At 37.9% G+C, this 537,873-nt stretch overlaps 43 protein-coding genes, 2 long non-coding RNA genes and 1 other non-coding gene across 113 annotated transcripts; 23 read left to right on the top strand and 23 right to left on the bottom strand.

Moving 5' to 3' along the window:
* The first annotated feature begins 92,577 nt into the window (after positions 1 to 92,577).
* LOC105212798 (uncharacterized) lies at positions 92,578 to 120,699 on the top strand. 2 transcript variants are annotated; one of them, XM_029040601.2, is made up of 3 exons: positions 92,578 to 92,922; positions 94,591 to 95,051; positions 115,804 to 120,699. In XM_029040601.2, the coding sequence occupies exon 3, from the start codon at positions 116,014 to 116,016 to the stop codon at positions 120,298 to 120,300; it is 4,287 nt and encodes a 1,428-aa protein (XP_028896434.2). In that variant the 5' UTR covers positions 92,578 to 92,922; positions 94,591 to 95,051; positions 115,804 to 116,013; the 3' UTR covers positions 120,301 to 120,699. The 2 variants fall into 2 exon arrangements, with proteins under 2 accessions (XP_028896434.2, XP_028896432.2); XM_029040599.2 differs by having other exon boundaries at positions 92,578 to 93,073.
* Positions 120,700 to 156,434: 35,735 nt separating this feature from the next.
* On the top strand, positions 156,435 to 181,643 carry LOC105212796 (uncharacterized). Of its 17 annotated transcripts, XR_008471457.1 has the most exons (6): positions 158,860 to 159,165; positions 160,328 to 160,896; positions 174,540 to 174,641; positions 174,711 to 178,639; positions 178,850 to 178,957; positions 181,426 to 181,643. XR_008471457.1 is itself a non-coding variant. In XM_054231953.1 (5 exons), exons 4-5 carry the CDS (start codon positions 174,868 to 174,870, stop codon positions 181,428 to 181,430), a joined length of 3,777 nt encoding a protein of 1,258 aa, XP_054087928.1. In that variant the 5' UTR covers positions 158,860 to 159,165; positions 160,328 to 160,896; positions 174,540 to 174,641; positions 174,711 to 174,867; the 3' UTR covers positions 181,431 to 181,643. The 17 variants fall into 17 exon arrangements, 16 of the variants coding, with proteins under 16 accessions (XP_028896393.2, XP_028896392.2, XP_054087928.1 ...); XM_054231953.1 differs by lacking the exon at positions 178,850 to 178,957; XM_029040553.2 differs by lacking the exon at positions 181,426 to 181,643 and having other exon boundaries at positions 158,860 to 159,064; positions 160,499 to 160,896; positions 174,711 to 178,940.
* A 1,458-nt stretch (positions 181,644 to 183,101) lies between these two features.
* Positions 183,102 to 185,477, bottom strand: LOC105212795 (zinc finger protein 23-like). Its single transcript, XM_011185069.3, has 2 exons — positions 184,440 to 185,477; positions 183,102 to 184,376 (listed from the first exon to the last, which is right to left on the bottom strand). The coding sequence occupies exons 1-2, from the start codon at positions 185,313 to 185,315 to the stop codon at positions 183,750 to 183,752; spliced, it is 1,503 nt and encodes a 500-aa protein (XP_011183371.1). The 5' UTR covers positions 185,316 to 185,477; the 3' UTR covers positions 183,102 to 183,749.
* Positions 185,478 to 185,510: 33 nt separating this feature from the next.
* Positions 185,511 to 187,293, top strand: LOC105212793 (mitochondrial import inner membrane translocase subunit TIM50-C-like). Of its 2 annotated transcripts, XM_011185064.3 has the most exons (6): positions 185,511 to 185,634; positions 185,694 to 185,907; positions 185,979 to 186,123; positions 186,228 to 186,756; positions 186,825 to 186,948; positions 187,012 to 187,293. In XM_011185064.3, the coding sequence occupies exons 2-6, from the start codon at positions 185,703 to 185,705 to the stop codon at positions 187,206 to 187,208; spliced, it is 1,200 nt and encodes a 399-aa protein (XP_011183366.1). In that variant the 5' UTR covers positions 185,511 to 185,634; positions 185,694 to 185,702; the 3' UTR covers positions 187,209 to 187,293. The 2 variants fall into 2 exon arrangements, with proteins under 2 accessions (XP_011183366.1, XP_011183365.1); XM_011185063.3 differs by having other exon boundaries at positions 185,581 to 185,907.
* A 1,820-nt stretch (positions 187,294 to 189,113) lies between these two features.
* Ptpn9_1 (tyrosine-protein phosphatase non-receptor type 9) lies at positions 189,114 to 200,702 on the bottom strand. Of its 2 annotated transcripts, none has more exons than XM_011185062.3 (8): positions 200,414 to 200,702; positions 197,619 to 197,849; positions 197,318 to 197,548; positions 190,430 to 191,379; positions 190,209 to 190,360; positions 189,875 to 190,104; positions 189,584 to 189,791; positions 189,114 to 189,509 (listed from the first exon to the last, which is right to left on the bottom strand). In XM_011185062.3, the coding sequence occupies exons 1-8, from the start codon at positions 200,435 to 200,437 to the stop codon at positions 189,283 to 189,285; spliced, it is 2,253 nt and encodes a 750-aa protein (XP_011183364.2). In that variant the 5' UTR covers positions 200,438 to 200,702; the 3' UTR covers positions 189,114 to 189,282. The 2 variants fall into 2 exon arrangements, with proteins under 2 accessions (XP_011183364.2, XP_054087931.1); XM_054231956.1 differs by lacking the exon at positions 200,414 to 200,702 and adding an exon at positions 198,305 to 198,472.
* Positions 200,703 to 201,170: 468 nt separating this feature from the next.
* Positions 201,171 to 212,225, top strand: Snx27_0 (sorting nexin-27). The gene is made up of 9 exons (XM_011185060.3): positions 201,171 to 201,566; positions 201,745 to 201,901; positions 202,973 to 203,075; positions 203,140 to 203,222; positions 203,283 to 203,928; positions 203,986 to 204,175; positions 204,276 to 204,454; positions 204,518 to 208,429; positions 212,015 to 212,225. The coding sequence occupies exons 1-8, from the start codon at positions 201,488 to 201,490 to the stop codon at positions 204,584 to 204,586; spliced, it is 1,506 nt and encodes a 501-aa protein (XP_011183362.1). The 5' UTR covers positions 201,171 to 201,487; the 3' UTR covers positions 204,587 to 208,429; positions 212,015 to 212,225.
* On the top strand, positions 208,301 to 221,579 carry LOC105212789 (myogenesis-regulating glycosidase). 6 transcript variants are annotated; one of them, XM_054231955.1, is made up of 6 exons: positions 208,301 to 208,429; positions 216,547 to 216,668; positions 218,898 to 219,066; positions 219,141 to 219,236; positions 219,308 to 221,162; positions 221,237 to 221,579. In XM_054231955.1, the coding sequence occupies exons 3-6, from the start codon at positions 218,968 to 218,970 to the stop codon at positions 221,371 to 221,373; spliced, it is 2,187 nt and encodes a 728-aa protein (XP_054087930.1). In that variant the 5' UTR covers positions 208,301 to 208,429; positions 216,547 to 216,668; positions 218,898 to 218,967; the 3' UTR covers positions 221,374 to 221,579. The 6 variants fall into 6 exon arrangements, with proteins under 6 accessions (XP_054087930.1, XP_028896406.2, XP_028896408.1 ...); XM_029040573.2 differs by lacking the exon at positions 208,301 to 208,429 and adding an exon at positions 212,158 to 212,669; XM_029040575.2 differs by lacking the exon at positions 208,301 to 208,429 and adding an exon at positions 215,967 to 216,424.
* Positions 221,558 to 231,386, bottom strand: LOC105212790 (A disintegrin and metalloproteinase with thrombospondin motifs 7). 3 transcript variants are annotated; one of them, XM_011185053.3, is made up of 18 exons: positions 231,006 to 231,384; positions 227,636 to 227,933; positions 227,351 to 227,561; positions 227,062 to 227,221; positions 226,699 to 226,818; positions 226,504 to 226,611; positions 225,813 to 226,309; positions 224,550 to 224,648; positions 224,335 to 224,448; positions 224,027 to 224,173; positions 223,709 to 223,964; positions 223,435 to 223,619; positions 223,246 to 223,373; positions 223,049 to 223,176; positions 222,885 to 222,981; positions 222,536 to 222,840; positions 222,216 to 222,393; positions 221,558 to 222,146 (listed from the first exon to the last, which is right to left on the bottom strand). In XM_011185053.3, exons 2-18 carry the CDS (start codon positions 227,715 to 227,717, stop codon positions 221,812 to 221,814), a joined length of 3,150 nt encoding a protein of 1,049 aa, XP_011183355.2. In that variant the 5' UTR covers positions 227,718 to 227,933; positions 231,006 to 231,384; the 3' UTR covers positions 221,558 to 221,811. The 3 variants fall into 3 exon arrangements, with proteins under 3 accessions (XP_011183355.2, XP_028896396.2, XP_028896402.1); XM_029040563.2 differs by having other exon boundaries at positions 222,536 to 222,814; positions 222,889 to 222,981; positions 231,006 to 231,383; XM_029040569.2 differs by lacking the exons at positions 221,558 to 222,146; positions 222,216 to 222,393 and having other exon boundaries at positions 222,755 to 222,814; positions 231,006 to 231,386.
* A 2,546-nt stretch (positions 231,387 to 233,932) lies between these two features.
* Positions 233,933 to 252,751, bottom strand: LOC105212786 (E3 ubiquitin-protein ligase Ubr3). Its single transcript, XM_011185046.3, has 12 exons — positions 251,437 to 252,751; positions 250,031 to 250,503; positions 249,704 to 249,967; positions 249,407 to 249,635; positions 248,925 to 249,337; positions 247,984 to 248,142; positions 236,796 to 239,783; positions 236,292 to 236,718; positions 235,410 to 236,191; positions 235,202 to 235,333; positions 234,985 to 235,124; positions 233,933 to 234,910 (listed from the first exon to the last, which is right to left on the bottom strand). The coding sequence occupies exons 1-12, from the start codon at positions 252,059 to 252,061 to the stop codon at positions 234,793 to 234,795; spliced, it is 6,750 nt and encodes a 2,249-aa protein (XP_011183348.2). The 5' UTR covers positions 252,062 to 252,751; the 3' UTR covers positions 233,933 to 234,792.
* Positions 241,151 to 247,975, top strand: LOC105212785 (uncharacterized). 3 transcript variants are annotated; one of them, XM_054231957.1, is made up of 9 exons: positions 241,151 to 241,667; positions 241,761 to 242,078; positions 245,102 to 245,243; positions 245,298 to 245,653; positions 245,723 to 245,815; positions 245,879 to 246,006; positions 246,082 to 246,468; positions 246,530 to 246,840; positions 247,721 to 247,975. In XM_054231957.1, the coding sequence occupies exons 1-8, from the start codon at positions 241,395 to 241,397 to the stop codon at positions 246,822 to 246,824; spliced, it is 1,992 nt and encodes a 663-aa protein (XP_054087932.1). In that variant the 5' UTR covers positions 241,151 to 241,394; the 3' UTR covers positions 246,825 to 246,840; positions 247,721 to 247,975. The 3 variants fall into 3 exon arrangements, with proteins under 3 accessions (XP_054087932.1, XP_011183344.2, XP_011183345.2); XM_011185042.3 differs by lacking the exon at positions 247,721 to 247,975 and having other exon boundaries at positions 246,530 to 247,341; XM_011185043.3 differs by lacking the exons at positions 241,151 to 241,667; positions 241,761 to 242,078; positions 247,721 to 247,975 and adding exons at positions 243,373 to 244,479; positions 244,579 to 244,743 and having other exon boundaries at positions 246,530 to 247,341.
* A 594-nt stretch (positions 252,752 to 253,345) lies between the features above and the next one.
* LOC105212787 (F-box/LRR-repeat protein 4) lies at positions 253,346 to 256,404 on the bottom strand. 2 transcript variants are annotated; one of them, XM_011185047.3, is made up of 12 exons: positions 255,906 to 256,404; positions 255,763 to 255,856; positions 255,491 to 255,701; positions 255,304 to 255,437; positions 255,037 to 255,230; positions 254,709 to 254,959; positions 254,535 to 254,644; positions 254,301 to 254,465; positions 254,064 to 254,229; positions 253,784 to 253,975; positions 253,662 to 253,731; positions 253,346 to 253,600 (listed from the first exon to the last, which is right to left on the bottom strand). In XM_011185047.3, exons 1-12 carry the CDS (start codon positions 256,203 to 256,205, stop codon positions 253,520 to 253,522), a joined length of 1,968 nt encoding a protein of 655 aa, XP_011183349.1. In that variant the 5' UTR covers positions 256,206 to 256,404; the 3' UTR covers positions 253,346 to 253,519. The 2 variants fall into 2 exon arrangements, with proteins under 2 accessions (XP_011183349.1, XP_054087933.1); XM_054231958.1 differs by having other exon boundaries at positions 255,932 to 256,185.
* Positions 256,405 to 256,684: 280 nt separating this feature from the next.
* LOC105212788 (gastrula zinc finger protein XlCGF52.1) lies at positions 256,685 to 258,412 on the top strand. Of its 3 annotated transcripts, XM_029040581.2 has the most exons (6): positions 256,688 to 256,945; positions 257,035 to 257,245; positions 257,309 to 257,365; positions 257,429 to 257,624; positions 257,674 to 258,205; positions 258,268 to 258,412. In XM_029040581.2, the coding sequence occupies exons 2-6, from the start codon at positions 257,039 to 257,041 to the stop codon at positions 258,365 to 258,367; spliced, it is 1,092 nt and encodes a 363-aa protein (XP_028896414.2). In that variant the 5' UTR covers positions 256,688 to 256,945; positions 257,035 to 257,038; the 3' UTR covers positions 258,368 to 258,412. The 3 variants fall into 3 exon arrangements, with proteins under 3 accessions (XP_054087937.1, XP_011183351.3, XP_028896414.2); XM_011185049.3 differs by having other exon boundaries at positions 256,687 to 257,245; XM_054231962.1 differs by lacking the exon at positions 257,309 to 257,365 and having other exon boundaries at positions 256,685 to 257,245.
* Positions 258,413 to 259,025: 613 nt separating this feature from the next.
* Positions 259,026 to 261,323, bottom strand: LOC105212784 (zinc finger protein 41). Of its 2 annotated transcripts, XM_054231959.1 has the most exons (5): positions 261,188 to 261,323; positions 260,528 to 261,093; positions 260,075 to 260,450; positions 259,471 to 260,002; positions 259,026 to 259,416 (listed from the first exon to the last, which is right to left on the bottom strand). In XM_054231959.1, exons 2-5 carry the CDS (start codon positions 260,900 to 260,902, stop codon positions 259,272 to 259,274), a joined length of 1,428 nt encoding a protein of 475 aa, XP_054087934.1. In that variant the 5' UTR covers positions 260,903 to 261,093; positions 261,188 to 261,323; the 3' UTR covers positions 259,026 to 259,271. The 2 variants fall into 2 exon arrangements, with proteins under 2 accessions (XP_054087934.1, XP_011183343.2); XM_011185041.3 differs by lacking the exon at positions 261,188 to 261,323 and having other exon boundaries at positions 260,528 to 261,163.
* Positions 261,324 to 261,337: 14 nt separating this feature from the next.
* LOC105212779 (gastrula zinc finger protein XlCGF7.1-like) lies at positions 261,338 to 263,439 on the top strand. Of its 3 annotated transcripts, XM_054231961.1 has the most exons (6): positions 261,338 to 261,742; positions 261,803 to 261,919; positions 261,988 to 262,127; positions 262,197 to 262,728; positions 262,791 to 263,093; positions 263,165 to 263,439. In XM_054231961.1, exons 2-5 carry the CDS (start codon positions 261,855 to 261,857, stop codon positions 262,933 to 262,935), a joined length of 882 nt encoding a protein of 293 aa, XP_054087936.1. In that variant the 5' UTR covers positions 261,338 to 261,742; positions 261,803 to 261,854; the 3' UTR covers positions 262,936 to 263,093; positions 263,165 to 263,439. The 3 variants fall into 3 exon arrangements, with proteins under 3 accessions (XP_054087936.1, XP_054087935.1, XP_028896413.1); XM_054231960.1 differs by having other exon boundaries at positions 261,383 to 261,742; positions 261,803 to 262,127; XM_029040580.2 differs by having other exon boundaries at positions 261,383 to 261,742; positions 261,803 to 262,127; positions 262,791 to 263,439.
* On the bottom strand, positions 262,891 to 265,699 carry Zfp26_0 (zinc finger protein 578). The gene is made up of 7 exons (XM_011185035.3): positions 265,134 to 265,699; positions 264,999 to 265,074; positions 264,485 to 264,943; positions 264,111 to 264,401; positions 263,785 to 264,048; positions 263,444 to 263,714; positions 262,891 to 263,378 (listed from the first exon to the last, which is right to left on the bottom strand). Exons 1-7 carry the CDS (start codon positions 265,536 to 265,538, stop codon positions 263,177 to 263,179), a joined length of 1,968 nt encoding a protein of 655 aa, XP_011183337.2. The 5' UTR covers positions 265,539 to 265,699; the 3' UTR covers positions 262,891 to 263,176.
* Positions 265,700 to 267,263: 1,564 nt separating this feature from the next.
* LOC105212782 (uncharacterized) lies at positions 267,264 to 278,437 on the bottom strand. Its single transcript, XM_011185036.3, has 10 exons — positions 278,160 to 278,437; positions 272,619 to 273,602; positions 271,203 to 271,366; positions 270,834 to 270,979; positions 270,456 to 270,661; positions 270,194 to 270,386; positions 269,583 to 269,814; positions 268,642 to 269,514; positions 268,425 to 268,564; positions 267,264 to 268,350 (listed from the first exon to the last, which is right to left on the bottom strand). The coding sequence occupies exons 2-10, from the start codon at positions 273,524 to 273,526 to the stop codon at positions 268,162 to 268,164; spliced, it is 3,051 nt and encodes a 1,016-aa protein (XP_011183338.2). The 5' UTR covers positions 273,527 to 273,602; positions 278,160 to 278,437; the 3' UTR covers positions 267,264 to 268,161.
* Positions 278,438 to 279,523: 1,086 nt separating this feature from the next.
* LOC105212783 (nuclear exosome regulator NRDE2) lies at positions 279,524 to 282,921 on the bottom strand. The gene is made up of 2 exons (XM_011185040.3): positions 282,783 to 282,921; positions 279,524 to 282,714 (listed from the first exon to the last, which is right to left on the bottom strand). The coding sequence occupies exon 2, from the start codon at positions 282,548 to 282,550 to the stop codon at positions 279,623 to 279,625; it is 2,928 nt and encodes a 975-aa protein (XP_011183342.1). The 5' UTR covers positions 282,551 to 282,714; positions 282,783 to 282,921; the 3' UTR covers positions 279,524 to 279,622.
* A 149-nt stretch (positions 282,922 to 283,070) lies between these two features.
* LOC105212777 (chloride intracellular channel exc-4) lies at positions 283,071 to 290,812 on the top strand. Of its 2 annotated transcripts, XM_011185030.3 has the most exons (6): positions 283,091 to 283,414; positions 289,331 to 289,432; positions 289,493 to 289,657; positions 289,727 to 289,969; positions 290,039 to 290,149; positions 290,213 to 290,812. In XM_011185030.3, the coding sequence occupies exons 1-6, from the start codon at positions 283,337 to 283,339 to the stop codon at positions 290,288 to 290,290; spliced, it is 777 nt and encodes a 258-aa protein (XP_011183332.1). In that variant the 5' UTR covers positions 283,091 to 283,336; the 3' UTR covers positions 290,291 to 290,812. The 2 variants fall into 2 exon arrangements, with proteins under 2 accessions (XP_011183331.1, XP_011183332.1); XM_011185029.3 differs by lacking the exons at positions 289,493 to 289,657; positions 289,727 to 289,969; positions 290,039 to 290,149; positions 290,213 to 290,812 and having other exon boundaries at positions 283,071 to 283,414; positions 287,186 to 289,418.
* On the bottom strand, positions 290,277 to 293,206 carry LOC105212778 (mitochondrial coenzyme A diphosphatase NUDT8). Of its 2 annotated transcripts, XM_011185032.3 has the most exons (4): positions 293,067 to 293,206; positions 292,753 to 292,951; positions 291,837 to 291,909; positions 290,277 to 291,766 (listed from the first exon to the last, which is right to left on the bottom strand). In XM_011185032.3, exons 2-4 carry the CDS (start codon positions 292,855 to 292,857, stop codon positions 291,333 to 291,335), a joined length of 612 nt encoding a protein of 203 aa, XP_011183334.2. In that variant the 5' UTR covers positions 292,858 to 292,951; positions 293,067 to 293,206; the 3' UTR covers positions 290,277 to 291,332. The 2 variants fall into 2 exon arrangements, with proteins under 2 accessions (XP_011183334.2, XP_011183333.2); XM_011185031.3 differs by having other exon boundaries at positions 292,753 to 293,112.
* A 1,227-nt stretch (positions 293,207 to 294,433) lies between these two features.
* On the bottom strand, positions 294,434 to 303,693 carry Dagla_1 (uncharacterized). Of its 7 annotated transcripts, XM_054231937.1 has the most exons (18): positions 303,573 to 303,673; positions 302,796 to 303,262; positions 302,411 to 302,608; positions 301,806 to 301,900; positions 301,644 to 301,750; positions 301,468 to 301,572; positions 301,172 to 301,273; positions 300,927 to 301,125; positions 300,559 to 300,778; positions 300,198 to 300,397; positions 299,606 to 300,133; positions 299,370 to 299,511; positions 299,202 to 299,306; positions 299,065 to 299,133; positions 298,735 to 298,793; positions 298,449 to 298,472; positions 297,927 to 298,059; positions 294,434 to 296,748 (listed from the first exon to the last, which is right to left on the bottom strand). In XM_054231937.1, exons 4-18 carry the CDS (start codon positions 301,898 to 301,900, stop codon positions 294,781 to 294,783), a joined length of 4,056 nt encoding a protein of 1,351 aa, XP_054087912.1. In that variant the 5' UTR covers positions 302,411 to 302,608; positions 302,796 to 303,262; positions 303,573 to 303,673; the 3' UTR covers positions 294,434 to 294,780. The 7 variants fall into 7 exon arrangements, with proteins under 7 accessions (XP_054087912.1, XP_054087910.1, XP_054087913.1 ...); XM_054231935.1 differs by having other exon boundaries at positions 302,796 to 303,693; XM_011185028.3 differs by having other exon boundaries at positions 294,437 to 296,748; positions 300,927 to 301,104; positions 302,796 to 303,693.
* A 2,437-nt stretch (positions 303,694 to 306,130) lies between these two features.
* LOC105212775 (brefeldin A-inhibited guanine nucleotide-exchange protein 3) lies at positions 306,131 to 317,594 on the bottom strand. Of its 2 annotated transcripts, XM_011185022.3 has the most exons (11): positions 316,824 to 317,594; positions 316,335 to 316,714; positions 316,123 to 316,256; positions 315,176 to 315,816; positions 314,568 to 314,888; positions 314,341 to 314,497; positions 313,185 to 314,276; positions 312,746 to 313,113; positions 312,104 to 312,539; positions 311,857 to 312,030; positions 306,131 to 311,573 (listed from the first exon to the last, which is right to left on the bottom strand). In XM_011185022.3, the coding sequence occupies exons 2-11, from the start codon at positions 316,417 to 316,419 to the stop codon at positions 308,949 to 308,951; spliced, it is 6,033 nt and encodes a 2,010-aa protein (XP_011183324.2). In that variant the 5' UTR covers positions 316,420 to 316,714; positions 316,824 to 317,594; the 3' UTR covers positions 306,131 to 308,948. The 2 variants fall into 2 exon arrangements, with proteins under 2 accessions (XP_011183324.2, XP_011183323.2); XM_011185021.3 differs by having other exon boundaries at positions 316,335 to 317,594.
* A 1,775-nt stretch (positions 317,595 to 319,369) lies between these two features.
* On the bottom strand, positions 319,370 to 320,344 carry LOC105212774 (malignant T-cell-amplified sequence 1 homolog). 2 transcript variants are annotated; one of them, XM_011185020.3, is made up of 5 exons: positions 320,244 to 320,344; positions 320,164 to 320,190; positions 319,953 to 320,105; positions 319,591 to 319,893; positions 319,370 to 319,536 (listed from the first exon to the last, which is right to left on the bottom strand). In XM_011185020.3, exons 2-5 carry the CDS (start codon positions 320,172 to 320,174, stop codon positions 319,455 to 319,457), a joined length of 549 nt encoding a protein of 182 aa, XP_011183322.2. In that variant the 5' UTR covers positions 320,175 to 320,190; positions 320,244 to 320,344; the 3' UTR covers positions 319,370 to 319,454. The 2 variants fall into 2 exon arrangements, with proteins under 2 accessions (XP_011183322.2, XP_011183321.2); XM_011185019.3 differs by having other exon boundaries at positions 320,164 to 320,314.
* Positions 320,345 to 321,246: 902 nt separating this feature from the next.
* Positions 321,247 to 322,085, top strand: LOC105212773 (uncharacterized). The gene is made up of 2 exons (XM_011185018.3): positions 321,247 to 321,579; positions 321,640 to 322,085. The coding sequence occupies exons 1-2, from the start codon at positions 321,520 to 321,522 to the stop codon at positions 321,988 to 321,990; spliced, it is 411 nt and encodes a 136-aa protein (XP_011183320.1). The 5' UTR covers positions 321,247 to 321,519; the 3' UTR covers positions 321,991 to 322,085.
* Positions 322,086 to 323,129: 1,044 nt separating this feature from the next.
* On the bottom strand, positions 323,130 to 346,971 carry LOC105212772 (blood vessel epicardial substance). Of its 4 annotated transcripts, XM_011185016.3 has the most exons (8): positions 346,273 to 346,971; positions 342,790 to 343,644; positions 329,006 to 329,163; positions 328,743 to 328,845; positions 328,224 to 328,373; positions 328,024 to 328,159; positions 324,463 to 324,495; positions 323,130 to 323,862 (listed from the first exon to the last, which is right to left on the bottom strand). In XM_011185016.3, the coding sequence occupies exons 2-8, from the start codon at positions 343,429 to 343,431 to the stop codon at positions 323,798 to 323,800; spliced, it is 1,287 nt and encodes a 428-aa protein (XP_011183318.1). In that variant the 5' UTR covers positions 343,432 to 343,644; positions 346,273 to 346,971; the 3' UTR covers positions 323,130 to 323,797. The 4 variants fall into 4 exon arrangements, with proteins under 4 accessions (XP_011183318.1, XP_011183317.1, XP_028896426.1 ...); XM_011185015.3 differs by lacking the exons at positions 323,130 to 323,862; positions 324,463 to 324,495 and adding an exon at positions 325,231 to 326,373; XM_029040593.2 differs by lacking the exons at positions 323,130 to 323,862; positions 324,463 to 324,495; positions 346,273 to 346,971 and adding exons at positions 325,231 to 326,373; positions 345,776 to 346,085.
* Positions 334,922 to 340,045, top strand: Tmem205_0 (Transmembrane protein 205). Its single transcript, XM_011185014.3, has 3 exons — positions 334,922 to 335,717; positions 337,798 to 338,039; positions 338,991 to 340,045. Exons 1-3 carry the CDS (start codon positions 335,275 to 335,277, stop codon positions 339,437 to 339,439), a joined length of 1,134 nt encoding a protein of 377 aa, XP_011183316.1. The 5' UTR covers positions 334,922 to 335,274; the 3' UTR covers positions 339,440 to 340,045.
* Positions 346,972 to 349,817: 2,846 nt separating the features above from the next.
* LOC105212770 (extracellular signal-regulated kinase 7) lies at positions 349,818 to 354,900 on the top strand. Of its 5 annotated transcripts, none has more exons than XM_011185013.3 (10): positions 349,818 to 350,122; positions 350,857 to 351,048; positions 351,603 to 351,793; positions 351,958 to 352,164; positions 352,233 to 352,391; positions 352,463 to 352,559; positions 352,619 to 352,725; positions 352,799 to 352,930; positions 353,010 to 353,192; positions 353,258 to 354,900. In XM_011185013.3, the coding sequence occupies exons 2-10, from the start codon at positions 350,962 to 350,964 to the stop codon at positions 354,735 to 354,737; spliced, it is 2,643 nt and encodes an 880-aa protein (XP_011183315.2). In that variant the 5' UTR covers positions 349,818 to 350,122; positions 350,857 to 350,961; the 3' UTR covers positions 354,738 to 354,900. The 5 variants fall into 5 exon arrangements, with proteins under 5 accessions (XP_011183315.2, XP_028896422.2, XP_011183313.2 ...); XM_029040589.2 differs by having other exon boundaries at positions 350,840 to 351,048; XM_011185011.3 differs by having other exon boundaries at positions 349,818 to 350,266.
* A 746-nt stretch (positions 354,901 to 355,646) lies between these two features.
* On the bottom strand, positions 355,647 to 357,879 carry LOC105212769 (synembryn). The gene is made up of 3 exons (XM_054230600.1): positions 357,604 to 357,879; positions 357,449 to 357,542; positions 355,647 to 357,286 (listed from the first exon to the last, which is right to left on the bottom strand). The coding sequence occupies exons 2-3, from the start codon at positions 357,527 to 357,529 to the stop codon at positions 355,703 to 355,705; spliced, it is 1,665 nt and encodes a 554-aa protein (XP_054086575.1). The 5' UTR covers positions 357,530 to 357,542; positions 357,604 to 357,879; the 3' UTR covers positions 355,647 to 355,702.
* Positions 357,880 to 358,101: 222 nt separating this feature from the next.
* Positions 358,102 to 359,313, top strand: LOC105212768 (RNA-binding protein pno1). The gene is made up of 3 exons (XM_011185007.3): positions 358,102 to 358,456; positions 358,513 to 358,606; positions 358,743 to 359,313. The coding sequence occupies exons 1-3, from the start codon at positions 358,257 to 358,259 to the stop codon at positions 359,154 to 359,156; spliced, it is 708 nt and encodes a 235-aa protein (XP_011183309.1). The 5' UTR covers positions 358,102 to 358,256; the 3' UTR covers positions 359,157 to 359,313.
* On the bottom strand, positions 358,919 to 360,575 carry LOC105212767 (syntaxin-16). The gene is made up of 3 exons (XM_011185006.3): positions 360,355 to 360,575; positions 360,154 to 360,287; positions 358,919 to 360,097 (listed from the first exon to the last, which is right to left on the bottom strand). The coding sequence occupies exons 1-3, from the start codon at positions 360,436 to 360,438 to the stop codon at positions 359,245 to 359,247; spliced, it is 1,071 nt and encodes a 356-aa protein (XP_011183308.1). The 5' UTR covers positions 360,439 to 360,575; the 3' UTR covers positions 358,919 to 359,244.
* A 307-nt stretch (positions 360,576 to 360,882) lies between these two features.
* Positions 360,883 to 362,747, top strand: LOC105212765 (cathepsin B). Of its 2 annotated transcripts, none has more exons than XM_011185003.3 (5): positions 360,883 to 361,066; positions 361,150 to 361,289; positions 361,347 to 361,595; positions 361,908 to 362,075; positions 362,150 to 362,747. In XM_011185003.3, exons 2-5 carry the CDS (start codon positions 361,155 to 361,157, stop codon positions 362,627 to 362,629), a joined length of 1,032 nt encoding a protein of 343 aa, XP_011183305.1. In that variant the 5' UTR covers positions 360,883 to 361,066; positions 361,150 to 361,154; the 3' UTR covers positions 362,630 to 362,747. The 2 variants fall into 2 exon arrangements, with proteins under 2 accessions (XP_011183305.1, XP_011183306.1); XM_011185004.3 differs by having other exon boundaries at positions 360,928 to 361,066; positions 361,126 to 361,289.
* On the bottom strand, positions 362,535 to 363,750 carry LOC105212766 (TM2 domain-containing protein CG11103). The gene has a single exon (XM_011185005.3). The coding sequence runs from the start codon at positions 363,714 to 363,716 to the stop codon at positions 363,012 to 363,014; it is 705 nt and encodes a 234-aa protein (XP_011183307.1). The 5' UTR covers positions 363,717 to 363,750; the 3' UTR covers positions 362,535 to 363,011.
* A 2,267-nt stretch (positions 363,751 to 366,017) lies between these two features.
* Positions 366,018 to 367,881, bottom strand: LOC105212764 (protein-serine O-palmitoleoyltransferase porcupine). 3 transcript variants are annotated; one of them, XM_054231440.1, is made up of 2 exons: positions 367,740 to 367,881; positions 366,018 to 367,630 (listed from the first exon to the last, which is right to left on the bottom strand). In XM_054231440.1, the coding sequence occupies exon 2, from the start codon at positions 367,581 to 367,583 to the stop codon at positions 366,120 to 366,122; it is 1,464 nt and encodes a 487-aa protein (XP_054087415.1). In that variant the 5' UTR covers positions 367,584 to 367,630; positions 367,740 to 367,881; the 3' UTR covers positions 366,018 to 366,119. The 3 variants fall into 3 exon arrangements, with proteins under 3 accessions (XP_054087415.1, XP_054087416.1, XP_011183304.2); XM_054231441.1 differs by having other exon boundaries at positions 367,746 to 367,868; XM_011185002.3 differs by having other exon boundaries at positions 367,713 to 367,846.
* A 222-nt stretch (positions 367,882 to 368,103) lies between these two features.
* Positions 368,104 to 369,169, top strand: LOC128922168 (ran-binding protein 16-like). The gene is made up of 4 exons (XM_054231820.1): positions 368,104 to 368,452; positions 368,560 to 368,789; positions 368,849 to 369,014; positions 369,074 to 369,169. Exons 1-4 carry the CDS (start codon positions 368,450 to 368,452, stop codon positions 369,167 to 369,169), a joined length of 495 nt encoding a protein of 164 aa, XP_054087795.1. The 5' UTR covers positions 368,104 to 368,449.
* A 538-nt stretch (positions 369,170 to 369,707) lies between these two features.
* Positions 369,708 to 371,571, bottom strand: LOC128922057 (protein-serine O-palmitoleoyltransferase porcupine-like). 3 transcript variants are annotated; one of them, XM_054231457.1, is made up of 2 exons: positions 371,430 to 371,571; positions 369,708 to 371,320 (listed from the first exon to the last, which is right to left on the bottom strand). In XM_054231457.1, exon 2 carries the CDS (start codon positions 371,271 to 371,273, stop codon positions 369,810 to 369,812), a length of 1,464 nt encoding a protein of 487 aa, XP_054087432.1. In that variant the 5' UTR covers positions 371,274 to 371,320; positions 371,430 to 371,571; the 3' UTR covers positions 369,708 to 369,809. The 3 variants fall into 3 exon arrangements, with proteins under 3 accessions (XP_054087432.1, XP_054087433.1, XP_054087431.1); XM_054231458.1 differs by having other exon boundaries at positions 371,436 to 371,558; XM_054231456.1 differs by having other exon boundaries at positions 371,403 to 371,536.
* Positions 371,572 to 371,800: 229 nt separating this feature from the next.
* Positions 371,801 to 379,246, top strand: Ranbp16_1 (ran-binding protein 16). Of its 3 annotated transcripts, XM_011184999.3 has the most exons (21): positions 371,801 to 372,142; positions 372,250 to 372,479; positions 372,539 to 372,704; positions 372,764 to 372,993; positions 373,068 to 373,284; positions 373,346 to 373,444; positions 373,510 to 373,656; positions 373,734 to 374,207; positions 374,260 to 374,465; positions 374,751 to 374,895; positions 374,960 to 375,107; positions 375,233 to 375,386; positions 375,474 to 375,879; positions 375,941 to 376,079; positions 376,144 to 376,221; positions 376,304 to 376,365; positions 376,422 to 376,561; positions 376,628 to 376,747; positions 376,819 to 376,889; positions 377,600 to 377,705; positions 378,838 to 378,979. In XM_011184999.3, the coding sequence occupies exons 1-20, from the start codon at positions 372,140 to 372,142 to the stop codon at positions 377,680 to 377,682; spliced, it is 3,318 nt and encodes a 1,105-aa protein (XP_011183301.1). In that variant the 5' UTR covers positions 371,801 to 372,139; the 3' UTR covers positions 377,683 to 377,705; positions 378,838 to 378,979. The 3 variants fall into 3 exon arrangements, with proteins under 3 accessions (XP_011183301.1, XP_028896447.1, XP_028896448.1); XM_029040614.2 differs by lacking the exon at positions 371,801 to 372,142 and having other exon boundaries at positions 372,235 to 372,479; XM_029040615.2 differs by lacking the exons at positions 371,801 to 372,142; positions 377,600 to 377,705 and having other exon boundaries at positions 372,235 to 372,479; positions 378,838 to 379,246.
* A 542-nt stretch (positions 379,247 to 379,788) lies between these two features.
* On the top strand, positions 379,789 to 385,131 carry LOC105212762 (guanine nucleotide-binding protein subunit beta-1). 3 transcript variants are annotated; one of them, XM_011184998.3, is made up of 3 exons: positions 379,789 to 380,061; positions 380,450 to 381,028; positions 381,205 to 385,131. In XM_011184998.3, exon 3 carries the CDS (start codon positions 381,270 to 381,272, stop codon positions 382,290 to 382,292), a length of 1,023 nt encoding a protein of 340 aa, XP_011183300.1. In that variant the 5' UTR covers positions 379,789 to 380,061; positions 380,450 to 381,028; positions 381,205 to 381,269; the 3' UTR covers positions 382,293 to 385,131. The 3 variants fall into 3 exon arrangements, with proteins under 3 accessions (XP_011183300.1, XP_011183299.1, XP_054087434.1); XM_011184997.3 differs by having other exon boundaries at positions 379,796 to 380,061; positions 381,257 to 385,131; XM_054231459.1 differs by having other exon boundaries at positions 379,796 to 380,088; positions 381,257 to 385,131.
* Positions 385,132 to 385,334: 203 nt separating this feature from the next.
* Positions 385,335 to 386,616, bottom strand: LOC128922058 (uncharacterized). The gene is made up of 2 exons (XR_008471333.1): positions 386,263 to 386,616; positions 385,335 to 386,192 (listed from the first exon to the last, which is right to left on the bottom strand). It is a non-coding gene; the product is annotated as an uncharacterized LOC128922058 (long non-coding RNA).
* A 122-nt stretch (positions 386,617 to 386,738) lies between these two features.
* Pde12_0 (2',5'-phosphodiesterase 12) lies at positions 386,739 to 389,200 on the top strand. Its single transcript, XM_011184994.3, has 6 exons — positions 386,739 to 387,332; positions 387,395 to 387,655; positions 387,726 to 388,406; positions 388,464 to 388,746; positions 388,807 to 388,958; positions 389,022 to 389,200. Exons 1-6 carry the CDS (start codon positions 386,925 to 386,927, stop codon positions 389,133 to 389,135), a joined length of 1,899 nt encoding a protein of 632 aa, XP_011183296.2. The 5' UTR covers positions 386,739 to 386,924; the 3' UTR covers positions 389,136 to 389,200.
* Positions 389,201 to 389,321: 121 nt separating this feature from the next.
* On the bottom strand, positions 389,322 to 390,413 carry LOC105212761 (NADH-quinone oxidoreductase subunit B 2). Of its 2 annotated transcripts, none has more exons than XM_029040617.2 (2): positions 390,287 to 390,413; positions 389,322 to 390,156 (listed from the first exon to the last, which is right to left on the bottom strand). In XM_029040617.2, the coding sequence occupies exon 2, from the start codon at positions 390,143 to 390,145 to the stop codon at positions 389,468 to 389,470; it is 678 nt and encodes a 225-aa protein (XP_028896450.1). In that variant the 5' UTR covers positions 390,146 to 390,156; positions 390,287 to 390,413; the 3' UTR covers positions 389,322 to 389,467. The 2 variants fall into 2 exon arrangements, with proteins under 2 accessions (XP_028896450.1, XP_028896451.1); XM_029040618.2 differs by having other exon boundaries at positions 390,314 to 390,380.
* Positions 390,414 to 390,820: 407 nt separating this feature from the next.
* On the top strand, positions 390,821 to 392,568 carry LOC105212759 (uncharacterized). Its single transcript, XM_011184993.3, has 2 exons — positions 390,821 to 391,862; positions 391,920 to 392,568. Exons 1-2 carry the CDS (start codon positions 390,955 to 390,957, stop codon positions 392,377 to 392,379), a joined length of 1,368 nt encoding a protein of 455 aa, XP_011183295.1. The 5' UTR covers positions 390,821 to 390,954; the 3' UTR covers positions 392,380 to 392,568.
* Positions 392,472 to 395,868, bottom strand: LOC105212758 (NADH-ubiquinone oxidoreductase 75 kDa subunit, mitochondrial). Of its 2 annotated transcripts, none has more exons than XM_011184989.3 (9): positions 395,711 to 395,868; positions 395,315 to 395,503; positions 394,908 to 395,239; positions 394,613 to 394,849; positions 394,069 to 394,532; positions 393,676 to 394,007; positions 393,030 to 393,396; positions 392,847 to 392,974; positions 392,472 to 392,791 (listed from the first exon to the last, which is right to left on the bottom strand). In XM_011184989.3, the coding sequence occupies exons 2-9, from the start codon at positions 395,498 to 395,500 to the stop codon at positions 392,627 to 392,629; spliced, it is 2,211 nt and encodes a 736-aa protein (XP_011183291.1). In that variant the 5' UTR covers positions 395,501 to 395,503; positions 395,711 to 395,868; the 3' UTR covers positions 392,472 to 392,626. The 2 variants fall into 2 exon arrangements, with proteins under 2 accessions (XP_011183291.1, XP_011183294.1); XM_011184992.3 differs by having other exon boundaries at positions 395,315 to 395,500; positions 395,711 to 395,843.
* Positions 395,869 to 396,591: 723 nt separating this feature from the next.
* On the bottom strand, positions 396,592 to 399,060 carry LOC105212757 (membrane-associated progesterone receptor component 1). The gene is made up of 3 exons (XM_011184988.3): positions 398,423 to 399,060; positions 397,375 to 397,527; positions 396,592 to 397,312 (listed from the first exon to the last, which is right to left on the bottom strand). The coding sequence occupies exons 1-3, from the start codon at positions 398,769 to 398,771 to the stop codon at positions 397,122 to 397,124; spliced, it is 693 nt and encodes a 230-aa protein (XP_011183290.2). The 5' UTR covers positions 398,772 to 399,060; the 3' UTR covers positions 396,592 to 397,121.
* A 1,470-nt stretch (positions 399,061 to 400,530) lies between these two features.
* LOC105212756 (uncharacterized) lies at positions 400,531 to 451,308 on the top strand. Of its 6 annotated transcripts, XM_011184985.3 has the most exons (10): positions 400,531 to 400,766; positions 400,825 to 400,940; positions 401,025 to 401,198; positions 442,507 to 442,619; positions 444,674 to 444,822; positions 444,883 to 445,123; positions 445,185 to 445,443; positions 445,498 to 445,597; positions 445,664 to 445,838; positions 449,353 to 451,308. In XM_011184985.3, exons 3-10 carry the CDS (start codon positions 401,120 to 401,122, stop codon positions 450,904 to 450,906), a joined length of 2,670 nt encoding a protein of 889 aa, XP_011183287.1. In that variant the 5' UTR covers positions 400,531 to 400,766; positions 400,825 to 400,940; positions 401,025 to 401,119; the 3' UTR covers positions 450,907 to 451,308. The 6 variants fall into 6 exon arrangements, with proteins under 6 accessions (XP_011183287.1, XP_011183286.1, XP_011183288.1 ...); XM_011184983.3 differs by lacking the exons at positions 400,531 to 400,766; positions 400,825 to 400,940; positions 401,025 to 401,198 and adding exons at positions 421,944 to 422,232; positions 423,339 to 424,080; XM_011184982.3 differs by lacking the exons at positions 400,531 to 400,766; positions 400,825 to 400,940; positions 401,025 to 401,198 and adding exons at positions 421,944 to 422,232; positions 423,322 to 424,080.
* A 6,240-nt stretch (positions 451,309 to 457,548) lies between these two features.
* On the top strand, positions 457,549 to 457,620 carry Trnaw-cca (transfer RNA tryptophan (anticodon CCA)). The gene has a single exon. It is a non-coding gene; the product is annotated as a tRNA-Trp (tRNA).
* A 40,303-nt stretch (positions 457,621 to 497,923) lies between these two features.
* Positions 497,924 to 528,650, top strand: LOC128922192 (uncharacterized). Its single transcript, XR_008471456.1, has 3 exons — positions 497,924 to 498,581; positions 498,674 to 498,828; positions 528,584 to 528,650. It is a non-coding gene; the product is annotated as an uncharacterized LOC128922192 (long non-coding RNA).
* A 1,466-nt stretch (positions 528,651 to 530,116) lies between these two features.
* Positions 530,117 to 531,018, top strand: LOC105212755 (uncharacterized). Its single transcript, XM_011184980.3, has 2 exons — positions 530,117 to 530,506; positions 530,561 to 531,018. The coding sequence occupies exons 1-2, from the start codon at positions 530,391 to 530,393 to the stop codon at positions 530,883 to 530,885; spliced, it is 441 nt and encodes a 146-aa protein (XP_011183282.2). The 5' UTR covers positions 530,117 to 530,390; the 3' UTR covers positions 530,886 to 531,018.
* The last annotated feature ends 6,855 nt before the right edge of the window (positions 531,019 to 537,873 follow it).

Genomic DNA, 537,873 nt, shown 5'->3' with positions numbered 1-537,873 from the left:
CATTGATGCGAGTGTTGGTTGCAACTATATTTGACTTGAAAGAATTACAATTGATACGCACTTGAGCGTATTTGACAGTCGCAGCCTTTAGCGGCTGACAAGTGAAGTGGCGCAGGAAATGGCCTCATGAATGTTCTTATGCCGCTGCGCCTTCATTCTTATCTCATGTATGTAAGTAGCTGGGGTTTAGTTTGACAATTCATTCTAAATGTGGAACGGAACCGTGTATGCTGATTATCTTGATTGCCTCCATTGCTAAGTGTTTTCAAATTTAAATTTCTTTGTTGCAACAACAATGAAGTTGAAGAGCTCACAATTTCAATATGTAAATGTCCAAAAAAATATACAAATTCAAATACTTTTCCAAAATCCAGTTTTCTGTTAAAAAGTTATCATAATAAGTGCATTTATCCAGTGACTAAGAGTATGCGCATCGAAATAGGCCTTTTTCAAATTATTAAAAAAAAATATTGTTAAAAGACTTGATTTTTAATACGTAGAGCTTGTTCTTGGCTTAAGGGGCTTACAAATATCGGTGTTATACAAAAGCCGTTATGAAACACTTGAGGTTGAAGATGCTATAATACCGTCACTACCATATACTTCAGTAGCTCGAAAGGTATTTTGACTGATGTTCGAAATTATGCCGATCAAACGAAAATAAATATTGAAGGCGAATTTCTAATACAACAAACATTCCTGCAACTACACATGTAAGAACATGTACGATCATAGGAACAATAAAGATATACTATATATGCACTCGTCCAGATGTATTCATCGAGACGGTTTTACCACACTCACATTGTCTCTTTCGTAAGCGCTCCGAACGTTTCGGCGGCAGCCATCGGTGAGCGACGCCAATAATATGTATGAATTTATCAAATGTGTTCACACTTCGTAGCAGATCACACCTTTAATTTCTTAAGCTGTTTTTATTGTTTTTCGATGAAATCGAAATCGTTTTATTTTCGTGAAACGAACACAAAAACATTAATAGCGTATAAACAAAAAACATCAAATAAGAGAAATACCCAATGGCACATCCTCACATCCAACAACAAAATACATACATATATTTACATATATACGTATGTGTGTGCGCGTGTGTGTAGTATAGAATATATACTGGTGGAGTACGTCGCCCGCGTAACCGATAGTTCGCTGAGCACTTTTTAAGGAAAACATTTTAAAGCGAAAGCATTAAAAACCCGAGAAATAAAAATAAACACACCGAAAGCCAAATAAAAACACGAGCGCAAGCACACGGCACCGACAGTGAAGAGGTCACACAGAAGCCAATCGGATTTTCAAATCTGATAGATAAATACATTAAATCAACAGCTACAAATAAGATGGACCCCAGTTCGGTGCGGGTTCGGCGATTATCCAAGAAATGTTTCGAACTGTGGGGCGACAACTATGCGATCGGGCTCCATGAACAATAAACACAATAAATACAAGTAACACATGTACTTCAACGAATACATTCACACATACAAACAAACAAATAAACTATGCATAAAATGTTTTCGATGACGACACATCAAATTTCGTTGACTTCTCGCAAGTGTAGCCGCTCGGAGAAAACAAATTAAACGCACAACTGATATGATCGCTAATCACTAGCCGATCGGACTGCGTGTATTAGCGCTGACTCCACCGCCGCCACCGCCACCGCCATATCACAAACACACGAACCCACTTTAATATCTTTCAGCTCGCAGTTGGCATAGGGTTTGTGACGGTAGCCGGAGCAGAAGCTGAAGCTGAAGAAATAGAAGCCGAAACAAGTTTGCCACCGAATTTCGTCAACTGTTGACCGGTCCACCGCCGTTCGCCTAATCGGCGACCACCAAGCCGCGGAAGCAATAAAACAGCGCGAAGGGAGAATACTAGTTCGGCAATTAATTTAAAGAGTTTTTAATCGAAAATAAATCAAGCGCGTCACGACCCGTCACATCACTAAGCAGAGTTGTATTAGTGGCAGTGGCTTGACACCAAAGCCATTTACCCATTCTTCAGCCCTCTTCAAGCGGTCGATGACGTCAGTGCGCTGTTAGCGTGTGAATTTCTGACATATCAAATATAAAAGCCATAAATTAATTATCTATTGGATTTTCACTTTGTAAGAAAGTATATGTCAGCTAACAATTAGAGAGCCTTTTAGATATTATATTAAAATAAAGTTAAAGTTAAAGATTCAGACGTCGGATTTATTGAATTTATAAGAAAAGCGAGCCAAGAGCCATGTATATTATTTTCCCAAAAACAAAGAAAAATATCTTAATATCGTAGATGATAAGAAACATTGGTTTCGTGGTAACCACCCAGTATTCAAATCAAAAGGCTAAAAAATATTGACATTTATAATTTTTAAGCATACATTTTTTGAAGTGGAATATTTTTTAAATACAAAAATATCTAAAAAACTAAGAAAATAACCGATTAATTAATTCCAAAATTCGGTGTTAATTTAATACTAGTTTAATAACCTTCAGGAAATCGTTGATGTAATTTGCAATATTTTCTGGCTGGTATGATTCTTCACTATACAGAGAGCCAGTTAATGCGCAGAAGGACATGTGAGGGCGTTAAAAGCGCAACGAATGCAGCTCTGAGCTGCGTGTGTGTGTGTGCTTGCCACTTATGTAAATATGTACCTGCCGCGTTATGTAAATGTTTGCTTAATGCATATGCGTCAGGAGGATAGTCAGAATTGCGTAAAGCCTGTTGTCATCAACATGATCAGCAACAAGCAATAACAATCACACACACAAACACACGCATACGCACGCATGTAAACATAACGCCACTTCGCCACGTCGCATATGCAAATGCACAAAGCATTGTGGCAGCTCCGCCCCGCCCGAAACTGGACTGGCAGACCGTCAACCGCAGCCCAGCCGCCAACTACGAGTAGTGCATGTGGCCAAACAGTGGCAACAACAACAACAAGCAATTGCGGCAGCACAGCTCAGATGTGCATATAATCGCTCCAATACCAGCAGACAGCAGTTACAACAACAACAATAACTCATAATTTAACTTAACATCAACGCCGTCACTGTTGTCGTCACAGACCGACATACGCGGTGCATCTGTGTGTACGTGTTGTTGTTGTAGCATTTGTTATCAACATCATACGCAGAGCGTGCGTCATGTGCCGCCGCAGACAATTTACATATTTATTTCACCATTAATTAAATTACATTGTGCAAATTGCAGTTCGCAAAGGATGCCAGAGGATGTGTGATACATGCGCAAACTCACACACACACACGGTGGCATTTGTGGATGCAACACACACACACATGCTTCGCATATGCAACAAATTCTTTCGGTTTGAGCTGCATACAATCCATTCGTTTATGCAGGATTATTAAAGGATTAAACCGTGTGCAATGGAATGTTCTGTGCAGGCTTGCAGTTACCCATCCAACACACACATACACAGCATGAAAACTCACGGCAAGAGCACAGAATATTGTGCGTTCGGAAGGATTTCACTTTGTGAAGGTATTTGTGACAATTACATACGTGTATAACGGGAATTGAGCAACAGCGCATACTAACTTTTAGACAATTACAAGAACAACAATAACGACAATGTGTGGGTTGCAACGCAGTTTCACAACAGCCAGCCAGCCAGGTGACTTTTGTTTCAAACAAAAAAAAGTGCATTCAATGCTGATAGAGTCGTAGATATGGAGGACAGCATCGTCTTCTACACTTAACCGTTCCTTAAGCATCGCTCGTAATCGCTCACTGCAAGTCTTGGCGGTACGGAGGACATCTTCGGCTTGTCTCAGGCGCCATTAGCAGCCACAGAGCTTATCATCCTTCAATGAAATATTTTTATTGAATTAATTATGATGAAAAAACATGTAATTTGAGGTTACAAAGCTCCTCACTGGATTGCCTTAAATGAAATGCTTTGCTATTTTTCTGCATCAGCTCCGCACTTTCCACCTGCTGCCGGAAAGGTAGAACCAAATTAGCCCTAATCAAAGTAAAAGCGTGATTTACATAACCACGTTACCCCTTCAGTCGATCAGTCCAATTCTTTAATCGAAAGCAAAGTCAAATGCTTCGCGTAATCAAATATCCCCGCAACTAAATAGAAATAGCCAAAGGAGTATTGGCTGAAATCAGTTTATTTGCGCTCATATTATTCTACACTTTACTTGCAACAAGAGAGGCTGCAACGATTAGGCTGATTAGTTTTTTTTTCACTCGTGTTTATGGCAGGGGGATGAAGGGTGATTCGCGTTTTTTGTTAATAAATTAAAGCGTTTTCATTTTCATTGAAACGGCAATTTAATGCGAAAAAAGTAAACCGTTACGCCACACACCGCGGACGTACGGAAGGACTGTCCACTCGTGTTAGGGGGTGTGTGTGAGCGTTTTGTGCGCAATTTAGGTGCGTTTCATATGTTTTTCGCTGAAAAAAACTTTGTGATTTTTCCGTGTTTTACGGTTTGCAAATTTGTCGCTTGTTTTCGTGATTTCCCTTTTTCGATACTTCTCTCCGTTTGGGCGCTTTGATGTTGCCGCGCATTTAGCATTTAGTGGGGCACCACCACTCGCCCATGACAGCGGCAGGAGGCTGGCTGGGCTAACATTTAATAGATTTTTCGTTTTAGGCAAATTGGAGATTTCCTCATTAAAGTTACGGTTGCGGTTACAGGTCTGCTTATTTACTTTGGTTAATTGCATTTATTTGCAATTTATTGTGCAAATTTACTCAAGCGGAATCGGACTCACTTACTTAGCTACTTGTAACATATGAATGCACCCCCAGTTCACAGTTAGCGGACCTCATCGTTCGCTGTGGAGGCGGGGCTGTGTTTGACGAAAGGGTTAAATTTGATGGTGACAGATGCCGGTGGCGCTGATATCATGAAAGCGACTTTCCGTTGAGGTGGTGCTTCTGGTGAGGGTGGTGGTGGCGGTGTTGTCCTTTGGGGAAGTGGATCAATTCGTGTAGCAAAGGTTGACATTAGCTAATGAGCTTAACGTTTAGCATTCGTACAAGAAGACGAAGGGAACATGGTCGCGGAGAGCTGGTCTTTGTCCAATTCTATAAATACATATATAAACAGTATCTAAATAAATGTGCGGTCGTGGCATAGCCTCAGGTGCGTTTTAGTGTAGTCGAGCGAGAGTAAGCGGCAGCCGGCAAAGTGGGAACTCTACAAACATTAAAGGGTTTTCAAATTCGCTCAGGCACTAAATCAAGCTCATATGATTGAAATTGATTTTCTCACAAGTGCTGGTGCTTGTGCTGCCGATTCGCGCGCTCAAAGCGAAAGCTAACCCCTTTCGATGCTTCAAAGCAAGCGAGTAAGCAACCCGGCCAACAACTTCCCATAAAGGCCTTTGTCAGAGCCGAGGGCCTATATCTTCCATTTACCCCCTTGCCGTACTTTCGCTTTGTGCACCCGCAGACTTTGTCGAAGGCACTTCGGACGCCCGCATATATCCACTCTCCGCTTGCCACTCTTCGGCACTCAGTTCTTTGCAGCTGTGCATAATGTCCGCTGCTCTAAGTATCGGGCGCACTGGGTGTCTAAGGCTTTACAGATGCACTTGCTTTGTTCTAAAATTGCCTCTGTGCTTTTAAAGGCGCGCATCATCGAATGCGCTCGGCCATCACAACGACATACATATGTGTGCGCGTATGTACCGTATGCACCGCTATATATTTGCATGTACTCCGTGGAGTACATATGGTTGCGCTCACTTGGAGCGAGGAGGCTCATGCATGTCTTGGACCAGATAGGGTACGGCATGTTGCTGTTGCTGCTTTCTGTTGCCGCATTATGAATAAGGTGCTTGCAACACAGGCATTTGATTTATAAAGTGTTGTTATTTCGCCTACCTCCTACTTATTGAAGTAGGAAGGCTGCTCGTGCTCTCGCCCGGCGCGAACAAACGTGTTTACAATATGCCCCATGTTGCATGCCACAATCAATGATTGACTGTTGGAGCGCTGATGTCGGATGAATGGAGCAAAATTAAAGCCGCTGTCGGTTACTGTTCCTGCCATCGGCCATCGGCCATCGGCATGGCTGAGGCAGTAAGGGCGTGAAGCAGCGTGTGTGTGCAGGTATGCATGTTGCCTGGCCTGGGCTGGTGCGAGGCCTTAAACAAGCGAACAATTACCTAATAAATAAGTTAGTAAGCTGTTGATAATTTAATATTTATTAACACTTCGTACGTAGACGTAACAACGCGCTGTGGAGAATTCATATGAGAATTATTATTGTTTTTGTTGTCGACGAAGTTTGCGCCAAATTGACAGAATTGATATTTGAATGCCAAGGCGGTTGAGTTGAAGCGGATTTCGGTGCAGATAGATTTGCAAATGGAGGAACTCTATGAGCAAATGTGGCAAGTGGATAGATATGGCTCATGAGTAGTTCTGAGCGGAAAAAGCGAAGAATACCGCCGTTATTGATGTCGAACTTTTCGTACAGTTGTAGTACCAAAGTACTAAGTACTAAGTACTAAGTATATGCACATAATTTGTTTGTGTTTGCCTCTCATCAGCGAGCACTTCATGCGAATGGCAAAAGGGCCGGAAAGTCTAATTCACGCCTCTTTAACTCGTTAACTTAGGCAACAAATATTCTATGTGATTGCTAATAAAAACAACAAATGACATGAACATCCAACAAAAACTAATTAACAGCGTCTGCGAACAATGGCCAACGACAAAGCCAACGCCAAAGACAACGCGAACGACAACAATGAACACGACTGCGACAACAATAATAAAAGCAATAACAGTAGCATTAGCTTCGGCTGGGGGCTGCACAAAAGCTACAACGACACGTGAATGGATGGATGCACAGAATGACACTTGAAGTGGGTATTGGCAAGTCTGCTGTCGGGGCTACTTTGACTCGACTCCATCTGGACATGGCCAGGCCCAGTCAGCTCACCTCAACGACAAAGGGCTCATCACGCAGCAGCTTGTTGGGCGCATGTGTGCAATGCAGTCGGCAACGGCAGTCAGGCACAACGACAACGACACGATGAAATGCAGCCGGAGTTCACAGCGCTGGAGGGGCGAGGAAGAGGAGTCAACTCTATGAAAAATCTGGTGTTAAAATTAAAATAAGCGTAAGATAAATTACACAAGTAAATGACCAAAACACTTATGCGAGGATTCGCGCATGCCCGTCTGCTTAAATGAGCGGGCCAACGCATAACTTCATATTTGCTCTACAGACAGCGGGCGGACAAGTGTACACTTTTTCAGACGTAACGGCCGGTGCAGAGCCCAACCATACAGTGCATATTTGTCGGATATGGAGATGACGAGGGCGAGAAGCGGCGTTTTATGAAAAGCCCAGAGGCGCTAAACAATAGTAAAACTACCATGGTCATGGAGCCAACGAGCAAGCGCTCAGCGTCACTGCACTCTCTAACACTGTGAGCATGCGCCGAAGCGTGAGTGCGTTCAGGTGTGCGATGCTGTGAATGCTGAAACCGTAAGGTGGCGCGGACAAGTGTGGTGGGGGCCATGAAACTTAAGTCAGTGATTAGCGCCTTTTTAGAGACAATGGCTGAGTGCTTTTTAACCACGTTCTGCTGGGCTGGATTGGGATGGACCCATACATATCAGTCGAGGCGTTACGGTTGCGGTCAATGGGCAATGCGCTTGCAATATACTAGACGCCATTCGTATAAAAGTTCAAGACACTCAGAATGAAGAAAATTTCCAAATTCTTTTTGTTGTTCTGTCGAATTCCCTTTCTCTGTACTTTTTCATGCAATTGCGAAACTTCAGTTAACGGAAAGGCAAGATTTAGTTATGAGCCGAGAATTTAGAATTACTCGTATAAAGTGACTCGGGCGTCAGCAGTTGGCACCCGGCAGTAGGGGCACGAGTATATTAACACACAACTTTTTTAGTTCAAACGATCTTTGATTTCTGGAGCAGAGCAAAGTGGTTGCATGATTTATTGACGCACCGCCGCTTCAACAGCTCACAAATCTGCATCTGCCACTGTCGTCCCGCAGCCCTCGCCCCATCACGGCAGTGAAGCAAGGCAGGCTCGCGAATATGTATGTGAGCCGTTGTTATTGTGCGGATTCAATTCTGCGAGTGTTTCGCCACCTTGCCGCTTTATCAATTCAGGCGTGCGGAAATCGAGTTTGATTTGCCGATTTCGCTGTGATTTTATTTCCCTACTCTCGGCCTTGCTGCGTCGGGGTCTGCAACGCCGCCAGAGATGCGTTGCGCCGAACGAGTGCTGGCACGATAGTGCGCCCACGCCAAGATGCAATAACAACAGCAGCAGCAGCAACAACAACAACGACAAAAAGAATATGCATTATAACAGCGAAATGGTACAGAGTTTTTGCATTGAGCATTGCTGATTTTGATTTTGAACTTTTTTTGCTCTTTTTGCCATCGTTTGTTTGGCTGCTCGGCTGGCTGCGCGGCTTTGACTGTTTGGCTGATTGTCGAGTTGTTGTTTGTTTGCTTTGTTTGGTTTGCTCGGTGCGGCTGCCTTTATAGTTTATGGCTTTGGTAGCCTTTTTTGCGGTTCGAATACAATCTCGTTATTGGCGGATAATTCGTTATTGCCAGTATGCGGCCCGGTGCAGCTCCACCGGCTGTAGGGCAATGGCGGGTAGGGGCGGCCGGTGGCGGACATTGTGCTGACGATGTTGTGAGCATTTTGTGCTCAATTTGTATTAATGTGCTAAAAACTTAATGAGCTAAACGAAATCGTTAAGTGCCACTGTCGTAACGCAGAATGCCCGGGGAGAGGGGTTGGTCATTGGAATGATTCTGAAAAAAAAAAACAAAAGTGCAACTTTTCAAGCATTTTTGATCTACAATGCGATTAGTGATTACAGATTAAGCTAGAATTATTCGAATTCAAATTGAACAACTGGAATGCTTAAAGTTTACGTAATTAGTACAAACATACATATATACAGATAAGTGCCTAGCATACTTGAACATAACGGTATTGTATTTCACACGCATAATTAGTTTGTATGAAATGAAATCACAACAATAGACACAGGTTTAATTAAAAGCTCCGATCTGCCGCTAAATATAAGGAGGCTCTCGTACTCCACTCTTTCTCACACCTATACCTATATACAATATGTAGATACATATGTATATAAATATTTGCTTCTAAAGAAATTGATCTAGAGTTCCGTTAAAATTACTCCAATTAATTTTGATTTCGATCTAAAGTTAAATGGCCAACCAAAAGAGTTACTACCCACATACCACCTTACAACCAGTTGCAGTTGTATGTATGTATATATGTATGTTTGTATATATTTACATATCCGCAAGTGTTTGTTGCAGGAAATCCATCCAACAAACAACAACGAAAGCACAATACAATGGTGCTTCCCATAGAAGAAAGAGTATAGAAAAGGCTCCACTTCTGTTTGCTCTGATTTGTTTAGTCTTTTGTAATGAAATGTGGGGCTGGCAAGTGTTGGCAGGCGCTCCGGTAATCAATTACGATTTATATTGTCGATTTTCCTGCTTTTGGAATTTTTGAAAAACATAAATTTGTTGAGATGGACTTTTATTGCATAAACAGTTGCCACTACACTCTCAGCACCGCTTTCAACCTGCTCTCAAAGCTTACCCAATAGGAAGCAATCATGTAAGTTGACACATCCGGCTGTATGTTGGAGGAAATAAATTTTTTTGGTACTTTAACCCATTTGTTGCATCAAAGGCTATCTGTCTATCTGCAAGGCATAGCAAGCAAGCAAATCGAATAATGAAAACAAACGAAAATATGTTGAGAATCATGTGAATCTATGGCAAATAAATATAGGGGTCATAATGAGGTCATCGCAACGAAAGACTGATACTTGGAAATAAAATTCAGTATTCGATTTCCGTTGAGTGGAATCATTTACAAATGCTCTCTTTTCATGCTATATTAGTATAAGAGTTAGTGATGCCACCTATGTGGAAATCATGTGAGTATTGAGTTTAGAAATCGGTTGAAATTATGTAATAACCTTGACAACGACATTGTTACAACCTTTAATAAATTTAGTGTCTAAAGTAAATTATAGGCTTGATATCGTTTTTTTTTTCAGATGAAATTTCAATTAAAAACTTTGCTTAGTTTAAAACTCGACACCTATGTAGTCTCCATACAATGTCATTTTGCCAATATTGGAACATAACTTAGCAGCGTTAGTACCTCTTTTAATACCAGATTCCGCTCGAAATTTTAGATTGCCGTCCGAAAAAAACAACAACACAAGTTATTTCATTCATTTATATTTTTTGGCTGAGAGAAACGCTCGTCTCTGTGAGAGGTTTTATTTTTGTCCTCATTTCGAGGGCTAATTGTCAGTTTGCGTAGAACACGTTTCGGCCAACGTTGCGACTGACAGCAAACAACTTGTGCACATGTTTTTGTTGTTGTGTGTTTGTTTGCATCGGTCGGTTTGGGGAAAATGTGTTAATTACTCTTGCCAATGTTTTTCCTTGAAATCGATCCTTTCTTGAGTCACAACATTCGCCGCAGTCGCACAATCAAACACACAGCGGTTGTAGCGTGGCATGCAACCGAGCGGCATTTTCCTTTGATTGACGATCAGCAAGAGTCGTAAAACCGAAATACGGTAGCATGTTTGCACAACATGTCGCCGAATGTGGCCATCGAGAACAACATGCGCTCCTAGACTCGATAGCGGCCTCCAGAAGCCTGCTGATGAAAACGAGTTAAATTTCCATTTGCAGCCACTGCCCAGCATTCACAAATAATAACAAAATAAAGACGAAAAAAATCGTATGGAAATGTTTGTGACAGCCTGTCCGCCGCACCGCATAAGACCTAGTTGCGACAGCGGATTGTAAAGGCCGGGAGGGTGCGGGGGCATGGAATGCATGTAAGTAGTAACACATTTGATGTTTTTGTTATCGGCTACTTAAAGGGTTTTAAGAGGTTTTACTCATCCTCTTTCGTTTTATGACACTTCTAATGATTGAAAGCAGCAAGATTGTTGCCGTAATGGACTTAATACCGCTCAGTCGCTCCATCGCTCAGCCTCTCTATGACCCTCTGAGTATTGCCGTACAGTTTCTCGATAATTGTTGTTATTGTTGTATGGCATGTTTTTATTCGTTCGATCGTCGGCTTGATGTGTCGTAAATGTGTCGTTATGCATGTTAGTTGCGTGATCCTCAAATTTACTAGACGGCTGGCTCCTGTTGCAATCAGCGGTCGACTGCTGGACGCGCGTCTTCCATCCCTTTCTCGCTGCTTGTAAGCAAACATATCAACTGCTTTGTGACGTTGCCGCTTCAATCAAAGGCACTGGATAACGCTCAGTTCAGTTTGTTTGACAACGGCTCAATTTGTACGGTCCTCGTATTTGTTTTTGGTGTGTGCATGTCGGCATATGCGAAGATCTTTACAGCCATATTCAGAGAATTACACGAATACATCAAGCAATCAGGTGCTAATACATACATATATGTTAATGCATATAAATACATATGTATGTACCGAGTAACCAATTCATACATTTTGTAATAAAACATTTAGGTACAATTGGCGCTTTGACCTTTCATATAGTAAATATTTAGCCGATATCCCACTTTTGGTGTGCTCCTTGATATTGACCGAACAAGAATATATTCCTACACGTTTAAGTCGCCTTCTTTCCGAGTGAACCTGGAAAAAGACGGCTGGCGTAAGGAAATGATAACCTGACGCAGCACATTGAATATCTACACGGATGGTTCGAAAATGGAGGACGGGGTAGGTGCGGGAATATACCGCCAGAAGTTAGGTGTAAGGCAGCCTTTTAAACTTCTGAACCACTGCAGTATCTTTCCAGCGAATGTGTTTACTATTGGGAAAGCCGCAGAGCTAGCGCTCAATACAGCAGCCGGGTACTTCAAAGTCAATATCTATGAAGACAGTCAAGTAGCAATCAAGGCAACAACCTTGGTTTGCATTTTGGCCAAAAGTGTTTTGAATACCAGGGTGACAGTGGAGAGAGTTGATAGGAACACGTGTCTTCACTTCTACTGGGTGCCAGTACATAAAGGCATTGAAGGAAACGAGATTGTGGACGAAATTGCCAAGAATGGTGTAAAACTGTCTTCCGGAAACGCGACCGACGTTGGCAAACTCATGCACTGTCTGTACGATGATCTGGACAGGGGCATGAAAAGAAAAATCCTAACACGTTGGACAAATATACCGGGGTGTAAAACCGCTAAAGCCATGTGTAAAACCGTAGACCAGAAGTACACCAAACTCATTCTGTCACTCGATAGAAGGGACTGCAGGAGTTTGGTGGAAATACTCACAGGCCACTGTCTGGTGGGACTTACAGATCGAGATGACTGCAGGAAATGAACCAGTATAACCTAACCTAACCTTAAGTCGCTTTCAAAAAATTTATTTCAATGACATATTATTTGATTTCAAAAGACCTCCAAGATTTCTGAGACAATCGAGACATGAGCGATATTAACAGAATAGAACATTGTTTCTAAAAATTCAGATTTTGCTGTGGATGCGATTTAAAGTCTCATCCTCGCGGTGATAGAGGCGGCTTTGGTTTACCCACTATTTTAGTATGAATAGTTAAAATTGTAATCTCAAATGTTTGAGATTTATAGTTTCTCATTAATGCATGAAAGAGACACTACTCTAGCCGAAGAGATTGGAAACTACGTAGGACTGATCAATAAGAAATTTATCGAATACTAATATCAGAAAAGAAAATTGAAGAGATCTTTACTAAGATAAAGCTACTTCAAGTGTGAAAGCCGAATCTAAATATTTATCAGGTCCAATACGTACAAAAGGCTCTCCATCGGTTACACTTTCAGCCTGCAATAGGCCCCTTAACATTCCCTTACAACGACGCCGATCTGCTACTATTCCAAGGAGCTTGCGAGTTAGGCGGCAATGCCATCGCACGATCAGTTACAATAATCGGCGGTCGGCTAAGCGAAAAGGTTTGCATTTTAGTTGTCGGCTGCGATAAGCTGTTGCATTGCGATTCTGTGCAATTTTGCCGCTTGCAGGCTTATGTTGTTTTTATTATTGTTGTTGTTGCAGCTATTGCAACTGATTGCACTTGATCGCTGGTTGGTGGCTACAAAGCGATAATGCGAAAGTCATGTAATCCATTAGCGTCACAGCGCAACAAGCGCAACTCGAAGCTCGTACTTTACACTCGCGTATGCAAATGTGCGTGTGCGTGTGTGTGTGTGCGAGTTCATCGCTGATAATCACCTTCCCGAGTAGCGCGCATGCCCGATGCGAATTTGTGACAATGACAATATTAAGATAACAGTCACGCCAACAATAACAACAGTTGAATCAGGCAGCGAACGTTCGCCCTACCGATCGGAATCACTTTCATTTGCCAGGGCTCCAGCTACTGTGGAGCCGTATAATGTGGCGTTCGCCGCGACGCCGCCTCGGCGCTGAATTAATTTGTTGTCACCCGTGAGAGCATAAATCTTGTTGCGGCACGCACAAGCACACAGACATGCGCTGTCATGTCACGGCTTGTTCCCGGCGAGGCGCTTGTTCCCGGCGGTGTGGTCCGTGCATCCACCAGCATCTCCACCGGCAGCAGCGGCAACTGGTGCACTGCGCACGGTTGCATCTGCATATAATTGAAATTCGTGCGGACGTAGAAGCGCGATCAGGCTCGTCGCTAGGCGCACTATGTTGTCTTCCCAGAGTCGTTGGTGCGCGCCGGTACAATTTGCGTGCCCCTAAGTTGCAGACGATGTTGCTGCTATTCCACTGTTGCCGCAGAGCGCTTACAGCACTTTGATCTTAGGAGAAGTGACGTTTAGTGGCAATTTTGCGCTGATAACGATCTCGCGCTGATGGGACAATGTTGTCATTGATTGCGACCCGCAGCAACAAATGGACCAGCAGGGCCAGCCGCGCTCGCTCCGCACACCAGCCGTGACATGCCCAACGCTTCCATGAAGCGCTGCAGAGGAGCAGTTGCATGCCGCATTCGTACGCACAGCCGCTAATGGTGTGGCAGGCATGCGTGGCAATGTCGTTAAATGGATAACATGATTTCGATTATAATAAAGCAAGGGAATGATCTTATGACCAGCGAACCGCGCGTTACATGCAATTCACAGAGTCCATAAGTAGATTCGCTGAAGTAGCAAATATAAACAATTCCTTTGTGTGACATCGAACGAGGCGGAGCGACAGCATAATTGCGAAATGAGTGAATTTACAAGGGAGAGACTATATTTTCAATTGCTGCGACATATTTGTTTAAGTTGGATGTGATTTAATAAAAAAATTGGATGTTCCAATTTCGTATGTATTTTCCCCCATTTATATATATATATAAGTAAACATGGATGTCTCCAAAGCGACATTGTCCATCTCTTCTTATATTCTAAATCAAAAGGAAAACCAAAAACCATACAAAACCGAATTAGTGGCGAAAAATAGACCTGGAGAACACTACCATAAAAAGTTTAGGCCATGTAATCAGTGCGAAGTAGTGATAACCGCACATACTCAACAGGGCTCTGTGAGCCACCATGCAAGAGTCCGGTGGCTTCCAAGTATTCGCCCATGCAGCATAAATTTAATAACAAGCTTCGCTCGGAAGCGCAACGCCTAATCGGCCAAGGTGCAACCGTTGCACGATACTTCACATAGCTACACGAGAATACTGTACACCCGTGTGTTGTTGGATTATGTCGCTGTGCGTGTGTGTCCGCTGATGCGCAGAAGCGTTTACATCACTATACTCATATCATAAAACATCACTCTTGCTGCTGCTGCTGCAGCCCCGCCACGTCCCTCACCGCAGCTTCGCAGTCAGTTCGGCATGCTACTCAGCACAACTATTATTGTTCTACGACGGGTATAAATTCCGCCAATAAAATAGCATCGATCACACCCCAAAACGTGACTTGAGATCACGAGCCGCAGAATCAGGTTCCAGCCACCTCCGCCTCCACCTCGGCAAGGGCAATGGACAAGCATCGCTCGGGGTTGCTCCAATGCGGATGAGATGACGCAGCCGGCCGTGGATGAGCTGAGCGTAAGGCGGACTGCGGGTGGCGGGTGGCGAATGGTTGGCAATGCGATGATCTTCTGCAACTGCCAAAATGCTGTGCAGCTCAGGTTGCCGTGTGCGGTTTGAAGAGTCTTGCATCGTTGCGCATTCGCTGCGAGTGATGTGTGGCAACAACGAATGCAACACTTCTGCGCGCACATCGCCGGGAAGGACACACGACATAACAAGCCAACTGCCGCCAATGAACGGCCGACTTGCGACCAGCAACCGGTAAGTTGCCAAACATGCACATGCGGCCGACTGCTGGTGACTCCACTACCGAGTACTATGCAGAATAGTATATGTGGAAGTGGTTTGCCGTTTATTCAATTATTTCGATCATTGTTGGTGCTTCTGGTACTGTCGCGACTGCGCTGTCTTGAGTTGTTGCAAATGCGTTTGCTGCGCGCGAGTTGTTTTCGTTGATCATGATGATTATGACATTGGCATTGAACTGCTGATTTTCCATCACTTGACTTGTGACGGCCACCTCGCTGCGAACGCTCATGTCTACGGTGATCAAGCGGCTTTGGGAGCTGGGAGTGCGTGAGATTTTTGTGTCAATTCAAATGCGTACTCTCAAATCGCTTTGCGAATAGCTTCTTCACGAGGCGTTAGCTTGTCATATTCAGTCTAAAAAAACGTGGCTTAAGCGCGTAATTGCACTGCTGACCTTTGCAGCTGTTATTGCTGACAGTTGTCATTTACCAGTATAAAAATATCAATTTTTCAATGCTGCCAAACCAGTTTCATCAACAGGAAAATAATATTAGCTAAGCTGGTAGCTCTGATGTTTACGAACCATATTGTGTTAAACGGATTTCAAGCATTACTCATTTCGATAGCGAGCTTTTTTTACATCGCACAACTTCGTCACGGTTTTGTACAGCGTCTGTCGCGTTTTATTCTCAACAAGTGCTTAATATGCGAAATGTCAACTCTACAGTTTTCAATTGAGGGATCGTGCTCATCGTCTTTTCCATGTACGTGCGTAGGTTAGCAGTTTTTAGCGATAAAATTTGAAAATTGAAATTTAGAGAATGGTGATTTGATTTCTCATTTGATGCGGCATATTTAAATTCATACATTAAACATGCTGAAATGAACCTAGCCAGATCGGACTGAATTTTGAACAACTAACATCTAAGCAATGCTAATCGCTAGCTCCACAGGTTGGGCCCATAGAACATTTTATTGGACCGCCCACGAAGTAGCACTGCAAATGTCTCCAAGATTTATGACTTTGCTATCTTAATTGTTGTAGTTCATAAACAAAATGTCGATGAGTTGGATTATGGTAGACAACCGACAACACAAACAAACACAGCAGAGCAGAGCTACAAAGCAACAAAGCGATGGAAATTCCTACTTTCGACTCGCGTCCGCACATCTGGTAGCACTCCGTGTTTCGCGTATTGCCAATAAACAATTTGTGAAATTTACGACACCAATGAAAACTTGAAAACACAATCTCCAGCCATTTGGACCTGGTGTTTGCATCTATAGTGACATCGACGACAAGCTCGCGTGACGTCTGGCTGCCATCAGCCGCATTCACCGGGGCGGCTGCGGCATCCAAAGCCAAGGCAAGTAATGGATGCGCAGACGCTCTTCTGGCAACTTCCCAGCTCCTGATGTGTGCAGTTGTACCTGAAAGTAGCGGAACGTTGCGTCATGAGTAGCCGCTTGTGTGTCTCTGTTTTGCTTTTTTCCTACATGCCACACATGTTGCATGCTGTTGAACGTGAATGTAAACAAATTACTTGACAATTCCACGGCGTCGTTTGTCAAGTATCCCCAATTATTCAATTTGCATCCATACACGCATGCATACACACACCAGGCGGAGTGTGGGGTGTGTTGCAACGCTTGTTGTTTTTATTATTTGTCACCTCGTTACTTTCGAAAAAGCAAGGCAACAACGCCTGGCGTAAACAAATTGAATTACCGAACGCATTTCTGTTTAGTCGCCGTCAGTGAGGAGTTCCTAATGCCGATGGCACCACAGTAGCTTCCCCTGCCTCGCGCAAACCGCAGAAAGACGAGTCCAGAGTAAATCTAAAAATAAGTGCGTTTACGTTTTCCCATGCTCCATTCATGCCGCACTCGCACTCGCAACGCACCGCCGCCCGCTTTGCCGCGCGGTTGCAATAAAAAATCCAAATTGGTGTCCTCACATCGGTCGTTTGCCAGTACACCGTCACATTTCGTGTTTGGCTGGTGAGCGTTGCTATTACCAAAAATAATACACTGAGTGTTGATGTTTGCAATTAAGCCAAACGAGCCGCATCCACAGCCGCGACACAGATGCCACACGCTATCGATCCGAAAATCGACGCTGCAATTAGTTACTTCCAACGGCGTCATTGTGCGGAAGGGTGAAATGCTTCGGCCGCATGCCAGCAAGGGAGTTGGGTGGGTTACTTCTGAGGCGCCCAGAGGCTATGAAAGGAAGTATATGCGTTCATTGCGTGAGGCAAGATTCTCAGTGCTTTTTGGCTGACACAACAGTGGCACAAAACCAGAAACCAACGTTCAAGAATTATATTTTCATATTACTTACATTTTATTCTAGCATTTATTGATTTGTTAATACTAATCATAACAGAAAACCCCACATCTCCCCTCGATATGCTTATAGTTCAGAAATATCTAAATAATGTTTAGTTGGAACCAGTTCATAGTAGTCTTAATTTTCCTGCAGCCAATCAAATCATTTAAGAAAGAGATTGACTTGCTCAGCTCACTCGGGAGAAATAGGTTAATGTCGGTAAACTCTGTTACACTTGACGATGCTTACGATAGCCTCAATTGAGTCAAAATTTTTAGTTTATTGTAATATTTACCCAGAAGAAATACATACATTTACTTTCATAAATGAGTGTTTGGAGACTTTGACAGAGTATAAATAACAGTAAGACGACCGCGAAAGCTCTTTCCCACGGGAATTATATATTTACACGACTGTGTTTTTCATAAGTTCCACCGTGCGGACTAAAGAAGTTGAATGAGCAGCTTTATATTCGTGTTCGTAAAGACTCGTGTGTATGGCATACATTTTACATTTGGTGTTGTGTGTGTGGGCCGATACATAAATATTAATAACTGTATAGTCAGCATGTCGTCAGCGGGCAAAACATTTACGTCTCTGTCAATAAAATCAATTTAATATGTACTTTTCCATTAGTCAACCGTGGATGCTGGGATGTCGTGTTTATTGTTGTGATTTTTGTTGTAGCAAACTTTTCGTCAATTTCGTCGCCCCGAGCTGTCGGTGGGAGCGATCTTCGCGTTTTCAGTGATCTTAAAATACCATTGTGCATATGTCGATTGCAGTTGAGTTTGCAGCAGAGGCGCGTTAATTGAATTTCGGAACGCCACGCCATTAGCCGAGTTGACAATGACGATTTTAATGGTGCAACTGCAGCACGTGACTGCCAACTACCGGCTCCGCCACATTTAAACCCCTTAGCACATGAATCAGGTGCCCTCGCACACACACACACCCTTCCACCCGACCCAGAGACTGAAACTATTCCCCAACACTCCAGTACTAATTATGCTTTGACGCCTTTTGTTTACCTTAAGAAATGTCTACCGCCGAGCAAAGCATACGTCGCAATGTTTACAAGCGTTGCAGCAGAGGCTGTTGCTGATGCTGGTGGTGTCACTGCAGCGGTGAGTTGCATTACTCGGCGGTTGCATGCCTCGGTGTTGTTTACACTGCAGCAGCCGAAAGTTGGAGCGCTGTGCCGTGTGTTTTATACTTTTCAGCACGTGTGGCACTGCGCATAGCGGCCGTGGAATGCACTTGCCGCAACCGATATGTTTACAAGTAGATTTGGTATTTGTTTAGAGCAACATTCATTACAATGTTGACAATAATCGCTGGCGATGTGTGTCTGACAGTGGAGTGGTGGATGCGGCGCGCCGGAATGCGGAAGTTCAATGCACCGTGCATTAGGAGCCTCCGTTGTTATCAGAGCGAGATACAAGAAGCCAATTGCAAGGCGGGGCGCAATCGAATTGAATATTGACGGATGTTGACATTTTCTATATTGAGTACGTGTGTTGGTTGTTGTTGGTGTGTGCAAAGGGGTTGCTGGGACATATTTTTGACATTAAGTGGTATTTTCCGGATATCTGCGTGTGTATAGTCGTCGATTGAAGTGCCACTTGAGTTGCATCACTTTCACCGCCCTTCCACCATTTCACTATCAGTCATTCACTCTACCCCTGCCATGGAGCACGTGTTTTCCCTATTTCTCTCCATGACATTAGCAGTGTCTAGCTGACTTTTCGTTCGTTCATTTTTGGGAGCTCCAATGTTTGCTTACGAAATATGCCGACTAAAAGCTGTTTTATCAGAATATTTGAACGATGCTGCCGTTTTTGAGTATCATTAAGCGGCCAGATATGAAAAAACTTTCCCGCCTGTTGTCTGGTATTTTGGTCTTTTTGGCATTGCCAAAAAGTGTTTCAAGTGGACGACATTCAAATTTATTTCGCACTGCCACTGAAAGCCGAATATTACTCAATTGTTTGGAGGGAAAGGGAAAAATGTCTCCATGAAAACTCAATGCCGTTGAATATCGTATTTTAAGTTGGACCTTTGAAATGATAGTAAGTGTTAGTAAATTTATATGTAAAGTTACTCAGCTACTATGAAATATTTATATGTAATCTCGATTCGAGCTTTAATGCAGTTTGAAGTTAAAGATTTATATTCATCTACACCCAGTTTACCAAACGTTGCTCATATCAAATGGGAAAAAAGCTAGTTAGTCTCCCTTGTCTCCCTTTCATGGATTGAAGGACGATGATAATGGTGGAAGAGATGTCTTAAATTGAAGGAGAAAAATATGATTTTTTTTGACAGATTTTGGTTAAACCATACTCTATTCTCCCTAATACCTCCTCACTATTTCAATATGTTATTGTAGTTTATTGCATTTCCAAATAAAGAAAAATCCCTTAACACTCTGAGACTTCCCGTAATTAAAAGCACTTCGCTGCAATTATTACTGTTACATTTGCTTCGCTTGTGGCAAGCACACATCCGCGTTGTCTTGAGCAGCCACATGCTCTCCCTTCAAAGCGGTCACCCAGTCAGTCGGTACATTCGACAGTGCAATGATGCAATATTCCGAGGAATTTATTTGCAGAAACGTGCCCAGGTCACACTTGTGCGAAATAACGGCGACGGGTGCCGCAGAAGTCGCAGCATTGCACTCGGATATTTTCACTTTCAGCACGCACAATTGCGCTATTTTTGAACGGTGTCATCTTGCGTTCCAGCAGATGTCTGCCAGAGGGAATGCAGTGGCCAACGGCGCAGTTCTTCAAATGCTTTCGTTTTACGTGTGCAATAAGAGGCATTTACTTTGGTAAAACTATTGACTTTAACACTTGTTAAAAATTAAAAAAACAAGTAAGGAAAGGCTAAGTTCGGGTGTAACCGAACATGTTACACTCTCGCAATTTATTGAAGAAATTTTATTAAGATAACGCACAAATTTACCCATAAATTCGGCATAAAGTTTAATAGAATAACGAAAATCGTCATATATAGATATGAGGGCTGAGGTAATCCCTGAACCGATTTCATTCAATTTCATCAGCAAGGTACACTATATCCAATACTATACGCTCACTTAATTTTGCTAAGATATATCACATATTAATCAATACATATATGCGTAATAAAGCCCAACGAATTTTTGAAAAACCTATAATTAGGTATATGGGAGCTAGGGGATGATATTTTTGAAAAACCTATAATTATGTATATGGGAGCTAGAAGATGTTGCAACCCGATTTTAATAATTTTTGGAACAGAGACACACTATTGGAAGAAAACAATTTCCTCTGAATTACATTAAATTAGCTGAGAGATTTACCCATATTTTCGGTTAAAATTTAACCTTAGGCGCTGAGTTCAACATGTTCGATATCTGGGGCCTTAAAAAGTTATAGTCCGTTTTCGACAATTTTTTCACAAGTGATGCCAGAGATCATATACTGTATTTGTGTAAAGTTTTATTTCGCTATCATCATTGGTTCCTAATGTATATATTATAAAGTGAATTAGTGAAGTTGAAGGACAGATGGAATTCAAAATTGAGTTATAAAGAAAGTAGTCGTGGTTGTGAACCGATTTCATCCATTTTCCACACATGTCATCAGGGTGTCAATAAAATATTATATACCGAATTTCATTGAAATCTGTCGAGTAGTTCCTGAGATATGGTTTTTGACCCATAAGTGGGCGATGCCACGCCCATTTTCCATTTTGTAAAAAGATCTGAGTACAGCTTCCTTCTGCTATCATTTCTGTGAAATTTTGTGTTTCTGACATTTCTCGTTAGTGAGTTAACGCACTTTTAGTCATTTTCAACCTAACCTTTGTATGGGAGGTGGGCGTGGTTATTATCCGATTTCTTTCATATAAGGAAACGGCTAAAAGAAACGACTGCAGAAAGTTTGGTTTATATAGCTTTATTGGTTTGCAAGATATATACAAAAAACATATTTGGGGGCGGGGTCACGCCCACTTTTCCAAAAAAATTACATTCAAATGTGCCCCTCCCTAATTTTTTTTTTTTTAGATTAAAAAATTAAGATATATCAATTTTTACTCAAGTTACAGCTTGCACGGACGGACAGACGGACAGACAGACATCCGGATTTGAACTTTACTCGTCACCCTGATCACTTTGGTATATATAACCCTATATCTAACTCGTTTAGTTTTAGGGCTTACAAACAAGCGTTATGTGGAAAAAACTATAATACTCTCTTTAGCAACTTTTGTTGCGAGAGTATAAAAATAATTTATTTGGACAAACCTTTTATTTAGGCTGTACAAACACCCTGTATGATATACTTTAATCTCTGTTCAAACAAGCTCGCGAACTTCGCCACCTCCTTCACAGTTAGAAGAGTTGTGGTCCGGCTCGTTGAAATGGGATCGATGTTACGATGGAAGTTCAATTGAAAAGTCCCTCCATTTTTGTCTTTAAGTATAGATCGCCTGTCTGTGAGACATCTTGCTAATAAGAAATGTTTCAAATGCTTGAGCTTTCGTAAATGTACTTGTATTGATGGATATTTCCCTCTTTAACCGAAACTCATTTTAAGAAAACGGTTCGATCTTATTTTCTCTCATTACAGTGAATCTTTTCTTTAACATAGTCACTCAATACAAAGAAAATATTCCTCGTTATGTTTATACTAAGAAAGATGTATAATCCACACGTTTTGCTCTACTTTAGATCCATCTTTGTAAATTACACTAGTCATCCCAGAGATTTTGGAAGACCTCTACACTACACTAGTATTACAGAACTATCATCAGGGAGGCGTACCTAATTTAGAACACAGTCAACACTTCTCTACGAACGAATAATAAAAAAAGAAACTTGCGAACATTTGTCTGCTGCATTTAATAATTGTAGATACAAGTTAAGTGTCACGAGAAGACATTCTCCGCTCTGCGCTTAACATCCTTGCGAGTGCACTGAAATGCCAAATATAATTAAAATTTGTTTACAGCATTAAGTTATTGCTCCTTTGAGACATTGTGGCGTCCTTGCGCCGCCACGAGGAAAGCAGAGACGAGGCGACAAAAGCCAAGCGGCAGGACGAACAGCAAGACAACCGCCCGAGCCTTATTTGCACAAAAGGTGAAAGTGCTCTGCAGGGAAAACAAATAAAATATTTTAATTGTGCAACATAAAATAAAATCGAGTGTAAACTGTGGACAATGGGGCGAATGAAGGGTTGTCCGACCTCCTTCCATGCAGACACGCAACAATTGTGTTAGTCGGCACATATTTGCGCTTCGCTTATTCCCATTCACTGGGAGCGAAATCGGCGGCCTCGTCTTATCGCCCGTACATTGGGTGACACAAATTTCAACGCTGACAGTTAGCAGATAGTCGCCTTTTGATTTATAACCGCGTCAGAGCGTCACAGCTGTCGGCGTAATCAAGCGGCAATGCGACATCGGCGAAAGCGACTGATGGGCTGATGGTAAACGTGGCTTATCTGCTGGAGAATGGGTACATACATGACAGATGGGTGACAGCGATGTGGTATTGCAGCTTCCAGTGCTGATAAGCGGGCGGTTGAATAATCAGCGGAAGTAACCTAATTTGTTTTTCTGTTTTTTTTTATTTTCAGAAGACAACGGTGACAACAACAACAGGATCGCAATTTTTGCCCCTTCTACACTAAAACTGTGTTTGTTATTATTGTCTAAGCTACAAAAACTAATGTCACGAAATTATCAACGATTGCTGCGACAAAAGGCCCGACTAGATAGCCAGATAGCCGTTGTGTAGCCTCGCTGGGCCAACCAACAATGAGCTTGTTTGTGAGGTGTTGCGACGGCAGAGGTGCAGCTGATGTGTCTCCTTCGTTGAGCGTCGTCGGCACGTTAGTCCGAATAGTGGCTGCCTAGTTCACCCATTTAAATAACTGGAATTTTAAGTGATTTAAAGATAATTTTTACTGCTACTGGGCACTCTTGTCGACCAACCGACTACAACATATTTCATTGAAGACAATCCAGCGCTGCTGAATCGCTCTGAAGTGCACCAAATCATGTGCAACAGGATCCCTTCGAGTGTGGCAAATGCTGTGCCGCGGGACGAAATGGCTGTCGATGTGCTTGCCTCTGGCTTGGGCTCCATCTGCTTGTGTTGTTGTTGCTGTTTGGATGCTTATTGTTTGCTAGTTACAGTTGAGTTGCAAATTAAATTTCGCGCTTCGTTGCAACGACAATTGCCTGCCACACACAGACAAGAACATGCAAATGCACAAGCACATGCACACATATATATGTACACGACATCACAGCGGCGACTAATCGAAAGGAAAACCTGGACACGAAAGACACTCTTCGCCGCTGTTTGGCTGAGATCCTGACGCTTCGCACACGGGTTGGCACAGAATTCATGCCGCAATCTCATAAAATTCCCATACAAATACAACTGCAACTGCCACATTCGCCTCATCTTTGTCAGACTATAACAATAATCTCGTCTTAATCTGTAAAATCGTTGCTCCGGCCAGCTGAAAGGATCCCATTGTGAGCATTTCGCTGATCGCTTAGCTCACTATTGCTGCCGCAAATCCGCGAATTCGCGAATTCACTGAGCTCCTCTGCCCAGCATTCGCGAAGGCAGCAGCTTCAGCGGGTCATTTACCGCCTGGTTGCTGTCGTTTGTTGCGCATCGGGTTTCAGTTTCGTTTTCGTTCCGTCTAATTTCTTGTTTTTTTCGTGTAGAAATTTATATTTTTTGATCGTGGCCGCTTCATTTTTCCACAGTAGCGATTTGAAAAGCGTTGAAACAAATTACCAGCGATATGATCGCCTGAACGGTGTGAGGCCGAGGCTGAGGCGATCACACTTAGCCTACGACTATGACCTGGGCTGCGGGATTGCCACAGTTGCGAAGAGGGATGACGGGTTGTCGGGTGGCGGCATGGCCCGTCGTCCGGTTGGTGGTCCTCATTAACATTTCCATGTCGGTTATTATTACCATTGTTATTGTTTGCAGCTACTGTTTTCAATTTCTACATTTAGCATCTTCCTCTGCCGCCTCTTCTGCGTTCGTTCGCTCCTTCTTGATGTTCTTGTTGCATGTAATGTGATACCAACGCCACCAAAAGCGGCCATACAAATGGCAGGTTTCTTAATGGGCTCTGACGAGTTCAATGGGTGCGTTTGCTCGTCAGCCGTATATTCGCTGAGTGAGGACTGCAACTGGCAATCGTGGCTTTAAATTACAATTAGGTGCCGATTAATTGATTTAATGGCGAATAGAAGCCCAAGCGTGTACATTAACGTAAATTGAAAACGTAATGATATTATGCCCAAGTTCACTCATCAATAATCTGAAGTTTTGAATAATACTGCCAAACCCACAAGGCTGAGAACAAGGATCTTGTTCATACTCTATAGTAATCAGTATATCGAAGAGATTTTTAATAATTAATTTTTTATTAATTCTAAGAAAAAATAATTAAATATTATTTCATTTTTGTTCAACAAAATCAAGGAAACATTAATAATATCCATATACAAAGAAATTCATATTCAGGACCAAAATTCCCAATCAAAGCAATCTACTTCCGATTGGTTTCTGACAAATAGCTGTTGCTTCCAGAGTTAATTCCAGTGTCTTGTCGTGTCTGTACACACACCTGCACACGCGAGTGTACAAGCACTTACAAGCAATTTACATGCGTTCCTGCGTAAGTCGGTTGTACCGTTGGTACTTTATGACACGCAATTTGCATGTTCAACAAAATCATAAAGAAACTGCGATAATCCCAGCGATATTAACTGCACAACACCCACTAAAACAACAAAGTCGGCGATAAGGCCGTCGTTGACAACCGACGCGCACAATTGACGAGTCACACAAGCCGCAGGAACGACAGGAACGGAATACAGTGCGCATGGAGAGCAAGTCCCATGTGGGCAGTGGAGTTTTTTAATCAAGGCTCGTGTCAAGTGTTTGCAAACAAATGCCGCTTATATTCATCAATCAAGGCACGCGAGCCGCACTGCTCGCCGCCTCAGAAGAGAGTCGCGTTGAAAGGAAAACGGATTTGCATGTAAACTCCGGCGGTCGCAGGTCGCATAACTCTGCTGTGTGCTGAAAGCGCTTCCCGAAATGCCAGCGAACGATATGCACGCACGCGGTGAGGTTCGTTTGAGCAATTGTCAACAATTGTTGCGATGCCTTATCGCTGCGCTTAAAAACGGCAATGTTAAAACATTGCTGAGCCACTGCCAGCCACCCACCCACCGGAGGGGCGCGGCAAATTGTTTAATTTGTGAAGGGTGTGAAAACTGACGAGCTGAAATTGCTGAAGAATGGAAATCCATCACAGCAATTTCCCTCAGCACTCAGTCGACCGGGAGATGTGGCAGGTCTGGGCGAGTGGTTGGGGCGTGAGGTCTCTAAACGCTTTCTAATGAAGTTCCGATGGATGACATGTCATCGCTCGGCACGAAGGTGTGTAGGGTGGGAAGTTCGGTGCAGTCACTCGCCGCACACAGTTTGGTTAAGAACTGTGAATATTCGAAACGCTTGGTGTTAGGTGGGATGAGGCGGAGGCGGATTGTACTTGAGTGTGAAATGTCATGTCTGTCATACGTCATTGTCAACAGTAGTTTTAAATTTAATATGTTTGCTCGCTGACACGAATGAAAAATTGCCGAATCCTAGCGCTGCGGATATTTGCTGGTGAGAGGCTTTACTGCTGTTCATCTAACGTGTTTTCACAAGTCTCAGCTTGGACAGAAAGGCTTCATTAAAACATCATGAAGTGGAAGATTAATAGCGCAGGTGGAAGAAGCTCGCAATAATTTACATGTGTGGAGCATGTGGCACATATGTTGCGCTGGCGCTGGTGAATTCGCAAATTAAGATAGTGTCGGAGCAAAGCCAAGAATTTGCGCTGATTTCAAAGGCAAACGCGAATTTGAAAGACAAGGACTTGGAGTTAATGGAGTCTTCAAAAGTTTGACAATATTTCGGAGAGGGTCGAGAACAAGGAGAAGAACAATATTTTTATTTTTTTTTAATTTTTATTTCGAATGAAACTTATTTACTATAATTTGTTGCAAGCGGGGATGCTAATTGAAAAAACAATGGGACGACACAGTCCTCCACTGCGTGTAAACACATTCACATAGCACATATATTCCTTAAATAGTGGCAAATATTTTATGTATATGCATACGTAAGTACATATTTCTCCGCCCTTTCGTGCATCGCCGGCATCGAGGTGTGTGCAGTTGTGCCTAACGGCTCTTTCTTTTCCAATTACGATAAGTGCATAATGGCGCATTTATCATTATCGCCTGAATACTCGCCTCGACTCACTCTCCAGTTAACCCTCTATCCGTTACCTCGTTCCTGATTTTGTGCAGGAAAATCCTTTCGAGCCTCCCTCTGGAGTTGTAATATTTTATTGCTCATTTCGGACCCGCAAAAATGACATAAAATAACAAATTTTATTTTTATGTTTTCTACGGCAAAAAAGAGATTCATTTCCATACGGACGCCCTTAAGAAGAGCAAGGATCAATATCGAAAACACCAGCAACCCAAATTGGGCGATGCCACTAAGTGGACACACTCGTAGCACCGGAACACACACACCACACGTACATACAATTGTGGCTTTGGCTGTACTTACGGAGTTGCACGTCCGAAGGCAACACCGGTAGCCGTCCAAGTCTGAAAAGCTGAAAGGGTTAAATGGCATGGAAAAGAACTATGACAAATTCGTTAAGTACCCAGATAGACGGCATTGGATTTTAGCTGTTCAGAAAGGATTTGCAACGCTTTGCCACCCATGTTATGCAGACCTAGAATCTTGCTTGCGCATTCATCCTCCTGCGGAGGATGTGTGTGTGTGAGCGAATGTATCCGTATGAAAGCATTGCGACAGGAACGTGCAACTACATCGTCCCTTACCGACTGGCAGTGCGCGAGGAAGGGCGGAAGCGAAAACCGAAATGATTTGTCGCTTTTTGCGCGAACGATTACCACGTTATAAGAATATGGATAAGGATACTTAGTGGATAGATTGGCAAACACTTTAGGGCGTTGCATGCTTAATGCACTCCGGTGCCAACAACCTTGTACAGTATTATCTCGAAGAAAGGCAGGGAGGCGGAGGACACTGTGTTGTTCCGTTGCGGGACTTAATTTTCATGCGTGCAATCAATACTTGGAGGTGGGCGGCTGGGATGTTGTGACATATTTTTCTTTTCCCTGTTGCCACATAAATAATCCAGCCAGGCGAAGAATTGCTAGCGGGGGGAGAGCGGGTGCACGAAATGGAAATTCAATATCAATTTGTTGTGGGTGGGCGAAAATGAGTTGCGCCTAATTTCATATGCAACATCACATGTATCCTTGTCAACTTGAGAAATGAGGCTAATGAAAAAAGTGCAAATGAGAAATGAGAAATAAAGGGATAAAATATTTTCGCTTTATAGTGTAGATATTTGTTTAGTATATATAGTACATACAGTTATTGACCGTTATGTAGAGTAGTTTATGGGCCATTTGGTGCTAGCTCAAAGCTTGTAGTCATTCAATCATTTTTCGAATAACCTCAAAATTGTAGAATAATCTGATCAAGGACCTATAAAAGTTAAAAACGTCGAGGTCTATATACGTCTTGGATTGAGAAGTTCATATAGAATAGGTATTGACATATATATATAATGAATTCAATTTTTAAAATGGGCTGAATTTTAGTGGCACTCTCATAAACCAGATATAACTATTTCAGACTATCTAGTATATAGTACATCGTATATCGTATATATATAATAAGTATATATAAGTAAAATTTCTGTTAGAATAGACAACATCAACTTGTTTAGTCGTCATGCATGGCAAATTCAGTTCTGATTACTGGGCAAAAACGGAAATTTTCAAAATTTTATAAATCCATCAGAGTTCGCTTGAAAGTTAAAATACACAAAAATATGACTATGTCCTATATGTATAAATTATGCACATGTACATTCATAGCTTTAGACCTTCGGACATGTGTATAAATATTTACCTATGACCCACACATAAGCCAATTTCAGTCCTTACGTCGAACACACACGCATATATATATGCAGACATGTTTACACACATTTGCATATGCTTTTTCGCATATTAATAGAGGATTTATAAGTTCATCTTGGGGAAACATTTGGTACGTAAGTAATTGCTCAAATGTAGTGATGTCTGCCTCTCTCACGGACTTTTCACCATTTGATGCTTTGCTAAGTGCATAGTTGAGCGTTTGTGATAATCCCCCTCTCGATATCCCAGAGCTATTAAAGGTCAACTTCAGACCACTGACACATCAACCTTCTTCAAATATTTGATTTGAAACCGAAGTTTTGTCTTTCAGTGTGTTTGAATTTCATAATTCTGGTTAATAATTAAATTAATTAGAATGTGATGTCGAGAAGTCTGGAGTTAAATTACACCTCAAATGTGTTAGATTGGTTCATTTTGGTTAATGTTTGTCCATTACTTGTCCGTATGGTATATGAATCCTGAAAAATATTCTCTAGTTTGTATTTAAATTATTATTCTTCGAGCACTGAGTTCAATATATCTAAGAACCGCATCCATTCTAAATGTACGTCTAATTTTGTATATCCGTAAAAGCTATTTTGACTTAGTCTTCATTCTTTTATCAGCTAGTAGTGTTAGTTATTTTAATCCGTTCAACAGTTATACTTGTATAGTCCGTGCCAATTTTATTGGTCAATCTTAAACTATAAGCGCTGTCGCCAAAACACTTATAACATGAAGAATCTGAAATAACTTTATTTGGTTGCTTCTCAGTTCAGAAAGTAAAGACTATTCGCCTTAAAATGCGATTAAACAAATATTACCATTTTTGGATTCTTCTTGTTTGACTTTGTTCCACTGGTTCACAGTTAAACGTTTGACGAGAAAGGTCCTTACTTACTATCCAAAATTATTAAAGGTGGCTATAAAGTCCACAATTGATTCGATCCCATTCACTCGACCACTTCGAAGATTTGACATACCGTTAATAACTGCACTGAGTTGGTTTAAGTGGCTTTTTCCAAACATGTTCTGAAAAATAATTGATCTGCGAAATTTAATTTAATTGAAATCAAGTGGCTTTGCCACAAGCCAAAGAGTCTTCAGAAATGTTTTTATGTTCAGATTATCGCTTTTACACTAAGTACACAGAATATTGTTTGCATTTATTGAACGAAAGAAACTTTACAAAAACTTAACCGCAGCCGGGAGCGATGAAAAATTCAATTACATGACGATAACAGCAACAACAACAGCCATGACAAGCGCAAACATCACGTAACCAACTTAACTGAATTGCTCACGGCTAGAGGCGACAACAGGCAGACAAAATGAAATGAAATAAAATATTTGTCAAATTCATGCTCAATCGTGAGGGACCACAAATCAACAACTCCAAGCCAAAACCACAGCTGGACGCAAAAAAAAATTGCCAAATGACTCGAAATCATGCCACAAATTAGTGCAGTTCCTCGGAACTTTTATTTGATGACCAAACAGAATTGGCTCGCACACACAAGTGCTCCACAAGTGGACAGGAGTTATGGCTGCAGGATGTCAAGTGACAGGACGCCACTTATGAGAAACAAAAGAAGCAAACGAGCCGCACAAACTCCATGAAATAATGGCAGGCACGTAAGGAATTTGTACATGTCTTGCGAGGTCAAATACTCTCAAAAAATAAAGCAACAAATTGCAGGAGCTTCGGCCGGAGCTGGTCAAAATGGACACCAGTTGTTGCGGCCAAAAGAACAAGTGCTTCAATAACAAGGTTAATGACAAGTGAAAATATGTGCGTTTTGTTTCGTCATTTGTAATGGCTTACGAGTATGTTGAACAGCACGTCAGTGAGGCGGGCAGACGGGACAACTGAGACAAACGTGAGTGCCGCGTCGCATGTGTGGCGGTTGACAATAACAAATGCCACTAATTTTTAGCAAGAAACTCAGACAAACAGCCGCAGGATACGCTATAAGTAATTTGCCGCAACGCAGAAGACAATCGTTGGCAAACGGTAGTTTCTGTCCAACAACTATTTTCATGAGCTTAGTGCACGAGAATCATTCGAAAATCTAATTATATCGAAGTTTGTTGTTTGAAGCATGTCAATTCTATTGTTATCGAAATTCATAAGAAGAAGAAGAAAATACAAATACAAATGTAGTCTCGGAAAGCAGTAGTCGTTAGAAGGCTTTGTCTCTTGTTTTGATATAAATCTAGATTAAATATCTAGATTAAAGATTTTGCATATCATCCTAGATATCTGTTAAGCAAATCCGTTATGTGGGTTTTCCTTTTCCCTACCACGGTATAAATTGTAGAAATTTAATATTTTATCAAATTTTCTGAGATAGGTCCTTTTATCCAATATATGTATACACGCTTTTAAATCCAACATCGAAGCATGCGTGAGAAATTATAAATGTTTTCAGTTCCGAAAGTTAACAATGGCATTCACATCTTAGAGACCGTTTTTACTAGACTAAACTGTGAGTTTGGAATTGGTTCAAACCTTAACACACTTTTTATTTCTAAACATTATTACGTACACGTTTCACTGTATGTATGCAACCGCTTAGCGATGTACATGTGTACCAATATGTATGTATGCCGGCCGAGCGTCAAAAAAGGTATCCAACAACCACTTCATGGATTATTCATAAGATTATGCTACTTAAGAAAATATTTTTGCGTAACGGGCGCCGTCACCCACACAGAGACGCACACACACACATACGTACCATATATGTGGCATGTGCGAACCGGAACGCAAGTGCTACTTCGGAAAGCTTTGCTCGTGGTTTTGCTTGTGTGGGGAGCAACCACCCTCGGGGCCCGCTGAAGCACACATGTCCTCTTGTACCGTTTGAATTTACTTCCGATTTTGCACTTCGCAGATGATCATAAACAATAAATGTCTAAGAATTTCCATTTGCCGTCCAAAAAACACTTCAAGACGAAATGTAACCGGCAGCAACAACAACAGCCGGTTAAAAGCCAGCAAACCTGTTGGGAAGGCAACAAAAATATTTGGCCAGCGGTCATCTGGAAAGCGTTTCTTATGCATTTTAATGCCGGTACTCCTGAAGGCATGATTGGTTAGCGCTCCCAGGGGTGTCGTAAAGGAGCGCCCGCCTGTATCGTCTTTGGCGGGTAGCTGCGCCCTACGCTCAGCTTTCGTGGGAATCTGACGTGCAGTCGACCGCATTTGCTCGTAAAAGACAGACATTACACATATATTTCATATAACGGCTTGGCGCGTGGCTTCAATTTGGCTGCTGCAGTGTTCGTTCCTTGGAATTTTCATGTTTGCTCAGTCACTGTTGTGGTTTCCTTGCATCCTGACATCCTATAAATTGTGGTCAGATGAACAAAGCTGGCGGATGGCAGTGGGAAATTTTGAAGTTCAATTGAAAATGTCCACAGTGAGCCCAACCCAGTGTCGTTGTCAACCTGTAAACACTCGAAGAACATGTTCTCCACGCTCCTGGAGTACTTCTTTGAAAAGGTGACGGACGGAAAGAGAATACAAACAATGTTAAGAAAAAATTCCTCTCCCAAAATTTATAAAATCAAGAAAAGTAATAAGAAAATCGAATTCCTAGTAAAACTGTAAATTGACTGTGACCACTGTGCGTAGACTTCAACAATTTGTGAATATGTCAGATTTCTAGTCGTTCATATTTTATTCATTCTTAAAATTAAGAGTCTCACAATCAGTGTCAGTTTTGTAATTAAAGCAAAACCGCAAGATCCCATTACCACTCAGTTGGTCGTAGACAAAACAACCAGCTCATTATAATGTTTTACGAGTCTACATGTATGTATGTGTGTGGGTCTGTTCGAGCAATTCAAATGGTGTGATCAACGTGAGTGTGTCTGTATATATAGACGCTGTGCACGGTATTTTAATTCGACTGCAAGTTTTGAGAAAACGGTCCGAAAATGGCACTCGAGGAACAAAGTGACACTTTAAGTGTCAAAGGGATTAAAGAGTCATTTTGACAGCAGTTAAATAACACAAAGCCCCATTGAGCGTTCACCGCGCAAACATAGGTATTAAATGAATGTCTGACAGTGTTGACAAGTGACAACTTTAACCTTGAATGTTCGATGGTAATCGGCGGAACTGTCATACGAACATATGAACGTAAGTCAAATTCATATGGCAGAGTGGCAGATCGCCGATTAAATGTCGTGGCGATAACTGAAATCACGCTGCGACAATTACAAAATGCTATCCGACACACGCACGCACCTACGCTATGGTGGGTCCGCGGCGGCTGTCACACAGCCGAAGAGATTTGTTGGTGGACCGAGGAAAGTGACAAGTTCAAAGCTTCTCGCAGCACCTGGTGCAACGAACGCTTAAGAATGCCCGAAATGTACAAATGTGTGGACAGACAGACCGGCATGAATGATCGAACGACCGACGTAGTGGACGTTTGAATGTCAACGAATGCGCATAACTTCGAGAGCGGAGCAACAACAACAGTAGGCTTTAGCTGGTGGTGCGCGGCGCGAATAATGGTGACGCTCGAACACTTGTCTATAACGCGGGCGTTTGACACTATTGAAATGTCAAAGTCGATTGAAGTTGCGCTGCGAAGTTGGCGAACAACGACCCAACGAACGCAAAAAAGCTCTCCACCGCGTTTAAGGTGTGTTGGCGTTCTGTGGTCGCTGTAGTCGCGACGGCTGCTTCGGCTCAAGTCAAATGCTTTGAACTAAACACCGACAAGCCACAAAGTGGCCAAGTGCCAATAACAGTTAGACAGATACATAAGAGTACATTTGTTTATGTTTTTTTTTGTGCGCCTCAATTGAAAGTAAAATTGAATTGTTTTGCATGAATTGTTTTATTCTAATTCGTCGTGGGTGGGGTTATCGCATTGTTATTATTGTTCTTATTATTTTTTATGCATTTTTTGCTCCACCAGTTGGTTGTTGGTATAACATTCCTTCATTCCGCCGCTAACTATTGCGCCGGCACTCGTGTTTGGGCGATTTATAGATTTTCATGTAAGATTTTCAGTGCCAGAGTTGCAGATTGCATTCAACGCTCTTCATCGATTGTAAATATTTAGACGAGCTGCCATTAGACCGCATTCACCGCAAATTGGCGTCTAACGACACGCCTAGCAACACAAATGACTTGGGGAATTTGTCCAGACGCGTCTGCACCGACCACACGCCACTAAATAACGCAATCCCTTGCGAGGGGAAGAGAAACGGAAACCATATTAAGCAGCGCCAACCTGCCTTAAACTAAGCAATTAACAGACCGCAGCGCTAGACCGCCCACAAATCACGCACCAAATGCGACAAAATAAAATAAACAAACTGTCAAAAATTACTCAAACTTCGTTCGCCTTAAAAACGAGCAAACCAGCACCAGCGACAGCGCCAGTGCCATCGTCGACGCACAACCACCACCACAAACCGAACAGGCATGAATTAGTGCGTGCACTTGCATCGAGGGGCCCGAGTCTTATGGCTTTTACATCGCATTACTTCTCACGACGAGGGACGACGCTGGATCAGTCTGATAGTTTACATGCCGCATGTCATGGGCTCTGACATCCGGGTTGACAATTCGTGTTTACATTGAAGTCAGGCGCAAAATGCAGAGGAGGAACAACGATCAGGGAAGGCGCTATTGCGTGTCGTATATGACATACGATTTCTCGTTTTCTCGTTGAATGTTTTCTTTTCAATGTTCGATCATTAAATGATCAAATATATATCGTAGGCATATTCTTCCTTTTGTCGTGATGGACATGATTGTAAACGAAACTCTGATATTAGAAAAACAATAACGAAACCCAAAATTGCATGATAGTACCCTTGGAAGCACTTGCAAAAAATGTCTCTTTAGAGGGTCCGGATCCAATTGTTAATAAAATGACTAAGGTGTCTAAGAAACGTCATTTTTTGCGTTGGTGCATTTATAACGGTTACATAACTCTGCTTAGAGCTTCTTACTTTTTATCGACGTAACCAGAATAAGTTAAAAAAATTATGGATTCGTATTGATAACCAGGTATAAATTCATTATTATATATATATTAACTGTTTCAGGGAAGCCTCAGGAACGATAAAACTCATTAAACCTCATTTAATTTCATTCATAAAGGCTGCTTTGATGGAATTCAAGATGGGTATTTCCTCAGTTCGTTGATCCAAATCTTTCAGAATAGGTAAGTGTACGTTTACTCGGTCTACTTTGTACTTATTTTGTGCGACTTGTACTTCAACTTATCAAGCACAATAATATAAGCGGTAATCATTATTCGATTGCGGCTCACAATGATCACAATGATAAGACACGGCTTCTCGTTGACTTTCTAAAAGTCGGTGCAAAGTTTTCTATTTGCGACACTTGTTGGACGAGATCACGACTCAGTCGCAGCAAGGTAAGCGAGGCGCTTCGATGCTTCTAAGTCACTTATTTTGTCATGCGAATAATCGAAGTGATTGAAATCGTGTTGTTGTTGTTCTGGCATTGTTTATCGCACAATCGCAAACAATTTATTTACAAACAAGCACACACATCCAAGCGAATTAATGAACACATCTATGGGCGAGTATTATTCGTTGGTGATAAGCCGCAGGTTTATATTTACATTCTGTGTGTGTGCGAGCTGTTGACTGCGCTCCCTTGTTGTGTAACACCAGTAAAGTCGACTTTGACATGACAGATTTATGTCAAATCAAGTGACATGCACTGATTTTAGACTTTCTGATTTGAATAGTTTACAAATGCCTTCGTACGAATGAAATATTCAACTGTTTACTTTGACGAAAACGCTTTTTCAGTGATATTAACGCACACACACACATATTTATGTATTTAGTATATCAGGCTGAGACTGTTTTATAATTGCTCTCGGGTCATAGATATATAGAACCTCCATTTTTGAAGGGAGTGGGGCTTAGAGCACCTCATATGCACACACGGCTCCCTTTTCTATCTGTGAATGCGTATCTTTATATGTGTAGATGTGTCGATAGGGAATAATATGAAATTGCCGCTAATAACCCCGGCCGTGGAGGCTTCCACTACCTCATTTACACGCCGTTTCGCCGCATCTTCGTTCCGGTCGCACTTAAGTTACGTCAATACATTGCGATATTTCAACCCCTCCGGCTAATCTGAACATCTGAGCAGCAATTTGCCAAACTTAATGTCAAAAAGAGGAAAAAACTTCCCAAGAAACCCAACAAACCCAAACAACACAAATGGAAAAACGGCAAAAAACGGCAGCGTTAAATTGGCAAATGAACGGCTGGCTGAGCGGATGAGCGGTTGCGCGAATGGTGGAGGCAAGGATGGACTGGGCAGATGTTTTGCAGCTTGTTGTGTGTTGTCTCGTTATTTCCTGCTTTTCCATGACCAAACGATCGCGGCAGTAATAGCTGTAACGGCGGCCAGTTGGCCAATTGGTGACTCGTCAGCGATCCGTGTTGCTTGTTGGCTGTTGGTTGGTGTCGTTGAATTTTGTCCTACGCCGCAATGGCACTGGTCGCAATCGAAAGTGCAGGAATCGCCTCGATTCGCATGCAAAAAGCCATACAAACCCCGTGTATGTGTTTGGGATAGCTGCACACGATCGCTTACATGTGTGTCGGGATTATTGCATATTGACCAATCACTTGTGCTATCGGGCATTCATATTTTATTGATTCCCGGACTGGCGGTGCTGACCGGCTGCGGATGCGCTCAGCTCAGTCGGAGCGCGAACTGCCAACCGTCAATCGCCAGCTCCAGACGGCCGACCATGCGATCGATCGGCCTCATGATCGTCGAGCTGCGAACTGCCAGCGACGCGAACAAACAGCCAAGTTTTTCCTTAACCTCTCATTTATTTCACTTCCTTTCCTTTCTTTTGTGCTAACAGCCTTTCCCTCTCCGGAGTTGTTTCCTCACATTTCCAAGCAAACTTCATTTTATTTGCTGATATTAAAAATTTGATAAATATTTTATGTACTTGACTCGCTTTTAATCCGGCAATGATCTTGCCACTCGCACGTTGCACATTGCACATTTCGCGTCCAATCTTACGTTCGTGCGTTTCCCTTGCGTCGTGGGACGCCACTTCAGCCGTTTAAACTTTTACTTATGATACTTTATTGCCGTAGCCGCGCATATATGTGCGTTTTGATCAATATGTCCGGTGAACTTTGCGGTCAAATAAAGGATGTTTCTCAAGCGCTCGTTGCTGTTTAACGGCCGGGTGTGAGGAGTGCCTGTGGAAGAGCCAATGTGTGAGCCTCCGACTCGAATTACCTGATAAATGTTCTATTTGGTTAGTGTAAAATCCGCAATGCTGACACTCAAGGCAACGAATTATTTAAACGATCACAAGAACGGATGCAGAAGCAAATGTATGATATATGTATGCGGGTATAAATATTTGCGCAGGCTTAATAGAATCGGCTGTATATTAATAATTTCCAAATACACCGGAATGAAACGATTTTCTTATAGTTGTCACAAAATGTTTAACCTAACCGTTAAATAAATAAAAAAAAATAAATGTTCAACTTTATTGGACCCAGAGATAGTCACTTATTGCATATCTTGACGAATGCATTCAATAGGATTTTTAAAGTCCTGATGTACAATTGGGCAAAGTTTAACACGAACCCGGCCGAAGATCTTGCTAAGCTCTCTACTTAAACTTATTCAACATATTGCAAAGGGTTTGATAGATGTGTTCAATGAACGGTTGTTTGTAACATATATGTTTCACAAACCATTATTTTTCACATAATACGAAAGCTCATATTGCTCCACTCCGCCCGAGACTCGAGTCTTAACAATTATTTACTTGTTAGTAATGAATTTTTACGGGGTCTTGAAATATTTCAAATAAATTACTTAACTATAAGAAGTTGTGAGAAGATTTAATATTCATCGTCGCCGTTATTCAAACCTTGCTTAGTGGCCCATTTAGCTTGCTAACACTCTCAAATTCAGCTTGTAGATTTCTATCCATATATTTGTGTTTTTTCGTTTGCCGATTTGTCTAAGATGCGTATTATCAAATTCTTAACGGCCAAACCCACGCTGCGGAGACGGAAGCTGGCAATTATTTCTAATCGCTGACTTTGCCGCTTGACATATGGCAAAAGGTTTATTGATCTTTCTTCGCGCAGCAGCTACATACACGCAAACACACATATGTAGAAATCGGTTGGCCAGAAATTCATTCTTGTTCATCACTTTTATATTAATTATTGCCAATGTTGTGTTTGCCTTTGGTATTTTTGGCCCGTAGCACAACTTGTCGCCGGGGCTTAGAGTTAGAGCATAGCAGCGTCTTAATCAACGTAATAATCATTTTAATTACACGCGCGCAGCTCATTCATCACTATGACATTTGGGCTTGACAAGTCGCCATCAGAGTCTCCACCGCCAACAAAAACTATCGTACAACTACAACACAAGCACAAATACACAAGTGCATTACATAACTAACAAAAACATGTTCAGCTACATATGTATGTGAGTCTGTATGTTGGTGGAGAGGCCGTCAATGATTAATGTTGCAAGACACCCGAACGCTGTTCGATTAGCGGCGGAAGACAACGCTAATCTCACAAAAATTAAATATGTACATACATATGTATATAGTTAAAATCACATACGAAGCAATGGAGATTTTTGTTGGGGTCGAATTACTTCAATTATATTCTTCAAATACTTAGCTGACAAATGTCAAATTTATCAAAAGTATTACAATATGTTAAAGATATACATATGTATATACATACAGTGGAACTTCTCTAACTACAATCACCATAATCCACAAAAAAAAACGTCGAGTTAGAGAGACTTCGAGTTATAGAAATTTGCATTAAAACATACATTTTTCAAAAAGCTGTAAAATATAGATTTACCCACAGTTTTAGTTATTTATTTCGAATACAGCTACATATGTATTTAAGTACCTTTAAAGATGTTTTCTGTAATTTTGTTTGCTGCATTTTGATATTGTTTGGCTCTTGACGTATGTATCTCATGCCTTTGTTACACGATTTATGAAATCTATAAGTGTAATATCATATTTTTTGTTCGCCTCCATACGAATATGCAGACTCCTTTAAAATTGTCCCTTAAAAGTAAAATTTTAAATTTTGTATTATGCCCTGGTCGAAAAGTTCGATTTATGGAAGGAAATTTGTAAGAAATTTTAATTCTATTGCCTATTCAAAAGTTCGAGTTATGGAGAACTTCGAGTTGTAGAAGATCGAGTTATGGAAGTTCCACTGTATATCTAAGACTACTAATGAGAAAATTTACGAATATCGACGAATAGATTTGGAATAATCCACATTCGAACATAGAGAATTAAGCCTGTGCTAAGCTCTGCTTCAGGCTTCGGAAGTTGCGTTTTGTTTTTGCCCATCGGAATTTTCATAAATGACAAATACAAGCACATTTTAAGCGTGTCACACATTTGTAGTCATCACTGAAGGTTAATACTTTATATTTGAGTAATATATAACAGTAATTGGAAACCAAAGATATAACATTTTTTCAGTGTAGAATATGGTCAAATACAATAATATTTTTAATAAATTTTTGATATAAAAAAAATAATATTTTGCACGAACATCACACTTTACTACTGCCTGGACATATTCTCAAGGAATAAATTCTTCCAGTAGCTGTCATTACAGTCTACATATATGAATTCTATGAAGTGATAAGATGTGACAGTGGACCTAAAAATCGAATTCATCGATTCCAAATCAGTAGTCGCTCTGCCAATGTTCCTTGCCTCGGTGACGGTTGGGGCAACTGTTGAGGCAAATCGGCACATTCAGACACGTAGATCCATACGACTTTATACACATCTGTAATAAGTTTGTGCGAAAGCATGGTATCTATAAGTATATAGGCAAATGTATGTGAGCGCAATCGAAAAGTTGAAGTTTAAGTGTTAGCTGTGACAAAGCCCATCACACGCAACAAAGGGAAACCGAAAGAATGCTCGTGGCAAGACAATCGGTAATTACAGTAGCGCAAACCGCGTGCGACCGTCGCCGTCCAGCGCCGCATGACAAAGGACGGACAATGCAAAGAAAAGAGACAGTCAAAGCTTCTGTCTCATAGAAATCACGGCCATGCGGGCGCCGCGCAGGGTGAGGCTGGTTTGTAATGCACGCCCATTAGGTGCGCATGCGCAATCGGTCGACAACTGTTGACAGACGTCTGTGGTTTGGCACTCGGCGGCTGAGAGGGGATAGAAACATAGCATTGCCCTCTGGTGGCGCGCTCAGCCATTGCTTCTGCTGCTGCTTGATTGCGGCTTTCGAAACGCAATGAAATGACAATTGACAAATTAACAACATTCCACTCCGTGCCGCAGCGTGTGTATGTGTGCGTGTTTACACTTGTAACACTTCGGTAGCAGCAAAAGCTACTGTTGCTGCGGTTATTCACCGACAAACAAAAGAGCTGCTCACAATTGGCCCGCGACTTACAATTGGACGTCTTGCTTATTTGGTATTGCGTAAGCTGAAAAAAGGCTGACTTGTGGCCGAGCGTGGCACTGATCATCTCCATCGATGTTGTTGGTGTTGGTGTGGAGGGGAAAATGTGATGTGCGCGTTCAAGCGTCACTTGATGGTGCCATGCAATCATTGGAAAACCAACGCTATTGTCAAAAGCCCCAAACTGGTGGTGCCATGCAACACTTATCATATACGTACTTTTTTTGTAATAGATATCTACTAAGCGCGGCCGCAAAGGTACACATTTAGTTATGTAAGAATATAAATTAATTGCGCTGACGGAGGTTTCGGTGCAATTCTTGAGGTGCATGCAATTAATTGATCGATTGTGCCACTGCGCAATTGAGTGTGGCCGAGTACATGAGTACGTGTGTCTGTCTTTGCTTAGCTGAGTCTGTGTGTTTGTTGTGTGGTGCAATACTCCGAAGTCGTTGCGAGCATTTTTATTGCTGTGCTGTCTGCTGTAAGTGCCGCTGCGGTTATGGACGATTGCCGTGAGCGCTCTAGAGCGTAACCTACACGAGGCTGACCAGTTGAGCCGCTGCCATCATCGATGGCATCAGTGAGACGACGACGTTGCTGGCGAATGATGTTCTACATTTCGTGTTTTCACTTTGGCCAAATAATGGCGAGCCATGTACGGCACATCCGCCTGGTGTTGACATCGCGGCGCTTGCTAACCCCCGCCTGCCAGCCAGCGCTTCAGCGCCACTGACCAACTGCGCTGTTGGAGCAGCAACAATGAATTGCGATGTCTTCGGCGGCCTAGATGGCCAGCGTCGACAAGTGCATTGCGCTTCTTGGCGGTGGTGACGCTGCCAGCGAATCAGCCAAGCGTAACAAATAAATTGGAGCGATTGTTGGCGTTGCGCAGTCGCATTGGCCACTTCGAACGTTTGTATAATGAACATAACGAATAAAAATATGCGAAGTTCTTCAATGGAGAATTGCGGCAAGAAGTCACATGCATGAAGGCTTTTTGTAGACCCACTGAACAGCACCACACGGACATAAGCAAACACACTCGTGGTAGCGCCTATGTTCCAACGTATTGGAAGCCTCGAGTTTGTATGTGTGTGCGTGTGTTTAAGTAAAACGAACAGGTGAAGCAATAGCTTTCGATGTCTCAATTCTTCGATAGCAAACCAGCAAACCAACTGAGGCCGCAATTGAGGAAGGAGGGAGGCGCCCAAAGATGAGTGAAGCTTATGCCAAAGCGAGCAAAAACCATAGGAATGATATAAACAGACGAAATGCGTTTTAGGTTTTCCTTAGAAATTTCAGAATTGAGCCAAAGTACCAGTTGGTCAAAAAGTAATTATTTGAACAAATTTAAGTAACCGAACATACTTTGTAAATATTGTGGAAATATTCGAAAGAATATGGTAATATTTTTACAGCTGCTTCAACAAACGTGTGCTCACACTCTGTAATCGCTGAACGTTTATATGATTATCTAAGTATTCGGATCATTGATCCTTGGCAGCTTACTTTGTGTAGAATCACTTTTCTCTTTGAATTCAAATTACTAGAGTTGCTTACATAAACTTATGTATTACATCTGTTGTTGTTGTTTTTTACACAATATCACTAGAACCTGGAAAGACATGCTGAAGCCTCCGATGAACTTAATTTCATGGTGCAACTGCGGAGCAAAACGAAGTAGGACTAAATGCTATGGCATTAGCAACACTTTAACTTAGTGCGGACGGCGAGAGGAAGCGAGGGCGACGGAATTGAAGGTTTTGGCGATAGCTATGGATAGCCGATGATGATGGCGGTGGCGCAAATTAATTCACTAAATTTTAATATTGCAACAACACCGATGCTGCAACCATATAGCTATGGCAACAACTTAATAGAGTTCGGAGTTGATGTTGTTGATCGGGCAGGCCGGCCGACGCGAAACTACCGGATAGTAAAGTTTAATTCCATCAAAATCGTGACTTGTCGTCACGTTTCGGCAGTCAATATCGGCGGCAAGCAGCTCCAGCAGTGGCAGTGGCAGCCCTCAGAACAAGGAGCGCGCGCCATCAGCACCATTTTGGCTGGCCTGGGCAGCGGAATGCAGGATGCGGGAGCGGTTCGGCAGCGGTGTTGTGGCCAATCGGATTCAAAGCAATCGAATTGAAATTGGTTTTGGGATGTTTTAACGGCGGAAGCTACTGAAGGAAATTGATGCGCATTCGCGCGATTTCTAACGCCTTTTATGATCGATAAGCTTACATAATATGCTAAAATGCAGATGAACAGAGCGAAATCAAAGATACTTAAGCAAAGCAACAACACTGCAGCTGACTCTCGGCTTGAACTCTGCGGAGTAGCCGTTTATTTTAATTTATGAAATTCGGCGCCTGCGCTCTACAAAGACCGCCATTCTAACCATTGAAAATCATCGTTGCGCCGTTGGCTAGTAGTTATGGCAGTGCAGCGACCAAAGTGCTACTTGAAACGTCTTATCGAGGCAAATCCTGGTCCCTGTCCGCTGAGGTTGTGATGTCAAAGTGGACTTTTCGACTTTTAAAAGCAACAAAGGTTCATGCAACATAAAAAAGTGTGTCTTTATCAACATGTGTGACTCTTATGTTTTAGTCAACAGCGTCTTAGTTGAGTATTTACTCCGCTATTCCATAAATGATCACTGCTGTGCAGTTTCTCTATCACATCAAGCTCCGTGTATGACCTTTCACTTTGTTCAGAAACAAAACACAAATCTTCTATGATCTAAATATGTTTGTGTTGTAACCGTTATTTAATGCTCTCTGACCAATAAACTTCGACCCGCGATGCCATTACCCGCCACAGCTGTCATGTTAAACGCTCCATATATCAATGTGCGCGTCGCCGACCTGGCGTCTACCTTGGCATTGTGGATTCGTTGCGGCATTTAAAATACAAAATATATGAAATTATGCATTTTTCATTGATTTTCACGCATTTTGCGGTGAACAACAAAGTTTCGCGGCGTGGCGAAGCGTCTTCCGCTTTGCGGCAGTACCGTCATCACCAACGTCAAGTTTACCAACAGCTGAGCCGGGTCATATCCATGTCGCTCAAAGCGTGCAGTTCTGAGGTGCACTGCATCATCGGTTAAATATGCCGAGAGCTTGAATAAATTTCTTCATTTTGTAATTATGGGTCCCCTCCTCTGCCCAATGTCCATTCATTAGGCCTCAACATTCGCGCTAAAGCGTCAGTGGTTGCCATTGTGGTCGCTATCACCGCCGTCGTCGTTGCCACCGTCGCAGCGGCCCTTCACGCAGAGGCTGGCGGTCACCGCAAGACGGTCGCGGCGCCGTCGTTTGTTGTCCCTTTCGTTTAACCCAACCATTTACTTCGCCGTACTTTGTCCATTCAGCAGAAAATAATTTACGTTTAATGAGTATTATGATTGACAACCTGAGGCTGTGCAAAACTCGCCCGATAGCCGCGCGGTGCGGGCAATTGGGTGCTTAAGTGGCCGAGCGCTCTTGCGGCTTGGCGGCGTCTTGTCCGAATTGTCGATTCCAGTTATTATCGCAGTTTACATAAGCGTTGACTAAACTGTTTGCATTGCATTGTCGCTTCAACGCTGAATTTGCCAAATTTACATGCGCTAAGTGTTAAATTACGACGCCGGGCGCCTAATTAAGTCACTCCGAGCGCCGATCAAATGTTATTGATTAAACGACAAGTTAACAAGTTGATTTAAACGCTTGTAAATAAATTACTCAGACGGAAATTTTAAAACTGCATAAATTTGCGACCTGAAATTGCTGAACACCCAAGCGCTGCTTGCTGAGAATACTTTTGCGCCTCAGACTGACATGAGGAGGTTTAGGGTTGCGGACAGACAGTAATGGTATCAATTCCGGTTTGAGGACCGATACATCTTAATTTAATTATGAAATATTTATTTTTTCATTTTTGTAATTGGAAATAATATTTTAATATATTTAGTAAAATCAAGTAATTACAAATATCAGTGATTTTTAACCTCTGATTCTTCTAGTTGAATATGAGAGTACACATGCCGTAACCACTCATTCAAAGTGAAGAATGAGACCAACAAAAATTACACACAACTCAAAGATCATCAGTGAGAAGGCGTCAAAATATTTTCTTAACCCTTTATATATCGCACAAGAAATCCTCTTGGAGGCTTAATGGAGACTTGTTAGAGCTTCTTGAAATATGATAAATCAGAACTGCCAAATTCTAATGGATTATCCATTATTTATGCTTTTAACACACTTTCTCCGTGAGTGTGATACTGACCTCTAAATTGTAAGAGTTGCGAATAGCCCTGGAATACAAGAGGCGTTTAATATATGTATGTAGATATATGTATCGAAAGAAACCAAAATTATTTCGACGACTTTTCATTTGTAAAGTTCCTTGGAAGATTCACGCTTCTTCAAACTGCGATCGCTTTGGCATTGCTCAGATATAATACTTTCTTATAATTTTATGCACCCAATGAACTAATATTTGTATTTCCGTTGTCGCTCTGTCTGTATCGCATTTGAAGAAAAACAGAGGCAAAAAGTGCAGACTGCTTTTAGGGCAGTAAGTGGCCATGTGTCTCAGACTTCACACGGCGGTAACACGACACCACACGACATCAGAAAGACGGTCAACTATGCCATGAATATTTAAACGTCACATTTGGCCGCACTTGGCCATCAGCCTCCCACCCCCGTAGCCAGCCTACCACCTCGGTCTGGGACAGCGCTCTACCACATACAAATTATAAATGAACACATTTTAGCCAACCGACAAGCCGCAAACCGAAACACCGACGACATGGATGGCAAGTGTCGCCGTCATTTGAATATCTCGCATATCGAATCCCTGAGCCCTAATACATGTGTTTCTTTATATGCGAGAATCCATGAACTATCTACGTACATCCACCGAAGAATGGCCCGTCCGACCATAACAAGCTCTAAAGTTGCACTTAGAGAAGATCCACAACAACATTTGTTACTATTATTATGTTCCGTTTAATTTCATGCAACAGCAACTGTTGAATTAATTTGGAGATGTACCCAGCAGGAAATTCATCTAGAAATGAAAATGAAACGTTTGGGGTTATAAAAATGAGTACCACGCCATTTTCTAATTTTTTTCGGAATTAGTTAAATTCGGTGTTAACTTGGGTCACCTTTTAAGGTTTCAAGTTAACGAAAGCTATTTTTCACCTAAGCGAAGAAATTACACATTTCATATGAGATATCTGGGAGAATATAATCGGTCCATCAAGTTTGCTGTATAAGAACACTCACCAATCGGAAATTTCAAATAAGCTCAGTCAGTACCTTCGCCCATCTCACAAAGTTGAGACACCAATCTTATATTTCTATATACGAATTTCTTACGAATTTGCAGAGATAATTCGAAATTTATGATCTTCCTACAAGGTACTCGAAATATTTACATATATACCTTAGATATATGTATGTACTTACGGTATGTATGCAAACATCATTAGCAGCAAATACTTTCCTGCGAGTATACGAGTAGATTCCGCGTGTAGTTTGAGTTTTAATTTCAGTTCATTTCAGCCATTTAGGAGTGTGTTTTCGGTTTTTCACCCTTAAACAAAAATCCAAGTGGACAATTAGAAATTGGAATGTGATGAAGGTGGTTTCTCGTGTTTAGTTGTAATAATATTTAATTGACGGTTTTTAGTGCTTATTCCACCTTATCTCTAAGTGATCTTACTGGGGTACCGTTGTTACAGGTCACGGTTATTTTACGAGTATCCAATCGTCACAATCGGACGGCAGTTGCAGGTGTAGACTGTAAACTTAAATTGTAGAAAATAATATATTCTTAGTAGAGTCATTTGAAGGTCACTCTCTTCGGAGAGGGAAGAACAAAAATAATTCATAATAATTTCAAATAATTATAAATTCTTCATTTACTTCAAAACTCAACTTAACACCGAAATGTTCAAAAATATATCAGAAATCCTGTAACATTATTTCAAAGTATTTACAGGATTTTATATTTTTCATCCAACTCTGAACAGCGGATCCATGAACTTCTAAGCTGTAGCGGCATAAAACATTCCTCAAATAATGAGGAATGCTGCTGATTTGACAGGCCTTTGCTGGATAAGAATCCGAGTCCGATCCAGTTGCGTAGAACCAGCTGTCGTGGGAACGGAGCTCCTCAGTATAAGCTTCTTAAGCCTAGTCTTTACCGCGATGGATGGATGGATGGGTACAATCTTTCTGGATTTCCATAGTTCACCTCCGTAAGACCAAAGAATTTGTTTCTGCTACTATTACTGGATATGCATGAGTATGCCAAGGAACTCTATGGGAATATAAATGAGTACATAACTATTAATTAAAACGTACAAGAACATATAAGAGCCCAGTAAACAGCAAGTGGCCTAGAGTGGCGAATATCTGTGTAGCTCCAGATATGCAGCAGACCGACTTATCAACCACGACTGCAAACAGATTTGCCAGTAAATGAAGAGTCAGTTTAGATAATCAAATGGTTGATGTGAAATTGCACGCATCACGCCGCGCGGCAGAGTGACAGCGGTGACGTCGCCTGCGGGGGTGTCAGTGAACGCATCACTCCGGATCACTTTCCACCAACGCACACCTGCAGCCCCGTGTGAGTGTGTGTGTGTATACTTCTATGGGCTTCTTAAAGCGCATGCAAGGAAAGTCGGCTGGCTTCACGTTGGGGCCGTCCACGGGGCTTGTCCCACATCTCCACGCATTGATTTTCCACATTGTCAAGCAATCATGAAAGCGAGACAAGCTACCTCAAAACGGCAAACACGCATGCGTAAGAGGCACTGCGGCAGCGGTGAATCCAGCAACAATGTAGCGCCGCTGGGGTGATGAGGGCGTTGGGGGCGGCCATTCCATTCGTCTATGAAACACGAAGACTTGAACGCAATTCGCTCCGGTGCACACGACAACTGAGTTTAAAGACTTCTTCATCGTGGCCATACGGCACCACACGCGAATACTCCGCAACAATTGCGAATGTGAGTTGACGTACAACAAAATCATGGACAGTCGCTGGCGCTTACTGGCGAGAATACTCACAAGGCGGTTAAACGAATAGTGTGGACTGTGTGCAAAATAAAACACTTGTTGCACCTGTTTCGGTGCGATGTTGCGGAGAAAGCCCCAGACTCCGTTGTCTCTTGGACGCTTTCGACTGCCAGTGGTCGTCGGCCGTTTGATTTGACGCTTTAGCTCCGAACTGACGGCCGGGCATTTGGTCCGCAATCGCCCAAAGTGTTTCATTTTGCGCCATTGGCAAATGTTTCGCTTCGTTAAGCACCTGGGCCGAATGCCAAAGAAATGTGGCAGATTGTCTTTTACAAAGAGAAGAAGTACAGCATTTGCTGCCACAAATAAAGCAAAGATATTGTTGCAAGTGATGATGTGTTTGCAGCATGACTTTTTAATAATATTTCAATAGAAACGTTTTCTAATGATTCGTACTACAGTTCCAGTTAGCTAATTGGGTCTTGAGATTCTTACGCATGCGCTAATACATTAAAGCTTCCTCAACACTCCCCAGATGAGCATCGGTGCGTATAGAGTTTCGAGGACTGTCAACGGAACTCCCCTGAGTCTCTTGTCGGCAATAAATCCAACTAGCGTCCACTAACTGAAAGTAACGAGCGGAAAAAAACACAGTTTTTCTCATTTTACGGAGCCGCGTTATTGTGAACTCTTTCATAAGGCACATAGTGGTCAATGCTCGCAGCGGAACGTTGCCGGGGTGAGTGTGAAGATTGTCATAAATTGTCCTCTGCTGTAAAAGAAGCGGTTCATTAATAAGACTTACAATGATCGTAACGAAGATCGGACATTCCTTCCCAACGCAACACAAAAACAGCCACTCTTTCACGTTAACTGTCCACCGGCCGTCGCTGGCAGCCTGTTTCGCTTGAGCTGCAATCCACATTGCGCTATTGCGGCTTCTCTCCGTTGGGACATTTCATTTTCCGACTAATATATTTTCTTTTCATCGTTTTATTCCGGCCTTAAAGCGTTCTTTTTTGTACGGTGGATCACTTGTTGTGGTTGTTGTTGTATAATTAGCATATGAAATATAGCGACAATTTCATTAACATGCGCCAAGTGTGCGGTCGCGTTGGCCGTGACAATCGCGGTGGTTACTCAAGTGTCGCGTTCCGCTGCTATTTTGCTCTTCTAGATAGGGATGGGACGATAGTCACCGGCGGTGTAGGGCCGGCGATGTCGATTCCAACAGGTGCACATGCGTACGAGTGTCTTAATTACATGCGCTCGCATTTCAAGCGTTAAGCTACCACAAATACATTGCCACCTCAGACCGGTTTGTACCAGAAGAAGGAGTTCGGAGCCAGACGTTTACGTACTGAGTAGATGATAATCTCGGCAAGCGAAGAGGAAATGGAAATGGTTAAATATGAAACTTTGTAGAAAGTTCACTTTTGAATTGGACGGAGGCCAACGGAGAGCGGCATATGACCAGCTGGGCGACAGTTTTCAGTGCAACATTTCTAATTATGAGTTCAGACTAATTTACCCCTTGCTGGATAAGCTCATTTGTGCAGTTTGATGCTTGGTGGAGCAGGGGCAGGGGGGTGTGAAACGAAGAAAATTGTCCGAAATACCAATGCGTTCAGGGAGCCATAATTGCAACACTCGGGTCGCACCACATGACGTCTGCTGGCCATCAATAATAATAAGACAATAAGCAGAACATAGCTCCCATGCCGCCACCGTCCAACGCTCCAACATTGCCATCGCTGCGCTGCGGTCACAAGTCTTGACGCGTCATCTTCGTCACGATAATCAACTACGGCAACAACCACAAACAATGAGCAACGCACAGCTTTATTGTGATTATTGTTGTTGTTAATGTTGTTGTAGAAACAACAAATCCATCAGCGAAATATCATAACTACAAGAGCCATCAGCCACCAGTCACCGGTTCAGCTATTGAGCCATGTTGCCATAACTACAACAAGCCACTCGACAGCGTCCGCAGCGAGACCAAAGAAGACAAGGCAAGATCAGCCGTCCCATTGTGTGCGACGTTTTTCAATCGCAATCCAATTTCCCCTGCACTCAATTCCAACGGGCGAAGCAGAGTTCCCGCCGCGCGTCCTTACACCCAACGCCAGAGCTTACCTTCGCGGCACTTCGCGTTTCGAGGCGTCTGCCGTCAGGTATTCTCTGCCGCGTATGCAACAACAGCGACAAGGCGATCAGCGATCAGAGCGATCAAGGTGGATGACAAAACGCAGAAATCCGCCGGAGAGCGATGGCGCGGTCAACCTTCTGTCCATCACTTGTCCGCACTGAGTGCGTGTTGCTGTCGTCGTCGTCGTCATTCGTCGTTCGTCGCCGGAGTCAACTTTTATTACTTACACATACATACATATGTGTGTGTGTGTGCGAGCAGTTGCTCTGACATTTCCGTCGCTGTTGTTGATCGTTATTGGATTTTTGCTGGATCATTATTATAGCCAACAATCAAAAATACAATAAAAACAAAAATAACAACAACACCGACTAATAGCAATAGTTGATCATGTCGCTGCTAATATAACAGCAACAACGACGAAAACGCAAAAAAAGCGAAATCCAAAAAACGGTGTCGCTGACGACGAATGGAAACTAAATTGGAAACATTGTTTATATGTACATACATAAATATTTATTCGAAGCATTAGAGATGTCCCTATTAATACGTGCTTTGAGATTTTAATGTTGATTATTATTTGTTGCACCTGTGTAAATATATATGGTGTCTTACCTTTTCATCAGAATGGCTTTCACTAAGATGTTAAAGTCGACGGATTAACGCATTTCACCGAATTTACTGACTATAATTTTTCCAATTTTCAATAAATATTTAATTTCCCTTACAAAAATATCTACGTATTATCTTCTGTGAATCTATTATCGGATGTTCAGCAAAGGCCTATACTTGAAACTTTCATTTATGACTTAGAACACCCCTAGTACGCATAAATGAATAGTATCGGTGAGTGAAGCATACGAGCATTAGGGGCACATTGAACGTAGTAGAAATGCGGCGGAGTACTTTGAGTTACGAAATTATTAAAAACGCCGCCATATAGCGCGAAGCCTTCATTCACACACAGCTGCCGCCAACCGTTCAAGCCTTGTGGCCATCATCCGCATGAGCACAACAACAGCAACTTTGGCAGCGATCACCTTTACCTTCAATGCCGCCAACACCAATTCCATTAGTGGCATTCGAAAGTGGCAAGCTGCATTTTTATTATTGTGCGAGCATATCAGCGCCCCGTCCCCCGTCCACTTACTCAGCTGACCAACTGAGCTAACTGACCGATCGGCAACAATTTTACGTGCATGAACACTATCAAGGCATCCGTCCTCCCGCATTTCAGTCAATTTGCTTCATTTTTACCTTGATAGCTCTCGCCCCAACTGCATCCGCAGAGCAGAGCGCTGAGAATCGCCTGAATCGCCGCTTTATCTGATGCATCTTCGCAGCTCAATTCAATATCTTGCCCACATTTTGACACATTTGACAAATTGTTTTTATGCGTACGCAAATGGCCTGTCTCCGCCGAGCACCTTCGGCAATGCAGGGAGTAGTGGGAAGCCAAATGCAATGGCTCAACAATCGGGTATAAACGGTTTGTTGCACAGCCACGTAATTTATCTCACCTTTAAATGGCACAATTTTCACATTTTGATGCCATTTTCATAAATGTTGCATGATGTATTCACAGAAGAAGATGCCCGCGGCATGAGTACAATACCGCAGGAGAGTAATTTTTGTTGTAATGTATTTCTAGAGGAGATAATGTCATGTAATCCTTTTGCTATGTTCAATTGCTGCAGAAAGTGCGGTTGAGGAAGAGTTCTTAGTCATCAACAAGTCAGTGAAGTGAATTAGAAACATATTAAATTAGATAAGGTGAAGAGAATTCAACCAAGCTTGTGTGACCGCATAATCTGACTCCTTTTACTCCCTAGTTTTAAACATTATAAACGCGAATATTTTTATTTTTTACTTGCATTTTTCATTTGCGACAAGCAGTTCTATTTTAGTGATCCTTCACTTTCTTAACATAGTGTCAAAAGTTAAAGGAAAAGTTGGCCATAACCTTATCGGTCAAAAAACTTCCTGGTCCGTATTATTATTCCATATTTTTTCAATTCAATTTTTGAAGGTCACCGCGAAGTAGAAGAGGCACCATATACAACATCCAACTCAGCAAACGATGAACCCAATTCGGCTGTTAATATTTGACGTATACGATGGTTTCTCTCGTGATAGTGGTGCCATAGGGTAGTGAGACTAAGTAGTTCTCGGACCATTTCTTCATAGTAAAATATTAATTATCCTATTACATGGTACTAGCTTTAGCTTTCAACTATACCGCTTATGACAGTCTCTTCTTTTGCGACACAAACAAATGAATTAACACCCCATCAAATAACGGTCACTAACTACCGAACAAGCTATGCCATTACTGACGGCAAAGAAAATAAAAAAACGTGATTTCATCAGTATTCGGCTGCTGCCGATATGCATGACTTGTAGGAAAGTGGCTGAGCATTTTAAGAAGAGGAGGACGATGCAAACAAAAAACAAGACACAAAAGCATTAATACTTCACATGGCGCCAATATTCCGTGGCCATTGTCATGTCCGAAACCACGAAGGAATTGCTGCCGGATTTTACCACAAAAACGCATGAGCACGCATGCGACGGAAGAAAAAAGACAGAGCTCACACAGCCGAGTGAACTCGACAAGATTTCGACGAAATTCATGACTGTCTGATCGTCATTCAAATGAAACTCATCAAAATAGAGTCACCACAGAATTGTATTTTTACTATGATTACCTAACAGTAATATTCTGAGACTTTCATTGAAGTGCGAATATTACAAAGAAATGGATATACCTTCCACAGATTCATATATTTAAATGAGTAGCGAATACTATTTTAACCTCAGTGTAAAGCATCTGATTTGCATTTTGTTGCATTGTCATTGATACATCCACTCATTTAGATATATTCACCTAACAACATTATTACTTCGCTCAATCCGCGAGGCAGCTTACGCCGCGGAGCCCACCAATCGGAACTCATTCGGGGAAATAAAAATTCAAAGCCAAAGGTCATGGAATTTGAGCCGCTGCCGCAGCCTCCCGTTGCTCCTTGTTCTTGATGGTAGGCACCAGTGGCTCCTTAGTCACCGTCGCAGACATGGCGATGGAAAAGGTGAATGCGAAGGCCAGCGCGCAAAGCAGATTTTATGATGCGAAATTGCAAAGTTTTCATGGCGGTGCGCTTAATAATTGCCCCAAAGCGGTGGAAGACACCACCAGCACCACAACAGTAAGCAAACAAATTGATGACAAGGGTCACGTGGAGGTCGCCGACGCCAACCGCCGGCCATAGACAACAGCGAATTCATACACACACATACGAGCTCGAAGCAGCTCGGTTCTAGTGCGTTGCGTTGGCGTGGACTCCGGCGAGGTACATACGTCTCGGCTAGCATGTGTGCAACTGTGCAGTTCTGCATCTCTTTCCTAATTCGAAATTCTCAAACAGATGCGGAAACATTTTTCACCACCGCCTCAGACCTACAATTGCCATCTCTTGCCATGGACTTGCTTAGATCCTGCGGTTGGTAGTTGCTGTTGTTGTTGTCGCGCAGTTGTCTGCTTGATTGCAATTGTTAAGTAGCTGCCGACACGACTGCAGCGCGATTATCGATTAATGGCCACACGCAATTGCGGCCGCGTCGCTCTGTCGGCCGATCGCCGTGTGCGCCGGCGAGTTGTCATTAAATGCTTAATGCGGTGTTTAGTCAATTCTGTGTGTGTGTAAAACACGATAATTAAGGTAATTAAATATTTGGAAATTGGTAACGCCTGTCACACGGCGAAGCGTTTTCACGGAATCGAATCATGTGCCCCGCAGACAACCGAAAGTGAGGGGATGCATGCGTGCACATGTGGTCAGGGTCGGTCAGTCGATGTTGCGATGATCGCACTGACCAATAGACTCGCCGTCGAGTGGACGACATATGGTGGGGCTTAGTGCAGTTTGTGTTTTGTGGCGGATTATTGAATTAGGATCTCTACTTACCTGATCGTAGAACATATGTGGTCTCGTTAGCACTTTCATTATTACCTGGACATCCCTCCTTTCTTTAAGTTCTATACTTATTTCTTAATGGTTAATAATTGGCAAATATAATTTTCATAGACATTTCATTTATAAAATTCATATGTTGGTAATTTGCTGCGGCTCCAAACGATGGTGGTCTTACAAGCAAAAGCGTCGATATAAAGTGATGCTGGAGCTATAAAAGTGAAAGAAGTTGATCTTCAAGAGAGACAAACATTATTGTTATAAAAAAACAAACAATGTATATACATATGTATCTATCCATAAAAAATTTGAAAGTATAATTATATAAGTCTACCAGGTAGTTTAAAATAACGGTAATTTTTTAATAAATAAAAAATTATTTTTTGAAAAAAATATTTATTAATTTTTTTTTTTTTTTAAATAGCCACAAAATTTTAAATACCCAAAATTTCCGTAATTTTGAAAGCACGTTATCTATAAGTTTTACTGGAACCAGTAAACCAGAAAATGTAATGCTGTACCAAATCTTAAAAAAGAGGTCACTAAGGACTAAAGTCCTTTAAAAAATAGATTAGTAATAACGTTATTTTGTATACTTAAGGTTTCTTAAATATTCCCAATTGTCTATTGCCATAGAACTCCTAAAAGATCTCCACAATCGCTTTGAAGTCGGGTTGATTAAAGTATACATTGAACTATTTTTAAACACAATCTGAACATTTAGAACTGTATATGATCTATTTTTTGCTCTTTGTTTTACAATAAAATTTATTTCTGGCGCAAACCAAATATAAATACACGTTTTTATCGACGCCTCCTATTCGTATCCTTTCTTTTGCCTGCAATTATCTTATTTTTCGGAATTACCTCTTCCTCTCGCCATGGATCGCTTATTCATTTCCCTGTTCGACTTTCCATTGCACTAACAATCTAAGTAAGTATTTTTATAAACGTTAAACGGAGACGCCCAGCAGATGTGCACGAAGCCAGCAATTCAAGCCAAGCTGCTGCTTGGCCAATACCACATTTCCCATTACCGTTTAAATGTCCACATTGCGTTAATTGGCGGTTTGGCCGTACGGGTGAATTTGGTAGGCGGTCGCGGCTAAAAGTCAAAGTGAAATTTATGTGATGACATGCTTTCGGGGTGTGATGTCCCTGGTGCGGTCGCGCAATCAAATGGGCTATGAGTATATATGTATATGCACAGGCGAGTGTACTTCATAAATATTTCCGAGCATTTGCGGCGCATTGTTGGTCTATGAAATCGATGGGGTGTAACCAATTTTAGTAATTTTTAAGAAATATCGCATTTGATCTCGAAGATTGTAGACTCCACGATTAGGTTAGACGAATTATGGACTTTTTGTGCCAACATTGGTGATTATTCCATTCTAAACTCGCTTTTGCATAAGAACACTCTGAGTAAATAAACTCCCTTTAGCCTTCGAGTGACGATTCCATTTGATTTGTAACTCAATCGCGGTAATGTGCCCCAGACCAAGAACTGTAATAACATTCGCTGCAGATAGCAATGATACTGATAAGAGGGTTATGCAAATGTTCATTTACTTCTAAGTTAGGCGATGTTTACTATTTTAGCCTTGCTGTCCGATATACATATTTACCACATTTATGTCCTACTTTTCGTCCAGTAATAATTAGTGAAGGTAATATATTTTAACACTTTCAAGCTTTCGAGTCTATAAAAACTGCAATGATAATGACTGTGAAGAGTATAGATTTCCAGTGGTTTAGAATCATAGTATCGGACGTTCTAAAGTGCTCTTGTTGAGGTAACATTACGAAAAATAGTTTATCCGACACTTGTGCAGCGGAAAACCCGACGACTGTGCATACTTCTGCGCCGCTGACGAGGAGTAGCAGCATCGAATTTCGAAAAAACGTGCGTTACATCGCGCTGGTCGCCAAGTCATATGCCACAAAGTGCAGTTCATAATAAAAGCAGACTGCTCCCTCTCCTCTTTGTTATTCTCGCTTCTCCTCCTCCTTTTGTGGAAGTGCAAAGCTTAACGCTGCTGGCGACACGTTTTTCCGCCGCTGACAGGCGGGTCGTTGAATGGGCTCTTATGGACGTCCATAAAGCATTCATGCAATCGGACTGATCAGCTGCCCAACAGCCCAACGCGTGAATGGAGTGCCCACAGACACACAACTCGGGTACTCGGACGGACCTCTGGTCGGCAACAATGTACGTTCATATATATATTTGTATGTACAGGTTTATCAAGGTATCTGTGTAAAATTAGGTTCGCAAACATGTTCAGTTAAGAACTGGGGTATCTTCTTCTAAATCATATCAACTACTTTTGAGCTCTTAATATATTCTTATAATTCTTTTCCTCGAAGTTTTTCAAATTTTTGAGAGAGATTTGATGTATATATGCCCTTGCCATATACACAAATGTATGTATGAATGTAACTATACACATAAGTAGCCATCTGCTAGTTTCTAATCGTGTGGCTCTGCTTCGTTTCTGTCAATCGCATGTAAATTATCGAAAGATTAATCGCATGTTTCGGAAACTTGTTTGATGTTTTATCGCCTCAGTCACACCGTACAGAACTATATGTGTTTTAGTTCGAAAAAAGTAACAGTAACACAAGATTACAAAGAACATATGGCACCGCGACCTGATCGTTCCAACGACTGTCCTCTTCATTGGCCATTGGTTGTCGCCTATTTTATTCTAGCAACCGCTCGCTTTCTCTGTCATCCAATAAATGGCTTCTACGTTTGATCTTGCCACAGATATTGGATCAGCCATGTAGTTTCAGGTGCTGTTGTAGCTTCTGTTGGACTCTCACCTGTGTGTGCGCACAAAAATATACAAGATTTGCGGCTGCAACAACTCGATTGATGATTCGACATTCTCGAAGACAATTTTAGTCGCAACTCTCAGGTAATAATTTTCTAAGCGATTGCCCTTCACATCCACTGACTGCAGGCCGGGTATGCGACCTGTTCGCCGCTGTTGTTGCGGGAATTGATGTGGCAGATAAGAAAAGGAAGCAAGCGTACGACGAAGATGTTGGATGCGCAAAGAGCGCAAGTGTTCGAAGGTGAGTGGCGGAGCGGTTTGTCGGATCTTATCATGAAGCGCGGCAGAGGCGCCCACTAAAGTATTTTGTCAATAATTTGTCACCGTTGTGTCATCACAGCAATGTTGTGTGTCATGTTGCCATTAAGATGGCATGTTCTCGATAAGCGGAGTGATGAAACAATTAAAAGTCATCATCCCTTGATGCCGATGCGCTGAAGAGCTCAACGATGTAGAAACAAATGCAGCAGTAATTATTGTTGTTGTTCCCCAAAACATTTGAAACAACTTGAGCAATTATCATCGAGAGGACTCACTGACTGCAATTGTTCAAGCTTTTTAGTTGAGACTTTTCTCTATTTTTACTTATCTTGATTCGCATATTTCTTGCTGTAAATTGATTAATTATGGCTTTCGAATTTTTATAACAGTAAGTGGAAATTTATATGCAATAATTAGGCATAAAGCTCTGCAGGCAAATTATTGCATCAATCACGTGGAAGCGAGGAAGACGCATTTGTCAATGGGCAAAGATAGAAGTTTCCCAGGGAATTTTTGAATTTGAGTTAAGGGCCATTTATCGCGTTATTATTATCTTTTTGTTATTATTGTAACATATATATGTGTATAGGTATTGACGAAAATCGAGCTAAGCACAGAATGGGCCTAAGGGCACTCACTACAATATGGGCTACAGAGCAAAGAAATTTGAAATTTGAAAGTCGAAAGGCGGCCAGGCCATGCCAGGCGAGCTCATTCACTAGTTCACTTCACATGATTAAAAATTTCATACCTAAACGATTAAAGGGCATTTGGAAAAGTTTTGGTTTTGGTTTTGGGAAGATCACAGCCCATAAAGCGAAAAACTGATTTGTAATAATCATCAGTCATTATGTGCGCTATTCAAGCCTCGCTGTTCAGCAGCGCACAACAGGGACGTTACAGCGCCAACTGCGCCGCACATAACCGAATTTCGATCAACGAACTTGACTTCTTACATATATGTAGTTACATACTCGTATGTGTGTGTACATACACAATTTTCGTTGATTTTTCGCTTCGCTTCGTTTTTTGCTTTGCTTAGAGTAGTCTCCTTTCATTTGCTGTGCGTTGCCACATTCGGTTCACGCCTATTTCACTCTACCTTAATTAACTTGGCTGGAATCGAATCGAACCAAAGCCAAAACACCAACTGGAGGGGGGCGTGGATAAAATGGCCGTGTTGCGTAGCAGCGCGCTGTGACGCTCACTTTGACTTCACATATTGTCATTACATTTAATGCTTTGCCTCAACAATAACAAATAACCTGAGCTCCATATGTGTGTGTGTGTGTGTGAAGATCCATAAGCGGCGATAAGCAGCAATTGCGCGACACGACTGGCCATCATAAGATCATTCAAATCCACCGAAAGAGTAAATGGCCATAGAAGCGCGCCTACCAAACTCTAAGCAATAACAACAAAAAAACAACAACAGCAGCAGCAACAGCAAATGAGCAGCGACACCCCACTCCTAATGGCATTTCAACATTAATTTCACTTGAGTACCGTCCGAAAAGTTCCCATAACTCAAAATCATTGGAAACTATTTATTGTGATTACTTCTTGTCATTCCTTTGCTGATGCGATCAATCAAGTCACTTTCAAGATTGCTCTTTGAGCTCATCCGCACTATGGTAACTCCGCACAGATCAAAGCGACTTATTATACAAACATACATACACACACACATAAGTAGATGGCTACAATAAATAGATACAAATCACGCTGCCGTCGTCCAAGCCTTCTACAAAGTACTTATTCCTTGCCACTTAGTTACTTAGTTGCTGTTGCTGTTGCTCCTGCTGCCGTTATGTTGTTGTTATGTTACCCTTGCTGTTGTCACTACAGCTGCAATTACTTTCGCGACTGCGTAAAGTTCTAGTTCTAGACTTGCAAGTGGTTAGCGGTGTAACTGATCGCCGTTCGCAGGTTTTTTAAATAAATTATTGATTTTACGGAGTGTTTGAGCTCGGACGTGGTGCGGTAATTAAATGCTATCAAAGGCGCTGCCAATTTATTAAGTTGCTTAATGCCGCTTTGTTCTTGGAAAAATTTTAATGGTGGTGAAGTCGGAAAAGCCTCCCATCGTTTACAGAAAGCAAAGAAAACAATCGAATTCTAAATCTCCTAAACTTTCTTCGAGAATGAACAAATCTGTCGTGATTACTACACAGCATTACGGAAAATATAGAGTACGAATAGAACTCTTTCATAATATGACGGCCCAGAGATGCGAAGCATTTAATAATGACGTGTGGGTCTTGTTTTAGAGCTTTGGACTCTACAGGTCTACTTGTCATAAGAGTCAATAGTTCGGCACTTTTCTGTCTTTAAATATTCGCTTATTGTACGGTCCCACGTCGACTGCAATGATTGTCTTTCAATTCCTCGACGGCTTCCTCGCGATCGTTGCTCTTCTCTTCTTATCCCATCTCGTTTGGGGCGACCGGTCGCCGATTGTATCGCAAAGCAAAAGGCTGTGACTGTGAATGCTATTAATTTACGCAATTGACATTTTTTGTTGTTGCCCACAACAAGCATGAAGACATATTTCACAGTATGATACAAATGCACTTAACGGGGGTGTGAACAAATGCCGCAGAATGCATGCCACTTTGCGGCACCGAAAAGCCCACCGTATTCCCAGACGCTCGATGCTTTGTAGCCATAGGCGATATTTATAGATCGGGACTTCGCAGAGTACACAAGGGTTATGGATGCGTCGGTGAGTGTCGGTCGCACACACACAAACGCACGAGTGCACAATATACTCCAGCGGAATATGTCCCGGACATAAAACGTGTGAAAATCACACCATGGCGAAGTCGCAATTGCTCGCTTTTGAACTCGAGTTCGCATGTGGACACTACGGCAGTGACGGCAACTCCCGCCGAGTTGTTGACTGCCCGACGCTGTGAATCGCAGACGCGGGAAGTGGACCTCGGAACAGCGCCGAAATCACAGCTTGACAATAAAAATAATTTAGTGCAATGTAAAAGTTTTATAACATTATAAAGTGGCATATTACACCAGGCAATGGTCAGCGAGATTACACAGTCATTTATGGGACCACTGCACCTCACTTTGGCGCAATCGAAATACAATGCACCAACCCAATAACATAAGTCGCAAAACATTCGCCCGCGACTTCGGTCAACTGCCGCGTCTTGGCAATGTCGCAGCCGTTCCTGGCTCCAGGCGTTCAGTTCAACAGGGATAGGAGGAGACATTGATTTCCAGCGAAAAAATTGGATCGCACATTTCAGGCGCCCAGCGATCGCGGCCGTATTAATTTTTCTATCAAAGTGTCAAAATGAAAGACGTTTTCAGAAACAAATCTAATTCGGTGCGAAAGAGACTACGTGTAACAACACAACAGTACAAGCCGCACGATCAAAGCACTCGCTCGCCAATAATAGTTGTTGCTCGCAACGAAGGGGCGGGGAACTCATACGACGGCGACGGTGTTTCTTTTCTGAAATGACGCCAATGCCTCGCCGTGCCGATCACTTGCGATGCTCTTGATTGTGTGCGATTGTTGTTATTGCGCCCGCTGGAGACAACCTGCTGCGCTGGGTGCTTTACAAGCACTTTTTTAGAAACAAAAGCCCGCATGCCCGCACACCCTACACAAACAGCAACGGTGGCCACACACACCCACTTGCACAACGCCGCGCTATAAAGTGGCCGTTGGCATTGGTGAAAGGAGTGCGAGGAGTGAGGGGAGCGCTGCCGCTGTGACGTTTAACCAAAAGCTTTTGGGCAAGAGCGATTACCTCATGGGCCATGTGTTCCACATCATTCGCACACGCTGATGGCATTGTAGCGGCATTAATGATAATCACACACTTTGTGTATACACTGGCAGGCCCTGAGCCGTGCGATGAGACGGAATTGGTCTATTCGTTTGGTATTTGTCTATTGGGTCATTTATTTCTCAGTCTGCTCATTGGCGCGCTGCTTTAATTTGCAACGATCCGGTGGCAGCGATAATGACTTCGGAAGCAAATTTCCTTTTAGGTTTTCTAAAACTATATGAATGGACTACTATGGATTGTAACTCCCAAGGAAGTCGAAAGGGAGGCCGTCCTAAGACAAAATCGTGGAATGAACTAAAGGTTTTAGCATAAAACAGGATCAGATGGAAATGATTTATTGATGCTCTGTGCTCGAGTCCAAATGGAGGAGAGTAACATACATGATGTTCGAACTCCTGACTTATCCCTCTCGGATGGTTTGGTTATACTTATAGCATGTCACATACGAAAAGTTTAGATGATCTTTCTAGACCATATTGATCAACAATTTGCAACAGTGTATCTTTCCCTCGCACACTTCTACACTCTTCCTCAATAAATGCCATAAATTAGCAATTTTATAACAAATAAACACATTTCGGAATATTTTTATTGAAACATTTTCAGATTTCTGTTTTTGCATTTGACTGCGATAATCTTTTAATTCATTGTAAACAATCATTATTTCAACTGCCACATGATCAGACACTCATGTGCGACGATTAAGGCTACGACTAAGAGGCGTGCCGACATTTGCACCTAGAACGGGCGCAGCGGCAACGGCGGCGGTAGCGACTGTGGCGAAAGTATCACAAAGCACAACCTAAACCAACTAATTGGTGCTTCTGCAGTCGCCGTTCCTTTTCCATCGCTTCACCAGAATATTCTGTCCGATTCGATGGAAAGCAGCAGCAGCAGTCCAGAAGAAAATGAAGTGGTGTTGGCAAATTCTAGTACTCTGCGCCGCATAATAACAACACACTGTCCATTCCACATTAAGTAAACAGTAATTGTTGGGTGGAACAAATATTTGAAAGAGCAGTAATTTCGGTTGTTAATTGCATAAGTGTACCTACAGCTATGAGCTGTCAATGATGATCAATGATAAAATCATTTGAGATATGCGCGACCGCTCAGCCTGAGATCAACGCAAGCGATGTACGCAATAGCCGTCCGGCCGACATATCTTTGCTGCTAAAGGACGCCAACCAGCGTCCCCTCCCCTTTCCACTCATTTAGGTTTGTGTGGATGCTGGTAGCACGGCGCGGGGCGGCATGGAAAACTACCTGATATTTTCCTAAACAAATCGTAAAGCAAACAAACTGCCAAATCGTAAAACTTATCTCGCCAACATTAACACCAAAAAAAAAAATAACAATAAAAACAACAAAAAAATGGAAAAATAAATAAAAAGAAGCTGGAGCAAAATAACAGCATTCATATTCACAGTTTTACCAGAATTTATTGTGTTGTCTAATATAAAATGGAAGATTTGCTGCTGACAGTTACTAAGAGCGCTCCACCAAGATATACGAAAGATATAAACTTTTTACTTTTATCTGAGGATGGCCAAAAACAGTGCCAAGTCTCAATGGTTTTTGTTTTTCTATAAATCATCACCCTCCCCTCCCCTCCTCTCCTCTTTATTGGCTTTTGCATTGGCATTCGGTATTCGGTCATTTACGCAATCACAATTTGATGTTGTTGGCACTTTTCTTTGAGATTTTTCCATACTTCAGAAGTTGCCAAACTTTTCCAACTGATTCGCCCGCGCACACCCACCCACATGAGTACATTGAAGCGACGCAACTTTTTGGGACTTGCTGTGCGAACTCACTTGGCCGACAACTAAACAAAAGTCACATACAACACTAAGGTAATGCTGAGGTAAACAGCCCCAAGGGGCACTCTTTTGCCAGTAATGCGGATATTTTTAGACAATTATGTATGTCCATTGCCACTGCAACGGACTCCAGTTCTTGATGGTTTTATTAAAAGAATTTCTCTTTTCCTTTTTTTTTTTTTGAATTTGGTAAGGAACACAGTCTCTTCCAGAGGCGATTTTTTATACAACCTACATATGCGCAACGTCGTGGTCGACAACAGACAGTCAACAGTCGACAAGAGATAGCGTCAGTTTAGAGCTTAACACCTTCGTAATTTTTATTTCTTCTTTAAGTAAACATTTTGCTTAGAAAAAAAAAACAGCCGAAAAAGACAGAAGAACACCTAAACACAGAGATTTTTGTAAACAAATTATTTTGAGAGCAATTCTGTGGTACTTGCAAGTAGGCTTCTTAGACGAACTAGTCGTAATAACGGTGCAAGCTTTCCTCTGTTTATTACCAAAAGCATTCGCAATGATGAGGTGATAATGGCACGACGATATTGTAATGACTAAATAAAGCTCGAGAAGCATATCAACGACTGCTTTCAAACACGTTAAGACATATGTACATACGAGCCTGAAGACTAAATTTTGAGGAATTTGAAAGAATGGCGAACCGATCTGCTCAAGTTAATAAAATTCGATGATTTTACTTAGTATGAACTCCATTGAAATCCAATATCTAATTAATAATATTTTTTCCGTTAAGCAACCGGGCATTAAGCTAAGCTAGCATAAGGAACGTCCTTATGGCGAGATACGAGAACGAATTAAAGTTATCTACTTGATAGTTGAAGTTTATCGTTATATTTGAAGACGCTCAGTTACTTTGTTTGCCTAATTCACAACCGTCTTTTTGTTTTTGTTTTATTAAATCTCCCATCTTCTTTTATAGCTAGCAATCGGCGACTGATTGGGCGATTTTAAGTTCAAAAACTAATTTTCAGCAGAACAACAATATAAATTAGTAAATGGACTGAACGGAGTCACTGCAAACGTCCAGCCTTGGCAAGACCAATCAGTTAGCCAGCAATCAGCCGACTCCCGAACATGCGAATAAAGCCATGCGAGGAGCGAGTACAAAAAGATGCGCTTTGAAGTGCTGACTTCGTTAAAATCCATTAAAATCAGCGGCGCTTTCTTTTATTTGCCCCTGCAGTCGTCTACGCATAGTGAAAACACACACTCGTATACGTATGTATGTGTGTGAGAAAACGAGGCAATTAGAATGAAGAAGCAAACGACAAATGGCCGAGATTGAAGTCGTTTTTATGGCTCTCGCTATTGCAGTGACCCGGCGCAGTGCGCGGTCGGTGCAGAGCGGCGTAACTCGAGTGACTTAATGAATTTCGATTTGGTGTGCGTGGAAACCGGACGTCAACAACAAAACCAACAATAGCCACAACAAACAGCAATTGCAATGCCAACAGCAATATCGGCCATGGATGCGACGCGGCGAAAACGAAAACGAAAACGAGAACGGCAGGGACAATGGCTGCAAAATCAGTAAGGGTCTGCAGTGGGTGTTACCCTTGCGGCTATAAAAGCAGTCGTCGAGTGGTCAAAATACGACAACGACATTCCAGACTAAAAGGGGTGGACACCGAAAAGCACATATTCGCTGATAGCCTACAACACTTTACAAAGATATGAACAATACACTCGCATGCTCCACAAAGGACTTGGAAACCAGGTAACCGAATGTCTGCGAGTGTGCGTGTATCTGAATCTTCTTGAAGAAATCTCAGATTGGTTCCAAACAATACAGAACGTCAAATTCGCACATCTTTCTTTAATGAATTGCAATTTTAAGCTGCCAATGACCACGAACAAGGGATTTAGATGCACAGCACAGTAGCCACTCCTAAATTAGAACTCCGTAAAGTTTTAGTCTTCATTCAGTAAATTCTAAATAAATTAGAAGCCAACTACTATTAACTACCATTTCATGCTAGATGCAGATTGAATATATTCTATATATATATTTGTTGTCAAATCCATTCGCGAATTGGGCTCATATTTTTACCAACCGGTTTCCACTTTCCGAACCTTCACTGTATGTGCACTACTTCGTGCATCAGCTTGTGCTTTGTCTCCACATAATCTTTGTTTTACTGAGATTCCTTCGTGATAATGAAGCTCAGGTTCATTTCGAAGGCGGCTACACATTTGAGGAGCATGGACAACGAACGCATTCTGCTCTGCCTCATTCGCAGATGACGACACACAAATTACACTTAACCCGCAAAGGGCGTACGCGATATCGACTTGCCGTAGCGATATGGGGGGACCACAAGGTGGGCCGCATGTCTGCCATTCAACCATAAGATGCTCCCTGAACGCAGTTCGGGAGTGCACCTTTGGAGAATGCGCGTTAACAGCACAATTGGTCCGCTACTGGCCAGTTGAAGGGGCATAATGCACCATAGCCAATAATAATTCAGTCATATTGATTCGTTGTGCAGCAATTCAACTCAACTTTGTGACGCCTCGTCCTTTATGACAAAAATCAGCGAAAATAACAACAACAACGGAAGCAGTATGTGCACCAAGGGCTTTATAAATCTGTATGTGGCGCTGAACAATGTGGACAGGGGTCAGTGCCTTTCGGTGTCGTGATTTTGATGGGACACAAGCTGGAGTTTGTCGCCCAGCAGCATATACCTCAGTGGCACTGCCGTACACACACACGAACGCACATAAATTGCAGCAATTTAAGCCTACGAACGTAGCTCAGATCAGCGCAGTAAGAATTGTGTGAAATTTCTGTCCCAACGTATCTCAGCACATCACAACAGATGGAATAGACACAGCGACGAGATGCAGCAGTCGACATTGTTACCGAATCAGCGCTCCAGCCAACCAGCTCATGCAATGTACAACTCCTGTCCCACGGTGTATAATTAAGATAGGCAGTCGCCGTGAAACCAATTTTCTGTCCTTTTAAAAAGGCTCACAGGCTCACAGACACGCCGAGCTTTTTTATCACATCCAGCGATGGCAGCGGCGTGCGGCCACGATGTATGTATTGAAAATTATATAATAACATGTATCTAGGTGCATACCCATAATCATGTGATTGCAAGCGTCACAAAAGCTCACATACATACGGCTTGAAATGGTTTATGAAACTTGCCATTGGTTTCTATCTGAAAACTACCTGTCCTCAATAAAGTTGACATGAGCTCAGACGATGAATACACATTATGATTGAGAAAAATTTAAGATTTCTTAGCTGAACCAATAAAGTGTTTTAATTTGAAAATATATCTTTAATTGAATCAAAGTTGTTCTTCCCTCTTTTACATCTAAAGATAGATACGTAGAAACAAACATAATATTCTAATGAGACTGTTTGCCGCCATCTCCTAAAAATTAAGTGAATCTTATGACGAGCTTCCGTAAATCACATGTGAAAATGAAGGTTTCCTTTGTTGGTTTATTCTCATATATTCTGAGATCTGTAAAATAAGAATCAGAAATTCTTAATTTAGTGAGATATCCTTTCAGTATATGGCTCCATTTTAAACACCACCACATAATCACTTCATTGATACAAGGAGTACTTCCGCTTGTCTCAGCAACTTCTTGTCATTGAAACAGGCTCAAATTCATTCATGCTTCGTACTAAACAAATCTCGAGTTCAGGTTACAGCGACTGTGCCCGCAGAGAAGTGAAAAAATGGCAATGACATCGCTACCTACTTTGCGCCAGCTTATCACCCGACAATTGGAACTGGAGCGTCGTTTAGACGGCCAACAATGACCAAATAACAAATTTTCGATTTTACGCTATAAATTATGGAGCCTGCTTCGAGTCAACCGATCAGTTGTGGTTGTTTCTTAAAATCCAGTGTAAGATGTTTTTAAAGCTTTTCAATATTTTTGTTAGCGAACACTTTAGCTTTTGTGTTGTTGCTGTTGTTGGTGTTGTCATTATTCTTTATTTCGCTTCACTCTGGTCATTGCTTTTTGTGTGTGGTGAATTGTGATTTTTGGGGCGCTTCTTTCCGTTTTTCATAAATTTAAATTATTAATTTCTTGTGCGCCCCTCAGCCCAGCGCATTAGAAGAGCGGCCGAGAGCTAAGGCACAGACTGTGGCGGCAGTGGCGACGATGATTGTGTCGTTTCGTTGTCCAGCCTGATTGCCCCCCGCAGTTCGCTCGACGTCCACGAGTCTGCTGGGCGGTTAGTCTGCCTTCTGCTCCATAAAAAGTGTGTCTGCGCAGTGTGGCAATGTGTATATATGTATGAACGCGTGAGTATACTAAAACACACATTCGTGTTAGTCATTGTTCTTCCTAACTCCGGTTCGCCTTGTCTTTTAGGCAACATAATTTGGGATTTATTATTAGTATTTGTGGTTGATGTTGGTGTTGTTTTGATCTGCCGTAGCTTGATAGAGCGGCTGAATGGGAAAACAAAAACACGATGAATACGCATTTGAAACGGAAATTGGAAATTTAAAATCGATTTTTTCTCTCCACTTTTTCGTAATTTGTCTTTTTAGGGCCGGTTTATTAGATTTGGTTGCGGTGTAGACCCCGGTTGCTGAGATGCTGAAAATTATGTAGTAATTTTAGTGGACAAAGGCGGACACATCCACTCAAAAAAGAGTAAATTTGTATTTTAGACGGTGAATTTGCATTTCAAGTGGATTCTAATTGTGTCTTAATTCGTAGTTTGCCTCAGGTTTCCGTATATATTATAGGTTAAGTACACATATGCTCCTTTATATTCACGCATCTCTAATTATCTGTCTCTGTCCCTTTAGTAGGGTTCATTTCCTCCGCAAAGCAATTATAACTGCTTATATGGCTTTCTGTTGCTGATTATGGTCCTCAGACGAAAGAATTTTCGAAATATTCCATATTTAACTGTTATTTTGTTGTTGTCAGAACGACACTCTACTGCCACCTTCAACGCCATGGCATTAACAACAACATCAAATACTTTTTGCAAAATTTTTTCTTAAACACTTACTAGTGTGCTGATAGCCATATTTTGCGGATAATTCCTAGACCCCGAAGAATAACGAAAGCCTCAGCTGAAATCACACGCCTAGCATTATCTAACGACACTAAAACTTCGCAACTTCATTAGTGCAACTCGGGCGTGAGGCAGCGGATGTATTAAACCAGCAATTTGCAGCAAGTGCAAACACAACTTGTCACGCATCGATGCAAAGTGCAACACTGCAACAGAGCGGCTGCAAGTTAATTATTAGATGTTGCAAGAGCACGCACTTGTTGGTTGCACAAACCACGACGGACTCTGGAGGCGCAGATATTAGTGATGCGTTGCACACACATTGGAGGTGACGGTGACAAACACCGATTCTATCTAGCTGGCAATGCGCTGCAACAGTACCACACCAACAATAGCAATAACTGTAATGAGTAATAAATCAGCCAAGAAATTGAAGCAACACACACAGACAAACTCACAAATATGTTTAAGAAATGCTGCATGTGGCATGTGCCATGTGGCAAGTGTTTTGTTTAGGGTGTTTAGAGGTAAATGTGCGGGCGGGCAGCAACCGGGAAGCGACAACCAAACTTGCAGCCGGCGGCACTTAACACCCAAATCGCGAATCAGGGAGTAGGAGTAACGGCAGCTACAGCAGCAATAATAACAGTCGTGTTAGCGCGACAGCCGAATGAGCTCGTAAAATAATTGAAGCGTTCACAACAACGGCAACAGCGCGTTCTTGAACATTATGCGCTCTGCAATATGCTGCATGCAACATGCGATGCATTGCTGGTGCACAGATGTTGTTTGTATGTGTATGTGTGTGCTCGCGTGTGCTGGTGAGGAGCAAATCGGACTTCTCGGAAGAGTGAGAGTACGCACAACGGCAAGTGGGTGAGGTGAATGGGCGAGCGCCCCAACTGAGTGGCCAATGACTTTTGCTGGTCGGTTTGTTAAGTTGCACTGCGCGGTACATGTTTTCGTTGATGCAACATAATAAAATAATTAAAACAACATCTTAAACAACAGCCACTTCCATAACAACAGCAACAACGGTATAGAATACTGCCTGCCTGCCCCCTCTGTCTCATCGCGTTGACGTGCATGAAAATGTTGTTGCTGTTGCTGCCGTTATTATTGCCTGTGTAAGCGGTGTCGCGGTTGATGAGATTTGTAAAACGTGTACAATCGCCGATGAGGAACCACCAACAGCTGAGCGAGCAGCAAGGAAAGCAGCACTCCGAGCACACCGATGCAACGAATCGACATTTCACCATCGCGGCCAGGAATTCTTGACTAATCATAAAATTTTCAATTTTATGTATTCTTATGCATTGGGAAAATAAACATTTTACAGGAAGTGAGTGTGGATACATTGCGAGTAGCGATGGATGCCTAGCATTAATGCGTTTGCACCCTGCGCAGTAATGCGGACGGCTCAAGAGCGAACTGCCTGGATTGCGAAGCGCCCTCAGGTGCCACGGAGGCGTCCTTATCCCATCAGACAACGGTAAGAGCTACACTTGTCGAAAATATGTCACACATATATTCATTTATGCGCATCATCGCTGGTATGTATGTATGTCACTTGTGAACTTCTCCCCCACCGATGCGTCGCCCAGCCACATCACGTCATTTACTCCAAAGAAATGTTGAAATTTAAAAAAACAGAAGACGACACATTGAAATACCACCGAAATTGGATTATCGGAATGGACGCGCGCACAAATTAATTAATTTAAAGTGCTTTAATCTGATAAATGTTCAATTGACGCATGCCAATCCGTCCATGCCGCACACAACGTGCTCCCGAACTACACACACATAAGCGCACGTCCCCACGCACGGGTGAATACTCATACAATGTATGGCAGTTCCGAAATTCTCATTTTTTATCGCAACCGGCATTGTGGCTCTTAACTCGAGATGCGCCGCCCGCAATAGTAATTTAAATGTCTTTTCATAAATATTAATTTCCCATACATTTCTGTGCTGCTGCCGCTGTGTACGCTAAATGCGTTCAAGTGTCTCCTTTGTGCGGGCTATTAGTGGAACAATTTAATTTCTTAATGCGAGACGAATGCCGCATTCAATTTAACTGATAAACCGTTATTGAGTAAATTTACTTAATCATTTTATATATGAAGTAATCAAACCGACCGCGAATCCACATTTGATGAACAGCAGTTTAACCCACGTACATATATATTCGTACATTCTATTGGATTCAAACATGAAATACACCGATTCCAAGGTTTCGAGCATTTTCGGTCCGCAGGTTATCATAACTTAAAATCAACTAGATTTAGAATTGACGCCAATTTGACAGTGCTTGGCTGGATATGATTCCCGATCCGCTCAGGTTGGTGGGCTTTCATTACTCGTTCGATCGAATATAACTAGGAAGAAAAGGGATACGGAAGTTGGGAGCAAACAGAGTCTCGATCTAAATGCAATGTGAGTAAAAGGTCTGAACAATATCGAATAACGGAACAATGTAATATGTACCGAAGAAGTGATATAGTATGGTAGCCCTGTCTTCCATATTTCAAATCATGTTGATTCTAATTAAAAGCCAACTATGTATATATGTATGGCTTAACCTGAAATCATAATGTATAATATGATATAAATTGACACCAGCTCTTTATTGTTTTTTTTTGCTTTTAATATGTTTTTCTTGTTTATAGATTTCTTTTTTATGCCATGGCTTTGTAAGTACATGCTTAAGTATTTGCTCTTATCTAATGTTTATTCAGAGTACTTAATTAAGGGAAAATTTTATGCGCGTATTCACTGAGGACGAACGCTGCCAGCTGCGCAATTACCGTCTCTAACGCCGTCCTCATAGTCACAATCAAAAGCAGTGGTGGCAGTAGCAGTGGTGAATAACGTAAAGTGTCGGTCGGTCAACAACTGTAACTGCAGTTGACCGCACTCGTTCACTTAGTGAGTGGAGGGTATTTTACTCGGTTTCTTCAAAATTAATTGCATATTCCGATGCGCAATGACTGCCTCCGAAAAGATCCGCTAGATCGGCACATTACCGCGAATAGCATGCCGCCCATAAACACCATACATGCCACTCATACATACAGACAGATGTACATATGAAGACCGAAGTCAGTCACTTGTAAGTACGGTATGATTTAATTCGCGCTCCCCATTCCTCAACGGAGGCAGCCCTGTTTTTGCGCTAGTTGCGCTCAACCGCATAGCACAGCGTATCGCAAGCACACGTAGCCAAACATTGATAAACAAATCTATGTGCGCACGAACGAACAGGTGTGCAGGTGTATGTCTGCGGAGTTATTTGTATGTAAATATATGCGAGCTCAGCAGCAGCGTATACAGGGCAGTACTCACGGTACATACTTAGTTATTAACAACGAAAAACCGTAATGAACGCTTGCGCGCGTGCGCACATCATTCACCAGCCAACCACCGCCTCTCCCGTTCTCCCCACCAGCCATGGAAGGCAGCTGCCAGTTATTGGGCAGCCAATGGTCATTGCACTGGTCGCGTTGCGCCGTCACTCCGCTTGCCACTTGCCACTGCCAGTACCAGCGTACATGTCGCTTCATGTGCTATATGTTGGCGCATAAAAGCAACATTCTCCGCAATTACCACAAAGTTAATAAGCGAAAAAGAAGCAAAGCAATATAAATATGTTACAATGAGGGAACTGTGTGGTTGGCACCACTTTCTTAGAAATAATATTAGAATTTAAGTTGAGCTCATTTGCACACATATCGCCCGGACTATTACTTAGATAAGTGTGTATCGTACATACGCAAGTGCGCAGTTGCTGCCTGTGGCGCTCGAAGTGAAGAAGAGAAAAGCGGATAATTAGAAATGCGTACACGACACGAGCGAACTCGCCAACTGGTCATGCGGCACACCGCTGCTTGGCAGCAGCTGACAATGCACCATTCCTCTATGCTGCCACAATGACCAGTTATTCCGAGTTGAAAGCACAAAACGCTCCACACGCAGTTCTTGGACGACTTAATAGAGTCGCCCCGATAGAACTGATTTCGAATCAACCGTCAGCGGTGAAGCCAACAACAACAACAACAACACATTTGTGCCGGCGTGTGGACAGCAGTTATGCAGCTGCAACACGCGATAATGACGCGTCAGGCTTTGCGCATTTTAACTCGGAATTATTTTCACTGCAATTGCCGCTGCAGCTGAGCTTATTTATGGCCGTTTTGCATTAACAAGCCAGCGCAAGACATCGCGCTCAGCGTCATAACTGTACACCGATCTGCTACATGTCATCTTGACTATTCCAAAGAAAAGCTAAATATGAAACGAATACATAGTTTATTAAAATACCTAAAATATTATATTACCGCTTTTATTTAGTTTTTGTCCGTTACTTCTGATTGTTACATATCTTCTCAAAAGACAATTTGATATTTCGTAAAATCTGATCGATATGCAAGAATTATTATCTTGATCGTCTTATGAACCAAATTCAGGTTTATTGTATAATTAATAAATATTCAATCCTAATACTTATAGTCATTTCTTAAAAGATGTATATTTGCATAACAATAAAGAGCACTACACTCTTCGAATTCAATTTTAGTTCTTTGTTTTTACTGATAAAGTTGACATTTTTATAAACCAACTTCAAATATTTAATTTGTATCCAAGTTATTAATAATCACGCTCTATTTATTACAAATATAGTATTTTGTCACCCATTATTTCCTTCTTAGATTGCTCAGAAGCAAATTGTTTTTGTGTATGCATTCAGTGCTCACCATAAAGCATTGTCATTGGCTGTGACGGCGCCGCCAATCGCAAGGCGGAGCCAGGCAAATGTCAACTTCGTCAACGCAGCAGTGTGTCACCATATTGTTGACACAATATGTCAACTAGCCAATGACATTGCGCCAACATATAGAATCAGCAATCGAAAGCGTATGACACAACGAGTGTGTGAGTGTAAACACACTGTGATGCACACGGACCTTTTGCTACCCCTCCGTCTTCTGCCATGACAGTGGGAATTGCGTTGTGGGACAATGAACAGGAAGCATAATCAAAAGGAATAGAAAATGAAGACTCAAACTCATACAAATAGATATGTATATGTACACTCTAGTTGTTGTGCCTGTGAACTGAAAATTGCTTGCTTTATGGATTTGTATGCATATATCTACGTAAGCACTATCATACATACATATTATATACACATTGGCAAGAGGAATTATCACATGAAATGGTGTGTCACAAGAAGTCTGAGGCTACTGACAAGAACGCAACGACGGGAATCAAGAATGAAAACGCTCCCATGGCATTACATCAGCGATATCCCTTACATACAGCTCAGCAGTTCACGGCTCGCACAAATGCGCAACTTGTGTGTGTTTTCTTTGCCCATGCCAGTTCCAATTCGCGGGAATCTCGCTACCTGAGCGCATTGCGAAAGCGCCTATGGAATTATTGGTGCTGTCAATGATTGCTATGTAGTATCGCGAGGATAATGTGATATTTAAGTCAACACAATAGATGTACTTACGACCCATATGTCTGTATGTACGTTTGTGCGGTCATGCAATTGAATTGGTGGCATAAATGAAATTTCATTTCTATGCAATATTATTGTCAGAGCAGTTGCTCTAATGTCGCTTGATGTGGGGGTTGATGATTATATTTGTTGCTGTATTCACCAATTCCATACATGTGAAAAAATATATATATATATATGAACGAAGGACAATGCGCTTATGTACATAAATGCTTACATAACAAAAACACACAATGGGAAAAGTACTTAACGCTTCCGTGGCCATCGAAAGAGGGATGTACTTCAGATGTACGAGTACACCAATGGGCCAACTGACATATCAGACAGACGGCAGACACACCGTATGACACTGGAGTCGAATGTTGTAGCGATTTCGATTTCAAAAGAAAATGTGAAAAGGTGGCGGTGGTGAATTATGAACGCGCTCGTCTTGTTCGCGACTGGCAATAACAACAACAGCAATACAACAATGCAAAACTGCATAAACACACATATTTGCAGACGCATTGCCAGATACTTGGGCAGATGTTGTTGCGCGATGTTGTTTTGAAGGCAGTGTACCGCTCATAGGTTAGGATTATAATTGCGTTTATTTATTTTATTATTATATTTTTGAAGTTTATGTAATTATGAAATGCAGTTTTTAATCCTGTTCGAGGGTAGAACACAAACTGGAACACAATTCCATACAAACATACAAACATATTAAATAATGCCAATACCCTTCCCGTCAGCAACAGCATCTGTGTCAGCCAATGGAAGAACAATATCTTCTAAGCGTCCTCTCAATGACAGTGCAGCTAAGAACAAATTGCATCGAACCGTTTTCCCCCTCACTCGCGTCGTTTCTTTGATTGTCGCTCAACTGGTTCAATGTCGGACGACTGCGTCAGATTAGAGCTTGTCATTACTGCAATAACAGCTGCGCAACATGATCTATATACTTATGTGTTTGAAAAGACACTTCTCTATATCAGTTTGTGGAAAATAATACGATGCCATTAGTGCGTAATGCCTCTTATTTACAGCGTTCAATTTGCGCCAAAAAGATTTGTCTCCAGACACTCCCAGACAGGCCACAATAGTATTTATATACAATTTCATATGGGAAATATAACATTTTCATATTTGAGATAAGCTGACTTTGGAATTCAAAATTAGTTTTTAAGTGCTTCTCTTTTGTCGTCATAAGAAGACCTAACTTCTAAATGTCTAAATGACTCACGGACGAAATTGGGAATAATAAAAATGTCAACTTTTAAGCATGTTGAACAATCTGTAATGAAATGTTGTCCGTAGATCCATATTGTTTATAGACATTAAGGACTTGTAAATACTTTTAACTTTAAATATTCATTTTATAAACAAACACAATTTCATTGAATTAAATTAAATCACATTGTAATATAAAATAAATCCGTTTGCAATTATTCGGAATAATCTATAACTTGTGGGAAACCAAGCCCCACATATGTAGTACATATAATATTGTGATGCCACTTTGGTGACATTGCGCAATTAAAGAAACGTGTTTGCCAACATTTTGCTCCAATGCCTGTAATTTCTTCTTTAATTACATATTGTGTATTGAACATACTTTTGTACATACATATGTATTTCTTGATTGATTGCACTGCAATCATAGCAGCGCACTGTTCTTGTGATCATGATTTTACCGACTGAGAATCTATGTGTATGCCATATACATATATACATAAGATTGTATAAACTAAGGATGCATATATGAAGATAGATACATTTCTCACAGCGTTTCAAGCTGACAATCGCCAGTTTCAGTCACAGTGTCACATATCCAAACATAGCATAAACAACAACTTGGAACCGGTTCATGAGGTGTAAATAAATGCTGCCATCAATTAAATACAATTACTGCAAATGTCACTGTGTTTAGATATAGAATCGTATTAAATATTCACCGTCGCAACAACTTAAATGAAATCGTCATGTAGCCACAATGACAGACAATTGAGCGTCAACCCCTAATTAGTCGGAGTCTTTCATATAAATATGTGTTATACAGATACAATGATAAAAATAAATTGTATATGTTGAGTGCATTTATACATAAATGAAGCAATAAAAATTATTTTTTTCCAGAATCTATCAAATATCGGAACGGTTAACTTCAGAGAGAGCTTTCGTACGAGACGTGGTGTTTGTGGCTAAGGTATACATTAAATTAAGTTGGTCCAATCTTGGCTTCGGCGACGATATTGATTACTCGAGGTTGATTAAAGTTAAGCAGCATGATTACAACTCACACTACTTTTAATTGCAAAGTGAGTGGTGATAGTACAGGAAATTTTAAATAGTTTGGGATAATTGACTACGTCATCCTGGTTTGTAGCTGTGTCAACTCTCTTGGACCGAAATTCTAAATTGTCGCATTAAGATCATCAATATCTTTTTTTTACCACCAATATAGGTCATTCAATAAGTCATTTATGGTTATCATATTGAGGTTTCATGTCAGGAAAACTTCTCTTTCGAGTCAATGAAGTGACAGAAATCTGTTGGAAATGCTATTAATCCATCGAGGTGTCAACTGTCAACTACTTCTACAATCGCAATTTGGTATTGTTGCAAAAACACTCATATGTTAGTTGTTAATTGGCGATTATTTATGTGTCGCCACAAATTAAATAATTTTGGGCATGCGATTAGCCCGTTAGTAACAGTTGATCCAGGAATAATTGGAAGAGTCTGGCGTAAATCACCTGCTAACAGAATCCTGGCTCCACCAAAAATGTTCATCGACAATCAAGATCTTTTAAAGTTCTGTGCAGTACCTCCAGCGACTTCTTGAATATTTGGAAAATTTTCGTTATAGCGCTATTTTTGACGATTTTGCCGACTGGTGTTTCGTTCATTTGCAATTTAGGAGTAATTTCAAGGCCGAATGTGCCGTTTATTTGCCTACTAACAGGTGCCAAGCTGCCCCTATTCCCGTTAACCTTGCTGGTGAAAATGAGTGAAATTGGTTGTTGAATTACATCAGCCCTCATATACTATATATGATGATTTTCTATTGGACTTTATTCCAAATATATAGGTCAAATTGTGTGTTATCTTAATAAAATTACATCAGTAAATTCCGAGAGTATAAAATGTTCGGTTGGACCCGAACTTAGCCTTTCCTTATTTGTTACAAATTGTTTTGGGCTATCGGCACAACCTTATACAACTGAAAAATAACAAAAATATTTTAACAAAGCAATAATGATAACCTTCAAAATATTATTTTTTTGTTTTCTCTTTTTATATTTTTCTTGTCAAATCGAATAAAATTCTGTTATTATTATCTTCCTCGCAATTTTTTCATATTTACTCACTTTCTAATCTTTTTCTGGCCTTCCACGAATATTTCAAGACTAAAATTAGCCAGATCGGTTTGGCCGTTCTCGTTTTTTGCGGCACAAACGAACAGCAATTCATTTTTATATTATATTATTATCAAGCGACATTTTTTTTTAATTCCGCACAGGACCATTCAGTAGGGAATCGACCGCGCGAGTGATCTTAACCCACCTCCGTGCCAGAGTGACGCCTACAACTCTACAACGCATAGTTAGCCGCCGAAAAATTTCAAAATTTTTAACTCGTGATATCTTTTGAATGGAATGTCAGAATCTAATAATTCAAAAAGTTATATGAAGGTTTTGAAGCGATCTTAAATAAATCATTTAATATATATATATATATTTGGCGTAGGAACCGCTTTAAGCGATTATAGCCGAATCCACCAGAGCGCGCCACTCATTCCTCCTTTTTGCTTTTTGGCGCCAATTGGAAACACCAAGTGAAGCCAGGTCACTTTGCACTTGGTCTTTCCACCGGAGTGGAGGTCGTCCTCTTCCGCGGCTTCCTCCAGCGGGTACTGCATCGAATACTTTCAGAGCTGGAGTGTTTTCTTCCATCCGTACAACATGACCTAGCCAGCGTAGCCGCTGTCTTTTTATTCGCTGAACTATGTCAATGTCGTCGTATAAATCGTACAGCTCATCGTTCCATCGCCTGCGGTATTCGCCGTTGCCAATGTTTAGAGGACCAAAAATCTTGCGCAAAACCTTTCTCTCGAAAACCCCAAGAGTCGTCTCATCGGATGTTGTCATCGTCCACGCTTCAGCGCCATACATCAGGACGGGAATAATGAGCGACTTATAGAGTTTGATTTTGGTTCGTCGAGAGAGGACTTTACTTTTCAATTGCCTACTCAGTCCAAAGTAGCACCTGTTGGCAAGAGTGATTCTGCGTTGGATTTCAAGGCTGACATTGTTGGTGTTGTTAATGCTGGTTCCCAGATAAACGAAATTATCTACAACTTCAAAGTTATGACTGTCAACAGTGACGTGGGAGCCAAGACGCGAGTGCGCCGACTGTTTGTTTGATGACAGGAGATATTTCGTCTTGTCCTCATTCACCACCAGACCCATACGCTTCGCTTCTTTATCTAGTCTGGAAAACGCAGAACAAACGGCGCGGTTGTTGCTTCCGATGATATCAATATCATCGGCATACGCCAGGAGCTGTACACTCTTGTAGAAGATTGTACCCTCTCTATTTAGTTCTGCAGCTCGTATTATTTTTTCCAGCAATAGATTGAAGAAGTCGCACGATAGTGAGTCACCCTGTCTGAAGCCTCGTTTGGTATCGAACGGCTCGGAGAGGTCCTTCCCGATCCTGACGGAGCTTTTGGTGTTGCTCAACGTCAGCTTACATAGCCGTATTAGTTTTGCAGGGATACCAAATTCAGACATCGCGGCATAAAGGCAGCTCCTTTTCGTGCTATCGAAGGCAGCTTTAAAATCGATAAAAAGATGGTGAGTATCGATTCTTCTCTCTCGGGTCTTTTCCAAGATTTGGCGCATGGTGAATATCTGGTCCATTGTGGATTTTCCAGGTCTAAAGCCACACTGATAAGGTCCAATCAGTTCGTTGACGGTGGGCTTTAGTCTTTCACACAATACGCTCGACAAAACCTTATATGCGATATTGAGGAGACTTATACCACGGTAGTTGGCGCAGATTGTGGGGTCTCCCTTCTTATGGATTGGGCAGAGCACACTAAGATTCCAATCGTCAGGCATGCTTTCTTCCGACCATATTCTACAAAGAAGCTGATGCATGCACCTTATCAGTTCTTCGCCGCCGTATTTGAATAGCTCGGCCGGTAATCCAACGGCCCCCGCCGCTTTGTTGTTCTTCAAGCGGGTAATTGCTATTCGAATTTCTTCATGGTCGGGTAATGGAACATCTATTCCATCGTCATCGATTGGGGAATCGGGTTCGCCATCTCCTGGTGTTGTACTTTCACTGCCATTGAGCAGGTCGGAGAAGTGTTCCCTCCATAATCCCAGTGTGCTCTGGACATCCGCTACCAGATTACCTTCTCGGTCCCTACATGATAATGCTCCGGTCTTGAAACCTCATCTTTTCATAAAATTTTCGAGCATTACCCATGTCGGCCAGCTTTTCAAGCTTTTCATACTCACGCATTTCGGCCTCTTTCTTTTTACGTCTGCAAATGCGTCTCGCTTCCCTCTTCAGTTCTCGATATCTATCCCACCCCGAACGTGTTGTGGTCGATCGCAACGTTGCGAGGTAGGCAGTCTGTTTTCTCTCCACTGCGGAACGACAATTCTCATCGTACCAACTGGTTTTTTGGCGTTGCCGTAGACCAATTGTTTCGGCTGCAGCGGTATGCAATGAGTTTGAGATGCCGTTCCACAGCTCCCTTATATCGAGATGCTGATGAGTGCTCTCAGAGAGCAGGAGTGCAAGTCGAGTAGAAAATCGTTCGGCTGTCGGTTGTGATTGCAGCTTTTCGACGGCGAACCTTCCTTGTGTTTGTTGACGGGCGTTCTTTGCTGCACAGAGGCGAGTGCGTATCTTTGCTGCTACTAGATAATGGTCCGAGTCAATGTTTGGTCCTCGGAGCGTACGCACGTCTAAAACACTGGAGACATGTCTTCCGTCTATCACAACGTGATCGATTTGGTTGCGCGTGTTTCGATCAGGGGACAGCCACGTTGCTTGATGAATTTTTTTATGCTGGAATCTGGTACTACAGACAACCATATTTCGGGCCCCAGCGAAGTCGATCAGCCTCAGGCCGTTTGGCGATGTTTCGTCATGGAGGCTGAATTTTCCGACTGTTGTGCCAAAGACACCTTCTTTACCCACCCTGGCGTTAAAATCGCCAAGCACGATTTTGACATCGTGGCGGGGGCAGCGCTCATAGGTGCGTTCTAGGCGCTCATAGAAAGCGTCTTTGGTCACATCGTCCTTCTCTTCCGTTGGGGCGTGGGCGCAAATCAGCGATATGTTGAAGAACCTCGCTTTTATGCGGATTGTGGCTAGACGTTCATCCACCGGGGTGAATGCCAGGACTCGGCGACGGAGTCTCTCTCCCACCACAAATCCAACACCAAATTTGCGCTCCTTTATATGGCCGCTGTAGTAGATGTCACAAGGACCCACCTTCTTCCGTCCTTGTCCCGTCCATCGCACTTCTTGGACGGCGGTGATGTCAGCCTTTAGTTGTATGAGGACATCAACCAGCTGGGCAGAGGCACCTTCCCAATTAAGAGTCCGGACATTCCAGGTGCATGCCCTCAAATCATGATCCTTAGTACGTTTGCAGGGGTCGTCATCAAAAGGGGAGTTTCTCATCCGAGGCTCGGTGTTTGTTTTCATTGGGGAGATTTTTTTATGTGGTGGGTCCCAAGCCCTACGCACAACCGCACAAGCGGGCTTCGCCTTCTCACTTTAGCTCGCCTCCAAACGGATGTCTGTTAGCTACCCAGGGGATACTTGGTCTAAAACCGGAAGTCGTGAGCTGCTTGAGTCATATGCAAAAGAATCGTTCCTGGCCACTCCCAAGTGAATGGCAATCAGAAACTTTCCTCACTTGCGTGAACTTCTACATATGACCCCATCCACCATTTAATAAATAAATAAAATAAAGAGCCCTTTCAAGTAGTGGTATTTTAATTAATTTTTTTATATACGTTTTTTGTAGATAATGATAAGTTCTACAAAATTGTAGTACATCACTTTGTTATATCTTCAATCGTTTTCGCAGCATTCGCGATGAAAGAAAGTTTTTTAGTATATTTTTTACATTATCGGAGTTTTGGTAAGGAACCCTATTTTTTTTTTAACTAAATATAGCCTATGTCACTCAGGGATAGTATAGCTTTCCAACGGTGAAAAAATTTTTCAAATCGGTTCAGTAGTTTCGGAGCCTATTCGACACAAACAAACAAAAAAACAAACCTTTCATCTTTATAATATTAGTATAGATTTCTTAACATTACAACAATTAAAAAAAAAGTAATAAAATATTATCCCAACTTTTCTAGCAACTGTTTTCATAAAATTGTGACTAGCTGAGAAAAAAATAAAATTTTTGTACCACTATTTTTGACAAAACATTTTGTTATCAAAAAATTCAATATCAATAACAGTCAAAGAACAAGACGAAAAATCATATGTAATATGTATATAGTATATATGCATGTATGATATGTGGACACAACATTTACATACACATTTGCCACAACTAAATGGCATTTTCTACGAAAATAGTAGATTATACAGCCAACTATTAGCGAAAGCGGTCCAAGTTATAAATCGCAACCAAGTCTGCGGCTACAATTGGAACAAACCACCGAAGAATGCAATCGCTGCGATGGGAAAACGGCAAATCAGTTGAGCACATACACACTCATAAACATTAAGTATGCACATTCGTGCGAACACGTTTCTGTTAGCTCTTCAAGCAACTGCAATTATGACATGAGTTGTACACCGTTTGCGCATGCGCAGAGTGCTGGCCATGGCGGGCGCAGCGATTTGCATTGAAATGATGCAACTTTTAATTGATTACAGCAACCATTGTAATGCGGCCGCAATTACCGTAAAAAACTTTGCGCAACATCAACGCCCTTTTTCGCGGCTCGCATGTCAACCAACGTCAACGCATGCCCACCGATGGGTATCTGCCACTGCGCGGAATGCCGCCCAGAAGAGCAGACGACATGTAGCAGCGAGGCACGCATGTGAACCGCGGTGCAGCGGACACAAGTAATCATTGTCAAACAATGCGTGGCAAGTGCACTGATCTACGCATGTCGGCCACGTCAACACCAGGACGACACCCCGCGCCCGGTTTGGCAGTCTTTCCCCCTCCCCAACCATCTCAGAAATGCACAAACGACGAGGCGCTGCAAGCGCTCGATCGCGCAAAGCATCACCTTGCATGCAACAATTTGTGGCAATTGCCACTTGCCGCGCAACAGCGGCTTTGCTACCTCACTGCCTTGTTGCCGGTCGGGTCATGGGGAGTTGAGCTGGTTAAGTGCTGATTATTGGCAAAGTACACGCTCTGACATTCGAATAAAATTATCGCATTAAAATGCGGCGCTGAGACAATCGCATTTGCACAGCACAGCGGTGAGCTTGCGTGCCGCCGAATGTCATTTGCATAACAATGCTGGGGACCTTCGCTGCCCGTCCTCCAGCAGTTGTCTGCCATTAATTGTCAGCTAAACTCATCACAACGCTAGCTTTGGCGACGCACCCTGCTGATTGGCACCCGCTCCTTCCCTCCTTCGCCTTCGGCTTCGGCTTGTGTCACTAAACGCGCTATGGACACGCGGGTGCAATTGCTGGGGCGCGGGAGCGGGCGGCGACCGCACTCGTAAGGTCGCTGCCAATGTGGTTATAAATAATTTATGTTTATGCGCTTTTGCCGCGTCACAGCTCTGCACTTGCTGCTGGGCTGAGAAATCTCTAGCATTGCTTCTAATTAACTCAGTGAAATATTCAAAATATTCACTATTGTTTCGGAGTTTTCAAGTTCAGCTGACGTAAGGCATTTTACGCTTTGTGCTCAGCGTCAGCTGTCAGCTAGTAGATGACTCTACAGAGCCACGTTCATTATTGTCAAAGCCGATGAAGATTCGGTAGTGGCCTCCACGGTCGCTGCTAGCAAAAGCTTGCAGTTTCGCTTCTAGTAAACAAAGCTTTTTTTGGTTTTGTATTGAACCTTACTTGCAAAAAAAAAAACGGCAACATAAGTCATAAAATGGTTTTTAAAGAGCGGTTAGCTTTGGTCAATTGAGATGTCTTGAAACATTGATAAAACCGTTATTTGTTTGACTTAGTCACAGCATAGAGATTCCAACTTGTCGAATAGTATCATAGCAGCTCTACAATTTAACTCCGGCAAAGACTTCTTCTCCAAACCAATTCTACATTTATTGATCATTGTCTCTCAAATGGGTTGGATTTGCTGGCTCGCTGGCTTAAAGGCTGGCTGAAGAAGGCATTCCCGCCATTGGCACCGCTTGCGCCGAGTCAGTGCGCCAATGTGTGGCGTGTCACTTGTGGTCGTGAGAATTAGATTTAATTGATTTCCACACGCTCCAGCAGGCATTGCGCAGCGAAATGAGATCGCAGAGTGCGTATGCGCGTACGTAATTTAGGAACACGCGGCCACGGAGCATTATGGATGAGCTTGCACGAGCACACCACTCGTACAAATACATGCCGTGGCTTTAGGCGAATATACTCGTACATATTGGATTGCAATCAACCAGCGATCGATCGAAGCGGCTGTTGTTGGCCAGCCAATGGCCAATCGGCTATTGTTACGCATTCATTGAATGGATCATGCGTCTGCGTCTGGTCGCAAATGAAATTTTCAATTTCAAATGGCAATACATGTGACTCCACTCCAGCATCAGCAACAGCAACAACAACGCCACGCTCCAAGTGACTCAAGCAGCGCCGCACACACAAACGTACATATGTACCTGGGGGGCTTGCGTACAGTAATGGGATTGATCGACTTGTAAACAGGAAATTAGTATTGGCAACACGATCGGTGCAAAAGTGCAGTAATATGGCGAGACATTGAGCAGTTATTGGCGACGCAGCTTCGACGTGGTCGAAGAAGACATCAAATCAATCTCATTCTAATGCAAAATGCAAAGATATCTTTTTGTGCTTTTTAAATCAGAGAGCAATTGAATGCACAATTATTCACGGCGATAACATGGGATTATACATATACATATATATATACGAATATGAATATGAAAATTTATATTTGAGGTCTCCATCTGTTCCAGCCATTTAAGCAAATGGGAGTCACATATCTACATATTTGAATAGTGGAGACCCAGACCTCGCCACGAAACCATTTTTTCGGACTAGTAAAAATAACCAGTAAAAAAAAAAAATTGGTATCCTAATTCTGGCATTTCTCCTTTTCCAAAATTAAAGATATTGAATTCGAGAACTAATTTTCACAAATTAATATAAAATTACTTCACGGTGTCGCTCTCTGCTTACTCCCATTTATATATGTACGTATGTACATCCATACATATGTACTCTGTATATACTCCCTTCAGATGTGTGCATAATTATTCCGCCAGGTGGACATGCAACTGCGACAGACTATTGTCTGTGTTTGCACTTGCGGCAATTGAGGCTATCAAATCGCTGCTAAACTGTGATATGCCGTTGCCGGAATTTCGGCCACATGTGCCCCACTCCTCATTGCCCACCCGACGCGTATTCGCTTCCAGCTTACCGACTGCTCATTGCATGTTGCCTGGTCCAGATGTTCAAAGATCTATTTTTCATTTTGTCTTCTGCTTTGCTCTTCGCCGGCCTCGCATGCGGCGCATTATCCTGCAACATGCAACATTCGCCACATTGTCTATGCGTCCGCTGCCTGTCTGCGGCCCGATGCCAAAGTTGCCGAGTCAATGCGCCAAAAGACGGGCGAGCAGCGAGCAGCCAGCCGCGCATGCGCATTTGGACACTGTTATCTTAATCTCACGTGAAACATGTTTACGTTGAGAAATTCACTCAGTCGCTCTTTGCGCGGCTCCGATTGTGGTATCAAATTTTTATTTGGTCTACCATCGTTTACTCGTAAGTGCAGCCCAGCGGCTAAAAGCGTGAACGCGGCCGTCCAATTGTGTTGGGCACTCCGCATCGAAACACAACCAACTGCAAGTGCTCCTCCCGGCGCAAGCCTCCCGACCGGCCCATCGTCCGCGCATTTCTGTCAGCCGGCCGCGTGCCACAATGACTCAACGAATTCTTTTGCGCCACTGCGGAAATTTCGCAAATAATAAAAGTCAACATTAGCACAACAAAGCTGATCGGAATAACAAAAACAAAAATAAGCGAAGTAAAGTTTTAGCTCGCGGCACTCATTGTGTGAATTTCCTTGCCGTTGCATTCCTCGTTGCTCCATCTCCTGCATTGTACCTCACTGTGGTCTGTGGGTATTTGTAATTCAACCCAATAAGTGGCGGTGGTGGTGGTGATCAATCGATCGATTAAAATTGGAAAAGAAAAACAAAATACAGAGTCCTATACGCCCGCGTCCGCCCATTTGGGAAAGGGCCGCAGCGACTCGATGGCTAATGTGTGTTTAGATATGGGGGCATGCGATTTTCTTTCATAAACAAACGAATAGTCAATGTTGGAGTCCGCACAAAACTACATGGGACGCATGCGACTGCAAACAAATGACCAGGCGACTGGCATTCTGTGCGCGCTACAGGCTGAGACAAACGGTTGGGGGAAGAAAAGTGCTGATCATAAACTGTAAAATGTGATTACGGAAAGTCTAGAACTATTGCCAATGACAATTTAGTTGCTGGGTAGCCATTAAAGCCAACAGTCAGCAGCTCAAAACTCAGAAATCCGAATTCGTGGTCCTCTGCTTATCCGAGACACTTGCTCCACAGACGGGCATTAAAAGTGGTTGATGGTCTCAAGATTTTCATGTTGCTGTGCAATATTTTTGCGCAGTTGCAGAATGTGGCCGTTGTGTTGTTGTGCTGTGCACACCTGTGGCGTTCACTCATCTGCAGTGCGCAACAGGCGCTTTAAGGGACCTTCTGTCAACCTAGTGTTGCGGTTGTTATCGCGCTTGTTAATTAACGAATTGCCAGGGTTTCTCCTCGAGCTAACAGGGATTCTCTTCCCCTCCTCCTCCTTATCACATCTGGTTGCCGTCGACATAAATAAAATTGCAGAGCGCTGCTCTTAATCAGACCAAAGGTTTATTAGCTGGTAGCCATGTAACCACAGTCCGTCGGCATTTGCGATCTTGTAACCGGTTGTGGCACGCAACAACACACGCGTTTTGGGCAAGTGCATTAGAACTCGGCAAATCGGTTGCATGTTGGTCCAACTGCGATGACTGTCGCATGGAATTAGTGTCGATTACCACTGAATGTGAATGGTAAGCGTTTCCGAAACGAATCCAATATGAGTTAAAAGCTATGAATTTAATTCAACTGATTGAGCGATATCGCTTTTCGTTCCTTTAAATTACTTTAAATCGGTTGACTGATGTGTGAAGGAGGGAATTATCAATTCAAAGGAGTTTAGCGGTGTTAGTCTTCAATGATTTGTATGAGCTTCATCTATGCTAAGAACTTAGACGTAGATATATGAAATTGAAAAAAGTTAAATTCCCCAGTGAATTTTAGTCAACTATTTTTTTAGTGACAAGTATCTACGCAAAAGATCCCGAAACGCATAATACTGCTTTAACTCAGCTAAAATTATTTCTTGAAAACATAAGTCGTAAGCCCAGTGGTCAAGGTGTTGCGTTTACTTATAAAAATCAATTTCGAAAATTATATAATACATACATATCTATATAAATATATATGTACGTATCAATATCGAATACAATTGAAATGTGCGGAAAGAGATAGCGAAAGATATGTTGGAAACTGTGGCAGGTGCGGCCACTCCACAACACCTCAGGCAAATATTTCGCAAAATCCGCAAACATACCTTTTTCAAGTCACTCAAATTTCAACCAATTGATATTCGATACTTGGGCAATTCAATGGCGCTGGCCTTTTGCATCGCAGCACCACACAAGTGCGCTGGTGTTATTTAACATAATTTAAATAGCATTTACAGCATCGATTGGGTCCAACGCAACATATACATAAATAAGTTCGAAAAGCAAAAAATATGTATTTGCGAGTTAATTTTAATTAAATGTGTAAATTTCGCCGCAAGTGCAAATAGCCTTATATGGCATGTGTATGAATGTACTTAAGTAGCTAACAGCATTTGACGATACCAGATCACATTCGCGTTGTCTCCCGTAATACATTAACTCCCTGACTGATACAATTGTTGCTGGTAAAGCTTCGGGTATATTTATATATTTAATATACAAAACACTTTTTTTGTACTTTTCTGATACATTCATATTTTTGGAGTAATCAATCTGAGTGTAATTTTTATGCTAAACGGTTAAGATCCACTGAATCTGAATTTCGTGAATATTATAGATAAAGGTAACTTTTAAATGAAATAATTTGATAATTAAAAATTGTTTGCAACCTTTTGAAGTCCTTTGTAGGTAGATCTCCTATGTTCTGAGAACCCTTTATTGCTCCTGCTTGGACGTGAATTCCATCTACAAATTGTTGACTCATCCACATAATAAAAATTTTGAATACTATAATAATGTATCTTCCTTCCCAAAAAATATAGTGCGCTTAATCAGAATACACGAATGCATCAATGAAGTATGTTCCTTGATTCCTTTGGTCCATTCCAGTTGTAAAGTGATTAGTAGCTAGTTGAATTGACTGCAATACAAACACGCATCATTAAAATCTAGTAAGGCAATAGAAAAGCGCATTCAACTCGTACAAATGGCTAGCTGTAAACTCCTTTGTGATCTACTCATAAGTGCCTTTGTAATGCATTCTGAAAACAACATACCCTATATGTAAATGACCAAGAACATGTGGAAACAAAGGACTGAATTGGATAATCCCCACTGAAGTATTTTAAGTGCAAAGAAACAAAAGTACATTCAACGGATCAGAACTGCTCAGAATAATACTCGATTGCAGAACCCTCTTTGGAAGTGGACCTCTATTTGCATATGCATGTCCACTTTCCCAATTCGGATTCTATATTAATCTTGTTGGATTTGACCGACTGATCCCTTTGTGCAAACTTTGATCGCAAACTATTTTCCAAAATATGCATATTTGCAGTTTTGTCCCTTTTGTGCATCGCCACCTAATTTGCAAATTTACTCCTACACAAAGGCAAACATAATGGAAATCCGGCTATCGTTTCTTTGTTTCGAATGACATCCCAAGCAAAACAACGTCCTTTGTGACTTGTTGTCAAAATATTCGGGTATTATGTTTGAAATAATAATAAGTCGACAATGCATCGAAGACTTTGTAGAATACATAGAGTGCAAAGGTAAACCAAAAATATATAGATAGCAACATATCATTATTCCTTGAATAAAATATACAAAATTACATTAAAGTCCACCAAAGTTAAATTTTACATTTGCCGAAATATTGAAATATCACCAGACTTTTTGGAATAAGCAATGCTACTCTTAGTTCTCTACATTCATGAAATTAAATTATAGAAAACCGTGACTTCATATTAGGTTAAGAGTAAAAGATTCAATAAGCGAAGCAATTACCGATTGAACCACTTTCAAATTGAGACAAAATGCATTTGCGTGAACTCATGTGTGGTCTGTGGTCTATAGCCTGTCTTTGCTCGAATGCAAGAGATGCTCAATTTCATTATTCAGTGAAATGAAAAACTCTAATAATCATTAGCAAAATATTAATTATCGCTTTTCATTTATTTTCTTTTTTATATAATTTATATATTGCTCATCCGTTGAAAGATAACAAAACCTCAGCACCTCGAGCGGAGTGTTTTCTTTGTTCGCATCCGATTGTAGATTTGTTTCGTGTGTGTTCAACCTGCCGTGCTTGTGTTTCTGCTGCAAAGGTTTTCGTCACTGCGGCCGGATCAAAGGACCAAAGTAACAATTATTGTGACACAGCACTAATTATCCTCTCGGCTATTGTGTGTAGATTTTTGTGTTAGATAAAACTGTCAACGATCAACGATCTTAGTGCAGTGCCTGCCTTTGGGAGTGGCGCTTCATCCTATAATTGCTCTTTCTACATTGTGTCCCTAATGACTTATAGATTTGTTGACGCTTTTTTTGTGGTAAAATCTTTGATATCCAAATATTGCTGGGTTTCGTTTTTATTTTTCGTAAAATGTGTTCTAAATTGCGGATGGAAAGGAGAAAGTATATGCAGTTGAACTGTAAAAGTTTTGATAACATAAAGAAAATATTTATGTATGTATACATATGTACATATCCAAAAACTAAGAAAAGCTCGTTAAATGTCAAATGAAATATTGGCATTAGTCTATTTATTTACGCGATTCGGTCACTTAACTGCAATAAATTAAAAAACACAATGGCAATCCTTAATCTTTATAATAAATCTAAATTCTTGACCAAAACATTAAATTATACGCATTTTATTTCTTTTCGAAAAACACCTTTCTCTTTCTCATTTCCCAAATATTGCGAACATTTTTATTCATAATAAAAAAATTCCTAAACATATGGGCATTTCTGCCAGAAGGTCCACCAAAGACAAAATATTAAAAGTTACTAAAATTACAATATTTTTGCATATTTTCATAGGAAAATATTTAAACTTATCTATATTAAATAAATTTTAAATTTCTTCATAACCCATTTCGAAATATACGAAGGCCTAGTCACACAGGAGCTATTTTTCTCATTTCGATATTTCTACTGTATTTTGTTTTTTTTTTTTTTAGAAAATTATTAAGGAAACATATTATGCATTAACTTTTGCTCTCTGTAAAAACTTTCTAAAGGCACAGAGGGCAAAATAAAATGTATAAGATAGTGTGCGTTCTCAAATGACTCTAAATTTTTGCTCTCTTAATATCTTTTATTTCAATGTCTCGTGCGACATCAAAATGTAACACTTATTACCACTCCATCGGAAATATAAGCAGGAAGCTTGCAAAATTTTGAGTATAAACAGTTAATGTTTATTCAATTAAAACAAAAAAGCCTTGTTCAAAAAACAGAAGATTTGTGATTTTGGTAACTGGTCCCAAACGACATTTTAGGTGTTGAACTTAAAAATTTAAAATTTTTTTTTGTCTTATAAATTTGACTTAAGTATGTAAATAGATACTAGATACTTTTAAACTATTTATTTACATATGAGCAAAATTCACACTTTAAATTCCACTGAACTAGCTATTTAAATAGATTTTTGCGAAAAATAGAGGCTTCTTCTTCTTAACTGGCGTAGAAACCGCTTACGCGGTTATAGCCGAGTCCACAACAGTGCGCCACGCATCTCTCCTTTTGGCGGTTTGGCGTCAATTGGTTATACCAAGTGAAGACAGGTCCTTCTCCACCTGGTCCTTCCACCGGAGTGGAGGTCTCCCTCTTCCTCGGCTTCCACCAGCGGGTACTGCATCGAAAACTTTCAGAGCTGGGGCACTTTCATCCATTCGAACAACATGACCCAGCCAGCGTAGCCGCTGTCTTTTTATTCGCTGGACTATGTCTATGTCGTCGAACAACACATACAGCTCATCATTCCATCTTCTGCGGTATTCGCCGTTGCCAATGTTTAAGGGACCGTAAATCTTCCGCAAAACCTTTCTCTCGAAAACTCCTAGTGCCGTCTCATCGGATGTTGACACCGTCCACGCTTCTGCACCATAAAGTAGAAGATTGTACCTTCTCTATTTAGCTCTGCAGCTCTTATAATTTTCTCCAGCATCAAGTTAAAGAAGTCGCACGATAGCGAGTCACCTTGTCTGAAACCTCGTTTGGTATCGAACGGCTCGGAGAGGTCCTTCCCGATCCTGACGGAGCTTTTGGTGTTGCTCAACGTCAACTTACACAGCCGTATTAGTTTTGCGGGGATACCAAATTCAGACATCGCGGCATAAAGGCAGCTCCTTTTCGTGCTGTCGAAAGCAGCTTTAAAGTCGACAAATAGATGGTGTGTGTCGATCCTTTTTTCACGGGTCTTCTCCAAGATTTGGCGCATGGTGAATATCTGGTCAGTTGTTGATTTTCCAGGTCTAAAGCCACACTGATAAGGTCCAATCAGTTTGTTGACGGTTTAAATAGATTTTTGCGAAAATTATAGGCTTACAAATCAAAATAATCATTTTAACAAGGTTGTCAGGAGAAAATCGATTGCTGTTATAAATGATAAGCTAATGCATAACATTTTATTTTCTTGAGAAACCTCTTAACTAATGGAGAATGGAGTTTTTTGCAACAAGTCGACGATGCAGTGGGAGCAGTTATCAAAAAGAAAGTCTGGCAAATAAAAAATTCCGAAAATATTTGTATACCCGGTGCATTTTAATTTTATCAATGGAGTTAAAATAGTACAACTGGAGTTAAAATTAATTTTATGTCATCAGATTGAAAATCATTCCATTCTATATAATCTATAATTTAGATGAAAAATGGTTAAATGCATTCCAGATATATCCCAGTTTCAATTATTTTGTTGAGATGGTCAAGAAGTAAAAGCTGCTTCTTATTCATACTACAATTTTCATTTCATACGATTTTACCGGCCTCGTTGTTAAATAATAAAGAGCTATTAAAAAATCCTACTGTCAAATTTAAAAAACATTTTGGTTCATAATGTTTTTAGTTGAAATGTGTGTAATTGTCACGTTCGACATGACGGAAATGCCCATATATTATTCTTATTAACCTTAAGATATAAGTTAATTTCAAAGCACACATCACTCAACGATGTGGGAAGAAATATTATTTTTTTATTCTTCATCTTCTTTACCAATAACGCATATAATTGCAGATTTTGCTATTAAGATCATCGATACAAAATTTTTATTATTGACCAACGGCATCACAGAATCACAAATATTGGCGATGAAACAGCCGTCGGCAATTTTGGGTTAGCGGAACGCGTGTAAACACATCCGCATCCCACACATCTCCACGAAACACATACATATGTAAGATAGCAAATATGTATCTGAGTGGCTACTACTAAATTAGTTATTTAGAGGTTTAAAAAAAGTAGCAATCATTTAGTTCTAAATGCGATCGTAAGTATTATAATTGCTAATTTAATTGTGTTAATATTTTGATGCCAGAAGCAATGGCGCACACCATGCCTTAAACGAGTATATACATAGCATATGTATGTATACAGCTTTCTTCATATGGATGTCCACACGGCAGCAGCATGTGCCTGCGTGTGTGTGTATCTGCCAAAGCGCTCCGGGTGTAATAGAACAGTAACTGTGTACGCTGAGTGTAGTAGTTGTGTGTTATGTGGCTCTCTTACATGTGCTCGGCAATCTATTTATAATCCTACACTGCCATACCGACGCTGCTAATATGTAAACAACAACACACTCTCCGTAAGCAACTCTCTGCTTAACGAAGAGTATTTTCTCTTTCAAACCAGCTTCTCGTACTCGTCAGCTGCGCTGGCTCACCTACAACTTGCCGAATAAACAAATGTTCACTTATTTTGGTCGCCGCCAACAGTGACAATCCACAAACGCTACCTGCTAAGTAGCAATTGTCATGGGAAGGGGAGTGGTGGTTCCTATTGCATGGAGCGGATCTCGTACACTCGCCGGCAATCGGTGGGCGGTCTGGCGCACCATTTACAATGTCATATCATTATGTGATTGTTGTTGTTGTTTTGCTAGTATGTGGTTGCACATTAGGCGACACGAAATTTATAGTGTCACACATATGAAAAAAGAGACCGAATTATATTCGTTGTGGACCTTGCACGGCGAACCAGCTTTTATTGATCCGATGAGCAGTGGTAACGCTGCAAGCGAGAAAGGGAAAACTGCTGCACAGCAACACCGACTCGGACTAAATGGCGATGTGTGGCTCTGGCAGCGGATGGGGCGACGACGGAGACGACGTTGGACGTTGGCTATGTGACGACGACGACACAAACATCAAAGACAGCTGCAGAGACAACGGCGGCGGGCTAAAGTCGCAAATGCGGGTCCCTACACGCAGACCACCACTAGCCATCCGGCTATTCGTGCTTATTCCGATACATAATCAATACTTGCGTAAATGGTTGCCTACGGATATTTGTACATATGTAAATAGAATCATGTACATAGGTGCTTTGATACAGGCGAATGGTAGGTGACTGCGAGTAAATGCATATACTGACATTTCATCGATGTCAACCAATACTTAGATTCTTAGAGTACATCATTCGAAAATAAAAATTAAGGCTTTAAATTATGACATTTAGACTAAGGAATCAAATGTTTGAGATTGGTTCATGAATATGCCTATGAGCTTCTTAAGATTTAATATCTACTAATGAAAGACGACATTTCATCGTTTCTCAGTTTTAGTTACAAAAAAATTATTTGTTTAATGCCAATCTATAATCATCACAAATATAAAATGGGCGGCGGAACTAAACAAAAAAAATTTCTGGATAATATGTATGTTGTATGTTGTATAATCGTATTTATATATATTTATTTTTGATTAATGTGTCTTCGTATAAATCTAAATACACGGGCTCCATTGTCAAGTGCATTTTAGGTTTTTTACTAAATTCTGAAGACACGCGTACTCTTAGCTATATAAACAAAATTATAAATAAAATTGCCGCTATGTGTGTATGTATGTGTAGCAAAAACACTCTTTCCCCAATTGTTGTATTCACAGCGCTCTCTTTGTTAGCACCTTTGTATCAGTCCCAAACTCATGTTGAGACTCGCAACCGCAGTCGACGGTGACGTCGCTCGCTGCTGCTCGTCGCTGTGGCTACGTTTGTGGTCAGAATTGTTGTGATAAATAAATGTGGATGTGGCTAGGGCTGCGGCTTTGCTGCCGCTCCAATCGAGCGTCCCCTCACCAGTCACCCAACGACGCAGAGCGTATGGATTGAGGCACAGTTGGAGATGATATGGGTTAGCTTTTGCTGTTGGCTCATTCGAATGGCTGGGCTGTTTCGATGGTCGCACCGCACAGCAGTCTGGTCGTCCATTACTGTGTAGCCAGTAGTCACTCCAGTGGCTTGCGACTCGCCGACTCGCCAGTTCGACACCGAATGTACGCGCTCCGCTGTCTGCGTTACTCAACCACCAAAAGGCGACCACAAAGACAGTCAGTCATCAGCACGACGCAGCAGTCGAGTACAACTCCAGCAAAACGTAAAAAACACCCGTTCGCTGTGAGTCTTCACGGCACGATACGTCACCGTGTGCGCCGTTCACACAGATACAGATTGCTAGCCAGCCAGGCAGATACAGCACGGTACGGCAGACACGGTAACGAAGCGTTGTTCGCATTGTGGCGTGATGGCGAGGTTCGAAACGATTTACCGTCGCTAAAACGCAATCGCTCAATGGTGTTTCGAAAAAATAAATTTCATATAGATTCTGATCCAATTTTGTTTGTGAATAAAGTGTGTAAATATTTGGCATTCATTAAACTGCTAAGAAAAAAGGCCTTTTAATGTTGCCCAAATTCTTAATTGTTTGTGAAATAAAACATCAGTTTTTAACTGTTATAAGTTGAATAAAAGTGTTCTTCTAAGGAAATGTTTAAAAAAAAAATTAAACAATCCCAAAAGTGAGATTAAAAAAACTTGTGAAACAGTCTCTAACGCATGGAATTACTCTAACATTACGAGAAGTCGTGCTATTCTAGCAAGGCAATGTGAACAACAAAGTACAATAAAAACATTGCAGCAGCGCAGCAAAAACGTCCCCTAAAAAGTCACCAATGCCGCCCGAGAACGCAGCCAAACGGCACTTGCATAAGCAACGGTCGAATGGAGCGCATCATTCCTTAAATGCGACGACATTTTAAAAACGACCAACGACAACTCCTGCGACGGCAGCAGCAGAGTCACACTCCCTACCAACCCTACTCACCACCCACTTCCCCAACCTAAACAACGCGCGCCAATGGCGACGCTTTTCCAGGCCTCATCAACATCCCTATCCCTAACGCCAACATTGTCTTTGCCAATTCTTAGTTTTTTCCTTCTGGCTCGGTTGGCGACTTTTTTTGCATTGCTCAAGAGTGTTGTTTTTGTTGTTGTTGCCTTGTAGTAACACTCTCGATTAGAGGTGGTGGTGTGATGCGAGTTTTTTATTCCTTTGCTCATGCAAACGCTGCTCAGCCGCTGCGCTGCCGCCGCCGACGTTGCCAGTGCTGCTGTCGCAGTTGTCGCTTTGGCATTTTTATGGAGTTTTTTCGTCGTCTCTCTTCGTAATTTGTCGTCGAGTGTCATTGGCTGAGTCGCATTCGCTGGGTCTGTGTTGTTTTATTGTTGTGCCGTAGTAGGTGGATATATGGCAATGCCTTGTCGGCTGCTGAGCAGCTTGGGAGCTGGTAGCCGTATTATGGGTGTTATATATTACAGTTTTGTGAATAGCATGTGTGTGTGTGTGGTGACTGTGGTCTTAAAAACGAATACGAGCAATTTGCATCAATGTGCCCGTGTGTATGTGTGTTTGCAGACGTACTGAACAAATATATGGAGGAATATATTGGTTCACGTGTGTGTGTGTGTGTGTGGTGAAGCATTTACGAGCGCCTTACTGGGTGCATGTATAGCTGTACGTATGTACGTAGTGTGGGCCTCGGCGACTTTGGTCTGGTATTGCACGAAAGTCGCACAATTCAATGGCGACACAGCAGCGAAGATGACAACGACAATTGGCGATGTGAAAAAATACGACGACGATACGTTAATGTTGCCGATGAACGTTGCATGTGTTGTTGTACTTGTTGTTAATAATGCCAAATGCCTTGAGGCAAGTTTGCGAGTTTCGCTACCATCTACGGCAGTGGCCCGCCGAATTCCGCGAAACATTTATTGAACCGAAAAGTAGCATAAAACCGCAATTAAATAAATACTAAATACTAAATAACGAAACATTTGTTAATTTTCTTTTCTTTCTACTACGACAGCTACGTTATATACGTGATGTGAGAACTTAATCAACAAAAACAAAAAAAAAAAAATTATAAGAAGCAGAGAATAAAGTGAAAATCAATCTCAAAGTACATTGAAAAGAATCTTATACAGAAATATATGTATGGCTGATTTAAAAATAAAGATTAACTGCTGATATTTGATTCGAAAGTCTCTGTGTTTTGATTTAATTATTTTGCAAAAATAAAAAATTTCATTTTTTTATTAAAGAAAATAAAATTAATTAAAGTAAAAAGTAATGGTATCTCTCTAAACTGGCAACTAACTGGCTAGTGATAAAACGAATGCAGAAAATTGTTCACACCGAATTACCGATTCATCATTGATTAAGTGTTTGAAAAAAGTGCAAACCAACATAGCAGCTCCACAGTGGAATTCCATATTCTAATATAGTCCGACGTTGGAGCAACACAGAGAGCACGGATTCCTTGAACAGGTGAGCTGAAGTTGGAAATAACCAACAATTATTATTAGAAATAAACTAGAGCAAGTTTTCTAATTTAACTAAGTGAAAGTGGTATAATTGTGGTGTACAAGAGTGTGAGAAGAAGAATCCGAAAATATATTCTTCATTACCGCTTTCAAATGCTATCAACTATAAAGCTGTTTCACAGCGCTTCATCTCCTGGATAATACGGCAAAAACAACAATATTTTTATTAAATAGCCTATTTCACCTTTTCTGCACTAATAAAAACAGTGTTGTATTTGTTTGAGCATTAATTGATTGCAAGTGCGGTAATTAATTTAGTGTTGCGTGAAATTTACAAAATTTAATTATGCAATTATATGCGTTTCCACCAAACAATGCCCAATAAATTTTTACGGCTCGCAGAAGGTAGAATGCCAATATTGGCAAGCGAGAGAGAACACCCAGTCATCTATACATATTTGCAAATTTAATCAATAAAATCAAATAAGGAAAACAAATCATTTAATATTGAAATAACAAAAAACAAAAACTAATAAAACCAAACAATGGAATTTAGAATGAACGGCATGGTATAAGTGCCAATTACTTCTACGCATAGCCAATACTTTTTACTCCATTTGGATCGAATAGATTTTCGAATAATTTCTGTGTCGAAAAAAAACAAAAATCCGTTATATTACACCTAGTTTGTTAATAAAACGGCAATTGAAGCCCTCCACCGCATATTTCTCGATTTATGAAAATAAAACTATGCGGATAAAGCTATGAACTGTACATACATATGTATGTACATACACTTACATATGTCACAATGCAACTATGCTATTGTATAACCTCTAATTAGTTTTGTAAAATTCACATGAGACATACACACATACATATGTATATATACATTTGTATATTCCGGTGCAAATATTTTATTTGCTGAAGTTTGTTTGTTTTGCTCGCATATACACAAACCAGACATATTTACAATAATTTCACACCGTTACGCCTCGCAATTCATATTTATTTTTTAGTTCACGCTAATTAGATGTCAAAGCTAATTATTGGCGCTGAAAATGCAATATTTTTTGCATTGCAACCAGCAATGTTGACCTATTAGAAACTTTACAAATATATTTATTCAAATGTATATATGTATGAATATATTATCGCTATTTGAAACAGTTATTCGCTTAATATTTAAAGCAATACGCTCATGTTATACATAGTCACTCTTGTTGTTGTCTGAATAATCAGAAACACAGAGTGTCAAGAGACCGATCATGCACTAAGCTTTTCTCTAATGGAAATCAGCCATACTGATTTTTGATGGAAATAAACCGAGAAATAATTTCCATTTTCATAAAAGCTTGCTAATTAAAGTATACTATGTATGGGCCTACATTTAAGCGGTGCATACATAATTAAATGGTCTCTTTGGCTGAGCTTATCATATGCTTGTTTTAATGAAAAGTAAAACAATAAAAGCAATTACCAGTTAACATAAACATTAAAGTAAGGGACATAAGTACAGTTGTTTGTAAGTGAACATTTGGAGTAATGAAAGCGCCATCGCCCTAGTATGAAAATATGTGCCTTTTTCGCGGGAAAAGTGTCCAATGTTGTGAATTCGTAGATTTTATTAGACGCAGACAGAAGTTTATGAACTTTAAGCAACGAAATTAGATCCCTTCAAAGTTCCCACACACATACGAGATAGGCCCGAATAAGTAAAAAGTGTGCTCATTTTACGATGGGAACGCATAATCATTAAAGCGAACGCGCGCCGCAAATTAGCATCGTTTTAACTAGCCGTCATTATATCACATAATAAGAGAAAACTGCAGCAGACAACAATTAGACGAGCTTCTAAATCTGAAGTCATCATAAAATAACGAAAATAAAAGTATTTTACCCCAAATACCCCCATCTCTCCCACTAGGTATCACTCATACATATAGTATACATGTAAGTAATCTACAGCTGGACTAGACTGGGTTTGGTTGAGGCGCTGGTCATTGCGGCAAGGACAACAATATGTCCCACTTGAATAGCTATCGAGCCTACAACTAGAAAACGTTGATTAATAATAAAAATATTAGCGGATATGAAGAACATAATTTGATTACTAACAAGTAAGGAAGGGCTAAGTTCGGGTGTAACCGAACATTTTATACTCTCGCAATTTATTTATTTAACTTTATTTATATTATATAATACACAATTTGACCCACATATTCGTCATATATATTGTATAAAGTCCATTGAAAGTTGGAAACCATAATATTAAGTTAGAAGCACCGAGGTCCTCGTGTTCGATATATGGGGCCTTAAAAATCTATGTTCCGATTTCGGTGATTTTTAAAATGGGGCTGCCACACTATTAACATAGTATTTGTGTAAAGTTCTGCACCGATATCTTCACTAGTACTTACTTTATATATTGTAAAGTAAACGATCCAGATTGTCTTGAAAGTTCTGGTATATAGTAAGTAGGCGTGGTTGTGAAGCGATTTGGCCTATTTTCACAACATATCATTGGGATGTAAGGAAACTATTAAAAACCAAGTTTCATTGAAATCGGTCGAATCGTTCCTGAGATATGGTTTTTGACCCATAAGTGGGCGACGCCACGCCCATTTTCCAGTTCGTAAAAAAATCTGAGTGCAGCTTTCATCTGCCATTTCTTATGTGAAATTTAGTGTTTCTGACGTTTTTCGTTAATGAGTTAACCCACTTTTAGTAATTTTCAACCTAACTTTTGTATGGGAGGTGGGCGTGGTTATGATCCGATTTCTTTCATTTTTGGACTGTATTAGGAAGTGGCTAAAAAAATGACTACAGAAAGTTTGGTTTATATAGCTTTATTGGTTTGCGAGATATGTACAAAAAACTTAGTAGGGGGCGGGGCCACTCCCACTTCCCCAAAAAAATTACACCCAAATATGCCACTTCATAGTACGATCCTTCATACCAAATTTTATTTCCATATCTTTATTTATGGCTTAGTTATGGCACTTTATGTGTTTTCGGTTTTCGCCATTTTGTGAGCGTGGCAGTGGTCCGATTTTGCTCATTTTCGAAAGCAACCTTCCTATGGTGCCAAGAAATATGTGTGCCAAGTTTCATCAAGATATCTTAATTTTTACTCAAGTTACAGCTTGCACAGACGGACGGACGGACAGACAGACATTCGGATTTGAACTCCACTCTTCACCCTGATCACTTTGGTATATATAACCCTATATCTAACTTGTTTAGTTTTGGGTGTTACAAACAACCGTTATGTGAACAAAACTATAATACTCTCTTTAGCAACATTTGTTGCGAGAGTATAAAAATCATTAGGATTTCTTTTACATTAAATCAAGCTACATTTCAAAAAAACACTCTCTTTGCTAAGTAAAATAAAATTATATCTCTTCTGAGAAATAAAAATTCATACATAGATTTACCATAATATTACAACACCGTTACAATTTAACGGCCTTTTGCCCTGATCTTTCCCATCATACAACATGACACTTGCAATAACATGACAAACGATATTTACAGTTCGAACGGCCATTGCCAAGCGAGGTGACCCCAAGTTAAGACGGAGCTCCCGGGGAGGCGAAGACGGCGCATCGAAATTATCCGCACATCGAGTTGACGTTTCTAAGTGGTGCAGCTTATAGGCTCATAGCTTTAGCTTAGGAGCCAATCCAACTCGCAGTTTGCCTTGTTTATCAGCTATTAAGTAGTAAAAAGCTGCCTTCCTCCCCGTTACAACGCTTTCATCCAATCTACATACACATACGTTTGAGTTGATAATAATTCCGTTGTTGTTGTTGTTGTTGCTGCGACTCGACTTTGTGCATCGCATTTCGTATGCATCTTGATAGCACCTTCAAATTAGTTATCGCAAATGGGTTGAACCGAGCTGCGACTTTTCTCCCGTCTCCCACCTGCCCACCGCTCGCTCGCTCACTCCACCTGTGCCACTGTTGGTGTTTGTATGTACATATGTATGTATGTGTGTGTATGCACTCGACAACTTTTTTAATTCACGCTTTTAGCTGAGATTAGCCGGCATAATGATGATGTGTCACAACCTTTACATGTCTACACGCTCAATCTCACATACATACATACTTACGAGTACTTAGACAAATCATGGACGTAGTTGTTGTTCGTGTATTTAAGTATTTAAGTACTTGTATCAGTATTCAAATAAAACATTGCATTACAACATGGCAAACGGGCGAGTGTGTGCCGTGGATGCATAGCAATTCTTCGTTGCGTGTACTTCTCTTGTGGATAATCGCACGAAACTCAAGCAATTTCACAAACTAATTAAAACCTCTCTGCTCGTTTCTTCAACATTTCTATACCTAAGCACACCGTTTTGAGCAAGTGCATCGAAGCGATGTTGAGAACTGATAAAATATAAACATGTTCACCCTGTATTGTACTTACGAAACGCAAAAACTCGCTAAGTTGTTGAAACTATTAGAAATGTTTTATTGTAAATTATTAAAAAAGTGCAATTATATAGTCCCATGCTATGTATGACAAAACCTTACAAATAATCCCTCAGATACATATATAATGTTCGGTCCCATCCGAAACTCCCCTTCCTTATTTGTTTATTATTAATTGCTAACTTGTAAACAGAAAGTCAAGACATGCATATACATATGGAAATACCTAAGTTAGCGAACTTACGAGTTCTTAACTAATTTCATTGACTTAGAACATTGCATTTCTCAAGAATATTCCAAATCTAAATCAGCCAATTAAAAAAGTCAAAACGGATTTGGTTGGGTTATTTTTGTGAAAGTGTTATCCTAGATATGTGGATATAATCGGAAATCCTTGGCTGTCTGTCGAAGTCAAATAATAAGACTGAAAATTGGGTGTTATTTCTATGTTTTTTGTTCACTATATTTCACAAATTCTAGTATTTCTTTCATTTATTCAGTTCTACTTGATTAAACGCAAAATACTATTTTCTACCAACAATCACTAAAGTCACGTTTCACATATTAATTGAAATTCTGTTGAATATCTCTTTTTATTTCTCAACACATATAGAGTGAATGTTGACCAAAGAACGGTCACAGCAGAGGCTCACTTCTGTAATTACTTTCTTAGTTAAATATTCTGATTTCATCAAAATTCGTCGCTTTCCTAGTGGAATTATAGTTAAATTTAATATTAAAGACGAATATACATACACATGTATTTTTGCAAGAAATGCGGACCTCTGATTGTTATTTTCAAAGTCGCTCGCCGTTATAATGACGAAGAAGCGCAAATGTAAAAACGCCAACATAATATTAAAAGCGAAATCAGTCGTGTACAAATCTGCATATGCAATATAGCAATGCAATTTCGAACGGTAGAAGTGGGACTTTATAAGAGAATTCAGGATAATGCAGGTGAGCGGCGAATGGCGGATGGCCATCGGAACGGTCGGTTAATAGTGGAATAAGGGGCTGTCGGTAATAACAGCACGTACGACGGCGACACGTTTGTCGCACAATTGCATTTATTCACGCGAACGACATGTAATTGCATGTAATTTCCTGCTTGTCAAGCAACTGTGAAGGCCCAGCGACGCATGCGAAACGTAGAAACGTATTGACACAGACAAATACGAATGTGTCCACGTATGCTGTGCCGTCCGGCATTGTACGACGGAGCGTCAACCAGGAATAACAACAAATGTAAGTTGCAAAAATATCAGCAGCAGAAGCGTCTCGCTTATCGTCAACCGATACTTGGGTGCTGCGGCCAAACCTGTATACCGAAATATAGGGTGCTTGCGGCCACTGTCTTCTTCAAAGCATAAACACAAGCGTCTTTGCAGAAGTTCAGTAAATAAAGAACGCATTTCATTTGATTTCAATAAGCCAAGTTAAGTTTGCAACGCAACTCCCAGCCTTTGTCTCTCTGGCAATCTTCTGTTGGCGCCATTCAGTGACCGTTGTCATTCCATATTTAATAACAACAACTGTGTAAGTGAAAAACATAGCATTTTCCATCAATTTGCTCTACTGAGACAGAACCCCATCTGCATGTTTCTTTGGTGAGCGCATGGAGTTATGACAAATGAGCATAAAGTTGCAAGCGCAATAAATAGAACATATGCATCTACATTTTAAGATATGTTTACATACATAGAGTCCAAGTGGAACATCATTGTCAGAAAAATGCCTTCGCGTATTTCTTGTGATTACGTAAACGATTCGGACGCTTTGAGCAATCAAGGCACACACAGAGTAAATAATTATGGCAAATGTGGAAATATGTATAAAATTTCATTTGACCTGAGCACCAGATTTCGTTGAGAACGGTAGTTGGTCCTCACATAAATAACACAAACAACATTTTTTATTTCATCCTGGTTTATTGGGACCTTCAAGTCATCCATTGTTTGGAATAAATACCGTTTAAAAAATAAATCATAATTTGTTCTAAATCGTTTGAAAAAGGACCACAGCCTCAACAATTTTTAATATCACAAACGATTTTCCAAAAAGTACGCACACATTTCACTTTGATCCATATTCTCGCAAAACCTGTTATCACCAATTGCAAGTACAAAGATTCTGCCAACAACGCCACCGTTGTGCCACTACTTGCAACGGCTTCATTGCAAGGTCAGCATAGGGCAACCGCGCACGAAGCGTCAAAATCGGTTCAAACTCTACTGTTCATTCCAACGACACCCTCGGTTTATGCCAACTCCAACGCGGTTGCGGCAGCAGTGAAAATTGCTCATAAGTCACAAAGCAATTACATTGAATTACCTCGGTAAGACACATACACCGCGGCTCGCAATTCACCTTGATGCCGCTGGGGCTCGCAGTGGTGGAGCGAAGACATTTCGTGTTGTTGCAACCAAGACGCTTGGGCTGCGCACTGCGGGCTGAAAGCGAGTACGGCAACGGTATCCTTGAGCTGCTGTCCGTCCCCCGTTCAAGGCAACATCGTTGATGATCGACGAAAACTCGTTTCTCTGCCGGCAAATGCGAGCTCTTTTTTGACTAATGATTTGTTGCTTCTGCGGCAGATTTCGTAACTGCAAATTGACGAAATTGAAACCGATTACCGCATACTTGAGCCGCTTTCAACACAATCAAAAATGATGGCTCCAGGTCACACTTTACTCGCTCACAAGCGCTGCATGGACAGAGCCGCAGACGGTCCGCGAGCTCTGTACGACATTTCCCTGTAGAAGAAAAGGAAGAAGAGGAGTGTGTATTTGGCTTGGAATAATGTTTTATTTACGAATTCGATTTTGTCGTTTTTCTCTATGCATTCCCCAGATTGAGTTTTGAGTTTTAAGATTCAGCATTCAAATGCAGCCGTGCATTTGTACACATGTCTGTGGGCATATAAGGAAGTCGGCGGATTCGTCTCGCAACGACAAGCAAACCCGCTCAAATGACACTTACGACACTGCGACGCGCATTTTCTTTCAAGAGTTTTGTCCACTTTGCCGCAATTATTTCCAATTTGACTTGCCCCCGCCGCGGCTGGTCCTACATCTTCTGTTGTTGCGACTAAAATCACAATATCGAAATGAGGTGGCCGTGATGACAGTGGCAAGTGCTAAGGCGCAATAAGCTAAGACGTCTTTGGCTCTAACTGCCTGCTCGTCTGGAAGTTATGATCGGATTGTTGTAGGCACCAGCCCTGCGTCATTTGCACTCTTTACATTTCGTTTTGCCGGCATCGCCACCAATTACCATTGCCTCGGGCGAATTCACAATTGTATTACATGTATACACACATACATATGTACATAGGTACAATTGAGCATTCGCGTCTCAATTTTTGTATATTTTCTCCACATATTTCGCCGACATTCGATACCATTGCTGTACGGCACGTTTGCACTGGCGGTACTCTTATACTCACCTACATATATACACGTACTAACCGCTAGTGCCTGCGTGCTACATGACCACATGACCGCGTTATGGTCATGTACCCACACGGTTCCCATGTTAAACCAAACTGAAACGCACACACACATACACATGTCAAATGATATGGGCGCATAACAGTCTGCACACAGACCCACACACATGCATATGTATGTACATGTGTTTTGCAATTTGTTGACAAAATGACAACCAATCGCGTGGTTCCCATGGATTGAATTGGTTTCGCGACTCGTTTGATGGCTGTCGCTTCGTGTCGGCCACTCAAGCGGGCGCTGTAGCGGACTTTGGGTTCGCCATTTGTAAATCGGCGTCCGCTGCCCGCTACTCGCAGTTGAACGAATCCGATCGTCGCCTTTGTCTGGATTGCGCTTTTTTGGCCGCTGCGCGCTTACGGTGCTTTGGTCACACATACACATATTACACATGCGAGCCATAAAGCGAATGGTTTACTGCAAATGGACTTCCATTTCTCATTCCCATTTGCAACTGCAGAGAAGACGATGTAAAATTAAATGCTGTGAAATGAATTGAAATTGTTTTGATTGACAAATTTGCTACGTTCAATAAAAACTTAACTCTGCTTGTAGCGACTGTTGACCATAGGCACATACATACATATGCATTTACATACTGGTCGAAGTACGTCAAAAAATGGGACAACAGTTTAAGTGAAACTGTTAATATATGTATATATTACAATAATAAGTAAACAATAATGTTATATTTATTTTGGTATCATCCCACAAGCCCGAGCAATCGCTTTGCTCAAACTCGAAGAAAAGCTCGGTCTGTAAACTATTTTCTAAATATTCCCAAATTTTCAATTTTCGAATGTTCTTTACATGCTAAATATGCCCGATTTTATTTCACAGACCAGACCATAGCAGAATACTCGTCATACTTGAAAACTCCTTAAAACCTTTCTGAGAACAAAAGAACATTTTATATCAACATAAGTTGTTTCACTGTGGGTGAATCGATAAAACAACAACATATCGCTGAACTCCTTGAAGGAACCTTGAGTAAACAGAAAATATGACTATTGATTTCAGGACAATTTTCGTGATTATTTTATAATTGTTTAACAAAGCAAAGGGTTGAAAGGCGCCTTTGAACTATAGACGAGTACATTCAAGTGACTAACTACGAATGTTTGTGAAAGCAAAACGTAAAAATAACTGTACTGGGCGGAATGAGGGCTGTGGGATGTGGATAGCGGAGAGTGTGAGTCGCTAATATTGCATAGGCATCCAAACAGTCGTCAACGTCTTTGTCATCGACGGAGAAATTAAAGAGCAACAATAGCAAAAACACACAGTAATAACTAAACCTTCCGCAACAACAAATAGCACAACAACAAAGCGACACGACATCATTTTATACGTCACTCAAGAAAATGTCAGCGCTGTCAAGGCAGTTCTCTCAAATGAATTGGAGCAGAGTGACGAAACAAAAGGCAAGCGAACGGGCGGGCGGTCGGGCGTCAGGTGGACAAGGAACAATCAAGAAATCGAACACTCCGCAGCGTGGCACAGCGCTACAGCGCAAACTGTCTAACTGACAATATAGCAAATTGATGTTGCATGCTAGCAATTTGCTTGTTTGAGGTCCAATGTGTGACACGACGGGCGACATGCGACAGGCGACAACCGAATGCCAACAGCCAGTCGTCGTTATAGTCGGGGTTGTAGTCTATGGTATTCTCTTATTGAACTTAAGAATTATTTCAACATTCTAGTTATTATAAGTTTTTCTGAAGTTTCTATTATTTGTTGCACGCTATGGTGACGTGTAGGAATACCACATACTTGCAGGCACTTGAAGGACTTTCAAAAGTTAGTCACCAAGCGACAGGGCGACAATTCCGCGCTTGACTTCATCACCACCCAAAAATCACGTTTGACAATGTCTTCAATGCGGACATTAGTGTATATAGGATACAACACTTGATTTTTCAATTCCTCAGTACCTCGATTTGTTTGTTGGACATGAAGCACTCAATTATTGGCCTTTCGAGTAGCCGAGTAGTGTACTTTAAAAGTGCTTGTCAGACTTGTAATTTTTCCAAAATTATCACATATCCGGGAAAGGCCTTTTTCTATTCCCTTGCAACTCTGTTTATTCTCTAATTACATGATTTATTTATTGAATTCGATAGAGGTTATGGTTGAATAATTTTATGTTCAAAAAAAAAATCATATGTAATTCTTCTAAAAACAAAACGAATATCGGAACATATTTTTAAAATAAAAAGAATCAAATATTTTCAAATGCATCAAAGAATGTCCAGAACATAAAAAGTTCAACCTCATTCCTATGGTGCGAACTTTGCTTTTGGTAAGGGCTCCGCAAGGCCCAAGGAGGAGACTCAGTGCTTAATCAATGATTTAATAAATTAATTAAAAACAAACCACCGAGCTCACTCATTCGATTCAGAAAATCATGATTGAAAGAGCCTGATAGAGTGAGAAAATGACAAAAAACTACGAAAAAACAGCAAACAAAGTGAGGAAGTAGTCAAGAATCTCAATAATATTCGTGAAAAAAGTGTGAAATGTGAAGAAAATTAATGATCAACAAGTGAACCGCGACTGACGCGAAGGCAACGTCGAGTGCCGTTCTCCGAGTGGTGGTGCGACAAGGCAGGCCAGTTTGCCGAAGATGGACTGGGGCGATTGCACACAAAGGCGTTGAGCGTGCGAAAAAATCAGCACTGACGCAAAAAGCGGCAACAAAGAAAACACCGAGTGCTGGCGAAGGCGGCAGCGGGAGAACGTAGTGTGTAGTTAGAAAAGCAAATAACATAAATATAAACGCGGGTTGAAAGAAACTAGAAGCGCGGATATTAAAATCACTCAAAGTGTGAAACCAAGTGCAAAATTATTTACAAACTCCGAAACCAAAGAGAGGAGGATGGAGTTGATAGTAAAACAAAAGAATATCAAGTGGCACAAAAAACAATGTGCCTAACATTAAAAGAAAGAAGGTACTTAATACAATAAAGTTTAAGAAGAGCTTAATTGAAATTGATCAGCAGGATTACATGGAAGCTTATTAATTTGGCGCATGCGCAAGGTGCCATCGGCGTTATCTCTTTAGTGTGCAATGAGCTGTTGAATGAACAAAGAAGTGTCTCCAAGGCGATTCTCTTCTGTTCAAATGTTGTCTACGTTAACAGCGAACCAATTTCTCAACCTGAAATGACTAGCCCCTCGAGTTACTTCGCAGGTACTGGCAAATTCGATGCGGTCACGCGTAACGGTGTCTAATTCAATTGGACCCCCGAAAGCTCTCCAAGCACTGGGTGTGATGTGACACATGAATACGCTACTCAAATTGTTGACTACGCGGATGTGTCTTTTAGGCTTTCGGAACAAAACAAGTGTCATATCTTGTTAGATTCGTGATAACATAGTTTGAAAAATGGTTATACCAGTTTTAGTCCCAGCACAAACGTAAGGTTTTACATCCCTTGCGACCACCTTTTGTTTTTTATTGCAAACTTCTTCAAGGTATCAGAGACTTGATATCATATGTGCCCAAAAACTACAAATATTAGAGTGCTGACTGTCACCTGCCTTGCGAAAATATGTGTACATTATTTGACAACTAGAGAATTGCCAAAATTTTCGCAGCCCTTCTTGTTCTTAAATTTCAATGACGATATGGCAGTTGTAGATATACTCAAAAGACGAACGAAAAAAGGGAAAGAAAGAAATCTCATTAAAATAAATATTTGCCCACACAATAAACGTTTGGCAGTGAAATAAGCTCAGAATCAACACACGAATTAACGTAATATTCCGTTGGCAAGTGCTCAACAAAGATTTACCCCATCCACCCCCTCAAGCGTCGATAAGTACATACACAAGTATTATTCAAAATCAGTAGTAAGTGCATAAACCGCGTTGCTAATGAGACACACAAATATTTGCACTGACCGATCTCGATCAGCTTGGCTTTTGGAGTTGAACGTCGAGCTCTTCGGGCTGTCTGCTTGTCCAGTGTCGCATTCGTTTGCACTCGTGTTTATGCGTTAACCGAAATGACAAAAATGCTTTCAACCTCGCAAAGAGTCGCTAACAAGCCGCTTAACTGTGTTAACTAATGCTGTATTATCTTCGCCCATTCTTATCGGAATACAATGGCGATGAAGTGAATGCGATCACGGGCTGTTTAGTATTGTATATCAAACTTCGTCACTCTGCCCATTGCTGGAGCATACAAAACTTTTTATTTGTACTCGTATAGCTCACAATTTAATATATTTAAATGCTAAATATTTGTTTTTGCATAAGCGTAAGGCGCACGGTGTTTTGTGCGGCTTTTTGACACATTTTCATCGGAGTCACTTTTGTTGACGCTCCATTAAGTACACACATAAATATTTATTGAATTTGTAGAAAATGATGTAAAGACACTATCGCTACCCCAAAACTTGGAAAAGCGCGTCAGCACCGTTTTTACGTAAGCATTTACCTTCCAGAGGCACCGAAAGAGCTTGAATTGGCTGCTGGAAAATATGGTTGAAGCGCTGCAATATCGAAGCGCACATAATCTTTAAGAAACACAACTCTTTCATGAAACCTCTTAGATGTCTTGACATTGAACTTGTTTCATAACACAAGTGGTACTTAATATACAGAACAGTTATCAAGAGTTTAAGTGAAGAAGCGGAGAGAAAAAATTGCGTGACTTTTTGAAGAAGACGCGATAAGTTCCGCCTACGACCTTTACGCCATTTTTTATTCTTTTGTTGTTTCGCTTCAAATGGCACTCGGAATCAAAAAGCGGCATCTAAGCGTGATGAATTGAAACGAAAATGAAACGCGGAAGTATCATGAAGTAAGTGAACATTCGCATACACATGTACATATTGAAAGAAGTAAGGAGGGACAAAGTTCGGTCGCAACCCATTCCCCAATATTGTCACAAAATCTTTCAAAATATTTGAATATCGGTAAAAATTATGAAACAAAAAGGCCTTATTAATAAACCCAACATTCGCTCTGTTAAATTGTGTTCAAGTTGCGGCCATTTTATTGATCAATATAAAGCATAAAGCCAAACTTAAGGTCGATCTCAGCCATTTATGGAAGAGAATTATCAAAATGACATATTTGAATTATTTAGTTGGGGAAATTCACACAGGGCTTTATATGGATGACAGGGTGACGGAGTAAAACAAGCGTTAGGTGAAAAAATCTATCATACGCTTGTGCAACATGTTGCGAGAGTATAAAATATATATACTACATACATACCCGTACAATTATTAAAAACACAATAACGGCAAAAAAAATGAAAGCCACAAAATCAATTGTTAATATCATTAACGTTGACCTTATTGTTCCAACACACATACACAACCACTCACATACACAGATCTAGCCAGAGATTGCAGATGAAGCCAATCAAAACACATACAACAGTGCGACAGCGGGATAAATACGGTCCAAAAGAACAACGAAGCAGAAACTACCGAAAATAAATATTTTATGAAACCGCACAATTGATTCGCGTTTACACACATGCCGTCGTGCACTTGCCGACATTCATAAATGCGTGCGCTTGTGAAACACATCCACAGACGCGAAATTAATATGGAACCACTTTTAAAATTCCGTCTAAAGATTGACAAATGACTAATCAGCGCTTGTGGTCGTTATTGGCGAGACCTTGGCAATGTCAGCGTGTGCTTGCCACACACACACGCGTACATACGTACATACATTTACTTACATTTATATATATATAGTTATATATGTACAGATATCATACAGACCCTGCAAGGAAATATCACACAACCAGAAATTTTAGTTAAAATGTCGGCCTCAAAACGAACTACTCCGAAAAGAACCAAACTTGCGTCAGCAATATTATTTTTAGATTTGATCTGTAGCTATTTTGAACCAGTGAAAATGGACATATTTCTGATCGAAATCTGATGATTGACATCATAGGACACGTCAGCACGTAATACACTAACGGCTGGTTGTTTAAGGTTACGGTTCGTACTGGTGGAAAATTAGTCTATAAATAGTTGATTCCACTGCCTCCTCACATACGTTCCTATGTTGATATTGAATTTCTGAAAGATTATCATGAGTTAGTTACAAACGACAGTTGTTCGATCACCTTCAGTCGCCTAATCGGACGCAATTAAGTCAGTATTAGATGACGATTCTCGACAGAGCCATAAATGTTACTGTCATTTTCCTGCCACTTTAATTGCATATAAACATCAGAAAACATACATACAGACATGCCATGTATGTATTTGGTTGGTCAGTGCGGTTGTCACTCACACGCAAGCGGCGCAGCTCAAAGCTGCCGCCAACCAAATAAAATACCGTTGGCCACAATGGACCATGGATAAATATGCTTAAAATTATTCATAAATGCACATACGATTAGTACATGATACATACATATTTACAGTATTCATGTAAATGCAAAAGAAATAAAACTGCTTCTACTCTGTGTCTTCCAGCGCCTGGGGCATGAGCGCAAACTATCACCTTTCCTATAGATGTCGTTAAATATTAATGACATTTTTTGGGTCGGTTTTAATTACGGTTTAATGATTCGTTTTGTTTCATTCATCATTTGCCCACAAATTGCTCATTTCGTTGTTTATTCGTTTTACTTCGTAAAAATATCCATTAGTATTAATTCATTCATTCATCGGACGAATCTTATAAGATCATTCGAAGCTATGATAATACAGTTGACATTCATAACGGTTGCCGTTGATGATCATTATTGGACTGCAATTACCGATGATAAACGATTTGATTTCGCTTGGTGTCTGCGCCTTTATGTGAAGTTCATGCTTTTTTACGTTGCAGTTGAAACTGGTAAAGAACATAAAATGCAATAATTTTTATTGTGGAAAAATTATGCACATATAAAAAATAAATATTTCCTAATTACAACCGCGTTTTGTCACAATATGCGAGTATACCATATATTATAACAAGTTAATCTTTGGACTCTACAAATATAATATGAACATATATTATATGTAATTTTGCTTTATTTGGTACAGACAAGTAGTTCGTTCAATCACCTCCCTTCAAGCATAATCATATAGTCTCCAAATCCTTTAAAAACTTTGACAAAGTAAAAACTTTAACAAAAATTTTGGAAAACAACCAGAAAGTCCAAACCTCCGTGGTTAATCCAGTTCCAGAAACATAAATACAAATATCGAGTTCCTACTGTGTCTTCGTATTAAGCTTATGTACATACTTCTTATATACTACAATATAGATATCTCCACGTTCGCACATGTCTACATATGCTATGCATAGTATATAAATTAAGCTTTGTCTCAAATACACGGATTATAGAAATCATCCGAAGCTCAGACTATAACATCCGTCAAGCTAATATATAACCTTGAGATAAACTCATATGACGCCCTAATGTCCCCCATGGCCACACCGCAGCAACACTAATCTTCCGCCATAGAGTCATAGAGGCGAATCATATTTACATTTTCAAAATCATTAATTATGATTTTCATTCATCAATTTGCCTGACGTCAATCTTTAACTGTTCTTCATATTTCTTTTCTCTAACGATATCACTTGTCCGTCCATTGGTGATTTCGTTTGTTGAAAACCATTGGCCGCAATTGCGACTAACTCAACTAGTTATCGCCGTGTATGAATATGGGTACCCTGTGGCATATGGAATACTATTACATATTTTTTCGACGAACTGTCTTCATAATAATCTATAAATGCATACTTAGAAGTACTCAGTGCACTAGTTTTGGATAAAAATTCCTTCCAAGGAAGTGGGTCCAGCCATGGAAGAATGGAGTTGGAACGAAGATAGTCTCTAATATTATGCAGATAAGAATTGGGAGAAGGCTAATTCACTAATAAACTGATTCTAGGTTAAACTTGCACCCAATCGAAAATGAACAGTATTGCAAGGGGGTCAGGGCAGGAGCAGCAGCATAGCACACGCATTGTACAGACATAGCATAACTCAGCATTTAAACACACATTGAGACACTTAAGAGCCCCAAAGGTATTGTGACTGCTACAAAAGCGGAAACGATTTATTAAAATTTAACATTGATTCATTAAATACATACAGGCATATATATATGTACATGTATGCTGCTCTGGGCTACAATATTGGAAGAGTTAATTGGAAATAACTTAGCATAGCTGGTGGAATACTTATTTTATTTAAAAATTATGCATATTATATATATTATACATATGTATCTATGTATGTGTGTATGAATGAATGAATGAAAAAGTAATTAGTACAACAACAAAGATAATAACATGGAAATTTTATTCGGATATACAGATTTGAAGATTTGTGGTTTCTTTCGTTGATATTTATGTAAAGGCTTTACTTTCATTTGAAGTCCTAATTATACGCATATACATATATATATATATATATATATATTTATTTCCCTATTTATATATTTTTTGTATCGATTTGGAAGTGGAACTCGATCCTACACTTAACTGCAGTTGTGCCACAAATACTAAGTTTGTATATATGAATGTAAGTAGAAGACACGACAGCTTCAGCTATCGCCGCTTGGAATCGCTCCAACCGAATTCTCCAAAAATCATTAAGCTTATGTGTAGATAAATAAATTAGAGAGCAGCAATGAGTCTCCAGCGACAAAGAAAACTAGTTTTGCCTTGAGTTGAGACGCCAGATTGGTAGAGGCCTTTTCACGTGTGTCGCGTCAGATCATTTGAACGCATTTTAAACGTACAAACTTACAGCTCTATGTATGTAAATGTGTAAGCACACACACACACACACACTCATCCGTATATGAGTAACTAAGATAAATTAATGAACAACCAAAGTATTTAATCAAACAAATTGGATCATAGGGATCCAGCGCGCCGAAAGAAAGAGTAAAGCCATAAAGCTAATAACTTTGTTGTAGCAGCTGTGACCGCCGCCGCTGAGATAATCATCCGTGGAGGCCGACAAATGCACACACCTATATATACAATATATGTAAGAGTTACACCTTTAATGAAGCCGCAGCAGCACCTCCACCGATTTGCATATGAAATGCCGCCACTGAGAGCGTTGTGATAGCGGTGGCAGCTTGTGGCCACGGCACAGCAATAAAGGAGTATCAACCGAATAGCTGAGTTGACACCTTTTATAATTTTTTAATTATTTAATGTTTGTTATTGTTATGTTTTTATGTGCTTTTCTGTCTTTCGGATTTCGAGTTCGGCCGCTAATAAAAATAAGCAATTAAATAAATGTATCGAAGAGACATTTAATAGCTGGTTCGATTGTGACCGCTGCGCTCTAAGCCGCTGTGATAAATTTCGACCACCAAAGCGCGTCACACTTTGTTATCCCACGTTAATCATATTCCATTCCGGCAGCAGACAAACGAGCATAAAATACAAATTGATTTGGTAACTTTGTGTCACAATTTGTTGTCAACTCACTCGATGCGTGCTGCCGATTTGTTTGTGTGTAAATGTGTACATAGTATGTATATGGAATAAATCTTTGAACATTATTTACATATATTGCTTATTCTTTTTATAAGCCCGATGTTTGTGTTTCTGCGAATCCATGTGAAGGGCCAAGTTAATCTTTAGAATGACATCTTGAGGTTTTACTAGGAAGCAGAGCGTCCACTAACCACGAATCTATGTTTTGAAATTTCTTAAAGTTGTGTTTACCTGGCATTTCTTCTAACCGACAAGACGTGATATCAAAAGAAATAATCTGTCATATTTGTTTTATTTTTAAATCGAACTCTGGAATGGTTTCCTCAAAGACTTGAATTCTTGAATAAGAACCATCGTCGACTGAATCAAACTTTATCAAATTAGTTAGGAAGGGCAGTGAGAAGGCCGAAAACGGAGGACTAAGATCATTATGTCACATTTTGCCGATTGGCTATTGCAGTGATTTCATCAACCAAAACGAGTTTATTCAAATGTACTTGCGTTAAAAGCGACTATTCGCTCGCATACAAAAACCACACACACACTGAATTGTTTTATTGCGTCGGTTAGTATTGGAAAAAAAACAGTTGAGAGGTTATTATTGTGGAATTCCACTGGATCTTTTGGCGAAAATCTTAAAAAAAACATTATTGAATAAATGGCGGCTTGAAAGTGTCATGACTTGACAACAACGTCACTTCGCTTCGGCCATACACCGTGAGATAAGCGCATGCATGCTTTCGAACGCGGCAAATACTCGTACGTTTAAGCAGCTATCGAGCGAGACAAAAGCTTCAGCGGTCAACAACAAGCGAAGCTCTTACGCTTTCGCGACGATCGCATTGGGTGCGGGGAAGTGCAACTGCGACAGTTTAAGTGGACTGTCGGTGATGATGATGACGAAGAGGGTGCAACTGCCACTTTACAAAATGACAACCAACAACAACAATAGCAATATGGCGACATGAAAACATCAAGCATGGACATTGGCGGCTTTGCATTTCGTTACAATCGATCCCTGAGCACACATTACACGACATTTTCGATAAGATAGGTACATCGATTTCATGCGATGCGAATTACATTATAAATTATATAAAAAATGTGCTAGACAGTATTGTATTCTAGTCCAAATATTTTACTCTACCTGGCATTTTACTCTAGAATCTTGACTGAAGTATGATCGAAGGTATCAAACTTGAGCTAAGCATCCATGGATAGCTCCCATAGATAGCCAATGTTCGTTTTTGAGGTTAACTTCACATCAAATATGGTATGAATCTGATATTAGATTTAAAAATTGATTATAGCGGTCCAAACGGTCTTCTAAAGTCTATTTCATGTATATATCTATATAATAAAGGTTTCAGTATACCAGAAGATAATGTCTGTAATTCTTAAAATCGGCTACATCTTGAACGCCGTCTTTGCCAAATGGTTTATATTAAAGCCTCACATAAATACTTCACTCGCCTTTAAGTCAGACCCTTACAGATTTGTGTCTAAAGCAGGTTAAGTTAACATTAGAATTTACTGTATATTTCCTAATTATTCTCGTTAAAAATAATTGATAAATTACCGTACGCTCAATTGCATCGACAGCCTTCTGGCGACATTCTCCATTCAGTAGTAATATGAATTTCATACAAATGCACACGCAACCTTATTACATACGGCTGACACATTCATACTCGTATGTGAATGTACCTGAGAATGTACAGCAGCGCAATTATCGCAATTTCGCACAGCGACTGCAGCCGCGGCCATTGCGAATCGCTCGTAATGTCATTTCAAATGCCACACATATAATTTGCAAACATATTTATATAGGTAACTGCATAGATACATATGTATATTCATACGAGGGTTTTGCGATGTTTGTCGAATCGAAGACAGCTAAATATAATGATAACTAATTGACAATATTTTCCATATATAATATGTACATATGTACGTAGTTATAGCGGACCGTTGCACTAGGGTAGATTTGCATATATGCATATGAAACATACTTTTAGTGAGTGATCCATTTATTAGGTTTTTAAAGGTAGAATTACACCTGAAGGTTTCCAATACAAAACTTCTTAGTTTGCTACGAAACTCCCATCGAGGCCATTTACAAACTCTCATATTAACACCACTGCCGTCAATGACATCCACTGCAGAATTAAAAAGTCAAATTTCATTTCGGCCCCAGTTTCTATAAAGTAAAACAAGAAGAGTTTGTAGCCAACATGCACATGTAGAAATGTATGTTTGTATGCGCTTTAGCCGTAAAATCGCTTAATAGACCTCACAGTATTGTCAATAGAAGTATTTCAATGAAATTCACTCAAAAGTCATGGGCAAAGACCTCCCAAAGCGACACAGCGACTCGTATGCCACGGCGCTGTACTCGAAGAAACACTTGACGAAATAATAACAATAATGATGTGACAATTTTGTATGGTCACTTCAGCTCTCACTGATATGCGACACTTAAGACAATAACTATAACAATAACAAACACCACAATGGCCCGGCTACAACCTACGAAGTCGACCAACTGCCGCAGGAACAGTCGCGTTGAAGACTTGGCCATAACGAGAGTGCGACTGATGGGGCACTTGAGGACGCGAAGAAACAAAGCCAAAAACTTGTCTGTAAGTACTCCAAAACGAACCGATCCCAAGTGCCTGGGTGTGTGTGTGTTTGGGTTCTAAGCGCTCCTACCGCGTTGGCAAAGCCCTCAGAGCCAGCACATTTGGTGCAGTCGCGTTGATGTAGTGTGGTGTCCTCGCATAAACATCAAGTAGCCCGTACTCTACGTGTCTGTGTGTGTATGTAAGACGTGTGTGCGAATATGTGTGGCAAGTATTTACGTTTTCAAGCGCTCGAGCGAGAACGAGATATTTCCACAATTCCACTGTCATTGCGCGTTAACTGCCAAACATGCGAGTGCTGGACGTACGGCCAAGTCGAGCAGCTCTCAAGCGAGGCACAACGGTGCTAAACGTAAATGTCGCGCTGCCATTGAGCAAATAAAGCTAAATGCGCTCACACATGCGCTTCATGGTACATGAGAAGGTGTAGAGGTGTAGGTGCGGGTTCGGCGGGAGCCTTGTCGCCTCCGAGGCGGTTGAGGTTATTTTATGGACATGTTTACTTAATGACAAGGGTCCGCAGCAAGAGTACTTGACAGTCCTGCTGCGCGTTAAGGCGCTGTACGACTATTTATTTGAGCGCAAGTGGATTTTAGTTATAGGGAAGCATGCTTGAGAATGTTTGTTGAATTTGATTTCTTCTTAATATGAGTGTCACTTGATTTTTTTCCAATTCAACGCTTGACATTTGTTCTTCTCCTTTCTTTCAGATTCTATCAGCAGTGCAACAGAATCTTGGCATTCGTTGGCTGTGAAAGGCGGCCGATTCGCCATGCCGCATCCGTGCGCTTCGGTGTATACGACTTGCATATTCAGCGACTGTTCCTGTACAAGCAACGACCTAGCTTATAACGGCGAGTGTGTTGTTCTAGTCTCAACTACAACTGCTAATACGCTAATCTGCGCAAAACGGCGACTTAATGAATATTAATCAGGAAAATTGCAACAACGGATTCCAGCAGCGACCTCCAGAACACCAATATCCGCCAGCACAACACTACTCGCACTCACTACAGCCGACGCTGCATCAGTCGGTATCTGCAGCTGCCGCTGCCGCCATCGCCACCGGACCGCACTCTCTCTCGACCAACGTGCAGCTGCAAGACCTCGAGCTTGAATATTTGAAGAAAGCGCACGCTCACGCTCAGGCGCATGCGCAAGCACAGGCCGCCGCACTGGTTTACAGCTACGAACGACAGCAACTACAACAACATCAACTGCAACAACAACAGCAAGCGCTTAGACGACGTTCAAGTGCCGATCACGAGTTTCCCATCAAACGGAACACCCATCATCAGCATAATTTGGCAATAACGACCTCAGCTCCTATGGTTATGTCACCGAGTCGCCGTCCGTCGCCGCCACGTGCAGTTGCGCATCCCATGAATATACACATGAGTTCTTTGGCGCATGCGCAGATGCAACTTCAGTCCCAGTTGCATCAGAAGTTTTCGGCGGCAGTAGCCGGTGGCAACAATCTGACGCCGACAAATCATTTGACGAGTTACTTTCGAAACCAGGCTTCCCCAGCTTGTGGCCTACCGCCCTTGCCACCTCCCCCACCAACTTCCACCGCTAGCACAGCAAACACGCAGCCGCAACACTCACCATCAAGTTCTGCCAACGCGAGTGGGAGTAGTCCTGGCGGCAACCTTCAGCAGCCGATTAATTCGAAGTCGTCACACAATCAGCATAACCCGCTGAGCCACTTGCAGAGTATGCAACCATTCGACTTTCGCAAGATCAGTTCGGCAGCTTTTGGAGCATTGCCGTCGCTGCCACCAACACGCATGAGCCCCAATGAGATTGCGCATCATCAACATTTGCAACAGCAAGCAGCTCAACAAGCCGCCATGTTAGCACAAGCGCGTCGACGCATTAACGAAGCTACCACTCCATCGGAGAAGAACGCCGCCGTCGCTGCGGCCGCTGCTGCAGCGGCCCAAAGTAATCAGTTCTTCAATGCGATGGCTATATCGGGACATCCGTTGCCTTTTCCTTTGCCTCCACCGCCTACGCATGGACCACCGGGCACATCCCCGTCGAATGTGCCGACGGCATCTAGCTTACCACCGGGGTTAACTAGTAATCAAGTGGCAGCTATAGCTGCAGCGGCAGCAGCTTCTGGCAACCCAATGCCTCACAGTCTTCTGGCATCACATTTCCCCACCATCAACCCTGTCCTCAACATGGGTAAGCCCCCATCCACGCGCTCCAAGTCTCCAGAAACTGACGAAACAAATCGCACACTGCACCGGTCAGACAGCGGAAATATGGCTCATCTACGGGACGGTGGCGGTTCGGCACAGGCGCAACATCCAAACTCTAATCGTCATCATCATCATCGTCCCGTATCGCCACCCATTTCCATAGGCTCTACGGCCATTTCTAGTTCATACCAAAGTCAACATCATGAAGGGCGTCAATCGCGTTCAAGCCAAATGGAACACTCGTCCTCTCACACCTCACAGCGACTTACACGATTTTCTGCCAGTTCTAGCCTTCGGTCCGTCCGTAAATCTCATTCACCGGGCAAACGTCAATGGGGCACATTGCCCGCTAATTTGGGAACACAGTTCATCAATCCAGTTACCGGCAAGAAACGAGTGCAATGCAATGTCTGTTTAAAGACTTTCTGCGACAAGGGCGCGCTGAAGATACACTTTTCGGCAGTACACTTGCGAGAAATGCACAAATGCACCGTTGACGGGTGTAGTATGATGTTTAGTTCTCGTCGGTCTAGGAATCGTCACAGCGCTAATCCGAACCCGAAGCTACATTCTCCTCACCTTAGGCGCAAAATATCACCACACGATGGACGTACGGCCCAGCCGCATCCCCTACTTTTGCAACCACCCAATGGACTAATGGCTGGTCTCAATCCATTCGGCACTTTTCCCTTACTGACGCCACCGCCCGATATGAGACACCATCATATGGCCAGCATGCACGACATGAAGCACAGTTCAGCCGAATTGATGCATCGCTCTTATATGGACAATGCCATGTTGGGACAGTACAATACACGATCTCGTCACCGCCAAGACAGCGAAAGTCATTTAGAAGATGACGAGGACGACAGTATTTTGGATGGTGGCATTCACATAGGAGATGATGACGACGACGATGATGATGACGACGACGGCGAGGGTATAGTGGTGGTGGGCGATGAAGCCGATAGTATTTTAGAGAAAACGAACTCAGAGGACTACAACACTGATGGCGATGGGGACGAAGCTACCGACATTGGCGACAATAGTCACGATATGGATCTCACCACATCTACACCAACAACGACTGACTATAAGCATACCAAAGAATCATCTTCCAACAAAGAACAAAGCGGTGACTGTGGCATGGTCGTTGAGTTAGGTGTAACAGATCAACACAGCAGCGAGAGTAACGATGACTCTTTGAGTGTTGCCGATTCCTTCAGTATGCGCGGTGATTTCGAAAATTACACATTTCCGGGCATAGGCAGTGGAGGCAGTAACAGTACCGCAAACACACCAAGCTCAACGTCAAATAAGCGAAAACGTAAAAGTCAGAACCCAGTTCGATGTACAGTGCAATCTGATGAAAACTCCTGTGATAACTCCACTGAATTCGACGTAGCCGCCGATTTATCACTGAAAATATCCTCACCAAAACCATCTTCCGAGAATAAGGAAACGAAGGCTGATGATTCCCAAGAAACCACATCTTTAGATTTATCAAAACGAACTCGAAAATCTCAAAACCCAGAACCACCAGCGGCTAACTCAAATACAAGTGAAAGTGCGAAAGTACTTCCATCACCACCGCTAACACCGTCAACATCGGTTAGTGAGCCCACGGCATCAGCACGCCCACATTTATCCAATTCCCAGCTGAAATCGGAGCCAATCGACGAAGATTACGAGCAACAACTAGATATTCAGAGTGGATCCAACACAACTGCAGCACAAGAACAAGAGCACTCATTGGATTTATCCTCCAGCAATAAGCGAAATTCGAAATATTTGACGAATCCACTAGTTTCGAATACCAAGCCTTCAGATGAAAATGAGAAACCGATTACCTCGATTAAGCAGGAACGCATAGAAGAAGAGCATCCAATAACAGCGCCAAGTGAAAATTCGAATCGAAATGAACATTGTTTAGTGAGGGTAAAAAGTGAGCTCGTCGAAGAGGAGTGCAAATTGGACATATCAACCACAGAAGAAGCATGTCAAATCAAAAACAATAATAATAATGTCAAACCAACAGGTGCTGACACCCAGTGCAGGGAGAAGTTCGACAGCCCAGCTGTGCCTACTGATCCCCTGCAACAGCAATCGAACCAAGAAACTAATGGAGAAATTTTGTCAGAAGAAACCGAAGTACCAATCGACAAAGACAACCCACTCAAGTGCACGGCGTGCGGTGAGGTATTCCAAAACCACTTCCATTTGAAAACACATTATCAAAATGTTCATCTGAAATTGCACCACAAATGCAACATCGACGGCTGCAACGCTGCTTTCCCTTCGAAACGGAGCCGAGACCGCCACAGTTCCAATTTGAACTTACACCGAAAATTGCTGTCGACGGGCGACAACCACCACCACGACTCTCTACCCGAGCATATGGCAACGAATAATAATAAGGGCTTCGACACCGCCAACAACCCAAATTGTAGCGTACCCAATTCTATACAAGCTGAATTTTTGGCTCGTCTATATGCTGGCTCACACGGCTTACCTCCACTGAACTTCGATGCTCTGAAACAACATTTGCCGACGCAAATTACACACGCACAAAACTTCCCAGAGACAGCATTTATGACAGACCCGCGACTATTGCTCAATCATCCAAGTAATCCATTGCTCTTCCCTGGCCTAACCGGGCTTCCAGGATTCCCCCACTTGGCACCTCATCTACTGGCCGCGCCATTCAATGGCCTCAATCCGTTCTGTCGACGGCCCTCATCCGAGTCGCACTCACCACACTCCACGCCACCACCTTCAACTACGGCGCGTTCACCACACTGCTCCCCGCATAGCGGCGGGCCACAACCACCGAAAACCTTGTCGGAACGGTCCTACCAAAGTTCACCGACAGACTGCGACGCCAGCGCAGGTTCACCGAGCGCCCCCGAAAGAGGCCTTGCGAAAGCGTCGGGTGCAGGTACGACACATTTGCACCCACCCCCTCCTCAAGGTCAGACGCCCGATAGAATATCATGACCATATGCCACCCGCTTTGCAGAAATGATTTCTTACCGACAGTGATTACAGTACTGACGATGTTCATGAGGCGTGCACTCACTCCGTTTGCCGAGTTGCAGTTCCACACTTACCAACACCAGCAGACTTCTACACAATAAACTAGCTTAAAAGCGAGGTTAAACAGCTCAATAATTTATTTTACAAGCGTAAGAACACACACAAACACACCCAAGTAAACACGAGTAAAAATTAATTTAGCCTATAGTGAGTATTGATCGTAGCTTTAGGGTCCGGGGCAGATGCACACTTGCGCATATATTGCCACAGCGTTGGTGAATATGTAGGTATATCAATATTATAGAATCACGTATTAATCTAGTAATTAATCTAACACACTGGACGGAACTCGACAAATAAGCATCGGGGCAAGTACATAACAGGTCCATGAGTGCGTGTCCAACAATTTGGATTACCGACTCTTACTTTTGTAGTCAAAATAAAGCCGCAGTAATAACTGAAACTGGTCATATTACTAATTAAATTCATTTCAATTTCAATTCAATAACTTCAAGAGAACTATGTTTTGAGGAGACTACATTTTAAATTTTGCACGGATGACCCACCGAAATTGTGGGATCAGAATTTGTTTAGTTATTCACAGATCCATGTATGCATCTATAATATTTAATAAATCCCATTATTTTCGAAGTATTTTTCGAAATGTGAAACTGATCATCCACTTGCGGCGGACCATAACCTACCACCAATTTTGGTTTGTACTTGCACACAATCGACTGTAAACAGCTTTGTTAATTAATATAAATACTTATATACAAACAAAAGCCAATACATATACACAATGATATATTGTAATAAAATACATACATACGTACATAAGATCGTTCGTATTTATTATATTATTTGATTTCAAACAAAATGGGTTTTATATGAAATTTTGTTGTCGCTCGATAACGCTAAGCTCTAGTTAAAAATTATGTTGTATAATCGATAGTTTAAGTGTAATATATTGATAATTAGAAAATATTGAATTTTATGCAATAAAATCTTTAACGAAACAATTAAACATCTTGACTTGTGTGCTTTTTAATTCAGTGGAAAAATTAAAGGAAGATATTAGATGGTTACATAGATGCTTGTGTACTTGTGTTGAAGTTAAGCTCGTTATTTTTGGGGAAGATACCTCAGAAACTCGAATACTGCGAGTTAATTTCTTAAATGTCTGTTTTTCTAATAAAAGATATTTTCGGTAAGGTCTTTAACAGATCGTAGCCGTCGCAGCAGTAATTAGTTTGTGGCACTTCCTACAATTCGTCTACCTAACATCGACCATCGACTACAATTCACCGAGAGCATTCTAATATAATGAGATCGATTATTAATATACTTGTGTTCACTTGTCGGATGGCAAGGAGATCTCCTACATAAATGGAGAGAAAAGCCGAGATGTATTATATACAGCTTCCAAAATGTTATTTCGAGCTGACACCACTTTAGGCTGGTTTCAATACATACCTTTGTAAATGTTAAATTCCCTTCAAAATGATGTTATGCACTGGTGCATCCACCACCGAAGACTTAATAACTCTACCTTAAAAATGGGGGCATCTACAAAGAATAAAATATACAAATACATATATGTATATACAAATATGATAATGTGATATTTCAGACAAATATCAAGAAAACTTATATATCGATATAGGTTCAATTATTAAGTAACAAATCTAGATATGTTCAGCATGGGTAATGATCACAATTATAGAATGGAATATTTATTTTATAACTATTAACATTTATATCTGAAAAAACGCTAAATAATTTATATATTATTCGGTTCCAACTAACTTGATGTTAAGGCACACCATCGTAGGGTTAGAGATAACCACTATATATGTGTTGAGCAAGACCCCTCGGAACTTAAATGTTCCAAATGCTTGCATTTTCTAAAAAAGCCGGCAATAAGTATCCCTGATCAACAAAATAATTAGTTGTCCTTATCCTATACGAGTCTATACTTTGATGCCATCATCAGTATGTATGTGTCCCCTTGGTATCTGTGTTAGCGAATATAGGAATAAAACTGTTACTGGTTGGCCCCAGTTGGAAATATAATTGTTCGTGTTAAAATTTTGTTACAAATAGTTAGTTAGCATTTCCTCCACTACCAAGTTTCATGGCAATTAAATGGGTATAATACATACAAGACGACGAGTACAAACATTCAAATCCAAATTTGGTGTACAACACATTTGCCTCGAAGCGTGACGCGAATTATACATCCGGTGCGGCGCGGAGCGAAGAGTGAGGATTATTTCTGAAACATTGCCAACTTCCGCTTACAAAGCGATTGGATTCGCAATTCGGCAAAAATGCACCGAGGACAACGAGCTGTTTCAGGGGAGGACCACAAGTGAATGGGCGCAACTTGCCACATATCACTTGCTTCCCTTCGGCTGCGCCTCAACAAACAGGCAGACGAGTCGTATGCCGTCTCAGCAATAATACGCGGAGTTCACAAACTGGCGACCCAATTAGGATAGGTTAGTACACATGTTGAGTGTTGGTTGTCGGGTGTCGGGGGTTTCGGCTTTAAAAGTGGCGTCAAACGGATGGCTGGAATGACTTTTGCACTTTAACGCCTTTTTAATTGTACAAAGTTTGCAGTTCCGTTGCATACCAGCAGGCGCTTCTTTTAATCAGCAAACAGCTGTACGCAAGTTGGTATATTAAATTACAAATACATATGGCGGCTTTACGTCTTTCTGCACGAAAACAAATCGTCTCACTCTTGGCCCCAACGCACATGACAAGGCTACAGGCCGCCCACACAGTCACATACACATTGCAAATGGCGGACATGGCCACCCTCGAAGTATCTAGCAATGCCGTTCCTTCCCTCTCTCCCCCTGCGCTGAGGGCATATTCATGTCGCTATCATGACCTCGCGCAACTCCGTAATTGTTGCTGAGGGTTGTGGCAATTACTCTTCTTAAATTTTACGCTGTTTTACAACTGCCGGCGACTGACAACGCCAGATAACAGCGCCAACAAATTATGTTTTTTGTACATACACGTATACCGTTAAAATTCTCAAAAGGTGGGCTATTAACGAGCTTTGTTGGGCTGAGCGTGGCATTGGCGTTTGAGGCGCTGTTTGTTGCAGCGTAACGTTATCATTGCCATTCCGTCGTCGACGTGTTATTTCCCAACCCGACCGAAGCAAAAGCGAGTCTATTATTCGCCCGTTATCCTTATAGGTGAGAAGGAGAAAGGTTGAGATATTTCTAATTATTCAACTTACGAGAATATTTTAAAAACTAAAAAATAACGGTGTACAACAATAAAAAATATTTCAATTCTATTGACAATAACGTTCTGTTGGCTCAAAACCTAATATTTCGACTTTTGATCTTTTCTAGAGAGCTGAGATAAGAGTAAAGAAGTGCATTTCGAACACATTTCTCAATGTCAGCAAACGACGCAAGTTCAGACATTCTCGTGCCATTTAAAGGAACACAAGTCTTCACATGTGTGCATGTATTTGTTTTTGTTTAAAGCGATGTCTATCTCAAATACAACTATTTACATATAAACATTCGTATGTAACGGTACGTGGTATACCACCTGAAATTGCACATCCGCGCACATTTATTGTTGCATAAGGGAGCATAGTACATACTATATATGTGTGTGCGTGTGGGTTATTGGAAATTGGCACTGGCGCGAAACCGCAACTTAGACCAATCGTAATATCTCGAATATAACATTTTAGTGTTTCCTTCCGTTGCCTTACGTTGTCTTCCTTCCTTTCGGGCAGCTAATGCTTGGCTGTGGCAAACAGGAATGAAGTAACGGAACGAAGGAAACAAACGAAAACAGAATTGCGTTGGGACCAAACCAACAACAAAGACAGGCACCATCTTTCGCCATTCAATTCAGTTTTTTGTTTGGACTAGAGACAGTGTAATTCTCAACGGTTTAAGTCGATGCAGTGCAGTTAGGAAATAGTAGAAGATATTTGTGTGGGTTTAGTACATTTGGACCTTGGTAACGCCTTTGATACCCCTAAAAAGAAAACCTATTTAGTTCTTCTTACAACTTCGAGAACTTCAAATAAAACTAGTTTCACCGAATCAGTTTGAATTTTGATGAATATTTGAATCAGATCCATGCTTTTATCACAGATCTCGGTTTCAGTTTATGGAACATCGAGGCATTTAAACTGGAAATATAGTAAAAAACAGGAAGAATATATGTGAAACTTGTCGTTGCCGATGGAGATGGCTTCTATTATCATTATAAGTAATTTCTTATTTAAATTTAAGAACTGCGTTCCGCCAGTATCCTCGTAATCCAGGTGTTACTTCATTCCTGCTTGGTTCTCACATTTGTTTGTGTTACTTTAGCGGCAATGGCGGGTCAGTAACAGTTACATTTTATAGTGATTAAGTGCATACTTATGCACTTGAGTGTGGCGTACGTGTACACAACAGTGTATAATTTGCTATCGGATGTGTCTGCCGAAGTCGAAAAAAGCGTCGAACCTCCCAAAACCGTTAGTTTGAGCACTATTTGGTTGTCTATTGCGGAGCACGGATGTGCTCGTTGTGCCTTCATCCTTCTGCGAAGGCAACCCCACGGCAAACAGCGACATAAACATCCAATGAGAGATCCAAACGCTTAGAGTGAACCGGAACTCATTGTCTTGCGTCGTAAATAATGGTGTTGTGGCGTTGCGTCCGGGACACATTGTGGCATATGTGCAAATGTGCAACATATGAGTGTGCATACTCTCTTAGCTTCACATGTGCCAAGACATGTGTTTCCACATAGAATAGTCATAGCTACCGATGTTTGTATATATTTAACAGGTGTATGAGGCCATAGTTACTGAATGCCCTACAGGAAAGAATCCTTGAAGTTATATTCACATTGGAACCACAATCATGAGTTCTTGATGCTCGCAATTGTCTTTGTCCATTAAACTCGAATTCCTCTCTACAGGGATTGTTAAACCACGTATCGTTCTATATAGATATATCGTTTCCTCAATCGCAATTATATAATGTATACATATTATATAGATATTCTAGCTGACTCCACCTTGCCTCTATAACAAGCTGGAAGCTATATATGTATGTACATGTAGGCAAATACACATGTGTATTCATATGCAATCGATATATAAATATGTATTTTAAAACATTCATTTCGGTGGTGTCAGGTTTCCTTTTGCTGCAACCCAATGGTAGTAACATCAACAACAAGAACAAGCCCGCCACAGTAGCAGCAAAATTGCAACGCTGCTCTATAAATACTTTAGCTAGAATTCTAATGGGCCACCGTGGCAGCAACAACGTCAAACCGCATTTGTTGCCAAATCCGATGGTAAGCAAATAAATTACTTTATTTCACCGTTGCATTTGCCATCAAACAACTGCATTGTTGCTGTTTTTGTTTTCGGATTACAACCGCAGTTGCATATAATACCGCCAATAGGGCAATTACCAAGGCCGATCGCACTTCTTCGTCGAGTTATCAAACCCTTAGTCATTACCTCACCAGCTTATAAAAACTCGCGCTAAGAGCATGACTATCCCGTTTGTCTATCACGCTATGAATTGTGCGTTCCATCCACAGAGGTGGAAATTCCAAACACCCATGGCGTTCAAAAACGGTTTCAAACGTACACTTTATTGACTTTATACTCCGTTCTTTTTCGAAGAAATTTCATAAATGTCCGTATATGGCTGAAGGTCTAACCTATATGGATGAAAGTCTCAATTCCTATGACAATCGTATTACCTTAGATATCCCTCTACATCGATATTATGTACATTCTTAAATATAAAGAACAGATGTTTATTAAAATTAGGCGATTAATATTAACTGAGTATTTATGATCACCCAAGGTTAGCTTATAATGTACTCATGGTAAACATGTGTACTTTCAATCGTCAGCTTTTCTCTCTTTTCGTTTCGCAACAACAATAACTTTTGTTGAACTGCAAATAAACTTTTATTTCAAAAACGCAAGCGAACCCCGCATTGTCTTCACTCTTTCTCCTAAAGACTCAAGACCATGCTTTATATAACGATGGATTATAAAGCTCAACGAATTCTTGTACCCATTGAATTTACGAAGAAATATATATCTAATACATTAGCTTTATAAGTAATATAAGACTAAAAATTAAATATTTACAGGAGTAATATGCAGTCAAGTATTATTAAATATTACGACGTTTTTCATCATGGTATCTTGCTTATTATCCCAGATATCCACATTTAGGGGTTTCAGAGACTAAAAACAATGGTATTTTTACACTTTGTTTAATTAGGACATCATAACTCATGGTTGGTTCATCCAAAGTCAATGAACCAAAAATTAAATTGGATATTTTTAGCTAATAAATGACGGAAAAAAGAAAATATTGAAATTTGAATTTTTCACTGATTTTTAACCAAAAACTCACTTTTTTGGTCAAATTTTCGCCATATATTGGCTCAAAAAAATAGTTATAATAACCATGTAAAAAAAGCCTGCATTCATTAACTAGATAATGTTATTCCAAAGATGTGTACAAGTTTGAACCAAAACGCTTCATAACTTTTCGAGAAATCATGTCCACCGACTTATAAGACTGAGTTTTGAGATAAACGCGTTTCAAGTTTAACGTTCATACTGGTGTGGCCTGATGGAAGGAACTTCCAAAGGTTATAACTCTTAGAATATTACTCGGATTGATTTCATATTTTTGGATAATATTTTAAAGATATAGATTGGTATATTTGATTAGTTGATTCCAAATCATTATATATACTAATTTGTAGAATGTATATAAAATCGAGAATACATTAATCAAAGCTGAAACTGAATGATCCGTTTGGTTTGTATAGAACGAAGGCAGCCTAGAATAATACTCAGAAACGGTGTTTCTTTCCAAGCCGTTTTCTTAAATGACGCTATAATTATGTAAGTGTCAGTAAAATAATGTTTAACAAGTAAGGAAGGGCTAAGTTCGGGTGTACCCGAACATTTTATACTCTCGCAATTTATTTATTTAACTTTATTTATATTATTCGTCATATATAAGGAAACTATTACAAACCAAGTTTCATTGAAATCGGTCGAGTAGTTCCTGAGATATGGTTTTTGACCCATAAGTGGGCGACGCCACGCCCATTTTCCAGTTCGTAAAAAAATCTGAGTGCAGCTTCCATTTGCCATTTCTTATGTGAAATTTAGTGTTTCTGACGTTTTTCGTTAGTGAATTAACCCACTTTTAGTAATTTTCAACCTAAGTTTTGTACGGGAGGTGGGCGTGGTTATGATCCGATTTCTTTCATTTTTGGACTGTATTAGGAAGTGGCTAAAAAAACGACTACAGGAAGTTTGGTTTATATAGCTTTATTGGTTTGCGAGATATGTACAAAAAACTTAGTAGGGGGCGGGGCCACGCCCACTTCTCCAAAACAATTACATCCAGATATGCCCCTTAATAGTACGATCCTTCATACCAAATTTTATTTCCATAGCTTTATTTATGGCTTAGTTATGGCAATTAATGTGTTTTCGGTTTTCGCCATTTTGTGGGCGTGGCAGCGGTCCGATTTTGCTCATTTTCGAAAGCAACCTTCCTATGGTGCCAAGAAATAAGTGTGCCAAGTTTCATCAAGATATCTTAATTTTTACTCAAGTTACAGCTTGCACAGACGGACGGACGGACGGACGGACAGACAGACATTCGGATTTGAACTCCACTCTTCACCCTGATCACTTTGGTATATATAACCCTATATCTAACTCGTTTAGTTTTGGGTGTTACAAACAACCGTTATGTGAACAAAACTATAATACTCTCTTTAGCAACATTTGTTGCGAGAGTATAAAAAATTGTAAACTCGTCGAGGCGTTTAAATGCATTTGTATGTTTGCTCTGATTTCCTGTGTGGATTCGCAATATTTTTTCCTTCATGAAATGTGTATGTGTGTGTGTTTCATCACAATTTCAATAAGTGATTAAAACACTGTTTACTCCCGTCAATATTTGCGGATTTAAGGATTAATATTGAAAACAATGAGTAACGGCAGCAAAAAAGTATTGACAGAAAAAATACGCATTTTACATGTGTTTATGTGTTATATAATTCTTATATACATACATCCACACACAAGATCGTGTGTCTGTGGGTGTGTGTGCGCGAAAATCACACGGATGCCAATAAGCTCCATAAAATAATCAAAATTATTTATTTAATTTCCATAAATGGAACATTGAAAATCTACATTAAAATTGACAACCACCGCGGACTGTATGTAATGCAAACAAATTAACTTCGCATGTATGGATGTTTAAATACCAGCAGTTAAACATCAAACTATGGCGGAAGTGCAGGACTAATTTTGAAATAGTCAGAAAAACATCACTCTTGTATATACCAGAAAGGGAGCAAAGAGCACGCAAGACCAGAACATAACAAAACTGAAAATTATTTCAGAAAATTATATTGAGCTAACCAGTGAAAATCGAACAATTGACATCTCATAGGACGTCAATATTTAAAAATGAGAATTCCTTGTATGGAAAAAGGCAAAATCATGACTATTTGTACACACGCTTCACACTGGTTTTGACGAAGTTTATAACTAATTGATTTCACAGCTCGATATGCCTGTGTATATGCAAGTACCGGCTTGTATTGCATAAATTGTAAAGGATTGTATTTAAAGTACGCAATTATTGGCCATTTGTTGGTAATGTACACGTAAAAAGGCATGAAGATACTTATATATGTACATGTATGTAGATATCTAGACATTTGAATAATTGAAAACCCTTTAATTTTGCCTTAGAAAACTACCCGTAAAATCTATAGAAATAAATAATTGATAAAAATATGAAAACGGCAACGAAAATAAAAAGTTTTGGTTATGTCAATCTTCGTAAATGTAACTAATTTCCTATTCCACACACACACAATTGGACGCATTTCCATATTCATATTCATATCCAGCCAGTCACCAGAACCCCCACCAGCTGATGTGTGTGTGCCACAAGCTCAAGCGGGAAATGGCACTTGGTAAGGGGCTGGGCTACCCGGGCAGGTGGTCGCCAGACGTGCACACGGAAATCTAGCTCGATGCTGTGCTCTATGCGCCGCAGCACAAGCGACAGGTTGGCCAGCAAGTGTTCCGCCTCCACAGACACCGCTGCCGCCAATGCCCCACTTTCCATTTTCCACCAGCTTGCAAAGCGTACAACCACCCAATCACACCAGCAAACTGACAAACCGACAAACAGACAAACGGATAACAAACAAGCAAGTGGTCTTGCAACCGCTGTTCATCGCTCAATCTGTTCACGTGAATTGTGGTTTACATTTTATTATTGATGCCAATTGTCGATATGGCAGCGATTGGCAGCCACCAGCCAACGGCCAATGCGACCGCGAGCCACTACAACACAGCCAAGCCAAACCAAAACAACAAGAATGCAAATAAAGTTAAAGCTGAGGAAAAAAGCAGCGGTTAAAGTCATTAATAAAAACAACAAACAACAACAAAAAAACGGTCAATGATTACAACATAGTATGCAATTTTCGGGCATTCGGTGGAATGGCGGCCCACATTTGTGATTGTTCGGTGGCTGCCGGTTGTTGCAGGTGGTTACAGGTTGTAGCTGGTGGACGGTAGCCAAATTGATTTTGTGCAGAATGAATGCCCTTCTGTGGCAACCATCCACTGTATTGGCCGCCGCAGCGCCCTTAGCAGCCACAAATGCGGCTAGAGATGTTATGAATAATTTTAATGATTTCGGGCGGTGGAATAGCGGTGGGTAGATGCACCGCTTCACTATTTCGTATGGGTTAGCATTAGTCAAAAATTAATTGAACGTCACTGATGCGAAACTGTTGCCCTTTAAAACGTGAAATCGAATTGGAACGAACACTTTTATTATTTCTTCGGTATTTATGGTTAATTAATTCGTGGTAGCCCGAGCTATTCGCGTGAAATATTAAACTAATTATAAATAATTAAATTTCAGTTTTGCTAACGATCCCAAACTCAAACGGAACCAAATCTCAGCCAACTACATACGAGTATGTACGTATGAGTGTCGATAAGTACCGCAATTATTAGGCATAAAACTCAATCATAACCCTCTACAACATCATCGTCGTCATCACCGGACGGCAGCTGTGTGCCTGTTCTTGGTTGAGGAGTAAATGGCGATCGCAAGTGCTGATCCACAGCTCAGCCACACAGCCACTCCAAAAGCCTAAGCCAAATGAACGCTCTGAGCATGTGTCCACCATTCCGAAGAATTCCACTCTACTCAAACACACCACGACACATCTGCTGCGTCACTGCAATTTTGTGAACTGCAATTGATCCTCCGCTGGTGATTTGGCTGTCATGCCATTCACTGCCCGGCCATCATGTCCCATGTCGCACAACAACGCCGCATATTGCCATCAACTTCTGCTGCCCCCGTCTCTTCCCCTCTACACACATCCAACCGCACACATACGGCGTTGCCAGGCGATTTGGCGACTAGGCGAGCGGGCATATGCACCGGTGAATCGTGTTCTGACCGCCCCTTTTGATTCAAACGATATCAGATATAATTTTTCTTTATTGCGTTGATTGCCAATGTGCTATTGACCGCTGGCTCTACTGCCTCTCTCCTCTGGGGGAGCTCCACGCGGAAAGATGTTCCTACTCGATGCGAGTATTTGGCGACGTTCTATTATAATGCAGACAGAATTGTTCAAAGTATAACACAATCCGTATGCCCGCTCTTGCATTTTCTTCACCATATCGTAAGTACAGTCGCCCACCGGCTTGGCTGGGTGCTCTGTAGGTAGTTCTGCGAAATGCTTAAGTAGAACTGTTACTTGAACGTAGAATGTTTGTTCCATATTTTCAGCACTGGATCCGGTGAATAAGTGGTAAATTAATGAGTTGATTTTTTTTTTTTTTGGAAAAATCTCTCACTTTCGGCGATTCTACTCAATATTAATCCAGCAACCTGCTGGAATGGAGAATGAAACTTCCAGACCAACTGTGCTAATTTAATCTAAAATCATAAAATAGTGAAGGTCGTAATATAAGCTAATGACGGGTAAAACCAGTAATTATAGCTCTTTCAAAAATAAATATAACAAAAAACTCAAATTTCATTGTATGGATGGTGTTCTCGGAATCTATCACCAGATTAAATAATGACAGGTAGTTAACTTTCGCCGTAACTTAAAAACGCAAAATAGGTGCATTGTATTTATTGCAACTATTCCCTAAAGTCGAAAACAAATATACATTACAAAATAGGGCCGCAAAAGTAATAATAGATATGTAAGTGTTAACACTCTAATCCCGACTATTTCAAAACATTTTTCTAACAGCGGTCACTCCTCGCAGCCAGCGGTAAACGTTCATTATCTTCTCTAGCAAAATGTTAACTAGAATTTTTAGTATGCTAATACGTAGAAGCTTAGATAATGTCGTGAAAATGAATTTAATATTGAAATAACTCACAGATTGATGGGCAATAACTTAATATTAAATATATATATACATATATACTAGATAAAAGTATAGATAAATTTCCATCAGATCAACAGATAGGATGAGAGTTATCGCATACTAAGAACACTATGTTCACTATGTTATCTTTCGATGTCTTTGCTAATACCTGGGGTAATAATGATGTAATATATACATATATAATTTCCAAGAGTTATGCTCTTTTATTATCTCTTATTTACAATAATATTATAGATTACAATTTTCTTAACAATATTCACACTAAAATTAATCTACTTTTACAATAACAATTCACAAAGCACAATAGGTAATATTAACGAACTTTATATTTCTTAATTATTTCAAAATGTTCCACACGAAACAAACCAATTACTCAATTTTGAAATTCATGACTGTAATAATTATTCGGATATTGTACGAACTGCTGTGCCATGTACTCGAATTGTCCTACAGCTGGAACGAAAGGGGTCGGGTATGTTATCTTATGATATGCGATAAGTGCGGTTTTCCTTTTTGCTGGCAACGGGTTTTTGTTTCGGTTGCGAATTTTGGATTCCCGGACTGCATCGATGGCCCAAAACTTGCCGCGGCCCGGATTATTAGCGGGCCGTGGCACACGTACAAATAGTTTGTTGTGGCTGAGGTTGTGACGCACTGTGTTTTTCCAATTCTCGTTATTGCTGGGGAATTGTGGACAGTTTTCTTCAATCCATTTGTATATGTCCTGCAAAGGCAATTTCTTCTCACTGCTACTACGAATGGCCGCCGCAATGGCATCGCTATAGGTCAATCTTGTGTTGCTTGCGGGTTCAGGCCTGTGTGGTTCTGGATAGTGGGCTTCAAAATCTGGCGTCATATTCTGAGATTGGTCGTTCTCTTTAATTTCGTTTTCATCAACAGGTATCGGCTCCAAGCTGTGATTGAAGACGCCAGTGTCAGATACCAATGAACGGATCTGGAACTTGGAACTTTCCATTTTCAAACTTCGATAAGTGAGCGTTGTGGAGGTTTCAAATTCGGTTGCCATGTTCTGCGTTTTCTCGGTCTCTCCAGTGTCAGCTAGCAATGAACGGATCAGGAACTCGGAACTTTGCTTCTTCAAACTGCTAACACTGAACGTTGAACTGACTTCAAATTGTGGCATCGGTTCGTCGATCTCTTCAATTTCTTGTTTAACAGCGGATATTGGCGCCAAGCTGTTATTAAAATCGCCAGTGTCAGCTAGCAATGAACGGATCTGGGACTTGGAACTTTGCATTTCTAAACTGTGAAAACTGAGGGTTGATGTGTCTTCAAATTCTGTCTCCATGTTCTGCGGTTGGTCGATCTCTCCAGTATCAGCTAGCAATGAATGGATCAGGAACTCGGAACTTTGCTTCTTCAAACTTCGATGATTCAGAGTTGAGGTGGCTTCAAATTCGGACGTCATATTTTGAGGTTGATAGTTTTCTTCAATTTCGTTTATATCAGCGGGTATCGGTTCCGAGCTGTGATTGAAGACGCCAATATCAGCTAGCAATGACCGGATTCCGAATTTCGAACTTTGCATCTTCAAACTTCGGTAGCTATGCGTTGAGGAGGTTTCAAATTGTGGTGTCATCTGCTGCGAGCGGAAGGTCTCTTTAGTGGCAGCTAGCAATGACCGAATCCTGAACTTAGAACTTTGAATCTGCAAACTTCGATAATTGAGCGTTGAGGTAGCTTCAATATCTGTCGCGATGTTCTGCGACTCCTCGGTCTCTTCCATTTCTTGTTTATCAGCGAGTATCGGTGCAAAGCTGAAAACGCCAGTGTCAGCTAGCAATGAATGGATATGAAACTTGAAACTTTGCATTTTCAAACATCGATAACTGAGGGTTGATGCGGCTTCAAATTGTGGTATCATCTGTTGCGGGTGGTCGGCCTCTTCAATTTTTTTTTTAACAGTGGGTATAAGGCCCAAAATTTCGGTGTCAGCTAGCAATGACTGTATTAAGAACTTAGAACTTTGCATCTTCAAATGTTGTTAACCCAGCGTTGGTGGAATCAGTTTTAAAGTTAGTGACAAAATGATGCCGTCCACAGGTTTCTTCTACTTTTTATACTTTTCCCTCAGATGAACAATCAATGAAAATGAATATATGTTTGAGTCCCTCTTTACAAAGTTTATTACATTGTCCTTGAGATAATCTCTCAATTGAGTGATTTTCTCAGCGTATCGCGAAAAAAGGACTATTTGGCTTCTTTACCTGAGACAAAGTTCTTTGACATCAGAACTTAGCAGGTAGACAAATCTGTTCAATTTTGATAACTTCCTCTCCATACACATATTTCCATAGTTCGGAAACTCCTACCTGTTATCAATTCAGTCGTGATCTTTAAGCCATATGCAGTAGTAACTTATGGAACACAAATAGCTTTAGTGAAGAAACATTTTTAAAACATTAAACAAAATTCTTAATTTGCTAATATATAAAGAAATATTTTCTGTGTTTTATTGAATCTTTGAGTATAAAATAAATCAAGATATAGTCATTGCTTAGGTCCAAAAATCATAAATTATATAAATTGACTTTCCGACGTGTTCGCGAAAAAGCTGGATTATACAGAGTATCAAACGATATAATTTTAAGGATCAATGTTTTTGTTTTTTAATTCTAAAATTCAACAGCAATAGGAAGTGAATATCTTAAATATTATGATAAAATCTGTGGATCGAGTGGTGTTTTGAAACATTTTTGAAATAATTTTAACAGAATTTCGACTTCAGTGTGGTAATCTGGTGATATGTTGAAGGAACTAAATTTATTTCTCTACGAAACATAATTCAAATACTGAAATAAATAATTATGCACAAATGTATATGAAGTTAAAAAGAATCTCATAGTCTGTATTGGGGCTAGGACAAGCAAAGGCTTATTTATCACCACCATACTTATTAACTGGAAATTATTATTTGATTAAGGACATTTCGCAGAGTTTAACATTTAATGAATTTAATTCGAGTATGAAATTATTCCATGAGGGTTCCGCCACCACAACCCGCAGGCATGCAGACGTCCATGACTGTTTAAGAAGAGCCTGTCACAATCGCCGATCTCTGCACTTAATCCCAGGCAAATCGCGATACTTTTCTTCATCCGCTGCCGACGACATGTACGACTTGGACGACTCGTTTGACAAGTGGGCGTGTCGCGCTTATTATTAATGCGTCGAGTTCTTAATTTATATACATATATATGTATGTATGTGCTATACATAGTATCCAAGAGGCATGACGACAAACCGAAATCCAAATGCAAGGAATCAAAGATGTAGCTAAAATGTGAAAACGAAACCAACCGTCAGAACGGAAGGCTAGAGAGACAAACTGATGCGCACTTCCCCACATCTCGAGCTGTCACTCCAATGCCCGCTTGTCAGCCAACCTTCGGTTCGTCCCAATGTCTAAGGTCTCCACCGCGAACGCGCACAGAAAAGAAGTCATTTACGCGATCACAGACTGTCATACATGCATATGTATACGCGCTGTATTCTTGGGCTGTCGCGCGGCTTCCAATATGAACAACAATAACACGAACAACATATTGATTGCGTTGTTTCGCACAGGTCCACTTCTCGAAATACGTACAAAAAGGAAATAAATTACTTTAAATGGTTTCGGATAGCAAATTGCAATTTACCACTCGGGACGATGGCCCAGCCACACATATGTACATATCAGTGGACGAATCACCACCGAGTGAGTATTAGCCAATATTAGCGATCGCGGCGACCTACAACAACAGAACACCACGCACGCAGTGCCCTCACGATGTCCATGTGCATGTGTAATAATTTGCAGCGACAGTTGACGGAGATTGAAGCTGAGCCGAGTTGGTGGCGCATCGGCGATTAAAATGCAGAGAGAAAACGAAGAAACAAAAACGTTGAATAACTTTTAGGAGACGCATTTGCACCCCCATTGCAAAACTTCACGGCGAATTCCAAGTCTACGTCTGTGACGTCGACGTTGTGCTGGCGGCAGTTTCGTCCCACTGCGAGAAGGCGAGGAGGACCGCGGCGATTGTAATTGGTAGATGTCTACTAGATTGAAATTATGTTGAGGACGAAGTGGTGACGTTGAGGATAACGAAATTCGCCACGTCGCCTCAAAAGTCTTCGGAATCAACGGTTGCATAGGCCGCTTGCCTGCCATTTATAATGATTTAACAACCACCTTCAGTCAACTATGGCTGAAGGGAGAATACGCTGCGTGTTCCAAATGGACAAGCTAACCCTGTGTTTATTATTCTACTTGTCATCAACAACAAACTAAATCTAATATAAATGCATACAAATACGTGTGAATATATTCTGAGCTTATTTTTGATCTGTTATCTATAAGTTAGCTGAGGATACTATAAATAAAAACACAAAATATTTGTTTTGCTAAACAACATTACGTTTTCAGAGGATTCTAACCAAGCTCCGGAAATCGTGTGGTAATATTATTTTACTCGACTTAGTAAATTAATAAAACCACTTAGACATAATTTTTCTCCTCGATATAGGGATTAAAAGTAGTTCTTAATGGTGTGTTCTGATTTTCTTGGGTCTACCATACAAGCTTGAGACACCATACGAGCGATGAACATTTTTGACGTTGACTGTAAGTGGTCATTGCAAATCATTTGATAGTTTTAATCTCTTAGTAGTCAGCCCACTCAGCTACGAAGTACTCATTTTTTTATGGTTTAATTTTTTTCCATATTTTGGCTTTGGCAACATTAAGTTCTTTTGTCTTCGCCCGAGTGTACGATTTATAAATTAGTCAAGAGATTTTATCAATTGTTGCAGTGAGATCGCTTTGAGCGATGCATTGATGGCAAACATACACCCCATGCCCTGGTCGAAACGTGAAGAAACAATGCACATCACTATCATACGAATTTGTTCGCATTTTAAGCTCTGCATCGAGCTTTCATATTCAAAACTATTTGATTTTACGAATAAACAAAAGGCAAGGCTAAAAATTATTTGAGTTGGACTTGGAAATTAGAGCATTTATTACAGTAATTAATAATAATAAATGAAAAAGCAACCGCAGAGCACTAAGACTGGTCTGTGAAAAGCTCTCGATTGAATACCAGTATGGCCACCATTTGTATTAGATTACTTTAAATAAATTATTTCACCTTAAATACAGGAGGGTTCAGCATTAAAGAGGCCAGTAAGTTAACGCTTTATTCTATCAAATCAGCAGACAGAGCAAAGTAATAAAAAATAAAACAATTATTAAAATCTTCTGATTTGACACATTATCTCTATAAATTCAAATAGTGATCAAAAAAAGTTTACGTACGTGTTGTTTTTTGGAAGAAACTCAATTAAAACTATCATTTCTAATATATAAAAGAACGAAAATGTTTGAAGAAGATGTGTACGTAAACTTTTTTGTTTACTGTACATACATTCATAACTATATCAAACACCTTCCATTGGTGTTTTCAAATGGAGTTCATAGCACATAGCAAGTTCTCATCATATATCGCCACTTATAAACGCAACTCTTCCATCGCAGGACCGCTATTGCATATTTCCTCACAGTGCTTTGTAATCAAATTATTTTTCAATTTCTGCGATTATGGATATTCACCATAATGAGAGAATACATTCGGCATCGTGTGATATTCTGGTAATCGGACATTTGTGGAGTAACATGATAATTGATTTTTTTATGATTTCACCATGTCGAAGGCATTTCTCGCAGATTTAATTGCTATGGCTAGCATCCAAGTGAAAACTAGTAAATCATAATTTGATGAGCCATAAGCAGCAACACTGGAGCTTGGGATTTATCAAAAATTTACAAATGTCGAATGTGCTACAGCATCGCTGAGGAGTGAGTATGTCAATTGCGGTATAATTTGGACACACCCCTACAGCTTACGAAATTTCTATAGTTAATATACTGAAGATTTTGTGTCAAGCAATGCATCTGAGAAAATATGGAGCAACAAGATCCGATTTTTCGCTCTCTCTCGCAACAAATATGCTAAATAGTATGATAGTGTTGTTCACATAACGGTTGTTTGTATGCCCTAAAACTAAATGTGTGATATGTAGGGTTATATATACCAAAGTCATCAGGGTGACGAGTAGAGTTGAAATCCATGTATGTTTGTCCGTCCCTGCAAGCTGTAACTTGAGTAAAAATGGAGATACAGTATACTCTCGAAAAGTAAATCGATTGGCATTTTGGGTAATTTACTTTTTCGAATAATTTACTTTTCCAAATATATAAATAAATTACCTGTTTTTATAATATTAAATGCATTTTTAAACTTAAAAAATTCATTCATTTATTTGCTTCAATAAAACATATGGATTTACATGAAAAACATATTTACATACATATGTATTTACTATGAAGAGAAAAAATCTTGAATATTCTTTTGCAATATATTTTCTGACCATTTTTGTACGACAATTCAAAAACTCTGACACCTGATTTGCATCGTTTTCATTTCTAAACCAGTGGATCAAGTAGGAGAGTTTATTTACTAAAAAGACGCGATAAACAAGAGAGTAAGTGCTTTTGCAACATCGTAAAAAACGCTGTTTGCTTCGTTTCGAATTTTTTATCACACTCTCTGAAAAGTAAATTAAAAAAATTACTTTTTCGAGGTGTATGTGTAATCTTAAAGGTGATTAACTTTTCCGTGATTATTTACTTTCTGAGAATTTACTTTTCGAGAGTATACTGTATATTGATGAAACTCGCTACCATAAGAAGGTTAAGTTCGAAGAAGTGCGAACCACTGCCACGCCCAAAAAATGGCGATAACAGAAAACCTATAAAGAGCTATAACTAAGACATAATTTAAACTATGAAAGTGAAATTTGGTACAAAGGATCGTTCTGGGAAGGGGCATATTTGCATGTAATTTTTTTGGGAAAGTGGACATGACCCCATCCCCTACTAAGTTTTTTGTACATATCTCGTAAACTATATCAACGAAAATCTCAGGAATCACACTTCCTAATATAGTCCAAAAAGACAGGAAATCGGATTATCACCACGCCCACATCCCAAACAAAGGTTATGTTGAAAACTGCTATAAATGCTTTAATTCAGTAAGGAGAAGAAACTACCAGAACCCTAAAATTTCAATGTAAAGATGGTACAGAAAGGCTGCACTCAAATTGGTATACACAACTTTAAATGGGTTTGGCTCCGCCCACTTAAGGGTCAATAACCATATCTCCGAAACTACTCGACCAATTTCAATGAAATTCGGTTCATAATATTTTCCTGGCATTCCAATGATATGTTATGAAAATAGGCCAAATCGGTTCACAACCTCGTTTACTTCCCATATACCAGAACTTTAAAGTCGATGAATCGTAATTACTGCATTTATAGTGTGGCATCGCCTTCTTAAAATGGCTTCACCTAACACTCATATACCTAATATTAGGGTTTCCAACTTTCAATGGATAATTATATATATGACGAATATGTGGGTCAAATTTTGGGTTATATTATAATAATAAAATGAAATAAATAAATTGCAAGAATAAAAAATGTTCTGTTACACCCTTACTTGTCAGTATAATTTCATACGAAATCGTTTAGATAGACTTAATGAATCTGGTGTCTTTTGCTGCCGATGCATTTGTTCTCTTGTTGCTATTTACGTCATATTATAACATAAAGTGTGACAAAGTTACAAATATAACAATGGATAACAAAGAAACTTATGTTATATTCCTGAAAATATATTTATTAATTATCTTTCATCGCCCTTTAAAACTTACCCTTTTGTAGTCGCACTGTTTCAGCGAATCGATGATGGTTTGAGGCAATAGATGTTTTTTAACCCTGTTTAGCTTAACATCGATCTTGTACCTGTGTTCATATGCATTCATTATTATGTGGTTTAGTTGTCTAAATCCCGTGACCTTGGGAACAATGGAATTGAAACTTGAAACACTTTCACTCATTTAAATATTCACTCTCAACTTGAATATATTTGACACTTAAAGTTAGTATGAGAACTATCTTGCCTATTTAAGTACTTAAAAATAATTAAATATGTATATACATATGCATGTATTTATATTTGAGTACATTTATCAGTTAAAAAATATCAAATTGTCTTTAATTTTCCAGTCGATGTATGAAGATCAGTTTATTTATAATAAATTAAAATAAAATGCTGACAATGTGTGTATGTGCGTAATGGTGAATGCTCAAAGAATTAATCTCGCTGTCGTGCTGAAGTGTTTTCAAGCGAACGCTGCTTGCCAAAGGCGCTGTGATTCGAGAAGACAATAGCCAATCGTCGCTGTTGTGGCATGCGGCAAGAACATTCGTCAATATGCGCGCGGATAATCGAATGATGAGTACACAAAAAGACTTCATTTATGTAATTGATGGATGTGCGGCAAGCGCTAAACAAAACGGCCAAAAGTCCAAGTGCACACTCGCACACACGCATGTGCAGATCAAAAATCAAAAAGATACACATTTTGAATACTTATCACAAAGGCAATCAATGCTGGCTAGAAGTTGTTGTGGTGCGTTCCTAATGTGTACTGCGATACATATGAGATATGGCTGTGACCCACCATCGAGTGCATCAGCGTTCCACTGGGCAGCAGTCACCTGCTGCTTGATGGAATCAATGTTTATTGTTGTTTTAGACACACCACTCGATGGAATCAGAAGAGCGCCCTATTGCTATTGTAGTTGTTGGCGTTGGTTAGTGTGCGGTTTCTCAGCAACAAGTTCGTCATCGTTTCGTGTCTCTCATAAAGTCTCGAACTTAACATGGCAATTAATAAAGCGCATACAAACTGTCAAAAGCATTGACATCTCTCAACATTACAGAACTCAACTCCTCTGAGCGCACCTCCACTCAGCCTTTACAGGAGGCTGCGCTCGACCGTCATGCGACAGCCGGTGCAGGGCCGTGTGTCGTAAATTCCACCGCAACGCAGTGCGTAAATTTATAGTATGTGTGGTCCACAAATATTTCGAGCGCTTGAAGAATTGTGATGTTTCTAAAAAATGATCTTTCGCCTCCAAGTGCCGCAGTTCCCCCTCGCTGGCAGCGGCCACTTTGGCAAAAACGCATATGGTTTACCCAAATTTAGCGAATGCACCCAACAGTCAAAGCATCCGTGCTTACTCACCACATAACTGGTAATGAGAGCAAGAGCATTTGCAACACTGTTAAAAGTTATATAACGGTCAGTGCAACTTTCGTATCAAACTCATTCAATGTATATACTTAGTCCATAATCAAATAAGTAATGCTACTAGAAATATAGAAATTCAGACTTATGCATTTAGGTGGATTCAGTGTGCACTGGTATCGACCGAAGGTGTCTTCGTACCGGTCCAACCAAAAGAGATAGTCCCTTTCAATGCCGTTGGGATGACGCAGGACGGCGTGTATTTGGTGATTTCCCATTTGATTTACGACGAGTTGCTTGATCGCCGAATGAGTGACTGTCGTAAGATGACAACTGAAATATGAACGATTTTCGTCGGCTCATTCACGCGCCGATCGGAGCTTAAGGTCTATGCAAGGGCATATGCATGTGTACAAGGAATGCATGTTAATGGAACTAAATCTCCGCTTCTTTTCCGCATTTCACAATTACTCAAATGAGCATTTTGGCGTTTTTTATGAATAATTCCTTTGCGAGTTTATTTCACCTTCATTCACCAGTCAGCGGAGGTCTATGATACACTCGTAGCGTATGCGGTATGGCTGATATATTAGCTTTTGTACAATTTGTTAAGCTTCTTCTGTCAACATATTCCTTACTCAGCTTCGATTACTAGTGTCAAATGTTAAGGATAAGCTAGTTAGACCAAGTCAACTTTGTATTTGCTGTGTAGCTGTACAGGCGTACTGGACTTTTTTTTATTAGGTACATGCGGCGATCAGTTCAACATTGCCCAGTTATATGTTAATATTTATGTATAAGAATACACACAAATTGGTACAAAATGCATTTTCGGTGTTGTCCTCAAAGGCGAAGTTAGAATGTAACCGCTGAGCTAGCACACAATATTTGGCTTTATTTGGCATAAAACCAGCAAGGTATACTATATCCAAATCGATCACTTAAATTTGCTAAGATATCTCACATATTATTGACTCGATTTCTCTATTATTGTTAGAGGGACACACTGTTTAACTCCGAATTCCTTTCTATAATCTCAGCGATTTTCCTATATTTTCAGTAAAAAATAGGCACAAGCATTGAAGTCCTCATGTTCCATATCTGGGGGGTTTGAAAGGTTATAGCCCGATTTCTTCGCTTTAAATGAACGATGCCACACTATAAATGCAGTAATTGTGCAAAGTTCCGATAACTTCACTGGTGCGTAATTTACTATATATTGTACAATGAATGACTCAGATGGACCTCAAAATTGAGGTATATAGGACGTAGCTGTGATCGTAAACCGATTTAGCCAATTTTTAATCTGTACCTACAGTACCTCTTATCCAGCAATTAATATTACCTCCATTTCTGCATCAATTTCTAGATGTCGGCTTAGTTGGTAATGTGGTAGAACTTCAAATGTTTTTAAAGTCTAATTTCTTGATTTACATGAACTACAGCTATCACAAATGTTTACACAGGAACATTCAGTTATGTGAAAAATAATAAATAATAGTGTAGATGAAATGTGAGGAAATCGAAGACAACAAAGACAATGTAACAAATTTATTGGCAACATATTCAAATTAAATGTTTCTTTAGTTTTAAGAAGATTTGATATGTGAAAAATAATAAGGACACCTCTAGTTTTACTAAAAAAATTACAACATTAAATAAAAAAATTAAACTGAGCTTCCTTTAATTGTTTTAATATTAGTTTCAAATTAGTTTAATATGTTTTTTGAATATCCATGGTTGTTTAAATTTTTCCATATCGCTTCGGAATGGTGTAAACCAGATTTTGGCAGATTAAAACCGGAAATGCGTTCCAGAATTCTGAAAAATTGCCAAAGCTTATGAACTTTCCTCTCATTGTATTTCACTGCATTCCACAAAATTTTCTATGGAATTTAGATCCGGGGTGGCCACTCCACCGTATTAAAGTTGTTGTCTTTTGTACACTCAATCGTGATTTTTGGGTCGTTGTCTTAATAATTATCCGCCTAATTACCATATTATCTTCAGAATACTGTCTCATACACTTTTTGAGTATCACAACATAATCGGTTGCCTTTATAGTGCCCTGTAAGCTATGGCATGGCGCTAGACCGTTGTTTGAAAACGATCCCCAAAGCATAATTTTTCCGGCACCATATTTAGCGGTATTTATTGTGTACTTAGAGTTTTAAACTAAAATTTTCGACTTTCTAATACGAACTAAACTAAATAATCTTACATTTGTTTTGTCAGATTAGGGGATGTCTAAGCACATGTCCTTCTGCAAACATTAGCGTTTGTTACACGTTTTTTTGACAACATATTTCTTGGGCTTAGGGGCTTGAGATCTTCATTTGTAAGCACCCTTCGGATAGATGATGGGTCAACATCAATATTAAAATGATATTTAATTCGTTTTGAAGAAATAAATGAATTATTCTTATCACAGCGAATTATAGTTTTTAGACAGACAATGATATTTTGGGCTACCCGCGATAGGGTTTCAATCTTGGGAGCCCCTGTAATGGCTTATTCAACCATTGTTTAGGAATCTTAAATTAAATTTGTTACTTTTCTGTACACATTTCAATGTTTGACAAAGTTTTCGAAATGTTCTCAAGTTTTCGGATATCACGGCTTACCCTTTCCCATATTTTTTCAATCAAGAAAACAATCAGGTTCTAATTGATTGATATTGAAACTTAAAATATTATTCTTACATTATCTTTGAAAATAAACACGTTTTACTAAAAAGACTTTCGATTGAAACGACACGCTGTCCTTAATAAAACGCACACCCGTATGTTGCCCTTGTTTAACAAAAAATATTTAGTTACGAAATATGTACAAAAACTTTACAATTTTCTAACGGAATTTGTTTTTATAAATATTGAGTGATAAAAAATCCCCTTAGCTGACAAAAACTTCCATGCTTTAGTGCAAATGTATTGAAGTTTAATTTTTATTTATCGCTGTTCTTATTATTTTTCGTATATCTGTATGCACCTTAACAACAGTATTTTTATCATTTTATACATAAAAGTATTTAAGTATTTTTTCGAGAAAATTAAGTTAAAATTCTTAGGTTAGTAAGTTGGGAGCTTCACTTGTCGTCGCCTGCTACCTCTATCTGGCGCCAATCGCGTGTCATCACTACACGTTCGGCTTCAATAGTACATATTATAATATTTGTTTTCCACACCGTAACGCCATCGTGAAAACGATTACGCCTACACTCGAAATACTCGGCTTCCTCGATCTATCGCGCAGACAGACTTGGGCTCTCACCGACAACAGCAGACAACAACAAACGAACGAAACGAACAAGCGACAACGGCTGCATGCTCATATGTACACATCCTCATCATTGTTAAGCTGGAGCAGAAGCCGTTGCACGAAGCGGTTTCCACTTCGGAAGCTATAATGGGTGTAGTCATCATACGATTTCTTCATCGTCAAGACGATGTGACGACGCCAGAGCGGCATTCAGGTGGAAGTTGCAAACAATGTTGTTGTTGCTCGTTGTTTGTTGGTCGTTGGTGGCAGCAGGCGGCGCACTGGAAGCCGACGACTAGCAACTGGCAACTGGCAATTGGAAACAGAAAACAAGCAATTGGCAGCTGGCAGCAAGTACACAATACCCATTAACCTTGCGCGAATTAAAGTCGAAGTTATAAATGTTTGTATTAGTGTAATGCGCATGCGCGTGTGCAACATAATGCAATTTCGCCTTCTTTCGCAATTTCGGCACTGGCTCAGCTCTTTCGAAAGCGTTTATGCGCTGCACTGGGTGCCGCACCGCGAAATGTTCAATAATACGGCCATTAAAGGTAACAACCGACCTAAGCCCATTCATTGTTAACTGGGAACATACATTTCGGGTACGTCAACGTATCACGGGACCATGAGCGTCTATACATATATATGTTCATATATGTAGACCACATGCTGTCGCTCATACAACAGTTTACGATGATCTCTCAAAAGGTAATCAGCAATTTAAACCCCTTGCATATCCACATATTAGGCGGAAACATCGAGGAAGTGTTAGTACTAATTGTTGCTCAGCGATTAAACGACACATTTCAACAATTAGGAAGTTAAACCATTTTAATTGAAGAACCTCAAATTAATATTCATAAAATATTAAGCGTCGCCAGAACGCAGCTTCACGAGGCAACATTGGCGCTAGATTCTCTTCGGACCAGTCAGCGTGAGCAGCCGAGCGCCCAGATACGCAATTGTTTTCAATGTATCATCGGCTAATCTCTTTGATACAAAAACACATACGTTGGTCCCAATGTGCCGGACCAAAGAAACAAAAACAAATCGCGGCCACTTTATGAAATTATTAATTTCTTGTTTCCGATGGGCAATTGGCCAGAGGCGAGCGGCTCTTGTTCGTGCTCGAAGTGCAATCGTCCTTTGTTGCCGCCTTGTAGTTGTCATTGCAGCAGCGGGACAACGTCAACAAGCTGCATAAACGATTGAAGCGAACTGAAAGCCCTCGCTTATGCGACTCTTTCGAATATGTTTTGTATATCATTGTGTGTGTGTGTGTTTATGCGTGTATATGGATGGTGATCGGGAGTGCCTGATATGGTAATATGGTCTCCAAGTGCCAATGTAAATACAGGCGTGCATGCGTGAAGCGAGTTGTACGCTGGTTTGTGTTGTTTTCGTGTTTCATGTGGTTCCATATATTCGTACATACATATATGAATGCAAATGCGACATGCGCCCAACCGTTGTTGCTACCATTGACACAGCTGCCGCCATCCAATCAAACAAATCGTCGGACTGCGCGAATTCTGGTGATTGGTGTTAATGTTTACCTTTCGCATTATTATTACTGTTGTTGTTGCTTGTGGTTGGCTTGTTGCATTTGTATTATTGCCGATGTCGCCGCAATGCAATGCACACCACCGCCATTAGCATGTTGCACGTTGCATGTTGCATGTCTCAACATTTGCACAGTCGACTGCTCGACATGTTCTCATGTAAATTATGGTCCATAAACTCTCAACACTAACGCAGACAAACATACGCACATACATACCTCCATAATATTATGAAGTAATATTTGTTCAAATCGTGCCTACTAACAACTGCGGAAGTTCTTGATGATTGTCCAATTGCCTTCCGAATCCAGAAGTATCTTTATTAAAAATCCCATTTGGGGGACTATTTAGGTACCAAGTATTTTAATATGTCTGGGTACCACTGTAAGACCTAATTTGGACTTATACATCGAACACTCACGTAAGAGATTATTCAAGCTCTCTCTTCTTCACCGTTTCTATTGAACTTAGTGATAAGACACTAACATATCTAAAGTTCACAATTCCCACGACAGCCGGTTCTACAATCCTGGAACTGACTGCGATTTTTCCGGACAAGGGCTTTTATTTCGACGATTTAGCCGACGATTTTTATACAGGTATCTCAAAATTTTATATTTTTACAGTCGGTTTACTAGTCTGGTTGCGATTCACACTGACTACTTATGCTGCCTAACAATAGACGTTTCAAAACGTATATTTGAACATTTGTATGCGCATAACCAGTGAAGCGTAATCAGCTTAAATGCTCCCGTTGCTGCCGTCACAAAATACAACAAGCGCACCAACATTTGACGCAGGCGAAGACGAAACCGAATAATCGTCACCAAATAAATGCTCTCTAAATTCAAAATTGATTAATGTACCTTCACACATACATCCATACGTGCATAGTAATCAATCAAAATTATTTGTCATTTATCCCTAAAGTACGACGAGTAGTTGTGTTGTGACAAAAGTCGAAGCCGTCAGCCATGACAACAATAAACGCTGCAACAACAGAGAGACTCGACTCAACTCAACTCCGGCAATGATAAAATCATCAATGATCATCTCGGCCACGGCGACGATTGTCCACACGGAATGACATACGCATTTAATGATTCCGATTTTGCACGCACACTTTGGACAGTCCAACAAAACCAACAAAAGCAACTGAAGCCGTAATCGTTCTCTTTTCACAGCGACAAACTATTCTGTACTCCACAATAACCAGGCATAACGAAATGCTCGACGTATGAAATTAACAGGATTTTCGTAAAGATCGAAAACTGTTGAAAGCAGCAATGAAAGCAACGAACAATTGTCCAACGGTGTTAGAAATCGTACATACATTCGTAACTGTGTGTGTGTGTACCTTTGGTTGAGGTCGAGCTTTTCATTAGACAGTAGTCAAAGTCATCAAGCGGCTCATAGCGTCTGCTACGCATTACGAAGACAATGCTTGGAAATAGAGCAGAGAGGAGGCCAACTAAATCGAAAATCGTGAGGTGGTCCCATACAACGAACCAGGCATACAAAGGTACATACATACAAAAATATTTAACTCGCTGTTATTAATGTTTCTTGTGCGCATTCTGATTTATTTACTTTCGTTGTCAAATTGTTGCCAATGACGTAACGCTTTTGCCAATTCATTCAATTCATTGTTGAGCGAATTTCTTTTGTCATGGCTTTCAAATAGTTTTCCTTAATGAAAAACATGCGCAATTGTTATTGTAATATTGTAAAATTGTTCCAAACTACAGTTTCATATAGAAATTTCAACCACTCAATGTCAAACATAATGACAAGAGGCGAAGAAGAGATCAGTCAAAATTTACCACTAAGAAGTTACTTTCTACACAATCTATTACTTGATTAAAAATGTGCCAAAGAACCATTGCAATGACTCATTTTCCCCGGTGGAAACAATACCTGACCTTACAATGATTATTGTAGAAGCTGTCAAGCACTAGAAGAAGAAGAGACTCCAGTATCTTATATGTGGCTCAAAGGTTTGGTATAGGAAAAGGATTGCAACTATCGATCACAGTTTCCTTGAAGATGGCTCGGAAGTTGGGCATGTACAACTTTTTGAACTTATTAGCCATATTCAGAGAGGACATGGTGGCTTACAATGGGCCTTCTAAATGCCTAAATGCGTGGTCCGACATCCACTTTACCTACTTACCTATTATATAGTTACCTTTAGGGGACTTTAATACAATTCACCGTTATTTATGTACTTGCTTATAAGAACACATGCGAAAGAGATATTTCTGTATACTTTAGTAAAATATTTGGTTATCTAAATATAAAATGTGTATATACAGAAACCACATATTATACTAAGTCACTTTACATATGGATAGCGATATTTTCGACAAGTTATGGCCGTTTTTAATGAGTTCTTCAAGATCTGGCGAAACGAAAGCAGTTAATTTATACTAAGTTCTTTCGGTATCTCCGGGTATTGAAGATCCGATTTCATATGTCCATAAAGAGAAAATATTTACCGTCATAGATGGAATGCATATATGAATATATCACTGTCTGCGTGAGGTAGAAATTCATAAGTAAATAGGGTGGGATGTCGAGCTTTCGCCTTTCTCTAAATTCTTATTTTGACATATACATATGTATATGTATGTATAGACACAAATTAGTTCAGATAGCAGTGGAAGAGCTGAATTAGAATGTTTTAATTCTTCGCAAATTACACACCTTCACATACATCCATAGAGATTTAACATAACGTCCGTGTTACCAATACAAATATAGTGTAATTATGGGTTTATCTGTGGCGGTGGTTAGCCGCACAACCGTTGGATGCTGCCGCCGAGCGTCTGCCATGATTAGACGTTAGACATTGAACATTCGACAAGCCATCATTAATTCAATATTTTCGAAACTAAACCAGTTCATTTGTTGGTAGTGGAAGTGGAAGTGGCTCGCGCTCACGATTATGTATGTTTTGCTTTTAACTTCTAACTTCTTGCAATTCGTACGTACGTATGTTCATGCAAAGAGCTTTGACGGCTCAGAGGTCATCAAAAATACGCCAAATGGGAAACGAAACAATATGACAATCGAAGGTTATGTAGAAAAACAAAAATATTGCGCCAATAACGAGAATATTAATTGTCGACATTTGTATCGGAAGATGGAATTAGGTCTATATGTCTGAGTCACGAATTAAAATGAAGTTTATTGGATTCCTATAATCTTACACTACTTTTCTTACATATTCATATTAGCCAAAATATTGATGCCAGTTTATCAGCGCCCTTCTAATATGTATATTTGCTAGAACAAAACTATTCGAATTCAATTTATACCCCCCTCTCCTACAATTTGCAAAAAAAAATTCGGAAAAGAAAAGGTGTGGTATTAGCTTTCTAACTTACGTAATACTCATGTAAATGCACGGTAATGTTAGATTCTTTGCGGGGCATTCGAAGCAATCCATCTCTTCTATACATACACAAGGCATAAATAAAGGATGGCAAGTGAAAACAAAAACGCCAAAACCTTTGAGACCCAAATCAGTAAACCAAGCGAAAAACGCAACAATAATTCAAATCGCACTCTACTCCAGCCACCCACACCCCATCCTGTATCCCACGTCGGACTCCAACTTGTCAATGCATCTAATCGACAAACGACCTGTCGGTGCATACAAAAGCTGCAGCTCAGCTGTGTCAGAAACTTTCAGTTGTGCGAAGAACAGAAACGCCAACAAGTTATTCAATAGAAAAGTGAAGAAAAGCTTCGCATCTGCGGGTGGGCGGGAGAAATGAAGCATTGCGTGTGAAAAGTGTAAAACAACAATGCAAACACCACACACAAACTCACTCTTCGCCACAACCCTTTCCTCCACAGAAGGCAGTTGGAAGGCAATGAAAGGATTTCTTTTGCAAATCTTCTTATCAGTAAACTTTGATGTTTGGCCAATCCTTCGCCGCTTGTCAAACTGGTAGAAAGGCTTTTCGCTCGCTGCCCACGCCACTTCTCATCTCGTCGTTGCCGAGTGGTTGAATTTTTGATTACGCCACAAATGTAGGTACATATGTACATATGTATATGAGAAGATATGTGTATGAATGGACCAAGTTTCTATTTGTGCATCCACAAAACGTGCGTGGCCAGTACATTTTCCAGTCGAGATTACCGTGTCAACCGCTTCAATGAACGATAAAACTGAAAAGCCACGAAGCAAAGGAATCACAAATATATTGATATCTACTATTCTATCTATAAAGTAGGGACCATATGTAGACATTAAAACTTAATTGGAGCAACATTTAAATGCGGCTTCTGACAGTGACAATGGGATTCCTAAAGAACAGCAACTCCCTGGGCTTTTTATTCGAAGAGGAGGAGCGGCTTGAGGTTATTGGATGAAAGTAAAAACAAAAAGAGTCCCTTAAAGGTGGAAAGTGCTACGCAATCAGCCGTGGGAGTGATAACATCTGCTGAAATATTTTGCAGTATACTATGGAGACAGCCCTGTGGTAATCCTCTCAATTAAGGGTCCGCGAGTTTTATTCGCGAGCATTTGAGAAACATTTTAAACATTTTAAACATTTCCAAACCATAGTTCAATGAATGTTTTGGATAATGCCTCAGAAGCTCACTCATTTCGATTCGAGATGACTTTGGTACCTGTTAACGCTTGATAATATTACGCGCGTAGGAATGTCAGCAAAGCTTCGTTCCGCCCGCTTTGCAAGAGACACAATCCGGCAGCATTGAGCACAATGAACAAAGCGATCACCTGCGGTGCTGTAGACATTGGCGCCTACAGCAACAAACCGACCACCGAACCTCGGTTGCCGATCAACCACGGTCCACTTTCAGCGCATGCCATCCGCATGCAACAGACCGCCGACCCAGCAGGATTTTGTGGCCCCATGTAGTCGTACGTGTGTATTTTGGATTGGTCCCGCTCTGCTTGTTGTCATATTCATAACATAACTGACGGCCTGCATGTTGTTGTTGTTGTTCACCAGTTGGGACACCGACAGTTACATTCTTACAGTTTAAATGGACCTGACGACAGGATGCAAATGATCAATGCACCACTGCAAACGCCATTAAATTCTTGAAGACGCAACGAACGCATCGCTGCACTGTAAACCTGCGTGGTTTCTGGGTTAACGGGGCAATCCGAGGTGTACGAGTACACTTCGCAGCGCTTCCACAATCGCTTATTGCGAGTCAATTATAAATTAAGCTCACGGAGAAGCGACACAAATGTCTGTCTGTCTCTATGTATGTATGTATGTATGTATGTATGTATGTATAGGGACCGCACCTGCGTAAGTTTATTTTACTACCTCATGGGCACGTATGTATGTATGTAAAACATAGGGACAAATGTTGGATTCGACGACACAGTTGCGCACAGTCGGACGGCCATCTGAATGTCATCGATGCGTCGTGCCCTCCACCTCCTATTTAAGGAGGAACGAACATATTGTCTGAGAGCTTCCACTGACTTTTATTGCATTATTAAGGGAACTTTGTTTGAGATTGGTTTCTGGTAACTTTGAACAATGCCTTAAGGTTCCAAAAAGCTTTTCACTACTTTCACTTTCCATGGCTTGAGTTTTCAAGTAGTTTCGATGAACTTTTGTTGAAAATGGGTTCAACAATTTTATGAAAGTCCACTCGCTGGTCCTATGAACTCTGGAACAATCTGATTTCTGGACGACGCTTACCCTGGCGATTGCGTTGCATACGGGCACAAAAAGTTAACGGAAATGCTATTAGCGGTAATAAATTTACAGTAATAATTTACGTCGTCGGTCTTAGCATGTCACGAATCTGGGGAACACAGGACGTGCCAGCCAAACGTACATATGTACGACGTATATACATCCGTACTATGTATTTGCGTTATGGAAGCGAGGCAGGAGAACAGCATTCATAAGGCACATAAAGTTTGCTGGAAATTACATGCATGACAGCTCTAAAGTGGGTGTCCTTTACATTCCCACCAGCGCCAATTGGCCAGCAGACCCGGGCAAGCTCAAATAAATGTTCAAGTTAATATTCGCGTGCATTAGTATGGGTAATTTGCATGACGGGGTGCAGTTGCGTGACATGACCACCGCCGCAGTCATTTCGCGTCATTGATGTCGTCTCCATCGCTCCAGACACTGCCTGACAGGTTCGAAATTCGTGTTGTTGCACTGCTCAACTTGGTATTGGCATGTTGACAATTTCGAGTTGGAACTGTCAGAGCCACATTAAATTTTTTTAACTTTGGAGTTGCGGTATTTTTATGATATTTTACATATCACATTTGATTATCATTAGACCAAGAGCGAAGCTTCTTAGTTAATCGCATCCTCGCAATTAAAAAAACTATCATTGGGAAGCTCTCTCGAAACTAGAGCTATTGCAAGTCTCAGAGACTTATTTGAGTCTATAAATTAAGTTATAATATTTTATTTTCCATATATTCGGGAAGCCGCCACAGTCCGCCCCGTGCATTTGTAAAAACTAAATTATACGATTTTCAGAAGATTTCGAATGCGAAGTTCACCACATATGGCAGATTCATTTAATTAAATGCAAATGAGAGTCTCGGTTGAAGACACAATTTGAAACCAAACTTTCCCACCGGTTCATCATGCAGATCCAGCTTCACGTATGTGAAGAAAGCGCAGAATGCATCATTCACATCCACATATACTTACATAGACATATTTGCATTGCGGTACAAGATTTGTTGAATTGCTCCTTTCAATTTCGTTTATTCGTCCAAGCCGTAATAAGCCCGCAAACACTAAGCCAGAACGAACACGCCCCACTCAGCGGGATAGTCCCGCTGCACATTACAGTAGCCACATCCACAACTGTAATTGACCACAAGTCCGACCAAACAGCCAATCAATACAAAAAACAACACAAAAATCACAAACTATGGGAGCATATGCATAAAAAGAACGCTTTATCACTAATGGCCAAGTAGAACCTCCAAAACCGGATTTAAGCCCACTCCCACCGCATCCCCACATTCGTGTAAGAACAAATATGTGCGTATGTAAATCGAGTCGCCTCGCTGCGGTGTGATAAACCCGATTCGGTTATTTGATTCCATATGAATTCCGGGAATTCACTTTCCGGCTATGGCTCAGTGTATCGGATCGGATATGCGCGAGTGGCTGCAATGCTGCAGCAGCGATCGAACATTTAGCCGATCTTCGCAAATTAGGTAGCGGCATCACAGCTCAATTGACTGCCAAAACACCGACAAAAACTCAGGTGGACTCTTGCCTTGCACGCCGACTCTCCCCGAAGCTCCTATGAATTCAATTATGTGTGGTTATGTAAATATAGGATGCTTTTTGAGGTCGATACAAATATTTTCTAGAGAAAGAAAGTAACCAAATGTGATTGGAATTTATGTTCAGCGTGCTTTGTCTAACTGCCATCCAGGGACCATCCTGGGAACAACATTTAAAATCCGGGACAGTTTACTTCTAAATAGTGTGTGTTGTGTTAATAGTGCCATCAAATCATCTTCTGTCACAAATAATGATATTGTCTGGGAGATTTTGAATGTCGAAGACACTATTGGAGAGCGCTATAGGCATATGTAATAGTCCAGATATGGAATTAAATGGTTCCACCATATATCAAGAACTGCGCCCGTTTATTGACTACCTAGGTCTGTGTTGGTCACATCATTTATCACAGACCACAGACAAGTTCTAAGCATCTAAAAGAGCACCCTTTACGTACTAAAAGCAACATACTTTCGAAGGTTTCCACACAAAGATCTCAAATCAGTGCTCAAATCCAGCCGATCATCGAGAACTGCATCACACGCACACACAGCCACAATCACAACTGTATGGTTTATCGCCAAATAGTGTAGCTGAGTCTTTCATTGATTGTAATTATAAGCAGAACAGCTTCTGGTCTTTAGATATTTGCGTACGAGTTGCGAGTTGAGAGTTGCAGGTCGCTTTACTAAGAAAGTTGCACACACACATTCTACTCGTACATGACAAGCAAACAAGTGCTGATCGTCGAAGGCTGCATTTTGGCTGAGATCTTCTGCGGCGCAGCCCATAATCGCCCAATATCCAATCATTACTGCCCGAGCTCAACTTTCTCAGGCTTTGCTCGTGGCTTTCCGTATGTACGATATGCAATTTTTGATTATACCCACAAACATATACATACATACATATGTACACACACTTTGTGTGCGTATGCATTTATTGCAAAATGCTCGGCTGTCTTCATTGGCTTACTGGCTTCTGCCTCGATGGCGTGTAATAGTTGCGGTTGCGTTGATTATGATGGTGTTGTTATGATTGTCGAAGTGTTATTAGATGGCTTAAGATTGACTTTCGCAGACAGCAAACACAAAAAATACTCGTTTCTCCTCGGACTTTGGAACACCGGTCATCAAAGGTATTCTTGGCATGGCACTTCTCATGCACTTATGTATAGAGGACATTGTTGCCGTCACAAATGCATAATGTTTATTGATTAGCAGACAAGCTTCCATGCGGAATATGTCCTCTTAAATACCGCCCTGATCATGGTGACCCACTAAGCTCTCTTAGAAAAAGAATTAGATAGATAAAAATTAAATTATAAGACTGGATTTCAGAAATTAAATAATTCCGTTTCGAGAAATCGGACGGACAAATATCCCTTATCTTTCATACATGTATATGACTGCTGTGTTATATAGGAACACATAATTAAATCCAAGAAATTAAGCATAACCACAAATATTGCAAAAAAATCATATTATGATAATCATAAATCCTGTATAAAAACAACGATCGTGTTCGATTTGGCACAAATCTCACAAATGGCTATATGTATGTAGGCAAACACTTACAGGAAAGTGTGTTCGGCTGTTTGTGCTTAGAACCAATGCACGCAAATGTATCAAGGCGAAGCTTCAAATTGTTGACGGAATGCTCCACAAAACAAAAAGGTCAGACGCTGCGAATTTGAATAAATATTGTATGTGTATGCGTGTCTTTAAATACCTACATACATAGCTTTAGCTTTTCGTTACTTTTTTATATTACATATTATACATATGTACATACATATATCGTTAGTCTAATGATGCTTGTGGGTCTAGACGCAAAAGAAACTAATTAGGGTTTAATGTCCGGGCGAAAATAATACTGATCCTGGAATAAAAACTGGATCATGCAATGAACTGATGTAAAAAGAATAGGTATGTGTGAGTATGATAAAAGGTACTCGTTACTCATATTATAGCCTTTTCACTAAGGAGCTAATTGATCAATTAACCGGACTTTGCTCGATTAAAACGCTGATTTAGATTGATTTACCATACAAAATAATAGCGTTTTTAGACAGAAGCAAATTGATCAATTTACCGGCTTCTGCTCGATTTAAACGCTTATAAATATCGATTTACCGTACAAATAAAATCTCCATTTTAAATTTAAATCGACTTGAAATATCTTAATTATCTTAATTAAAATTTTAACTGATCAATTAATTTGGCTGTGTGAAAAGGCTATAATGATACGAATGAATGAGACATATACGGTCAAAGAACGTATAATCGTATAACAAAATTTGGCAGCACTCAGCAAGCGACAATAGCATTTTTAATAAGGTATCCGCATACTTTCTTGCACGAATTCAACTCGATAACTTTGTTGTTGCTTTCACATGTAAAATTTTTGACAGGCCAGCAGCGCCCAAAGATAGCGAGCAGGGAAGTGACCAATCGATTACAGCTATTACAATATACGTTCTTTGCTTAAACGTTCTCTGAAATATCCTTCACGTTATTCTATGTCTTCCGGATATACTACGTCCTATGTGTTAACGATGTATACCGTACGTTCATATAGGTTGTAAATAGTATGGACGTATAAGAAGTTTGCAACTTGGCTATATTGCAAGGGCGACATCTTATGGTGTTTATTTCAAGAGAAATAAGTCTAGCATATTAATTACACATAGATGGCGCTGTGCGTTGCGTCTCATCTTAGAAGCATACTTTTCAGGTAGAGTCATGTCACTCTCATCTTTCTAGTTTTAGCTTGAACCACCCTTTAGATAACGGTAAATATGTCTATATCTATATGTGTAAAGATGCAGCCATATTGTCCCTTCTTGTATATCCGTCCAAATAAGAAAAAAAAAACAGATATATGTTAATAAAAATAGAAACAATAATGTACAGAATACTCCGCATAATCTAATTATTTAATTTTTAAATGCTATATTATAATACTGATTTACATTACAAACAAAAACATTTATGAATTGAAATCGGAGATTAAAGCTTACATGAGTCCATAGCAGACAATGTTTAAATATGAAAATTGAAAGATGGCAATTGAAATTCATTTGCTGGCTTTCGAAGAAACGGAATTAAGCGCTTTATTTGTGCAGAAACATACATACATTCATACATACATACGTGCTTACCATGGGTAAACACATGTGTTCTTACAGATCGCAACGGTAATCCGGAGAGTACACAAATTACAATTGAACTTTTGTGTTCAACTTCGATTCGGAGTTGATCTCCGTTCACAGGTGAGATGGAGTCAGCAACTTCGCGCATTCCGCTCCAGTAGCTCGGCGTGGCATGTCGTCTCTTCGCGTGAACTGAGCCACTTCAGCGTTTGTTTATCTTGTGCTTAGTGTGTAAGCGAAGTGCCCATGACTTGAACCCAGTTCAAGTATTGTTCCAGGTACAAGCACACACACTTACAAGCTAACGTGTATATTCTATATAAATACATATCTACTTGATTTATATATACAAACGATATACGTAAGTACGCGCGTACACGCTCGGTATCGCGGTGTCAGTGATTTTAATTGCGAATTACTTAAAAGTGGCTAATAATACGAAATGTGAAGCATATCGTGCCGTGGGAGCGTGTGTGGGTTTTTTAATTTTGACTTCATTTTGATAAATAATGTGGCTACTTAGCTTTGAAAAGTGAATTACGGAAGCACATCGTACGAGCGTCCACAGGTATACATACATGTGTGTATGTGTGTGCGACCGCGTTAGTGCTGAAATATATACATATATATGTATGTGTATGTGTGCGTTTGCTTGTCTTTAATGCCAAGAAAAGTAAACGATGAGAAGAATAAAGAAAAACGTGAGCACAGCGAGATCGATCAAACCTGTTCCCGTTGGATTGCGGCTTAAGTCCTCAGTTTGTGTGTGCGTTTGACCGCAAGAAAAGCTTAACGGCGACGCTGCAAGAAACTACCAACAAACCACAAAAACAAAACAACAACAATAACAAATAAGAACACAATGCGAAAGCAATGAGCAAATGAACTGATTTCGGTCAGGACAAAATGCAAATATGCCAAACGTTATATACTGTTTGTTATATACCAACTGCTTGACTACATGAAATCAGCGACGCAGACGGGAGAAGTATTCGGTGGCTAAGTAGTGAACTCTTACCAAACTTTACAATTGTCACGGTTTCGTCGCAACTCATTTTGCCGCCAACACATTCATTCGAGTTCCGCTTTGATCATACGCGTACATACCGTAATTAGCAATCTCATGTACAGCTGTAGGTATGCACATATGTATGTATGAGTAGTGGGCTCTTGCCGATAGTGTTTGCGTCAGTGAATGAAGGTAATTAAACGATCCGCATGGCATTCATTTCCTGAGATGACTTTCGAAATGAAAAAAAGATGGTCGAAGCTTTGTGACCAACGGAAGCTGGTGTAAGCAATGACGAGAAAAGAAAGTTTACGTCGAGAGGTAAGCTAATTTTGTTTAATCCTAAAATACAATTCCAGTAAATATTCATCATTAAAAATATGGAACTTACACATTCAACTGACAATGACAGTCGACAATAAGAGTTCACTGATCAATCCGAATAATGAGATTTTAATTATAGATTGTCAGAAAATACATACATATGTATGTAGGATGAAATGTATCAAAATGATAAAAGCACATAAATTGAATGAGTTGAGTTATCTAAATGAATTGTTTAGTGCGACCTCATCGTTCTTTATGTGAAAACCGAACCCTTATAAACCTGTTGATTGCTTCTTCATTAACACGTCTTTATGACGTGGTTAGTTTATTTTATTTGAATCCATAAAATATAGAGATTCTTTTATGTCCCAAGTATAGCTTTGTATAATTTAAAATAGTTCCCGGAAAATAAAGTTAACCTCTCTGCTTTCTTTTTTTTCGAATAAGAATTTTATATCGACCCTTCCTAATGTGGAAGCACAAAATAGTGAGAAGTTTAATATACTGCTGTGAAGTGGTTCCAAAATAAAACCATCCACGAAATATCAACGTCTCGAGAAATAGAAAGGCGATGATTGTAAAATCCTCGGAAAGTCATATTGAAAAAAGATACATTATTGGCAATATCCAATTCATCAGCCTTCTCATGCAATAAAATAAAAATGAATAATAAAATTCGTTAACCTCATCATCATCACTCAAAAACCGGAAAAGTACTATGCGAACGACTTTTCGGGGTTTCACATGAAGTAAGATGTTTGACAGAATCAGAAGTATGCCTTTCTACACCTTAAACTAATTGGTTCGCTGGGTTAGAAATAGTATATTAGTATTGTTTATTTGCATGCGGGCAGCATATGTTGCTTAGCAGTCAGTTCGCCAGCCAAACATTTCGTTTGCGCAAACGCTTCACTCTTACCTTCTCCCTTATCGCACTCCCTTCTCGCAGTCCCACTCCGACCTTACCAAATTTATTGGTAGTTCGTTTATTAGACACTAATGACTCACCCCACCACCATCAGCTTTGTTAACACCGTGGCGCGCTCAGAGCGCACGAGATTAAATGCCAGCGGCAGTACCTTGCCAACGAATCAGTTTCTTCCAATTGGGAACAGACGGCAGTTAGTCGCTCCGAGCATTGTTTAGTGGTGGTGTGTTCATTCATTTCCAGAATGAACGCCGTTCAGCAGTCAAGCGGTGAGCACATGCCCGACTCGAACGGCTCATTGGGCACCTCAGGCCAATGCTTCAGCTGCTCACCAATTCAGTTGTTAATGAGACAGAACGCGAAGCGGTTGTTAGCCACGCACAGCGAGCACAAGCGAGTAGTTCCAAGCACCAAGCTCAGTACCTCATCGTAAGCGACAGTCGACAGTGAATAGTGAATGCGCTGTACGTAGTGGAGGGCACATCTGACTGTCATTTCCAATAAGAGCGGGTTGATTGCGAACGGTAACGGCGCAATTACGTATGCAACACCAATACTAACCGATATTTCTGTGCAATACAAGTGACACGATAGTGAATAGTGTAGTGTAGATTTGTGTATGTGTGTGAGTATTTGTGTATGTTTGTATGTGTGTAACGAGTATTCGGTTCGTTTGCCGTTTGTTGTTGCGTATATGTATACCGGCAGATGTGCGTATGAATGAAATATAGTAAAAGCGCTACTAATAAAACAACAACAAAAGCAAAAGCAAAAACAAACAAGAACGAAAAGTGGCAGTGAAGCGACGGCTTACCCAAGAACGTGATGAGTAACAGCGGCGACAGTTAGTTCGTTAGTTCGTGTGTTGCCGTGTATGAATGCAATTTTATTGAAAACCAGCGGAAAAAAAGTTTAACACACAAAAGGCAGACAACAACAATACGAGTATTAATCAAATTGACGAAGATCGTAGCTTTCATTGTTGCTGTTGTTGTTCAGTGCAGCTGCTATTGAAGCAACTGGTCGCTAAGGAGCGAATTTTAGCAAGCGTTTGAGCTTATGCCGCGACTCACCGCCTCGCCGCTTCCCAATAAGGGAGTAAACACAAACAAAAATACAACGCTCCGGTGAATTATTGTTTTCATATGCACGTAAACGTCCAAACATACATACTCGTACATACATATGTACAAGTCGTGCAACTTACGTGAAAAAAGAAAATCGAGTTTTGTATTTATTTATGTGACTTTTATATAATATTTTCAATTAAAAAAGAAATCACAAACCATTTGTGCACACGCCATCGGACGATGCAAATTTTTAATTTCTAAACAGATGTACGTGTGAATTTCCATATATGTACATATAATATATATAATTATTGCACAAATGTATGCGCTTGAATGTGTACAGTGAAGATTTGATAATGTGAACGCATTATGGTCTAAAGCATCGAGCATTTTGTAGAGGTGTGAGCTTTAAATTTGATAAAAAAGTGTTCATACATATTTACATACGCCCACATATTTTATTATTTATTCCAAAGAAACAACATCGCAACGGTGTCTAGTCGGTTTATCGCTGCAATACTGTTAGTTCAGTGCATACATACGTAGTATGTACGTGTGTGTGTCTGTGTGACCGTGGCATGCACTCAGATTACATGAAACGTGTCAGTTTAAATATAATCAGTTGCAGTATCAAAGCTGCGATCATTTAAGCGCAAAAACTATGCACACACACATACACACGCGCATATGTAAGTACTTAAATAATTTGCATTACAGTGTTGAATCAACGCTGCCGGTTTTACTTTGCGGTTAAAAAACGATTTGTGAAATCTATAGGGCAACACACTTGTAAAACATACAAACAGACATACATATGTACGTACATAAACGTTAAATGTACATTTACCTTTACACAAACAAATATACATATATCTACATATGTATAAGTAAACACAACATTACTTGCGACCATTGAGTGATAAAGAGCCAAGGAAGAACAGCAATTTCAATTGATCTAAGTGAAAAACATTGTATACACTTTATCTAGTAAATACAAAAACACACTTAATTATCAGCGAGTGCATGTCCCTATTTGCATCGTCATCCTTGAAGTGAAGTGCTTGCCGTTGTGCACACAGATCACCTGAAGTTCGTGGAACAGCGGACGCTTACTTTAGCAAAAAGTACCCCAACCAGCGCTACACATACCTATATACGTGTGTATGTGTGCCTTCTGTCGCTTATCATATCAGCGAACGCACGTCCGTCCCGGCACACACCACTACACTGCACTGCTTTTGCGATTTTACAAACTTTTCGGTATCATCAACATCGTTATCGCCAAGGTAAATAGATATGAATGTTCACGTACTATTAATAACCTTAACTCTCATAGCATTTGTACTGCAGTATAATATATAGGTTCAATATACATATGTATAAGTATATGCCCATGAATCCCACATATTAATAGAAGAACAAAACATATTTAACTGCAACTCCACATATATACTTTTAAGGCAAAAGCAGGATCGCATCGCCGAACCATGCCCATTTAGATGAACTAGTTTCGTTGTGGTGTCCCTCTATGGATACCCCATTAACACAGTTTGTAAATAAGAAAAAATTAAACAACGCTTCTCATAGAATACCATTTCTCTCAAATGATTTCTCAGACTCTTCTTCTTGACTGGCGTAGACACCGCTTTACGCGGTTATAGCCGAGTCCACAACAGCGCGCCACGCATCTCTCCTTTTGGCAGTTTGGTGCCAATTGGTAATACCCAGTGAAGAGGTCTCCCTCTTCCTCGGCTTCCACCAGCGGGTACTGCATCGAAAACTTTCAGAGCTGGGGCACTTTCGTCCATTCGAACAACATGACACAGCCAGCGTAGCCGCTGTTCTTTTATTCGCTGAACTATGTCTAGGTCGTCGAACAACACATGCAGCTCATCATTCCATCTTCTGCGGTATTCGCCGTTGCCAATGTTTAAGGGACCATAAATCTTCCGCAAAACCTTTCTCTCGAAAACTCCTAGTGCCGTCTCATCGGATGTTGACACCGTCAACGCTTCTGCACCATAAAGTAAGACGGGAATGATGAGGGACTTGTAGAGTTTAGTTTTTGTTCGTCGAGAGAGGACTTTACTTTTCAATTGCCTACTCAGTCCATAGTAGAGACTCTTTTACTATACAATAATAAATTCAAACAATAAGGTATGAAAAAAACCTCATATCTGTTCTAGACCTCCCATTTAAAACATGAGAACCTCAGTGTCTTGTTATAGACATTTCCGTAAGTATTGCTGAGGAAATTTCATTCCTATCGCATTAATGAGCGTTAAAAAAACTGTTTAAGCTCCCCTTTACATTTTCAAAACAGGTCTGTTAAAAGTGTAGCAAGTCTAACTCTAAAAAAAAATCAGCCCACAAATCCCTTCCATGTTCTAAAACAGACGATTTATTCAATATTACGGTACCCGATGCCAGTTAACGAATTTCCGTTAAATTTGAGCTTTCATCAGTCAAAGGTAGAAAGTTGTAACTGAATATGAACATTAACTAACCAAATAATGATTTTTCAAGTACACACACTCATAGTTGACTATGTACGCTTGGATGGTTTCTATATTTATGTACCTTTCTTCTCCTCAAGCCAAAATCGCATGTGGAAGCTGAAAGCCCCAACAACCACTTCATTTAAATTTGTTGTTTGGCAGCGGCATTATAACCAACTTTAATTGCTTAAAAAACATTAACATTCACCTGCACACACACACACACACACACACACACACCACCATACAAACATACATATGTACATATTTCTATACAATGCGATGTACAAACTTACGGATACGCGCTTACAATTGCGGAAACCTTACAAACACACGCACACACACACACTGGTATGCAAACAAAATCATATTCCTTTAGGCACTTGGCTGGGCTCGTGTGTGTTTGTATTTGTTTGCCAAATTAACTTTGCTCGTCGGATTATGCCTGTACATATGTACTTATGTACACACACACTTATTGTATTTATACATAAATACGATTGAGCAAATGTTATTTTTGAAATTCCAACACCGAAATATACTTTGGCCATTTTTAATTACAACAACAATGGTGAATGTACGAATATAAGTGCTGAGTGCGTGACTACCTCTTGGAGACGCAAAAAAAATGAAATTCAAGTTTCTTCAAGTTACATAAGAAACGTCAGAATTCCTAAGATCGTAAATAAGTTTATATCTGGAACATAATCAAGAATGAGCTGCCAAAGCTCGTCCTTCCCAAAATTAAAAAAAAGTTATATATTCAGTGGACGGTAACATTACTAATATAAAGGCATTGTATTTATATATACTTTTGTTTGTATGTATGTTCATTGAAAGTTTCGCAAAAGAACTTCGATGTCCAGCCACAGCCCCACTCTACGACGGATGAGCTCATTGAGAGCGTTGGAAAACAATGTCAGCGTAACGTTATCAAAGTAACACATCATCAAATTAGGCACTGCTTTGTGCTTATGTATTGTCGTACTATTTGCGGTCCTGATATATATTTGTGCGTACATGACTATTTAAACAGTTGCTATTATTGTCCAGCCAAAAAATAAATGGTTAGCGATAGAGGTAATTTAATTAAAAGGCAATTTTAAAAACCTTCTGCCCAGATAGGGATCTCTCAGCAGTGCCTAAAATCGTATTGAACCCTATTCAGTTCGCCCAATTTCATCTAATTTATCTGAAGTTGTACCAAATTCCCTTAATATATGTGTCTATTAACAACCAATTGCAGCTTTCAGCCTTGAAAGAAATTCGCGATATGCCCTGCGGAGACATTCGAAGATGAAAAACAAAAAATGGCTGGAACAGACGATTGCTTCAAGCATTTTCTCATTTCAATGGTTATAGAATTTGTATTGACTTATTGCTCTTCCTCTTGGATTTCCAAAAAACTATCGAGTATCGGTTCAAACCTTCTCCTAGCGCTATTCCAAGGAATATTTTAGTCTTGCACTAATTCAAGATCAATCCTCCATGGTTTTATGGAAAAGATTTTGATTCACTGCTGCCACTTTGGCTGATTGTGCCATTGCAGCGTGTAGACACGCTTATGTGCATGTGTATGTGATGTGCGCGTCGCTGGAAGATGTTGCATAACTGCATGGAAACCGCTGCCGCAGCTACAGCGACGTTGGGCTTTTACTGTCCAACAGCCGACGTTTGGCGCCGCCTTTGTGCTGAATTTCTGTGCAGAAATTGATTTTCTGGCAACAACAGCGAATTATCAACTCACATGGCGAACAAATGGGCAGTTTGCCCGCTCTAAGTACCGACATATGTACATATGTATGTATGTATGTTTGCATGAGCATGTGTGAGAATATGTGAGAATGCATATCGGGCCGACTGTGATTCCCAACCGTCTGCATTCGGCAAGCTGTCCGCACAGTTCGCTGCCGGGGTCACCGGCTTATTGGCGGCGCTGCCAGCGCTTATCTGGGGAGCGACTGCGAGCGAGTGTTTTTGGCGCAGTGACACAAATTCGCGACGGTTCATTGAAAGCATAAATTCTGCACATTAGACAAATTAAGTGAGGCGCCGCTTTGGCCGAAGCTACTCAATACAGTCGTTAATACACAAATGAATATGCATAGTCTCTACTCTATGTAATAAAATTTACTATAATAACTAAGTATATGAATTATGTATGGAGATGAGTTCAGTCCCACATATGTACATTAGACGTACATGTAAATGAGATACACATGTATGTGTGTATGTATATATAAATTGTTACAAGTGGGCGTTGGTGTGAAGATTTCAAATTATCGCCTCAAATTAACGGGACAATGCTATTTCTGCCGATGCGGTGGCATCATCAGTACTTTGTCTTTGATAATTCGTGCTGGAACTAAGTTCGGCAACAAGAACTAGTTTACCAGTTCTCATGCAACATTTCCATGTTAGTGAGAAAATCTTAATTTTTTTCTTTTTAATTCTTCTACTAGTAAGTTCTAGGAAAACCGTTTAATCTGAGCATTCTGGCGATTGATTAAAGTTTTGAAACTGTTCATATGGGACCCTACTACGCTTGAATCAGTGCGAACTGGGTCGAATTTAACGTTATTGTTCCAGTTCAGCTCCAAAAACCACAGTTTTTTTTCTCGCACGGTTCTTTAAGAGAATGTTTTGATATATTCACGCGTGCTTTGAAAACAATGTCATAATTGGCGCAAATTTAATTTGTGCGCCCCTGCTATGCCGACGAGGTGAGCGCAATGAGGGCGCATCCATACATATGTACATACATATGTATGCATGTAGTCACTGCATTGCTCATGTATGTGAATGAAGGAGTGTGTGTGTGTGTGTGTGTATGCAAATAATTCGAGCATGCCAGTAAATAGGTTGATTGACAATTACTTCATTTTCTGCAAAGAATGCAAATTAAACGAACAAAAGAAATCCGTGGAAAAGTGCAAAAGCAGAGTCTTTTGTAGAATGAATCTAAATCGTGTGGCGCTTCGCGTCGGTGTCGGCAGCTCAGTTGCACTCTAATACACAGAACGAAAACTTGGGTGCTCGCATTTTCTCGCATACAACAAATACACACAAACTCTACTAATTTGCAATAGGGCACGTTTCGGAACAACAACAATAATCATAAGTGGAATATTGGCATACATACATACATATGCATGAACATACAAACTGATCGACAGACGATACCCGCTTGCCATACAACCCCGTTTTCATTGATATCTGTGGCCTGCGCTGTGCTCACCTTACCAAAATTGCAACACCCTTCAAGCAAGCAGAAAATTAGCAAACCTCGAAAACGAGTGCAACAAATGTGCACACGTGTAAATAAATACTCGTACATATGACATGTGGATCTGGCATTCAGGCGTAATAATTGCCATCAATATGCTTAACTCCGAATTAACTTATGATAAGGAATTCGTAAGTATTTGGAAAAGTGAGTTAATCTTCGGTGCGCTTCTCGAATGGAAGAATGGAGAATGGGTGTAGAGAACGTTGTCTACCAATTTCAAAGTCCACCGTAATCTGTCAATCATCTCTGCAATTCGTTTAGCCGAAAGCCCATCTCCACGCCACACATACATATGTATTATATCCGATGTGAAAACTTATTCCTATCAGAATCTTGTTATTTCTAATACATACAAACATAGATATTTAAATATTGGCAAGCCCATTTGAATAAATGCACAATTTTGCATTGGCAATTCACCTCAAGACGGCATACATATGTACATATAAGGTAAAATCCAATTTCATTAGCATGCAATAATGTACTCGTATGCGTGTATAGCTGATTCCGCCAATGTGGCGCGATTATGTTTTGTGCGATTGTTGTTTGTATTGAACTAAAAAATCATTGTGCATAAAAGTTTCATTTCATTTGAGCAGTAAATGAAGATTCGAAAACCAGTTGAAATCACCACTAATCGCTATGGTCATACAGTCAAGCCTGCACATATTGAACTAACTCTTCGCTTTCTATGCAGCATACCGTATTAACAGCGTGAATACCCACTTTCAACAGTGACTACTGTATATATACTGAAGGGCCGCACTGCTGAGGAGCGTGCATTACAAACAGCTCTTGAACGATTTGCTTATTTGCGCATTTGTATGGTCTCCCAAAATGCGGCACTTTCAAAAGTTCCACTTTAAACCGCGCGTACATGGAGTAATGTAAATTTTCAGCGGGAACCACGCCGTTTGTATGCTCAGATTCGGTACAAGCTGCGCAGAATAAAGATGGAAATGATTTGGTTTAATTTATAGTATGCGGCATAAAACCACTGCGGCAAACAAACACAAGCAAGCAACAGCCCAAATTTTTAGGTACATACATCTCTAGGTATACACGTGTAATATTCTGACCACACAGCTTTCACAGTTATTGGCACTGTGTTCTAAACCGGAAAACTGAGTCTTTCTTCTAACTCTTGCTTTGGAAAATAGCTTGTGATACCTCTTTGTATAAGACTTACAATATCAGAGTCTACAGTCCGTTTCTGCCCATCCCATCTGCACACTTGTACGAAGTTCAATATCTCAATCTTTACTGAAGCTCAACTGACATTGTAAGATGAAAAATGTGTCGTCTAATCATTCCTATAACTTGAGAATATATGTACATATATATGTCTCTATCTCAGTTAGTTTCGGGTATTACTAACAATTGTTTGGGGAGCCACATGTTACCTCTCGCAATAGATTTGTGCAATTCATAATAAAAGTGGAAAGAACCTCATAAAGAATAGTCTCACAAACTAACGACTTAAAACTAGTAGTTTCAGACTAGTCTTGCAGGTGTACATATGTACATATGTATTTAGGCAATAAAAATTAAAGAAGAGACAACCGAAAAACGGTGGAGTTATTTGGAAACAATAACCCATTCAAAAGTATATCTATGTATGTGGTACGGAAGAAACTTCACTAAGTACTTACAGCTCGAGCTACATAAGTGAGATGATGATTTTTATGAACTCACTGAGTACATCCACATGTACATATGTACATATCACTGCTAATAGTATTTCATGAAGGTTTAGTGAGCACTTAACACTTAGTTTTATACTTCTTACTTTAACATTTTGAAAACTAACCATTTTTGTTATTATTTATTTATTTTTGTTTTTATTTTCTTTTTGTTTTCTGTTTTCTACGTTTCTTATCTTGTCTGAAAAAGCTGGTAGACACTATTTTATTTAACATTGAGCATGTGCATGTACACTTGTATTATACCAAAATTGAAGCTGGCACTTAAAGAGGTACACTCGTATATAGCTGGAATTACGTAAAAGTTTCCAGAGCGTTTATGATTTATCAGAATATGTTTGCGTGAATTCATAGACGCAGATATGTACATACTTACGTACATATGTATGTATTTATATGCGCAGTTTTTGTTGTACATGTAAAAAGCTTTAGATCTTAGAATTGATCTGGCGTTGTTCAATTTATTTCAAGCGGTCAATAACAATAATAATTCATATAGATCTACGTACGTACTTGTTTTTTTTTTTATATTCGTAGATCACTTATGAGCGATCTTTCATTGTGCGCCTCCATATGTGGTCATTTGTACACATGCATGGAGAACGTATGGTATGGTTACGAAACGGTTGATGGTGAGGAATGCGAAACATTTTAATTTGCTCGTTTGCCTTTGTGAGTGCGCAAAAGACACATTCCTTGCTCCAGACCTCGAAACCTAATTGCAAAACAATTTACACACATGTGGGTGTACGATATCCAGCAGCTACATATGCACATGAACGTATGGTGTCAAGGTAATGCAAACACCCTCCAGGAATGAGCAGGCATAAGTCTAGCTTCTGCTCACCAATCGAGCGAGTACTAGTGTGCAAATTCTGACTTTTTCTGATAAGCAAAAAATCAATACTTTCCCTAGTCACCACATACGTAACATAAGGATTTTGAAGCATCTGGTTCACTTGATATATAGAGGGTAAATATATATTTGGTAAATATATATAATATTTAGGTAAACAAAATCTTGTACATACTATAGTTCAATGTCGACAATATATGAGATCGGACCATGACCTATATGATATATGTATGTATAATGGTTTTCATTGTTCTGACTTTATACGAATGCAATCAGGTCAGGCCTTTCCCTATACGTTCATGTTGTATAGTATAAGATAATAAGTAAACAAGTATTACTGTAACCCAATTCATTGCGTCGAATAAGGGATATACATACATAATATGCTTTTTTTCATATCACTACAACTAGTTTCAAAACTTACGAGCAATTTGATTTGAGTATATAATATATATATGGGATATACATATGTAATAATTAAATATTTCAAAGCCTTTGGTCATAACCCCTTTGTTTTCGTTACACCCTTCCTTAATGGGTTAATTTTATAAATTTAGCAGCTCTTAACAAAAGTGTTTCCAGCAAGTACGTTGGGCCAATTCTTATCTGCATACTTCCGCAACAACAACAACACGTTAACGTTAATTTACATGTTTTTGTTGCAACGAATATATTTTCTTTGTTCTTTCGGCCTGGCTCAGTGTTATGTATTTACATACAAACATACGTACGGACCGTAAATGCTTACAATGCACATATACATACATATGTACATATATATTACAAAATAAAAACAGTGGCGGTCTTATAATTAGAAGCGACTTTACTGTGTATGTTTCTTCTTATTTTAGATAGATAGATTTAGAAGATATATGCATATAATATATATATATATATATATATTGTAAACCTTTGACGAACATGAGGTGAAATGTTTGGCCACACGAATCAAAACTTAACTCACATCCCATATTTCCATACATACTCTCATTTGTATGTATGTGCGAGTGCATTTGCGTGTACGGTTTCTGTCATTCATCACTCCACAAATTTAATGTTTTCTAAATTGTTTGAACGGCCAGAACAAAAATGCAACATTGCAACATTACGTATACCGTTAAGCAACAACAATGGCCAAATGACGTTGATGCTAAAGGTGTTTATTTTCGTTAACGTAAACAACAACGGTCGAGAAAAAAGGCAGAAACAAAATAAACAAATCTGACTAATTTCGTGGAAGTGAAAACACATCAGAAGAGGAGAAGCAGCTTTCGGCGCTGCAGTCCAATTGCAACGTACAGCTGCATGTGGAGGAGCATGTAGTGCAGCAGATATCTGCGAGCTACGTGTGTAGACACCGGCATACTTAAAATGTGTAAAGCGCGAGTTGCAGTGGCAATTAAAATAAAATACATATGTATGTACATCGCAATGGCAATATCAGCTGATATGCGTACGTCATACTACTACTTTTATATATATGTGTGTGTGTATAGACTAGTGTACAGACACCCCTTATTTCCGTTAGTTTGTAAAGCCTAAATATTTGTAAGGAACAGAAACGTAGAACCTGCATACATTGCCAAAACTACCTTAGTGTGAAAACTTAATTAATTGTATATATATTTTTTATTTATTGCTCCATCTCGCTTCTTCTAAATCCCCACAGACTATATAAAATAATTGTTTTTTTTTTAATTAAACCTAAAACATAAAGAATCAAAAAGAAATTACGTATCAATAGCAGCATATAGTGGTAAACTAGAGTATGCTTCAGAGCTGAGAGAAATAGCTTAGTCATATTAACCTATTACTTAGAAACGTAATAGCAAAACACTTGCTACAAAGTTGCTATGAATTAGTATTTGGAATTTAAAAGAAGAAGAAAAGAAGATCAAGTGTTTCGAATTTAAAGTATTTGTTGTCTATTTTAGTCGACTTTACTATTCGATACATTCTTACCTAAGGTATAAGAGGTATCATTTTCTGTATTCATTGTAAAGAGATCAGCATGCAGAAAATAAACGACGCGAAGAATAAATCATATTTTTCCACAAAAACAAAGAAAATACTTCTGTATACATATGAATATCTGCATAAACTGTTTTTAGCACATTAAAGTAGACGCCGTGTAGTAAAAACCTCACAAATTACGACCACTTCTTAACCCATTATTTATTGTATTTGTACAAGTACAAACAACCAAATGTATGTATGTTTGTGCCATGTAGTGTAATATACATTTGTGGTTATAGTAACTCAATTTGAATCTCTAAGTTTAGAGGTCAAGCCTGAAGTATTCGCTGAGACAATTTTGGGAGCTCAAGATGTACACATACATACATATATGTATATATACTTACATGTGTAAATATGTATGTATGTATTTAAAATTTGAAAATATATATGTACATAAATATTTCTATAAATGTATATATTACAGATTATATTGCCGAGAATCAGGTGTTTTTACATAATAAATTACATGTTATTATTATACTTACATATACATACATATGTATATGTAGATTTGTAGTTCACTGCCCAACGAACCTTCGTAACATGCCAGCATTATCATATACACACTTGTTATACATATGTACACACATATGTATGTATGTATAGATCTGTAATAATGTATATACCGATCAAAACAAAAACTAATTTTAATATCTCTCCAAATTTTGATTTAATAGGTCAGAGCTATAGTACTTTTTCATGTTTGTACAATCATAATGAATGTAACATTTACATACGATGTGATACATATACAGATATGTAAATATATAAATATGTACGATTATAGAAACTATGTTTTTGTAAATATTTTACCGTAATATAGCGATCGTTAACTAAATTGCTTGTAATGATGCAATGTGTTGTGCTTAACCTGCTGTGGAATCAACTTGTGCCGATCTGCTTTGCAACTAGTATGAACCAATAGTTTCCGTTTTTTTTTAAATTCTAGCTGGAAATTAGTAGCATTAACGGTATTAGATAGGTAGAGCAACTAGGAGAATAAAACATCGCTTATGTTTAAAATAGAGCCACGAAAACATAGCATAGAGTCACATTTTTGCGTGGCCAATTTAGCCACCCCAGCTAAAAATAAATGTGCGATTTACCTTCCCAGAGTACACTGGAACAAATATTTTTCCATTTCCTAATCAATAATAAAGGACTATTTGTAGACATCCAGACACGTTTTCCTAAATTTGTATTTATGAATGTGATATTTTCAAAGCAATATATTTTAGGTTATACTGCGTTGTTTTTGCTGAAAAATTACATAAAAGTCGGAAAGTACAAAAGTGTTGTCAAATCCACCCTTCAAATATTTTCGAAACGCAGTTGCAGACCGCATTTGCACAGCAATGTACCTTCCATACATACATAAAAACTGTCTCCCCCATTCTATACAGAGGCATTTAATCCAAAACTTGCAAGCAATAGAAAGTTGGTGAGGGCACAGATGTGCCCACACGTGCAACACCGCACCCTATAGTTAGTTGGACCGTTCCAGAAGTCACCGCCTAGTTGCAACAAGTGCTTGGCACTATTTAGATTTGGAAGTGATAGCAAGAACTGCATCTGTTGCACCTTTAATCGTTATTTCTTTTAGTGGGTTTTTAAAGGAACAAGGGTTCCTTTGCTCATTTTGCCCCTTGCCATTGGCATTTGGCGAATGCACAATCAACTGGGACATTTACAGTGAGAAAAGAACTAAAAACGAACCGGTTCTTTTGTGGAGTTGTCAACACTCAGTTGTCTAGTGGGAGCATTTGGCCAATATTTGATAGAACGCGATTTCGTTTCATACAGCGCGGACATTAAGCGATAGTGGGCGCTTACGCACCATAATAAAATACATGTGTATATGCATTGCTGTCTCAAGCGAATTGTCTCTTGTCCGTAGTCATTTTATTGCCGACAGGCACCCTCTCGGCAATGAACACATTTCAGTTTAGACACGCTTAGTCCAAGAGTACTGATTATACCCATGTTTGTATGCACTTTCGTTGTAATTTATTAGACAAGCCACACTTCGGCGAAGAAATCTGAAAAATGTGTTGTTGTCTACTCCAAAACTACAAAGAAGTAAACGGCACAATTCTATTAATGTGTGGAGGAAGTAAGAGCGGCAAGTCAATGCCACATTATGAGCTGTCGTGGCGCTTAATAATAGAAGCGCGTCTTTCTTAATCTTGTCGCTTCTGATCCAATAACAACGGATGCCCCCGTACTCAATATGAATTTAAAATGTACACTTATTAAAAATTTGAAATCAAAATTGGTCTTCTATTTCTATGTACAGGATAGTTCGCATTCGATAGTTCCTTTTCAACAACAGGGACAGAATTTAATTTGTATATTGTATTAATTTGTATTCATGATAATTGATGATTTTTCCTAGTTCCTTTGCTTTAGAAGCTCGAGTTGGATGATAAGGATTTCCAGGATATGCATATGTTTTCCTGACGAATAAGTGAACTGCAACATTATCAGAAAATATCGAATACACCTTGCTTTTCTGAACCGTATGAGAGAGTCTGAATATTGTTTCTGCCCAGATAAAGGCCTCCCTTATTTCCTTAAACTGCATTATTGCCACAATTCCACACGAGGTCCCCCTTCACAATGCATACACAACAAAACAATTTCTTTGCCGCCACTGACAAATAACCAAAATATACCCTTCACCCAATCTGGCATTTACCCTTAAAATATTTACATTCCAATGGGGGCTCCAACCCCGTAGCAATTTACCTTTTATTGCTTTTGGATTCATCGTTTATGCAATAGCATACGAGTAATTTATGTCAGGCCGCTGTTTCAATAGAAATTCCCCACATTGTTCTACTATTTAGGTTTGGTTGAATACAACATGTACAGTTATTTGCAAAAGAATTCTTAATTTATAAGAATATTAAAGGGTTTTTATAATTACTCAACAGAATTATTGTTTGCAAACTCCAACCGCTCGAAAACACATGTTTCCTGGAGTAAATGAGTGCATATGGACATTCATGTAAATTCAATGTAAATATCCCTTACCTTTTCATCGGTCATATCAGAATATACGTGTAACAAGCACATTTCGTCCATATGTCGCCTTGACGTTAAACGTACATATATTAATACGTATTACGTACATATGTACATATTGGTCTTCAACCAACAGTAAAAGTTAGGCACAAAGTAAAGGATATTTCAAAAATTAAAGAAATATAAGAACCACTCATACTACTCATACACGGAATCTGGGTTCTATTACAGTTTTCAGACAATAATTTACACATATTTTCCCTAGTAGTGGTATTTTATCAGCAGCCAATGGAAAAGCTCTCGAACTCGAACTAAATGGGTTCGAAAACGTATGAGAGAATCCTTGAGTTAAAAAAGCAAACGAATGAGGAAGCTAAAGGTTGAGACGATAGTATGGCAATTATCAAAACGTCTCATATCTATCCTCTACCAGATCACTTTATCCATATCGTTTTCATGTACAAATAAGATGCTCTCATAAGATATGTACATATGTCGTATCAACCGTCATTCAACGTCGGAGAGTATCCGTACTATTGATCATTTCGAGGACAAAATCACTGCAACACTGTTTGTGTGCCATTGAGAGAGAATGCAGCAAATGTACAAACAGTTAATGCCGTGTCTAATTTTCGAAAATGTTTTTTTGCAACTATTTACTATTAAAATTACCTCGTCCATAGCACGTCCATACAAACAAAGTTAATCATTTGTGTTATACATACATACATATGTACATATATGTAACTTTACAAACCTAAAAACCTGGATGCATCGGAGCATGGAAACATACATATATATGTGTACCTAAAAATTACGACCTTTCACTCAGTTGTCTGTTGGCTTTCAATCGATGTCGAATCTCTTTGGTTTGCGTTGCGGCTTTCCCACTTTCTACGATCGTAAACACGGTTTGTGTGTTTTTAATTCGACAATCTTTACATACTAGTCGAGTTTGACTGGAGTGTATCAGACCACAAAAACCTCAAATTCAACCAGGCACACTAATTCATTTCTTTTACATTTCCTTAAGTATCCACAAGGCATCTGACCTCGAATGTACAATTTATGAAACCGCAACTAAGACAGTTCATGATTTACTCAAAGCAAGAGATCGTACAAAGTACGCCCTCTGTGTCGGTAAGACTACTATAGTCACAAGAAATGTTTCGAAAAAGTTGAAAAATACATCGAAAAAATAAGAGAATATTATATAATAGTAGTTGAATATGAAGAAAACATATTATTTACTCTTTTTCATATAAAAGTATACAAAATAATATATTTCCAAACTGACTGTTGTGTCTTTCCTTTCCGTCCAAACAGAAGGACTTTATCTATCCTATTCCTAAGTCAATTATGGTCGCAATTAAGAATAGGTTTTGAAAAATATAAAACTCTAAATAAGATGGGAAGCACCTCCATCCACTACTCTACCACAGCGAATCTCATAAATTAAAAAAAAATTATGATACAACTAATTACCAAACTGTTAAACCGAACTTACTCCACAAACTCACGTACGTTTTCTTTCTAGTCCATATTAACACACGCATACTCACATCATAATTGTAGTATCGTGCTAAACAAGGAAGCCGGAATTTAAGCATAAGTAACTAAAACGGAACAAAATAAAAAGGTATATCTATATGAATTTGACTTTAATACAATTTTGCTAAAAAATTTAAACAAATTTTATCATCTGCAGATTCATTATAATAAAACCGGCTGCAAATGTTGACCTAGTAAAGAAACTTCAATGCCGCGTAATAATAAAAAAGACGCGAACCGTTTTCCACTATCCTCTAAATTAAGCTCCTTAACCTTTGAAAATCTAAGTGATTTTGGAGATTCCCTTTGGAAAAATGTCAGAAATTGCTAGAAATGATGCCAGTACCGAATCACTTTGCACCGTAATAGAAAACTTCAGAGAAGATAGTAACATTAATCCCAATCGAAACTCTAGTAGTAACGCCTGCAAAAGTTCTAGTGCAGACAACAACGTAGCTGAAGGTGTTACTCCCACACAAAATATTGTTAACTTAACCGACAATACCGAAACGAAAAAACATTACACAAACGACAATGACGAGTGCGAGTCTTCATATGATAACTGTGATATCTCACAAGATGAGTCGATTCCATCCATATCGGTCTCTGATAAGTCGAGCACTAAGCTGAAGAAATCGGTCTCTTTTGATCCACAAGATGAGAAGGTGCGCAAATTTATAGAGGGTGAACCAATTGTAGACCAAAAAAATCCATTTAAACAGCATTATCCCACGTGGGGCAACTCAGCGAAGAAGAAGAAAGTACCACCGCCTGTTCCAGCCAAACGATCGACATTGAGTGTCCGGAAAACGGTTACACAACAATTACGAGAAAGGGAACGCGAAAAGGAAAAGGAAAAAGAACGAATTAAAAACGAAACTAATAATCGAAAGTCAAGTTCGGGTATTAATGCCAATTTGCCATCGCCTGACGACTTCGTTACTACTGAAGAGGTTCTCAAACAATCTAAATATGTTAAAACATATGTAAAAAACCCCGATCCATATTTCGTTTACGACCCTTCCATACTTGCTCGGCTTAAATGCGAGGAAACGCGTGATGTTAGTGATAAGAAGCCTTTGAAAAAACTCCGTCTAACAAATCAAACTAAAGATCGTATTAAGGATTTGAAAAACAAACCCTCGATAGAAACATCGTTTTCACATTCAAAGCTTCCCTTCAAGAAATGTTCAAAACCAAATTACCCTGATCTCTCTGACATCAAGATCAAAGTTGGTACCGACTTGGATGGAATTTTTTTCAATCCAGCCGAAGTTACTAAGAATGCAAAAAAATTCGACGACAGAGTGAAAAAGCTGCAAATAAGTTCGGATGATGATTTGGATGAAATAGATTGTCCCTTAACAAAAAGTGAATCGAGTGACGAGGTGACCCCGAACTTAGTTAATATAAAGAAAGTAAACATAGCATCGGAACAGCCCAAAAACGGCAACATTGAAAATATGGATGACAAAGGTACATTTAAAGAGGCCACCGAAGGTACATTTACCAACACAATAAAATCTAAAGAGTTCCATGATTACCTAGAGAAGAAAGGCCTTACTTTGATACCCAAAAAAATTCCGAATGGCGCACAATCTGTATATGCAAATGACAGACACATAACTAAATCTGATGCTCGTATCACTTTTAAAAGTCCGGAGAGCGTACAGATCTCAGTCGATACTACGGACTCTGGGCGCAATTGTAAAAAGCCCTCAGTATTTCAACGTCTACTTTCAAATAGTATTTTTGCTGCTAGACGTAAAACAACACCCAAAGACAACGTTCCTACTCCCAAATCACTAAACAATTACAATACGAATTTCAAAGAGAATATTGATAGCCCGCAGTCTTCACTTAAACGAGTGGTTTTAGAGAGACAAAGTTTCCACGGACGCCCGCATGCAAGTAATAATCTGTTAAGTCCCACCGAAACGGAGTACCTAAAACATCAACAGCAACATTCCCGCAGGAGTTTTGCAAGTGGGGAGAACTTATCCAATCCACTATCTACTGTCTTAAAAAATGCAGAAGGAGATGCACATGCTTCATTCATAAAACCTGCGAGACGCACAAATTCCAGAGAGAGACTGGGGACCTCCACACCAAACAAACCACCACAAAATAACATCATATTAAAACCAAAGGCACAACGACTTCAGGCTATAAGTAATACAACGAATATGACGACGGGAAGGGAAGGCCTTGAGAATGTGTCAAATGGTACGTTAAAGCGAGGGGTTGAGCGCCAAAGTCTTATACCAAAACGATCGAATCAAACCTTGAATCGCAAGCAAATGTTTAACCGTTCCAGTTCAATGGATCGTAATGAAATATTGAAGAAGAGACTATTACGTGAGCTTCAGAATAAATCGAAAAGTGACAACGAGGCTTCTAAGGTTTCAACGCCCTTCACCTCTAAGGAAAACATAGGAGAACAATTTTCTACAATAAATGGACCCAAATCAACTTCCACTCCAATCCGCAATGCTAGTAATGATATCGACAACCGCGCTTTTACTCACAGCATAAACCCGACAAATAAAGTTTACGTCGACCAACAAGAGTGGGAGCGACTGAAAGCATTGAAAGATCGTATGGACAATGAGCTATACCTGAAGATGTTACAAGAACAGAAGCGGCAGCAAGATACAGAAAATATATACGAACATCTCCAGCCACAAAAAATATTGATTACGCAACCTACTAATATATCCACACAGCCGATAACATTGGAACCAAATTTTATTCGCGGATCTCCACAACGGAACACCTTCGCAGGCTTGACTAAAAATCGCCAAGCTAAGATTATTGACGGCAGAGCACTAATGCCAACAGCGTTCCCTGTAACCATTCAGTTAGTTACTGATATTAAGGAAGATGTTTCGGAAACTACCCCTCGTAGTCAAAGCGTCCTGGACAATATGACCTATGGTTGTAGGAACGGTAATATTAACAGGAAGGGCTACGAAATCGACATGGGCACGCCAGTTGTTCTACGACGAAAAGATAGCAAAATAACCGAATCGGTATGTAATCCAGAACAGCGTCGCATCGGTGGTATACTAACCAGAGACGAGATATTACAAAAGGTTAAGGATTTTTGTAGGAAATCCCTAAATAAAACTCCTACTATTCAACAACACCAAACAAGGGTAATTCACCATAAACAAGCTGGTTCATCGGATTTATCTCCAGTATCTTATGCGTCCGTGGAAACGAACCAGCGACCTGCTTCCCGAATGTATGCGGCTCCGCAAGTCCCTCAACGTATGCAGAGCTTGCCGCAACAATTCATACCCATAAATACGGCGCAAATGATAAGCGCGGACATGAATCCGAATACAGTATCACCAATCTATGCGCATGTTGTGAAGAGGAGTAGTTTACTATCGAACAATTCGGAAATTTACGACAGTCCGCAAAAAATTAACCTGATACGACGAGATCTTGAAACTCCAGCAATATATGTAGAGCATGGAAATTTAACGACTCCGCAATACATGCTCGTCGAAGGTGATAAAATCGTACCAGCGAAACAAATAATCGGCTATTATCCCGGGCAGAATGATATCTACGCCCAACCACATTACGTTCGGCCATACAATTTGCAACCCGTTCCGGGCGCTTATGGCTACATAAGTGTTCGGGAACCTCTTTCGAATCAACATTTACAACAAAGGTTGTACAATGGGCGAAGTACTCCATTGATACTTGATCAATCAAGTCAACAGACGAGTCAAATATATTGGACGCCACACAATCAGCGGTTGCAGCAGCATTCAGGACTACATCCAGTGAACATTGGTAGTCCGTGTTATATGCTAAAGCAACTACAACCTCCGTCCACAGCTAGAATGGAGCTTCCGCATAGAAATAATCTAAAAACCATTCCGAATGCTACTAACCTCCAAATACAACAGCCAACGGCAATGGAAAATGGAACACCAAACAATCGACAGTCCCAGGCTAAACCAACACCGAGGAAGTTGGAAGATTTGAACCAACAACATTCCTACGATTGGGAGAGTGGCTCCGAAGCTGGCGAGGTTCGACGTATCTTAGAGAATACGGGGAACAGCGGTGAGTTCAGAGGAAGTCATTTAATAAGAAATCTCAAAAATAAACTATCTCGACTATTTTCTTGAAATAATATCTATTATATACATCTAGAGTATATCTCTATATTTTAGAAGTTTTCAAATATTCATAATTGTTTTACATATATTACATCTACATTTAATGATAGCTAATCCGAGCTAATACTATCAATTCATCTGAATTAAATTTTAGACTCTGTCACATGTTTTATACAAGGATAGTTTTATGGAAAGCAAGAACCGAGGAGAGAGGATCATCGCACATACATAAATAATGCTTAATGCTCTATCATTAAGTTAGGCAAGTTAATTTCTTAATGTTATTTATTCACCTACATACATACATATACATATATGTATATCGTACAAGAAATGTTCCTGAGAAATTATGATCACGGCATTTGCTTCGCAAAAACTTGAATACTAGCATAAATCGAATAAAGATAGAATCCAATACAAATTTGGATAGCAAGAATCCAATACAAATTTGGGTATCCACACATTTTCTCTTTTTTACAAGAAAACGTTTGACAGCAATATCCGGACAATGAGATAACGAAATTCTTAATACACAAGTAGGTGCTAGCATGGCATTTATATTATATAAAATTACAAGGTACTATATATGTAAATATAACTATGTGTGCTCTTAAAATGCCTATCACTGTATATAATTTAAATATATTTAATGTTTATGTAACGACATCAGTATTTATGTAAATAAAGCCGATTTGATAATTCTAAATAATATTTCATAAATTGTATACAAAATAAGTTCAAATGGACTAGGTTCCGGGGGACTAGGTGATATCCTAGGGGACCGATAAGTCTTTTATGCTAAACAGGGTTTCTACTATATAAAGCTGATCATATTTGGTATATGATTACTAGAGATGGTGTCGACTAATTTAATTTTGACATCTAACCCTATAATTTGGAAGTAAATATGCTCACTTCATCCGATAGGGTAACTAACATATTGACCAAAAAACAACCCAAGTATCAAAACCTTATGTGCAGATGTCTGGAAGGAAAACACATTAAGCCGTATTGAACTCTAGAAAATATATACATTGACCATTCCCCGTTTTCTTCCACTTTCCCTAAACGTCAATAAAGTAAGATTATTTGAAAAAAAAACCGTTAATATAATACTCGACGTTGACACATTTTCACATTTACTTTTTTAATTGCTTAAGTTAATAGAGAGGTCAGGGGTTATTATTTTCTTGAGAAAGGGTAGCTTCATTTCACTTATTTTTTAAGAGATACTGTTTTCACTGATTTCGTTTGAATTTTTTATATTATGTCTAAACTAATTATTTCCTTACATCGCATCTCCACAAATCATATTTATTGCCATCAACGCTGGCAATATTCAGTAACGTACTCTTGATGTCAACCATGTGGCAACTTAAGGGCAAAGCAAACTATTGATCACAGAAATTTTTTATTTAATTAATTTGGGTGGTTCGTTTCAAAGATTTAAATTGCGGCAATATTAAGCTATGGTAGTTCATAGAACTTATCAAATAGTAATTTCAAAGCGAAATTACATAAAAGTAAGTACAACATAGCATAATAAAATTCTTATAATTTTCAGCTGTCAAACTTGAATAAATATTCTTCTTGTTCACTGTGGCAACTTTCTTTGGCTATACATTTTGACACATTCATCTTTATTACATTTTGTTTGTCTACTGTAATAATAATGCGTATTTTACGTTTTGTTTATTATATATACAAGAATTTCTTCTTGTCTTCTACACTAGTGTCCTAAAATTTCCATACAAATTAATACGTCGTAAATGGTGTGCTAAATAGTGTTAAACTTCAAGCTCGATATTTTGAAAATATATCAAGGTTTTATCCCTGTCAAGGTAATTTAAAGTGTGCAGAACATAGCAGATGAAATCAAGGATATTTTTGCATACATATATAATGTGCTTAATCATAGTAACGGATTTTGGATCCAAAATACATCCTTTGATTGAAATTTTGAGCAGTTGCCAGGGATAATATCTGTGCAAATGCCTTGTAACTAAATTGTTTAAACGTAATATTGAAATTCTTTTTGAAATCAATACAATACAGAAATAAACTTTAATTTTTGGTGTAAAAGATCCATCAAGATGGTGTTATGATCTGCTGTGTAGGTTTACACTTTTGTTATTAGTTTTTGATCTCTTTATTTAATAATTTATGGTAAAATGGGAATGTCCACTGTAGTTTATTGGTTTATTATACTTAATATTTTATTTTAAGTATACATTATTCCCTTGAGCATTATCGAATGCTAATGTTCTTCTAAATCAATGAATATGTAAAATATACATACATATGTATAAATGAGTCGCAAATAAACTAAATGTTCAACATCTAGGCCCATAAAAATTGCTTAAAAGAATGCAGCTGTATGTTTGTACATACCCATTCTCTGCAAAAATGATTTGTATTCGAAAATAGCAAGTCTCACTTGTGAAAATGGCTATTTACTGCACTCTACTTTTTGTATTGGTTGCTATATTAACTTTCAGTTGTGTGCGTACGAATTGTGTCGAACATTTCTTGCATTTTTTCCTGCACAAAGAAACAAAGGAGGGTATTGTCACACTTTATTTCGTATTGTACTCTGCTGCACATTTCAATAAATAATTTAAATTTTTAATGTAAGTGACTACAGGGACTAGATATTAAGGAATCAGTATCTCTCTTGTTAACTTCCAAACCACCTTTTACAAGCAAGATTACAAATCATTTATTTTCTAGATTAAAGGCATCAAAACTTGTGGGACATGGAACATTCGAAGAAGGTCTCTTTAAATTCACTCACTGACGACGAATCGATAACAACTAGTACTGAGTCCGACTCAGTAGAGACGTGGACATTAGTGAATGACAAAAATAAAAAGAAAGCAACAGATTATTCGCTTCAAACTCGTGTAGAAAGAAATAATAGAATTGATATACTGACAAACCTTAATGATTCGAAAGCGCCTAAAAACCAGGAAATCCATGGAAATAATGAGTTCGTATTTATATGTTTGTAAACCTTTCTTTATTTTTGTTTTAAATAACATTTACTTACAGTAATCGATCTGACGACGACTCCAATGTTGATGACATTTCCGAAGGCATCTCAATCATTAGTGAAAGCGAAAGCGCTGGCCGAGCTTCACCACTTGCAATTGAAGCAAATTTAACCAGCGAAATTTTCAATGACTATTCCAATCTGGAAAATATTTCCTCTAACCCAAAGCTTCGATTGCCCATACATATACCACAATCGTCTTATTTACTACCTTCCACTGTGAACACCTCTGAAGAAAATGCGCTTCGACAACGACGGACACGTCATTCGAGTTCAAGTGAAATTTCAGAAACAAAAGCTTTGAATCCAAAAATTGACAATAGCATTGTAGAAAGTTCGGTACATCCACTGGTACGGCATAGTTTAAAAGGGGCATTTTTCATTTGTGTTTGTCTTGCAATATTGGCTTTTATAGGAAAATTGCGCAATCCTGATTGGCAACCATGGCTTGTTGGTAAAAATTTGTCTGCATTAGAAGAGAAGTTGACAAATTTGGAATTGAAAAATAATTTAATGCGCGCGGAAATTGACATTTTATCAAAACAAGTTAACTATTTGACAAATTTGTGGGAAAAAGGCAAAAATACAAGAGACAATTTCGAGAAGGTGCAGAGAGCTCAGAACCGGCATTATAAACAAACTGACGAATTGCCAGTGCCACAAAAGAGTAAAAGTTTTAAGGCATGGTCGGGTAACGGAAATAATCTCGATCCTGTGCAGATAACGAAGGACGATCTAAAAAAGACATATAAATGTCCAGATGGAAAATTTCAAGAAATCGCAGGGATGTGTGTAGAAAACACCGAGTCAAATATTGAAAATATAGAAGATATTTTCAACAAAGTCGACGATGTTGTGGTCGAGCAAATTCTTGAAGGCATAAATTTATTGAAGAAAGATTCAACCGATGAAACTGTGCATTTCAATGAACCAGAGTCCAGTAAGGTTAACCCAAATGATAATTATATGTATAAGGAAAGTCAAAAATCAAATAGAAGAAAGCAGTACATTTTCGAAAATAAATATGATGCAACAAAACATTGGAAGCAGCACCAACATTTGTATAGTGAAGAAGATGAAGATATCTATGCATCCGGGGAAGGATCCGGACGGAAGAAAATTTATTCTAAACAGAGAAACTCTAAACGATATAAAGGACGTTCTGACGAAAACATCCCCAAGGACCATTTTCATAAGGAGCGTCATTATGATAAGGCCTTCGCTGAGCGCTTGCCTAAAAGTGGCGAATGGCATGGAAAATTGATGAAGCAACGAGAAGCAGCAAGAAACGAAAATGAGTTTCGCCAACGCAAGAAGAACTGGTACATCGAGCGTGGTAACGAACGGGAGAAAATGCGTCACAGTTGATGGAAGTAGAGGGTCGATTTAATTTTTGTCAAACTTTGCTTTAGAATGATAACCAGTTGGCCTTTAATTTACGGTTTTTATTCTTTCAAATCCGTTATATGTATATGTATTTCCTATTTATAGCATTGAAGGAGTTCATGATTTAACAATCATTTTGTGATAAATTGTATTACATTAATTTTTACATGGTAGCATTGAACCGCTACACATATTTTTTTGTTTTTACCCTAGGCACAATACAAATGAAAAATAATTTAGAATACATACATATATTTTATTTTAGAGCGTAGAAACGACGATTTAAGTTGTGTATCGCTAATGTTTAAATATGTACATACATACGAATTTATCTTAAAAAAATAACTGTAAAATAATTATTTCAAACCCTTATAAAATAAAATATGCAATTGTAAAAATGTTGTTGAATTTATTTTATCTTTTTCACAACTTATATTAGATCCGTACTGAGCAACATTGCAATTTCCAGGTTTCGAAATACATAGATACAAGTAGAATTATGTGGATCAGTACATGGATGCAATTTTAATTTACATATAATATTTTTATACTAAAATGATAAAAATGTTTACACAGAAATGTAAGGTATCCTTTTAGTTTATTCTAATATATATATTTAATATAGTTCAACGACATTTGATTTACACACTTTATGATCAACAATTAACTCTGGCTCCGAGTCATGTGTATGGCGGTGTGACATCAATGATGAACGCCGCTTGAAACGTTTGTTACAGATCTCACATTGAAAAGGTCGCTCTCCACTGTGTACTAGTGAATGCCTCTTCATTTGCTCGGAAGTTGGGAAACCTCGTTTGCAATGGGGACATTCGTATGGTCTCTCTCCCGAATGGCAACGTTTATGCGCAATTAGGTTGCTCGAATAACGAAATTCGCGACCACACACATCGCACGTATGCGGCTTTTCTCCTGTATGCACTAGCATGTGTTTTTTATAACCAGACTTCTGTGTCATGGACTTTCCACAAATATCGCACTGGAATGGCCTCTCGCCAGTGTGTGACAGCATGTGGGTTCTCAAAGAGGATGATTGCCGATATGATTTGCCACATAGCTCACATGTATTGGGGTTATTTGGATCATGAATAACTATATGCCCTTCATAGGCGTTACGAGTTTTAAAACCTTCGCCACAAAGACTGCATAAGTAAGGTGTAGCATCGGAATGCAATTGCATATGATACTTAAAAGAGTTTTGATTACTCAGTTGTTTTCCACATACCTAAAGTATAAAGGAATATATAAATTATTAAAAATTTACCACGTACATACTATTTCAGCTTACCTTGCATTGCAAATCCGGGTTCGGTGGCTTAGGTTGATTGCTTTTTTTACGGATTTTAGTTGGCTGTTTTATTTTCTGTTCTAGGCTAATATCCCATTCCCCATCCTGATCGGCGGATCTAATTCTTTTAAAGTTTTTATGTATTTGGTGACCTTCCGCAATTTCCAACAAGGAACAGTCGCTTTGAGACATGTCATCTAATTTAACTTCGTACATCTCTTCATACTCCTTGTTTCTGCCGTCTTCTTCGGCATCTGTCTGATAGACTTCTTCGGATTCGGCTACTTCATGAACCACCACTTCGTCCTCTTCACAATTCTGTTCGTTATGATCTATATTACATTGCATTTGTTCCATAGATATTGTTGCATCATCTCCGTCTAGCACAGTTAAAGACACATATTCCATATTTTCTACTGATCTTTTGAATTGAGCTGCTGTGGCCAATTCATGCAAATGTTCTGTTTCGTCCAAATCGGTTACATCTTCTACTTCAAGATGGTGCTCTTCTACAACCGATTCCGCTGATTCCGTTTCAAGGTCTTCAATAACACTGTCTGCTCCCGCATCTGTTATCCCAACTCCACAGTCCAGTTCCGCGAATTGCCTTCGCAATACTTCATCGGTGTCCAATACCATTTTCTTGAAAGCATATGTCTTAGCAACATTTTGGACACAACGTAAACAGATATTTGAAGGAAAACTTTCAATATCATCATTTGAGAAATCCAAATTTGTGATGAAACTCAGCATGGACGCCAATGTTTGCACCTCACCCATACAAATGCCTTGCTTGTGCAACGACTTGTATTCTACACACTCGCTTATGCAGGCGCGACAAACCACCACCTCCTCCTCATTGCTCTCAGAAACCATTCTTTAATTTCCGTATGTGTAAATTGATTTATTTTAATAAACAGATTATAAATTAATGTAAACAAATCAAGACAAAATATCTAAAATAGTGCAAAATTGCTACATCCACGCTTTGACATATTGGGTACGTTCAATACTTTCATCTGTCTCCAACTGTTTTTTAGATTCTCTTGGGTGTGTTTAGCTTTAGGAATATTTAACGTCAATGTTTATCAATTATTTCGACAATATTGTAGTCTGGCAACTTTGCGTCAACTGACATATGACAGTTGTCGGAAAATTCCTTTTAGCTGCATGAGATTGAAGGTTACTATAGCCGGTGTGATGAACTAAAAGTACACTTAAAGTGCGATTTATTAATAAAAGGTTTAAGTGTAGGTGCAAAATATGGCAATGGCACGAAAGGGAGTCCTTAACGTGATGCAAAAATTAGGGTCCGGGACCAAATTGGCGTGTCATGGATTTGGACAACAGAATAGTCGCGCATTAAGTAACCATCATAGGAGACTACACATTTCCTCTGCTATTCAAATTTTTGGACGAAAGTCTAACAGCCAACCAATTGGAAGATTGTATACAACAGAAAGCGCAAGTTTGTTTCTTTCTTAGTGCATAGATATGTCTTATATTATTAATCTAATTGATTTATATGGCATAATTTAGAAAAAGCTTCAAGTCCGGAAATTTTGTCAAAGTTGTTTCCCCAAACTGCAGCCAATGTTGATGAAGAGACTGAACGCGAAAGAAAACGCAAAGAGGAGGAAGAGGCTAAGGAAAATGAAAAGGCTTGGAAACGTATGAAAATTGGGTACGTGCTACTTCTACTTACCCTTGCGTAATATAACGCATGACATTTACAAGTAGTAGTGACTATATAAAACTATCTAATTTTCAAAACCACGCATTTCATAGATTTGCAGTATTTGGTGGTAGTGGCATTGCACTAGCCATATGGGCTGTATATGAGTTCGGGAAACCCGAGGTAGATGTCGAAGGACAAGTAATTGAAGATGAATTCAGCAAAAGCCCTGTCATCCAGCAGTATATACAGCGTATGTGGAAATCCATGAATTACTACCAGAAAATGATTCAGGAGCCATCACGCGACAAGCTTTTGCCAGATCCTCTTAAACATCCATACATACAGCCGCCGTACACATTAGTCCTTGAAATGAAAGATGTTCTTGTACATCCTGATTGGACATACCAAACTGGTTGGAGGTTTAAAAAACGCCCCGGTGTCGATCATTTCTTACAAGAATGTGCAAAGCATTTCGAAATTGTTGTATTTACTGCCGAACAAGGCATGACGGTATTTCCGATCTTAGATGCTTTGGACCCTAATGGATACATTATGTATCGCTTGGTACGCGATGCAACTCATTTTGTTGATGGACACCACGTCAAAAATTTAGACAATTTAAACCGAGACCTGAGCAAGGTAATTTAAAATATGTTATTTGCTTATACTTTGATAAACTCTTGCTAATTGGCGTATGTGTATCTTAGGTCATTGTCGTGGATTGGGATCAAAATGCAACTAAACTGCATCCGGATAATACTTTCAACATTGCCAGATGGCTAGGCAATGATGACGACACGCAACTACTTGATTTGATATCATTTTTGAAAAGTATGTCAAATGGAATATATCACAACACACTTGATACTAATATTATTTGAACGTAATTTCCAGCTCTGGCATCTGCTGAGGTTGAGGATGTTCGTGATGTTTTACATTACTATCGGCAGTTCGATGACCCTATAGCTCAATTTAGAGAAAACCAACGGCTTTTACTAGAGCAAATGCAAGAAAAAGAACGGGAAGAGCAAACCAAATCAAAACCAATTGTGAAAAAATGGACGCCCAGCTTCCTCGGACGCTCATCTTAAGCGGAAGCGCCCAATAAATTACTTTAATAGATCATTGTTTTGCATAGTTTTTATTCATTAAAATGAAAAGTTTTCTTCATTTAAAGGTGGTCACTTTCCTTCAGCTCGTCATGAGACATACGAGTATACAAACATGTACGGTAGAAAATTTATTTTTTTCTGATTTTTTTATTTTCTTTATTTAGTTCTATTAACACAAGCTATAATCTTTCGATACAATCATTTTCATCTTTTATAAAAATCAGCTTTCAGAATTGCTGCTACTTTTTATTAGTATATAATCTATTGCATAGAAATGTACAATGATAAATGTGAGTTCAATTGAATTATTTTTTACTTGTTAGTAATGGATTAAATCCCAAGTTCCATTTTTGATAGTAGCATTAAATATATTTCGAAGCAATCATTTTAGTTACTCCAAAATGCGAGTAAAGTTATGCACGTAAGAATTATGAAATCTTAGAAGTGGGTCTTTATTTGTTAAGTGTCGTGTGCTCCTTAGGGAACACTAAAAATAAACGAGCGAAATCGAAGGTCGTAGGCGTCATTTGTCAAGTTGCACACCATAAATTGTAGTAGAAGCTCGATAAAAATTGCTACAGCTTAATCATTATGTTATTGAAAACTTTTTAAATAAACTTTAATAAATCTGAGGATTAATCCAAATAAAAAACTTGTTTTATGGTATTTGACAGTGAGACTGGAGGTGAAGGACATGTATGGACTATGTAATAAATCTATTCCCATTCTATTTGTGTATCTTGCAATATACATATATTAAATATTGATGTTAACAAACACACATACATACATGAGGAAAGGGGTTTTTCATAATCCCAACATCAATTAAACTATACATAATACTTTGATAATATACATATGTATGTACTTAGTAAATCTTCGAGTATAGGCGTACGTTTAGGTGTATATTTCAGAGCTTTCGAAGAAGCAACAATATTTTACTGCATTGAAGTGTTTCTGTGATATATATTTCTAATATGAAAGCGTAGAAACAATTAATAAAATGGTAACCGAAAATCATGCATACATACATACATATCATTTGATGGGGGAGTGGAGTGAATATTTTGGTATTAATTTTATATTTGTCTAATTGTACGTTTTGTTTGCTGACATTGAAATATGAGTATAGGATATTTTATTAATATAATTGTTTGTTATTGTTTTGTATTTATTAGGCTCTTTGGAGATATTTGGAGGACGGTTTACCGTTGGCGATTGCCTCATTCTCTTTCATCAACTGTCTCCATCCCAGCAACAGTTTTATAGTTTCCCCATTTCGTTGTACTTTGCAACATCACCCAATTGTTCACATAAGCCTCTTACACAGACCGGTGATAAATATAAAAAATGTTTAAAGCAAAAGCTTTGCCAGAAGTTTCATGGCTCAATAATTATGTGAGTTTTAAAAAATCAAACGACGTAGTGTCCAAGAACTGATTGTAATACTCTTAAGTTCAATAATTACTGATACAGCAGCTCTTAAATACTTCTACGTATCAGAGAGTAATGATTATTATTAAACATAATTGTTCTACAAGTTATGAGCTTCGGTACATACATATATATACATACGTATTTAGACCAATCGCTATGCCAAAACCCCGAAAATACTATGGACGAGTACTTGAAAAATGTTGGCTTTTAAGGATTTTTAAATTTATTGTTTAAAATTAGTTTATACATCTAGGCCAATTCTATTTATACCCTTATGATCTTGACACATTTTACTAATATTTAATTTAAATGTTAATTATTCATTATGATTCTGTAGAACTAAGATTATAATTTATATTAACGTTTCTGTGTGTGTTTTAAGATTTCACTTCTCTAAAATGAAACGAAATGAAACAACAAAAATTTAATAAAGTAAATACGAGCTAATGTTCTTAAGAAAGTTTCGGCATCATTTTCTATTTCGATTCTGTTTTCAATTATTATGTGCTACATCACTATTTTCTACAAAACGCCCTAACCATTTCGTCAATACAGAACCGAATGCAGAGCTTTCGGTTGAGAATTTATTTCCTATGAGCTTCAAGTAGAATACTTTTTAGTCTGAATCCTCGCCGCGATCATCGAACCCAGTTAAATCTACCGAATTCAGCATACCACGCGAAACTGCGTACTCAATAAGGGCCAGATGGCAAAACACATATTGATCGGGCATTTGTATAGAGTAGGCACGCTGTGAACGAATTTTCTCCACAGTCCCACGAATGTCAGCCGTTCCAACATCTTCTAAACGCGATATGCATATATCCAATGTTATAAACGTGCCTGTGGAAGGTAATTGCAGAGATTTCATTCAATAGAGCGATTTAATTTAGCTTATTTTTGTGATTTGTTCTCACCTGTTCGACCAATGCCCGCACTGCAATGTACCACGATAGGCGGTCCCCGTGGATGCCCGGCCCATGTGTCGCCCAATGCTTTCACCATAGATGCTTGTTTTTCTCGCACTTTCTGAAGAAAATTTAGCATGGCCATCGCAGAGCTCGGCACACCATAATCGGGCCAACTTGTGAATTGCCAATGTGAAACATTTCTAATTTCGTCAGTCTGAAATAGAAGAGAAAGAGAGAAGTCAAAATGTCTCTTGTGCTTATTGTAAAAACAGAGAAGTTCCAAATATAGTGACTTACCTTAAGATTTTTCAATTCTAATGATGCTACTGTATAATCTTCATTTATTTCTATACTAAGTGTTCGCACATGGAAGTTTCCGAATTCTAAGGAACTATTCTCAGTCGGTTCCCAGTATTGGCCACATTTGACTCGACCACGCTCCATGACCCGTGTTGTCATCACAACAACCAAACAATGTTGTTCCCATATCATACGCCAAAAATCTTGCGAAGTTTTCGGTAATGGACCTAGAATCCAATGAAAAAATGTATTATTATTGTAATGTCATATTGGCAAATGTTATCTCAAATATACTTAATCTGAATAGAGTATGGTCGAATGGGTCGCTTACCTTGTGTAGAAATATAGGCATTCTTTTGTTTGTAGCCGTCGACGAAATTGGCGTTTATATAGTCCTCACCCTCCTCCCTGGACAATACAACCCTACTGTGATCGTAGCAAAGAACATCCGTGTAGCGATTTTTGGTCAAGTTATTCCGCATTCTGTAATAAAAATGGAACGCATTATTAAAATTATTTATTTTTTTACATCCTTAGTTCGGGTCAACAAACCTTGCGTAAACGAAGGTTCCATCGGGCGCCCGATTCCGAATGTCGGCATATTCTTTCACCAGACCTTTTCGCCCCTGCTCCTTTACCATTTGAACAATTTGTTCAATTGTTTTAGGGTCTCCCTCTTGCCCAGCCAGGCTGTCGTCATCACTAAACCCCGACGACGCACTACTTGGCGGATTCTCCGACCACAACTCACTTAGGACAGATGAGCCGTTCGAACTGGCGTTGCTGGTAACTGTCGATGGAACAGCTACACCATTCGCCAAAGCTACGGAACCTTGAACTCCACTGGCCTCTAGTCCGTTCGGCACTGGTACACCGACTGCTGTTTCCACTGATGCCGTCGCCGTCGTCGTCGTCGCCGCAACCACCCCCGACTCGGTGTCAATTTGGTTGCACACAGCTAGTAATGACGTCGAATTACTATTACCTTGGTTTAAAGCGGTTGCCGATGTGGCTATGACCGCGCACAGACTGTTTATTGTGATATTTTCGTTGGGCTCCTCGCCACCCAACAAGCGTCGGCCGTAGTCTTCGTTCGTTAATGCGGCTGTGGTCGTATTATTTATGTTGCTGTTAACGTTGCTATCAATATCCCCAACAATGGTAACTGAACTGTTCACAATGTTGCTATTGGTGGTTGCGTTGATTGTGTTGCTTCGGTTGAAAGCTACTTGCTCAATATTGGCGAGCAGTTCGTCTTCACGATTCGTCATCGATTTGCGGCACTGTTGCAACCATGTGTCGTGATCGATTTCCAATGCTCCGCCAAGATGCAGGGGCAATGCTTTCAGAGGCACGTGAAGGCCCAACGTCGGCACAGACACAGTAAAGACGCGTTCACGCAACTTCTCCCGCACAAACAGTCGCAGAATTTTGAACGGTGCTTTGAACCACAGTGGAGCCGTCACAATTAATACCTTTTTCAAGCGAGCTGGATAGCCACCCTGCAAAAACGAAACAAAATCATTAATTAAGCTACATTCCGAAGCGGATACAAGCAAAGGCGATTTGTAGCGTTTCAAGCATTAAGTTCAGATTGTCACAATTGGAAAGTATGTACGATATGTATGGAGGTTGTGAAAATCTATTCTGGTTACAGATATAGTACGAGTCCGCGAAATGTATGGCAAAAGTGAATGACAAAGAAATCAAATCGAATTATATAAGGATTGCATGAATGAAGAATGCCCATACATAGGTATATGTATATGAATTTAAATATGCTTGTATGTATGTATATATGTATGCATTATAGGAAAATGCCTGCACCTGATTGTTTTCGAAATAAGCGCGACAAAAATGTTCAGCATCTGATTAAACGGTAAAAAGTTGTACGTAACTGCATTTCGTACGTGTTTAAGTGCCAATAAGTAATCGCGAACGTGTGTACATGTGCGACCTTGTGGCGATACAATTAGAGATTTTCCAATTAACCAAATGTTAATGTGTTCAAGTTAGTATTTACATATGAAAAATGCTGAGTTCGCTTCTCATGAAAACATTCGTGACTTATTGTTAGCGCTACTGCACCAAGGTTCCGATGCATTCCATCTAGCAAATGCTTGCTAAACTGTAATTCTGCGAAATCAACAATTGTCAATGAAATGGAATTCTGTTAATAAATTTCTGATGATGTTTTCTTAAAGAAAATCCCCAAAACAACACACACTTGGTACACTAGATGTCACGGCGTATACTAAACGCAGCGCCAAGCCATATACATTATGCTTGTTCTCTTGACGAGTACATGTACACACATGCATACATACATTCGTTGCCGCGACGCAATAAAAACCACTTGTTCCGAAAAACAACAATTGATTTAGTTTTCCTTCAACGCCCACATACATATGTTCCTACGTAGTCATTCTTCGACAATACGTACAATACATGAACTAGTCAAAAGCGAATTTGACTCAAAGAGTAATGAAAAAGAAAAAAAAAACGATTATGGAAAAGAATAATTAAAGTATGGCTTGAAAAGGTAAAGAGTTGAGACAGTCAAACATAGGTGTCTATAAATTATGTATGCCTGCACACTGTGGCACATTGGCGGCGCTGTGATCCAGCCTATCAAGTATTCTATTTATAAATATAATAACGTCCATTTTCTACAATATTTTGTACGAATTTGCTGGAAGCGCTTAAAAATTATTTTTTGTATTTATATATGTGACAAAGTACTCAGAAAAATAGGCGAGATAATGGATTTGCTACAAAAGCGCAAAGTATAGTAGCCTCAAGTCGAGTTTACAAATCTTTCCACATTGAGACATTTCATTATGGATTTGGTATTCGAACTCACGATCGACTTATGTACATATGTACGTACATATATACATACGTCCAACAATAATACGAAAGCAGAAAAAAGCACAAATTTTAACTATACAATAGAAAATGGCAAAACGCATTTAATCTTTTTCCAAAAGAATGTACGAAATACGAAAATATTGATCTGGTATTTATATATGTACATTTGTATATTTCGAAGAGTGTCTTTTTGTTTGTTTTGTTAACACTGTTCCCGCTTAGTGTACAGCAGCAACATTTTCAATGGCCGAATCTATATGTATATATGTAGCTTTCCCACTGCAAAGTGTTCATATGGACTTTGACAAACATAGAAAAATCACTGGAACCGTTATATTTTTCAATTTATAAAATACATTTCCATTTTTTATTTAAATTTGCGGTTTTTTCATTTTCTTCTATAAAGACAATATTTAAGAGCTTTTCTTGCGAATACACTTTTTGATGGCAGATACAGAGAAGGGGTTGAATTTCCATCTATTTCGGCTACGTCAAAAACATTCCACTTTGCACAATTTAATCATCACATGTACACATGTATGTGTGTACGATTCGCAAAAATTATTTAGCTTATTATAAACATTTAATTCGTAGAAAATCGCACCTATTCGCATTGGTTAAATAGAAAAACGTTGATGATAAACAGTTGCCCAAGAAAAAATACGCTCGTCTGTTGCGATATTTCGCTATATTCACTGTTATGTTAGTGCAGACTGACTTTTCTCAGCCCATCCTCTCGTATCCAATACAAACAAAGCCAACCCCAAAAATTGGCATATTCCTCTCATTATCGAGTGGTGCACATTGCGCGAGCGCCTAAAAGAGACTCGTACGTTCGTACAATTCGCTTACGATATGCGAGGGTTAAAGCGTGCAGTGCAGTGCTGCAGTTCGGGGGTTGCTAGGTCATTTAGCTTTCCTATTTTCGTGTTCTCGAACTCTTCTCGCCGCAGATACAGTTGCCTCCGTTGTGTTGCAACTTTTGAAATGTTGTCTCGCCGCAAAGCCATAGGAAAATTGGACTACTCTGTTTTCGCTTTTTGGAGCGAAATGAAAGTGAGCAATAATATGCATTCGGTCAGTTGATTACCAGGATAACCACTTCAACATTTATTTGTGTCCGCTATTCCGACTTGAGGAAACCAAAATAACGGTGCGAACAGAAGCAAAGTACATCATTATGAAAAATTAATATGAACCTGTCTGTATGCATGTACGTATGTATTTACATATCAACTTGCTTGGATATTCGCTTTATATTCAGTGTATGTATATGTATGTAGTATGTAATTACATATCTAGTTACAAATACGTTGGTACGCATAGCAATCATATTTTAATGGAGATTCTTAAGCAAATATGGTGTCCCCTCTTCCGGTGTCTGATTGAAGCTTTTAACTTGCTTATGAAAATAACTTGCTACCAACCGCGCTTGTCATACATACGCATGTATGGGGAGACGACTATTGAATGACCACATTTGTTTATACATATGTGTGTACCGTCAACAAATAGAAATACTTCATATCCGACTTTTTAACTACTTTGTTTATTGCCGAAAAAATGCCGAAAGTCTTATTGGAAGTCTTACCAATGCAGTGAATTCAATTGAAGTCGTATGAAATCGGGTTGATACTTATGGACACAACGCTAACAATACTAATTTATTAGGTTTGTCGACAATAGTTTCACGTCGACCAATATGAGCTTTTCAGATTGTTTGGATTACTTTTAGCCAACTTGTGTGATTCAGAATTGTTTATATAGTGCCAATGTGTGTTCTTCTGAACTTTCTTTATTTTTCTTTTGCCAAAAATACAATTTTTGCGCCACCAAATTTCATTTATTAACACGATTTTCACTACACCGAGGAACGTACAGACAATTTTTAAACCGATAACGTAGAATTTAAGATGTAAATTAAAAATCCAAAAGCACGAACGTCAAATTCTACGTCTCAACAAATGACAACACGAAAGAAATTTTCTATACGTAAATACACACTTATTTATATGTGCACATATGTACATACATACATATACATATGTACACGAGTATATTTTTTCAATACTTTAAATCTTTTCCTTTTTTACTTTCATCGACTGTTGTCTTCCCAGCGCTGCTCGACGGAATATCGCGAATTATGTAAAATATCTTTTCTAAAGTAATTGTGTACGTTGACGAAAGCAATCGAGCACACCAGAAAACTTAGTTATTTATTTACATATATTATATGCGTATTATATGAAGCGTTATTTTGCACGCGTGTAACATTAATTAAGCCAAGCTAAGCGGACGACTAGAACAAGTACACTAAATAGCGAATTACTTAATAAAATAAGAGATAGCCCGAAAGTATCGAGTATGCGTGCACGTACATGGGTATGTTTGTCTGTATAATATTCATATATTATAATGAGAAAGCACAAAAGTGGCAATAGCAACAACAGTTTAGCTAACTTTGGCGGCAGAAGCAACAAATGAAAAGTGAGTTTAATATGACGCACGCGCACACGTAATCTCGCTGTTGGCGTTGTTGTTATTATCATTGAAATCTCCCTCCACACACGACGGTATGTATGTATTTATTTGTAATAGGTATTTATATATGTACATATCTATAAACGTATGTATATTCATATATAAATGAATACATGCGAGGGTGGTCCAAGAAGTACTAGAACCAACTTATAAACACCATATGAATGGTTACATAAAATACCGTTTCATTCGACAAATGGAGGCTTAACGCATCGCAAAAGATTCAGAAAAAATAAATGATGAAATTAATTTCCCTCGACCTCAATTCTCCTGCAATTCCTGAAATCAATGTATCAAACAAAGTAAACAGTTTGTTACTTATAACTTCTATACTTATATACGGTTCAAGTTTCTTATATTTGTAGTTAAACGCGTAGCTTTTGTCACCACGAACAAGCGACATTGACATTTCCAATTTTATAATCATTTTATTGTTTTCCCTCTCAGACCAGATACTTTTGGCGCTGCCTTCGTAAGCATGTAAATATGTACGTAATTACTCTCCCACCTTTTGAAGTCCCACACAAATGAATTCGAAAGTACATACAGACATTCGCAAACATTAATGTGTGTGCACAAATGGGTATATATGAATTTTGCATATAATTATAATTGTGATGTTAATAGTTACCTGATCATACATATCAATACATACATGCATATGTACATACATATTGCGATCGCCAAAAAGCTGGAGAGGTTACTTTTGCACGTTTATGGAATTCATGCGATATAATAGTGTAAGCGGCTGCTTGATGAGCACATCTTCGCTCACGAGTAGCTTCCCGTTGCCTTTACAATTTGCGGAATTTCGCCCCTTCGATAGGTTATAATAACGTGTGTGAACGATATTCATTGGAACTATCATATCTACATATGTGCACACGCATTTCCAGCTTTTGCCGTAAATAACGTTTGTTATTTGGATTTAATTTTCTTAGTAAAAACCAATACAAAGAGCACTTGCAATATTCGAAATATATGTATTTGTGCTTTTATCGCCGTGGTTATTAGGTGTACAAGTAGAGAGAGTGAGAGTAACGTCTCTTCCAAAAACCGGAAATAGAAAAGTTTCGCGCGATCAGAAGTTTCGAAAAATTGGCAAGTCTGAGTTCTGACGGCGCAAATCAATGCTTGTAGGAAACGGAGTGACAGCCCTTTCTTTATTCGTCGTTCGTTCTTATTTTTATACGGAAATCGGAAACGGAAACCGAAATACCCCCTATGATGAAAAAGCGTCTTGTATTTAGCTAATTGCAATCATATTATGAAAGTTTACTTTTCTCAAATAAATCAGTTTACTTTCCGAACAATTATTAAAGTACTTTTCCGAAAAATCCTTCATTGGTTTTTTGGATGAAATATTTGTTGCAAAAGCATTTCGGCACTCCATGGCTGAACGCACTTTTATTATTGTTTACTTGTTTTTGTTTATCTTTGTCGTTTTAGCTCTTCAAGCACAAAGAGAAAAGATTAACATACTATCTTTTCTCATCAAATAGAGTATATACACAATATACACACAGGTGTTGGAGAAGTTAAAATTTTTGCAAGATCGCAGGCGTTAGCAGGAAAATTAAATTTAAAAATTTATGATTTATAACAAATTGTAATAGTAAAAAAAAAATTGGTGCATTGCATGAATATATGTATATACATAGATGGAACAGTTTTTATGTTTCTTGAACCTTTAATATTTTTGGTGCTAATGAAGTTTGGACGGTGTCTTTTTGTTTGATATTTTTTTTTGTTTTACCCTGCAACTCAATATCCTTTTTCTTTAGAAGAATCTTTAAATTTGTATTTTAAAAAACAATACTGAGTATTTAAAGTGGGCGAAATCGGACAACAATCGATGGTTGCACCACATAGTAATAACAACTGAGTAACAATGTTATCCTCACTTTACACAAATATGGTTATGTATATAGTATATCCAAAACATATGGTAAACATGTTGGGAAAACTTTATCAAATTTGTATACGAGAACATTATGAATCACTTTCAGGATGTTTAAAAAATCTTACCTTAAGCAATGTTAAAATCTTTTGTGACAAGTCATAGTCAAAGTTTGAATACTTCGAACCACTCATATCATAGATGAAGATGAGACCCGCCCTCTGAGTTTCAGTGTCTTGCAGTGCACAATCGAGTTGGTAAACAATTCCCTGCAATGTTATCGTATGCGTAACACTTAGAGGACTATGTTTGTTTGCTGTGAAAAGAGCAATCGCCGCCCCATTGGCATCACGGGAAGGCTGTAATAACATAAAAAAATTGTGTTTGTGAGTGTGTGTTTTGTCAACAATTTCATTGATAACCACTTACCAATATTGTGAATTTTCCAGTTTTTAACTCCGAATACAACGGCTCCAAATCGGGATTTATGTTGTATAAGCCTTCTCGAAGTCGTATTTGTTCATGTTGCTCGTAAAGTGATACAGCTCTTTGTACGTCAAATTTTCGGGCGTAGAGAAATTTGATCGCTGTGGTATGTGATATATTTCGCCTAACACTTGATGAGGATCCATTACATAGTTCAATAAATTGTTTCACAGTCTAAAAAGATTGATTGTTTTCATAGTCAAATTAGAGAGACAGTCATGCATGAGTTCTAGCAAAACAACTATGTTTAATATTTTTTTTTTTTTTTTTGAGAAATTATAAATAATATAATTGTAAGAAAAGTTTATTAGCATTATTCTATTTATGTTTGACAATAAACAAATGATGACTAAGAGTTTTCGCCCATATGCACAGTAGGATATTAAGTTTTTAATTTTGATTTGCTTAGTGGGTAAAACAGGAATCATTGTCAATGAAATATTCGGTTTGAAATTATCTAAACTCCCTGGTGCCTTTCCATATTTCACTTGTACTTCTTTATATGTAAATGAAATTTTCAACTAAAGGCTCTTGACCTTCTTTCACTTTTTCAATTGAAACACTTGTAACTGTATAATTAATAATAAGCACTTTTTTCGGAAATATTCAAATAAAGATTTGAAAAATACCTGCAAACACTGCTCATGAGTGATATTATTATGTATCAGTAAATACAACATTCTCATGTTTTTGTTTCACAATTAGATGTAATAAATATGTTGTATTTTTAAATATAAGTCGTATTTAAAGAGTTTACAAAACGCAAGCAAATTCATGACTAAAATTCGACGGCAAAATTCTCAGTGAGGAACCACAGCACAGCAGTCGCCAATGCTGCGTGGCTATATATGTACGATGAGTTCTGCGAAGACAAACAACCATTTCCAGTGTATTGGATTGATAAAATCTGATTGCGCTGGCCAGACGATGGTGGCGTACAGAAGTAAAAATGCATTCATTACTTGATTGCCGTTGTTGCTGAGCTGTGAATAGTTTCCTCTTGAGTCATTCTGTTAGCATATATATGTGTGTATATTTACCAGTTCTTCTGATAATAATGTAACGCCGTTTTCTCTTGAAAATATATACATATGGTTTATACTAATAATCCATTATATTTATGGTTATACTAGTGAGCGTTAGGTTGAGCCGGGCACAAATCCTAAAGACCTAAGGGGTAATTATCGTCCAGTTAATAATGTTCTCGTATCGAGAATATTTCTATGGGATACACCCAACAACATACAACTTTGGCATTAGGAAGAAAACATTGCCGCAGCGTGATATAAGGAAACACTTCAGTTATCTGATGGAAGAAAGCACAACTGATATTAACACAAAGGCATTTATTGTGTGGAAGAAAACAAATTTCCATCGCTTGTAGAACCGAGCTATTCAAATATGGCACTATGAACCAAGTAATTGTAGTAATTTACTTTCTATGGAAAGTGTTATCGCGTTCCATTGTAGTTCAATTGATTTTAATTGCGAAGATATGTTGGCAATATTGCGAAATAAATATAATACTTTCTGAAAAAATTTTAACAATGGATATAGGAATATTTTTTTAATCAAGAACTTGTTGCACACTGAATAAGTGGAAATTCATATATCATATGCGGTATAAGGCACTTGACCGTTATTAGCGAAACTTTGTACCTCTTATATCAGTTTAAAAATAGCAGAGTAGCATAAGAATAACTACTTCTACTTCTTCGTCTTAAGAAGCACCAGTAAAAAATATATTACATTGCTTGAAATTAAAAAATATATGTACATTGGTCTCAGGTGTTTGGAACGAAAATTTAATTAACAGTTGAACCAATACATTAACATTAATATTCTTTATAAACATTTTAATTAATTTTAATTGTGATATTGTTATGAACAAATCTATACAATTATATTTTGTGCCTGTTAGTTTGCACAATTACAAAATACATTTAACTAATCAGTAATATATTTTCTGATTAGCTCAATCAGATTTTAGTGTAGTTCTCATTCCACGCAAGCACTGATTACTTTTTATTGTTTGTAAATAAATATTTTACTAAATTTCTAATTACGAAAATTAGTAATTTTGGTTACAAAATTAATTTACTTGACACCCATATTTTTAAAAAAACAAATAAAATAAACTAATTGCCTTTTCGTATTTTACTAGATGAATTGAAATTAATATCAGCTGCTATCATATTAGAAATCACCAAAGGGATGACGAAACATAATGAAAACAAAAAAGAAGATAGGAAATGAAAAGCAAAATCAGCTACCATACATTTGCATATACAAATACGGATAATACCACTTGTAAACATACACATACACGTGCATGTGTAATTAATTTATCCTTTTTCCTACTACACTAATTCCAAAACAATTTGTAGGAATAATAGTTGCAGGAAGTGCAAGCATTACAACACAATTTCCAAGAACATCAAATCCACATATATATGTACATGAAATAAATATTCAAACCATAAAACGTACATTGTAGTAATAAAAGCACCTTATTACTATAATTGAGACGGTATGTGGAGGAATTTCGAACTGAAAATCGGAGATCTACTGATACAGCTTTTCCAAGAATTTTCATTTACAAAAGGTCCATGAAATATAACGATTTGGCACATTTTATATTAAAATTTCACTTTCGCCAGCTTTGATAATTGTTATTATATATTAATTCATATATTTCGAAGCGTAAAAAATGCAATTGGAACATGAATTTTACTTACAAAATTTACATCTTCCGACGCCATTTTGAACGAGTGTAAATCTGACAAGACTCCAGTACTTCTAATCTCGCTTTGCACTCCAATCAGGGTTGCTCTCACAATTGTTTAATAATCTTGTTTCTAACAAATTCCCAACTTATCGGCTTACTTATCATATTTTGTTAGTATTTCATAAGTATTTATTAGTTGATTGTCTATTTATTACATTGTTAGTCATTTTTAACTCAAAAACGATTTGCTGTAGACAAATGTGTAACTTTCTCTGGAAACGCCATATTTGACATTCTCTGGAAACGTTCAACAAGAACTTCAATTGAAAGCAAAAATTAACAAAAACAATTAAACCGAAAATCTATTACATTTTACTGGATGATTACGAAGAAGAGAAGAAATATTAAACAAAAACAATTAAACCGAAAATCTATTACATTTTGTAGATTACGAAGTAGAGATCGAATATTAAACATTCTCTGTACGAAGTAGCTCTAGTACATTATATTTAATTGAATCATGATTTGTAGCTAGTGTTTCCAACTGTTTCAAATGGATATATTTTTAATTTAGCATAACTATAATAATAATGTACCATTTTTGCAGCAAATTCAGTTGTTTGATCCGCCTTTGAGTTTCTTCTTAATTAGTGAGCTAGATTTTACTCAGCTGTTAATATTCTATAATTAATATTCCCAACATTCTTTTACGAAAATCTGGCAGGGCGGTTATATTGCGTCAGGTGGCAATCACTATATGTGTTTCCTCGTATTTTATGTTTTATTATAGTGTCGTTCGTATCTAAGTGAAAATTAAAAACATTTTTCAGTAATTAAAACTTGAAACGTGAAAAGTGCATATACATCTACATTTCAATAATAACTAGTTCATACTGTGGAAAATCTAGAAAATCAATTATTTGTGTTTGTTAACCTGAGTAAAGGGCAACCATTAGGTTGTGACCTAAGTAAGAATCTACTTAGATTAAGGGTCTTCATTCAAGCCCTAAAGCCTCTATTAAGATATCGGACGTCTTCTTTAATAAAAACTAAAAGAAGAAAGACGAAGGTTTAAATATTTAACATGAGCGGCGGTGGAGTTGGGAGTGACTCTGCAGCGCCAAGTGGTCCGCGAGTGGTACATATTTATAAGACGGAAACAGGTAATTACGGCAAGAAAAATAAAATTACTTTAAATTTATATTATTCTGAATCAAAGTTAGCAGTTGCATTACATTATCGAACTTTCAAGTGCAATACTATGCTGATAATCTTAAGAACACATACACATTAACGTAAACGCAAAAGACTAAAACTACTGTATCGATTTTTTTATATTAGGCTTTGGTTTCAACGTACGTGGACAAGTTTCTGAAGGTGGGCAACTTCGTTCGATAAATGGGGAATTATATGCTCCTTTGCAACATGTGAGTGCTGTTCTGGAAAATGGGGCGGCAGAGAAGGCTGGAATAAAGAAAGGAGATCGCATTCTAGAGGTGTAAGTAGCCCAAACAATATAATTTTTGAACATTATTTGTGCATTCATTTATGCATAAATTAATTTCTATGCGAAGCTATAACTATCCGTAAGGATTTTAATTAACTGCAAAAATTCAAATTATGGTTTGGTGGTGGCGTAAATGGGTGTAATTCATATGCTTTATTACGCCCCTTGATGAATTTGCATGTGATAGACCAATCAACTAATTAAACTTAAACAGGGTTGTGTTATTTGTTGTGTGTTAAGCTGAACACCTGTCATAATTCATAAATTTCGTTTAAGTTTCAAGTATGCTGCAGGATATTGCACTAGTTGCGATTTATGTAAATTTTTAAATAGCTAAATAATTAAAAGGACTCAGAGCAATTCCCATATAGATTGAATAATTAAATTCCTATCATTGCATTTGATTGCTTTTACAATAATTATATTTTTAAGTTATATTTTTCTTCGAATTTAAATGCGTTCAAGTCCACAATCACCAAAGGAAATGCGTGCATTAGATGCATACGTGTTCATTTTGGTATATTATATCTTGCAACGAAATTGTTAATAATTTTGGATGCATATGACTTTTAGCTTTATCAGTAATATATATATGTACATATACATATAGTATAGTATGTACATTATAATCAATTCAACGGCAGATAACATATGCAAATATATAATATATGTTGTGTATTGTATATGTTTAATTGCAAGTATTTATTCTTAGACACGCATCCCAATTATTATAATAGTTTTTTGCTCTGACTTTATGTGATAATACACAATCTGCTTACTGTTATAATTACATCGAACATAGACTATGAGTTTGCAACCGGTTCAGAAGAAAAATGGTTATTTTATTCCTTTCAAATCCTATTAAATTGATTACCAACTATCTTAAAGATGTTAATTGCATGGGGAAGTTATGTATGCCTTGCCATCAATATCCCGTTGTCCTTGTACCTTTGCAATTTTAGTATTTAGAAAAACAAATGCATATAAAGAGAGATAACATCGTTCATAAAAATGATGTATTTTTGGAATTAATTAAATCATTAAACTATGTTAATTTTTCAGCAATGGTGTTAGCGTAGAAGGAGCTACACATAAGCAAGTCGTTGATTTGATCAAGTCGGGAGGAGATTGTTTAACTCTAACTGTAATTTCAGTTACACAGCAAGTGAGTAATACATAAACGAGTGCATATTATATAGTTTTACTTTTGCATTTAATTTATCTAAAAGGAAGCGGAGAGACTTGAACCTCAGGAAGATCAGAGTGGTTACTCATATATTGACTATTCTGATAAACGATCGTTACCCATTAGGTAATGTTAGCATCTATTCATTCTACAAGCCCAATCTTTCACACTCGTTTCTGTATTTAGTATACCAGATTACAGCATTGTGAATCGCAATGGAGAGCGATACATCGTATTCAATATTCATATGGCCGGTCGTCAACTGTGTTCCCGCCGTTATCGGGAGTTTTCCAATCTTCACTCCATTTTACGGAAAGAATTCGCCGGTTTTAATTTTCCAAAACTGCCCGGAAAATGGCCATTCCAATTGAGTGAGCAACAATTGGATACACGTCGACGAGGCCTTGAGCAGTACTTGGAAAAAGTGTGCGCTGTGCGCGTGATCGCTGAAAGCGATGCTGTTCAAGATTTTCTCACTGACTCCGAAGATGATATATCAGCTTCTCCAGTGGACATCAAAGTAATGCTGCCTGATCATGAAGTGTCAACTGTCTCTGTCCGAAAGTCTGCAAACGCGCAGGCAGTATGGGAACTTCTGGTCCAACGTGCCAATCTAACATCATACACACAGCAATATTTTTACCTTTTTGAGATTGTTGAATATAATTTCGAAAGAAAACTGCAGCCACATGAGATTCCACATCAGCTGTATGTGCAAAACTACAGCACTGCATCGAGCACTTGCCTTTGTGTGCGTCGATGGTTGTTTTCAGTGAACAGGGAACTTGGTCTACCGGATGGGGAACAAGCAGCCAAGTTTATTTTCTATCAGGTAAACGATTCTTTCCATTTCATTCCAAATTAACGGTAATTATTGGGCATTTTGTAGGCGGTCGATGAAGTTAATCGTGGGTATATACGCGCCGAAGGGCGCCTATACGAGTTAAAGGCCTTGCAAGATGCGAAGAAAGCATCGGAATATTTGGCATTGGCGCGAACATTACCCGGATACGGTGATGTTGTATTTCCGCATTGTGCCTGTGATAGTCGCAAAGAGGGACATGTTATACCAGCTGTCGGTAAGTAGAATAAATATGGCTATGGAGTTCGTTAAACATATAGAATTTAGTTTGTTCGTAAAATTATTTTCTAATTTATGATGTTTTTGCTTGTCATTAGGTATAAAAAGCTTCCGTCTGCATGCTTGTCGGGAAGATGGTTCAATGGAGGCGCAAATGGTTGAGCTAACATGGGAGAGCATAACACGGTGGGAGAGTGACGAGGAGTCCATGTCTTTCTGCTTTCAATACAATCGTCCGGACAAACCGGCACGTTGGGTTAAAGTATATACGCCATATGTAAGTACGCTTTACAGTTTAAACCAGACAAACAAATTTCTTATTGGTTCTCGAAAATTGCAGCATTCATTTTTAGCGGATTGTTTCGATCGAATAGTGGAGGAACGAAAGTGGGAAGACACTGGTGATTAACAAAAACGCATTCACAACGCTTGAGCGTGGGCTTCGATTTATTCTAGTTTTACAACCATTTAGGCATTTCACAGCATTAACTCATTATCACTTAGCATTTCACTATTTACACACTCGTTGATAATCAGTATCTGAAAGCTACAACATTTTCCACTTCTGTCATTTCCTCACCGCCCGTCAACTCCGTCAAGTGAATTCTTTCGTGTACTTAGTAGAAAGTGGTCTGAAAATCATATACACTTAATTTTTGCATTGAATGAACGGCCATAACATCTCGAATATATATAAATGTATATATTTTTCAAGTATTAAGTAATTTGAGCAGTCCAACCCTAATTGTTGAATCGGTTGACGAGCTTTGCATGCATTGCATCATAAAACATAACTACATACATATAAGACAGAATTGGCGGGTTTTAAAATTAAGTAAAATGTAAATACATATACATACATATGTACATGTATGTATGCGTACATGTATTTAAATGCACCATAACAATTTCCAATGTGAACAAATTGGCATTTCGCACTAAGATAAAATTGCTTTTAACGTAAATTCATTAAAAATTAATGTAAGCTGTTTAAAAGAAATTAATATTAAAATTGTTGTCAATTTCTAAGGAAGCAAATTAACGTACTCCATAGTAGAACAAAATATAGCGAAAATTACATTGACAAAGCAATTAACGAAAATATAAATAATCATTGCTTACGAGTGATAATCAAATGAAAACAAATTGTTTATGAATTAAAACTCTAAAAAGCGTTAAAATAGCTACAAAGTTAAAATGCACGAGCATTGTCCCAAAGTAAATGACAGTTACAACCTAAATGAATTATATTTGTAGAGGACTAGGAACATTCTGCTACAATGTCTCATGTAAATTTAACATAAATCGTAAAACGAACAAACCTAAATACAGAAAAGCTGTAATAATCTATCTGTATGTATATAATACTTCTATGTTATGAGTACAAACCAAGAATATTCAGCAACAGAAAGTATCCAAAATGAGAATTATTTTGTTGTCTGCTTTTGACGAATTCGTATTCTCGATATATTTTTCAGAGTTCTTTATTGTTCCTCAAAAGGTTTCAAATATAGAATGCGAAAAATGGATAAACAAATATTGAATATATTCGTGCGATCAGTTTCAGATTGCATGTTGTTTCTCTATAATTCTAGAAATAAAACATATTGTGAGCCTGAGATATTGTCAATATAGAAGCATTAAATACATATATACCCTATAATCATTTATAAATAAACTTGTATTCATTTTATATCAGTTTGAATATAATTCGAAGCATTAAGAGTGAGGACAAGGAATTCTCAAGTAGAACTCACACACATAATACACTTCATAAGCACATACTCGTACATGTAAATTTCACGCATATTCAATGAAGCGTTTGCGTATATATATACAGAAAATACCGCTTATTTCACAGTACACCTACAAATTATATTGATTTCGAAACATAGTGATATTCTATAGATTCATGATAATTACAAATTGTTCTTTGAAAAGAAAACAAATGTGGCCATTACATTATATTATTATTGATTATTATGTTATACTAGCCAACTAGCCAACTAGTTCTGGCTCTGACATTCCTTATGTAGTTAAAATGAGTAGGCATCAGACGAGTTTATATGAGTATAACGGTAACAACTGAATGCATTTACTGAATAAAATTAGAAACGAACAGAAAATGTTAATCCTGACAAAAAACATATTCCTAAAGCTTCTTTAAGCTCTGCTGATGCATCAAAACTCAAATGAAAAACGCGAAAATACGAGCAAATATAACATTTTAACTTAAGTATAAAATAGATTGTTACAATTCTCATATTAACATGAATTTAATTCTATTACCTTTATTATACATACATATTTATAGATTGTCAATATAATGTTTTGCTTAAATCAATATATTCATGCATAGCAACTAGTTTCGTAGATCAAAGAACGATAAAAGGTTTTTGTTTGAATATTTCGGCCTTTCGAAATTATGTATCCACTGCTTGAGAATATCTAAACAACAACTGCTTATTACTACAGTAAATGTGATTTATGAATTTGTAACGAAATTCTCTAACAAAACTCGAAAAAGAACTAATTCGAAGCTAAAATGTTTAGATCTCTTCCATTAATGAATATACAGACATTTATTATATATTTCAGGCAGTTGCTGTCTTACATTTAGAAATTCACTATCACGTTTTAGATTTACGTTATGAACATATATTGTGATTATTTAAATTATTATTTTTTATTATTATTGCCAATAAAATAAACTGCGTCTAAATACAATGCGACTCACTTATTTATCGAATGGGATTACTTGACTTGTGAATAAAATTATAATGCGATCCTAAATTAAAACCTAATACTAACCTATACTGCCAACAGCTTTACCTTCAAAATGAGGCTTAACCGAAGCGCTGTATTGGCTATGAAATATGGCAGGCCACCGATCTGAATATGATCTTAAATACCTTAAACACCTGTATTTGTGTGACAATCGTTTGTCTATAGCCCTCGAATACAAGCACTGTATATGACGTATATAACACATGTACATATGTATGTATGCATTTGTAATGTAAACACAACACAACTGGAGCGTTTTTCAAATTTTCAATTAACGCTATCAGTTATAGTCAAGCCTATGCAAATATTGACTAAAGATATTGATAATTATAGTGATAAGAGGCTATGAGATCTTTAGCTAATTATAAATTGAAGTAAATACAAAATGTGTTTGTCATTTAAGCTACTCTTAATGCGGTTAATTAGTTGAATCAATAATAGCTCAAAGCGACTGCCGCTTAATAGCTTGCCTACAACAATACATACATACATACATACATACATTCATATTATATATGGATGCAATGCAAATAGAGTTGATCGTCGTTTAATCTATATAGCATATTAAAATAAGCTAAAAGGAGAGTGAGGAGGAGGAGTGGTCTAGTTATCACATCCAATAAAGGCGTCATTAATTAATTGAGTTATTCACTTTGCAACCCAGCGCTGACAGGGTTTACCGGTCGCATGCGTAATATTACCAAATTCTCAAAGCCTTTTTAGCATACAGCGCAGCGATCTGAACAGGCTCTTCGTGTTATAAATCGTTCTTAAAATGTGCCTGAGTACATTGTATGTATCTATGTATGTATTGTATACTTTGGAAGAATCGTAAATCACGACTATGAATGTAGTCATGTGTTGCTATAAACGGCTATCGAGCGGCTTCATCACACAGATAAGAGAGGCATGCAAGGGACACAACAAATATTATCTCAACCGAATCTTTACAGTGCCAATTATCAGCGACTCGTGAAAACTGTGTGCGTGTTAGTTAACATACAGACATACATACACACACATACAGCCATGCATATTTACGTCAGTGTACGCTGATAATTAGCGAGAAGCGAAGTTATTGCCAAACTTTTAGGCCATACGCGTGTATGCAAGCGTGTTGTGAACCCGCGAGGATGATAACTTCTTCGCTTACCAATGTTTACCCACTTATAATTGGAATGCCTGACACAGTGCAGCTACGTATGCGCGGCTATTGAGTGTTTTTATCACTCGTATCACTGGCTGCCAGTGTGTTGGTGCGCCGGAGCCGCTGAGAATGCGCTCAGAATCGCTACGCTTGTCGACTTTGTAATCTTTGTATAGATGCAAAACAACGTTAACGGCTCACAGTGGCTTCGAAGTCTACACGGTGCGCACACGTAAATAGAATTGCTCGGAAACGATCGCAAAGCTCGCGCTGCACAGTTTCGGTACAAAAAAGTTTGACTCACAAGTGGTTGAAAGAGTTAGTATTATTTGATTTAAACACTCATTTCGCTTTGAAATAACCCTTTCCGTCGGGGAACTTTAATATTTCGGTGACTTTTTTATGATTTGCATTAGCTTCAGTATGTCTGTGTAAATGAGTGAAGTGCTAGTTCCAAGCGATTTCGAAATTATTAAAAAATCATGCACAAATCTCTTTAAATTCGAAATCCATATTTTTTTGATATAGTCATTATAAATAAAATGTGGTTGTAGATTTCCAAGCTTAGATACAAAGATTGGCCAAATACACAGAGCTGATGACACTTGAACTGCGTTAATTTTGAGTTCTTACATGTACAATGAGTGGATCTTTTAGCTTTACTCCATTAAATTGATGTATATATCGAAACAGCTCAAACCGCAATAAGACACTTTTTGCTGCCTGTTTGATTTAGGTTTTACAGAACTCATATAAAAAAATATAAATATAATAAAGCAAATATATTAGAAGCATTCTAATAACAAAAAAGAAAAGGAGTAAAGTAAAACGGGATTTATGCTGGACTTAAGGAATCTGGATGCTCTGGTCGTCTATATAGCCAGTTTTAACAAAAAACAAAAAGTGAATTGAGACGCTTTAGAATAGTTATACATATACAGTAGAACTTCTCTAACTCGGATCACCATAATCCACAAAAAAACTTCGAGGTACAGAATTTTCATTAAAACAAATAAATTTTCAAAAAACTCAAAAATAAAGATTTATACACAGTTCTATTTATTTACTTCGCAAAAATTTTTATGGACATACGATAAAAGATGTTTTCTGTAATTTTGTTTGTTGTATTTTGCTATTGTTTGGCTCTTGTAGTCTGTATCCCATGCCTTTGTTACATGATTTATGCAATCCATAAGTATGATATCAAATTTTTTGTTAGCCTCCATGCGATATAGAGAGACTCTTTTAAAATTCTGCCTCGACAGTAAAATTTTAAATTTTGTATTATGCCTTGTCGAAAAGTTCGATTTATGGAAGGAAATTTGTATGAAAGTTGCCTTCTATTGCCGCTTCAAGAGTTCGAGTTATGGAGAACTTTGAGTTATAGAAATTCGTGTAATGGAAGTTCCACTGTATGTACATAATTAATATCATCCATATAAAGCCATTGGAAATATCGACAAATGCATAGATTTGTCCATAATAGATTTGATGACCATAATCTATTGGTTAACTTTATTTTGCTCATCCAAATAAACACGCATATTGTATTTGCAATAAACACATACACATTAACTCTGAATGTTTTTCGCTAATTACCGGAGACCTTACGTTGTGGAAAAATATATAGAATTCGTAATTATTCCGCAGGTTGTAAACGTTGACGGTCCTACTTAAACACCTACTTGATAGTCAGACCTAACGACTTAGTTGCTATCTGCATTCATTTGGAATATTAATTATTCATGACGCCGCAAACATACTATTCACATGCACATATGTGTTTAATAATGTTTTGTATAAATACAAATGTGTACGAGGTAAATTTTCAATAACACGGCTTTAAAGTTTTTATAATTCCGTTAAAACGGCGATTGGGCTTTCATTTCTATGCCAATAAATAAACGTTTTACAAGCTGTGGAAGGAAAGGGACACTTGGAATCAGAACATTCGCACCTCTTATCCACCCACAGATGGTGGTGTGTTCGATGAAATTACACCAATTGACATCATTGGTTCCTCTGTTCCGTCTTTATGAGAAAATTTGATATTTTTCGACCTTAGCTGTTTTCGAAACGTTACTTATAACGAATTGTTGACCGCGTTGATCGTTAAAGTTTTATTGATGATTTTCATTAAGTGCAGAAATGAAATACAAACAGTATGTGATGCATGCGATGTTTCAAAATCCCTAAAGCAAAATTATATAGCAAAATTAGATTAGGTATATGCTTATTTTCTTTGAAATCTGCATCGACGCGGGCGTGGTACTATTCGAACATGCTGTAAACATTGCAGTGCCTCACATTTTTTTATGTATTTACATATATGTACATATGTATATGTGTGGGTATTAATTCATAAATCGGCACATTAAATCCATTTTGTTAATATTTGCTACGAATGTATAAAACACTACTATATGCCGTCAGCAGTTTTGCCAAATCATAAACACATCACTCACAATGTCAGTGCAATATCAACCGGCCTATTGCGAGATTATTATACTTGTTTGGTTTGAATTCGACTCGATTAACGATTCATGGCTACAACTGACACTGTTGTCAGTTTTTCACAATTTACCATTTTGCTTTCAAGTCTTATCGTGCGTTGACCTAAGCCATTGATCTGGTTTCGACACTCTTAAAATACAGACGCATGTGCAATGTATTCCGTACAAGCGGTAACTTCATTAAGAATTATGATATTTTCGTTAAACTTGGTAAATGCGTTCACTAGCACTATGTAGAGTACTATGAGTGGAATCGTTCCAGTTACACGTCTACAAAACACCATTCGTAAACATAGTGGAAGTGGGCGTGGCCCCGCCCCCCAAATAGGTTTTTTGTATATATCTCTCAAACCAATAAAACTACATATATCAACCAAACTTTCTGCAGTCGGGTCCCTTACGTACCCCATCACACACCATGAAAATTGTTGAAATCGGACAATAACAACGCCCACCTCTCCTACAAAGGTTATGTGAAAATTACTAAAAGTGTGATAACTCACTATCGAAAAACGAATAACATCGTAAATATTCGTAGAAACGAGGGAAATATGACTTAAATTGATTTTGTTCCAATGTATCATATTTTGGTTTTGCTGACCAGAAAATATTTCTTCGCCTTTCTTCATTTCGAATTGTGAGAGAATATTATATTCGACTGCACCCAAACGTTTTGGCAATAGTAATTAAAATGAGCTGTTGTTCAAAGCTTTCTCTTTCGAAATCTTCTTTGTCAATATTGCAAAAAGTGATCATTCACCGGAAAGTCATTCAAGTTAATATTGTTTAATGGAGAATGTTCAAACACACATACCAGGATATTACAAGTAGAGGAGTCTACTCTCTAATGGAACGGCATAAATATAAACTTATCCATGTCGTACACATAAAACATACAAACTGTGTGAAAGATGTTATAAATTTTTATTTAGGTTTTTTTTTTTTGTTTTTTTTATTTCGTTTTAAATTATAATGTTGATTGGCAATAAATAATATACACAATTTAATATATGCAGGTGGAAAATTTGTGTACCCGATAAGGGGTAAGAGGTAGGCTTACGTCATCGCCATAGTAAACAAAAATAGCAAATTATAAATTATGAAATGTCATTAACTACTCTTTAAGTGTTTAGTAAATAAATTCATAAATAATCTAGATATGTACCATGTGTACAGGGTATAAGGTGTACGGATTTACAGAGTGTTGTTTGGGAGTCTCGAATATTAAAGCCAAAACCAATTTTAGAAACCAAAATAAAAAAATTGTTAGAAATGAAATTAAGATTATGCTAATCTAAATATAGGGACAGATTGATTTTATTGATTAATTTTAATTAATAATGATTTTCAGATATTTATTCTGATTCTATTCCATCATACCTTTTTACAGTTACGCCTTCTATTGATAAACATTTCATTCATATAAAACGTATTGAATCAAGTTTTTAATATATCTATCACGGAGAAAAACACGAATAAATGTGCGAATTTATGTGAAATATGTATACGAATTAATTAGCATAGCAATTAACTAAGCACTCAAAATGAACGACAGAGAATACAGTAAAGAACAGTATGAGAACAGCGAACAACGCAAGCCCCTGCTAACGAATGGGCAAAGCGCACGGCCACCGAGCACTGAAAGTGAAAGCAGTATTCCCTATATGGATAGACTCAATGATTCCAGCACAAGCGACATTTGCAGTGCAACTTCCAGCAAAAGCGGTAATGTCGACGAAACTCGGTCAAGCGAAGGCAGCGCGGAGCGTGGCTTCGCTGCCAGGCGAAATGTCAACTTGCCGATCGTCATTCAGGTGGACGAAAGGGACAACACAAGCGAACCATCGCCAGACAATCAAATGCATTCAGGTTATGCAGAATCGCCGGAAATGTATAGCAGCAACGTCGAACCGATAGGCAGGAGCTTGCGACGAAACTCTATATCTCTACCAATGGGCATCGACGCCATTGATCTCGAAGGCTTGCGGCTGAAATATCAAATGCAGGAACAGGATGCTCTCAGCGAAGAGGAAAAGAGTGAGAGTGTAAGTATTCATTTGAACACAACAACATCGAACTTTAAATCTATGGACATTTACAATAAAGTATTCGACCACATTTCGAAATACCAGAATTTATGTGAGTCCTAGAAGCATAATTTATATTTTGATTTAACAAAATAACTCCAATTAGTATAACGAAAATCACGTTTACTCAAGTTTTTATATTAATTAGCTACATATGTATGTACGTCTGTTAATTTTAAAGAACATTTTGATTCTCAAATAAATACAGTCATACCCACACATACATGCAACGGCATATATGTGTTTGTGTGCTCATAGAATCCCAGTGGGAAATATGAGATGAAATTCGCTTTCAAATAGCCAAAAGTCGCATGAAATGTTTGAAATGGAAATATTAATCCTAAAGTAAGCGATATAGGAATGTTTGAGACCAGCATTCACTCCACTTTGCTTACTTCTTTGGACTGTGTCTTTAGTAGAAATTTATCCTTCCACATCTCTTGCGAATACTCGAGAATAAAGCCATTCTAGTGCGCTGAAGGTTAGTCGTATTAAACGTTCTGTTTAAATTAATTGATTTTCTTAATACTAATTTAATGCATAGTCGTAAAGAATTACTATTATATTTAATAGCATCATGTTGGTTAGTGCTTCAAATACTCGTATTGATTTGAATTCAATACAAGCATTTATCATTTCTAAAATGTAATGAAAATAGATAAGAAATTTTGAAGTGAAGTGATACTTTTCTATGTCATCGTTGTAGAGCAAGAAAATGACCGTTACATATTGCACTCGTAAACGTTTATTTCTCCACTGGGTCTATAATTATCATATACATACATATGTACAGATGTGTGCTTTTATAGATTTATGTGTGTACATTTGCACTCGACAGGTTGTGATGTTTATAATTATTTCCGTCCATAAAAACTGCCATTGTCGTCTGAAATCGCTTGAAGTACTCATGGGAGATAAAAACGCGCAGTAAATAAGAAGTAATTTATGAAAGCTGCACCCATTAAGGGTGAACCTTGTCGTACATTGAAATGCGCATAAATATCCATTCGCAAATGATTATACACAATAATAAAAAATATAAAAAACCATAACAAAATATATACAAAATAGTTTAAATGGAAGACTAGTCAATTAATTAAGGAGGCCATTCCATTCTGAATATTCATGGTTATTAATATGGTACAATTGTACATATGTATAAGTACTAGATAAGAAACTCAATTACAAATGTTTTCCTGGTAAATGTGGAATCCCTACAGGGCACACCGCACAGATATAAGGCCTGTACATGTGTCGATTAAATCATCATCATTAAAACAATGATGCATCCAGCTAAAACGATGTGTTTAGCGGTATTCACATGCAATAAAATGAGTTTGACATCATCAGGTCTCATAATCACATATTTTCTTGATACCCTACGTTCACGACTCCACTTACAACTGATTCTTTATTTGATTGGACATATGTATGTACCTTTGAACTCAATAAAACCCTAAAATGAAATGTTATAAGTTGTTGACATATTTGTAGTTGCATCAATCCAAAAGGAAATAGCGCAGGTTACTGTTAGCTACCATTATGAAGCCCATAAGGAAACTAAATCCACCATTTCATTATAAGCCTACTGTGCAGACTTAACGAGCTGAGCCTAAAACTATGCCATAACCATTAAGCTTTACACGGATCACAACGGAATAGCAAATACTGGGCGTAAGGTGGCTATCAGAGAGCTGCAACGGATATATCATTTTCGTGCACACTCGAATGTCCACTCTGATTTTGTTTGATTAAACTTTTCGGTATGAATACACGTATTGATCGTTTGGAGATATGTTCAAAACGAACGAGCCTTTCGCGACACTCGAAACACAAGCATATATGCTTGTTTTAACAGAGTGCCGAGTTGACACTCGTTTGTGAACGAGCTAGCACTCTAACCCGATCGTATTGAATGTGATCGAGTCACACACGAGTGTGCACAAAATTTCAGAATATGTATGTATGTAATTGGCAGTCATGCAATTATTGCGTAGTGATTGTCAACGATTATTGGTTTTGTTTGTTTTGTTTACTTTTTATAATTCATAATGACAACGATAGAAAATTCGGGTTGTGAGAACATTTCCAATGGCACAAACACCTTATCTGGTCTACACCTGAAATTTGTGATTTAAAAAAAATTAAAATATTTAAGTGCAATAAAATGTTTTTTATTTATGATTTATAAATTAATAAATAAAATAAGTCTTGAGTGAATTCTATTCTTAAATTGAATTATTCTTTTATAATATGTACTATGTACGTCTAATATTCAAATTATTCAACCAAAAAAGCTAAGACAGAACGCGTCATCCCGACGCCAACATATGTACATACATATGTGTTTACGTATGTTTATCTATTATTTTTTGGTCTTCGAGTGCCACTCGAGTGTTTCGATCACAATCAACACGTGCACGACACACCCGAAAATATAATATACATAAAATCCGAGTTTGCTGCTTGCACTCGAAGATAGGACCGTCTTGATTGTTCGTTTGCGTTATTTTCGCACGTGTTTGAAGAGTGTTACGACACACTCGTACCGAATTTAAGCTAGTGTGATTGAACACACTCGAACATACCCGAAGCTGCTCTCTGGTGGCTATATGCACAGATGTATGAATTATTTCCAGTTGAGGAGCATTTTTTTCTAAGAAATTATTGCCCACTTTAAAGATTTCAGATTGTAAGTCAGCAATGAAGTAATTTTTATTACTTAAACTTAATTCAATTCATTATTCTTTAGCTTTCTTGTTACTGTTACGTATAGCGTTTTTTTCTCAATGAAAATGCTGCTTCTTTGTATTTCAACATTACCTCTTCGAATGTGTTCCATTTTTTACATGATAAAAGAACAGACAAGTGTCATGCTATTATGCTGGTTAACTCTCACTCACAATTTGAAAACCCGAGTACAGGGCCGAATAAATGTTGAATCTTTTAGAAAAGAAAACGCTATTATTGAAATAAAAGTGCAACATTTTCAAAGTATGAATTGAAAACAAATCAGCTGTATAGCAGTGATCCGATCTAATGTATACTTTGGCTCATCACCTACATACATACATATGTTTATAGGAAAATATGTAAGTATGTACTAATCGTGTTATTCTAAATCCTGTAGCTCATCAATGGCTTATCTTCGCGCACCGGTTCACGCTTAGCGGCATTATATAGCACCCATTTGTAAATTTTCACAACAATTAATTTTCGCTCTCATACTCCACGCTCACATCGATTTGCGCGCTCGAGTTGATTTGGACTATTTGCTTGGCCTTTTCATATTTTACAATGGTGAACACGGCCTGTAGTTTATTGAAGTTCGTTTTGAATTTCGACATCAGTTTATTAGCAGCAATTGATCGAGAATATTGTGGGCTGTCAAAGAGAATTTAATTTAATTAACTCATAGTCTTTATTAGTTTAAAACTGACGGGCTCAATACAATTTTATACATACATACATATATTTCCTCGTAAATACAAACAAACATGTGCATTTCGAAGCATTGAACATTGAGCATCTCTTACTCACAATCGGTTAATTTCATCTCATGCATTTCGAAAATGACGAATTATTCTGCAAATACGAATGTTAATACAACCGATTATGACTCCTACTATACAAGTCAATCGGTGATTTCTTTACTCAACTGTAGTGATGAGTGCGTCAATCTAAGTCTAAGTGTCTATAGAGATTTGGATAAGGCAGGTATTCGCGAATGAATTATAGATTAGATACCGAAACTTTCAACACTTTACAGTGATTTTTAAGTGTCCTTAATTAAAGATTCTAATTTTGTTGACGATTAATCAACTTTCTTTGACAGATAAACGGTGACAGCTGCGGCTCGGTCACTCCAAATGTACCGGAAACGAGTGTATCATCAATAAACCAGAATGACGAAGAGAGTGACGATGAGGAGTATGGCGGCGGGCGTCGAAAATATCGGTTTGTATTTCAATTTTAATAATATATGCACATAGTACATACAAATGTATACGAGTATGTGTTTGTATGCATACAAACATGTTCTTTATAATTTATCTAGCAATCAGTCATGCTTCAGTTCAATACCTTGCATGTTAGACTAAAATCACTGTCCATCATTTCTTAATTATATATTTACGCACCACTTGTTACCAGCAACCGTTACTTTATACCCAGGCAATAACGTTCGTGACAATGACAGAATTAATTCCAACTCAAAAGCCAATTTTTATCACTTTAATTGGTGATTTTTAAGAAAATATCCTTGAGCCGTTGAATAGATATCCATGTTTCCTACAATTGTTTCTAATATGGTATATGCGTGGTGTATTCAAAAAATAACGGGAATCGTAAAATTTCAAAATTAACGAGTTTGGAGAGTTCAATCGTAATTTTTTTTATTTTGTAGCTATAGCCCCCTGAGGTTCGGTATAATTTTCAGGTGTGTTCATTGCTTACTTTGTCTATAGTTTATATAAGCATGGCGATTTTCGTTTGCTAAATGCTCACACTTCGTTGATTGTTCGTGAATTTTTTGCCAAAAGAAATACTGTAATGAGGCCATCCCAAAAATCTAGTTTGAGAAGTGTTTCGATGACGATTGAAAGTAGCACTGTCACAATTCCATATTATCGAATGGGGACTATTTTGAGGCGAGAATATTAAAGTAGACGGATGAATAAATATTTTTTTCAAAAAGCGTTATTTTTTTAACACACCCCGTACAACTCAATTTGTTTCAACAAATCACACACACATACATATGTATGTCAAAAGTAGTATTGTATGTAAATCAATGGATATGTTTAACTGTAAGAGTCACGACACTTAAAATATTATCTAAACAAAAAATACGATCAGGTTCATATCAAATGAATTCTGTGCTAGTTCCAGTTCAATTACTATGAATCAATGAATTTCGCAATCAATTTGCACCTGCAATAATTTGCGTATTATGACTTGAGCAGAAAAAGCTCCTATGTTCACAATCCAAAGATTTGAGAGATGGAAGGATGTTCAGAATTGAGCAGTTCAAATGATACCTGAAAAACACTTCAAATATATTAATGTAAATGTAAATACGCCGTGCTCTAACTCGATTGAACTTGATGAAAAATATACACGAAAAAGTTAAATTGTCTTGAGTTACAGCTTTTTTAATGTCAACCCACATTATGCCTTTGTACACAGGTCGCAAATACATACCCAAATATATATGTACTTGTAAATCACGCGAATTTCAGGCTAATTTTGACTTTGGGAGTGTTTTCTTCCACAAGTGGATAATGGAGATACATCATACATATGTAGATGTAAGTATGTATGCATGCACATCTAATAGTGTTTGCTTTAAGAACTGATTCGTGCTCAGTGCAGACGGTGCGTTTATCTTAGTAAGAAGAGATATAACAGCTCAGTACTCGATTGAATTTACTAGCGATAAGAACGCAAATCCTCGCCAGATTGTCTGATAAAAGGCAACAACACCTACGTTAAGTAAATGTAAGTTCTGCCAACCAACTTATTCAGCTAAAAGTCGATTTTTCGCGTAAAAATAGTTAACCGAGTGTCGAACGATCGGTTCGACAATATTTGCTGCATATAAGGTAAATGTACGTTGATTAAATGTAGAATATGAAATGCATAATTACATACTAAACACAATAATAATGCAACGCGCATCTTACTCTGGAGATAGTGTGGGAGAGATCATGAGAAGATCCAATAGAAAATACATACATACGAGTACATACAAGTGTACGTAACGAATGTAAGCAGAGAAGTCCGCTAATTTCAATTAAGAATGCATTTCCACATTCGTACATATGTACACACTTAGGTAGATGTATGTATGTATAAGCACGAATGAGTGTCGAGATTATGGAATTAATTTAATTAAAATAAAAAATTGATTGAGTTTGATTATTTAATACCCGGTTTGTTTCAGATGTGAATGTAATCAATGTCAAACAAATATGTGTAAATATATAAATACATTCTATAAAAAATCACCATCTTTATTAATATCAGCCTTATACTTACTTATACTCAATGTTTTACGGCCGTAATATTGCTTATTTAAAATTTATGAACTAATGGGCTCTAAATCACAAAATCACGACAATTACAGTACATACACCCTGACGAGTATACGCGAACAGTAATCGAGCAATTTTACAATTTTTCCAGTGATCCATTTCGGAGTCGCCGTCGAGCATCGATTGCCCCTCTACCCGCCTTGCGTTTGAATAGTAAGGAGATGCTTGCGAGTGACTTCGACACCCACAGTGTGGCCAGCAACCAAGCGTCTATCACGAGCGTTAATTCATTGGCGAGTTTACTCCGAGAAAAAATGAATGTAAATTGACTACTACATACATCAAGAAAGTGGCGACATTAACCCCATACATATTTTTCCATATTTCATTTAAGGCATTCCCGCAAATGATCCGCAAGAAGAAACGTGAAACCAAGGACTATAAAATAAAGATTTTCGTCACAATACTATTTTTCATCATTGTCTTCTTGGTAAGACATTTTGATTCACGACAGACATATCCTATATAAGTAATGATATTATTATTTTCTTATCAAACCAGATTGGATACTCTTATATAACTTACCATCGGGAGATTTTAACGCGCTCGTATTTTGAAAAGATCAAATTCAGCTCAAGGGATCGTACTTTCAGTATTTTGAGTCACGAAGACAAGGAGGTGATAACCGGAAAGTTGGGCCTCTCCATCAGTCAGGACAGCGTACCTTTTTATTGTCTGGAAGATCAACGGAAAAATGATGGCAGTGTTTGTTTGGAATGGAATGGCATAGCTCGGCTGTATATGAGTTTCCAAAATATGAATGTATTCCGCTGCTATAACATCCAGTGGCAAGCGTTGGGTTCGGGAATTTATCCAACGGATTGTTATGAGTTGAAAAGGGATAACGGACTATGGTTTGGTGGTAGTTTTACAAAGGGCATGGAGTGGTCCTTAAGTTCGGCAAACTTCGACTATGCGCCGTTCGGTAGTGGTGATGGTAAGGTCCATCAGTTCGGCAACGGTGTAAAGCGTTATTTCATAAATTCGATTGGTGTGGCAATGCAAGTGGACGAACGCACACCTTTACATATCTCTGTCAATCAAACAGAGAATAGATTATGCTTTCGTGCGCGCAATGACAACTTCACTTTCGTCAATCATCTAACGGAATATCCAGAGCTTACGTATAAAATTTGCACAACGGAAGACATGCGTAGCCTACATATGTTGATGACACAACAAAGTCTATGGGATGGTCTGAAGGAATCTGATATCTATACTCTTCATTCGCTGATTGAAGAACCCGTTTGGAAAATACCGTTTCAAAGCGAAGTGACGTCGATTAACGAAACAACTATATACAATTATTCTGAGGATGTGATCGCGATGGGCTTCATGCGTTTGGGTCACATTTTGGTAAATGAATTCTGGCAAAGGAATATTGGTGATTTCGTTGTTGACCAAGAACGCTTCCCCACCCTCAAGGACACAATCGAGGTGCTCCATCGACGAGGTTTTAAAGTTGTTTTCACTATACAGCCATTTATCAGTACAGACAGTCCGAATTTCAAAGACGCCGTTAAGAACAAATTACTCATCTATGAACGCCACTCGGACAGAAGTATTCCGGCGCTTACACGTTACAAGAGTTCTTCCAGTGCCGGAGTGTTGGATATTACGAATAACGCTTCGATACCATGGTTACTGAGTAAATTGGAAAAGCTAAAAGAAGAATATCAAGTGGATAGTTTTTATTTGGATCTCGGTACAAGCTACAATCTACCGCATTATTATCAGTGCCGAACGACTCTGGACAATCCCGATATGTATGCCAAAATTTTTACAAGCAGTATGGAGAGTGTTGGCTTTATTGGCGTTTCCAGTGCAAGTGCTGTCCCAAGGCCTCCAACATTCCTCAGCACACCACCTATTAATTCTTCGTGGGAGGGTTTGCGTGAATTGTTAACCGTTGTTTTGAACAACGGCATTAATGGCTATCCGTTCGTTTTACCAGGTGCTATTGGTGGCGACTATTATGTTAATCGCACTTTAAAGAAAATGGTGTCTTTCTACTCTCTGGGCCAGCCAGAACTCGTCGAACAGGACCTTTTTATTCGTTGGATGCAATTAATGACTTTTATGCCATCCATGCAATTCAGCCATTTGCCATCCGAATACAAAAGCGATTACATAACTGATCAGGCTAAGGAACTGATGTCCATACGACAAAAAATTGTTATACCGTTATTGAAGAAATATCTAAGCGAGTCAATGAACGAAGGATTGCCATTAGTGCGGCCACTATGGATGCTAGATCCCCATGATCCAGCCTGCTTACTTGTAAATGACGAATTCTCTGTAGGAGAAGAATTGATCGTGGCTCCAATTTTGGAAAAAGATTCGGATGAACGTGAAGGTAAAATTCATTTACAATTCTTTTTCTCTCAATGTATGCACATCAAATTGATTATTTTTTACTTCCATTTATAGTTTACTTACCTCAAGGCGTTTGGAAGGACGGCATTGACGGCTCATTACGGAAAGGCAGTCGCTGGATGCACAACTACAAAGTGCCCAAAGATAAAATTGCGCATTTTGTTAAAATGCCAGACAACACAAGATTTTAAACACAAAAGTAAATACGATAACATTCCCAAAGCATGGCTCAAATAGCTGTAATCATCTGAGTGTTGGAAATGCACCCACAAAAACGGAAACGAAATAGACACCGTCTTCCACCAGAACAGATTTACAGATGTAAATATATACATACGTACACATCCGTGCGATGCAAGAAATAACAACAAAAAGTGTAATAATATTAAAACAAAAAGTATTTAATTTAAATTTTAAGTATAAACGATCCATTAAATATAGATTATACAAGTTTATTGTTGTGTATTGTAAATAATATGTAAGTACAATATTCTTATCAATAATGGTTACAACGAGTTTTGGAAACCTACATACACACATATGTTAAAAGCAAACATAAATTATTTCTATAAACAATATAAATCTATTTACGATATTCATATAATTGTATGTATTAATTATACTAATACTTAGAGGTTTTGCATTTGCATTTGCAAAACAACATTATCCATAATACCGCTCACTTTACACGTGGGTAAATTATGGCTGCAGGGCTCTGTGCTGGGAGGTTTTAGTGTCATATTGCAGTGGTCATCCTCGACAACAACTTCTTTTTGATCCAAACACATGACAGTGCGACGCCTTACAGGCGAGAGATCATCTGACCATTTGCAGGTGACTGGGCAGTATTGCCACGGACCCGTCCACCAATGGGCCGGGCATTGATGTCTATTGCAAACTCGTATACGCCGCGTTGGTCTCTTGTTTTGCGCAAAGGTCCAACAATATTCTGATCTAGGTGTCCCTAAATAGAATCGGGTATATGCACTGTGTTCAAAATATTGTTTATAAAACTAAAATATATTTTCATTACATTCTCCATCTGCATAGCAATGCGCGATGCGATATTGCACTCCGCCCCCACAACTGCTTGAACAATCGGTCCATTCGCCCAACTTCCATGAATACCGCACTCCTTGCGAGTTATTTAGAGCGGGCAAGGCAAATTCATAACGGATACTGGCATTTAATCCATCTCCGCGAATTATTGCCTGTAAATGCATGAATAAAAAACGTATTTTTATGTGGCTGTGTTATTGTGTTATGTTGATCAAGCTTTATACATATTTAAAGCCTGTATTCCCTATGGGTAAAACCAACTCTGTTTATTCTTATCTCCCTTATATAACTTACATGCACAGTTATAGCATTTTCAATCGGTTGCGGTATTTTTATGATCTCTTGCTCATCTATTCGTTCATACAAACACTCCGTTCCTGCAATTCTGAATTCCCCTGGCATAGATATAAGACCATCACCATTTAGGTAAAAATGACTACTATTCGCCATTGAAAGAGCGAGAAATATTTTCGAATTGCTTATTTCTTCTACGGTAATATGTCGAGCTTTCGAGGGAATTGTTATAATCTCTACGTATCCATCGGTAATATTTAAGTTTTCCTCAAACATGTCCTGAAATGTTTTATTTTTTAAAAAGTCTAATTCATTAAGATAATTTTAAACTCTTCATATCATTACTTACTCACTTTTATCAGTTTACATTTTTCACTCTTTCCACCGCACACTCCACATTGGTCTTCTTGCATGTTCGAGTCCAAAACCCAATCACATCCAACTTTCTAAATGAACTCATATAGTTTTTATTTATTGACCATTGAAAACATATGTTTCATTATGTTGCCTCACTTTACATATTCCATCGATGCACATATTTTTGGTGCCAACACCGCAAGGCGTACCATCTTTCACCGTGTCTCCCCAATTTGCGATGAGGGTATCGTCCACATCAGTGCACAGCAGCTTACAAGGATTCTCTGCAAATCCCAAAATCAATGCATCAAAACCAAAAGGAACCGAGAGTTTCCTCAAACACGACTACTTACTATTATCGAAGAATGGTAGCCATTTATACATTGAACCCTGATAATACACATTGTCATACTTGGAACATTGCTTTGCCCGAAAACTAACTTCATCCACCGGGCATGCCTGATAATTACATATCTTATATCTACAAAAACTATGTATTTAGAACGCATAACGAGTGCATAAAAATGGCTAGTATGACGAACCTTTTTCTTTCACCAATGCAAAAGAGACCACCATTCGCCGGCACCGGACTATTGCATTCACGTTTTTGAGTCGACACACCTCCACCACAAGTTCTCGAACAATCGCTCCAATCAGACCATGGCCCCCAACTGCCATTGACAGGGAGAGCTTGCTCATTTGGTATACACATTCCATTGAGGCACCCCTAAAAAAATCAGAAGACAACAGATCACACAAATTAACAATATTTATGAAAAAGAGAAATTAATTAATTAATTGAAATTAATCAACAACCTTTCCATCGCCACAACTTGTTCCCGGCGCTGTAGGACGCAGGTTAGTTATACATTCGCCGTTTACTCTGCACCACAATGTTGAGCAAATTTCGTCCATAGAAGTGCACGAGGATGCGTTGACGTCATCCTCCGTTAGATTAAACTGCAGACGACATTGCGTTTCGACATCGAACAGTACTCCCGGAGGTAGGGCTGGGTAAACATATTTTCGTTTGGGTGTGGGAGCATCGTCTAGACAATCTCCGAAACCTTGGCTGTGAAATCAAATAAACAGTGATTAAAAAGAATAAATGAACTGTGAGAACCACACACATACTCGAGGAATTGGGTAATATACTTCCGGCTACAATTTGACCATGAAACTTGTAGGGTATCTGCCCCAAATGTTGGTGTCATTATGTGGACAATCGAACCCACTCGAGGATGGCAACCAATTTTCGCCGTATCGTGAAACATGCCGAAACTACGATAGATGATTAACAGTAAAGCATAGAGTCATGTTAGAATTATTTTGTGCATATTCATGCGGATTATTTATGAAGATAAGCTATAATTTTATGAATATTTTGATTTATTTAAAGGGAATTTTTTTTGGGTATTTAGATAATTCGAACTTTAACCTACTTGTGTCCCAATTCGTGGGCAATCGTATGCGAAAGCATGATGCCATTGTCTTCGTTAACGCTACACGATTGCTTCGGTTTGCACATGCCACCCACATTGGCCAATCCGAGTGTCCTAGAAATTTAGAACAAAAAATAAATAAAACAAAAAATTTAATACCACATACATCAAATGCAAAGAGGGGTTCACTGAGTCTACTTGAATATTTCACTCACATACAGTTGTTGCCGCAAATATTCGTCCGAGTTATAAGTATCGCAACATCATGATGATATGGATCATTTTCATTGGCCGTATTCAGTTTGTGCTGCCATCTGGTGTGTTGACCAAAATTAGTTCATAAAAGTAATATATATAACTATTCGAAATACAAATTTATATATGTACATATATTACGGATAAAAGCAAAGTAGATATTATAATATATCAATGGAAAATGGAATTTATATAGTCGATTACATTCATACTTCAAGCAAAGTAGATATTTTAATATATCAATGGAAAATGGAATTTATATAGTCGAATACATTCATACTCGAAGGAAGACGGTAGATCGTCAATTTTCCCAGCCTATATATTATCTGATATTGATATCATCGGAAGCAACAACCGCGCCGTTTGTTCTGCTTTTTCCCGCATGGATAAGGAGGCGAAGCGAATGGGTCTGGAGGTGAATGAGGACAAGACGAAATATCTCCTGTCATATAATAACTTATAGGTCGTAATTTCGTATACCTGGGAACCAGCATCAACAACACGAACAATGTCAGCCTCGAAATCCAGCGCAGAATAACTCTTGCCAACAGGTGCTACTTTGGACTGAGTAAGCAATTTAACAGTAAAGTCCTCTCTCGACGAACCAAAATCAAGCTCTACAAGTCGCTTATCATTCCCGTCCTGCTTTACGGTGCAGAAGCTTGGACGATGTCAACATCAGATGAGACGACACTAGAAGTTTTCGAGAGGAAAATTTTGCGCAAGATTTATGGTCCTCAGAACATTGGCAACGGCGAATACCGCAGACGATGGAACGATGAGCTGTACAAGTTATACGACGACATTGACATAGTTCAGCGAATAAAAAGACAGCGGCTACGCTGGCTAGGTCATGTTGTCCGAATGGACGAAAACGCTCCAGCCCTGAAAGTGTTCGATGCAGTACCCGCCGGAGGAAGCCGAGGAAGGGGAAGGCCTCCACTCCGTTGGAGGGACCAGGTGGAGAGCGACCTGGTTACACTTGGGATCTCCAACTGGCGCCGAACTGCGAAGGAGAGAGAGAGGTGGCGCACTATCGTCGATTCGGCTATAACCGGCTAAACGGTTGCAACGCCAATCACATACATACATATATTATCTGATATTATTTTAGTTACCTCAGTGCTACTGCACTCTCTTATCTTTAAGGCCAAACGATCGGAAGAAACCTCTAATGCTAATTAAAAAATAATAATGCAAATAATCGTTTCGCAATAACTCACCTACAAAATTTATCCAAATTCTTTTGAGCATTTTGCGTCAAGTTTAAATCGGGATGAGCTTCATGTTCTTCAAACAGAATTATTTTGACGACAACAATCTCAATTGAATTGCCAATGCTGGGGTCTTTATACAGCGCCGATACCATGTTCATTATGGTGAGAAGATAAGTCTCCAATTTGCTGTGGAAGGCGACCATGGTTGCATCCGCGACTATTAAAGCCTCCACATGATGTGGACTGCTAATTGAACGTTTTGTGCGCTTCACGTTTCCGTTTTCAGTTTGACTTTGCAAGGTGGAATCAGAAGGAGACTGGCGCCTCACTGTGCTAATGTCATTTGAAGTTGTCTCATATTTGAATTTAATTCGTGAAGACTGATTGTATTTCCTGGCATATCTTCTTTGTGTGCCTTGTAATGAGTGTTGGTGATGATGGTGGCGTTGGCGTGATCGGAATGAATGTTTTTGTCTTAATTTTCGACCGCCTTGAATTTTAACCTTCAGGAATATATGCATACATATATAATAGTTTATATAGTTTATATATGCGGTGTGCACATTTATTGTTAGGTTGAAATTTAAAAACAATTATGTAATAGAAATGTGTTGGTTTATAGCTACAAATTCAGTATTAATACCAAATTTCTCTTTGAATAACATATCTATATTGTTTTTAATTGGATTGTTCATACTTTCCCATGTGTTTGCCATTCCAGACGCGTTCCAACATATCTTTTCGGTTCTTTGGTGCCACAGTTACTAATCAATTCTTCTCTTTGTTTATACTTTGAATGATGTTTCTGAAAATTGTAATCAACTAATCATAACCTCTCTTAATAGATTTTAAATTATATTATAATGAAGTAATATTTATATCTATTTTTTACCTTTTCTGTCACAGACGATCTATGGAACAAAACATGAGGATGCCCATTGAATTTGTCAGCTGGATCGTTCTTCGAGGGTTCAATGTAGTATTCATGACGGTTTGTCTTTATATGACCAACCTAATATTTTTGTAAATAGTTTAAAAACCCCGTTATAAAATGTATGTAAAAATGATATAATTTTACATATTTCGAAAAGTTTGTCTCTCAGGAGAACACTATCGTTAATGTCAACCAATTAATTTTTGTAACAAGTCCACCACAACTAAATCTGTTTTATTTAAAAAATCAGCTTTCGATCTTATGTTTGGTATTACATGCTGATATAGTATAAAATGTGTTGTATTATCGAGTTAAACTCACCAACCCTTCACACGTTGAAATCGCCACATTGGACTCCTCTTGCCCACGCACTTTCCCATGAAAATGACAATCAGTGCTTAGAACAGCCGCCTTACGCGTACGGATATCGCGCCGGTGTCTCTCGATTATCAGATCCGGTGCGAGGAAATAAGTATGAGGTCTACATTTATGATGATAATCAGCAAAATGCAATGTTATGGACAATATACATATCAATATATTGGCAAATGCATTACATTCAAAACTAGTACAATATAATATGAAAGAGTGTAATTATTTGAATTCTTACTCTAAATCGAGATGCATGGTTTCATTATCCACATCCAGTCGATAATGAATTTTGCTGATGGTTCTGGCAATATTTCGTCGACGTCGGCTATGCTCATGGCGATAATTCTGATCATGTCGATACGCCAAATCTAAAGTTAGGAAATCGCCATTTTCATTCACACGTTTCGGAATAAGAATTGTGCCGGATTTGAGCTCGTCGGAATGCAGCCCTGCACATAAATATGGGCAAGGTATTAGTGAACGTGTAAAATGGTGTAGATTCCTTTTATGTAGAGGTATTTACCGTATAAACGATCTGGCGTCGTGGCTCCGTGAATGCACAGCCATTGTAGAATTGAAGGTACAATATACGTGAACAGCTTCATTCTAATTGTGGAAAATTGTAATCTAACGGTTCACCGATTTCATAACGACAATTGGTCAAAAGTGTTTTTTACGTTGAGATTTCTTATTTTTTATTTTTTTTTACACAATTGGATAATCAACGCTTTAACCGTTATCAATAAGATTTTGAACTTTACTAATCAACTTAAACATGGCAACGTGTGCATTCTTCAAAATTTCATCAACTGCAATATATTCTAAAAACTCTCAATATTTTAAATAGCTCTGAAGATGCAGCTGAAATCAAATCAAAAAAATCAAAAGTAAATGCTCCCTTACACACCCCAGTGTTGTTACTGACGGTTGCGTTTTAACACGTAAAATTAATCGAATAGATACCGGGTTTTGCAGCACGCTTCATATTAATCGCAAACCAGTATCGAACCCACTTGGGAAGTTTTGATGGTATTAAGACAGTAATTTTTCTCATATTATACTAGTTTGTAGATTGAGGAAACTTAACTAAAATCTATTGCAGTTAGAACGGAACATAGATACATATATGGGTTCTTTTTTTTCAGGGGTCTTATCAGAATTTAACTATTTTTAACTCCCTTCGTAGTATCTATTTGAAGTCGGAATTGAATGCAATGAAATATAACTGAAACTATTTTTGTTCTCACACATCTCTTAAAACACGCTTCTTACAAATTCTTCAAATTACTTACACCTCTTCATATTTAATATGTATGAGCGATTATAATTACAAATAAATACATCTGCATAAGCTTACAGTCAGTCGTCTCTTCCCCTACTGCCATCAAGTTTAAACTACCAAGTATTTATATGACGGTTGAATATTATATTCTCGGATATTCTTTTTACCGATTTATGGCTAGTAGCCATTTATGAAGCGCCTGTTTTAGCAAACGATCACGTGAAATCGGCACAACTCACTCATCCCCAAATTTATTTTATGACAATTCTTATGAATCAACGAATTTCCGCTCTTGCCCTTTGTCGGACGTCCACTCATGTTCTAAGTTTGAGACAATATGCCACACAGTAGAGTCAAATATAACAAATGAATTGCCCACAAACGTCAGTATAAGTATTATAGATAATATGTACATTAAATAATCACATCGCCTTTTACGAGTAAGCCTCACACGAGTATTATGATATGCAACATTTCACAATAAACACTCGCACATTTGCATTTGACACCTGTCGCATACTCGCACACTTAAAGTTTGACGCCAACACAGTTTGGTTGGCCCCCGCATATTCGTGCGAGCGTTGCGATCATTCTGCCAGCTTCGATCATTAATGCCGAAGCCGGTCATTCCATTTGAAGAAGCTGCAAATTTGGTATGGTGTAGGATTTTTATTTGAACCGACAGACCGAAGGGGCTAATCTGTAAACACAAGATCTTCTCTGTTCAGAGTCATTTGTTTTTAATATACATATACAAAACAGATGTAAATATCTTCAATAGCACTTCAAGACTACTCCGATATCACTAAGTGATGATAGAAAGATAAATAGTGAATTGTTGTAAACTTATAGGACATATGGCTTTCTGATATCATTCACTTTTAATTCATTGACTCTTTTTTGACACTTTGCTACTCGCATCACAGTATATGTTCATATGTCTCCATGTAGGTAATGCCTCACCGGACGAAAACAACTTTTTAATTTTTGTTCACTCTTTCCTTACGTTTTCGTTATGCTTCTGGCGGCTACCGTAAATACATATATACATGTCTACAGTCATACATTTGTTCATTCATGCGCTCAATAGAGTTTGTGAATGAAGTATAAAACTATAGCAAAATAACAACAATATGGACCGACAGTGTGCGTGTGTGTGTACGTTTCTAATAAACCCCTGCCGGAAAAGCACTAGTTCAAATTGTTTGGTCTTATTACAAGAATTCACGATCACAACACCCTTTACATACGTGTTTATATTCAAGTAGGCAAAGGTTTACCAATCGACCGATGAAGTTGAAAACGTTGTAAATAATCTCTTCCTTCCGGATACCACCAGGAAGGGGACCAAAAAGAGCCGTGACCAATGCTTTGAGTCCTGTACCTGGCTGAGGCTAGTAGCCGCGATTCTAGCAATGTTTTACAGATTGACACAAACGACATTGATCTTTATATGAAATCAGATACAAATAAATGGATTTGGGCTAGTTCTGTGAGGCGGTTGGAGTTGTATGTTTAGCATAACAAGACGAATTGATCTTACTTCCATAGCACAAGGGTTACCCTATACACTACTATATATACGAGGGCTGCTATATATATTTCTGGCCTAGACAACACTAAGTGTTGCCAGGTGCAATCTGACATTTCCATTGGAAAGTTCGACATTTTTTTAGCATAACATCACTCGGAACGTTTTGTCATTTAATCATAAATTGTTTTATTTACAGGGAATTAAAAAATTCATCTCGGCCAAAAAATGGAATTAACTCGTGAACATTTTCGTGCGATCATTTTTCACAATTTTCGACATGGATTATCGCGACAAGAGTGCATCGATGAACTAAAATCTTTGTATGGCTATGAAGCACGATCCTATAGCACTGTGAAAAACTGATACAACGAATTCAATCGTGGCCGACGCTCGCTCAAAGACGAATTTCCGATATTTCCGGAGAACTTTATATCATATGAGCATTGTGAATTTGGCGCCAAATTTCAATAGAATCTTTTTAAAAACCTACTTCTTTAACAAAACGGGTTTATAGCAGACATCTCAAGCACTTCAACTATTTTTTCTCTTCACTTCCGATCGCTTTTTGACTTATGCAATTATGGGTATTATTTTGAGTTCTGTCACTAATAATTATCAGATTGAGGAAGTTTCGGTTTCAGTTAACCAGCTCAAGTACAAAATCACCCTTTATTTTCACATTCAAAAGAAAAGAAAAGCTAAAAGGGGGCTTAATTGCAAGTTTTTGAGTTTAATTTGTGGTTTGAAAACACTTTTTTATAATTTATTAATCCTTAAATATTGCCCACAATTTTTTATGGAGACTGAGTTATTTATTGGTGCATCACATTTCAACATTTATGAATTTAGATGAACATGTACATATGTACATAAATACACATGTATATATGGTGTGGTATACATACATTTGTGTATATGTATGCATGCATTTACTTGATATATTTGTGATTGAAATGTTTATTTGGCTTTAGATACACATGAATGAATATATTATTTATTTACACGGGATTGACCCCAGTCACACACTGATACAAAAAGTTACGTTCAAAAAGTGCTCGCACGCACATGCACACATACCTACACACATACAAATAATAATGTATGAAATGTATTCATATACGAGAATGTACTAGGCTTCCTCAACATGTTTTAAATGTCGCGTTTATACAGATTCACTTTGTGGTTTCGCTTACAACGCTATGGTTTTCTACTTCCTGGAGTAGTTTATATTCAACACTGCCACAAACTTGTGAAATTTCCGTTTCAATTCAATGCACAAATGGCTCGCAATCTCTTTCTTGATAGGTAAAATGAATGATTCGATTTAGGGTTTGAACTTTATGTTTGACTTCTATATAGCTTCTCCAACCGACGGTCACTGTCACTGTCACTGTCACTCTCATTGATAGCGTCGCGACGACGCGTGCGTTCAACGCGATATTTTCTACCGGGATCCAATATCGTACTGAGTTGAAATAGACAGAAGTGCCTAATTTAAAGCATTCATAAAGATAAATACATATGTATATGTATGGTTGCTCAAAACAAACATAAAGACACACACAAAAGGCAGAAGAGGCGATCGATCGAGACAGAGCGCGCGATCGGACAACAATTTTTTGCTCCGCTCCCAGCAATCGAGCAAATGCAATTTGCCGGTTTCTTTACTACTTTATCCACAGTGTTCCAAAGAGCGCAAATAACACACAAGTGTTGATGGCGCCTTTGACGCTGGCCCACCTATACACATGTATGAATATTTTACATATATTTATATTGAATGCACATAATACACACACACATACATACATTATTCCCATCAAAACATCACTTCAATTCATGCAGAGGGGTCGTATGCCCCATATGACAATAAATTGGAAATTGGAGACTTTTCTTTCCGAAACTTAACGGATGAATATGGAGTACTCGTTTTGGTTCTCATCATTTTTGAAACACAATTATATCAAGAAATGAATATGTAGATTGCCATCTATGCTATGCGTAAAGTCTACTAGAATATTGAAAATTTTTATACACATATAGTATATGAGGGTAGGAATAATACCCGGACCGATCTCACTCATTTTCGCCACCGAGCTACGCTATATCCAAGATGTTACGTTCATTTAATTTTGTTAAGATATCTCCCATTTTAATCGATATACAGGGCATAAAGCTCACAGGAAGTTTGAAAATCATAAACCAACTCTATTTGATTGAAATTAGTCGAGTAGTTCCTGAGATATGGTTTTTGCCTCTTAAGTGGGTGGTACCACGTCTATTTTCCTGTAAAATTTTGTGCTTCCATTTTTCGTTATTGAGTTAGAGCACTTTCAATAGTTTTCAAAATAACCTTTGTGTTGGGACGTCATTGTTATCGGATTTCATACATTTTCACATCATAAGACGAGGCGATTCCTCAAAGTTGGATAATACAGCTAGTTTGCGATATATACAAAAAACAGACCTACTTTTCGAACATTTTGGAACCACAGATGCCCTTTCTTATGATGTTCCAAGAAATAAGTTTATCAGTTTTTACTTAAGTTAATGGTTCGATTGGTTCCTTGTATGGGAAATTCATACAAAACTGTTAAAAATTCAAGAATGCCTTAGCCATTTAAACTTGAATCTAGAAAAACCGGTATTTCTATTCTATTATATTCTGAGATAGTAAAAGAAGTACATCTCACATAGCACAGTGGTTCCGCCCATAGGCGCCAAAAATCCATCTCACGATTTTTTGTCAAAATGTATACCGATGGCATCTAAATAGTCCAAACTTCTTACTTGCAAACCGGGTTTTCTAAAAATCTAACAGTACTTCACGGCATGACATAACAGCATTAACGCACTTCAAATTGTCCATTGTACTCACTAGAGGAGACATTATAAGTTTTTGTTCTAATTATAATGTAATGGAAAATGGACCAAATTTATTGATTTCAATGAAAATTTTAATTATTACTCGCAATTACGATTCCTAGCTACGTTTATTGAAATATTGAAATATTATTATTATGTTGTTCCGTTATACTCCATATCCATAATTGACTAAACCAAACAGAACTCAACTCCTAGAGAATATTGAATATTCATCCATGATTTTTTTCCACAAAACGGAAGTGGTAAAAATGACGAAAAGTCTAAAGTCACCAATACATACATTTCATTCATTTGCATTTTTTGACAACGACGTAAGTCTGAGGTGATAAAAAGATCTGTATCGAACCGTCTTGCTGCTCTGCTAGTCTCCACAAAGTATTGTATATTGTTCAACTTACGTTCTCACATATACATACTCCAGTTATGTAGTTTTAGTTTTATACAATTCTCTGTGCGTATTACGTAATTAATTACTCGTTATAATTCGATATTAATACCACAAATCCTCATACTTTGAGTAAAACTATGTGATGCAAATTAATGAAAGCGTTTGGGAAATAATTATTAATTTTCCATATTTTTATTAAATATACATTTGCATGTCTCCAAAGAAATTTATATCTTCATCTAGCTAATGATAATATTAAATATAATTATTGTTGTTATTTAAATGTTACCCATTTATTCAATTCGATACTTTAGTTTTGCATATCGAAAGCAAATTGAAAAATATAATGAAATGGAAAAATAAGTTTACTTCTGAATATTCAAATACGTTTAGTTCTTTCACATTTTCATGGTCTAATAACTATTAATTTATATCACATAAATGAATATTAAATACGTTATTTTATTATTTATTAAGCTTTTAATTATATTTTCAATATCAATATCAATTCTCATTTAAATTTAATGTTATTTTTTTCATAACATTTGTGTACGTGTAATTAATACAAGTATTGAACACACTATAACAAAGACGCTATCAAGAATGATAGAATTAGAGACTACGACAAATTTGACCATTGCTTTTTTTGTATTTACGTTGGACTGAAATGACGTCAGAAAAGGCAAGGAAATCGAGGAAAAATCCATTGTTTAATCATTCAGCTAATTAAATATATAAATGTGATACTTGGCTTACACTGAAACGTTTTCATTATAATCCTTTAAATAAAGTTGATTTCACGAGTTTATAATTCTTTGTTTGTTTTTGTTTACATTTCATATGAAAATTTAACAGTTATTTACGTTGCCTTTTCTCAGTCCAACTTTTAATATGTCACTACGGGTCGGATGTCACATGTCGCAATCTTGTATCTATCATTCTTGGACGGTATTGTTAATGCCATGCATTCCACCGCGATAGTCTTATGCCAGCAACAATATGCAATATACGTGCTTACGTAATATATAATGATGATAATTTATGATGTTTTACGACCGTTTTATATAATCTATAATTGTTGTTATACATATTTTCAAACTAGTCGTAAGCTTTAATGATATCGATATAAAGGACATCTCAGCAGTATTTGAATATCGTTTACCACATAGTATAGTATGTATAAGCAAACTTTCAAATTTCTCCCAAATTCAATCAATTTACACACGTTATTCGATATCGTCATTAAGCCTTTTTACATTTTCTATTTATTTTATTATTTTAGCTACGTTATTTAAACATAAGCAAGCTGCGAGTTATATAACTGAAATTTCTATAGCTTATCAATAATGTAATAGCAAAGATGTTTTGCCGTTATTAACTGTATGTAACGCATTTTAAAAACGCGTTGGCTAATTATTCTGCTTTGCTTTTCTTTTGCTTTGCAAATTCTTCGAGATATTTTATATATTTTAAATTAGACTTGAACATTGTTCATAATATACGTATTTTGTTACATTTTTATACCGACCGAGCAATTAATTATATTTGCCCTACCAACTCTTGTATGCTTCTTAATAATTCTTCCATGTTTCACAATAAATCCCGATGGAATACCCATGTATGTTTTGTATGCGCAAATTTATGTGAAAGCCATTGCGATTCCAGTAGATTGAAGCGGTCCTGACTTAGATAAAGAGGCTTTCCACGCCTACACAAATTAAACAAATTTACAGCGTAAATAATATATTCAACCTTTTAATGCTTCGAACAAACAAAACTTACTTGAGATCTCGATCTTCTTCATCAAAGTCGTCCAAATACAATGAGCCCCAAAGGCAGGCACGTCTCCCGCGAATCACTATTATGTATGTCGACGTTACGACGAGAAATATCCCGATGCCTCCCCCACAAGTAATTGTGTGCTAAAGTTTGAATCGTAACAATTAATATCGACATACATTTCTTACAGAACATCAAAGTAATTCTAATTTTTACTTACGCGAACCGCCTCACAACATTCATTTTCCGCACAGCATGTTTGTTTAAGACACACAATTGTGCCACATAGCAAACAGATCGAGCTCTCTTTCGGCACTTTATAACAGTTCAGACATGGACGTTCGTGGTAATACTAAAAGAAATATCATGTACATGAACATATATGTGTGCATTTTATGTGAGTGTGAGTGAATTTGAAAAGCACATACCGTGAATAAGCGCTCATACTCGCGAGGTAATTTGAGAAGCTTTGGCTGCTGCCATGAGGCGTGCTGTTTCAACATCACAAGCTCACTCGCTGTATCAATTGGTGGCTCAATATCCATTAATTGTTCACACCAAAATTTAGGCAACGTCTGTTCAGTGCCCGATATGAAGCATAAACCTTTCGAAGCATTAAAACAGTCCCAGTCCATCGAGTCTGTAACCAGTTCCAAATAGTAAACCAGACGTACGAACTCCAATCCTGGTGCGGATATTTCTGGCATGTCATGCCTATATAAATGTTGCCGCAACAATGCCGCTATGCGTAAGAATGGCAAGCATAGTGTTTGCAATTGAGCTTCCATGGACTTGAGATTTACTTCCACATCGGATTTTGAACTCCCCGCATCAATGCCACTCCTACTGCTATTCGACGCATATCCAAGACCAGAGAATACACTGAACCCCGCTGAATTCGCCATCGCCGCGGCAGCAGCTGCCGTTGATGTACTCGGTATGTTTTCGCGACGCAAATGTGACATACGATTTGTGTTGTTCAATACCAACGCCATTGCACGCCCCAAATACGGTATATTCGATGAGGTAGCACCACTCGTACGGGAAGAGTTTCGTCGGCCAATGGTGTCATCATCGTCCATGGAGGGAGATTTGTTAAATTTCGATATTATATAGTCGCATTCTATATCAGTAAGTGTGACGCAAAGCTGAACAACTATTTGGTAATACAACAAATTGTACATAACCTTAACCATGCAAGTAAAGAAATCTGTAAGTAAATACCCACATTCATTGAATTTTCGATAATAATTCTAATTGCAATTATTAAATTGTGATCTTCGCAAATTTAGTGTGCGAGTATATTTTACCTTGGTCCAAATGTAGAGGAGCTAACAAAATAAATTTCAATAGTAACGCTATGGGGTCGGCCAAAAGGCTGGGTATCCGTTCGAGGCAATGCGAAGGCACTGGAGCCGAGTCGCTTACGGGTAGACCAGCAAGTGAAGCCCAAGATTGGCACAGTGGCCATTCCACCAACACACGAACGTGTATGGATAACACGTGCAGTAAAGGAACGATGCAGTCGCGCTTCGCTTTGTAGCGTGTTGAATTCGTTGTGCACAGAGTACCACCGCGCTGTATTATTTCCGACTCTAAATTCGTACGCGCAATTGATGTCACAAAGACGAATAGACTTCGTAAGGTTGGAGGCACATGTCTCATGCCACGATGAGTAATATTTGTCATGTCCTCCATTGCGCGACCCATCGCCTCCGATAGTTTTGTTGAGGTCTGCTAAAGCGCGAAACCACAAAACCAAAATATATAGACATTTAAGAAATAATTACATTGTAACTGTCAATTGCACTTACCGTTGGTCGCACATTTTCTTTGATTAGATTTGTCAGTTCAGCGACAAGCTGTTCGAAAGGTTGAGTGCCTGATCGTACCATCGGCGTTGGCCTGTCCAGTTGGGGACTCAGTGGTAGTACCGAATTAGATAGCTGCCTGCAGACGGGACAATAAAACTCGCCACGTTCATGCTGATGTTGCCGCTGTGTGGCGTATAGTGTCTTCAAATATGCATCAAGGCAACTAAGGTGAACATGATGGCCACACGATTGTACATGTACACCATTTTCGTAGGCCATGTTGTTGGAGAGATACCAGGACTCTTTGCCAAATTTTCCACTTAACAGTTCAGTGCGTCGGTTAAACTCAATAGCTAACCTTGTGGTTTGCTTTAATCGCTCCTCGTCTTCGAGACAAAGTGGCAACGGCAACCGTTCGGCGGTTCGACGTCGATGTCCAACAATACCGCTGGATTCAACCAACACCACAAGTCCAATAGGATTGGATTCAGTACTGGGGGTTGTGCAATTGCAAATAATACAATCATACTCCTTTTCACGCGGCTGCTCTTCGAATATATCGTCGTCCTCGTCATCCATGTTGCCCTCCATGGTATGAGCCGCCGTTTGCATGAATTCTTTTTGCTTATTGGCGAAATCTTGCATCATTTTCATTTGCCGCTCGCGTGCCCGCTTGCGACGTTCTTCTTTCTCCCTTGTCTCGCGAGCCTTTTGCTCGGCTTGTTTTTCACGTTGATTCGGCCAAAGTCTCGAACGTATCTCGTCAATGCTTTGGGCGCACAACTCATCGCGCTTTGCTATTTTACGAATGAGATTGCCAATGAAGTAGGGACCATCACCAATCCGAGAATCGGATACTCGAATTTTCTTATAATTACGAATTCGCTTTCTACCCGTGCTACAGTGATTGTGTTCCCGTTGACTAGAATCCAGGTTAAGGTTGGAGGCGGCAGCAGAAGTGCTAGCCTCCAAGCAGTCTATATCCATGGCTAAAGGTGAATCCGGGGCGCTAAACAATGTCTTATTTGATTCTTCTATCTTTGATGGCCTCCCCTTTTCTAAATGGTTGACGGATGTTGATTTTGCGAATATATCATTATCAATATCCACATGTTTGTGTCGTTCTTCTTCCGTTTCTTCATCTTCACCATCGCTTAATGAGAAACTATCCAATGTACCACTAAGCTGTGAATGTAGCTTTAAAAGTAACGAAAGTATGCTCTCTTCAATGGGGACTTCGTCTTTGTTTTGCCCCCCAATAGCATTGTCCACCAACTGCGTAGTCCGTTTACGTGAAGCAGAATCATAACTTCGACGTCCACTCAACGTAGGCACTCCCACCACGCCCCGTATTGATGTTGTGGGAACAATGCTTCGACTGCCGATCGGCACAGCAACAGGTTGAACCCGCTGAAATGGCAATAGCATGCTATTAGCATTATTCGTGGTGGGTGAAAACATTTCATTTTGTTGTTGTTGCGGATTTTGTTGGGTTTCCGTGGTCCTTCTTAATTCGCTCGTCGATGTTCCACTACCGCTAACACCCCCACCGCCGCCACCAGTAACGCTGCCACCAGCTAGTAATTGTAATTCCCTTCTTATAGCCACTTCCATGCCACTTTCTGGTAATGTGATAGGTTGTAATGAGAAGCGAAAACCCACTGATGGTGAGGCGCCCTCAATAGCATTATCAGCATCTCGCAACGAATCATCCTCCTGGCTATCTTGCCTGATTACTAAGCCTTGTTCTGGCACTACCGAAAGATCCGGCGGCAATGCCACTTCCATATTTTGCATTCGCACCATAGCCGTCGACGTTCCACTCGCCACACTTACGCTCATTGAGTCATCATCCAAGTCGTCATCACTGCCACCAATCATGGGCAACGCAGCCGCCGTATCGGTTTCCACATCATAATCTAAATCACCATAAAACTGATTTGAACGGTAACTGGCGGGCGATACCTGTGGCTCGTGAGACTTTAACGATAGCTTCGAGACGACATAGCGTAAATTACATCGCAGATTATCAGTCGGATAGCAGTGGAAAAGTTTTGGTGGATCACGTCTCATGGAAAAGGGGTAACCATGTTTGCTTTTTGGCTCACATTCCACAACAGCAGACTTATCATTGCCATTGGTGTCATCACTTTTCTCGACAGCAATTTCTAATAGGAAAATTGCCAGCGCCAGCAGGTGCTCAGATACGTCGCGCGAGTGCACCGCTCGAAATAGAATTGAAAGTATGGTGGAGTGAAATACACGAGAATTAAGAATGCAACATGGATCACTGAAGGCCCCGCCCACTTTCCTTGGCAGTCGAAATGGTGGCCATAAGTTACCACTCGCTGGCATCTTATTCTTGCTTTTAACATAGTTTGTGAAGCGATCGAGAGACGATTGAAAGTCCCGCCGATGTACTGCACGCAAAAGTACGTGCAATGGGTCATAGTGCTGCTCCCACACATCATCGATCGGTGTAAAAAGACCCTGTTCCAGATTCTCAGAGCCCGAAGAAGGAGCCTTGTAAACGGATAGCTTTTTGAGAAAGTTCTCAAAGTTTTTTGTGTGTACATTGCCCGATCGCTCCGGCATCAATTCTAACAATTGGGAATGTGTCTTATTCTCAGTAGCGAGTAATGCACTTATCTCAATGATACACTGGGTAGCCTCATCGTTACCGAGATTTGTACGACTAGTTACAAGCGTTGCTAAACACGTTAAGAATCCCTCAAGCATTGAGCACTGTTCCAATTTCTGGGGCTGTTTTAACGGTGCCAACTCCAGCCACTGCCCAACACCGAACAGTTCAATTGTGTTCTGCAAAAAGAAGTATTGTGGCAAATTCGTTGCGCAAACTTGCAGAAAGAATAGGTCCATGTCCGCCATAGAATTGCAGAAATTCGCCTGGATATAGGTCATGGCTTGACCCTTAATTTGTAGTCCATTACGCACCCATTTTCCAGCCAATATCTCATAGAAGAAACTCTGTAAGAATACATAAAAATAAAAATAACTAGTTAATATAATTGAAATGTCCTGAATCATTATCCAGCTAAACTATTTTCAATGCCATAATTTTGTTTCTTTCTTAATTTCTGAATTAAAAAGCTTTAACATTTTCGAGATAAGTGCCGACGTTGTGGCAAGACTGGTTAACACTTAACGCCATATAATAGGATTATGTTTTATAATGGCCAGCGTTTGTCGTTGTATTCAAGTTTTCAACATGAAATCTTTTCATAAAAGGGAAGTCCCCGAAATACATTGCAACGATAATGTATTGTGTAAGATATATGTATTGATAGTAATTTACTAGTTTGGGAACTGAAAGTGAAAACATGGACATTTATTTCACTAAAACTAGGTGATTGACCTTTAAGTTATAAAAAAATATTTGAAGAACTAAGATTATAATTTGGCCCTTTCATTTCTAAAACTCATAGTAACAAAAGAGTGCTTCGGCTGCTGATACAACAAAAATTTAACAGTTGCGGAGTAGGAGTGATGTTAACTTCGTGCGAGTCTCATTAAAGAGACAACACTCACAGCTGCTCTTGTCCGTACATATGTCGGTTGACTTGCACACTCTCTCGCTTAGTCAACGAATTTGTTTATTCGTATATTGGCCCATGGATAACATGATACGAAACTCTTTCATTCGTGAGAGAGCTGTCAAAGTCCGCATTTTTTATAACATTTGACAATGGTGCCACTGCGGGAAAACATAAGTTAGGAGATTTTTATTCGATTTCTTGGGTATTTATTGGTTTGCAGTTTACGCTTAATAGAGACTTCTTAACCAATATTACATCAACACATACACTTATAAATATATATTTTAAGATAAACAATAAACATCTACATATAAAAATAATAAAATATTATAATAATTAAAAATCGTACATATTATAAGTCAACATAAACAAAAATTTGGCTTAGTTTAATTTAGTAACATATATATTTATTTATATTTTATAAACAAATAAACACCTTAATATATTCTCTAAAAGTTTAAGAGAAAATTTGTACCCAGATACGTATTTACGTAAATGGTATTTAACACAGTTAAAGAACGTATATTACTTTTGTACAAATAGCCACCGTTTCTTAAATAATATACACATATTAACTCCATTTAAATAAAAGTTAATAGTAATTCAAAAATCACAAAAAACTTATCGTACAAAAACGAACCATTTAATCATTTATTTCTGCGGGATTCTTAGTGGTAGCTCGTCATTTTGACTGTCAGCTGTTCAGCAGCCCATGATCTGGCTTTGTTGCCAACATCAAAAATGAGTTCATGGGCTCTCTCAACAAGCAAAAGAGAAGAGTTTCGTATCATATTATCCATGTATTGGCCGCTGACAAGTGCTGAAGTGTTGACGCGGCGATTGGTGTGTGTGAAGTATCTCTTTGGATAAAACGCGTTTGAGTCGATTGCTTCTGTTATTTTAGTATTGTGACACTTTTCGTTTTCATTAAACGCGATTTCATCCACTATTTTAAAAATATGTTTTGAAGCTGCCAGTAAAATACAAATCACAAATATTACATTCAATTAACTACAACAACTGCAACTCTAAAGAAATCCCAATGTTGCTGTTCCGCAGAAATTTGTTTAGGTTTGTGGTGCTTTGTTTCTTCTTCTTCGTCACACCACCACCAGCCGCAGCCGTCATAGAAGATGTACTTGACGTTATTCATGTGGTGAAAGAAGTTACGGTGGGGATACTAAAGGCTTGGGACGTAGTCCAACAATCGCCCATTGCCCAAAATATCGAGTTTCCACTGATGCGTGAAAAACAACGTAAAGTTTTGCAGCGTCTGAAAGACATGAGTCGCCAAATAGACCAAACGGAACAAAAGGTTTGCATTTACACACATAAACACATGCATATGTATGTGCATGCACATAAACATCCCTCAGCGGAAAATTATAAAGATTATTTTGTATTGCAGTATGCTGAAAACGTTGCACTGGCAGTTGAATCCCTGACAGTATTCATTAATCAGAATTTGCCACTTATGTCCAAAATGAATGACATTCAGGATACGATAAATCGGATTTCGTCTCGCTTCCAACAAATGCAGAAGTATGAAGCCTACCAAGACAAACTGGAGTCGAGCACTTTAGTAGGTTTTGCTGAATGGACTGTGTCGCCCAACGCACACTCGGTGCATCATTTGATGGATCGGTTGCATTTGACTCTACTCGGTCCAGAGGAGAAGGAGAACACAACCGCGAATGTTTTGTCTTTACTAGCAAAAACTTATGAGGTAAGGATTTCCGACAGTAGCCGCTATACATATGTGTATGCGAATATGAATATATTCCTAATGTAAGTATACTATTTTAGTCCGATTTGATTTCCAAAATGTCGACTAAAAGCCTCAGCTAATTGCACGCATCATATTCATCAGCATTCTAAACTATAACAATCTGTCTTAAATGTCAACTCATACGTATTTTGATAAGTAGGCATACATAAGGCATATGCATGTACATACATATATACTTATGAAAGACGAAGTCTCCAATGAGAAGTGCGAAAAGAAGTGTCAGTGAAATCTGAGAAACTAGCCAAACAAAGCATAAACAAATCACAAGTAGTTTTATGACTCACTCAGCAATTTATCCACCGTTAAATGATGAGAAGAATGGTAAATGGTTAGACTGTGAGCAAATCATGGATTCGCACCCAAGTGAATAAATTGAAATTAATTCAAAAGTGAATAAGCGATTAAATAACTTATGTATATACTATATTCACCCATTGCTAGTTATGTATTTAAGCCAAAGTAATAATGAAAGACTTAAGCACTTTCCACTTCACTCCTCAAGTTTCGGTAATGCAAAAGAATGACTCACAACATATACTTTGAAAAAGATGCCAATTTTCTCGTCCATACATACATACATATATATGTGAATGTAAGCTTCGTTTTTTTAAACTATACAATCTTTCCGTTTAGTTAAAAATGAGAACTACTTAATATAAATTTTCTTGATTATAGAACCCTGATTGGACTTTAAAAATATATATGTACATATGTATATTTAGATATATGCATATGTATGCATGTATATTCATTTGCATATATGGTAAGTTTCAGAAACAGTCCGTATTTTGTTTTGAAACTTTCAAAAGAAAGTCAACATAGAACCAGGTCATTTGAATTTATAAATTAAAAATAAATCCCATGTACCTATATATCTCCAAAACTGGGTTTCACATCACTAAGCAAACTGAGTACTCAAAAAAACATGTAGGTAAATCTGTCATGCCTACTACTCGTACATTATATACAAGTGCTCATATGCTCATACAGTCACACCATGAAATCCTCTCCCACTCACAACTAAAACAACAAACTTCACTACGTCATAGCTGAGAGTAAACATTCAAGATACATATTTCTCTTCGCCATAACCACACTGTGATTATTAATGTGAAGGTCCCGCTGCCGTTTGTCGACTTTCATAAATATCTCAATACGAACATGTTCCGACTTCTATTGACTCTCAGTTACTTGTTCCACCGCTCTTCGCCATGAATTTCTCAATGCAGTCGTTCTATTTTACTTTTGCTTTGTAAACTGAATAAAACAGATTGGGTCTTGGTACGGCGCAATATCGCAATAATTTTAAATCATTTATATAAAACAAACTAAGCAAATTTCTTTCACTAGAATTATACACATACAATTATATGTATGCATATATTGCTAGGTGATATTCGTGTGTGGCATATCGATAAATGAAATGGGTATTATCCGAAGTGAAATATAACATTTTAACCTTCCTTTTCAACGAGGAATAATATCACTAAACAATTTTTAATGTTTATGCAATGTAAAGATGGTGGACGATAATGTAATAAATCAGTGATAAACGTCTATATGAATATTGACGAGTGAATCGTCCACAGACAAAGAGGGAACGTCATCAAGAAAGAACAACAAGTATATAGTGTTGTGAAAAAACAGTATGGACACAAGACAAAAGATAAATAAGCAACGTTAACGTTGTTACATTTAACAAAAGAAGAAAAATCAATATAAAACAATACAAACAATACTTAAACTCATTATAATTACAGGCTATTATTTAACTGTTTCAAAGCACATTGTCTACATTTCGCCCAAATACTGGCACAAGATCAAACTGATAAAGATTTTGTAATTGTCTGGGGCCAAAAAAGGCATTTCCATCATTCGCGGTGATAACAAACAGTAAACGAACGTCCTAAAATAATAATATAGAAATAAAAGCAATAAAAACATACACAATTAAAGAAAAACTTTAAAATTTGAAATACAAAAAAATCTAACCGCAATGCCGACCATTTTGAACATTTATCTCGCGCTGACGGTTATCGGGTTATTCTTAACAAACACCGTAAATTCTGAAATAAGACCGGAGGTAGCGGAATTGCAAGTCGATACTACACGGAACGAGTACATCGCACTTCAGCAGTCACTTTGGCGCTATCTGAATAAAGAGGGCACCAGTAAAAGTTCTCAACTTCGAAAAGTTTACGATTCGCATCGGACATTTATTAGCGATCATTTCCAAAGTAATTTCGAGGTGGGAAGATATGATATACTAAATCATTATGAATGGAGTCTCTTGGAGCGCGACCTGCTGCAAATTGACAGAATGTTCGATTACTATCAGGTGCGAAACACTTACATACAAGCATTCGAATGGAGTTTGGAAAAATTATGATCACCATTTTAAATCCGATCATAAAACATTTGTTTCGTGCATTTGCAGAACGACCTGAACGAGCACAACAATTCCGCTGAGGTGAATGAACGTGCCATTTTGGACATTTGCGAGACGGTGCTTCGCAATGATAATGTCTTCTCTATGTCGCGCATTTTTCAGGACGTGGAGTTAGTGATGGTGAAGCAAACCCTTTATTATAGGGCAATGTTGGTTAGTTTATTAAATACATGTATCTATTTGTCACCTGAATGCAGAAATCAACTTATCCATATAGAAATCATATATGTAGGTACACATGCAATATACATAAAAGCACGCTTGAATTGCGAATATCTATATAATCAACAGTCACGAACAAGCTAATTCGCAATTTATCGTAAAATAGAATATATTCCACATTTTACATTAGGGAAGATCAATTAAATCATTGTAGTGAAGATTTCTTATTCTATTTCTTATACTATGAATGGGTGTAAAATCGGTATTTCTATATACATACACACGTGAATACATATATTTTATGTATTAGCAAGGAGCAGCTAATTTCACTAATATTTGTAATTTGTAGGAATCGATGGATCAAATATGCCATACGCAACAATCGGCGCAGCAATTCGTGTTTTCCCTGTATTCCGATATAGCTCTTACAGAACTAAAGGGCTACACTATGATGCAGTTTTCGTGGATGATGTTGAGGATTTACGGCAAAGGTAGAATCATCAAATAAGTAATTTTCTATTCTGAATAATCGGGTTTGTTTTTAGGAAATTTTTCTCAAGAAGTTGAACTAATGCACATGGACTATGCGAAACGAACTGAACGTACGTTGAAATTGTTAAGGGAAGTCATGCGTCGCGCCGATCGAATTTTGTGGAGATGTGACCCTGGGAAATTTGAGCATGGCAAAAATTATGACGAGGTGACCCGTCTTCTGCAGGGTTACATTGAGAATGAAGTTGATTTGAACAAAGAGGAAACATGCCGTGAAACTTGCGATTTTTATCAATCCACCCGATCTGAAGGCTGTTTCAAGGATCTATATTGTGCACGCCAACCCAGATGTTCTGGCAAATTGTATCACTGTACATATGTTGACGCGGACATGTGGGTTTGCCCTGCTGTATGTTGAACTTCTGCGTTTTGCGAAATAGTTGGGTATTGAATTAATGTTAATGTTTTTTTTTTTCAGAGCCGAAACAGTACGCGTCGCTATGAATACATAGAATATGAAAACGGTCGCGTACTTGGTCAAAAATCCGCTTGTGTACGGGGTACTACAAAGGTAAGGCTTTTGAAAGTTTCAACTGGCAACCATATATAACTTAATATATAACATTTCCCACAGGTGGACTCCTGGTGGCGCTATCTGTTCTGGCACTGTAGCTATTGTTTTTGCCTATGCGATGAAATTAGTATAAAATCAGACCGCTACTTCAATTTGCGCGAAACCGTAGCAGATGTAGAGAACAATAGGTAGATCATCAGACGCAATATGTTTATTTTTTATTAATCGGATATAATATTCACGATTTTTTTACCAACTTTTAGAGTGGTGGCCGGCTTGCGCATGACCAAACATAACCGAATATTTCACTTACAAATCCAAGAAGGAGAACTCTTACCGAGAGGCAATATAAACAGGTCGAGCCTGACTTGGAAGCCAGTGGAAAGTTATCAAATATTCGATAGAGACGTGCGTAATGGTCGATATTACCATACACTCAGTTACGAAAGTAGATCAATGGATTTGGACGACATCTACACAGACGACAACTCATTTATAGTTGTTGGTGTGCGTTGGCGAGTCGTTGGTGCCCATTTAAATCTGGAAGCCAAATTAGCTGAATTCGATTTCAAAATGGGCAAACTCATATCCCCAGAAACGAATAGTTTTTGGAAATCTAATGATAACACCGATGTGAGCGGCGAACGAAGGTAAATTACTGCATTAATTCGTCTTTCAAGAAATGTACTAAATAAATCATCTGCTTCTTAGACAAAAAATCAACCTCATCAATCCGGATAAATCAACACGAACAATAGTCAAATCAATACCCGACTCACGACATAATCAATACATAGATTTTATAAATACGAGTATGGAGAAGGATGCCGCGCAAAGTACGGTACCTTTTATCGATACCCAGGAAGTGACATCTAACCCCCCAGTGCCGCTTTCCGGTGTCGGTATATATCACAAGGGACGGCAAGGTTACGGCGGATTTTTGGCACCAAAGATTATGACCTATGATTTTGCGCCGCACATTCGAGTGCCACAAGATATTAACTAAATATCGAACTTAGAATGTAAATATTATTATATAATACACTAGTATATATATGTACATATATGCAAATGGATGTATGTATGTTTATATAATTATAATATTAATATACTATAGCAAACACACATACATGCACATAAATATATATGTATTTGATAAATATTGGAGCTGCAAGAACTTGCAATAATGAACAGCCGTTGGTTATATTTTGATGTTTCTTAATTTGATTATAAGCTATTTAGAAGAAACATAAGAAACATTTCCTATCAAAATTTACATTTCCTTGAAATTATTTAAGTGACCATATTCGAATGTTAAAATTAAAACCAAATACTCTTGCTCGAATTAGTACGCAGTACAACTTTTTATAGCAGTTCTTTGCAGCTCAGATCTAGATATATTTTACCAATTTCTAAAACAAATAAGTTTCGTTCAATCAGTAAGCAATAAATTCACTTATTATATTCGAATTAGAAATTGAATCTATACTTATTTATGTACAATAAATTGGCATTAAGCTAAATAACATCATTGTGTCTTTATTATTTGCTTCTCAATAATTATTTTCACTTCAACTATATCTTCACAAGGAACATATTAGAAATAGGAATACTGTTAGGTCCTTTCATAGGGTTATTGCTTCAAAATCTAGTCTCTACGAGCAACAATTATTTTTTCGTCATAATTAAGCAATTTACAAGTTCAAAACCAGGAGAGAATTTACAATTGAACCAAATATATGACGGAAACTAAATGATTCACTTTTCAGTTCAATTAATTTCCTCATTATTTTTTAATTAATATTATTAGGAAACTGAAATATTGTGTAAAGCTTTTTGAACTGAGTTTGAATTCCGTTACGTTAACTTCGATTAATTTATTTTTTTATATAATTCTTCTAGATAAATGAAAAACAGGAGCCTGAAGAATTATTTCACAAGCGTACCTCGATTCTTATCATGGTGTACCTCTTTAATTCCTATTATATTCGCACAAAACAGGAGCTTTTGCGAAAATAACCCTAACTACAACTGGAAATATTGGTTATTAAAAATAATCCGTACAAAATAGATCAGTTACTGTTACATATCAATTATAGGCAAGGAAGCATATGTGAGATGATAGTCTATTAACATAATAAAAAATGTTTTCCAAAACAACTCACCTGAACTCGTAGTGGATGTATCATTAAAAGTGGCAATATGTATGACCTGGTAGGCAGCACTTCTGATAGTGACATCCCCATTTTGGTGACAGCCTGGCAAAGAAACGCTGCCAAATATCGATGTAGTGGAAAGTGAAAGGATGCTTGCATCATTTCATTCTGTTGAAAACAAAATATATGTTAATGATAAATACAATGCATGTGTAGTATTTGTAATCTATTCATATGTATATATACTATACGTCAGCAATACTACAATATCAACTATTTTTCTGAGTATTGAATCAAATCAATTTTTTCTCGGGAGATATCTTCAGTCCGTTTTTCGAAGTTAGCCTCCGAAATCGAAATATTCATCTAGGATTTTAGAAATCGAGCTGACTAGTAAGAGGTATAAATCAAAAAGTAACATTTTCTTCTAATGTCACTGATGTATAATAACGCTTAAAAGTTGGATCTTAAACATAAAATGTGTATCTAAGTATTTGAACGATTTATACAGAAATTATATAAATACACATAGCAGGAGAAAGGTCGATTAAACGCATCCATCCGCAACCATACCAATTTTCTTATCTTATATCGACTGTCATAAAAGCTTGAGCGAAATTGTTTATACACCATTAAAATATTTTTTTATTAAGCTTTATAAAGCTTTTCCATGGACCTATTTTCGAAGTTCGAATGTAGGGAATGCACTTTTTTCTTATGTGTCAATCCCACGGGAAAAATTAGTTTGGTCTTATATTCAGCCGAAATACGTATGTACGATACGTATTATTATAATTAAAAACATGCGGAAGACAAATCAAATGACACTGATAATTTTAAGGCAAAAATAAAAAAATGGACAGTATACGGGCTCTAACTTGAATGTTCAGCAATTAAAATTATAATTTTTAAATTTTTAATTTTATCCAACATCATTTTGTTATACGTACCGGAGACAATTTGGGTTCCAAAAAGTAAATGGCATCTAGCCATTCATGTAGAGTATTAACACAGTACGTTATTATCTTCTTAGCTAAATGTGCATGAGTGCCATCCTGCAAATGTGAAATTATAGACCACATGGGGTAAGCACTTGCTTCTAACTCGCACGAGAAAGCTGCATAGTAAGAATTCGGTTCGAACTCCACATGGGATGTCGTTTCTCGCACATTCACATTCATGCCTTGGAGCATTGACAGAAACTGGAACCACATGTCGATTAGATTATCATCCCGTAAGAAGACCAAAGCAACTGATTCATGGGAGAGCACATTGTTGAAGTCAGAAACCAGAGGCCAGTAACAGTGATCTTTCATCACTTGGCGGGTACAATCGATAACGAAATGAAAATTTTTATGTGGATCTAGAAATAAAAATAATTATTAATATTATACATATTTAAACATATTTCATGAGCATTAATCGTTGTTACCGTGTAAAGTATTTTGTATTAATATTTTTGACATCATTAACTTGAGACTGATTATCATTACATGCAGCAAGGATAACTCTTTAACCATTTTCAAAGCTAGACTCTCGTTGGAAAAAAGTTGGACGCTCATGTGTACAACTCGATTACTAAGTGTGTCTGGGTCGCGTGACATTTCTAGAACAGATGGTATTCGGCTGTAGTGCATAACAAAAGTTCGAGTGAGATGTTCCTATAATTCGAGAGAAAAAAGAAATAAATGTAAACTTGAATTTTCACGTTCTGTTTGAAAGAATTTACCTTGTAGTCCTGATCGGGCAGCATATTAAGTAAAAAGCACACCAAATTTTGTGGAAATTCAAATTTAAACGTCCAAAATATGAATTCTTCCAAAAGAGTTGTGTGAACCAACTTTTCTCCTAACGCTGGAAGATGTTTATAATCATCAGGTGGTTCTGGACTAGGAAAACGATTGACGGCATCTTCATATTTTTCACGGTTTGACTTCAAAAATCGGCCATGTCTGGTATCCAAACATGGAGATTCGGTGAAAAATTTATACACCTGTAATAAAGGTATGAATAGATAAGAATTTAAATTACTGTAAATGTATAAATAGTTACTTACGTCTGGATTTATAAGCGCACGAGTCATTACTTTACGCATTATTTCACCCATATTGTTCAAATCGATTAGCATATTCGTGAATTCTTCACATGAATAGGCCGCCAGATTGTAGGTTTGAGAAGTTGGATCACTATGCTCTCTAAAGTGCTGTAGCAATCGGAAGAGTAACTTGGGCATTATTGCTCCAGCCACGGCGAGTAAGTTAGGCGGTACAGGCTCTTTGTTGCTTCGATTGTTGATTCCATGATCGCTGCAAAAACCCTCAGCTTTCATGACAGAAGTATCGCCACAATCACATGCGCCGCCTGCTTGTGACAAGAACATGTTGAAGTCATGATTGGTGTGATCTCCTTTCTTGAAGCAGTCCCGGCAAATTGACATACATGGCGAAATTCCGCATGTCCGACATCGGTACGCTACCACATGTGGTACCCACACAAGACCGCATTTTGCATGATTGTCATAACTTCGTACTGTTGCAAATATATAAAATTATTTAGTTACGTATAATATACTTTTTCTAGTTATGTACTTAAATATAACATTTCAATTCGGAATGATATTTGGATTTCAAATAACCGACATAGTACAAGGCTACTGAACTTCTAGAATATTGCTTAAGGGGTTATATACAGTTAGAAATTTCAAAAAATCGATTTTTTTTTATTTCATTTTCTTAATGTACATATATTTAAGAATACACACATAACTAATTAATTTCATATCGTTCCGGTGAATATTTTCAAAGTTACAAGCAAATGAAAAATTTGAAAAGGCGTTTCAGAGTGCTTGGAAGTACAAGGTCCAAACTTTAAACGCGTTTTTGTCAAAATGGTGTTTTCAAAGTCGGTGACCAACATTACTCGAAAACGGCCAGACCGATTAATCTCAAATTTTAACACGACCTTCTTAAATATATTTTTTAGTAATTAATCGTAGATTTTTTCTCTCCGATAAATATTTTTTTTATAAACAATTTAAGGCCGAAATTTCGGTGAAAAATCGATTTTTTTTTTTGAGAAACCGCTATTTTGTCAAAAAATTTTATTTTGCTTATTCCTTCGATTAATTACTAGATTTAACATTATTTTAACGAAATCTATTTGGTTTTTTAATTTCGGATGATCCAGTTCCGAGATATAGTGGTCACCGCAAAACGTCTTTTTTGAGAGGAGCTCCTGGAGATCAGCTGTAGCTCTTTTTCAAATAAATATTTTTACTAGTACTAAGTCTTAAAATACAGTTAAAAGATACCATAATATGTGTACACAATTTTGGATCAATAAATTAAAAAGTTTTCTCAGAAAAAATTCTGGAAAATTCACTTTTTTTCGGCTGTCTAACTGTATATAACCCCTTAAATTTAGATGTTAAATATATTTTTGCTTTGTGACTTTTTAACTTACCAATTTTTACGAATTCTTGTGGTGTGCGACCTCCTGCAATTAACCAACGGATCCACTCGATATTATCAGCGTTGTCTATAGGTGTTCCTGGGTTAAAAAGTTTGTCCAAAATAGCGTCCAATTCTGGAGTTTTCTCACTTCGACAACATTCGGCATTAATTAGAGCTGCTACCTCTTTACGACTTCTTAAGCTGAATGATGCTGATGTACCAAAGAAAAAACTTGGCTTAGCTCCACCTGTACTGCCGGAGATTATGCCTGCAGTCAACGCTGAGCTTGAAGTAATTGATGAAGCATCTGTTAGAGGATCCTCATCCGTTTCAGTTGTGCCTACAGATTCCCAGTCAGGAAAATCGAGTCCAGCTCGCCCCGAAATAGGAGCAGCGGCAACGGCTACGTATGAAGACTGCGTCCTAGGCTCGGAATTTGCTGATGTACTAACGGAGACATTCGAAGGTAAATTCACTACCATCGAAATATCAACATCATCAAATTCATCGTCTTCTGTTACTTCATTATCAACGTTCGAAATATCATTGTTTCTTGCATTACCACCACCAATTCGATCAATTGAAATTTCATTGTTTATGTCGCCACCACTAGATATGTTGTCGTCTTCGTCCATAATGCTCTTTTATCTGAGTATAAATCACTGTAACTTTTCGGAGTGGATTGATTAATTCTGTAGATATTTGGCTAATATATCTTCTTTGAAACAGTTTTATGATTATAAAGCAATAACTGACAGAATTTCTTTTTTAATTTTTTTTTTTTTTTTGTCTTATTATTAGTTGTCAATCCTCAAATTTTTAAGAAACGACCGTGATTTTGGGGCCGTGCCCCTTTGTGAATTTTAACACTTTTTCCACGCACGCGATGCAGTACCCAGAACTGCAGTATTTGCCCAAAATTCCTCTCTTTTCAAACGTAAACTTAAAGAAACTCACGCGCAACTTTCCCCGACTACAAAAATCGGAATTATCACTATTTTTCTTCAATACACCAATTTCCTTTTTTGTGTAAAACTTTTTCTTCACCTTTATGTTCTATATTTTCACACTGGCTCTCCACCTTTTTTAACCTTGTTTTCTTCTCTTTAAAATTTTCTTTTCGCTTCCTATTCGCACATTTTATCCAATTTTAGGTAGTTTTTACCGATTTATCTTTTTTATTTATTGACCCTCAGACAACTTCTTTACTCAATTTTGACTTATTTAGATTAGTGATTTTTTAGCAGTTTTAATTTAAAAACAATTTGTGCATTTCCACGAAAATCTTCAACGATGACTTTACGCGAGTACGACAGCAAAGACATATTACTCAGTGTTGTTAACTCTTCAATTTTATAGTAAAATGTTCGAAATCCACTTGTCACTTTTGTATATAGGAATGTTACTCATTACTAGTTAGATTATAACGCGTCTCCACTAGCAAGATGTTGACACTTACCTTGCGTATAAATTGTTATGTTTAAATATTCAATTTTTGTTTATGCAGAATTAAATTTGCATTTCCGAGAAACGGTTTTTGCTTTAAAACATATTAAAACATTGTAAAGGAAGACAAAAGGCAATCCCTTAGGACGACTGTCGAATCCATGTACCCGGATTTTAAGAGCTGTCAACATCCTTAAAAATCATTTGAGAGTTGTTTTATGCCTCTACAACAACACAAACAACTACGAAAAAATTAAAAATAACAATATATGAGTACTGCAGAATTATTTTTGATTTCAATTCCAGAGTGACAATTTTTAAAGAAACTCGTACCGCGAAGGCAAACTTTATGAGCTGTTTCATTCTATTAATTACAAATATTTTTGGGTAGTTTGGAGAAAACAATATTTTGTTCTTATTCTTATATCGTTATACTCTGTTGCAATGAAAAAAATAAAATAAACTACAACATCTTTTTATTAATACTTCACTACGAAATCGTTTTTCAGGTTTTATTTGAACGTAAATTATTCTACTATACAATCTTATTTACATTTATATAATTACATCATCATTATGTTTATGTAAATATATTCAACATTTATTCAGCCCACTTCTTTTAACACCGTACACTCATAAATTTTAGATTAATATCTTATTTCGTTAGGCACGTCTGGAAAATGACTGCATTTAATATTAACTTGAAAAGTTCGAGACCAAAATACAATCTGGAAAAATGGGAATGGTAATGATAATTTGTTGATGATTAGTGATTATGTTGTAACAAACCTCTTCACTGCTAATATTATCACAGAAGCTTAAATCGAGGAGTTGCAGTTTCTTACACTTCATTAAAATTCTGGAAATTCATACAAATTATTTATAATGCCAACGTAAATTTTGAAACCTACTCATAATAACGATCCTTTGCTATTCCTGAAACCCCCATCAGGTCCAATTGTTCTAAGTTCTTACAAAAGTTTGCTATATTCTCCACATCCTGATCCGTAAGTCCACGTACAGTGGCCAAAAAGAGTTTTTTTAGTTTAGTACAATTTAATAGTAATCTTTTAAGACTGTGGCCAAGAGATACTTCTCGTAAGCTGAATCGGTTTGAAATACATAGAGAACATATGATTGTTTAAATTTAAAATAGAAAACACTGTAAAACTTTTATGCGGTAATACTAACCACCAACCGAAATCAACTTCTTCCAAATCAATGCATCTGGATAAGGCCTCCAAGCCTGCAGGCGATAGAAAACGTGATTTCCACAAATCCAAAGAGATCAAACCTTGATTGTATTGTCCTATATGTTGCGCAACAGTATCCATGTTAACAGCTATTCCGCAATATGCTAGGAAGCACAGGGTATAGACACAATCAGAACGAAATTTAATGCTTTTAACTAATATTGAAGGCACTAACCCAAATTCAAATGTTTCAATTTACGATTGTTTTCCAACATGGTTAACATTAATTCTGGTTCGATTACAGTTTGAAAGAGATCTAATCTTTCAAGGTTTTTCAAATTCGCTAAACATGAAAAATTAAGCAAGGGTGGATCTGTAGAGCAATTTCGCAGTGAAAGCTCTAATAAAAATATAAATTTGATGTTCATTAAAAAAACAACGAATTGACTATTGATTTTCAATTGTGTACCTTTTAAGTTGTCGCACACTATTCCTAACGTTTCAATGCAGCTTGCGTTTAAAATCTTACAAGAATCTAACCTTAAACATGTTAGATTATCTCCACGCTGTTGTATAAATCTAAATTTGGAATGCAAAATATGATTCAATATACTGATAGAGTATTATTACTGTTAGTACGTACTTCTTGAATTCTGTAGGAGAAATTGTGTTGAATAAGCCACACCATGACAAATCCAATTTCTTCAACACTGTTGACCTTTTGGCCAATGTGCATAACAGATCGCTGGATGCAAGATGCCAATAAGGTTTCAAATTTAATTCACTGTACAGCAATGGGTGTGTAGATACGTCATAAAAAGATTTGGAAACTTGTCCTACTAGAAATAACGATTTCAAATCCAAATAGCTAAATATTTTCAAAACAAGTTCAAACTGTAAAAAAAAACGATATAATTAATATTATCATTCGAATTTAAAACAAAAAAATATAATTATAAATGGTATCTTACCGGCATATCGTTGAATCCAATACTTTTACAACTAGATTCGGCAGTTACATCGCTTGTGACAACTTCCGTATTTTCGCTTAAAACGTTTATAAATTCATTTAAATCGTTCGTGAAAAACTCCCTCAAGTGATTATGATAATTTTCTTTGATATTTGGACGAAAATGGATTTGTTGCAGCTTCCGCAATATGGAACCTATTAATAGCTATTACGGTATTAATATGTTTGACAATTGAGTCTAATATGACATTAAAACTGGGATATTTACATTTTTGTTGATTTTTATAACAATCCAATATGCGTTGAATGCCCTCAATATTCACCTTTCTACCCCTAAGTAAAACTGCATCAATTTCCGTAAAATAGTTAAGTAGTGAATGATTGAATTCTAGACGTATAGTCCTAAAAACGAAGTAAAATTAAATTAACGGTAATATATTTCAAAAAACTATTACCTCGTGGGCAAGTTTCCTTTTTTCAATTGGGGGGAAAAACGGCGGGCTTGGTTGACGGCCTGAAATGGTGGTATATGTAATTTCTCAGTTTCCCATAAACAAATCCAGCTTTTGGTTATAGTATATGCCCAGATTCGGATCAAAGCTCCAGGGTTGAAAGTTTCATATATCAATATCTCTTCAGGAATGACATATTCCTCAAAATAAATAACTTGCAAGGAATTATTCAATTAATAATAAACAAATAACATTTGGAATGTTATAATATTTACCTATATAATCTTGAGCAGGTATTTTTGAAATATTTTGTGGTTGAATCTCGTGAACATGACTTGGTGCCTTTTCCCACCAATCTCCATACGTACGCTGTAAGTTAAAATGTCAGAGGAATACATTTCGTATTACTTCTACAAACCATTGCATATGTTTCTGGAAAATCACCATATTCTGGAAACTTTCTTGGTTTCCCCGTAATATTAGTAGCAGTATAGGAAATACTATAATCACTGCCGTACTGTGAGCTAAAGTCTGCTACATCCACTGCATATTGATCCAAACGGTAATCAGCACAACAAAATCCATCTGAATTATTCATCAGAAGCGATTTTCGGAATGCATTACATAGTTGACCATCTTCTTCAGCGCCAAGATTGATAAAGTCGACAATCGCACCTGCTTCTCTTTTGTCTATGTCGTCATCTGATACCGACGACATTGGACATGTGAAACTCAACGTGCACTTTTATTAACAAAAAAATATTCTTTTGTTAGCAAAACTTGGACTTTGGTACTCTAATTAATTTCATATTTGTCAACAGATCAATAGTTCTAAATCAATAATTAGCTTTGGAAAATGTTATGGTACGATTTGTTTTGCTAAGCCTTATTGACTTTTTACAACAGCTGACAAAATATTGGTTGTGGTCCATGCTAAAAGTAAATAATGTTCTAGACAATTGCATTTTTTTCCTAATAAATGTTGAGATAATTCTTAAATTGCCACCCAACAATAAACCAAAAATATGTTTAAACATTAAATTAAAATTTTATGCGAAAACGAATACTTCTTTAGAGAGTAAACTTACTGGTAAAACTTTAAGCTGAATAAGATGAATGTTTTTTGGACAGTAATTGGTGTCAATATAGTTTATCTGGTAGTAATTGCCAACCATAAAAATCATACAATCTGAATTGGCAATAATGTCTCGGATAAGATTACGAAAATAACATCTTTCGATTGTAGAGACAACAAATAATAGTGAATATATATATAACACAGCAAAAAAAAAACGCATATTAATTGCATATGCACCGAATAATCCTCAGTATAAAGACTAAACTTTATCTCTGGAATAAACTATTCTTATTATTACTATAATGGAAGTAAATAGATGTCGGGCGTGCTTTTTAGAAAAAGATATAGCAGATCTTTGTGATTGGTATTTAACAATGGAAGTAGGTGATCCTTTGACATATCTGGAATGTTTTCAAATGTGCACTCAATTGGATGTAAACAATGGAAATGATACATCACCTTGTTTTAGGAATATGCAATACTTGTGTCAGGACTGTATTCAAGAATTGAAGATATCTTACCGATTTCTACGAAAAGCACAAAGATCTGCTAAAAAATTATGTTTTCTATTAGAAAGTAAAGATGATGTGTCTAGTATGATAAAAAATACATTTGAATATGTAAACATACAGGAGGGTCCTCTAGGAGACGAACACATAAGCATATCTCAAAAGAATCAAGTACGTTCATTATTCTTTCACAAAATCGGTTTAAATATTTATAATAACTATATATAATGTAAGCAAACCCAAATTGACAACATCGATGAGGAGATTCCTTTATTAAACCTTTATGATATGGTATGTTTCCTTAAACTATTCTTGTTATTACATTTATTACACATTTTGCTAGTACCTTTAAAGGCGTGTAGAAAACAGGAGCAAACAATACATCTAGCTAAAAACAAAAAGGAAGGCTCAAAATATAAGAGCGGTAAAACTGATGGAGAGAACAAACAAATTTCATGTGACCATTGCAAAAAAATGTTTCCGGCAAATAAATTAAAACAGCACAAGTCCCGGTATCATAGACCAAAGATTTTTCTTTGTGATAATTGCCGTAAGTAGTAATAAATATGTATTGTTGAATTATATGATTTTGTTGGCAGCAAGTTCTTTCAGTATTGCAAATAACTTACGGCGACATCAACGCACACATGACACGAATCGTGAACGAAATTTTTCTTGTAGCGACTGTGGCCGTACATTTTTTACGGAAGACGTTTATAGAACTCACATTAAAATACACCAAACATCACGGCGAGCAAAATTCGAATGTAATCAATGTGACAAAACATTTATGCATAAGGGTAGCCTCACGTTACACATTCAAAAACACATGGGCCCAAAAAACGAGTGTAATATTTGTCAGAAACGTTATGTTCGAAAAATTGACTTGGACATTCACATGCGTAATCATTCCGGCGATTTGCCATATAAGTGCTATAAATGCGACAAAGCCTTTATGACAACCAGCGCTTTGAGAAAGCACGAAGTGCTTCACACTGGTGTGAGATATAAGTGCGATATCTGCAATAAGGAGTATTCGCATCCCTCGAAACTAACTCGTCACATCTTATATCATACTGGCCTGCCCTTAAAATGTGCATTGTGTAACAAAGGATTCGCTGAGCCAAATAAGTAACTCCAAATCTATCCACAAGAGTTTTGTAATATTGACGCATACATTTTTATTTTTATAGGATACGAAGGCATATCCGCAGTGTTCATAAATTGGAAGACGTTTCCCGAGTAAATGAACTTACAATTAAAGTTGAAAAAAATGATAAACAACCAAAATAGAATTGAAATTCTTATACATTTAATTTGTGATCCGCAATCTTATATTCTATATATATTATAGTCAAAGTAGATTATTAGTTATCGATTTGTTTATAATTTATGATGTGGGCCAATTTCATTAATTTTTCTTGCGACTTATATTATAACAAGCTGTTCTAAAATATAATACATTTTACAATACGTGCATAATAATAATAATAATAATTGATTTTTGCTTTCTTTTGGTTTATGAGATAAAATCTGCTGTCTAGTTGATTCAACAAAATCAGCAATATCTTCTAGTTTTTTTCATCGTCATCACAGTAATTAATATATGTTTATTTGAGAGTAATGTCTTTAGATGATATCCTATTTCCAACGAGTTAATAGATTAATACCCATCAAACAAATGTACTATTAATTCGGATGATTGACACGCTTGACATACCTATTTGTATCCAGCAAGAAAAATTTCCTTCTGAAAAGATTGCTAAAAAGGATTTAAGGACTATGTTGCAAACATCATATACACTTAAATATCAGCTGTTCAACTTTTAATACATACGGTTATTATATACTTGGATCTAAGTATTATACTCGTATTATAACGAGTTACCATTTAAAAACTATTTTCATTGTCCACAGATGCATCAATATAAATAATTATACGAAATTAGCATTAACGGAATAACATACACAAATACACATATCATTTTATTTTTATTACAATTTAAAAATTTTATCAGCAGTTTACGCTTTGTAATTAGTATATCTATACAAAGGTCCCATATGTGTAGGTACCTATAATTTCTGAAATTGTGCGGTCTGCTCACTTTTGCACAATAAATACGTTTACTTCTCAAGTAAAATATTACATTATAATTGCGTTTAAACCAACTTGAAGAGTTATTCGCAACATCTCAAATTAAGTTGGTTTTTCCTCCTCCGGATTTTTTAAAACTTCCACTATTCGTCCCCTACGTTCTTTTGTTATATTTATTCTCACTACCAGCTTTTCTAATTCATCGTGTTTCTCAATTTTGTGTACTCCTCTAATATGGCGCTTGATTCTAAAGAAAATAGATTTGTGTTTATTCATTAAAAAAGAAACCAAAAAGTCTTACTTGTATGCATCGGGGAATTGTTTTCCGCATGAACCACATTTAAAAGGTAAGCCAGTGTGTCGCATGCGATGTGAATAGTATTTGTCATATTTTGAGAATTTTTCACCACAGGTCAAACAAGTGTAGTTAAAGTAGCCTTCATGATATTGCATGTGTCGATTTAGAATACGTTTATGAATAAATGATTTGCCACATATTTGACACACAAATGGAGATTCTCCCGAGTGGGTTCGCAAATGAGTATCAAGATCTACTTTTCGAACATATCGTTTTTGACATATATTACATTCGATTGAGGCCCCCTTGTGATGAAGTTCGTGAATTGTTAAGCCGTTTTTATGTAGAAATGATTTTTCACACTGTGTGCATTTATAAATCGGTTTTCTATTGTTTTCATGCGTTTGGACATGTTTTTTGTAAGAATAGGGCGACAAAAATGTTTGATTGCACTTTTCGCATGGATATCTTTCGCGATTTTCTTGATGAATAAGTTCGTGGTTCTTTAAACCATGGTATTCCCGAAATGTTTTGGCTAAATAAATTAAAAAAAAAATTGTTAATTTTTTAATAGAAATGTATTAGTATTATCATTAAAGGTACTTACGACAGGCTTGGCACAGAAAAATTTTTGGTTTGTGTCGCGGCTTATGTTTTATCAATGCCTTCCTTGTCATTGTTTTTTTACATTCTTCACAATTAACCAATTCGTCCATTTTTTTCAATTTAATTTTAGATTGATTAATTTTTGTATTTCCTTTAATTTTTTCAACTTCACTTTCAAATGTGCTATTAGAAAAATTACTGAATCCACTGGAGTTTAATGCTTCAATTTCATGTTCGCCATCGTTCTGACCTTCGAATTCATTTTCTATCTTCAAATCACTGTTTCTCTGTTCTTGATCATTTAATAAAACAATTTCTTTCCCGTTTGTTTCATGATCATGGCATACATTTTTGATCTCTATAACATCAACGCAGAACTTGGAACAAAAAACATATTTTAGAAAATAGCTCATAAGTATATATGTATTTTTAAATAAGCGGCATATAAAAATACCTTGCTTTCTGTAGTAATTTCTGCATCAATTTGTTTTGCTTTTACTGCTACCCATTCGAAATTGCTTGTAACATCTCCAACGGGGAAATGCCGTATCCCCATGCAACGTAATTCGTTATCTGCTTGCTTTGCCTTTTCAATAAAAATATAAGCATCCTTTAGCTTTTTAGCACAACAGTAGCATAAAAATTGTGTTTGGCTTTCATTATTTTCGTTAGAGTCGCCTTTTAAACTCATTTTTATCTGGGTACATTTGCAAAAACACTCTTTGTATGATAAAACGTATTCCAATGAGTCAACAGGCTGATACCAATCTAATAGATGGACTCGTCCTTCGGGCGATAGACATGCACGACATATCTTCATCGAATCCATTATAATAGCGCTTTTATATAAAGATATTTCCAAAGTTTAAAAGATTTAGGAACGATTTATTTTTTAGTTTTCCGCATTCGTGAAATTAATTGTATGTATTAAAATCAACATATCCTCTTGTTTATCAAATATTTAGTGTTGTAAACGATTCATTGTTGATGCTCTCCAATTCTCCCACAAGATTTTTCACTCTGAATTCAATAACTTTATTTTTTTTTTTACTCATCCAGAAAGGAAGTTTTTACAAGTAAAGTTTATTATTATTATTAGCTCCATAATACTTACGCAAACAATAAAATAGTTAAAAACGACCTAACTAAACATGTATTCGATTTCCAATACTATTATCGTTAATACTCAAAATTGTCCCATCTCTAGTTGGTCTAAGTTGGGTATAAATTTCAACAGCTGTTAAATCAAGACATTAATGTTTACTAAATATTTTTATATATACAAATTAATACATAATAATAAAACAAAATGGAATTGCCTCGAAATATGTGCAGAGTTTGTTTAAATGTGGAAAGTTCAGTATCACTCATAAATTGGAATAGATCTATCGAAGACTTGAACGAAAGTTTATCGTATGCAGAATGTTTTCAGCTCTGCACTCAATTAAATTTAAATTATGAGAATTGTGGGAATGAAAATGCGATGAGGATATACGAAAACTTTTGTTACAATTGCGCTTCTAAACTTAAAGAAGCATATGAGTTTATTACACAAGCTCGAGAATCAGACAACGCGTTGCGAATTAATTGCCGGAATTCAGATTCCGATAATCATAAGAAGTTTTTCGAATGGGTGGCCGTTGGAAAAGAACATACAAAAGTTGACAAGGTAATTACAATAATTTTAAAAGCATTTCAAAATTTGTATTTATATATACATATTTAATAGAGAAGAGAAATGGAGGAGGAGCCTATCAGTTTAGGCAGTAACACGGGTTTTGATGAAGACACAAATTCACAAGGTTATGTTCAAATTGAACATAAGGAAATCTCTCATGAATCTGAAGTATTAAATTCGTCGAAGCCAATTTTATCCGGCATATCTAAAATAATTCTTTCCAAGCCCAACCGTAGAAAGAAGAGTAAAACAAAAACTGGAATGGAAACAAATACTGAAGAGATTTGCGGAATCTGTGGGAAGTCAATGAATAATAAGAAACTTTTACGGCATTCCTGCAACCGAAATATAGAATATTTTCTCTGCAAATCGTGTCGTTAGTACAATTGCGTTGTTTTTATATTATATCGTAAAGAACAAATGTATGTACATATATATTATTTAGCTCGTACCTTCAGACATCGCAGTACCTTAATACAGCATGAACTTATACACGAAAGCAACAGGGAGCGAAAGTTTGCTTGCGGAGTGTGCGGCAGACAATTTTATACTCAAATGGCTCGTAGAAATCATTTGAAAACACATGATCCAGGTCGAGAACCGAGGTTCCACTGTGGCGATTGTGGTCAATCTTTTTTGTTTAAGGGCAATCTTCTAGTGCATCAACAAAAACATGCTGGTAAAACGATTCAGTGCACGTATTGCCAGAAACGCTATGTACGTGCGGTTGATCTTGAAGTGCATCTGCGAAGTCACACAGGTGACACACCGTTCAAGTGTGACAAGTGCGAGAAGGCTTTTACAAAAAGGTCCACATTGCGAAAACATTTACAATTGCATGAGGGTATCCAATGGAAATGTGAAGATTGCGGAAAACAATATTTATATGAATGGACGCTTCAACGGCATCGTTTAGAACACACTGGTTTGCCCTTAAAGTGTTCAATTTGTAGTAAAGAGTTTCCCGAGATGTACAAGTGAGTTTAAAAGTACATTTTAAGAAATGTAAGCTATTACCTTGAATATCTTTTTAATATAGGATCCGACGTCATATCAAGAGTGTTCACAAGATTAACTTGACCGATTTAGAAAATTTCGTTGTGAGATTAAAGGAGAGAAAAAAACGTAGCAATATATCACTAAATTCTTTGGATGCAGAGAGAGAGGCTACAATTATTCAATAATTTAAATATAAAATATACTTTTAATAAAAATTATTTATAATAAAATAATTTTGGTCTACAGATTTCGGCGATGACATATATGGTGTCACTGCTGGCACAATGCCGTTTCGGTGATATCAGCTTGTTGGGGAAAGTAAAAACCAAAATTATTTAAAAAGGTGGTATTATGAAAATATGAATTTACTTTAAATTTAATTATGAAAATTATTATAAATAAACTTTCTACTAGTGTATATAATGGTCAACAAAGCTCAACCAATATGTCATCCCCATCATTTATGGTTTCTTCGTCCTTCACTTCAACCTCTTTCATAACACTATCTGCTTGAACTAAAGTCAGTTTTTTTCGCTGTAAAGGCTTTGGAGTTTGAGATTTTGTAACCTTTAGAATCTCCTCCTCTGTGAACTCTATAAGATGCGTTGTTTTAAGATGAACCTTAAACCTACATATATTCATGTATAGTATTAATTTTAAACAACAATAAATATAACAACAAAAATGTCTTACTTTTGTTTTGATGGATATCCTCGACCGCAATAACTACAAGGAAACGGCATTTCGCTATGAACAAAGGAATGCTCTTGTAAAGCCTTGGTTGAAGTGAACAACTTTCCACATTCTTCGCATTGCAGTTTCAGTCCTTGGTGCCTCCACATATGCGTGCGCAAATGTCCTTTGATTGCAAATTTTTTGTCACAAATTTCGCATTTAAATGGGTAGTCACGAGTATGGAATCGCATGTGCACATTTAACTCGTACTGTCGGACGAATTGCTTTCCTGTAATGTCATAGGAATCAAATGATGTTTAAAGGAAGAATTACTATATATTTTCAACAATTTTACAGACCACATTCATTGCACTGTATTGTTTCGCCTTTATGAAGGCGAGTGTGATTATCAAGAGCTATTTTGCTAACATACATTTTATCGCAATAATTACACTGATGAAGCTGACGTACGTTCCGGTGCACTTCCATGTGTAAGCGCAAATAATGTTTCGTAGAAAAACGCTTGCTACATATTTCGCACGCATCTGATTTTATGTTAGCTTCTTTGCGCTGATGATACTTCAGATGTGAGTTCAAGATGCTTAAGGAAATGAATGTTTTACCTAAGGATTACGTACATTTCTAAGTATGGATAAATTAAATTTTTAAAAATTTATAAACTAACCGCAGACATTGCAAATAAAATTCTTGGGTCCGGAATGAGTTCGATGCACATGGTCTGACATATTAAGCTCTTGACATCGAAAATCACAATGACTGCATTTAATAATATTTGAGTGAGCAGTTTGGATATGTCTGCACATGGTTTCCAACTTAGATATATTTTTTCCACATATTTTGCAAATACTGGTTTCGTCATTAACAGCTGCATGAGTTTGTGTGTGTAGTAAAAGCTGGCTGTTATTTTCAAATGATTCAAAGCAAATAGAACAATAGATAGGAGAACTGCTCGAATCTTTGAAATGCAACAAAATCGTAAATATATGTATTACTTTGTGGTAATATTTTGAAATAAAGTATCTGCTTTATATATTTTACCTTGTGTTAAGCATTTCTCGGCATCATTGACACATTCTATGGGATTCACGTTTATTTTGCCTTCATCACTCCCAGATATGTCCAATAATTCCAGAAAATAATATTGCTCAGATTCTATTAAATTAGGTACAGGACTTTTTTTAACTATTACATCACTCCTTCCTTCTTCTTTTGCAGTGTTTTCGTTGAAACCTTTATTTATGTTTTCATTTATATCGTTTTGTTCAGTAATATTTACGCTGTTATCAATAGGTTCAAAATGAACTTGTCCAATTTTACTTCTTTTACTTTCTTTAATGAATTTTTCTTCTCCTTTTGCGGTGTTTTCGTCAAAATTTGAGATCATATGTAAATTTAAATCATTTTGATCAGCATAATTTCCGCGGTTATCAAGACGATCAGAATAAATTTGTTCAATTTTTATATTCAAATGAGAATTACATTTCGAACTGATATCATCTATAAAAAAGGAAAATATATTTACTATTCTCAATTTCTTGATATCACCTTTTACCTGTATTTGGTAACTGCTGAATTGTTGCATAATCCTTCGAATCATGTTCTGTTTCGGAAATATTTTCTTTATTGCACTATCAAAAAGAGTACATAGAATAAATTAAACTATTAATATATTGCATATTTTGCTGACCTCTTTTTTGGCGATCCCATCTAATAGAACACTTCCATCAACTGTTGTTGAAATTTCAAAATGATATTTCTTATCGTAATCATTTGAATCATCTGTTTCTTCTATCACCTTAGAATTCTCTATTGCATCGTTTAATACTTTGTCTGATTGTATAGCTTTCTGAATAAAGTTCCAAGCAATCCCTAATTCAAAACTACATTGCTCGCAAAGGTTTTGAGGCATTTTTCCTTCGTTTTCGCTCGGTATGAGTTGAGTACAAGCTCGAAAACAATCCATGTATGTTATAAGTGCATTAGAATGATTTTCCAACGGGGTCTCGACCTCTGTTTGCTCGAAAGGAGTCTCTAGATCCACATAAGATAATGAAGTTATTAAGCATGCTCGACAAGTGGGAATTGTATCCATCTAGGAATCACTGGTTTAAATATTAGTGCTCTATTATTGCCAAAATAATCAAGTTAAATGTAGTAAAGTTTCCTCTACAATAAATGCACAATACAATTTTAATAAAATCAAAACAAACAACAAGCAGTTAATGAACACTCGATGATATATGTCAAAATGACAATACACATTATCGATATATTTAATAATCTCTTATATCGACAGGAACTATATCAGTCGCTAAATTTATCAATAATTATTAAAATATTAATCTTTCTATAATTTTAATGTATAATATTTATAATTGTAGAATAAGAACGATATTTATTAATCTATTGATGTATGTAATAACTAAGCAGCAACTAAGTAATTTCAACTTATAAAACCATCCATTGATTTAAAAAGAATGTATTTAGTTTCTCATAGTAGGGCCCCTACACAAAATCATAAATAAACAATCAGAGAAAACTGTGTCATGTATTATTTCCTTACACAATGTAAATTATCTCGATAGTATTATTGCTGGTTATATAGCCAACGGTTTATGTATGGCTGGCAACAATTGTTAGAAAACTTTACCTGAGAACTATTGCTGGCAATCATTGTGGAAGTTTAACCTACTAGTGAAATTCCTGGCTTGACAGATCAGTCTTAATTTCCGCTTCCGTTCAGAGATAACTTTCGTTGTTGTTTCGATTTTTATTTGATATTCGTTTTTTTTTTTTTTGTAGAAATTGTTTATATTACAAAATACGGCGAATCTCTATACATACATACGCACATATGTATAGTTTCATACTCAACGATAATTATAAATGGTATACGCATATATTATCACTCCATAGAACGCCTTTGAAAGTTCTCATTTTTTAAACTATTGTTCCTGAGGGGCCCTCTAGCCCCAGAAAGCACTAAGTCTTCAACTAATATGTTGTTGGAAATGCAGTTTTAGTCGCCGTTTGGTTTGTCAGTATTTTATGAAAATCACCGGTATTGCAATTCTTCGCATGAAATCTTTATTTCAAACAATATTTTCTGATGCTCTTTTTAATCTATAGTAAATAGTACATAGTAAGTTATGCTTATATGCATGTGAGTGTAAATAGTAACAAAGAGTTTACAGTTGCAATTTCTAATTTTAAAACAAATGCAAAACATTTAACATTCAATATATATATATGTATGTAACATTAAGTTTCATTAGAAAACTTCTTAAAAATTTATATTCATTCATATACATATACTGTACTTACATATTACATATATATAAATTAAAGTATGTATGTAAATATGCCAGCGTCCGCTTTTCGAATTTTTCTAGTCATATACATACATACATGTGTGTAAAATGAACAATGACAAATTCACTAATTCGGTGTACTTACGTACATATAACTATGTGTATAAATATAATATTAAATATACATAGGCATATCTATTAGATACATACATAAATAAACATCCAGACAATCCATTTGCAACATCTATTCTCATGCACACAATCAATTGCACAAATTATTATATCATAGAATATTAATTAACTAATTTATTTGTAGTTTGAACAGTCTTTTTCACGTTTTCCTAAATATTTATACTATAAATAGCTACAACATTTTTCGTTGTCATTATTAATGAATTTTGTTTGATTAAGTAATTGGTACTTAGTGCTAAGTTTTAGTTTAACATAAGAATTACACATACATACTATTATATACATATACATAAAAAAGCGATTGAGTGCGCTTGAATGTAATAGGTTTGTGTTTAAACATATTGTGGGTACGACTATAAAATATAGAGCTAGCTATGCATTTGTGTGTTCCGATATTTTTTGTTTAATCACTCAAACTCCTGTATATTTGTATATGCATAAAATGCATATTGCGCGCAACCGGTCATCTAATATTTCTGTATATACAAAATGTAATATATGCTTACATACATGTGCTTTACAAACTTACATATTCATAACTAAGGTACTCTTAAAATAGTACATACATTTGTACATACATATAGCACATTGTTGATAAACACAATTGACCTAACAATATTAGCTCAACATATATACCTATACATACATATGTAAGTACTTATCAAACTTATATGTTCTTGTAGTAAATGCATTCAAATAGGTGCATGTACAAATATGCGTATGTATACAAACACTTTCTTTCTAATAGCCAAACTAAAAATCACTCATACGCCATTATCAGACACGTTAGCGTAGTCCATATGGCACCTATATAACATATGTACCTTTCTAATATGAACATACCCGTACATTTAATATTTAATTTCAAAATATATGGTATATATATATAAATATATATAAATTAATTGTAAGTATTGTAAACAAATAAATGAGGTAGTTGGCAATCGAATGCCGACCTTCATTCAAGCCTAAAATAAATAATTATCCTTTCGCTAAATTGAGAGGTATTCATTCATGAAGTTTGTCTTGCTTGCAATGAAAAGCTTTCTTCTGAGCAATTTGATCTGTCGGTATCACACGCACGAAACCTTGGGTGATTGAGAAGATACATATTATGTACATATGTGTGTTTGTATACGTGTTCGGCTCAAATATAATTAACTAATTCGTTGCCACTTAGCTTCCTGTAGATTGTTTCGAGCATAATCAAGATTATTCATCATTATCATCATCACTCAGTAGTTGCCGCTGTTGTTGAATGCAGTGCGTTTCTAATGGAGTAATTGTGGTCGATAACGCCGTGTGTTTCGTTGCGCTCGCATCGATGCATTTATTTTGCTTTTGAACTTCATACTCGCTCTTGATATCGACATAGATTTTGCTCTGCAATTGGTGCTCCTCCTTCAGTGAAATGAATATCATTGATAGTAAGTAATCCAAAATTCACAAGAAATAAATTCAGTAAAATCTCATACCATTATCTCGTCAATCCTATGATTCGAATTAGGCATCTCGTATTTACTGCTTTTGTCACGCAACTCGATTGCTGCGTTAAGCTGTTCATCTAGTGTTCTACCCAATTGGTCCAGTGAATTTGAAAGCACGTGTTCGATTTCTGTGGAACGATTAAATTGTCCAATGAGAATTCTTCATAATATACATAAGTGAAATATGAATATACAAAATAGTTACCAGTGCTTTTCAAACGTCTTTTAGGCAATTTCAATTCTTGTGTGTGGTCAGCACTTCGCTTATTACCCGGTGTGTCTGCCACAGCACTCCTTCCTAGAGGTGCGAGCGAGGAGTTTGCTAGCTGATTTTCCATCGATTGGCAATAATTACAGTACTTGGCGTTCATACCTTGGCATGAGCAGCTGACACCATGATGAGCTGGTGTACCTCCTTCAGTCTGTGGATCAAAAAGCACTCTTGCTTCACAGTCGTTTGTAACTGTTGTTTTTTCTTGTTTATTGCTTGGTAAGTGCTTGGCTGCAGTAACATTAACTACGTTCACACTTTTTGATATTGAAGTTTTGACGGAAGCAGTTTCGGGTGGAACTAATGCAAGTGGAGGGGTTTTGGCTGATTTGCCGAAGTGATATGCTGCCGATCGTATAGAGGAGTATGGAGTGGAGAGAGCCGAATACCGATGCATTGCTGCCGCAGATGTTGTGGGCCCGAAGTCTGGCGCCATGTATTCGTTGCTAAAACTTTCGGTCGATGACTCGCCATCATCATCATCATCTTCAAGTGGCGATTGTTGCAAATTTTGTATTAGACAAAGGACCGCCTTTTCAAGTTGTAGCGGATTCTTTGAAGCGGGCTCATCCACCGAGGTTTGTGGAATTTTGGCGTTTACAATCGGAGAATACTGCCTTTTCATTTCCTCAACTGCCCGCTTTCCCTCTTCTTCGTCCAGCAGAGTGTTTACGCAAAAAAATGAATGTACCTTTTTTGTTTCTTCGTGAACTTCCAGATAACCCTTTGATCGCAGATAAATGAATCGTCCATTGCGGGTTATTAGTCTATAGGTGGACTCTCCAGTTGAATTATGGCAATCATACACTGTCATATAATACGTTAAATGTTTAAATAGCGCGATTATCATTGTCATAATCAATTTAGATACTTACTTTGCCGCAGAGCTATAATCACCCATCGCATGTCATCTTGGTGCATAAATGTGAAAGGACTCAAGTCTCGCACTTCATCAGTCATATAACCAGCTACAAGTCCAATCCTTTGATCGCAATCAAGTATGGTGCCATCAATCAAATGCCTCGTTTTATACTCCATTGCATTAGCTACAGTCACGCTATTTATAACTTTGGGGAGTCGAATTATTCGGGCAGTAGCAATTAGCACCTATAATTAAAAATATTTCCATCGTTTTAAATGCATATTACTAATAAATATGTGCTATGCGCAATTTAAAAATAAAAAGTGATTTGTTGTAGCGCATAAAGCAAGTTTTCATAATAAAAAATTTATAGTTTTTGTAAATTAAAAATAAATCAGTACGACTCTGCTAATTGATCTATTGACTTGGACTATTTCAGCTGCTGATACATGCAAATATTTTCAAAAACATATTTTTTCCAACTCACTAAACTACATCTATACATACATATATAGTTTTAATGTGAAAAAAGTGGTCACGGTTTGACTATCGTGGCGTTTCGAGGTTTTGATACTCATGTGCTTTTTTGTACATTTGTTTATATGTATGTACATACATACTTACAATGTCATTTCCACTTATTGCGTGTAACGGTATCGTATCATCCCGTCCACGTGATCGCCGTATCATATGTATATTGGATGGAAATGCGTTTGCCCTTGTGCCACGTGGTGCTGTATCGCTGCGCTTAAAGTTCCCTTCGATTTTGACTATTTCATATGCAGTAGGCTCAGAGCGGGGACCAGCACGAGCTAACCTAATAATCGAAAATAAATTACAATATTAAATATTTATTTCTGTATAGTGCATTTCATTGAAAGCTTACCTGACGGTGAACTTCCGCTTATCCGATCGCAAACGTCTATCTATGTACTCCTCTTGCTCTGGAGTACGCGATTTGGGCTCACTTGAATCATCATCGACCTGCCAATCGAAAAGCTCGTCCAGATCCGAAGGTATCAATTGCTGTTTCATCATGCTGTGGTCTTCGGGATGTGTAATGTTTAAAATATTTTGCCCATATAAATCAGTCTAAGGATAAGAGAAAATAATCACAAATACTTTAAACACTTTTAAATTAGCACTAGATATTCAAGACTATAATTAAAAAAAGTGTAGGTTTCAATTTGATAGCATTAATTGATTTTACTAGTTTGTAGTTATGACGATCACATTGTCATTCTCAACTCTCTTTTCGTTTTACCTGGCAATGGCCCAAATGTTGTTCAACGCTTGACGATATCAAAACAATTTGCCCGTGACATGTAAGGGCTATAAAGAACCTATCCAGAAGTTTCATTAATGAATCGGTATATTGGGGGCGGGGGTTGTTAAGGCTTTCCCCAAATACTGCAAAAAACAAAAAATAAACATCAATTCATTGATCATAAAATATGAAAATATCCGTTTGGTGCAGAATTTACGAAATACGTACATGGCATATTCGAATTCTACGCTTGATTCCAAGAGATATTTGTGCTATTTTTACAAAAGTAACAAGGTTTTTGTTTAATGGGTTCGAATATGTCATGCCATATGCAAGTAATTTCTGGCACAATCATGTAATGCTTACTGTACTGAAGCCGTAAGCCGTGTGCAGCGAAACGTAAGACCGCAGTTTTATCAACACGTCTGGGAGATTCTGCAACATGTGGAACCATGGTGGACAGCTCTTGAATCGATCCATTGAGTTTATCTCGTCTATTTTTCTCTGCTCTGTTTCTTGCCTCACGACCACTGTACAATTAAATTCATTTCATTTAGTCAGACAAATGTCACATTGGAAAATACAAGTTTACAACAACACATTTCAATGATAAACCAGGTCGGAAAGGTCCTGATGTGATTAAAAAATAACAGTTTTTCAATTTAATGCTTCTTTTTGGTTTGGTAAATCAACATTTCATTGACTAGTGGGACATGCGATGCACATACATATGTACATATATCAGTGAAGTAGTAATTTTAATTCTTGATTTCGCTGTAGGATGTGTACATATGTATGTATGTATATGACAAGCAGATGTTAATCGCGGATGCATTGATTTCATGTATTATTCGTCAAACGAGGAATAATTGTAGTGAATTCTACCATCTCTTCCATATGCAAATACCATTTAATGGTACTATTTTCAGTGCAGTTTAATGAGACCTGCAACAAGTGAAGAATGTGCTCATTACTACTGTGATGCTTGGTTTTCATATAACAATGAGTTATATTAAGTGAATTTTCTGTAAACAAACGCATCTCCACTGATAAGATTAACCTGAATAGATTCTATAAAAAGAAATGCTCGCAATTATCATCGTCAATGGTAAGTAATTGATTCTGTATTGCCAGCGCTCCCTTAGTCGCCATGTGGGGCCTTCATGTTTTGCATCGCAAAATATGATGCGGTTCATCAGCGTCCCGCTGGGTTAAGAGGTTAGATGTGTGGGACGACTGCGTTCGAGCTCGTGCAAGTACGAATACGGAGTTCTTCCGCGCCCCAGACATGCCTACACTACAAAGCCTAGTCCCAGCACGTGATGCAAATGCGAGCATTAGAACAAGCACTATTATGCTTACGATAGCAAATATATATGTACATACATAGCATTCTAATGTACTTATGTACTGGCATAGTCAGGCACATACATACATACTTATAAAAATTTTATAGTTTTGCATACTCGCATAATCTTTTTGGGGATGTTATTTTACTGCTTTTTTGTATCAAATAATCATATTAGTTGCTTTTAGCTCGGAAGAATCCATATTTCGTGAATTATTGATTATTGTTGGGTGAAGCCCCATCGCCGAAGGATGCTGGTTCACAAAGGGAAGTTACCTCGGTGTGTCAGATTAAAGAACCGTAAATTAGATGTATGATTATCGAATTAACGATATAAGAACATCACAATAAAAGTAATCATAAGAGCAAGCATTCGTACTTTCTTATATATTCATATATTTTCGTTAAATCACTGTACATAATTGAGTACTTACCTATTGGATAGTTGCAACATATCCAGCATGTGATCGGGGGGATAGCTACCATAATTAGGATATCGATTACCACTAAAAGCCCTAGGGTAGTTAGTTGATGATCCATATGGTGCGTTCGGGTACCACATATTTGGATGATAGCCCGATGGTGTTGGATATTGTCCATAGGGCTGCTGACTGTGTTGTGATTGGTGTGGCTGCAGGTGAGGACGTACGAATGTGTGAGGGTCCAGCAAAGGATGCGATGGCGATGGCGGTAACGGGTGACCATAAGATGGAGGCGACTGCATTTGGCCAACATGTGACGATGAAGGAAGCGATAAATTGTACTTGTACTGTTCAGTGGACGGTGTCTGTAGGATCATTTCACTGGGCGAATATTTAATGTCTTGTTCGACGTTCTCATTATACATATTGGAGTTATCGATTCCGCTGGAGAATTGAGGTGTACTGCAGCCTATTTTCGATGGATCAATAGTATCTTCTATCGAATTAGTTAGTTGAAACATATTTGAATTATTCTGATCCGATTGAAAGGGGCTGGGTAGTGGATCGATTCTATCCGCACGTATTTTCTTATCCCCCGCTTCAAGAAGTGTGCCCATGTCTGATATTGTTAAACTCGATTCGGTCAATGTAGCGTGGGTAGCATCATGTTCAGTAGCATTTAAGGCGGATAATTTTTCATCCATAAAGTCATCAACATTCTTCCATATGCGGCAACTGAAGCTAGAATTAGGGCTATTTTGGACATCCATATTTTCGAAATCGGTAAGGCTGTGCTGCTTCTTGTTGCTTTGTTGTGTTGTTGATGTATTTGGTAGATCGTCATAGCTATGCGGAATGTTCGATTTAAAATCTTCTTCATCAGAAGTAACAGTTTTACTGCGTGTTTCAGGTGTGCTCATGATTGCGGACAACAACGTTAACGTTTTCAATCCGCATTAAAACCGTGTAACATAATGTTCTTCGCAAACCAGCAAGCTGTAAAAAGGACATACATATAACTATTTACTAACATTTTTCATCTGTGCTAGTGTGAAACTTTAAATGCGTTTTTCTCAAAACTATATTTTTTTTGAACCGGTGGCAACTGTAACTCGAAAACCGCTCAGTAGATTTTAATGAAATATCTACAGCTTTTAGAATACATAATTATCCTGGGCCAGATCGAAGCTTTTTGTTTATTTTCAAAAATTTCGATTCTTTAAGACCAATTAACTGTCGATTTTTTCCCGAAAATCTAGAAAAAAATTTCCTGAGGCCGCCATTTTGTTAATTTTTGAAAAAAAAAGCTTCGATCCGCCCCAGGATTATCTATTTATAAAATACAATTTTCTTAACCAATTGATTTTTGATGAATCTACATTTTTTTTGAACTGGGTCAACACAAACAGTTATAACTGGAAATGACGAATCTTTTTTTTTTCAAATTTTCGTGACTTCAAGTCAAAACATTGCGTAATTATATTATTACTTTTGTAAAATAACATGATTTAATACCAAAAAGAATTACTGAAAATTGTAATTTTTTCGTGTCTCTGACTACCCCTAACCCCTTAAACAAAGTATTTTTTTTGTTGGGACTAACTGGAATAATATAATTAGACTGAAGATTTGGTACACTGACAGTAGGACATCCACTAGTAAAACATTTTCCAAACAGATTTATCCAAAACAATTTCATATACCTTCTATTTCTGACAATTAGAAAACATCAAAAAAATTTATAAATTTAAATGGTGACTACAAACTCGAATCCTGCTGAAGACACACAAAAAAAAGTACATTCAAATTGGTCCAGCCGTTTAGAAGGAGTTCAGTGACATACATAAAGTAATAGCTGATATGTCTAAAAGACCATGCAAGTGGAGAAAAATGAATTAAACAAAACAAAAACCAAGCAAAAAGCAAAAAAAAACAACAAAAAGTAAACGATGGTGAAGGGCCTGTGATGGTGTGGGCTGTTTGTTCAGCTGCAGGAGTTCAGCTACGAAAAACTGGTGTCATTTTTTCCTAATGGGTTGTAATCAGTTACAAAGCAATGATGTCCAGAAGGTTATCATTTAAAATTGGGCTATTTTAACATTATTTTACCAATGAAATATAATTACGTTGGACTATTGCCAACAATAAATGTTAGAAACGAAAAACTCAATTTTCACTTTCTATAAGATGAAGTATAGTCAAAAGTATAGTCAAATCGAAAATTATGTTATTACTGTTTATAGTACTATGAAGTTATCTGAGTACGGTTAACCGTAGTCATTATGGAAATTCCTTTTCAATTATTATTGAAAATATTTGAATTGCCGTTTTGAATTAAGTGCTACACAAATAAATAGTGACTTCATCCTTACTTCTGCCCTAAGAGGTATGTATGTTCAAGATTTCGCGACATTCTGTACGAATGCGTAGGCTGGCCTGGTGGCTGATGTCTGCAAAGGGGGAAATTACCCAAAAAAGAAATTTGTACCCAAATTGTCAAATGACATCTCCCTTAAATATACTTATTTGTTTAATTTTATAATCATTTCCATTCCATAGGATTCGAAAACAAAATCCAAATTATGTATTCGTATTAAATGTGTAACTTTTGCTCATACACACATCCACATACATATGCGCATATGTACGTGTATGTTCGTTTCAATATAAATAAACAAATATATCGGATAATCGGTTTGTAAGGTAATTATTTATTTGTTTAAAAGCTGTTTTTATGAGTGAAGCTTTTTATACTCGTATAAACATATGTGTGTAGATATGTATGTACATATGTATGGAGGTATTATTTGTTACCAGTTTTAATAAACAACAAACCGGTTAATATCATTAGCACATACACCACATAGGCATGTATGTACGAGTGTACGTATTTAATCAATACCAACTCACACATGCATATGTATAGTATGTATGTATGATTTCAGTTTTTCACAAGTTTAATATTTACTCCCTTTAGTGTTTCATGTAGTATTACTTTCATTTCTGTGCTATCGTTTCCAAAAACTAAATAACAAAAAAACTTCAAACAAATCCAACGCGTGTATTCTTCAAATTGTTTACTTTGTAGTTATTATTGAAATGTCTTCTTCCTTGAGTATTCACTTGTTTTTTCCACTTTCCATAATAACACACTTGTCTTCACTTATTCCGATACAAGGCAAACGGAGTATGTAGTCCTTAAACTGAAGCTTATACTCAATAATTTCGTCTTACCTTACTCATGATGTAAGGACGAAATTACCTTTTCATAGATGTGAGTTCATATGCATGTATGCTTATGAAACAAGCATAGGTATTTATGGAACATTTAATTGTTTTATGTAGTTTCTCTACAAAATCGGCTGTCTCTATTTATGTATACTCGTCCATAAAATCGTTTTATTTCTATGTGTACATGTTGACGACGATGTAAAACACAACACACGCTTACACGAACATATGTAAAATAAATTCGAAATAAGTTCAGGATCCAAATTTAACAGTTTTATGGCCTATAATGTATGTAGAAAAGTTAATTTTTGTCTTTCAAGTACAAGGTTGAACAACTCAACAGTTATTTACTTGTGGATGTGTTTTTAGTTTAGGGTCACATACACACTTTGTTGTTGTTGTAAAACTTAAATATGTAGTTTCAATCAAGCGCCAATCGCCTATTAAGAACGCTAACCATTTCTGTTTATAAACGCCACATATTTAACACACACAATACGCACCCGTATACATACATATGTATGTATGTCCGTAGGTATATTTGAGAATATTATATTTTTATTTGTGTAGCGTTTTATTTTCAAATTATTTTTAAAGTTCGAGACATGTATGCATGTATGTATGTACAATAGAATGTGACGTACATACGTAGCTACGAATTTACGAACGTTTGTGCACTATACTATTCTATTACTAGTATTATATACTATGTACATATATACACATGTGTAGATTATGTTTTACATTTGTAAATGACATCTGAAGTTTATAATTATAATTATCATTTAACTTGTGCCTTTTTTTGTTTTTTGTTTTTATTTTTAGTCACGATGACAAATAGATAGGCAAAATTAAAAATTTCCTTGGCCTTAGCCAATGTTTTTATGAGAATGTACATAAATGAATACATATGCATGTACATGGGGCGATATGCATGTATGTGTGTATTTAAATACTTACATAGCATATGTACATATATTGCTGTAACGAACGTACATATGTATGTATAATGGAATGAATGAGCGCATGTTTGTATGTGCACATGTAACTCAATAAATAAAAGATTGTAAGACTTGGTATAAGACATGCTTAGCCGTTTTACCTATAAACAATGTATGTACATACATATGTATATGTACATTGTAAACAGACAAACTGGCGGTAGTTATAATCAAAACACAACCTAATACTCTTTGCGGTCGAGCCATAAAGTAATGAGAGAAAACTTAACGAGAATGAGAAACAAAGAGGAAGGTGGAAACACAACAATTTATAGAAAGTGTAGATAAGTATAAAGAGCGGTGTATGGAGCTTTCAAAAGCCCTCGCATTTTTGTAGGCATGTTCACTTCCACACAAATACAAATTGTATACGTATGTATGTATTCTTGAGTATACAGATTTAATCATGTTTTGACATCAATGCATAATAATATAAATGCCCATACATACATACATACATACATATATATGTATAGTTATGCAGGAAAGCATGGCGTATAAGCAACAAAGGGCTTCCTCCTCGAAGTAGTATGTGGCTATTACAGCTCGAGCTTAAATTAGAAATGGCACTCCTACATACATCTGTACATTCGTGTGTATGTATATACATATGTATGTATGTGCATTGGTAGCCTTCTCTTGTCTTGTTATTCTTATTTTACAGAGCCTTTGGACACGTCCATTCATTCATATATACCTATGTGCATACATATGTATGTATGTGCAAACGATCGTACACAGTAAAAAAACGAACACATCTTAATTGAGTCAAATAAACATACTAATACATGCATACACTAGTATTTAGTGTAGATTCATATTCGGTTCCGCTTTATCACACTGTTAGCTCTTTTCGATGTTATTTTTAATATTTTGCTTTTCTCGTCGTATTTGTTCTGTCGTTTTCATCGGACTTTGGGGAGGTGGTTGGTTAATAGCGAAATGATTAATGGAGGACGAGCGTAAAGGCCTTGAAGTTTTGTGTATCTCAGACATCGCACTACGGCCAAGAATAACACACGAAAAAGCCAGAGAGAGGGGTAGTTAAACTGTGGAAACAAACTGCATTTGTGGCGACTTTTCCGTCAAGGTGATAATTCCCTGAACTTCTTCTCCACCAATCGATCTCAACTCGATTTGTATTATACTAATTATCAAAGCGAACAACAACAAATAACATGCACAAAGATAATATAAATTTTTTTCTTTCATTTCACATCGACATCGTAACTCGGTTTAATGCTTTCGTCACCAATAGCACTGTAGCGCTAAGCTTTTAGACAATAGAATATATTGACAAGCACTATAACACGAAACCAACCTTTCGAACCTCTTTTGGTTTATTTAATTATTTTTATTTTTTGGTTGTTTAAGATTATGCTTCTTATTTATTCTTCTAAGTTTGTTTCTTGCTTTTATTTTCCAGTTTTTAATTGCGTGCTACATATCAACTCGTAAACTACACAACCACGATTTTATTTCAACCGAACACAATACACGACAAAATTACACTGAGGCATAAGCAGCTCATAGAGCAAGACAAGTTATCAGTCAATCGGCCAACAGGCCACAAAACATCATGAAAATGAGACAACAAATTGTACTAGTCTCCACTGATTTAACGAATGAATTAACGAAACAAAATTCAATGTCGAATGGAAATTGTCTTACTCTCTTTAGAGTTCATCTGAGAGAATGCGATACATTGTAGTTGTACACTCCAAATAAATACATAAATTGTAGAGGCATCTGAACCAATTTACTCAAAATGCCAATGAAGTTGAGACTATGCTCTTTCCGAATTCCGAAAGATATTTGTCGTAGTTTGACGTTTAAAGATATTCGAAGGCAAGCAAACATTTTCTCACAGTATAATCTTGTTAGATTTGTTCCAATTGGGGAGAGTTTACCTTACCACATACTTACCCACTCTAATCAGAAAATATACAATGTGAATAAGACAAATTAGAAATTATTATTTAACATTCTAGAATCTAGATCACTCAAAAGATTTATTGAATTTGCAATGTACATCTAATTTTATTTGAACACATAAGTATGTACATATAAATAACGTTCCAAAATTAATTTATTTATGATTGCTGGTCGAAATCTTGTACAAATAGGGAAATGTGTTAGCGCAACTTTATTTACTAACATTTACAAAAAATAAAAAATGCATTCGTTATGTAACTCGCTATGTAGCGTTCCCCATACTCAGTCTTATTTTTATATACAATATACATATGCATATACATATTTAGCATACAATCTTAAAATTCCGATTATTACAATACGAAACGAACAACCTGTTATAGAATGACCGTACCAATCCACCTTTACGGTAATGGAATACACTTTCTAAATTTCTCCAGTATATTTCAATTGGTACTCAAGTCACCGGCTACCGGTTACACAGATGAGCACGGATGATTTCAAGTATTGATATATTGATAGATAGACGCAGAGATAAGCACTGCGCTCTTTGGTCTGTTATACCTTCAACTCGCTCATATCATCTGATACAGTGTCAGCGCGTTAAGAATACTTCACTGCGTACTTGTTGGACTCTCTAAAATATATTTCCCAGGGATTTAGTCTCGGAGTAAGGTCTCAGAACCGATTTCCGAAGTTCTTCATTGATAGTGTGCGGGCCTACCTCAAAGATTAGCTTTGGTCCTATCATTTCGGTGGACGCTCTAATCAGTTGATCATCTAAATGAAACGTTTTCGGCTTGTTAATTAAATCATTTGAGTTTATTATGAATACATATGTATGTATGTTCATTGATCACGTAAAATTTCTAGCTCTTCAGGAAGCGCGTAAATCCGTAATTGCTTTTCAATAATTAAATCTTGCAGATGTGATAACTCTTGCGGCACATATGTTGCTCCATCCAAATATAGAGCCTTATTCCAGGGACATTCATCCAAAGCAGTTAAAAGACACTTTTTGCTTGTTTCAAAATCAGTAGACTGATCTGATAAGAAACGAAGATATAATCTCCAAAATAATGCATTCCTTGACAATGCATTTCCTTTTGACATTGGATTTAGATGGTCATTAGATACTGTTTTGAACATATGAAGAATGCGATTACGAATGATTAACTCATTGTATTGCTTATCAAATTCGTTTTCATAACTCATTTGCAAATATCTATTACGAGCTAAGATAATTAAAAATATAACTGACAATATCGTTGGCTTGGGATGTAGTAGTGCTCTGCGTATTCGAAACCAAGGTTCGGAGTTTAACATTCCGCAATTTTGGAGAAGGAATAAGTTCCGTGGATATTTAGTGATTCCATTAATAATTTTATCCCGAATCAAGGCACTTGGCACTTTACAATTTTGACATGTCATTTGTAGCGCGCTCACATATATTTCAGTGATGCGTTCTCGCAGGAAACTATGTCTGTCGTTGCAACTTAGGAAAATATTCATCAGTTTATCCAGATATGAAATTGCATCAATTTTTTGCCCAATAAGACACTGGATTAGCACTCGCACTTTTAGCAATGACACAGTGTAATCGGGCAACAAATATTGCTCAAGTACCATAACTTCAACACTCTTTTCAATGGAAATCTGGCGTTCCAACTTTTCGGTGATCTGTTGTAATGCCGCAAGTACTCTAGCAGTACCCACTTTTGAGTTATTTTGAATTTGACTGTTAAAGGCAAACGATACTAGTACATGTAAGGCTTTCTCTTCCTTACCACACCCAATAAGAATTTCTGCAAAGGTTACATAGGTATAGCATAAATCAGATGCTTGAGTTTCGTCTGCGGAATGAGATGCAATGAGGTTTTCAAATATATTTTCCACTGATTGAACATCTTTTAGATCGTTCAACGATTCAAATTCATATATAGCGAATTCAGTATAGTAAATAAGTACATTTCGGTTTGGTGATTGTTTAAGTAAGTTTTTAAAACGTTTACGTCCAGATTTAACATATTCACTGTGCGTTTTTGTATTATACCGATCAAAAATCAACATCAATCGTTCGAAACGACACCATAGTACAGTTAATAGCTCATGTTTCCTTTTATCAATATTTGTATATGCGGCAGCGCAATCAAGTAAAAGGCCTGTTACACAACGCACGTATATATCATGGCCAATGGTGTTACTCAAGAAAGTAGGACTTACGGTCATTTCCTTCGCTAGAGTACAAAGGGCCCTATGAAATTCTCTTTGATTATTTTGAGAAATTGCAAAATTGCTCTGCAAACATATTGCTAAAATTTCCTCAATTGCATCTGAATCACCCATAAGTTCTAAATGAGCGCTAAATTTTTCTGCCAACCCGTCACATTGAATAAACGGCACTTTTAGCAATTTTAAAATCAATAATACTAAGTAAAATGAATTTTCTCGTGATTCCATTGGATATATGTAGTGACATATATCCTCATTAAACACAATGCGTTGTGGATCATTGCATGCAATTTTTTCTGGACATGGCAAAAAATTAAATCCTTGCCGTAGTTTTTCTATGCGGAGCCATATCTCATTCATTGGAAGTCCAGATTGTAGAACCAATTCTTCGAATTCAATAAGACTGTTTTGATCAGATTCAAGAGGAGTAAACGACTTAAAAGTCTCAGCTGTTATATTTAACTCAAGAGCAAGTTTTATTAATGCAATGAATTGTTCATTTAATCCTGCTTGACGGAGAAAAAGTGCGCAATTGTTGAATAATCGTATCATTATGTCGTCTGTGTTGGAGGTAGTTGTCGCTATAGAGGTGTTCATTCGTTGAGAGCGATGCATTTTACGCATGCAACGTTCATAAATACGTAATACATCAGGTACAATACATCGAGCCATTGAACCCTGAGTTGTCATTATTTGCGCTGTCCATAATGTGTAATTATAGGGATCTTTAATTAGCAAACGATCTAACATTTTCGTCACTTCGAAGGAGGGATATGTGGCGAATATAATATCAATATAAATTCTATACAACTGCTCATTTCGTGGCAAATTGATTAATGCGCGATTGATGATATCCAGCTTTTTTTCCGCTAATAAAAGGCGTGGCCATTTGTAGGGGTTTTGTTCTTGTAAAGATAATAGTTCCAACCATACTTGTAGATCAGAGCTTGGTTGCAATATTTTTCGATTCAGTTGTCCCAACCTTGATGAATATTCATTTTCATCCAAAGCGATTTGTGTAGCATTACAAACTGGTTCATTTATAATTTGACATTTATTCCGAAAATATCGCTTTTTAGATTTCAGAATTGTATCTTTCACTTTTGATCCGTAAGACCAACCTTTTCCTAAGATATAGACTGAGGAAGAGCGATAACGAGGGCAAGCAGGTTTATGTAAAGTGCGTACGGTTAGATATTGTTGAACCTTAGATTTATCTATATAATATCCTTCGGTGCCATTGAACTCCAGTACAGGCATTATCCGAGTATTGCAATCAGTTTCATGTTTTTTTCTCTTACTCTTTTTCTTATGCGTACTTTTTTTGTGTTTTTTTGATTGTGATTGTGTAAATTCGATCTCACTTTCGCCCAGTGAACTACTTGAATCTGAGAATTTCACCTTTTCCAAACTTTTAATGTGATCGTTTTCCAAAGGAAAACTACTGTTTTTTAACCAACTGGACGAATTGGTTGGATTGCTTTCTGATTCTGTGTCATTATGGAGTGCTCCCTCTCCGTCCGTATATGCAGGAAAAATAGACATTGGAGTTAGCGTTATTAAGAATATATTTCCCAAATACTTTCTTTTTATTCCATATATAATCCCAATCGATTAATTATAAAATGTCAAAGATTTACTTTACGTTTACTAAAATCCGGTGAATTACTAGTTTCGCTTTTAGCTGCTGATGTCCAAGAGGAGCCAAGCTATTAAAACAAAAAATGTTAAACAAAACATAAAAAAATGTTTAGCTTCTAACCAAATATTTACGAACCGTGTTTTCTAGACAGCTGACTTTTGCTTTTGATTATCAATTTGAACACACTCACAAGGGTTGTATTTATTTTACTTAATTTATGTTCTCATATTGATTAGGCTTAATTAATAGTAATACTTTCTAAATAAATGAAATTGAAAAATTAATAGTTAATTAATAGGTCAATTCACTTGAATTCTGAACTACCTATATCAGCAAAGGGCTCAATAAAATTTAAATATTTATTGTGTCTGATGTGCCAAGTTCCACATGACATGTGAATGCAACCGTGTTATCGAAATTTCTTTAAGCCCGCTTGGACTGTATTTTATGAATAGACGAGACCATTACATTACGATTGTGGGTAGAAGTGTGTGAATTCTCCGAATTCAGTTGCAAAATATTTTTTAAGGGATTTAATTTGATATCTGGCTATTAAATTCCTAAAGAGGAACTAATTGTGTTTGACCAGTAATAGAAGAAATTAGGACCAGAACTTGAATAATATTATTTGTGTGTGGGTTACTCTTCAATATAGCTAGTGTGAAAATCATACGTCACGCTTTTCCAAGATGTCGGAAGTTGAGAACAACCAAGAAACCAACGGAACTAGTAATGGTGATGTGCCCGAAATTGAATTGATTATTAAGGTAAGTATTTGAAATAGTATTGAATTGTCGTAAAGTTATTGTGATAATATGAATTCCTTTCTTGGAGGAGATCGCATCTGTTTTTATACCAATTGGGAGTAGATATGTGCGAAATGGTATGTGTGAAATATGTTTGAATGTGATGAATTTTGTTTAAATTGTGCTTATTAATTTGCCACAAGCTTGTGTGATAGTAGCGTTCGTACACTCAACTTATTTGCAGTAGTGGATAAATTTTATTCAAAATCAAAAGATTTTTCGTGTATTTGGAACCTTATTTAGCAATGTACATTAGATTAATTTGATTTATTATAATTGTAAATACATCTATACATACGTTACTTGGTTTTATTTATCTAACATATTCCTCAACAATGTGTGTTATTTTTAATTTTTGTAATATATATACATCCTAAATGATCCTAGCAAAAAAAGCAGTATCTATGATATTTGTGGTGCTCGAAAAACTGGTTTCTCTTTAAGTCTAAAATTTCATATGTCACACTTGATAATGTAGTAAACCGACTGGTTGAGCTTGTGATTGAATGATTCCTCTCTTAAATTAACTTTTGGTGTAAATTTTATATGTTGCGTGTTTTTTGTATTATGCATATGTAGGTACTTAATTCATAAAATGACAGTTCTTCAATAACAATGACTCATTGCAAGCATATAGACCATAGTTTTGGTATATTCTTATATAAACTGCCACAATATATTTTTTATATATATAACCGATCTTATTGCCCTTAATAAACAACTTCATAAAATCATATCTTTTGAGCATACTGTCGTGAGAACGTTCCATAGGCGGGAAATGTTAAGTTGTTAAAATAAATTACGTATTCACAAAAATAATGATAAATGAAGGCAAACATATTCAAAATGAATGAAACATATTCATTCACACATATCTAAAGTAATAAATATTTGTGAATATATGTATGCATGATAATTGTCCAGTCAAATCCCCCCAGCCGATATATATCTTTCGTCAATGAATTATGAAATGGTTATGACTTATATTGAATAAAAATTGAATGTTACAAAATACTGTTATAACTAACTCGAACATACCCTCATATTAATGGTTACCTAATCAATTTCTTACTACAGTAATTTTGTTTTGCCCATATCCAAGATCATACATATGTATACACATACATGCTTCGAATCTTTCCGATAGCGCGGCATAACCACATATTTGTTCTAAAAATTTTCTGAAGTGACACTACATCAACTTTATAAGAAACGTCCTCCATACATTATTTCGATATCTTTGCATTTCTACGTACATACAGATGTACACATAGTATATGTGTCCCATTTTTTTAAATTTGTGTATATGGGTATAAATAAATTTGAGTACAAACCGCAATAGTGAAGTCATCGGTTCCAAATCATACTAACTGTGCAAGACTGTTTCATTTTTTTCTTTCTATGCGACATTGCGTTTATCTTATCAGCGTTATGTAGCATAAGTACAATTAATAATTGAACAGTCGTCACTTTAATATTGTTATTATACTCTCGCAACAAAAGTTGCTAAGAGAGTATTATAGTTATGTTCACATAACGGTTGTTTGTTAGTCATAAAACTAAACGTGTTGGATATAGGGTTATATATATCAAAATGATCAGGGCGACGAGACGAGTCAAAATCCGAATGTATGTCTGTTCGTCCGTCCGTGCAACGGATAAGTTGAGTAAAAATTGAGATATCTTGAAGAAACTTGCTTAAGAGAATGGGCAAAATCGGACCACTCCCACGCCCACAAAATTGCGAAAAACGAAAAAACATAAAGTGTCATAATTAGCATATAATATCAGATACAATGTATGTTGGTGATGAAAATGAGTTTAATCGGTTCTGGAATTACCTCAGCCCTTATATACCATATATGAATATATGGGTAAAAAAAAGATATTTAATTCAAATAACAGATGTTTTAATTTTATAATCCTTTCCCTTTGTATTATAATATCAATTATAAATAAATATAAATAAAGATATAATATTATAAATAAATTTAATCAATACTAAATATACTGATAATTATCTATAAATGTACAGAATCAAAAACAAAAAGGAGTTATAGACAATTTATGCAATAGAGTGACGTATTGATTAGAGATGCGTGACTAAATGAAAATAAATGTTTAGAACCTGAACGTACAGATTAACGCAATATCGCTTACACGAACCGGAGCGTAATTTTTAAGTTTTTATATATTCAAATGGCATACATTTATATAAGACAGTTCTTTCATCATTTTAAGTTCAGATTCCATATTTAAATAACACTATGTAAATATTTGAAGATGGAATCGACTGCCGAATGTGAATAAGAAAACGATCATTTATTCATCTTCTAGTTTTTTACAATGCACAAAATGTGTATATATCAGCAATACCTGTCGACACATACGTTTGTTTTTGGCACATTACAACTTAAACAATGATCGCTAAATATGACGATAACGGCCACTACTTTTATTTGAAGTTTTTTTTTTGCTTTCTTGCCTCTATATATAAATTTATGTGTTTTTTTTCTGTTATTTGTGTGTACAATATATAAAAGTAACATACTCAACATAATCCCAAACAAAAGTTGAAAATTCTCCCGGAAATAAATGCAACCGCCAAATACTCTGATACATTTAGTGAAATACATATATTTGAACGGGAATAGGTTTTCTTTACCAATGAGCATATATGTACGTATGTATGTATGTGTTGTGATCTTGCATATGAGTATATAAATATCTCCGTACATATGCGCGTTTATCGCACAACGTTAAACATTTTCTTTAGATTTATAGAATTGTATTTTTGGCGTGTACACTTCAGTGAAGCACATTTGCATGACATCATCATACTCAATCGACTCTATGTACTCAATAAGAAATTGATGAGTTTAGCAAATATGAAATGTCTAACACAATTGAATTGTTGCACCTATTGAAATTAAGAAAATGTGCGGCTGATCGATGATTTTATAATGAATATATAACAACATATGTATTAAACATATGTGTGTATGTATGTATAATAATATACAATTATACAACAATTGCGTTCAAAATATATGTAAAATGGAATATTTTTCGACAACCGCAAATTTAATGTCAACATGATATACAGAGAACTTCGTAATTTAAATTAGTTCTGTACTTTAAATATTAGCAATTTCTCGTAAAAATTATGCATGTAAATTGTTATTGTCATATATACAAGCTTTTTACGAATGTGACGAAAGTGGATGTGATTTTCATATGTATTGGATTAAAAAAACAAAGTTCAAAAATGCTACTAAAACTTATTGAAATTAACAATAACAATAACAATTATTAATCGCATAATCGCTAAACAGGTCGCTACTAAAATGCTATGAACAATATAAGTTATAATGGAAAGTTTGTAAGGATATCTGTGCAAATCTAAGTAAGGCTAAGAAGCCAACGATGCGATTGAATATTTTAGAGAGACAAGTTAACAAATGAACGAGAATGTGCATATGAATGAGAAATTGGTGTAATAAATTGATCAAAAGTAATTTTTCTTCGTTTGATTGCTTTTGTAAACATTTATACAAACAGATGTACGTTAATTTTGGGGGCGCTTACCAACTATCCCGCATGATACAGTCGAATGAACCGCTTGTAAACGGGGAGTCAATGTAGAAAATTTAATCGTATACTCACAGATATCATATTCATAAGATGTGATCCCCTAATATTATGCTTTCATTATCCTCTGCCCATTTTTAGGAAGAATTTATGCTTGAAAATGAGATAGAAGGGAATGCGAGCGAGCTCAACATCAACGGAGTAACAGGTGGTGATGGTTTGCACGATGTCGACGAGAAAGAAAATATAGTCAAATCAAATTTACAACACATTAAGGAGTGCAAAACAACAAACTCAGAAAAAGTATTCGTTCAACGAAAAGATGCTTTTGCGAAGCACCGCAACGAGTTCTTAGATGGTGTCAATGTTCTTATGCTTACTCATCATGACAATCAACATTTTCAATTCGAATATGTAACCTCGAAACAAGATGAGAACGTGCTGGATACACTCTCCGTAGTTGAACAGCACACAACATGCTATCAAATTGATGAAAAACTTAACAGTGAAAACTTGTCGATAAATCATATGAGTCGAGTTCCATTTGCTCAAAAACATATGGAAGATGAAGTGGTAGTTAAAGGGGAATTTCCGAGTGACAACAACCCAGTAAGCAATATAGATTTTGCCGCAATGGTGGCCGAGGCGTGCGAAGGGATTTTTGATGAAATCGAAAACGACTTGAGAGCATACAGTAACAACAGCGATAATAATGAACAATTTTCCGATTCGGCGTGTCATAGTCAAGCGCGTGTAGTGAAAAGGAAAAAACGAGCGCACAACTCAGAAGCGGTACAACAGGCGGCAAATGCCGTATTGGAAGGCCGTATGAGTTTGGGGGAGGCCGCTAAATGCTATAATGTGGTGCGTTCAACAGTATCTTCAAGAGTGGCCAAACATCCTAAACGTAAAAGAAGAAAATCGAATAAGCAATTAGAAGAGCTCATTTACAGTAAGCTGAAGGCTGGTGTGCAAATTTCGGAAATTTCGCGCTCTTTACATGTTCCCAAGTCAACCGTTCATTTATATAAAACAAGACTGAAAGATAATGGGTTGTTGCCTCCGGTGTGGATTAGGAATGGCAGTAAAGATATGGTGGATCACGGCGTTCAAGAACGACTATTGCAAGCATATCGTGGCCACATTGTAAACGGAATGTCAGTACGATTCGCAGCGGAGTTTTACTCGTTGCCGCTCACAACATTGTGGCGATACATAAAACGGAGGAAAGATCCCACAATGAATGTCGATGATCATCTTACGAAATCTGAAATGGAAGAATGCATTGAGGGTGAAAATTATATTAACAACCCTACAAATGACTTTGAAGATATAGAAATTGAAAAGAACCTGCAAATTAATGAAATGAAATCACATCTATCTCCTGCTTCGTATCCCAAAGATCTGGAACCAGTTATTGAAAAAAAAGAGCAAACGATAGAACAGTCTTTAATAAGTCAATTGTTGGACTAACATATTGTTATTAATTGTATTGGATCTCAGTAGTTGAAATATTTTGTAAAAAAGAAAATTCAATAAATACAACAAAATCAAGAATATTTTGTGGCGATTTTTAGTATACAAGTAGTCTAATTAATTTAGATGCATATTAAACCATATAGTGTAACTTTTAGTCACTCAAAATAATCCAATTGAGTTCAGTATCGGCTAAAGTTGCAAAAACTAAAATAAGTAAGCTTCTTATAAAAATATATTTTCGGACATAATAAAACAGAAATATCACATTTATATGTACACATATACACAGATATGAAAATTTCGTAATTGTAAAAACCAGAACAACGAACGCTTCAAATCGAAATTCTCGTTTGTTTGTTAAGTTGAGATCAAAGTTAACTAATTAAAAAATCGTAGGAGGTATCGGAATAAGATTGTGGACCTTATTGTGCACCAGGTCAAAATTGTTAATAAAAATGTGAGTAAAAAATGCATAGATACTTAATAACTATTGTTAATTATCATTATTTAATTCAGGATCAACAATTCAAGGTGAAAGCGTTGTTTGATTTGTTGAATTCCTTATTGCCAGATTTATGTTTTTTATTGTTGTCCCTTTAACTCTTAAATGTAAAATTTAGCGCTGTTTAGTAGTATGCTGCTTAGACAGGATAGGGGAAGTTGAAAATATATAGTTTTCACATGGGAAGAAATTTACCCTTTACTCAGAACTGAGAATATTGTACACACATAAATACATAGGAAGTTAAACTTAAGCGTATCTTGGAATTTTTTAAAGGATTCTTGATTGATTAATCTATTTCACAGGCCTCCACAATCGATGGCAGGCGAAAGGGTGCTTGCCTTTTTTGCCAGGAATACTTTATGGACTTGTATCTTTTGGCAGAACTTAAAACTATCAGTTTGAAGGTAAATGATTTGACACAATTCCTATCAATTCAATATAAACACACTAGATGCAAATGTTAGGTTACGACAGTAGACATGCAGAAGCCACCACCAGATTTTAGGACCAATTTTGAAGCCACTCATCCACCTATTTTAATTGATAACGGTTTAGCTATCCTAGAAAATGACAAAATTGAACGACACATCATGAAGAATATTCCTGGAGGATACAACCTATTTGTGCAGGTATAATATACATATAAATTTTATTTAAAAATCGTATTATAACCGATTGTTAACTTCGTTTGCTTTCAGGATAAAGAAGTGGCAACGCTGATAGAGAATTTGTACGTTAAGCTCAAACTTATGTTGGTGAAGAAAGATGAGGCGAAAAATAATGCTTTATTGAGTCACTTAAGGAAGATCAATGACCATTTGGCTACTCGAAATACACGTTTTCTAACCGGCGATACTATGTGTTGTTTTGACTGCGAGCTCATGCCACGGTTGCAACATATTCGTGTAGCAGGAAAATATTTTGTGGATTTCGAAATTCCGGTATTGTTGATATTGATATAAAAAACATAACGTATTTGATTTACAATGTGTTAAAATTCGATAATACAGACACATTTCACCGCACTGTGGCGTTACATGTATCACATGTACCAGTTGGATGCCTTCACACAGTCGTGCCCTGCCGATCAGGATATCATAAATCATTATAAGCTACAACAGGTAGGTGTTACAACGTTTTATCAGATGGTCTACACCAACAAATATAAATTATGATAATTTTAGATGCTGAAAATGAAGAAGCATGAGGAACTTGAAACGCCAACATTTACTACTTCCATTCCGATCGATATTACAGAGTAAAGTGACTGTGATGATGAAAAAGAAGTAATCAATATAAACGATTTAGCTTGCGGTCACCTTTATCCACACAGTGTTATTAGGTTCCAAGCCCTGCTTTCAATTATATTCCAATTTAATATACATACCCACACATAACACTTAACAAAGAGTATTTTTTTGTTATTAAAACTATAATTAAAGCGAAGATTATGTATATATATACATATACACATTCTGCTTTGCATTTACAGTATATTTTTTTTTTAATTAAGTATGTTTTGTTCTAAATTGGCAACACACCCTTCATACAAAAATTTTTGAATAATGTTACTAAATGTTGGAGTATATTTTTATTAAACACATTTGTTTTTATGTTTGATTGCGTTGCCAAACTGACACAATAAGTATTGATCATATTTGTATTAGAAAAAAGTAAATAAATAAACGTGCCCGTGTTTTGGAAATGAGAAAAGTTTGCCATCATGATCCAGTAAAATGTAATACGTTAGAAGCGCAAATGTAAACATATGAAACGAAAGTGTACTACGAAATTCCAAAAAAAGTATTTTTTTAATCAAACCACCATGAACAACATACATAAGTGTGTAATATTCATACTCCATAATTTTTATTAAATTAAATACGCGAACATACTTAAAAATAGATAATAGTCGATTTGTATATACAATATATGTATGTATGCGTCATACAAAATAAATAAAATTCGTGCATATACTATTTGATATCAAAATAACAAGAAGACAATTGTGTTTAATTTGAACTGCTGACGGATGTAATGATAGGCTTCTTCATAGAGGTAATACAACTAACTTGAAGTTTGGCATTGCATTGAATGCCACCTAATAAATAATAAATGCGGCTACAAACTCATGTACTTTCCTTGGATATATTGGTAAAACGGACTAACGGACTGCAGATTAAAATGTTTTTACTTTTATCAGATATTTTTATTCATATATACACTTTGACATATACGAATCTTTCTGCAAAGACCAGTAAATATATGTTTTTAACTGTAAAATTGTATTTACAAACATAAGAATTAATGGTGGTGCTTAAAAGGCCAAACAAATTTCACATGGTGCTGTAGCCTCTTCAAATCAAAAGGGATAAGACATCTTAGGAACATGTTTGTTATTAAACCGGTAATGCCCCACACTTTATTATGTCCAACAACGAAATTGGGTGTACTCCACCCTCCTTTAAATTGTGTATGCTTTAATGTTTTTGGATGTATCAGCTCTCTGACGGATATTAGAAATGCCTCTTCAACTTCGTCCGCATTGAGTTTTAGCTCTTTTAAACTAAAATCATTGACCGTGGCCACAACAGGCATGATTGCAGCCGTATGCGGAGGGGTTATGAGATTGCCTGATCCCCAGACATTTACACGATTTCGAGGCAAACCGACTTCTTCCTCCGTTTCGCGCAAGGCACAGTCTATAAAGTCGATGTCTTCAGAATCTTTCAGTCCACCTAAATACATACATATATGAAAAAGAATAGATAAAAAGTTGAAATAAATAACTATGATCTAATAACAAACCGGGAAAGGATATTTGTCGAACATGCCGAGTTAGTCGACTAGAACGTCTGGTGTATAATATTGAAGTTTCACCCTATAAAAGGAAATTTGGAAAGCACAACCACTTTACAGTGGAAAATCAAAATTTATAAAATAGCAACTTATTAAATGAAATTCTAATAATACGAATAAACACAAATAATTCATTATTATACAGGATCTTACGGTAATGACATAATGACATTGTTGAACTGCATATTAATTTTTTTGAATTTAACATTGTTTTAACTTTTTAATTAAATGTCAAATTGAATGAAAATAAAAAATACAAATCCATAATAAGATTATTTTAATAGGATCTACTATCTGTTGCATTATTTTTTAACCACAATAACGACACTTCTCAGTTGTACCAGAATTAGATATAATTTTTTTTTACGAAATAACGACATAATTTATGTTACAACACAAATTGTGAAAAGGTGAATTTGGTTTTCTTTTTAGAAAGAATCACACATTTTGTGTTGGAACTATATTTATGAAAAGTGAATTAAATATTTCATGTTACTTTTTTCAACAATAACCACGACGATATTGATTTATATTTTTCTCAAATAACGACATAAGTCAAAATGGTGACCCATGCCCAAGAAGAAGCATTACTACAATTTATTTGGTTCATTTATGCTCAACATTGTATTTAATATATGTATTACACGCCACTAGATTTGTCAATAAACTGATGTCATTTTTATATGTCTGCTAAATAAGAGACAATTCAAAACTTTAAATCCTGAAAAATCGACTTTTCTGAGTTGTGACACTATTCAAGTAAATGAGCGACATGTACATATGTTTATGTCATAATGGAATTTGAACTTTAACCAAATGTTATTTTAATTTCCATATTGATATCTAGCTGAAGTACTTTCCTTACCTTTTCATCTGTGCAGAGACATATGAGGACAGCGGCGAATGACTTCTCTCGAGTAGATTGCCCCAATTTCATTCCAATTTGTGGTGTTTTCTTCATACATAGCATTGCGCGCTGTTTATTTTCCTCTGAAAGTAAGATTTCCGACCGGAGGAATTTGTCAACATGAATATTTTCATTGTTATGACTGGCAATCCTTGTTCTTGTCGCAGCAAATGCGATAAATGAACGCCGCGTTATTTGAAACATAAAATATTTTGAACAATTTCTAATCAACATTATAAGTATAAAATATTTTAAACAATACTCATATATACCAGCGGTGAAGTGTCGGTGTGTTGTTTCATCAGCTGATTGCTATATTAATAGCCAAGAATGGTAGAATAGGCAACAGAAGAATTGTCAAATGGAAAACGGAAATGTGAAACCAAGTTGTATAATGTACAGATAAAATATCACAATGAACGTAATTCTTAACATCTTCATTAATAAAATGATCCAATATAATAATGCATATTTATAAATAAAATTATATGTTTTGTTACAAAACGTTCGCCATTTTGCCAACTTTTTTGTTGGTTGGAAAAATGAAAAAAATGATTTATATACGACTTTTTTGTACTATTGTTGTTTAATTCCGCCATTGCGGACTTCTTTTTCAAGTTAATACATTTTTCACTTAGAATTTTAAATAATAATTAAGCACTAGCCTTGACTTCAGCTCTTTGTTTTGTTTTTATTGTTTTGTAAACGCCTGTCGTAATCTTGTCTTCTATCATTCTTGATTAAATACTATTTTTAATTTTACCACTTTCATATTAGATAATTCATATTAAAAAGCATAGAATAGAATAAATAAACCTTAATGAATATCAACATCGGTTGTTCCCTAATTCTGTGATGACACTTTGCATTCTGGCCATATTTGGCAACCCTTCATAGAAATTTTGTTCAGAATTAGTTCGGTTCTTCTGATGTACATATCCATGAAAGTGGGTCATACCTTGGATGTATTTAACTTTACACACATTCATTTCGACATGTTTAATTTCCGTTAGAAGAATCCTGGAACCATTCCCTTTACTCTTTAACTGAATGGTTATGGTACATACATATGTATGTGTGCGTATGTCTAGAAAATACGTTACGATGCCACAATACAAATTTTCATTTACTACCGTGTTTCTTTGTCTGAGGTGGCATTTCAATAAAACTCTCCAATATTCCATACATCTCTTTTGAAATAACTTGTAAAATTGGCGCGCGTATACAAGGAATACTTTTTTTATCATTCCTGACATCCTTTCTTTTTCGTGTTTTTTATACTCCCGAAATATATTATTCGCCTAACGGTTGTTTGAAACACCTATTAATAATCGAGAGTTATGAATACCCAAAGGATCAAAATTAGGAGACTACTTGAATTCGGATATCCGTCCATCCGCACAAGCGATAACTTGAGTAGGCATACTGTTGTTACGCTGTGAGAAGGTTTGTACTGCGAAATTGGATCATTGCCATGCCCACAAAATTCGAATAGGTGACCACAATAACAATACCAATATGATATTTTTTTTAATCTACATACATACATAATAATTGCAACCAAACGAAGATACAAACACGAAAATGCAATTCTTTCTCAATATCAAAATGTCTTTAGCCCACAACTTGAGGATACTTTATTCGTCAATCGTAGGTTCTAACACATCGAATTTTACAATAAAACAGTTTTATATTAATTGTGATCACAGTTGTATAGATGGTTTATATTGCACTTCGTTCCTTACAATGCACAAATGTTGATGAATCATGAATTCACCACAATTGGACCAATTCCCAGCTGCGGGTGGCGAATACAAATTTCATTTGGAGTCTTTTGTACAAGATGTTGGCATGTAAACGATATTATATGTATGTAACACGTGCAAGTGAACTCAATAAATACTCTATAGTATATACCTATATACTATGTACTTATGTATGTAAACTTACTAACTAAGCTTTTTACTTTGGTATTTGTTACAGACTTCAGACACTACTTTCTTCACTACAGGTTATTGGAAGCATTGTATTGGGGCTTTCACTAGGGGAGTTCGAAGAATATTTAGATTTCAACTGGTTGGACTTCCTTTGTAATTCGGAGTGTGAGGATAATTTCGTTTCAGTGCCTGTTGTTGTTTTCGCATTTATCATCTCATTACTAGAACATGTTGGCAGTCTCGCTCTCGAAACATTATAACTGGAGGCCGCAGGGTAGACTGCTGCTTTGCGTTTGTTAGATTTCTCTCCCAATTGTGCTACCAGTGGGAAATCCTCGGTGCGTGTAAATATAAAATCCTCGGACGACAGCCGTTTTCGTATACGACCACCAATCGTTTCGCGTTTTATTTGCTTCGTAGGAACATTAGTACTTGAGGAACACGTAGGAATGTCACAGTCATCGAGCGTTTGGGCAGAGTTGTATTCCGCCGGATATGACACAGATTCGAACAAGGGAAAATGTGACTCGAGAACACCCGGTCTTATGATGATTGCTTCCTCAGGAACACTTTGGCACTCCAAACTACCTTTATCGGCGGAATTGCAACAATATATCAATTTACCAGGTGTCGAGAATTTTTCGATAGAAGAATTGGCACTATAAAAAGTCGTATCAGCCGATCCACAGTTCATGCGCTCGTTCAAAGCACCCATTAGGGATTGGTTTTGTTCAAAGATCAGCGAGTGATTATCCTTATCTTCGGCCGCTTCAACATCATTCAGAATTTCGCTATCACTGAAGGTTAACTTTTTTGCTGTATGATCAGTTGGTTTTGGGTCTATTGCATCAATATTTAAGGGATCTGCTGATTTTGAGCCCTGTATTGGTTGGAGCACATTATTTCCAATTGAGTCATGAACGGTGTTGGTGTCTTGTTTGGAAGAAAGTCTACTGAGACTTTGCACTGATTCGTAGCTATCATCGCTAGAATCAAAGCTGGACTTTTGATTGTTATTTTTGCTATGGATGCCGTCAAATATGGGCGGTAATGTTACAAACACCCGACCCATGCGTTTATATTGATCGACATTTCGACTGTCATCTGCACAATTCGCAAGATTCTCACTGAATTTCGGTGCTCGCCTCATTATCTTTGGTGTATGCAATTGCGATTCGAATATGCCTTCTAGCATGGTCCGACCGTTCATATTATCAACGCCCAGATTTAAATTATGGAAATATAGTTCAATGCTATTGGCCAAGCTAATAGGAGCACTTGTGCGGGATGATATGCTGGAAATTTCAGATAATGTTTCCGGACTAGCTAAAGGCGCCAAACCTAGCACATCATCATGCATCGAATCGATTGGTCCGGACACATCTGAAGCTCTTCGCAATGCTGTTATGGGTAAATTACGCTTCCGTTTCTCGGTACGTACCGAGTATTGACGATATATCAGCCCTTTGGAGACATGTGATGAAGGCATGAATTTCATCGCATTAGAATCAGAATCAATATTGAAAGCTACAGACTTTAGGGGCTGTACGGGCAATGGATCTCGATCATTTATAATCACCGTAGCAGTTTCGCTTGGTACGGAGGGACTTCGGCGAGTTACTGTTGTTATGCTCTCATCTACTGACATATCGTACAGAGCCGAGCTTAACTGACTTCGACCTACAATGCTACCAGCAATCGACGATGTTTTACTTGAATTTAGGCCACCGAACGTGGCTATGTCAAATGGAACTTGTAAGTTGGCAAAAGATGTTTCGTGACAGATTTTGTGGTGTGCTGTTGGCGTTAAATTAATAGAACTGCTTATATTAGGATATGAGTTGTGCGGAAGTCGCTTAAGGTTACCCTCCGGTTTTAAAACGCTGATTGGATCGATGGAACCTATAGGAGATATGCGATCGACATCGAAGTCATAATGGTTGAAGTCGTTGGATAATGTGGAGAATGCATTTGATGTCTGACGCTGCGGTTTCCGTGGTCCACTTGCAGTTACAACCTACAACAATAAACGATTGATTTCTTCAGCATATATTTTCTTTTACCAAATACAAAATTAACTATGGAAAAACTGAAAAATGCGCTGAAATCGTGAACAATTATACACAAACAAACTATTTTTAAATGTGTGTATTATGATAAATTGAACAATGGATCGCATCGTATCTGCAGTTGAGTTGAAAAAATTATATTTGTGTCCTGAAATCTAGTCAAGGAAGAAATCTAGTCGTAAGTTGTACATTATGTCTAAGATTCCGCCAAAGTCAATCGATATATTTAAAACATATTGTAGATATATTTAATAGTTTAAGTTGTATAGTGTTTTTGCTCCATAGTCAAACCAGAGCTTGGTTGATTCTCTTTTAAGTAGTAAGAAGCTGGTTTACTATTTCTGAACGAAAGATGACAATTTCCCATAGCCATCCGTTTAGATGTTTTTGTCATCTGGAATGACAGAGTCAATAATGCCATATGCATCGTCATAAAAGGGAGAATGACATGAGACAACATATAGACACTTTTGAATTTGTAGGAATATGTTGACAATTTTTCCGCAATTTTCTTTCAACGATCCCAGGAGAAAGTTGTTTTTGTAGGATCGTGTTGCTTTGAGCCTTATTATAAATCAAATGAAAGTATGTACACACTTACGCATGGTTATATAACTTGTAGAACATTAATGAGAAAGAAAAAGACATATGTAAATAAATGAACAAAACACATTTGTGTGCAATTTTATTATTAAACTAATTAAGTGAATAATAAAATGTAATAAATTGTCAGAATTGAATAAATAAGTAAAAACACATAGCGTAAAATTAAAAGCGCTGGTCAATTAAAATTATCGAACATAATACATTAGTCTTTAATTTTTCAGATAAAGCTTCCAAATAAAAAGTTAATTAAAATATGGACAATATACATTTTTATACATATACTATTCGGTTCTTAATATACAAAATTAAATGAAAGTCGTAAGAGCATATACATACATACATACATATATTTTTAAAATAGATAACAAGATGCCAAAGAAACAATCTGACTATAAGGACTAAAAACAAACATAGGCAAGCTTTGAATTCTTTTTCAAGAAAACTAAAAAACTAATTGTGATGTCTAAGACTCAGTACTATTTAACGATGAATAACTACCATCGGTAGTGCCGGCGATTACCTTTTTGAGCGCCGCAAGCACTTTGTCGGGCATATGATCCTGCAACATAACGGGAGAAATGAGTACTTCATCAAAATCGTATGTGTCGGCCCAGATCGCCTGATAGACTGGTTCATGGCTCTTTAGAACACTTCTGCAATCATAAAAGGAATGAATATACTCAAATGAAAATGAGACGAAATTTATCTAGTTTATGTTACAGTTATGTTCACACTAGGCTCATGCGAATTAATCTCACAACTGGTTCCCTAATATACTGAAAATCGTGCATATCGTCATAGATTAAATAAAAAAAAATTGCGAGAAATAGCACCAATAAAATTAAATAGTCATTAGAAACAAATCTTATATATATATATGTATATGTGTACTTGTATGTATCTTTGTTCAATTATTTATCACATATAGGGGCTATATGTATTTATATGGAGATCATGCTAAACTTGTTGCTCATGCAATCATATGATAAAAGTTTAATGCTAGTATAAAGATTTTGCTAGTTTTTGATATAGAAATGCCTACCTCCAACCGCTGTCGTACTTTTGCCTGAAATATTAATAAATTTTATTGAAACCCCTTGATAATCAAATGTGGCATACAAATACTTAAGCAATAACAAAACTCATATCCTTAATATTATACTCTTTGAAAACTAGTTCGACATATTTGGTGATAAGTGGTCTTCAATATATAAAATAAATGGGTTGTACAAATGCAAATTTTGTAGGATGCTAAGATCGTTTAAAACATTCCCTTTATCTGTGTGTATATTCTTTATTCGATTTACGGTAAATAAATATGAACTTACTCTTCTGGTTTAGGATGATGACGAACTATGTGAATTATTCGGCCAGGTGGGTAGAGAGGCTGCAAATTATGGAAGTGTATACAAAAGATGTTTTGAAAAATTTTACTGAATTGAAATTAGTGGTCAATCGTGCTTAACTGGATTTGTCTTATATTTTTATTGCAATTTATTTACCTCAGTGGATAGGAATTAAATGTGAATGTGTGAACACGCGTTATATTAATAGACGAAAGTATTATACTCTGTGCAAAATGTTGCAAAAAGACGATATTCATATATGGGCTTCCTTAAGCACGATCGACTATTATATATATTTATATATAAGTTTACCTGATGTAATGTCAAAGCAATGGAGCTATCTGTAGGATGTGCGCTTGTGGAACGTGCTGAGTCTCTTTGCTGGAAGATCAAAAGGTAAAATAAATTAAGAGCACATACCTATGTATATAAATTTAAGTGTAACATACTTCCTGATATTGATTGATATGAGTATCTTTCCCGGACATCTCAACAACCGATGTTGGCTCAGGTCCACATCCACAGCAGATGACAGAACAGGAAATTGTTTTCCACTGGTGCGCAAATTATGTTTACATTTGAGAATTGGTTAAAAGCATTAACTTTGATTAACTTACTTTGGGATCAACACTTCTCTGGATTGCGTTTATCAGGTCGGCACGCAAAGCTTCCATTTGGTGTAACCCAATGCGAGGTACGACATCTTTCCCCAACACAACGGATGTGATGAACGATTTGGTATATTCTACCGCTGGCATGCTTTAGAATATTTAATGGCAATTTAATAAGTAAATTTGGCTTACGAATATCTAATGAGAACTTTATTTTGATGCAGTTCATAAAAGTGGCATACCTTAGCAGACCGCCTGGGGGTGAGTAGCTAAAGCACTGCAATGACGGATAGTCAGCCTTCATTAGAATGGCTAAAATAGCCGCAGTTCCGGCGCCCAGAGAATGGCCCACTAAGACCAAACCAAATGAATTGGTTTCCCTATCACGATTATGGCTTAGTGCACGTTCTATAAGTCCTTCTTCCTCTAATTTATTTTTAATGTAAATTGCTGCCTGCACCATGCCTTTGTGGCCAAGCCAGTCATCGCGCGGTGGGGAGAGCGGCAATACCTCCCCCTCGGCGTTTAAGTCGGTGAGTATATCCTTCATGCTTAGCGTACCACGTATGCTGACCACAATCTTTTTCTGAGTGTAGTCCACAGCCACAAAGAACGGTGTCTCACCGACATCAACATGATACGTGGCGTAAATGATTTCTACATCACCAACTTGGAGAGTCTTCTTTAGGGCGGCATAATTACAAAAACAACAGTTATCTTCAATAACAGATGGCGTTTCAGTTTGGGGACGGCAACAACATGTAAAGCATCTAAAATCAAAATGACCAATATTCAATGATAAGTATGCCAACTAAGAAGCTCTATTTCACTCACTTTAATTCAGGCAATAAGTTGTACATTTTCGAGCGGTTTATTATGAAGTACATCGGCCAGCCGTAAGCGCCCTGAGCAAAATACATATAGTGTATAACTGTTTGGAAGAAATCGTAGTTTTTTGCATCATTCAGTGCGAGAAACTGCGTGCGGTCGGTGATGGGAACGCCACTCAAGAATTCATATGTGCCATTTTTTCTCTGAAATAAAAAAATAATAGACATACAAGCATTTTAATCAACATACTTTACGAGATTAAGTTTTTAACTAGGCATTTGGCCGAAGAAAGAATAAATTTGTATTATTGCAGTTCAACTTATTCTGTTGATTGTTATGGATGAAAGTCTTTATATGTATTAACCTGCCGGACAACAGCTTCGCGTTCTATCTTCTGAAATTTTCGCAATAGCACCAGACCGGCGACAACATCCGAGGGCACCACATCAAGCTCTCGAAAGAAATCACTCAGTAATCGGGCTATATCGGTGAAGGAGTTTCGATTACGATCCGTTCCACCCATACAACAGAATAATAAACGGCATCGATGATCCCAACTGTCTTGGTAAGCGCGCATCACTTTTCTGTAAAACATTCATCCATTAGAATATTTACGATATAGGAATATTTATTGATATTCTCCAAAAATGTTTGTGTGTAAGTACATACATACAATTGTATGTATATGTATACAATTTTGTATATGTATTATACATATTTAAACGTACTAACCGTTGACGCCAATTGCGATTCATACTGCCACTGCGCTTGTAATTGAAACGAGATTCAGTCTCCCTCATTGACCTTTGATATTTCTTCATTTTGACCCAAGAACGTCCCGCTGCATCGAATGTGCACCAAATCGTAATGAGAGTTATAAACACCAAAGCCCAGTTGCAAATTACTATGGCTGCAAATATTTTGAAATGAACTACTTGGAAATAGCGAAAATTGTTCTCATAAAATACTGTAATTACCCATGAAAATTTTCTTGGCCTCATCGATGGGCGCGTCAACGTAATAGTTTGTTAACCATATTGTACTTAACACTAACCATGTAATATCAAAAAATATCACCACTGCGGAGAGAGAGAGAAAAAGGTAATAAGTGCGCGATATTTAACATATATACATAGTAACATAACATATATACATAGTAAATGCCTTAAGATATTTTTGAAAGAATTTTTGGTAATATTTGGTTCTTAAACCAGCCATCATGAGACCCACAGCCAATAAGGGAGAGCCATGTAAATGATAAATGTGCACTTACTGCTTTTTAAATATATCCAAAAATTGATCGTTGTTCGTGCGGCAGAGTCCAATATACTACCACGCATAGATATAATGCATATGCCTGCCTCAACGCAAACTGAACCTGGAAAATATTAAAAAATTATGTATTAAAGTTCTTCTACTGCCGAAATTTTTAAATATTTATATATTTACCAATTAATATTGCCAAATAGCATATCTGGAGATAGAATAGTAACTTCACGTTCAAAATTGCAAGATCATACTCCAGGACCAATAATGATATTAGCACAATTACAAAGCTTTGAGAAGAATAAAGTTGTTAAATCCATTGGCCGGACGTCTTTATTAACTTACCATATAAGGTGTGCAGTTAACAAAAAAGCTCCAGGTACTACGAGATCGTCTGAGCCCACCGACCAACGGCGTCGGAAAACAACAAGTCCAGGCATCTTGGCGGCGTTACAGAAAACAGTATAATTTTCAGATTTTTTATATTTTTATTGATATACTTAAGTAAATATCATATACATATAATATATTATAAAAAAACATTCATAAAAATATCATTCATTTACATGAATAGTGACATAACTCAAAAGACACGATTTTTGAGTTGAGTATGCAGAATGAATGAATGATTTCTTACGTTGAGTGTCTTTTGTGAAACCGGAACCACTTTCGACGTGTGTGGAATTTTTGAAGATTGAGATAAAGTTTGTCATACTCAATGTTGTTTAGATTTGCATCTGAGAGACCAATTTGTGTAACTGGGTCTAGTACTTATAATTCAAGTTTACTCGTTGTTTACTTTGCAGTACTGTATTCATATACATATGTATATTGTATTGAAATATTCACAAAAACAAAAATATACATACTTATACTTATGCATATATGTACATACATGTAAACTTAAATGTGTCATATATCACTAAATGTAGCATTAAATGAGAAACTACCTTTGAATGTTTTTAATAATAATCAACTGTTATTGGCGGTAATAGAAGAAGTCAGTGTGATGCAGACAGATTGAACGGTAAACCTGAAAACGCCGCCATTGGGCCTCCATCCGTTTTAGCCGCAGAATCGTGCGTCGTATCCCTCAACGTGATTTCCTCTTTAGCTTACGACAGTTGCTCTTTAACTCAATGTGAATTCTTTAATTATAACGTAATTGTTCATTGAGGTCATAAATTTTGAATTAATATACAATATTTTATATAAAAAGTAATTGAGCGATTCTTACTATACATATTCATTAAAACATATGTATATTACATATTCCTATATACATTTGTACATATGTACATGTAGGTGTATGTATATATGTAGGTGCATATGTACCTGGGTATGATTAGAAATATAGGACGAACCGGCGGCATATAAACTTTGGATCAGTCACTGGCATACATATGTACATACATATGTATATGTATGCATCACTTCACTTCTTTCGTCCGACGCCAATACAAGCAGCAGTAGGCCAATGCTGGGCTTCGATCGATAAATGCACCAATTCGAATTTGAGGAGCACGTTTCGGAGTAATCTGACGACGCCACAATTCACATATTCACATTTTGTATAAAACTTTGTTAACAACCACTCATTTAAACCAACGAATTTGTTTCGATTTGGTTAACTTAACTATACATATAATACTTATATGCTTTAATTTTTTGTTATTTTTTATTGTTATATATTTGTACTATGCATATAAACATACGAGTATGTAAACATGTGTACACACATGCGTGTCCATAGCTTTTATCACTGCCAGATTTTCGCTACATTCACTTTTGCAACGCGCTTGCTACAACAAACGTACGGCATTGTATATAATTCGGTGACGGCGACGTCGACGTCGACGGCGGTGTCATCTTCAGCGTCAACGCTAACGTCACGAGCTGGAGCATTGGCGAAAGCGGCCAAACATTAATGTGTCGATGGCCAGCAAGCATTTACTCGACATATACACATTACTTCTTTAAAAATTTGCACTTAGATTCTCACACCAAAAATCCTCCAAACTTTTGGCTATAATAAACACTTCAAATGTGTGCCTTTTGTATTTGTTGGCTAAATAAATTTATTTATTTCATTATTAAGAAAATACTACTAACAATAGATCCCGCACGAAAATTAAAAGTAAATCCAAAGCACAAGCCATAGAAATACAACAGTCCACAATTTGCACATCCACTCTCTTCGTTAACACAATCGGCAATGATATGGAATGTAAAGTGAAATTGTGCTCTACTCACAGATACCCTTGGCTGCAAATGTTCACATAAACATTCTCTCTACCTGCTCAATAAACACAACATTTCACCAGAGAAAACGTATCTTTTAACATTTGCACTTTCTCATTTCATTCATGTACTCCGGCATAAGGTTTGTAACTCAAATATTTTCGAGATAATATTGACTAAATGAATTTGAATAGCCTTGTGATTTTTAACTCAATCAAAATTGTTTTATACAGTCTATGTCTATGTAATAACAATAATTTAACGAGTTAATTAATATGAGCATGTTATTGAGCATATATGTAAATAAATAATATTTCGGGATCCGGTATTGCATTCTCTATACGAGTTATTAGTTACAAAAATTTAGGTTGCCATACTTTTACGACTTTGAAAAATATTCCACAGAATCGAGTCATAAATAAGTGCCATAAATAAGTGAAATTGTAGGCATAGAAATATAACTCTTTTATTCTTACTTTGTACTGACAAAGAAAAAATAATATTAACCGTGTGCTATGGCCTTTCCATTTTCTTTCTTTCTAATGTTTCCATCATCTTAGTGCGAAAAATGCATTCTTATTTTATGATATCCATCAATCAAGTAGTTCTTTTGAACGGCATCCTACGAATGCCTAGTTTACTGTTTTATTGATATAACTTTTTAATTTTATTCTGTAAGTGATAAGCCAGTTAATGGCGCTCCCCAGGAACAAACTGAGACAATTGGTGGCATTCTATATCGGCCACTGCAGACTACGGTGTCATCTGCACAAACTGGGAATCCACTCGGCAGATCATTGCCGATTCTGTGATTCGGAGGCGGAGACACCAGAGCACTTACTCCTTGACTGCCCGGCGATCGCGAAGGAAAGAGGACAGACAATTGGGGCTCTACATCCCCAAAGAGGAAGTATTGCATGCATCAGCCCTGCAACACTGTTAAGATTTCTTAACGTGACGGGGTTGGAGGGGGTGCTGTGATAACTGGAGAGGGTACAATAGACCTTAGGTCGCGGGGCAATCCTCACTATATAATCTAATCTAATCGAAGCGATAAGCCAATACTGAAATAACTCAAAGTTATCAAAGGTAAGCAAAATCAAAAGTGACAAGAGGAAATGTCCTTTTTACCATTTGAAATAATGAACTTATAACAACGAAATATATGTACGCATACATATCCTAGATTTCGGTTAGAAATATACCAAATTCACTCTGGTTCAAAAGGGATCAAACAGAGACTTAAATGTTCAGTTAGCTTTACCCATATTGTCGGCAATTATTTTGTGTCCCCGATAAGCGAAGTAAAGAAACCTTTGTAAAGTCATTTACCTAATCTCCTCGTTCTCAACTATTATTTGATCATGTCGTTATCGATTTAGTCTCGTAACTATAATGTGTTTTAACTACGAAATAATTGAATAATAAAATTCTTTTCAGCGGAGTTCCAGGAATTTTAGTTAGTATAAGCTATGAAAAATCTAGATGGAAAAGTTTGTTCTAAGATTTTACCTTCCCAATTAAAAATACATATTTACATCAAATTGGATGGTTCCAAATACGAAAGCATTTTTATTTGTTGCCTACTAATGTGTGTTTGCATTTAAATTTAAATATGGTAAATTTACAATAAAGATCGTATAAATAACATTTTATGCTTAGTCTTTAAAGCGGAAATGACATTGTATAAGTGTAAATAGTATATTGTTTTAAAGAATAAAAAAGTACGAAAGTTAAACACAGCAACACACCGCTCTCTCTTTGCATACCAACATACAATGGTTGAATCCGTTCACATTAAGTATAGTATAATTTATATAAATGTTTAGTTAATACAATGCACACATTATTAAGTGGATATTTACGTTGAAAGTATTGTCTAATTTTATAATTATTTTTCTTTTTTTGTATTTGCTTTAATACTCTCCATAACACATGCCTACAATGTGCATGTGCATACATATACGAGTACGAGTACACTATGAAATGGAATTTTATTGGTTTTTTGGATAATTACATAAGATCGAAAAACTATCAGGTTGCACAGTTAAAGGATTATTTTAGTATCAGCTAAAATAAAAAAAAATGCTTGCATTTTTATCCTCTCAGGCAGATGAATTTTTTGAAATATTCACACTTAGTATGAAAAGATCTAAATAAACATTCCATTATCACAGCGCATCCCGGAAAATTTAATATAAATAAATACAAAATATTTTCATACTAATCTTGTGTTTAAAGTATAATGTTTAACTAACTCATTAACTAAATTGAGTTAACACGTATTCCTAATATACATAGAGATCATAATAAACGCAAAAAAAAAAAAACATTTGAAAATATTATACATTTAGATATATAGAATGAAAATAATAAGTTTCCCTATTAAACATTCGTCCTATGAACTAACTTGCATACGTTCATACACATACATATGTATACTCTAATGATCCCCATTCTTTTATATTTCAAATGTATATATACATACATACGTACATAAATAAAAAATAAATATCAGTTATCGTCGAAGTTTATCACAAAATTATGTAAAACTAATTTGATTGAAAGTCATGATTCAATTAATATAACCCATATTTAGATGTATTTGTTTGTATATTGTAACATCATGCTACAGCTAAAGAGTCTAAATTATAATACACATAGTATTATGTATATTTTATTTGTATTTAAATCATTAAGCTCGCTGAAATTGAATATGATTCACCAAATACAAATTTACTGATTACCATGAAATATGTAAAAGTAAACGATAATTTGACTTTCGAGTATACATTAGTACACAAATATATGTACATAAACACCTATTTACTTACATATGTACATATGTATGTAGAATGAGAGTAAAAACGATATTATAACAGCCGCAATAACAGTAGAGTCATTAACAGTAAGTAAAAATATTGTACAAATAATTCAAAAACGAATATTTGAGGGAAAACCAGTTTTTAAACGAAAAAAGCAGCAATTAATTAACTGTAATTTTTGTTAAAGATTTACCACATACATACATACATACATACATGTGTAGTTAGTATGTAATGCACATATTTTTTATTAAAATTTGAATGTTGATTGAAGAATTTCATTGAAGATTAGTACTACTTCTACTACTTTTTCGAGACGCCAGGCTATCAGTATTTCGATCGCTCAAAATATTTTGTAACAACATACAGAATGAAAACTACCGTTATGGTTAATACTGCATACAAACGACAGTCATGTATGTGTATGTGATTGGCGTTCAACCGTTTAGACGGTTATAGCCGAATCGACAGTCATGGTAGCAAATAAAACAAAAAATCACATTAAATATCTTTGTGGGAACTGCTTTGTAAATTTACATATACATATGTATGTATATATGAATATATATTTTAATAGGTAAATAGGTAAATATGTATACAAATCACTTTTCAATTTTGAATTTTACATAAGCCAGCTTTATTTTTTGAATAATAATATAAGTATGTATTTAAGTAGATAAGTTTTCCAATACATGATTACATATATATACTCTATGTGTATGTATATATAGATTTGCTCGTATATGTATGTATGTACATTATAATAATTCGCAAATATATTTATGTAAGTTTGTATTTTAGTTTTTATACTTAGCATTAAGCGGTTAGATAGTTCTCATACGCGCATACTATACGTACATATGATAAATATTCATCCGTACATATTTTTTACTATAGACTTAAACGTATGGATCTCACCAAAAAGAGCTCTACATATATTCATTTGATTTAATTTGTAAATCCTCTGTGTTACAGAGTTGGAGGGAAATTCTGTTATGAAGTTAGACCCCAAACATCTACTCATTTATTGGTGTTTACAATTATATATTTAATAATTACATAGTTCATCATATTTATAAAAACATTAAAAATAATTATAATTTGAGTCCAACCTTGTGCTTCTTCCTGGGTGTGTGTTTAAGGAGTACCTAAATTTCTCTCAAATGTATTCACATTAGAACATTCTATCTATAAAATAACAATATTCCGATTGGGTCTATTTCAATACAGTACAAGTACAATTACAATTACAATTACAATTTACCTTTACTGACAGACGATAAGTGCATTCTAATATACCTATTTACATTTGTATATTTTTTTTTTCATTTTCTCGAAACACCTTCTACATTAAACAGAACCATGTCTGTGTCTCAAGGAAAATGTTAAAGATATGAACGTTTGAATTTTCGAAATCTACACTCTTTCTTCCCTTCGTTATTCCATTGTGCTGAGATTTTTGCTGTTGGCACCATCGGGTTTGCCAGTTAGACAAGAGTGTTTCTATTTTATTTTCATCATATGAAATCAAATGTTTAGGTGCGAGTGTGGGCTGTAATTGTGGTTGAGTTCTTACTTTGAAATGTGTTGCCGCTTGCCGCCATCACAATGAAAATGATATTCTTCAGTTAGTTTGGTACACGAGTAACTATTTAGATTCGTTTTAGGCGTCCGGTGCTAAATTTCATTTATGTTAATTAAGAATGCTTGAACTTGGACTTGGAAGATTCTAAATGAGAGATCTTTAATTCGTTTCCATAGCAATTTGGCAAAACGTTTAAATTGAAGCATCGCCTATGGTTGGTCATGAGAGATGTTATAAATGTATGCATGGATGAATGTACGTGTATATGGACAATGATTATAATATATAATATACATATATAATAGTATAATTTGTACGCATGTACTTAGTTTTGTAGCGCATAAAAGCAAATATTCCATTATAAAAATAAAGCATTTATTTGTAGTATATATGTATGTATGTAGTATATGTAATGTATATGTATATATAGTAAATACTGTCACCCATTGCTGATTGGCATGCGATCGTGGATTATCAATGTGTGGAATTCCGATATGATATTGATGCTATTGTAATGATTTGGCTTCGACACACGTCCTTGAATAGTGACGAGGGCAACCAGAAGAAGCCACAGGCGTAAAAGGTAAAAGGTGACCTGTTACACTTCAATATTTTCCGAAATTATGTTATGGATTGCCAAACAGGGTCACTGTATGTATGTATGTATGAATACATGTGTGTATATGGACAGCATAGATGCCATTTAGTCGCCTTAAATGACTCCGATGTTTCTACGAGTATATCAATTCCATAGCCAGTCCTATGCTTGACATTGACGAATTTCGATGGCGATCTCCGTTCTGCTTACAAATCAAAATAAAACTCAACAAGCATAGCCTAAAATTGATTAACCTTCAATTCATTGCCCTGCAACTGAACCAGCCGAAAGGCCTCTCGGATTGTGGGTGTCATTAACAGCTTAAGATTCTCCTCAGCTTCGCCGGGCAAAGAGCGCAGTAGCTCCATAGAAGCTACGACCAGTTGCGCCAAAGCAGCTTTTTTATAATTGGAGTCCTTGAGTATACTCGATGCACGTTGTTGCTCAATTTCCGGTGATATTGCCTCCGATTCGCTTTTCTGTGGGCGATTTGTGTCGAAAGGGTTATTCCGACTTTTCGGTTGAAATTCACTGATCAATGTTGTCATTGTCACATTTTCCTCTTCGAGTGGAGCACACTTGTTAGGTGAAGTAGCCATTGCTTCGGAGTGGCTTGATGTACTGGCATTCTCACCGTTTGTGCTAACTGATATGCGCATTGGCTTTGCGGTCATCACTTTGTGTTGTGAACCGCGCTTATCACTGCCATCGCTAGAACGCAGCTTTCCATTCTCAATATCATGAATTGCTGAATTGTTCAAATATAGCTCACACACAAGATTCCAAGCGTCCTGTAAACAGAACAAATAACGCACAAAGTTTTCCTTCTTCTTTACCGTGGTCGTATTTAGGCGCGAACAAGACTCGAGTATAAATTTCAGATCATCCGGACCCAAATTGTATACAACGATGTCATTTAAATAGGAATCCACTAAAGCGATGTAATATATCATCCAAGATGACGTCATCTGTTTATATAAATTGGCTGCATATTCAGTATTGGAGACCTTTTGCATAAGAAATTTGAGTCCTGGTCTAGAATCGAATTCCAAGGAACTCGTCAAATACTGTTTGACACATCGCAGTAATATCTCCTTAGAGCGAAAGTCCAAGTCATAGTCGTGACCAGTCGTCGACGTTGCATAATTGTCAAATATGCATGTGGAAACTGCTTGAGGTACACACTTTAGCCGGGAAAGTAAGAGCTTCGCAACTAATTGTAGGAGCATCTGATTTGCTAATAAGCCAACCACCAAGTTCTTGAACGGAATACGAATAACAAAATTGTCCAGATTCGAATTGAAACCATTGTTTAATGGATATAGCAGAAATGAATAGCTTCGCTCATCGGTGAAATGTTTCTCCATGTGATTGGAAACTTTCGCAGTCGGTTCTCGCTGATTGTCTGAGAGGAACACCTGTTGCGCCAATGAGTAAACGCGCGTCAATTCCTCCACGGTGCTATCGCGTCGAGCTGCCACCTTTACGTTTGCGCAATCTCCATAGAAACTATTGGACTTCTCATGGAAAGCAAACGACAATTGCCGTAAAGGGGCAATTGTCACCGTACAAGCGCGGTGTAATGCCGAGCTGGCTATCATCCATTGTGACTCATTGAACAGCATGCCTGTGGATAAGATTATATGTTTTAAGCACGAAACCCCAACACGCGCTACGGATTCCTGCGCCTGCGCAGAACACTCTATTAATACCAATAACAGCTGTTTGAGGGCCAGTGTAGCCGAGCTGGATATTTTAGTTGGTGAATCAGTGACGTTAGCTCCGCTTTCCTCACTCGATGATGAACTATCGTATTGATGGGTGTGGTTAATGTTATCATTATCATCAATCCGTTCAGTGATGAATTTCAACTTAGAATATAAAGAATTGTCGATGTTAGTACTGCAGTCGCTAGTTAAATTTATATTCGAAGGCGTGTGTACTATTTGGGTTACGCGAGTCTTCATTACACCTTGTCTGCGGCTACTGTCACTTACGGACTTCTCGATAAATTCCACGACTAAGTCGGTTGTCATGCAGCAACAGTGCTTGAAGTTCTTTTCAATCATTGACCAAGGTGCACCGGTTTTATTGATGTAACGCAACCAATCCTGAATCATTGGTATTAACAGATGGTTAATGCAGTAGAATCCGAAGTCAATACCAGGACAACATAATAAGTTTTTGAATAGCTTAAATATCGTTTGAAGTATTGGTGCTTGATGTGAATAAGGGCAAACGATTAGTGAGTTTGTAAGGCCATCCAAGAGGAGAAACCAAACTTTCAATACTCCTGATGGCTTATCCATTTCGTCGATTTTTGTGATGGCATCTTTGTCGATGTGCAACGATCGATACGATATCATGTGCTGCTCATTCTTCGTTTGTAAATAATCATTGCCGAAATATGTAAAATTCTCCATTGAATTAGGGATGTTCGCATCGATGATATGGGTGTAGGAGATTCCTTTGATTTTGTAAGTTGAATGGAAGTTGGGACACTTCGGCATGTTGTACATAAAGCCTAAAATAGATGAGCACCGCTCGAGGAAACGAAGTGTTTCATGTAGGAACTCCGTGGGTCGAAAGTTGTTTTCTTCATCACCGCACGTATTGTTATTTGCCCCTCCACTGCCTGATATCTCTAGATAAGATAATAAGCATAGTATACAATCTAATCCAGCATTGGCAAATACTAAAGTGTTATCGGAGTCAAGAAAGACTCTGAATATATCGATGATGTTGCTCATATTTAGCATACGACTTCGAGCATTGCGTAAAGTTCCGAATAGTGGACGCCATCCCGACCGGATTTCTGTCCTGTGCGCTTCGACGATTTCATACAAACATGCAACAATTTGATCCTAAAAATTATGAAAGTGTATTAATCTTTTAATCATAAATGTTGACTTATCTAATATACATATATGTAAGTATTAGGCCTCATATATCCTAAATTAATGAAATGTCTATATTTTGTTTATTATTTTTACCACTCCAAAAGCTAACCATTTGTTGGTTTACAACTAATAAGTAATTTGCCTTGCTCAATGTCAATTATATTTCTATAACTTGAGATGGTATAAGCGGGTAATCTTCCGTAGCTAGACAACTCATCTCTACCGTAAGTTTTATCAATGTACTTACCTGCACATCAACGTCGCATGAGTCCATACTTAGGAGATTTTCAAACGGTTTCAGCAGTGCTTCGTTGAAATGAAAATGGGGTAGCTCAGATTGTTCCACAAGAAGTGCTGTAATGATGTCATGGATGTACTCAATGGCTCGTTTCGATATTACGCGATCTCGATGACAGGAAGCCTTAAATAAAATGCAGAATTAGTTAAGTGTCACTTGTTTCGAATAATTTCTATATACTTATTCAGATACTCACATCCATTAAATGAGGCCCAGTGATGGCCCATACTTTTAGAATATGTATAAGCGGTCTGGAGCTTTTAAATACCTTCAGTGTAACATCTCCGATTCGATGTAATAATAAAGAAATTGGTAAGGTTTCGATTTTCTTCCAACCCTTGCTCGGCCACCAAATTCGACTGCCTTTGCGCGTAGTTGTGTTCTTATAGAGTTGCTCTCTCGATGCTTTACATAGGTTTTTCAAAAACTGGCACAGTGAAGGCAGACTTAAGCGTTCAGCGGCGTCTGAGAAGAGATTTTCAGCCTGGTGTGACAGAGCGCAAAGAACCTTAGAGGTGTCACTCTGACTCAATAGCACCGTCTCATTTGTGCCTGAATAGACTTTTAATATAGATGTAATATTCGTATTAGGACTTTGCAGGGGTGCCTGAAGAAAGCTGTAAACATCCACGCTATAAAACAAAGACATTCTGTTTAATTTTTTGAAACTATGTTCCGAGTCAGAACAATTCCAAATGAGTGACTATTTCACTTAAAGTATTGATAATCTTATTGCATTATTGGAAATCAACCGTTTTGCAAAAACATTTCTTTCAAGAAACTTAATATTTATCTGAGAATGTACATATGTGTAATATGCTAAGAGTAAACTAATTACCACGTTTCATCATCATCTATGGGTAGTGAAGATAAATTTAGTTTATCATTTTGAGCTGAATTGCTTAGCTTTTCGCCGGTTTCCAAGTCACGGCGCCCTGTGCCTGGTGAAGTGCCAATCGATGAATTTTGTAAGCTGAAAATTTCGTGCTCCAACTGGCTGACATGACGGCACACGGCGAATACGGATTGCCAGCAATCGGGACTATAGGAGCCCAAATTCAAGCCCCCATTCAAAACCACATCCATAGACATTGCTTGGCTGGCGGAAATTCTTGGTCCATTTGTTTGGCATACATTTGATGCCAGAAGACTTAAAATTTTTCCAGCTAAATGCTGCAAATTCAAACTGTTGCTTAAAGTAGCTGCCTAAAATGCCAAGAAAATTAAATTAGTTACTTTACAGATGCAAGAACTTCGTAAACTATTTCGTATCTTACCGAGTGCAAACCATCCAGGCACATAGCATATAAAGCTTCACCATTTGTTTTATTTGTTTTTGCTTTGACTCGAAGTGTGCGTTTTGACAATGCTACCAATTTATTTGAATTGGCGCACGATAAATCGCCGAGACCCGAACTCAACACTATAACCATTGAATCCCAGCAACAAGTCAATAACCGTCTGCAAAGCTTTTTTGCGGCCTCGCGTCTCTTGCTGTCCAGCTCATCCGTATGTTTCAGATTCGCCATTTGTAACCGTTGCCATTCGGAAAGCATCTGAGTTGGTCCCAAACCTCCAGCATCACACAACATATCTACAAGGGCACTTCGTGAGTAGGTGCCTTCTAACTCCTCCCTGCTCATCGCTTCCAATGCGTTTGAAACTAATACCGTTTGATAGAGTTCACAAAGCCAAGGAGATGAGAGATACACCAAGACTCCAGTGTTTTGGACAGATGTGACGAATTGCTGTTCTGACATGGGAATCAGTATCTCCCTTTGTGGGTCATCATAATACCCAGCCTTTGTTAATTGCAGGCTGAGCAGTAATGATGAATAAATTGCCAAGTAAATACCATCCGCATTTATCGCTGTGAGGTGACAATCAAAATCAGAGAAATTCATGGTGTTCTCTTGGCAAACAATTGATGCAAATTCTTGCATGGCTTCGTCTACCTCAATGCAAGAACGCAGACGCAATAATTTCGGCACTAACTCCGTACGCAAAGCTTTTGCGAATTCTTTGGCGTGTTGTCGATCATTATCAATATCGGTGCGCACAGGTATAACCGGGGCTTCGAGATGAGTATAGGGCCATCGGTTCTCTACTCGTGACGTTTCATCACTTGAAGTCGATTGTTCCTCCTCTTCTGGTCCCTCCGTATCGCCGGAGCCATTTGAAGCAGCATCATGTTCTGGATGATCACCATCACTATCAGAACCTGAGGATGTTTCAAACACGTTTTGCCGAAACTCAACAATCGCATCGCGATAAGGGGCTGGTAGACGCGCCATTGATTGATAAGTCAAAGGACCTGTGTAGTCGGCATCCTTCAATGTTTCATGACGACTATTAACCGCACTCACAATCTACGGATCAACACATAGTTATGTATGTTATCATAGTTATTCACATTATTATATCATATCTTACCTGATCACTTATCATTGATTCAGTTAGTTCACCGCTGCAAAGAACTTGCAAGCTATCTAGAAGTGCGACCATACATTCCACGCTTGCGTGAAGTCCGGTCTCCATTCCGGAATTTGTGCTTACACCAAAAGCGCATTCTTCCATGGCATCGACCATTCTATATAATTTATAAATTATTAACGTCACACTTAAGAAATATTTTGCATAAATGGATCAAGGATACTCACAGACGAAACAAGGCCATTTCATCACTGCAACCTTGACCTGTACTTTTGTCAACATAAAGGATAACTGCCAGATCTATCAAACGCTCCGGAGTTTTCAGTATTTCGCGAACACACTTCAGTGGTTCGGTGCGATTTTGAGGAGCTGGCAGTAGGAGCATACGATGAAAGAGTGCCTCCAGCATCGGCCGAAGGGATCCATATGCCCCAGCAATGCGAAGTAACTGAATCGCCGTCAAGTACACGCAGCGAGCCTGCGGACCATCTAAGCCAGGACCAGTAAAAAAGCCACGCGCTTCATTTTCAATCAGATTTAGTGCATCCCTGATGAATTTACACCAAAGTTATTTCAAATATGTATTATACAAACAAACATAATATATTTTAACCTAAATACCATGAGGGAAGCATGAAACTAGGGGTTTGAATTTAATTCAACTAGATTTTTTTATTTATCAATTAAAAAAGTTTCTGTACGAAATCTTAAGCCAATATGTAAAAACTAACCACTCCTATGAAAGGAGACATCTAGAGGATTAGCTGGGCTTTCGATGCCAGATTTAGATATGACTGCAGGTTACTTTCACATTTAAATACGAATTTTTACTCACTTATACGTAAACTTTTTATCCAAATTAATGCGACCCGGCGATCCCAACGCTGCCGCCAATGTCGGGCAAAACTTCTGCCATAAGAATGATGTAAAGTGTGGATTCGCGTGAACGTTTCGCGGCAATGCCGATGTCAGTGTTAGAATGCATTCCGTTAAATACAAGGAGCAGTTATTGTCTGCCTTTTTGTTGGGCGATCCATTCGTAGTTGGCTCCACTAAGCGACTGCACAGCCACTGCATTACCGGTATTACTTCGTTATAAACGGCCGAAGCCTGTGTTTGTGTCATCAGACCTGGCGGTGCAGTCTTCTTCACCTCCTCGGCCTCCTCCATGAGAAAGGCGCAAAAAGTTCGCAGGCACTGCGATGCAGCTGCCAGGGAAGCCGCTTTTGTGGCTCGAGAGCCCAACTCCCAACATTCGCCGCAACGAGACAGTGTTTCAATTAGAAGGCGACCATTTAATGTGCACGCGGGTGAGCAAGCCATAGCCAGAAAAAGGCGTAAAACATTGATCACGGTGTCTTCGTTGCTGGTCGTAGGCAAAATGCCACTTGTGGCGCGCAACAACTGAGCTGGCAACCACACCGAGTCATCTTCCGGTTCCAAGCCAATGTAAAAACGTTCGTCTTTGATAATGCGCTGAAAGTAAGTCAATACGGAGGTTTACTATCAATCATTTAAAATATTCTATGATTTTTATTCACATATGTAGAACCATAAATACAATACGGACATATTATAACAGTAATTGATCGTAAATATTTATTATATCTATGATTTTTGCTACACATAACAGTCACTCGTACTTATGACCCAAAGTATAAGTACATATGTACATATGTATATAATATCACAGTATATGGTATGTATGTATGTATGTACATAGTTTTTTGATAAATATACATATAATTCTTATGTTTCTTTTAACTTTTGGTTGTTACTTACATGCAAACCATTGAGTCCCATTGTAACAAACTTTGGACGCTTCGTATCTAGGGCCATTTGCAGTGCAGTGAAGCATACTGACCGAAGTTCATGAGCCGGATCCCGATGGATTCCATGCTGGCGGTATAACTTATCTATTTGAAGGAATTTAAAGCATATTGCGTATTATTATTACTAATGAGGTATCTATTTTCAATCGCCTTGGTACCCACCATACGCAATTTGCGCCGTTTGCCGCAATGCATTATGTTTTGTCCCTGTGGACTCCTTTATAATCAGCAAAAATAAATCCTCCATTTGTAAATCACTTCTACTGTGCTGATAAAGCTCTTCAAACAGTATAAACTTCCTGTTGCTTAAAACGTTCGCTTGTTACTGTCCTTTATACCAATTGTTGTTGTTACAACAATATGTCCATATGTTTAGACGTAGTACATCGGTATTGGCGAGTGTTCAGAGAGAAACGGTGCCTTTGATGACGCTGTGAGTACTATTCGTATTGCCTGGGTAGTGAGGCTATTATTTTTGCTTTGATGATTGCCATTCAGCACAAGCTTTCTACTATATATACTGTACATATGCATACATGTACCTACATATGTAAGTGTATATATAAATATGTATGTATGTATGAGAAAATTTACGAATGTATAATCAATAATAGCACCGAAGACTTTGATGCACTTTCAAGGATAACTTACAGCGTCAAGTCATGGGAGAAATGCTTTTGCTATTATCCTTTTTGTCCACCCAACTTATCGGACATTGTGTCTTGAGACTGGCGAAATTCACACACGCTTGGATCTCATTTATTTACTTATGTACTTTCAATATGTACTTAAATGCTTGTAAATACAGTTTAATAAATAACAGTGCAAACTGCAATCGGTTAGCATTTATGTATGTATGTATATACAAATAAATATGTTGTGTGCAATATTGATTTTTTCAAAATTAATTTATCACTTATTTTTCTTCTTTAATACTCGTATATATTTGCAAATAACGAATGTTCACATTTATATTGAAAACCAACCACGTCACTTATTTGTTTATTATTCCGCAATTTTTATAATCTACTAAAATATTGCTTTTATTTGAATTTATTTTTAATTCAACAAAGCTTCGATGTTTATTTGTTTATGGGATTTCGTCCAACAGACATCGGAAGTTTTCAAAAGTTTACCCTCATTTTTGCTACCCTGACCTCTACAGTGTACGAAATCGTCTAATCAACTTTAAACGTTGTCTCTAATGGCAATCTCAAGCGAAACTGACGGCCACTGCGAGCCAATGATGTTAGTCACTCAATATTTTCCTTAACAGCCATTTAAAAACAAAACGTTGCTCAATGCGCAGGTCCAGGCATCAGCTCCTTTCCTGATGTTTGCTTTCTGGTTTATTTCGTATTTTCAATCTTTGGCCGGTAAAAATCGATAATGACTGCTGCGGCCAACTTCTTGGTGTCATTTATATGAAGATTTCCATATCGCTATATACATACATGTAGATCATTATATATATATACATATGTATGTACATACATATATATTTAAATAATATAAAGTATGTGTAAAAAATTTTATGAGTATATTAAATATTCTCAAACTACATTTCAAAATTACTGGAAAAAAGTTGAAACGCCACCAACCAACCAACCAAGCGCATATGTAATACATATATACTATGTATATATGCCATGAACCCAAAGCCTCACATTCTATGCATTTACAAGACCCTTCAGAATCATAACAGGTGGTTTCATTTACTATTTGTATGCTGTCTGCATAATCTTTGATTTTGTTTTGCTTTCCTCGTGTTAGTGTGTCAGATTTCAAAATAGACACACAGACAGATAGACAGTAAGAGACTAATTTTTGCTACATATTCCCCCAGCACCACAAAAATGAAATGAAAAGAAATGTCTCTCGTATTAAAACAGTTATAAAAATTAAATTGTATTGAGATATTTGCAAATTGGCCCATATAACAAGTATCACATAGTTAGACTCTCATTTTAAAGACTGATATTAAATCATATGTATATGTGTTAGTTAGTTTTTGGTTTTGGTTTTGTATATGTGTAGGTAAAGACAGATATTCGGAAAGCAGTTCGTTTAGAGGTTCTAATCATTTAGTTAGTTCTAATCATTATACCGTTATACATTGTATTTCGAGAAGGTAATGAAAACGTACAAATACTTAATGAATATATATATATATAACAAATTCCAAATATATATAAATGGATAAAAGGCAATGTAGTATCTCCAACAATAATCCTGATTATACAAACATATTTATACATATATTAATGTCCCGATTTTTTTGCCAATTTAAAGATATCTAAATGTAATATTTTAAGAATTGTTTAGATCGTTTAAGTAAACAGTCTGAAACTGGTGTCGTCCTCGTCGAATCTTCAAAATGGAGAAGTTACAAAATGAAAATCGCTACAGAAACTAGTTAATCTATAGTTAGAAGAATATGGATAATATGCTGAGAAGAATTAAACTTTACCAGCTAAGACAAAATATCTTCCATGGGTCCAATCTAAAAACCGTGGGTGACATAAGTATAAGATATGTTTTTGACATAAAGTGAAAAATTAAGAAAATATATTTCAATTGAAAATTGGATTTTCTATTGTAATTATTTTCATTAATTTGGTTAACTTTATACTTATGGTCCAATATGTTAAATATCTTATCTTTAACTTATACAAATAGCGAATGTATCTAATGTTCGGCTGCGCCCAAATATATACCTTCGTTGTTTCTTTTTAAAGCCATTATTTAAGAAACATTAAAATAGGGTCAAAGCTATTTGTATAGATATTGCTCCGTCTATAACTACTTCCAATATTCTAGGAGAAAAAGCACTCTTATTATTGATAAAATTATTTGCCAAAGTAGGCTAACAATACACATACACTCCACTTTCCATTGTGGGTACGGAAGGGATGCAAACGTATTCTCCTCAATTAAATTGAGTTGTAGTTACTTGGTATCGATTACTTAGTAGTAGTAGTAGTAATAGCTGCATAAAACATTCCCCAAATAATTTTGAGGAATGCAGCCGATTTGACAGTCCTTGGCCGAATAAAATTCCGGGTCCGTTCCGGTTACGTAGAACCGACTGTCGTGAGAAGTTACTTAATTTGCACTATTATTAATAATGATCTTCTGTATTTACGTTCATGAAAACTCCATTTGTCCATATTTGAGTACAAATAAATATACATATATCCAATAAACTAAAGCAATTTATTTAATTAAGAAATCAACATTTTAATATTGCTCGCCATCGTTAGTCATTTCAGTCTAGAATTTTTACTTAACAACCTTCATCTTCCAGAGACCGTCATTGAGGTAATGGCAATTTTCTACTCCAACACCTTTGTTGATTTTCGAGCTAAAACAAAATACTATTAAGTACGAGGAATTCGCAAAATAAAATTCAACTTACATATCATCGGTAGATAATGTGGTAACACCAATAGCTAATGCATGTTCCTTACCCTCAGCCATTATAGCAACTATTGTTCCTTTATCAGCAGAAGTCATTTGTGCACCCGGTGATGTAAGACCGGGACACATGATGTTAGCTCCACTTAGTACGAAGCGTATGGCGCCCTTATCTACTTGCTGCATGGTTACAAAATATGGGAATTTATGAAGTAATCGTAAGGTAGGCATCCATAGACTCTCACGATGCCGGAAAAAAACAATTTCTCCGCTTCCCGTAACTAAAAGTTCTATATGATCATGACTAAAATTAGATATACATATAATAAAGTCTATCAATTTTTGGCTAAAATTGTATATAACCATTTCGCGATGCGATAGGAATCCTTTTTTGGTAATATCAAATCAATATGTGTTTCCAATAAGGGATATGTCTCTAATAGCTTCGCTCGAATTCCTTTCTGCACTGAAGACTTCAGTTGCTGCAGCGACGAAACACTTTCCTTTTCCTCAAATCTATAATGTCAACAACTAAATCACATTCAAAAACAAAATGAACCGAAAAATAACTTACTTTTTAAACATATTATATCAAATTAGGCTGTAATATCAAATATATTAGAACAACTTTATTTCAATAAGTTTACGTTTCACCTAAAAGACATGCCAGATTAGCTACCAACAACAAATTAAGAGAAAATGTCAAGTGAGCAGTGTTGCCATAATCTACGATAAAAGTAAGGACAATTCTAAAGAGAGAGTTGTCGAGTACAGTGTAAACAAGTTTAAATTAGAGTTGTAAAGTAGAGTATTGAGTAATAAATTGTTAACTTATAAGGATTTATAAATAAAGATTAGTGTATAGCCATTAAAGTGTGACTTTGCCCTTATATAGTTACGATACATCGCCACTCGAACATTCTGGCAACCACGAATATCGATGTCTAGATACATCTGACAAGTTATCGATTTCGATTGTCAATTCTAGTTTTTTCTAGTACCATTACATTACAATACAACAGTAGTTCCAAAAACAAATAGCCCATTTTCCTCTTTGACCCCTTTCACACAGGCAATTTTTGTCGCGGCAATTCTTATTTTTATAGGAGAGGGGGCGACGAGGAGAGGAGAATCGCGCCGAGTCTGCTGTGTTCAGGCAACACGCTTTGTGTTCTTATTCGTAACAGTTCGCTGCTACGTAACAGTGTTGCATTTGCACATATTTTAAAATTACTGTTTACAATATATTTGAAAATTTTAATTTAATCATTTAATTTTGTATGTAATTTGCAAATACATATAGAAATATGCATAATATAATTAAAATGTGCTAGAAAATTGAGAATAACGATAAAAATTAGTTAATGAAATATATATTTTTTGCTTGGAAACGATGCGTACAAGAAGTTGAGAAAATAATATGAAAGAGAATGACAGAAAAACACGAACAGAGTTGTCGAACAAGAATTGCTCGTGTGAACGCAAGGGGCTACAGCAAAAGAGAATCGCCCGAAAATTAGCAACAGAAGTTGCCTGTGTGAAAGTGGACTTATACACTAAATAGGGGAATTTTTTTTATCAAGTGTTGTAAATAATTAGAACGTGAGCATACATATAATTATAGAAATATCACAAGGAATTATCCGCACTGTTCTTAATAAAATATTTCGAACACTTTTATAAATTCTTATTTTTATTGTAATCATTCGGCTCTGTACCCTATTGACTTTAGACGCATACATATATCGAAAGTACTTATCGGATAAGTCGAAACTATTGACCGTCTCTACAATTGTTGTTATTAGTAACAACAATAACATACAAGAATGATTCTACCATTGTCAAATTGTTTATTAAAATGCAAATAAATATGCTAAATATGCAAAAACTATGAAAATATTTCGATAACTATATTTATTCCCATGAAAAGATGGACTATATGTTTGCTGATTTATTAACACGGGAGGAGTTGTTGAACATTTTGATAGAGGTACGGTCTACCGATTTTTAACTTTACTATTTCCATTTCAATTTGTATCGTTACATACAGCGCCAACTGAACTTACCAAATATTCAGGAAATGTCGCATGGAGAATTAGTGCGTTTATACAAAACATTTGCCCTACCTCTAGCACGTAGGGAAAGGCATCGTGTCAGGGGTAAATTGGAATGCAACAATTCGAATGCACAACATTTGAAAATAAATAATGTCATATCTATGGATACTGATGAACCAGAATATACTCCACCATCTCATCAAATATCTCAGACATCCAACAGTTCGACGACGGAAAATTCTATTACGTGTGGGAAAAGATTGTGTGGATACAAACATCTACACCCGTTAACCGATGAATATTTAAGCATAGCAACAAAACGTATTAAAATAGCGTGGTCTTAAATGGTTCGCAGAAGTAATTTTATACGATTAAAGTCTTAAGATACATATATCCAAATACATGATCTTCATTTCATTAAACAATTTATTTCAAAATATTCTTATAATTTCCAGTGCTATTTCCGGTGATTGTATATAAATATTTAACTTAGCTAAATAAATTAATTTACTTTTAGCGTTTTAGAAAAGTGTAGTCATTGAACGATACAGTGTTTTTATATACATGTTACATAAATTGATTTTAAGGCAAAATATCTATAACAATCATATATGCATACTGAAAATTACACAAATGTCCATACAATAGAATTGCTTGTCCACTCGTCTTTTATTTTTAATTTATGTGTTTGTAATATTACTTGTAGAAGTAACATTTTTCCCGCCTGCATTTTTAAGTACGGTTTTGTGTAAACATAAAAAAAAAATATATATATACTATATAAAATTAAAAAAATATATATTAATGCGAGCAATCTGTTTATATTTTTTTTATTGGAAGTACATGTGCATGTATGTATATAAATCATTGGTCTCAAGAATAAGAAGAGATACAATTTTTAAAAACATTATAGAATGTGTAATACATACATATATTTATAAAGTTTGGATTCAATGCTACATATAGATATACACGCATGTATTACACATTATACTCGTATAATATTCTTAAAAAATACTCTTTTAATGTTTTACCAGTGATTTAACTTTATTTACATAAATTCATTGACTAATCATTTGAGCTGCACAATAGAAGACACATAATTAAATTCAATTATAGTTTAATAAATTTCAAAAATATAAATTTGTGCATATTTACAAAAACAATGTTTGTAATTTTTTATTTTATAAAATAAATAAATAAACGAGTATTAAATTTTATATACGAATTAGACGTACATATGTGGTAGTATAACTCTTTCTCTGCATGTATAAAAAGAAGTGGCCTCACACTCACATACTATTGTCCAGGCTTGTTAGGTAACATATAAACCTATTGTGCAAAGTATTTAAACAAATACCTATATTGATGTTTGGCAAGGCTTCTCTCTCAATCCGGGTGTCTTTTAAACTTCCAATAAATAAAGCCTTATTGTCACTAACAAACATACGTTTATACATTTATTGAAAAGAAAACAATTAGATTATATTACACTGTATCTATTGAGGTTTTATTAGAAACATAATTGATGAAACCTATGTTGGTTAGTATGTATAATACATATATATACGGATAGGTATGCGAACCTCTATGTGTAAATTATGTTGTAAATGAAATGAATTTTTGACTTTGTTAAAGGGGTACAAAACAAGTAAATAATTATTATGAATACAATTTTGTATTATTTGACATTATGTGTTATGAAATTATGCTTAATCAATATTAGTTGTATAATATATTTATTTCCTATTTAAAAAAAAAGAAAATCGCTGGTTGATTTAAGTTTCAAGTAACAGAAGAATGTTTGTATGTTTCTCCATATACATCTTGGATACCTACATACATATATTCATATTTAAAATTTCGTATATAATCGAATGTATGTATTTACTAGCTCTCTGTTATTACTGTACAAACAATGCAAGAATTATATAATTTTCTTATTTGCTAATAATACTTAGAAAAATTCCATTCGCACTTGAAGAACTGCAGACTTTGACTCCATTGCAACCGTTCATGTTCTACATTAGCCGACAATATGTAATTATGCTGCCTTTACATATCTATTTCAGCATGGGCTGGGACATATTCTGCCACTTTTACTCGCATTAACGTTTTTACATCTATGACGTACATATACATATGTAACACTCACACAGCCGTCTCATGATCAGTCTCATCGATTCTACCTAATCGCCAAGAGTTGGGATCGCCCGCTGCAAAAGAGTTTTTAAGGTAGTCATTGAAAATGAATTAAATAACAAATGTATATATGTATGAAATCGAAAATATACATATAAATAAGCAATAAATATAGTTATAGCGAGATTGAGGATAATAGTTATGTAAAAGCGTGAGAGGTTTTTTTCAGAAATCGGTACTGGACGTGTTTTCATAGATATCTTTCATTTAATACGGAAATACATACTCATGTATAATTACCATATATCAACAATGCTACACTATATCAAAATTGATCAATATAAACCGAGGCTTTGGTATAAATTCGTACAGGCCAAATGAAACGTACTGGATTAAGTCAATAGTATGCTCCGAGGGCACAAACTATGTGGATTATATGGATTATGGATTAATACATTTTTAAATAATGCGAACATATTCTGATGCTATACTATAGTCTATACTGTTCATCCCTAATCATATAGTAATCAAGTTACAAGAAAATTCTACGACGTGCGTTAAAAAGTTAGAAATGGTAACTCATATGTATGTGTATAAAATTTGAAAAATACATCTATGTGCATACATATATTCATACAAACATACACATGCGCAAGCATGCATAATAAACTTACCGCAATCATAGTACTTCGATATCCTTGGAATGGCTGGTGGTATATTAACGCAATATTTTTGTGGGGAAAAGAAACGGTAACAAGAGAAAATTTAAAATTAAACCAAAAATAAATTTAATTTGTAATATTTAAACAATAAATATATAATATGTTTGTATATATGTATGTTTATAAAAATTGAATCTGCAAGAAACACTATCACAAATGTGTCCATTAGAATTGAGTATATACATACATATAAAATAGGGAAGCTTATTGTATGTATTTACTAAGCCATAAGTACTGATTGTGATATGGTAGCAATGATCTGAACTTTGACTTTCTTTCTTAATGACGATACGGCAATACTTTCCCCGGTCTACTAATTTGTGAAGTCAATAACTTTAAATTAATTTTCCAAATATCCACAGTTGAACTTCCATAACTCAAACTTATATAACTCGAACTCTTGAATTGACAATAGAATTCAAGTTTCATACAAATTACCTTCCATAAATCGGAAGTCTCTCTAACTCGAAGTTTTTTTGTGGATTATGGTGATTCGAGTTAGGAAAGTTCAACTGTGTTATAAAATATTGGTATTTTTTTATTTAAATAACTAGAGACTTATTGAGGTCATCGATCAATTGTTGCTGAGGTGAATTAACAACTGAAAAGTGTACCGGATACATACATACAGGTTCATTATTTCCGAACTACTGAATGTGAGTCAGAAAAAGTTTGGTGAACGTTAAAGGATAACGAATTCAAAATTAAAATAAACATGTTTTCGGTTATTACAAAAATAAGTATTTAATACTCAAAGCAACTAAAATATATAAATATATGATACAAATACTAAAAACTGAAATAAAATTTAAAGTATTAAGTTTACACGCTTTATGGAATATGCAACCTAGAACTTAAGAATAATATGATTTTCATACAAATGTACATAATTGCAAAACAACGCAAACTGATACAATTTTGTATTTTCTAAAGGGGAATTGAGAATATTCGGAAAATGTATTAAGCTTCTCACTCTATTAATTTGCATTACGTTGTTACATTTATTCTACGTCGATACATATATATATGCTATAATTAAACACAAAGTCGCAAAATTGAGCTTCTAGACGCTTTCATAAGTTCCATATTTAAGTTTACTATTTACATACAAGTATATACATATAAATCTTCGTAGCAAAGAGTAGGCGTATAGTTTCACATTGCCACAAAGCATTTGTGTTTTAACTTTTTGGTATATTTTCAAATTATTTACGAGTATGTGTATCTATATTAAACATTTATACATATTATTTACCTATTCAAATTCAAAGTAGCACTTGAAAATTCGATTCATTAATTATCTCTTATAGAATTGATCTTATAATAACAGATATTACGAGCTTTAGAGAAGATTTTAGATCGTTGCACAAAAAACTACATTTATTCATATTAAAAAATAATGAAAGAAAAACAGATAACATGAATACAAAAAAATTTACAATTTTAATTTTTTGTTTTTTGAAGAACTTATTTTTTAATGAACTCATAGCTATAGGGTGCATATGATGTGTTGTGCGCGGACTTAAGAAAACAGTAGAGTGATCTGATGAATATTAGTGGTGAATGAGTGGTGGGTATATGTGTGTGATGGCCGTTTCAATTATGGGGGCGTTGGTGGAAGCATTAGTGTTGGCGGCACTTGCATTTCGTCATTTACGTTTGCGTCCGAGTTTGCGTTTATGCTGCGCTCGATCACATCGCTTTTAGCCGATTAGCATGGAGAAGTTAACTCTTTGCGTGCGATACTTTTATGCCGGGTGGTTGGCAATGTAGATTTTTGATTTGTCGCTTGCACTGGCTGATTTGTCACCATATGCAGTGTATTAGTTTTATAGGTACGGCCAAGTAAAGGTACATGCTCTTCTAAAATAGAACAATAACATAAAGAATAAATAAATAAATGTAAGGCATGAGGAAATAAACCATACGGTGTAAATAAAGATATATTCGGATGCATGTGCATTAAATTTATGATATTTATGTATATATGTATTTGTGGAATAACAAAGTATACAAATTGTCCAATGGTATATGTGTACTTTCGTAATGTAAGAAAATATATATGTTTTTGATGAGAAAAAGTACCCAAAAATAGTTACATTAATAAATCAGACAATCCAATTAAAATATGTACTATTTTCTTGCTCAAAATTATAAATTAGTATGATGCTTTCCTTTGATACAAAGTATTGATTGCTATATAATATTCCTAAATGTTAAATGGATACATAGTCTTTTTCACAATTTAAAATAAAGTTTGTTTTAAATCAAAAATCTTGAATCATCTTGCTCCTGGAAAGTAGGCACGATCTCGCTAATTCAACTTATTTCTGTATTTCAACATTCCCATTAAGCCCTCTTGCTGTTTGAAAGTGACTACAACCACGTACACTTGCAATATAACGTTCTTTTTTTCATATTTCTCAAACATGTGGTATGTTCAAAAAATAACGGGAACTGTTAAATTTAAAATTTCACGGATTTGGAGAGTCCAATTGTCAATCATTGCTTACTTTGTCTGTAGCAGCCACTAAGGTGAGACGTGTTTTTATGAGCTTTGTGATTTTCGTTTAATAAAAACCCTCACTTCCTTGCTTGTTCGTGATTTCTGGGCCAAAAACAATACTGTAACGATGCCCCAGCCTCAAATGCGTCCCATATTCGCGAACATGGCTCCGTGTGACTTTTTGCTATTTTCTAAAATAAAGAGAAGTTCAAAAGATCGTCGTTTACTAGCATACGCAAAATAGCTGTAAGAGCCAAAGGCTATCCCAAAAAGCGAGTTTAAAAAGTGTTTCGATGATTTTAAGAAGCGCTGGCATATGTGTAATATCAAATGGAGACTCTCGTCAAGGCGTCAACATTAATATAGACGGATGAATAAATAGTTTTTCAAAAAACCGAAAATTACCGTTATTTTTTGAACACTCGTCGTACTATATTTTCTATTGTTTAAAAGATCACACACACTTTTAACGAATTATAAACATTTCACTATTTATCTACGTACAATTTTAAAGAATGCAAACATTAAAAATAATTAATCTAATTAACATTGGAAACACATTTAAACATAAGAAACTTTAACTAAGCAATTCATTCAAAAGTAACATATTTACACGAATATATATTACATATATAAACCGAATGGATCAAGCAATGAAAATATGTATCTACAATAACATAAATACATATGTATGTACATACATACGTACTAGTATTATACTATATTTGGGTATAGAATTATCAACTAAAAGTAACTTACGAAGAAAATTAATTATAAGATAAACTTTCACTATTCCTAAATGAAGTACTCAGATATACATATATATGTATGTATGTATATATGAGCATACATATAATATAGTTTGATTATTTGTATGTATTCGCAGGGTGCCACTATTGAGACCCAAATTCTGCATTCAAATTCTCTACTTCCCAGTCTATACTAAGCACGTACATATACGAGTACATTCACGAAAAATACACATGCCTATAATGTCATGAACTTACCCTGAAGCTGGCGATTTATTAATGCCGTTAGACCATGTCCTTCCACATTTTTCTTCATGATCAGCATAGGCTTGTCTTCGGCATCATCATAACTGCCCGATGGCAAAAATCCATTACTGGCTATCGATTCGCTTACCTATGAATGTACGAAATGCAGATAAACCGTTACATCGTGTTTTATATGAATGATATAGACCAACCTGTGTGACTTGCATCAACTTCTTGACAACGTCGCGGCCCAGAATGTGATCAAACACTGATTGTAGAAACGGTTCAGCCATTATCGATAATTTTAATTTGTCGCGATGCCAAATGAGAACACGTGACTCTTCCATAGCCATAATAGATACCTGAGATTATGTTGCACGCATTACGTAAACATTTTGAAGATAAACAAAGTAAAATGAACTATAACTTTGCTATAACTTTCCAATAATACATAAATATGTAAGGATATGCACATAAAAGTCACTCACTCGGGTATGAAGCATTAAACAATTTCAACAATCCTACCCTAATTAATTACAATAATTTAATGAAATCTATATTTCTTTTAAATAAGTATATTTTACAGGAATATACATATTTAATTTTACATCTTGATATTTTCATATTCCATAGCGTGTTTATTTACATATATATGTACATAGGTACCAAAAGTATTCTGATCTCAGTGAATGACTTCGTTTGCAATATTACAGGAGTGTATACATATATACCTGAAAATAATCATCGGTTGATACTCCAAACCATTCCGGCGAATCTAGGAACTGATGTGGAAATACTATATGCAAAGCTCTCTGATTCTGTGATACAACCAATCTATGTAAAGAGTATAGAACGACAACAAAGAAAATGTTTCAGTTCAGTTTTGATTGAAATGCTTTTAAAATTCCAAATTGTGATATTCTACATTGCCTGCATTCATCATCAGTATATGAAGCTTACATGAGCCATGAGAACGTTTGTTGTTTCAACTTACTTTCCAGATAGTACGAGCGACAGACTGTCAACTTTGGTAACTTTCTCTTGCGCGTACACTTCCTGGTACTTCAAGGATCGTATTAGTTTCATACAACTCAGAATCTTTTTGAACTGTTGTCTCGTCACGCGAAGCGGTTTAAATAAGCTGGCATACACCTGAAAGCATTTCAAAATATCTATGAGATCATTAACTCATATCAAAACATACAAGCATATATACAAATATTAATATCATGTATATATTTAAATTTTCAATTAAAGTCAATCATTAAGAAAGATATCGTAATATAAGCATAATTCGAATATCTTAGTATACTTGGAAGTTATACGTCAAAGTTCGCTGCGCTAACTTATGCGCCGTAGTAAATCATTTATACTACATATATACTGCCCACATACGCCGTATACGTTTAATATTTATCGGTTATGCGTTATGACAACATGTCCATTTTCATTGCGCTTCATTGTTATTCAAGAAAAATGAAATGTCAAAATCACTCGTCAGTGCTTGAATATAAGAATAGCAATGACAGTGCATTATTCTACAACTTGTTGCGCAGCACCGGTAAATTCTAATAGTAAATACGTTATGCCATATCTCTCTCTCATACGCTTCTGCCAGATAAGCGTCTTATTGAACAAATGAAGGACCCTTATAGAAGTTGTAACCTTCCATCGCATGACCCTTTAATGAGCTTGGTATTGAGGATGGGAAAAATCGAATCATACGATCGGTCGTTAACATAAAATATATAAAGTGCTATAATAAGTCACAATTCAAAAAAGAGAGTTCAAAGAATCCCAGTACGTAGGTACATTTGTTATAAAAGTCAAGAAAAAATATAAAACTACTTTGGACCCACCGTCGAATAACCGTTGTTTAATGTACACTCTTTTGAAACTATATCAATCAAACTCAGCAGCAACTGGATTGCATTTCATGGTTTATCAACAGTTTGTAAATAGACTAAATCTGTCTGCAACCCTCTAATTTCAGATTCTTTCATTTCAATCTAGCATGTTTAGTATTGCTGATTTCCTATACTCTAGTTGACTTTATATATCTTATGTACATGATTCAATTTGTGAGTATTACATACTAAAAAATATTTTCGTAAACAAACTTTAGAACAAAGAAGACGAAATCGGTTCCTCCCCTAGCTTCTATAAACACAATAATATGGTTTCCGGCCCACTAGTTAACTTCATGTGAAACATATTGGTTAGAATGAATATATCGAATATGTCATGTGAAATATTTTCATTAAATTATGCTTTCATGTTTTCTTAACCATAGTAATGTATTTAGAGCTAAAAATGCATCAATACGGTGTAGAACGTGCTCCAGCTCCCATATACCCCATAAATGATTTCCGTCCATCTGTTTGAGTTTATGCCGAATATATCGGCTAATAAGTGAACATATTATTTAAATAAAAATTGAAATTTGTTCCCTTATATCATACATATGTATATGTAAGTGTATGTATAAACGATTATATGTATATATTAAAATGGTTTTAATTTGATTGAGAACATTAGAAACAGTAGGTTAGCATATAATATATAAATATATTGACGGCGCCAAATAATCGTGTGGGCAATTTATCTAAAGTATCCTGGTAACTATGAACTGAAATGAAAGCGAATATCGAATATCAATCACTTCGCGCACACATGTATCTCATAGACAATCAAGGAGTCGATAATTACATACTTATTGTATTTGCGCTCATTTATAGCCATCGAAATGGCACAGTATCAAACTCAAACAATGAGCTAACAATGAACTCACATGGCAACAACAATAACGACTACAAAACAAACATAATGTCGTTACAAGTCAAATTACCCAAAAAAAAGAAAAAAAAATACCGACCAACCAATAATATCACGAGTGTCAACGTTATCGAGGCGAACAAGCATTACAGAATTGCTTCTCAAGATCCGCAAATGTGCTTATATCGGCAACGCAGACATCACTGATAACACCAGAGTCACGTACGCCACTCGCAACCGGCCAATGATCCAACGATTCAACTGTCCGGTAACTGTAATTACCAACACCAAGCAATCTAAAGTATATCCAGCATTTCTCACCCTGAGTAATCTTATAAGCCTGAGCACTCCGAGGTAGTAGTATATGCTGACAATATTCAGATTTGCCATTTACAATTCCATCCGGTAGAGCTGGAGCGCAAACAATTTGCGGAGAATCTCACACAACCATCGGCAATAACAAAAGTGCGCTCAAACCCTCCTGCACCGACAAACGCGTTACATCCTTTATCACCGTTCAGTTCAAGCCACCCACTGGCATATTTGAGCATAACTTTGGTTTGAATCGTTTATGATGGTTTCGTATAATGAGAATGAGTATGCCTACATTTATACATATGTACATGTACGTACATACGCTCATCCATATGGGTGTAGGTGTATTTTAGTACCCTCAATCAAAAAAGTAAAATGAGTAAATGTTTAGAAAGCGAATTTACTAAACTAAGGCTCAATAAACTCATTGAACATGAAACAAGTATTCGCCAATGAGCAACTGATCTTTAAATTGACAACTATCTAGTCATTTCATACGAAGATCGATTGTGAACCAATAAATGCAAGATATATCAATGTGTAAAAATAAAGTCAAGCCTGCAGATACTTCCTAAAATTTACAGTAATATTAAAGTGTCTTTGATCCAATGTTTACTGCAATGCTCGTTGACTTAGGATACTATTGACCAGCACAGTCATAAAAGAGCTAAAGAGTCATACATATCTCACTTTTTGCTACAAACAGATATGAACATACATATATACATGTATTTCTAATGGGAAACCCCGGTAGGTAAAGCAGAATTCATCTATCCGCTCGTATAAGCATTTTCAAGTCCAAAACTAGACCTATTCCAAATTGATCTATTATCTACATTTATTCCATACTTCGCTGCTTGTGTTGGAACCTTTCTCTCTTGTCAAAAAGTGTACATGGAACCTCAATAGGAGTAACTGTGTCTAAAATCTGATCTTATTTTGTCAATGTTCAATTTGTTCCAGCTGTTTGTTCGATTCGCCACCATCAAAATTTTAGGGAGTACAAGTCAGTTTATACTCGTATGTATGTATAAGCAGTCTGTATCAAATTTTGAATTGTTGAATAATCTTTTGTAACCTTTTATTTAAGAGAGAGTGGTACAAAGCTTCAAAGCTTAAGCTATAAACTCACAATAGCTAAGAGTGACTAATACGTTTTACTATCCGTTATGCGTATCATGATTGCAGTAATCAACGTTTCTTAATAAGTAAGGGAAATACTATAAATAACTACTATTAAATAAATGTTGCTAAAAAAAGTAGTATGATAGTATAATTATATAATTGAATATATTAATAATTTTCTAATCCACCTGCTTCCGACAAGAAATTCACTCACATACACATTCAAATTTACATTTATGAGGTCAATGCTCCACTCGTCCACCCTGTACGTATTTGGGGATTTTTATTTTAAACAAAATGTGCTCAAAATTTCATTCAGTATTCACATACATTGTATGATTAAGACTGTGATGTGTTGATCCCTAGGTCACAAGATCGTTAGAATAAAATCAAATATACACAAGCCCACATACATTACAGAAGAACTGATTATGGCTAGTGAATTATAAAGTTTATTTTGCCCGACAATGATTAATGGATCTTGGTTTTATGGTGATCGTGATAACATCACTTTAATGCACTCTCATGCGCTTTCAAGGCATAATTCCAATCAAAATAATATAATACAATAACAACGAAAACACAAACATTTGCAAAAATATTTACTTTCCACCACCTATTCTCTTGATAGGTGTTGCGAAGTGTATTTCCATTCAAATGCTACGAATTGAAATCGCGCAAGGTCTCACGTGAGCCACAGAAGACACATACGTATTTGGCAATAACTTATCGCCAAAGTCTACAATTAACGACGTTGTTTATCTAGAGCACTACTAACACAGCGAAATGATTTCAATAATTTCACAAAAATTTCGTAAAGAATCCAAACAACGTATGTATGATGACGCCCGCTTGCTTTCGTCACAGGCCCACTCATTCATTCTTATACCAGCACATACATATAAAATGCTCATATGATCGTTTGCGATGTGTCCCGTGGCTGTATTGGCCCCCAAAAATCGAATATTGTTAAAATATGTCTATTTATGTATGTATGTATGCATGTATACTCGTGCACAGATAATTATGTACACAAATGTTTAGCGATCTTATCCGTTGCTATGGGGATTTTTCATACTTATAGATGACGCAGCTCTTGCCGCCAAATGCAGGTATGATGAGCAATTATTGTACCCACCTTTGGACGGCGCTTCTATCATGCACATACATATATACAGCAGAGGAATATTTAGTCGACTATATAATTAACTATATAATTTACATAAGATCTAAAACTGTTACTGTGCTGTAACTATGTAATGAACATATAAATGCTATAAAACTGTATAACTTTATAATTTTCTTCACTACATTTTTCCCATTTAGGGATTTTAATTTCGTATGTTTGTACAAATAGCGTGGGAACTTTCGAAACCGCGGAATGTGTCACATTCTTGAGCTACTAAAACATTGGGGATCTACATATGGGTAAAATATGTATGAAACAATTTTAACTAACTGTTTTGCTCTGATTCATAAAGTACAACGTCATTTAGGTAAACCACTTAATTAAAATCAAAACGTCAATGCGATGAATCGATTATTCAAATTGTACTACTTAAAGTTAAACTTCAGTTAAATTTTTCATAAACACGCATATAAGATCCTGGAGATCCGAGTAATGCATGAGCTGGCAGTTACATCCCTAATGGGAACATATTTTTTACGCCGTATATAAAGCTTTTCTATAAAATTAAATAATATCAATTAATAGGTATGTATATGTTCATGGTTTTGTAAATATTTTTGTTGTCTATAAGATAATCTTATTCATTCATTCCTCTATCGGCCCAAATTTGTCGATTTAAATGATGTACTTAAGAAAATTTAGAAAGGAAACTGTTGGGTTCAGTTATGAATTTCAATTGTTTTATTACGAGTATTTTGGAATCTGTGTGCGAATAGATCATATGTGTATGATCATACGAATGCGAACATGCATATATTGACAGAATGTTCTGAACAATAAATAAATTTGCGCACCATTCGAAAGGCGCTACTTGCGTGCATGCCACTCGAAAATTTGGACGTGAAGTGACATTAATACGCCGTCCCGTGAAGGCATGATGACAATCACAATGTCAGTAATAGTGGCAATAAAGACAAGTACCATCACTGCCATATTAGAAAGCTGTAAATCTCACGTAATTTCAAGGCGGTACTCTGTCAACGGACATTTAACGTATAAGTTATATCACATATGTACATATTCATTTATTTTTCTATCCACGTGTGTGTAATGCACCCGTGCGCAAGTGGGCCAATCAGTCCCACTTTATTGTACTAGCAACATTAAAGGGCGACATTACGACGCTCCCTTGATAAATTAATGAGTTCGCGAATTTGATCTGTGTTTAGGGGGTATACATCGTACATACTCGCATCTGAATATACATAAATGCCAAGAGAAGCGTTTACTTACATATGTTTTATACTCGAAACTCTTACGTTTCCACAATTCAGCGGTCGATTTGAGTCAACTGAGTGAATGAGAAACTTGTGCCTATCGAAGAGAAAATGGTAGAAAGTGGGGCATAAAACATATGAACAGTGCGCTCGGAGCTCGCTGAGGTTCTCGGAGCGACATACGAACAATGACAGGCAAAGTGATCTTGGACAATGTTGGTGACGGCGGTGTGAGTGAGAATGTTTTGCACGAATATAAAACCTCACTGCAGTGATAATTGAATCAAAAGCGTTCAATACTTCGACTAGTCTAAGTATCGTGCGAAAGCTACGGTACGGTCAAAGCGAAGCAGTTAAGGTGGAAGATCATTGAAGGAATTGCAAGTGTGAAAAGGCTTTTATCGAAAATAATAGTGAATCGATCGAAACCCACTAACCACTCTAATATTAAATAACAAAAAAACAAACAAACAGTGTACCAACAAATTTTTAAATCTATCAATCAGAAGAAACAAACAATTAAAGTGATATTAAAACAAATAAACAACAAATTACATTTACGTACATATGTACATGCTCAAGTTCATACCGTGTTCCCTAGAAGTAACAATTTAAAACAAAACAACAAAAAACAAAAAGAATATGTGTCAAAACTCCGGTCCCGGTATGCAAAGTGATCAAATTCGAAAATTCATAGAGCATGGAATGCCCGAGAAAATTGTAAAGACGGTGCAGTATACAATTCGGAAACGGGCTGCTGCACAAAACTCCCACAACGCCAACAACACCAACATGGATGCACATAATAAAGGCGATGTCAATGCCATGAATGCACTCCCTGCGGAGCCGTCTAAAACTTTAGGCATTCCTCGCATGTGCGGCCGTTTCCGTAATCAAACAACGAAGCCCGGTGCTTCATTGCAGGACAAAATCACAAACATCGGAGCTGCAGGTGCCGAAGAGATTCGAGGTAGCAAAGCTCAAGGCGATATGGACGCACTCGCCGTGACAACTGAAATGACGAAACACTTCGTGCAACGAATGTACGGCATTGTGGAAAAAATGCAAAACAGCAAATTATATAAGTAAGTGTTCAAATCGTACGGTATGCCAATTTGTGCATAATTTGTGCATTGTCTGTAATTAAGTTGGCAACAGCGCGTTGCTGGTGCAAACCTCACCGATTTCGATATTCTGCGTGTGTACCTACATACAAACATACATATACATATACACAAATACATATGAGAGATGCAAGAATACTTCTTTTGTGTGTTGTCATGACGCTTGAACGATTAAAACTCTGTTTATTCATTAAATGTATGTACATGTGTATGTAGGTGCATATGTGATACCTCTTGCCATCCGTTAAATTCACTGACGAGTATTTGCTTGCACATGTAATGTTCTTCTTCTCAATGTTAGCGTTGTTTGCGCAGTGTCCTAATGGCAATGTCATCACGAGCTTGTGAACGATAAGAACGTCACGCCAGCCACCGTTTAACGTTCACAATTAGATCAGTTCTGCACCAGGTGCTCTATCAGATATATACATTCTCGCACATATTGTTATTAAATAGATATATGTGTGCGTGTGTATAAAAGCTTTGTAAGTTTATCTACGGACGTTCACGCGCTCGCTATTGGAAAGTTTCCGTCTGAAAACACAATGCAGTTGATAGTCGATTTGCAATCATTCAGACAGACGCACACATGCACGTCGCGTGTACATCGGTGTTATTTGTCGATCAACACGTGGCTCTCTGTGACGTTATGATTTAAGTAATATTTAGCAGTATATTTGTTCATAAACGCGTGTTGTTTATTACTTGAGATACATAACTGCATCGTAATCGTGTATGGATCATCAAAAGAATACGAGCCCTCAAAACGATGCAATTTCGCAACATTCACATACGAGTACGTTTAGAGTTAGCTTAGAGTTTGGCAACTTCTACTTCAATTTCGAATTGCTGTAAATACCCATTGCAGTTCCGTTGAGAGTCATTCAGTTGAATGAAGGAACTTAGTGTTTTGCCCCTGAAGATAACTTGACACTAGTGCAAAGCCTTTATATAGTGCAGCAAGAAAACCATATCTATTTTCTTAATACTTCATTGTGAAATTAATGTCGAAAATCTTCAAATGCACACGACACCTATGAATGAATATATAAAGTATAAAATTGTAAATTCCCTCAGATCGCCAAGTGCATACATATGTGAGTACATACGCATAAATTTCTACAAAGGTAATATCATCTCAATACTGTCATGTGACATATACTCACATAATCGCATGAACACACTTATGTTTGTCCGTGTGCGCTTGATGAAATAATGCGAAACACAAAAAATCTGATTAGATAATGACACAATAAAGATCGCTGGTGCATAGTTCACATTGAAATGCGGCTTAGTACGACACTATTAAGTTTATAGCATTTTTATTAAGATTTTACACAAAGTAATTAACCATCCTTCCGAGCTCATCACAACAATACTACATTTGTACATTGAACCAACTGCCGCTGCTGCTCCTAAACCCTACTTTACATATTTCATTATATGTATGTACATATGTATATCCCACTAGTCAATTGAGCGCTAATAATCCCGCAAACCACGGTTCCAATTTGGCTGCAATTTTATTTTTTATACGCAAATTTTCTCATCTGTACATTCCATGCGAATGCAGTGGCGATGATACCATCGCTCGAGGGTTCATGATATAGCGCTGAATTTGGAAAGCATGTCTGTCTGTGTATAGGGAAGGTGATAGCAATTTCGCGGCTCTTGCGCGAGTACAACCGTTCTGGTACCAAGTCAGTGCTCGTATGAAAATTTAACCTCATTTAAATTGCATGCGTTTTCGCACGTACGCCATTCCGCTCAGACTTCTAAGCGCATAAATATGCACAACGTGGAGAAAAAATCAAGCTTTTTTCACAAGAGTGGTTTTTTGCCAGTTGCACACTTGGTGCATTCACAAACGATATTACCTGAACATATCAAACTCATGTCTAAGGCTCATGTCGTCGTGTCAATTCGAGCAACATGAATCAATTATAATTCGTTTCAACGGTCTATAAATACGATCGATAATTCAAAATCCCACCGAAATGTATTTCATTTTACTAACTCTTGATATTCAATCGATTTACAGATTGCTGACGAGAACAACGCAACCAGCCCACTTAATTGCCGTCTGCGTGCTGACATTTGTTACTTTCACAGTGTGGCCAGATATAGTCGACACCCGCAACGCCTCCACTAACACAGACTCGGAAGAAGCTTCAACTTCAAGCGATCGCCGAACTCAACGTCATAATACTTTGGCTGCAATCGCATACTTAGGCGCATTCGCCACGCATTTTGGTGCTCAGATATGGATGACATTCATCTCAGGTAAAGTTCAAATAGACAGACATATCATTTATAAACTAAGCTACATTCATGCTTCATTTGCCCCGCTCCAAAAGACACTAGTTACACATTGGTCCGTATACAAACCGATTTTCTGTAGAAAATATAACCAATTACTCACGCATATATATGAATATGTGCGTATATGTACATATATTTATTTATAGGCATACAAAAGTGGAAATTTTAAGCTAGCAAAATATGAACGGCTTATGTCCGTAAATTAAATAATTGAGAAACGGTTTCAGACATGCAAATGTAATTAAGTTTGTTTTACAAATGAAGTGTATATATAAAATTAAATCTCTCCAAAGAAGTTGGATAAAAACAAATAAATACGATCGGGTATGTACCTGTGCAGTTGCCATTAAGTAAAACTTGCCTGGTTGTATTATCCCTGATTATTATTGAAGAGTGTATCCTAAAACGGGTAAACATGTAGATATCCCGATAGTGTCCTATATGGTTGTACATGTTCATGTGTTTGTACATACATATGTGAACGTGTTAATGGTTTCGCACCTGCGAAAATGAATGCTGGCGACTAAAATGGAATTTGCAAGCAGTTAACAAATTTGACTGCCGTTAATTATGCATACATATGAATGATTCAATGGCAACACACACACATACACGTATAAATCACTACGTGATCACTAAAGCGGAGTTTGATGAATAATGAATTAGCAGCTCTGTTTTCGGATAATGAACGGAAATAAAAAACCGTTTATGGAACATCTTTTGTGATTGAACCTTAAATTCTTAAACTGGCGAAGGTCAGCATACTTGAACTCTGTATGACAGATATAAACAATACATATACAATCCTATTATAGTGCTCTTTTGAAGTATTTAATGTTAACATTATTTAATTTTTTAGTTATGGAATTTAAAATTCATTTAATTTATTGAAAATTTGTTTTTCTTTTTCAGGCTTATCATTATATTTCTCGTTGCCACGGCATATTTTTGGACAATGTCAACAGATTCTGTTCCCACGTTATTTTGCTATGAGCTCAATACTGAGCATAAGTATGCTGATACTCTTTGTGAAGTACTTCCTCACCTCATGGAATGCAACCGCAATAGCGCAGCTGATAGCACTGAGTGCCACTGTTTTAATTGAGATTACCATACGACTCTACCTCGCGCCGCCAATGCTGCGACTCATGCACGAGAAATATCGCCTTGAAGGTGCTGTCGGCAGTGGGCGGGAGGTGGGCTCACTGGAGCAAGGCGATCTCATTCAGTGCCCGCACTACCAAAGAATTCATAAAACGTTTCGTCGCATCCACATGACGATTGCCATGGGCAATATGTCCGTATTGTTAGCCACATGCCTTCACTTGTATTTTCTCGCATCGAAAATACAAATTAGTTAAGGTTGTTAAGTGGATACATGCATTTGATATTATCCCAATAACTGGAAGTGACAACGGTTCAAGCAACTCAATACCATTTATAACCGTATTTTGATTGAGTTGCAACAATTTGTGGCAGCTACCAGACCACCGACGTACTGGGTTATGTATGCGGATGTGACAGTATCCAACTATATACCAAAAAAATTATTGCATTTGTATAATATAAGAAATTATTAATATAACATAAGTATGTATTCTTGATGGTATTGTAACGCACAGTCGTATTAGTATAAGTTATTTTCCCCTCGGTAAAAATCATATTCTCATCATTCAAAAATATATTCGATAAGTTGCATTTGAATTAAGTATGCGAATAATAAGAAGAATTCATAATTATAAACTGTGATACGCATAAAACATACAAATAACCAACCACGCCATCCCAAACCCCATGACCCCACTCATATAAGTCAGTATACACCCGATAGATAATACCCAAACAAGCATACAATAATAAACACATCAGATCCAGCCCATTTAACCATGAAACCAAATTAGACAATTTTTTCTCATGTTCACGATTGAATGAATGCTTACTAATATTATCTAGGATGAGTGCGTATAGTAATATAAGTCATACACATACACAAGTCTGTTATTCATATTAGCACTATTTATGTACGTGAATATTTAGAGGCACTCACGGTGTGTTTAGTAAATTTTAAATTACATATGTATCGAATGAAATATAGCGATTTTATGATTATTGAACCAATATGAATTATAATTATGTAACAAGTACAATTATACTCATCTAAGCTATTTGCATGCTTTTAAATGTAATATAATCTCACGACAAAGTGTATAATGAATTTCAACCGACAAACATTCGAGATAAGTATCTCATGGAATTGAAATAAAGACGAGATTATAAAATCTGCATTGAAAAAAATATCCTGTTTTAGTGGTACATCCTTAAGTTAGGGAACATTTAATCATCTACTCGTTTCATTTATAAAGTATAAGTACTAAATTAAAGAAAAAAAAATTAATTTTAAATTAAACAAGTAAGGAAGAGCTTAGTTCGGTTGGGACCGAACATTTTATACTCTCGCAATTTATTTATTTATTTTTATTAATATTATATAATACACAATTTGACGCCCATATTCGTCATATATATTGTATAAAGTTCATTGAAAGTTGGAAACCATAATATTAGGTTAGAAGCACCGAGGTCCTCGTGTTTGATATATGGGGCATTGAAAACCTATGGTCCGATTTCGGCGTTTTTTTTTTTTTGAAAGGAGCTGCCACACTATAAATGCAGTATTTATGCTAAGTTCTGTTCCGATATCTTCACTAGTGATTAACATATATATTGTAAAGTAAACTATTCAGATCGACTTCAAAGTTCTGGTATATAGGAAGTAGACGTGGTTGTGAACCGATTTGGCCTATTTTCAGAACATATCATTGATAGGTAAGGAAAATATTACAAACCAAGTTTCGTTGATATTGGTCGAGTAGTTTCGGAGATATGGTTTTTGACCCATAAGTGGGCGGAGCCAACCCACTTAAAATATTGTATTCCAATTTGTGTGGGGCTCTTCTGTACCTTCTTTATAATGAAATTTATGGTTTCTGGTATTTTCCCTTACTGAATTAAAGCATTTATAGAAGTTTTCAAAAAACTTAGTAGGGGCCACGCTCACTTCTCCAAAAAAATTACATCCAAATATGCCCCTTCATAGTGCGATCCTATGTACCAAATTTTATTTCCATAGCTTTATTTATGGCTTAGTTATGGCACTTTATGTGTTTTCGCTTTTCGCCATTTTGTGGCGACTGCCACGATTTTGACCATCTTCGAAAGCAACCTTCCTATGGTGCCAAGAAACAAGTGTGCCAAGTTTCAGTTACAGCTTCTAAAGTCGGACAGACAGACATTCGGATTTGAATTCCACTCTTCACTCTTCCGATCACTTTGGTATATATAACCCTATATCTAACTCGTCTAGTTTTGGGTGTTACAAACAACCCTTATGTGAACAAAACTATAATATTCTCTTAACAACTTTGTTGCGAGGGTAAAAAAGAAACGGAACGGAACAGAAAGTTATTATCCAATAAGTTATTATTTGGATACTGTAAAAAATATGTCCTGATTTTATATTCTCGCAACAAATTGCACTAAACGAGATAAATGATCGGAGCGATCCTCCAGATTATTCACTTTTCAAAATATATGTGTATATACATAAATGCAGCACCAATTAAAATCCGAAATAAACATTTCCAAAAAAATGTTTCTTCAAATACAAATCGGACTATTAAGCCTCCAGACAGCGAATATGGGAACCCTAGTGGCAATGGCTGACTAGATATCGAGTTTATTGGTCAATTTGTAGGGTATTAAAATACCCTTCCTTAAAACGAAATCAAAAAGACTTGAAATGTTGAAAGTGGCATACTCTATCATACATACTGAGTGTGCTCTGAGTCAAAAAATGTTTACAAGTGGTACAAACTTTTCAAATAAGGTCGAGGAGATGTGAATGACGACGCCCCGGCACATCAACAACCAATGAAAGTGCTGAGAAAGTGAAGAAAATTATTAAGGAGAATCGCTGAATCACTATATATCAGCATATCGGTTGGCTCATGCCATGCAATTTTTTCGGAAATTTTTAACATGAAGCGTGGGACAACGAAGTTCATCCCAAAATTGCTGAATTTTTACCGTAAAAACCGTAGCATAAACATGGCTCAGGAATTGTCGAATGACGTTAACGGCGATCCGAGTCATAACTGGGGACGAATTATGTGTTATGACATCGAAACCAAAGTCCAATTGTCTTAATGGAAGACGCCAGCAGAGGCAAGGCCAAAAAAAGCACCGAAAAAAATCGCTGAGAGAGCTCAAGATCATATCAAAAAGTACATTGCATTGGAAAGCACGCTGACGGCGACCAAATAGAAATTGATGAATAAATTAATATTTTTAGAGAAAAATTAAAATTCAACTTATTTTTTGAACAGACCTCGTATGTATTGGTCAGAGTTATTGTCTTGGATATACCGTGGTGTGGTGGATCTTAAACTAAATATAATAATATGATTATAATTTTTGTTAGTTATGTTGATTTTAGCATTATATGTCGGATACCAATAAATATATAGTAAAGAAGGTAAGATACGAAATATTTATTTTAATGGATTCATAATTTCAAATCATTTTTTATATGTGTGTGCTTGCAAGAAATATGTTTAAAAAAAAAAAACGGTCTAAGAACTATACTTAATATGCATCCATATTATTCTAAATTACACAAATAAATCGAAATGAAACGGTAAATCGTACTTACCCCTTCAATTTCTTTATCGAATCGTACAGGTCGCAATCGACACAACACTATTATTAGGTAAATGAAATTGACGATAAAAAATAGTCCAGACCAGATCACTACATCTGGCTTACACTCCACCAAATAGCCATACATCGCCATCAGTGTACAACCGATGAGAATCAGCGCTCGCAGCCATAATGCACCAAAAGGTCCATGAGGTGCCATAAACGCTAGTAGAAAAAAGGCATTACCCAGTTGATAATAGAGGTGATGAGGTCTTTCCCAAATAACACACTGTTCGATGGACCAATCGCCTGGATTGAGAGATCGAAGTGTTCCATTGTTATCCCAAGTGATGGTGCCACTGCCCGCACTACTGCCAACCGAGGTCGCTGTATGCGCTATCGAAGTGCCACTAACAGCATCTGTGGTCAAAGCTTTAACATGCGCGCCTTCCGTGTCTCCAGTAACTGTGGATATTATCGGCATTGTGCCACTTATCACAGCATCCCCGTTATCTTCGGCAACAGCTGTGTTTACCACCGCAGTTGTGGCTGCAGCCACCGCTGTGGTCGCCAGATTAAATATGCCCAAGTGAATGCCTGCATTGAAATTCGTTGAGTCCACCAAACCCAGCGCGAGCGCACTTATGAGCAACATATTTCGTTTCGCTCTATACAGAATGTAAATGATTGGGAGCAACAGCTCTGAGTCATTCGGGCTGAAACGTTGTATATTTTCTTTCTACATATGTATGCAATGCAGAATAATCATATGGTAAGCCTTATTACTAATCGGTGAAGTGCTATAGATAAGGTTCCTTTGCATCTCATTTCACACGAGTGGTACATCCAAAATTTATGATCAAGCTTTCTGCAAGACAAACGTGTATTTTAAACACAATTTTAAATAGAAATGTATGTACATATGTATGTATGTGCATATGTATTTGATTGTTGCTACTTTTTAAGATAAGATATACATATGTACATGATAGCTACAATCAATTGTGGGCACAGAACTCTCTTTTTATTATTTCTCTGTTATAAATATTTACATGACTACAATCTAAGTGAGTTGAGATATTCCCTTAGACCTTTAAATTCTTCAACCTCCGCCATAAGAAAGTGCCTCGAATAACCTTAGAACATATCGAAATTAATTTCTTATATTTATAACCGATGAATATTGTATATAACTTAAAGCGAGATTAATCGGGTGTCTCCAAGATACAATTCGACATGAATTAGGTTAAGGCTTATCTCTTGCAATTGCAATTACAGTCGAAACTCTCTATAATGAATTCCAAGGGACTGGATATTTACTTCGCTATATAGAAAAGAAAAACAATTTTGTTCCTTTTAACATTTTTTATTTCTAATAGTCAGCCAATCGATGACAGCTAATGTAAAGTAAGTAGTTTTTCTAATTCGACTTTAGCTTTTTTTGTTTGGAGGCACAAAGCTATTTTGAAACATTAATCTAAAATGTACTACAAATGGGCAGAAGATATACAATATATTACTAAATAAGAGTCATTTGAGCTTTGTACACATACATATACACAGTAGATACATATGTATGTATGTATATACACAGCGCGTCAACAAGTTAACGTCCACCAAGCATGCTTGATTCATACCAAAAATAATCCATAATATATATTTCAATTAGAGCTATAAAATATAATAATAAAATAAATAAAAGAAGATTACACGTGCTCGAGCAAAAATTAGACGTATTCTTTCGCTACTTATTAAGAGGTGGGTTTTTCTTAGTTTCTGCCTTTTTAACCGTTCAGTTTTGTTAATCACCTTTTGAATATTTGATTTGTACGCTTTAACACCACTTTTTCTTTAATCTTGACAGATTAAATTAATCAACTAAGCACCACAAAAAATTTGGGAATTGTGGTTTCTAATCTGATGGCGCAACATACATGTAGTATTTTTCATCGAAAACAAACCAAGAAAAATCGGTACTTTCATGCACTCAATTTACTGTTACAGATAGATAAACTGTCGATTTAAAAGCAACAAAAACAATAAAGCATTTTCATGGAATAGGAAATTGGTTAAGAGCCGTCAAAATTGAACGAAATAGGGACGCTAGTCTGATGACGCGCAGTGTATTTACAGTCACTCAAACAAGTGTTCACATGTTTGCATAGTGGCTTCGTTTGTCTTATTTCTATTAAAATAAAATTAATCGCCCTATGGAGCCACAAATTATTGGTGGAAGTTTTGGCTGAATATTATAAGTATAAGGTGAATTCATCGTTCCAACTATGCTGTCAAAGAATCCAATATCTGGGGTCATTATAGAACCACCACCAAACATCAGACTTTCTATAACTTTGCGAGGCTGAATTCATAATCCGTATGTTTTATGTTGCCACTTTTGAATCATCTTTATGACGTTGCATCATTTTTGTACGCCAGCAGCAGTACACTCTTATAGAAGATTGTACCTTCTCTATTTAGCTCTGCAGCTCGTATTATTTTTTCCAGCATCAAATTAAAGAAGTCACACGAGCAATATTGAACGAAGCAAATATCCGCAATGGGTTTCGAACTACGGCCAAACGAGTAGTAAACATGAATCAACTCACTTTGTTGAGGGTTAAGTTGACAAACACTGTGGTGATGACAAATTAAGCACTTTGCTATGAGTTTGGTCGTATTCATTTTGAGCACTATGCGGAGGTGGTTGCCATGAGATGGAAGTGGGTGTTGCTTATACTCGTACTACCTCTATATTGTTTTTTATTTAGTTATTAGCTTTTTATGATTGTAAATATATACACACATTTTAATAAACGCATTAATGATGTCATCGAATTGATTTTGAAGTAAACATACTTTCAAAATCGTCAAACATGCATCGATTTGAACATCAACAACGAGTATACAAGTTAATGGTCACGGATATGCGGACTTACTCGAAAAGTTTTTATTACAATGAAACCCTTACTAACTTACTGTAAATCTAGTGGTTTAAGTACCTCAGTAATACATATACGAAAATTTGCAATCACATAGAATAAACGAATCGCTTCCATTTTAGTCAGCTGATTTCATATTGCCGTATCGTATAAAACAATTCCAATTCCTTCTTATTGCGTCGAGCTGTTGTTGTACTACCTAGCTGTCGGTCTTAATGTTACCTAATTCGATTTTTCACAAATTGTCTTCGCACAATAATATAAGCTCCATTGCACAGTGGTTTATGGGTTGCATAAAAGCGAATTTGCATACTTATTTAACTGCATGTCTTTTAGGTAATAGTCATTAATCACTTTTCACTGTTTTGGATGAGATTAAATCCGCGAATTTGCCCTAGCTCTTGAATCAATATACGATCAACGACGCTTGTTTTGTCATATGAATCAAAATTTAAAGCTCACTCGCTAAATATCTTTATAAACGTGGTACACACACACACACACACATGCGACATTTGTATACGCAGCGAAACAATTCGGGGGGAATAAATACTCACGTTTTCTTTAGGCGGCTGTTTTGATTGTAGGCCTCATTATAACACTTTCATCACTGTTACAACTTTTTGAATATAGTTATTTATTTCAATATTATTTTTAACTATTTCGATACTAATAATCAAACATTAACTTCAGTATATACTTGTATTTTGTGCTTTAATATTATCTACTTCTGAACTTTACACCCGTACACTGCAGGGGGTGGTTGTTGGCTTATGAGAAGTCTTCTTTTTGAGAATTTATATATGTTAATACTTGCGTGTGCTGCTTTCATTTAATCACAATCAATTATTGGTTATTTTGTTGTTATAAGTACATGGACAGACATTGCCAAAAATACATATGTACATATGTGCCTTCACCTTTCATTTCGCTGTAAAAATTAGAGTACCACAATTCTAATAACCGTTTATAGATGTGTGCATGCGTATGCGTATATATGTATTGAATATAAATACTTCGAGTAAAAAGAACTACAAATAATCAAACTTTTATCACTTCACTGCCACTCTTTAAATCTTCATTTAGATATGGAGTCATGGGATTGCAATAAACACTATTTATAAATATATAATTTTCTGTTTTATTTTGATTAGATGCTCCCAATTTAGTAAACTTTACAATATCAATAAAGAAGAGAGAACGAATTAGACGAAAACTTTTGAAGCCCTCCACACAATAATTTACCGAAATCGACTACTCACGGGTAGTGAGAAGAAATTTAACTAGTCGCTTGTTTATCGAGAGTCTGTCTGTCTGCCTATCTACCACGCAGCTGACTACCCAGCGCACAAAGTACTCACATACCACAATGTATGCATATAAAGTGTGGTGAAAACGGCTCGCACATATCCATACGCACATGCATAAGTCAATGTGCCTTCATCTATTTTATCTACTTTTGCTTGTGCATACGACCACTATGTATGCGAGAATACGAGTAGATTTAAAGAATAAAGGAGGATATTGGTGAACAAGATGAGGCTTCGGAGCTGTCTATATAAAAATAAATATTTGTTCAACATACTTTCATCTTTTAAAAGAATACTGTCGATAAAGCTATTGTAACAAAGTATTTATAAATCTATGCTTAGCTTGCCTGTGAAATTTGAACTCCTAATCGGTTCACCCTAACGTTCTTCAAAACTCAACATTGTATTGCAAACAAACTACAACACCAGCGGAGAGACTACACTCATTTCACCAAGTAGTCAAACAACCAGCTGAGAAGTTGGCAAACTCATTTTTATATGCATGCGTATGAACATGTGTGCTGAAGTGAATTATTACTTCATTTAATTTTAATTCTTTACTATTTCAACGGAACGATTTTGTGACTCCAAGTAATTTTTTGCTATTTCTCTCTTTCGATACTCCATTCACTAACATACCAACATACACATATGTATATATTTCTGTATATGCTCATAAATGTGTGGACGCATTTAGTCATCATACACATAATGTGGTATTTCAACTAATGACGTCATGCAATTCTTAATTTTCATACACATAATACAACACACATATACATTTATTGAAGAAGTCAATAAAGCCCCTAAGTGAAGTACAAATGCATATGCACGTCCAGATGGCTTTTTGTAACTAACTATTTTTGAAAATGGAAATATATGTACATACATATGTATTTAGTTATTGTAATCAAGATATATAGGGATTTGAAATGGAATTCAGAAGTTCACAGTTATACGTCATAAGAAACTGACTGATTTCAGGTTTTGACTTATGTATATACATACACACTTAAAGTACATGATGCTCTAATCTATTATCAGAGGATTCCCTAGTCCTTTTGGGATTTAAGAGAAAGTGTTATAAGACCTCAAAACGTGCGCACATTTTGAGAGGGACCTACAGTTTTTATCCAGTTATGAACAGGGTGTTCATAGCAGAAATATCTTCGAAAGTCTTCCATTGCCTACCTCGGGGCGCCCGGAAACGAAACACATACATAATTTTAACTTCTTTTTTTTACCATAACGGAAGCATACATACATCTGCACATTCTTCGGTTGTACACTTGTGTTCTCTTGTTGTGATTGTTTTTATGTATTCAGCTGTTATTTTAGGGGGTTATTTTACTATATAATATTATAAGAGCTGCAGAGCTAAATAGAGAAGGTACAATCTTCTATAAGAGTGTACAGCTACTGGCGTCCGCCGATGATATCGATATCATTGGAAACAACACCCGCGCCGTTAGTTCTGCTTTTTCCAGACTGGATAAGGAAGCGAACCGTATGGGTCTGGTGGTGAACGAGGACAAGACGAAATATCTCCTGTCATCAAACAAACAGTCAGCGCATTCGCGTCTTGACTCCCACGTCGCTGTTGACAGTCATAACTTTGAAGTTGTAGATAATTTCGTCTACCTGGGAACCAGCATTAACAGCAATAACAATGTCAGCCTGGCTAGGTCATGTTGTTCGAATGGATGAAAGTGCTCCAGCTCTGAAAGTATTCGATGCAGTACCCGCTGGTGGAAGTCGAGGGAGACCTCCACTCTGATGGAAGGACCTAGTGGAGAGGGACCTGGCTTCGCTTGGTATAACCAATTGACGCCAAACTGCTAGAAGGAGGGATACGTGGCGCGCTGTTTTGGACTCGGCTATAACCGCGTAAGCGGTGTCTACGCCAGTCAAGAAGAGGAAGAAGATTTTACTATATTTAGGTGCTAACTTCAAACATAAGATTGAAAATGGAAAATATCTGTGGCCAACTTAAAGAAGTACGAAACTTATTTCCATTTAGTTATAATTTATTAATGTTGCACTTTGATGTGCGCATTAAGTGGGATTCGAAGGAGTTTGGGAGAAATGTCATAGCCCACAAGCTACTGGAGCAACATCAGGTAAATGTATGGAATAATATTAACACTATGTCCCATTGCCACAGTTTGGGAACTTTTTTGGCAGATTTTGAGATCTTGGACCCATATTCAATGTTTACAAATTGCGATCGTGCCTGAAGTCAGCTCATGCTTACCTCATTATATATTATTTTTTAGATCAGACTTTTATATTTGATATGAGACTAGAATATGTCTGGCCGATAACTGACAATTGTCATCTTACAAGACATCGCCAATGGCTTGCATGGAAAAAGACAACCGGCAAGTACAACAATAATGTGGTTCTAATATAACTTTGAAGTTGTTGATATGTACGAACAAATATTCGTTGGTCACTAGGAAACGTCCGTGCATTGTTGCTATGGTCAACAACTGACGCGTAGCGACCACCAAACATAAACAAATAAAAACTAAAGAGTTGGACTCCAAACAAGTACGTAAATATATGCACGCATTTACATATATTCGCTTACACTTACAAATAAATATCAATTCGAAAACAAAAATTGCGGTAGTGCACCAAGCATCCTCGCGGCTGCTTGCCATTGAACAATACTATTTTAGTTTAGTTATCAATTTAATTTGTAAATTCACCGTGCAGCTCATAAATCGACAAAGTTGACTGTGGAAAATATCGAAAATATCTCGCCGAAATATTTGAAATATGTATATTTTCAAAACTTTTTGTACACTTTTATCTAAAATAAATATAAATAAAAGGAATAGATTTGCATTTATCCACACATTCTCAAGTGCAGTGCGCAAAATTCGGCCAACTCCGAGAGCTTAACGCCAGTGTCAATAGCCGATAGCAGTTAGAAGTGTCTAAATATTTTGTGCTGACATTTAAGTGAAGAATACGTAGTTTTTACTACATAGATACATGCATACATACTATATTTTTTAAACTGATTTAAATGCAATTAGCAACAATTATAGCGCAGTGTCTGCAGTCGCGTAAATGTTTTTAAATTGGTGTAAGTCACATCACGAGAAACATAAGACCGGAAATGTGCTAATCCACGGTCTCACTTGTGGTGCTTGCCAACATCACTAAAGGCAATATCAAATCAGTGTAGCTCCTGTATAATAATATTATAGCAACGGGGATTAGTGATACTGTGAGTGATACTATTTCGTATATTGCTAATATATTATATATTAACATCCATATATACGTATTGCAAAACATGGAAGAGATTTGCATACCTCCACCCCCGGAAATTTGATTCCGCGCATTGTTGTTTTGTTGCTCCATTTATGCATGTTTGTTTATTATGCATATGTTTGTATGTATGTACATATATATTTCAGTTGATTTGTTTGATTGGCCTGACAGAGCCGAATTTAACTGCAATTGTATGCACGAAATTGCACTCGACGTCGCATCACTTCATTGATAGCCTTTCATTGATTGACGTTACCGTTTCCTATTTTCACTAATAGTGCGACCGCCGTATTTTATCATCGATCTAACAAATCCGTTTGGATTCAACATTATATTGCATCTCATATATGTACATATACATATATATATATATGTGTCTATGTAGATAGTTTCTGGTTACTTGAGCAACAAGACAAGAAAACAAAAAAGACTCTCTAACGCCAACATAAATACCGGCCCACTAACATCGCAGTGGCACAGTTTAAGAACATAATCTGTTATGATAACCTCTATTTCGATAAAATAGTAATCTCTCCTGTTTAGTTACATATTGTATGAGATCGACAGTCTCAATTGTCCCATAACAGCGTGAGTACGTGTTCTCGAAAATAATTATATCCGTTCGAGTAAAAATATAAAAGCTTCACAATGACAACCAAATCTAAAAGTCAACAGGAGAAGCACAAAATGTCCGAGATAGACGAAAATATTTCGAGAATTTTTGATATTAAAAAGGTAAATTGCAATTAATTGTAGTAAATCATATATTAATAACTATTATACAATAAACATAGAAAAAAGTATACTTAAGACATGCTAACTAGTACATTACATTTCTTTTGTAGAATAATTCAAAAATCCATTTTTCTCAAATATATGCAACAGAAATCATTCTTGAACACGTTGAATTATTTCTTTTACTTTATCAATTTTACTTAATAAACCCGTTTACGAATTCTCTCACATATTTTTAACGCTAAACTTTATCTTACAAATTTCAATAAATTAAAATTGCTTTCATTAACCACCTTAGAGGTTCATGCCGATTTTTTAGTGCTTCTTTATTTTATAATTTTTTTGCTCGATCGTTTCAAAGTGGAGTCATGTAGTCCTATACAATAATGATAGTTTTTTCTTGGTCCTCTACTTCGCTATGTTGTTTAAATTTTGTATTAGAATTAGTTGTTGTTATTTTACACTATATGTATACCTATCCACGACCATTCGATTTGGAATTAAAACTTTAAAATACTTCTTTAAATTAAAAACTAAGTCTGTAACAATTCTAGCGATTGGGCAAAGGAGCCTACGGCATTGTGTGGAAAGCATTGGATAAGCGTACTAACGAAACTGTGGCCGTTAAGAAAATTTTCGACGCATTTCGCGACAAAACTGATGCGCAACGAACATTTCGTGAAATTGTTTTCCTAAAGGCATTTCGTAATCATCCCAATGTCATACGATTACTCACTGTGTATAGGTTAGTATCTAGAATAAAATAGTGCATCTATCATTCTTAGTTAGTATGTAATTTCGCTACATACGCTCACAGGACGTAAATATGCAAAAAAAAACTTTTGGCTCTCCCTGAATATATACACAAATAAAAGTTACTGATTAAAGACATAAAACTGGTTCTTTCAGAGCGTCGAATAACCTAGACATATACCTCATTTTTGAATACATGGAAAGTGATTTGCATAACATAATTAAGAAGGGTACTATTTTGAAGGATATTCATAAGAGATATGTGATGTATCAATTAATTAATGCCATTAAGTATATACATTCGGGAAATGTGATACATAGGGACCTGAAGCCAAGCAACGTACTCATCGATAGCAAATGCAGGTGACTTCAAAATTTTGAAAACCTTTAACGGTACCTATATACGAGTACATTGCTGTTTATTATTGCAGATGTAAATTGGCGGATTTCGGACTAGCACGATCTGTTTCAAATCGGCCAATGAGAGAGAGTAACGATTTGACTAGCGATCCCACCATCGAGCCCATACTCACGGACTATGTCGCTACGCGTTGGTATAGAGCACCAGAGATTCTTGTAGCCAGTAAAAGGTACTTTTATATCTGCGATTCATATCAAAACGAGTATTGTAAATTGTGCGATATTTCGATTGTATTCAAAGATATACTAAAGGCATCGATATGTGGAGCTTGGGATGCATACTTGGTGAGATGATACGTGGGAAACCCTTGTTTCAAGGTAGTAGTACCGTTAATCAAGTAAGTAGAGTAGATTTGCATAACCTTGTGTTAATACTAAATATATGTACTTTTAATAGATAGAAAAGATAGTAACAGCTCTGCCAGAAATAACAGATCACGACGTAAAAGCGGTAGGAGCTGGTTTTGGATCCGTACTCCTTAGCAAACAAATTTCACGTGAAAGGTTTATTTCAGAAATATTTAATAATATAATACATATGCATTGAGCTACTATTATTTTGCCATATCCATTACAGGAAAACCTCGTTAAATGAAATGATGTCTGACGCTCCTGAAGATGCTTTAAATATGGTCAAAGCATTATTAGTATTGGATCCCTTAGCTCGACTTACAGCAAAGCAAGCACTCGGTCATCCATATGTAGAAAAGTAAGATGGTCTGAAGAACAAATGTAACGTTTAAAATGATATTTTATAAAGCAAGTGTCTCCTTTAAAAATCACCAAAGGTTTCGCAACTCTATACCAGAAATCGAATTAAGTGTAGACATATTGCCACCATTTCGCGATGATGTGCGTCTAACTGTACCCGAATATCGGTCGAAATTATATGAAATTGTTCAACATAACAATGAAAAGATAGACAAACGGCAAACATCAACAATTGCCAAGAGTTCTAACATGAGTCAAAAGTAAGTAAAGTAAAAAAATATTTTTATTGCTGTCTACATAGCAAGATATGGCTGCATATTTGCAGAGATCCCAAGATTTCAACACCCTACGATAAGACTGATGCATCCAAGAAACCCCATAAGACTAAACAAAGCAAGATCTCAGAGGACAAATATATTTCAAAAGAAAAGTATTTAAGCCGACCTGAGAAACACGAAAGCGAAACACAACCATCTATTAGTGTGCCTAGCATAAATGGTAAACCCACTAAAAAGTTATCTATGATATCTCCTAATGCTAAACGCAAGTCTGGCAAAACGCAATCTAAATACTTTGCCCAGCAAACAATAGAAGTGGTAAAAGGGAAAGCGCACTTAAAAATACACGATAGCAACGACGATCATTTACCCGTAAATGTTATCGACAAACGTCATTCCATAGACGCTGGCTACGGTAGTCTTCCAGATGGCAGGGTAGGCTTTGGAGGACAATTGGGAGATTTAGTAGGCAGACAGGCTAGCTCACCTAGCGGGGCACTAAAGAAGGTTGACAGTACTCGGCGACAACATCGTAGCTCTTTGTCGATAAGTAAAGGGGAGCAAAGGAGCATGTCCGAGCAATCAAGCACTCACTTCGTCCAGCAACAACAAAATAAATATCCTAATGCTCATCCCCTAAATTCTACGCAGCAAAAATTCGAATACCGACAGCAAGATAGTACTTTAGCCTATCCAGAGATGGACCATGAACAATCTTACATAGAAGTTCAGGAAAGATTCAACCATGATAGCGCCCCATTTTCAAAAAAGCCTTCTTATGTACGGAACTCAAAGTCAGATGTAACGAATAACATCGCCAATGGTCTGACGAAGTCTACCGAAAATCTCGTCAGAGGGAATGATCGATTATGTTATGAAAAACGATTAAAAAAATTAGAAGAAGAAATAGAAAAATATAAAAAGGAAGTAAAGTCGTTTTGTAAAGAAACATTCAGTTACACGCAGCAACAGTCGCCCCAAAAGCATAGTAAGGGCAATGGTCAGATTCAGAGTCAAATCCAAAAAAACTTCCGGAATGTAAGTAATAACCAAATACAACATTCTCGTCCACATACTCAGCAACAAACATACCTGGAACGAACGAAATCCGAGAGCAAAAATAACAGACATCTACAGCAACAACTACAGCAAAATCTGTCCAACACAAAACCGAATCCCTATTATGATCTTCTTGCCAAGGTGACACGTGATTTTGGAAGTAAAAATGACATTAATTCAGCGCTTTTTAATGGCGCCCTCAACGATGGAGCAGCACCTGCAGTTACTGCTGAAGACGAAGGGGGCGAATATATTGTAGATCGATCGACGAAAATATCGAAGAAAGATGTACTGATGAAACAAAAGCATCAGTCCTTACACGCGCACACGAATATTTCAAAAACGCATCAACCGCATCAACAACCAACACACAATATTCACCGCAACGGCAGACCCATGTCGAAATTCATAGCGCGACCACAACACAGTGGCCACTTAACGAAGCACACAATTACAAATTGTCAATGATATTGATTTTACTATTCTATGCTAGAATAACTGCCATTTTATCTAAGTTATTAAATGAGCTTTTTTATCTATGTATGTGTAATTGGTAATGTATAATATGTACATATGTATGTATATACTTACGTCTATATATATCTGATTAAAATATATTTGTATGAGTGTATATATTCATTGAATATTTTAAAGAACTATATGTATTGATAATTTTAATATTTCCTAATTACATAACAGGTAAATAACCTTTTGATACAGTGCATACAGAAATTATTCATGAGGAAAGCAAAAATACTAAATAACCGAATAACATAACACTTTTGTGTATTCTGTATAGAGATATATGGTAGACGAAATATAGGCAGATGAAAAAAAAAATACCAAATCAAGAAGGGGATAAATTCAGGGAAGTCTTTTAACAACCAAATTGGACAGTTTAGAAATAAACGAGTCAAGAATCTCATAATTAATAATTCAAAATACAGTTGGGAATAATGTTCTGTATTGTATACTATTTAATGAAATCCATCATCAAATCAGTACTTAAAGACTTTCCCCTTTTCGTTTTTCTAACTTAGAAATACTCAATATTACCTCTGATAAGATTTAGAGGACTATTGTTAGTGAAGTCGGAGTAAACTAGATATTGGATGCCTGAATCAGTCTAGTTTATTCATCTAATTCAAATTCAAATTCATAGTAATTTATTGAAATACATATATGTATAAGTACAAATTCTTCGATTAAACTGAAACTTAAGATATAATACTTAGAAAATCTTTGGTTATGTAATTAACATTTAGTGCATTTTTATAATACGGCTATAAGAGTAAATATGCAACAGAAAATAAATGTAATGTCTCATATACGTTTACAAATTAAAATTAAACATTCAATATTCATCATTTATTTGACATTGGCTTAGTATCTTTTGTTTTTGACTAACATTTTGCTAAACGAGAAGGCGCAATTTATGTTTTACGTTTTTGATCCGCTTGTTGTTGAGGTAATTCCTCTTGCAATTGTAAAATATGATCTACAGGCTGTGGCTTGCCGTCCTCACCAATACGACATGGTTGAACCACCCCCGTTTTGTGTAATTTATCGATCAGATTTACAAGCTGCATGGCCTCATATTGTTTCTGCTCCTCAGACATACCTTCGAAAGGACTCTTTTTCGGGGCCTCATAACAACCAATGACTGGATTGATGTTATGTTGTGCCTGTTTATATTCCTCTGTATCGCTGTCCTCGCTATCTGAAGAATAATCAGTGTTTTCGACATGCCGTCCACCCAGAAGACCACGCTTTGCAAATAAGCCAGCAGCGTTACCATAACCAGTATGCTTTACCATACGTGAAACATTTTCTTTACAGCACACAAAGAGTAATTCTGTAGCCAAGTCACGCAACAACATTTCGGGTAAAGTTAGAAACCGACATAAATGATTTCGTAGTTCATTTCCTACCTCAGGTCGTTTATAAACATTCCGTAATGGGGGTAACACTACACTTCTAATATAGTGTCGCAAAATTCTATCACTTCGTGCACATTTAACCAGCAATGTTAGAACAGGTGAGATTAGTTCATTAGATGTTGCAGCATTTCCCTGTTCATCTAATACGACTTTTAAGTATCTAGTAATTATTTCTAATGTACGAACATTGTAGCCTTCAAAAATTACTATAGGAGATGTAGACGGCCCACTTGATTCACTCTTTATCAATAACTCTGTTAAGCAACTACCGGAGATATTTGTCAAAAGATTGATGGCGTGCATAATGATGTTACGCTCTCGCTCATTCCTTAGATCCCCGAAATTTAAAAGCAATTTTCGGAGTACACCAGTCAAATGTCGACTTTGAATTTCATTTTCATTTGGGCTTCTATCGGAATTTGTAGTGATATTAAACATTACTTTTAGCATCTCACACAATAAATCCATATGCTCATCACCAATATCTTTTTCAGCAAGTTTTTCGTCAAGCCATTCAGTCATATATGCGACTCCATTCAAATCAATTTGTACACGTGTGCGTGTAGCTGGCTCCATTGCTGTTATTAGAAATAACAACTTCATATCGAAAAATTCAACTGAAGGAGGATGTTGTACAGAGGATGCAACCCGCTTTAAAATAGCATCTGTAATGTTGGATTTTACGCATTGTCGACGACGATCTGCACATTGGTATACTAAATTACACAGACACTTTAGAGACTCCACTACAACTCTGGTTGTGTTGTCGCTCCAGTGTACATTAACACTTTGAACTGTTAATCCGTCCGAGTCAATGTCAGTTGGCTCGGTAGTATCAGAAACATCCACTGCTTCGGGATGTTCCAAGTGAGCCAGTTTAAGAAGACAAGAAACATCTTCTTCTAAGTCCTCTGTTTGTAAACTACATTTGTCTCTGGTGAGAATTCGGACACTATTTAAAGTTAGATCATGCAAGTCCTGTAAGCTATCATCTTTAAGGATATCAAAGAGAGCACGCCACATAGCATGCCAGCGCCCATCAATGTGGAAAGCCGAAAAGTTGAAAAGATCATCATTCTAAATAATCCAAATACAAAATATTAATATGGGTGTTTTTTATGTAGATATGTTTGTATGCAATCCAATTCAGATTTTATTTACTACATACATAAATACATGTAGAAATGCGTAATCGTATACATACATACTTATCTATCATTATTTTTATATTGTACTTACTTTTGTGTTAAAATCGGTCAATATAGATTTAATTTGATCAAAATTTTTGCTGCGCAATTCCTCTAATTTATGTTCCTCCATTAAAATTTGTCACCTCAAAAGGTAGAGAAGAAATCTTAAAAACTTGTCCAATAAAGCCAAACAAATGAACTCACTTCGGCGTATTAAATATATGTGTCTCCACTACCTATTTATATGTTATCATAACTTTGTAGTTATTTAGTATTTGTATTGATCCGACCTATATATATTTGTTCAGATGGATGTAATTGCTAGATAATAAACTAACTAACTTTTGTTTCTCTAATTAATTTTATTCTTTCCGAATTTTGAGATAATTTATCAAAATATCTTCCATTTATTCACGCGGCGTATTAAATTTGAACTCATTATGAGAGAATAAAGAACATTTGCAGATTTATAAAATTTCAAAAATACACAATTACAACGATTTCTAAAATAATAACAAATACTTTACAGTGCAAATCAATTCAGAATGTTAGAATACCGTATATATATAGATGTTTCGATTAAACTTTTGGTATTTTGATCCCAATGCTAATATTATTGCAAGCGTAGACATTGTGTTATACCTTATACTATGTTTTGGATTTTTATTTATCTGATGTTGGAATGTCAAATTTCATTTGTATCAGAGAACGTATAATTATACGTTCTCTGATGTAAATAATAAGTTTGACATTTCTTTTACGAAAATTTTCAGCCACATGTTTTTGTAATATTTTTAGTCATTCAAAAGAACGTAAATATTTTCTTGTAAATAATACAATTAAGAAGGAAATTAAGAATGGAAGTGGAAAATATAAAAGGCGACGATTTCTTGCCGCCATCCGTGTCTAAAAAGGCACCAAAACGATCTGCAGATCATAACACAGCAATGCAGGTCGATGAGGAGTCTCCGTTGCAGGAAACAAAGCAAAGATTTCAAGCACCGCGTGCAAAACGACAAAAAAGTGATATTAGGAAAATCTCTGTTCCACCACACAGGTATTATCACAATAGAAAATATTATTTAATCCGAATCTGACATTAAAATTTTTTAGATACTCTTCACTCAAAGAACATTGGATGAAAATCTTTACTCCTGTTGTCGAGCATATGAAACTTCAAATAAGATTTAATATGAAAGCAAAACAAGTAAGTATTTTTAATATATGAAGCGAAACAGTTCAAGTTGATTTAGCAAATCCCTTACCCATAAACATTTTAAAGAATACCATAATATCCTTCTATTCAAATATAATTGTGTTTGTAATGATTTTTATTTTTTCAGGTAGAACTAAGAATTAGCGATGAAACACCTGACATATCTAATCTTCAAAAAGGTGCTGACTTTGTTAAAGCATTCTTATGTGGATTCGAAGTGGATGATGCTCTGGCGTTGCTTCGTTTAGAAGACTTATTTGTAGAAACATTTGAAGTAAAGGATGTAAAAACTCTACGTGGTGATCACTTGAGTCGTGCAATAGGACGCTTGGCTGGTAAAGGAGGACGCACAAAATTCACAATTGAAAATGTTACGAAAACGCGCATCGTTTTGGCCGACAGCAAAATTCATATCTTGGGGAGTTATCAAAATATTCAGCTAGCAAGGAGAGCGATTTGCAATCTTATTCTTGGTTCACCCCCAAGTAAGGTATACGGTAACCTCCGTTCGGTGGCTAGTCGGCTATCTGAACGAATGTGAAACAATTTTCCTTATTATGTTGATGAAATCTCTATATCATATAGATAGATGAGATTTTGAAATAATAACACATATTTATTTTTCACATCTATAACTTTGTAAAAATAAGGAGTAGAAGCATGAATAAAGTTACAGCGGCCAATACCATAATAATACACATTTTACGATTTTTTCTTTGATACATTTCAGCACGTTGTAATTGCCGAAGACCTTCAGATACTCTCGTCTGGGTTTGCTCGACATTGTAATCAATACGATCCAATATAGTTCCTTGTTCTTGTACCATTTGACTAAGATCTTTAAATATATCATTGAGATCATAAATGGATTTTACAATTTTGGTAACTTCTTCGTCGCGATTAATAGCGAACCGAGTATTTTCTTCTTCAAAAAGCAGAAGTTGCTGTTTAGTCATTCGGTTCGATATTGGTCGTTGAAAATCTTCATCTATTTGTTGAGAGGAATCATCATCATATAAATAGCTATGCTTTTTAGTGGATTTATTATTATTTAGGCCTGAGGACACGGGTTGTAGAAAATTATCGAAAGAATCTACATAATTTTCGTGATCATCTGTAGATCCCGAAACCAAGTCAATATTTGTAAAGTCATCATTTCCAAAATATTTTTGAGAGCGTTCTTCTCTAGAATTCAGTTGTCGTACGTAAATACTCTGGCTATTTCGAAATTTAAAGGTTAATTCTTGTAATTGAAGTAGCAAGCAAGTAACCACATTTTCTGTTAACCGCTGTTCCATCTTAGTTCCTATACCGAGACTTGATCGAATACATTGTATATGTCGATGAGTGGATGTGATTAGTTTTGAAATTTCCTGGCTAAGGCCTTCAATTTCCTTTTCTTCCTCATAACTCTCGTCGAATGCGGGTTGCAACAAGTGTCTTGCATGTAAAGAGCCTAATTCATCAAGTTTTGGCTTTATTCTAAAAATAGTTGGAAACTAAGCTTCAACGATAAGAGAACATATTTATGCACATACTTAGATAAGGTGTATTGTGCCTCCTCCAGCTTATCAATCCACACGGGCGGTGTTCCATAGTCATCCCTCATTTCTAAACCTTCCTCTGCATCACGTATTGAATTATTAATTAAACGCTCGGCATCATCTTGCAACTAGTTAAAATATAATACAATTATCGGTAAATACTTTTTATTTACCAAACTAAATATCTATACATACTCTGCTTTCAGAATACAAATTTCGGTGTTTGGATGCATTATTGCGCATTATCACAAAAACCTCTGTTAGGTTGCGCGAAGTCATATTGTTTATATCAAATTCTTATCATTAGTAATTTTTTTTTCAAAATATTATTCAGTATATGCAAAGTCAATATTTCCTTCACTTGATTAATTTTTCATCCATATGTTAATGAATAATGTTTACCTGCTGTCTCTACAGCCGATAGTTCTTAACTCGATAAAATTAACAGACTAGTTAACTACAATGAAAAAAAACTTATTGATTATAGTAGGCAAAATATACGAGAGAAATTACAGTTAAAACTTTTGCTAGCAATGTTTTCTAATTCGGGTAGATTGATACCGGCGTTGTGATTTTTCAAAACCGTATCTATCGGTATAACTACTTTTACAATCGAAACTAATGGCAGATATATAAGAATAATACCATAAAAGAGAATTATTGAAGGAAATAATATAAACAAAAGAATTACGTTCGGTGTGGCCTGTATGTTAATGACTTCATAGCTTTCCAAACTGTCGTTTTGTAATAAAAGATACAATCCTATACAACCTTGCAACATTAGATTTTATATTTGATTGTCGGAATCGGTAACTAGAAATTATCACTTTGTTTTGCGATTTTGAGCAGTTAATATAATACCATAGTGATAATAATACTATTCATCATTTCAAACTTACTTCTGCAGGTTAGTAATTTTTTATTGATTATTTCACAATTTTATTTTTTTTTATTTTTTACAATTAGTTTCCTTTTTTTCACATATTTTAGCAAAAATGAAAGTTATTTTCGTTAGTTTTCTTTTATTGGCTGTTGTGATCATAGTATCTGGAGAAAAAGATGCCACTGTTCCCCATTTTTTATCAAATGAATTCATTGAATTGGTGCGCAATAAAGCCAAAACATGGACGGTAAGAATCTCGATCTAGAATTAAGCGATTTTACACAATACTTTATTATTTTTTAAGCCGGGAAGGAATTTTCACGAATCTATTGGTGAGAAATATATACGTGGTTTAATGGGAGTACACCCCGATTCGCATAAATTCGCACTGCCCCAATTAATAAAGGAATCTGAAGAGAGCGAAATTGAATTACCAGAGGAATTTGATTCGAGAAAGCAATGGTCTCAATGTCCAACAATTTCGGAGATACGAGATCAAGGTTCTTGCGGATCGTGTTGGGCGTTTGGAGCTGTGGAAGCAATGTCCGATAGGGTAAGACTTGAATGTTATCTTTAAAAACTATTTTTGAGTACAGTCGATCGAAATGCATTTCCTTTGTTTCTACATTGTTTGCGTATTGTTCACTGTCTCGTATACTTTTACATAAATATGTGTGTATGCAAGTGCAAAATTTAAATGTATGTACATATGTATATATAGGCTTTGTTATTAAATTTAAACCTTATCGCATTAGTCATATGTACATAATACATACAAACAATTATCGCATTGTGGCGTGTGTATTGTACTAAATGTTTTATATAAATTTGCAATTTTATTAACAATGCAAAATTCTGTTGACAGTTTTGCATTCATTCCAATGGAACCCAAAATTTTCACTTTTCCGCTGACGACTTAGTGTCATGTTGTCACACCTGTGGATTCGGATGCAACGGAGGATTTCCAGGAGCTGCTTGGAGCTATTGGACCCGAAAGGGAATTGTTAGTGGTGGTGCTTTTGGATCGAATCAGGTAAAGCCTTAGATTATATAGATACCTCATAATTAGACAAAATATTAAATAAGCTGATATATATTTAATATCAGGGTTGTCGTCCATATGAAATTGCACCATGTGAACATCATGTAAATGGAACGCGTCCAGCCTGTGACGGTGAGCATGGAAAGACACCCCGTTGCCAACATAAATGTCAATCAAGTTATAAAGGTGATTACGTTAAAGATAAGCATTACGGAGCTAAATCGTATTCTATCGGACGCAATCCGCGAGATATACAAGAAGAAATTTATACGAATGGCCCAGTTGAGGGAGCCTTCACGGTTTATGAAGATTTAATATTGTACAAAGACGGAGTTTATCAACATGTAGTTGGAAAGGCCCTTGGAGGTCACGCTATTCGTATTTTAGGATGGGGAGTAGAGAAGGGTACACCATACTGGTTGATAGCCAATTCATGGAACACAGATTGGGGAAATAATGGATACTTTAAGATATTGCGTGGTGAAGATCACTGTGGAATCGAAAGCGCGATATCTGCAGGTATTCCAAGGATTGATAATAACTAAATATCTTAAGTAATATATAGAAAAATATTAAAAATATCTTAAGATCCTCCCATATGTTTATGTGAAATAATTAAAAATAAACAACAATATACATATATATACATACTCAAATATTAAATTTGTTATTGCGTTTTATTTGTATACTTGTTGATATTCTTATACTGATTAAATCTAAATCAAAATTAAATCTTATCTTACTTTACGTAATATAATAATCGTTGTTCTGTTGTTCACGAGTGACACGATTAAATCTGCGATTATTATTAACAACAAATTTATTAATGTTACGTAGACCAATAAAGTATAAATAATTGGAAAGGATATATATTTTTTTTTTATTATTAGAATTATATCACATATATTTTGGGAAATATTCCTTATTTTAGATGTAAGGGTTCCAATTGCTTCCATCCTCTGGAAGCAAGTTGTTTGTTATAAGTAGGATAACGTCAATAACCCACCATACTCCAACTCCGCCAAGTGTTAATAACTTTCCAACGGCTGTGCCAGTTTGGCCTAAACAAAATCTATCCATACCTAAAAATCCTAATAAAATACTATATATAAGTGTTGTCACAAAATAATGATCTGTGTAGCGAACACAGGGCACACCGTCTCGTAAAAATGTACGTGGTCCATAGCAATCAATATCTGGAAATACTGTGCACAGAACTTCAGTATGCTCTACTTCTTCATACGTAGATCCTCCAAAACGTAAGCATCCGTAGCCTTTGACTGCCCTGGCTGTATTGTTGTTTTCATGATCAATTGGATCTTTGCAATCGAGAAAGTCACGTGGCAAAAACGAACACATAACCATTGGTCCAAGCGGATTGAAATCTGTGGATACTGCTGATGCACCAGTTAAAGAGGATGGAGAAGTAATAGGCACCACCGACTGGACAGCTGTTGTTTGCATTTCTTTTTCACTGCGTGCATGGATTGCACTTACCACTCTCATATGTGAAATTAAATCCAAGGCAATTAATACAGTTAAGGGATTGAAAAGGATGTGTTTACTGTGCATTACCATTGTATCTTTTATATCACAATCACAATATTTATTGGCACACACATTTATTGACATCACAGTAAAACTGACATAACAACAACACAATCAGTATTGTTAAAGGTTGACATTTTGAAAATATTATTGACAGGGTAAACATACTGCACAACAAATATTGCCAAAGACGAGTATCAGGCAATAAAAATTCCACGCATAGCGTATAGTATATTGTTATAGCTTTCTACGACGTTTTTCATTTGTCATCCACTCTCATTCTCATTAAATTTATAATCGCTTTTATTATATACATATATAAAATTACACGTAGATTCAAAATTTTCAAAACTTGATTCATCTTATTGTTATAATGTTTTCTACGACGTTTTACATTCTCACCAAATTTCTAATAGTTTTAAGCTCCTTCAGGAGCATGTTAAACGCCATTTAACAAAATCTTGCCAGCGACGATAAGAATAAGTCTGACATTGCGTGGAAATACATATTGCCAATGGAGACGCCTCATATTGCTTTGCTACCACATTCACACATTGCAATTCTTTAACCCTATGTGTAAGAAAGAGATGCACGATCACACCTACACTGGAGTTGCGGGTAGTTTTACAAATTCATATTTAGACCGATTTCACACAGGCAATTTTTGTTGCGGCAATTCTTAACTTTATAGGAGAGGGGGCGACGAAGAGAGGAGAATTTCTCTCTCTTTCGCTTCCCTTGGTCGCCCCCTCTCCTATAAAACTAAGAATTGCCGCAACAAAAATTGCCTGTGTGAAATCGGTCTTAAGAAACTCATAGAATCTTAAACATAAATATCTAATATACTTGCCGAGAGGGTCATGAGAGTAAAGAAAATTAAACTTCTCTGGGTATTCAAGTCCGTGCAGCACATGCATTACAGTACATAGTACAGTACAAGAATGATAGATGACAAGATTACGACAGGCTGAGCGTTCACGACCAACGAATGGGAATAGGCAACAGAAGAATTGTCAAATGGAAAACGGAAATGTGAAACATAGTGAACCAAATTGAATAATGTGCAGATAAAATATCACAATGAACGTAATTCTTAAAATCTTCATTTATAAAATGATCTAATATAATCATGCATATTTATAATTAAAATTATATGTTTTGTTACAAAAAGTTCGCCATTTTGCCAACTTTTTTGTTGGTTGGAAAAGTGAGAAAAAAATCTTTATAGACGACTTTTTTGTACTATTGTTGTTTAATTCCGCCATTGCGGACTTCTTTTTCAAATTAATACATTTTTCACTTAAAATTTTAAATAATAATTAAGCACAAGCCTTGACTTCAGCTCTTTGTTTTGGTTTTATTGTTTTGTACCACCGTGCAATTTTGTTTTGCTCGCGTGTTCGTGGTCGTGAAACTTGACGCTCAACAGGAACTCAAAACTCAAAATAACTAACTGTAAACGCCTGTCGTAATCTTGTCTTCTATCATTCTTGACGTTAATTATCAAATAATACTTTTAAGGCTTCTTAGGGTTGACTTGGCGAAACTATCTTAAGCCCCTGTATCCTAAAATTTCAAATCGATTCCACTAGTAGTTTTATGATGTTGTGCGCTCCAGGGTAGCAATTTTGTTAATTAAGCAGTAAGTTATATAGTTTCAACCAAGAATAATTGGTGATGTCCATTCATAGATCCAATTCTCCAATAATCCAATGTTTGAAGTTGTCATTCGTAAAGTACTGGCATGCTTTCAGGACTGTTAGGAGTTGCAGGCTAGACTAGGACTGGAGGCAGATGAAAGTGACAACAAGGTGTTGAAAAGTTGTGACACCACTCCAGGGTTCTGAATAGTTGCGAGAGCCTTCCATAATGATACAAACCTTTACATACATTACATTGGAGGGATGATGAATGCTAAAAATATTGTTACATTCGCGTTTTATTTCTATTTACATCAAGTTAGTAAACATTGTTGTTGTAACGGTTACTCAAGCGGGCCTGAACCGACAAGCCTGGACTAATTGTCATAGAAATCATCTAACGGGATAGGGTCGGACCAAAGGGAGTAAGATATGGTTAGTGTCACACTACTGTAAGGGTCTAGTCTGGATATGTAGGAGTTTAGTCTGCTACATTATCCAGAACGAAGTTGCGCAACAGTCCCCACAACAGCCGATTCTGCGATACCGCGATTGACTCGGATTTTCGGATCCGACCAAGGGCTGTTATTTCGGCGACCCAGAACTGTCTGGATCGTTAAGTTCTAGTATAAGTAAACATTGTAGATGGTCGTGGCTATAGTCTATTTAACCTATTCACATATAATATTGTTATATTTATATAGAATGTTAAGGTCCCCTCTAAAATAATAATATTACCAATTCATAAATTTACAAGAATACATTTTACATATTTATTGCGAAAATTATAAGTACAAAAATTAATTGATTTAAGTATCTTACATTTATCTTTTAATTAAACTATAGATTAAATAACTAAATAAAGGAGGTATGTAAGCAGTACTATCCAATGATTAAAATAACTAACTGAAGACCATAGACTTAAGTCAACGCCAAACCCCGTGTCTTCGCCAGCAATAGATTCATTCATCATTGCACCTATGTATGCCAAATGGAAAATGGTAACCATTGAAAATAAAAGATTCGTCAGTTTTACCAATATCGCACCATCGCTTCGCCAACCATGACTGGAGCAGTGCTTAAAATGACATGGCTTTCGGCAAGCCTGTGCTGTAACACACGCATTAAAAGCGATAGATATCTTTTTTCTAAGTATGCTCTCAACAAAGCCAAATATTGCCAATGAAAATAATACTAAATATATTTTCAAATATTGGCCATGCAAAAGTGAGGAAACTAAATAAGTTACAAAAATTGCAACTAAATGACTATTAAACCGTTTATAAATCCCACGAAATATATATTCTTTCAGGAATTTATGCATGGGAACGTTCCATACTCGCACTGCTGAACTCAGGGACCGAGGGAATTCGATGTGCAAAGGCAGTGTGACCATGTGACCCAACCACTTATTTGGTTTATCGTCCTTATGTATAAGAAGACCACCAGTGATAAGTGAAGCTTGTGACAGAAAACTGACGAAGTAATGGCTACAACGGACGGCAAATGCATCGCGGAAAATACGCACCCAAACTAAGGATGAATTTGAAAATAAATATGGTACAATGCAATTAGATGAATTGAGAAAACCAAGTGACAGCAAACAGCAAAAACAGACCCACATTAACCTTCGCATATGAAATTGTTTTGTTGGATTTAAGCGTATGCTATATAAATAAGAACTGTATGGAATCCACGGGCCAACTATTAAATTTGCCGGAGTGAAAATATAGCCGCAAAAGGAAAGTATATTCGGGACGTTTTTAGCTCGCTGGCTTTTCAATACGGTTTCCTGCATTTCAAAAGCTATTGAAATAATTTTCATATTCACAACCATGGCAGATCCCTTGATCATTTCCCATGCTATTTGATTTTTCCATATATGCTCGGAGCAAAGTAGTGTCAAAATTGTACATATTACCATTATGACACCAATATTCTTTCTAAAAGGTGGAAACAAATTTATCAAAAGAAAAACTAAATACGAAAAAATTGCAAAAAATATAATAATAAATGAATTAGTGCCCACAGCTACAGTTAACATACCGCATCCCGCGGAGATAGAAATTATGTGTAGCAGCCATTCCTTTTTGGTTTTAAGGTGATAGCAAATGACAATTCCTATGTGGCATATGAAGCTGAAACCAATTATAATTCCCATGTACGAAATTATTTGCATAGTGGATGGTAAAATGCAGGTTTCACAAATGTTTGTCCACGAATTAATTGGCTCATTCTGCTCGGGTATGGTATCATAATCCTCATCCGCATATTCAAGTGGCTCATCATAGTTATAGTAGGACATATACATTCAGAGATATTTTTTTTACGAGCTTTAACTTATATTACTGCGTCTACCTTTAAAACATAAAAATTTTTTTTTGTAATTTAAATGAATAAAATTGATATTATTCTGTTAAAAGAATGTTCAAATATATACCTTTTATTTGTTTGATCCTTCACGTACTTTTACCACTTTTTCCTCTTTGACTCAAATATATATTTATATACAAAACAAAATATACACATAAAACGCCGGTCTCTGTTTATTCATATCCCATGGTTGCATTTTAATTAAAACTCTCTGAAAACATAATCAAGCAATCTGTAATAAATTTCATGTTCTAAATTTAATTTTTATGATTCATAACCGTAAAGGAAAGTTGTCAAAGAAAGTTGTTAAGAATTATTTATTTCAAAGAATATGTATATTACCAAAAAATTCTTATAACATATAATAATGACGTTGATTTTAAAATATCTTTAGTACAGGGAGTTAATGTAGTGAGTGTTCATATTTTAGTACAACCCAATAGTATTGTTATTTTACGTGGCATCACTTTCCAACTGTCAATGGCCGCTGTTGAAATACAAGAAAAATACAGAGAAACATAAAATTGTAAATTTATGAACACAATTCACTTTTTTACTACACTTACAGGAGTTTGGCAAGTTTGGAGATAAACAACCAAGTATTACATTGATGCTGCTCTTCACTAATAAGGAAGAGCCATTTCAAAAAATTTGATAGTGAAAAGATTAGTGACGCTCTTTTGTGGTACGAAATTGCTAAGAATTTGGACAGTATTAAACGTTCAAATAAAACTAAAACTGAGCAAGAATAGATCCCAACTTTTAACAGTGGTATTGATTGTCTACTATTTTGAATAAGGAATAATGGTATGTTTAAAAACTTGTTAATTCATAAGACTGACTGTTGCAAAAGTTATAAGTTATCATTTTATATCTTAAGGTTATGTTAATTTCGCGAAATGACTTTTTTACAGGAAATACAACAATTAGAAATACTTTGTAAGCAGCTCTATGAGGCCACCGATTCAGTGATACGATCAGATGCTGAAAAGGCTTTAGTAGCTTTCGTGAGTAGTCAGGATGCACTACCCAAATGTCAAATGTTATTAGAGCGTGCCGATTCTAGCTATGCACAATTGTTAGCTGCAACGACACTAACAAAATTGATACAAGGACTGAACTTGGAACAACGGATTGACATAAGGTTAGATCAATTGTAACATTCAATTTTAATTATTAATAATATTGTATTTGTTCCTGCAGGAGCTATGTATTGAATTATTTGGCCAATCGGCCGAATTTACAACACTTCGTAGTGCAGGCACTTGTTACACTTCTTGCCAAAATTACAAAATATGGCTGGTTCGACATGTACAAAAGCGATTTGATTTTTCAAAATCTTTTTGAAGACGTTAAGAAATTTTTACAGGTAATACAAGTGATGAATATAAAATACTATATATAAATAATAACTTATTTTTCTTGTAGGGCTCTGTAGAACATTGCACAATAGGTGTTCAGATTTTATCGCAGCTGGTTCTAGAAATGAATTGTGAAAGTTGTGACACCACTCCAGGGTTCTGAATAGTTGCGAGAGCCTTCCATAATGATACAAACCTTTACATACATTACATTGGAGGGATGATGAATGCTAAAAATATTGTTACATTCGCGTTTTATTTCTATTTACATCAAGTTAGTAAACATTGTTGTTGTAACGGTTACTCAAGCGGGCCTGAACCGACAAGCCTGGACTAATTGTCATAGAAATCATCTAACGGGATAGGGTCGGACCAAAGGGAGTAAGATATGGTTAGTGTCACACTACTGTAAGGGTCTAGTCTGGATATGTAGGAGTTTAGTCTGCTACATTATCCAGAACGAAGTTGCGCAACAGTCCCCACAACAGCCGATTCTGCGATACCGCGATTGACTCGGATTTTCGGATCCGACCAAGGGCTGTTATTTCGGCGACCCAGAACTGTCTGGATCGTTAAGTTCTAGTATAAGTAAACATTGTAGATGGTCGTGGCTATAGTCTATTTAACCTATTCACATATAATATTGTTATATTTATATAGAATGTTAAGGTCCCCTCTAAAATAATAATATTACCAATTCATAAATTTACAAGAATACATTTTACATATTTATTGCGAAAATTATAAGTACAAAAATTAATTGATTTAAGTATCTTACATTTATCTTTTAATTAAACTATAGATTAAATAACTAAATAAAGGAGGTATGTAAGCAGTACTATCCAATGATTAAAATAACTAACTGAAGACCATAGACTTAAGTCAACGCCAAACCCCGTGTCTTCGCCAGCAATAGATTCATTCATCATTGCACCTATGTATGCCAAATGGAAAATGGTAACCATTGAAAATAAAAGATTCGTCAGTTTTACCAATATCGCACCATCGCTTCGCCAACCATGACTGGAGCAGTGCTTAAAATGACATGGCTTTCGGCAAGCCTGTGCTGTAACACACGCATTAAAAGCGATAGATATCTTTTTTCTAAGTATGCTCTCAACAAAGCCAAATATTGCCAATGAAAATAATACTAAATATATTTTCAAATATTGGCCATGCAAAAGTGAGGAAACTAAATAAGTTACAAAAATTGCAACTAAATGACTATTAAACCGTTTATAAATCCCACGAAATATATATTCTTTCAGGAATTTATGCATGGGAACGTTCCATACTCGCACTGCTGAACTCAGGGACCGAGGGAATTCGATGTGCAAAGGCAGTGTGACCATGTGACCCAACCACTTATTTGGTTTATCGTCCTTATGTATAAGAAGACCACCAGTGATAAGTGAAGCTTGTGACAGAAAACTGACGAAGTAATGGCTACAACGGACGGCAAATGCATCGCGGAAAATACGCACCCAAACTAAGGATGAATTTGAAAATAAATATGGTACAATGCAATTAGATGAATTGAGAAAACCAAGTGACAGCAAACAGCAAAAACAGACCCACATTAACCTTCGCATATGAAATTGTTTTGTTGGATTTAAGCGTATGCTATATAAATAAGAACTGTATGGAATCCACGGGCCAACTATTAAATTTGCCGGAGTGAAAATATAGCCGCAAAAGGAAAGTATATTCGGGACGTTTTTAGCTCGCTGGCTTTTCAATACGGTTTCCTGCATTTCAAAAGCTATTGAAATAATTTTCATATTCACAACCATGGCAGATCCCTTGATCATTTCCCATGCTATTTGATTTTTCCATATATGCTCGGAGCAAAGTAGTGTCAAAATTGTACATATTACCATTATGACACCAATATTCTTTCTAAAAGGTGGAAACAAATTTATCAAAAGAAAAACTAAATACGAAAAAATTGCAAAAAATATAATAATAAATGAATTAGTGCCCACAGCTACAGTTAACATACCGCATCCCGCGGAGATAGAAATTATGTGTAGCAGCCATTCCTTTTTGGTTTTAAGGTGATAGCAAATGACAATTCCTATGTGGCATATGAAGCTGAAACCAATTATAATTCCCATGTACGAAATTATTTGCATAGTGGATGGTAAAATGCAGGTTTCACAAATGTTTGTCCACGAATTAATTGGCTCATTCTGCTCGGGTATGGTATCATAATCCTCATCCGCATATTCAAGTGGCTCATCATAGTTATAGTAGGACATATACATTCAGAGATATTTTTTTTACGAGCTTTAACTTATATTACTGCGTCTACCTTTAAAACATAAAAATTTTTTTTTGTAATTTAAATGAATAAAATTGATATTATTCTGTTAAAAGAATGTTCAAATATATACCTTTTATTTGTTTGATCCTTCACGTACTTTTACCACTTTTTCCTCTTTGACTCAAATATATATTTATATACAAAACAAAATATACACATAAAACGCCGGTCTCTGTTTATTCATATCCCATGGTTGCATTTTAATTAAAACTCTCTGAAAACATAATCAAGCAATCTGTAATAAATTTCATGTTCTAAATTTAATTTTTATGATTCATAACCGTAAAGGAAAGTTGTCAAAGAAAGTTGTTAAGAATTATTTATTTCAAAGAATATGTATATTACCAAAAAATTCTTATAACATATAATAATGACGTTGATTTTAAAATATCTTTAGTACAGGGAGTTAATGTAGTGAGTGTTCATATTTTAGTACAACCCAATAGTATTGTTATTTTACGTGGCATCACTTTCCAACTGTCAATGGCCGCTGTTGAAATACAAGAAAAATACAGAGAAACATAAAATTGTAAATTTATGAACACAATTCACTTTTTTACTACACTTACAGGAGTTTGGCAAGTTTGGAGATAAACAACCAAGTATTACATTGATGCTGCTCTTCACTAATAAGGAAGAGCCATTTCAAAAAATTTGATAGTGAAAAGATTAGTGACGCTCTTTTGTGGTACGAAATTGCTAAGAATTTGGACAGTATTAAACGTTCAAATAAAACTAAAACTGAGCAAGAATAGATCCCAACTTTTAACAGTGGTATTGATTGTCTACTATTTTGAATAAGGAATAATGGTATGTTTAAAAACTTGTTAATTCATAAGACTGACTGTTGCAAAAGTTATAAGTTATCATTTTATATCTTAAGGTTATGTTAATTTCGCGAAATGACTTTTTTACAGGAAATACAACAATTAGAAATACTTTGTAAGCAGCTCTATGAGGCCACCGATTCAGTGATACGATCAGATGCTGAAAAGGCTTTAGTAGCTTTCGTGAGTAGTCAGGATGCACTACCCAAATGTCAAATGTTATTAGAGCGTGCCGATTCTAGCTATGCACAATTGTTAGCTGCAACGACACTAACAAAATTGATACAAGGACTGAACTTGGAACAACGGATTGACATAAGGTTAGATCAATTGTAACATTCAATTTTAATTATTAATAATATTGTATTTGTTCCTGCAGGAGCTATGTATTGAATTATTTGGCCAATCGGCCGAATTTACAACACTTCGTAGTGCAGGCACTTGTTACACTTCTTGCCAAAATTACAAAATATGGCTGGTTCGACATGTACAAAAGCGATTTGATTTTTCAAAATCTTTTTGAAGACGTTAAGAAATTTTTACAGGTAATACAAGTGATGAATATAAAATACTATATATAAATAATAACTTATTTTTCTTGTAGGGCTCTGTAGAACATTGCACAATAGGTGTTCAGATTTTATCGCAGCTGGTTCTAGAAATGAATTCAATAATTGAGGTTGATGTTAATTTGACTTTTTCGAAAAATAGAAAAATCGCCACTTCGTTTCGTGATCAGCAACTTTACGACATTTTTTTACTTTCTTGTTCGTTATTGGTTACTGCTCGTGATAACAGTAAAAATTTAAATTTTATGGATGAATCCCAACAAGCGTTCGTATAAAAATTTGTAACAGTTTAATTTCAGCAATGAAAATGATCCATAATTATAAATCTTTCCATTGTAGACTAATATCACACGTTTTAAGATTAACGAAAAATTGCTTGAGCTTTGATTTTATTGGAAGTTCAACGGATGAATCATCCGACGATATGAACAGTGTTCAAATACCCACTTCTTGGCGACCAGCTTTTTTGGATTCCAATACATTAAAGTTGTTTTTCGATCTTTATCAGATACTTCCTAACGGTCTAGCAAGCTATTCACTGTCTTGCCTCGTACAGGTATGTTATATACTTGAACTGTAATGTTTTCACCTTCACTTTATTATTATTATTTCAATAGATGACCTCAGTACGCCGGTCTCTTTTTAATAATTCAGAAAGAACAAAGTTTCTCACTCATTTAGTTGAAGGAGTAAAAAACATTCTTATGAATTTGCATGTAAGTTTTGTATGTTACTGCATTGTTGGGCTCTTTTTAGTTGAAACAATTGAAAACAATTATAGGGGCTTAGTGATCCTGATAACTATCATGAGTTCTGTCGGTTATTGGCCCGTCTCAAGTCCAACTATCAGCTGGGGGAACTTATTGCAGTTCCATGTTATCCGGAAGCAATTCAGTTGATTGCTAAATTTACAGTTCAATCTCTACAGGTTTGTAAAATTGCATATAAATACACGTAAAATACATATATATATGTACGTATTTTTATAAACTGTTAAATTTTTAGATGTGGCAGTTTGCACCCAACAGTGTACATTACCTGCTCACTTTGTGGCAACGAATGGTGGCATCTGTGCCGTATGTTAAATCTCCTGAGCCCCATTTACTAGGAACTTATACTCCTGAGGTGACAAAGGCTTATATTGAGTCTCGTCTAGATGCTGTTCCGGTTATTGTTCGTGACAATATGGAGGATCCTTTGGATGATTTGTGTATGGTTCAACAACAATTGGAACAATTGTCTGTGATTGAACGTTGTGAATATGACAAAACGTGCACTCTACTCGTGCAGCATTTCGACCAAAAGGCCAGAGAGTATGAGAATTTGCTGCAGACACCTAACGCCAATCCCATGGATATAACAGTTCATGAACTGCAACTGACATGGCTTGTTTATATCATTGGCTCAGCAATTGTTGGTCGCCTAACAGTTAATTCAAATGATGACCATGATACAATGGATGCAGAACTAGTGATAAGAGTATGTGTGTGTTGCATTTTTAAGACTGAAAATTTTTGAAAACTAATTGCAGGTTTTACAATTAATGAGCTTAACGGATGCGCGTCTACCGCAAGCAGGCTGTGAGAAACTCGAATTGGCCGTATTAAGCTTTTTGGAACAAGTACGAAAAATGCACATCAGTGAACAAACACAAAAAGCAAATGTTTACAAGCGACTGAGTGAAGTCTTTGGTTTAAATGATGAACAAATGCTCTTAAGTTTTATTAATCGCAAAATGTGGGTAAAATAAATGAACTCACTTATATCTGAACCGAATTAGGGCTTCAATATGGACCTTCTTAAAGTGCAGTGCTCTCTCTACTTTAACCTATCCCTATTATAACCTTAGCCCATACATTCAAAAACAACTAATATTCATAATACTAAATATTTAAAAGGACTTTACAAATCTACAAATCTACAAATCTTTTTAAACTTGAATGTTGACAAAATTATTTTAAAACAAAACACGTATATGTATAATTCAAATGAAATAGTGACAATTTCCAACTTATATTCCAGTATAACTAATCTTAAGTTTTGGGGCCACTCTGAACAAATCATAACTAAGACACTAATGTTGCTTTCGGATCTATCAGTGCATTTCAATTCTGTTAGGAAACTAGCAAAGCTAGAGGAGGTGCAATTCATGTTAACCCACCACACGGTCAGTAGATAAGTCATTTACCTTATACAAGATTTTCTTATGACATTCATTAAACATTTGCTAGAGTGAACATTTTCCATTTCTGGGCACCAACTCATCTCTGACGGAAATGCGTTGCCGCACAATGTTCTACACATCGCTTGGACGCTTGCTCATGTTCGATTTGGGGGAAGACGAAGAACGTTTCTACAACTTCTTAACCCCTCTAACAAGTAATTTTGAATTAACATATATATATACTATATTAATACTAAAGAACCTTTTCAACGAAAATTAAATCATTGCATGTGTTGATAAACTAGAAAGCAATTATAAAACGATTATTAACAATTCACAGATCAGTTTGAATCTCTGGGCACAGTGCTAATGGATTCCAATAGCTTTCCCAATGAGGAAGCGAAGAAGGCAATTATTGGTTTGGCTCGAGATTTACGCGGTCTGGCCCAACCATTGAATGCGCGTATACCCTACACAATGCTCTTTGAATGGCTGTAAGTATCTGAAGTGAAGTGTTCGGTGAAGCAAATAACTGTATTACTTTGTTGTTGTGGTCAATAATTTGCTGTTATTCTTTTAAGTTACTACGCCGATTATTTGCCTATATTAATACGAGCGGTGGAGTTGTGGGCCCATGACCCAGCCGTCACAACTCCAGTGCTGAAATTATTTGCCGAGCTTGTGCATTGCCGCACCCAACGCCTGCAGGGCAACGTGTCCAGTCCAATGGGGATTTTGCTATTCCGCGAAGCGTCTAAACTAATTTGCATTTACGGCAATCGAATATTGCATCTGGACGTTCCGCGAGACCAACAGTATCCAATGCGTCTAAAAGGAATTTCAATTTGTTTTCTAATTCTTAAAAATGCCTTGGGGGGTAATTATGTGAATTTTGGTGTATTTAAACTATACGGTGATGACACACTCGATAATGTTCTCAATATTGCTGCGAAACTCATCATGTCAATACAGCAAAACGATTTATTGGTTTGTATTTGTATTATTAATAAATTAAATAATTAATTCGACGATATTATTCGTTGCTTAGGAATATCCGAAATTGTCTTCGGCATACTATGGTCTGCTCAACTGTTTGTCACAGGATCATATAACCTTCCTGGCCGGTTTGGAACCGCGAGCATTTGTCTATATATTAGAAAGTCTTTCAAAAGGTCTTTCCGCTCTAGGTAAGAAATCTTTAAAATATAATAGTTAAAATTAACAGTAACAAATTTGTATAAATCAAATTAGATTCAACAATTTACATCAGCTGTTGTTCCATATTAGACAGTATCGTATCGTATATCTTCAAACAATTGCAATTAAAAGGTATATATGCATTTGGATTTCAAATAAGAATTTCTAAATATTATTCTAATTCTAAAATATATTGTTTTGTGTACATTTTTAGTTTCAACATTCCCAAATAAGAAATTACGAAACATAACTCCCGAAAATGTACAGTTCCTTGAGGTATTTGCTAATTTGATTTTACGAAATTCTTTGAGCTACTAAAAAATTTTATTCAGGTGGTGGAGATGAACTCAGATTTACTACAAAACATGATGTCCACTTTGTTGAATAACGTTATGGCAGAAGATTGCAGGAATCAGTGGTCGATGTCACGCCCCCTTTTAGTACTCATACTCCTCTATGAAGACTATTTTAGGTACGTACCTTTCATCTTGTACATGTACATATATCTATCGCTCTTATTAAATTGATTTCATTTCAGATCCTTAAAGGATAATATAATCCGTTCACAACCATTAGACAAACAACAAACAATGGCACAATGGTTTGATGATCTCATGGTCGGGATAGAACGCAACGTCTCTAGCAAAAATAAAGAGAAGTATGTGATTTGTATATTAATTATACATATATATATATATATAAAGTGTTATTGATTTGTTTATATTTTAGATTTACGCAAAATCTTTCTTCTTTCCGTCGTGATGTTGTTAATTTGCCGAAATCATCAAGCTATAATACAGGTTCGTATGAAAAGCAATTAACCATTCCACGCAAACATCTAAATCTTGCCACAAAATCTTTCATAGCTATAGAGAACACATGTTGTATTTTTGTTTTATTTAGTGATAGTGGGTCTTATTGAATTTGCATTTTTTTGAAAACATCAATAATATTAACCAGAGCTCGAGCTTCGAATTCAATATAATAATACGAAGTAACGGTTAACGGACTTAAGTGATCCATCAAAATTAAATGAACCTTCCAAACTCAAAGAGTAAAGTAAAATACTCGATAAACGAAAAAAATGCAAAAAGATCAGAAGTAATGAGAAGCTAAGTTTGGTTGCAGCCGAATGTTTTTCAATTTTGCACCTAGTAAAATTAATGGCATCTGATCGATATATACGGAAAAAGATGCGCTTGGGACATTTTTTATACCAGTTTTTAATACCAATTAGCTTTTTGTAATCAGAAAGTCGTACCCACTTCATTTCATATACTTGGTGAAAATTATATTGTTAATTTTTAATTTTGCTTTTGACTGATGAAACGTTTAGCAATAAATTATCGCCGAAAGCTCGATTCCTGGACCTACCGCTACGTGACTTCTATGACAGTGTATTTACTGTAAATATTTTTTATACACATTCATACATATGTAGAAACACACGCGAACGCATCAATTCACAGTGCTACAATTCATGTATATCTTTATTTATTATTTATTTCAGTTAATGTTATCAGTTCAGTTAGCGATATCAATGATTTTTTGCTCAACGAGCTCGAGAAAGAGTACATGAGGGATGATGACTAATATTTTCCAGGACTTTTGGGAGGGTAAATTTAAATCACATGTTTATTAACGGTTGTAAGAACTAACAATGTCTTTTTATTGCCTAATAATTTTTAAATTTGATTGATTGTCCTGTTAATATTTTTCACAAAGTTTTATTAAAAAGAGCATAAAGCTTATTATGTTGGAATAATAATAATTTTTCATTAATACCATTTCTGTGCTAACAAAACAACCGCTAATGTCATGTTAGGTTAAAATTGAGTTGAGAACACATTTGTTAAGTTCTCTATATTTGAATGAAAAACGCCACATAAAAAGTACTTGTTTACCCTTGAATTGAAACTAATCGATTTTCAAAGTATTGGTCTAAAATAAAATATCACAAGTAAAAATCGTTTTGAACGTAACAATTTTTTCGCAGTTTCCAAGTTTCTGTAATACAACGAAAATGTTGTTTACATTAGAGTAATGGCTAAAAATAACGTCCATCAACCGTTCAGAGGCTTTTTGAGGCTCATGTCGTGCTCCACAAAAATACCAAAGGGAAAAGAAGAGGGAGGGACTGTTATAATTTTTGTTACAAGGACAATGGAAGGAGAAATATCTTCGTGATAAAAAGAAGACCAAATAGCAAAGTTTTGAATATAAGTAGAAGAATAGAATATAAAAGTGAGATAGAATATTTACGATACATAGTAAGCATAAAGATAAATTATTTCGAATTAAATGTTCTCCCAGAATATTCTATGAAACAGCGTGGATGTAAACTTTGTGCAGGCAACGTAAGAAATAAGCTTGGCGTTTTAATCTTAATTCTTTATTGCTAATAAATATTGTGGAAAGTATAATACAAATAATTTGGAATAATAATAATTTAATCTATATACAAGAACAGTCGTTGACGTTTAAAGACTTTTGTGCTCATCACTTCTTTCTAAGAACGGTTTTAAGAGTTTTAATGCTTAAACTAATATTAGATTTTGATTCCAGCGGAAAGAATACGTAAAAATATCTTGTTTAAAAAATATATACAAACATAAAATATGAATTTATTCTGTATATAATATTTTACACTAATACCCTATACTTCCTCGGAGCAAATATTATATGCTATATACACAAGCAATATATGAATGAAACTAATTGATTTTAATTCCTTTTATTTATTTTTAGATAATGCGTACCAAGTATATTCTGAGACGAATTATTCAGTTTCGGTGTAATAATTATTGGAAGGAAAACATCCCGTTGACACGTTTGCTGTCCTGCATTTTTGGTTTATTTTTGATTGGATAAAAATTTATTTATACAGATTTAAAATAGCATACATACAATAAGGAGAAATTATAAGAAATACATATATATTTAAATTAATGCATTATTTAGCTGCACTTGCTTGTGCAGTATAGTGGATGCACTGTAACAGATAAAAGGGCTTCAATGGTGGCACTGACTGGGCTGACTGTTTGCGATGACTCGATTTTATTTTGCTAACAAAAAAGTTTGTAATGTGTTACACGTAACTTGATTATTTTGTACGTGTACAAAGTTAAATTTTAATAAACACAATTCATGTAAATAACGATTTTGTTGTTGTGTGCTGTTTCGTTGAGAACTTGAAGTAGTGTTCTAATAATTTGAAACTTTACGATTCTCATGTTTTAGACAACAAAATACGGTTATATTTATGACAATCATATTTTGAAAAATTTCAAATTTAATTTAACCGTGATATAAATATTTAAGAGCATAAGGTTAACAAATGTACATTCATTAATCATGTTTCTCTTACTGCTTTTCTGCTGTTAAAGCCTAAATCATATTTTCTGAAAAATATATTATATAAAGATACATTTTTTATGTAGTGTTATCAGAGTTTGAAGAATTAGAAACAAAATCAGAATCAGAAACAAAAATGGGGAACACTAATTTTTATTCCAATTTAGTATGTATACGATATAGGATGTGGCTAGCAGGTCACCCTGTGTTTAATTTAAGTTTCGTTAAAATATGACGCAGCCGTCGTTCAATCGTTCAATGATGTCTACTCTCTTTGTCTCTCTTCGTGATAGGTGTTGGCCGAATTGTCATACTCGCAGCAGAATTAGTAGCTGTGTCGGCAGAGGCAGCGACTTCGGCAGAGGATTTTGATTATTGCCGCTCTCTTCCAGCAAGTAACAGAATTAAATCAGTAGTAGAAGCGTAGAAGTTGGGTCCGAGTTAGTTGATTGTGAAAATTCATTGTAGTAGGAATTTTTGAAAATTGTAAATTGAATATAGTGTTATATACCAGATGACAAAAAGAAAAATCTAAATTCACGAGGAATTTGAAATACAGTGAATTTCGATTTGCATGATTGTATAGTGCAGTGAAGAGCTAATGCGCTAAGGGAAAATGTAAGGAAAAAATTCCATGAAAAATTAGTAATATTGGCTAGTGTTAATGAAAGAAGAAGCACCCCATAGTGTAGAGTAAATGCTCCGCATTAAAGGGAGCAGCGCAATGAATGTGCTGATTCGAGAAAATATCTAAAATTGATTTTTCTTTTCTCAATATTTTCCTCTCTTTTGCACATTTGCATACGTTGATCCGGACTCCGGAATATAACTGGTGTGACTGCGACAACCGTTTACGCATTTATTCGTTAAATTTTTGTTCAACTTATTCGCTGTTTCTGCGACGACACTATTATTGTTGTGCTGTCGTCCGTCTTCTGCGTCAAATACATATGTATATTGCTGCTTTGTGTCGGTGCTGCTGTCGCTGGCTTCGTTCTCCATAAAGCTCCCCTATTGGTGGTGCGAATTATAAGCGATTTTGGTGTACCAAAAAAGTAGAGCTAAGCAGAAGAGAACGAAGCGAATAATAAAAATTGTCCAATTTGTCAGTAGAAAAATCGGTAAAAATTGTAAAAGTGAACCGTAAATAAAGCAGTGGAACGTTTTGGAAACGTCGTTTAATTGAAGGCATAAGTTGTTCTGCGCTCTGATTAATTCGTTTAACTTGTGAAAAATTATTCACCGCCATACCATTACCCGAATGAAAATTATAGAAGGTTCAAATATATATATATACATACAGCAGCAGCAAAAATAATTGAGCGTAGGGAAGGCAAAGTATTTGGATAAGAGCGACAAGGGACAAGCGACATTAAAAACCAAAGACCGCAACACGAAATTTTTGATTGAAGCACAAGTATTGGAACGCACAAATTTTCATTTAAATCAACATATATTATTGTACCAATAACTATAATACATCAAGGAAAACTGGGATCGCTTTAATTTACACTCGATTAGAAGAGGAGACAAAACCGCACCCTTAATTCATCCTTCTTGCATCGTCAGTGGAGAAATTCTATAGGTACATTTTATGACACAGAATTCTAAGCAGAAATGAAGAAAAGTATTAACGTTGCTATTTGAACAAAAAAAGAAAACAAAAAAAGAGAAGAAAAGATTATTTGTACATATTTACATATATATTATATTATTAACATATCTTTATATAAATCTTAATTCTACTATATATACATATAGGAGCTTCAAAATATTAAAAGGTAACAAAATTTTATTGTATTAATTGCAATAGCAACATCGCCGAGATGAATGAATTAGATAGCTTAAGACAAGAAGCCGAATCTCTGAAAAATGCCATACGAGATGCTCGTAAGGCTGCATGTGACACAAGTTTAGTGCAAGCCGCTGCCACATTGGAACCAATAGGTCGTATTCAAATGCGCACTCGGCGTACTTTGCGAGGCCATTTGGCAAAGATCTACGCCATGCATTGGGGTAGTGATTCGCGCAATTTGGTTTCGGCATCACAGGATGGGAAATTAATCGTCTGGGATTCACACACCACCAATAAGGTGCACGCTATACCTTTGCGGTCCTCTTGGGTGATGACGTGCGCATATGCACCTTCGGGAAGTTATGTCGCCTGTGGAGGCCTTGATAATATGTGTTCAATCTACAACTTGAAGACGCGTGAGGGAAATGTGCGCGTCTCACGTGAGTTGCCTGGCCACGGTGGATATTTGTCATGCTGTCGTTTTCTCGATGACAATCAGATTGTCACCAGCTCTGGCGATATGACTTGTGGTCTCTGGGACATCGAGACAGGTCAACAAGTAACCTCATTCTTAGGTCATACTGGCGATGTAATGGCGTTATCTCTGGCGCCAGGATGCAAAACATTTGTATCTGGTGCTTGTGATGCTTCAGCAAAATTATGGGATATACGTGAAGGTGTATGTAAACAAACATTTCCGGGACACGAATCTGATATCAACGCAGTAACATTTTTCCCCAATGGACAAGCATTCGCAACAGGTTCTGATGACGCCACGTGCCGCCTTTTCGATATTCGTGCAGACCAAGAGTTGGCAATGTATTCGCACGACAACATTATCTGCGGTATCACATCGGTGGCGTTCTCGAAGAGCGGTCGCTTGCTGCTGGCGGGTTACGATGACTTCAATTGCAATGTATGGGACACAATGAAAGCAGAGCGATCCGGTATCTTAGCTGGTCATGATAATCGTGTCTCTTGTCTCGGTGTGACCGAAAATGGCATGGCTGTTGCAACGGGATCATGGGATTCGTTTTTGCGTGTGTGGAATTAAAGCGTTTGCGATTGTGCGTTACCCCGCCATGAGTGGAAGATATGTGGATGCAAGTACGGACGAAGTGGGATAATAATAAGAAGAGAGAAATGTAGCGATAGTGAGTTACGGCATAAATTGCATTCGCTTTCCACAACTTAACTAGTGATTGAATAACGTGCACCATCGTAAAACGGCCACTTCCCACGCTGTAACTCCCCATTATCCTCCATTTTCGGCAGTATATTTACAAATTTACATACAATACACACAACATTCACTAGTATACACGCAAACAAAAATATATAAACACTCGAACTATCGAAAACCCGGGAAAAGGGACACGGGACAGGGGACACTGGACATAAGACGGAAGCATATGCTGACACACACATACGATTTATATACAAGCTTACATTAAAGAAATTATTTATATAAATTATATACATAAAATCATATAAGTTAAAAGTAAAGTAAAACTGATATAAAGAAACGAGACCGATAAATTAATGAGAAAAATGAACCAAAAACAAAGCCATTAAGTAAAATTTGCAGAGAAAACAACAAAAAAGAAATTTAAGAATATGATTATGATTATGATGTCACAGTAAAATAATACTACTGAATACTGAATATATGTAACTGAATATCAGAAAAACAAAGCACAGAAGCCATGATAAAAGCAAAGGCTTTAACTGAGTTAAATCACAGCGAAATCTGTTGAAAACGCATTTACAAAACCACAGCAAGAAAATTAAGTCGAAATATTATAAGTGGGAAATAAAATTGTAGAAGTATAATAAATAATACTTGGAATGCAACCCAATAAGATATATAAATTTTTTCTTATTAAGTTTAAGCCCTAATTTATATACAACTCAAAATTATAAAATGATTCAGAAAATAATAAAAAATAAACGAATAAATTTTATATATGGCCATATAAGCTATGTAGCAGCAGCTAAAAAGCTAAAATCATACTTACATACTTAATACAGAAGAAAAACAAAAAAAAAAAAAAACCAAAACATAATAATAATGAGAAAGTTAGGAGGAAAACTAAATTTAAATTAATGAGCGTAAAATAATTTGTATATTAAAATATAAACAGTGGCGGTATCAGCCGTAGAAGAAGAAACAATACGCCGTTCATACCGCTAGAATAACATATATGTACGTCACACAATTGTGCGAGAACAAAATTCATTTAAAGCATTAGAAGAAAAAAATTAAAATGATGATAAAGTATAACCGATAAGAAGAAAACATTATTAACATCGGTAAATAAAAATAATAACAAATTAGAAATTTAAAAGCATTGATATAAAACAAACAAATCAGCCTAATATACGTGCATACCCCACATGTACTGAATTCATATATATGACCTCTTACATTTCCATTGCAATACGGTACGAAGGGATTTTTCAGAAAACAACATGCATTAATGTTTAATTGACATTGTTACTCGTACAAAGGAAGCAATCATCTTTAAATCACATGAAGACAAAGAGGGATGATAAGGAAATGTATTTTCGAAAAAATATGAATGTATTTTTTTTTATTTGTTTGGGCTTGCTGTGATTTGTAAATGTAAGGGATGCAGAAACGGCAAATATTGAATTGAAAATTGAAAATTAGCATTAAGCATGTGAAACCTTTATGTCAAAAGAATAATATGGTCACATGTAAATACCGTAATGTTACCACATCTTTATAAGAAGTTAGGAATTCACTTAACATGAAAAACATATACATACATATATCTACCATATGGAAATGCGTCTTTAAAGATTTTTCAAAATTTTTAGTCCCTGTACTTGTGCTGACATACTTTGATGTGTTCATAAAAAAGAAACTACACTGAACCACATACATAAATACATACATACATATACGTACAAAGTAGTTGCACTTGGCGCAAGTACCGTATTGCATTTTATTACTTCAAAACTTAAAATATAGGCAAAAGGGTACAGTAGTAGTAGGAGTGAGTGCATTCTAATTCAACTATAACATTTTTACATTTGATTTCGATTTTATTATATACCTATTCTAATTGCGAATTTCGTTTGTCCAACTCAGTTACTTGACTTGATTTCAATCATTCATGCATACATATACAAATCTTTGGTATGAGCTACAAATCGACTTTGAAGCACAACAAATTATCTATTTTAAGATATAACATAACAAATTGTACAAACTTTGTGGCATAAATGCTATGAAATGTAATAAATTATTCAACCGATTTTACCAAAAATTTAATACTTACTCAACATTTACAAACGCACACATAACACTGAAAACAATCGCAAAAATGTTATTCAACAATTATCAAATAAAACAACGCACACATTTAATTTTATGCTACCTAATGTTATTTATTTAAAGAAAACATATCTATGAGTTAAATTTACACACGTTTTATTGCATACACTCGCTTGTGTAGCAAATACTTCTTTGTATGATAAAATGATAAATGATTGATTCACTTTATTTGTTAACTTCTATATAATAAAATTACGTACATTTATGAACCAAGTATCATAATATATTTATATGTCTGTCTGTGTGTATCACTATTTAAAGCGCATACAGAATTATTAACGACGAAGAAATATTATACAACTATATTTTAAAGCGTAAAGCAGTGACGCCTAAACTAAACTAAAATATATAATTTATTATATAATGTTTTATGTAATCCTATTTTGTCATTCTTATAAACTAATTGGGATATATTCTCAATTATGGTTTCATGAACATATGTTAATTGTTTTTTTTTTTTGTTTTTGTTTTTAAATTAATTTTATTTCTTATTTAAAGTAATACTGTATTAAATTGAGCTTTAAACATTTTTAAACGTATTTTTTTGTGTATTTTGAAATATTTGACTGAGTATTGTTTCGTGCGTACTTACCAGATTTCCATAGTATCGCATACTAAATTTTTGTCGTATTTGTTAATTTCCCTTTGGATTCTACAGTGTAGCATATGTACCTATGTAATGCCGCAAACCTGCCGTGGACATATTTTGTAATACGTTTCCTTTTCTTGTGATTTTCGGTATTATTTCAATACGTATGAACGAACTAATAAAATTTATTTTAGAAATATAAATACATTACACGTACTTTTCTTAGTTCTTCCATAACTGCTGTAATCTCATTTTGGTTTAACTATCGTTTGTATCACAACCACTCTCTGTCATCCTTAATAGAGCAGTTCCAGATTTTGTTGCTCACAAAATATTGAAGGAGAAATAAAACACAAATACAAAATTTAGTTATAATACGGGGATCCTGGACTCAGGAGAGGTGTATGTATAATGTATTTTATTTTTACATCTGATTAACGATACGCAATTGTGTTTAGAAGCCAAAATTAAATGTAAAAACAGCTGAACAAAAATACCTAAATATAATAAATAGTATGAAATCAGAAAATGGGAACGATGGATGTAACGTAAATGAAATAAAAATTTAAAACATCTCAACTCATATTTAAATCTGTAATTATAATTAAAATAAACTGAAATTTAAATAAAAAATACATTTGCTTAGTTAGTGTAAATAAAAAATGGTTGTGTTTGGGGTAGGGGTGTAAAACATAATTGTTAGTAGAAAGAATACTAGTGGAATTCAAATTTAAAATGAACATTATCATTTCGTATGGGAGTAGATTAAGTGGTGAATGGCTGCAACACCGAGCTCATTTCTCGACAACCAATGCCCCACGCTCAACGTATTTGTGAAGTGAGAAATCTCAATAAATCTCGACTTTTTTACTTTCACCGATTGTTATGGTTGAATTTACGTCCAATTTGAGTCTTATGATGAAGGACAACTTTCATAATAGTCTTACGATAACTTAGTCCACTATGATGCCTTGGTGTAGTAAGTTTTGAATTTGAAGCTACTAAGTTTTTAATAAAGACAACTTCACATTAGGAGGAGCAAAAAACACAAGGCATACAAAGCTTTCTTACCAGTCCTGTCGTATTGTAACACCTGTATGTATGTATGAGAGTAACACGATACGAACGTTATCGTTTTGTTGGGATGTACATCCGGGTCGGTTCCGGATGTGAAGATACCGGTCGCGGCAGAACGGAATGGAACGGATCAACTATTTTGCGTAAAAAATATATAAAATAAAATATCACTTATTCCATATGTTCCATTTTTCTTTATTTTTATCTTCATATTTATTAGTGTACATTCTCCCGTGATAACTAGATGAACTCTCTATCTCAATAAATTTATCGGAAAGAAGTGAAGGCGACTAAGTGTAATTATGCTGGTTTTGCAATATTAAAATTTCCCGCTTATAAAAACGGGTATAAAATATATAAAATTTTATACATTAAACATATTTAAATATTTTATTCAATGGGAACACATAAATTTATATTATCGCAGGTAATTATCGTATTAATCGATAATTTCTTAAAACATATATATCGTTTATTGTTATTATATTGTGTAGACGTAAAGTGACATAAAAGCATTTAGGCTAATTTCATAAAATTATTGTATGCATATGTATCACATGTTTGTTGTAATTTAGTTAAATGTTTCTGGTTATTTTGTGCAATTTCGTGAATACCAGAATTACTGCGTCATATGAACCATATTTAGTTAACGCTCCATGCTGCTAACATTTTCAAAATCGTCAATTAGATTGGTTTACGCCACAACTGGGCCACGACGGATTGTCACCAGCTCATTAGATCTCAAACTAAACCATTATTGGAATTTCATTTGGTATTCAAATTATCGCACAGCTTACGCGCATCGAACTAAATACGAAATGGATAAAGTATATTTACGTCATGATGGGTCCAACCAAGACCTTCATATTAACTTTAGGTTTACCAATGAAGATGTACGAGTGGATAGAGATTTCAACTTTTGTCGTAAAATGACTGAAAATATAGAAGATGCTCTAGTACGTATACGGAATAATATAGAAAAGGAATTGAGTAAAAAATCGAAAAAGAGCAAAAAGAAAGGAATGGCTCAAGTACAAGAACCTGTAACCAACACTTGTGATGAGGTAGGTTTTCGTGATTATTCCTAATATAATATAATTTTATACTACCTTAAAACCTATTTCAGGTTCTTGTGGAAATTGTTCGTTCTGAATTATGTAAAAAGGTTGAAAATATGACTTTTGAGAAACTATTGGAAACAGAAACTAATGACTTGAAATTACGTGTGATGAATAAAAACTATGAAATAGTGTACAATTTACCTTGGGTATTAAATTTAACTTTGCCCACAAATATACTAGCTGGGTTCAGAGTTTACCCGAGTAAAGTAGAATTACAGTTTGCAGATCGTAAGCATAGTATTGGAAAATGGTATAAAACAAAAATGGTAATTTTTATTATTTATTTAAAATTATTAATAATATTTCTCACCAAATTCATTTGAACTCTTGAAACAGCCACCTAGCGGAGATTTAATTCGTGGGACTAAATGGATAGAGTGCGGGAACGGATTTTACTATGTTACCAGTAACAATGATATAGGATACTATTTAAAGTTTTCGTTAACACCTGGAAATGAGGCTGGTCAATATGGCCCACAAGTTGAACAGATTTCTAAAAATGAAGTACAAGCAGGACCAGGTCAATGTCCGTTTGAGACGAGACACTCTTTTACCAAAAATCGGTTGAGAGGTGATTATTTTCGAGTGGTTTCCTATAATATTTTAGCTGATCTATATGCTGACAGTGATTATACACGAACTCACCTTTTCCCTTACTGCCCACCATATGCGTTAAAAATCGACTACCGGAAGCAATTATTCATGAAGGAAATAATTGGTTACAATGCTGACATCATTTGCTTGCAGGAAGTTGATTTAAAAATATTTGATCTAGAACTGAAAAATATCTTAGAATCCGACGAACTAGATTATAAAGGTGTCATTGCTCAGAAAGGCACTTGTGGAGAGGGTGTGGCAATATTTTACTTGAAATCCCGTTATAATTTACTTCATAAATATGAACTTAACATTGGGGAAAATATACGTACACTCCCGCAGTTTGCGGAATTATGGCAACAAATTCAAAATAACACGAAGCTTGTGGAACGAATTTGCGATAGGTCAACAACGCTGCAAGTATGATTGATTTTAAAATGTAAATTCGATATTTTGAAAAATTATTATTGCTTATAGGTATTGGTGCTAAGGTGTAATGAGAGTGGGCGTCATTTATTAGTTGCGAACACGCACCTCTATTTCCACCCAGATGCGGATCATATTAGGCTATTACAAATAGGTTTTGCTATGTTGTACGTCGAGCATATATATAACGATACCATAACTAAACTAAATTTGTCCGATCGTCGAGAGCTTTCATTGCTATTTTGTGGCGATTTTAACAGTGTTCCGGAATGTGGCATTTATAAATTAATGGTGGAAGGAAATGTGGGCAAAGACTTCATTGATTGGACAAGCAGTACGATTGTTTGCTTATAAACATAAAGTTGTTGAAAATAATGCCATACTTATTTTACAGATACCGATGAGGCAGTACAAAATGTTTCCCTTTCTCAACCTTTTAAAATACAATCTGCATGCGGTACACCTCCTTACACGAATTTTACACATGCATTTGCAGCCTGTCTTGACTATATATTTTATCAAAGCGATCACTTGGATGTTCACCAGGTATTTTAAATATTTATAATTTTTCTTTCACTGTTTATAAATGAAAAATAATTCGAGTCACAGGTGGTGCCATTGCCAACTGAAGAGGAGCTGAAATGCCATACTGCCATACCATCTGTGGTTTTCCCCTCCGACCATGTGGCTCTAGTTGCAGATCTGAGGTTTAAATCGTTATAAACTTATTTAAGTTTAGCTTTGAAGAACTTGTAATCATGAAAGTGAATAAATTTTATACAGTTTAAGCAATGTTGTTGTAGCAAATTAAATGCGACCTATTTTATTACCAACGTATAAATTTAAATAAATTTTTCACTGTGTTATTGAAATACTAGTAATAGGTATGTAAAGGCAAAAATCCAAATATTCGCAGGTTGAAACTCTCTTTTATTTTTGATATCACACACAAGATTGATTTACACAGTATATATTATAGAGAAGTAAATTTATACTACTGCATGCCTCTTGTGATTTTTCTTAAGTTTAAGGTCTAGGGTTTACGTGATTTTGGCCTATTTTCTGTACCACATTTGCAATGTTTTCATTCGCTTTACTTTTTTCTGCAACTGCAGAACACCGTACATGAGCGCCTCAGCGGTTGGTGGACATCCGGGAACATAAATATCTACCGGTATTATACGGTCGCAACCTCGCACAACAGAGTACGAATAATGATAATATCCTCCACCGTTAGCGCAACTACCCATGGAAATGACCCAACGAGGTTCAGGCATTTGGTCATAAACTTTACGGAGGGCAGGTGCCATTTTATTTGTGAGAGTGCCTGCAACAATTATAACATCGGCCTGACGAGGTGAGGCACGGAATACAACACCATATCGATCCATATCGTATCGGGGAGCAGCAATGTGCATCATTTCCACAGCACAGCAAGCCAATCCGAATGTCAAAGGCCATATGGAACCTTTGCGACCCCAATTCAAAAGATCATCTAAACGAGCAATTGACCATTCCACCATATTAGGTTGATTTCTTCCAAATGCTGATGGACTTTTTTTCGGAAGTGGATTATTCGGATCAACCACTGGCATTGTTTGCTGTTGCCGCACTGCAAATGTGTTAACCGCCGGTCCGAAAACTCCATTAACGAATAAAGTACTGGAGTGTCCAGAGTTGCACACCAGTACTTTGGATGTTTTGTTTACCAGCGCAGCAACGGAGCGAAACATTTTAACGAGTTCTGTGAGAAATACAAAAAACGTGTTTGAATCGTTTTCGATGACAAATGAAATATAAGTATGTATATATAAACACAACCAAAGTTAACAAAAGTTTAATTTAATAACTATTTAAAAGAAAATTGCAAACACCTTATTTATATAACTCGATTCTTTCACCTTAATTTGACAGCGAACATATGGTCGACAATTGTCAATGGCGACATAGATAATTTATCGACTATTGATAACAGACATTTCTGTATCGATTATTAAAAAAAAAAAATAATTGCTAATAAGAAAACATAATTATACAAGATAAAAACGATGGACTAAATTTAAATATTATTAAAATATTGATACTTAAATTTTATTCAAATGGGAAATAAATAGTCCTCTTTTGCAGCTTAACAGTTTTCTACCTATCAAATTGATCTTAAATTTAAAAAAAATGATAATATAATCGGAATATAATTAAGAAAAGTGGAATTATTGTTAATTATAGAATAAAACTTTTTATAAATGTTTGTTTTAATTTATATTATGTATTCAAAATGGAATATAACATTTAAAATATTACCAAACAAAAAATGTCATTTTGCAACCAGTGCATTTGTTATTATATGCTTCCTACTTTCAAAATTAGCCTTTTCAATTTAGTTTAAGAAAATATACAATATTTTTAATTTTTTTATCGGACTAGCAGCACTGTTGAAATATGTATAACATATCCTCTTCCGTTGTATTGTCTCAATAAAGTACGGTTAGGTTATTTAAAAAAAAATAAAAAGTTCATTTGTCAGCTTTTCATTTTGAAAGAAATGCAAAATAACGTTGAATCTCTTTCATCCGCGATGGAATGCACTCAAGAATTGTCTTCATACGTCACCAGACAAGATATTTTAAATTTTCCTTTTCCATACAAATTGTGGTTAGTTGTTCATTTAGACTTTTGTGATTTTCTGCGTTGGAATCGTGACGGGACCGTGGTACTGCTTGATTTAATAGCTCTAGAAGACTATTTAAATTCAACGCAGTCTATTTTTAAAATAAAAAATCGTTCCGTCTTCTTGGAGCATCTCGAACAATTTAAATTTGATAGACTGAATGCCATGCCAGAAGCTGATGAGGATTTACTACTCCAGTATAGGAACGAAAACTTCCAACGTCATCGACTAGATCTTTTGCCAAAAATACGTCGACACACATATCAATTATTAGGGGAAATGGAGCAAAAGAATAATATAGGTGTGGATGCTTCTAACCATATTCAGCGTTTGGCCGAAGAGAAGAAGTACCGTCAGGTAGCCGACCGTATGCTAGGCGACTTGTGTTTTATGTCCCACGGAGGTCTATCAAATATACAAAAGAGTCGATTACGCTTTCAAACAATTTTGAGTTTCCAAAATGAAACACGCATTTTGGAGGAGAAATTACATGCTTCTGATGAGTGTGCAGCTATTCAAGCTCAACAACGCCGACTTAAATCTGATGGGACTAGTCGTTCGGGTATTGGATCTGTAGAGGAAGAACAAGTTATAGAACTACCTGTTGATTTATTCGAGAATCCGCATGATTCAGTGTTGCACTTAGGTGAAGACTTTCGCCCGGAATATGCAGGCTATTACGGAAACTGCAGCAAAGAGCAAGTCTTACATTTTTTCGGAGATTATTTGCCAATGTATGAAGATGGTTCAATGGAAATTAAGAAAATTGTTGCTGAAATATGGTGCGATTCCAAATAAATATATTTTATTTGTAACATTTAATGAATATATATTTTCAGCACCACTAATCAACAAACAATTTTATCCACTGAACAACCATTTTCCGATCAGATACAAGTCGGTGACCAGGATGGTACTTTAACATCCTCTGCACCTTCATCGTGTATTTCGCAGCCAATTTTATCCACGTTGAATTTATCTTCAACCCTAGAACCAATTTTTAAGAACGACGACGATGATGATATAAATCAGAGTTTACCTCAATCAGAAGATAATTCAAACATTTGTGCTATAGATGGTGAAACGGAAATTTCCATGGATGAGTTTATAAAATTCAAGGAGAATAACAAAGAAGACATAAAAGTTAATTATTCCGAAACAGGAAAGGACTTCCCACAGATGCCCACGGCAATCAAATTGGAAATTACAGATGAATCCGATTCTGAAAATGAAGCTAATTTTCGAAATTTCTTTAGTCAATATCGTGCATCTCTAAATCTACTATATGAACGCCACTAACCATCCGGTGTACTTCCAAAACTTGTCAATTCAAAAATCTATTTACTTCTGAGTTTTTTTTCCTAGTTATAATTTAATCAAACATTAACGACTTTTATTATGTTAATTAATCCTCACTTTGTTGATATTTAGTTTTTTAGAATTACATGCATCTTACTAAATAATACAGCCAGAATATATTCAACAAGAGATATTACTTTTTGCTATAAGTTGTATCGAATAGAATGATGCATATTTTCGTATATATTTAACAGGCGGCTTGTCTTTGGGACTCTTCTTTAGCCTCTTCTCCAGATACTTCACGAATACATCTAGCCATTGTTGGTGACGCCCGAGAGATCGGGTCTGTCATGAAGTATTCGCGCAATTTCTTCTGTTTTACATCTATTTTTGTGTTTTCAATTGACTTGGACTAGGAAATAAATTTATCATTTTCAGAATATTTGAAAGCTGCAATTAAAGCTTACCGCTGCCAATTGATCAGTTAAACTGCCGAATGTAGAAGACTCCAACTTTCCAAAACGTACCAAGTGCGGAGCTATATCTTCAATACGATTCCTCAAATCGTCCAAGTTATCATAAGGCAAAGGAGTGCCTGAAATATTCAAAAAAAAAAATTATATCTGCTCCATAATAAACTTCAAACCCACCTAAAATTTCTGACAGAGCACGTAGAATCTTCCAGTCCTCACGAGCCATTCCGGGGGGCGATACAGCTACTAATGTTTGTTGGGCACGTCCTTCTGTATTCACATAAATTGCTTGCTTTTCGGTGTACGCGGCACCAGGAAGAACAGCATCTGCAATTGAAGCGCCGTTGTCGCCGTGATGTCCTATATAAATAACATAGCAATCTTTGGGCAACTTTTCACGGTCAACTTTTCCACTGTCAGCTCCAAGGAGTATTAGTACTTTAGGTTGTGCTTTATATGCAGCCTGTATTCCTGGCTGGTAGCCAACATCCAGAGCACCGGTTTGTCCAGCATTATTCTGCAGTACATTAAATGCATTCCAGCCCTGAAATGTCAACAAACGGCATTTAAAACTATGAAACTAAACAAATATTATATATAATTTGAAATAAATTGTATTTGCCATTATATATCAAGACTTTACATATTTCCATAATGGCAATTTTTCTTTCAACGTCCGTACTAGCAATACCTACGTCTGATATATTATATGTTGTTGGTATGCTTTGAATATGTTAACCGTTTGGGTTTAGTAAATAATTTTAATGAAATGGCCATTTAGCAAACAGACAGCTGGATTGCTAATGTAATACAATGTACCCACCGGTTTGTTGAGTTTTTTGCAATACGAAGCTACTGTTGAATGTATGCCAGCCGCATCAGACCGTTCCAATACATCGGCTCCCAACACAATTGCAGGTTTTTTAGCATTTTCAAGAACTTTTGAAAATGCATGTCCACCACTACAAACTTGATTAATTAAACCAGCGTCTTCTCCCAAATTTTGGTGATTGTATGAAAGATCGATTTTGGGTCCAATGGAAGCAATCTCCATTTCATTATTTATATACGATTTACGCAAACGAGTGTTGACTAAGGGTGCTTCATAACGTGGGTTCGTACCGATAAGTAGAACCGCATCTGCTTGCTCCAGATCTATAAGGAACATAAACCGATATTATAAAATTCCAGTTTAAGAATATACAGAACGTCTCACCTGCTATAGTGGTATTACAAACATAGTTTGATCGCAAATCAGCTCCAGATCCCTTAACATTAAAGTTCTGCTCGGTACAAAGAGTTTCTCCACCATTACGATTAAGTAAATCTTTAAGCGCTACAAGCGATTCTACATCTGCCAGTTGGCCAGCTATAGCAGCAACAGCGCCTTTAGCGTTCTTTATAGCTTTAGCAACAGATATCAATGCTCCTTCCCATTCTACTGCCTGTAATTCACCATTCGGCATGCGAACCATTGGTGCGACCAAACGTTGACGTTTTAAACCATCGCAAGCAAAACGCGATTTGTCAGCAAGCCATTCCTCATTGATATCCTCGTTTTCGCGGGGCACAATACGTAGCACTTCATTTGTACGTGTGCTAACCACAATATTGCTACCAACGGCGTCCAAAACATCAATACTACTAACTTTTCGAATTTCCCACGGCCGCGCTACGAAACTATTGGATTAATTTTGCATATTTGATATATATGAACCATGTGAAATCTTAATAAAAAAAAAAGTAAAACAAATATGTACCTGTAAGGTTTGCTAGTCAATGCACCTACGGGACACAAATCTATAACATTTCCAGAGAGTTCAGAGAGGAACAATTTTTCAACGTAAGTGCCGATTTGCATGTCATTACCACGACCAGTGGTACCAAGATCTTCAACACCGGCTACTTCACACGCAAATCGAACACAACGAGTGCAGTGAATGCAACGAGTCATTATGCCTTTGACTAATGGTCCAAAATTTTTATTTTCAACGGCTCTATAAAAATAACAATCGATTTATTTTAAAACTAACAATTTTGAAGAAGAAAACGTACCTTTTTCCTGTATGATTTATATCAGTAAATCTGGAGCGATCTGAACCAAACGCCATAGCCTGATCTTGAAGATCACATTCCCCACCTTGATCACAAATTGGGCAATCCAGTGGATGATTCATCAACAAAAATTCCATTACGCCTTCTCGTGCTTTTCTGGTCATGTCGGAGTTTGTCTTTATACGCCATCCTTTCATTACAGGCATTGCACATGCTGCTACTGGCTTCGGACTTTTTTCCACTTCTACAAGGCACATGCGACAATTGCCTGCAACTGACAAACGCTCGTGATAACAAAATCGTGGTATTTCTACCCCAGCCACAGCGCATGCCTGTCAAAACAAAAATATTATTATATTATGTATATAGCGGTGTCTTCACAATTTATAAATATTGGTATATATTACCTGTAAAACAGTAGTTCCAGGTAAAACTTTAACGGGGACATCGTCAACAAAAACTTCTATTTTTTCTGGTGCCTTAGCTGGGGTCTGCGATACGACGGCACTAGTACGAATGGCTTTACTAGTGATTCCATGTGTTGGTGAACCGAATCTTCCTTGTAGAACTTTCGTAAGCGGTGCACGAAACATCTTCTGGAAATCAATACAATCAATTCACAAAACTATTTTAGAAGATATTTTAGCTCAAAACGTATAGTATCACCCCAATTACATAAGTCAATGGTCGTATAAAAAACGAATTGGAAAAGACACGCTAAGAACTGTTAATGCTTGTAAATTGGGATTATTATTTAGGCACAATATCAAATGTTGATTTGAACCAAATTGATAAATACTTACTTTAAAATGTTAAAATGTTTTCAGCGACAGCAAAATATCGTGCACTGCAAATGTATTTTTTATGTGCAGACGGTATCCAATATGATATTTGACAATTGATCAATGACATTTGTTGTCAAAACACCAGGTTTGCATTTAATGGGCATTTCAAATTGAAGAATAGTAGCCATTCACATTTAAATTGTATATCGAACAATTTTATAAATCCGGTATATTTAAAGTGACTTCCGCAATATTCATCCATAGCGATCGGTATATATATTTTGCAAAGTCACAGCTTTTTAACCACATATTTAAATACGACATTTAATAGAAATTATTAAACGGACGATATAAGACGGTTATAAAACACGCAGAGGGGGACTGCAAGTACCCACTCGAAAATATACTAAGAGAAGGAAATGGATGAAAGCAGCTTGCATCAATGACTTATAGAAGATGACATATACCTACCTTTCGGGGACAGTTTTCATAAATATGGAAGAACTACCAATCGAAGAGATTCATATCGCAGGAAATGCAGGATGCTAACATTTATTTCTCAAATAATTGGGATTATTGAATCTTTCTTACTGTTCAAAGATCTCGATCCAGATGACAGGGAAAGTCATAAACCTGAATTTTGACTAGGCAAAGGAATTTCTGCATTGGTCTAAACTGTTTTCTTCCGCTCAACAGAACAGCAATATCAGTTTGCAAGAGTTGAAGAGGGAAAAACAAATTATGTGAGTGGTCATTATTATCCAGCCTTTAACAGTTCTTATTTGAGAAAAATTATGGTGAGATTAGTCAATAGAGGCGTGTCACCTTCAATTATGCCGATCATTCTACCTTAATGTAATTTTAGCGATATCTGGTAGTCAGTAAAATTAACACATCAGTGAGTTTTTTATAAATATATTTACTTGAACAATACACATAACACATATGTATATAGTTTCTCGGAATAAAAGATTACATCTAAAGCCGCAGATATTGTGTTATATTTAAAATTAAGTAAATAACATATTTTCTGGATCATATTTTCGCCATTTGCAAATATACTCCCTGAATATATTATTTTATGTGTTGCTTTTTTAAAGACATTTCATTAAACCAAGTTATTTTTCAGATTTATGAGCTAGAGAATATACCAACCACAATTCATAGTATGTTTAAATGAGAACATTGAAAAGAACAAATAAGACACAATTTGCGTAATATCGGCTAGGATGTGCATAAAATCAAATAAAAATTTTAAATTGCTTAAAAAATTGCAGATTTTTTATCTTTTCATGTATCTACTGATAAGCATCGTAAAACTTTTCAGTGGAGATTTTTCAATGTTTTAATTAAATAAATTTTGTAAACTAAAATTTTTTAGATCTATTAATTGGGATTCCAGGACAAATATTAGTAAGACAACTACTCTTTATTTAACTTCCTCATCGTTTGAGTTAGCGGCACGCTTCCTAACACCATCATCATTACTTGCATTGGCGGTGGGACCAGCGGAAGTAGCGTTAATATCTGTGATTACCTCATTAGAGTCTTCTTCTTCGTCGTCGTAGTTTGTAGGTTGCTCACCTTTACGCAGTAATTTTCCCACTAGATCGTATTTTTCTATATAATAAATATATATTTTTTAATATGAACCCACTTGTTTTAAAATAATAAATGATTACCTTTAAATTGCATCTCCCATTCCCGTACAGAATCCATTTCCATAGCATTTAAGTCACTTAGATCATCATATTCCTCTTTGTTATTTGGTTCGACGTTAAAAGTTGCCAAATTGCGAGATGCGTCCCTTCCAGCAAATGACGCATATGGCCCACCTATGATAAAATAATATTGTGTGAATTAATTGCAAATAATACATGTACATTTAGCTTTCTGTACATCTATGCATATCACTTTTAAGTGCTTGAAGTCTGTTATCTCGTTAAAACAAAAGTTCATATACATGTGTTTGTACATACAATGAGTTGCTATTTTAGAAGTCATCGGCGAGTGATTTTAAGATAAGAATATTTTAAGCGAATTGTTTTTACACCCACATTAATGTGTGCACATAAATTAACATCAATAAGTATTCTTAATAAAAGATCACAACAGGATCAGAACTGAGTACGTTGTTATAACAAAACGTTAATACACAATATGTTGACATTATCAATACTGTTCGTTGTACTGTACTACAAATAAATCGCATACAAATTAATTCTTAAAATGCAAACATATGCGCATAATAAGATATCATTTTATAATAAAGTTTAAGTTTTGAGTCAAAATATAGAAGTACTTCCTAGCACTCAACATGGCAGATATATTTTAAAATATAATACAATTTCTGACATAGCTTTCCGAATTTGTTTTTTAAATTTATAAATTATCAATTCTATGAATATTTTTTACATCAAATGCTGATGGTAATGAAAGTTTAATGCGTTGTGCATTTCATTATTGTTTATCTGTTGCAGGTAAATACAAACATATGTTTGTTTTAATGTATATACTCTTGCACATATTTATATGCATACGTATATCACCTGATAATATTTACGCTACCGGCCGGCCGTTCTCGCTGTCGTCGCAAGTTTTTTTTGCATTGTTTCACTCAAATTTTAAATAATTAAAGCTGTCCACATTCGTATAAATTTTTACTGAACGCGTATATAATGTTACTGCCATATGGAGTTTTATATTAAAAAATATATGGATTTTATGTACCTGGGCCGTAAAAACGCTTTGCTTTTGTGACGTCATATACAGTTCCATTTACGGCTATAAGTATTCTGCCATCCGGTCCATTTCCATCATATGCACGTAACTCTTGTATGGTAAAATCTCGTCGCATTTTAGGAAGATCAGGTACTTGTGAAGCACCATCAGCCGATCTGTCCCGCGGCACTTCATAACGATCCTTTATTATTTTGTAAAAAAGGAATACAATGACTGCTACAAGTGCCAAATTTAGTGGGCTATAGAAAATCTCCTCTACGATGCCGAACAAAATGGATGAGGATTCGTTGCCGGCTGCATTGCTGTTAGAGTCAGCTGCCTCAGCGGATACTGTCATATTGTAGGAATTTGTGTGAGTTTTTACTTTTCACTACGCCTAACTCGAACTTTGATCTTGAGCCCTTGCACCGCTGTACCTTTAATGCATGCACTGTGTTTAACTGTTTGAAAATACGTTTAGTTGCCTCACTTTCGGTGGATTTCGTAGCAAATCGTCAAAGTCGTGTGAAAAAATTGTTGAACGAAAATGATAGAAATTTCAATGCACTCTCCCAAAAATTAAAAATAATGCGCACTGCTGAAAAATTTATGTTGACGTTTAGAACTTACGGCGGCCAATAAGTGTGTTTTACATTTGTACCGCTAGGGGACGCAACACATGGTTATACATGCAGAGTTACCGCGTTTTATATATTTAATTATTGTAGAAGCTATGAGCAATGGATAACTTTGAATCCGTGTTGAGTTAGGTGAAAAAATGTGTCATGGTGTAAAAAAAATTTCCGTTTTGCTATGCCAAATGGAATATACCCTACAAGCCAGCAGCTATCCGTTAATTACCAGAGAGCACTATCATAGTTTTATATTAAAGTTTTGTCGAGTTTCTTATGGCGGGGGGCTAAAGAGTAACAACATAGGTATGTGTTAGTTTGTCACACTTCTTTATATGGCTTTATATAAGTGGTGGGTCTCAAGCCCTAAGCACAACCACTGAGTGGTGGCCTTCTCACTTTAGTTCACCTCCAAACGGCAGATTGTTGGCTACCCAGGAGATACTTGGTATAAAACCGGAAGTCGTGAGCTGGTCGTTCCTGGTCACTCTCAACTGAATGGCAATCAGAAAGTTTTCTCAATTGATAGAACTTCTTCACATGAGCCCACCCTTTCTGACTTAATATCAGAAATATCTACTTTTAAGTTAACTTAATATCCGTGCTTTCTTCAGAATACAATATATTAAGATATCGCCCCTTCGGGTATTACAAGCAATATAATACTCAATTATTTGTATCCAAATATCACAAATGTTGACTACGTCGAAAGCTATAGGGACGGGGATCTTAATATTCGGAATCATTTTCTTTACAGGATCGGTTGATTTTAGATAATTTCTGAAAAAATCGTTTTGCTGAGATTGCTTTATGAGATCTTGAGATATGTACACTTAATCTTTAAGAGAACAAAACACAGGTATTCGGAACATATGGCGGAGGGCAGGATGTATGTAGCTCCAAGTGAGATATGAGAGATATTGAGCTATTGTAGTGTTAATCCAGGCAGTGATGAGATTATTGTATTGAATATAGTAGTTTTCAAAGGAGTTATGAGACGGCTTCAAGTCCATAGTGCATTTTCACTAAGAGCGTTGTTTTGCACGCTATATTTAAGTGGCATTTTTTCTCCAGGTGTAGAATAATTATTAAAAAATACATAAGTATGCATGTATATATGTATATATTTATTCATCACTAAATCAATGAAACCGATGATAAATACTTAGCTGAACGTAGGCGCAGCGCACAAGCAGGTGTTCGGAGAGTAAGTGAGTAAAACCCCGTATCCAGTACACTCATAGATTTGCATACACACTGGCACATTAGTATGCTCGAACACGTACATATATGAACATATGAACATAGTCAACCAAGTCAAGTCCATGCTGCTTGAGAGCGTGTGCGTAATCGCATGTAAAAGTGTGAACTCGGTATGGAGTGGAATGATTACACGTTGGTGGCGTAGAGGCGGTGATTTTGACTTAAGTTGATTATTAATTTTGTATACAGGCCGCATAATATTCAGTACATCAACGGTTGACGTCCACTTGAGAAGAGAGCGCACGATGAGGTAGCGATCAGTAGGAAAAGTTCCATTGATTGGAGTTACGATATTGGATTAATTAAATTGAATTAGACTAGTAACGTTGGAGCAGGAAACGAACGGGCGCATTTGACAGCATTAAATAATTAAGTGGGAAGGCGTTTCAGATCTGTATGACGTCCAAAATCGGCAAATGCCTGACATGGAGGTTGGGAGAAGAACAGCTGAACAGTTTGTATGTATTGATGTCTCGAATAAAGGAAGAGTTTCTAACTAATTTGAACCTTTTCTAGAGATTTCAGAATTGGTGCGGTTAAATATTTTGGAAACATCAAATACCTAAAGAGCAAGAAATGAATTAATGCCAGTTAAAGACTCAAATAAGGAGCTCCAATAGCCGATGCCACTGGTGTGTATTCAAAGAATTATGCATTCAAATATGTAACGAAATAAAATCTAGTTCTGTTTGTTTATTAAATCTATATCGATATAGTGCTCAATGCGGAAATATGAAACAGTGCTCGGAGACATAAGGACGCATGTATGTTGCACATCTACAGAAGAATGACCGTATGTTTCCAATATTAAATGGCTTCTTACGAGGAACTTCTCTTCGATTGGGTTGGATTATTCCGCCAGACAGATTGTGAACAATGGACACAAGCGGGTAAGTACATGCAGAATTACAAAAGTATGTGCTTATGTGCCACAATCGCTCTGACACACACAGAAAATATTGACTATAAATAGGTGTGATGATGCTCCTACCCAATAACGGTTGTGTGCTAAATTAAAAGGATCAAAGTGGCAAGCATTTCGTTCGCCCGTTTATGGAAACTAATTCAACAAAACGGCTTTGTCCTAAGCCTTGGAAGCTCTCCTTCATAAATTCAAGTTTATTCAGTGGAATAACCCCACCACTTTCTATATATCGAATTATATATGATTGTATATCAAAAGACAAGGGGAATTTTATTAGATGCTAATGTCGAACATTCTGTAATTATTTAATTACTTAAATTGTATCAAATTTGTTATCTTCGCCATTTCTCATATAATGTACGATTGAGTGCGATAATATTTTGTGGAAAGTTTTGTCTTTGCTCTCGATCTATGCCATTATCTCTACATTGTTACTGAATTTCTTTCCAATGAGCATTATCTTGACGTGAATGTGAGAATATGAAAAACTCACATGAGACCAAATCTATATTATATTGCGGTGCATCGATTAGCAATTCTAATTTTGTCATCGTTTTCATTGATTTGTGACACTGTATGTTGCTTAGATTAAACATAATATATAAAGTATAAAGAAACAGCATATACATATAAAGTAACCTTTGAGGTCTTTTTCTACGCTACGATCTAGGAATAGTCGAAGTTAAAGTTTTTTTCGAGATTCTGGACAAATTTTGTATATTTTCAAATCAAAAGACGGATTACACCCAACCTAATCTGCAATAAATGAAGTACAAGTGGGCCTAATGGTAGGTTCTAAGAGTTGTTCAACATTCAGCATATTCGAGAGTTGCAGAAAATCAACATTAATAAAAATGCAAAATTGTTTTCAAAGTAAATTTGGCGTTTCAAATGATATTAGTCACGAAGCAACTCTGTGATATAAGGCATTGAAAATAGAAAGAGTGATGGAGCAAAAGAAAATATGGAATAATAAAAACATGTGCATAATGGGGGAAACCGTAGACAAATGGCACAAATGCATATACAAACATACATATACATACATATATGTGTAAGCACATTTCTATTATGTTCAAGGACTCCCATAAAGCTTGAACTTCGTTTCGGTTTCGCTGCACAACTGTAAATCAATTACGTCCCGCTAGTTGGTAATATGTAAATTCTTTTTAGAATTACTTCCGAGTACTTCTTAAGATTTCTCAGCTGCTGCTGACCGGTTTGTGTGTTCGTCGCGTGCTGTTCCTTTTTTTGTGTAAATGTAATTTTTTGTGTTAAATACTTTATATATACATATAATTAAAACATTGAGTGTAAACACTTGTTGAATACAAGTGGAAATAATTTCTGTACAGACATTGGAACTATCCAATTATAAAAAAAAACATTAAAATATGGATTCGATTATTCTACGTTTCGATACGTTCCGTGTCTTAGATGAAAACATGGAATTTATGAGAATGTTTCTCATGGATCTGAGCGAAAGAGGTAAGGTACACTTACTAGACTTACTTGCTTTTTGTATTACAAATCAAATAAGAGATAAAAAATTCTACAACGTTAAATTAAGGACGTGTATTGTTGTAATACAAAAAAAAAAACATTTATTACGGTACCCAGCTGTAAATGGCTGATTTATGATTTGATAATGTCGAAACCCCATTATAACCTATAAATATCAGCTTCCAAAACGTTTCAACAATATACCAAAGGTTTGGGCTGTGTTGCCCTCTGTGACAGCCCTTAACATTTGGAGTCGCGTCTGTCAGAAATTAATAAAAAGTAAAAAAAAAACAGTTTTCACTTTCATCGACGAAAATGTGTTCGTCTACTTTTAGTTTACTAGACATGATTGTGTCCTCTGATACAAGCAAATTTCTTAATTCTCCAATATGCGCAATATGATAGAACCCCATGTACTCCAACCGGCAGTTTCGCATTGCTTTATTGGCACTGTAGGGCAGCGGTAGCGTTGCCATTTGCCTTGCTAGCCTACTGTTACAGGTGTTAGCTGCTCATCTAGTCAGAAACAGAGCAAGATACATATTTAAGACAACCGAATAGAGGATCTTGCCACTTTCAGTTGTGCAATTGGTTTGACTGTTCAAATTGGCTGCCGTGCCGGCATAATGAAATATTTATTTGGTGAGTGTTGTGTGCTCTGTTGTTATTTAATTCGTCCAAATCAACTAGACATATCGAGCACTGAAAATCGTTTAAACGTCAAAAGAAATGGAAACAACATAAAGGGCCAATGGTGGTACAGGACGCTCCCTAATTCACTTTCTCCAAGCGCATACTATCGACCGCAGAAGCACGAGCTCATTGCTTGTTTATCCGACCGGTTGCCTGCTCTAGTGCAGCGACTTCGATACCTTGATTGGGAAGCATGCACTTGAGCTAACGCGGATTTCAACATTCTCCTGAAATTCGTGAGTCAACAAGCTCACGGCATAGGACGCTGCTGAACAACACCCGCCACCGCGCAATTGGCGGTTCATATACTCTTTCAATCGCAGCACTTCACAGTGGTGAAGCATGTTTCATATTGCATTGGTTTCACTTTTTTGTTTTGTTGTTTTGTTGTTTTGTTGTTTTGTTGTATAGTTTTTCAGTTTTTATTCTTAGCCTTCTGTTTGAAATAATTCATTTTATTATGGTAAGCAATTCGCTTTGTTATTGCTGTGTAGCAGCAAACTGGTTTAAAGTGAAGTTTTCTATGACTGTGCAATTCAGATGATTGGCAAATGTCAATGGTCCAAGATGAGCCACAGTGCGGCCCATTAATTCCATTAATTTTCCATAAAACAAACTATAAAGGGACAATCGTGGAATGTCTTTACCGAGTGAGTTGTCACATACGAGATAGGCCCTGGTGAATCTGGTGAAAAATCAAAAATGTGAATAGTATCCTTTTTAAGTTTTCTTTTCTTACAAAGCCAGTCTGCGTTCCTTATGGCGTTCCATTAGTCGGATAACATCACTACGTCCACCGAAGGTAGGAGGTATATCTCCGCTAAATACATAGGGAAAGATATGAACGAATTGATATACATATGTACATATATGAATTAAATATATGTATAACGCGAGTGAGGCGCACCTAATGTTGGGCAATTTGGAATTGGAGTGCTTGTCCGATGCGGTGTCAATGGCGTTGGTGGCGAATTCACATTCCCACATAATGCATATCCAGCTGAAATTCGAGCTGATTTTGTGTGAATTAGTTTAGCGTTTGGCGCTGTCGTTGCTCTCCATGCACAGTGTTTCGATGGGGTTAAATATCCATTTCTTATAATTAACATAAATTCTGCGGTCCTTTTACAACAAATTAATCATGATTTGTTAACGGTTATATATTAGAGATATTTTTTAAATGTGCTTTGAGAATTACTAGGAGTGCAAACTTTCAACCTGGCTGCAGACGACAGACACCCTTAAAACAACGTATAATGAAAGAACTCTTTACAATTATCAATTTAATGTCGTCGCCCAGAAGTGTATGGAGACTTTTTCATGTTTAATCACTGTGTAAGGCCAACAGGTTTACCTTGATTGTGCGGTCTTGTTATTCATAGCATGTTCCGAAAATAGTGAATAGCTGTACACGAATATACGTACATATATATATATATAAGCACATAGATATATTTATATTTTACGTGAGTCTCGGAGTCGTGTCTACTAGTTCATTGTGTAGAAAGTGTAAACATGAGATGAAGGTGTACAAGCCAAAAAGTTTTTTTTTTAATATAAAATTCGGCTATACCATCAACTCATTTTAGGAATACCAATCATATATATGCATTCGTTTAAAAATCTTTTGATGAAATATGTATTCTTTTCTATAGCGAAATTGTTAGCGTCATTCGGTATATAGTCTAAAGTCTGACCGACGATTTTGGGCCACATTAACTAGATTACCGTTATATCGGTGAAAGGGGTGGTTAACTCGGAGTTTTCTTAGTACCTGTCCTAACGTTGTTGCGCCCATTTCGAAAACCTGCACTTTCATTACTGCTATGCTGGCTAAAAAACTAATGTCAAAGGGTATGATAAGATGCATGTTTACTTCCGAAATATCGGCTCGAAACGGCTATACATTTGGGAGCCAACGACTGACGACTAAACTGGTGTCGCTTACTTGGCCGTTACTTACTACCACCATTTACTGCGGCCGCACCACTTGTTGGAGGGAACTTTCCTTTTCAGGCAACACGACATGCCACAGTCTTTGCATTGGTAAACAGCGAAATTCCATTCTCAAACGGCGCAGTGATCGATGCGATCGATTTAATTCCATTCACAAATCTGGCTGCGACGGCTGGCCGTGAAGCTGTGAACTGCTAGTTTGGCAAGGCGTTTCGAATTGACTTAGCTTACAGATAGGTAACAGTGGAAGTGCTTTAGCTCACAATTGTTTATACATATTTACAAACTCCATATGTATGTATATGTATGAAGAAAGACGTTTTGGCTCTTTCTTTGAACCAACCGAGAAAAGGCCGCATTGTCTGCAATGTCAGATGATCGCTTCGGTACATTTGCATTCGATTGGGAGCATTGTTTGGGTTATCGAATGCGTATTTGATTGAAAGTATCTACATTGAGCCGTAACCGGGACGATTAATTAATTTGACATGCAGTGACTCGTCCACTTTAAGGAGCATTGACCGGTAATTCATGAAGATGATGGAGAAAGTACTTAGAATACACATGATTAAATACCTATTGTAAACGATATATATAGGCAATATAATGCTATTGGAGGCCAGGCAGAAGACATTACTCTCAAAACATTGTGCTATGAGTCCACTTTAGGTGGTTCTACTCTATATTATTCGTAATATGATTTCGTATCGCTTAAGAAGGGTATTTGGATATTTACCTATGAAAATGGTGTAACTGTTTTATGATATTTTTCTGATCTCTTCAGTTGATTTCCTCTACTCCATCAGAGTCCTTCGAAACTCCCGCTTATTTGCATATCGAAAACAACACACGCTTGCCTACAGATATAATACGATAATCGATCAACAGCATCATGGCTTAAATGGCCACTGAACTCTGAACGATCATGTCGAGAGTCTCCAAAGCAGCGTCGCCAGTGGCAGTTGTTTAGCTTAATTAAAACGTTTCCACAGCAGCAGTTGTCATGTGCACTTCCCACCTCCAGTGGCTTTCGCCTTTAACGACAACGTCTGCTGAGGAAAGTGGCTGAACATTATCACAAACAGGAGACTTTTCACAAATCCATAAAATCATTCAAATGTGTGATGTCAATGAATTGATTTACGATCATGTCCATATGTAGGTATGTATGAGTGTATAGTATATGTACATGTGACTCACTGGCGATTTTCAACAAATGAATCGTTATTGTAGCCAATTATGGGGTAATTGGTTGTGCATGGGTGGAAAAGGTGGTGTTGCACGTTCGGAATTTCGCCATGCCAAGTTGACGGGTTTCATACAATGCCCTCACATCACCGTATTAAGTCAGTAGTCAGTGAACAAAACATAACTGCACTCAGACATGTTCAGTTACAGTTAAATTTTTAGTCGTAAAATAATTATTTTGATTGATTATATAAACCTATAATTACCTTCTTGATTATTTTGATATCAGAATGTTGGACCCCTACTTTAATGCAATGTAAAAATAATTGATCCCTCGATAGCCGGTATCAGATCGCCAAGATTTTTTCTAACACGAAAACGATTATCATTAAAATCCCTCAGATTCGAAGGTGGTTTGATTTATATCGTCATGGAGTGGGCCAACACAAACATACCTACAAATTTAATTTAAATGTGACCGCCGGCTGACAATTCCAACACAAAATACATTGACACAGCGACCAGGTACCCATCGATTTAGCCGGTCATGTCGCCGGCTGTTTGGCTTTCGCCTTTGTTTACAAACATTAACCGGCGCGCTGGAAAACACCTCGGCTGCTGGATACAAACTGTTGGACGTTTGGCGCTTGGCATTTGGCAGCATGATACCTGTGTCACTTCGCACTGAATACTCGTATGCAATCAGTGGCCGGGTGGGTGCGCTCGCAGCTCGTGGCTCATAAAGACTACAGCCATCGCCATTGGATGGTGCTTAAGACAATTTGAGGCCGTAGTTGATCGATTTTTTGAAGAAAGCACATTGCGGCGGCTGCAACTGGAATGGAGCGGAGTGCATGCCTGGCTAATAGATATGCTAAGTCAGCTGTTAAGTAGGAAGTGATATGCAATAAGCTGCTAATGAAGTGTGCACGAAACCGTTATGTGTATGTGACTTGTGTCACATGACTTTGCCACGAAAGAAATATTGTTATAACATCGGCAGTCAACAATATAAATCCTTGGTTTTGGTACAGTTTTGAGTATTTGAAAGAAAGTGAGCTTTCGGCACTGAGTGCATAAAGACCGAGTGAGCACTGGTTTTCTTCACATTTGTCTACCTCCGTACCGCTTGCTTTATTACTTACCACATATAGATATACAAATGCAGTTAAATTTTGTTGTCAGCGGTTTTCAATACTCTGGATGTTGCAGGTTTTGAACTGGTTTCACGTGGCAGGAAACGGTTTGCTTTTGCGAGTCCCTTTAGGGTACCATGCATAATCAATAGAAGTGTGCAATGCCAGTGGGGTTTAGTTGGACTTTATTAAACTTGCAGTCGCAGCTGTTCGTCACCAATACGTGTGGCATAAGTTGTTGCAGTCATTTTGGCTGCTCATCGACGCGGTTGCCGGGCACGCGCCCAACAAATACAACCCTTTTCGTGCGCATGCGTTCTTCAGTGTTAGAATGAGGGTTCGCATTTTTCTCAGCACTACCAGACGGACCTGTCGAGGGTGGTTGCAGACAGAGAGAGAGAGAGAGACTGTGTTTATGTCTGCATTTCTCTGTATTAAGCTCCAACTAAGCTCTCATGAAGGAATTACGTACGCCACTGTGTTCTTTATTTCGAACGCACCACGCACATGTATATTTAAAAGTCTAAATGGGATGAAGAAACTACGTAGGAAGAACAAGATAAAAATATTATTCATCTATTTACTATTCCAGAAAGGGATTTTCATTAATTGCTTCTAATAAGTAAAAACTATACTTAAATTGGAATCCCAAAACTTTCCTTGTAACTCGGTGCTTCTTCAGTTGCAATGAAATTCTTCTCACGAAAAATCCAACTATTCACCACTGTCCAACGAAGCAAAACACCCTTAAGAAATATACTGATGTAAGAGTTTCTGCCGCGGGGTTGTAAGTCATGTGTTGTCTGCAAATGCTTTTTGGGGTGGGCGTTCACTGCTCGTGCGGTACGAAGACAACGGACGACGGCTTCAATCGACACTGTGTTCGCCCGTTTTCATTGTTGGTTGATCCTTCCGCGGCGTTGTAAATACACCATTTAAATACAAAAAGTAAAATATATTTGTGCTCAATTAAAATAGATTGCATTTTAAGGTTAATCAGCATATAAAGAATGGCATAAATGCATTCAAAGTTCTTGTGAAAGTGTAGTGAATTATCGGTGAAATCTATTTAAAAGATTGGGTCAAATAAGTAGCTGGTCTTGCAAGAGTAAAAACGGAATCCAGCATCCTGCAGTAAGGCTTGAAAAATCAATAGACTGATTGCAATGTCGTGCATATAAGAACACGTACATATACATATGTATGTGAGTGGAGGTGCATCTATAGATTTATGCGGAACGCAGCTAAGCGCTTAAGAGCAAACATTATTCGCTTTGGAGTAACAGCAGAAATTAATCCGTCGGCGGCGTTTGTGAAAAATCAATATTTTTCTAAGGCATATGTAAATACCGTTATCTTCTTAAATCCACAACCTTTGCGGGGCTTACATGAAACGTGATCAAAATTTGCTTGTCTCACTTGGTGTTCTTTATTTCATAGTAGATTTCTATTAGAATTCGGAAGAAGAAAAATTTAAAACGTAATTACATATAGACATATGTATCTACATGCCCGACTGGTCAGCCGACAGTCTTTTTTAAGCAACTATCTTTGTTTTATTGTTGGTGTTCTGTGATGCTAATTCTCAGATTTTGGACTGAAATATACCAATCTCATAACAATTCAAACCAGTTTCAAAAAACGTACTATGATTATGGAGGAACATAATTGAAATAACTATGATATTTTACTGGCTGTTTGGTTTTCAGTTAGATATTTCAGGTTGTAAAGGGCAGAATTTTCCAAAAAGCCAAATTTTCGAAAATTATTTATTTTCATTTTGTATTTGTTGGTTTCCTACTTTGCAACTGCTCGTGCATATTGCATATGATATTTCATATGCATTTATTTTCCCATTGTGTTGACATCTCTGTGCAGCAGTGTGGCATGTCGTCTCTTTCACCCACCGCCTCCCTTCTTTATCGCCTACATATGTGGTGCGCAAGTTGTAATGCAATATGCGAGACGGCTGCTACATAATGCGCGAGAATGCTGAAAACAAGCCCAAGACACACACTGAAATACTGGACGCTCAAAGAACAACAATAACAAACACACGCATATTGCAGGGGGGCAGTGCTTACCAGTAAAATTGAATGCAATGACTTTTTTGAGTTACATGATATTACACTTTTACCAATGTGTGTGTGTATATGCATTGTGTGCGGATGCGTTACATCGTTATTGTTGTAGTACGTAGCAGTAAATGCGACTAAATTGGTGCTTTTGCGCGAGCGGCGTCAGTTCGCAACACGGATGCTAACTTCTGCAGCGTTTCAAGCGCTTCCCGAGCGAGTGAGTGAAGTGAAGCCGTCGTTGGCGCGTTCCTTTGTGTTGTTGTGTTGTCAATGCAGTGCATAACGGCGCGCGTCTCATTATCACACCACAGTGCGAAATGGTGAGCGACAAACCTTTGCTTCTCTTCCAAAACATTTGTGTTTGTCTAAATTCGGACCGCCTGCGCCTCACCGCACCTGTCCATTGGGACGACTTTGTTAGCTTATCAACAAGGGACGACGACATGGCTTTTAGTTGCTTCGCGGCCGGGCAAACTTCGACAACCTAATTGTAGGCAAACGCATGCAAACACATACATACAGACTATGTACATATGTTCTATGTACGGTGACGGTGACGGTGACGGTGACGGTGCCCTGCATTGCTGTGCCAATTCGCATTTACATATTGTATGCACATACCTACGAGTATATTATCAGTTGTGGATATGTTGTTGCTTGCCTCCATTTAGGCGGTTCGGCCGCAACTGTTGTTGTTGTTTCGCCGACTTTTCAGGGCCGTTCGCTGCCCGCTCGGCGCTGAGCTTAATGTCGTTCAGTTTCAGCTGCGACTGTCATGCTGTGTCGTTCGCATTCTTGGTTATCGCGCAGCACTACAACAGCGTCAGTGAGTTTAAATACCAGCTGAAAAGTAAATCGATGTAGTTGTAGTTGTGGATTTTTGTTTTTTTTGTTGATTTTGATAATGTATCAGCTGTTATTGATATTCGTGCGTGCATGTGTACATAAATAGAAATAAATGTCGTCGGTGGGCTTTATAGCGACACGAGCTCGCCAATTGCTCTCGCGTTAAACGTTACTTAACTAAATGTGTAAATACACAATGGCTAATCAACGTTAGAATATATGTACATATACTTGGCACATACCAACTTCGCTCACAAATGCCATGTCCAACTGTTATCGGGGGAAGCATCAAATGTGCTTTTAAATGTATAACAGTTAATCGAAGGCATCGAATCGCTCCTCATTTCTGCGAAAAAGCAAAATCTGTGCAAAGTTCATAAACCGAAAGTGCTGCGATTGAAAAAAGCTCAATAAACCAGCGTATGTACATATGTACAACACGAGCATGAGTACATACATACATAACTCGACGATAATTGCAGTATTTTGCTCGCACTCGTCTCGTTTGTGTACGACTGAGTGCGGCGTCAGCTCGTTCAAAGTTTAACTTTGTAATTCTGTAATTGTTCCAATGTAAAAATTCGTGTTTACTTTTTATTTAATAATGTCGGGTATTACCCCTGAACTTGTGACCATAAGTACATGTACATGCGAGTATATTTCCTAGCCATATACATATACAAATATACATATGTACATACCCAGTTTTAATAGGCATTCAAGTGTGTGTAATAAAAATTATAGCAACAAAGCTGCTACTTTTCAGTTATTTTCCAAAATCGCAATTATTCTGCTTCCCTCGCCACGAAACAGTTATTTTTCGATTAAAACTCGCCACCACCTCCACTGACCTGTTCAAGGTCAGCAACATGATTATTATTATACGTTTTCAATGCTGCGTGAGTTGACAGATGCTTATATGTATATTAACGATATTGGAGACTCTCCGCTCGAGGAGATTTTTTGAAAAATTAAAAATAAATAAACTAACAAAATTATATACACAATTAAACGAAAACTCGCTTGATTTCTTGATCATGATCGGTTCAATAAAATTGGCGATATTATGCCGTGGTAATCATCATAATAAAATTTGAAAAATGTTTGCATATTATTTTAAGCGTGAATTTATATCACATAAGCAAACTTTATGTACTCATGAGCAATGCGGTATTGTGGACTTGATCATCTATGCTCCTGAAAATAACTCGCGTTGATTGACAATATTGAAGCTTAGTAGTAAACACGAAGTTTAATCCACAAAAAACCCATTACAACTACTTGCTTGCTTGGGTGTGGACTGTTGACAGTTTTGACATTACACAAACGTGCAAAAAATTTGACAAATTAAGCCAAGAGTTTCTTCAACGCCCTCATGAAAACTGTTCGCAAACGCAAAATCTTAAACTCGAGTTGAGGTTTGCGTAAATAAAGTTTGAGGTGGATATTACTAAAATATTTATTCTGCTGGAAAGAAAAATTGTCTCCCATGGCTGTTTCTTGAATTTGATTTGTGTTTTTCAAAGTGTCTACAATTGCGGTATGTGAATTTAATCAAAAAATTTCACAACTCCACCTAACAAATAAAGCATGCAAATATATAAATAAATAACTATTAAAAGGTGTCCACCTCCAACTCTGACATGTTTTCGATCCACAGCAAATGAATACATTTTGGTGGATATCAAACATATCTCATTTTGAGTTAAGACTCTTTTGGAGTACACACATACACACACATGTGCGTTCAGTATGGCAAAAGAAGAAAGAAAACCCAGCTAGGCGAAGAGCCAGTCAGCCATCCAATATTTGTGTTGTTGTCAGTCAATAACAAGAAACCGTCAACGGCAAATATTTGCATTACAAATATGAGCAACAACAACAACAACAACATTAACATTAACATATTCACGATCGATTCGCATTTCAAATTATTTTGAGAAATTGTTTGTTGAACATGTCATATTCCGGTGCGAATAACGTTGGCTTTGTATTCAGCATTCAGCATTCAGCACTCGCAACTTGTTTTGTTGTTGTTGTTTAACAAAGTGGACATTCGACTGGCTGAGTAACTACATATGTGTTTGCATGTTTGTTTGTTTGTTTGTATGGCCTGCTGTTGTTGACTCATAAACATCTAACTTATGCCCAAATGGAGATACCGACCGTATGCAAACATGTATGTGCTATATATACATTATATGTATGCAGTTGTTGTTGTTGTTGTATTGTATGCAAAAAGTTGTGAGCGCGCCAACAGTGAAGTAAACGAAGCTCGCAGTGCGACGCAAAAGCACTTTAACCACCGTCTGGACACATTTTATGTGACAGGGTGACAGGGAGGGGTCACAGTGTTGTAGGTGGGGTGATTGCATGTTTCGAATTACTTATGGACATTTGAGCTTGACAACATGCAGACACTGACACATTTGCATGTGTATATGTTTGTGGCCAGTCAGCTAAAGTGGGGAGATTGTGAGTGTGTTTGTGTGTTGCAATTGTCAGCTTGGCCAGGCGTCAAGTGTTTTTGTTGGTGTTTGCGGTGCATTAGCTTTGGTGCTACAGTAGCCCGGCGGTGGGGGGTGGCGTACTACCTGCTGGTAGAATATTGTTGTGGGACATGCAAAGTTCTCCGCACATTTATCGGGCATATTTTCACGAAGCAATCAGAAAGGCGAGTGTGTCCAGCAAATGTTTTCTTGCGTGTCGGCTCTGAATGCTTTCGATGCGTGTACTTAAATTGTGGTACTTTGCTTTTGGAAAATAAATGCATGAAATTCCCAACTCAAAAAAAGAAATACAAAAGGAAAACGCATCAGAACGCGGCGCTTTCGAGGTAGTTTCTGTGAGGTAGCTAAGTGTTGTTGTTGTTGCTTGGCATTTCCTTTCGAAACGTTGACAAATTGCTCATACTTATGACACAGAAACAAATATTAGATATGTATATGTATGAATGTATGTATGTAGATGGCTATGCGTACATAAAGGCACGATTATAAATCGCTCTAATCGGCTCATTAGCATGCGCTATGAAGTCATTGGGCGGGTTTAACACGTTCGCCTTTCGACAAGTTTGTTCTCCATGTCGCCAATTGAGGTGCGCACAAGCGGGTTCGGTTCCTAAGTCTTTTGTTTGCCCGTCTATAATTCGCATTCAAGTTTCTTTCAAGCTTTCTCAAGCGCTTATCAACAACACACACACACACACGCGCGGGTCGCAAGTGTTTCTAAGTAGTTGTCATGGAGTGTTGCCGTTATGTTTGATACGCGTTTGCCTTTCTGTGCTCAATTCACAACCTCGATATATACATATGTACCTACATATATCAATATACTAATATTCTTCGAAGCGAGAATGTGATGGCCAAATTGACTTGATATTTCTGAATGAGACAGCAACAACAACAATACATATGTATATATCTATTATAGAAAACACAAACGTAAGCAAAGCGACGCTTATAACTTGTTGTCAGCAAACGCAAAATTTGGGCGTTTTGCTGATTTCGTTAATCATTCGAATGTGTTGAATTCCGTGTATTCATTGCATGCATTTCAAGGTGACGCACAAAAATCTACACAAAATGAAATGTGAAAAAGCAATTGAATTCGAATAAAGAGGAATGAGTCAAGATGAAGTAATCTTCGCAAAGCCAATAACAACAACAATCAATACTTAACAAGTGCGCATATTAAACGCAAAAAATATTTGAAATAGTAAAACAAAAAAAAAAAAAAAACAAAAACACAACAAAATCAAGTGTAAAGTGAACAGCTAGTTATTATTTGAAATCTTTTAAATTTGTAATCAAAACGTGAAATCATCCTGAGAAATGTAAATAATTTTAGCTGCCGTTAAATGAAAAACTAAGATATAACAACAACAACAACAACAACTTTAAGCAAATGTAAGCGAAATTCGCTCAATGTCAAGCAGCGTGTGTGTGCGTGTCTGTGTTGCACGATTCCACAAGCAATTAACACTGGGTGTTGCAGGAAAAAGAAAAGTGGAAAAAGCGCGTTAACGCGTCTTAACTCTTGTGAATATACGTGCAGACATATACAAACAAAAACACAAACAACACCAATTAAAGAGACAAAATAAACCTAATTAAAATCACCGAGAAAAGTGGAATAAGCAACGGCCACAATGGAGGTGTATACCGAGGGACCGCAGCAGAGCGGGGAGGATGCTTCCAAGTACATGCTGGATGGTAAGCGGAACATTTAAACTTTAATTATAATTTAAAAATCAAAAAAAAGTCAAGCGAAAATACCACGAATGGCTACTTACGAGTACTTTTACAACAACACATGTTTTTGTTTTATTGAAATAGTTTATTTTAGTTTATTGCACAATATAAAAATCATTTTATGAATATATTTTGTTGTCATAAATTCCTTTGGGGCATCTGCTAATAGTCTTAGAGACTAATTAAGGGTTAATTTCGTTTGTGGAAAGAGGAATGTGTTTCTCATTAGTTTATTATGTTAAAAGTAGTGCACGTGGGCGAAATGAATTCTACGCTGGATTTGAAGATAGATTCGCAGCTTTACTTTTCAGAGTTGATGTTGGTCCATAGATAGCCAAACGCGTCAACAACTACAAAGTTCATAACATTCAGTCAACAGTGCGTGGGCGCCAATGCAGGAAGATCTCACAGTTTTGGACAGCCAATTCGCTCCCATTCCGCTTTTAATCTTACGAGTATAATAATAATCTTACTCGATAACGATTGGAGGCAATGCCTGACAAAGGGATCCATTTTATACGGAATTTTTCATCAGTGTCTTCTTCCTTTAATTAATTAGGGCTAGGTGTCAACTAGTTTTGGTTGAGAAGTGCTTTTAAACTTCAGAAGTCTTCTATAAAAACTTATTACTATCTGTTCCTTGATTTATTTATGGCCCATCCATTACTTGAGATATATTTTCAAGTCTTGCATAATCCGTCTAAGTCAACCGGTTAGCTCTTTAAATATTTTCGATCAATTACATCGTCCGGCTTTGCGGTTACATAGGCCATTTGACCTTCGCTGATTACGAAGACCCCAATTTGCGGTGCTGTAAAGATGCCATCGAGTGCGGAAGGGCTCTGAGTGATTTGCGGACTCCACAGTCGTAGTTATTGATGTCTTAGCGAGGGCAATGCGCTTCGTAGGATTTGTGTGACGTGTATTCGCACATACTTGTATGTCAGTGTGGTGTTGGAAAAAATTTCCGCATTTTGGACAATTTTGAACGTGGTTCCACAAGAGACATTATGCTTTTTGGTGGCACTTCTCCATTGGTGTAATTCAGTATGTTTGCAATTACTTATGAGTGCTGGTGTGAAAAATGCACCGTTATATCTTTATTTGACGCGAAAATTCAAAATTCGTTGTAAATGCCAAAGTGGAGCGCTTAAATGACCGCATCCAACGGCCGGTGAATGCCACTCAACTTGCAGACGTAAGCAAATAGACGATGCAGACGTCAGCCAACGAACAAGTAAAGTGCATTTTTCGCAAAGTTTTTTGCTTCGCTTCACGGCGGTGTGTGTGCTGTGTGTTGTTGGGGTTGCGCCAGATACAGTTACAAATTATTTGGTGATCGTGTTGATCATAAAGTTGTGCGATGCCGCCGCCGTTGCCTGCCTTGGCACTGGCTTCGGCTGTGATCGTTCTCACGCCTCCGCCATGGTTTGCGCCCACGCATTCCATTCTCCGTTGAGGTAGTGCCGCCGCTGCCACGACGGCCATCCGACTTGACTTCATGCCGGCGCAATGTTTTCAACAACGAAATGTCACAGGTTGGCAACCGAAAACGTCATTAGAGTAACAACACGCGGCTTCGGTTGTTGTTGTTGGGCTATGATTGCATTGCCCGATAGCGAAAATACTTGTTCGCGTTCAAATTAAATAGTAAGAGACTTGGGGTGGGGGTGTGAGTTGCTGAATGGGCAGGCGAACAGGTCGTTAAATGAATAGCGTGGTGTCTGGCGGACTGTCCGACCAGCAATTTGTTTCGGCGCAGAAAACTTCGAGATAGTGATGGCCGTGCCGAAGTCGACGCTGATGTATATATCTCCATACATACATACATACATTCATACCGATACACAAATGTATGTGCTTACATTTGTGCTTTGTGCTCGAGATCTTCTGATGCTTAGCTTTACAATCATTCGGACACGCTTTAGATATGTATTGTATACATACGAGTGAGTACAACATTGGTTACAGATGGAACTCGTGGAATTGGCGACACCACTGTGGCCCACCGTGTTGTTGGCGCATTGTTGCTTGCGAAATAGTGAAAGGTGTTGGGTGCTATTTGAATGACGTCCAGTGTTTCCATATCGCTGCTTTGCGCTGACCAACCCAAAACCGAGTCGAAAACGATATGGTGTGCGACGGACGCGATCACATTTAGCCATTCCGGTGTGGCACTTCATGCGGCCCGACTACGCCGCCAGCGCAAACAACGTCAAGTGTTTCGGGGAAATTTCAATTGCCGACAAGTGCTACGCCAAACAGCTATGCATTAACGCTGCCGGAGCGTGAGTGTGCCGAGTGGTGGTGAGTGGTGAGTGGTGCAGGGCATGCAATCCGATCCATTCTTCAACTCGCTTGGCTAAATCAGCGTGCAAACGAGCAGAGGGTTTCGCATTTCAGCGAGGAGCATTTGATACACCGCTATACAAACATAACTAAAACAATAACACACATAAATACGCAAATGGCGGTGGTGAATGTTGGCGGGGATATTGCTCTGCTTCGGCGGAATGATGCAGCAGTGTCGGTGGATGTGGAGAAAGCCACGTTGTGCAAAGGTAAGCCGAGTCGGGAACGTGGCAGAGAGCCCTTACTTTCGCACAAAGTTCCAGGTGGCTGTGCAACGGTAATTAATATGCTGACGCGAAAAGTTGGCCATTAATTTGTGAATTAGAAATCGGCGGGGACAAGGAGACAAGCGTATGCAATTGGGTGGTGATAGTGATGGAGTGACGGCATTGTAATGGCGAATAAACAGCTTTCAGTTTAGTGCGATAATCCACACGGCCACCAATACCGAAGAGCATTTCCGCCTATAAATTATTTATACTAATATAGCAATTATTGGAGAGCTTTGAGGTCTTCCCAATTTATAACGTTAATTTGGCGGCCTTGATCCACTCTACTAGACATGACTGACAGGTTCGAGGTCAGCCTTATGAGCCAAATAGTACTTTTTGTTTTATTGATTTTTTTCCTAATAACTCTAAAAGAACCCTTTCAATTTTTTTCACTCGAACTCCCAGCAGAATATATGGTATATATATATGGATCATCCAAAATATCTTTATAATCTGCATTGAACTGATTAAAACTGTACCAATTATCGGCTCGTTTGAGTCGAGCAGACGGGTTTTCACTGTAAGCGCATAAAGCATCCCAGCGGGCAGTAATGCTTCATTATTTCATTTGAATTTAATTGCTTTATGTCCAAAAACTCCGCCTGCAACACCGCAGCCTCCAACAACAACTACGTGTAGATTCGTCAACCCGTTCACCGCAACCGCCAACAGCGCCGTAGTACGAGTAGCGGCATCAACATGCCGATCTTCAACAATCAGCGGCGTCGCATTCGCCGCTCTCAATGCCGTGTGTGTATATGGCACTCTTTGGGGTTTGTTTTGTTTTTGTTGCCACATTTTTTGTTTTGTTTGTTTTGTTTTTGCAGCATAAATTTGCGCATTTTTAGAAAGGTAGTTTGCGATTTTTTACGCGCTTTTGCGAGATTGTCTGCATGACTGTCTCAAAGAGGTGTCCAAAATTTTCTTCTTTTCTTCATTTTTTCTCGGCTCTGCGGCATTAGTTGGAACAATGCGCCGGCTGCTTGTGTTGTTGCCTTGTGTGTGTGTATGTTGTCGTACGGCTAATAGCGCAATCGCTTGGACGGTAACATTCAAGGTGTTCACCTGTTTTGGAATTATTCGGCACTTTTTTTTGGTACGAGCATTTTTCTTTGTTTTTCTTGGTTTATTTGGGTTTTTTGCTTTTCTGTTGATTGCATTGCAATTTTGTGGTTTGACGGTTTTTAATTTTGTTTTCATGTAAATTCGCACAAAATATGATAATTGGCGGTGCAGTCAGCTCACTCCGCTCCATTTTCACAATGAGCTACGGCGACGGCACCACCATTGTGTAGTGCGCAGGTCAGTTGACTGATGCTCTGGCTTGTTGACTGTGGGAGGACTGTGTCCGCAATGGACGCGGCCGGCTTTGAGCTGTCATTCAGCGGTCGAGCGACAATCATTTGTGCGCCATTAAAACGATGAAATGAAGGGTAGTTATTGTGGCTGTTGACAGTGGTTCGAACGTTCGATTTGCGTTCACCAGTCGGTGACAGGTGGGTGGAGGAGATAGTGACCATCAGTCGAGTTTTTTCGGTAATTTGGCCGCCCCTGCAGTGGTGTGTATGCAATATAGGCGCTGCGCACTTGCCATTGCAGCCTTTCGCTTTCGCCAAATCGTGTCTTCAAGACTACTGTCACTAACGCATCGATCACTGGTGTCCATAGTAAATCAATGAGGAGAAAAATTGTTGTTGACGTTTTTTGCTTTGTCTTGAGATAAAAAACCAACAAAATACAACTGATATGGTAACTGTATAAAAAATACTTGTGGAATACAGTAGAAAAGTGATCGAACAAGGGTCGATTGCTGGGTCGCTTGTTCACAGCAGTCATTCTCACTTCATTGCACTTTTATTTTCCAATTACTGATGTCACGATATTCACCCAGCACGCAGCGCCAATGCCAAACCAAAGCAAAGATTTAGAAAAATGTACGAATAGCCGAATAATGAACGAGACTCAGAAACGCAATGTGCGCAGTTGGTTGGTTAATAAAGTGGTAATTGCAACCACAGATCCACTTGCACGTACATATAATTATCGGCATTCGAGCGCGCATGCTCGTACCGCTTGCACAATTGTCTAACCAAACAATTTGCGATCGGTCGCTTAGTGCCGACTGTCGACTGCAGAGCGTGCTGACCGCCGTTTACCGCAGTCAAGATCAGCAGCAGGCAAATGCCGAACGCCCTAAATATGCGTCCACATGCCACATTCAAATAGCGGTAGCAAGCGGCAGTGGGTTGTGCAGCTCATTTGCCACCAAAGCAATTACTTCATTCAATATTAGCTAAATTGCATGCTAATTGAGCGTATAATAAGAAACATTACAAGTGCTTGTTGTTGTTTTTGCTGTTGTAGGTGTATGGGTGTAATGAGGCAAAAGGCCATAACTAAACTGGTTTCTTCGGTTTTTTTTTCGCTCTTTGACATCGCGCATATTTTTGTAAATAAATAAATTTATATTCGAAGTGAGCTGGAATTGGTGCTTTAGTAAAGTTATGACCTGATTGAGAGACTATTTTTATTAAAAAATTCAACTCGTAGCAACTCTGCATTCATAACGGTACTCTTGGCCTTGTACACTGTGGACGCACCAAACAATTGATAATCCATAATATTTCCACTTTTAGAGTTAAATATTACTTAGCATTCCTGAACACTTTTCTCATTTCATTATTCTTACATAATGAAAATCACTTATTTGATTTTATTGGATCGTAGTCTCGATATTTATAACAAAGGATATATTGCAAGGGGAGATACACGAAGAAAATCCGATCTTACTGAACGACAAGTTTGGACGGGTAACTAAGAGACATCTAAACCCTAATAGCCTTTTCTCACAGCCAGATAAATTCGGTATATTAAGATGTTAATTGAGAAATCAGATTTTGCTTTTCGCACAGTCGACTACTCGATTAACGATCAGCTGCGTTTTCGCTGTTCTAAGAAGTTTGAAAGTTTCATCAGCTGATTTCTATTTTATCAATAAACACAGCCCAATTTACAGCATGGGCAACAACCCACAGTGTTGCATTCCATTTTCAACTCGATTTTTATTCGATTAAAATTAATGTAGTAAAATTAGATTTTTCTTTTGAATAGTAAATCGATTTAGCTTTAATCGAGCTAAGGCCGGTTAATTAAATAAATAACTTATGTGTGAAAAGGCTGTAAAGTGGTTGTAGCTGGTTTTCTCATTACCGGGCTCTATTTGTGTCCAATATATGATCTTGAGCAAGAAATACGAACAGTATAGATGACGATATTTACCTTTTGCTAAATTGTTAGTAAACTTAAGTGTGGGGCGAACTCTTAACTGGTCTCCAAACTCAGCACTCTTTTAGAATATTTATATACATGTCTCTTAGTTAGTTCTTCACTTTAAGGCAACTGCAACAGAACATGCATATAAAAGTTCAATTTCTCAATTAAACTTTCCCTGATAACCTTTACGATGGGGAAATAGGTGATAATTCGAGCTGATGAGTTCGATGACGGAAGTTCAGTATTCTGTCTGCTACTGTTTGCTTATTTTCAGTATCAAATTTCAATCATAAAAAGAAAAAGGTGGGATACAATTGCCAGAATATGTGGATAAGAATGATATGAAAACACACAAAAACAATTTTATATTTTTTTTTGCACATAAAGAGGGATCATCGAAAGTAATATTTGCTTACAAGTCTTTGCGCCTTTGGATTTCCAATATTTCCATTTGGCGAGTGAAGACACACATGTAGGAACGCGCGTTTAAAGTGCATTGCATGGCACTCGTATTTGGTAAATAATCCTTAGAGAAAAGAGTAAACAAGAGCCGTCTGTCGTCTTTGGCAGACTTGTAGTCGGTGTCTGCTGTGGAGGCCACTGACTGAGGTGCAAACAAAGTTGCTGCCTCGGCATACCTTTTCGGCGGTGTGGAACGTGTGTGTATTGTGGAAGTGAAGTTTCGCAGGTGTGCAGAGAGCTAAACAAGCAGCGAAGTCGCGTCGCTGCAAAAGTGTAAGCGGCGTTTGTGTAAATACATGCAGTCAATGCGCTGTCGTCTGCAGTGCTGCATGTCGTCGGCTATTAATCTACAGTGCAAAGTTCACTGTCGCAGCTTCAGAGGCAATGTGGCAGTGTGAATATTAGAGATAGTAACACAACAACAAATAGAGAAATAATCCGACACTCAAGAACTGCACAGAACGAGTGAGTGAGCCATTGGCGGCGAGCGCTTCTTATGGGAGAAGGTGGAGTTGGGGCGTCACTGTCAGCGCCAACGAAAGCAGCAATCAACAACGTGGCAGCAACACGTTTCAGCTTTTAGTGCTGCTTCATTGCTCTACGGCTGTGTGGCTCAGCGGCTCTGTTGCTGCTGGCTGCAGGCGAGCAGTTTTCGCTGCGGCCGGGTATACTCGAACCGAACGCAGCGCCAGCCCATTCAGTCGTTGACTGGACGTGCTGCCGACTACAACGTGTATTGACTGTGTATCGCCATTTCGTGGTTCCGCTCAGTTCAGTTTTCAGTTTTGAATTTTACCTTTTTAGAGTTCTATATTGTTGTTGTTTTTTTGTTGTATCTGTATATTGCCTTTGCGTGCGCGTCGATTGCGGTTACATACCTTTGAAATTGTTGTGCTCTTGCGAATGTTGCCAGCGCATTCGGCAAACCAGTTCGCCTCTGCTTCTAGCGGACGGACATAAATTGGTGGATGAGGAATCAGTGCAGCTGTGAGTGAATGTTGGAACGCGAAACGCGTCGAAAAGAAAGAATTTATGATATGTTCGGGCATTATTCTTATTGTTGCAGTTGTTGTTGTTGTCGTTTGGTGTTATTGGCAGTGCTGATGTTTGTGGCTTGAACGAAATGCGCTTGCCTTACCTGTGTAATCAATGCAATAACAAAAACAAGAACAAGAACATCTGATTGTGGCAGTGAGTAGCCGAAAGAGAAAGAACAATTAGAACAAGTGTGAGATAAAGAATACGTTTATAATATGCAGATAAAGAACGAATTCGAGTTGGTATTCTTGTTTCTTGCATTGATCGAAGCAGCGATCGTGAAGCACATTTGTAGCTGTCGATGTTGTTGTTGTTTGTGAATGGTACATCGGTCGTTCGCAGTTTTAGTCGCTGTCGCTGTTGCTGCGTCGAAGTGGTTTATCTCCACTCCACTGCATCTAGTATGAACCTGATGTAATAAGAAAGGCACGTAAAACAGATTCCGAAACAGAAACCAATAAACAGAAAACAAAAGCCATTCTTGGCACTATAAAAAGTGAACTTCGGCTGCATAAAACCCAGCTGTAAGCTGCATTGTTCTCGTTCTTGATTGCTTCGCTTTCTTCCTCCTCACATCACTGTGTCTTGCGTTGCAGCCAGCGGCCTGGTTGGACAGCACTGTTGGCTATCTACAGGTTGCTGCCGAACGTTCGACTAATCTTTAGTTTTCAAGGCGAACAGTCAGTGCGTTGACTTGGAGCACACATGCTACATCTCGGATCTATATTGGATTCTTGTCTTGCTGCAGGCATTTGGCTGCTGCGCTGTAATTCTGTACCTGTCTGCCATTTTCGCACTTGCCACGCTGCACGTACACACCGCGCGCCTCTCAGGTCTGCGTTACCTTTACCTTAATGCTAAGAATGGCGATGCGTCAAAGCAGTTAAACCAGGTGCACCGGAAGAGCAACGAATTGGATTTCGTATGCTACGTGAGCCTTCGACTTAATAGTCACTTGCTAATAACAGCTTCGGTAACAACAACAACCTGCGTCGAGCAAGTAGTAAATTTGTAAACTAAAAAGTGCTTTTCCACCAGTGTGCTTTGTGTTATAGATACGAATATATTTGAAATTAACGGTGAGAGTTATACTCGCAGAGACTTCGCGCGTCTTTAACGCGCCCAAAATGTGAACATTTTTGCACTTTTGAAAAATATTGCAAATGAGTGAATATAAATGTGTACAGCGCGCAGCGAGTACAACCGCTGCACGCGCAACCTCCACCAGCAAACCAAGCAAGCCCTTCTGTTCGTTGGCCTATCTGGCCAAATCCACAGCGGCCATAAATAGTAGTAACGATGTTAGAATTGTGAAAGGCCCCGGCCAAAAAAGCTTTACCGGTCCATCGAGCACACCGAATGTGGCCGCCACAGCGAAAGTGAACGAACGCGGTTCGCCTGGGCTACCTACGGGTGCTGCAACTGACAATAACCAACGGCCAAACGAGACTTCTTCGACTTCATGCATTGCCAATGGTCAGTCCAATGGCAATGGGCCAGGCGTACAGTCGGACGGCACCAACAATTCACGGAGCATCGCTGAGGTTTTCGGTGTTATTAACGAGGAGGACGCCACACCCACTACCGATCAGGTGGACGGCACCGATGTGCGCCGTCCATGGGAGCTCGGTGCGCACAATGGCTACGTACGACGCATTCCTCCTGCCCTAATGACACCCGCGAACGCACAAAATGGCTTTCCGCACTGCTCCAATGGCTTGCCCTCACTGTCCAAGTTGAACAGCATGGACTGCTGGGACTACACAATTGAATTGGAATGCCTTAACGGACCACAAGGTTAGTAGTAAACTGAAAATTTACCCTTAGTGTATTCTAAATAGTAAGGCGTAAATTATTTTAATGGTTACATCAATCTACCAACTGGATAATATTGTCTCGGTATAGTTTTTACTAAAATGGATCAGATCTTAAACATTTTTTTTACATTCATAACCTTAAGTAGGTGTTCGTCTGCGAAACTGTCTCCACTGATTAGATTCGCGTTGTTGTTTACCACCGTTGGTGACTATTTCTAAACGCCAGCGGTAATCTGGAGCAAGTATTGCCCAAATAAAATGAAATAAATAAATCAGTTTAGTAAACTATTGCACATTAAAGTGTTGTTTGTTGTTGCAACACCGGACGAAAAATACTAAGCGGTGGCCCAGTTTCTGTGGCCTTTTGTGAGGCGCGCAAATTGACAGCTGGGAGCTTGCAAAGCCAAAGCCGCCACGAAGTGTTTGCATACATTTTATGCTTACGTTCAGCTGGGAGTGGCTGCGCGCTTTGTGTTTTCCCCTTACATTCCGACCAAATTAACTTATTTTGTTATAATTAAAAAACGGTGGGAATATTTCCACTATGAATTATCGCCACATAAACTGTTTTTTCGTTTGTGGTGCTGCGCATTTCTATGAATTTATGAATAGTCAATGCGGCGTGAAGTGCAAGCATTGCGCTCCTCCGAACGCCATCATCGGCGGTTTGGGCGACACCGTAGCTCCGAAACGTACAGATACTTACGTGGGATCTCGGTGATGCAAAGCGCACGCGTACACAGTCGACACCCATTCTACCCTCGTTATGGGCTGCCGAGAGATGTTGCAACAATTATATAATTTTTGTATTAACGCATCGGTTGAAACTGTATTCCTTACACATATACATACATATATTATTTGAATAAAACTAGCCGACTATTTTCTAGCAATTATTTAAGATATTTCAATTTTCCCATGGAATTATTTGCGGTAATTAGCAATACCTGCGGAGTCTGATTTCATTAGTCAATGGACTTGGGAAAGTGCATATTTGAAATCTAACACACATTTAACTACATTTTACCAGAAATAGTCGCCGTACTCTGTCTAAATTGGCATTACCGAACTTTTTTTAGGTCATAGAGCACAAAAGAGTGCAGAGACCAAAGATGAGAGAACAATTTTAGAAACTTAACAAAGAGTATTCAGCGAATATCAAAATTTTTGCCCGAAATAATTTTCCTTCAGAATCTATATAGGAATATGTATTTTTGAATCTCTTGGTACTTTTAATATTTAGTGGTGAATCATCAGAACAGTGGAGACTTTTAAAAGTGTTAGGTCGTCTTTTCCTTTTTGAATTGAACTTTGGATTGTTGAGCCCTTTGGATGAACAATGAACCCGTCTACCATGGAAGTTTCCGTTTGTATTCAAATGAGATGTGTTTCCTTCGCATTCTCATTCTGTAAGTTCGTAATTCCAATATATTGAACTTGTATCTATTCTTTAAACTTTCATGGCTCTGAATCACCCATCATTTGGCGAATGGTAGTTTAAAGGTTGTTGACATTGAAAGCAGAAACTGTAGAAAACATTTAATATGCATGCTCTATCTATCTATCTATCTATAACCATATGTCCATATGTATGTACCTCAGTATACAAGTGTTTTTGTACTTAAGTTAAGTATGGATGGATGGGGATGGCGAAGAGTTTAATGAGCGGCAATTATTGGCGAAGTAACCCACGGGCTACACATGACTGCAAATGGAACAACCATGTGGAAAGAAATAAAGAAACAAAGTTCGGAACTACATAAATGCGAAAAACAGACGGCAAGAAGCAGGAATTCATTGAGCAATTATGGAGCTTAGCATTGTTTTTGGACATTTATTTATTTATATGTAACCAAAAGTGTCTATGTACATATATAAATACATATGTATGTGCGTTGAAATTTCTTATATGGAAAACATATGTGGCATAGCTGGTGTTTCCACATTTCAAAAGTGTGTTTCGAGCGTTTCTCCAATGCCACTCTTTCTAAAACTAACAGCTAAGCGTGAAACATATTTGGTTAACAGAGTTTTAAAATTGACATTTTCGCTTCGGTATTCAACTTCGAAATAATCAATGCTTTTGATTGGCAATAAAAAAATTGTTTTTACAAAAACTTAAGATTTACAACGGCTTTTCTTATCGACAACTTGTGGCCTGTATTGCGCTGTAGAAATCTGAAATTCAACACTTTTTCTATTGGATGTTAATTGGCGACTGACTACAAACACTTTCATCGAAGAATGTGGTCAACCGACTTTTAGTGTCTCCAGCAACATCCAGTTCTTTCTGGAATTGTGAGTAATAAGTCATTTTTCCACAAAATGCTTGAGATCATAAGCATTATATTTAGTTACCGCTACTGCGAGTGTGTGGAAATCTATTATTTGCCTTAAAAATATGTTAATATTTATTTGACTCACTGTACTATGGACGGCGAAGTGACATTGTCGCTAATCAGCTGCCATTCGGTTGTAACAGTGTGTAGTTGTTTGAACGCCAGTCTGGGTTGTCTCCATTTATTCGGTCTTCACATTTGAAATTATTACTGCATTATTACTGCATGGCAAACAACCTAAATTATTGGTGATAACCATTTTAATTTCAAAACAAATGAATTTCTGATGCTCTTTGTTTGGCGAAACGCCAGCTCTTTCCAATTTGTTCAGTCTCAAGATCAACAAAATTACAAATTTAGCGGAAAGCTACTACTGACGCTGTAGCTTGTTATCCGTGTTTCCGTGTTAAATATTGGAATTTGGAATGCTAATAAATTATCTTTTATTTGCGTTAAATGAACTGTAATTGAAATTGTAATTGTAATTGTAATTGAAATTTCACATTGTTTGGCTTTTATTCCATTTTATTATGCTTGAAACGTTCGTGTTTATTTGTTTTCACTCGTTTAACATATACACAGTACATATGTATGTATAGTATATGGAATACAGAGTTGTTTTGTGTACTCGCCGAAATGTTAATTTGTTGAATATTTGCTCTTTCGACTTGTCTTTTAGCTTTCTTCGCTGCTCCGTCTTTTTATTTTCTAATTGTTTTTGGGGGAAAAGATGTTGTATGAATTGCTGTATTTTTGATATTTTTTCCCTTTGTTTATTTCATCAGAGACCCGAAAAGGTGTGTGTTTAATAATATTTACCAAATCAATATGCCTGGCAACCGGCAAGTGAATAGATAACGCAGAAATGAGGTGTCGATAAGCGTCGTCAGTTAGATTGCTGTCGGTGACAGCAGCTGATAAGCAGGGTGCTGGGGAAACTTGTTCATTAAATGTTGAATCAATCAAGGTTGGAGCCATAAACACAAACGAAAGTGCCTCGTCAGCGGCGTGAGTCGGGCGTAAAGTCGTGTGCCGCCGCCACAAAGTTGTTTCGTTTCAGTTTTACAATGCAGCAATATTGGCATCGATAGCCGAAGTGATAAGATAAGCAATACAATTCAATGCAGTTATTTATAGTCAGTGGACTGCAAAGGTAGTCGAATCTTGCGTCGTCTTTCCAAAACCCAGTTCGTGTATGAGTACCAGTTTAAAGTGGAGCGTTGAAAAAATGCTAAAGCAAACAAAAATATCGGAAAGATGACCAAGATTGAGGCCAAACAATTACATATGTATGTATGTACAGCGGATTGCTTACGAGTCTTCAAGCTGAAGCGTCTTGTTGTCAAAATAAACACGCGCGTCCATTGAATTTTCCCACTCTTGCTTTCATACACATTCGCATTCGCATTTTGTGTTCGAACTAATTGGGTTGAGGAACCGCTCCGCGCTTCAAAGACATTCCAGCTTGTGACACCGTTGCAATTGTAACGCACTCATCACTCAAACCAGAAACAGTAAACGGTTCGCAGTAGATTGCCATCAGTAGTGAGTGATCATATTTTTGTTATTCTTCGAAATAAACTTTTATTGGCTCTGCGCCAATTTCGCAACTGTAAAACCAACTCACACGTACGAAATTCCACTGTGACATGTGTTTGTCGGTTTTGCGATCTTCAGCTTCGGTTGCTGCTTAAATGATTCAGTGCGGGAAGTGCTAGAGAGTATAGAGTCGTCTTTTGACATTTCAGTGAATGCCAATGCCAATCTCTATTATACATATACATATAATACATGCATAAGTATATGTTTGATAACAAGCATTCTGGGAATAATTGTGATAATGACATTGGGACTGTTTTCAAGAGACGGCTTAAGAATTGTTCCTCGAAGGCAGCAAAATCTATTATTTGATTTCTTTTGACTTATCTACAAAATCGGTTCCAGCTTCAGTTTTCCGAGTAAATTTAAATCTCGTCCAGCCACCCTGATGTAATAGTACAGACTTCATATACATATGTATATATCGTGGGGTTCACTAATGTCTCAATAGCAAAACAATATTGATTTGCATGAAAACACAGCATTATTTATTTATAGACAGAGCCACACACACACTCTGTTAGTAAATATTTAAGCGAAGCGTCTATTCAGCCTCCTCAATACATATTGACACTGTTTGCATAGCGTGTTATCTCGAACAAAGGCGATTAACTCTCCGCTGAAGTTTGGAATTTGTGCCGCCGTCCGGTTTTGCTTTTGTGGTTGTTGTTGTTGCTGTTGTCTTGTTTTAATTAGTCGCGACGTCGTCCGACGTCCGAGTCATGCAATGAACAGTTTAAATAGTTAATAATTGCCTAAATAGTGTAGTTAGTTGAAACGCGTTGCCGTTTAATTGACTTGCCTCTATTTGCTTTTACGTAAGTCGTTTAACGTTAGCCGCTGGTGAAGTGTCTTATTTTTTCACATTTCACATTGTCAGCGTCTTAGGCGCTTCTATTGCAATCTGAGTGGCCAGCCAACGCACAGTTAGCTGTGAACACCTGTACAAATGTATGCACGCCTGTGTGTTAGAGGCTTATAGAGGCTACGTTAGAGTTGACCTTGAATTTGAAATGGTTTGCGTTCCTGCTGACAGTTGATTCTTAGGTAGTTGGTGCGTTCTATGTGCCGAACTATCTCGCAATTTAGGTTATGTGGAAGTGTGAAGAACTAAGGATCGACAAATATTTTCAGAATGGTTCTGTTTGGAGAACCAATAATGACAGTTATATTTTTCATTTACACTACTTTTCAAAAAGGCTCTTGTTGATAAGATCAAACTTGTGCTGTTACGATTTTGACAGTTGTCTTCAGTGACAAAGCTATCAGTTGGTCAGACAATTTTCAAATTATTTCTTAACCGTAACGGGTTCATTGTGTAGGTAACACGATTAGTGCAGGCCCTAAATGAGATGAATAAGATGTGTGCCGAATGTTTCTACAATTATTACTGAGCTCTCTGCTCTGCCTTTTTTGTCGTTAAAAGCTGCAGAATGATGAGCATAACACCAAGTTTACAGAGGAGAAGAGTATGTGAGCGTTTCCATTTAATAAATGCTTACCATGATTGCTTGTAAGCGAACGTAGGCCAAGCTTGTGAGTGCTTGCGTGTTGGTCAAAGGTCAGGTGTTAAGCAGTTGACTCGGCCCGCATGTACGGTACTTACATACATACATCTGAATGTTTATCCTCATGTGCATCTAACACAACGCTGCATACTCGTGAGATTGGAAAATGACCAGCTCTGCGGAATGGCTGGCTTCGACTGCGTATTTGAGAAAATGAGAAAAACATTTCCCAAGCGTGTGTGTAAGTGAGTTTATTTGTCCATATTTAACTAATTTTAATGGCGAATGTACAACAAAAGCGTAAACATTTCAATCGATGGGAGACGCAGCGGTGAAACTATCAACTTTCGTTGCGCGGTATTTACCAAAAATGATAATATTATGTTGGGCAATTGGATTTCTGGAAATTAAAATAATCCAATCCACTTATATCTCAATATGCACGGTTTCGTAATCGCAGCCGAGTATGAATTCATGCGATCTTGCAGATTTCCAAATCCATATCCAAATGGCTAACAATGCAACAAGCGGTGGCATTCGGATCCACAAATCGGCTAATTTATGGTGTTGAATTAATTTTCAATTCCTGCATCTATTCAACCGCATCTAATAAGTATTTATAAATGCCTGAAGCTACCGCTGCCACAGCCGTTGTCGAAGATGATGCTGGGCGTGTTGCGCGCAGTTGCATCGCGGTTTTTATTGCGTGAGGAAACCGCTGAATTCACAATTAATGCTTATACAATGCACCGCACGAAAAAATCAATGAGGCGATTACTACGAGTACTAAAATAAGATAAAAATTAAAAGAAAAGCTTTATCGTAATCAAATCAATAAAGCAAGCAGCGCTTCGCATTTTCTGTATTTCCTTGCGGAGTCAATGGGGCAAGGTTTTGTGGGTCATTGCACGTCTGCGTTAACTTCGTGCTGAAACGAAGCGAAAACTAATTAAACCGGCACAACTAGAGGCCGAATCCACGGCAGCGTACAGTACCTTGTGATGACACATGACGACGTATTGTCAAAGCAAAGCAAAGCAAAGCTGAATCCAATAACAATAATCGAATTAGCTTCTGCACACTGAGAGTTGGCTATGCTATGCGACTGCTTTATTACTTTTGTGCGGCACAAATTTGCATTTTCGACAAAACTCACCGAATTCAAATTTCACCGTCACGTTGCATTTAGACAGACGGGTCTTTTGATTGTACGATACATCTAAATACAATTGTATTGTACGTATGCATGTGGTTACTGTTTGCATATGGACATATGTAATGAATAACGGGTCCTCCAATTGGCATGCAGTTGAGCCTTGGATTGAACTCTATGAAAGCTTTGTGAATTTATGGTTGATTTCTTCGGATAATATCACTTTTGATATTCCCTTCGGTTAGCCGTTACTGAGCGGATACGAGTTTATGAGATCTAGACCCATCACCTCCAAGAAATCATGGAAACCTTCCAGTGATTGACAACCATTTCAATTGTGGAATAAATATTTTTGTAATGTTTGAAATCAGTTAGCTGGATAAAGCCTTGATTAGCCTTATTGAAGAGTTCGGAGTTCTAGACAGGCGGGACTTGTTTGTGACCTACCTTCTCGTTTTTTTATCTTCTAATATTTTCAATTTACTATTTCCAAATTTTACTCCTCCACTTTCTAGTACACAGTATTGTCAAATGGGTGACCCTGTGTCACACGTGAGTTCGGATCTCTGTTTTACAATGCTTAGCGCCGTGCATTGAACCACTGTGCGATGCGATAGCGTCTCAGATTCAACTTTCGTAAGGAAATCCAGTTGTTAAGAGACTGCAAATAATGCGTTCACATTGAATGTCATTCGTGTGTGTTTTTTGTTTTTTTTTTGTTTTGTGTTTTCAAATGATTTTGATATACGAGCACATGTTATTATGTTTGTCGCCGCCAGACCGATGCAACAATGCATGCAACGAAATGCGGAATGAAATATGACAGCGATTTACATGATTGCCTCTTTTTTCCGGCTGGCTATAAGGCCCGCGCTGCCGTATGTTAAGCTCCATCGGCACTCCGCAACCTCCGTCACCGCACCGCCACTCGTCTAATTCGACGCTCGACGCTGTCATATTAATTCAATTGAAGCGTTTTTATTGTCGCATCCGAATACCATAAAAGTGAAAACGAGGCGTGGAGTCGCGGGAACAATACTGTCGGCCTGTCGCGCGTTCGGCTTGAATTTTCCCCGCCGAAATTTGTGTGTCGTTTCGTGGAATGCCACAATGCCACATGAGATATGCTTTAAACGGCACTTAAAATTGTTGGCAGTCTTTCAATGTGTTCATTTCTCATTTTGAGATTTGTTACGCTTGCGTTAGTCCATAAGACAGAGCTTCGCTTTTTCACCTGTGTCTTACGATTTTTCACGCTGCACTCATTAATGTTATCTTTATCACCTTCATTGTTGCTGTTGCTGTTGTCGTTGTTGTAGTGCATTTTTGCTGCCGTGAGAATAGCTGCCACTGCAAGTCGTTACGAGTTGGTTATGGGAGGGGAGTGGGGCAAGTGTGCACTCTCGGTCCTCACAGCGGCTGTCTGCATTTGTGTGTGGCGGCGTGTATTCGTTTCTTTTGGCAAATGCATTTTTAATTGAGACATCACTTCTTATTAATATGCGTTTTTGTGGCTATTATTATCATCATTCTCTATTACCGATGTTGGCGGGGCGCGGAACAGCGCACTTGTCGCATTGCACTTTCAAAATGCATGCAAATCACTCTGGCAGCGGCGGCGGCTGCGGCGCTTGAGTAAAAGTGAAACGTTAGGAATCCAAGTGAAACGAGCGAAAAGTTGCCAAAGAGCGCAAAAAATCTGCAAATGGTCCCACTTTCGTGAGTTGTTGTTGTTGCATTCGATAGCATGCAGCATGCACGGCACTTCAGAAATGTTGTGAGCTGCTTCCTCGAGCTGGGCTTTAATCCGCCCACATGAGCACAGTGAAAAGTGCTGCAGCAAGCGCACATGAGCACAGAACCTCGCCCCTCGCTCTCTCACGCACTCATCACGGCTCCGCTGTCTGCTTACCTTGTTGTTGTTGTGCTCGTTGCATGCGTGATTCATGCGAAATGTATTGCGGTGTTGCTTATGACCGTTAATGCCGCCGTCGCCGCTTACGATGCGCCTCCGCCCAGAATCACAGTCATTCTCGAGCCATTCGCTTTTAATAATGCGCTGCCAATGATTATCGCCGTTATGCTGCTGATGAGAGCTTTGTTGAGATTTGGATTCTACAGCCAACACACACACACACTCTCAAAGAAATACTTTCGTAATTAATGAAGCTGTGTCAGCGCTAATGCCATGTATGAGTTCGAGCGGCGAATGCGTGTGAATATTCGTATTCATTTCATTGGAATTCTCGGTTCGAGTGCAAGATTGATGACACAGCAAACTCAAGCAAGGGCGGGCGTGTTCTTAAGTCAGCCTAGTGATCTTAGCGCAGAGTTTATTCATCTTTAGCTTTTACAGAAGAAGAGTTAATAAGTATATATTTCCCAAATTATTGCCATTTTCGAAAGCGTTAAAAATTAATTTGATGTTATGCAAATTACCGTTATATACAAACTTAAACGGGACTTATACTTATATATAGTATATACTTATCCTATGCGAAAATCAATTTGCCAACGACTATTGGTGACTATTAATATTTTGCGAGCGCGGCTTAGGGGCGACATAACGGTAAATCGAACGTCAACAGTGCGATCATCGCCGAAGTAGTTTGTGTTGTTGTAAGATTGTTATTGCTTTGCCTGCCACTTTGCATTAATGAAGCACCAACAACGTTTCGCTTTATAAGAAATGTGCCGAATTGCAGATAAAAAAATTACAAACAATCAAAGTAGAGGACACCAAACTGGGAAGTGTGTGGCCGCGCGCTGGCAAGCCTCGCTGCTGGTGGCGCTGGTTCGCTGCAGGTGCGTCCATTCGTACGTGTTTGGCAACTTGGCCACTTGCTGCAGGTCAAGCGATATGAAACTAGTTTTGTTTGGTTGCTTTTCGGCATTCCCAGAACGACGCTGTCACTCGTGCGCACCCATAAAAGAGGCGCCTTCAATTTGTGCGCCGCTTTTTAGAAAATTCATAAATAGTTTTGGCACAAATTCGAAGCAGCGCATCTTTTCCCGACCCCCAACGCAAGTGTAGGATTAAGCGGCGTTCAGCTGCGGCTGGGCACTGGTCGTTTTACCAGAAAAACTGATTGCTGAAAATGCTGACATCAGTCCACCAAGCGGTTGTCTGCCATGCGGTGCGTCAGGCTGTCAGTCGAAAATGGTTACGAAGAAAGTTGAATTGACCTTTTTGGCGGTGATGGGTGGAAAGCGCGTTTGGCTTGCTTTGCCCACCGACCGACCGACTCCCCTCGTGACTAAGCCTTTTGCGCCGAAGATGGTCACTCAGCAAGATTAAATGTGCTGAAAGTAGTGAAAAGAACAGTTGCAGCTATGCGAATAGTTAGGAATACTGCGGCCCGACTCTGAGACTGAGCTCATCTTTAAATGCCTAAGTGATGCGCCAGAGAAATTTCAATTTTTACGCGCTTAAAGGCTCAAGCGGGGCGAAAGTGCCAGGCTAAGACCCAAAACCTGCTCTTTGCACGCAGTTAACTGCATGTTCTTTGGTGTTGCGCAGTTAAGCGACTTCTGGGGCATTTAGTTGTTTTCTTGTTTGTGAAGGAAAGATGCGCCTTCGCACAACTTGAAGCGAGTTTATGTGTGGGAAATTTGTGATGTGTGATGATCGGCGACATAATTTGCGCTTTTCCTTTCTAAGCTGTCATCCCGCACAGCGAGAAAGTGACACATTTAGCAGTAGGTGCGCGTGTGCCAATGGGAGAAATACTTTTTAATCAATAAATAACTTTTCATTTTATTTCTATAATTAAATATCGAACTTAAATTAAATGTAGCGAAATAAATCTAAACTGGACTCAGTGGTCTACCAGCTGAACCAACTGGTCTTTTTCTTCTGCGATTCGCGTTGCGCGTACAGTTTGTGTAGGAAATTCTCCACGGTCGGCTCAGATTTCTTGGATTTGAATCGCGTCTTGCGCTGTATCTTGCGAGTTCCCTTGCGTATCTGCTTCATTAGGCGCCTGACGTAGCGATTGAATTTCTTCATGCTCAGCAAACGTGCCTCATCCACCTCGCTGCCGGACATCATCAAATCGCCGTCAGCGCGATGCTTGTTAGTCCTCCGTACAGCCAGGTCTCCGTCTAATGCTCTTTCGGCTGGTATAATGTCCAGTTTGGTGTAAGTCGGCACAAGTGGTCCATCGATGGGCGAGAATGCCAGTATGTAATAGCCGCGTGGCTTCAATGCCCGAGATCCCCGGTTGCGGTTGGTGCGAGGTTCCACTTCTGCTGGCACATCTTCGTTAACTGTGGTCTCCGCATTTTGAGTGTTGTTCTCATTGGACGGGAACGTTATCACTTGCAGCAGCTTATTTATGTCCTCATCGCTCAGTGCGTCACTGTTTTCCGACTCATTGCTCACCAAAGCACGGCCCGAACGAGCTGACTCCATTGGTTCAGCAGCAGCTGGGACTGTGCGATCGTTCGCAGCCTCATTATGAATGTCATCGCGCAGCTGCAATAACTCACTCAAGTCGTCATCATTCACTGCCAGCTCCATTATCTCGAATTGGGATTCTTCTGCATTCGGAACCAATTCTTTTTGGTCTTCAATCAGTGGATCCACCTGCGCCTCGGGTATAAATTGCTGCTCACTCACACCTATATCGGCTTCGGTGCCTTGCTCGATGGCACCGGTAATGGCGGCTAAGGCCACAACCAGCAACCAGAAGTACGTAATACAGCGCACTAACTCCATCGGTCGAACTTTTCACGATTTTTTTACGGTCAAATATCACTCTGAACGCTCGATTAGCAGGTGAAATCCAAATAAACTAAACGCCGGACGGAAGTCACGCTAACTTTTATACCTTCTTGGCTGCTGCGCCACCGCGGCTGCTTGGAGCGCAAAGGTGCCGGTGGAATTTTTGTCAAACCATCGCGTGAAAGCAGCAAAAGAGACAACGTGCTTGTTGTTGTTTTAAAATTTCACTTTCTTATGCTTTTGCGTCGTTTTTTGCAAAACGTCTGTGTTGTTTTAGCTGTCTTTTGCCACATTTGTTGTTATCTCATTAGCTTCAGTGCAAGACGGAAATGAGTAATGTATGCATGACTGTGAGTCTCCTCAGCCAGAGCACATCACTAACGAAAACAGAAACATATTGCCATTGCAGCAAAGGATAGCTCAAGAGACTTTATTGCAATCGTTTAGAATAGATCCAGTCAGTTATATATACTCCATAAACACACAGAGTTGAATTAGTCATACCTATAATAGCCAAATGCAAATCGAGTTGGGGTTTCGGAATTTCTCTTTGCCTTACTTTTTTCACTGTAAGCAACGGGAATCGAATACACACGAACTAAAAGGCCAGCGCCCATCTCGTTGTGACTCAAAATTAAAATAAAGTCAATTTGGTCTTTGGTTAGGTTGTAACCGTTTAGTTGTAAACATTATGCATTTGCTATGTTCGTAAGACGAATTTGAGCAGTTTTGCTGGGAGCGCGCCGAAACTGTAAATCGATGTCCATTGAGGTCGCATCCGCGCGAGTGAAATTTGTGTTTTTCTCACACACAGCTACTTTAAAAACATATCACACCAGTCAATGGTCGAGGGCAATTCACACACACATACGCGCGAACTCATGTGAAGCTGACATTAAAACCGGTAAATTAGCTGGATGTCTTGAGAGCTTTCGACTATTGCATAATGCGTGCGTATAAGGCTGCGCGAAATGATGGTGTCTTTAGTACGTTTTAACGGCCAGTCAGTGAACCTGCGCACAATCACATCCCAAAGCTCATTTTCATAAGAGGAAATATTAAATGCTGATATGATTTTTTTCCAATTAATCGATTTAATTTGCTGATATTCAAATGAGTTTGCAGCGATTACCACACACACAGATAGTTCAATTATGGAAACGAAAAGTGATTTCTACAATAAATTAATTACATTGGCGGTTAAAAACAAAACAAACAACCGGTGATACATATATGTACATATGTAAATTCATATATGTATATATATATATATATAAATACTTGTAAAAGCAACTGCTGTTAGATGGTAGTTATAGACTTTCATTGGCGATGTTTTTAACAATTACTTAATTATAGCAATCTTCAGTATATTGGAGATACATATCTCATATCTACCAACATATATGTCGATTCTGTATAATTTTGACTAGAATTTTAACCATAAAAATTGCAGCCGCATTTGTCTGTTTTTTATTCAATTCATTCAAATTCGGTGTAAAAATGCATTTATGGTGGCCTGAATGTGGTTTTTACTATTTCATTCGGCTTCGTACCTCAGCTGGCGACGCTAACTATCGATGTGACTCGAATGGCCTACGTGACATTCGCTAATCGTTAATGGCATCTTCGTATAATATCGGCTTTTCTCGACGAAAATATTCCGGTTTTTGTGAACCTCAAATACTGAATCAAGTTGGGCAATATTGAAAACTATTTTCGAATGATTTTGTTTATAAAATCAAGTCAAACTAACTATTTTGATAAAAAGATCATTGTAATTTTCGCTGCTTTCTTGCCTTCCTTTCTCGATATACGAACACCAATTTTGTATTGGTGAAAAAAATAATACGATCGTGTTGTATGTGACCAAGCCAAGGTAATCATAGATGAAACTCAATCAAACTAATTGCAATCCAGCACAATAATCTTCAAGTCAAACAAGAGATCGCATCATTTGGATAAAAAAACTAAAAATATTGTGTGACCTAAAACCGAAAAGACACTCGATTAATTGCGAAAAAATAAAATTATCTTTTATGTATAATTATGTGTAATACATGATGAAGGTGGTCCTAGAAAAAGCTCATTATTTTTATCTAAATAAATTAAAACAGATCTTTAGCAAGCTGCATCAGACCATTTATCGATTTCTTCACTCTAAAATGGGTCAGCTGAAATGAAAGCATATGCTCTGACATTGCGAAAATAATTAGTTTCAGAGTAGATTTAACATAAACAGCTCATTGTATTAAATGTTTTTAATAATTAACTAAATTCACATATTCCACGTTTGTGCTACTTTGGAGATTGCTGATCGAGAGTTTATTTATTAATTAATTACTTTTGATCCAGCATGTTAATGCAAGTCATTGGTACATATGTAAACATATAAATATACTTTTCGGGTCTGAAAGCAAGTGTTGAAGTGCTAGATCATTAGAGACATTCGCAATGTGCATGGATTCCAAGCACATGAAATTTTTGGAGACTTTATTGTAATCAATTTAGCGCAGATTTTAGATAACAAACTAGCCTAAGTTATATTGATATTCCCAGTTAGTTTCATCTCTTTTTGAGGTTATCTTCCCTTATTCTTCTTCTTTTCAATATTAGCTACTTGCTTTTGTATGAGAGCGGCAAACGTACACTCGCTAAATGAGGTTTATAATTTAAAAAAGACACAGTCTATCGTCTATCGGATATTTATTAAGTAACACCGAAATGAAGGGAGGGGCTCAGCACAATATCTGGAAAAGCAGTTAGTTTCACTTGCATTTCCATACACACCTATATATGTATATGGAAAAGACTGCAATACACTCCATATGCCCATGCTGTAACGGTAGTTAATTGCTGCGATAGAAAGTTCTGGCGACACCCATCGATTAGAAGTTTATAAATATGAACAGCGCATATCTCTCGAGTCGAGCTCACCGCCGACCTCATTGGGGAAATACACGAGTACAAGCGAGCAGCAGTGCCGCTACACTGTGGCGTTATGAAAACGCTGCATGACAAAGAATAAATGGCACGGCAAGGCAGAAACCATTTAATGGCACTTGCGCATGCGCAACTGCATGGCCGTGTGTGTACATGCATAATTTGCCAGTTCTGCATAAAAGCAACGGCGCGACTCATGTGGACACGGTGCATTGCAGGCGCTGCGAATGCGATGGAATGTGGCTTGACTGGGTTTCTTTTCCATTTGAATGGATGATAATGGACGTGCGCTTGCCAGGGCGGCCAGGGCGGCCATGTCGGGATGTGGGAGGTGTTGCTGGGGAGTTCTGGTGTGCTTGCACGCAGTACGTGTTGCAAGCTGGCACACGCCCACGAAGCTTGGAATAAGCGCTTGGAAAACGACAAATACGCCATGGATCGGTTGTTTGACTTAGTGTCGGCCCTGCTGTTTATGGGCTGACAGCCATCAGAGCTGGGCAATAAAGCGAACGCCGTGCGTGGGATGCTCAAGTCGGTTAGATTGCGCAATTATGGTGTGGATACCGCCGCCACCGACGTATATGATGAAATTTCTCGCAGAGATTTAGATTTGATTGTCACATGTAACTTGGTTGTGTTACGCGTTTGCACACTTGGCTGCCGGAAACTTTGTTGTTGATCCAAAGCTGTCCAATTAGAATGCTCTGATTGTTTGTTGGTCGGTGCTGCCAGTGTTGGCGATACTAATTCGCACTAGCGACTACATCATTCGTAAGCAAAACAAAGATAAGTCTTGCCTTGCTGCCAAACTCAGTATCGGAAAAAGTAATCTTTCACGAAAGGCGCCTGAGTGCTATCATGTATGCGCTTCCATCATTGCTGTGAAAGATAACTTTATGATTATTAGACCGCCGTTGGTTGATGAAAAATTATTGCAATACCATTCGAAAGGAAAAGCGAAGAAAGGAACGCGTGTTGAAGCATGCATCTCTATGCATTTATATGCGCCGTCACATAGTCGGCGTGAATGTTGCCTGCATATGGAAATCCTTTGCCATTCACCGCGTTCAGCGCGTTAACGTGTTTCCTTAATTTAACTTCAATAACAGCACAATCGACATCGCTCAGCATCTGCGCTTGGCATGGCGAAAAACACGCACCTTCAGACGCGCCGATTTGTACTTTCACTTTCACATGCGCGCGCGTACACACATAAATCTATTAGGTGTAAATATGTGCGCAATGACAAACAACGCAACGCAACGTCGCACAGGTGTCAGTGATTGTGTGCTTGGCGGAAGACGCACACTCTGGGCTTGAGAGGGGGAGCTCGGGGCGTGACGCGCTGCTGATCGAGCTGTTTGTGGAAAATCAAAGCGCGCATATTACGTGCGCACTTATGCCTCAATGACAGCATCTATTATGAAATCCGCGCATTACGCACAAAAGTCAGCAATAAACGCGTCGCAACGACAATATGCGATAAAGTGGAACCGCAATGACGCTGACGGTTGCAAGAAAATGCCATAATAATCCAGTAGCTCCTCAAAATGTGCACAACGCGCAGCCGCCGCGTTAAGACAAATGCAAGCAACGCGACATGTGGCGGCGCGAGGTGCGGCGCGTTAATGTTGCATGCGTAATTGCAGAGACTTGGCAAGGAAAACAAGATTTATGGTTGCCACTAGCGTTACACGCTAATTGCTGATACTCAACGCCGCCCGCTGCCCTTCACCCGCGACCCATCAGCGCTCAGCCGCAGTTGCATGTGCAAACAACTGAATTAGTTGTGGTCGGCAATTCATTTTCGGGCTTCGTGACAACATGATTGCCCAGCTGCAATTGGCAGCGTGTTTGATTTGCGTTTGATTGGCAAGTCGTTGCGCTTGCCGCGCGCAAGTATGTAGAGGCCACGCATTCGATAGTGCGTGTCGCATTCAAGCTGCGAAGATAAAGATGTCTAAAGCGCAACAGGCAAGAGCAGTTACCGTAGCCGGCGGCCGTTAGAGGTGCCGCACCTGATGCACAAATGTATTGCGTTCATGGCTGCGCATGCGCTTAATTAAATGAGTTTGCGCGCACACTCTACGCACTTCTGATAGCAGTGCGTCAAAGGTGAGGCGATTTGGAATTGGAATTTGAATGCATCCTTGAGGTTTTCACCAAATGATATTCGGTGGTGCCTTTCACTCTCCAGCAGAGATCGAACAATAGTTAGCTCATTAGCTATGCGAATACTCGTACAGAATGCGAGGCCTACACCTTTGCTCAGCGCGCATGCAGACTCACATTGCAACATCTTTAGGGGCACTTCTCCCCAAAGTGTGTGTCTTCTATTATATTTATTATTGTCTCTAAACCGCTTATCTGTAATGGCTGCTCATGCTTCGGAAACAAATCAATAATCATATAAATAACAAATAATGTAATAAACAATAATATGACAAGTAATAAGTAGGAAAGGTCACACACAAAACTGAAATTTTGTGGTGTTTCCGTCTCTCGTCTGCCGCGCGTTCGTTAACAGACTCTCGTATATGCACGTTTGTAACCGTGCGCGTCTTCTGCTTTGTTTTCGACAGTTTGTCTTCCTTACTTTTTCTACATCCCCCCACATGTCTCGTTCATAACCACTGCGGTTGCCGAGTGTGGCACGATGAGGTGGCAACGCGCGCATCTCTGCACCAGAGTCGAGTGCACGCTTGTAACGGTCACCTGTGAACGTCGCTAATGGAAGACTCAGACGTGTGTATGTGTGTGCACTTATAATTGATGCGGCAGTCAGTCGTTAGTGGCAAGTGATGATGCGCAGGTTAAGAAGTCGCTATGAAGTTAAGTTGGAAGTAAATGAGAAATTTAATTGCCGATTGCTGGCATTTCTTTTTATTGAATTTGCAAAACTTCACGAGTGTTCAATGCAGCGCTTCAACATACTTAAATATAAAGGGTATAGAGAGGAAAATATACAAGTGCCACACTGATGGGTGGGTTAAATAATTGTGGAAAGTGTTGTTGTATTTTTTTGGAATGTTTGAAGAATACTCCATGGCGTCTATTTTTCTCACTTGAGGTTTTACTAGAAAAGGTTTTATTGAAGGTAAGAAGAGTTATAAGATTGCTAGAAAGACTATGTAGTACGAGACCACCAGGACAAAGAGATGTCTTATGGCTTGGTGCAGTGACCCATCGTTGATCACGTTCATTGTAGCGAGGTCTTTTATGTTTGGCTAGTTCTTGAATGAATTCTTAGCAAAGGCCTGCACTATATTATGCAACTCAAATGATTTTTTTGTGATTTAAAAAAAAAAACTTGTTTAATTGTTACACCAATAAAGCTAGCAAAGCAAGAAACGTTCTGGTGTAAAAGTAGATTCGAAAATGAAAAAGATAATAAAATAAGAATAAAGCATAATCATTGCAGTTATTTCACCTACCAATTCTGGAAGCAATCAACTTCTTAACCTCGATAATTCGATCTTCAAACGATTTTTTATTACACAAATACATACAAACATACAAGTACAAAAATAAACGATTGCGCATTCCTCCCTCGCCGCATTCAATTAAAATAATACAAACTCAATTAACCCGCATATCTGAGAGTGTCTACTGCGGCGGTGGCCGGGAGAAGTTGTGCCAAGTCTGCCAGTGTGCGACTGAATGCAGTCACATTTTCGTACCTCGTCTCCGCGGCAATTCGGGTCGATTGGAATTCTCGCTTGAATGGTTTTAAGAAATCACCGGTGTGCATTTTTGGCCTAGTGATGCCGTGGTAGGTGCTCGTGTGGCGTCGTCGTCTACACCGTTGCAGCTCCGACGGCCGCTCATATTTATGCGCACCGATTGCAGTATGAAGTAATGACAGCATTGGGGTTTGGCCGCAGCTGCGTTCGCTGCTGAAGTGTTTTTGTTGTTGTCTTTTGAGATGTACAAAATAAATTGGACTCATTAATATCGATTTGAGTAATATAAAATGAAGTATTTGAGCTATTTTTAAAGCTGACCACTTTCAATACTTAAACACACACACATACATACATACGAACTTGTATAAGTAGATTGTTGTTATGCAAATTTTTAAATTTAAATATCACATTCCTCGCTTGCTGATTCGTGTTTTTCTTACTTTTTCCCGTTACAGACTTACAACTTGCCGCGGAGCTGGGCAAGACGTTGCTCGAGCGCAATAAGGAGCTCGAGACGCTGGTCAAGGAGCTGAAGGGTACTATCGATGAGCAGCAACAGGAAATTGTGGTAAGTTGATGTATAAATAGTAGCTGCGACAAGCCGTCGCAAGTGAGTACTCCACTCCACAACCATTATCCGCTTGCCGCATTGGTGGCGCTACGTCAGTCATTGCAACGCTGATTCGCAGCCCACAGGCGTTCAATCAAATCATTGGCCACCAACCGGGCGCTGCGCAGGAATCCTTCACTTCGCATCTATCAGCCTGGCCAGTGAACCGTTGGCGCTTTGCTGCGTGGCTTGGTCGCCAACTGACAATCGCTTAAATTACACACAACAACAAATGTGTGTGTGGAACAAAAGCCATTTACATATTGTTATTGTTGTTGTTATTAGAGCATGCCAACGACTAGATACATGCATAAATGATGTGGACTCATGTACGAGTTTGTAGCAAAAGCAGTTTGTTCAGCAATCCTTAATGTTGTTGCTTTTGTTGCCTGATTATTGTTGCTAGCGGTTGCAAATTCTATGCATGCCAACCAGTCATTCAGTCAGCCACCAGTCGCCAGTCGCCAGTTGCAAATTGCACTTGGTCAGCCGCATTCCAGCACTGGAGGACATGACTGGCAGTTTCCTAGCCGCCTGGTCGTTCGTTTGCCTTAACTTTTTTTAATTGGAGCCAATTATGTTGTTCGACTAGGCGTGTGTGTTCAAACACGTGTACAAAAACAACAACTCTAGTCTGTTTAGACATTTCCTTTCCTACAATTTCTATGACTTTCTACTGACTAGAGAATTAGTTTAGATTCGGCCCTTCGAGCTCTCCTTGAAAGGGCGTTACAGGGTGTCTTGGCATCATATATATTTCAAACGAGTAAGTGTACCTTAGTGCTCATTATAATCGCTCGCGCAATATATATTCTAACATATGTTTTGAGCCCTCAATTTGAAAGAGAACGGAAAATGCCACATTATCTTTGCTTTCAATGAATAAATTTAATTAAATTTAAAGATTTATTCACCATCATTGTCGGCCAATCACTTGGAGCATTAATATTTGTTGCAAAGTGATTTTCCCAGTCGATTGAAACCTCGAAATTTCGATTAACTTTGAGTATTTGGGTCGGAAACGGTTTGAGTTGAGTGCATAACGGTACCGCACGTTTGCCAAGCTGAGGAAATAAAAGCAGCATGCATCTTTGTGCAACGCCGTGGCGACTTGAGACATTTAAATGCAAACATATAGACACAGATATGTTCCAATTTGGTGTGCATATAGGAGAATATGTGGCGCGCCGCTCTGAATACGCCGCGTGAGAGGGTTGCGCTTCATTAAGTTGCCACGACACAAATCCTGAGGCGCCACCGGCTCGAACATTACAAGAAACAGACGTTGCAGCTGCGCCAATAACGACAATAGCTGCAACTCAATCAGGCGTGACCACATTTCGGCCCGCATTTCGCCGCCGGCTGGCGCACCACAGATGCTGAGCTGCTTGCTGGAGGCGCTGCTGCCAACATAAACATTTTCGATTACATGAAATTTCACCTGAAATTAAAATATGCAATTTTGTGTTTTCGTTTTCTTTGTTTTTTTTTTTTTTTGCACTAAAACGGATTCGCTTCGCTCTGCGCTCAAGTGGAAAACCGTATCTTATCTTGCCAATTCACTAGTTGTAGCTCATTACTTACAATTGCATTTGTTGTTGCCATTGACTGCAGTTGAAACACGAGCGAATGTCTTTATTTGTTTTCATTATTTGCATTGCCCGAGCCGAACGTCGAGTTGAATGCCAAAAGCACAATTAGGCGATGTAAAGTAAAGCAGAAGTGCGACTGACCCATTTAACGCACGAACGCCTGTGGATGACGCGAGCGTGGCATGCCACAAGCGACGGCTGCAGACCACGCCAATAGCGCGTGAATGCGCCTTGAAGTCTCTGCCGCGTCCGCAGAGGGGCGATTTCCGCAGACGCAAGCCAAACCACGCGGCGTCGAGATGCAAAAATAGCTAACCCCATTCCGCATTCCGCGTAGCTACCTACCTCTCATAAAAAACAAAAGCAAAGAAATGGCAAGAACTCAATTTTAATTGTATCTATTTCGGTTCTTTCGCACAGTACTTGAAGAAACACACGAACGCACTGCGCGAAGTCAATGACACCCGTCTCAAAGTCTATGAGCAATTGGACATTGGCATACAGGACTTGGAGCGGGCCAACCAGCGTCTGACCGCCGAAAATACCAGCGATAAGAAGCATATTAAAACGTGAGTTGTCTTCATTTGTCAATTTCGACTTTCTTTTTGATTTTGCATTTTGTATTGCAGGCTTGTACAAAATATCGAGGCGCTTGAGGCGCGTCAAGATGAGCTCAATAAGCAATTGGAGGAGCTGCGGCAAGCGCTCTCAATGGAGCGGCGCAAGAACGAGCGTCTCAGCAGTGCCAACGAGAGACGCAATGCCGCCGGTGTGGCCAATGACTCTCACAGGAACAATGGAGTGCAGGACGCTAGTGCTGTTGAAGAGCCAACTTCAACGAGTAATGGCAACGAAAGCGGCAGTGAAGTGGTAAGTTCTGCATCTTAATCACACCGTTGGTCGCTTAATTGAGTTTTCGGTTTTACGATAGTGCTTCGAAGCCAACACCACGGCGCCCGAGAACTGCAGTTTTGCATTCCGTTCGGCGGTGCGCGCAGATAGCAAAGCCAATTCAACCAGCATCGGCGCCAACCAAAGTCATGACAATTCGATGGCGCTGAGTGACTTGTGCAGCGCAGATGAAAGTGAAGAGATTATAAAGCTGGTCAATGACTTGGAGATGATGAAAAAGGCGTTCATGGCCGAGCAGCAACGTTGCACTGAGTTGGAAGAGCAACTAGTGGCCATAAGTGAGTAGCTGACCCCAGTGCCTGTATTCAGTATTTAATGTTCATTCTTTGCAGTTCAAGAGAATCAAATGCTGCAAAGCCGACTGGCGAACAATAGTCCCAACGAGGAGATGCGGTCAATGCAGGAGGAACTTTCCGTATTGGATGAAGTGCGGTGAGTGGTCCAGTTGACTGGAAATTTATTGCCAAATTCGTAATTATACCGTTATTCAAATTACAGGCAAGGCAAGATGTGCAGTCGCTGTATGCGCGTTGTCGAGGAGCGCGGCACCATCGGTGACGAGCAGTCGTCACTGGCGCCCACAGAGGAGTACCACGAGGATGAGGAGCGAAGTCTGCTCGATAACGGTAGCGAATGTTCGCAGGCCGCCTACCGTCCCGGTGTATCGATTAAGGTGAGAAATTGTTTCTATTACAAGACTCTGCTCATTGACATAATGCGCGGCTTATGACATTTGCATTGATGCATTTGATGGTGAGGCTGGTGGCGCAAGCGCGCGCGCACTGCGCTATACTTTTGGGGAAGCGTTACATTTGTTCTATTTTGCTGAAATACACGCCTACGACAAGAAGGCAAACACATCAACACTTTACTAAAAACCCAAACACAAAATCCCTCCAACATCCAAGAACCACGCCACCTATCACACCCCACCTCAGCCAACCACTCACGTCAAGTGCATTGTTCACGTTGTTCGTTTATTGTCCGACACCAAAAATGTCATCAATCAGCAACACCACCGTTAACGGTGCTTTATTTAGTGATATTTTAAAAAGATTAAAATTCATTTCAATGAAAACGTACAAATCATCTTCCATTTACCATAACTACTTTAAGTTTGCATTTACATATTTACATTTTTCCTTAATTTTTTTTTTAATTTTCTCAAACAAACATTTTCTTGCCACTTTTTATATTTAGCAAGTATTTGCACAAAATGACAATTAATTTACCGTTATTATTACGTTTATAATTATATGAAAATTGTGCTACTTACCACATTGAGACGCTACTAATGGTATTATTTTACTTTTGCCTTTGAATATACATATTTACAAATATACATGTTTATTTAGTTCGTAGTTATACCTTAGTTATCATTAAACGAGAGAAGCATTTTTCATTTTTATCTGAATAAAATTATATTCGATTTCAAAAACTCACCACACTCTTCTATTCATTGTCTGTCACCAACCTCCATCATCCATCTACACTCACCCACTCACCGCCAAGAGCGCCGCTCGGGCGCTAAAGCCACGTTCACACTGCATGCGATTCATGCATAGTACTTAATTAAGATTTATAAGTTGGATATTATTCTCATTATTTTTTTTTATGTTTTGAGACCAGTAGAAATGATTATTGATTGAAATTATTTATTTTTATTAAAAGCGCTGTGTGAACGTGGCATTATGTTTGATTTCGTACGAAGTTTGTGTTTCACTTCTTTATGCTTTGTATTTCTGTGTGTATAACAGTACTTGTGTGTGCTTGTGTTTGTGTTAACTTGTATATTCTATAGCTCGCTCCTAACATTTACTCTCTCTGTTTGTGCTAATCCGCTAATGTGTATTTTGAGTGTTTGTACAAACCGCAATTTGCGCAAACCAAACGCAGTATACTCCGACTGCATTTCAGATCGGTCTTCCGTATCATAATTTTTGTATTTTATCTTCACCAACACTTTTGCATTACAACAAAAACAATGTTACTTTGCTCTTTATTATTTGCTAATTTCTACATGTGTGTGTTTTTCGGCTCTTTTCCGTTGTTGTTGTTTTTTTTCTATTTTGTTTCTGTTTTCTTTAATTTCTAATTCAAGGCTGGCAAAACGACGATTTGTCCGATTTGCAGCTCAAATGCCAACACAAAGTACCTGCAAGAACAGTTGCCACTCTCGTTAGACTCAATGCTTCTGAAGCATTGGCAGAAGACCATGAGAAAATTCAATGTTTTATGTTGGATTGCGAAATTTCTGCAATGGCCCGCCCTGTTCATTTGCCGTCTCATTAGTTCCATACCAGATGATGAAGACTTCGCATTGACTTTTTGAAATGCGAGGCATAGACGCTGTTACCAAGCCACATACATATGTACATACATACATGTACTCGCACTACATGACATGACTACCAACTACCTGCTATTACATACAAACTTACTTACTTACTCTACATATACGAGATATATGCTAAGAGAGCATATAAACAACCTCTTATACAAACAAGCATACTCTTTGATTGTGTGGATATCTAGAAGATATGCATAACTACAACAACAAACATATAAACCATACATAAAATTAGTCTGTAATTAGTTCTTAATTAAGCAAATTTAATTTTTAGATAGTTAGTTAGTGCAGTGCGCCGTTAGACGGCGGTTAGCCTAAGTGATCATTGTTAATATGCGCCATTATTTTTTATTATCTCTAATTTTACTGTTAACCGATTTTTAATACTTAATTTATAACGCTTTCGAAAGTCAAAAGAAATATTTTCTAATTGAGAAATTGAATTCAGCTATATTCCCTTCGAGGAAATGTACTCGTATATCCACGGTCGAGGGTATACAGGGCAAAACAGAAGTTAATTCATTGCAGTAGTGCCAATAGTCGTTTTAAGTTTAGTCTCCAGCTTAGTTTTAGAATTTTTTTACCCGAGATCGGCACAGTGCCTACACACAAACTGACAAGTATTTTTAAGTAATTAATAGTTAAACTAATCGATGTATTTATTTATGTTGCTAATATCATAGAGAGAGCGAGAACGCAAGACCACACCCCCGCCCGCCTATGCTTTCAATGTTTACTAACACTTTTCATTACATCCACTAAACAACATATCACTCAGACTTACTAATACCAGCTCACGGCTGTGGAGCTACATATGTTTATGCTGCTTCATTTCGGGACCCCCAAACTTGAACTAACTAACTAGTCTCCGAAATTCTTGCACTCAATAAAAAGAGCGTAGTATTCTAAGAGTTTCCAAGTATTAGCAAACGATAATCACAGCAAACTATAAATCCATCAAATAAACGATTAAGGTTAAGAGATTATGAATTAAAAGTAAATGACCTCTTCAGGAAACACAATACACTATACACAATCTCCCCGAGATGTTCCAAAGCGTAAATATTGTAAGTTGGGGCGACTAATCCCCCGAGTAATGCTTTGAGTAGTGCAGTTTTAACTAAAAGTTTCAATTAGTTTTTCTAACTTCAATTCTCATCCGATTTAACCTTTTCTACCCGACATACTACCGTAAACCTGCCACCCAGTATCGGTCTTGTGTTCTGAACTTCTTTAATAAAATGGAAAAAAAATTAAATAAAAAATAAAAATGTTATTGATATTTGTGAATATAACATAAAATAATCCAATGGAACGGTTTTGTGATAATTAAATAATTAAAAAAAATATATATATACATATATTATAATGCATTGTTTAATTATTTGGTGTGCGAACGCATGAGTTTTGGGGGAAACCCGTTAGGGCTGCAGAATCCAGCAGCTGTTGGATAAATCGTGAACGTCCCCATATTAATTTAGGATTAGTTCTGTTTTACTGTATTTTTAAGCGTTTATATTTGCCTTTAGTTTTGCATGATTTTCTGTTGAACTGTTTTCTTTCTCTCTTTGAAAAACGTTTTTGGCATTGTTGTTGTTGCTATTGTTGATACTGTACTTCATATCTCCTACCCCACACATATAAACATATATTTCCTCTTTCTCCAACTCTTGAGCACAATCTCTCTCTCGATCATCATCACCTTCCCAACCCCAAGCAATGACTAAATAATAATAATAAGAATAATAATAAAACTATGCCTTTCTCAAAACAACATGTAATGCCATGGTCACCTATTAACTGTAACACAACCCAATTGTCCATCACCGTTTTGCAGGTCTCGCAACGCATTGCTGACTCATTGGATCTGAGTATCCCCAGTAGCCCAAACCCGTACCGAGAATTGGTAGAGAAATACGAAGCTTTGCTCGAGGTACAGTGTTCGGCTATAGTGCGTAAGAATACCAACACAGGTGGCGCTGCTGGCAGCGGTGGCAGTGGTAGCGGCGGTGACGGCATGTCACTCGCCGATGAGTTCCAATCGTCGGGTGAATTTAGTCAGTCACAAAAGTCGCACACGCCATCGTCCGTCGCCGATGAGCACGCAGCCGATGAAAGTTGTGACGTTGGCTCTGCCGTTGGTAGTACCGCTGCTGGTGAGGCGCAAAATGGCGGTAATTCAAGCATACCCTCATCTAATGCTGCGCACACCAACAAAATGGCGAACAGTACGAAGGACACGCGTGGCCGTACGCCCACTGAGTACTCAGAAGCGGAAACTACTTCGTCGGGTTATGCCGATGAGACTAGTAATAAGTCAACGCAGACAGAAAACCGGCCTGGCTCTTTCCTTTGTACCATCGGCGATGGCGAGGTGTGCAAGTTCAGCATTTACGATGATGCCAGCCCCATTGAGTCGCATTTCCGTAATCGTCCCGAGTACAAGGAACTTTTCAAGGAGATTTTCGCGGTACTAAAGAAAGCGGCTACCAACAAGGAGGAAGGTGAGAAATTGCCTTTGCTGGACGATACCGAGCCCGTCGAAACTGGTGCTTGCAACGTTTCTAAAGTACCGCCAGTGACGCCTGCCAATGAGGAGCTGCCAATCGATTTTGGAGAGGACGCACAGAGCATTATCTCATCCGCGGTGTCCGAACAATCGTTTGCCATGTCCGAGTGTATAACCAAGTTGGAACGCAAGACGGCAAAGAAGCATATTATCGAGAAGAATCAAGAGAACCAGCCGCCAATGCTGGCGGGCACCTCTATAACAACACTGGTTGTTGGTGGTAAATCGCCAATTGTTGAAAATGGTCGTGTACTTACGCCGTTGAAACGGGAGCCACTCGAATACCTGTCAGTGGGAGTGGGTATCAAGAAGAAGAACCGTCGCAAGAACCGCAACTTTAGCGGCGATCGTTCCGAGTCTCCGGCCACGCTGCCCTCACCGCCACGCTTCTTCATTGCGAGTGGCAAGAAACGACGCGATGTTCGCCCATATGTCCAATCACCACTGGCGAGCACTAGTTCCGACCAACCACGCCCCTCACGCAGCACTAGCGGCGCACACTACGAATGGAGCGGCAACTCGATGATCATTTACAATCGCAGTTTGAACTCACCCGGCACGCAGTCGACATTACGCGGTCGAGAATTGGACTTGAGCAATCTCGAATACCGACCAAGCTTCCTCTCCCGGGAGCTTAATCAGCTAAAGAATTTGGAGATGTCGTACGCCGAGGTGCTGCGCAGCGCGGATAGCTGCAAGCACGGCCACTGCCAGTCGGCATCCCATCACCACCACCATCATCACCACCATCAGCAGCAGCAACAACACTCGCAGCAAAAGCAACACAAACAACAAAAGCTGCAGCGAAATCGCAAAAACTAAACAAGTACAGACAAACTAACAACAACGCTGGGCTTTTCGGCAACGAAAAGTCCGTACCCATTGTCGACTCTTGCATTTGATTTCCGCTCAATATATCCACAATCGGATCCACATAACCTAAAAAATACAAAACTAAGATCATAAGAACATAATTACATACATACATACATGTATAAGCGTACTAGCCCTAATTAGTATTTGAATAGTTTGAAGAAGTAAACGTTTTGCCCCCACCCAACTAGTTAGGAAAAGCGGAGAGAAGCAGCACAGCAGTAAAACAGAAACTGAAACAGAAACAGAAACAGAAACATAATTGCATATGTGTAACAAAGCAATAATATTCGTACAACTAATTCAATGTAACCTCATTAAAAAAAGACATTACAACACACACACACACACTTACAACTGCAAAATTCGGAGTCCTGAACAAGCACACACACACACATATATACACAAATGAGCTCTAACTGTAATAATAATGTTTCCTATTCAGTGTAATTTCCGCAGAATGTCACAAATGTCAAAGGTTCAATCCAGAAGCAACGTGTCCCGTTGTTTCATTGTACCGTTGTTCGATTGTGTCGAGTTGTTTCGACTTGGCTGAGCAGAGAGCCAAGCGATGAGAGAGAACAGTTGTCGTGTGCGGTGGGCGTGGTTTACGAATCCAACGCACAAGCCGCCATTTTCTAATTTTAATTAATTTAGTACCCTTTTGTAAATAGTACGCTTCCAAATTTAAATTAATTTAAACTGCTGTGAAAAGCAAAATATTTTTACCGGACAAAAATGTTTGCGACCCCCCTTGATATTCAGCTCTACTTCGTTGATTCAATACGCATGTAGACCTGACTGAGATGTTCTATTAACTACAGATTAAATTATATGCCTTTTAAAATTTGATAAGAAGACAATAGACGCTTTAGATACTGATGTGATTCCATGCGAATTGTATTAGGATTTTAATTCTCCCACATATTCAAAGTTTGCCAAAAAGAAAACTAAAAAAATAAAACAAAAGAACACCAAAATATTTGCTTGCAAAATTTATATTTACGACCCTCCTGTAAACACTTTCATTCGATGTACTATAATTTCCAACAGGTTTTTAATTGTTTTTAAAAGTCTAGAAAATAATTTTGAAAAAGGAAAATAATGAATGAAACTGAGTAATTTGAAAATGTAAAGTAATGTGTGCAAAAGAAAAAGTCGGGCCGGCAGAACTGAGTAATAAATATTATATGTAATAAGGACTATAACAACAACAATAAAGTAAAAACGTATCCCGACGTGAAAGAAGAATAATTAAAAAAGAATTTGTTTCATTTATGCGAGCAAAGAGAGCGGTAAGTACTCATATTCATAGTAACGATATAAATTCTATTAAGAAATATTATATTTATATGTATATGATTAAGGCCTATTGGGGAACAGAGCATTCAAAAATAATATCTAAAATGCAAAATACCTATAAGTTATTTAAAATTTAGTTAAAATGGCCAATCTAATTTTGTCGGTAGTGGCATCATTGCCAAATCTTATAAAAAATGTGGGATTTGACAATTCTCTTTAAAAAAATATTTTGTATCATGCCATCTTTGCTCAAAGTTCTTTGGGGTTTGTGCCGTAGTCGGGTACTACTCGGTAGCGGTCATAAGTTGAGAAACAAATGGTAATAAATTTAACGGTATTGCACAACTTTCAAGAACTTTTTGATAAAATAAATATTTTGCAGTTCTTCTGAAGAATTACAATATACATATAATATTCTTAAGCAAAGACGTTGGTACTTCCATAAATCATTTAGTAAATATAAAAAATGTTTATAAGTCTGGATTAGGTTATTATGAGTTAACTATTAACTCTAGCATACAAAATAAATTACCTTCAAGTTTCAAGAATTCTTTTCGCATGAGAATTTTTTTAACCTAAACACGTTAATTTAGTTTTTCTATGGCATTTTATAAGGGATTTCCGGGATCTGTATACAAGAAACGAAGAAATAAGAAATATACATACTTGATATAATTACTAGTCTCGTTGATTGCTAGGAACATTTGAACGGATAAGTTTTTTACAGTGTATTTTTTCTCTGCAAAAGCTTTAAATTACAATTGTAGCGAGTAGAAAACTCGTTGAGGTACATCTGTGCTGGTGCAGTGTTGCCATATATATTTAAATTTATTCATAAAATCATTTATTTTAGTATATATAGCGAATAAAATATACCGAAAATTAAATATTAAAATACGTCTTTGTTGAAAAAATGTTTTCATGAGAGTAATTCTCTGCCTTAATGGGCAATAAATGCGGTTTGGAGTACCCATTACTACGGCCTGCGTTGAGCTCTTGGCAGCCATGACCATGGACAGTAAAAAATCGTCGAAAGAATGCCATGCAGAGTAAGAAACCGTGCTCATGAGCATAGACTGACTACTTCATGGAGCTTTCTGCTTTGTTACATTGCTGCGACATAATTGATGGGAAGTGACGCACGTGCGCTGTGTGGCTTGGAGAGTGGAATATGTATGGCCGCTCCCACGAACGAAATGAAGAGAAAACGCGTATCAACATTTCCAGAAGCTGTGGAACTTTGCCGAAGACTTTTCTAGTGTGAAACCAAATCAAAGCATCAAGTGCAATAGGGAGAGTACCGTTTAAAATTTAATTTTGTGTAATTTAAGATGAGAGGCGCGTGAATAGCAGCTTTAGTAGTATTTCAAAATGAAGTAAACACGAGCGAGTAACGAGTTGACCGGAGAGTATGTAAAGTAGCGTGAGAGAAATAAATTGAAATGAAAGATTGTGGCTATTGGATAGGTCGTCGATATTATATACACAATAGGCCAAGTTTCACTCACAATATTATGGACCATGGCAATAAAGCCGCACGAAAACAAAAGATTTCGCGACTTTGGACCTTGCATCAGGAGTGTTAATAAAGGCGCATAAATAATTAATTCATTTTCATTTCCAAAACGACAAAATAAATGCTTGGAAATGTCACATCATATATGTACATATGTATATATTATAAAGCAATATTGGGGCTTCTCAATGCGTTCGCATTTCCATTGAATCCACTTCCACTTGAATCGCCACATTAACTTAGACCTTGAGAATAAGTCTGCTGAACACATATTTATATTGTTACATCTTGAAGCTCCGCATTTCCTTCTCTATTTGCCCCGCCTCCATTCTAAGATTTGTGAATTTACATAAATTTATGTTCCTATGAATCTACAGTTTAAAGACACAACTATCCTTCCGTTAAACTGCGATAGCACTTAAACGTAAATCTCTATGCGTTATTGGTGTGAATGAGTGAGTGAGTGAGAGTGGGTGGCGGTTGTAAGGTTATAAATTACGGTCGTTTACACCTTGAGGTGTCATCGAGTGCTTGCACGAGCACTTCAACTGTCGCTGTAACACACTAATCATTCAATGGTCATTGTACCTCGGATGGTACGAGTAGAAGTAGTTAGTTGTCACAGCGAGAATGCGAGGTAGAATAGTTGTGGCGAATGACACTACCGTAGTCAATTTGACAATGCGTCAATAATTGCAAGGAGAGAGAAAGGTGGTGCAAGGACAATAAGCCTTTGGTCCGTTGCGATGTATATATCGCGTAATTGAGTGGGTATGGAAACTAATAAAAACAAAAAGGAAATTTCGGAGGACATCTAATATGAGATATCTCCAGTCTATAAGGAATATTATAAATTAACTGGTCGCAAATATATGGAAGTAACATGAAAGTTCGTGAGGAAGTTTAGCAAGTCATGTGCGTCAATGAAATTGGATGACGATCTGTGTTCCAGCAGTACAACTCACAGTTACCCGATGTTTATGGTTAAGTGATTCCATTTCTGACATTTTTTCAAACCTTGGTCAACACGTTTACGGAAGTACTCGTATCTTAATTTCAACACATTGTGAGGAGAGTGGTTTCGGATTTATAGCAAGTCAATTGGCCACTGTTTGCTTTGCCATTGTGTCCGAAATGCCGCCTTTGTGATGGATATGTCAATTGTGCTGCACAATGTCTCCTAAACTATGCAGTTTCCTTCACAATATATCGTTTACTGCGTGATGTCAGAGTATCCTTTGCTGCCTTACTGTACTGACCACACACCATTTGCCTGCAGCCACCGACGACAATCATTCATTGTGATGTTGTTTCAATTTGGCAAGTTCAAAGGTCATGCCATGGCACTCACACTCACTCTCACACATATTCATACATGCGATACCAAGTGCGTACGTGCTAACCTTTCCTTTGAACCCCATTCGTTTTGCAATATTATATATCACACACGCAAATGTCGCTCAGTATTCGATGCAGACCTCACAGCTCAGCTCATTGTATCTGTGTCCACTATGGGTCTTACAGTTGCAGCAAATATTTTCACTGCTCTCCTTTAAGCTACGACTTCTTCCGGTGCATTTGTCATGCCCTACCCTCGCAATGCCGGCAGACCATGCATTCGAAGTGACAGATTTTGAGGATTTATCGCTGCCATTAAGTGCAGCAGCGGAGTCAACTCACTTCACTACAAGCCACATTCTTCCATTCCATTGCATTCCACCGCATTCGCATTCCCATTATTAAAGTGCGGAACAACAGGATCGCATGGCACTTAGAGAGACTGAGGTCGCGTTATAAAGGGTGATTTTTTAAGAGCTTGATAACTTTTTAAAAAAAAAAAACGCATAAAATTTGCAAAATCTCATCGGTTCTTTATTTGAAACGTTAGATTGGTTCATGACATTTACTTTTTGAAGATAATTTCATTTAAATGTTGACCGCGGCTGCGTCTTAGGTGGTCCATTCGGAAAGTCCAATTTTGGGCAACTTTTTCGAGCATTTCGGCCGGAATAGCCCGAATTTCTTCGGAAATGTTGTCTTCCAAAGCTGGAATAGTTGCTGGCTTATTTCTGTAGACTTTAGACTTGACGTAGCCCCACAAAAAATAGTCTAAAGGCGTTAAATCGCATGATCTTGGTGGCCAACTTACGGGTCCATTTCTTGAGATGAATTGTTCTCCGAAGTTTTCCCTCAAAATGGCCATAGAATCGCGAGCTGTGTGGCATGTAGCGCCATCTTGTTGAAACCACATGTCAACCAAGTTCAGTTCTTCCATTTTTGGCAACAAAAAGTTTGTTAGCATCGAACGATAGCGATCGCCATTCACCGTAACGTTGCGTCCAACAGCATCTTTGAAAAAATACGGTCCAATGATTCCACCAGCGTACAAACCACACCAAACAGTGCATTTTTCGGGATGCATGGGCAGTTCTTGAACGGCTTCTGGTTGCTCTTCACCCCAAATGCGGCAATTTTGCTTATTTACGTAGCCATTCAACCAGAAATGAGCCTCATCGCTGAACAAAATTTGTCGATAAAAAAGCGGATTTTCTGCCAACTTTTCTAGGGCCCATTCACTGAAAATTCGACGTTGCTCGTTAGTAAGTCTATTCATGATGAAATGTCAAAGCATACTGAGCATCTTTCTCTTTGACACCATGTCTGAAATCCCACGTGATCTGTCAAATACTAATGCATGAAAATCCTAACCTCAAAAAAATCACCCGTTACAATAATTTAACATTCCTCTCTGAAATATGGCTGATAAATTGTTAAAGGAAAGCAGAAAAAGCAAGAAACGAATCGATATAGTAACGGAAGTCATTCTCTTTCACGTCAAATAAAATACAATAACTTAAGTTGCTCGGAGGAATTAATGATTGTGCAATAGAAGCATTAATCGTACAGAAAAGATACCGCTAAATTGTAAAATAGTCACCTAAAACAGCCACAGTAATGTTTTAAGGAAAGATCGCTCAGGAAAGTTTTCCTTATATCTCTTTAAAACTACATTTGTTGAACTACTACGCCTTTTCTTCTTTCCCTTTGATAGTAAGACGAAGAACTATATCAGGTTTTTAGGTGTATTTTAATTCTGAGTTCTATCCATATTCTTCGTAATTTGAGACTTTTTTGGAACATCAATCGTGAAATTTATACGTGAAAAAGACTTAGTAAAAAGTATATTAGGCAACAGGAACAAAAAATCAAAAGAACAGACAAATATATAGGTTCACAAACGATTTCTCAAAATAGATACTGCCTATATACTGCTAATGTATTGTATTTCTTAATGTATTTTTGAAAATACATTTAAAAGTAGCGGAATGTGGAGTAAGTTATTCCGCATTTAAATGCTTTCTAATATTAAATTAGACTTATCTGTTTATATATATGTATACATATGTATACACATATATATCAATGTACGAGTGTGCTTTTTCCTTATCAGCTTTAAGTGCAGAAGCTCATTATATTTTACTATTTTTTCAAAATTAATTTTCAAAACACACAGCAACAACAGCAAAATAAATTAGTAGACAGCCCATAGCTGCTCTCAGATAATATGCGCCTAACTTCTCTTTCCACTCGTTTAATGCGTGCGTTGTTGTTGCTGGCACAGTCACATCATATGAATGATAGCGACTGTGAGCACATTTGAAAGTATATTCTCGTAGTATATTCTGTTGATTCTTGTTTTCGAATTAGTAATTGCTTGCGTTGGAAGCGTTTTGATTTATTTTATGTCTGTCGTTTGACGCTCAACATGACAAGACTCCGTGGCGCAACGGTAGCGCGTCTGACTCCAGATCAGAAGGTTGCGTGTTCAAATCACGTCGGGGTCAGTGCAACAAATGCATTTGGGTTTGAGAAAAACAATTTTTTTAAATGCAAATATCGTTGCCAAGGATTAGAGGAGAATACAAAATAAGTCTTTCTAATACATAAAGAGTAAATATGTGAGTGTGCTTCTCAAGATATAAATATATAGAGTGAGTGCGTGGAATATGGGCTGTAGTGGAATGTATATATGTATATCTTTTGGTATTTCCTAGTTTTGTAATATTTTATATCATTTATATATCTCTACTTCAGCCATTATACTAATCTTCTTAAGATATCTCATTCACTTGTCGATACTTCTTAGAGAATTGATTTGAAATTTATTATTTTCTAGGACGTTACAGAAATGATCGGGGATGTACTTGCTATCGAGTACCCAGCTGTTCATCCATTAATTTGTTCTTTCACTATGGGTCCTTGGAAGATTCAATTACCAAACTTGACAATTCTGCTTGCAAAGTGGTGAAGGTGCAACAGTCGCCTGTTGCCTCGAAGAGTGAGTCTCTGTGAAACTTTCAATTTCTCACATTCCCTCAATTTCCTACAATTTTTAACAATTTATTTCTGGCGCAGTGCGCTGAGTGAGTCCTTATTGTGCCGGTTCAGTTGTTTCACAGCTCCTGGCTTCTTTACGTGCCAGCCGAATGCAGGCGGCGATGTGTCAAGTGTAAATGCGTTGAGCGTTTTACAGCTCATAAAAGTCTATTAAATTATTCAAATGCGCTTCAGACAACGGAGCTGCGTGAGTGGCAGGCGCCGGGCGAGGCGGAGCGAGCGCAACAGGAAAGTGTTGAGTGCGCGCGTAAAAAGAAGAGCAGGAAAACAAATGTCATTACACGATGCAACATTATCGTGTCCGCTAAAAGCTTTGAAGTAGGTAAAGACATTCACGCACACACAGACGAAACGTAAAGTATGGGCGCGAGCTAGAATCCTGAAGAGCTGAGAAGTCCACGAACACATTTAAAAACATTGTTGAAGTATTTATGTATATTCACTGCTGCCTCATTCCGCTAGCACCGGAAGGCAACTGTCTGATGCTTAACTGTGTGCGCACTGAGACACATCCCCGTTTCTGCTGAACTTGTAGGAGTGAGGTAGCTTCAATTTGTCCTCAAGACGTCTTAAACCGCTGACAGCGCAAGTGGATTGTTCCAGCGTCTACTTTTGTGAGGAGGTCAATGGATTAAGAGCTTGCGAGCTCTACGCCTTTCATTGGCTACTTTATGCTAGACAATTTCTACCTGAGTTGAAAACAGCAGAAGCAGTAAAGAGTTTTCATAAGAGAGACTGTTAGATGAAATATTTTGTTGTAAACTGGACGAATGCTTTATTTGAAATAAATGACAATTAAATATAATATAATAATTCTCACGGACTACATTTGCAGCATCCAATGATGCAGAAGCGCTAATTTTATTGGAAACATCATGTGTAAACAAACTTTATCGACGGAATAGAAACTGCCAACATCCGGCACTGAAATCCAATTTATTAGGCAGATTTCCGCATATGCAGGACTTGGACTTTGAGTACTGTTCTTTGTGATACCAAAAAGCACCTAAGGAATGAGAAAGACCCTCACTTTTCGGCAAAGCTCTTGGAAGTTACTAAATTCTTAAGTCGGCTAATGTCAATTCTAGGCGGAGCTAAGCTAAGCTGAGCTTACCAAGGTGTTTTAACCTCTGTCACTTGCCAGAATAGACTGGCAGAACATAGGAGGAGGAAATCTTTAGATTGCCTTCCTCTAAACAGGTTTGACAATTTACATCTGTCAGGATCCCTGGTCTCACCGCATGTGTTCCAAAAGGGCCTCGCAACTGCATAGGTGCTGGTTCTTGTCTAGCGCTTGGCGAGCTCATGCGATGCTAGGGTACTCTCTTACAAGCTTGTGTGCTTTGTAAGTAAACCGTTAGATCTTGGTAAACCATGAATGCTCGAAGGCACTGGACCCCTCTGAAGACCGGCGGAGGGCTTATATGCTAACTATGGATATTTATGACGAGAAAATTCTATCTTTACTTTTTGTTCTTACATTCATTTCTGTTTCAATTTGATTGTTGTTGCAGCTGTTGGTGACGCGGGCGAAAAACGAAATGTGTGGACGTTGATGAGCACATTGACGAGCTGTCGATCAGCGCATTGAATGTAAATATACATGTATCGTGTGGAGCCAAGGAGCAGGGGCAAAAACGTGAGCTCGTCAAATGTCCGTGCGGCAAATTGTTCTGCTGTCAGATGTGTGGAAAATCGGCGTGTGTTTGAAATCGCCATTCGCGTGTAACTTTTAAATTAGAGTATTTTGAAATGACTTCTATTGAAATAAGTGCGACTACATTGATTGTGTTGATGACGCCAGTGTTGCCGACTATGCCGCGGTGGCGGAGGGGTTGCACGCTGCCTGAGTGTATGGGACGACGTTTTATTAGCGACCCTGCAACAGCAAATCCGGTCTTATTTAAGAGCTGTGAAACAGTTGTTGCCACCGTTAAATCAACACTGCGCGCCTCTAATCGCCAGTTTATTGAGTGCCTTATGGACTAGCGAGGCATACGTATATTTGCAACTCCAACATTTCACGTCGCACCGTATTGAACCCTTCTCGGTTCGGCTTGCTGCGGCTGTTAGTGCCTCAATGAATGGCGCCGTAAATGGTCTGTCAGTCAACAGCTGTCAGCTCGATTGTGCAACCTACGGAGACACCATGTGTGGCGCCACAAGTGTATGTGTGAGTGTGTTTCTGCACATTGGACGCGTGACATTTGCCACATTTGCATTGATTTTCAATTTGATTTCATTTTGGCGTTTTTGCTCCGCTCTCAATGAAGCGCATCCAATTCAATCACTGCCTTTTTGTCCGTTTTCAGCAGTAGCGCCCGTCAATACCCCAACGTGGCACGGCCAAATTGGTGGTTGTGTTTGGCGCAGCAGCTGCGTCCGTGGCGACGCTTGAATTGTTGGATTATGTGGCACTTTGATCGGATATGTGGCAGCTTGGAAAATTTTGACTTCCGATTTGGTGGCCGTGATTTGAAGCGCCACAATCTAGTCTTCATCCATTCATTTAGCGGCGGAGAAATAAAAATGAAATGGCGCATAGAAGAAGAATAAAAAGCGCACACAAAATAATAAGAGAAACTACATGCGAGATGAAGTCGAAAGAAATATAAAAAATAAATGAAAAGCCGAAATTGCCAAAGCGCAGATAAAAAAGCGCTAGAAGAAAATATCAAATTTGCATTTTGCAACAGCGGCCACGACAGGCGACAGGATACAGACGACAAATGTCAGCATTATACTGGTACGAATCTAATGCAAACTCAAGGCGAGGGTACGATTCGCTCCACTTCTCTTGGTATGTGTGCAACATCGGTTTGTCAGACTGATTCGCTACTACTTGCACTTGCCACTTGCTGCTGTTGCTAGCAGAGAATGGAGGCACACATATATGACATATTACACATATATAATACATAGAAATGATAGAGGGCTTGCAATGACATGATGGAATAGGTATGTGTGGCACACAGTATCTGGTAGTCATACATGCCACACATAGTACAACTGGCAACAGTTTCACATAATTTGTCTAAGCTCGGGTGGGTTTGAAGCTCTGCTTCCCATGCTGTATGTGCGTGCATATTTGTCCATAAAATATTTGCTCTGAAAATCGCTTAAGTACCCAAGGAAAAAGTGAATTACAGTTACTTTGTCCTCAAGCAGTATTCTGTGATATGTGCTGGGGCTTTTGGAAAGACAGACTCAGTTCATAGGCACTATGGAGACACGATTATGCAACACACTCAAAACTTGAGAAATTCCTCGGCGCTTTATCAAATCTTCGCTATTTCCTAATCTTCTCCATTTCAGTTTACAAATCTTCAATGGCTCTGACTAAATGGTTGTCATCAATTGACATTTTGGCCTTTGGCTACACCTCAGCTTAGTATTATTACAAAACATAAACAATTTGCTGTTGTTGTAGTAAGTTTTTATTAATCCTTTCCGGGTGTTGCAGATTGGGGCAGTGTGCTTTCTTTTGTGACAGGAGAAAGTGCATTTGTGCAAGCGCCTGCCTACACAGACACACGATGACCTGGTTACAGTTAATTTCAGAGCTACTATGCAGCTCGGTCTGTGTTGGCTTGTGACTCATTCGTACATTTGTGCACCGAAACAAACACAATTGGCGCAAAATGATTGCGACTGCACTCGTAGGCATTTAAGTGGATTTCGAGATAGGAACGAATATATGTTTACATCTATATATATATAGATATAGAGAGATATGTGTAATAGACATGAGGGTGCAAGGGGGTCTTGTAGTTGACACTGGTCGAGCGTTTGACTGCCGTTCAATTTGCATGCTAAATTAGTTTACTCTACGTTGTGGATTGCAAGTTGTGCCCATGGGCCATGCGAACTGGGCTACTGTAACATGCAAATAACACACACACACTTGCCCACACCAAAAGTGAGCACTCACACACACACACGCACACACATACTAGACTAATAAAGCTGCAATACGAATTCATGTAATATCCCACATAGTTGTTGTTGCTATTAATGCTTCTATTATCGTTGTAGTTGTCGAGGATGTTGCCGAGGACTCACACCAGCAGAGCAACCGCATTTATTGCTACGAGTTTGTTGCTGAGTTTGTACAAACGCAATTAGGAAGGCAAGGGTTTGAATATATTTTTGGCGATGTGTGTGTTGGTGTACAACAACATGCCACCACTAGCGAGTACAGCGTGTGTACGAGATAATCAACAACAGGCGCTGTGGCGGCAACAACAACTGCGTTCACACTTAATGCAACAACAACGCACTCACGGTGTCTTGACTCTACAATATGCATAAACAAGCGCCGAAACCAATGTCTGTTCCCCCAAAGTGGTAGACGGGGGACTACAATGCCGCTGTAAACACCCGCGTGGCCAATCCACGGGGTTGCTGTCTCAATTTCTTTGCTGCTGTGACATAACTGTGTAGTTAAGCCAGCAGCTCGTTTTTGCTTGCATTCACGACTGGGCGCCTGCAGTTATGCAACACGCGCGAGGTCACTCCATTTGCTGTTGACTGTGGTCAGCACGCGTTCCAGTCAGTTGTGTGTATGGATGCATGCGTGGTTGCAATAATTATTAGATTTGTCTATGGTGCAAGTAATTGAAGCCGCCGGTAATGACTTTACTCTGCTTTTCTAATTTAGTTGATACCATAAATGGCCACTCACTCACTTGTACATGACCGATTGCGAATAAAAGTAAGATAAGTAAGATCATGCTTACTTCATTCAGTTAATTCGTTTAAAAGAACGATTCAGGAATATCTGTTTTTACTCTGCAAGATTGCCTAACTCATTTTACGCGAAATCGCAGTCAAAGAGTAGAGACCTAGGAGTCTTTGCTACTAGGAGCAGAATGACGATCAGATCCTAATATTTGCCTTCGTTTGATTCTTGGGAGTACGATAAGTTTAAACCTTTTCCGGTTGTAGCCTCCAATAAACAATGTAGGTAGGTAATACCTGAGGATATGTGGACCTATTGCAATTGTCCAATGCCAGTCCCAAATTGATGCGTCGAAGGTTGATTTTGTTCCTGTTTAGGATGATATCAGCACCAAAATAACTCATGGTCACTGATGGTTTGAGGCGTGCTCTCATTATTCCACCTGTTGGTGGTGTATATGTACTATCCATGTGCTCCTAGTGTTCCTTGAGAGTGGAGCTCACCCATTCGCTCTTGTGGCTCAGAGCTCTTCTGAATCTATTCTCGAAGTATGTTCTTTTGGTGATGTCATCCCTTTGAAAGAGAACCATTGGAAGTTTTTCTTCATAGCATAGAACTGCAAAGCTTATGTGTATGTATGTATAAGAATACTGTGTAACCAGTTCTGAACACATTTTCCGATATTCGGAATAATAATGATATTGTAATAAAATTAACAATTTAATGAAGCGTGTGCGAATGGAATGTGGAATATACAGACGTAAGCAATGAGAGAATATTAAGAATAAATAAAAGCGGACTGCTGAGTTACCGTCGCGTTTAATTGGATAAAAATTGGCAGAGGCAAACATGCACTTCGCTGCACGCATGTGAGGCGGGTCTCGATACCGAAAGCTATAAATAGAAGAAGCTGAGCGGTGAAGTTTGCAAACTTTGCAGACTTGAAGGCGTCACTGTCGGAGTCGGAAGCGGCGGCGGTGATGGCGATGCCGCTCTGATATAAAAGTAATGTCCTATTTCCTGGCGTTAAATGCGTTATCAATGCAGAGATGCACATTGTTAATGCGCTGCGCATTAATTTTTATGAGCACGCCAGACAGGATTTGCACTCGAGATTCATGGCGCGCCACACCACTGCCGCAGGCGCTGGAAGGGCGTGGAGTGCGGCCGCGCATAGCAATGTGTGCCAAGCATAAAATTACCGAAATGTGTTGTCGGAATTTCCCAACAAAGTGAAAAAGTGTGAATTTAAAGTGAAAAATGGCCAAGTGGTCAGCTGCGGGAAGATGGGAGTTGGGCGCTCGCCCGTTCGGGCTTCAAGGACGAAGATAAATGGGCGACATAGTTGTAAAGCAAAAAGGTGGAAAATGGCACACGGCCGAGCAAAAAAACGGAAAGCCTTACCCGAAAAGGGTTACTCAAAAAGGCACAAAAAAGAGCCGGAAGGCACGGAGAGGAAAATCTTGTTCGGTTGAGTGTCACTTGGATTTCGGCTGTCGCTGTGTGTCTTGCTTATTGATGTCATTGCTTTTTTGCTAGGCTCGTGTAGTTGGCTAAGCCAACAACGAGTTGTATTTCACCGAATCCAGCATAATACAATAATAAAATGTAAATTTCGCCGCATTTCATTCACTTTGCGCTCGAATAAATGGTCGGTTAAATTATGCTAACCGTGGAGGAGAGTAGAAGCGCAAGGGCGGCTAAATGAAACCGAAAGATAAAAATATTCTAATTTTTTTTCACGAAAAAAATGTTCAGCGCAGGGGATGTCAGACGCACAGGAAGACAGGAAACCGTTAGCAAGAGGAAGCCATAGTTACTATCGCTTAGGAGATAAATAAAGGTAAATAGAAAGGAGACGGCCGACAACTTTGAGGACATTTTACAAGTGAAAACGCTTGCTTTGATGTGAAGACTTGCGGATCGTCGCAGAACCCGTGTAAATGCAGCGAAGAAAGGCGTCAACGTCGACACTGGTCTTAAGCACAACCATCTGGCTTAAAAATTAAAAGGGAGAATTTAATTTTTTAATTTCACCGCCGAAAGGAAAGTGAAAGCTTGCGGTGCGAATAAAGGACACGACACCTCTTCGGTCATCGGAGAAAGGTCCTTGGACTGACGCACAAAGGGTTAATTAAAGATTATTGCAGATATATATGTGTGCGTGTGTTAGTTAATTTCGTAATTGCGACTGTGGTTGCTGCTTGATTCGGTGACCACTGCGGGTGTTCGAATGCTGCCAGCTGCCGCAAACGGTCAATGGGCGCCTGCCATCGAGATGAAGTGTGCGATTGGAATAATCTGTGTAATTTATACCTTTGGATATTAAAACTTCAAAAGGCGCAAACAAGCTGTCGCACCATTACGGAGAAGAAATTGAAATTTTGTAGCTCATTGCGGTTGTGCCACACATCTGCATTAGGGATTACAACGGGATCTTTGTACAAATATACATTACGGATATTAATAGACGCTCGAACGAAATAGTGCTCAATATACACAATTTTCATTCAAGAATGTTATGAGCGAGCCAATATACCAGATGTGTTCAAAAAATAACGGGAATTTTTAAATCTCCAAAAGTCAAGGAAATCAATTTTTTTATATTATATTGATATACCTATATACATGTATATGCCCCAGGTTAGACGTGTTTTATGAGATTGGCGATTTTCGTTTGTTTCGTGAATTCTTGGCCAAAACAATACTGTAATGAGGACCCAGCCTCCATATTCGACAGAAATGGTTGCGTGTGACTTTTTCAAAATAAAGACAAGGGCCGTCGATGAAATCGCTGGAAGAGTTAAAGGCTATCTCCAAAATCGAGTTTGAGAATTGTTTCGACAGCTATTTTAAAGGCGACAATATATGCAAATTCATTACTTTTTTTTCATAAAAACTAAAATTCCCGTTATTCTTTGAACACATTTCGTATATATGTATTCAAAATATTTGTCTCGTTGTACAATAAAAGCCAAAGTGTTGAAGAAGTTATTTGAGGACGAAGACAACAGTCTTGTTCATTGAATCTTGAATTTGAATTGTTTCTTATAAAGTGGTTTCCCAAGTAATAGGAGCTCTGAGCCTGACCACTGAGCTCCAGATCAACCACCGCCGGAGTACATATCAATCGAGCGAAGGTCTCGCTTTTCTAGCAATTTCAATTTATAGCTCTGGTGCAACCGTGTGTCGTTACAGTTAGTAATCGCTTCTGCATGTGTATGTTTGTGTGTGTGTTTGTGCACTTTGAATATTGTGTTATAAATCCATTTAAATAAAATGAAAAACTAAAAAACTAAAAAATGAAAAAATGCAATGAAAGCAAAGCAAATCCAAATCCACAACAATTGTTCAACGACTCGTAAGTAGGGAAGTAAGTAAGCGGGCGAGTGTGTAAGCCAAGTTGTGGTTGGTAAAACAGTAAAGCACAACAATGCTAAAATAACATGCAACAAAAACATTGTACGTTCGCTCTCGTTCGAATGCAGCAAGGAGCAAGGAGCAAGGAGCAAGGAGAAAAACTGCAACAAGGATATGCATAAATTGCGCAACAAACGAAGCGAACGAAGTGAATGAAACGACGCAGAGCAACAGCAGCAAAACAATGGGCGAACGTAATAAGTCCAACCGGCTACGGCTCTGACAGCGGCAGCGCAACAACAGCAACAGCGCAAGCAGCAGCAGAAATAACTTTCCACAAATTCTAATATGGGCACTTTTGTTGGCATTAAGTTTTATTTGTGTTTTTGTGCAATAAGTTGCTGTTTTTATTACTGTTGCAGCTTCGCTGGCTGCCGACCATTTGAGACGTTGGCGGCGCTTACTTGCCTTTGTTGTTTCTAGTTCTGTGTGTGTGTGTGTGTATGTTTAGTTGGCAGTTTGCCGTGTTGCATGGCGAGCTAGGAGAAGGAGGCGCATTTCTTTTGTTTAATTATTCGGGTTGTGGCTAGAAGATGTAGAAGAAGAAGAAGAAGAAGATGGTGAGTTTGTATGTGCAAACATATTTTGTTTTGTGTTCGCTACAATTTGCTTAAGGATGCTGCGAGGGAAAGTGAGTGCTATTTTATACTTAAAATATGCTTCAAGTAAAAATTGCTAAGAATAAGTCGAGCCAAAAAGCTTTCAGCACACACTTGAAACTTCCTAATTTTATTGCAAGCATATTGACCGAAAACTTAAGTCTTTTACTTGCAACGGCTAGCCTTTGAAGGGATTTGTGATGCTATTATATTTTAAATTCAACAGCATTCAATTATAGGTTGCCACACAAAAAGCTTGATAAGCTCAATGGAAAGTTAATGCAGGCTGAAGCGTAATATTTCATTGAACTTGTTGGTCATTAGCAACATAAATTGTATTTGTAAAATTACTTTTGAAAAACCTTTCCAAAGTATTTTGAAAGGCAGTGAAGGGGCATTTACATCATTATTTGATATGATTTGACCAATTACAAAGTCTTGAAAATCTCCCAGCTCGGTCCAGAAATTTTAGTTTGAAATGTTTATTGTATTTTGTATGTTTATTGACATGAGCTGTCTTCCTTAAGTCTGAAATTGTATTCTTCTTTGCATAACTGACATAATTAGATGCAATAATTAATAATAATGAATAATTATTGGAAGAAAATACTTCCCTCTATGTGCTTAACATACGAGGTGTGTTCATAAAATAACGGGAATTTAAAAATTTCGTGGGTTTGGAGAGTTCAATTGTCAATTTTTTATTGTACGATAAAATTTGGCGCTGAAAGAGCCGAAGGCTATTCCAAAAATCGAGTTTGAGAAGTGTTTCGAAGATTGAAAGAAGCTCTGTCATAAACACTTAATTTCTAATGAGGACTATTTAAAAGGAGACAACACAAATTAATCTATTTTTTTTTCATAAGAATGAAAATTCCCGTTATTTTTTGAACACACCTCGTAGTTTAAATTTTCAATCAAAACTACTGGAAAATATGTTGCTTTGTGTAATTAATGTTTAAGAGCATATCTTTCGCTCTTTTATGACTAACCTAAGTGATAATAAATTTTAAACTAATAGAATTGTGATAAAGACACTTACATCCAACGAGCACATATAATAAGTAAGGAGGGGCCATGCTGTGCATACCTACAGCTGAACATAAGATACTTTGACAATTGGTATGAACTACAATCATGCAAAATTTGAACTCTTTAAAATAATTCCTTTCAACAGATATATCTTACGCTATGAGGCCTTAAGGTCCCCAATGATTGTAGTTTATAAATTTTGTGGTTGATGAGATATACACCTACACTAAAAGAACTTTTTTCAATTCATTTTAAACCACTCATAACCAATTCTCAAGTAACAAATATTATCTCTTTTAGAAACAGTTGGATGGACGCCATCTTGAACATTTTGATGTAAATAAAACTAAAATACTTTGTGCATTAAAATACATGTTGCGAGAGTATAAAAATCACAATTGTATATAAACATATGTGCATTCCTCTGGCATTCCTTGAGCTTGCCACTCGTGATGCATGTTGCAGCAAAGCATTCTCGTTGACTATTCGATTTGATTTTATCGAACTAATTTAATATTCTATTCATTTCATCGCACTTCATTTCACACAGCAATCGTAAAAATTGATTTCACACACTCACATACGGACACTTCGCCTCACTTATTGGGAAATTCCGCAGATTTCAATGCTCTTATTGCAACATATCGAACGACTGAGAAATGAGAAGAGAAGACGCAAGTAACTTTTCCATCAACAAATTGTTAACATCATGAATAGACTTTAAGTTGTAGCCGGTTGAGGAACTCGCCAAATCAACTCTTAGCATGGTTCTAGCTTTTAGTGCTCACAACAGTTCTTTAACAGATTTGTGCCGAATTCTCTTACACAATATGAGATTGAGCTTCCTGCCCTGTTGCCGGGGTGTAGACATGTGTCGCTTGATTTGTTAATTTGCTTTCTAAATTAATGCCCATAAAACTCTTTGAATTGCCCGAAATGAAATGTGAATGGCAGCTCGCTCCCTTGCATTCCCGCTGCCTCCTCTCCGGAATGCTTCAGCTCCTGACAATTTTATTGTCGATTCTGTTCACCGCAGCATTACAGCATTTCTCGGCACAATTAAAATTCACCAAAAATTTACTATCAGCCCATAAAGTAGGGACGGACTTGAAATTCCAAGCTCTCATTTGAGCGTTGACGCTCAATATACAACAATTTGTGGTAAAAATCGTTAAAGTGCGGAAATCCAGCAGAGCTTAACGCCTTTGCGGTGCCCCCAGCTGCACAGCAGCACAGCAGTGGCAAGGTGTTGGTGGGCGGGTGAGCGAGGACTGCTCCGTGTCCACTTGCGTCTGACACTTTTAGTGCGCAATTAATGTCTTTAAATTAAGTGTGCTAATATAAATTAAAGTGCGAAAAATTTACATTGGTAGAGAGCGCAAATGAAGCAAAAGACAGCTGCACCATGGGTCCATAAGAGATGCGTCGTCTGAGTTGTATGTGCTTAAGAGCAGCGATGAGCTTGTTCGGGTGCAGAGGACGACCACTGGTGGGGGAGAGTGTGGACTTGAATTAAACCACCGTTACTTCAATGTGAAGCGATTAGTGGAGCTTGAGCATGTGGTAGGCATGCGATGTCAGAAGGAAGATTTGGTTAATAGTAATTAAAGTTAGGAGTGAAGACACACATCAGCGGTATTCGTGCTGGAATGAACTAGTGTCTATGGAATTGATGCTTGAGTTGTGTTTTAGGTAATACTTTGTTTCTCCTTAACACTCTTTTCTTCAAGCTAAAATCGGAAATCTTTAAATAGTTAAAACAGCTAACAGGTGTTGGTGCAGAAGCACACGATGCTTCACAATGTAAACAAAACTAGGCTCACTTGAACCCCCAGAAGGTAAAAAACTCCTCCAAAACGTGAAACCAAAAAATTTGACTCCTGTCAAAGGTGATGTTAGGTGTTTTACATATGGAAAGGTCACGTGATGACTGGTTTGTGCAGATTTAGGGAAATTGCATGATGTCAGGTTTATTTATATTTTGGGGTCCCGTGATGACAAGCTTGTTTAAATTTTGAGGGAACACAAGAATTAATGTATGTTTACAATTTGGGGGTCACGCGAAGTTTAGTCACGTTTTGGGGTTCAAGTTGTATTTTTATAATTCGTTTGGTCAATTTAAATGAAGGTGGGTCAAGACAGGAGTCATGGGAGTTCAGGTTATTAGTAAGGGTAAATTCAATTTATTATTTTAGATTTTCGGTCGCATTTGTGTCGAATTCGGTATGTTTAGTATGTGAGCAATTTTATTTTCGTTATTTTCGTGTACATGTTATTTTAGACATAATGATGCTTGGTGTCACAGATCCTTTAATATAATCCTTTAATCATTTGGTTGACAGTAATCGATTCTCAATATCATCTAATAACGATTTGTGATTCTCTCAAATTGTGAGGGTATATAAAGTTCGGCATCACCCGATCATGGCTCTTCGTTAATCGTTATTAAACTAATTGTTTTCATTATTGCTTATTAAAGTAATAGGCCAATTACGATAAAATTAGTGCAAATTTGAAATTAATTAACTGACCAAGTGTCCTTTTTATTATCAACCGAAATGTTGCCAACACAAATTGCAGCCAACAACAACGCGAACGAGTGAGCATAGTTAGTGACCGTTTAATTTGGTGAACATAATTCTTGTTGTTGTTATTGCTTAAATAAATGCGCAAATAAATTCACTAATGCGCTAATTGATGACCACAACTTGAATGTAATGGCAACAGGTGAGCGACAACGGCATATAAATTCACATATACATACATACAAACACATCAACGTACGGACTTCAGTGTGTGTGTATGTGTGGGGGGAGTAGAGACATGTTTTTGGTATCTAGTCAGTAGAACCTGCGGCTGAAATGCAATATACTAAATACGAGAAATTCACTAATAAAAATTGTGGTGTGGCGCAGCTCTTGCGGTTAACGGTTTGCAAGCGCATACACCGTTACATTGCTCGTTTGGAGAGCTATTATATTTAATAAATATTCCAAATAATATTTTTGATGTTTGGATAGCTCATTTGTGTCATAACATCTGACACTCTGTCCTGTGGGTCAAAATGTTAATATGCTGAATATTATGTTTTGCTATTTTTGGCGCATTTGTGAGTCAGACGCGCAGCATAATGACATATTGAGTAAATAACTGCATTTTTAACCGATGATGGCGAGTGGAAATAATTTGTGTGTGAATTTTCATACCAAATCTTTTTTGAACTAATAATGAACTGCTGCGTATAAATATAATGGAATTTCAATTAATTTTAAATTGGACCTTGGACACTTAACGGTGATTTGTAAAAATAAGCGGGTTATCTGAAAGATGAATAACGAAATGAATTGAGATTGCGATGTCAAATGCTCATTATACATAGCTAGTGAAAAGTCAGTAAGTCGTGCTCTAGGGGCATTATATTATTATTCACAGAAGAAAATTTGTGATAATTCCTATTAAGATGGAAATTCGAATAATGGGTGATTCCGCTCTAAAAGATTTTTTACAAAGTTTTGTGATCAAACATTTAGGGGAACTTTTACGAGTAACAAAATTGAGTTCACAGTGATATACAACACCGAAAATATGGAAAGCAACAGTGTCCAAATTCAAGCAAGCAAAACTTCCTCTAAAAAGCACAAAAGTAGTTTAAACAACCAGTAGATTCCAACTATCCTATAAGATAGTTTAATGGTAATCAACACGTAATGATAATGGAAAATACAAATTGCTTTGCAAATCACTTAGAAGGTTGAAAGTTGGTTGAGTTGCAAACTTTGCCCAATACTGCTAACGAGTTGCTCGTCTATTAAGGCAGTAGTCTGCTGCCTGTAAGGCTTCAAAAAATCGATTTTTTTGTTTTGTTTTAAATCTCTTCCAAAACGATCCAAGAATATGTCTTTAAAATTCCAGAGACCAATTCGACATATTTTCGAAGCTAGATAAGTTTTAGTGGCCGAGCGTCGAACAGGTGCGAATACTCAGGCAAACCTTTAAAGCGCGTTTTCTCGAGTTTTCATTTTCACAAGTGTTAGAAAACGCTGCCGGCGATAGCAAAAAGAATATATGTCCGATCGAAAAAACCAAAGTGATTTAGCTTCAGTTTTAAATTATCTTCTACTTGAACTAAAAAAGTTGGACAAAAGTATTATTTAACTACTTGTTTTACAACTTAAAGCCAATTTTTTCTTAAGAATTTGATTTTTTTTTTCAAACTTCGAAAAAATTTTCATAAAGAAAAGAAACTTATAAAAATTAAAAAAAAAAAAAAAAAATTGGTTCGATTATTTCAGATGCATCGCACGACCTCCATCACCCGCACCGGTTTACAAGTGCAGACTCCAGGCGCTCCAGAAAAGTACTTACATCTTTGAAAAAATTTCAATATTTTTTAATAATAAATATTGTTTTTTAAGCCTTAAATAAAGTACGCTATCGTCTTAAAAATCCGTTTACCGCAATCATTTCCTTCCCTTTCAAAAAAAATTGCTAAAAAATGCTTGTTTTCGGTTTCTAAGCAGACTACTGCTTAAGACTTCTACTTCTGAAATTAGTAGAATTCAAAAAGAGATAAATCGGAAAAAGGCGTTGGGACACGATTATATTACTTCAAAAGTGTAAATTGAATATCCAGACATTTCTAAAGCAGTGCTCCTCTTGCTCTTTAATGCATTGTTTAGTTTCGGATACTATTAAAATTCATGCAAAAAGTCACAGGTCATCATGATAGATAAACCTAAGGAAGACTTAATACAGACGGCTTCCCACGGACCAATAAGTATGTTACCCTGCCCTTAAAAAATATATTATTTGTCCGATTTCGAATACGATAAGAGCAAGTTGAAGCTTGTTTCACAAGCGATTGCGCGATCGTTTCACAATTTAAGCCACACATTTCATAAATATTTTTTTTGGGATTTTTGTCTATTTACGTGTTCATGAACTTTTTAGAAAATAATAAAATGAGATTACTATTCACTCCAAACTGCATTCGCAAAAGCACCGAAAACCTGCATTAATTGCTCGTTTGGAGAATGACCGAGTGAAAAGGCTCAACTGAAAATTGTACCATAATGATTATATTACGATATTAGCTTTGAAATGATTAAAATTCCACGAAGTTGCAAATTGGAAAATTTTATATTTGACTGGCCTTCGCTTTGAAAGAGAATGCTCCACTCGCCAGAATTGAAGCGCGTAAATTTATCGCCAGTAAATATTGGTTCGAGCGCGGCTGTTGTGCTATTTTAAGCTTTATGTGCGAGAGCTGCGGTGTGTTGTCGTGCACTTTTCGAATAGCAAATTAGCTGCTAATGTTGCATGGAGGCAGTAGTACACCCGAAGGCCACACCCACACTCACATCAACGCTTTCTGACGCCATTGCACGTTGCACGCTCTCGCATTCCGCCAGTTGCACGCCGCTGCCGTGCGGTCACTGTGGCAAGATCGTCTCTAATGCCATGCGTGCGGTTAGGCAGAGTTGGTGTTGTGTGTGCGCCGCGCCCAAATGTAGGCAATTGCCGAATTTCTTTCAACGTTCGCATACACTTTTTGGGAACAGCGCATGGAAATTGAATGTGGAGAGGGCGATGTGATGCGGTGGGCGGTGGGAGTGACAAATTATATTTGCTGCAATACATTAAATTGCGGGGCTTTCATGTGAAATTCGGCGCTGTGCTGGCTTCGGCAAGTGCTGGCAATTTGCTCGCTCAGCGCATTTGTGGCGTTGCCACCACAACAGCGGCGGCGCTAATAACAACAACTCCAACCATGTGTGTGTGTACATGTTGTTGTTACATTAGCATAATTAGCAGGCGCTGAAAGTTGCGTCGCCAGGTGAGGGCGCGTACGAGCGTGCATACGAGTTCAAGCGCCTGCACATATGCAACGATGCGGTTAATTTGGCCGCTTTCCATCTGCGCTCATGTATTTTGTATAAATTTGCACAAGCGGTTATATGCGTGTGTGCATTGGCATGTGGCAAGCGAGTGGGTGTGTGTGTGTGTGGTGATACTTGAAAAATTCTCTTTGCCTACTCAGTGAAATTAAAATTTTAGTAGCAACGGAGTTAAGCCCTCTTAGGCGTTCGAACAAGTGGAAAAATGCTTGAAAACAACATAAACAAAAAAAAAAAAAGAATGAAAACAAACAAGCAAACAAGCACAATGACTTAAGGAATTTCCATGAATATTTCGTCTATTTAACTCGACAATCCTTACTGCTGTATTTCCAAATATTTTCAGTGTGTACATTAAGTATGCGCACAACGCCGGAAAGTTCGCGCGCTTCCCTTGGTCCCCCTATTTACCACATTCAACTTCACATTGAAACGGCATTCGACGAGGCTAAGAAGATTCTTGATGTTTTCTTACTTCAACGCGCCTTTGCGTCCTCGCGTCCTTGCGTTCCATCGCCGTTCGTCCTTTGCTGGTTGTGTGTTGTTGTTTAGATGCGTTGTGTGTAGCTTGGCCCGCGCCTTTCTTCGTGGTTCTCAGCGCTACGATAAAGTCGGTTATTTATTTTGCTTCGAATTTCATATTTTTGCTTAACAAATTTGTTTGAGGGGCGGAGTACATGCGCCGCATAGACCGCGTTGCCTCAGCGACTCAATAAATGGCAACCACAAAAAGACAACAACAATATCAAGCGCTCAAGAATCCTCGAAAGAATGTTGTAGTAGTAAAACATGTAAATAGAAAACGGAGCGCGAGTTGAGTTTGTGTGTGGCTTTATTGCTGAGAGTTTTCCGCACAGAGTGAGCGTTCGGAGGACAGAAGGAGAATGGATGTAGTCGCCGCGTTCGAAATTATTCAAATTTGTTAGTTCATCATGGTCTCATAAATTATTTTATTTGTGTTTTTGTTGTTATTGTGGCAGTATTTATTAAATAATATTTATAACAGCCACAAATAAGTTTTGGTTTTGGTACTTCTTTGCCTTGGTCCTCCCTAACAAGTACGCTACAGAGAGTCGAGGGCTTGGTATTTATGGGGCAACATTTTGAGTTCTCTCTGCTGAGTATAAATAAATTAAAAAATTATATGTTCAGACATAATATTATTTGTTGTTGTGGCGGTTTGTGGTTCTCGAGGCAGTTAATTGCTTTTGCCTGAGGCGTAATGCGCACACATTTCATAGCTTTTTAGGATGTGTGTGCGAATTTATGACTTTAACTCTCACAACCGTCGCGACATCAAAGTTTGAATGGCGTTGGCAAACAGTTTGTTGAATTAGCGGTTCTAGTTTGCGCTTTTTAGAAAAAATGCTCACCAAAGTTCGTGGTTATGTCTGCGAACTTTTTCCACTTCTACACTCGCTCTTTGTTTGGTCGTGAATATTTTTGTCAAGTGTGTAAACATGGGCCGGCTGTCCACCATAAATTAAAAATTTTAGAAGATTCAAACAGGTATATTTGCATGCAAAATTCTCCGAAATAGATATCTACCTTAAAAGCAGAGAGATTACCGAGATTACCTTCATAAAAGACAGCAACTGGAAGGACCGTTTGGTGAGCTCACTCGAAGTCGGTGTGTCCTGCGGTCCAGCGCAAGTGGATCCCGCTTCCACTCCGACGTCAATATTACTAGGGTACCCTCTCTTGCAACCTTGTTCGCTTAGCAGTTTCCAGCAATTCCGCGGTGATAGGATACACAAACAATTCGGATTGCAAGGTAGTTCGAGGCTACTGATAAGGATGTTAGACACTCCTTAACTAGCTTAGAGCGTACTATCATGGAATTCAAGGCCAGTATTACCGCTTTTCTGTTTTATTATATTTCTGGGATTGTTCTGTGAGCACGCTTTTCTCAGTTGATCAGTTTTCAATTGTTGCATTTCAATCCATAAGCTCTACGCATTATATATCCAACATACACTTATAAGAGATACATAAACGGAAGCAAACATATGTACATATGTAAAGGCATATAAGCTCCAGGAGTAAATGCGCATTTAAATGGATACCTCTGTGAGAACGCCTTCTCGCTTGTCGTACAAGCGACTTAAACGGCTCAGTCTTTGCCCGCGTTGTTCTCTGAATTCTCCATAATTCGGCAGTAAATTATGCGGCGCTGACAAAAATTACGCATCATCCTTTCCGCTTTATTAATTCGCATGACTTATGTTGATTGTGAATTATTACGGCGCTATGCCATATATCTTTTGGGAGCGGAGCGGGGTAGTGTGGATGTGCTGTGCGTGCGCGTGGATTATTTGATGCGAACTTTTGTGTCTACGAGTATTGTATAAGCATTACATTCATGGAACATTGTCGGAATACAAAGGCGTGTGTGCTCGCCCATGTCCCGGCTCCGAACAGCTAGCTCACCTGTGCTCATTGTATGACCAATTTTATTGCTTGCCATCTGTCATGGCTGCCTGGCCATTATCACTTTTTCATTTCCAGTCTGACATTTCTACAATGTTTGCTTCCTCTTCTTCTTGCTGAGCATTCCACCGGCGCAATGGGCGGATATGCTTTGCTATTCTCTCAACTTGTCTTGTCTCTTGTCTGCCCTGCCCTGGATGTCAAATGGAAGCAAGCGAACGTGCGAAGACAGTTCTAGTCTTAGGTGTGTCGTCGGTGTTCGCAACTTGAACGCTGTGCAACATTCAAGGAAAGGTTTCTGTTGTGACAGCGCTAACTTTTATTGATGCTAATTCAGCTCAAGCAAAAGGACTTTCTTTTTTTATGTCTTGTTTGCTGCGGGGTGACTCTAATTACATCCCCCTAGAATAACAACAACATAACTTGTAGCGTTAACTAAGCTGATTGACAACACACTTTGTCTACTCGAAGATTTTGCGTCCCTCTGCTCTTCTTGCCGTCGCTTTCTTTCAGCTTCTTTTACTTTAGACCTCATGGTAATTTTCGCTTGCCTGTCATTATGCCAGCATTTGAGATTAGTTTTTTTGTTGTAGTTACGTATTTGATTGTTTGTTGCTGTTGCTGGACTTTTTGCTTTTTGTTGTGAATGTCGACGGCGCTTTTATTTCGGTTGTAAACGAGTGTAATTTGCAATTTTGACGCGGCCATTTGTGGCGCTTTCACGCGCATTCTAAGACGGCAATGAAATGCCAACAGCAAAAACAAAGTTGACAAGACCGGTCTAGGAATTTGCGTGGGAATGCCAAACTGATAATGCGGAGCGTGTGACGAACTACCGTTATTGAGTCGGAGTAACCGAGATGGCATGCTTCTTACGTTCCATTGTTTAAAGTAAAAAGTCAACAGACAACACTTGCTAATGACGAGGTCGCTTAGTGGACCCCGCTTTCCCTGCCGGCAATGCGTGCCACATAATGATGAACTGTGGCATGTGTAAGGAATTGGATAACCAGTCAGTGCTAGGCGGATTCTAAAGTTGAGAGTTAGGCTATTGTGGCCGATTTCGCCGATATTTAGGATATCGAAAGAGTAGTTTCGGAATGTTATCGAGTGTTCAAATATTTCAGTTTGGATAGTAGTTCACCTTTGAACCTAAGTGCTTCTCTTTTGTCGTTTCCAAGAAATGCTGCATAATGAGGCGTAAAATTAATTGACAACCCGAACAAGCGAGTTCTAGTGCCGGTATTTGCACCGGCCTTTGGTGAGATTTGCCTGTCCGAAAAGTCAGTTGTGTTCACATGGCTCCCGGTAGCAAGCGGATTGCGGTCACATGTGAATGCCGATTCGCACACACCTTCACACGCTCGAATTCGCTGGACGCTGCCTATGGCAACAATGGTTGCAACACCTTAAAGGCGTACACCGATGCTGTGCCGGTGACACTGATGGGATTACTGGGTGGAGTGGGTGGCTTCGGTCTCACGGCAAGCGGAATGTGTGAAGCGTGCAACATTAATTATTGATTGCGACAGCGCCTGAGTTGTTGCAGCGCCAAATGTGGACCGGTGGACCATGGCTCCGTGTTGTCGGTCGGCGGCTTAGCTTGTAATGGCAATTGAAAATGCGCGTAGCAATTTAAGTGACAGCAGGATAGTTGCGTGTTGCATAGACACATGTGAATGCTGCAGTGGCATTGCAATGCTTGTTAAAATGAGCGCTGCTTGTGACCAATTAAATGGCGAGGCGGACGGCAGCCACTTCATTTGCTTGCAATTTGTCTTGTGCGCTCGCCTCCATGACATTCGCTTGTCACATCCACTAGACACATTCACACACACATGCGCCTGCTGCCAAGTGTTGCAGCATCGTGCTCCGTCGAATGCGAGTCTGTGGAAATTTGCAATTTGGTTTTGAATCTCAATTTGCGCATTAATGCGAATCTGGTCGGACGCACAGGTCGTTGTGCCGCCTTCACACGCGCCGCCAGATGCACCGGCTTCCAACTGTAGCTGCATAGAATTGCGCTCATGCTGATGGGGATTTGTGTTGCTATCTGATTGCGATATCTGTGAATTGATGATTTGAATGCAAATTCATCAGACTTTGAGTGGAAAGCACACACACACATGTGTGTGTGTCATGCTCTATTTACAGCTATGTATGACTAAGCGTGCTGCAATATGAACGATATACGCTTGTGTTGGTGTCACAAATGCTTATGGATCTAAATATGTAACACCCACAGTCATCAATATTTCCATATGCACAAAGCAAATGTGTTGCCACTGACGAATTAAATATTATATGTTGGAAATGCTCATTCACTGAAGCTCAAGTAATATGCATAAATTAGTAAGCGCTCCATGTTATAGATTTGCCTTTTAGAGCCTATGTTGCACAACCTATCGGTTGATTAATGAACATCGTAATTGGAAATGGATCAGTTGCACAATTTTGAAATTCAATGATAATTTTGCTAAAATGTTAAAGGATATGTGTTGCGTAGCCTTTGTGTTGGAGAAAATGGCACATTAGTGTATATGGCATGAGTAATGATGAGTAGTGACCCCCCTCACAGAGAGTATATATATTTATAAAGATTATGTATTACATTACTAACTGACCCGGCGAATTTTATACAGTCTAACTAAGATATGATGAAGATCAAATTTCCTTTTAATTTTTAAAATATTACAGATATTTATTCCTCTATTCGGCCTAGATACGATTACAACAATTCAGAGATCATGAAAATCGGTCCAGTTGAGTTATAAATCCCGACCATTTGTAACTTGTGAAAGTTTAAAATTTCTTTGCTTTGAAACACTGATAAAGGTTCCGAAGTTGACTGAATCCCACCTATCCGGCAAATGGTGAGTGAATTGTAATATTTGACCATCTATTGACTCGATAAAGAAGAATTTTTGAAAAATTCTTACTCGATTATAAACCAAATCATTCTTGAACATTATTTTGGTCTGAATCAAGTCAGGATGTCTTCTATGCTTCGACTGCTTTTTGAGAGTTTTTATTCCGACACAATTTAATTATTTGTTAATAATTCAACTTTGGGACTGAATCATGCCTCAAACTTACCCCGAAGTGCAAAAAATGATTATATGAATCATATAAGACACGACGAAACATATGTTCATTTGTACGTATTGAATTCTTAATTAAAAACTTGTTTAATTGATTTAATTGCGGCAATAAAAGGCATTTGATGAAGAAATCTCAGTCATCCCACAAAACTTGATGATTTCATAAATATGTGGTCAACCATTGTCGAGGACCCATTCTTCTTCTTTGCCACTTCTTCTTATGCAAGAGAGGAACTTCCATACCAGCGAGAAGACTCTTGGCTTGCGGTTATAGCACAAAGTAACACACATAACCGAGTACAAAGTGATTGATTGACTGATGTAATTGATTGTGGGAAATTTGAGTGCTTTGAATAGTTGTTTCAATTAGAAAACGACGACCGCAATTTTAAAACTCAATTTCGCATAATTTACCGTTTAATTAACTGCTCTTTAGAGGCCAAAAAGTGGGGTTGTGAATTCTTGAGGCAGTTGCTCGCCATTAGCGTAGGTGTGTCACCCCTCAGCGTACAGAATGGGGTAGTGCTCTACAAAATTGCTCCTCCCAGCGTTGTTGGCCCGATTGCCACGTCAAAGCAGAGCATCCCGCATAGTTTTGTTCGCTCATTTGGGGTAATTTATCATTTTTAGTTTGCAGCCATCAGATCGTGACGTTCGCAGCAGCACTCACTTGCGGCTCGAATGAATTTGGCACAAGTAGGCGGCGGGAAATGTGAAAGATTAATTACAAAAGTAACCGTTGAAGCGGTAAATTTTCTTACATGCGCGAAAAAGCCTTTCGATTTGAGTACACAAATTCACGATAGGGTCGAAATAAAAGAGGAGAGGGGGAAAACATTGGAAGAGTAAAGTGCTCGCTAAAGTGAAAGTGAAAGGCTGTTGTACGTATGACCTCTAGTACAAGTAGCTGTGGCAGATGCTAAGGCGGATATGTCAGGGAATGCACATGACAGTGATGGACAAGTGAGAATGGCTGGGCTGGATTCCACCGACAAATGCTTGGCAACGCTGGCAGGAAGCCGGCACTCGAGCGAACAAAACCTTTTATGCTCGAAAGCGTTGTTCATGGCGAATGTGTGGTTTTGTGTCGTGTGCGCGTTGATTGTGCAGCCCAAGCATGCAGACCCCGTAGGGAACTGCGGTGAAATGACAGTTCCATACGAACTTATTTCAGGTAAATGGTGCATATTGTTATTCAGAATTTGGCAGAAAAGGTCAAACTTACAAGTGTTGAATAATATGGGACTTGAAAGTAATGCCACTGCAATGACGGAGAAGATTTCTTGTTTTTCTTAAGGGGTCTCTGTGCTTCTTCAATATAATGCAATTAAATATCGAACTAAAATTGCATATAATTGTCATTGAAAATCAAGCAGAACAGTTCTCTCTGAATAATCGAATATCTTCTTCCTACAGGGTGTCGCTCTGCTGGCAGGACATTCATTTAGAAGGCATTTCATGTCGGTTTAATAGGTTGGAAAGACAAATGCTTGTGGTTGAGAAACATTTTGCTGCTAATGAAAATTAATGAAAAGTTATTTTGAATTACTTTAAAACTGGTTTCGCATGTGATTTTGCCGTTAAAGGCGATATTATTTATATCAGAAGTGCTAATTTTACTTTAAATGTTGACAGTTGATTTGACAAATATTTCGCTGGAAAATGCTATAAATAAAAATGTCTTAAATTTTGGCAAAACCTTTAACTTCGTTAATTACCAGTATTTCACTCTTACAAAAACTCCAGTCGAATGCCAAAAATAAAATCGAATGTAAAAATTGGTCTGGCAAAGTTTTTCAAATACCAATACTCGTACGCTGCGCTGACGATGTAGCAACTTTTGCAATCAGAGCGATTATTGCATCATTAACGAACAAAAGCAGTTAAAACACCGGGCGCCTTTGGGCGAACGCATATCGCAGCAGTGATGATTCGTTTACAGGTAATTTGACGCTACCAATAATGAGAAATCCCAACAAAGGCACCTCAAGCGAAATGTTTGAAAACAACGCGAAATTCTATATGCTACATGGTAATACACACGCACGAGGCGGCGAAAACAAAGTTAAGGGCAAAAAAGGTTGATACGTACGTTAACTGTTATGGTAAGTAGGAAACAGTAAGGATGAGTTAAGTTCGGATGCTGTCGAATGAATTAAAATGTATATATGATTTTCGAAAGTGGTCGACTGATAACTAAAATTCTACAAACAAATTTAACAAACATTTTATAAAAACAAAAAAAAAATGTTGCGAATAACGTTGGGTATTTTCCAAAGCCGTACGGTGGATTTCAGGAGGACTTACTTTGGGTATTTCCATAAAAGAATATATAAGGAATGATGGATGTAATAATATAAGTAAAAACTTCAAGAATAATCAACTTGATTAGACCCAACTGATTGGTTCGTTCTAGTGTTTCAGTTCGTACTGGTACTAGGTAACCGTTCCATCTAATTTTATAACTAAATGATTTCAAAGGAGGTCTGATTTTTTTTCGAGTTTGCCTTTCCAAATTGGGCAAAATCAGGTCAATATTTCCTCTAGCCCCCATACGCCTCATATTTTCAAATTTCCAGTGAATATTATATCGTATATATCGGTAAATATGTGAGATATCTTAACAAAATAAAATGAACGTAAGATCTCGGATATAATGTAGCTGTAGGTGGCAAAAATTGTTTAAAACGGTTTATAAATGGAATTGAGTTGAAGCTCGTACTGGTACTAGGTGACCCCTCCAACATGTTGCACAGACGGTATATTATTTTTGTTGGCATAACGATTGTTTATAACACCTAAAACTGAACGAGTTAGATATAGAGTTATATATACCGAGGTGATCAGGATGAAGTAGATTAATAAATTATTGAATAAATTAAGCTCCAGTGAAGATATCGGAACAAAACTTTACACAAATACTGCATTTCCGTTGTGATATCGCCTGTCTAAAAATCGCCGAATTCGGACTATAACTTTTTAAGAACCCAGACATCGAACATGAGGACCTCAATGGTTCTGCCCTATTTCTTACCGAAAATATATTTAAATTACTCAGATATTCTAAAGAAATTCAAAGGAGATCTGTTTTTTCTACTAGTGTGACTATGTGGCAAAATTGGGCATAGTCGGGTCAATACTTCTTGTAGTATGGCCCACATATTTGGATTTTTAGACTATACATCTTATACATCGGTTAATATGTAAGATATCTGAGCAAAATGTAGTGAACGTAAGATCCTGGATATAATGTATTTTTGTAGCAAAAATATTTGAAATCGAGCCAGGAATTATCCCAGCCCCCATATACTACGTATGATGATTTTCGTCATTCTACTGGACTTTATGCCAAATATGTGGAACAAATTGTGTGTTATCTCCATTAAATTAGATAAATAAATTCGGAGCGTATAAGATGTTCGGTTACACCCGAACTTGGCTCTTCCTTACTTCCTCTATGCAAGAACTCGTTGTATAGTTGTGCATGTAAAATTCCAACACGGTGTTCATATGTGTTTGCTAGTTGTTTGTTTTTGTTTTTGTTTTTGTGTATGACGATTGTGTATGCGATTACAATTCGGCAACAAAGCTGCAATGCGTGAATTCATTTCGTCGCCATTACGAGAGTTTCGGGCTGTTTGGCTTTGTGTTTGTATGATGTGTGTGTGTGTGGCTGGAACATAAATAAATCCATTTGGCAGTTAACTCAACCGAATGTGCATTTAAAATTTAAATGTGACCCAATTCACAAAGTCATATGCACTCAGCAAATGAGAAACTATTGAAGCAAAAACGAGCAAAATGCAAAAACTCGAATGAAACGGAAAAAGTGCGATGAAGTAATAAAGTATGTAAAACTGTCACAACTACCAATGTGGCATGGTGAACTTTACACAAAATTCGGTGCAAGGCTGTCCAAATGTTATGACGTTTTGTTGGCGTTGTTGTTTTAGCGCTGAAAGTTATAGTTTCAATTTCATTTCCATTTGGAAGCTGTTTCACAGCTTTCAGCTATTCGAGTGGACTGTACTTCCAATACACTCACATTGCGAGGTCAAAGGTCAGTTTGTGGGAGGAGAGGCACTTAAGACGACGAGCATTGCAGTGGCCTTTGACATAACCGTTCCTTTCATTTCGCTGCTCTTCGTAAGTACCTCGTCCAGGCGGTTGCGGCTTCTCTTCAATTGGCATTGCCAGCACCAACACTTTCATGAACTTATGGCCACGCCCACTGTGTGTGCATTGCAGGTCATAATGCAGATGGTAATTACGCAGATTCGCTTTATGACTTGTGGCAGGACATCTGTGCGCGAATGCTGAGGCGTTGGCAGCGGGAGCAGCAGCGACGGCGGCATCGTAGTTTCGCAGTCTGCGCACGTTTGTCCATAAACACGCTTTTATTGTTATTCTTGCTTTTGAACTTAGTGCCTCGCTATTTGCTTACCTCGGCTGGCCCCGCGCCTCCCGGAAAGACTGTGCTTTCTCATAAACATTTACTAGAATCAATGTTGGTGGTGGGGGCCGCGAGTTTGCGATGGAAATGAAGTTCCGAAGTGGAAACGGAAATAGAAGCATGCGACAGGCTTTATGACTTTCTGCGTAATATAATTAAAAGAATACTTAAAAGCATTTACATGTTGGCAATGAACCGGAGATGGTGCGTATTCTTCTACTTTTCTCTTGAGTGGAAAGTAGGTTAATTGAGATTAATTGAAGGTAATTGAATGTTATGTGCGCTAATTACAATTGATCAGAGTGAATGTGAAATCTGCGCATAAGACTACAGAGAATGAGAGAGAAAGCCAGAGAAAACTCTTAACTACAGTTATTCGATATTTGATGAGGCAAGTACTCAGCTGAGTTTATTGGATTTATACTGAGATGGGATGTGATAAGATGTGCTTTTGATGTAACCCTCAGCCACTTAGTCCACTTTTGTTAAAGCTAGAATGTCTCAGTGCTCCCAGCATTTCTTGTTGGGCCCGCTAACAAGCCGCTTTACTATTTGTGCCACAAATGACAAATTGCGCTATTTGCAACACTTAGCTGCTTCTTTCTGCTGTGCTTCCATTGTATACGTCTCCGGATGTAACAAATTTGGCGATACATTCAAAAGCTTTCAACACAAATGCCAACACACACCCGGGGATACGACAACTAATGAGAAGGTATTTCATATAAATCTGTCACGTATTCACATTTATTCGTTGCCACATACAATTGCTGCCGCCTGTGGCATTGTGTTGGCGCTCCAGGTCGAATTCCAGCGAACGTTCATCACCGCGCCGCAATATTTATTTTATCCCGCATAAACATCGCAGAGCATACTGTGTGAATGGGAGCTGGGAGCCCTTTCGCCAAAAATGGTACGCGTAAACTGAGGCTAGCTAACGCAGCGTGTGGGGAAATGCGGCCGAATTCGTTGCTCAGCTGAAGAGTGCAGTGACAGGGTTTGCTCTTCTATAGATTCGGTTTTTTGGTCCTGTTGGTTTCATTATTATTTATCTGTGTCAGCGGATACTCCTTTCATTTCGTTTGACTTTTGCTGGTTAGCGCTCAATTTCATTTATTGGCATCCTTAATCCTTTGCCAAATGCCAATAAATTATTGCCAGCGAAAAAGAATTCTGGCGAGCACAACAAACAAGGCGACAGAGGTCAGAGGTCATATATTTTTTGCGTACAAAGATATCGGCAGCTGAGGATTCTTTTTGTGATTAAAAGCAAATGATTTGCTAACTCATAAGAGCGCGAAAAGCGGGGACAGTGGTAGAAGAGAGTCATTCAAAGATTCTGGGATAACTGTGATAAAAGGCAAACGCAAATTGGGTTAATTTTTTCAGTTCTTTAGTGTTTTTATTTCGGCTAATGTCGGAATCGGAATGAAACACATATATTACAGCTAATTTTAGTTGAAGTCTCCAGATTCTGCAGAGAACCACCTCGAATTTGTCTTCGAATGCACAACTTGAATCGTCTTCTCGGTAATAAAGAGAATACTGGCAATTTGTCTAACTTCTATATTGTAGGAAGGTGTTTCTTTATACCCATAAGCAACTTATGAATAAGAAAATAAGTTATGTCAACATTATATTTAAATATCCTGTCACATTATATAATCTTGACTGCTACACTTTTAGGACCTTTAAGGTGAGCTGTCATAGATATGACATACTACTACTACTACTGCTAATAATAGACGAATAAAGAGGTATTCAATTGGCCTATGAGCATTTACGTCATTACGTCGTTACGTTGACCCAGCAAATCTCGAATGTGAATCGCAAATTTAATAGAAATAAATTTAGATTAAATTGCAAATATGGCAATGTGATTTTCAATAACAAGAAGTGTCCAACTTTCCCTACGAACTCGATGCTTACACCAAAAAAAGTCCAAGCCAATAAAGAAAATAACAAAAAGTTGTTTTGTTAGTCAGTTACAGCCATCATCTTTGCTTTGTTGTGGGTTGATTGGCTTGTGGCGTCGGAGACTGAATACAGAATTCTCCGACTTAACTATTTTCCATTGTAGCGTTTCTACGGTGGTGCTGGTGGTGGGGTTTGTTTGGCGTGACCAAAGGCCAGCTCGGCACGGTGGTCGGGTCATCCGCCGGGGATACGATTGTGCGTTACAATGCTAGACGAAAAAGTTCCATGGCAATTGTGAAAGCATAACTAATACAAATGCCAAAATCACTTGCATGTGTGTGTGTTAACTGTAAGTAAGTTGCCTTGAAGTTTTTGCCTGGAAATTTCCTTCAACACACGCGTCGTTCGATTCTACATTTGCTTCGTTGTGTGTCTGCGCTTTCGTGCTGCCTGCTGCTGCCGCTTACGTGGTCAACACAACTTTTGTTGTGAAATCAGCAGGCGAAATGGTAGTTCAGTTGACCGTGACTGCCTTAAAGTTTCTTTTTATGGCGGAAGTTAAGTACAGAATTGCGTAGAAATAAAAAATGCAAAGAGCAAAATAAGATTCCACAAGCGAGGCAGGCGGGGGGTTGGTCCGTGCAGATTGTGCGGCCTCCGTGTGGGCGACAGAGTTACAGCGGCGTAACGAAATTGAAAATCGCAGACGACGTGTGGCTACAAAATTCCCATCTATGGTATATTCACACATCCACACGCGCCAGTCTTTATGAGCGGCGAACGAATGGAGGGAGCGGGCGGCGGCGCACGAAAGTCATGAAATTAAAGTAAAAGTTTTCGTTGCAATTGAGTGTAGTTTGATTTTTATTGTTATGTGCTGGAATGCCTCGAAAATGGTTATTGCATTGAGAGCTTGACAGCCATTTTGAATACAATGGACTCGGTGAGGCGTGCCGCGTGCGTCCGGCCAATGGTCGAATAACGCCTTCAGCCGTATGTCGTATATCGTATGTCGGACGGCAAACAACAATAATCATAAAGCGAATGCAAACTCGCACAGCGGTGGGCCGAATGGCCGGTGTGCACTTTAAATAAGGACGCGTCAATTTCATGGCGTCCACAACGCACGCACGACGGTTGAGCGACGAACCAATGCTTTCCACCAGCGCCACAGGCGAGCTCGCTCAGCTATTTTGAGATCCTACACAATACAGCCGCACAGACTCATTTAAGGCATGTCCCACCCTCCAAGTGTTGGGTGGTAGGTGGTAGGTGCGACAATGGCCATTGTAAAGCTGCAGCATTGTGACACTTTGAATTCGCTTTGTTGTCGCTTTATTGTTAATTAAATAGTAATTTGTGATTTCCTTTGTATTCAATTGTATTGATGGATATTCTTTATTACTTCCGTTAAGTGCCGACAACCATGACTACAAGTAAATATTTATTATAGTTTAAGCTCTGCGACGGCCGTTGGAGGTGTGCGCACAAACTGTGAGGTTCTAAATGAATATTTTAATGACCTCGACAATGAAAACAGTGGGATTTGGAGTGAGGTTAGGTGCCTTTAATTTTCAGAAGATTTCTTACAAGTAATGAGTAAATGGCTGATGAAGTCTAATGAAACTCTTAAGTAATCTTTAATTAAAATTGTTGCAGAATTAATTGAAGACAAGTTAGCTGGAACAGCCTAGGTATCATTTAGCTGAAGATGAGTTTCAGATTTTTGCGTTCTCAAATTGCGTTCTCAAAAATCTGAATCTAATCAAAACAAAATAAGTTTCTTGGTATTTGCAAGACTATGAAAGTAAAAGTTTTCTCCTTAGTAAATGGTACGCTGATAATGAAGCCTTCAGAGACTAATGGGGTGGTAGATTTTGTAATAGTGAGTTCTCAAGAAATGAAGAAACGTTCAGCATTGCTTTCACCGCATTCTAGAAATCCGAAGATGAACTTTTATATACCTCATTGAAAGTCAAGAGACCCTATGTTCCATCTAGGAACTATGGGGAAAGCCATAAATAAAAATTAAATAGGAAGAATAAAGTATTTTAAAGCTTTTTGATGCTTGCGTCGAACTGTTGCAAAAAAGTTGGGAGGAATATTATGAAAATAATTTCGGAATTTTCAACATTAAGTTGCACAAAAGTGAAGAGCAAGAAGAAATTAATTAGCACGTGGAAGCATGTTGCTTTCACTTCAAAGAAACTTCTTCCTCTTCTTATTCGCCAGCACACACACACACCTTCACGTTCATCAGAAAAATGGCGCAGCAATATCACCAGCTTAGCATCAATTACGCAACAACTCATAACTCAAAACCAAAAACAAAACAAAAAAAAACAGAAAAGCGCTTGGCAGCACGAGCCGTGCGTTCGACAACTTTGCCTCAATAATAGAAGAAAACAAAGCAAAAAACAAGAACAAAACAAAACAAGACGCAATACTGCTTGCGGTAAAGTTTCTACATAAATTACGCGTCGAGGCTATGACACGAAACGACCGAAGTGCTTTCCTTCGAAGCTGTTGCCATAAAAAGCAGCAGAATGATATCGGCTCGTATGCGAAAGAGGCTGAATTGGCTTCTCATTCTGCGGCTGCTGTCGCTTCGACTGATGGCACTTGGGACATAAATTTCAGTTAAATGAGCTCGGCTACACAGCTGCACGGATGGCTGGCAGCGCTGCTTTATGTTGCACGACTCACAAATTTCACAAACTCAAGTGGCTCAGGCATCGGCAGTGGCAACGGAAAGACGTGTGCGGGCGGCACTGAAGTGGAGTGCACCCGGCTGAGTGATATATTTATACTCGTATTTCGGAAGTGGCGCAGTGGATTTGCCGTTGCTGCAGCGCACACTTGCGGCGCACGCCCCCGGCGAGGCGCAACAACTGGTGGCAGTGCTTACCGATCTTCGCTCGCCGTGCGTTGATAATTTGGAAATAATTCGTTTAAAGCCAATGTACGTGATTTGTTTGCAAAATTTGCGAGAATCGGCTGTGCGCGCTGAGCACCTAGTGCTGAGCTCCGGGGTCGGAGGTCTCACAATCGTCTGAAGCGCTGCGTGGCGTATACGCAACAACTTAGCAACAGCTCAATTTGTCCGTTGCGCACTTTGTTTGCAAAAGCGCTTTGCACCAGTGTGCGAATGCGGTTGCTGTTGTTGTTGTGGTTGTTGCTATGCGGCGCTGGCAGCTGACTCACAGCTAGCCTGTTTGCGGTTGCATTGTGAACTCCAGTCAGCCGTTGCGCTGCACTGCATTGTGCCGGCGCATTCGTTCGCTTTGTTCGCGCAGTCGAGCGCGCGAGTTAGTTTATTTCGCTGCGAATTCGTGCTGACCTCAATTTGCGGATAAACGCGATTCGCCAGAAAAGTGAAACTGCGCACAGCGGCGCTCGGTGCAGCCTAATCATTAGCGTCGACGGCAGGCAGCACTGCGCGGAAAGCGAGTGCGATGGCAGCTCCAGCGGCGCCGCGGGTTCAGGCATGGAACCCTGAACATGACAGCTGCCATTCCGACGTGCTCTGGCTGCCCAGAGTGTTTGTGTGCGAAACTTTTGCTGTTGTTAAATGTATCCTTTGTTGTTTGTTGTTGTTGATACAAGTTGCTGCTCCCGTAGCTCGTAGCTCTTGTTGCGTGTGCGGCTTTATGCGCTGCCTGAATGCCACCGTTGTTGTTTGGGGTAAATGTTTTGTCAGCTGCAGCGGTACTTGCAGCTGCCATTGTTTTTGTTACTGCTGTGGAGCGGAGTTCGCTTTTCGGGGTGCGCATTAATCATGGCACGCATTCAGCAGATAAGATGATTGCAGCTTTGTGCATTGTGCCACTTTCGCTAATGTGGATTTGTGCTTGTGCAGCTCCGCTCATACGTGGCAACAACTGACATGCACCACTGCGTGCCATAGTCATACGTTGCTGTGTGTTCGATGTTGTTGTTGTTGTTGTTGTATTTGTTGTTGATATGTTTATTTTGCAATTTGCTGTTGACATTGTTTCGCAATGATTTTTCTCCATGCGATTTTCACAAAAGCTCTTAATTGCAAATTCGTAATTGTGCCTCGGCAATATTGTACGGGCTTTGTGAGGCTCATTTCGCCGCTTGAATGCATCCATTCTAATTACTATTTGCTGATTGCACTGTGCAACGCTCAATCATTGATTCTCGGAATTAATTCTTCTAAGTAGTGATTGCACAAAGCTTTCGTCAAGACTGTCTAAAGAAAAGAGAAAAAACTGTGGAAACTTTTAAGTCGGTCCAAATCGACATTTTTTTTACTAATTACATAAATTGCATGATTATACAATGGATTATCTTAGGAATGAACTCAAAAATGTCTTAAATGGCGTGAAATTTGGTGACCGTCTGATACAGTTTGAAAATTTTGGACCACAACAATTCTCCCATTCGCAATATAATGGCAATGAGACATTTGTTTTGATAAACATTTCAGATTTCAAAAAACACATCATATTGTATCAAAGGGGATAGAGAAAGCACGTCCCGTTAGTCCTTATGGCTTATGGTTTTATCCTTCACAAATTGCCAGAAATGTGGAAAGATGTTGTAGCTTTTCTCAATCCGACTGACTCGTGACACACTTATCAGCATGGCTAGCATTCACTCAGACAGTTCTAGCGATAAGCAGAACCAATTTTCTAGAAGCCTCTATCAAAAATAACCCCTTATTTGCGTGTCATTTGCTCATTTTACGCCAATGATGAGTGCTCATGCATAAACATGATCCACATAATTGGCCAAAATATTTATTTATTTATTATGAAATGTTTTGTGAAATTAAGAAATTGCTCCACACATCGCTCTGTTGACTTGTTTGCCACGCTGAACGCTGCTTATCACAGGCGAAAGCAAACAGTTCAGTGATCGAAAGCCGCCAAGGAAAATAACCAAATTCACCGTCTCTACACACACACACCCGCAGACGCCGCGCATTCAACGCCGGCTGAAGTTTTCTTCATTAACTTTATTATTCCACAGTCAATATGTTGTTGTTAAAATGCAATCAAAACAAAGTTGGTAACTTTTGGCGTAAACACACCGTCAGCACACGCGCACCCACATGCGAACCCACACATCTTCCGCCACGTAGCGGTACATTGACTGGCGTCGGCAGGAATGGCTGTAGCGGTACAATTTTGGTGCGCTGGCACAGGCATCGGCGGGGGGTGTGCGAGGAGCGTTAAGTACAAATTGCTTTCTCGCTTCAAGCTTTGTGTTATTTGTGTTTGTTTTTGTTTTTGTATTGTTTCATCCATTGCGTGGCGGGTATGATGTCGCGTCTTCGGCATTTGCGAAGTTTGCTACAAACAGCGAAGTGACAGCAGCAAGGCAAACACAGCTCCGAGCGTTTGGCAGCGAGCGAGACGTCAAGCCGTCATTGCTGTCGTTCAATTTTCTTAACTGCGCTGAAGATGAGTCTCCCATCCCATGTGTGTGAGTGTATGGCAGTGGCACATCACTGTGAGAAATAATCACGCTCGAACATCGTCGGCTTTCGCCAGCCAATTAAAGGAAGACAAGAAAATGGTGAAGTTTAGTTATTTCTCTGCCTTTTGGATATCCGCATAGATTCATGGATTTCAGTGAAGATTGAAAATGTTTTCTGAGTGTATTTAATATGATTGCTTATTTAAAAATAATAAATAATATACTGCATACTTGACCAAGCTTAGCTTCCCATTTGTGATTTGAGCTTTTGAGTAACAACCTAGTTTTAAGCTCTCTTCAGAATTTAGGAGAAGGTTTTTCATGACAGTAATGCACTTAGATGATTCCAATGGTTACATGGTGGATACCTTCTTCTTCTTGACTGTCGTATACACCGCTTACGCGGTTATAGCCGAGTCCACAACAGCGCGTCACGCATCTCTCCTTTTGGCAGTTTGGCGCCAATTGGTAATACCAAGTGGAGACAGGTCCTTTCATCGGAGTGGAGGTCTCCCTCTTCCTCGGCTTCCACCAGCGGAAGATTTTAAAATGTTTAATTTAAAAAAAATTTAAAGAGTAAACCGAATGTTCGTTTACTGCTTTTGAAACACACCCACAAATTACTGAGTAGAAAACCTTGTTGACGGCGGAAGTAATGACTGACAGAACAGCGTTGTACACATGAGCGATTTCAAATCGTCCCCTTCCGCCGTTGCTCGTGCTGTCATAACTTTTTTCATTTATTTTGCTTTTAACACAAAAGTTAGAATCTCCTTTGACTATCGAAATGCTTGCAGGCTTAGTTTCCCCATCTGTTAACATAACAGATTGGCATGTGTGTGTGTGGCTGTGTCATTGTCTCATTCCCGCTGTCATTGTCTTGTATCAATCATCTTTTCACAGGCTTAACGCCACCTCAAAATAGACTGTTAACACCTCAACGCTCGCTCCAAATCAAAACTTTCGCGTGTAAATCAAAGGCAAGGAAGTGTGAGGATGACTGAGGCCGGGGAAAAACGAAGGTGATGAGCAAAAATATTTATTTAATGTACGCTGAGGCAATTTGACTGGTGTGGAAGACTATTGCAGCTGCTGTTGTGCTACACGCGTGTGAATGGTAGTCACTTTGTTGTTGTTTTTGTGCTGGTTTTCGCTTAAAATTTATAACAGTGCTGACAAGTGTCGCAATTGTTGGGATGATTATATGTTTTTGAAGTTTTTTGATATGATCTCAGCAACAGTTTTGAGTTAAGAAAGGAACTGTTTAATACGGCAATGAGCTCTTTAAAGCACCGCAGGCAGTTACGTCTAAAGTCCTAAAAACCTTCAACACAATTTTTTGCCTAAAAAAGTGCATTTTATTGGGGCAAAGTGGCCGCGTGTCTGTGATTAATCCATTCCATTGCCGAGAGCGAGTGTCTACTTTTTGCACTTCTAGCGTTTCGGCGTAAACACGCCCTGATGGAAATCATCACATATTCTCATCCTTATCGTCAATATCAATAATATAGGAGCATATATGCATTTGTCGGTATGTTTATGGCAAAGAGGAACACATTACCGTCATTATTGTAATTTATTATCGAATATTTTTGTATTTCACGTTCACAATGTTGTAACTGTAGCAATTCGCTAGCTGCCGCGCTCACACACACACACACACACATCCACATAACAGTAAACATCAACAGCAGTTTTGTGCGAAAATATTTCTGTTTAAATATGCAGTGACATGGGATCGTTTATAAACTGAAAATGCTGATGTTCTTGCCATTATGTAATATTTGACGACACGAACACACACACACACATACTCGTATATATGTGAGCATGCGGTGCTTGGTGCTGGCATTGTAGCGATAATTCCCCTTAAGTGCGTTAGGCATGCCATGTAAGTATGTGTAAATACACGAAATTATGCGAGCACACACATACACACACAACTGCGTTTGTGTACTCAACACGTTGCGCACATTTATGCAATTAATGATTTAACTCACTTACTTATGTACATATACATATATGTATATATGTATATATAAGCATGTATGCATGTGGTACATAAACGTGCGTGTGTGTGTGTCGGTGTGCATTTGCTAACAAATTAAGCATTACTTTTGCAGAAACCCCTGGCAATCGCTCATCGACTATGCGCTCATAATTGCATCAGCAGCGGCAGCTGGCAGCTGGCAGCCATGCGCCTCTGCATATGCTAACAAATGCACTCGACAACAACAACAACAAGCGGCCGCATTGTTTATATCGCTGCCACTGCCGGTGCTGCTGCCACTGTGGCTGCCTTTCATTGTTATACAATTTTAATTAAAATATAGTGCTGCTCTCGAACAATGCGGTCGAGTTAAGGAGTTATGTTCGGCATGAATGCAACACACATTCTCTCACTTGACGCATTGCACACTTCGCAATTCCCCATACAAATCAGCAGCAAGCTTTAATATTTCGTGTGCGTTAAAATGATTTTACCAAAATCACAAAATATTTTCCTATGCAACACAACACATTAGAGCGCCGTTATTTATTTGTTCTTCTGTTCTTCTGTCATTGTGTGTTGAGGTGATTCTAAACATTTTAATAACAGATTATTTTTGGTGATTTCGTAGGTCAAAAATTAAACTTTCAATGCAAGGAAAAATGATTCTTCAATAATATGCCGTGCTACCTCTGTACTGGAATCCTCTACTAATCAGGACTCGCAATTAATAGGGGTGTTCTTTTGAAATATACACCAGTAATTAGTATTGTGAGAACATCAGTGTGTGGCTACAGCTACATCTAATGTTATCTGAAATCAAAATACTGTTACTCTACTTCCTAATAAAGGCTCTCATTCAGGCAATAATATAAAGTTTTCCTTCAAGGATTCTGGTATTCTACTTTAGCTATTTTCGTGATTTTTTTTTAAAGAAAGTACTCGATCGATTGTTTCTAAGTTTTTTGAATATAGTGTGTATATTTTCAGCTACCTTTCAAAATTTTTTCTTTACAAAAATACTAAAAAACAACGGGAGTTATATGCTGTCTTCGGAGGTGCCAAACAAAAGAACCCTAACTGCTGACATGATTCCGGTCGAATGAGTTGCTGAAACAAAAAAATTCAAAAACTATATTAAAGTTAAATATAGTTCCCATACAATGACCTACGATTTAAATTTGAAGCCGATCGGTCTATGTATCGTTGTGTTATGATGTCAGCAATTTTGACTAGATTTGTCTATCGCTGATTATACCAGCGAGCGGTCGCTCTTTAGAACGCTGCTATTGAAAAACTATTCAAGATACGATCTTACCGCTTTCACATGATATTTTTAGTATAAACTATCGAATAGGCAAATAGCAAAAAATAAAAAAAAAAAGATTTTTTGAAAACATTCATAACCATTTAATATTCGCTCATTTTCAGCATTCGAGAAGTTATCTGGGAGTTCAAAATTTACATCCCGATCGATTATGTCCAATTGCAGATGGATCAATTGCTAGGCTTGAATTTTGATGAGATATCTGAGGATTCTTATCAAACTCACGCACAAAAAATTGATTTGCAACGTAGATGGAGACATCTCCTTTCTGTTGAGCTCACTGACAGGTGGATGGGGGATCCATAAAATCTTCTTATAGGGTTTCCGGTCGCTGTTCACCTCCAGCTCTAACAAATCTTGAGCCAATGGACCCATTAAAAATATCTGGTTCAGTACCGCGAGATTGGCTACTGACTATTTTGGCCAATTATATTTACAGCAAAATATTAATTTGTAATTATGGAAATATTTTTTTTTTATTATTACAATTTTACCTAGTATACAATAATTAAATACTAACAACAATTCAATTCTAATAAGTTAAAAGCTAAATGTTAGAGGAATTCATCTCCCTTTCCAGCGAAACTTAGCATCTAGGGTGATTCCTAGATACTTAGGATTATTGTATAGGAGTACCATTTATATAAATGGGAAGGTATGATGTTTTTTTTTTAAGCAAAGTCTACGTGCATTGATTTGGAATCGTTTAATTTAATGAGCCACTTGGAAGCCCATTTTGTAATTGCATTGACTGCTGTTTGCACTCAAAAGGTAGATACTGATGTTGACTCTCCTGCTGCTAACAGGGCTGTGTCATCCACAAATGTCGCTTGTTATCATTGGAGTAATAGTACATTTTAAATATTATTATAGAGTCCCGTTGAATGCGCTGAAAATTTAACTAACACCAACTGCCACATTCATCTTTCAATTCATAAGTTGAGGAGAAGACCTCCGTTTCGGAAAATACTGAACATTGTGTCTAATTGGTGAAATCGATACCGTTGAGTGACCTTCGAATTTCTTCATTTTCACACACACACACACACAGCTACAACTGAGTTTCTGGTATTTGACGGCAATTAATGGCATCTGGTGGAGTCGCGGTGCCGCCACATACTGTCGAATCGGAATGAACGAACGTGGCGTGTGACAGTGCTATGGCTTGTGGTATGTGGCGTGTGGCATGCGAGTGCCGTGCGAAATGTGGCGAGCAATTATTGTATGCAACAGTGAAGTAAGAAACAATTGTTCACAACCGGCAATCGCAACAACACAAACAACCATTCGGTGAGTGCATTATTTTTAGTGAAATTGCTGCCATCGTCAATATCAACGCTGACAGTTGTTGCCGCCAATATGGGTTATAACAATAGCAACAAACACATCGAAAGTTGTAGTTAATTAAATACCGTTACATATGCTACGTGCAACGGCGATTGACTTTAAAATAGCGCACACATGCATCGGTGAATATAAATATGTGTGTGTGCTTCAATATATGTTTTTCGATGCATTTAAATGCTTGAATTGCTGCCAGCCTATTTGTATGCAAGCATTTTTTGCCGCGCCTAACGAATTTCAAAAAGAAATCGCCGCAAAACGATCGGAAAATGGAATGGCATTTGTTGTTGTTGTTGTTGTTGGTGTTTGGGAAAATTCGAAACTAAAAATCAAAGCAATTTCCGAAATCCAATATCACAGCCGCAGCACATAAATATGCAACATGCAACTAACAACCCAAACAAATCACGACGACCAAACGCCACCTAACGATTGTGGAAGTGTCTGGTGGGGCATGCAACATAGCATAATTTAATATGCCGGCATTTGCCTATGCGCCCCCCGGACCGCGTTGCATGAAATCGTAAAAAATGCGCGCCATTTAGTATTAGAGCGCGGTCGGGAGGTTGGCAGGGCTTTGTGTGGTAATAAATATTTGCATGGCGCGATAGGCAACGCCATTGCCGGCCCGGCGGCAATGTTGGCAACAAAAATTGGCTCGCACAATAAATATTTTTCCCACACTCCCAGTTCCCGTTATTTTTTTCAAGCTTTCACATTTCACAGAAAGTCAGCGTTGTCGGTTTTGTGTCGCCGTGTGTTTGTTGCTTTGTTGTTGTTGCTCGTTTGCTGTTATTGCTGCAACGCGCTTATCAGTTGGCACATAGCTGTATGTGGCAAGCAATTTATGTGCGCGCTGCATGGTCGTAGCAGCGGCAAATAGACTGTTTGCGAGTGAGTGAGGCCTGCACGGCCCGGCGAATGCCGATAACAGTAACTCAGCGCACCGGCAGCAATAAGAGCAACAACACAGCAATGGCTATAAAAATGTTGAAAGTCAAAAAGCGTGCAGACACGCGAAAGCACACACAAGTCACGCACGCAAATGGCAGTCTACTAACTGAGTCACACAAACACACAAACACCGAAAGACTGGTATAAATAGAGAGTCTGTCGGCGCTGGCTTCATGTGGCATGCAACGATGCTGCAACGCTGCCACACATCATGCATGCGCGGCACATACGTCCACACATCATCGCTGGCTGCCCGGTACGTGCAACGTGCAACGCGCACAGCGCCGGAAACGAAACTGCCGGATTTGTTGGTGTTGTTGTGCTTCACGCGCTGGTTGCTCGTTTGACCAATTTATGCCATCGCTGTTTCTAGCTTTTTGTTGTTGTTGCTATTTCAAATAGTAAACCATAGAGTATGAGGATATGTGTGTTCAGGTGCCGTTTGATTGCAGCAACTGTAATGACGACAGTGAAGACCTTTCGATAGCCAAACGGGCTCTATTCCCGAACGCGCGGTGCTGCAGATAAGGTATTTTTGATGAAGTGCACGCCGCCGGATATTCATGTGACACGAGTGGGCGTGCAAATGTGGAAAATTTCAAGTCGCATACTCAGCTATGAAGCAGCGCCATGATTAATAATTTCGCACACGACCAGGGCGTATACGCAACCAAACCAATGGTGCGCAGTGAGAGAGTATGTGTGTGTGTGTGCGCGTGTGCGCGTGTGCGCGTGCTTATGAGTACATTGCCAGAGTGTGATAATGAATTTCCATTTGATAAATGATGCTCTTTGTGTTTATTTATTTATATAAAAGGTTCGGCAAGTCGAAAGGGGAAGCAGTGGCGGGCCATGGCCTTGCGCTGATTAATCGCTGCCGCAGCAGGTGTTTGATTAATAGTGTTCCAAACAATTCCCTCGCACATACCACACATCGACTTACTTCCGAGAATGCTGTCTAATTTACATCATTTGTAATAATTCACGCTTGAATTGCCAATATTATTCCAACGGTGGTTTTTGAAGTGAGTCTGCTAGCCGTGCTGAGGCAATTTGTGGTCAGTGCTCCTTGAGAATTTGCCGTTGCTTACACGTCAATAAACAATTTCAATACAATTTCTATTAAATTTGCGCAAATTGCCAATAGAATATGAATATTCAATCGCTCACAATGCTCAAGTTGCTTTTGTTGTTGGGCATTTATGTTTTATGAAGCTGTTGTTAGTATTACATTCCATTTGGTATGCACTTAATTCATAGTTCATTTCACTTTTGGCAAATGAGCAAGAATTTTCACCAAATATGCAAAACAAAGAAAAACCTCAAACGAGAATTTAAATTATTAAATTTACACAAAAACCCATGAATCTTTAATATTTCAATTTCTTCATAGAACCAACAACACTGCACAGACACACTGCATTTGCACTATATTTATGTGAATTTTGTTTCATATTTCGATAGCATTTTCCACATAAACCAATTATTATTCAAATTTTTGGCATTTTCATTTAACTCTACAACAATAACAATCACCATTGCATTGCATTTTGAAATCATGAACTCACGCTCACATACAGAGATGCATGCGAAACGCCCTGTAGGAAAATCGAGGCACCAAAATTGGATATGTGAGTAGTGGTATACCTAGGTGACTTGGTGATTAGAACAACTAATTTTTATAGCCGTGATTTCTATTGAAAAAATATATTGGTAGCTTATTATTTACTAATTTTTAATAAAGGGTTCCCAAGGCAATCGTCTTGCTTACGGATTGAAGCTAAGAATGAATTTGACCAAAGACAAATCCTTCTGGTAAACATTTTTTTAAATAGAAACATAATGTATGATCTGCACTTCAAGCCCCGCATATTTCTTACAATATTCTTTCATATTATGGTATTTAGCGTTTAAGTGATTTCAAAAGTACGCTCCTTGACGCAAGTAGTTATTAACCGGTTTCTTATCTTTGAGAATCTGCTCCCAACATGCTCTGTTTGACTTTCCATATAACCGCTATGATGAATGTTTTTCACAAGTTCAGAATTTTCCTATATGGAAGGTAAGACGCATGTGACTCTATTCAATTTAGCATACATTTACAGAAGTCTCTACATAAAAACAAGTAAGGCAGGGCTAAGTTCGGGTGTACCCACATATTCGTCATATATATTGTATAAAGTCCATTGAAAGTTGGAAACCATAATATTAGGTTAGTAGCACCGAGGTCCTCGTGTTCGATATATGGGGTCTTAAAAACCTATGGTCCGATTTCGGCGATTTTTAGAATAGGGCTGCCACACTATAAACATAGTATTTGTGCAAAGTTCTGCACCGATATCTTCACTAGTACTTACTTTATATATTGTAATGTAAACGATTCAGATCGTCTTCAAAGTTCTGGCATATAGGAAGTAGGCGTGGTTGTGAAGCGATTTGGCCTATTTATATCAACATATCATTGGGATGTAAGGAAACTATTACAAACCAAGTTTCATTGAAATCGGTCGAGTAGTTCCTGAGATATGGTTTTTGATCCATAAGTGGGCGACGCCACGCCCATTTTCCATTTTGTAAACCAATCTGAGTGCAGCTTTCATATGCCATTTCTTATGTGAAATTTAGTGTTTCTGACGTTTTTCGTTAGTGAGTTAACCCACTTTTAGTAATTTTCAACCTAACCTTTGTATGGAAGATGGGCGTGGTTATGATCCGATTTCTTTCATTTTTGGAATGTATTAAGAAGTGGCCAAAAAAAACGTCTGCAAAAAATTTGGTTTATATAGCTCTTCCTCAAAAAAATTACATCCACATATGCCCCTTCATAGTGCGAGCCTTCATACCAAATTTTATTGCCATAGCTTTATTAATGGCTTAGTTATGGCACTTTATGTGTTTTCCGTTTCCGTTTCCGTTCCGAAATAAGTGTGCCAAGTTTCATCAAGATATCTTAATTTTTACTCAACTTACAGCTTTCACAGACGGACGGACGGACGGACAGACAGACATTCGGATTTGATTTTCACCCTGATCACTTTGGTATATATAACCCTATATCTAACTCGTTTAGTTTTGGGTGTTACAAACAACCGTTATGTGAACAAAACTATAATACTCTCTTTAGCAACATTTGTTGCGAGAGTATAATTAGTGATAAAACGCAAAACCAATTGACCCGGTTCCGAACGGAAGTATCAGAGCAATGAAACCGGCAAATGAGTAATGCGCTTTTCAATTTTTGGCGTGAATAAATTGCAATCTACAAATGCTCAGCTCAGATGATGAGGATTACATAATTGCTAAGCATACTCATACATAGGAGTGATGCCTGATTAGAAGACGTGCAAGTGGGTGACTCAAAAGCGAAATTTATTTTTTAAAAGCGGGAGCGGTCTGATTGATGAGTAGAGCTTATGTTCTATGCTCGGCTTGTTTGACTAATGCACGGCTTCGTATATCGCATAGAATGGAGGAGATAGCCTTTTGACATGTTTATTTCGTATCAACTAGACATTAATTAGAGGCGCGGATTAATTGGGGCTTTGAGAACGCTGCGAAAATCTCTTAATTACGTTTGATTCATTTATGCGATTTTGCGAGCGAGCAAAAACTAGGGCATTAAACAAATAAATACAGTTGTTTTGCGTGCTCGGCTACAAGCACTCGGCTAAGTGAGAGAGCGTCTAATTTAATGTGACAAAGTACCGTTAGCTGCTATATTGGCGCTACTGGTGGTGTGGTTGCCACACAAATCTGCGGCTGGATCAGCGACGGGAAATGAGATGAGCCAAGCATGCAAACGCAGCACGAGCGTGGAAGCGGTGCGATAGCGATGGCTAAGTACGGCTGAGTTGCGCTCATTTTGTTTGCGAAGCCAAGTCGCGCAGAAATGTAATTAAATTTTAATTGTTTACACTTTTGCAGCGCCACACCAGACAAAGCGCCGCCTGCAGGCTACCACTGCTGCTGCTAGAACTATCTCTGAGCGCCTCCGTCTACCTTTGCATTTGTGCGTTTGTGCACTTTGTGCTGCTTCGTGCATTGTTTTTGTTTTCCACTTTCCTCTAACGGTGTCGCACTTCCGCTTGTCTATTTTCGCTTATTTCGTAAACATTTGCGCTATTCGCTGCGATGTGTTGCTGTTGCTCTTGTTGTTAGTTGCAACTCTCATCCACTTTATTTCCATTGTTTTGCTGCCGCTTTATTTGTGCTCACCGCGCTCGGGCTTGTGCCACCAAAGCAACGGCCCCGGCATCTTAGAGCCCGGCATCCCGGTAAAGTTTGTTGAGCGCGGGAAGTGGAAGGGGAGTCTGCACGGCGGAAGAGCGCAGCACTTAATTATGTTTAACAGGAAACTAGACGAGCGCAAATAGAAAGTGGGATGCGTGCGGTGGAAAGCGAGGACGAAGCGGCTACGCGCCGATTCTGCGTATTTGTATTAAACCGAAAATGAATATAAGTTAAAATGGTTGGCTGTTTCGGATTTGAGTTCGTTTGTGCAATAATCGAGATTCGTTTACTTTCTCGCTTGCAGTACAGTTTTATATTACCAGCCCTAAGTTATTTGAGTTGTTGGCAGTCAGTACTTTAGGAGATCTAATGAAAGGGGAGTGTGTAGAATCTACTTATAAGAGGATTATTTGAAGTAGCCAGGGACGCTTCTACGCTGACTAAAATTGAGATAGGTCCAGTTGTTAATATTGTTACTACAAAGGTTGAACGGAGTATTCTTGATGTGTCGAGGTTTATGTATATAAATCCAGGTCCAGTTCGGATACTTGTATTTTTCTGATAATTTGTCTCTATCTTTGAGTTATTCTTCCATAAAAACCATTTAATTCTTGTCATTGATTGAAAACACCACAGCTCTGATGACATCAAGCTTATCATTGCATCCCCTTTTGCTTCTTTGATTGTCGAAAGACTTTGAGTGCAATATTACTGGAGTTTTAGATCCTACATCTTATTTACTCTTTTAATGGGCCCTTACGCTAACTGCAAGAAGATCAAATTAGTATAGAAGACTAAATTTTATTGGGGATAAGCGGAGAGGTAAGAAAGCGCCCTGGAGTTACTGTCGGCAACTGAGACAACAAACAGCCTGTCTGCGCCGTTTCTGCTTCTAATCGGTTTACTGCCAAAGTGCGAAATTGCAAGCATGAAATACTCTCGGCGGCGCGTATAACTTTCAGGAAAGCGCATAAACCGACATAGAGACAAATATAAATATATTTACACATACATGGAGATGCCTGCATCCCGGGAGTATAAGCGAGTATAAGCCGTTACTAATTGTTTATGTGAGTATGTATGTGCGTGTGTTTGCTTCCTCTGTCGGCGCGCTTAATTAACAGCAATCGCGAACATATGTTGTTGGAGACACGTGCTCCGCGTTTCTCTTGTGAAGTGCTGGGCTTCCCACCACAACCCCCACCGCCAGATGGAAATTAAAAATTGCAAGAATTTGTATAATAATTCTCTCGTTTCATCTTCGAAGTACTTTTTTCGAATGTGTGCCGCTATAATTATACATCTTAAGTTCTTAATAAATATGACTTAAGAACTTCATCGGCTTTTCGTACTCCACATGGTTATTTTGCATTAGAGGCAGTACGAAGTTTCAGCCAATTTTAGAAACATTTTGTTATTTTCCACAGAGTAATACCAAAGTCAAACCATAACCCCACGACGGCATGAAAATAGCATCACATCTACATTCAAGATGCCCCCAGGCGGAAGTTGTACACAGCTGTTCTTCGATATTCTCGGTAATTCCAGGCATGTTAATTGCGCTCAACGGATGTTGTGGCCTTCGAGCACTTCTAAACACACATTGTTTTTGTATGCGCGCTATATACATATACCAAAGTGCTTAGACGAGTACACTTGATACTTAATCTTCTATGGCTTTGTAGTAGGTGGATGCGCAAGGGGCAGACAATATTAAAATAGCAACAGCCAGTTATCGATTGTTGAGAGCTGCAGCTATGCCATGAAACAACCGACAAAACGGTGCTGAGCACACACTTTTCTATGTGTCCATGGCTCATTGAGAACATGACGTCGAATTAGCTTGCCATGGCAACCCTTGTAGCGAGGCATGCAACATGCAAGTACGTACTTCTGGCCGTTGTTGTTTGTTATCTATCTTTGGCAATAATAATAACAAAGCTATCTTTGAGAAATTGCTCATGAAAGTAACAAAAGCAACAACAAAAGCAAGTGTCTTTCACTAAATTTTGCCATGCATCTAAATCGAGCAGCTGAAATGTGTCTCTCGAGATGTTTTCCGAGGCAGGACGGAAGCGGTAAGCATTGCGGTGGCGACGTCATAAATGCATCTGCAGTGGCAAAGCCACCAACCAACCGACGACACCTTCAAATGCACCCGCATTTGTATGTGTGGGTGCGTGTGTGCTCACACATGGCTGTTAATGTCATTTGCATTGACCGAGCTTTGTTGCTATTATGTTGTGTTGTTTTTATTGTTCGCATTGCTCTCATTGGTTTTGCATCGCTTTGTTGCATGTTATTAGATCCGGCAGTGGAAACATATTGAAAGCATTTTACATCAAACCCGGTAATGTACACAACTCTTGCGCACGTTGTTATTGCAATTTGTTGTTGTTGTTGTTGTTGTTGTTGCAATTTGTTTGCTACTTAATCAGAGCACTTAAAGTGTCTTGTCGACGTCGGCAGCAGCTGTGCAGCGCAGAGCAATAAATTAGTTGCATCGCCTTGGCTTGGTCTGTGCAAATTGCGTCAGTGCGGGAGGTGTGCGGCAACAGGCAAAGTGCATAATGCAATCAGGCAGCTGTCAACAGCGGCATGCACAAGTGTTTCGAACGACTCGGCCCGGCTTGGCTCCTCTTGGCTCTTGGCACTGGCCGATCTAATTTAAATTTATGCCATAATTAAAATGCAGCCATCTGCTTGCTCGTGTGTGGGTGAGTGTGTGCTGTGCGTTGCTATCTCTGAGGTCATCAACAGGCAATGCAATGGCAAACGCACACTCAAAAGGATGACAGTCACCTTTATGAGCCGACATTTGAATGTGTTTGTGCATTGTGTGTGAGAAATGGATTTTCAGCAAAAACTTTGAGAAATATTCTCTGCTCTGCCTTATCTTGAAAATGTATCCGATATATTTCTCTTAAATTCTCAGTAATTAAAAGCATTTCGGCTTCTTAGTTTGTATTTCAGTTGCTAAAATTCTGTAATTCTCAAATAATGTGAACAAAAAATTTGATATCGAATATATGCGAGCATATGCGATATATGCAAGTGTATGTATATGCCTATTAGCGTTAAAAGCCAAACCTTCATTTAACCCACAACAGCTCTTATCACACACCAGACGTCACTTGTTTTTGCTCCATTTCCCGTCCATCCACTTCTACGCTCCCCTTTTTTGCTGTATAATTTTCGCATGTGACGCCTCAACGAACGCTGCAAGTGCACTGTGAAAAAAAATGGCACAAATCTAGGTCCTATTTTGAGATATGGAATAAAGGCTGCACCACAGCATATGGAAGCAAACCCTTCTTCTGCCAAGATATCTGATGCTTGATAAACTCAGATCAAACGATCTATTACTTGGGTTGACGTTTTACACTTTCATCAAATTAACTCAATTTACCTATATTAAATGCGATTGTTCTTTTTGAATCCATTCCGGTCCCAATACTACTAGTTTGGAAGTCCAGTAAAAAGTCCGCACAGCGTACATTTAATGAAATGTACTACTTAATATCTGATCACTTCGCTTAACAGTTGGTTTTGTACTAAGGTCTAAGTCACTAGTGAATCAGCATAGTCTGACAATTAATTCTGGATACATTTTCAAACTTTTTCTCTAAGTGCATTTCACCGTTTCGCATATATTTGCTGTTTGAAATCAGTTCAGCATTTGCATTCGCTTGTTTCTTATGCCGCTTGACATTTATATGTCAATGGCTGTTCAGTCTGAATTTTTTCCCTCTCAGTGACATATTAACCCAAACATGCGCCATCGCTCCGAGCAATAGTACTTGCCATCTTAAGTCCTTATGTAGAAAAAAGTATTTTTCTGTTGTTGTTTTTGTGTTTATGAATCCCTTTATGCGTATCATGCATTCAGATAGATGGTAAATAACTGACGAAATGTAAAGAAACTAAAATCATTTTGAGGAATAAACGGCAAGTCGGGATATTCCCCGAAGCCCGTTATTACCAAATTGTTTATAAAATATGACTCTATAAATAGAATATATATAGAAATAGTGGTAAATTCCAAATTGCTTCACTGCTTCTCATAAAGTGGTTAAATAACGATAACCATAACTTCACACAATTCTAAAGTGGAAAGCCAAAACGAGTTCGTATTAAATCAGCTCTTTTCAAAAAAACCCTTCGCTTTGAGGTCCATGTTTGAAAGCTGCTTTCATCTTTGGAATACGGCTTTGGAAACCAGATAAGATGGTCTCTTAGGAATGCTGAAAAACTGCTTTCAGATGAACAAATAATTTAAGAAAAATGTTATGCGCAATGTAGTCTAAGGAAGTATCTAAACCTTGAGCTTGGCATACATTTCAATAAGTAAAGAGCTATGAAGGATATGAAGAATCCTAAGTTGGTTCCGAAACTGCTTCTCAGCATTTATTTCCTTTGAAAATTGTGCCCTCCAGCACTTTTTACTATAATATATGTATACATTGCTGACACAATCGACATTAAAAGCGAGTGGCCTATATTGGAATCGTTAAAACTGCTATACATCTGTTGAATTTGAATATTGGTGAGTGCGCAAGGGAAACTTGTTGTTCAATAAATTGTTGACAAATTGAGGTGTCTTTGGATGCTCTGAATTCCGCCATAACCAGCGCGAAGAGTCTCCATGTTTTTCTAATGAGTCGGCATGCGTAAATAGCGATTCCATCACACGCTGCATTGAAGACGCACGCTTTGCTGCGCTAATTGGAGCAATTTGGGCGCACGCACCGCAGGAAGATTCATCGGCTACAAGAGGCCATTTAGCAACGTCAATGGATGTCACCATGCCGAACCAGGCTCTGAGGCGGTGGAATGTGGGTTGGATCGTAAATCTCGGTGGCGCAATTAATAGTCGCAACGCGTCAATGCGGTTCCAGGTCGACTAATTTATACGCAATCATGCAAACGCGAAAACCGCCATACCTGAAAAGTCTGCCCTCCTCATGCCCGCCACAGTGTGTGCATGTGGAACGCTGGTTGCGCTTCGACGACAGTTGCGGCCAAGAGCTTAGCGTTGGGAGGCTCACTTGCAGGCGTGTGGTGGGATGCGCCGGTGTTCGGCATCGATTTAAGGTGTATGCGGCACGTGATTGGAAATTTAAATGGCGATTTGTAGGCAAATTTTATTACTCCCAGGCAAATATTTGCTTTGGTGTTGTGCTCAAATTTGGGGCTTGCTTTCACTTCTCAACGGGCTCAATAAACTAGCAAGGAATGACTGCATAATTGACCGTTGGTGTATTGATACTGCGGCAAGCGCTTTAATTGGCTTTAAGCTCCTGTGTTCACCTTGTCTAACAGAGTTGTTGCTGTGGAAAGTGGCAAGAATTACTCGCCGGTTAACTTGTACTTGAACAATGAGCAATTTCTTTCGGTCTGCAGCAGCTCAGCTTCAACTTTGTAGCAAACGGTGTGAATTCAACTGCTGTTCAAAGTTAATTAATCAAAAGGTGGGCCCAGCGGTGCGTAGACGTAATATTAAGTGGATTACACAAAAACTGGTTGAACGCTGTAGATGGGCGCTGAGAGTGGAAGGCTAGGCTTTCTCCTACGAAATTTACACAAAAACGCTGCTGAAGTTCCCACATGAGTGCATGTAAATGCCAGAGAGTAAGGGACGGAGTGTATAATAAAGACAAACAAATTTAAATTCAACCAAAACCAAAGTGGTGCTCTCAAGGCCTTGAGTACAAAGGTAAAGCAAGCAAGTACGGGTGCAGTTGAATAACGGATACTCTGACAACATTTAATAATTAAAGGCGTATTTATTCAAAAAGACACATTTATTATAAAAAAATTCCTTTAATTGAGACCTTGTTTGGTATCATTATAACGATTATGGCCATAGAAAATCAGAGTTAAATGAAGAGAACTATTTTACTCTGTGCAACATGTTAAAAGCGGCTAAAAAATAAATTGTTGGAGTTACTCTCTCCATTGTGAAATTTAAAAAAATAAATTTTTAATTCCATTTGCGCTTTCCGGCTCTTATGTGCCACTCAAAGGTGGCAAGATTCAGGCCAATGCTGCGGGTAAACACTACCGATATACACACAATCTTGCATGTCCCATAATGCAGACAGACTATCATATACACACACATAGTTCTTTTGCGAGCTGACCACATGCCGTTGCCGCCCGTCAAAGGTGACCCACAATTGTGGACGCGAATATACATATATACTTTGTAATATGTATGTGTGTGTGCGTGTGTGTTTATTTTCACCAACGCAGAATTATCGCGTTATAACTTAATCCCAACCAAAAGAATACATTCAGAAATTGCGTGAAGCTTTCCATCGCTCAAAGAAGAGTAAGATATTTCCCGATTTTGATGGGTCGAGTGAGCAAAGGCACAGCAAAAGCAGAATTTTGAATTATTTCCACTAGATCTTTATGTCTTTTCACTACATTGCACAATCGCACAATTGGGTTTCCTTTTCTGAAACTGAGTAAATATAATATAAATATTTTTGATATTTGTGGCACTTCCATTTGTGAGTGAGTGTTTACTCTTCTCGTAATGGATAAAAAATTACAAAATATTTTTTTTGTCTCAGTCTCTGCATCATAAAAAATATGGGTCAATGTGAAATCTATTGCGTCCCTTCTCACCCAACAGTCTCCAATTTCATAATAAACTGAAAGCGAACACATACGGTTTCAGCTGCAGGATACTTCACTCTCTGAGTTTAAGCAATTTGTGTTGTTGTAAAGCAAATTGTGGTTATGATTAATTTAGCGAGAGTGACAAACCGCATCATTCAAAACCTTTAACGACTTATGGACACCAAATTCGAGGATGTTGTTGCTATATGAACTTGTTTATCAATTGACATTTTTGTTGCTTAGCTAACATAGAACAACTATGTTGCATAATTACAGCAAACCACGACAAGGATGACATCTCCCTGGCACGAGTCCCCCTGAAGTAGCCCTGTCTCTTAAATTTAACTGAAGTCACACATACATATGTAGATGTAATTATGCTGTTTATTGAAAATTTTAGCTGGATTTGACGAATGAAAGTGTAATGAGATAGATGCAATAATATAGTAAAAAGCTGGTTAAAGTTACGATATTTAAAGTCTTCAAGAAAATAGTAAACGAATTTCAAAAATACTTTACTGAAAATTTACAAAGACATCGAAAAAAATCTGATTCTGAAATCGATCTTTCAACATAAAAATCTGTTCCTTGAAATAAAAAGATGTAATCCATATATCTTCAAGTTACCACCAAAACTAATGACACAGTTGAAACCTCCACGGTTGAACGAGAGCCTCGATTGGGCGATTTCTGATGCTTTGCATTTGGTTCTAGAAGAAGAAGCTTTATCTGCGATCAGATCTCCATTGTTTAGAGCTTCAATCCGAGCTCCTCGGGACGCAACGCCGTTGTAGTGTGGAAGAAATAGAAGAATATATTGTCTAACGAGTAATAGCAATGATTATTTCGAAACTCCCTTTGATATATACTTACCTACAATCGGACTTCAAATGACTTCAAGTGATTCAACATTTATCGATCATTTATCCAAGGCGTGAAATACAATTGAAAAGCCAACAACTAGAAATGATGCCACACTGCTGACTAATCCAACCGTTATAGCCAAATTCCATCGACGCCAGCTTCATGTAATCTCGTTAAGCTTGGCAAAGATTACACAGTATATGTGAAGGAGTGGCGTTATTTGGTGGAGAAAGTGCATAATGCAGCAAAAAAAGTCAGATCAAATAAAATAAAATAATATAGACGATTTGTATTTCATACATAAGTAAAGTAAATGAGTTCGAGAAGAGATTGGTGGCACACGGTCTGATTTGACGTTGCCTTGCAACGCTTGCTTTGGCATGAATGTCTTGAGTGGTTAGTGAGAGAAGCCAAACTCGGCTAGAAAACCTTCAAGCAAAAGCGAACAAGACTTTCTGCAGCTTCTTTTTGCTGCTGCTACTGCGGAATTGCGGTATAGATAACGGCGCATTGGATACTCCCGCATGAATGGAAAAACACATGTCTTCAGCTCGAAAATGTTGAGCTTGTCGAAAGGATGTTTTCGGCGGAAAAAAGAAATTCACATTTCTTTGCACAAAAATTTGGGGGCGGAAAGCGAAAAAGCAAACAATCTCCAGCGTCAACTGAAACCGGAAAGAAGAAGGCAGATTTTCGCTTTGTGGAAAATGGAAAAAATAAAAAAATAGAATAGCAAACATGAAGTACAACGAAGGGGTTGGAGGAGAATGTCTTCGATGGCAGCGCAACTTTTTCAGCTCATTTTTCCTGTTTGTGAATTGTTAGTATGTACGTATATGTGTGTATGTATGTCTAAAAAACCACATGTGTGTGCGTGTGTGCGAGCGTCGTTTTCACTTTGATTTATGGACCTGCTGACAGGCAGAGCGCTGCCATTTCTTGGCATACGAGCTTTATGAGGGAAATCATTCCCTCCGCTTCACGGCTCTTTTCTCCTTCCTTCTGTTCGGATGTGTGTGTGTGAATACGAAAATTTATTCCATGCAACACGAACAAAGCAAAAGCACATAGAAGAAACGAATAGATGAATAATGTGCAGAGGTCGAGCAGTCAAACTTGAAGGCGGCGGCTGGAAACATGACAAGCCTGCAACATTTGCCTTCAACCAGCAGAAATACACGCTGTTTCAATTAATAATAGCAACAATAACAACAAAAAACCGAAGGTTATTGAGGAGCTGCACGAAAACAACAAAAATATTTTAGCATTAGACAAAAAAAATCTTAATTCAGATTTTGTAGATTCTCGCTGCACGAGAAGCTTCTCAATTTCCTTTCGCTTGCAGCATTCCTTGATATTGCTTCCTAAAATTTAAAGGAAATTCTATTTAGATTTTTTAAATCCAAAGCAGAACATTTTAAAGATTCAGTGATGAGAATTCCTGCCTCCGTATTGGAATAGCTTATTTATTTCCTAACACATCCACCAGCTCCAACAGCAACGATCTCGACGGCTTTGGTGACGTCTAACGCGTGGAAGCCATGCACGGTAGGCTGCTAGACTCGACGGTTGAAAGCAATGGAAGTATAGTGACGGAAGAAGATGAAATAAAGGAAGCCAATGTCCGAAATGTTGCTACAGCAACCTGGAGTGCTTGACCACAGACAAATGAAGAGCATTATTGACCACGCAAAAATGGCCTGTTGGACATCTAAATTAACCTAGTCGGTTGGAATTGATGTTTGATTCGAGATATGCAAAGTGTTCTCATAACATATACGAATAATCGATATAAGTATATTTGCAGTGATTTGAAGAAACTCGGTTGCAAGGAATCCTTCGTGTTATAAAAGCTGAAATAGAGGAAAAATCTAATCATAGAACTCAATTTAAATCGTATTAGCTGTTTTATATATATAATGCTTCCAAGGTTTATTGAGCATCTCAAATATAGACAATTTTTTCGAAGTTCGCGTGGATGAGTTTATAGTGCACGATCTGGTATTCTCACAACTCCATTTTTATGGCAAACAAATTCCCATTTTATATTGCGAAAATTATCCCGTCGGTTCGTTGTGGACTTTCCAGTTGGGAACAGGCTCGAAACAAGCATGCGAGTACTCATACATATGTAGAGAGACGCTTGTAAGAGTTTGACCGTAAATGCAGTTGCATGGCAACATTTTCATTTCGTTTCGAAAATTCATTTTAATTTCGGTATTCATGAGGCCAAATTGAAATGGAAATGTTAAAAAGTTGTTCTCATGTTTCTTGCCACGGGCTTGCCACATTCTTTTTTCTGCTGTCCTCTTTGTTCGCATATTTATAGTGTGTTCCTCGGCTCTCTTATTGCATATTTTATTTTATTTTCTGTGTGCTGGGGCGATATTCAATGAGCGGCATAGTGGACGAGCATGAAAAATTATAAAAGTGGCCAACTAAAAAGTTTAATGGAAAACTGTGCGGTCTGTAAAACTAAGTTGGGTGTGTGTACATGTGGCAATAAATATACATATATGTGAACGCATTCCATTGCGTATAAACTTATATATGGTGGCAGCTTTAAATATTCTATTCGAAAGTATTCACAATTTGCTTTCTTAAAGTGGCAGTTATGTATAGCGGTTTACACTTTGGCTTATTCATAGTAAAGCAAGTGTTGAAAAACGCTTAAATAATCACTTTGTATTTGAGGATCTTATTATTTACCGTTTCGGTGGTAGAGAATAATTCTTGTGAAAACAAAATTTTCGATCGTGTTCTTCATAGGATCCTTTACCAAATAGAGAATACATGATTCTTTGGGTGGATTGCACGCCTTTTCTATATATATTATATATATATATATATATGTATAAGGGTGTTGACGATTTCCCCCATTATTCACTTAGACATAGATGTGTGTGTAAGCGCATGAAAATGGTTTTGTTGACTGCATTGCCAGCCACTAAATTGCAGCTGCATGAACGGGAAGGAAACTATTACAAAAATGTTACAACTTTTTCATTAAAAACTTTGACCATGCCCGCCATTAAACTGTTAGCCGAGGCCCCCACATTTGTGTCTAGCGGCTGCCTCACTGCAGACGCGTTAACTCAATGCAGCCTGCCTTCGAAGAGCACACATTGTCTTAGATGCATTAGTTGTTCCTTTATAGATATTTGTGTGTGTATCTGTGTGTGCGTCGCGAATTTCTGCGTTGCGATTCGTTGATGTTGGCGGCGTTTATAAATAAATACAGCAAACGAGCGTGAACTCATAAATCTCGACATAAATTTGCATGTTTCCGACACGCTACAGCGCTCACCCTCCGAGCGTGTTCTCCTCCATCCATCGTCCTCCTTCGCCCGCCGAGTGAGCGCATGTTGTGAAAGGATGCTATTTCCTGTGGGCACTCGGCTCGTTTCGTGGCGGAAATGTTGCCACTTCCGGCAGCGCGTTTGCGCTTTGAACACGCCGCTTTGCCGGACGCGCCACTGCAGCGTGACGTCCAAGTAGTAAAGCAGACAGTAGCGGCCTATATGCGGCCTACAACAACAGTAACAATAATACTAATTGCTTGTTGCGCGTGTAAAAATAATTGCTGTACTCGCTGCGCTTCCGACCGCAGTTAAGTGGGTCAGCCGCTGGATGAGTCCGCGAGCTGTTGTTATCAGCACAAAACAAAACAACTTTGGCTCGGACTGCACATGCAGATGGAACTGTGCATTATGGTTTCGCCGCTTGCGAAACATTTAACGCTAAGTAATTGGAAAATGAAATTTTAATTTGTTGCGAGTGAATTAGCGTGAGGGGGTGTGAATGAGTATGAAATAATTCTAAATTTGGGTCTAAAATTGAAATTTTAAACAGTTATTTCGGTAATTTCGGTTTCATAATAAAAAAATTATACAAAAATTCCTTAAAGAGAAGAGCATGAACAACTTAAAACGAAATGTTGATTTATTGTTCTTCAACCGTAATTGAAAGTTTGATGATATGATCTTAAGGAACAAACAACAAAGCTATAGCAATTATGACTGTTCTATTACCTATCTGTAGACCAGGTCAAGCCTCCAAGGGTCTATCGAAACTTGTATTCCTCTTGCCAAAATTTATTTGTTGTCGGATACATCGCTTCTCTGACAGACTAAAAGTATTATATTAAATGCACATGCCAACGTATGTATGTATATGGAGCGCGGAGGTTTGGTTTGTATGTATCACGAGTTCCCAATTCAATTTGAATTTCAAATGCCCGAGACAATTCTCATTTGTAAACATTGCATTTTGGCTTTGAATTGAACTGAAATTGCATTACCTAATTGCATTTCGGTAATTGAGCCATTCTCAATATAATTAAATAAATGAAATTTCTGCAACCTAACTGAGCATCAATTAAAATTTGCAATTCGAATAGATTCGGCGCACACACACACACACACACAACCATATACAGGCGGTGTACTTGCTGCGGAGTGCAGGAGGGTGATTAGGAGGGTCATTTCTGCATTGGCAAAGTACTTGAGACTTTTTTGCAATTGTTGTAAAATTGCTGACTTTTTGAAACCGAATATTAACGAGTTGCTTGTGGCAACCGAACCGCAGCATACCTAAACAAGTCAAAAGGAAGTGGGAGTTCGACAATAATGGGGCAAGGGGAGACTGCAATTAAATACAATTCATTTTGAGCTTAAATGCGATTATATTTATTGTGCAGTGCGAAGAAATGGAAGAATATGAGTTCATTGAGGGCAGTAAGCTTACGTATCATACCGAATAAACAGAACGCAAAGAAATGTATTGATTTGCATCAAAATTGCTGTAAAAATCCTTTAAAATGAGTTTTAGGCAATATAACTGTTGCTCATGATAGGATGTGATATTGAAATACTTAATTGCTGCACTTAATTTGCGAAGCATATTAAATTTTAGTTTTCAGATTTTTTAGTTTAGTATTCCATTTTATTAGAGACCATAATCGTTTTGTCCATTGGGTAGTTCCTTTATTGCCATATCAGCAATTTATTATGCCAAACTCAATTAAATTCACTAACCAACGAAAGTAATTGTAATAAATTAAATCATTTACAAATTAGTTTATGGCGACACTTTCCAAGGCGAATTTTACCATTGACAAGTTAGCGATATTGATATTGAAAACCGAGCAATAAATAGCGCCATCTGTCGACTTTGAAGATTTACTTTCTCATTAAAAAGAAAGCCAATCGCAATTTCCAAGTTGCAGGGGTAAAAAATCACATACAAATAAAGATCACGACATTTCCGAGTACAAGTCATCACAGAAATGTTAGAATATGTTATATTTAAATATGTATTTACATATATTGCATAAACTACAGCATACTTATGCAGGTATAATAGCATATATTTTCTAAGCAAGAAACATGTAAGAGCCATCTTCGCCGGTCGATGATTTCGTGTGCTCACCGATCACCGATCACCTTCGCGCCATCAAACTTTCCACCTGCAGCTTCCGGTTTTGATTTCCGGTCTCGAAGTTGCAATAATTTGCGGCGCCACCACCCGAACGATATCTCGATAAACATGGCCAGTGCAACACTTGTGGTCGCAACCGTCGGTTGGTATGTGGAAAATGGAATGTGGGTGAAATGAACATTAAATTTACATTACAAAATTAGTTTCGAATGCTGTGGCCGGTGGTGGGCACTGCCCGCTAGTGGCGCCCCACGAAAGGAGAATTGCTCCTCAGTTGTGGTTGCACGAATGTGGCCGAATGCCCATTCGCCACTTTTAGCTCGCACACTCGTTGTATGAAACGAACAAGCACATACCCAAACGAGTGACGCGCTAACGGTCCACACACTCTGCTTGTGCATATGTGCGCTCTCACAATTTCAACTATGTTGTTGTTGTTGTCTAATTTATTTTAATGAGTAAAGTTGCGACGTTTAAGTTGAACTTTAAGCGTGCAAATTGAATTACGCGCCGTTGCCGCGCTAACGGTTAGCATGTGGGCAGCAAGCGGGTCCAAATAAGCTCGCTTTCGCGCTGTGAAAGGCCGGCTTTCCCGCTAGCAGGTGTGCGTGGGGAGTCCTTTGAAATTATGCTTTATTTATGCGCAAAATTGCAGCGAAAAGTATTAGAAAACGCGGAAAGCGAAATTCCGCAAACTCCACAAACAGCGGTAAATGTTAACGGTGAAAACGAAGTGAAGCAAAGCGAACTAAAGGCGGAGGAGTAAAGCTGAGCGCCTATAATAACTCTTTATCACAAAAGTTAATTTCTTGATTTATTTGTTTCGTTGGAGTAAACAGCGGCGGCAAATCGGTATGAATAGCAGTCTTCAAACCTATAAACAATCCCCCTCGTATTCCACTGTCTCTTTAAAGCGCATCCTTTAGCGCTGCAAAACTTGTAATTCTCCCTCTTTTTCCCCCCTTTATACTTCGCCAAGCCACTTTCAACTATATGTGTATGCCCCTCGTGCCTCCTACAGCACGCATCCTGCCATATGCGCACTTCTCCGATGGCTTGAAGCGATTTTTGTTTCCGTTTCGAGTTTTCGTAAATATTTGCATTGATTTTCCACGAAATTTGAGGCTTCTCGCAATAATCCGCCTTCCGCTCCTGAACTTGAAAGACACGGTATTTGTTGTGGTTGTTATTGTGGGCTTTGCCTCCAAAATTTGCATATTTTTTCATTCAACGCATGTTTTTCCGTTGCTGCAGTTGCACTGTGCTTACTACCTGAGGAGTATTAAGGTGCCCGACTTTCTTTTGTGGCAGTTGCATATATGCTCAAGTATTTTCGTGACATTCCGCATTGCTGTTGTTGTTATGTCAAAACTCGTACCGTGGCATGAATTGTGACCCAGTTATGAGCGCTTGAGTTGTGGGTAAAAGAATGCAACGCCAGAGGGATAATCCTGATCTGAAGATAATCCTTTCGCAAGACATTTCACAAGGCTTCTTAGCTGGAGAATTTGCTTAAGAATTGAAATATCTCCTCTTATTTACTTATTTAGTAGATGATTTCTAGAAAAAAAGAAAATCCAATGATTTGAGTAAGGTTCAGGAAATTCCTCTGACTATCGTGTATATTGAATGGAAGATGTAAAAGTCTAGATACTTCAAGCAAGCCACTTCAATTGATAACCATGATTTCAACATTTTTTTCTTTTCTACCAAATTAGCTTGATTCGCTTTAATAAATATGCAAACATTCCGACTTTTGCTCTTCACAAATTTCAGCACATTCTTCGAGTACAAAAATGTTACTCATACGCCGCGTTGCATCATCGAACTGTGTTATTCGCTGCAGCGGAAAACTTTCCGAAATTCTGTTTATGTGCGTGCGTGTGTGCACATCATGCAAACAAGCAATTTGCTCTTTTGTGCGCCAGTTCGCCCCCAAAAGCTTTCGCTTTTCCTGCTTTAACTCTTCGCGTCTTCGCATTCGTGCGCGTTGCATGTGAAAATTCATATTTTCGGCGCAAAGTGGCATTATTGCAACTTAATGCCACCAATAAATTAGCCAACCCACGTGAGTGGAATTCTCGCGTTGAAAACGAAAAACGACAGCGAAATGCAGCCAAGTTGCAACTAAAGTACTTACAAAGAAACCGTTACCTGGCAACAGTCAACTTCCTGCGGAGGAAGTGAGTTTGTAACTTATCGCGTCGGAGCGAACAAATGCCCCTTGCGCCCAGCTGCGCTTAGTCGAAGCGCGATGGAGTGATGGCGTATAGAGATGGTAGCTTAAAGTTGTTGCGAACAAATTTGGTTAAAGTTTGGTTGCCTCAACTTTGGGGATAAAAGGGCGCAGCGGAGTCGTTAGTATGCTAAAGAGTGATGCAAGCCGCGTATGTTCCGATATTTTTGTTTATGGCTGGCTAATGACTTCATGTTTTTATCAGCGGATTTACTTTTGGAAAATGTTGAAAGAATTTGATTTTTCTTAATAATAGATGGATCGATCTGAAAGCATCGGAATAAGTCAGAATGAACTTTAGCTTTCTCGCCTTTATGTTTTCAATCGCCTTTAAGTTCTCAATCGACACCTGGCGCGTTCATCTGCGTAAATATTCAGGTCTTGGGCACATGCAGAAGTCGCCGAATCCACATGCATCCAAATCTCACCAATATATAGACTTCTGATAATATGAACCCGAAAGGGTAACGACAGCGCCGATTCCCAAATTTGTTCGTCGAGAAATATTCTTCCGTTCGTGGGCACTTATCCACTTTGCTGGCCGCGTCTGTATTTGATTTAACACACCCGCTGCAGTTAGTTGACTGCGGCAACATCGAAAACGCGGCGAAAAGTTTCGAACAAGCGAACATGCGTGCGAGCAAGAGTTCATGTGTTTGCCACTTGTTTTTGCCTTTGTTGTTGTTTCAAATTGAGTTTCTGTCTGACTGCGTGTGTGTACGTCGGCGGTATGCACCCGTAATGCTTCGCGCAAACTTTAACTGACTCCTCAACTACAGTGGAAAACAATTTATTAAACTCGTCAACGGGAACTTGAGTCTTGTTGCAGCGAAAAGTTCGCAGTTGAAACTTAAATTTCAACACATGTCGGGAGTTTTTCATTACGCTTACTTAGCGAAACAATGCTGTCGCACGAACACACACACACCCTCACATACTCGCACAGACACACATTGAATGCAATACAAACTGATTATATAGCATCATTATATGTTGAGTTTTATAATGTTCCTCTTGCAGTTTCGACTTAATAGTTTTCGCAAACTAGTGTTGAAATATTCGTAAATGAATTTGAGGCTCTAGGAGAGTTCACCTTAATCATAAGCCGGGAAGCAGATGAGCGGAACTGAATCTAAAGTTTAACAACAACACAACGCTTTATATATATCAAAATGATCTGGACGACTATTAGGGTTTAATTTCGGATTTCTTTCTGTCCGTATAGGCGATAAATTGAGTAATAATTGGACTTCATTAGTCTCGTACACGTGTTTCTTGACGCATTAAGTGGGTTTGTATTGTATAAGAGCGAAATCGGACTATTGCTACGTTCACAAAATCGCATGAAAAGCACGCAAAACGCATGAACAACACAGATGAAAGTTTTTGGGAAAGTTGGTGTGGTCCAGCCTCCTAATAAGTTTTCTGTATTTATTTCGCAAACAACTATATAAACCAAATTTATTGAACACATTTCCTTTTAGTATCCGATTATATCTATACCATGAACATGAGTGAATGGGGATAACGACCTCGTACACCCCCCATGAAAAGGTTATGTTATAGAAAAGATTCTGTACTATCTTTTCTATAACAGGCTGCTTTTCTATACAAGGCTGCACTTAGGAGAGGTTTTTGAGTCAAAAACAGTATCTCAACTAAGTTTGGTGCATAATATTTTCTTGACCTCCTGATGCTATATCTTGAAAATTATCGACTGATCCAAATATCAAACATCAAATCTCAGTAGGTATGAATAATTCTTAATCGATAGATCGAGAGTTTTCGAGAGAATTCGGAGGGAATCCCTTTTAATAATGTGCCTCTGTACAAAAAAGTGAAAACTATTCGGGTTGTCAAAGTTTCTGTGAAGTTTATATTAAAGATAGCGGCGAATATGTAAGATATCTCAGTAACATTAAGTGGGTGTATAATCTTGGATATCTTGTAGCTAGGCGACGGAAATGGCGAAGATCGTTCGAGGTATAACCCAACCCTTATGTACAATATTCGAGTATAATGATTTTAGTGGATTTTATGCCGAATATAGCAGTTCTCTTAATTAAATTAAATAAATAATTTGCGAGAGTATAAAATTAGCCCTTCGTTACTTATTGTAAGTAAATATTTTACATATTCGATCGAATCCGTACTCTGGCAACGCTATGAAAACAATTTATTAAGAAATGAAATTCGAATAATGTGAACAGACTCTTCTCGTAGAACTTTTTTTGTAAAAAATAGTGATAACGTCAAAATGTAACTAGCATAAAATTAATGACTTCTGAAGCCAAAATCTGGCCGGAATCTCCTGGTTTTAGAAGATGAATTGTTATTATATATATCAGATTTGCTGGATCATTTCTTTTGATTTAAAAATTTGAACTTTAATTAGGCAAGTCAGGAAGAGTCACATAAACCGGAAATTATGCATGTGAGGGCGATACATTTCATTTGTTGAGTGGAAATGCGAATGCTCCATTTCTGAAGAGTTGCAGGTGTAAGAGCTTACACACTGATTTTCAACAGATCTCTTCACTATTGATATTCTCCACTACTTTCACTTACGAGTCGAAGTCTTTCTGCGAAAGTACAAATTAATTTAGAGTCGAAGTGCGGAATGAAGCAAAATAAAGTGTCTTTCACGTTGCGACTAAAACGATTCGCAGGGTGCGTGTTGGAAAAGCAACAAATCCATAAGTTTTATTGTTGTTCAGCGCAACAATATGCAGTCGAGCACAATAGTTGCTGCGTGGAATCAAATCCGAGCACATTTCCTGTTTGCCACTTCACTCGGCTTAAGCAAAGCAGATTTTCTTTCGCGCTGTTGCAGCTGCAAAACAAATCTCTGGAAGCATCGTCAAATAAAATACGGCAACAACAAAAGTGGAGCGAATGGAAGTAAACAAAGCCAATACGCTGCACTTCAATACACTTGCACTGGCGCAGTTCCCTTCGTTTTGCCACTCCAAATGCCCCAAGTCGAAAACGTGTCCTCACACTTCAGCAACCTCTTTAGTGCCTCCGGGTTGCCCGCCCCGCGCCGGTGTAATCATGTTGCCAGTTTTAGTGCCGATGGCGCACTTACTGTTCTGCTAATGCTGATGTCGACGGTGTAGCTGGTGTTGTTGTTGTTGTTGTTGCTGTTACTGATTAAAATACGAAGGGAACACTGTTGCAGCGGCACAAGCAACGCCGCCAGTCGTGCATATCGGTAATCGTGTTGCCATTTCCGGCAGCGCCATCAGCGCTACAAGCAGAGGATGTCAAATAGACAGAAGAACACGCCGCGCCACCAACTACCACTTCATTCCGGCAACATCCGCTGACGTTGTACGATGTAGCTGAAATTGGCAGCGCGCCAAATGCTATTGGCTCCATGTCTTGCCACTTGTCACCGGCAACGCGCTGCGAAAGATGTGCACACAGATCTGAGCCTCGCGACTAGCAGATAACTAGCTGCGCTCAAATGCCTCTGCGCCGAAGGTGGGGACTCGGGTGAGGCGCCCATCCACTTCGGGGCCGGCGTGCTGCATGCGGCAGGTTGGGTATGCCACTTAAGCTCACTTTGGCGAAAGCAGATAGCAGCTAAGTAGCGGCAAATGCCGCACTGTTGGGATGGGCGCAGGGATCAGGAGGTGGTGAAGGCTGCCGAAGCAATATCTGGCATTATTACCATTACCATTCCTTTAGCGAGCCAGCGCCCGTGCTAAGCAGGTTGTTTGCTGATTTATCGCGCGGGCGAGGTGAAGACGCGGCGGCTTCGGCATGTTCAATGCACTGCTGGATGCTTTTAGACAATACTTGAAAGGCAAAGTGATTGAAGGTAGCTGAGTGGTGAGTGCTGAACGCTGAATGTTGAATGCGATGCTTGCAACAGCTTTCACGCCGTGCAACAAGTACCAATCATTCCGTTCACGCCTTTAAGACGCAATATTAATGGATTTTGCATGGAGATGCAATGGAATTCCGCTGTAAATAGTTTAATGCTACATATATACTATGGGAAATAATAATTTTTTGTCCGCCTGAGGAAGATTTATTGATTGGAGTGGCGATAATATGCAAGTACTTTCTACTTCTATATTTTAGAAAGTGGGTCGCTTTAAAAGTCATATAATCCTTAAATATGAAAACGACATTTGTTAGTTTTTGTGGTAAAGCTAAAAAAGGTAGCTGAAAGTATTTGTTATTCAGAAGTGAAGTGTCATGACATACAGATTAGAATCACGATCGCATATTTAAGAAGACCCTGTAGGGAAATTGTTCGACCCCAAATTGAAAGTCTCTGTTACGAGTATAGAATAATTAATAAAGACAGCTGACCGATGGTTTAATACTTGCCATATTTTGCTGGTTGGGATTAATTTTTGAGCAGTTCAAGTGGCATGGAATACAATCACTTCACATTTGTATGTTTTAATTTCTTACTGGGTCTCTTCGCACACATGCACAATGAAAGCATCAATACTACTTTGACCCTTCTGTCCGGCTTTCTAACATTACTGTTTACATTTCAGTTTTCTCAAGTGTTTGCCCTTATACAAAGCCCTCTTCAAACGTCAACAAAGCAACCGAGAAAGAGAGAGGACCAACCTGACAAGTATCTGGGCACACAAAAACTTTTGACCGCAAAACAACAATAACAAGAGCGACAACGTCAGCAATAATGCGCATCGCTTCAAGTGTCCACACAATTTGTGCACTTTATTTCTTTTGGTTTCGTTTTCTCATTTTGTATTTATCTAAGCACAAGTTGCAAAGTAAACAAGTGGAAAATGCATATAAGACCTTCCACCGTACCGCCACACAACCTCCGTACACACACATGCACGCTCATATAGTCTGGCATTGCAAGACCCTTTGCAACATAGACTTGTTAAGCGATAGATACTCACGCTTGTCTGTATGCGTTCAAACATTACGGTACTTGATGGGGAAAGGTAATGAATGTGTGGCGTGTGGAGCAAAACTCAGCATTCGTGTGTCAAGTGGGATTATGGGAAAATATAAATGTTTTTATGCAATAAGGGCTTAAAGAATATACATATAAATATGTGAGTGGCAATAGATTGAGCTCAAAAGAATTGTGACTTTAAAAATCACACCTGAAATGCAGAACAAATCGGTGATTAACTAGTAGCTTCACTATAAGCTTTAAGAAAACGGGATCCCTTTTGAATAAACCCATTAAAGCCGGATTCAGACGATGTGAATTTAGTACTCGTATCGGTACTCGCGGATGAACTATCAGTAACTTTTGGTATCATCAGTGTCTTAAGGCTGAGTTAAATAAGGCCTATGTTGCATCATGATATCATTGGTCTTCACAAACGCGGTAATAGTTCTGCTATCTTCAGACTTGACAAAGAAGAATGGGTTTGGTGGTGACCTCGTTCACGAGACGAAATATATCCTGTCATCAAACAAACAGTCAGTGCAATCGCGTCTTGGCTATCACGTTATGTTGACAGTCATAACTTTGAAGTTGTAGACAATTCTGTCTATCTCGGAACCAGCATCCCTGATATCAAAGGCAGAATCAGTCTTGCCAACGGGTTTTACTTTGGACTGTGTAGGCAATTGAAAAGTAAAGTCCTCCCTCAACGAACCAAAACCAAACTCTACAAGTCGCTTATCATTCTCGTCTTGCTTTATGGCGCTGAAGCGTAGACGATGTCAACAACCGATAAGGCGAAAAGGAAAAGGTTTTGCGGAATATTTATGGTCCTAAGGACATTGGCAACGGCGAGTACCGATCACGATGCAACGATGAGCTATTCGAGTTATACGACGACATTGATATATTTCAGCGGCTGTCCTGGCTAGGCCATGTTATTAAAATGGACGAAAGCGCTCCAGCTTTGAAAGTGTTCGATGCAGTAACCAGAATCGATATTGGGGCAATTCGTTAGTGACGTCAATTTAGCCTTTTGGAGGGAGGAGCTATAATGTATTTATTAAGTTGTAAAACTCTTCGTAATCTCCTTGTAGTCCATGTATGTTTTTTACTATAAATTAAGTTTGTATATGGAATCGTTAAAGTTTCGATAATTATTTGTATATCCAATTATGCTCCAAACACAATCCTCCATTGAGAGCGACAAATCCGCCTCTGTTTTTTGTCTTTTTGCCCTTTTGCAATAATGAACTTTATTTGCAATTCTCCGCGTATGTAAATATACTCATACATATATACCCCATACAAAAGCCCGTTGATCATTTGCAGTGTTTTGTGTTTTATTTAACCGTATTGAAAAGTTATTGACATTTTTTTAACCTCGTTAAGCACTTTTGTTCGATAAATGTCATGTTGAGTTAGTTGAGTGGCATTGAAGTGTGACAGCGAATTAATAGCGCATTATTTAATTGAAACAGAAACAAAGCGTTGCGGCTAAATAAACACAAAAGGGTGGCGGATATGTGGTTTCAGTATGTGTTGACACTGAAGGATTTACATAATTATTGAGATGTTTTTTGTGGCGCTGGGTGAGGTTTTTTTAAAAACGCTTGAGCAGGGTTCCTGATAGGGTCTGTAAGCTTAACAAAAATAATAATACTTTTAGCCTTCACTTTAGTATATTACTGTTCTTCAATATGGTTTTTATTCTGAAATACAATTTAGCAGCATGAATTCAAGACTCTCGTAATAACAAGCGAATGGGGGTTAACTGCATCTCCTAATTAATATTAAGTAAATTGCGACGCGCAAACAACCACAATGAATTTGTAGTACTGACATCTCGGTGTTATGCTTTCCTTACCTCACGCCCGGGCACTAGCAGGACACTACTCCGCTCGCATTGTTTATGCAATTTAATTTTCTGAGCTGTGCGGCTTCTGCAGCAGTTGCAAATAATTTCGGAGAACTCCAATCTTGTCTTCATTTATTTTTCATTTGCCCAAATTGAACAATTACTTACTAACGAACCCCCCCCCCCCCCCCCCCCTCTCTGTGTGCGGCCGGCTCGCTGCTGCCCTCGCCCTCTGAGGCAAGCAATTTCAACTTCAATTCGCACTTCAAGCGAATGTGGCCCGAAGTGGCTGCACAAGCGCGCGAACAATGCCGAAATGAAGCTGAAGCGCAACAATACTGGGCAACTCACTTAATTTCCTTCCTCTGTCACCCGGTCTCCTTTCGTACCGTTGTGTTGATGTGTAACTGACCTCATTCTAGTCGGCAAAGTGACCTTCGTTGTGCCGTTAGTTCTGCTTTGTATTGCGTTGGCGTTGCTGTCATTGCCGAAGCGAATGTCATTGCAAGTGTACTCACATTTATATGCGAACGCTCCAATATTTTGTTGATGCCACTGCGTGGTACAGGTTAGCGCTCAGTCCCATCTTCAGGGACTGTGTTATTAACGCATTAACTGTATATTTATCTGCTCAAGTGTAGGGCAGTTACTGGTGGGTGGGATTGTTTGAATGCAGCGCCCGCAGAAGCAAATTCGCAAACAAAAAGGGCGTAAATAATCGCACACCCTCGCTGAGTTCGTGGCTGAAATGATAGTGCAGATGAACTTAAGTAAGCAAATACCTATAAATTTTGCATTGATGTTGCTTTGAAGCGTCTCCGTGGCAAATATTTAGTTACATATAACACAATAGATTCGGTTAAAGGTTGAACAGAGAACGATGGTTTAACGGAGCTCGGGAGTTTGAAGTACTTAAAAAAAATCGAGAAGGAAAATGGGACAATTGGGCCTTGAAAATTGGATCTCAACAACAGAAAAAGGGGAGATGGGAATAAGATAATGCATCTAAGTATGGTATAGTTAATGTTAAATGGTTGGTCTACCCTACTACTTTTGGAACTGATGAATAGCTTCTTGGATGAAATGTACGTTTAAGTTTCAACGCTGCGTTTTATCCGGTTCTTCCGAAAGCCCCTGCAAATCGCTCAGGTAGCAATGTATTCAACACTGATTTTTGCCTATTGCCAAATGTGAGACGTTTCTATATGCATTTAGAACATTTAAAAATAAAAATTTATTTGCATTAATTCCATAGGCTTCCCCACTGACAGAGGTTTCCTAGAAACTTTTCAAACTGTGTTTGTGTATATTTTGTGCTTTGTTCCTCAAAATTTGCTATTTGAAAGAAAAGGAAAGGGAAGAATCGCCTTTCTTGGCTAAACACAATGTAAACAGAAAACTTGTCAGGCCTTTGTTTATTACAAGTTGGCTTTAGCATCAGCTTTTGCTGTTGTTGGTGTTTTAGCTACAGTTTTGACAGATTTGTGGATGGCCCGCATGAGTAACGGAGTCACAGGTCATTTAGTTGAGTGCCAGTCGTGGCTATGAGCTATGCCCTGGCATCAGAAAGTCGCCAAAGTTGCGCTGCTGTTCAGGTCCATCTGACAGCTCGTCAACGAACTTTTGAGCGGAGCCAGGCGTAGGCTTTTCTATTATTATTTTTTTTTTTTGTAGAACGAAACTTTTGCTTGCGTTGTTGCCATGGCAGGCCAGCAATTAATCATTTTCGCAACATTCGAGTTTCTTAAGCGGCTTCATTTCGGCTTCTGCTTCGTGATTTAGTTATTTGAGAGAGAGAAAGAGATATTGCGTATAAGACATTTTCATTTATTGGAAAAAGTTATGGTTTTAATTTTTGTGCTTGAATGCGCTGGTGGAGTACGGTGTGTGCGTGTGGGGGCAGGTAGCATTTTGGCGTTGCCACAGTTCAGCGAAATGCTGCCTCCAGAGCTCGTGTGTGGCTTGGGCTCTTGAGTTCGCTTGTGGTGTGGCTGCTGGCGCTGCTATGAATCTTTGTTATTTACGAGCTTGTTATTGTCTCTGCTGCGTCCCCGCTGATGTCGAAGAATTCAGCTTTTGAGCAATAAACTACAGAGCTATGCCCCCATTCCTCACATGTGCATTTTATTATTTTATTTCCCTTTTCGGTGGTTTATCACACACATAACCACAGCAATTTGCATATTCATATAACTGTACTATATCTGCTTGTAAACAGAGTGCGGGCCATACACAAGCAAGGCGGAAGTGCTGGGAGTGCCGGCCGTAAAATGTTGCATGAAAAACAAAAAATTTGCATAACAATCGCTGGCTTCGCAAGCGTGCGGCACTGCGTGAGTATACAAAGTTCGTTTAACGGTTATCAACTCTCCGTTTCTCTCTCCCTGCGTGCAATAACTTTCAATTATTGATGCTTCGGGAAGAAAGCTGGAATGTTGGCTGGCAGTTATTATTATCGCAGTCGGTAACTTGTTTCTTATTTTATTTATTTGTTCGAAAATGTTTCTTCAAATTTAAGGCTTCTGGCAACACCTAACAGTGTTACATTAAAGAGCTCAGCCATTGCCTGATTGGCCAGCCAAATCGATTTATAACTGTATCGTGTGGCACAATGGCTGAAAATATTGCGAAATAACAGCGCTGGACGAACATTAAATGGCTGCTAATTATACGAATAAACGACAACAACAACAACCGTCGATACTGAGAATGAGCCTGCAAGTTGCTGCCTTTAAAAGCAGTAATTAAGCGCACAAATTGCCAACTCAAATGCAATGAAAGCACAATAAATGTTTTCTCTAGCCGGGCTATCATGACACATGACTACGCACTAACACATACACACACAGGCATAATTGCAATGTTATAATGATATATCTTCTTGTTTACTTGGCGGTTTTGCTTGTAGCTTCTCGCTGGACTTAAATAAAATATGAACTTCGGTTTCACACGTGCCCGAAAAGCGTACGCACTTACTCACACACACACGTAAGAATATATATATGGGCGACCAAAGCCCAACAACTCTTCCCTTCCCGTGCAATTGCTGCGTCCACGCTTATTTGTTTTGCGATTTTCCGCCTTCAACGCGCTCCACATTTTAACTTCATTTTCTTGACCATGTTTAAATTTATTTTGTTTTTGTTTTTTCCACTTTTTTCTCGATGTTGCTGCCTTTTATAAATGCACCACCTGCGGTTGCCACAGCAATGGCAGCGACAGCAGCGGTAGCAGCAGCGATAATTGCATTAATTGCCTGTGGCTTTGCCGTGGCACTCCTCGTTGGCTCCGCCTGGGCCGATTGTTCCGCTGGACGCCCGTCCATTGACGACTGACGGCTGACAGCCGACGTTGGCAACGCGATGGCCAACAAGGGACGCATTTTCGTAATTTTCACAACAATTTCTTTCTTTCTTTTTCTGCTTCCGGCCTTTTCAGGTCAAGGATATTGTAATGCTTTAAATAGTTGCAACGGTGCTCCAAAAGAATCAAAAATAAATAAATAAAAGCAACTTAACGATAAGCAAAAAATGGTTACAAAACACTTTACAATCTGCGAGGATTTAAAGAGCTTTTAAAGCTTTGATTTGAATTCTGAATAGCACACATATTAACTGCTAAATTAGTTTAAGAAATTTTGTTAATGACATTTTATTGACATCCTGATGTCATTGTTTGCAATTGGGCGAAATCAATTTACAACCACGTCCACTATCTATTTTGAACACCATCTGAGTCTTTCCCTTTACAGTATCCGAGTATAAAGAAGAACCAATGTCGATGCCATGGAAACCAAACTTTAAATAAACACCGCTTTAGTGGTTTGGTACTGCTCGTATAAAAATTTTCGAAATCGAACTATATTTTTAAAGCCCCATATTCGGAACATGAGGATCTCAGAACTGAGTTTTTACTTTCTGAGGAATCTTAATGGAATGAAGTATTGGCTTATTATCAAGCAATGCTCAAGGGTTTTGAAAAAATAAAATCGGGTCAATACTTCTCATTGCCCCTAAATACCTGATATAAGAACTTTAAAAATCTGGGCTTTATACGGCATAAATCGGTCGATTTGTAAGATATCCTAGCAACATTAGGTGAACATATACATAATATAGAATATATGTACTATAGTGTACTAAAATGGGATAAATCGGTTAAGGAATTACCCCAGTGTCACTAGATTACTATATATATAATGATTGATGAGGGTGAAATTGTGTATTAAATTAATATAATTTTGTGGAAGAAGGTTTTTGGGTATAGACCTTCCCCAGGCTCCTATAAAGTGATGAAATCGGTCTCGACCTTAGTATATTTCCTGAAAGTCTTTCCTCAACTTAGAGTCTTATTTGTTGCAAGCATATAAAGTGTTCGGTTACACCCGAACTTATCGCTTCCTTACTTATTATACTCTCGCAACAAAAGTTGCTACGAGAGTATTATAGTTTTGTTCACATAACGGTTGTTTGTAACACCTAAAACTAAAAAAGTTAAAAAAAAAAATTAAGATATCTTGACGAAACTTGGCACAAATATTCCTTGGCACCATAAGAAGATCAAGTTCGAAAACGGGCAGAATCGGACCATTGCCACGCCCACAAAATGGCGAAAACCAAAAACACATAAAGTGTCATAACTAAGCCATAAATGAAGATAGAAAAGTAAAATTTGGATTAAAGGATCGCACTAGGAGGGCGCATATTTCGATGTAATTTTTGTTGGGGAAGTGGGCGAGGCCCCGCCCACAAATCGGTCAAACTTTCTGCAGTCGGTTCTCTTACATACCCCACCACACACCATGAAAATAGTTGAAATCGGATAATAACCACGCCCACCTCCCATACAAAGGTTAGGTTGAAAATTACTAAAAGTGGGTTAACTCACTAACGAAAAACGTCAGAAACACTAAATTTTGCAGAAGAAATAGCAGAAAGGAGCTGTACTCAGATTTTTTAGAAAATGGAAAATGGGCGTGGCATCGCCCACTTATGGGTCAAAAACCATATCTCAGGAACTACTCGACCGATTCGAATGAAATTCGGTATATAATATCTTTTGACACCCTGATAACACGGACAAAAAATGGGCGAAATCGGTTCATAACCACTAATCCTTTCTTTATAACTAAATTTTGAAATCCATCTTAATCCTTCACTTTATAATGTAAACATAAGGAACCAATGAAGATAACGGAATAAAGCTATACACAATTAGTGCATATCATCTCTGGCTTCACTTGTGAAAAAATTGTCGAAAACGGACCATAACTTTTCAAGGCCCCAGATATCGAACATGTTGAACTCAGCGCCTAAGGATAAATTTTAACCGAAAATATGGGTAAATCTCTCAGATATCTCAATTTAATTCAGAGGAAATTGTTTTCTTCTAATAGTGTGTCTCTGTTCCAAAAATTATTAAAATCGGGTCATAACATTTCCATATACCTCATTGTAGGTTTTTCAAAAGTATCTTCTCCTAGCTCCCATATACCTAATTATAGGTTTTTCAAAAATACGGTGAGCTTTATTCCGCATATATGTATTGGTTAAATTTCTTCAATAAATTGCAAGCATATAAGGTGTTCAGTTACACCCGAACTTATCGCTTCCTTACTTATTTTTTAAATGTATTTAATGAAGATATTTTACAATACTTTCAAGTGAGCTGCTTCAATTCAACCTCACAAATAGATACACAAGAAAAATTGACTTAACAAAATCGAAAAAACACTAAAGGCTTTACTCTGCTGATAATGAGTATGGTGATGATGACGCTAAAAGCGTTGACTCACGGTCCAAGTTCGGTTAACGACAACGTAAGCCGATCGATTTTCGCTACGAAGCCGAAAGTAACGGCGCAGTTATGCATGAGCACATAGCCACACGAGGAGAAATAAGACGCAGTAAATCCCAAATGAAATCCAAAGGTTTTTGCTTGTAATCATCTCTTAGTTATCCTTTGAGTCCTGCTTGTGCCAGTGAAGTAAAGCTGAAAAGCTTACGGCTCATTCTGCGGCGTTGGCAGAATTATATAATCTTTTACATAATCAAACGTCAGCATGACTACCCAAAGTCAACTAGATACTGAACGGTGAAGACGAGGCGGAGTGGCTGTTGTACGCGAGTGCAAATGTCAAGTTCTGAAGAAACAGCATAAAGAGGCGTTGTGGCAACAAAGTTGATGACATTTCGAAATTAATTTCTTACACAACAGTTTTCTCTCACAACAATCACCTTACATCTTCTTATCTTCATTCATGTAAGTATTTATGTATGTAAGCACACACGCACAATCAATACCGTTAATATTTATACAAGTAACGGGACATATTACTTTTTTCAGTGGATGTTGTTGTTGTGTGTTGTTGATGAATTGTGCAAACATTTTGCTGAGATTTTGAATCGATGGTATTTATGAGCCAAAGTAGCGCCCACAGCCGCGCCCCCTCAGGCGCTTAAGCAACAAATTTATCTTGATAAACATTAACGCGTTCGAAGCTCAAAATAGGCGAAGACAAAATGGAATTCTTCACTGTTATGCCATGAACTATACTACACAAATATTAATGGGGCTGAATTGTGCGTTTTTGTGGTAGTTGCTTCCCTCGGCTCCGGCGCCAACGACCCGAAAATAAAGTATGCGATAACCGGTTGAGCGATTTTAATGGAATTCGGCCCAAAAAATGTTAATTTACGGCCGTTCGAGCGGTTGATGGATACGGCTGACGCTTTGACAGCAAAATTCTCCAACCAGACGGCGGGGCATGTGGTGGGGTGGGCGTGGCTCGCAGGTGCGTTTGAACGCTGTGTTACCCACGGGCACACCAGAGGCAGGCAAACGGCTGGCTTATTTGCTCATTATGTCTGCCAAAATGTACGCAATTAGGCGATATTCAAATTGCAGCAGCAATTTATGTTGAAAACGGCAAAATTAAATATTTACCGTCACCTTTAAGCGGCGCGCAAAAGCAAACACACATGCGAGCGCTTTACTGGAGTACACACACTAATACAAAGGTGCGTCGCCAACACTTTGGCAAACAGTCTTATGCAAAGATAAAACCGAGTTTGTGCCCCTGCGGTGTGCTCCCCCCTCAATCCTCAATTGAGCCGTTATGTTGACAATTTGCCACCGGCGGCGGCAATTTGCGTCTCCCACTTCGTAGGGCACAAGGAGGCCTTGCCACACATGAGCTGTAGTGTCACACTCGAGCTGCACACCTCTCAAGTAGAAATGAAAATCAACAATAGTAAAACAACAAAATTCGAAATTCAACAAAAATTTGTTACATTTTTATTGCGAAATCAAATTTGTTGCCTGGGAGAGGGAGGGAAGACGCAAATAACATAGACTTGGTCGCTTATCGGTGTGGTGGATCCATTCCGTAAGTATCAAGAGAAGTGTTGTGAAACTATCGTTGAGAGGGAACGCTCGAAAACAATCCACGAAGTCCCGTTCTCAAATGATATGGGCAACTTGTATAGCAAAGTGTGGTCGAGCAAGAAAAAGAACTCCAAATTGTATATGAAACCGCTGCCAAATGATGCCTCGGTATTGAATGCTGTCGAGGATATTCAAACTATGTGAGTGCAAAGGTCATGAAGAGAATAAATATATTTATTTTCTAAACTTTCCAGCACGCCTGAGCAAGTTGAACAGCAATTCGAAGACGTTTGCTGCGCCTCACACAAGGTTCTGTATAGCTTAACTTACAATCCGTGCGGCCAATTGTCCATGCGCATCAGACAATGCTTGGACGAAAATGTCCTGCAAATGTCCAAGTGCTTCGCCGAGATGGACGAGTACAGAAAGTGCGTGAGCGATATGATGGCGCAGAAGCTGGCTGGTGTCGTTATCGACAAACAAGACGGCGACAAATTCAACGAAAGCGATTTGGATGTGGAGACCAAAAGCCGGCCAAGCGGACGAAAGCAGGAGAATGACTCGAGTAGCTGCGCGTAAGCTGCTTAGACTATTTGCTATGTATTATACGTGCGTGAATATAAATTTATATATTTTTTGTCATTTTCGCTTCGAAGCTGAAGTGAGGGCTGTTTCTGAAATAATAAAGCTCTGTATATAAAGGTAATATCAACATCTCTAGTATGATTGAGAATGGATGTAATAATTTCAGTCAGACATCGATGTCTTTATCGCTATTTCGCATTTTCACCAGTCTTTCTATATTGAATAGTAGAATATTAGATTAGTAACCAACAAAATGTATAGATCTCTGAAAAGCGCCGGTCAAGTCGGTCAATCGGAAGTGAGCCTCATTGATTCCTCTCTTTGGCAATGAAAGGTGCTCTTGCACTACTATTATTTATTTCTTATTTCATAATTCAGCCTTTCTTCCATATCAGCGAACAAGATCTTGTGTCAGTATTTTCTTCGTAGCGATTTGCATTGATACGATTTGTCATTTCCCTTTAGCAACTAATTTGATGCAATTTTAGGGCTGAGAAATCCTTAAAAATAACGACAATTTTATAATTTAAAATTTCATGGAATTTCATGGAAATCGTAGCTTACTATGTCTGCAGCAGCGAAGGTTAGACGTTTTTTTATGATTTGGCGATTTTCGTTTTTAAAAGCTCTCACTTCGTTGCTTACTCGTGAATTCTTGATCAAAAACGATACTCTAACGATGCCCCAAACTCTATATTATTCATATTTGACTCGTTGTGACTTTTTCCTAGTTCCAAAAATAAGGAGAACCTTAAAGAGTTGTCGTTTACAAGCATACGAGAAATCGTGGAAAGAGCCAAAGGCTATCCCAAAAATCGAGAAAAAGTTTGTGCTTCGACAGTTGAAATAAGAGCTGGCATAAGTAAATAATAACGAATGGGAACTATTTATTTATTAAAAAAAAAAAAACGAAAATTCCCGTTATTTTTTAACACATCAAGTCTCTGTATATACATCAGTCTCTGTATAGTTAAAAAAATCACTTGGCAACCATTGGTCCATTCATCAAAAGTGTCCAAATTACAAACATTTCATGCGAAGAGGCGTTGTTCACATGCCTTCTAACGAAAAATCTATACCGAGCACACAAAATCATATAGTAACTACACGTGTAACTGTATATTCATATACATATGGCAATACATATATGTATTTATAACTATGTTTGTCATGTTTTTATGACGAATGACTTCTATCACCGGATATTTGCATTTAGCCCCACATGCGCCCCATCCCTCTTTGGCAGTCTCTCAAATTCCAGCATTGTTGTTGTTATATTTGTTATTCTGCTGCTTCTTCCACGTATGACGTATGTATTTGCTAACTTTTCTTGTGGCTTGTATTCTGAAATATACCATCTATTATATGTAGGCATGTATCTACATTTGGGTGGATGTCTACATACATACAAACAGAGATATGTCTATGTCAGCATGGGAGTGGAAATGCTCAAGTTTTTCTCTTCAAACCTGAAATGTCAATTGCTCTGTTTCTTCCTAAGCCTGTTTCCTAGTGCGTTGGTTTGTTGATTTGTGGCTCGGAGAGGTTAAACATGCCTTCGTGCTGTCACACGCGGGGCGGCAGAATGGACGACAGATGATAAATGAAATTTACGGGTATTAGTCAAATGCTGCTGCAAAGTCCGTAAATGAGGGTATGCGCCACATGAGATTAACGCTCGAGATTTGGCTAGTCAAGCTGAGGGTATGCGCTCAACTGTGCTGTTTGCTCTTCCTCATAGCTGTCTTCGGGCTGTTTTTAACAACCTCCATCCAGCCATTGTTATGCAATATTTGTGTTAATTTCTGAAGTTGCCTTATCTATTAGACATGTTTTATTCATCTTTTGAAAATTCCAATAATCATTAATGATGTTTAAAGGGTAAATTTTCCGGGTTATATTATTTGAATGTCAAAAAGAGAGTTTTGTGCCATTTTGGGGTAATCTGAAGCTTATTTATGAGAAATTTTTAATGACAAAGATACTCTCGAAGGATTTTCATTGTCTCTATCGTAGCGACCGTTATTAGAAAATAACGTTTGGCTTTGCTTAATGTTGGTTCAAATTCAGCTGACTGCAGCAACAACTGTATGATTACTTGTAACTGTTATTTCCTCGAATAAAAAACTATATTATTTTTTTAGAGATTTCTTTGCCTTCAAAGCAGACTACAACAATCGAAAAAGACACAAGAACGACATTTATTTCTATTAATTATAATAATTGTTTCTCTTATTAAGCATCTACTTTAGTTTTGTGTTTTCTGCTAATGTAATTATATTTGCAATGGCTTTTACAAGCGGAATCTCTTAATCACATTCATTATTCATTGCTCACTACAAGTGTCTTATTAAATGAATTCCGGAATGTTTTTATTTGCTCGACCACTTTTCTGTTTGCGTGTGTGTGTGTATAATTCATGTGTAATTCGCTTGCAAGCACTTAATCCATGCGCCTGTCCTCTCCGCATCGCACACTTGCTGCTCATTATCTCTTCATTTCTCAGGTCCGCTCAGTCTTCAGAACTCAGACCCATCCCGCCCCCCCCCCCCCCCCCCCTTCAAAAAAAAATATATATAACACAACTTCATGCTTGTAGTTTTTCGCATTTAATATTATTTTCGCCGGTCGCTTTATCTTGTCCAAAACACCAACAGCGTGAACAACGCTACACTGCTCCCCTTCTCCGTCTCCACCATTGAGTGAGTGAGTGTGTGTGTGTGTGTGCGACGCTCATATGCATACAAATTACTGCTCGGTGGTGGTACGTCGGTATTTTTGCTCGTAAATATTTGCATGCATATGTGTTTTTTATGGAAATTAATTATGTCGCCTTTATTTGGCAACATTTCTAAACATGAGCGTGTAGCCGGCGCTGGCTTGTAGCTCGCTCGTTTGTTTTTCATGCCATGAAACATGGCTGACATTGTTGCCGCTGTTGTCTTGTTCTTGTTTTTGTTGTTGTTGTTGTTTTTGTTGCTACTACTGCTATAAGCCGTTGCTGACATTCAAGACAGCACAATGAAATTATAAAAGTGGCATACATATGAGAGAGTGCATACATAAGTGTTTTATTATGGCATACTTTTCGGCTGCTTTGGGCTGCAACGCCTGGCGATGTGCACACACTACCCAGCACCCTGCAGGGAATCTCTCTACTGTGAGGGAAAAGTGTTTGAATATCTTAATTTTAAGTAAGTAATTTATACTGTGGATTTGGCATACAACTTTGATGCCTTCATTGGGCAGACAAATTGTGGCACAAATCTCTTTTAATTAAAGACTTTTCGAATCTTTTCTGGAACAAATTTGTACAACAACAAGAATAATATAATTTTTGTAGATATATAACTTTATTCTTAAATAAGTCTAAGGTTTCCCAATTTTAAGCATTATAGACAATTTATTCTTATATAAATGGCGCTTTTTTAGACATGTGGTAAATTCCAGCCCGGAGACCCTATTTTCGGTCAGTTTTTGCAGAAATTGGGTGAGTAATAAACGTTCTCCGGGGTAATTCTATTCATTATAAAATGACAAGCTGAGTATAAAACAAGTAACAGCTCTTAAAAATACCAAGTCCGTAAAAAGTATGCCTCATTGGCAACATAAAAGGTTAAAAACTATAGCGTTGGTGCAGACCAAACATGTATATTCCCAAATTTAATCAATTTAAAAATTCATACACAGACATAACATTCAACACAATTGATAAGAAGCATTTCTCTACATTATCTCTTATCTCGCGCTCTTTCTCCCAACTCAGTGTTCTCGTTTAATTTTTCAAATATTTTTCGCACAAGATGTTTATGAAACAATCTATAATAACTTCTATTTCACTAAATTTTAAGGGCATTACTCGAATTTTCCATTCAGAAGTAAACTATATGAATTAAAGTACAAAAGTAACGCGCAGTTGTACAGAGATATTGAACTCAATTACACTGACCTGCCAAGATCTTTCGAATCATTTAAAAATTGATTGATGGGATCGATTAATAAAATTCTCACATATTCACACACGAAATACCATAAATTGAACAATGTTTGGCGATTATTAAAGTCATTTCAATTAATTTTTAGTATTCGAGAATGTTACGTATACGCCCAGGCGGCGGCTCATTTGCCAGTTGAAATGAATTGCTTTAAAAGAGAATATACCTCACCTTGCAACATGCAGTTTTTCGCATTCATTCTGAAATTTTATTTTCCTTTCGCTTGAGCACTAAATACTTTTAATATTCTGCGAAAATTCGCCTAAAAGTAGATAAAAGCACTTATCGCCATGGAATAAGAAGCAAACAAAAGTTGGAAGCCCACCAAAAGTACACTACTTTTCCACTTATTCATCTAAGCTTTGGTAGCTCGATGCGCGCCACTAACTGCGGCAGACGGTTGCATTGACGGCGGTGGCGGCGCTGCCGCTCGGGCGTATGCGTGATATTAATTTCAGCAAATATTTGCAGTTTCATTTTTTGCCACATCTTCACTTCCGATGACGATGAAGACGATGCCGATGACGACGATGATGGCAATGGCGTCGCTTTTGCTACGCGCATGAAATGAAGAAGTAATGCAAACAAGCAAAAAACTCACAGAAATACATATGTATGTATGTAGAGTAGCAAAAAGCACCGTTATATGATTTTACTACATTTACTTTATATTCGTCCGCATTTTTATATCCTCCCTCCACTTGCATTGGTTACTTTTCATTATTGACTTCATCCGCGCTCCGTCCAACATCAGTTGCTCTATTTCTTTCCAACTCTCTCCACTCGCTTCTGTCACTTTTAATGGCGTCGCCCAGATTTATCTATTAACTTCGCTGTCAGTGTGCACGTTCGCTTGTTTTTTCGCATCCACCATCACTTCTCCGGATACCCCACCTCCTTGGCACCAGGCACTTCGTGGGCTGTGTTTGTTGTGTGGAGTGTGGCGAAGTGTAGTTTCCGCTTCGCACATTAGAGACGCGAATCACATAAAAGCAATAAACTTGTGTCCCTGTCGAGCAAATATTGATGGTCTGCCAAATTTCACAAGCAATTTCGAACACCCGATACAATGGCGCCGTCGTGGTGTGCTGTTACTCAATCGTTGCACGATTGTTGTATCAATGTTTTACTGTTACTCTTACTGCATTGTTGTTATTACTGCTTGTGTGCGCGTATTGTTTAGTGTCGGCGAGGGAGGGTGGAAGGACGGCTGACAGCAGCAACGGAAGTTGCCTGAAATCTGCCTTTGATAATGACACGGAGACTTTGACAATATTATGCTGATGATATTCCAATAAAGTGGCGGTCCTCCGTCCATACAGTGGGTTACTTTCATACACTCTTAGTTGTAAGTTGCTTGAAACTAAATATTATAAAGGCGAGGTATAATCATCTATCGCTCCAATATCCAGCTTTCGGCAGACTAAGCATGGCGGTAGGCATACTTTCGTCGATCCAAGCAAATTGGCTGGCATTGTTATTAACCGAGTAAAGAAATTTGTGAAATGTCGAAAGTACTTTGTCGATAAGTTAGGGCGGTTTTGATTCTTAGATAGAATAGGATTTGTATTGGCATCACAAAGGACCAGCATATCCAGCTGTCCAAGTGAAAACCGCTGCGACCTAAACGCATTCTTCTTATAACCTTTTTTTGTGGGTTAATGGAAATCCATTATAAACCCATTTTTTGTGATAATAATTACTTGAGGGTCTTCGTCACTTGTAGAGCCATGATCGCTCCAATTATTCTATATTTTTTTCGAAATTTCATATTGTCTATCGACGGGAAATTGTAGCTTTCCTCAACTTCTCACTCACTCCACTGCTCCTCCGCGGTTAAGTATTGTAATTATTCTATTCGCACTTTTCCCAAACGAACCCACTGTACCATGCCATAAGCCGCAGTGTTTTTACTGATTTAGAGAGATAATGTTTCCACCAGCTTGGAATGCGAGGCATGGCATAATGGATGAAAACGTGAGTGATTATGCTTGGCGGTCCATTTGCGAAATGAGACAATATCGAACTCATTATTATGCCTTTTAGTACAATAAAGTTGGTTGTGGCCCTCTTTACTTTATTTTTTTGCGTTCGTTTCTTTCGCCCTCTTTCTTTGTGATTCTAATGGACGCTTTGCCGTTGTCCGAGCCCTAGCCCGAGCTTGTGGTCAGCCATTCAACGCACATCGGTCCTCATTCTCAATCATGCCCAGTTAAATCCAGGCCAGTGTTGTGTGCTCGGCAATCGGTGCGAATCCGAGGGCGACGTGACCCGAAGCAGCGCCCATATTTCAGCACTTAAAAACACTCTTTGACAGCTATAAAGCTGTCCCCCCGACTAAGCGACAAGCACCTAATAAGGGGGCGCACAGCAGAGCACACACATACTCAAACACGCCTACCAAGAGGCGAGTACACAGTTATGTACACTCATACATAGAGTAGGTTTCCACAGAGGCGGAGCGTGTGGCTCCAAAAAAGTTGAAGTGAAACTTATTACTAGTTATTTGCTGTTTATGTTTGCTGGCATTAATGAGCAATCGCTCCGCCCGAGCAGCAATAGCGGTGGGAGCGGTGGCGGCATAATCAACAATGCGCCTTTGAGTGGAAATGGCGCGCCTTTGTCTGTTTTCTGTTGTTATCGCTGTCGCGGGGGAGAAGCGGGGGCGATAAAGCGGATTGTGAATTGCGGATTATGCTAATATCTCATTTTGTACTCAAGTGCCGCTCATTATGCCTCCGAAGTGCTTGTTGCAAGCAAATGTGGATGGCGTTGTTTGTTGGTGTGTTGGAGCCTCCGAAGTGATATATTACACGATGCGCGGCGTCGGTGTGCTTGCTGCGGCCAAGACATTTAATGAAAATGCAAAAGTTCTCCAGAACGCAGCGTTGCTTTGGCATTAACCTTTAATTGCCGTTTCGGAAGACAGAATAAGAATTTTGAAAAATTGGAATTTTTTTTGATTTCTATTGAGTTTGAAAGTTATT

Source organism: Zeugodacus cucurbitae, chromosome 5 (genome assembly GCF_028554725.1).
Source record: "Zeugodacus cucurbitae isolate PBARC_wt_2022May chromosome 5, idZeuCucr1.2, whole genome shotgun sequence".
Taxonomy (NCBI): domain Eukaryota; kingdom Metazoa; phylum Arthropoda; class Insecta; order Diptera; family Tephritidae; genus Zeugodacus; species Zeugodacus cucurbitae.
The sequence above is the reverse complement of the archived record's forward strand: the minus strand, read 5'-3'. Positions and strand labels throughout refer to the sequence as shown.

Coding starts and splice junctions, on each gene's coding strand:
- LOC105212798 (XM_029040601.2), top strand. CDS start 116,014: ATGAATATTAATCAGGAAAATTGCAACAACGGATTCCAGCAGCGACCT.
- LOC105212796 (XM_029040560.2), top strand. CDS start 174,868: ATGTCAGAAATTGCTAGAAATGATGCCAGTACCGAATCACTTTGCACC.
- LOC105212795 (XM_011185069.3), bottom strand. CDS start 185,315: ATGGTTTCTGAGAGCAATGAGGAGGAGGTGGTGGTTTGTCGCGCCTGC. Junction 184,377..184,439: donor ACCCGGATTTGCAATGCAAG/GTAAGCTGAAAT, acceptor TTTATACTTTAG/GTATGTGGAAAACAACTGAG.
- LOC105212793 (XM_011185064.3), top strand. CDS start 185,703: ATGGCAATGGCACGAAAGGGAGTCCTTAACGTGATGCAAAAATTAGGG. Junction 185,908..185,978: donor GTATACAACAGAAAGCGCAA/GTTTGTTTCTTT, acceptor GGCATAATTTAG/AAAAAGCTTCAAGTCCGGAA. Junction 186,124..186,227: donor TGGAAACGTATGAAAATTGG/GTACGTGCTACT, acceptor CGCATTTCATAG/ATTTGCAGTATTTGGTGGTA.
- Ptpn9_1 (XM_054231956.1), bottom strand. CDS start 198,361: ATGAGAATGTTGTATTTACTGATACATAATAATATCACTCATGAGCAG. Junction 191,380..197,317: donor AGATTTTAACATTGCTTAAG/GTAAGATTTTTT, acceptor TCGTTTTTGCAG/GGTGGCTATCCAGCTCGCTT. Junction 189,792..189,874: donor TAGAATTGAAAAATCTTAAG/GTAAGTCACTAT, acceptor CTTCTATTTCAG/ACTGACGAAATTAGAAATGT.
- Snx27_0 (XM_011185060.3), top strand. CDS start 201,488: ATGAGCGGCGGTGGAGTTGGGAGTGACTCTGCAGCGCCAAGTGGTCCG. Junction 203,076..203,139: donor TAATTTCAGTTACACAGCAA/GTGAGTAATACA, acceptor TTTATCTAAAAG/GAAGCGGAGAGACTTGAACC. Junction 204,455..204,517: donor TTAAAGTATATACGCCATAT/GTAAGTACGCTT, acceptor CGAAAATTGCAG/CATTCATTTTTAGCGGATTG.
- LOC105212789 (XM_029040573.2), top strand. CDS start 212,169: ATGAACGACAGAGAATACAGTAAAGAACAGTATGAGAACAGCGAACAA. Junction 212,670..216,546: donor AAGAGGAAAAGAGTGAGAGT/GTAAGTATTCAT, acceptor TTTCTTTGACAG/ATAAACGGTGACAGCTGCGG. Junction 219,067..219,140: donor TACTCCGAGAAAAAATGAAT/GTAAATTGACTA, acceptor ATTTCATTTAAG/GCATTCCCGCAAATGATCCG.
- LOC105212790 (XM_011185053.3), bottom strand. CDS start 227,717: ATGAAGCTGTTCACGTATATTGTACCTTCAATTCTACAATGGCTGTGC. Junction 222,841..222,884: donor ATGTAAACTGATAAAAGTGA/GTAAGTAATGAT, acceptor TTAATGAATTAG/ACTTTTTAAAAAATAAAACA. Junction 222,394..222,535: donor AAAATGCTATAACTGTGCAT/GTAAGTTATATA, acceptor ATGCATTTACAG/GCAATAATTCGCGGAGATGG.
- LOC105212785 (XM_054231957.1), top strand. CDS start 241,395: ATGTTGCTGTTCCGCAGAAATTTGTTTAGGTTTGTGGTGCTTTGTTTC. Junction 245,816..245,878: donor GTGTACGGGGTACTACAAAG/GTAAGGCTTTTG, acceptor CATTTCCCACAG/GTGGACTCCTGGTGGCGCTA. Junction 246,469..246,529: donor GATGTGAGCGGCGAACGAAG/GTAAATTACTGC, acceptor TCTGCTTCTTAG/ACAAAAAATCAACCTCATCA.
- LOC105212786 (XM_011185046.3), bottom strand. CDS start 252,061: ATGGACGAAGACGACAACATATCTAGTGGTGGCGACATAAACAATGAA. Junction 250,504..251,436: donor ACAAGAATTCGTAAAAATTG/GTAAGTTAAAAA, acceptor TATTTGCAACAG/TACGAAGTTATGACAATCAT. Junction 249,968..250,030: donor GTGCGCTTATAAATCCAGAC/GTAAGTAACTAT, acceptor CCTTTATTACAG/GTGTATAAATTTTTCACCGA.
- LOC105212787 (XM_011185047.3), bottom strand. CDS start 256,205: ATGTCGTCGGTATCAGATGACGACATAGACAAAAGAGAAGCAGGTGCG. Junction 255,702..255,762: donor ACCTGCTCAAGATTATATAG/GTAAATATTATA, acceptor ATTCCTTGCAAG/TTATTTATTTTGAGGAATAT. Junction 255,231..255,303: donor TTATAAAAATCAACAAAAAT/GTAAATATCCCA, acceptor AGCTATTAATAG/GTTCCATATTGCGGAAGCTG.
- LOC105212788 (XM_011185049.3), top strand. CDS start 256,868: ATGGAAGTAAATAGATGTCGGGCGTGCTTTTTAGAAAAAGATATAGCA. Junction 257,366..257,428: donor TATTAAACCTTTATGATATG/GTATGTTTCCTT, acceptor GTACCTTTAAAG/GCGTGTAGAAAACAGGAGCA. Junction 257,625..257,673: donor TTTTCTTTGTGATAATTGCC/GTAAGTAGTAAT, acceptor TTTTGTTGGCAG/CAAGTTCTTTCAGTATTGCA.
- LOC105212784 (XM_054231959.1), bottom strand. CDS start 260,902: ATGGATTCGATGAAGATATGTCGTGCATGTCTATCGCCCGAAGGACGA. Junction 260,003..260,074: donor TTTTCTGTGCCAAGCCTGTC/GTAAGTACCTTT, acceptor TAATTTATTTAG/CCAAAACATTTCGGGAATAC. Junction 259,417..259,470: donor CAATTCCCCGATGCATACAA/GTAAGACTTTTT, acceptor TATTTTCTTTAG/AATCAAGCGCCATATTAGAG.
- LOC105212779 (XM_054231960.1), top strand. CDS start 261,383: ATGGAATTGCCTCGAAATATGTGCAGAGTTTGTTTAAATGTGGAAAGT. Junction 262,128..262,196: donor TTTTCTCTGCAAATCGTGTC/GTTAGTACAATT, acceptor TATATTATTTAG/CTCGTACCTTCAGACATCGC. Junction 262,729..262,790: donor GAGTTTCCCGAGATGTACAA/GTGAGTTTAAAA, acceptor TTTTTAATATAG/GATCCGACGTCATATCAAGA.
- Zfp26_0 (XM_011185035.3), bottom strand. CDS start 265,538: ATGGATACAATTCCCACTTGTCGAGCATGCTTAATAACTTCATTATCT. Junction 264,944..264,998: donor TCAGCAGTTACCAAATACAG/GTAAAAGGTGAT, acceptor CCTTTTTTATAG/ATGATATCAGTTCGAAATGT. Junction 264,402..264,484: donor CGAGAAATGCTTAACACAAG/GTAAAATATATA, acceptor TGCATTTCAAAG/ATTCGAGCAGTTCTCCTATC.
- LOC105212782 (XM_011185036.3), bottom strand. CDS start 273,526: ATGAGCACACCTGAAACACGCAGTAAAACTGTTACTTCTGATGAAGAA. Junction 270,387..270,455: donor AAGCGGAAGTTCACCGTCAG/GTAAGCTTTCAA, acceptor TTCGATTATTAG/GTTAGCTCGTGCTGGTCCCC. Junction 269,815..270,193: donor CAATAAGTGGAAATGACATT/GTAAGTATGTAT, acceptor TTTTAATTATAG/GTGCTAATTGCTACTGCCCG.
- LOC105212783 (XM_011185040.3), bottom strand. CDS start 282,550: ATGTCTATTTTTCCTGCATATACGGACGGAGAGGGAGCACTCCATAAT.
- LOC105212777 (XM_011185029.3), top strand. CDS start 283,337: ATGTCGGAAGTTGAGAACAACCAAGAAACCAACGGAACTAGTAATGGT. Junction 283,415..287,185: donor AAATTGAATTGATTATTAAG/GTAAGTATTTGA, acceptor GCCCATTTTTAG/GAAGAATTTATGCTTGAAAA.
- LOC105212778 (XM_011185031.3), bottom strand. CDS start 293,028: ATGTTGATTAGAAATTGTTCAAAATATTTTATGTTTCAAATAACGCGG. Junction 291,910..292,752: donor GTCTCTGCACAGATGAAAAG/GTAAGGAAAGTA, acceptor TTCCTTTTATAG/GGTGAAACTTCAATATTATA. Junction 291,767..291,836: donor TCGACAAATATCCTTTCCCG/GTTTGTTATTAG, acceptor GTATGTATTTAG/GTGGACTGAAAGATTCTGAA.
- Dagla_1 (XM_054231935.1), bottom strand. CDS start 301,900: ATGCCTGGACTTGTTGTTTTCCGACGCCGTTGGTCGGTGGGCTCAGAC. Junction 301,274..301,467: donor TTGGATATATTTAAAAAGCA/GTAAGTGCACAT, acceptor CTCTCTCCGCAG/TGGTGATATTTTTTGATATT. Junction 296,749..297,926: donor TGCTTGCGGCGCTCAAAAAG/GTAATCGCCGGC, acceptor TTATTGTTGTAG/GTTGTAACTGCAAGTGGACC.
- LOC105212775 (XM_011185021.3), bottom strand. CDS start 316,419: ATGGAGGATTTATTTTTGCTGATTATAAAGGAGTCCACAGGGACAAAA. Junction 316,257..316,334: donor AACGGCGCAAATTGCGTATG/GTGGGTACCAAG, acceptor TCCTTCAAATAG/ATAAGTTATACCGCCAGCAT. Junction 312,031..312,103: donor CTGGGCCTCATTTAATGGAT/GTGAGTATCTGA, acceptor ATTTTATTTAAG/GCTTCCTGTCATCGAGATCG.
- LOC105212774 (XM_011185020.3), bottom strand. Junction 319,894..319,952: donor TCCTATCGCATCGCGAAATG/GTTATATACAAT, acceptor ATCTAATTTTAG/TCATGATCATATAGAACTTT. Junction 319,537..319,590: donor ACATTATCTACCGATGATAT/GTAAGTTGAATT, acceptor ATTTTGTTTTAG/CTCGAAAATCAACAAAGGTG.
- LOC105212773 (XM_011185018.3), top strand. CDS start 321,520: ATGGACTATATGTTTGCTGATTTATTAACACGGGAGGAGTTGTTGAAC. Junction 321,580..321,639: donor TGTTGAACATTTTGATAGAG/GTACGGTCTACC, acceptor CGTTACATACAG/CGCCAACTGAACTTACCAAA.
- Tmem205_0 (XM_011185014.3), top strand. CDS start 335,275: ATGTGTCAAAACTCCGGTCCCGGTATGCAAAGTGATCAAATTCGAAAA. Junction 335,718..337,797: donor CAAAACAGCAAATTATATAA/GTAAGTGTTCAA, acceptor ATCGATTTACAG/ATTGCTGACGAGAACAACGC. Junction 338,040..338,990: donor ATGGATGACATTCATCTCAG/GTAAAGTTCAAA, acceptor TTTCTTTTTCAG/GCTTATCATTATATTTCTCG.
- LOC105212772 (XM_011185015.3), bottom strand. CDS start 343,431: ATGTTGCTCATAAGTGCGCTCGCGCTGGGTTTGGTGGACTCAACGAAT. Junction 328,160..328,223: donor AGTTGATGCAAGTCACACAG/GTTGGTCTATAT, acceptor GTACATTCATAG/GTAAGCGAATCGATAGCCAG. Junction 326,374..328,023: donor AATAAATCGCCAGCTTCAGG/GTAAGTTCATGA, acceptor GTTCTATTTTAG/AAGAGCATGTACCTTTACTT.
- LOC105212770 (XM_011185013.3), top strand. CDS start 350,962: ATGACAACCAAATCTAAAAGTCAACAGGAGAAGCACAAAATGTCCGAG. Junction 352,165..352,232: donor CTCATCGATAGCAAATGCAG/GTGACTTCAAAA, acceptor TTATTATTGCAG/ATGTAAATTGGCGGATTTCG. Junction 352,931..353,009: donor GGTCATCCATATGTAGAAAA/GTAAGATGGTCT, acceptor AAATCACCAAAG/GTTTCGCAACTCTATACCAG.
- LOC105212769 (XM_054230600.1), bottom strand. CDS start 357,529: ATGGAGGAACATAAATTAGAGGAATTGCGCAGCAAAAATTTTGATCAA. Junction 357,287..357,448: donor TGACCGATTTTAACACAAAA/GTAAGTACAATA, acceptor TGGATTATTTAG/AATGATGATCTTTTCAACTT.
- LOC105212768 (XM_011185007.3), top strand. CDS start 358,257: ATGGAAGTGGAAAATATAAAAGGCGACGATTTCTTGCCGCCATCCGTG. Junction 358,457..358,512: donor ATCTCTGTTCCACCACACAG/GTATTATCACAA, acceptor AAAATTTTTTAG/ATACTCTTCACTCAAAGAAC. Junction 358,607..358,742: donor TTAATATGAAAGCAAAACAA/GTAAGTATTTTT, acceptor TTATTTTTTCAG/GTAGAACTAAGAATTAGCGA.
- LOC105212767 (XM_011185006.3), bottom strand. CDS start 360,438: ATGACTTCGCGCAACCTAACAGAGGTTTTTGTGATAATGCGCAATAAT. Junction 360,288..360,354: donor ATTTGTATTCTGAAAGCAGA/GTATGTATAGAT, acceptor TATTTTAACTAG/TTGCAAGATGATGCCGAGCG. Junction 360,098..360,153: donor GCACAATACACCTTATCTAA/GTATGTGCATAA, acceptor AACTATTTTTAG/AATAAAGCCAAAACTTGATG.
- LOC105212765 (XM_011185003.3), top strand. CDS start 361,155: ATGAAAGTTATTTTCGTTAGTTTTCTTTTATTGGCTGTTGTGATCATA. Junction 361,290..361,346: donor ATAAAGCCAAAACATGGACG/GTAAGAATCTCG, acceptor TTATTTTTTAAG/CCGGGAAGGAATTTTCACGA. Junction 361,596..361,907: donor TGGAAGCAATGTCCGATAGG/GTAAGACTTGAA, acceptor TTCTGTTGACAG/TTTTGCATTCATTCCAATGG.
- LOC105212766 (XM_011185005.3), bottom strand. CDS start 363,716: ATGTCAATAAATGTGTGTGCCAATAAATATTGTGATTGTGATATAAAA.
- LOC105212764 (XM_054231440.1), bottom strand. CDS start 367,583: ATGTATATGTCCTACTATAACTATGATGAGCCACTTGAATATGCGGAT.
- LOC128922168 (XM_054231820.1), top strand. Junction 368,790..368,848: donor GAACAACGGATTGACATAAG/GTTAGATCAATT, acceptor TTGTTCCTGCAG/GAGCTATGTATTGAATTATT. Junction 369,015..369,073: donor ACGTTAAGAAATTTTTACAG/GTAATACAAGTG, acceptor TTTTTCTTGTAG/GGCTCTGTAGAACATTGCAC.
- LOC128922057 (XM_054231457.1), bottom strand. CDS start 371,273: ATGTATATGTCCTACTATAACTATGATGAGCCACTTGAATATGCGGAT.
- Ranbp16_1 (XM_029040614.2), top strand. CDS start 372,235: ATGACTTTTTTACAGGAAATACAACAATTAGAAATACTTTGTAAGCAG. Junction 372,480..372,538: donor GAACAACGGATTGACATAAG/GTTAGATCAATT, acceptor TTGTTCCTGCAG/GAGCTATGTATTGAATTATT. Junction 373,445..373,509: donor ACATTCTTATGAATTTGCAT/GTAAGTTTTGTA, acceptor AAACAATTATAG/GGGCTTAGTGATCCTGATAA.
- LOC105212762 (XM_011184998.3), top strand. CDS start 381,270: ATGAATGAATTAGATAGCTTAAGACAAGAAGCCGAATCTCTGAAAAAT.
- Pde12_0 (XM_011184994.3), top strand. CDS start 386,925: ATGCTGCTAACATTTTCAAAATCGTCAATTAGATTGGTTTACGCCACA. Junction 387,656..387,725: donor AATGGTATAAAACAAAAATG/GTAATTTTTATT, acceptor CTCTTGAAACAG/CCACCTAGCGGAGATTTAAT. Junction 388,407..388,463: donor ATAGGTCAACAACGCTGCAA/GTATGATTGATT, acceptor TATTGCTTATAG/GTATTGGTGCTAAGGTGTAA.
- LOC105212761 (XM_029040617.2), bottom strand. CDS start 390,145: ATGTTTCGCTCCGTTGCTGCGCTGGTAAACAAAACATCCAAAGTACTG.
- LOC105212759 (XM_011184993.3), top strand. CDS start 390,955: ATGCAAAATAACGTTGAATCTCTTTCATCCGCGATGGAATGCACTCAA. Junction 391,863..391,919: donor AAAATTGTTGCTGAAATATG/GTGCGATTCCAA, acceptor ATATATTTTCAG/CACCACTAATCAACAAACAA.
- LOC105212758 (XM_011184989.3), bottom strand. CDS start 395,500: ATGTTTCGTGCACCGCTTACGAAAGTTCTACAAGGAAGATTCGGTTCA. Junction 394,850..394,907: donor ATAAATCATACAGGAAAAAG/GTACGTTTTCTT, acceptor TTATTTTTATAG/AGCCGTTGAAAATAAAAATT. Junction 392,975..393,029: donor TGCTCTGTCAGAAATTTTAG/GTGGGTTTGAAG, acceptor TGAATATTTCAG/GCACTCCTTTGCCTTATGAT.
- LOC105212757 (XM_011184988.3), bottom strand. CDS start 398,771: ATGACAGTATCCGCTGAGGCAGCTGACTCTAACAGCAATGCAGCCGGC. Junction 397,528..398,422: donor AAAGCGTTTTTACGGCCCAG/GTACATAAAATC, acceptor ATTTTATCATAG/GTGGGCCATATGCGTCATTT. Junction 397,313..397,374: donor ATGGGAGATGCAATTTAAAG/GTAATCATTTAT, acceptor TTTATTATATAG/AAAAATACGATCTAGTGGGA.
- LOC105212756 (XM_011184983.3), top strand. CDS start 423,447: ATGAGTGAATATAAATGTGTACAGCGCGCAGCGAGTACAACCGCTGCA. Junction 444,823..444,882: donor GATAAGAAGCATATTAAAAC/GTGAGTTGTCTT, acceptor TTTGTATTGCAG/GCTTGTACAAAATATCGAGG. Junction 445,839..449,352: donor GTCCCGGTGTATCGATTAAG/GTGAGAAATTGT, acceptor ACCGTTTTGCAG/GTCTCGCAACGCATTGCTGA.
- LOC105212755 (XM_011184980.3), top strand. CDS start 530,391: ATGGGCAACTTGTATAGCAAAGTGTGGTCGAGCAAGAAAAAGAACTCC. Junction 530,507..530,560: donor GTCGAGGATATTCAAACTAT/GTGAGTGCAAAG, acceptor TAAACTTTCCAG/CACGCCTGAGCAAGTTGAAC.